Source organism: Rhinopithecus roxellana, chromosome 4, assembly GCF_007565055.1.
Source record: "Rhinopithecus roxellana isolate Shanxi Qingling chromosome 4, ASM756505v1, whole genome shotgun sequence".
Lineage (NCBI taxonomy): Eukaryota > Metazoa > Chordata > Mammalia > Primates > Cercopithecidae > Rhinopithecus > Rhinopithecus roxellana.
Genome location: NC_044552.1, coordinates 81,858,937 through 82,394,692, shown reverse-complemented (window position 1 = coordinate 82,394,692; position 535,756 = coordinate 81,858,937). Strand labels below are relative to the sequence as shown.

At 37.3% G+C, this 535,756-nt stretch overlaps 2 protein-coding genes and 1 pseudogene across 2 annotated transcripts; 2 read left to right on the top strand and 1 right to left on the bottom strand.

Annotated features, from left to right (window-relative positions):
• Positions 1–48,589: 48,589 nt before the first annotated feature.
• COL9A1 (collagen type IX alpha 1 chain) lies at positions 48,590–145,112 on the top strand. The gene is made up of 41 exons (XM_030929603.1): positions 48,590–48,672; positions 49,974–50,015; positions 57,601–57,649; positions 58,491–58,564; positions 60,085–60,162; positions 60,300–60,432; positions 66,205–66,601; positions 76,856–76,939; positions 77,758–77,778; positions 79,217–79,291; positions 79,623–79,658; positions 79,789–79,851; positions 86,237–86,290; positions 86,933–86,968; positions 88,504–88,577; positions 88,873–88,897; positions 89,254–89,307; positions 90,594–90,647; positions 91,317–91,349; positions 92,123–92,179; positions 94,181–94,234; positions 97,722–97,775; positions 100,284–100,337; positions 104,215–104,268; positions 105,632–105,685; positions 105,817–105,870; positions 106,004–106,057; positions 106,489–106,542; positions 107,601–107,645; positions 108,698–108,751; positions 108,840–108,893; positions 118,468–118,521; positions 119,142–119,213; positions 119,721–119,756; positions 120,443–120,487; positions 121,882–121,914; positions 126,170–126,316; positions 126,515–126,569; positions 128,352–128,540; positions 135,123–135,200; positions 144,150–145,112. The coding sequence occupies exons 3-41, from the start codon at positions 57,636–57,638 to the stop codon at positions 144,332–144,334; spliced, it is 2,841 nt and encodes a 946-aa protein (XP_030785463.1). The 5' UTR covers positions 48,590–48,672; positions 49,974–50,015; positions 57,601–57,635; the 3' UTR covers positions 144,335–145,112.
• Positions 145,113–147,672: 2,560 nt separating this feature from the next.
• On the bottom strand, positions 147,673–492,344 carry COL19A1 (collagen type XIX alpha 1 chain). Its single transcript, XM_010371596.2, has 51 exons — positions 492,235–492,344; positions 478,551–478,677; positions 459,400–459,474; positions 458,029–458,128; positions 432,784–432,907; positions 431,136–431,411; positions 427,961–428,041; positions 423,888–424,013; positions 422,748–422,810; positions 400,244–400,288; positions 397,720–397,764; positions 334,190–334,243; positions 323,912–323,965; positions 322,296–322,331; positions 297,391–297,444; positions 262,366–262,419; positions 241,242–241,304; positions 232,279–232,320; positions 224,435–224,497; positions 220,736–220,771; positions 219,796–219,831; positions 219,648–219,701; positions 218,895–218,948; positions 217,456–217,509; positions 216,705–216,794; positions 214,997–215,041; positions 214,812–214,889; positions 211,983–212,018; positions 211,818–211,871; positions 211,676–211,729; positions 210,261–210,302; positions 205,470–205,574; positions 205,332–205,385; positions 204,993–205,046; positions 199,711–199,764; positions 198,264–198,317; positions 195,658–195,702; positions 193,596–193,646; positions 193,451–193,495; positions 193,002–193,028; positions 189,662–189,715; positions 185,012–185,056; positions 181,235–181,279; positions 181,068–181,130; positions 176,855–176,890; positions 176,678–176,722; positions 173,518–173,688; positions 171,990–172,056; positions 162,886–163,014; positions 154,599–154,676; positions 147,673–154,429 (listed from the first exon to the last, which is right to left on the bottom strand). Exons 1-51 carry the CDS (start codon positions 492,334–492,336, stop codon positions 154,302–154,304), a joined length of 3,567 nt encoding a protein of 1,188 aa, XP_010369898.2. The 5' UTR covers positions 492,337–492,344; the 3' UTR covers positions 147,673–154,301.
• Positions 263,586–266,212, top strand: LOC115896911 (annotated as a pseudogene).
• Positions 492,345–535,756: the final 43,412 nt, after the last annotated feature.

Here is a 535,756-nt window from a genome sequence, read left to right as displayed (position 1 = left end):
ATTACAGTGAGTGAATCAGCCCTAATAATAAAGTTCATTACATCTAAACAAACTAAATGCCTTTTAATGTACTCCCAATGACCTCCTGAGTGAAGTTTTCAAATTTTTATAAATTCTCATCCACGCTTTTAACTTCTAGGGGCTTGAGTGTGAATTATGATTCAAAGACACAGTTTGCTTAACAATGTATGGCTGTGGATAATTAAAAAGAACTCTTCCTTTATGGAAAAAGACACTTTAGGTATGAAGGCAGTGTCTCAGATAATGTTCAGAGGGCAGAAACATGCCTGATATTTCATATCAATTCTCTTCTTTCTTAAGTCATCTCACTACTCTTGGGAAACGACTTGGTTTTTAAAGATTGCTGGAGAAAAGGATTTCAACATCCCAGTTTAATCATCCTTCCTGCTACAACTAAAATTGTGCATTATTAATTATAGTGAACATTCTTCATTATGTATTTCTTAAAGTTAAGCCTATTACATTCTTATAATCTTTCTTATTTATTACTTATTTGTGTAAATTCTTTTATTTGCTTTTTTTTTTTTTTTAATGAGATAGGGTCTCACTATATCACCCAGGCTGGACTGCAGTGGTGTGATCTTGGCTCACTGGCACCTCTGCCTCCCAGGTTCAAGCGATTCTCATGCCTCAGCCTCCCAAGTAGCCAGGATTACAGGTGTGCACCACCATGCTTTGCTAATTTTTTTTTGTATTTGTAGTAGATACAGGATTTTACCATGTTGACCAGGCTGGTCTCAAACTTCTGACCTCAAGTGATCCACCTGCCTCAGCCTCCCAAAGTGCTGGGATTACAGGCATGAGCCACCACGTCTGGCCATTTGTATAAATTCTTTATACATAAATAATTTAAAATCCCTTTTCCCCTCTGGAAGACACAGACTTTATTTGTTATGAAATAGCTAATTTTGGGGATCTAAAATAATGTCTGACTTGGAAAAATATTTATATGATTTTAAAGGTAAGAGAACCCTACAAGAATATGTATGACACCAACTAATCTTACGGAGCTTAAAGAACTCAGAAAGTTCACTTGGTTAGTGGGAAAGCTAGGAATCAACTGATTTTCAAGTCAGTGCTTTGTGCCTTATATTGTAATTTCTCCATTGTGTGTGCACCTTTTTATGTGCAGAGTTGATGGAAAGGCTAATGTAGAGTCTAAAAAAGTGAGATTAATAGCAATAAAAAGTACTATAGACAAGTGGCTGAGAGGATATAGACAAAGTAAAATCCAAATTATTGTTTATAATTTTCCACTAATTTGTTTATTTGATTGATACCTGTCTTAACCACTAACTTGTAAACTCCAAGAAAGCATTAATTACATTTTAAGTTATATCTTGATAACAGGCATACATACAGCTGTCCTTTTAAAAATTTAATTTAGCAACTTATAACTCAGCTTTAAATATTTTATTTTCTCTAATGTGTGTCAATGTATTGGCAATTTCATAGATTATTTCCAAGGTCTAAATTTTGTGAACTTTGTGAATTTTATGAACTCTTCTTTTCATAAAGTCATCCTTTAAAGTAATTACTGAACTTTATATATATCTAAATGTCATCAAAAGAGCAGCATTTTTATACTTTCTTTAATTTCTGATACTGTGCTAAAAGATCTTTTAACTATAATACTTGTTGATTGCATCACTTTAAGGTAGACAAGTGAATCATTGAGACATCTTACAAACTGAGAGTGAGTTTGATGAAACTGTCTATTGATGTCTTTCATTGATGGCTCATTCAATCTGCAATTGGTCCCACTCCGAAGTTTAAGAGATAATTTAAGGAAGGTATCGCTCCAAATGGATTGTGGGCCTTTTGTGTTTTTTTTTTTCCACTTGGTTTTCTTTATTTTAAATTATAAAAGAATGTATTACTATAGTCTCGTTGTAAAAAGTTAAATAGAACAGCAGCTACAGAACAAACACTAATTTTTTCCTTAATAATTTTATCAGTAATTATACTTGGCCATAACAAAATACCATAGACTGGATGGCTTAAATAATAGAAACACATTTTTTTCACAATTCTAGAGGCTAAAAGCCTGAGTTAGGGTGCCAGCATAGTCGGTTTCTGGGGAGGGCTCTCTTTCTCCCTTGTAGATGGCCAGCTGCCTTCTCACTGTGTTCTCACATGGTGGACAGAGACAGCAAGATCTCTCTTCTTATAAGGACACTAATTCCATCATGAGGGCCCCATACTCATGACCTCATCTAAACCTAATCACCTCCCAAAGGCCATATCTGCAAATAACATCACATTAATGGCTTCAGCATATGAGTTTTTGGGGGACCCAATTCTGCCCATAGCAATAACATTGACAAATATTTATGTAGTATGTGCTAATTTATAGAATGCATATTATGCCAAGATCTGTCTTAAACAATTTTGCATGCACACATACATTTTATACATGAGGAAACTGAGGGATGTAGAGAAAGCACACAGCTGGGAAATGGCAGAGCCAAAACTTAAATTTAGAAGGTTTGGTAACAAAGTCTATGCCCTTGAGCGCTACTCCATAAAACCTCCCTATAGCCTTCCTCAGAGGTTAACACTGCCAAGTGGTGTGCATGCTTCTAGGCCCATTTATAGACCTTTATTTTTGCTCTGTTTTTGGTCACTAAATTCATTGGGAGACTAATGTTGTAGCAAGTGGCATATAAAAGAGGGTTTGCTGAGTCTTCTGGACTGCTTCTCCACCTAATTGCCTCATTAATGCTGCCAAGACTTCAGATTTCAACCAAACAGTATTTCATCGTGGAAGCCACCCTGAATCTCCAACTCCTTTATTCTAAAAAGGAAGAAAATGAGATCCATAGAGGTTAATTAATTTCCTCCAAAGAGGCGTCCTTGCTCTTTCATGTCAGAGTTAGGACTAGAATTCAGGCCTCTTGATTTAGCTGAGAGCTCTTTTTCAGCATGCCATTTTGATCTTCCGGGACACAAACTCACCACTATGACTCAAGGGAGAAACTCCTAAGAGTACTGCTGTCTTGTGATTTGGCCAATCTTGGAGAAGTACGTTTTAGATCTTAAATCTGTGCACTGATTATTCTAAAAAAGAGCAGCAAATAATAGAGGAAATGCCAGCTTTCAGCATAAGCACAAAATAAATTTTTGAAATTCCTTCTGTGAAAGACAAAGCTATTTAAAATGACCTTTTGATTATAATTTACATGAAAGTATGGGATTATTATTACTATACTATTAGAAAGACAGTGAGGATCAAATCCTTTAAATTATTTCAATCTCTGAATGTGAATATGTATTAGATGCTTATTGCTGCCATAACAAATCGTCACAAACTCAGCAATTTAAAATAACTGAATGTATTTCACTACTGTACAGGTCAGAAGTCTGGTAGGCTCAGCTGGCTTTTCTGCTCTGGGTACCACCATTGCACCATTTGCACCATTGCACTCCAACCTGGGTGACAAGAGCGAAACTCCAATGGTGCAATCTCAGCTCACTGCAACTTCTGCTTCCCGAGTTCAAGAGATTCTCCTGCCTCAGCTTCTCAATAGCTGGGATTACAGGCACCTACCACCATGCCCAGCTAATTTTTGTTGTTGTTGTTGTATTTTTACTAGAGATAGGGTTTCACCACGTTAGCCAGGCTGGTCTCAAACTCCTGATCCCAGGTGATCTGCCTGCCTTGGCCTCCCAAAGTGCTGGTATTGCAAGCGTGAGCCACCATGCCTGGCCTTATATCCCTATTTTAATGTCCATAACTGTAATAACATTGGCAAAGTCCCTTCCCTTTTACAATCTAAAGTAACTGATTTTCTGGGAATTAGGACATGGAAGTCTTTGGAGAGGGTGGTGGTGGTGGTAATTATTCTGCTTACCACAGTCCACCTTATGCCCTTAAAGATTCATGTCTATTTCATATACAAAATACATTAATTTCATCCCAAGATTGCCAAGGTCTCGTCCCATTACAGCATCAGTTTAAGTTCAAAATCACGCCTAAATTCTATAAACTCTAAAGTCCCAAATCTAATCACCCAAATAATCTAAATTATATGCAGGTGAGACTCTGGGTATTATCTTCCCTCAAGCACAGTTCCTCTCAATCTTTGGACCTGTGAAACTAAAAAAAAAAAAAAAAAAAAAAAAAAAAAAAAAAAAAAAAAATTATCTGCTCCAAACATACAACAGTGGGATAAGCATAGGATAACACTTATAGATCTTCATGTTCAAGAAGGAAGAAAGATGGGAGAATAAAAGGAATCACTGGTTCTAAGCAATTTAAAAACCCAGCCAGGCAAACTCCATTGGATTTCAAGGCCTGGGGAAAATATTCTCTGTGGTTCTTGGTTCTTCCCTCTGAGTCACACTTTTTTATTTAGGAAAGGCAACACATGTTTGCAACAGAGTAGTTTTATCAGCCTGTGTCTTAGTCCATTCAGATGCTATAACAAAAAGACCACATTCTGGCTGACTTATAAACAGTAGAAATTTATTTCTGACAGTTCTGGAGGCTGGGAAGTCCAAGATCAAGACACAGACAGGTTTAGTGTCAGCTGAGGGGCTATTGCTTATAGACGGCATCTTTTTGCTGTATCCTCACATGGTGGAAGGGCAAGGCAGGCTCTTGGTATCTTTTATAAGGGCACTAATCCCATTCACTAAGGCTCTGCCTTCATGACCCAATCCCCTCCCCAAAGGTCACACCTCCTAACACTATTGGCTTGGGGATTAGATTTTAACGTATATTTTGAAGGGATACAGATGGTCAGACAATAGCAGTCTGTTTTCTGCAGGTAGAATTGTTATGGACTCATAGTTTTAGAAACTTTTGTACTCTCTACCTCTGCCAGTCCTAGCTGGCAGAATTTCTGTTGTCCTAATATTCTTAGGAATTTTCTGAGTCTCCCATGTACGTCATGGGATTCACCTTGTACACAGATCTTTCCTAGATAATCCCATCTTTCTTTATGGCTTCTGTTGACATGGCCAAGGAGATTGATGTGTCACACTTTTGATCTCTTCAAGTAGTCTTTTGTGTAACTAAATATTACAACCTTTTGAGTTTTCTGAGGTGTTACCAAAAGCTTTTACAGACACACCCTGGGCTCTTTTTCTATAACATGACTTCCTGACAGTGAATCTCTTAATGTTAGTCTGTTTCCATTTAAATAGGTGCAGAATTTATAAAATCATCAAGTATTGGTTTCTTTTTAATAGGTCCACCCTCAATTTCTCTCTCTCATCTTTCATTTTACTGTAAGCAACAAGAATAACCAGGTCACACCTTCAACATGTTGCTTGCAAATTGCCTCAGCTAAATGACCAGATTTGTCACTTACAAATTCTGTGTTCAATATAAGGCAGAACACAATATATATAAGCTTTCTGCTTCTATATAACAAGGATTCTCCTTCCTGCAGTCTCCAATACTGGGTTTCTCATTTTCTTCTCAGAGATCACCAGAGCATCCTTCAAGTCCACATTTCTACTGATAACCTATTCATGGTAATCTAGGCTTTTTTCTATCATTCTCCTAAACATTTTTAATATCACCACCCACCGCTTGATTATGAAGCTGTTTCCACATGTTTAGGTATTTGTTATAGCAGTACCTCATTCCTGGTAACAGAATCAGTATTCATGGTTTTTTTTTCTTTTTTTTTCTTTCTTTTTTTTTTTTTTTTTGACAGAGTCTCATTCTGTTACCCAGGCTGGAGTGCAGTGGCTCAATCTCATCTCATTGCAACCTCTGCCTCCCAGGTTCAAGTGATTCTCCTGCCTCAGCCTCTCGAGTAGCTGGGATTACAGGTGCCAGCCATTACATCTGGCTAATTTTTGTATTTTTAGTAGAGACGGGGTTTTGCCATGTTGGCCAGGCTGGTCTCAAACTCCTGACCTCAGGTGATCTACCTGCCTCAGCCTCCCAAAGTGCTGGGTTTACAAGCATGAGCCACCACGCCCGGCCAGTATTTGTTTGTTTATTGCTGCTGTAAACAAATTATCACAAACAACACAGATTTATTATGTCACAGTTATGTAAGTAAGAAGTCTGGTAGGCTCAGCTGGTTTATTTTCCCTGGGTGCCACAGGCTGAAATCAATGTGTTGGGTGACCTAGATCTTATATGGAGGCTCTGGGGGTGGGGGCGGTGGAAGGATTCAGTTCCAGGCTCTTTCAAGTTATTGGTAGAATTCAGTTCTGTGTGATTGCAAGACAGAAGTTTCTGTTTCCTTACTGTTTGTTGGCCAGAGGTTGTTCTCAGCTTTTAGAGGCTGTCTGCATTCTTTGGCTCTTGTCTCCCACTGTCTGCAAAGCCAGCAATGGTGGGTCAAGCCCTTCTCGGGTTTTGAATCTCTCTGACTCCCTCTTCTGAGGCATCTCTCCTCTGCCTCTTTTGTCTTCTGATGCATCTCTCTGACTGACTACAGCTGGAGAAATTTCTGCTTTTCTGTGCTCATGTGAGTGGACTGAGCCCACCTTGATGATTCAGGATAACCTCCCTTACTTTAAGATCCAGGCCAGCCAGGCACAGTGGCTCACGCCTGTAATCCCAGCACTTTGGGAGGCTGAGAGGGGTGGATCACGAGGTCAGGAGATCGAGACCATCCTGGCTAACATGGTGAAACCCCGTCTCTACTAAAAATACAAAAAATTAACCTGGCGTGGTGGTGGGTGCCTGTAGTCCCAGCTACTTGGGAGGCTGAGGCAGGAGAATGGCGTAAACCTGGCAGGCAGCACTTGCAGTGAGCTGAGATCGTGCCACTGCACTCTAGCCTGGGCAACAGAGCAAGACTCTGTCTCAAAAAAAAAAAAAAAAAAAGGAAAAGAAAGATCCGTAGCCTTTATCACATTTTCAAAGTCTCTTTTGCCATGAAATAAAACATTCACAGGTTCTGGAGATTAGAGTGTGAAAATCTTTGGGGGATCATTATTCTGTTGACCACAGAATCCCACAAATCTCCCAAGACATGGCTGAGAACAGGGAAGGAGGTGGGAACTGAAATAAAAATAGTCCCTAGGAGCCAAAGGAAATTGGGAAGGATTCAGTAGAGTTTATGGTCCTCAGTTTCAGAGTAATTCCATAGGCTAGAGGCTGAGGGGACTGAGCAAGCTCTCAGCAGCCTAACAAGTCCAGAAAGGCCTTTCTGGTTTGAATAATGAACACAAGGAAGGTAAGTCTAGGCAGCAAAGAAGCTCAAGTGAAAATGAAAAGGCTCTATCTTCAGTCATTATAAACGCATCTGATCAGGAGTTTGACAGTGAGAGGAGGGAGATAGGGCAGCCTGTCCTCTAACCCGGCAGCTTGATAGAAGTAGCAGATACTAACATGTAAGTCATATTAAGATAGGCTGTGATATCTAAATAGAAGACTTCTGAATCCTGGAAGAGTGTGCAGGAATCTATTTAAGGACGCTGCCATTTCCATCTGCTATAATTTAAATTACTTTGAAGTGTGATACTTAAACTTTTACTAGAAAATTATTCAAAGAACCTCATTCATTTCAGTTTGCTTTTCTGTGGTGTTGGCTCACAAGTACAGAAATGTGATGAGATACCATATTTAGTTTAGCACTTAAGTCAAGGTTACAAGGCTCTTTTAAGTGTATATACTGATGTTAGTGTGTTCATCATCATTTTGCTGCCCTGATGGCTTGCTTTCTAAATGGGACTCATTTCAAATCCCTTCCACAGGGAGAAATAAAAGTGATTTAGAATTTAAAACAAGCCAGTATCTAGTAGTTCACACAACATGTTTAAGCAGGAAGCTAAATCTTAAATTAACAAAATTTATTCCAGTTATCAAGAAATTGGCCCTAGGCCATAGTAATAACTGAAAGGTTTCTTTTGTTTTGTTTTTCATTTTGTTTTTGGGGTGAAATAAAGATTGTGGTCAGGTAAATTTCTGGTTAATTTCTTACCACTGTCCCCCTTGTGAAGCTCTGTGTGTGTGTGTGTGTGTGAGAGAGAGAGAGAGAGAGAGAGAGAGAGAGAGAGAGAGAGAGAGACAGTTTTGGCTTCCCTCTTGGCCAGCCTTCCTTCCTTCCTCCCTTCCTTCTTTCTTTTCTTCCCTCCCTCCTCCTATTTTTTTTTTTTTTTTTTTTTTTTTTTTTTTTTTTGCTCTGTTGTCCAGGCTGGACTGCAGTGGGGCCATCATGACTCACTGCAGCCTTGGCCTTCTCTAGGCTTAGGTGATCCTCTTGCCTCAGCCCCCTGAATAGCTGGGACTATAGGTGTGTGCCACTATGCCCAGCTAATTTTTAAAAAATTTTTGAGGAAACGGGGTCTCAGGATGGTCTCAAACTCCTGGGCTCAAGCAATTCTCCAGCCTCAGCCTCCCCAAGTGCTGGGATTACAGGTGTGAGCCACTGCACCTGGCTAATTTTTCTTATTTATGTTTTTCCTAAAGAGGTAGTCCTTAATATTTTTATGCGCTGGTACTTACTTCTTGGTAACAACTCCATCCCAGAATGCCATTTAGTCTTACATGGGACTGACTTTTCTTTATTATGGCATGATTACCTGGGACAGTGTAGAAGGAATCAGGGAAGTGGGGAGTGTGTCTTTTGGCTTACCTAAACACATACTGTTTAATTTTCTTATTCCCAAGGGCTGACATACCTACATTTCCTATCATATGCTGAAATTTCTTCCTGGAGTTCACATTATTGCACTACATTTCATCAGGAAAACATTAGTATAGAATCTTTATTCTATACAGCAGTGCTGTTCCATAAAACTTTCTGTGGCAATAGAAGTGCACTGTAATCTTCCACAAACAATTTGGCCCAGATTCCATGTTGAAGGCACAGGCTTCAGAGATTTAAGACTCTTGGGCACTGGTTAGTGTGCTGTTGGGAAGTCATAAGTCTCATCTGGGGCCACTTGTCATTTGCTTCTCACCCTGTGGCAGGGCCTCTTTTGTCAGTGTTCCCTAGTCACCTGGAGCCTATAGGCCTACCTTGCCTGGTGGCAGGAGCTGCAGATTACTTGAAAGCACAGGAAGGTAATGATAAAATTTTTAAGTTGTTTGTGGAATGAGATGAGAGGTGACCTTTCCTTATATAGGTAGCCCACCACTGAAACTTCAGTAAGTTCTGTTAATCATGAGTGTTCTCTGGGAGTGGACTTTTATTTGGCAGGAAATTGAAAGTTGATGAAAGACTTGGATTTTTTGTTAAAATTGATACCTAGTGAATTAAAGACACACTTGTAGATGTGGAAATCATCAGAGTCCTAGGATGGGTTTTGGACTTGCACAGATTAGGGCAATTCTAGCTAGAACTCAAGGAATAGGGAGACTTCAGTTACCAGCTGGGTTATACATGTTAGCATACTAAGTGTTTAAATGTCACTATCGAAACCTTTACCATCAGACACTGGCGTTAGCTGAAAGTTCAGATCAACAGAATAATTATCCCTTGCAGAAGGACACAGCACAAATGTAATCTGTGCCCTTCTGAGAGACAGCTCCAGAATTTAAAACAAGCCGGTATCTAGTAATCCAATTTGTGAAGATTTGGGAAAACCAGATAGTGATCATTTTCCTGCTGTCTCTAAGTATAATTCCAACCCTCATACCATTTCTCTCCTTTCTTTGACTGTCTTACTCTTACTCCAGTCTGTACTTGAAAATGACGCAAAGCCAAATTACATTTTCTGCCAGAGTTGAACTATTAATTAGAACTAACTGCTCATTAAAGGGAGCCTGCTGATGGAGCAGCCATGGTGGAGTAACTATACTTCGCTATGTCTTTGATATCACATTGGCAATTTAGTATAAAATATTCCAGAAAATTTACACTTCAAACCCTGAAGGTTTTTCTTTTCATGGTCTGCAAGCAGGCTTCTGGGAGCAAGGACCTGCTACTTGCTTGCTTTTAGGCAACTACACCAGTGAAAGCAGCTTTAAATATAAAGTAGGTTCTGAGTTTTGAATTTCCCATTGAAATAAAAACGTTTTGCTTCTTCCTCTGACCTACTTAGACTTTACCAAGCAGACGTTGCTGGAAAAACAAGAACTTTCCTTGTCTGCTGTTAAGATGCCAGAAAAATGATGAAAAGAGCACACTAAGTCCATTTATAAAATAAAATCGTTTTAAGCCACCACCAACAGCAGTCTAATTCAGACTTTCCAGACTTCATAAATTTCTGTAAATTTGCAGAAACATTTTTACAACATGTTAAAAAATTCTCCAAACTCTTAGATTCTACATGTTTTTCATTTGGAGCCACATTTAAGATATAAATAGAAAAGGAGTTAATATGTATGTAGGAGTTACTAGTTTATTTGAATTTCACATAAAGAAATCATTTGAAATGTGTAAAATTGTGGCTATAAATATGTTGTTTTTAGAGCTGGGTATATCATTGATGGGCTCAGCATATCTTGAAATAATTGGAAACAGGATTTCTTTCAGTGATATATTTGTTCTAACTTACTTTCCTGTGCTACCAGGTACTGAAAATAAGAAGAGAGTAAAACCATAATAAGAAAGACAAGGTAAATACATATTCATATAGATTTTTTTTTGTTAAGGCTTCAGCTGAGAAAAAGAAAAGTTGGCAGACTGTGTTAAGATGAATCCCACGTGTTCTATAAATCTTGGTGGAATCACTCTGTTTAAAATTTAAAATTTTGCTGTTGAACAAATTTGATTTGACTCAAAATTATTTGCTCACCTTATAGATTGTTGTAACTTCACTATGTTTTCCCAGTATTTCCTGCGAGTTACAAAAATTTATTTGTTGCAACATTGTTTTGATAATTTAATAATAGCATTTAACATGTATTGAGTGCTTCCATATGATGGACATACACTAAGCAATTTTACACATTAGTTCATTTAATTCTTATAAAAATCCCATACAGTAGTATTATTAGTGGGTGAAATTGGTTTTGTGAGATTAGGTAACTTCAGCATGTGACTGGTAAATTGTGTAACTGGTATATAATAATAACAATTGCTAAGATTTACTTAACATATAATTTAACACACTGAATCTTGACATCAACCCAACAACAGGAGAAGAATAACAAAGCAGTGAAATGTGAAACCAGAGTTTGAACCTCAGCAGTTTGACCCCAACTCCATGAGTATTCGGCTATTAAGTTGCATTGTTCAAAATGGTAGCTACTAGCCACATACTACAATTTAAATTTAATTAACATTTTAAATAAATTTAGTTCTTTAGTCACTAGCTACATTCAAGTGCTCAATACCCATATGTAGCTAGTAAGTTCCATATTGAACAGCACAGATTACAGTGCACTTCTATCATTACAGAAAGTTGTATTGAACAGTACTGCTCTCAAGATTCTATATTAATGTTTTCCTGGTGAAATAATGTGAACTCCAGGAAAAAATTTGGGAATTTATTTCCCAAAATAAAAAAGTTTTATTATGTTTATCATAAATTCCAAGAAAGAAACATTTCTGATCCCATTCCTTAGTTTGGGGGATTCTCCTTAGTTTATTTATTATTGTTATTTATTATTATTATTATTATTATTATTATTATTATTATTATTATTTTAAGACAGAGTTTCACTCTTGTCTCCCAGGCTGGAGTGCAATGGTGTGATCTCGGCTCACCACAACCTCCGCCTCCTGGGTTCAAGAGATTCTCATGCCTCGGACTCCCAAGTAGCTGGTACTATAGGTGTGTGGCACCATGCCCAGCTAATTTTTGTATTTTTAGTAGAGATGGGGTTTCACCATCTTGGCCAGGCTGGTCACGAACTCCTGACCTCGTGATTCATCCGCCTCGGCCTCCCAAAGTGTTGGGATTACAGGTGTGAGCCACTGTGCCCGGCCTATTATTATTATTATTATTACTGTTGAGACAGCCCCACTCTGTTGCCCAGGCTGGAGTGCAGTGATGCGTTCTCAGTTCACTGCAACCTCTGTCTCCTGGGTTCAAGTAATTCTTCTGCCTCAGCCTCTCGAGTATCTGGGACTAGAGGCACACGCCACCATGCCCAGCTAATTTTTGTAATTTTAGTAGAGACGGGGTTTCACTATATTGGCCAGGCTGGTCTTGAACTCCTGACCTCCTGATCTGCCCGCCTTGGCATCCCAAAGTCCTGGGATTACAGGTGTGAGCCACTGCGCCTGGCCTCTCTTTAGTTTATTATTTGTGTATTTACTATTTTTTTTTTTTTGAAAAGGAGTCTCACTTTGTTGCCCAAGCTGTAGTGCAGTGACGTGATCTCAGCTCACTGCAACCTCCACCTCTTGGGTTCAAACCATTCTCTGGCCTCAGCCTCCTGAGAAGCTGGAATTACAGGCACCCACCACCACGCCCTGCTAATTTTTTGTATTTTTGGTAGAAACAGGGTTTCACTATGTTGTTCAGGCTGGTCTCAAACTCCTGACCTCAAGTGATCCACCCACCTAGGCCTCTCGAAGCACTGGGATTACAGGCGTAATCTGGGCTACCGCACCTGGCGGGAATCTCCTTATTTTAGATCTGTGACTTCCTTTGCAAGAGCTACATAACACCTAATAACTTTCCATTCGGAACTACTAAGTGGTTAAAATATTTTCAAGGAGACAAGAGATATAAGAGAGTATTAAAAATCTACTCTAAATATTAGAAATTTTTTCAGATACATATATTTACAAGCTTCTCTTCTAAGGAGTATAACACTGTTGAAATGAACCAGTTCCCCCACCTTGCATTGTCACTATTGTGTAGTCATTTGAAAGATAATCTTCTGCACTTCCTCGGAGGAAGCTCCAAGCGGGCAAGGCAGGACCCCATCTTGGCTGTATCACAGCCCTCGCTTCTCTTGCCTTCAGGCTCTGGAAAGTGCCTGGCGATTAGGGACTAACATGGACTCCAACACAGTGCAGCTGCCACATGGAAAAGTGGCCGGACTGTTTTCCACTTGGGTCCCCAATACCGCTTCTCATCACTGGGCAGGGCCTCCTGACCTGGGACTCCAGCCACCCCCTACCAGGGCTCTAGGACTGGTATCAGCTCTGTACTTCCCTGGGACAGAACTCCCAGACAGAGAGGATGGCTGCCATTTTTGCTGTCCCACAGCCCTTGCTGCTCTTGCCTTCAGGTGCTGGAGGGTGCATGGTGATTAGGAACCGGCTTGGATCCCCAGCATAGCACAACTGCTTCACAGAAAAGTGTCTGTGTGTCCGGAGTTGGTCCCTCCCAGTGGGTTTGGTTGTGGACTTGCTAACTTCAAGAATGTATCCGCGTACCTTCGCAGTGAGTGTTATAGCTCTTAAAGATGGCATGGACCCAAAGAGTGAGCAGCAGCAAGATTTATGGTGAAGAGTGAAAGAACAAAGCTTCCACAGAGTGGAAGGGGACTCAACCGGGTTGAGCTGCTGGCTGGGGTGGCCAGCTTGTATTCCCTTATTTGTTCCCACCCATGTCCTGCTGATTGGTCCATTTTACCAAGTGCTGATTGGTCTATTTTACAAACCTCTAGCTAGCTACAGAGTGCTGATTGGTGCATTTTTACAGAGCACTGATTGGTGCATTTTACAAACCTCTAGCTAGCTACAGAGTGCTGATTGGTGCATTTTACAATCCTACCCGCAGAGTGCTGTTTGGTGCATTTTACAATCCTCTTGTAAGACAGAAAAGTTCTTCAAGTCCCCACTTGACCCAGGAAGTCCAGCTGGCTTCATCTCTCATCTGGACTGTTCTTCAATGGGTCCCTGTCCCTGCTTCTCCTCACTAGGCAGGGCCTCCTGACCTGGGACTCCCGCATAACTACTCTGCCATGCCTGGGCACTTCAGTCAGAGGCAGCTCTGCATTTCTCTAAGGAGGAAATCCCAGAGTCAACCCACAACCCCTCCACCATTGCACCTGTAGTGGTACCGCCCTAACCACCCTTGGGCTAAGGAAGGAACAAAGGGCTTACTTCCTGTGTTGGCATCTCCCGCACCCTGCAGCCCCCATACAGAGTCCAGTCTCTCTTCTCTGTGAACCCCCACTCTCAACTCTTCACCAGGTAGGGCCCCTGGGTCAGGATCAGTCGCCCCAGCCACAGCTGAGGATGCCCACTGGGAGTGGCTCTGAGTTTCCCAGAGGAGGAGCTCCCAGAGGGAACCAACAGCCCCTCTGCCACAGCAACGGTTCTGCCTCTGCTGCTCTCCATCAGGAGAAGAAACAAAGAGTCTGAGGGCTTCACCTGCACTTTCAGTGCACCACAGTCATCATCAGAGGAAGAGCCCAGTCTCTCTTCCCTGTGAGCCCTCCACCCCCTCCTCTTCACCAAGTGGAGCCCCCAATTCAGGCCAGCAGTGCAGCCAACCCCCCCCCGCTGGCTGAACACTCCCATTGGCAGTGGTTCTGTTTCTCTGAGGTAGAACTCCCAGAGGTAACTGAAAGGCCCTTTGCCACTGCCACTGCTGTGGTACTTCCCTTGCTGCCCTCAGACTAAGGAAGGAGCAGAGACCCTGAGTGCTTCAATCACACCTTCAGTAAGCTGAAGTTGCCCTAAGGGGAAGAGGCCAGTCTGTCTCCCTCCAGGACCCACCTGCTCTCCCTGCTCATCACTAGCAGGGCCTCCCCTTGCCCTTGGGTCCAAAGTGCAGTGGACCCATCCTGGGCTGATCACACTGATCGTGGCTCCACCTCAGAAAGAGGTGTGAGCCTCTTGTCAAAAGACAAGTGAAAGACCCTCTGCCACAGCCACTGCTAAGGTCCCTTCATCTGCTGCCTCCAAGCTTGAGAGGGAACAGAAAGTTTGAACTCACCCCAGAATTGTAATGTGCAGTCCAGGAGTGCCAAGCCGAGATATGCAGCCAGCACTCAAGTGGGAGAGGAGGCCACCCATTCACAGCGCTGAGAGGGAGCCCAGCTGCAGTCCTGAGGACATACAGAGGAGCCATGTGGCAAAGCAAGAGCCTATCTACTAGCCATTACACTTAAGTGCCACCTACTGGATCACAGCCCAAAACTTCAACACCAATAACACTTAGCTAACATACCCCCTTGTGAAACCAGTGACAAGAATTCAGCTACAAATAAAGATGCTGCACAAAGACTCGGGCCTCTGAAAACATCCAGAAAAGAAGTCTGTTGGCTGTACTCAAGATACATTGCAGTTAAAGGAACACCAGTGCACACAGTTGAGAAAGAACCAGAGTAAGAACTCTGGCAACTCAAAAAGCCAGAGTATCTTCTTTCCTCCAAATGAGTTCACTAGTTCTCCAGCAAGCATTCTTAACTGGGCTGAAATGGCTGAAATGATGGAAATAGAATTTAGAATATGAGTTGGAGCAAAGATCATTGAGATTCAGGAAAAAGTAAAAACCCAATCTAAGAAATGTAAGGATTACAATAAAATGATACAGGAACTGTATCATTTCACTTGATAGGTGAAATGGCCATTATAAAAAATAACCAAGTTGATCAGATAGAGCTGAAAAACACACGACAAGAATTTCATAATGCAATCACAATTATTAACAGAAGACTAGACCAAGCTGAGAAAAGAATCTCAGTGCTCAAAGACCAGCTCTCTGAAACAACTCAGTCAGACAAAAACAAAGAAAAAAGAATAAAAAGAATGAACAAAACCTTTGAGTAATATGAGATTATGTAAAGAGACCAAACCTGTGACTCACTTGCATCCCTGAAAGAGATGGGAAGAAAGCACACAACTTGGAGAACATATTTCAGGATATCATCTAGCTAGGATATCCCAACCTTGTTAGAGAGGCCAACATTCAAATGCAGGAAACACAGAAAACTCCTGTGAGCTACTACATGAGAAGACTATCCCCAAGACACATAATCATCAGATTCTCCAAGGTTGAAATGATAGAGAAAACGTTAAAGGCAACTAGAGAGAAGGAGCAGGTCATCTACCAAAAGGATCCTGTTAGACTAACAGCAGACCTTTCAGCAGAAACCCTACAAGCCAGAATAGATTGGGGGCCTATATTCAGCATTCTTAAATAAAAGAATTTTCAATCAAGAATTTGATATCCAGCCAAACTAAGCTTCATAAGTGAAGGAGAAGTAAGATTCTTCTCAGACAAACAAATGCTGAGGGAATTTGTTGCCACCAAGCCTACTTTACGAGAGGTCCTAAAAGGAGTAATAAATACGGAAAGAAAAGACCACTACCAGCCACTACAAAAATACACTTAAGTACACAGACCAGTGACATTATAAAGCAACCACACAAACAAGACTGTGTAATAACCAGCTCACAGCAAAATGACAGGATCAAATTCACATATATCAATAGTGACCTTGAATGTAAATGGGCAAAATGCCTCATTTAAAGGGCACAGATTGGCAAGCTGGATAAAGAAGCAAAGCCAAATGATATACTGTCTTCAAGAGACCCATTTCACATGCAGACACCTATAGGCTCAAAATAAAAGGATGGAGAAAAATCTTCTAAGCAAATGGAAAACAGAAAAAAGCAGGAGTTGCTATCCTAATTTCAGACAAAACAGACTTTAAACCAACAAAGATGAAAAAAGAAAAGAAGTGCACTACATAATGGTAAAGGGTGCAAGAAGACCTAGCTATCCTAAATATATATGCACCCAACACAGGAGCATCCAGATTCATAAAGCAAGTTGTTAGAGACCTATGAAGAGACTTAGATTCACAGACTATCATAGTGGTAGACTCCAATACCCCTCTTACAGTATTAGACAGATCATAAAGGCAGAAAATTAACAAAGATATTCAGGATGTGAACTTGGAACTTGACCAAATAGACCTAATAGACATGTATAGAACTCTCCACCCAAAAACAACAGACTATACATTCTCACCTGCATATGACACATTCTCTAAAATAGACTACTCAATTGGAAATAAAACTATCCTCAGCAAATTAAAAAAACACCCAAAATCATACCAACCACACTCTCAGACCATAGTGCAATAAAAATAGAAATAAATACTAAGAAAATCACTCAAAACTGTACACTTACATGGAAATTGAACAACCTGCTCCTCATTGACTTTTGGATAAACAGTGAAATTAGGTCAGACATCAATAAATTTTTTAAATAAATGAGAACAGATACAACATACCAGAATCCCTTGGACACAGCTAAGGCAGTGTTAAGAGGGAAGTTTATAGCACTAAACACCCCCATCAAAAAGTTAGAAAGATCTAAAATTAACAACCTAACATCACAACTAGTGGAACTACAGAAATAAGAGCAAACCAACTCCAAAGCTAGCAACAGACAAGAAATAACCAAAATCAGAGCTGAATTGAAGGAAATGTGCAAAACTATACAAAAGAGCAATGAATCCAGGAGTTAGTTCTTAGAAAAAATTAATAAGAAAAATAGACTGATATCTAGAATAATAATGAAAAAAAGAGAGATGATCCAAATAAAATTAGAAATGACAAAGAGGATGCTACCACTTATCCCACAGAAATACAAAAACCTTCAGAGACCACTGTAAACACCTCTATGCACACAAACTGGAAAATATAGAAGAATGGACAAATTCCTGGACATAGATAACCTCTGAAGACTGAACCAGGAAGAAATTGAATCCCTGAGCAGACCAGTAATGAGTTCCAAAATTGAAGCAGTAATAAAAAGCCTACCAAGAAAAAATGTCCAGGACCCGAAGGATTCACAGCCAAATTCTACCAGATGCATAAAGAAGAGCTGGTACCATTCCTACTGAAACTATTCCAAAAAAGTGAGGATGAAGGACTCCTCCCCAACTCATTCTATGAGATCAGCATCATCCTGATACTAAAACCTGGCAGAGACACAACAAAAAAAGAAAACTTCATGCCAATATTCTTGATGAACATAGATGCAAAAATCCTCAATAAAACACTAGAAAACTGAATCCAGAATCATATCAAAAACCGAATCCACCATTATCAACTAGGCTTTATCTCTGGGACGCAAGGGTGATTAACATATGCAAATCAGTAAATGTGACTAATCACATAAACAGAACAAAAACCAAAAACCATGGTTATATTAATATATGCAGAAAAGACTTTTGATAAAATCCAACAGCACTTCATGTTAAAAACTCTCAATAAACTAGGTGTTGAAGGAACATACTTCAAAATGCTAAGAGCCATCTATAGCAAACCCCCAACCAACATCATACTGAAGGGCAAAAACTGGAAGCATTCCTTTTGAAAACTGGAATAAGACAAGGATGTTCTCTTTCACCACTCTTTCTCAACATAGTACTGGAAGTTCTGGCCAGAGCAATTAGTCAGGAAAAAGATATAAAAGGTATCCAAATAGGAATAGAGGAAGTCAAACTATCTCTGTTTACAGACAATATGATTTTATATCTCGAAAAGCCTCTAGTCTCTACCCAAAAGCTCCTTGATCTTCAAAACAACTTCAGCACAGTTTCAGGGTATAAAATCAATGTACAAAAGTCAGTAGCATTCCCATACACCAATAACATCCAAACCAAGAACCAAATCAGGAAAGCAATCCCCTTTATAATTGCCACAAAAAGAATAAAATACCTAGTAATACAGCTAACCAGGGAGGTGAAAGATCTTCAAGGGGAGAATTACAAACACTGCTCAAAGAAATAAGAAATGACACAAATGAATGAAAAAATACTCCATCATGGATGTGGTTCCCTGATGCTGTTCTCATGATAGTGAGTGAGTTCTCACGAGATCTGATCGTTTTATAAGGGACTTCTCCCCACTTCACTCTGCACTTCTCTCTCCTGCTGCCATGTGAAGAAGGAAGTGTTTGCTTCTCCTTCTGGCATGATTGTAAGTTTCTTGAGGCCTCCCCAGCCACGCAGAATTGTGAGCTAATTAAACCTCTTTCCTTAATAAATTACCCAGTCATAGGGAGTTCTTTATAGCAGCATGAAAATGGACTAATACAGTAAATTGGTAGCTCAGAGAGTGGGGTGCTACCGTAAACATAACCCAAAATGTGGAAGCAATTTTAGAACTGGATAACAGGCAGAGATTGGAAAAGTTAGAAGGGCTCAAAAGAAGACAGAAAGATGTAGGAAAGTTTGGATCTTCCTAAAAACTTACTGAATGGTTTTGGCCAAAATGCTGATAGTGACATGGACAATAAAGTTCAGGCTGAGGTGGTCTCAGATGGAGATGAGGAACTTCTTGGGAACTTGAGTAAAGGTCACTCTTGGTGTGCTTTAGCAAAGAGACTGGTGGCATTTTGCCCTTGCCCTAGGGATCTGTGGAACTTTGAACTTGAGGGAAATGATTTAGGGTATGTAGCAGAAGAAACTTCTAAGCAGCAAAGCATTAAAGAGGTGACAGAGCATAAAAGTTCGGAAAATTTGTAGCCTGAGGCTGCAGTAGAAAAGAAAAACCCATTTTTGAGGGGAGAAATTAAATCTGACTGCAGAAATTTGTGTCAGTAACGAGGAGCCAAATATTGATCACCCAAGACAATGGGGAAAATGTCTCCAGGGCATGTCACAGACCTTTACAGCAGCTGGAGGCCTAGGAAGGAAAAATGATTTCATGGGCCAGATTGAGGGCCCCATTGCTGTGTTCAGCCTTGGGACTTGGTGCCCTGAGTTCCAGCTGCTCCAGCCATGCATAAAAGGGCCAAGGTACAACTCAGGCCATTGCTTCAAAGAGTGCAAACCCAGGCCTTGGTAGCTTCCAAGTGGTGTTGAGCCTGTCGGCACACAGAAGTCAAGAAGTGAGGTTTTGGAATCTTCACCTAGATTTCAGAGGATGTATGGAAACACCTGGGTGTCCAGGCAGAAGTTTGCTGTAGAGGCAAAGTCCTCATGGAGAACCTCTGCTTGGGCAGTGCGGAAAGGAAATGTGGGACCCTACAGAGTCCCCACTGGGGCACTGCCTAATGTAGCTGTGAGAAGAGGGCCACTGTCTTCCAGATCCCAGGATGGTAGATCCAACAACTTGCACCATGTGCCTGGAAAAGCTGCAGGCACTCAACACCAGCTCATGAAAGCAGCCAGGAGGCAGGTTGTACTCTGCAAAGCCACAGGGATGGAGCTACCCAAGGCGTGGGAGCCCATCTCTTGCATCAGTGACCTGAATGTGAGGCATAGAGTCAAAGGAGATCATTTTGGAACTTTAAGGTTTAGTGGCTGCCTTATTGGATTTTGGACTTGCATGGGGCCTATAGCCCCTTATTTTGTCTAATTTCTCCCACTTGGAATGGGTGTATTTAACCAATGCCTGTACCCTCACTGTATCTAGGAAGTAACTAACTTTTGATTTTATATGCTCATAGGTGGAAGGGACTTGACTTGTCTCAGATGAGACTTTGGATTTGGACTTTTGGGCTAATGCTGGAATGAGTTAAGACTTTGGGGAACTATTGGAAAGGCATGATTATTTTTTGAAATGTGAGGACATGAGATTTGGGAAGGGCCAGGCACAAAATGATATGGTTTGTCTGTGACCCCACTCAAAATCTCATCTTGAACTACAATCTAAATTGTAATCCCACATGTTAGGGGAGGGATCTTGTGGGAGGTGACTAGATCATGGGGGAGTGGTTCCCCCATGCTGTTCTCATGACAGTAAGTGTGTTCTCGTGAGATCCGACAGTTTTATAATGGGCTTTTCCCCCCTTCGCTCTGCACTTCTCTTTCCTACCGCCATGTGAAAAACATGTTTGCTTTCCCTTCCTCCATGATTTTAAGTTTCCTAAGACCTCTCCAGCCATGTGGAACTGTGAGTCAATTAAACCTCTTTCCTTTATAAATTACCCAGTCTCCAGCAGTTCTTTATAGCAGTGTGAGAATAAGCTAATACAGATAGAAAGACTCAATATTGTTAAAATGGCCATACTGCCCAAAGCAATTTACAGATTCAATGCTTTCCCTATCAAACTATCAATGACATTCTTCACAGAATTAGAAAAAACTATTTTGAAATTCATATTGAAACAAAAAAGAGTCAAAATAGCCAAGGCAATTATTATTATTATTATTATTATTTTTTGAGATAGAGTCTTACTTTGTCACCCAGGCTGGAGTGCAGTGGTGCAGTCTTGCCTTACTGCAACCTGTGCCTCCCAGGTTAAAATGATACTCCTGCCTCAGCCTCCTTAGTAGCTAGGACTACAGGTGTGAGCCACCATACCTGGCTAATTTTTGTATTTTTAGTAGAGATGGGGTTTCACTATGTTGGTCAGGTTGGTCTTGAACTCCTGACCTCATGATCCGCCTGCATCAGCCTCCCAAAGTGCTGGGATTACAGGCATGAGCCACCACACCCAGCCTAGCCAAGGCAATTCTAAGCAAAAAGAACAAGGCTGGAGGCATCCCATTACCCAACTTCAAACTATACTACAAGGCTACGATAACTAAAACAGCATGGTACTGGTACAAAAACAGTTACATAGACCAATGGAGCAGAATAGAGAGCCCAGAAATGATTCTGCACACCTACAACCACCTGATCTTTAACCAAGCTGACAAAAACAAGCAATGGGGAAAGGACTTCCCATCAATATATGATGCTGGGATAACTGACTAGCCATATGCTGAAGACTGAAACTAGACCCCTTCCTTAAACCATATACAAAAATCAACTCAAGATGAATTAAAGACTTAAATGTAAAACCTAAAACTATAAAAACCCTGAACGATAACCTAAGATATACCATTCTGGACATAGGACCTGGCAAAGATTTCATACTGAAAACACCAACAGCAGCTGTTGCAAAAACAATTAACAAGTGGGACCAAATTAAACCAAAGAGCTTCTGCAGAGCAAAAGAAACTATCAACAGAGTAAACAAACAACCTACAGAGTGATAGAAAATATTTGCAAAGTATGCATCCAACAAAAGTCTAATATCCAGAATCTATTTGGAATTTATACAAATTTACAAGCAAAAAACAACCCCATTAGAAAGAAAAAACCCCAGTAGAACCTTTTCAAAAGAAGACACACATGCAACAAACAAGCATATGAAAAAAATCTCAACATCACTAATCATTAGAGAAATGGAAATCAAAACCACAATGAGGTACTACCTCATACTAATCAGAGTGGCTATGATTTAAAAAAAAAAGCAGATGCTGATGAGATTGCAGAGAAAAGGATACTCTTATACACTGTTGGTGGGAGTGTAAATTAGTTCAGCCATTTTAGAAAGCAGTGTGGTGATTCCTCAAAGAACTTAAAACAGAATTACCATTTGACCCAGCAATCCCATTATTGGGTGAGTACCCAAGGGGATATAAATCCTTCTACCGTAAGGACAAATGCATGCATATGTTCATCATAGCACTATTCACAATAGCAAAGACATGGAATCAACCTAAATGCTCATCAACTGTAGACTGGATTTAAAAAATGTGGTACACATACACCATGGAATACCACACAGCCATAAGACAGGAGATCATGTCCTTTGCAGGACATGGATGGAGCTGGAGGCCATTCTCCTTAGCAAACTAATGCAAGAACAGAAAATCAAATACTGTGCATTCTCATTTGTAAGTGGAAGCTAAACAATGAAAACACATGGACACAAAGCGGGGAACAACATACACCAGGGCCTACTTGAGGGCAAAGGGTGGGAGGAGGGAGAGGATCAGAAAAAAATACCTGTTGAATACTATACTTACTACCTGAGAGACAAAATAATCTGTGCACCAAACCCCTGTGACATGCAGTTTGCCTATGTAACAAACCTGAACACCTAGATACCCTTGAACCTAAAATAAAGTTAAAAAAATTAAAAAAGGAAACAACCTTGTCTTTTCTAAATTGCGTATGTTGCTCTATAATAATGTTGTTTCCAGAATAAAAGAATCAATGAAGAATTTTCCTAGCTTGAATATCTTTCTATTTCCATGTACAGATGGTCCTTGGCTTACAATGGTTTGACTTAGAATTTTTCTGACTTTATGATGGTAGAAAAACAATATATGTTCGGCAGAAACTGCACTTTGTGTATCATATAACTATTCTATTTTTTCACTTTCAGTACAGTATTCAATAAATTACATGAGATATTCAACACTTCATCGTAAAATGGGCTTTGTTTTAGATGATTTTGCCCCATGTTAGGCTAATGAAAGTGTTCAGAGCACATTTACAGTAGGCCAGGCTAACCTATGATGTTCTGCAGCTTAAATGTATTAAATGCATTTTCAATTTAATGTATTTTCAACTTATGATGGTTTTATTGGAATGGAACTGTATCACGAGTCAGGGAGCATCTGTGTATCTAAGTTGGATTCTTTGCTGTTGATTTCTTGATTTTAAAATAATTAAATAAAATGAGAAAATGCAGCTCATTACCTAAATGCTGACATTCTGGGTATCTGTTGGATTACTTCTAATTTATGAAGGTTTTCTGAATGATAATTTTAGAATTGATTGGATGTATTTCAGATGGAGAACTGTTTCTATGGCAACATATTGGGTTTACAGACTGAGAGACTCTTCCAAACAGCATTAACTAAAATTGCACATAAACAGAATGAGTCCCCTCCTTCCCCAGAAAACACATTAAAAAACAAAGAGAAAAGCTAGGGCAGGCTGAACCCAAACCCAGTTGCCTGTAATGATTTTCATCACCTATAGATTGTCCTACCTAGCCGTAGAAACTATCAGTTTCATAGTCACTATGTGCTCTCTGAGGGGAGAGGCCTCCTTACCAGGGCAGTAACAGAGTCCCAGTACTAGTTAGATAAGGCAGTTGTTACTGGTACATTATCTATGGGAGCAACCTGCTGGAGGATATGAGCTAGACACATGAGTCAGAGGCGGATCTAGGATCTGGGGCTACGAGCAAGTAGTTCAGCCACCAGAGCAAAAATAAGAGTGAGGACCGGGCTCAATATGCAGAAACTGCTGGGGAACAAAAAAAAAAAAAAAAAAAAAAAAAAAAAAAGAAGAAAAGAAAAAAGGGGAAATTTGGGATTGGAGTGGAAAACATGAAGTTTTGAGAAGGTTAGAGCTGTGCTAAGCTTCAGTTGGAAATCTTTAAAGAAAGAATCATGAACCACATATCTTTGGGTGGAGTTTCACTGGCTGGTTAGTGTTGGGAGACAATTCTCCATGGGTCCTTTAAGTTTCTGCACATCTTATGCTCAGAGATACTGACTGTTTTTTTTCCAGATTATTTTTTCAAGGATGTCTGTATAGTGAATAGCCTTAGAAGGTAGTGACAGTGTCTTTATCTCGAGCAAAGTAAAATTTGTTTACTCTCCACTGTAAACAAACACTGTAAAAGTGCCTCCTTCCAGAGCAAGGCCCAACAGGCTTACTCCCCATTATAAAAGATTTGGACTTGAGGTGGCTGGCAAGATGGCAGAATAAGAACAGCTCCGGTCTGCAGCTCCCAGCGAGATCGCCACAAAAGGCAGGTGATTTCTGCACTTCCAAATGAGGTACCTGGCTTATCTCATTGAGACTGGTTAGACAGTGATGCAGCCCATGGAGGGCAAGCCGAAGCAGGGTGGGGTGTCACCTCACCTGGGAAGCACAAGGGGTCGGAGAACTCCCTCCCCTAGCCAAGGGAAGCCGTGAGGGACTGTGCTATGAGGGACGGTGCATTCTGGCCCAGATACTATGCTTTTCTCACAGTCTTTGCAACCCACAGACCAGGTGATTCCCTTGGGTGTCCACACCACCAGGGCCCTGGGTTTCAACCACAAAACTGGGCGGCCGTTTGGGCAGACACCGAACTAGCTGCAGGAGTTTTTTTTCTTATCCCAGTGGTACCTGGAATGCCAACGAGACAGAACCGTTCACTCCCCCGGAAAGGGGGATGAAGCCAGGGAGCTAAGTGGTCTGGCTCAGTGAATCCCACCCCCATAGAGCCCAGCAAGCTAAGATCCACTGGCTTGAAATTCTCACTGCCAGCACAGCAGTCTGAAGTCGACCTGGGATGCTCGAGCTTGGTGGGGGGAGAGATGTCTGCCATTACTGAGGCTTGAGTAGGTGGTTTTCCCCTCACAGAGTAAACAAAATCACTGAACTGGGCAGGGCCTACTGCAGCTCAACAAAACTGCTGTAGCCAGACTGCCTCTCTAGATTACTCCTCTCTGGGCAGGGCATCTCTGAAAGAAAGGTAGCAACTCCAGTCAGGGGCTTATAGATAAAACTCCCAAATCCTTGGGACACAGCACCTGGGAAAAGGGGTGGCTTTGGGTGCAGCTTCAGCAGCTGGGAGACAACTCCCAGCAGGGATTGACAGGCACCTCAAACAGGAGAGCTCTGGCTAGCATCTGGCGGGTACCCCTCTGAGACAAAGCTTCCAGAGAAAGAAACAAGCTGCAATCTTTGCTGTTCTGCAGAATCTGCTGGTGATACCCAGGCAAACAGGGTCTGGAGTGGACCGCCAGCAAACTCCAGCAGACTTGCAGCAGAGGGACCTGACTGTTAGAAGGAAAACTAACGAACAGAAAGGAATAGCATCAACATCAACAAAAAGGAGATCCACACAAAAACCCCATCTGAAGGTCACCAACATCAAAGACCAAAGGTAGGTAAATCCATGAAGATGGGGGAAAACCAGTGCAAAAAGGCTGAAAATTCCAAAAACCAGAACACCTCTTCTCTTCCAAAGGATCACAAATCTTCACCAGCAAGGGAACAAAACTGAACAGAGAATGAGTCTGATGAATTGACAGAAGTAGGCTTCAGAAAGTGGGTAATAACAAACTCCTCCAAGCTGAGGGAGCATGTTCTAACCCAAGGCAAGGAAGCTAAGAACCTTGAAAAAAGGTTAGAGGAAGTGCTAACTAGAATAACCAGTTTAGAGAAGAACATAGCTGACTCTATGGAGCTGAGAAACACAGCATGAGAACTTCATGAAGCATACACAAGTATCAATAGCTGAAATGATCAAGTGGAAGAAAGAATATCAGAGATTGAAGATCAACTTAATGAAATAAAGTATGAAGACAAGAATAGAGAAAAAAGAATGAAAAGGAGTGAACAAAGCCTCCCAGAATATGAAACTATGTGAAAAGACCAAAACTACATTTGACTGGTGTACCTGAAAGTGACAGGGAGAATGGAACCAAGTTGGAAAAGACTCTTCAGGGTATTATCCAGGAGAACATCCCCAACCTAGCAAGACAGGCAACATTCAAATTCAGGAAATACAGAGAACATCACAAAAATACCCCTTGAGAAGAGCAACCCCAAGACACATAGTTGTCAGATTCACCAAGGTTGAAATGAAGGAAAAAATGTTAAGGGCAGCAAGAGAGAAAGGTTGGGTTACCCACAAAGGGAAGGCCATCAGACTAACAGCGGATCTCTCTGCAGAAACCCTACAAGCCAGAAGAAAGTGGGGACCAACATTCAACGTTCTTAAAGAAAAGAATTTTCAACCCAGAATTTAATATCCAACCAAACTAAGTTTCACAAGTGAAGGAGAAATAAAATCCTTTACAGATAAGCAAATACTGAGTTTTTGTCACCACCAGGCCTGCCTTACAAGAGCTCCTGGAGGAAGCAATAAATATGGAAAGGAAAAACTGGTACCAGCCACTGCAAAAACATACCAAATTGTAAAGACTGTCGACACTGTGAAGAAACTGCATCAACTAATGGGCAAAATAACCAGCTAGCATCATAATGACAGAATCAAATTCACACATAACAATTTTAACCTTGAATGTAAATAGGCTAAATGCCCCAATTAAAAGACACAGACTGGCAAGTTGGATAAAGGGTCAAGCCATCGGTGTGCTGTTTTCAGGAGACCCATCTCATGTGCAAAGACACACATAGATTCAAAATAAAGGGATGGAGGAATATTTACCAAGCAAATGGAAAGTGAAAAAAAAAGCAGGAGTTGCAACACTAGTCTCTGATAAAACAGACTTTAAACAAACAAAGATCAAAAAGACAAAGAAGGGAATTACATAATGGTAAAGGGATCAATGCAACAAGAAGAGCTAACTATCCTAAATATATATGCACCCAATACAGGAGCACCCAGATTCGTAAAGCAAGTTCTTAGAGACCTACAAAGAGACTTAGACTCTCACACAATAATAGTAGAATATGTTAACTCCCCACTGTAAATATTAGACAGATCAATGAGACAGAAAATTAACAAGGATATTCAGGAGCTGAACTCAGCTCTGGACCAAGCAGACCTAATAGACATCTAAAGAACTCTCCACCCCAAATGAACAGAATATACACTCTTTTCAGCACCACATCACACTTATTCTAAAATTGACAACTTAATTTGATGTAAAACACTCCTCAGCAAATGCAAAAGAATGGAAATCATAACAGACAGTCTCTCAGACCACAGTGCAATCAAATTAGAACTCAGGTTAAGAAACTCACTCAAAACTGCACAACTAATGGAAACTAAACAACTTGCTCCTGAATGACTACTGGGTAAATAACGAAATTAAGGCAGAAATAAATAAGTTATTTGAAACCAATGAGAACAAAGACACAACGTACCAGAATCTCCAGGACACAGCTAAACCAATGTTTAGGGGGAAATTTATAGCACTAAATGCCAACAGGAGAAAGCAGGAAAGATCTACAATCGACACCCTAACATCACAATTAAAAGAACTAGAGAAGCAAGAGCAAACAAATTCAAAACCTAGCAGAAGACAAGGAATAACTAAGATCAGAACTGAAGGAGATAGAAACACGAAAAACCCTTCAAAAAATCAATGAATCCACGAGCTGGTTTTCTGAAATGATTAACAAAATAGACTGCTAGCCAGAATAATAAAGAAGAAAGGAAAGAAGAATAAAAGACACACAATAAAAAATGATAAAGGGGATATCACCACTGATTCCACAGACATACAAACTACCATTGAAGAATACTATAAACACTTCTATGCAAATAAACTAGAAAATCTAGAAGAAATGAATAAATTCCTGGACACATACACCCTCCCAAGTCTAAACCAGGAAGAAGTTGAGTCCCTGAATAGACCAATAACAAGGTCTGAAATTGAAGCAGTAATTAATAGCCTTCCAACTAAAAAAAAAACCCTGGACCAGACAGATTCACAGCCGAATTCTACCAGAGGTACAAAGAGGAGCTGGTACCATTCTTTGTGAAACTGTTCCAAACAATAGAAAAAGAGGGACTCCTCCCTCACTCATTTTATGAAGCCAGCATCATCTCGATGTCAAAACCTGGCAGAGACACAACAAAAAAAGAAAATTTCAAGCCAATATCCCTGATGAACATCGATGCGAAAATCCTCAAAAAAATATTGGCAAACCGAATCCAGCAACACATCAAAAAGCTTATCCACCATGATCAAGTCGGCTTCATCCCTGGGATGCCAGGCAGGTTCAACATATGCAAATCAATAAATATAATTCATCAAATAAGCAGAACCAATGGCAACCAACCACATGATGATCTCAATAGATGCAGAAAAGGACTTCGATAAGATTCAACACCCCTTCATGCTAAAAACTCTCTGTAAACTAGCTTTTGACGGAATGTATCTCAAAAAAATAAGAGCTGTTTATGACAAACCCACAGCCAACATCACACTGAATGGTTAAAACCTGGAAGCATTCCCTTTGAAAACCGGCACAAGACAAGGATGCCCTCTTTCACCACTCTTATTCAACCATAGTATTGGAAGTTCTGGGCAGGGCAATCAGGCAAGAGAAAGAAAAAAAAGGTATTCAAATAGGAAGAGAGGAAGTCAAATTTTCTCTGTTTGAAGATGACATGATTGTATATTTAGAAAACCCCATCTTCTCAGCCCCAAATCTCCTTAAGCTGATAAGCAACTTCAGCAAAGTCTCAAATACAAAATCAATGTGCAAATATCACAAGCATTCCTATACACCAATAATAGACAAACAGAGAGCCAAATCATGAGTGAATTCCCATTCACAATTGCTACAAAGAGAATAAAATACCTAGGGATCCAACTCACAAGGGATGTGAAGGACCTCTTGAAGGAGAGCTGCAAACCATTACTCAAGGGAATAAGAGAGGACACAAACAAATGGAAAAACATTCCATACTGATGGATAGGAAGAATCGCCATTGTGAAAATGGCCATACTGCCCAGAGTAATTTATAGATTCAATGCTATCCCCATCAAGCTACCACTGACTTTCTTCACAGAATTAGAAAAAACTACTTAAAATTTCATATAGAACCAAAAAAGAGCCCACATAGCCAAGACAATCCTAAGCAAAAAGAACAAAACTGGAGGCATTATGCTACCTGACTTCAAACTATACTACAAGGCTACAGTAACCAAAACAGCATGTTACTGGTAACAAAACGGATATATAGACCAATGGAACAGCACAGAGGCCTCGGAAATAACGTCACACATCTGCAACCATCTGATCTTCAACAAACCTGACAAAAACAAGCAATGGGGAAAGAATTCCCTATTTAATAAATGGTGTTGGGAAACTGGCTACCCATATGCAGAAAACTGAAACTGGACCCCTTCTTTACACCTTTTACAAAAATTAACTCAAGATGGATTAAAGACTTAAATGTAAGACCTAAAACCATAAAAACCCTAGAAGAAAACCTAGGCAATACTATTCAGGACATAGGCATGGGTGAAGACTTCATGACTAAAACACGAAAAGCAATTGCAACAAAAGCCAAAATTGACAAATGGCATCTAATTAAACTAAAACGCCTCTGCACAGCAAAAGAAACTATCATCATAGTGAACAGGAAACCTACAGAATGGGAGAAAATTTTTGCAATCTATCCATCTGACAAAGGACTATTATCCAGAAACTAGAAGGAACTTAATTAAAATTTACAAGAAAAAACAAACAGCCCCATCAAAAAGTGGGCAAAAGATATGAACATACAGACACTTCTCAAAAGAAGACATTTATGTGGCCATCAAACATATGACAAAAAGCTCATCATCACTGGTCATCAGAGAAATGCAAATCAAAACCACAATGATATACCATCTCATGCCAGGGAGAATGGCTATCATTAAAAAGTCAGAAAACAACAGATGCTGGAGAAGATGTGGAGAAATAGGAACGCTTTTACACTGTTGGTGGGAATGTAAATTAGCTCAATCATTGTGGAAGACAGTGTGGCGATTCCTCAAGGATCTGAAATGAGAAATACCATTTGACCCAGCAATCCCATTACTGGGTATATACCTAAAGGATTATAAATCATTCTACTGTAAAGACACATGCACACCTATGTTTATTGGAGAACTATTTACAATAGCAAAGACTTGGAACCAACCCAAATGCCCATCAGTGATAGATTGGATAAAGAAAATGTGGCACATATACACCATGGAACACTGTGGAGCCATGAAAATGATGAGCTCATGTCCTTTGCAGGGACATGGATGAAGCTGAAAACCATCATTGTCAGCAAACTATCACAGGAACAGAAAACCAAACACCACATGTTCTCACTCATAAGTGGGAGTTGGGCAATGAGAACACATGGACACGGGGGGGGATCATCACACACCAGGGCCTGTCCATGGTGGGTGAGGGGCTAGGGGAGCGATAGCATTAGGAGAAATACCTAATGTCAGTGATGGGTTGATGGGTGCAGCAAACCACCATGGCACGTGTATATCTATTTAGCAAATCTGCACATTCTGCTCATGTATTCCAGAACTTAAAGTATAACAAAAAATAAAAAATAAAAATAAAATAAAATAAAACTGTGTCACTAACCAAAAAAAAAAAAAAAAAAAAAAAAAAAAGAAGATTGGTCTTGCTAAACTTTCCTGCAACATACCCTACTACATGTACAAGTATCACTTGGTCTTTTTGGCATCACCCTGTGGGAACTGGGGCTCAGGGGATTGGCAGGAGTGCTTATACTCTGGCTACAGCTGTGGGTAATAAACTGTCATTTGCCTCTGACCCAGGAATCTCGTGTCTTCAGCCAGCACCTGTAAACCTGTGGTAGGATATCATGTTAGTTTGCAAGTAGGGTAAAATCTCAAATCCTTCACAGTTCTCAACAGTCAGTATAGCTTGGAAATGATCATCTCCCTTTGCTCAAGTATGGAAGTACTTTAAAAGATAATATTATCACCTAAAGCCCAAATAAAAACTAGACTTCAGGGCCAGGCATAGTGGCGCACATCTGTAATCCTAGCACTTTGGGAGGCTGAGGTGGGTGTATTACCTGAGGTCAACAGTTTGAGACCAGCCTGGCCAACATGGCGAAACCCCGTTTCTTTCTTTCTTTGTCTCTGTCGCCCAGCTTGGAGTGCAGTGGTGAGATCTCGGCTCACTGCAAGCTCCACCTCCCGGGTTCACGCCATTCTCCTGCCTCAGCCTCCCGAGTAACTGGGACTACAGGCGCCCGCCACCATGCCCGGCTAATTTTTTGTATTTTTAGTAGAGACGGGGTTTCACCGTGTTAGCCAGGATGGTCTCGATCTCCTGACCTCGTGATCCGCCCTCCTCAGCCTCCCAAAGTGCTGGAATTATAGGCGTGACCCACCACGCCCGGCGGCGAAACCCCGTTTCTACTAAAAATACAAAAATTAGCTGGGTGTGGTGGCCTGTGCCTGTGGTCCCATCTACACAGGAGGCTGAGGTAGGAGAATCGCTGGAAGCAGGGAGAGGGAGGTTGCAGTGAGCCGAGATCGAGCCACTGCACTTCAGCGTGTGTGACAGAGCGAGACTCAGTCTCAAAAAAAAAAAAAAAAAAAAAAAAAAAAAAAAAGCTAAAAAACTGGACTTCAATTTCCCTAAACTCCCCTCACTGCAGGGGAGGTGTTGGGGTGAGTAGAACTCTTAATTATTTTGACTAGGTTTCTAGTCCATTATAAAAGATACCTGGTTCCCCTGTTTCCCAATATCTCTCCTTTAAGGAGTAGAGAGATAAAATCTGTAATTATGCATATGTGCTGGCTTGCACTGGATTTCGTATTTAGTAATAGTGCCTAGCTTTACCTTTTAGGTTGTGTTTGTACATTTAGGTAAAAGCATTGTATAAGCACTTTGTCAATTTGTTTAGGTGGCTTCATCAGTAGGCTATACTCTGTCACACGGATACTGACATCTACTTTGAACTGGATTTGCATTTTTCCATTCTTCCTTAGATTTGGCTGTTGTGAACTGTCATTCAATATATATTATGTAACTTGCTTGGGTGTGATAATGTGTTTTTCAAGCCCCTCCTACAAGATTGTTATGACACATTAATATTCAGGATATGGAGAAGATATTTACACGACAATGGAGAAAGATGAGAATTTTAATTATAAAGTCAGAACTCTCTTATACAACAAGAAAGAAACATTGTTAGATTCCAAAATTATTTCTCGTTTTGTCCCCTTGCAGAGGAACAAAATAGATTTGATTCACAATTTACTGCTAGCAGATATAACATATTTTGAGAATCTTTCAACCTGATTTCAACTTGTTTTGCCGTTGGTGAAAATTTCAAAGCACTTGATCCAAGATTCTGCCAGTTTATCCCTCCTCCAACCCCACCCCACCCAACACCATCACAATTTCTAAGTTTCTAAAAAAAACAAAAAATGCTTGTAAAGTTTCTAAAAAATGGAAACTAAAAACCAACCTCTCCACTCAGCAACTAGCTGGAGAGTTATTTATTTTGTTCACTTTCAAGTTCCTGTGTAACAATGTGGCCTTTCAAAAAACACACAAATTAGCAGTTTTAATTTGCAATTTCATTCATACTACAGAAATATGGGAATTCTAATAGCATGGGCAATTATCTTGCCCATCTGTGCCCAATCTTATCTTGCTTATGTATAATGATTGATGTAGAAAAGAGCATAGGTAAATAGGAAACATGACCTATAACTTATAATTACGCTTGTGTTGGTTTGCACTGAATTTGTATTTAGAAGTAGTGCCTAGTTTTTAACCGTTTGAATTGAGTTTTTGTGCAAAAGAATAGTTTTATTTCAAAGAGTCTTTTATGTTTATATGGCTTAATTTATATAATTATTCAGAAGGTTCGTGTGCTTTTCATAAGTTCCCAGAATAAAGTGAAACTTGCAGGTTATTTTTTTTTTTTAATTGAGGATGAAGCAAAATACAGCTAACGAAGGAATACATCTGAATGCTTAATGGCCAAATAAATAAATATAATACAACCACTAAGATTGTCAGGAGTTTACAGTTACTGCAATGATAAAATTTGGTTTGCTTTTGTTTCAGGTTATTCTTTTCTACTTTTTCCTCTGATAGAGCAGATGAAGCAGTTAAAAGGATTTCTTAAAAAAATATGACAACATTGCAAATTTATGCTGAATACATACAGTATCTAAAGTAAAAGGAACTAAACCTTTTTTTTCCTCACTTCTGATTCTTTTTTAATTTTTTTATTTTTTTATTATACTTTAAGTTCTAGGGTACATGTGCACAACGTGCAGGTTTGTTACACATGTACACCTGCGCCATGTTGGTGTGCTGCACCCATCAACTCGTCAGCACCCATCAATTCGTCATTTATATCAGGTATAATTCCCAATGCAATCCCTCCTCCCTCCCCCCTCCCCATGATAGGCCCCGATGTGTGATGTTCCCCTTCCCGAGTTCAAGTGATCTCATTGTTCAGTTCCCACCTATGAGTGAGAACATGCGGTGTTTGGTTTTCTGTTCTTGTGATAGTTTGCTAAGAATGATGGTTTCTAGCTGCATCCATGTCCCTACAAAGGACGCAAACTCATCCTTTTTTATGGCTGCATAATATTCCATGGTGTATATGTGCCACATTTTCTTTTTTTTTTTTTTTTTTTTGAGACGGAGTCTCGCTCTGTCGCCCGGGCTGGAGTGCAGTGGCCGAATCTCAGCTCACTGCAAGCTCCGCCTCCCGGGTTTACGCCATTCTCCTGCCTCAGCCTCCCGAGTAGCTGGGACTACAGGCGCCCGCCACCTCACCCGGCTAGTTTTTTGTATTTTTTAGTAGAGACGGGGTTTCACCATGTTAGCCAGGATGGTCTCGATCTTCTGACCTCGTGATCCGCCCGTCTCGGCCTCCCAAAGCGCTGGATGTGCCACATTTTCTTAATCCAGTCTGTCACAGATGGACATTTGGGTTGATTCCAAGTCTTTGCTATTGTGAATAGTGCCGCAATAAACATACGTGTGCATGTGTCTTTATAGCAGCATGATTTATAATCCTTTGGGTATATACCCAGTAGTGGGATGGCTGGGTCATATGGTACATCTAGTTCTAGATCCTTGAGGAATCGCCGTACTGTTTTCCATAATGGTTGAACTAGTTTACAATCCCACCAACAGTGTAAAAGTGTTCCTATTTCTCCACATCCTCTCCAGCACCTGTTGTTTCCTGACTTTTTAATGATTGCCATTCTAACTGGTGTGAGATGGTATCTCATAGTGGTTTTGATTTGCATCTCTCTGATGGCCAGTGATGATGAGCATTTTTTCATGTGTCTGTTGGCTGTATGAATGTCTTCTTTTGAGAAATGTCTGTTCATATCCTTTGCCCACTTTTGGATGGGGTTGTTTGTTTTTTTCTTGTAAATTTGTTTGAGTTCTTTGTAGATTCTGGATATTAGCCCTTTGTCAGATGAGTAGATTGCAAAAATTTTCTCCCATTCTGTAGGTTGCCTGTTCACTCTGATGGTAGTTTCTTTTGCTCTGCAGAAGCTCTTTAGTTTAATCAGATCCCATTTGTCAATTTTGGCTTTTGCTGCCATTGCTTTTGGTGTTTTAGACATGAAGTCCTTGCCCATGCCTATGTCCTGAATGGTAATCCCTAGGTTTTCTTCTAGGGTTTTTTTTTTTTTCTTTTTTTCTTTTTTTTTGAGGCAGAGTCTCGCTCTGTCACCCAGGCTGGAGTGCAGTGGCCGGATCTCAGCTCACTGCAAGCTCCGCCTCCCGGGTTTACGCCATTCTCCTGCCTCAGCCTCCCGAGTAGCTGGGACTACAGGCGCCCGCCACCTCGCCCGGCTAGTTTTTGTATTTTTAGTAGAGACGGGGTTTCACCGTGTTAGCCAGGATGGTCTCGATCTCCTGACCTCGTGATCCGCCCGTCTCAGCCTCCCAAAGTGCTGGGATTACAGGCTTGAGCCACCGCGCCCGGCTCTTCTAGGGTTTTTATGGTATTAGGTCTAACATTTAAGTCTCTAATCCATCTTGAATTAATTTTCGTATAAGGAGTAAGGAAAGGATCCAGTTTCAGCTTTCTACTTATGGCTAGCCAACTTTCCCAGCACCATTTATTAAATAGGGAATCCTTTCCCCATTTCTTGTTTCTCTCAGGTTTGTCAAAGATCAGATGGCTGTAGATGTGTGGTATTATTTCTGAGGACTCTGTTCTGTTCCATTGGTCTATATCTCTGTTTTGGTACCAGTACCATGCTGTTTTGGTTACTGTAGCCTTGTAGTATAGTTTGAAGTCAGGTAACGTGATGCCTCCAGCTTTGTTCTTTTGACTTAGGATTGTCTTGGCAATGCGGGCTCTTTTTTGGTTCCATATGAACTTTAAAGCAGCTTTTTCCAATTCTGTGAAGAAACTCATTGGTAGCTTGATGGGGATGGCATTGAATCTATAAATAACCTTGGGCAGTATGGCCATTTTCACGATATTGATTCTTCCTATCCATGAGCATGGTATGTTCTTCCATTTGTTTGTGTCCTCTTTTATTTCACTGAGCAGTGGTTTGTAGTTCTCCTTGAAGAGGTCCTTTACATCCCTTGTAAGTTGGATTCCTAGGTATTTTATTCTCTTTGAAGCAATTGTGAATGGAAGTTCATTCATGATTTGGCTCTCTGCTTGTCTGTTACTGGTGTATAAGAATGCTTGTGATTTTTGCACATTGATTTTGTATCCTGAGACTTTGCTGAAGTTGCTTATCAGCTTAAGGAGATTTTGGGCTGAGACAATGGGGTTTTCTAAATATACAATCATGTCATCTGCACACAGGGACAATTTGACTTCTTCTTTTCCTAACTGAATACCTTTGATTTCTTTCTCTTGCCTGATTGCCCTAGCCAGAACTTCCAACACTATGTTGAATAGGAGTGGTGAGAGAGGGCATCCCTGTCTTGTGCCAGTTTTCAAAGGGAATTTTTCCAGTTTTTGCCCATTCAGTGTGATGTTGGCTGTGGGTTTGTCATAAATAGCTCTTATTATTTTGAGGTACGTTCCGTCAATACCGAATTTATTGAGCGTTTTTAGCATGAAGGGCTGTTGAATTTTGTCAAAAGCCTTTTCTGCATCTATTGAGATAATCATGTGGTTCTTGTCTTTGGTTCTGTTTATATGCTGGATTATGTTTATTGATTTGTGAATGTTGAACCAGCCTTGCATCCCAGGGATGAAGCCCACTTGATCATGGTGGATAAGCTTTTTGATGTGCTGCTGAATCCGGTTTGCCAGTATTTTATTGAGGATTTTTGCATCGATGTTCATCAGGGATACTGGTTTAAAATTTTCTTTTTTTGTTGTGTCTCTGCTAGGCTTTGGTATCAGGATGATGTTGGCCTCATAAAATGAGTTAGGGAGGATTCCCTCTTTTTCAATTGATTGGAATAGTTTCAGAAGGAATCGTACCAGCTCCTCTTTGTACCTCTGGTAGAATTCAGCTGTGAATCCATCTGGTCCTGGACTTTTTTTGGTGGGTAGGCTATTGATTGTTGCCTCAATTTCAGAGCCTGCTATTGGTCTATTCAGGGATTCAACTTCTTCCTGGTTTAGTCTTGGAAGAGTGTAAGTGTCCAGGAAATTATCCATTTCTTCTAGATTTTCTAGTTTATTTGCGTAGAGGTGTTTATAGTATTCTCTGATGGTAGTTTGTATTTCTGTGGGGTCGGTGGTGATATCCCCTTTATCATTTTTTATTGCGTCTATTTGATTCCTCTCTCTTTTCTTCTTTATTAGTCTTGCTAGCGGTCTGTCAATTTTGTTGATCTTTTCAAAAAACCAACTCCTGGATTCATTGATTTTTTGGAGGGTTTTTTGTGTCTCAATCTCCTTCAGTTCTGCTCTGATCTTAGTTATTTCTTGCCTTCTGCTAGCTTTTGAATGTGTTTGCTCTTGCTTCTCCAGGTCTTTTAATTGTGATGTTAGAGTGTCAATTTTAGATCTTTCCAGCTTTCTCTTGTGGGCATTTAGTGCTATAAATTTCCCTCTACACACTGCTTTAAATGTGTCCCAGAGATTCTGGTATGTTGTATCTTTGTTCTCATTGGTTTCAAAGAACATCTTTATTTCTGCCTTCATTTCGTTATGTACCCAGTAGTCATTCAGGAGCAGGTTGTTCAGTTTCCATGTAGTTGAGCGGTTTTGATTGAGTTTCTTAGTCCTGAGTTCTAGTTTGATTGCACTGTGGTCTGAGAGACACTTTGTTATAATTTCTGTTCTTGTACATTTGCTAAGGAGTGCTTTACTTCCAATTATGTGGTCAATTTTGGAATAAGTGCGATGTGGTGCTGAGAAGAATGTATATTCTGTTGATTTGGGGTGGAGAGTTCTATAGATGTCTATTAGGTCCGCTTGGTGCAGAGATGAGTTCAATTCCTGGATATCCTTGTTAACTTTCTGTCTCGTTGATCTGTCTAATGTTGACAGTGGAGTGTTGAAGTCTCCCATTATTATTGTATGGGAGTCTAAGTCTCTTTGTAAGTCTCTAAGGACTTGCATTATGAATCTGGGTGCTCCTGTATTGGGTGCATATATATTTAGGATAGTTAGCTCTTCCTGTTGAATTGATCCCTTTACCATTATGTAATGGCCTTCTTTGTATCTTTTGATCTTTGATGGTTTAAAGTCTGTTTTATTAGAGACTAGGATTGCAACCCCTGCTTTTTTTTGTTCTCCATTTGCTTGGTAGATCTTCCTCCATCCCTTTATTTTGAGCCTATGTATGTCTCTGCATGTGAGATGGGTCTCCTGAATACAGCAGACTGATGGGTCTTGAGTCTTTATCCAGTTTGCCAGTCTGTGTCTTTTAATTGGAGCATTTAGTCCATTTGCATTTAAGGTTAATATTGTTATGTGTGAACTTGATCCTGCCATTATGATATTAACTGGTTATTTTGCTCGTTAGTTGATGCAGTTTCTTCCTAGCCTTGATGGTCTTTACATTTTGGCATGTTTTTGCAATGGCTGGTACCGGTTGTTCCTTTCCATGTTTAGGGCTTCCTTCAGGGTCTCTTTTAAGGCAGGCCTGGTGGTGACAAAATCTCTAAGCATTTGCTTATCCGTAAAGGATTTTATTTCTCCTTCATTTATGAAACTTAGTTTGGCTGGATATGAAATTCTGGGTTTAAAATTCTTTTCTTTAAGAATGTTGAATATTGGCTCCCACTCTCTTCTGGCTTGTAGAGTTTCTGCCGAGAGATCTGCTGTTAGTCTGATGGGCTTCCCTTTGTGAGTAACCCGACCTTTCTCTCTGGCTGCCCTTAAGATTTTTTCCTTCATTTCAACTTTGGTGAATCTGGCAATTATGTGTCTTGGAGTTGCTCTTCTCGAGGAGTATCTTTGTGGCGTTCTCTGTATTTCCTGAATTTGAATGTTGGCCTGCCATACTAGGTTGGGGAAGTTCTCCTGGATGATATCCTGAAGAGTGTTTTCCAACTTGGTTCCATTTTCCCACTCACTTTCAGGCACCCCAATCAGGCGTAGATTTGGTCTTTTTACATAATCCCATACTTCTTGCAGGCTTTGTTCATTTCTTTTTCTTCTTTTTTCTTTTGGTTTCTCTTCTCGCTTCATTTGATTCATTTGATCCTCAATCGCTGATCCTCTTTCTTCCAGTTGATCAAGTCGGTTACTGAAGCTTGTGGATTTGTTGCGTATTTCTCGTGTCATGGTTTTCATCTCTGTCATTTCATTTATGACCTTCTCTGCATTAATTATTCTAGCTATCAATTCTTCCACTCTTTTTTCAAGATTTTTAGTTTCTTTGCGCTGGGTACGTAATTCCTCCTTTAGCTCTGAGAAGTTTGATGGACTTAAGCCTTCTTCTCTCATCTTGTCAAAGTCATTCTCTGACCAGCTTTGATCCGTTGCTGGCGATGAGCTGCGCTCCTTTGCAGGGGGAGATGCGCTCTTATTTTTTGAATTTCCAGCTTTTCTGCCCTGCTTCTTCCCCATCTTTGTGGTTTTATCTGCCTCTGGTCTTTGATGATGGTGACGTACTGATGGGGTTTTGGTATAGGTGTTCTTCCTGTTTGGTAGTTTTCCTTCTAATAGTCAGGACCCTCAGCTGTAGGTCTGTTGGAGATTGCTTGAGGTCCACTCCAGACCCTGTTTGCTTGGGTATCAGCAGCAGAGGCTGCAGAAGATAGAATATTGCTGAACAGCGAGTGTACCTGTCTGATCCTTACTTTGGAAGCTTCCTCTCAGGGGTGTACTCCACCCTGTGAGGTGTGGGGTGTCCGACTGCCCCTAGTGGGGGATGTCTCCCAGTTAGGCTACTCAGGGGTCTGGGACCCACTTGAGCAGGCAGTCTGTCCGTTCTCAGATCTCAACCTCCATGTTGGGAGATCCACTGCTCTCTTCAAAGCTGTCAGACAGAGTCGTTCGGGTCTGCACAGGCCTCTGCTGCTTCCCCTGTTGTTTTTTAGCTGTGCCCTGTCCCCAGAGGTGGAGTCTACAGAGACAGGCAGGTTTCCTTGAGCTGCTGTGAGCTCCACCCAGTTCAAGCTTCCCAGCGGCTTTGTTTACCTACTTAAGCCTCAGCAATGGCGGGTGCCCCTCCCCCAGCCTCGCTGCTGCCTTGCGGTTAGATTGCAGACTGCTGTGCTAGCAATGAGGGAGGCTCCGTGGCCGTGGGACCCTCCCGGCCAGGTGTGGGTATAATCTCCTGGTGTTCCCATTTGCTTAAAGCACAGTATTGGGGTGGGAGTTACTCGATTTTCCAGGTGTTGTGTGTCTCAGTTCCCCTGGCTAGGAAAAGGGATTCCCTTCCCCCTTGCGCTTCCCAGGTGAGGCAATGCCTCGCCCTGCTTCAGCTCTTGCTGGTCGGGCTGCAGCAGCTGACCAGCACCGATTGTCCGGCACTCCTCAGTGAGATGACCCCAGTACCTCAGTTGAAAATGCAGAAATCACCGGTCTTCTGTGTTGCTGGTGCTGGGAGTTGGAGACTGGAGCTGTTCCTATTCGGCCATCTTGCTCCGCCCCCTCACTTTTGATTCTTAATGTTCTTAATATTCTTCATCAGCTGGTTGAAGAGTTCCTAGCTCTGACCATGCTCACAAATATGAGCTAAAAATACTGTGAGAGTTCTTTTAATTTCCACTTAAAATTCACAGGAAGTCATGCTTGTTACCAGGAAACACTGTACTTCTTTTAGAGAATATCTAATCCAGAGAGGCTAAATTATATCCATTACACTCTATCATGGCTAGTTGGTAAAAGCTGCCAAGGAATACCTTAGCTATTTTTGATAAGTACAACACTTCAGTGGTGTCTCATTTCCATACTGATATAAGGGCTAAATGCTAAACAGGCTTTCTTCAGAAAAAGACCTTACAGAAAGCTCTGAAGTGTGCTATGCCTAGATTATCTTTGAGAAAAAGATATCCTAAAGATGAAGGAAACTCCAGATATCCCAAGACATCTTAGTAAACTTTTTTTTCCAGAAGATTTCAACAGTATTTGGTGAACTGCAGTATCAGAAACTTTGGGTATAATTGAGACCCTGACAATTTTAGAGCTGATTATTGATTCTGTCACTTGTAAATCTGGTGGTCTGACCACACCTAACAGTGTTCAAAAATTTTTCAAAGTCACTGAACAACCTTAAGATGGGGTGAAGTAAGAGCACACATTAAAAAAAAAAATAGTTAAAGGTCAGTAACAAAAAGTCTGTCTCTGCTATTCTGCTGAGAGATTCATATGAGATGCCAGTAGCTGTCACCTATCGTCAAGACTCACTCTCATGAACTCTGATGGACATCAATTCCTTTTCTTCATGTGTAGCTACTAGAAGGAAATCTTTGGAATGCATCTTTCCAAGGATCCAGTGAAGGCAGCAGGCAATAGGACGAACATGTAGGGAGACATTAGGAGCATACAAGAAAGTCAAGTAAAAAGCAGCAGACATGAGTTTCTTTAGCGATATCCTTGAAGTTATGTTGGTTCAAAAATATTTGCTAGTTTAACTCAGATTTAAATGTATGCTGGGACAAATCTGCAGAGTTAGGATTTAAATTATAAATTGAGTTTATTGCATCTTTTAGACAGTTCTTAAATAGCAGCTTTATGATCCTATTTTTCTTTGTAGCATATAGGATAAATTAAAATATAAAAATTTATCAACAAATTATATTTACACTAGACATTCTTACATACCTTGAAGAGAAAAAATTAGGAACAAAATATTTGTTACATATGAATAGAAAATTCTTTTTACCTAAGGTGGCATTTTATTTGAATACTTGAAAGGACATTATAAAGAATGTTAGGAATTTGACTTTGGGAAAGTTGTCATCCATCAAATAGCTGCTCGTTTTCTTATTTCTGCTGTGTATTTTGTTGAATCCATATAGATTCTGATGTTTTGTTATTTTAATTCTTACTCTATATTTTATTACTTGTTTTTTTCTTTAGCTTTTATAAAATCTCCTCTATGTAGGTTTTCTTAAAATTTCTTATGGTTGATCAAATAGAATGAGCACAATCTTTGAAGTCAGACAGAACTAGGTTTAAATTTCAGCTGTCTACTTACTACCAGTGCAGTCTTCAACAGGTCAAAGCCTGTTTCTTTATATTATAATATGGAGACAAAAGCAGTTACCTTACACAATATTGGGAGCATCCTAGATAGCACGTTAAAATCATGGTGAGAGATCTTACATGGTGGCTGGTGGTCTCAGTCTGGCCCACTTTTGACGCGTATTATTTATTAATATCAGGGAAGAACACCTGGCCTGAAGGAGAGGTCCAACAGGTCAAAGTCAACTCCAGACTGGATTCTGATTCTGGTTGTTTTAGCATAACCAACCATCCCAGTTTGCCTAGGGCAGGGGAAGGGGGGCTCTTCCCAGGATGTGAACTTTCAGTGCTAAAACTACGAAAGTATTGAGCAAACTGAGATGAATTGGTCACCCTGGATCTTTTCTTTATATATTATGAAGGATGAAATGTGAATTTTTGCGAAGATGGTATGTGTGTCTGAGTGTGACATGAAGTTAAGCCTACAAGTTTTTTTTTTTTTTTTTTTTTTTTCTGGAGTCTTTTTTTTGTTGTTGTTTAAAACTTCTTTTTTTTTTAAATTTATTTATTTATTTATTTTTATTATACTTTAAGTTCTAGGGTACATGTGCATAACGTGCAGGTTTGTTACATATGTATATTTGTGCCATGTTGGTGTGCTGCACCCATCAACTCGTCAGCACCCATCAATTCATCATTTATATCATGTATAACTCCCCAATGCAATCCCTCCCCCCTCCCCCCTCCCCATGATAGGCCCCAGTGTGTGATGTTCCCCTTCCCGAGTTCAAGTGATCTCATTGTTCAGTTCCCACCTATGAGTGAGAACATGCGGTGTTTGGTTTTCTCTTCTTGTGATAGTTTGCTAAGAATGATGCACATATACACCATGGAATACTATGCAGCCATAAAAAAGGATGAGTTTGCGTCCTTTGTAGGGACATGGATGCAGCTGGAAGCCTACAAGTTTTAAAGACAAAGAACCACTCAAACTGAGTATCATGAGATTCATGTTTTACTAACCTCTGTACATTGCAGGTAAAAAGTCCTTTCCCCTAGAGGAAAGGGTCTTAATCTAGTTACTTAACCTGAAAATGAAACCAACCAGGAATGAAATGTATCTGCAAACAACACCGAGCAATTGTAGAGATCGTTGCTGCAGTTAGCTTGTAACTTAAGACTTTGAAGTGTGATTTATCTTAGTTTGCAAACTCTAAATTGGGGTGTGATTCTCCAGTTTCCACTAGTAATTAAAGGGTGAAAAGTTGTGTTATTTTAAATATGAAAAAAATATGAGTTGTTGAAGTACAAGATACTTGTACAAATTTTGTACTTCAACCTCCTGAACATTGCTCTATTTTGTACTTGGAAACTAAAAATTGAAGCAAGGAATGGCTTGCAATATCCCAAAACTCTCCATATAACCTGGTGTTCAAGGCCACAATTATGTAACCTCTTTGACTAGATATTGTTAAAGTACTAGGTTTTATCCTAATTACTTTCAGCAGTAATATGCTTGTTTTACTTTCTTGCCTCAGGGCCTTATTGCATGTAAAGATAATTTTCCTTCCTAAACTACTTTGCTACCTCATTAGCAAGTTTAACAACATGTCACATACAGGTGGTATGAAGAAGATAACTAGGTCAGGTTGCTTGGTTAGTCCCTTGAGCAGCCCTGGGAGTGCTGTTTTAGTTTAATGTTTGTGTGCATGTATGTAGAAAAGGAAGAGACAATTTGGTGAATAGCTTTGACTCTGTTTTAACCTCGGAAGCAATGCTTATCTTAATTAAAAAGAAATAAGATCTGGAATGTATTCCAAGATCCAAAGATATATAGTCAAACACCCCTAAAGTTTTTAGGTTTTTGGATTGGCCCTATACCAGTGGTTCTCAACCTGGTTACACCTTGGAATCACTAGAAGGATAAAGGAGGGATGTGGGAGGCAAATACTGATGTCTAGACATCCATCCCAGACCAATTAAATCAATTAAATCTGAATCTCTGTGGAAAGATCCAGGCATTTACATTTTTAAAAAGATAAAAAGATTTCTAGGTGATCTTAATATGCTCTTTCTTTCTTTCCCTTCCTTCCTTCCTTCCTTCCTTCCTTCCTTCCTTCCTTCCTTCCTTCCTTCCTTCCTTCCTTCCTTCCTTCCTTCCTTCCTTTCTTTCTTTCTCTCTCTCTCTTTTCTTTTTCTTTCTTTCTTTCTTTCTTTCTTTCTTTCTTTCTTTCTTTCTTTCTTTCTTTCTTTCTTTCTTTCTTTCTTCTTCTTTCTTTCTTCTCTCTTTTGTTTTTTTCTTTTTTGAGATGAAGTCTTTCTCTGTCACCCAGACAGGATCACAGTGGCATGATCTCTGCTCACTGCAACCTCTGCCTCCCATGTCCAAGCCATTCTCCTGCCTCAGCCTCCTGAGTAGCAGGGACTACAGGCACCCACCACCATGCCTGGCTAATTTTTTTTGTATTTCTGGTACAGACAGGGTTTCACCATGTTGGCCAGGCTGGTCTTGAACTCCTGAACTCAAGTGATCCTCCTACCTTGGCCTCCAAAAGTGCTGGGATTATAGGCATGAGCCACTATGCCTGGCCTAATATGCTCTTTCTAACAGCTATAATGACTCTAATGGATTGAAATATTCAAGAGAAAAATAGTTCCAGAATACCAGGCAATGTATAGTAGCTTCAAATAATTATACTGAGATTAGAACCTACATTCGATTTTAAGGAGGTTCTTGTTTCACTTTCCTGGGAACCCTCTTACCTGCACTTCTAGGGAGAAATGTGAAGTATATGCACACTTACAACATATTCTTCTTTTGTGAATGTACTAAATGTAGGTCCATACAAGGGCCAGGGTATGAAGACAAGCAAGGTGTTTATCTTTATTCCTCCCCAATGACTTTTCCCAGACAAAACTCTACTAGACCCACATTGGAACTTGAAAGGAAGTACTCATATATAAACTGGAAATCTAGGCTGCCTTTCTTGAATTTTTAATGTAGAGTAACCAGGAAGCTAAGAGGAATAGATCTCACAGGAATAAAGAGAAACATGAACCTTGGGGATGGGCTCACTACAAGGGAAGGAGGGGAAAGGGAGGAATAGAAAATACAGAAAACAATAATATAGAAAACAATATAAAAAGCCACTTTCTCCTCCCCTAAATAAACAACAGCTACAACAAACAACCAATTTCAACATTCAATAGCTTGAGGGAAAGCTAAATTATTTTAAGATTGAATGTAAAAGACTGCAATTTAATTGTTAACTCACCTTGGCCTATGAAAATGACAAGGAAACAAAATAGCGGTATGCTCAAATTTTTACTTGGCTATCTAGGTCTTATAAATCTCCACTACGGAAAATAAGAGGCAATAAGAACAAACCTGCTATCTGGATAGCCCCAGAAGGGTTTTCTTTGTTTTTAAGGTCCAAGAAGAGTGGTGACAGAATGTGATACAATGAGAGGGGAAGTAGAGGGAAGAAAAAAGAATTAAAAACAGACCCTAAAAAGTAATTAAAGACAGCAATATAGGGTAGTTAGTTAAATTTTGAGCAATATTAACAAGGGTTTGGGTTTTGTTGGGTTTAATTTTGTTCCCTTTAAAATATACATACACACACACATATACACAACAGGTGCTAGTTGATGGGGTGGAAGAAGAAATGTTACCCTTCCTACCTGCAGGGAGCTAATTTCTTATTAGAAAGCATATTTTAACACAGAAGAAATATAGAATAATTTAAAAACAATATAAACTATATTTAAGTGATCTCTTATTTTTATATTGTTTAGTTTTCCAATTATGAAAGTGATAATGCAGCCTGGGCATGGTGGCTCATGCTTGTAATCCCAGCACTTTGGGAGGCCAAGGTGGGCGGATCACTTGAGGTCAGGCATTTGAAACCAGCCTGGCCAACATGGCAAAACCCTGTCTCTACTAAAAATACAAAAATTAGCTGGGCATGGTGGTACATGCCTGTAATCCCAGCTACTCAGGAGGCTGAGAGAGGAGAATCACTTCAACCCTAGAGGCGGAGGTCGTAGTGAGCCAAGATCATGCCACTGTACTCCAGCCTGGGCAATAGAGTGAGATAATGCCTATTGTGAAGAAGTTAGGAGTCAAAGACTAGTATAGAAGGGAAAATGACAATCACCCCTCATTCTTGAGCTTTTGCTATTTTGAGTTTCAGGGGCATCCTCCCTTTTGTCTTCAATCTCTCTCTGCACTGACCCCTTTTTCTCAGTCTACAAATGTTAGCTTTCCCCATGTCACTTTCACCATCACTACTGAGGGGTAATTGCACCTACAACTTATGGTTGTGCAATAAATGAATTAATATAGGTAATATAGGTAAATAATACGTAAATGTTTCTAGCAATACCCACATGTAGTAAACAGTACAAGTGTTAGTTATTTTTAAATTTATTATTTTTAAACAAATGAAGAAAAAAATCTTGTCCTCCTTTAACCACTGTTATATCTTTTCCTATCCCTTAGTTCCTTAACCTCTGCTTACACCATACTCTTCTTACTCCCACTGCTATTTGATTTCTACTGTGGCCATGCAGAAGTTCCTAATCCACTATTAATGTCTTACTTGAGTGTTTTTCCAGCTCAGCTGAATCTCTGCAGTCACCTCCACATCTTCCCAGCATCCACCTGCCTCACAGAGCTGATCAATCTGATGTCAGATCTGGTCCTTTTTTATCTTGTTTGGAAGTAAAAACTCAATCTTTAGAAACAGTTGCTAAGCTCTCTTATCGCTGATCAAACTTTACCACTGAACTAGACAAAAACCTTTCTGTGTGTCTATCTACCCAGACCTAACCAATTCCCAGTATGTATGCACTTACTTTACAGTGTTTATCATTATCTGCCCAGTATTATCATAATTGTTGTGTATCTGTCCTTCCCACTGGATAAGTGACAGTGACCCATCGTGTTTACCTTTGTATCTCAAGAGCCTGATCCATGGATATTTGTCAAATTGACTTGAAGTTCTGGGGATATGGCTTAAAGCACTTACTATTTAACACCCTGTGTTTTAATTATTGAGGTAAATGTTTTCACACCTCTACTATATTTTAAGGTCCATAAGAGTCCGGAATCTGCCTTCTTCAGCTTTGATTACTATGCAGTGCTCAGAACTATGTCCTGCATATAATGATGCTCCCTAAATATTAATTCTGAAATAATGATTACCTTTGTAGAGCACTTTACACTTTATCCAGCTCTCCTGCATGGATTAACTCATTGAGCATCACAATGAGCCTCTAAGATAAGTTCCTATTGGGCAAAAAAGGAAACAGGCTCAGTAGTGTTACAAGACATATGAAAGGAACAAGGGCTCAAATCTAAGTTTCCTGATTTTAGATGCCCCCTGCTTTCTCTACTGTATCCTTCTGCCTATAAAACAGAATGTAATGTCATTTCATGTAAATAGTTCTTCCTATGATTGAGTGGAACAGAGAACATCTGGCTGGAGGTGCCAGATCAACTTTATGGAAGAGGTGGGGGCTTGTTTGAGAAGGGCTTGGAAACACTGGGCATGCAGCATGCTAGAGAGAAGATAAGTGATCTTTTGGAACTATAGTACACGGAGAGACAAGTCTTGCATTAAAATTAGTTTCACTATTTCTCATTTGAGAAAACAGTAGTACTTGAGTTTCACATAAACTGTTTATTTTTAAAGGTAACACATGAATTGCAACTGTACAAATTACAGTTGAATTCACAGCCAGCGTAATTCTGGACACAGTAAGAGGAATGAACATGGAGGGCTCTTTAGGCAACACAGCAAAGCCTGGAGGCTTTTTGAAATCCCTGAATTGCTTTAAAAAAAGCCTTTTTATGGTTATTTATAATCCAACAAGGGTCATCTAACTTGTTTTTTTCTTTTCTTTTCAAATAACTACTCACAATAACATACCAACAATCTATCATTTAGCCTCTGGATATAACATTAAAGTTATTTCTTTCTTGTTTTCTGTGTTTATGGTGTGTGTTTATGGTCAACTTTATTATGGTACAAATCCATAGCCAAATGACATTTCCCAATACTGTACCAAGAGACAGATTTCTCCTGATTACTCCTGTGATTCTTGTAATAACATTTTACACAGTCAACAGTGTCCTGTCAGAGAGCAAAGCTTAAAAGAACATCTACAGTGATGGAAGCCTTGTGAGGCTGCAGTTTCTCTACATCTGCTTCTGAAACCAGCGCTATGTAGTAGGTTATGCTTTGCGAGGCCAATAATTCTAGGTCATTTATTCTTTTATTGCTTTTTTACTATTTTGTTCTACTTGACTGAAGAGGTTTTTAGGAAATTCACCATGGGCATGCTCATTTCCATTTGAGTTGCTGCAGCTACATTCTGCGTTTTTCCCTATCTCCCTTTGGCTCCACTTGAGAGCTCATTTCACTGTTCAGAGCAACTTCAATTTCAAATTTTTCCCTGCACATAACACATCTCCCATTCTTGGCACTGTGCCTTCGTTTTTTGTTGCTTTTAGCAAAGCATTAGCAGGGTAAACCCTTGGACAATTACAGCACCAGGTTGGTGATTAGTACGAGAGCAAGTCTTCTTAGCAAGTCTTGAAGTTTTCCAGTTTGAGAGTTTATGAAGAAAAGAAAGTAATAGTGAACAACTAGATGCAGAGTGAAGCAGAGACTGTCCTTAACATATGTATGTGTGTGTGTGTGTACATGTGCATGTATGTATACTCAGATGATAAATTATATGAAGAACATTAGCTTTGATATTAGAGAAACCCAAGTTTGGTTTTGGCCTGCCATTTGGAATTTCCCTTAGCAAGTTATTTAACGTCTTTGAACCTTACTTGCCTCACCTGAAAAATAGCAAAAATATTGAGTGATATAGATCAAAAAATATATTTTAAAAAGTATGAAGTATAGTTTCTGACATTTCCTCCTTATACTGCACTTCTAGAAAAAGTCCTGAGAGTCCTGGAGAGGCTCTTGGCCAGGACAGGCTGAAATAATATGAATCGTGATTCTGTCCCTCCTCTGTCACCATCCTGGTACTGCCTCTCTGCCTTTCCATCTCTGCTGCTCCACCCTGGACTAACCATCCTCTGGAATCACTGTAAGTATGCAAATACTAGAGCCTTTCAGTTTGTCGTGGCTCTAGGTTGAGTCTTTAAGAACAAAGGCTCTTTCTCACCTGCCCACATGTCAGTTGCTACTGCTATTTCTGGAGTTAGTCATGGTTTCAGAGATGTTTGGATTTAAGAAACGGTAGGAGGCAGGACTCTCCTGTGGTTGCCCTTTGGTGCCACTGGAATGTCTACACATGCCTTTGTGGTTTTGTGGTTAGGTGGTTGGCTTCAGGTTTATAGTCCCACATGTCTTTGGGTGAGAAAAAGAATGTCTTTCAAAAACCAAGACCTGCTGGAAGAACCTCTCTCAGTTATTCAGTGTCTCTTTCTCTATAGTTGTTTTCTCTCTCAAGGTTACAGCAGTTAGAATTAAAAGCTGTAATTGTGACTTCAAGGCAAATTTCTTACACCTGGGTTTTGCTATCTTTTTGTATGTGCTATGTGATTGCATTTACATTTCATGAAAGCAAGTGCATGAGTGTTTTAAGTGATGTGCATTTAAGGAAGTTATAAAACTGTGTAGAGTATGACCACAGCTTGTCTGTAGAAAAGGGCCTGGAAGAAAACATCCTAAAATGTTAATAACGAGTTGTCTCTAGGTGATGAGACTGTTTTTTTTCTTTCGTCTATTTCTATATTTTCCACTTTTCCACAATGTTCGTATATTACTTCTTTAATGTTTAATTTTTGTGGGTATGTAATAGGTATACATATTTATGGGTTACATGAGATATTTTGATACATGCACACAATAAGTACTAATCATAGGGTAAATGGGGTATCCATAATTTCAAGCACTTATCCTTTTGCTACAAACAGTCCAGTTGTACTCTTTTAGTTATTTTAAAATATGCAATTAAATTATTATTGACTATAGTCATCCTGTTGTATTACCAAATACATATCTTACTTTTAAATATAATGCATGTTACCAAATACATATATTACTTTTCCATATAATACTTTAAAATGAAGAAACCAATTATATACATGTATACACACATTTATGTATATATACACATATGTATACATATACATATGTGTGGTGTGTATGTGTGTGTGTGTATATGTATGTGTATATATACACACACACACATATGTACCCAAAAGGGGACTAATCAGTAGGCATCAGTCATCCTGTATGCAGTGTTTTGTAAATAGCTGTTTGACTGTTTCACCAGTGATTACTGGAGTTACCTTTTATTTGTATCTGTTCAGGAATCGGTCGGTAGATTTGTCACATATAACTATGAACTCATACAGTTCTCTTCACCTGTTTCTTCACCAGGAAAACAGGAGAGTCACATCTGTCTTGTTGGATTGTTGCAAGGTACGATTATGGTGAGAAACGTTCTTCAAAAACCATACAGTATTATGAGAGGGAAGGTATTATTGATGAGAAGAGCTTGAAGGACTTATCAAGGGCAGTATTACAGGAGGAAGAATCATAAAAGTGTAGCAAACAGACAAAGATGTGCACATGGAAGGGAGAAGGGGACTTTCAATTGATTTACTTTGCTATTTATAATGGGTTGTATATTGTCTAGGATAGTTTTTAGTATCTAGCACAGCCACACTCTTCTAAGATCTAAATGAGCCACCATTTACTGGATGGATTGGGGTTGAGTCTAAAAAGAAAGCAGAGGAGAGTGAATTATAAGAAAAATTGTAGCTAAAATTTATTGAGTGCCAGGTACTATTTTCAGCTCTAGTTTAATCCTTATAATGTGCCTATAAGGAGGGTGCTTTCATTACTAATTTTTACAGATAAATAAGATGAGTCAGAAAGGTTAATTACCTCTCCATGGTCTCCCAGCTAGAAAGTGGTGAAGCTGAGATTTGAACCTAAGCCATTTGGTTCCAGAGTTCACATTCTTAACCTTGGGTTTGGCTCTGTTTGATTATAAGGCTCAAATTGGTGGTGGTTAGTGAGGTCAGAGTGGATGGCTCACCTATGAAGGCAGAGTTAATTTTAATCTTTCATTTTGTGTCTTTCTCCTTCAGTAGGCTTTCATGAACATCAGGGTGCATTGTATTTGCAATTTTTTTTAGAGGAACCCTAAAAAGAAGTCAACTATAATATTTCAGTTTATGCATATGGAAAATAACCAAGAATGAAATATTTTCTTAAAATCAAAGTTATCTACTTGAAGGCTGAAAATCAAATTCGTCTTTGATGCCTTAGCTTAGGTTTCAAATTTCAGGATTATACTGCCACCTAGTGCAGAGAAACCATTTTCCCAGCATGTGAAAGCTAGTAAATGCATATGAAACTTCGTAGATGCAACCTAAAACAAGGTATATTTAAAGTTTATTTCATAAAAGAGAACGAGGTATTTGAGAATCAATGACATTTTTACATTTTATTTGTAAAGTTTAACATGCAATTCAGGTACACACTTTTATTATTAGTAGTAGGTTGTTAAATCACAATAGTGCAGAAGAGAAGGCTTAGGTTTCTATACTTCATTCTGCCATGTACATTTCCTTAATTAATGTCTACTAAGGAAATTAATACAATTCTTTTCATGAGCTCAAAAGTTCTCAGTAGGTGTTATGAGTTCAACTCATAATTATTTTAAAATTTTATTCAGCAAATACTTATACACTTACAGTCTACAAGTCAATGCCAATTATAACAAAGAAGAGGTAGCCTAATGGTGTTGAAAACGTGACCTATATGAGCAGCACCTCTCCGTGGATCAGCAGGAGATCGGCATCACCTGGGAGCTTGCTAGATATGCAAATTCTCAGACCGAACTTCAATATCCTGAACCAGAACCTCTGGGAGTAGTGCCCAGTAGTATGTTTTTAACAAGCTGTGAGATTGTGGTAAGAAACGGTCTTGCAAAGCCATAGAGCATAAGAGGGAAGGTATTATTGATGAGACAAGATTGAAGGCTTTACAGTAGGTAAAGAAACATACTGATGGGCCAATATGTGTGTTTTACTGAAGGGAGCAAAAGAGGCTTAGGACATGGATCAGCTGCTGTAGACCTAAGACTCGCAAGGCAGCAATTGCAGCAACAGCTCCTGGAAGCACGTGTGCTATGGAGGGGAATTGATTTCTCTCCTCCTTGGGGAGACGGAAGTGCTCATACTTTAGAGAGAGCAAAAGTAATATGCTGAAAAGCTTAGGAGTGGGGGAATTTTACATTAAATAACCTGTTTTTGTATTAATGTTCTACGGTGAGAACACATTTATTTGTGAATGATTTCAGAGAAAAATGGCCATCACCATGGGGTTCTATTTGCTTGCTATAGATGATTAGGCTACAATTACAAGTACAGGGCCAAAATAAGAAGATTAAAAATAGAGCTTTGATTATGGTGAAATTTCTTTACAGTAAAACTGAACCCAACATAAAACTGTGGGAGTCCGAGTTTTAGCAGCTCTGATTGTTAATCAGCCTCTCAGCCAGAGATTTCTGTGATAAATTTCAGGCTCTAGCTGTGGCTAATTTGCGGCATCCTCACACAACTGGTACGAGCCATTAGGCATCCTGGGTCTTTTATTTTAAAGTAAAGATAGATGGAATAAAGCTTAAAACTAAATACCATTAGGAAGCTAGTTTTAAAAATACTTCTTCTTTAATTTAACCTATGAACTAATTAAATATGGGGGTTGTGGTATGTTTAATTAAAACTCTCAGTTTACAGCTACTTTACTTCAAAATAATGTTTTAAAACATATATAGTCATGTTAAAACTAAGGAACTTGCCCTACTATTCTATGAGTTTAATGGGGCATCCCAGCTGTTGTGTCCATACCAGGAAACAAGGGGAAAGAGATCTTTTGGCACTTCTAGTGTCTACTATTTTCTTTTTTTTTTTGAGATGGAGTCTTTGTCGCCCAGGCTGGAGTGCAGTGGTGCAATCTTGGCTCACTGCAACCTCCACCTCTCGGGTTCAAGCGATTCTCCTGCCTCAGCCTCCCAAGTAACTAGACAACAGGCGCCCGCCAACACGCCTGGCAAATTTTTTGTATTTTTTAAGTAGAGACGGGGTTTCACCATGTTAGCCAGGATGGTCTCGATCTCCTGACCTCGTGATCCACCCGCCTCGGCCTCCCAAAGTGCTGGGATTACAGGCGTGAGCAACCACACCCGGCCGTGTCTACTCTTTTCTAATCGAATGTTTTTTAAGCTGTGAGTTGTAACCCATCAGTTGGTCCTGAAATCTCACTGATTCGGTTATCATCACTCAAAAATGAAATATAATAAAACAGAAAATAGAAAATATTACATTTATATGAGTAACTATTGTTTTCTGAAAGTTTTGTTCTGGTTGTGTATATGTATACATACTAATAAAACCCATTCAATCCATCCTCCAAGCAACAGCAGAACTGTCTTTCTAAAGGCACATCCGAAAAAGTCATTCTTGGCCTCAAACTCTTTTCTCGGTTCCCATAACAGCCAGCATAATGTCTATGCTTTCTTTTGATGTCATTGAAGATCCTTTATCCAACTCCTCTCCCATGGTCCTGCTACTTGTGATTTCAGAAAATGACATCACCATCTCTACTCAGTTGCTCAAGCTCAAAACTAGGTAGTTTTTCTGTCCCCCACCTCTTTTCCAACCTACCCACCAATGTTATCTCTTTATTCTCATCTGGTCTGAGTCAAAATTGATGACTACAAAGCAGCTTTCCCTAACCCCTCAACCTACACCAGCCTCTAAACCTTCTACAGTCTCTATAACACATTGTCTTCTTTTGTATTTTTCATAATGTTTCCACCTGAAATTATTTTGTCTATTCTTGTAAATGTGTTTAGTACCTCTCTTCCCACCAGTGTGTAAGCTGCATAGGGGCGGGGACCTGATCTTTCTCAGGTTGTCTCTCTGGTGTTAAGGTCAGTCGGGGAGCATGTAGAAGAGGCACCAATAGATATTTACCAAATGAAAGGATTCTTGCACTAGACTTCTGGCTTCCCAAATGTCCTCTTTTACCTTTTTGTTATAGTATCTTCTGTTTTCTCTGTCTAAAACTTACTGCACTCACTTATTCTCTTGGTAGCCTTAGTATCCTTTAAGATTTTATCTCTTGTATTAAAAATTTCCCAATGCCCTTGGACTGTGCCATAGACTGTGCGTCTATGACCTTAGGATGCAACTGACCCAGACCAGAATAGTGTTGTTCTCAGTGACACTACAGCGTTCTTACTCTCTGAATTGTGGTCATTTTCATATTGGTCCTCCCTGCTGGACTATCAGCTTCCTCAGGGCAAGGCCATGTTTATTCACACTTTTTACCTCCTCAACTCCCAGCACATACTTGATACGTATACTTACTGTATATAGTTATTCAGTACATGACTGAATAAACAAAAGAAAGTGGATGATCAAGAAAGATGATTATTTGTGATGACATTCCCTGATTTAAGCTTTAAGTAAATCATATTCTTGATTTATAAGAAGAAGGAGATTAGTGTGTGTACATTCTGTAAAAAGTATGTGGGGGAAGGATGAGAGGAAGTACAGAGAAAAATATAATTGTTCTATACAAAACACTTCTATTTATAAAATGGATCATTTTAAATATCAAGCTGTCTTAGTTCATTTACAATCTGATGTGATTGACCACATTTCATTTCTACATGGTTTTTCAGAACTGAACTGTTAGGTAAGGTGAGGAAACAATGCTAAGGGTGAAAAAGGTTACGCATCTATGACCTTAGGGTGCAACTGGCCCAGACCAGAATAGGGTGGCATTTGCACTGCTGTCTGTGAGATTCTAATGTCATGTTAGGAAACAAAATTAATAGAAAATAGGAGTGGAGGGAGGAAAAAAGTTTCCTTAAATAAGATTGTATATATCTTTTTTCCTCTGGATTGACTTTCTTTTTTGTTCTTTCTTTTTTCTTTCCTTTTTTTTTTGACATAGGGCCTCACTCTGTTGCCTAGGCAGTAGTGCAATCACCGCTTACTATAGCCTCAAGCTCTGTAGGCCCAAGAGATCCTCCTGCCTCAGCCTCCTGAGTAGCTGGGACTGGAGGTGTGTGCCACTGTGCCCGACTAATTTTTGTATTTTTTGTAGAGATGGGGTTTCTCCATTTTGCCCAAGCTGGTCTCCAATTCCTGAGTGCAAGCCGTCCGCCTGCCTTGTCCTCCCAAAGTGCTGGGACCACAGGCATGAGCCACCCTGCCTGGCCTGGATTTTCTTTCTTTCTTTCTTTCTTTCTTTCTTTCTTTCTTTCTTTCTTTCTTTCTTTCTTTCTTTCTTTCTTTCTTTCTTTCTTTCTTTCTTTCTTTCTTTCTTTCTTTCTTTCTTTCTTTCTTTCTTTCTTTCTTTCTTTTTATTATTATTATTTTTGAGATGGAGTCTCACTCTGTCACCCAGGCTGGAGTGCAATGGCATGATCTCGGCTCACTGCAACTTCTGCCTCCTGGGTTCAAATGATTCTCCTGCCTCAGCCTCCCCAGTAGCTGGGACTACAGGCACGTGCCACCAGGCCTGGCTAATTTTTGTATTTTTAATAGAGACGGGGTTTCGCCATGTTGGTCAGGCTGGTCTCGAACTCCTGACCTCAGGTGATCTACTCACCGCGGCCTCCCAAAGTGCTGGGATTACAGGCGTGAGCCACTGCCCTCAGCCTACTTTCTTCCTTAAAATAGCTCTTGCTTGCTTCAGCCATCTTAAATAAAACTGCCAAGCTAGAAAAAAGCCAAACCAATTGTAAGCAAACCTATTTTTCTCTCTATACTTTCATTTTTAATTAAAAGGCACCCTCACTTGATTTCAAATTCTATTTGAAGAGGACTCATTACAGTGGGAAGGAGAGGGGCAAATGCGGAATTGAGATCTCTAAAGCAATGAAAGGATTTCCCAAACACTTCGTTATAATGAAAAATCCCTCTCTTTCTTACCAGAGTAAGTAATATGAGAGGATCAATCATGCAAATAAATAGCTTTAATGAACAGTCCCTTTGGAAAATGCCTTTTCCCCTGTGAATCTCAGGCTGGCTTACCTCCTGTGACTTCAGGATGTCAGAAAGGTCCCCAGCTGCACAGCTTCTCCTCCGAGGTTAATAGAGCGCTTCTTTCACACGAGCCCTGACTGACTTAAACAAATAAGCTAGGATCTGGTCATTTGTAGTTCTGTCACGGAGCCAGGATGGCTGCACTAGGGAATGGGAATTTTGATAGACAGAAGGCAAATGACGGGGACTTGTAGAAAGCCCTAAACAGCATGAAGAAATGGGTGTCCCTCTGGGAAAGAGAGACAGGACTCCAACAGGTGGGCTATGAGTAGAAAATAAAAGGGCAAGAGCATGGATATTAAGTTTGCCTGATTCACAGTTCATCAGTGAGCTGAGGGAGGCAGAAGATGAAAGGAGTTTTTTGGAAAAGAAATAAACAAATGAAAAATAAGAAGCGACGCTATTGTTTTGTAATTAAATAAAAATTAAATCAATTAGAAAACTAAATTTAAAAATTTCAAGAAGCCGGGTGCGGTGGTGCATGGCTATCATCCCAGTTACTCAGGAGGCTGAGGTGGGAGAATCCCCTGAGCCCAGAAGTTCAAGGCTGTAGTGAGCTATGATTATGCCATTATACTCCAGTTTGGGGAACAGAGCAAGACCTGAGACCGTGTCTCTTAAAAAAAAAAGTTCACCTAAAAATTACTTTGCTTGCATTGTGATTTTTGAGATCGTTGGATCTTCTGACCTTTAGAGTCTTTGTTTTTGGAGTAACTACCCATGTCCCTCAAGACAACGCCAGAGGTAGGCCATGCTGAGTGGGTGGGAAGGTGGGTGATGTGGGGGCTCTTGGGAATTCTCTTGAGATGTTCAGGTTCTGGAGAGAGGGCATGGTATGTGTGATAGTGATGCTGATAACATGTATCTCTCTAGGTTTGTGCTCCTTGTAACTTGCTGTCACCTTGTTAACGGAGGATAATATGTTGCTTCTTTCCAGATACAGTGTCCTCTGCTCAACTCTGGTAATCTCAGAGTTTAAGAAGAAACAACAACTAGGGGGCTTAATATTACATTTTATCAGGATTTCCAGCCCTGAGGTACAGAGAGAGAATGTGTATTTAGTAATAGGCATGGCAGTTTGAAAAAGTTACTTCATTTTCTGGTTCCTCAACTTTCTTATTTGGAGAATAAGGGTAACTTCAGCCTGACCTTATAATGTTGTTGTGAGAATTAAGTGGCATTAAGCCTTGAGCATTTTCAACAGAGGGAGGCACATAATGAAGTGTTAGGTATGAGGACGATGACAAATAATGATTGTTGGGTGTTAGACCCTCTGCCTTTGATACCTCATTTAATTCTCAAAACCATTGTTTTAATGTAGGTATTTTCAATCTGTTTTACAATTAAGGCATCTAGTTACAGAAAGGTGAAGTAATTCTCTCAAGGACACACAACTAGTAAGCTTCAGAATAAACAGGGATTGAAACCTAGTTTGATTGGGCACCAAGGCTCCCATAGTTTCTACACCTCCGCCTCCCAGTGGGCACATTTTTACTGGAACCTCAGCCCTCTGAAAGCTTCCACTGTATTCCTATAGCAGTTCTGAAAGCTGCCATTGTACTCCTATAGCAGATCTAAGAGCATCTACTGTGTTCCTATAGCACCTTGCCTGGATCTTTCTGGTGAATTTCTCCACATCCTGATTTAATTTTTTTCGTTTCAACAAACTTTCCCCTGTAAATCCCTCCTTCAGTGTAACCTTGTTAGCTTTGAGGACACACCCCTAGGCCTGGGCTTACAGCACAGCTTCTCTCCACCCCTTTCCTTTGCTTCAGTTTAAAGTGTCACGAGATTCCTCTGGTTCTCTCCCTTTGCTTTTAGCCCTCACCGGGGCAGAAGGGACCAAGGCTGGGCCCAGAACTCATAGTCCTAGGGTGACAGTGAAGGGGTAGTGAGGGGACAGTGACTCCCTTCCAACCCCTTCTTCATAGGGACTGTTGGCAAACAAAGAAAATCAACTGGGAAAATGAAGACTTGCTGGTAAGACAATAACCCTGGAAAGAGTGGTGGGGAGACGGGGCTGGGGGTCCTCAGAAGCAAGGGTCTGTATTTTTGTAGCAGTGGTAGGATGAGAGTAGGTGAGCCACAAGGTGAGAGACAGAAAGAGAGACTGATGAGAGAGTAAGACAAGAGAGCAAGCATGAGAAACCAAAGACGCAAAAAAAAAGAGAGACAGAGGAAGGGAGAGAAAGTGATAGTCACAGAAAAGGAGAGAAAGGAAATCAAAGATGAAAGAAACCAGAGACAAAGAAATAGGTACCAAAACAATGAGACAGGTAAATATCAAGAAAGTGAGATCAATAAAACAACAGGGACAGTGGGGGCTGGAAACGTGAGTTCCTTACATCTCTCAGTAGGGTTTCAAAGTACAAATGAAGGCCAGGCGCGGTGGCTCACGCCTGTAATCCCAGCACTTTGGGAGGCCGAAGTGGGCGAATCACGAGTCAGAGTTCAAGACCAGACTGACCACCATGGTGAAACCCTGTCTCTACTAAAAATAGAAAAAGTAGCTGGGCGTGGTGGCACATGCCTGTAATCCCAGTTACTCAGGTGGCTGAAGCAGGAGAATCGCTTGAACCCGGGAGTTGGAGGTTGCAGTGAGCCAAGATTGCGCCGTGGCACTCCAGTGTGGGGGACAGAGTGAGACTCCATCTAAAAAAAAAAAAAAAAAAAAAAAGAACAGAAAAAGAAATGAAAAAAAATAAACTATACTGAGATTTGATCACCTTATATTAGTTAGGTTTACCAGGTTTGAAAATATGAAAGTAGTTTCCGTCTGCAGGGACTCCTGTTTGAGTCACTTTTCTTCTCTCTTCTTCAGGAAAATTCCAGTTTTCTTCTTTGTGTGCAGTTTCCTGGAACCCTGGGCATCTGCAGCTGTCAAGCGTCGCCCCAGTAAGGGCCATAGTTCCTAGACTTTCAAAGATTACTTATTCCCAGAAATGATCAGGCAGGGTTGTGGCTGACTGAAGACTGAGTGAGGCATCGGTGGTCCTTCACACCCTCACTCTTCAATCCACCTTTGGGGTATGGGGATACACTACTGGCTGGTTTTCCATGGTCAATGCTGGGTATGGAAAGTAAGTCCTGCCAGTAATCACAGTTGGCAGGAAGGCTAATCTGTGTGCTGCAGTGCCTAGTGCAGTGCCTAGGACAGATGGTGATTGGTTAATGTTGAGTGAATACATGGATGAATAAATAAATAGATTGATGGATGGATGGACCTCAACAATTTGGGGTGAGGACAGTATAAAGAGCATGTTTGATGTACCATGATGGTTAGGCCCATGCTTTTTGTATTTTTATTTTTATTTTTTTGGGATAAAGTCTCACTCTGTCACCTAGGCTGGAATGCAGTGACATGATCTCGGCTCACTGCAACCTCTGCCTCCCAGGTTCAAGTGATTCTTCTACCTCAGCCTCCCGAGTAGCTGGGACTGCCGGCATGTGCCACCACGCCTGGCTAATTTTTTATATTTTTAGTAGAGACGGGCTTTCACCATGTTGGTCAGGCTGGTCTTGAACTTCGGACCTCAGGTGATCCGCCTGCCTCAGCCTCCCAAAGAGCTAGGATTACAGGCATGAGCCATGGCACCAGGCCCATGCTTTGCAAGTGAATAATACTTTTTCTGAAGTCTAGAGCGTCTCTGTTGTCAGACGAATCTTAGCAAGGCACTGAGGTTGGATATTTACAAGAAGCCTTCCATGGTGGTGAAAAACTCTCTTCCCTTGACCTTCCATTTGTGTAAGGAGAACACAATTTCCGTTCTATGATTTCTTATCAAATTGAGGATTTAATCCTTCTCATGATTATTTTCTTCTTTTTACTCTTCCCAGTTCTAAGACGTTATGAGTAATTTAGTAGGGACCTTTATTTGATCTCTTAGAATGAATTTATGAAATCAAATGCATCCTCTGTATTTTATTTAGGATTAGTGAATCTCAAGACTTCCCCAGGCCCCTATATCTGACAAAGATTCCTAAGAACTCTACTCTCCAGAAGCCCCTCTGAACTGGACCAAGATTGGCTCTGGAATCTCATTGGAATCCTAATATTTGTGGTGTTTAAGGAATATTTTCTAGCCCAAACCACCAGAAATTTTCCAAACAGACTTCTGACCCTGTGCCATTCTGGACACCATTCAGCTTTGGTTTCAAAAGGAACAAATGCCTAACCTCTCCAAAACGAACATTTTCCAGCACAGGTTACTAGAGAAACTTTGTGCCTTGCATCCAGTCCTTCCAGGATGAGTTGCAGGTGGATGGATTATAATCATAGATGCATGGAGGTAAAGCCAAACATGCTACCTCTAAGCAAGCTGGTATAATATTGAATTTTAAATATTTATTATTATTGATACATCCTGAAATCTTTAGAGTGGATGAAGTAGAATGACATGCTATCTCTTTTGCAGGATTCCCTGCCAATTCCAATTCTAATGGTGAAAATGAACTCTGTCCTAAGATCAGGATTGGCCAAGATGACTTACCAGGTGAGTAGCAATGTAGCCTATTGAAAATGCATGCTTTCTATAAACCTGATATATATATTTTTTTATTTGGGAAAGTTATGGAAAGGAATAAAACCAATCTCATTTTAGACTTTTCATTTTGTATTCCCATTCTATAGGGTTTGATCTGATCTCTCAGTTCCAGGTAGATAAAGCAGCATCTAGAAGAGCTATCCAGAGAGTAGTGGGATCAGCTACATTGCAGGTGGCTTACAAGTTGGGAAATAATGTAGACTTCAGGATTCCAACTAGGTAATCTATCAAAAATATTTTAATCTAATTATCTGACTCAAATGCATTAAAATGGATAACTATCCAATGTTAGGGTTTTCTTATGATCAATGTTTCTTGGATTATAATCGTATTTAAAGATGAAGAAATTTATTTACCTGCCTGTCTTCAGTGCCTGAATACTGCATTTCATGTTTTCAGTATGTAATTTACTTTCCATTCCAGGAAAAAGCATCACTGAGACTATTATACATTGATTCAGGACATGTTCTTATTACCTTGCTTTCTGTTTTTCTATAATTTGTCTGGTTTTGACTGAAAGGACCCTCTGTGAAAAGTGCCAGAGGGTAAGCATAAATTTAACTAGGAGCCACAGAGTGGTTAAAAGACTCACAATGGTGCTGTTCAAGTGTCCTGGTGCTGAAATAGAGCCACATGTCCACTGCTTGGCTCCTGGCAGACATCAAACCAAAGCAAAACTAAAATAATTATAATAGAAACAATGATAGTAATATTAACAACATCAAATCCTGCACTTCACTGATTTCTTTCTCTGGAACTAAGCCTTTTGCTCTTTATTTATAACTGAGGTACTTTAGTGCATAAGTGTTGAGTCCTGTCATCATTGTGAATGAATCTCAGCAATTTAGTTTTGATATCACCTAAATACCTTATTTATGATTATGATAATTATTATATGCTTTAGCACAATGTAAAAAAGCTAGAATTAAGATTCCTTTAGTAGATAAATGAGACAATTAGGACTTCGATAGAAATTAAGGTGTAAAGGAAAGTAATGATTAATTAGAACAATAAAATAATATAGAAACTCAATGTATATAAAAAATTTTGAACAAATTAGAACAATCTGATATAATAGTACCAGATTACAGCTAGAAATTCATGTTTTGAACATACTGTATATTATTGCATAATACAATAATAGTACATTATATGAGCTCTTTCTATAAATTTACTAATTAACAATAATCTCATTCTCGTCACAATCCTGTGATATAGGGGCATTATCAACCTTTTTTTTCTTAAATCAGGGATCCCCAAAAGTTTAATTTACTTGCATAAGGTGAGTGGGTTGGAACATGCTGGAAGGACTGAATCCCAGGCAGAATGGTTGCAAAGGTTGTACTTCTAACCACTACTCCATACTGACTCTGGAAAACCATTCACATCTGGAAAGATTAAGAACATGATAACAGTGACACTCACTGTTTTTTTCCTCATAATTGCTTTTCATGTATGGAAGTGCCAGTTGTGCTGCTAAATAAGATTTAAAAATTCAGTTTTTTCTTTCTTAAATAATTAAGCAAAACATGAGGTCCTCAGTGCTGACCTGATTTTCTCTTCTAAGTTTTGAGGTACTGTCATTAAATCTTAAGTTCAGAGACTGATCAATGTGCTGCCACGTGGCTTCCTTACCTCCTGCTCAACTTCATTGTTGCTTTTCTCGAAATGCCTAGAGCTATCACTAAATAGTGTACCCAGGCTATATCTAATGCCTCACATTTGCTACCCTTGACTCCCTGCTCCCATAAAGACTGAAAAATCTTGTTTTACTGTCAAGCCTTATTACAAGATAAGGAAAGAAGGAGGAAGAAATTAGGAAAAGAAAGTAGAGAATAAAAAGAGAAGAAGGAAAGTTAGAGGACTGAGACATGTGGAATTCCAAGTAAAGTACTTAGACTATCTTTACTTCAGTTCCCTCAGTTTAAAATTAGGAATAATAACTATGTCATAAGGTTGCTATGCAGAGTAGGTGTTCATAACTGGGGAGTGCTTGAAGAACCCAATCCACACTGGTATTGGGTAAGTGTTTATTTTTAGTGGTGAAGAGCACTAGAAGGAGAGAATGCATGGATATGAAAGTCTTTTCTCCTTAGAGGATCCTTTCTTTACAATCTGCCCTCCAAGTCCTGCTAATTCAAAAGCCAGGTGACAAGGAAACTAGGGATGGGAATTGCTCTCGGCCATGCAGGATGTAGACAATGTTGGTATAAAGGGACTTTCTGTGCTGGAGAACATAGGCTCCCAAACACCCAAACAGTGAAAGAAACTATTAGCAGGATCTTTGTAGGAGGAAGACTTAAGAGACACATACTTTTTTGTTGTTGTTGTTGTTGTTGTTGTTGCTTTTTATTCCTTATTTTAGGCATAATAGTTTTACACTCTCAACTCCCACTAACAAACATGTTATGTTTATTTTCCTTAAAAACACAGTCTTGGCCGGGCGCGGTGGCTCAAGCCTGTAATCCCAGCACTTTGGGAGGCCGAGAGGGGCGGATCATGAGGTCAGGAGATCGAGACCATCCTGGCTAACACAGTGAAACCCCGTCTCTACAAAAAAATACAAAAAACTAGCCGGGCGAGGTGGCGGCGCCTGTGGTCCCAGCTACTCGGGAGGCTGAGGCAGGAGAATGGCGTAAACCCGGGAGGCAGAGCTTGCAGTGAGCTGAGATCCGGCCACTGCACTCCAGCCTGGGCGACAGAGCGAGACTCCGTCTCAAAAAAACAAACAAACAACAACAACAAAAAAAACACAGTCTTTTCTTGGGTTAAGGTCATAAATAAATGTTTCAAGGTCCAAAGACTATTTAATCTTTCATTCAAACCCTTATGATTCTTTATTTAAGGTACTCTTTGAAGGCTGTAATACAATGAAATAAATCATTTATAGGTACAGCTTATTTTAAATTATGCATGCTGTCAAGTTTACTTACTGATGTGCATAGCATATTTGCAAGAACAGAATTTCAGGTATTCCAAGAAAAGACAATGGGACTGACTGTTCCATAAATTAAACTTGTGAGACTTTTAAGTGGTCTTAGGTATATACAAATACATATGTGTTTTATTAGTATAAATACCAAAATGAATTTTCTCTTCTTACCATATTGACATGCTATACTATCCTAGTTTAAAAGATCAGCGATCAATAACAGGATAATCTAGATTATTTCTACACATATTCACACACATATATTATCTGCATATATACGGAGAGAAAGAGACAGATACCATTAGTTTAACAACGTATCTATAAATGAGGTATTCATTTAGCCATCTCAAACCTACCCTCCATCATTTTAAATTAATTATTTTCTTTTTTTAGTTTTTGGCATTACATACACCAAGTCAGAGATACATTAAGACATTATGTCCTTTCCTACCTTTAACATAATCTCTTCATTGAGTGGGAAAGATTGAATGAAACACAAATTGGGAGAACTCCCTCAGTTAACCCCAGGATGTATTTTCACAAGAGCCACCTAAACACATTACTGGGATTTCCAGAATTGAAACAAAATAGATTTTTTAAGGGAACTGATTATATTCTACAGTTTTGTTCGGTATATCTGTAGACAGATATATAGATAACACAGATTAGGTTATTTTTGAAGCCTGGAAAAATAATGCTTAAGGAAGAGAAGAAGAAGCATTAGATTTTATTGTCCTTTTAAAAAACCTCATGCTTCAACAATAACTATCTTGGACAAAAATAAGAAAATAAATTATTTAAGCATCTGGTTAAATCCCAATCATTAATTAAAAATAATAACCAAAATAATCTATTTATAATTTAAATGGACACTTGCCCAATTTCACAATTGAGTAAAACTTGAAAACTATCTCCCAGCTCCAAATTTATTGAGGTAAGTTAGGTAAGATGTACAAACTTTCATAAGGTTTTATAATTATACAATACTCAGTGCATTTTATTGTGAATAGTGAATCTTAGCTTCTTTTCTAGAGGTTATTCTGGAATAGATATAATTCCGAAAGATATAAAGTCAAAGAAAATGTGACAAACTGATAGAGAAACAGGAAATACATTAAAAACAAATATCTGGAGTGATGTAGTAGACAGTTTCATATAGGGAAAAAAGTCAGTAAATGGTTCTCGTATAATTTTTTCTTTAGCTCCATATTGCATATTTTAAAATGTACACTTGATGGATATAAAACATAGGCAGTGAACTGAAAACTTTGCAATATGAATAATACACATCACCAGTGAAAAAAATGTGTATGGATAAAATAATTCATCCCGCACCCTAAATACAAACCAGTCATATTACAAAGTAATGGTTAAAAAAATACTTTTATGATGAAAGAGTATTCAGATGAAAAGTTTAACCTTTTTGTTATCTTTAGAAAACTAACAAAGTGATAAAATTTGTTGAGATAGATGACCCATTTTATTGAAGGCTTATAAAAATACTTGCATAGAAAGAAGTTGATTTGTTTATGTTGTTATAAGACATAATAAAGTTTTATAATTAAAATCATAGTAAAGATAGAAGATCTTAGCAAGTTAAAGAGAGCTACATAACAAGAATTTGACTTGAAGGAAAGTTATTTGGGATTCTGGGTCTTGGTCCATAACTGTTCTCAAAAATATAAAATTTTTATTGTTTAGCACAGAAAATTCATTAGCATTTAGTTTGCCTAACATTTCTTCTTTGCTTAGGAATTTTTCTATGCTTAGAAGGAGAAATGTAAAAAGACATAATGTTCAAGTCCTTGAAAGATGATGCTTACATTTAACATGCTGATTTTTACAGTTCAGTCTTCAGCTTTTAGCAGCTTGGCTTCAGCAGAAGAATATCCAGGTAGCTGGTGCAGGTCCAGACCACAGTCTCTGTATAGGGTAGAGATGCCTCAGGGACACTACTGGTTTTATTCTACCATTTAAAGCAGTAAAGGAGTTAGCAATGATACAGACTTAGTTGGCAGATTAAGGAACAACTGGGCCGGACTGCAGTGGCTCACACTTGTAATCCCAGCACTTTGGGAGGCTGAGGCAGGCAGATCACCTGAGGTCAGGAGTTTGAGACCAGCCTGACCAACATGGTGAAACCCCATCTCTACTAAAAATACAAAAGATAAGCCAGGCATGGTGGTGGGCACCTGTAATGCTAACTAATTGGGAGGCTGAGGCAGGAGAATCGCTTGAACCTGGGAGGTGGAGTTTGCAGTGAGCTCAGATGGCGCCATTGCGCTCCAGCCTGGGCAACAAAGTAAGACTCCATCTTAAAAAAACAAAACAAAACAAAACACAAACAACAATTGAGTTGTAGTAGAGAAGTAAGAATTGGTTACTTTTCCCTTGTCACATATCCAGTGTGACAAACTGCTACTTTAACATCATAATTTGAACTCCCTAAAAAAAGACAAACATCCTCAGTGTGAAGATGCTCCTGAAGTCCTCAGTTACTGATTCTCAAAATACTTATATGGGTCTGGGATATAATTGTGGAGTGAATACCCAAGCAATTATGGAAATAAATAATCTTAACATGTTACTTTAAAATAAAAAAAAATTAGAAGCTGCTAGCTGCTTTAATTAAATCGTTTCATAAGCTAGTACTGCTGATTTACATTCCTAATGATCTCCTCTCTCACTTGTGAATGAAATGTTGCCAAGAACTTTGCAAGAATGTATTTTTTGGCTGAGATGAAATTGGTGAACAGTAGCTCTTTGGGTAGTATAAATAGTAATATTGTTGGGATTATGTGGCATTGGGAACCTTCCTTAGCCATGAGGGAGAGTGTTTTCAAAATGCGTATTTTAAGATGGACCACGAATGCACACGAACCATTGAACTTCTGTAAAGGTCTTTATGAACAGTCATGAAAGAACAAACCGTACATAGTTTTTTACACTGCAGCCTTTTGGTAGGTCTGGCATCTAAAATAGCCTCAAAAGGGAATATGGTAAATACATATGGGTACAGGAAACAAGATTCATATTTACCATTTAAAAATTTTACTCAGGAATTTATATCCCAGTGGACTGCCTGAAGAATACTCCTTCTTGACGACGTTTCGAATGACTGGAAGCACACTCAAAAAGAACTGGAACATTTGGCAGATTCAGGATTCCTCTGGGAAGGAACAAGTTGGCATAAAGATTAATGGCCAAACACAATCTGTTGCATTTTCATACAAGGGACTGGATGGAAGTCTCCAAACAGCAGCTTTTTCGAATTTGCCCTCCTTGTTTGATTCCCAGTGGCATAAGATCATGATTGGCGTGGAGAGGAGTAGTGCTACTCTTTTTGTTGACTGCAACAGGATTGAATCTTTACCTATAAAGCCAAGAGGCCCAATTGACACCGATGGCTTTGCCGTGCTGGGAAAACTTGCAGATAATCCTCAAGTTTCTGTTCCAGTAAGTATAAAACCACACACTATGGCAGATTAAAGCAAAACTAGATTGGTAAAAATGAATATCTCAAGCATCTTTGATAATCAGCTGAGTGTAGCCTGTCCTGGATGGAATTTGGAATCAGAGGAAGTTAGGTAGATAGCTTCTGGTCTCGGGGAGCTTAAAGCTGGAAAGTGTTACATGCCCACCTAGCGTACCCAGAGTCTTTCTGAGGCAACTTAGAAAGAAAGCCATACGAATGTGGCATATATTGTGTACACATAACTAATGAGAATCTTCAAAGTAAAGTTGAGGTGGGTGACAGATTCAGTTAGTCAAGAATCCTATGCTTCTTGGAAGCAATGAACTTTGAAAGGATTTGGATTGGCAAAAAGGGAGGAGAAAGTACATTCTAGCTGAGGGAAACACCATTAAGGGAAAAAGAGAATAAGTAGACCACATTCAAAGGCCTAGGGACTCACTGATTTGGATGATATATATATATGAAAAAGTGTGTGTGTGTGTGTGTGTGTGTGTGTGTGAGAGAGAGAGAGAGAGAGAGAGGGAGAGAGAGCGAGAGAGGAGGGTGAGATACTATCTTCAGAGTGGTGAGAGATGAGGGTAGAAAGCCGTAAGATGTCTGGTCAACAAGAATGAAAGTTATATAGATGCATGACATGGATTTATTTAGAAGTAGGTCTTGCATGATGTGTGGTAGAAGTGAAATATTTTAGAGCTCTGTTCATGATTTTGCTGCAGAGATCCCCAGATATAAATGTAAGGAATTATATGTTGACACAATAATTGTGCCAACTAGTACCAGATAGTTCTATCATTTTGAATTGTTATACTTTAACTGAGCAATGCTTTAAAAGGATGTTTTATAATATTATGATAGGAATTTAGAAAATGTATCTTAGAGGACAAGTGTTCTTTTGAAGGAAACAAAGGAATTTAGAGCTCAATACATAAACCATTGATGCCAACCTCTCTTTCTCTCATACTAGCATGGAGCTGTTAAATTCTAGTCACAAAACCCATATCATGGAGTGTAGCAGGGTGATACGATGATTTCAAATTGTTTCTGTGCACGTCTCCAAAGAATAAAAGGTTATCAGGGATCTCAGTAATGGAATTGTTCAAATAACTTGTTTTCAAGGGAAGAATTGTGATTAGTGTGAAGGGTGGTGTGAAATTTCTATATTCTGTGATGGACAGGAAGCAATTTGTAACTGCCATATTACTTCTCTGGCTTGTAGACTCTTGAGAAAGTATTTCTTCATTTAATGAGTTATCACACCTCAAGTGGCTGGGTTAGAAAGCCGATTGGACTACTGTTGTGCCATCTTGAGATTCTGTGCAGCAAGATCTTTGCAATGACACTGGAAAGGTTCTCAGACAACACTGAATTTCTGCAAGTAGCTGTTCATTTCCGGGCCATGGGTGAAGGGGAAGATACTTAAGTTACCTCCTCACTATTACAAACATCAGTCAAGTATTTTAAACATTTATTTATTTATTCATGGGATTAAAGAAACTTAAGTCTTTATAACACTAAATTCTGTGAGCTAAGATGCTATTAAATTGTCTTATTGCCAGAGCAGTAAACTGAAGTCTCACTATTACTTCATTATCCTATAGCCTTGCCAATAATGTCAGAGCTGATTGTAGATTTTTCTGCCAACTCTATTCGCTCATCACAGTGGAGACCAGTTAGTACCAATTACTTTCTATTTTATTCTACCACATGCAGGAGTGCAACCAGAAACCTGGCAGCTGGCTTTACATTGAGCTTCTGGTCCACCAAGAAGCTTTTCTAAATCAGTATACCATAGCCAATGTTAAAAAATACTTGAAATAGGCATATACAAGTATCTTCCTTCAGACTGAATTCTGACTCCCTTATCAGGAAACACAAAAAAGACTTGAGCCTAACAGCCCATTAACATTCCATACTGGCTGATGATGGCGGAAGTGTGACAGTGACAATGGCAGCTAAACTGGATCAACGTTATAAGCCGAAACAATCCTGTCCACATTTAACAACTGGAAGTGATAACATGAAGCTCAAACTTCTCACCAAAATGTATTTCTCAAACTTCATTTTATATAAGATAAAGAATTAGAACGCTATGTAAGAAAAGCCAACTTACACTTTTTTAAAACATCATCTTAATATGCTTAATATACCAATTCAAGTTTTCGAAATGCTTTTATTCCCATTAACTTATTTGATTCTTGCAACAACCTTGTAAGATAGAAAGTACAGATAGCATTATCTCCATTTCTCAGCTGAGGAAGTGAACTCACACAGATCTGTTAACTTGTAAGAAATAGTGTTAGGCACAATATTTCTAATCTACCTTATCTTCTGCTATGCCAACTAGCTTTCCTTTGGGATAAAGAAAAATGCATGCAACCACATACTTTTCCTTATAAAGAATCTCATTATTCTTACTTTGAAAGGCATTTGTGATTTGCCTTTAGAATTTACTTTGCAGGAAAAACCAAATAAATTTTTAAAAAGTGGGAAATTTGTACAGTATAAAACATGTCCTCAGACTTTAATCCAACTTGCTTATTTACATAGTAAACTTTCATTGAGTGTGTAAATATTGGATATACAAAGAGAATTAAATCACAGACTTTTTCTTCAGTCTATTGAGAATAAGGAGTTGAGACAAGTAAAGGATCATCACAATACAGCATGGTAAGTACCATGATAGTGGCCAGTGCTGCATGCCAAGAAACACACAGAAAAAAATCTCCTCACTCAGATAAGAGCAGGGAGGCATGACAGTGGGGGCCAGGGATGTTTCCTAAGGGATTTGATGTCTGAAAGGAGTCCTGGTGATGAAAACATCATCCAGGAGAAGACAAGGTACAATGCCCCAGACAGACGGACACTCGTTTGGAAATTCCCACGTGTATCAGTTCTTCCGTTTTCAAGGTTTGTTAGTGTTCCCACATTGTTCCTTATTTTTCAAAACTGAAGGTAGTCAAACACTCATAGAAGCCCACAGACAAAGCCTGTGTGTCCACGAGTTGTCCTTAGCCCCTTGTTTTAATTTTATGGCCTATTTTCTTAGACTTCTCACCAATTTGGTTGAAATCTGAAGTTGCTGACAATTGCTGAAGATGAACAATGACTACCTGTCCCTTAGAGGAGTTAGAGAGTGATGGGTAGTGGTATGTACATATTCTGAGAGGTAGAAGAACTGTACTGATAGGTCACCATTCTCTCAACTTGGAGACACAAATATTCAATATTACTGTGTTCGAAATTTTAAATTAAAATGAAATAGCACAAAAATACCATAAAAACAATAAGAAAAAGTGTAGTTTTACATTTTCCTTTATGGAATTGAATTCATTCTAGTCTTTGACACTCTACATTAATTGAATAATTTTTTTCAGAGTCAACCCTTGCTTTTCTTTAGTAAGTAAATCAAAAGCAAAATATTCCTTCTAAAGGGATTATCAGATGTCAAAAAGTAGCCCTAGGAACTTCATAATAAAAAATGCAATTGAAAACAACATTTGATAGATCACTGATGCTAAAAGAGTCACTTATATGGTACTTGTTTGCTATTTTCCCCCTGCCTATCCTATCTTTTGTCCCCTTCTTTTCTAAGTTGAAAAAGAAAGCCAATTTCAAAAGGTTTTCATAAGCTTGTGATATAGCTGTTCACGTAGTCTACATCTCAAACATCTTCTCATCATTCATGGTTATTTAGTGGGCTCAGAGCATTTTATATTTTTTCCAAATGCACTGCTGTAATACATTATTAGTTTGATTTTAAAACAATAAATCCCATATATTTTATTCTCCTTTGTGCCAATATTTTAGGATGGTGCCATTTATCCCACTGCAAAGCTTGGTTTCCTGGCAGCCTACCATAAAAACATGTTATTTTATGACAGATTCTTTATTGTTTGTTGTCAGCATGATAGCCTAGGAGAATTATTTGGTACAGCTCTATTAGAAAACAAAGTTGGCCTTTCTCCCTTTTCAGAGATATATGCTGGGAGTCTGGGCTTGTTTGAGGGAGGATAAAAGTTTATGTGGCTTAACAAACATATGGCTCAAACCATTTTTTTTTTTACCTGTGCATATTCCAAAGAAGCCAACATGGTATGTGATTAATTGGACAGACTTACTGCTTTAAAAAGTATATTATCAAATGTGTGGCTCTGTGTTTATTTTCACTAGATTCAGAGGAGAGCTGGCAAAACTGTTGTTGGAAAAGCTATATGTACTTTTCTCCATCCACAGAATTGAATCACACTAACTTCCACATGTAAAAACAATATAAGTTTCATGAATTATAACATGGGAAAAATAAATTGTGAGGTTGTGATTAATATTATTTCTGATATTTGAGAAATACTATTGGAAAGTTGTGTTTTTAGTAATTTAGGAAATGCATACTATCTGTTATGCATGAAACTATTAAGTTTGCTTATTAAGTTGTTTTTGACAAGTACATCTTTTACAAATACTCTTTCAGTTGGAAGTAAAAATTAAATTAAAAAGAAAAAATGGCAATATTTTCTATACATATCGATAGGAAATATTTTTATAAAACTTTGATTTAATTAAAACGTTTTTGAGTGCTGTCAAAACAATTTTATTTTATATTTTGGAGATGAAACTCAGCCTGCTGCATTGTAGACCATATTAACAACCTCAGCTGGGTTTTCCACTAGGTGGCAATGAAATGAGGAAACACAGAACTGGAGCTGGTGACACAGTAGAAGCCATGATTGGAAGTAGGGGCTATGGATAGCTAGAATAAAAACTGAATAATGATCAAACTTGCTTTTAACAGAAAACTAAAAACACTGGATTTTTTTATTGACCTCAACTGTGCCCATAGTGTTGCAATAAAAAAAATCAGTGTGCTATTAGTTTTTTTATTTCTATAAAAAATGTACATGGGCTAAGACCATAAAGAAATCTTTGTTCATGTTAATCTCTGCTTGGTTAGTTTGTTTGGTTACAACGTGGTGTCAGTAGAATCATGGGCTTTCAGAGCTGGAGGAAACTTTGCATCTAATCCCAACCTCTCAGTTTATCATGAAGAAACTGGAACACAGACAGAGGAAGGGAACTGCCACAAATCATGATCAAACCAGAAAGGCAAATACTATCAATTGTTTCTTCACTATATTTCTTATCCATCTCTATGTACTCATTCATTAATATTCAGTAACTATTTATTAAACGTCTGCTAAGTTATAGGCCTTATTTTAGGTGGTGGTGAAAGCAGACGAAATTAATGTTCCAATGTCGCTTACATTCTGGGGAGAGAAGACAGACACTATAAATACATGAGTATATGTAGAGTATGCCAGGTGGTCATAAATGCTATGGGGAAAAATGAAGCAGGATATTGGAGTGCCTTGAGTGAAGGGCCTCATTGAGAGGAAAATATTTTGGCAGAAACCTGAAGGAGTTGAGAGAATTAACATCTAGATATCTGGGGGAGGAGGATTCCAGGAAAAGAGAACAGTGAGTGGAAAAGGGTCTGGTGTAGGTGTGTGATGTCTGAGAACTCCCTGGCAGCCATTGTGGCTGGAATGAGACTGAGAAAGGAGGTATTGAGGCTGGAGAGGTAACATAATGGAGATGTGGTTGAGAAATTGTGTTAGTCCTTTGGCTTTCACACTGTGTGAGATGGGTGGCTACCAGCTGGTTTTGAATAGATAAGCAACATGTTCTCATCTTTTAAAAGGATCTCCTTGGCTGCTAGTTTGATAATATATTGTAGGAGAAGGGAGAGAAGGACATAAGTGTGTAGGAGCAAGGGCTACTTAAGAGCCACTGCAATAATTCAGGCAGAGACAGCCTTGGTTTAGACCAGGGTGGTAGAGGTGGAGGTGATGCAAAGTGATACAAACCTAACATATTTTGAAGTAAAGAAAACAGGATTTGGGGTATGAGAGAAAAAGAGGAATCAAGGAAGACACCAATACTTTTGGCATGAGTAATTGGAAGTATAGACGTGCCATTTACTGTCATGAGAAAGGCTGTGGGAAGAGCAGGTGTCAGGGAGAATATCAGGAGTCAGTTTGGATATTGGAGTTAGTTTGATCATTACTAGACATCTAGATGAAGTTGGTAAGTAGGCAGATGTGTGTTTGCAAAGTTCAACACATAGGTTCATCTGGGAATAGAACTCTGGGAATTGTCAACATACATACGGTATTGAAAGTCAGGAAATCACCAAGAGACAAGTATAATAGAGAAGTCCAAGAACTGAGTCCTGAAATATCTCTAAATGAAAACATTTAGAGATTGCTGAGATGAGGGACATTTGTCAAAAGAGAGTAAGAAGGAGCAATCAGTAATATAGGAGAGGACCAGGAGATTGTGGTGCCCTGAAAGTCAAGGGAAAATAGTATTTCAAAAAGGATAGAATAAGAAACTGACTCATATGCTGTAGATAGGTCAAATAGTTGACCATTGGATTTAGAAATCAAAGAGAGTGATCTTGAGAAAAGACCCATTGGAGTGTTGGGAGTGAAAGCCCAACTGGAATGGATTCAAGAGAAAATGAGAAGAATTGGAGGCAATAGTTACAGACATCTCTTTTGAATTTTGCATAAAGAGGAACTGAGGATGGCAGCTGAAGGGGTATGTAAAATATGGGGAGGATTTTTTTTTTTAATCTGACAGATAACTCAGGATGCCTCATCATAGCTCAGAGTGTAACACTTCTTGTTGCTTTACTGCAGTAGCCTCCTTCTGCCTCAAAGGATTAGGCATTGATGACCAAATGAATTTCCTCAAAACGCCCTTCTAAATCAAGGAAGCTCTCCCTATCCCTATCTTTTGCAAAAAAAAAAAAAAAAAAAATCTTTTAATGACAATTTAATAATAATCTACCAAATAATATTTAAATTCCTTAGCCCTGAAGTCAAGGTGAAAAAAAAATCTGATGTCTACTCTACCCCAGCAAATTTGGTCTCTTCTCTATATACCACTTCCTACCCTTGGGACTTGTTGTAACCCCTCTGTATAAACCGCAATCTTTACCCTCCATGTTTCTGCTTATAATAACAGAAGTGGGGCTTCAGGGCCCCCCTCATATATGTGCATGCGCATATATGTACATGTTATATGATCCCTTCATTGATGACCTGAGCCAGAAAAATACTTCTGTCATCTCCACTGCTATAGTATTTATCATCAAAACATTTTATGCTTAGATACTGCCTTACATGCTAGACAGTTTTGTGTCTTTCATGGTGTCTATCCCAAAGCACATGAATGTGTTATATGAAAATATGTTGAATAAATAAATAAGCATGCCTCAGGTCTGCTAACTCCAAGTCTACTGCTTTCTCCTTTCATGATTCTGCTGTAGTCTTTGGTATGATCCAGTGTTGAGTTAAATATGAGTGCTGCCTACATCCCTAGCACTATGTCTGGAACAGCATGGTTTAGTCTACATAGAATTAGGAAATTTTCTAATTTTGAGGCAGCTGAGAGCCTCCTGCTCAGTAATCAGGAAGCTTCACTTGGAGGAGGTCTTTTATGATGGTATTAACAAACATTTGGTCATAAACTGAAAGGAAAGATGAGATCTGAGAATACAAGTGTTCCTTTAAATCTTTGTTGTCACTGAAGACAAAAGCTTAATGAAACATCTGTCCTATTAAAGAGCTAGTTTTTTTTGGTGTTTTATAGTTGTAAAATTTAATCATAATTCAGTTTGCAAAAATCAAACCTTGTGCCAATCTCATTAACATTGAGCCAAGTTTCATAGTCATTAGCATTTTCTCTCAGGAGGAAAAGATAGTTGTCTGCAGTTAGTTTTTGTTTAGTTCTTATGAAGGGCTTAAATACCTTATTAATCTTTTTTAACAACCTGGCAAAATAAGTAGAAATCATTAACCGTGGTAAAAGAACAGAGAGTTGGGGCCAAAATTCCTTGCTTAAATGTGTTGTCAGCTGACCATTATTGTAACCTTGAGGATTGAATTATACCTTTACATTGTCCTATAGAAAATAATTGAATAGGCCAGATGTGGTGGCTCACACCTATAATCCCAGCACTTTGGGAGTCCACGGCGGGTGGATCAAGATGTCAAGAGATCGAGTCCATCTTGGCCAACATGGTGAATTCCTGTCTCTACTAAAAATACAAAAATTAGCTGGGTGTGGTGGCACGCTCCTGTAGTCCCAGCTACTCAGGAGGCTGAGGCAGAAGCATTGCCTGAACTCAGGAGGTGGAGGTTGTAGTGAGCCAAGATTGCGCCACTGCACTCCAACCTGGTGACAGAGCAAGACTTCATCTTAAAAAAAAAAGAAAATAATTGAATAACATTTTATGTTGAGAAGGATGGCTTTTGCTAGGGCATTTTATGTTCTGTTTAGTAGATTTAAAACAAACTTATGTATTTATTTACTTGTATTTTTCTTGTCCTGCAAATTATAAACCCAGTGTGGAGAGGGGAATATATTTGGTTTCACTAGAATGTTTCCTTGGTGTTTGACTTCTATTGTGACATCATAAATGTTGACTAAAGGACTAAATTAGTTGTAAGCACCACTGCACTCACACCAGCCAAAAGGACTAAATTATTCAAAGAGAAGAATGATTCCAGGTACGAAAATGAGAAATGTGTGAAAATCAGCATTGTACATGTATAACGAAAGTGACTTTTACCAAGGTACTCTGCCAATCTTCCTTCAAAATAATTAGCATGCAAATTGGAATTCATATTTCATGCCAAAAAATGGTTGTTGTATAGATGATTATTAGTGCGTAGGTGGTGTTTATGTGGATGCGCAGATGTGTTCAGAAACTCTTGATCTATGTGGCACTCTGAACAAACCAGCCTGTATGCACAGATGAATTACATTTCATTTCCTCATTATCCTGTGCCACAACTGCAGCTCGCATATTTAAACAGGTATACCAGTTTATCCAGAGAGAATTACATATTTGAGAAAACAGTTTAATGAATTACTTCACATTTGCAATAAGTAACTTTAATGAACTATCTAAACAACAGGTATAAGTTTTCTGGTTAGCCAAAACTTCCTTTTGTTAATCTTTCCCTTCCTCTGTGGATAGGAAGGAAAGACTTCATTCTTCATTGTCTCTCCAATTTTGATCTTCTGTCCAGTGATCTGAACTCTGGATGATTCCAAAACAGTGAACAAAAAGCATGTAATTTCACTCTAGATTTAGGGGCTCTAGAATCCATTTGGCAGGTGGGATGACATGGAAATCTCTACTGCATGAAAGAAAAGAAGTAATGCTTAGATTTAGGACCTGGACGGTTACCCAGACATTTGATAACATCAATGACAAAGAAATATTGATCCAATTTGAAATGCCTAGCCAGAAAGCTCCTTAATTAAGAGATGCCAGCATGGTGCATGGCTATAGGCTTCCTATGGGATATGACATTTTAATTTTTTTGCCTTGTTACCTGAGGATCTTTTCAGATTCAGACCTGGTAACACTTTCCTAGCTCGGTTTCCTGTTACCCTCTTTTTTATCCTGTAACACCTGCTAACAATGTAAGAAGTTATCAGGACACATTTGGATTTCAAGTGTCTAGAAATTTACATCTCTTCAACCAATGAATAAGATTATATAAAATTAAATATTTTAAATCTTTTTCTCCTGAGTCTTATATTTCCTTCTCACTACCTTCATTTTCAGTCCTTAAATTTCCATTTTAAGCTGTGATCACTCCATGGAGAGTATCTTCTCCAGTGTGCAAATTTTTTCCAAGACTAGATCTTTTTTCTTCTACTTGTCCTTCTGATTGCCGCTTTTTTTTTTTCTGTCTGTCTTTAAGCTCCTGTCTAAAATCTTAGAGCATATATTCCCTGTAGAGTTCAATAGCCCTGGGTTTCAACCCAGACTCTGACACTTATTGGTTTGTGACTTGGACAGTTTCTGTTCTCTCTGAATCTCATTTAAATAGAATCTACTTCTTGAGATTGTCATCAGAGCAGAAATAGAAAGTCAGTGCTGGTGGTCTATTTCCAGGCTAGGGGTATGCTGAAATAATTCAAAGCTAAAGACATCTATACCTAATAATCAGAGAAACTTGTGAAAGGCTTCCAACCCATTTTCATTAGAAAACTCATATTCAAGGAAAAGCAAGAGTCCTGGTCCAGTGTGCTCAACTAGTTCTAGTTGATTTCCAATTATTTAACAATTAGACCGCAGGTACAAACTTATCTCTCTCTTGAATGACCAGCTTCAGTCATCCAGAAAACCTTACCTGTCTACTACCTTTCTCCAGTTTGAACTTCAATGGATGCTGATCCATTGTGACCCCCTGCGGCCCAGGAGAGAAACTTGCCATGAGCTGCCAGCCAGAATAACGGTGAGTCCCCTGACTACCTGCAAAGGCCACTTCTACCCAGCTCAAGCCTCTCCACCTCACCACTTTCCTATCTTGCCACCTCCCCAGCACCCCTCCTCCCCACTCCCTTTCCCTAAGAGAGCCTGTGCTTTGCTGTACTGACTAGAGAAATATTAGGGAAGCACAGGTCATACTTTCGACCTGGTGAATAGAAACCACCTGCAGCCTGGCAGGTAGAAACCACCTGCGGGTGTGTGGTTCTCCCTTTGGCGGCTTATGGACCCTCCTCCCTCACTCTCAAACATATCCAAGACCACTTGAGGTCTACTGGGCAACACTGGCATAGGCCACCCGGGAAGGCTCCGAGGACAGCAAGAAGCTGCACTGGGGTGGATGGGATGGAGGCGGAGCTGAGTGTTCAGGCCTTGCCTGTGCGGCGGCAGGGAAGGGGTTAAGGGCGACTGTTGTCATTCTATCCGTCCTCCCCTGCCCCCTAGCTCTCCTCCAATCCCAGGACCCTCTCCGGGGCGATTCATAAACAGGGGGAACGTGCGCCTCCCGGGCCTGTACACCTTGGCAACCGCTACTCCCGGGGGTGCTTTTTCTGCAGGGACGAAGTGCCACCTATGCTGGTGGCGGGTCTGGAAGCCTAGAGGGGAAGCAGGCTGCAGAGCCGGGCCAAGGGATTAGCGGAGGGCGGCGGGCATGGCCAGGACTGCGCGGGACCGCGGGGCCCTGGGGCTGCTGCTGTCAGGGCTCTGCTTGTGCGCGGCTCAAGTAAGTTGCGAGCGAGTTTGAGGGGTGCTTTTCTCACTTTCTCCCCATCTTTTCTTCTCCAGCCCAGCCAGACCACCGACGAGGTAAGTTGGGGACAGGAAGTGTTTGCATTTTTCAAGCGCACACGAGGACAGGTGGGGGCGCAGCGGTCGGGGGAGCTATGAGGAAGGCGCGGAGCATCCCCAGGGCTCTTAGACTCGCGCTTCCTCCAGCCTCGAGCACCTGCTGCGAGTCCTATCGAAGTCCAGAGCCCTAGATGACCCCTGGTCTAGGAAGGGGGCTCCTCCCCCACCTGGATCCTCCCCTCTGCAGGTTCTGGCGCTGAAGGTAATAGGTGACTCGAGACCGAGGTTTAATTCTTAGCCTGTTATTGCTTCTTACTTCCCCCACCTCACCCCTCCCCCGCCCCACCTCCTGGTCACTGTCAAGAGCAGGCCTTGCTGGAAAAGGCGGGAATCCAGGCAGGCTCCCTCTCCCGCTCCTCCAGCCCACGGTAGCTGCGCTAAACCCCGAGTCCTGCTAGCGGTGCAGGCGGCTCCAGGATGGAACCGGGTGGCCCTGGCTGCCATCAGCATCTCAACAGTTTCCCAAAGCCTGCAGCGCCTCCCGCCTCCTGCGCGGAGGAGGACCTGGCGGGGGCGCATAAGCCCAGCTGAGGTTTGAGGTTTCACTTACAAAGACTCCATTGTAACCTGTTTGGTCGTTGGAGTTTAGAAAAACAAAGTTTTCCTTGATGAAAGAGTCTTTCTTCTTTTTCTTTTTTTAATTCAGAAGGGTTAAAAAAAAAAGCCCCACATTCCCTAAGCAACACGTTTATGCTATTTTAGACGCCAGTATACCTTCTAGCACCATCGAAACGTAGCTGTTTGCAAGCGATAAAAGGGATCACGTCCTAGGGTCAGTCTGAAATTTGGTGTAATTTTGAAGCTAGATGCAAAGACCTAATTCAAGGAACTGAGGGGGTGTCACTGCAGGTAAAACTGAAATGAGACCAGGCACTGGTCTCAATGCTGCCCTGCCCTAATCCTCCCAAATCTTTTCCTCAAGCATACCCCCCACCTCCCCATTCTACTGGACAAAGATCTTGGTGTGGAGTCTCTGTTCTTGGCTGTTCCATTCTGGCCAAAACACTGACCTGCAATGACTGATAAATCGAAGTATCGAATGAGCGCCATTTTCATTTTTGAATCCTTTTGAGGATAAAAAGGCGTTAGACCCTCCCTTTTCCACAACTCCTCCTGGGTTTCATGCACTCTGCGGAGGTGAGATCCAGGGAAGCCTCCCCCAACCTTGAGGGCGTCAATCCTGCTCTAGCTCCACAGTTTAGCTCATTAGAGTATGGCGGAGACCAAAGCTGCGCTTGCTTGGAGATCTGAGACATTTTTGTGTTGGGTTTCAAAAACCCGGCCTCCTCTGGAAGGTATCTTTTACCCGACGGAGGCGGGGGCTTCAGGGGAGCGCGCTCAGTTGCTCCCTGTTGCCCGATGTGCTCCACTAACCTATGTCTGCTATTTTTGCCAGAGAGGTCCCCCGGGCGAGCAGGGTCCTCCAGGGCCTCCGGGCCCCCCTGGAGTTCCGGGCATAGACGGCATCGACGTAAGTTTCTATCTCCAGGCCACCTCTGTTCCCTGGTCCTGCCCTTTCCTATTCTTTTCCCAGGGCTCCTGTAGGTTTTTAGAGAGGACCAGGGTCTCCCCTTCCTGCCACCCCACTTAAAGGCAGGATCGGACATGGGCGAGATTTGGGGGTTGAATCCTAGGAGCCCGGGGATTTTTGGAGGGAGAGGTGTCCCTGTTGGTCATGAACCTCTACGTTTGACCCTTACACCATCCCCATCCATGTAGTGAGCTCTCCTGGAATTGTCCCAGTGGGGTCCCCAGCCTATCCCGCTCATAGACAGCTCTCTCTTTTTCTCTTACCCCTCCAGGGTGACCGAGGTCCTAAGGGCCCCCCAGGCCCCCCGGTAAGTTGATTGGAGCAAATGGTGCTCCACTTCCTTCCTTTAGACGTGTTTTGCAGCCTCCTGTGTCTGAAGGGTCTCAACTTTGCACCTTTTTTCTCTCCTGTCCCCGCACCCCTCTCCCCCTGCTCAGGGTCCTGCAGGTGAAGCGGGAAAGCCAGGAGCTCCAGGCAAGCCTGGCACACCTGGCGCTGATGTGAGTAGGCGAGTGCTGGGAGGGCGCCCAGCCTGGGATGTGTGGTGGGTATGCATAAGTGTGTGTGTGTGTGTGTGTGTGTGTGTGTGTGAGAGAGAGAGAGAGAGAGAGAGAGAGAGAGAGAGCGAGAGAGAGGGAATGCGCTGTGGCTCTAAACTTGGCCTCCTGCCAGCGCCTGACTGATCGAGGAGCTGGCAGCTTTTGCAAAAGCACTTGTGAAGGTGAGGATACCTCTCTCTAGGAGGCGTTGGCATTTCTTCCTCTTAGAAAACAGCAGCGGACACCGGCTTCCTGTCTCTAACCGTGACCTCACAGTGCACATTGTGAACTCTCAGCCCCACTGCGGGCAGAGCGGGTACGGATGGCAGTAGATTGTACTGGCCTCGGCTTACCTGCTGTGAGTCCGCTGGCAGGCTCCTGGAAGCTAGCCTTCGCCCTTGCTCTTTCATTGGCACTCCCTGCATTAATTTAGGAAAAGAGCCTTCAGGTAGGCAAAGGGCCAGAGCACCCCTAAATCCCAAGGAATGTGAAAAAGAAAGATGCACTTGAAGTGAGTGGGGATGTGCGGGGGGATGGGGCCGGCAGGAAAGCCCGTATCATCAGATAAGAAACTAAACAAACAAACAAACAAACAAACAAACAAACAAACAAAAAAACTAGTTTTGAATTTAGAAATTCAAAACTAGCTTTTCCTCTTTCCATGGAGTTTTCCTGGCTGGCATTACTGGCAGAAATGAGCTGGCTAGGATTGCATGGAACTAGTAAGCTTTCTCCGGTTTACCCACATCTCCATCAAATGCTGAGTTATACGGTAAACCTAACACTAAATAATACTTCTTCACAGTCAAATGACTTCAGGATTCTCAGCCTCTTTCCATGCATTCTAACAATGTGTAATGAGGACCCATTACAGACCAGTCCTTGACTTTGTCCCTGGAATACAAAATGAAGTAAGAAATGGCGTCCGTTCTTAGAGAGCACCATGGTGCATCACTCAAGTTATTCTCCAAGTTACCACTTTATGTGTTTTCCAAAAACTAAAGACTTTTCCAAATGAAAGAAAGCACCCGAAAACCTATAATTATGATTTCCAAGAATTTTTGACTACAGTTTGACAGATCCTTCATTTTGAAAGAAAAATAAATAACTGGATTTTTACTGTTATTAAGGTGTGCTTTCTTTGTCAGGATTCCCATAATGAAGGTGTCTGTTTATACTGTGTCTATACTATTTAGTGTTTTTTTTTTTTTTGAGACGAAGTTTTGCTCTTGTCGTCCAAGGTGGAGTGCAATGGTAGCTGGGATTACAGGTGCCCTCCACCATGCCCAGCTAATTTTTGTATTTTTAGTAGAGACAGGGTTTCACCACATAGTATTTTAGGAAATGGATCTTGGTTTACATTTCAAAGCCCCTAGTTTGAACTTTCTGTGTATGCAAATTAGCAGTACAGGAGGCACCCAAGGACTAATATTTGGATAGTAAAAACTAAATCTCAAAAGAGTGTTTGTATAATGTAATATGAACTGAAATAATATAACTTGTTGGCAGTCAAACTCTTTAGAACATTGATAATTACTTGAAATTGTCATACCATAATAAAAAGAGTCTGATAAATGCAAGGCTACTGAACAAGCTGGTAGCCTAATGTAGCTTAAATTTATTTCTATATTCCTTTGAAATTTCAATCAGCCTTTAGTCTTGGATGAAAAGAAAATTTCTGACTAAATTAAAAAAATTATTTTGGTAAATAAAATATTTATTTTGTATTTCAAAAATTTATTTTGGTAATTGAAGCATAAATGGGTCATCTGAATGCTTGTCTTGCTATTAAGCTGCAATATAATGTCAGACAGAAAGTTAGACTTATCTTTCCCCCAATTCAGTAGTGGTTTTGTAGCTTGCTCAACAAATTCTTCTCTTTACCTTATACCATGGTGTCATAAAGACAATCCTTGGTTTTGCTTATAAAGTAATTTCCCCACTCTAACAGAAATTTTGGATAAACAAATGAAAGTGCTGTGAAATTTTTAGAAGTACAACATGGAAAACAATTTCAAGTAACTTTGTCTTTATTTGCAGAACCACAGTGCAGCACAAACCAGATTTCAAATATTAAAAGACATAAAAGAATAAGCTGTCTTAAATTATTGAACTTTGGCCTCAGGGAGAAAATGATGAGCCCATTTAGTCTGCTGAGACAGGAGAGGAAAGCAAAAGAGAAAGAGAGAAAAAGGGAGGAAAAAGGAAATCCATGTATGTGCCAGTATTTTAGGCATTTTCTAGATCTCAGGGAAAAATTAACTGTACTGTTTGCATTTACATGAACTTTTTCCTCAAGCACTGCCACAAATATTTCTCTTAACCCACAATAACCTGGAAAGTAGATTGGTCTAATATTACTTTCCATAGATAAGGAAACTGAATAATTATGAAGACAAGTGGCTTCCTCAGAGAACTAGAGTTATTTAGTAGCTAAGATAGCAAAATAGTCCAGATGTCTTGATTTTTAGACTCCTCAGGCAATTCTGCCTCATGCAAATACAAGTGACGTTCTTAATAGATGAGAGAGAATAGCAAGAATAGAGAGAAAAGTGATAGTGAATTTTTAGTACCTAAGTCACCGATCAAGAAGAATGATATGGATAATAACAGCCGTTTGTAATTGATATTTTATAATTATTTATAAATATTGGTATGTTTTATATTCCCTGACTTTTGAATTGAAGCCACATGAGACATCTGGAAGTGAAAAGTTTTCTTATTTCACTCTTTGACTGATTTGACATTAAAAAAACTTTTATTCTAAATTGAGAATGGACATCTCTGAGAATAATGAAACACAGTAACTGGATCAGAATTTGCTATTTGTTTTTCCTTGGCCTTAGGGGAGCTAAGTAAGTAGGAGACCTTCAACAGTCCTTTCTTGGTAAATGAACCTGAGTGTGCTGGTAGGACTTTAAACCTCGAATCATTTCATCTTCTGCTCTTTGGGTCATTACAAGGCTTATTTTTTGATAATGTTAAAAAATGGTTAATTGGATGATGGTTGAAAGGATCAGAAAGGAACCCTGTTCAGTGTTCATTATCCTATGTTGAATGGATTTTTGGCAGAAAATGTAAATGAGTCATAGCAGTCATGCTTGTAGAAGTATGCCTTGAGTCCTACCAGCTGAGCTGTCAGAATGCTGGAAGGAAATCTCCATTGAGGACTGGTATTCTCTGCCAAACAGTAACATGAAGTTCAGAACACAGTCAGCTTCAATATTATCATATATAGAAGTTTGTCTGTATGAACATTCATATGAAGGCACTTTTTTCTGCTACTGGTAATGTTTTCTTCTTTTCTTTCTTTGAAATAAGAATTAGGAGGTCTTATTGCAAACTGGATTTTGAGAATTATGTATGTGTTATGTGTATGGTCTGTGTATTTCAACTCAAATCTGCCCTTTTTTCAGGTTAAGTTGATTTTTTTTTTTTTTTTTTGGCTTATGGACAGATAAAATTAGATAAGACAGAACTTGGTTCTAAACTTAGGACAGCTGTGCTGTTGTCAGCAATTATATTAATGGAGATTTTATTGATTGATTGATTGATTGATTGAGATGGAGTCTTGCTCTGTCGCCTAGGCTGAAGTGGAGTGGCGCGATCTCGGCTCACTGCAACTTCCGCCTCCCGGGTTCATGTCATTCTCCTGCCGCAGCCTCCCAAGTAGCTGGGACTACAGGTGCCAGTCACCATGCCCGGCTATTTTTTTTTTTTTTTTGTATTTTTAGTAGAGACGGGGTTTCCCCGTGTTAGCCAGGATGGTCTCGATCTCCTGACCTCATTTGGCCTCCCAAAGTGCAGGGATTACAGGCATGAGCCACCACGCCCGGCCTAATAGAGATATTTTTATATGTACTATTTGTTGTGACATGCTCAGAGAGACCTTTAAAAACAGTATTTTATTCTTTCTTATACCATCTATTTGAGATAAGCAGAAGAGAAATTAGAATAAAGTATAAGAATTATAGCTAAACTGTGATAATTTTTACAGGCAGAGGTTACGGGTCCTTTGTATTCTCTGAATGTATGCAACTATTATCTGTGGCAAATACTTTATAACTAGAATTGTGAGTTATTAAGAAATTATTCTGAAAGATCAGTGTAGGTGCAAATATTCAGTCATCGAGGAAATGTGATGAGGACAGGAAATACAGTGCTATGGTTAATACCTAGATTTTGGTTTGTTTGTTTGTAGGACCTTTTCTCAATGAGGAACAGCATCTAGAACACTGTGCAGTTAGGGACCTTGCCCATGATTCCACAGCTGCCAAGTGGTAGGATCAGGATTTGAGCTGAATACAAAGACGATGTGGAGGAATAAGTGTAATATCCTTCCACTTGGAAGGCCTCCTTAAACTTATTGCATGCAGTAATCATGTCGTGAGTGGTTAGACGCCAGGGCAACATGTTAGGACTGTAATGGACATGTGATTCTTGTCCTTATGGAGCTTATGGTTTTCTGCATAGTTATTTCATAACATGTGTCACTGTAACATCTGACACCAGAATCCATTTTCAACTTAGTTCAGAGAACTTTCCAGTGATTGACATAGTTTAGCATGTCTTATGGAGGATATTTTTAATACGAAATAACCTGAAGACAGATTCCAGGTTATCCAATTATTTATTTGGTTCTGCCTTATAGTAACTGTCCTCCAATCTTGTCAGTTATTCCAGTCACAGGTTGAAGAATGTTAGTTGATTGTGTGTATGAAAGTTGACCAGAATTGGTCTTGGGAGGGTTTAATGCAGTAACTGAGAGTTAGAGGTTCAATTCGTTAAATATACCCAGAGGTTTATAAAATTTACACGCTATATGTGCGTCCAGAGAGCGCTCCTGGATGTGTGGTTTGTTTGTGAAATGCCAAAGCAAACATTTCATTACCATAGGTGCTTAGCAATTAATAATGTTGAGGTTTGTTCCCAAATTACAGTGCTGTAATTAGACTAGGGCTCTTGAAAATCAAAGGCAGTCTGTCAGAAGTTCTTTTGTGTGTGTTTAATATTTTTCTTCTTTGGTAAATTTCCAGTAATTAACATTTTCAACTCATTTTTTTCTACTTGCTTTGATTCACTCTGTGACATTGTTAGGAAAATTAATTAATGTAGAGAAATGTAAAAATGGTAGCCAGTGAACTAGTTTTCTATATGAATTATGTGAAGAAATTTTATGGATGTTTATTTGGACCATGACAGACTAAATATGAATTTTGGTCATCCATTTTTAAGTACGGCTTTCATATTTTTCAAGAGATCCCTCTCTCAATTAATATTGTTCGGGTCTTCTTCAAAATCTTGATAATAGAAAGGGTTTATAAGATACTTATATAGGCATGTATGTATATGTACACACATATATATCATGTTTATCTTTAGGAAGGTATAATTTCAAGATTACATTGTAAATGACAGCATCCGAAAGTGTCAAAGAGCAAAGAAAAAAACTAAAAGTAGAAATGTATCTTTACCAAATGTGGAAATTCTTGTATACGCGTGATATTATCATTCTTTAATACATGTTTTATGTTGAGGATGATGATAAAGTAAGTACTAGTAGGGAAAATAAGAATGTTTAGAATATGTATTTAATAACTGCTTTAGTATCAAATATGATAATTATAAATGTGATTTATAATAATAGGCTTAAATTTTACATACCGAGTGGCATACATGAACGTATATTCTTAATTATAGCTATTTTTACTAAGAAAAATAATGTAGAAACATGTATGCTTTCAAATGTTTCTACTTTAAGAATTGATATTATTTGATAAGCAATTGTCATTGCTAGAAGATGGCTAGGGGGCTGTTAGTGGCTATAACGCAATAATGAGATTGTTTCTGTTTAATTCCTATTGAGGAAATATTGTATTGACTTCCAAGACATTGTCATAATGTAGACAGAGATTTTTGTCCTGTAGAGAGATACATAGTATTTTTGTTTCATAAATGAAGTAAAGGAGGTAAATAAACCTGAGTAAATGACAGAACCAAGACCTACCAGTCTTGGCTGTTACAGCATTGTAATTGCTATGTTGCAGTTTTTTTTCAAAGCAGGGACAAAAAACACTAAATTATTGAACCCTGTGATAAACAACGCAATTAGCAAGAAGTTAGGAATATGATACAACTTATCAAGAAGAAATAACCACAACAGGCAGACCTTGTGTTAATCTTTACTTTTGAGTAAGACTATAGTAAGGTTATTTTGTTACAAATATTTGCATCATGCATATGTAACCATCCTGTAGATGATTAATAAATAAAATGAAAGTTTTCTACTTAGTGGTTTGCCTAAGGATGTTATGATAGTTCTAACATCATTGTCTTGCTCTGTTAGGGATTAACAGGACCTGATGGATCCCCTGGCTCTGTTGGGCCAAAGGGACAAAAAGTAAGTTAGCCATCTGGTATTAATTGCTTGTACAAAAATGCTGAAGTATATTTTTATTGTAGTGTTTGCAAGCCAACTAACATTAAGTTATGAAGCATCTAAAATGCACTTGTTCAACTATAATTGTGTTTAAAAACACTATGATGTGGAATACTATGCAACCATAAAAAGGAATAAGATCATGTCCTTTGCAGGGACATGGATGGAGCTGGAAGCCATTATTTTCAGCAAACTAATGCAGAACAGAAAACCAAATACTGCATGTTCTCACTTATAAGTGGGAGCTGAATAAAAAGAATGCATGGACACATGGAGGGGAACAACACACACAGGGACCTGTCAGAAAATAGAGGGTGGGTGGAGGGAGAGCATTAGGAAGAATAGCCAATGGATGCTGGGCTTAATACCTGGGTGATGGGGTTGATTTGTGCAGCAAACCACCATGGTACCTGTTTACCTATGTAACAAACCTGCATATCCTGTACATGTACCCCTGAACATAAAATAAAAGTTGGAAATTAAAAAAAAAAAAATAAAAACACCATAATGGGGTGTTTTAATGCTTTCAATATTTATGCAGTTTTCATGATTACATATTCATGTTATGAAAGGTCAGTACAATGAAACTATTTTTGTTTTTAGGGAGAACCTGGTGTGCCTGGATCTCGTGGATTTCCAGTAAGTAAAAGTAAAGCTACAGAATTGAAAATTTCCTATCTTTAGGTCAAATTCTGCCATTGTGAAATCTTTAGATGCAGTTTTCTGCATAATATCCATGACAAATAAGTTGGTGACATCTGGTATGGTAAGCATTCCTACTGTGAGTGGAAAAATTTTAGAGGAGTTTGAATGTACAGTAGAAAATATCTATTCTATTTGTAGGTGGTATTTTCCAGTAGACAATTCCCTCTTTACCTGCAATGATAGAAAATACTTCTTGCGTAACAAGAGCAAATTTAAGTATTCAATGTTTAGACTATGGTATCACACCACATTCTTCACAACTGGTTTTATCTCTAAGGAAATATCAACTAAACAGATATTATCACTTGCCTGATTCCTTGACTAGTCTTTTTCTATATTTGCACAGTGTGGCAGGTTTGTGTTATTTGTATATATAAGAGGACTAAGTTCTTAGGCTGCTTTTCCTATCTGCTGTGCTCTTTGTTCCACTTTTACTCTTGTCGTTAATCTGTATTTTTTCTTCTGTTTTCCTATTTGTGCTATTTTCTTTACCATATTTCAGCATGTCATCTTTTCTGTTATAAGCCTATTTTCAGAAGTGAACAGCTTGTTGGCCTTTCTCCCATATTTTTCAACTCAGCTCTTAATCTCAACATCTTACAGAGATGCCATTTTTGTTTAGTGAAATTTGTTGAACATCTAGGTTTCTGATAATGAAATAACTTATTGATGACTTTGGTGTTTTCAAGCATAACACTTATTTCCTGAATTGGCCTATGTATTAAAGTGTTCAAACTGGAGTCATTTTTCCAGCAATGCCTTTTAAAATCCCACCGATTATTAAAACATACTGACCATGTGAAGTTCTTGCTTGTTTTGCCTGCCCAACTAATTAGAAATAATAATATCATTATCAGTGCATTGAATCCATGGGATGCTTGGTATACGCGTATTTTAGAAAAGCAAGTCTGGAGTGAAAAGCTAACATCAATATCATATCACAGACAGCTGTGAATAAAAGCTATTCTAGCCAAAGTAGGAGAGAAAAGAATAATGAGAAATCCCAAGGGGAAAAAATTGAACTTGGAAATTACAGAGAGAGAACAGAGATCTAGGCGGCTGATATTCAGTTTTAATTTCAACAAGCATATTATTAGGTTTTGTTATATGCTAGGCCCTGTGCTAGGAGTTGGGGCTAGGAAGATGAATAAGATGTGGTTCAATCCTTGATTGTATAAAGTTTGGTGTTGCTAAAGAGATATAAATGTAAATAATAAAATAGAATGACTAGCTTAAAAATCAAATATAACATATTAAATTAGCATCCCATTGTAGGTTACTTCAGGAGTGACACCATTTTATTTTCAATATCTACTGGATTTAGTGTCTGAAAATACAGCCTAACCTTTTGAAAGGGAGGTGTGTTTCTGACCCTTTTTTGTCCCTGCCTCTCTGTGCTGAAAGTTTGTTTGGGGAACTTCTAAACATAATTTATTGTAGATTGTAGAACTAGAATGCTTTTAATGTAGGTTTCCTATAAAACGCTACAAATGAATAAAATCTGTAAACTCTCCTGTTGTGATGCACCTCTTTATGAGTTACGGTAAGTTCTCTTGAGGGCAAGCATGGAAGGCTTCTTTACTTTGATTTCCTTAAAAAAAATTTGGAAAAATCCCAGTTAGCGTAGACATCAAAGGAAAGTTTGAGTAGCTGAAATAAGCTTCTGCTTCCTTTAGAAGCAGAGCCATGTTTGCTTTTCTTTATTCAGTGCTTTCTTTAGAATGAGCATCATTTTTAGTAATAGAGTTTATGGTTTATTTTAGCTGAGTTATGTCTACATTCATATTTATACTAAGTATAAACATCATGCTATAAACATTTTTATTGTACTCTTTTAGGGCCAGTGGTATTCCTGGACCCCCTGTAAGTATCACTTCATCATTTATTTTTACACAGTCTATAAAAATGTCCTATTTCTCAAATCCCCACCTTATTCTCCTACTAACAGTCTACTCAGTGGTGTTTATAGTGTTCTACCTACAAGATCTTAGGTGGTTACTAAGGATAATACCCTTATTCTGCTAAACCAAGTGTTTATTAATTCAGGAAATTTCTGCTTTATCTTAAATAATTGAAGTTTGATCAAATGAGTGATTGTGTCATTGGAAACCAAAGCTAATACAGAAATGTAATTCTATTATTTATCATATTTGATATCATGTATGATAGATTGTAAAAATATTCATAAATGACCATTTGCTTTGATTTATTGCCTTCAGGGTCCTCCTGGGACAGCAGGACTCCCTGGAGAGCTTGGCCGTGTGGGACCTGTTGTGAGTACCACAGTGCATTTTGATAGACCTTTGCTGATTTAATAGAAGATGTTACCTGGGAAAGCAAATTACCCTAACTCTACATTTCCACTTGTGAACCAAAACATAGCAGATGAATTTCATTCCAGTTTATAATATTGGTGTGGACCAGGAATAATAATATTTTTTGCAGAGTGATTTTAATTTTTTCCTAAATTTTTCAGCTAAACTCTTCTTCCCAACTTCCAGATTGTCAAGTAAGAGAGTGTCGTCCTCATTTTACAGACTCTCAGCCAGGACTGGAGTCTAGTGGCTTTTGTATTAGGCTCTCTGCATGAAATAAAAGTGAATAGCCTAAAATTATTACCATGTGTATTTATGTTAGGATCATTAAGTTATAATTCAGCCAACAAAATTTAACTTTAAACATTAAAGAGCTGGACTTCATAAAAAATGTCTCATATAAAATGCTTCATATTGATATTAAGTAAACATTTCAAAAACGTTGACATAGTGATGTTATGTGAAGGTGGGTAATTGTAAACTCACTGTGGGAAGGGGCCATGTATCATATACCTTGTTTGTTCCTCTACATGTGCTCATTGTTTGCAAATTTATTTAGTGAACAAATGAATGAATATGAAATGATTGTAAAGTTAAAATAATTGTGAGGTACTTCCGACTTTTTATGGCAGAACATCAAGAAGGAAAATGTGCCAAGAGTAAACACTGGATGTTAAGAGTAATTGGAGCCCATTTTCATCCGAACGGTTTACTTCGATGTAGCTTTCTTTGATTTTCTGACCCATTGCAACAGGTGCAGTGACAGACCAAGTGATAGATTGTGGGTGAACAGCACTAGCAAGAGTCAGGCACTGCAGCGATTAACTTCCATTTCACAGCTTCAGACTGAGTGCAAGCCTTCTTTTGCACTGGTTAGCAAGATGACACTAGCCGTATAGGTTGCTCTGGGTCCTCTGTAAATCAACTAGAAAAATAAGTAGTGTTTCCAATTTGTTTTCAGAGTAGATCAAATGTTCATCCTATAGAGAAGAATTGGCTTTGCTTTTTCCCCTAGCCTCTCTCTGACTTGTTTTATTACCTCGATGAGACTGGAATGCCTTTATTATTCTCATTTTGTAGAACTAATTGGATTATGGGCCACCCATCGATTTTGGTGGCAGGTCTATGCATGGCTGAGCTCGGTGGGGGTTTCCAGTAATACCATTCTCTCATGCCTCACTGTTTTTATGTACTGTGTTTTGACACATGTATAACCACTGTGTCACAATTTTCAAATAACTTAGGGTGACCCTGGGAGAAGAGGACGACCCGGCCCCCCTGGCCCCCCAGGACCCAGTGTAAGTTATTTGCAGCTTGAATTTCTCTTTGTGTCTGAGAGTCAGGGTTGAAAAAAATCTAAGAACCCAAAATGGAAGTTCCTATTAATTGAGTCATTGCCCCAAATTTCCAAAATGGCTATCAAATTTTTCCTGCACTCAGGGCGTGAGTCTTTTTAGGGCAAGAAGTAGAGGAATCACAATAATTTAAAAGGTGGTTTTTACAGGGCATATCTTACTCATTACTTTTGAAGTCTTTTGACAGTTGTGATGTCTCAAATGCTCAAAACTTAGATACATAAAGGAAGCATTTTCAAATGAACTAGTTTTTACAAAGGTTTTCGTAGTAAGAAAAATTTAAAGAATAGGAGTTTAAATAGAAGATAATTCGTATTTTTATTTGTAATTCAGAGTTCCCCACATTTTCTATTTTGCCTCTTATTTCATTTCCCTTCAATGCCTTCCCAAAATAATCTACTGCAAAGAGAACATGCCCAAAGAGACTCTCCAAAGAGAACATGCCCATGAGTCAGGATTTTAGAATATTAGCATATTATCTGCTCCTATTAGTTTCTTATATTTTATTAAACAAATATATTTTATATTCTTGCCTGATGAACTTCGTATTATTAGTATGTTTGAATTCATTATTTAATTGTATTCTGACCCTTAATATTTTATTTACTTTAGGGAACAATTGGCTTTCATGATGGAGATCCATTGGTAAGATGCTTTCCTTTGAACAAAATATAGTTTTAATTCAAAGGCCATATAGTCTGCAAATGAGCTTTCTTTAAAAGATCTCCCTGGAATATACTATGTGTCCGTGTTTTCCTTTCACTCAGATGGCAGAGCAGTCTGTAACACTGGTGGACTACTGGCTTGCATCTACTCAGACTAATAATTTTTCATTATAGATGTATCTTTGTTCTTCTATAATCTTTTTACTTTATGACTAAGACATGCTTTTCACTAGAGCATCCAGGTTTTAAAGAGATAGAATTCAAATAACTTCCTCTAGGATTTGTTTTGCTCATAGATTAACAGTCTAATGATGGTGGTAATGTGCACTACATGCAATGTTGGCCCCTTTGATGGGAGACATGAACCTCAGGATGTGGCTAGTCTAGTGGAATGGGAAGGGGAAATGAATCCTGTCATGGTACAATAGGTTATCTGTAAACATATTTTCTTCAATAAATTAGATTTGAAATAAATGTTGCAAAATATTAACATTTATTAAATCTGGATGATAGATTCATGGAGGAGGGTATTATATTCTTTACACTTTTCTGTTAGTTAGAAATATTTCTGGCTTTAAATGTGAAATAATAATAATAAGAAGGAAAGGGGTGTTTAGAATTATTTAATGAATATTATTGCAATGGAGTTCTGTAACTGGAATCCCTTAAAAAAAGACTTTGTCACAAAGCGGGAGTCCTAGTTTATGCACTCTATCTGTCTGTCTTTCTCTTTGTTCTCTCTCTCCCTGGCAGTGTCCCAATGCCTGTCCACCAGGTCGCTCAGGATATCCAGGCCTACCAGGCATGAGGGTAAGAGAAAAACTTCCAGTATTTTAAGAGTATTATCCACAGATAAAATGGAGCCTTTACTTTAAGCATTAACCTTCCTGGTACAGAGACCTCACTTGGATCGATCAGGCAAATAGTGCTTATTCAATCCTAGCAATTCCAGCTGCCCTTGACATGTATTCCTACCAAGACATGGATGTTTAATCATAGGATGGCTTTCTAGTTCAGGGAAGAAATACCAATGAAATGCATTGGATTGAGAGACTTTAGAACACCAAATTAAGATTCAGAAGTTTGCTTCCTGGCTGAGTGTAGTGGCTCATGCCTGTAATCCTAGAACTTGGGTAGGCCAAGGTGGGAGGATTGCTTAAACCCGGGAGTTTGAGACCAGCCTGGACAACAGCGGGAGACCCCTGTCTCTACAGAAAATAAAACATTAGCTAGGCATGGTGGCGTGCACTTGTGGTCCTGGCTACTCAGGAGGCTGAGGTGGGAGGATCACTTGAGCTCGAGAAGTCAAGGTTGCAATGAACTGTGATTGTGCCACTGCACTCCAGCCTGGGTGGTGGAGCGAGACCTTGTCTCAAAAAAAAAAAAAAAAAAAAAAAGTGCTTCCTATTAAGGGAGATAGTGAGTGGTGGGGCACTTGGAGGGGATTGTGTACATAATGTATTTGAAAACTTTTAGTTAAAAAAAATTTGAAAAACTGCACAAAATAGTCAGGAAAAGAGACTTTCCAAAAGTATTTTTCTCTGTCTGCCATCATAATTACTTGAAAATTTTCCATACAAACAAATAAATACCAAATTCTGGGGATAAATAGCTTTCTCTCTCTCTAGTCTCTGAGTCTAAAGTGATTTTGAGACATTCCAGACCAATGGAGCTCTGCTGTGAACTGAAAGGCCCCAAGGCACTGATTTTCCATTAGGGTTTTTCTAAGGGTAGTTTTGGTGGGTTCCCTCAACTGCAGAAGATTCAGGCCTGGACAGGTGTCCTATTTTTCAAAAAGACTTCTTTGAGGGGTGAAAGTTCCGACAGTTTTCATTTTGGAATGCTTGTCTCACAGTTTTGTCTCCTGTTACTACCCAAAGCACACACATGCTTAGGACAGGTGGCCTGACAAGAAAAGACAGGGATCTTCTTCTCATGCAGTGCAGCTTTCATCCACTGCCCTTTATTGCTTTCCCTTTGCACTTAAACATTGTACACAGTAGGCTGGGCGCGGTGGCTCATACCTGTAATCCCAGCACTTTAGGAGGCTGAGGCGGGAGGATCACCTGAGGTTGGGAGTTCGAGGCCAGCCTGACCAACATGGAGAAACTGTGTCTCTACTAAAAATACAAAATTAGCCAGGTATAGTGGCACACACCTGCAATCCCAGCTACTCAGGGGCTGAGGCAAGAGAATTGCTTGAACCCAGGAGGGGAGGTTGCGGTGAGCAGAGGTCACGCCATTGCACTCCAGCCTGGGCAACAAGAGCGAAGCTCCATATCAAACAAACAAACAAACAAACAGTACACAGAAAGAGGCAGAAGGTTGTGCATCAGAGAAAGTCCACTTATACCAGCCCTTCCTCCACCACCAGGAAGGGGGTGGGAATGGAGGAGGCCGAAGAGGTTTTCAGAGCAGCCTTCAGAGGGCAGGGGATAGCCAGCTGAGCTTGGTCAAGGCTGTCACTTCTGAAAGGTTAAGTTCCCGGCACTAGAGAAGACTTAATGCTCCTAACCCGTGTGAGGAAGTTGGAGAAACAGGGACTAGGAAATAACAGACAGTTATCAATGAACTAGGTAATGAAGTGTCTGTTATTCTAGAGCAGTGTTTTTCTATTAAGTAAAACTGATATTAATTATATATGGCAGTCATGGTGCTGTTAAGGTCATTCAATGCACTGATTTTCTTTATGACATAACCCATTTCTTAGTAATACAGTGGCACTGATTTAGGGAAGCAGGATCACTTTATGAGCCTTCTGATCACTTTCTGTACCAAACTCAGGACAATTATTTATTTTGCATTTGTTAGGGTCATAAAGGAGCTAAAGGAGAAATTGGTGAACCAGGAAGACAAGGACACAAGGTAAGGAGAATGGGTATTTAGTGGATAAATTGTGATTAGGAGTTATTCGTCACTTTCATTATAAGAAATTAGGAATTATAGGAAATAATGAACCACGATATTTTGCCCTTCTTTTTCAAATAATGGTTGATAAGTTCTAAGCAGATGCATCAATATTTGACTAAACATCGTATTCTAAAGTTGTTTATTTACAAAAAACACTTACAAATAAGGCACCAGACATTTTCATTTTTTCCTGTGTCACTACCTTTTCTTTTCTTTTCAAATCAATCACACTCAGCTTTTTTCCTTGATGCTATGATAGTCCAACATTATTCAGATAGTTGTTCCACTTCACCAGACAAAATTTTATGACATTTGTAAAATTTTATGATAAGTGTTGCTGAGACTAGCAAACAGAGAAGTTGGTAATTGGCTTATAGCTTCTCATCCCAAGTTCTGAAACAATTTATCTATTTATTTCTGACCTCATTTCAATATAACCTAGATTTTGAGTAAGTGGGAGGTTAGTAATAACTTATGTTATTATCTGGATAGAAATAGAATCCACAGCACAATTTGCATTGCAGCTGGCATGCCCTGCAGAAAAACCAAGGCTGGGATTTAAAGCAAGGTCACCTATTTGCCCTTTTTTTCATCCACTAGTGTAAGTCATCTTTAAATATCTAAGAATTTGACTTCCTGCAAATTCTTGTCTCGGTAAATTTGATAATATTTTACAAAGTCAAGTTGTTCTTATTAATGCAGGTCCTCTTGACTTTGTTGACGATGTCCTTCTACCCCTTTATTGGGTAGTGACAGAAGACTAGTCTTTTCTTTGGAAGTCAAGAACTCAAGGAGCAATTTATCAATGTCTTCAGGCATTAATACGCTTGAACTTCTTAGCTAAAAATCAGTCTGTTAAATAGCCTCAAATAATCAGGATAAATAGACCAATTTTCTGTACCCTATTACAGTTTGGACATTTATTTTTAAAGTCTTTTATTACATAGGCTGTGATAGTTAAGGCATTTTATTTATCTGAAATATAACAGCTGGGTTCCCAATATCAAATTGGAGAAAATAGGAAAAAAACCCGAATGCTTTGGAAATTTCTCTGTGTGATCATTCTTCCACTGAATCTTAAAAATTGTCATGAAAAGTTTTGACAAATATAAAGTACCTGCTATGTGCTACGGTTATTCTGAGCACTGGGGGCACGGAAGCCCAAAAAAAAAAAAAAAAAAAAAAAAAAAAGAAGGTCCAAGCACAGGGGACTAAATTAAATATGTCATAGCCATATAATAATAGAGTATTGGTTAACTACAAAAAACAAGTGTGTACAAATATTAAATTACATCAAAAGATATTCATGAGGTATTCTATGCAGTAAAGCTGATGTAGTAGACTTCTGTTATTTTTGATGTTTGTATCCTTTTCTCCTTCTTTTGGTGATGCTTTCCTTTGGAGAACTTTCACTCCCCCATCCCACAGGATTTGAAGATGGAGCTGTTAATCCAGATGCCTTTCCACTTTTCATATGAAACTAGTCTTTTTAATATTTAAACAGGTTAATTATCTAGATTCTCAAATTTGGTTTGGTGTTCAGGGGAAAACCTACAATTTTTTTGGCATGTCAAGTAATTGGCCAAAATTTACTTAGAAAGTTGTTGAAAATTTCTTTATTTTACATTTTAGTGTCACTTGAAAGTGTAAGTGATGTCTTTGAAATCACAATAGGATGGCCATAGCTCATTGCAGAATGAACCTTGAAAGGGTGAGCAGATAGACTGAACTGAAACTGAAAACAGAATGGTAAGAGCTTGGAGGCCTGAAGTTTGGATTCAAATTCACAAATTTGTCTTGAATTTTACCCTACAAATTAGTTAATGAAGATCTTAAAAACTGTTTATGAATATAGGAATGAATAGTAAAATTTCAATAATTAAATTAAATAATTCAATAATTAAAATGTGGTATTAGTAACATTATACAACATTATACAGGTCAATACTCATGCAAAAATCATAGTGAAGTGATAATAAATTGCTACTCCTAAATTTGTCATTTAACTTCCAGATTATGGATTAGTTGTGTGGTTTTCACTTGTAGGTGAAATAATTCAAATATATGACTCCAAAGTTTATGGAGAATCTATGGAAAATATCCTGTACCTAGTTATGGAAAAATTGCAGTGGACATATCAATCACTGCTGTTTTCTATCTAGTTTTATATTTTTGTAGGGAAATAGAAGTAGCATTTAATTAGGCACATGTGATGATTATCCAGGCCAAGAACTAGCTAATTCTCTGGCTTTCCCATTGGGATTGCCTCTTCCCGCTGTCAGTCATAGATTCTAGTGAAATATAATCTGAATATAATTATGAGGCTAAAACCAATATGTATGACTCTCATAATTTGTTTAAAAAATCAAGATAAATGATTTCAATATTGTCAAGATTTTAACTCTTGCCATATTACTCTATTAATTTAATACAGTCCTAGTACAAAGCAAGTAGACTCTGTAAAGATCTGCCCAATGATTCTAAAGTTGATTTGGAAGAGTAAACATTTAGGAAATCTAAAAAATAAGAGTAACTATAAATGAAAAATACAGATAAGGGAATTCTCCTTACCTGAGATTAAAATGTATTGTAGAATTTCAGTAATTAACATGTTGTGGTATTGGCAACATCATATAGTAGATCACCAGAGCAGAATCAAAGTCTAGAGCCAATAACAATATAGCATATGTTAAGGATGGATTTTGAAACCTGTGTGGAGAGAATCTATTATTGGAAGAGTGGCCAGTGAATAAGGAAAAAGAGAAAAGATTTCTGTTTTGTTTTACATCAAAACAAATTACTGATAATTAAAGATTTCTACGTAAGAAGTTACAACATTGCTAGAGCAAAAATATAAATAAATGTATATTTTTGGAGTGGAAAAGGCTTTTCTATGAGTGACATTAAAGGTATAACCCACAAAAGAAATGGCTGATTTGCATTAAAATATAGTATATGGTGCAAAAATTATAATAAGAAAAGCTAAAATAAAAATCACGATGAAAAAATATTGTAGTTTATGAAAAAATTTTCATAGTATAATTACATTTTTCTAATAATACATCCCCCCCATTTGACACACACTTGGAACATAAATGGGTAACTTTTCTCTCTCTATCTCTCTGCCTTTTTCTTGGTATCTTTGTCTCTCTTCCTCCTTCCCCACTTTAGGAAAACTTTGAAAGGATAACATCTAAATGTTACTGGTATTTACAGTTAAATGGTTGTATTCAGGTGACTTTTTTATGTATACTTCTCCATACTTTCTGAATGTTCTACAATTAATTTGGACTGCCCATTTAAATAATTTAAGAAAGTAGAATAATTCAGGAGTCACCAAGTGAACTTAAAACATACTGAGTTAGACCAAGCCTATTTCTATGTTCATTTGCTAGAATAACCTTTGGTGTGCTTTTCTTTGCTTTTTTTTTTTTTTTTTAAGGGTGAAGAAGGTGACCAGGGAGAACTGGGAGAAGTTGGAGCTCAAGGACCTCCAGTAAAGTATTTTTTAAAAAATATTTAACTAGGATATGTAAATATTCTTTTTTTTTTTTCTCATGACTTGGAATATTTTCTATTTAGCAGTTGGATGAATAGCATTACATGAACTTGGTGTCCTCTATTTTTCCACCATGCCAGCATTGGGGGATAAGTACTGTTTCAAAATAGGAGAGGGTCTTCATTATATATTGTAGCACTTTTTTAACAGAAAATTTCTACCTATAATTACATACATTCATTTACCAGATTTCAGGTCCAGGCAATTGAAAAGCAAATACTAAGCACAAGAGGATGATACATATCTTTTATGTTCTATTGTATTATCACAAGATATAATGAGAAAATTTTGTGTATTCTAAATATGCAGTAGGTATATCATTTATTGGATTAATGTAGCTTATTCTAGTATGTAATCATTATAATTAATTAAAACATTCTTAATTGCTCATATCATGTCTTTTAATAAAAAGTTGGTCCCTTGTGCTTCAGCAGATTTCTGCAATAATATTCACAGTAAGGTGATATGGGGCATCATCAAACTTCAGTTTCAGATGTTGTTAAATCAGAATTTGCGTTACTTTTGTATTACATTAAAATGGAGTTGTTACACCCTTTTTCTTGTTAAAATGAGTAATGACAATTTTGGAAATAATAATTGAAGACTATTAATTTAATATTGCAGCTAGCCAGGGTATAGACTATGTAAAAGACTAGCTCAGGTACTGTTCTTAAAAACTGAAGAGTTGAAGACAAACACAGGAACACCCTTTGCCTGCTCTGCTCTTCTCCACAGGACTGGCTGTTTAAAAAGGGTTCAGGGAGCTGCACAGATTAGTGTTTCAGGGCATTTAAAGTGTAAGGGAAATTAAGCTAAAGGAAGTAAGTCAGAGGATCTGGAAGAAATGGTCTCTGCTTTTAAGCCACATGAGAACTTTCAGGGAATCTGTGGTGTCCAGCGTGTTTGTTTCAGAAGTTTGCCCTCCCCTGAGTGTTTGCCATATGAGACACTAGGAGCTGGACTGTGTTTCACAGGTGGGAGATAGGAATACATGGTATAAGGGACATATGCTTTTTTTTTGATCTGATGAAAATTTGGTAGGGATTTAAATTTTTTTTTTTTAAATAAAAGCCATTCCCAAAGATTCTCAAAACAGGATTTGGCAAACAACATTCTAAAACAGTGTTTTCAGGGATTAAGGATCTATGTTGGGTGCTGCATGGCTCAAGTGGTCCATTGGGAGATATCTGTTAGTGCTTGATGACCTTCTGCTCTTTGGGAATAGGTATGCCAAATTTTCAAAAGCACATACTTTTTAAATGTACATGCACAAATATAAAGTAAAGCACAACTTTAAAAAATATGCTTCTTGGAATATTTAGAGAAAGCTCTGTTCTTCAAAGTAGACACCTCAAGAGACAATGTGTGGTATTCTTGTGTCGTTGCTATTGACCCAAATATTCTTTTTATAGAAATAACTTTAGAGCCAGGAAATGAGCTATACAAGAAAGAGCAGCTTTCTTCTGATATGGCCACATCTCACTCGATATTCTAAATGGATATCCTAAACTGGATCATCTTGCATATTTGAATTGGAAGTCATTCCTGACAGATCTACATAGAATTTGTGACTGATCTAAATGAGAGTTGGTCATGGACTTGCCCCCTTTTCTCCAAGTGAGAAGAGAGAAATGGCTGGCCTAGAGCTCCTTTATCTTAAGCCAATGGGAACGGTTAGCAGGTTGTCCAGAAGTAGCTATCCCCACTTTTCTAGTGGAACATCCACCCTCCTCTGCTTCCAATGGTATTCCCAGGCTCACTCCTTCCAGGATCGATTTCTGGATCCCTCCTACTATGGGGCCAGAGAGTCCAGAATGGTAGCATTTCAGTATTGAAAGAGATCCTAGAAATCACACTCAGCCCCTCGTTTTTAGGATTATTCACTCTTATGCCTAAGATGGGTTCCTATTGCCCCAAGTTGGAATTCAGAATGCCTTTCATCATAAGAATGGTATAATGAATAGTGACTACAAGGGGTTGATGGAGGCTCCAGCTCCTTTCTAGGTTATAGGCTTTCATGGGCTAGTCTGGGAAACTACTGCTTTTGATGGTGCCCACTGGTGGGAAAAAATTATTTCAAGGTTTAAAATCATGTTACATGTCACGAAGTTACGTGCCATGAAGGAAGTGGGAATAATAGTGTAAGTTCTATATATGAGTTAAAAGGTAAGTCAAACATATTATCACAATTTCTCTTATGCTGGTATTTACATTTTTGTCAACTCCAGTTTTGTGTAATGCTTCAGAATTTTATAAAAAGGTTTACCATCTGAAGAATTCTGCTTGGACTTTCTAAACTAGAAACGTTTGTCTATATATTGTCACCATTTCTTAGTATTACCTTTGGTTATGATAATCTCCATTTTCTAGATCAGCTTTTGTGATGAGATTTTAAAAAGCTTTGCTTCAGCTAAAATAATTCACTTCTCTTTTTTACATTTCCAGGGAGCCCAGGGTTTGCGAGGCACCACTGGCATAGTTGGAGACAAAGGGGAAAAAGTAAGATGGTGATGACAATAATATAATATCAAAATGTGTTAAATATTTAAAATTTTGGCTATTTAAACAAAGCTTTTTATTCAACAACTTTTTTTTTCTTTATTTCTTTTTTTTTTTGAGAAGGAGTTTCACTCTTTTTGCCCAGGCTGGAGTGCAATGGCACAATCTCGGCTCACTGCAACCTCCATCCTCCCGGGTTCAAGCAACTCTCCTGTCTCAGCCTCCCGAGTAGAGTAGCTGGGATTACAGGTGCCTGCCACCACACCCAGCTAATTTTTGTATGTTTTGGTAGGGATGGGGTTTCACCATTTGGCGAGGCTCGTCCTGAACTCCTGACCTCAGGTAATCCACCCAGCTTGGCCTCCCAAAGTGCTGGGATTACAGGCATGAGCCACCGCACCCAGTCTAACAACATGATATTTTCTGATGCTTTGTAGATGTGTGATGAGGTTTTCGCAATTCTGTTGTAAGCACAGATAATAGGAATGAGCAGTATGCATGATATTTGCCATGTATTAATCTATTTTAAATTATGTTGAGTAAATCAGAGTAAACAAGCTTTTTACATTTTACCTCATTATCATGATCAGCGGTTGGCATTGATACCACTGGCACAGTGCCTGGAGTGCTTCTGGTCAGGCAAGACAAAGACAGGGAGGATGGAAAAGGAGAGGTAAGCCAAGGCAGGACACCCCCAAAGACACTGGGGCCTCCAGTGACCCACCTGCAAGCTGATCCATGAGCCCTGCCCTTAGCATGTGTTATACACTTATGGCTGGAGGACACTAGCCTGCCCTTAGACCTGTCTCAGGAACCAGATTCTCCCAGCACTTCCATACCAAGGCACTCTGCAAGCTGCTGGGGAGATTCCAAGGGGAATAAGACCTTTATCAAGTTGGTTGTTTATTGGGTGAGACAAGTAAGTAGATAGTTAACTACAATGCAAGCAAAAGAGACATGAATCTGAGGGCCAGTGGTATGATGGAGTGCAGCAGAAGCAGGGCTAATCTTGATAGGAAAACTGAGAGGGTCCATGAAGGAGATGGCATTAGAAGGATGAGGTGTTGCCATTGGTGGAGGATGAAGGATAGGCAATGCTTAGCTCAGTGATTATCATCACAGAATCATCATGATGCATTCAGAAGTGTTTTCCTTGGCATGTGTGTAGGGGTGTGTTTAGCCTCTCTATCAGATTTTGAGAAAATGGTTACCACTTCTTGGAAAGAACGTTAGGAAAGTTAATTTATAGGCTTCAGAAAATACAAAAAGTATCTTTGCCCAGCATCACTTCTGACCCTGACCTCATTCTCTTTATAACCTCTATGGCTAATTGGTGTCAGTTCCACCAGCAGCACAGAGCCTTTTATTAACAGTTAAGTAATAATACATTGTACATTGTACATGCTCAATAAATGAAATTAAATTTTTCTTTTTAAAAAAGAGATGCACAGCTTGGTGAATGAAGGATCAGGCTTATTTATCAGTAGTTTTTTTTTTTTTTTTTTTTTTTTTTAATCAATTTAACGTTTTCTTTCCAGGCTCTTTGTCACTTCTAGGTATTTTCATTCTGCCTGCTTTCTTTATCTATCTTTTTGATCAATATTTCTTTTCTGAAAACTTTGTATTTGTAAAACATATTAGATGCATTCATATTTCTATATTTATGTTACCTTAAGTAACATTCAGTGTGTATCTTTTCTTTTATTAGATAATAGATCCCATTTATTGCTGAGCTGCTGATACCCTCATTTTTTCTGGATTTAAATCATCCCCCAGAATATGTGACCCCTCACTTTGAAACGAGTTACTGTTCTTGACATGGTCTTCATTTGAGATATTTTTCTGTTTGGTATTTTTCAAACTTCTCATTTCCTCTGAGTTCTGTCAAATTGCTTTAAAAAAGAAAGAAAGAAAAAAAAGCTCTTCTTGTGAACTCAGACCCATAGAGTTGTTACCTAGTAACAGCAGTTTGAGTCTAAGCTCATGCTGAACAGCAGTAAGAGAGAGAGAGAGAGAGAGAGAGAGAGAGAGAGCATCAAAGCCATTTCTATAATGCAAAGGCTGGGTTCTGCTCTTGTAATGCAATGTGAATGATAAATTCAAGGTTTTTTTCAGGTCTTCAAAATCTCTTCTTCTCTGGTGAATGTAGAATGCCTTTTGCTCTGTCCTACTTTTCAGGGATCAAAGAATTTCAGGGCTCTCTGGTACCTCTGCTTCAGTTGAGTTCTTTCTTTGATTCTACCTATGTCTGAAGCTTCTATCATGGATTTTCTAATTTTTAATTCTTACTACACATGCTGTCCACCTGGTTTCCTTGATTTGACACTTGATTCAAATTTGACACTTGATTTCTTGGCCTGACATCTATCCAGTACTCTTGATTGTTTTTCATTTATTTTATCATCTTCACATCTCAACCTGGTTCATTAGAAGGCTGCCTCATTATGCCTTTTTATTCATTTAGTAGATAAGTAAAAGAAAGACAGGGGTTATATTTTGTCAGATAGCATACATAGAGAGCACTAAAAACACTTTTTAAGATCTTAAGATCACATTTTGATTCTCATGATGAAAATAAAGAGGTGATAGTGTACAATATGTTAGCCACATCAGAGATTATTTCAAGATAATTCGATTTATAAAGCTCTGAGTCATTCTTATGTCATCACTTGGTAGAGTGGATCTGTTCTTGAGAAAATAGGTTGGTTACTTTATGCGAATTGAACCTAATATCTGTCTAGGATGGGAGAGGGTATGCTAAGGTCCTTCCAGTAATTCCTTCCATGAATCACATGGCTGGACTTCTTATTCCAGATCTTGGTGGGAGATCCAGAATCCCAGAAATCCCTTTCACAGTGTGGCAGCACCAGAGTATAGCAGTTGTTCTTAGAGTGGCTCCATGGCCTTCACCGTTAATACATTTTTTGTGTGTGCTTTTGAGACAGGGTCCCACTCTGTCGCCCAGGCTGGAGTGCAGTGGTGCTCTCTCCACTCAATGCAATCTCCTCCTCTCGGAGGAGTGATTCTCTTGCCTTAGCCTCCTCAGTAGCTGGGACTACAGGCATGTGCCAACAGACCCGGCTAATTTTTGTATTTTTATAGAGACTGGGTTTTGCTGTGTTGGTCAGGCTGTCTCGAACTCCTGGTCTCATGTGATCCACCCGCCTGGCGGTTAATGAATTTCTGTAGAAATGTTAAGAACCCTGAGAGTAGCTACCAAACTTCTTCTAATAGATTTACCGATCTATTAATAAGCACCTGTGTGTTTAGCTCATGTCAGCAACTGAGAATGGGTGCAGTGTTAACTTAAAACATACAAAGTTGCCCAAGTGCAGTGGCTCACACCTGTAATCACAGCACTGTGGGAGGCCAAGGCGGGCAGATCATGAGGTCAAGAGATCGAGACCATCCTGGCCAACATGGTGAAATCCTGTCTCTACTAAAAATACAAAAATAAGCTGGGGCGTGATGTCATGCGCCTGTAGTCCCAGCTACTCAGAAGGCTGAAGCAGGAGAATTGCTTGAACCCAAGAGGTGGAGGTTACAGTGAGCCGAGATCGCGCCACTGCACTCCAGCCTGGGCAATAAGAGCGAAACTCTGTCTCAAAAAAAAAAAAAAAAAAAAAAAAAAAAAAAAAAAAAAAAAAACAGGGTGGCATCAAAGATTGTGTTTAAGTACAGTTGGTATGCTGAGTAGATGTAAACAAGTGTTTTTTTACCTGAGGTGCCTGAGTAATTACTCCTCAGGGATCACTGTATGTATTACAGGCATAAAACCTCCTTTTCATCTGGCTACTAAATGTCTTTAGAAAGATGGATGCTTCCTTTAACATACATGACTGATCTCAGTTTTTTCCATTGTCTTGTTTTTTTGTAGGGTGCTCGGGGCTTAGATGGCGAACCTGGGCCTCAGGGTCTTCCTGGTGCACCTGTAAGTGATTTTCCTTCCACAAAACCCAATGATAGATTTTTTTTTTTTTTGCTATGTATGCATATGTGTGCAGTATTCTTTACACGTGAATAACTAAAGTGGAAAAATGAACAATTTTTATACATATGTTAAAATTTAAATTTAATTAAGACAGGTATCTTTCTTGGGTACATAGAAATGTTCTTCTGACTTGATATTATTTTTTTTCTTCATGGATTAAGCCAAATTATTAAGTATTTATGTTTGCTGTGTGTTCCTTTCCTTTGGTTGTCAGGATGTGTTGAGTCTCAGTAACTATCTCATTTCTAGTTTCTTGCCCATTTTATATTTTTCATTTTCTATGGTTTCTGACTTCATTATTCCACATTTTGATTGCCATATGTCCATGTGTCATTATTTCAGGTTTCCTCAAGCCTGTTTTTTGAGGGAAATAGACAAAAAAGCCATCCATTGATAATTGAATATGCCACATAAAAAGTAGAAAAGATATAAGAAAGAATTTCCAACTGTCAAAGTCCTGTGTTCCAGTGGGAAAGACAGAAAGTAACTCAATGATCAACTATACAAGATCAAATGCTAAAGCATAGGATAGATGTAATCCATGTAAGAGGACCTGAGGGGGAGGTTGGTTTGAAAGCCTGTGGGCAGGAAAGCCAGCAAAGTACAGGGGTGGCACCGTTGGTGGTGATGGGATATGTGTGCTGTCATAGGGGCTGTCACGGCCTGGAGTTGAAAGTTTGGTTGAAAAGATGAGATTGGATGGATAAGGTAGAACTAAATCATGGAGAATGTTTAATGCCAACCTGAGCCATTTGAACAGATCCAGTAGCAATAGGGAGCCATTTGAGGTTTTAGAGTTAAGCAACTCAACAAAAACTGTACTTTAGGAAGACACAGCCTCTTATCTATTACCACCTGTAGCATATATCAACATTAGCTAGATCACTTCGACAGAAATCACTAAGATTGACTGTGGGATTAAATAATATGAGGGAAAGATTGGCAACTAATCCAAACTTCAAACCTCTTTAACAGTCAATGAAGTTAGCTGATATGTACATGCAGTTACTGATGTCGAAATCCACTGCATGGATCCATTATATGTTACACGCAAAAACACAGAGGCATAATGCATTTAAGGGCAAACGAAAGACAGTCAGGTCTTAGTTATCTCTATGGCAATATCTGTTTTTGAGACAATGCCATTTTTACAGAAAGATTTCTTCATCTAGACTTCCTTGATAGAGCAAAGCCATTGTGGTGGAAGACCAATAGTTGGGTGACGTGGATGATGCTTTCTAATTTTTAAAAGTTGATTAATAAGTAACTTTTGCTTACATTAACGAATTTTATTTTCATACAGGGTGATCAAGGACAGCGAGGACCTCCAGGAGAAGCGGGTCCCAAAGGAGAAAGAGTGAGTTTAAATTCAGTCACTAAGCCTCCTGCTTTTCAGTGTCATCTGCTGATTATGCTGATCTCTTTGACAAGTCTAAGTGTTATGATAACTGAACATGTTTTGTCTATTCTTTCTCTTCCGCCCTGCAGGGGGCTCAAGGTGCTAGAGGAATTCCTGGTCTTCCTGGGCCCAAAGGAGACACGGTATGTCCTGAGCTGTAGTCATCAAGCACATTTTTCAGTGATCATTGACTTGCAATACAACTTTAGAAAATAATGAAGGGAAAAAGAATGTGACTGTGTGTAAGAGACAGTATGTTGCTTTGTGTGTGTTTAGGGTTTGCCAGGTGTGGATGGCCGTGATGGGATCCCTGGAATGCCTGGAACAAAGGTAGGCTGTGTAATTTAGTCCAAGAGTGAGTGGGACTGCCTCTGCCCTGGCCAACTGAGCACGGCATTTCCATTACTAAATCACCAAGAGATTTATTTAGCTGGCTTTGGCTTTTTCCCTTCCTTTAATTTTTGAATCAAGTGTCAAGTATGAAATACTTATTAGAATAGTATAATTATTTGCTTGGTTTCAGGAACTCAGTAAAATTACCCTGTTGATAAAAGTAGGTTGAGAGAGACTGTGCATTTTGGTTGAATTATGTCCTATTTCCCACCCTACTCCCTCACCCTAAATTAAGTCACTTTATTTTTGCATGTAAAGTCAGCTGTTGGGACAATCCTTTTACTTAAAACGTCTGTGCTCCTCCCTTTGTTAAAAGTGATACAGCAGCTCATACAGGTTCAATCATGTGATAAAAGCTTTTTTTGCAGGGTGAACCAGGAAAACCTGGGCCTCCTGGTGATGCAGGATTGCAGGGGTTACCAGTAAGTATTTGATTCTTTATATGTTAACTGGTTTGTATACATGTTTTCAAAATATACATTTTGGGGAGAGACATGCTACCTAATTTGATAAGTTCTGGGGAAGATATGATGTTTTACTTTTACATTTTTACAATTTACATTTGTATTTTATATTTTATACTTTTTCTCTGAATAGCTATTTGTGTAATAACTGTAAATAATCGGCTTTAATTTTATGTTTTGGATTCCTTTTTCTCTTTAGTTTACTCAGTCTTTTAAATATATTTTTTAACTAACCCTAAGCTGTAGGGTTATGTATATTTCATTCCACTTTAAACCAGTTCTAAAGTTCTTATTAGTAGGGTTAAGCTACAAGAGTGCTGAGAGTATGCTCAGTTGACCCCTTGGATTATGTACTATTTTCAGTCATTCAAATTGGTGTTTCCTTGCATTAATGTGTCTGGAAGTTCATGTGGATTGTACCACGTGTATTCTTGGCTCTTTGGAGGCAAATCTTTCTAATTAATAAAGAATACTTGGTAATATCAAAGCCTGGCCCCTGTCTTTTATGACACCTGATGCTTTTTAAATAATCAGATAATATTAGCACTCCCAATAATATCAAATCTGAGTTAGACCCAGCATCTTCCTACTATTTCGTTTTTCTACTACAAAGCCCAACATTTTTGAGAGGTCTTTGTTTTATTACTCTGTACATGAAACCATATCACAAGCCTGTAGTCTCTGTCCTGCCTATTAGAGCTCCTCTTGACCTGAAAATGGTACTGGATTCTAATTTGGGAAGTTTGTCCTTGAAAAGTAACTTTAGTTTAAAGACAAGATTTGCTTTAAGGGCATTTAGCTTTAACAAGCCAGATATAGTAAAGTCATGCCCTCTAAACTGTGGGTAGTTCTATAAATGACTGTGCAGGGTTTGGACACTAGGAAGCATCTTCCTCACATTAAAGCTTTGAGGTTGCCATGATTCCCTCAGCCTCCCTGCAGTGTGCAGTGGGCTTGGCATCTCATGGATTCTCAGAGGAGGTGATTAAACTTGCATTGTGTATGTATTCTTTTAGGGTGTACCTGGAATTCCTGGTGCAAAAGGTGTTGCTGGTGAAAAGGTACAATATTTTAAAATTTCAATTAATATTTTTCTTAATTTCTTTATTATTTACTAACATATTTGTAACTTTTAATACTTTCAGCATGTCTTTTATTTTATATTTGGCCCTAGGGAGAGATACAAAAGTAAAAGTGTTAAGGCTTCAAATACTAATCTTTTTCCTAACTACAGAAAGCATACTTTGATAAAATGCTGCTAATTAGATTTCCTTAATGAAAATGTCATCCTTTGCCAGTATAAAACAGAAAATTTTATTGTTCCCTACTACCTAAAATAAGGAAGATATTACTAAGCTGCAGAACTTGTGTCAGAGACTATTATTAGGATGATTCAGCTAAACTAAAAAGATATTAGGCATTTTTTTCACATTCTGATTGACCTACATAAAACAAAAATGTAAGCAGTTAAAAACAATAGGTGGAAAAAATTTTAAGGGATAAAATATAGCTTTGCTTGAGAAGAAAAGAGATAAAAGGTGAATAATGTAGAGATGGGTCGCTATTAGAGTACCAGGCTGCAACCCTCCAATCACAGCGGTCTGCAGCATCTTGAGCTGCACAAGAGATTGATGGTGGAGAGGGCGTCTCCAGACATGTGCTTTCCCTAGAGCTTGCTGATGGGGCTTTCTCAGCAGCACATCCTATTTCCCCATGTTGGTTGGATTCTTAATAATTTCAATACTTTAATGTGAGGTAAAAAGAGTCAAAGAATTATATTGGAGGTGGAAATGGTAAAGGAAAGACATATATTATTATTGTGAAGAAAGAAAAATCCTATAATTGAAGAGGATCCCCTTAAATGAAGGCTAAAACCCCTCATTGTTTGACATTGGACCTGTAATATATTTCTTAGACTCGCAGACAATATCCTGAATCTAAAGAATTTTGATGTATCTAACAGGAAAGAGATTCTGTACATTCCCACGTTCTCAGTGTGAAAGCAGTGAATTAATGCTATTCAAATGTAAAAGATACCCAGTCTGGGTAAGGCAGATTGATGATTATGCTTACTTCAGCATGAGTTACTTTGAATGTTGCATTTTACTCTTAGGGTAGTACAGGTGCTCCAGGGAAGCCTGGTCCGATGGGAAATTCAGGCAAACCGGTAAGACACCATTTTACCTCTCCCCAAGTTCTAACCTGTTGTAATCAGTATGCGTTAACTGTTTTTCTACCTTCCTTCCTCATAACAGGGCCAACAGGGGCCTCCAGGAGAGGTGGGACCCAGAGGACCCCGGGGGCTTCCTGTGAGTATTCCTTCCTTGCTGTGCTGTCCCAAAGCACCTTCTCAGGACTTTGTTGGATGTTCTTCCATTTATTAATTCATTCATTCATCCATCCATGAATGCTTGTCTGATGTTTGAGCCCATGCTAGTCCAAGACAAAGAGATGAAGTGCTATTTAGATGCACAGCATGCCTTTTCAGAAAATGGAAACAAAAATAAAATGCCTCAAAAACCATGGTGACCCTTTCTGCTCTCATCCCATGTTTAAGGAAATATTTTAGTGTGATTTAAAAAGACCCAACATTGAGATACAATTCACATACTACATAATTCACCCATCTTTATTGATTTTTAGCATATTGATGGAATTGTGCAACCTTCACCCCAATCAAGTTTAGAATATTTCCATCACCTAAAAAAAGAAATCTTATACCCACCTCCCACCTGTAGTCATCCATCATTTCCTCGTAATTCCTTCGGTTTTAGACAACCACTAATCCACTTTATGTTTCTTTAGATTTGCCAGTTCTGGAATTTTCATGTAAATGGAATCATATAATATGTTAGCTTTTTGTTTTTTAAAAAATAAATAATTAATTAATTTTTTAAGAGATACGGTCTCTCTCACTCAATTACCCAGGTTGGGGTGCAGTGGTGCAATCATAGCTCACAGCAACCTTGAACTCCTGGGCTCATGAGGTCCTCCCGCCTCAGCCTCCCAAGTGACTGGGACTAAAGGGGTGCACCACCACACCTGGCTAATTTTTAGGTTTTTTTTTTGTAGAGATGGTGTCTTGCTATGTTGACCAGGCTGGTCTTGAACTCCTGGCTTCAAGCCATCCTTCTGCCTCAGCTTCCCAAAATGTTGGGATTACAGGCATGAGCTACCATGCCCGGCTGTATTTTATTTTTTTTCCAATGATTGGCTTCTGTCACTTAGCATAATGTTTCAAGGTTTATCTATGCTATAGCATGTATCAGTGCTTCATTCCTTTTTATTCTTGAATAATATTTAATTGTGGGGTTTAATTATGTGGATATATCACATTTTATTGATCCATGCATTGGGTGATAGACATTTGGATTGTTTCCATTTTTTTGGCCATTATCAAAAGTGCTGCTATGAACATTTGTGTACAGGTTTTTGTGTGGACTTATGTTTTAATTTTTCTTGAGTGCCTACCTAGGAGTGGAATTACTGGGTCATAGGGTAGCTCTGCTTTGGAGAAACCACCAGACTTCTCTTAGTGTGAGTTTGTAAACTTGTCTATTTTACAGCAGCCATAGCAATGACTATTTTCTCACTATATACAGTTTAACCCTAGAGAGAAATTGATTAGGAAATTAAATATTATACACTTAAATTTGACTTTAAAATATTCTCTCTGGCCTTCAGTTTCAGTTCTTATTTTCAAAGGCTGCTGAGTAGCCAAAAGAACTCCAAGTGGGAACACAGAAACATTTCCAAATATCATTATTACTTCTTTTGAAGCATTTCTTGGGCATGTGGAATGAAGATTTTCATATTTGAGAAAAGTGAAGTATTCCAGGTGTCTTGTGGCATGAGAATGGAATTTCTTCGCTTCTCACAGATATTTGTCAGCCAACTTCCACCAGGTGGTTTCCTGAGATTTCTGCAGCCAAAGCAACCAGCTCATCATGCCCCCCACTCACTTGCTCTGTGCTTCTTTTATCCTTTTCTTTTGCTTGAAGCTTGTGAATTTCTAATTAAAATACTTTCCATAAGTTAACTGTCGAAGCAATGACGTTATAGCCAGATCACATTTCTAAAACAATGAAGATGCTATATGACGAGCCCAGGAAGATTGAGCAGTGTGGGGCCATTAGAGCTTTGTGAGTGTTTACTATTACATCTCTTATTCATCTTATTTTATTTTATTTTAAACAGACTCTCACTCTGTTGCCCAGGCTGGAGTGCAGTGGTAAGATCATGGCTCACTGCAATCTCCACCTCCTGGGTTGAAGTGATCCTCCCACATTAGCCTCCAGAATAGCTGGAACTACAGGTGCACACCACCACGCCCAGCTAATTGTTGTATTTTTTGTAGAGACAGGGTTTTGCCATGTTGCCCAGGCTGGTTTCAATCTCCTGAGCTCAGGCGATTCACCCTTTTTGGCCTCCCAAAGTGCTGGGATTGCAGGTGTGAGCCACCTCGCCCGGCCGTATTAGACACTTTAAAGAGCAGAAAGCTCCATATAGTTAAAGGAACATTGACTGAGCACTTGTTGTGGGCCAGGACCATGCGTGAATACAAAACATGACATGGAGTAGGGAGAGCTGCTTGGCATGGGCTGCAAAAAGCAATGAAGAACCAGAGGCAGCACCTCAGGAGAGGATGGGGTAGGGGGTTGATTCTCCTATGTGAGGAGAGGCAAATCATAGGAGGTTATGCTGATGCAGGGTTTTGGATCTGATTTTTTAGATTTTGATTTTGAATTTCTGTAAGAGTCCAAATTCTTGCCATTGCTCCTGTCCCTGGGGCTCAAAACCTCAGCATTTTCCTCCATCACATTTCCTATCACAAATAGGACCTGTTGGTTGTGTCCTCTTTTCAAGATCTCTTACATTTGACTCTTCATTTCCATTCCCACTACTACCACCCTGGCTCAGGTGATCACCTGCTGCTTGGATTACTGCAATTGTCTCACCGGCTGCAGTCTTTCCTTTCTCTACCAGTGTCTCCCAAAGGGTATTGCTGCAATTTGGTCTGGGCTAGTTCTTTGTTTTCCAGAACTCTTGCACAGGGCAGGATGTCTCACATCCATGACCTCCACCCTGCATGAACATCAGTAGTGTCTCCACAGTCACAGGGACAAACAAAAATGCCAAACACAATTCCAAAGGCCCTGGGGAATGATAGTTCCCTGAGTCTACACACACCACCATACTGGTATTTCCAAAGTACAGTGTCCATACTCACTTCTCCCCATTTAAAAATCTTCAGTGGATTTCCACGGACAGTAAGAGGAAGTCTAAAATCTTAAACTGTCTGTTAACTTCCCAGTTTTACTTCTCATTTCGGCTTTACTCAGATCTTGTGTTCAAGTCAGGTTGGACTCCATGCTAATTCTCAAATACTCTCCGTACCTTTTTCCTGTATGCCAGACGCTGCGTTTAAATGGCTCTTTTCTTCATTTCTCTGACTCAACATTCCATAAGCCATCTCAGATGTAATTGGAATGTTAATTGCATCATGAAAACATTTCCAATTATGCCCTGTCCCCCAGATAGAAATGATCTTTCCTTATTCTGAACTCTTGTCTCCTTTGTACCCCATGCCGTGGTAACTGCAGAAGATGCTAGTCATGTCTGTTTCACCGCTGTGTTTCCCACCTCGCTTTCCTCAGGGCCTGCCATAAGGTAGCGCTCAATCAATATTTCTTGAAACAAACTGAATTGGAGGCGTAATAAATCCTGCCATGCTGTTTTTGTTGGTAATAACTGACTTCTCACCTGCTATAAAATTTTCTGAAAAATGTCATGATAAGTTATAAATATTATAGTTCTGGAGCAGAGTTTTAACACCACATCCACTTACTGAAAGACATGTTTGTTCTTTCACTTTACATCATTAAATTCAGTTTTGTAGATAAGTTCATACATTTTTAACAATGCCTCACGTGTTTGCTCAGTTTTTCCTGCAAATCTAAAACAAGCTAAGAAGAAGAAATGAGCTACTGAGGCATGTGGGTTGGAGATGAAGACATGAACACACATTTCTAATGTGTCCTAGAAGCATGTATTTGAAATTAAGTGGTATTTCCTTTAATGTTTGCCAATATTACTGCAAAAATATAGTCCGTTCGTTTTGGTGCCTCCAGTGATTTCGTATGGGTGCCTGCCTTTACGATATAGGTTATGCTTCTGTATTTCTCTATGGCACTCCCCTTGGTTTTCACCTGGTCTGGGTGGCTCCTGGTTTTGCACAGGTACATGACCTGGGCTTTTCATTTGGTCCTACTGTGTGGTAGCTCTTGGTCCACTTCTGTCTTCCTGGCTTCTGAGAACTTGCCAGGGCTTTTGCTGAGTGGGTTGTGTTCATTCTGCTCTCATGGCTCTGACTGGGATGAGTTTCATGCTGCTCTACCTCAGTTTTCCGAAGAGGATACGTTCCTTGTGTACAGAAGCCTGTCTACTTTCTCTTGTGGTCCTTTACCACCTCTCCAACACCAACAGAGATCCACAAATGTTGTATTGGGAATGATCTAAGCCACCCTCCCACTCCATCTAGGCACTGGCATGTTTCCTCTGTCAACAATTTGTGAAGCTGATGTGTGTGATGGTTAGGGTTTGGACAGATTTTTTTTCTGCCTCTGTATGAGGGCATATATCAACCTACACAAGAGAAATATGCAAACTATGTAATATAAAATTAAATAGATTTTTAAAATATCGTTGTGACAAATGTAAATATTACCATTCTAGTAGGACTAATATGATCTTTCAATGTTAACATGAAAACAGGTTTATAAAACAGCAATCTATAGAAATCATAATTGATCTCCTGGGTTAATCAGCACTCTTTTTGCCAGAGAGAGGCACTTAATATATGGTGCATGCTAAGTATAGTGATTTATAATTTCCAACTTGTGAATTGGAAAGGTACTGAAGATAGTGTTCATTTTTCAGTTAGCATTTTGGGTAGTTGGACAAAGACAACAGCCATTACAAGCTAGAGCATGATGGAATAAAATCCATTTATTGGGAAAATAATTTTGGCAATATAAGTATAATTAAATTAAATCTGATATTTTCTGTGATCTTTTAAAAGTCTAACAGTTCCATTTTAAAAGGAAAACCTCCAACTTCAATTATTTAGCTGTATGTATTTTTGGAAATAATTTTTACAAAATAGCACCCAGTACTTGTTTATAAAGAAGGTGCCTGCTCGATGATCAGTGGTGTTGACAGAAACTGGAGACATGAGGACTAAATACTTATTTTTTTCCAAGCACAACTTGTGCTTTTAAAGAGACTTGGGGGATTTGAAAGGCAAACAACACTTAATTTAACATTTGGTTAAAAATTTTTTTGACCGATTTCTTTAGTAATTACCTCAGATCAATATAACTAACACTTCTACTATGCTTACTACGAGACAGGCATAATTCTAAGTGATTTATGTCTTTTAACTTATTCAATCCTCAGAAAAGCCCTATGAGATAAGTACTATTTTTATTCCCACTTTATAGATGAGGAAACAGGCACGGAGAGGTTAAGCTGCTTGCCTGAAGTTACCAGATGCATGGCAAAATCAGCTTCAGACCAGGCCACTGAGCTTAGCGTCCATGTCTTCAGATCCACCCTCGCATGCCTCAGTAGCTCAAATCATAGCTCCACAGGATGTTTTTTGGTTGAGGTTTGCTTGCTGAATGCTAATGTTACAAGACATATTGAGCAAATTATTTTAAATGTATGGAACTTTGGTGGTGGGCATTTAACAAAAGTCTGAGTAAAGCTGGTAAAGACAAACAAATATAACATAAACGCACACAGATTCCTGGATCTTACCCCAGACCTGCAGACTTACAATAAGAGGGCAAGGGGCTGAATAAAGGTAGGGAATGGGGAGATGGAGCTGGGGGGAGGATATCTAGTGCAATGTATTTCTAAAGAACTCAGGGGATTCCTTTCTCTATTAGTGTCTCCCAGAAGGGTATTGCTGCAATTTGGGCTGGGCTAGTTCTTTGTTTTCCAGAGCTCTTGCACATGGCAGGTGTCTCACATCTATGACCTCCATCCTGCATGAACATCAGTAGTCTCTCCACAGTCACTGGGACTGCACCATGGGAATGCATCACTGGGAATGCATCATGCGTAGCTATCACTGAGAATCGGTGATAGAAGGTCTGCATCTTTTTCAAAGCCCAGATTGGCTCCTTCTTCTTCTTTGTTTTTGTTTGTTTGAGACAGAGTCACACTCTGTTGCCCAGGCTGGAGTGCAATGGCAATCTCAGGTCACTGCAATCTCCACTTCCTGGTTTCAAGAAATTCTCCCGCCTCAGCCTCCCGAGTAGCTGGGATTACAGGTGCCCACCATGATACCCAGCTAATTTTTGTAGAGACAGGGTTTGACCATGTTGGCCACGCTGGTCTTGAACTCCTGACCTCAGGTGATCTGCCCACATCAGCCTCTTAAAGTGCTAGGATTGCAGGCATGAGCCCCTGCGCCCAGCCCTGATTGGCTTCTTAAAAAGAGATGAGTTGGCAGATGTGTCTGAATTTGTTGGGGGATGTATGTGGCAGCACAGAGCATCCAAGATAAATGTACAGCCTTTGGTTGTGGTTCATCGTATTTTTTTTTTTTTTTTTTTTTTTTTTTTTGAGATGGAGTCTAACTTTGTCGCCTAACTGGAGTGCAGTGGCGCGATCTTGGCTCACTGCAACTTCCACATCCCAGGTTCAAGTGATTCTCCTGCCTCAGCCTCCTGAGTAGCTGGGATTACAGGCACCTGCCACCATGCCAAGCTAATTTTTGTGTGTTTAGTAGAGATGGGGTTTCACCATGTTGGTCAGGCTGGTCTTGAACTCCTGATCTCAAGTGATCTGCCCGCCTCGGCCTCCCAAAGTGCTGGGATTACAGGTGTGAGCCACCGTGTCCAGCCAATTCATCATTTTTAATGGTAGGATTTTTCCTCTATTCCAGTTTCTTCTGATTCTTTTATTATAAATTGGAACGCTTGTTGTCATGGGGTTTATAAATATTAGCAACTGGGAAGAATGGCCTTTCCCTACCACCCTCTTTGCCCATATCTGAGAATACGGTTATCACCATGGCTGTTGAAGACTAAGAGTTTTAGCATTTATTTAGCACACTTGTGGTTACCAGTGCCATGGGTAACCCATTTACACCTGAGGTTGCAATTTTTTGAATTTTTACAATCAGAGCTTGGTGATGACCTTGAGTAGTAGGATATAAATAACTCCCATATGCGTAATTACTCCCTGAGGAATGTGTTTAGTCTGTGTTTTCAGAGATAACTGTTTATATCTTGATTATTTATGTTCATCTTAGCTTAGTAGATGAAACTCCAGAACTTAGAGAAAGAGTATGCATGTTCTTAGAAGACAAAGAAATCACATGAATGAGTATCAGAAAATCTTGCCCTAACACCTTGTTTGTAACTGTTTGGTCACTCTTGGGAAAATGAACATTATCGTTTTTCACAGTGAGGTGATTTCTGTAAAATCACCTGCATTTAGAATGGCCAAGGATGTATAAGATAGAAGTGAAATAAAAATGAGGAACCACATGCTGTCCATTTGTGCAATAACAGGGGAGTAAATGCTTACAATTTTACTGATTCTTCCCTCCGTGCTATGTATGATGGGCTCTTATGGGTACACAAGTTCAGCAGAGCAGGCTGTGTATGTGGGTCTCTGAGCTGTTCATTCATATATATTACCAAGGGTCTGCCACTGGTTGGAAAGCACTTATAAGCTATAATAAGAACTTAGAAAAGACAGAGAAAATAAGAGTCCAGCAGAGAAAATCTTTGTTATTCACTGGAGAGATAATTAATCCTCCCCCAAATAAATCAAAGATTATACAGTCTCTTATTTTAATTTAGCCCTTTGGTTTATGGAAGAGAAAAAAATGTACAATAATCATCTTTATTTTGGATAAGATAGCATAATGTTTCATTTATTTAGAAATACTTGAGGATGTGCCAAGAACTGAGCTTTCCCCTTCTGATATTAACTTTTCCCCACCAATTACTGTTAATTGTTCTGTGAATGAAAGTCACGTGAGCCCAGTGATATTTATGATGTTAATCATGATGCACTTGAGAAATTATTTCAAAATGCCAACAGAGCAGATATAATGAAGAAAATCTGTCTTGAACTTTGAAGTTGCAAAGATGGGGTAGAACCCAATTTTTATATTTATAGATGGATAGAGGAATCTATCACAGGGGCCAGTTTTCATCTAGACTCACATTCTCCCAGCATCCACCCTCATGGGGCACTGCCTCTGGCTTGCAAACTGGTCATGAGGTTAAGGACCAATGCATCATCCCAAAGTCATAGACCAGACACAGGTTATTTATACAAAGTTGCTGAAAAATGTTTAAGAGCATTTAGTTTAAATCACCTGTAAGTCATATGAAATGACTACCATGAAATTATTACTAATACTAATTGCTAGATTGTTGTAAATTGGCAAATAGTTCTTAATCCTTTAGAGAAATTCAAAATTCAGAAGGTTCATGGATCTTGACACTTTGTTAAACTTAAATATGAATAAATAGCATGAGTCAGAAGAATCTTATCAGAAGCATTTATAAATAGTAAACATTAATATGGAGTTGTCATTTTACAGAAAAATTAACTTGAAGGACTCCTTTGAGTTTTATATACACCTTCCAGGAAATGTGATTATTTATCCAATAATGTCAGTGTTCAGCTTAGTTGAACATGCGTTAGAAATAAAATGAGCTAGTCGGGCGCAGTGGCTCATGCCTGTAATCCCAGCCCGTTGGGAGACTGAGGTGGGCGGATCACCTGAGATGAGGAATTCAAGACCAGCCTGGCCAACATGGCAAAACTTCATCTCTACTAAAAATACAAAAATTAACCGGGGGTGGTGGCATGTGCCTGTACTCCCAGCTACTCAGGAGGCTGAGGCAGGAGACTTGCTTGAACCTGGGAGATGGAGGTTGCAGTGAGCCAAGATTGCACCACTGCACTCCAGCCTGGGCAACAGAGCGAGACTCTGTCTCAAACAAATAAACAAATGAAAAATTAAGAAATAAAATGAGCTTTTGTCAGATTGTCAGATTGCATAAAATTGTATGAAGTTCTCAGGGAAAAAAGTTGAAAAGTTCATGTGTTTCTTTTTCTCAATAGATCAAAAAAGTTTAGTGTTTCAAATAAAAATTTGAAAGCTTAGAGTTTCAAATGAAAAATTGAAGTGGGTTCACAAAATAAAATTACTTTTGGTGTATCCTCATTATAAATTCTACTTTTGGAAGTCTGTTTAATCTTTTAAGATATGTTTAGAACAAAAATGAGTAGAAGAAAAAAAGTTTTACTTCAGAAACTTTACAAATTTTTACCATCTGTGTCTTTTTGAAGCTGCAATAGTAATTTAAAGGCAAACATATCTATTCTCTGTTTCTTTTTTCACTCTGTTGAGGTTTAAGATCATTTGCCAGATGTTGCTTTGAAATGTTCTGTAGACCTGAAAATGTATTCTGTGTTCTAGGCACTGTGCAGAATTCCAAATTAATATATAGCAATCCCTCAAGAACACATAATCTAAGTGAGGGCTTAAAACATGGACACAAATAACCATAATAAAAGTTAGGATGTGATTTAGATGTTGAAAGCGACTAATTGCCATTTCATATACATGTATCAGCTGTCTTTTCTAAACATCTGTAATCACAGTAAAGAGCATTCGAATCATTCAATGCAAGATGAACACAGGATGCTGTAGGCACTATGTATGATGGCCTGTGCCTTCAGCTGAAGGGAAAAATCCTAGGTAGGATGTTATTTTATTTACATAGTAACTAAGCATTTGAATTTTGGCAAAATATTCAGTTGACAATGTTTGTGTTTTTACAGGGCAGTAGAGGAGAATTAGGACCAGTGGGATCCCCAGGCCTACCAGGTAAACTGGTAAGTAAAAAAGTTTCATTTATCTGCCTTCTGTGAAACACAATACATTTTTAAAAATAAGCAAAAGGAGAAAACGATTTACAATTGAATTACCTGTACTTGCTTTCTCTTGTTATGTGAATATGTGGACAATGTAAAGGGGAAACTTCAAATTACAGGTAGGATACCCTCAGAGGGTGTTTTAATCCGTGTGGTTTGTAGCATCCATTTTTAAACCTGGAGAGATGTGAAGTGCTACATTCGGCCTCTCGTTGTTCTTGGAATGGCAGAAAACAGTGAATGGTGCCTTTTACTTCTTGTGCAGTGCTTGTTTACACAGCGAGAGGAGCAGCTGCGCCATTGCAGGAAGTGGGGGTGGCGGGGCTTGACTGAAAGAGCCCACTGTTGCCAAGGAGTGCAACGGGAACTGAGGACCTCAGGGTGGAGTGAAGGCTGGGAGAGCATTGGGCCCTCCCTCTTTTCCTGAGAATATGAAAGAGAGGCAAACCCAAGAAGCAGAGTTAACCAACTGCAGCACGTTTATTTTAGACACAAGTCAACACACCCAAGGTTGTTTCTGCCTTCCGTGCTTTCAGTGTTGCAGTGACAGTAACACCGGGGACTTTGTGTTTGTTTTCCAGGGTTCTCTGGGTAGCCCCGGCCTCCCTGGCTTGCCTGGGCCCCCTGGACTTCCTGGAATGAAAGGTGACAGGGTAAGAGCTCCAGCACTCCAGAAAGTTCTTTATTTGGAAGGGTGATTTCTACCATGTTGAGAAACAAAGCTTGCTTTTGGCCCCGTGGAGAATTTTCTAGAATTTATCATAAAGAGCTATCAAGAAAGGTATTTTAAATTACTCAGAGTTGAGATTAAGAAGCAAAAAGTCTATTAATATAATTTAACAGAAGGAAAAAAAGCTGAGAAAAGTAAAAATTTCCATTGTACACACTTTCTATTTAGCCCTCAATTTACATTTCTACTAGTCAAATTTTATGAGGATGTGATCAGAGAATGCCCCAAGTTCCAGAGACGCTTGGAAAATTGTGACCTAATGTGGAAACTTATGTTTTGGTCCTGATTCTTGTTGGGTGGTGAGGAGTGGGAACGTCCTCTCCCATCACATTATCTGTACTTGTGCTTATCCGCCCACCCAATAAGGTTCACTTGAAATTATATAAACAGTTGAAAATACTGAAAAAGTACTATATTTTATTTATTACAGGGTGTAGTCGGTGAACCGGGTCCAAAGGGTGAACAGGTCAGTCCTGTTATTTAATTGGTATAAAATGCAATGTTTGATATGCACCATTTCACAAGGAAGGGGGAATGGCTGGTTTATGGGTGTTAATAAAACCATGGAGGCTAACAGTTTTTCTCAATGTGTTCATAGTGAGTGAAACCTGGTGTTGAGTTTGGTCCGCGACAATTGTTTACTATTTTAACAAGCTGGAGCTAATTATGGCTCTGCCTCCAGGATTGCACACTGTCTTTCCTTTGAGGAGGGTGGCTCTGTCTCTGGCTCACGGAACTAGTTTATTCATGTCTGATGGAGCCTTCCACAGCCACATTAGAATGTTTTAGGTTTTTCTTGATCAAGACCTCAGCAAATAAACTGTTTGTATGAATTAGACTCAGTCCTTTCTCTGGGTTCTTTTTCTACTGTGAAAGCCCTATTTCAACGGCTAATGATAAAATTGTTGAATATGGTCATTTATCCTTCATTCTAGCTGAAACTCAGCCTCACCTTCTGGCTTTCCCCTAGGCTATTTTCTGATTTGGACTAGCCACTGACAGCTAGATTGGAAAGCCGCTAAGAGCATTTTGTATTTCTGCATGATTCTGGGAACACTGTGGGCACTTATGAATGCTTATCAATGTTGACTGGTTAAAATTGGGCAATGGGACTAAGAATTTTAAAATGTAACCTTTTATCTTAATTTTTAGGGTGCCTCTGGTGAAGAAGGTGAAACAGGAGAAAGGGGGGAACTTGTAAGATTTTTTTTTTTCTGGTTAATGTTGAAGCCTTACTAATTTTGAACTGTGTTAGAAGTGTGTGTATATATATATAAATTCTTACTTTCTGGACACTGTTACCCTCACTGCCTTCTTTAAAGGTTATGATGTTTCTCCTATCAGTTAACAAAAGTCTCCCAAGACTGCAGCCAAGATCAAGTAAAGCAGAGAGGAAACACTGCCAAATTGATAGATCTGGCTTTAAACTTTTGGAGAATGAAAGTGTTCCCTTACAGATGGTGAATCCTCTGTGGCTTTATGTCTAGACATTCAAGGTGATTCTTACATGACTATAGAAAGTCTATGAATAATAGTGCTCTATCATGAAAACAATATTCAAGTTTTGTTATAGTTAGAAAGCTGTGACTCACAAATCTGACCAAGGGTAATCTCTTTAGTCTAAAACCCTCCGAAGAAGTGACCTCCATCGCCAGAGGAGGCTGCTGCCTAATCTCCAGGAAAGGAATACAAATGAGAACAAGTTCTCTCCACTGCTGGAGCTGCTTGGTTTGCAGGCTCATCATTATGGTTTTGACACAGACGAATGTGACTTAATGGGGAAGCTTATGTTTTGGTCTTTTGGGGTAGTGTAATAGATTTTACAGAAAACAGTTTTAGAGAGCTTGTAGGGCAGGAAAAAATTTTAGTAACGTTGTTTTATTCTTATTTTCAGGATTTAGAGCTAATATAAATGTAACATCTAAATTAGTCAAAGCTTCCCAACTATTAAGTAAATTCATGAGAGGATTATTCCAGTTTCATCTTCTGTTAAAATTGTTCATTTTATAGGGTAACATGATGTTTTAAATCATTGTTTTGTAGTGGAGGTAAGCTGATACGTCAACACGAGCTGAATTTATCTCTAGCATTAGTGGTAGGAAATTTTCAAGGTTTTTTTTTTAAAAGCATAAAATCATGCATATTTGGTTTAGTAGACTTTTGGGGATGACTTTTAAATATTGTTTGAATTACAAAAATGAAGTTGTCAGGTCCAAATGTCTGTTGTGTTTTATAAGAGAATGCTATTTTAATATCTTTTGCCTTCTATATTTTTAATTCTCGACACCTAGCATTTGAGATCTGGATGAAACCCTGGGAAGCTCTGATTCAACACTTTTATTTAACAGATAAATTAGCCAAAAGCTGGGAGGTTACATAGCTTACATAACTTACAGAGGGTCACAGAGTTAAGTAGTAGAGCTGAGATTAGAATCCAAAATTGGAGTCTAATTTTTTTTTTTTTTGCAGTGCCAGAGTTAATCTGTTCATGGTTTTCTATATTTTAGTAGCATAATAACTTTTAAAGTTTTTTCAGGAAATTATCAAATGCGAACACGTTGTTCTAACTTAAATTTCTTTTATTGATTTAGGGAGATATAGGATTACCTGGCCCAAAGGGATCTGTAAGTATGGTGAACAGTAATGATATAAAAAATTAAAAATATTAATAAAGCTGTAGAATATATAATGCTCAGCTTTATGAAATCATTACATAACATTCAATTCTTTTTTTTTTTTTTTTTTTTTTGAGATGGAGTCTCGCTCTGTCACCCAGGCTGGAGTGCAATGGTGCAATCTAGGCTCACTGCAACCTCCACCTCCCAGGTTCAAGTGATTCTCCTGCCTTAGCCTCCCAAGTAGCTGGGATTACAGGCATGCACCACCATGCCTGGCTAATTTTTGTATTTTTAGTAGAGATGGGGTTTCACCATGTTGGTCAGACTGGTCTCGAATTCCTTACCTCAGGTGATCCGCCCACCTCAACCTCCCAAAGTGCTGGGATTACAGGTGTGAGCCACCGTACCCAGCCAACATTCAACTCTTAAAGGACTTACTTTCATGGAAATAAATGTCTAAATTTGTACCTTACGTAATGGATTAATCCAATAGAAAAATATCTCACAACTGTGTAAATGGATTTACCTTGTGAACTAACCACTCGAATGGAAGTGTTTTTTTTTTCCCCATATTGTAAATGACTCAATGAGTGTTACACAGTAATGCTCTAATGTCCTCTCCAAATGGGTCATTTTTAAAGAACTGACTTGTGCTTTTTGGTGTCAACAGTATAACTAAATTTCATTGGCAGTTATACCATTGAGAAATATTTCAGTAATTGCCTTAATCTCTGATGCGTTCTAGTTGGGGAAGTAAGATAGAGGAATAATGCATAAGAAAATATAATAGAGAATTATTAGAAGTAGAAAATGATCTTGTTCATTTTTGTCGTTTTATAGAAACTAAACTGGTGTCCTTAGAGGTTAGATGTATTCAGAATTATAGAATCACTTAGTAGGAAACCTGAGATGACTTACTAATTGGAAATGAATTCACATCTAAAACAATTAGGAATTAAAGAAAGTATGAGGAGAAAAGATGAAGCTCAGATCTCAATCTCAAATGCCACTACCGCCAGCTTCCATCAGTTTCCAAGTCCCTCCTGTTTCTGGAATCTCCTCAACCCTTCTCTGTCCCTGTCCAACATATTATTCTCATGGCAGCCAATGTCATCTAGATTTTTAAAAAAGATAAAACCTCATCTCCTACATACCTAGAACTTCATCCATTTACAGTTCTTTTTACGTGCTGTTTAACACCTTGTTCTGATTTCCTCTTCCTCTTAGCTACCTCCTACTTTAAGCATTTAGATCTATCCTCAGCTTCACTTTCTCCAGGAGAACCCAATTAGACTTGGTCACAATGCCTAGCCTTGGGCTGTTTGCAAACCGCAGAGATGAATATTATTACTTTGTATTAACTTACCTGCCTCTAAAAAACATGTCTCAAGTTTCAAGTAACATTTTTATGCCTAAGAATTTTTAATAGAAATGGTCGAAGATTGAGAAAAATTTAGAGTAAACCTTGATTGAGTTTGGTAATAGAAATCCTGCTTCACTATCTAGAAATAGTAATGTTCAATAGAAATAATTCAAGCTATAACAAAAGAAAAGTTAATGAACTGTGCAGTGACAAGAATAAATTAATTGCATTCAAATTTGCATATAATATTAGGAATTAGCCCTTGATTCATCTCCTTCCCCACCTGTGTCTTACCTGACACTGCCCAGGTAATATGAGTGAAATTGAAGTCTACTGTCCCAGAATCAGGGGAAATTGTTACTAACACAAAGACTTTCACTTTCTTCATTGATTTCAGCATAGACAAAGTTGTGAAGTAGGCGATGTCTGTAACCTGATTTCTGTTTTAGTATACCACTCCTCAGTTGAGGAATTCTTTCCCAAAGACTCAGGGTCCTGGCCACATTGGCCCTTAATCTCTTCATTAGGAAGTTCCCATCTCTTATTGTAGCAGTATTTCAGTCACTGCCAGCAGGATTATACACTCCATCGTAGTCTCCTTTGTTTTCTGTCAGTTCTTCAGTATATTTCTGAGTTCATTTTGTCTTCTCTTCTGGGTTCTTTTAGAAGTTGTTGGCCACGCACGGTGGCTCATGCCTGTAATCCCAGCACTTTGGGAGGCCGAGATGGGTGGATCATCCAAGGTCAGGAGTTTGAGACCAGCCTGGCCAACATGGAGAAACCTCATCTCTACTAAAAATACAAAAAATTAGCCAGGTGTGGTGGCACACACCTGTAATCCTAGCTACTCAGGAGGCGGAGGCAGGAGAATCGCTTGAACATGGGAGCTGGAGGTTGTAGTGAGCCGAGATCGCGCTATTGCACTCCAGCCTGGGTAAGAAGAGCAAAACTCCATCTCAAGAAAAAAAAAAAAAAGAAGTTGTTACAGTTTTGCACCCTAGGCACCTGACAATGTTGCAGCCTTCTATATAGGATACCTTTTCCTTGTCCTGCTGACAGTCTTTCAGGAAGTCTTTTAAACCATAATTTCTTCATAGAAACTATTTTGGCAAGTTGACTTAGATGAATATCAATTTCTTTTGCATAAAGAGAAATTGGAAAAGCACATTTGCTGAGCTTTATTTGGATGTATCTAGTAAAAGCATTGCTTCATCACCTTCTTCAGTTTAAAGTATTTGTTTGAAAGAGCCAGGTTTTCTAGATAAACGATGCATATGAAAAAGAAGCAGGATTAAATTGCTTTACAAACATTCATATCTTGAACACTAGCATTCCCTTGCTGCCTCGTGTTCTTTTATCTTCTCATTCTTATTCTGAACAGCAGCAGTATATTAGAGCTATTCTGCCACAAATTCTACCAGAAGAATTTAACAAATTTTTAGTTTAACAAAAAGTGAATTAATTTGGTCTCTTTTAAAACATTTATCTTAGATGATTCTTTTGAATGCTTTTAGTGGTCTGTTTCAGCTGAAAAAAAAAATCTAACTTGTATTTGCTTTTACGCTAAGGAAACACATGGTTTACTTTTAACTTCTTTAATATTTAGATTTTTTAACTTCCTTGATACTTAGATAAGTTGTAACTTTCTTTGGTCAAGATTTTTTGTTTTGTTTTGTTTTGTTTTGTTTTTGAGACGGAGTCTTGCTTTGTCACCCAGGCTGGAGTGCAGTGGCATGATCTGGGCTCACTGCAAACTCCACCTCCCAGGTTCACATCATTCACCTGCCTCAGCCTCCCGAGTAGCTGGGACTACAGGCACCCACCACTACGCCCTGCTAATTTTTTGTATTTTTAGTAGAGACGGGGTTTCACCATGTTAACCAGGATGCTCTCGATCTCCTGACCTCATGATCTGCCAGCCTCGGCCTCCCAAAGTGCTGGGATTACAGGTGTGAGCCACCGCGCCCGGCCTGGTCAAGGATTTTAAATGCAGCATTTTAAATGCGGTATTTTAAATGCATTGATTTAGTTTAGTAATTCCTGGATATACATGGCATCTTCACATTCTCTAAAAAAAAAAGTTATAAGGGCTAAATAACTTATGTTCTTGGAAATATCTTTATTTTATGCTTGCTGCACTAGTGATATGCAAAGTAACATATTTTGTAGGAATGCAGGGGCTTTTGTGTAGCCAGAAAATGTTAACAAGCTTATTGAAAACTAAGTTACTCTTAGAGAGTGACTTAAAGTATGAAGTGACTTAAAGTATGTAGTTTTAAAAAAAAGTAGTATTCCAATAAACATTTTGCAAGAATAACTATCCCCAAAAGAAAGATGATGATGATGATGATGATGATGATGATGATGATGATGATGATGATGATTTTGAGACAGAGTCTCACTAGGTTACCCGGGCTGGAGTGCAGTGGCGCAATCTCTACTCCCTGCAACCTCCATCTCCTGGGTTGAAGCGATTCTCCTGCCTCAGCTTCCCAAGTAGGTGGGACAACAGGTGTGCACCACCAAGCCCGGCTAATTTTTGAATTTTTAGTAGAGATGGGGTTTCACTATATTGGCTTGCCTGGTTTCAAACTCCTGACCTCGTGATCTGCCCGCGTCGGCCTCCCACAAGTGCTGGGATTATAGGTGTAAGCCACTGCACCCAGCCAAAAGAAAGATATATTGAAAGTTAACTTGAACTAGATTTCTAAAGATGTGTAAGTTGTGTGGCATTATGTGTCTTCACCTTGCGGTGAAGGTTTTGTAACCTCTGAAAGAACACCTGTTAGGATGCAGACTGCAGGAAACCCCAAATTTCATGTAAGTGTTTGTATGAGTATGAAGCAGGCACATTCTTTATGCTTAGCCCTGGTTTGATAGTGTGCAATTGTGTTCCAGGCAGGTAATCCTGGAGAGCCTGGCTTGAGAGGGCCTGAGGGAAGTCGGGGGCTTCCTGGAGTGGAAGGACCAAGAGGACCACCTGGACCCCGGGGCGTGCAGGGAGAACAGGGTGCCACCGGCCTGCCTGGTGTCCAGGGCCCTCCGGTGAGTGGTGGGCAGCTTCTGTGCTTTCCATTTGGAGGCTCCGTCCCACAGCAGCAGGCCTATTCTAGGCATCAGCTTCTCAGCAAGTTCTCTTGTAAATCCAGCCACCTGGCTCCTTGCAGTCTGTCAGTTTACAACTTAACAATGTTCTCTTTATGGTTTCGTGGTTAATCTGCCTTTTTTTCTTTTCTGTCACAGGGTAGAGCACCGACAGATCAGCACATTAAGCAGGTTTGCATGAGAGTCATACAAGGTAAATAAATCACAATGGTTTGACTTTTTCCACCGTCAGCTCTTGTTTCTTAATATTTTATTCTTGTAGATATGCAAGGGTAAACAAGAGTGACTTTTTGTATGCCTTAAAGACAGGATATTTAGGGTAATATTAATGCCAATTCTGTTTTATCCAACTATTGGCATCCACAATAGTATATAGTCCATAGTCTCAATATAAAATATTACCTTTCTGGTTATCCTGCCTTTTTTTTTTTTTTTTTTTTTTTTTTTGCCATAGGGGTTAATTTATAACAAAGTTCTCTCTCTCTCTCTCTCTCTCTCACACACACACACACACATACACGCACACACTTTTTTCCTTTGGAACACAAATTCTTAGTTGTCTCTCCCCTCCTTAAGACCCTACCACTTAGTGTGTACCTAGCACTGACCTAGGCTTTCTCTACATTTTGTGAGAAGTAAATGACAGACTCCATGCCCATAAGAAGCATAAGGACATTATCTCCATTCATGTACACATATGTAAAAAAAATCAATAACCAGCATTTACCAAAATTATGACACATTTTCATACTTGTTAACCCTTGCAAAATTTATCTGTAGCTATGGCAATTGTTATTTGTTTCAGAATTACACAGAAAATGAAGATGTGCAAAAGCACCTTATAGCTGAGGAGTTCTGTAACATTGAAGCCTACAGTTAGTTATAGTATTCTGGTGTAGCTAACTTTGTCATGAAGAGATACTCTTTTGTATGCTCACTAGACAGTCTAGTTTGTCTAGGAGACTTGAGAAGTTTTCCAGAACCAAATGGGAACGAAACATTCACTTCTATATTTGAAAAGCAATATAGATCTCTTATTGCAGACATTTTGTCCTGAATGTCTATTTTAGTTTTAAACATTACATATCTAAAAAATTATGATTCGATGCAAACTCTTCTTATACAAGCAAATTTAGAATACTCACATTTAAACAATTTAAAAATGTTGGGTAGAAATTTGTTTCCATTTCACTTTCTCCTTTACCCTCTAAGTTTAAAAAACATTACATGAGAATATTTCCCTTAGAATGTTTTCATGGGGAGATTTTCTTGTAGGCCATGGCTTTCGTGAGTGATTCAGGATCTATTTAATGGTTCCTGGAAAAGCCCACACAGTTATTAATTTTTAAGACTAACTCTGACCATTCCCAAGAAACAGGTTATTTTTAATGTTTGCTGTCTATTTCAAGCATGGATAAAACTTCTGAGAAGGAGGATTTATAAGAAGCTGTGACTCCTGGGGATATTTCAGTTTATATAATATCTTCAAACTAAGAACATGAGGCGAGGTCTCAAATGGTGTCTGAATATTAATTTTGGACAATGTCTTTGGCTTTTAAAAACAGTCTGGATATCTGCGTCCACCTATGTTAAGAAACTCATTTTTCTTCCCATCCTGGGTTTTCAGATACCCAGCTGGTATTCAGATGACATCCTTCCAGAACACCATTCACCCCAAAGCCTTAGTTGAAGATTTTTGTAAATCCCAGTCCCTGCTACCTCCATTCCTGCACCCTGACTCTGTCTCAGAACAACAGGGCCAAATATATCCAGGGAGAGCTGCATCAAACAGCACCAGCAAAGCTTCCTGGCAGAAAGCCCACAGAGAAATTATCCAACTTTATTCATTTCTTACCACCAGTTTTGAAGATCTGGTGACACATTTAGAAAAAAGGCATCTGGAATACCTCTCTTTTCATTAGAATAACTTTTATATTTCTGACACTTCTGGGTTGTTTTGTTTATTCTCTTTTAGAGCATTTTGCTGAGATGGCTGCTAGTCTTAAGCGTCCAGACTCGGGTGCCTCTGGGCTCCCTGGAAGGCCTGGCCCTCCTGGTCCCCCTGGCCCTCCTGGAGAGAATGGTTTCCCAGGCCAGATGGGAATGCGTGGCCTTCCAGGCGTTAAAGGGCCCCCTGGTGCCCTTGGTTTGAGGGGACCTAAAGGTAAGTCATCTTGCCCACGTGGAACCAAAGAATACAACCCTTTTCAGATGTATAATCTGTATCAAGCTCAAGGAATTTATGTTTTACCAATTTCTGAATATCCAGTGAGATAACATGTATTATTCTCTTTTACAACAGTGATGGTGAAGATTCAAAAACTGTTATGTAATATTCTCTTGTCCCTGCTATACCACAACAGTAGACCAAATACTAGAATTAAAGTCCTGTGTCTTTTAGTACTGATCTTTTTCTATTACACTCTACCTCAATCATGGTTCAAAACAAAGATTATGGGATCTGGTAAACGATCATTCAGCTTTTTTTTTTTTTTTTTTTTTTTTAAGACCCTGAAGTCATTGTTGAGCTCCTCTAACATGGCAACCATCCTTAGGATGTTTGTATTTGTTATTTAAACTAACAAAATGTGTTAATAGGACATAAGAAAAATATGAATTCAGGCTTCCTCCTCTTTTAAAATATCACATTGGATATTTAGTTTTGATGGGATTTTTTTCAGCTCTGAAATACAATCTAATGTGATTTCTTCTTTAGTATGTAAGATAGTTTGTTCCTTCCATTTTTATTTAAAGCAAGTTAAGCCCTTGCATCCAGTATTTTGCAGAAAAACGGGACTATGAGTGTGTTAGGTACTCAGCAGGACTGGTGGAGGAACTGGCTGCCTCATTTGGAGTTTGCTAGTTGAGAGGAGTAAGTATATCAGCTTGGAGTGTATGTGCCCTAGAAAATTTACAGAGAGGACTAAATAAAGCGAGTAGTTTCTATGTCATGATGAGTGACTGACATCTTTCTGGGGAACTTCAGAAAGACATGGCATCAGAAACAAGAGAGGGATTTTTGTTTTCTTTTTTAAGTACTGCAGTGCTCCAATTAGGGATAAATATTATGGTATGAATGGTCAGAGGGCAAGCAAGCTGCCTTTTTGGATCTATAAATGAATTGCTGATGCAGTTGACTAACTAGACCTTCAGCTGGAACAATTTATTTAATTACATTTTTTTGGGTGTGTTCAGAGCTTCATGTTAAAAAAAAATGGGATCTAACTGAGACCTCTTATAAGGCTGGCATGATTTCAAAGCTTTGGGAGGCTAGACAAAATCAAATAGAGTGCAGACTGAGGGTAGAGTTTTTCTTAAAGAGAACTGAGCACTTTCTTTGAAAGAGTCACGTACCTATTCATGTTTGTCCTGCTTTACTAGTTCAGGAGCTCATGCCTTAGGTGCTCTCTCTATGGTTAGTCTCAATTCACTCTGTAAATAATTTCTAAGAAACTCTACAGCCTTAGGTAGATTGTTGACTTCCTTGGATCTGTTGTGCTAAAGTGGCTGGATCATGATGACTCAGCCTTTCCTGAGTTCACTTTAGGGTAGTGGTTCTGAAAGAGCTGTCCCCGGAGCAGCGGTGTCACCAGGGACCTTGTTAGGAATGCAGATTCCCTGGTCCACGCTGGGTCCACTGAATCAGAAACTCTGGGCTCGAGGTCTAGCTGTCTAGTTTAACGGGCCCTCCTGGGGGTTCTGCGGCACCTGGTGTGGAGCAATTGCCCATTTTCCTACTGAAAGGAATGTGTGATAGGGCCTACAGACATCACAGCCCTATTTTCTTTGGTTAGCAGGAAGTCTCCTTGGGGCAGAGCTTAACTGTGTTTGAGCCAGTCACAGAACTCTTCTTTAAAAAATGAAAATCCCAATGTCACTTGCTAAGCTAGGACAGTCTAAAGCTGCCTTTGTCAGCCTTGCCTGCACACTGGAATTGCCTGAGGAGCTTAAAAGTAACACTGATGTCTGGATCCCATTCCCAGAGATGCTGATTTTATCGGCCTGGGCATTGGGATTTGAAAATATTCTCCAGCTGATTTGACTGTGCAGCCAGGGTTGAGAACCACTGGAAATAATGGTGAATTGTTTGGGGAAGATTTAGCAACAGTGACTTGTGGCTAGGTTGGGTTGGGTTGGCTCTAGCAGATGAACCTCAGTTTGAAAGAAAGAAAAGTAAATTTCTGTATTTGGAACCTGGAAAATGTCTCTAGCACTAGGTTCATTCGTCAAGCATAGCATGATCATATGAGGTATTTCCCCTTAATTTTTCTTCAGTATTCATGACATAATCTATAACATAAAGTGATATAATTCTTTTCTCTTTTCCAAAGGATTTTTTTTCTCCCTACCCTCCTCCATCCCTTTCTCGTTATCCTTTAAAGCAGTGTCTTCTCTCAGTTTAACTTCGGAGAATTTGGGGTGGAGGTAGGGAGGGGTAATTAAATTTTTAAAATCAATTAACACTGTCATACTTTTGGAAATGTATGATTTTAGGCAGCTGGATTCGATTCTTCTTGTCCCACCACACACATTAATAGTAGTATTTATTAGAAAACATATAACTTTGTAATATCCTAAGGATTACAGCTGAAATTTCCCTGAGAATAAACATTCCACCATTTTGAAACTTAAATTTTCAGTCATTTAGAGGAGAGATGTATTTCAGAATTGCTTGTTGGCTTTTTTCCCCATCCCTGGTGAAGAAGGGGTGGTATGAATCTTGCTCTACCATCTAGCCACTTTGAGAGCCTTTTTCCGGAGAAACTGCTACATAAATAACAAACAAGTTTTTTTATGAATGCTTGAACAGTTCAGCCTATGTTTTAGTCACTGTTTTTCTCCTAGAAAATACTCTGAAGAACACAGTAGAACATTTTCAATAGGAGCTAGTAGAAATATGCCTCAAATCATAGTCAAAGCTTAGGTTATGTCTATAATTTTTCTGTTTTTCACTGACATGCTTTATACAATACTATACAAAAATGTTAGGGCCCAGGCTCAAAACCTGAGAGATATCTAACTGGCCTTATGTTCACTTTGCTTGGTATTACATTGGTCTTTTGTGTCATAAATATTAGTTTAAAATATTCACAGTTTGGATTAATTTTAAGTCCCTTTGAGTAAGGCTGTATATTTTTAGATATTTTAGTGTGAATCAAACAGACACTGCAATATGTAAATGAAGGTCTGAGAAAACACACGTGTCATGATTATGACTAACACCTTTCTCAGTGATAATCTGTTTACATGGAGATAGAGCATCAATGATAGCTCGTGAATAAATGAAATAAATAGCAACTATAGAGCAATGAGAATTTCCACTCGTTTATAATGAGCTGTTTTTCTGCTCAAGCTGTGTATTTTTCTCTATACATTATCTAAAGCTTATTTTACAAGCTCTTAATGCATATTTTTTGACTGAGGAGGACAACACAGCTGGACGTTTAGTTCCCTGAGCTGGTTTTTGTACATCTCAAAAGAAGACATGACCAGGGTTTGAAGTAGTAGATTAACCTTGTCGATGGAACCAACCTGTATGCCTGGTTTGCTGCAGCGTGGCAGTTTGCCAAATAGGCTCTGTTTTGGAGCTCATCTTAAAACTTGTTCTTCTCTGACTGATAACCAAAGACATAATCACAACAGACACTGGTCTTATTCCTTGAAGCAACATTAAAAGTTGGTGTGGCTTCATGCTAAAATGTACAAACAAGTTTAGCTTTTACTATTAGCGTAAAAGCCACACTTTAATTTATAATGTTCATCTCATATCTTCAGAAAATGTGGCACATTTAGAGAGTCTGTTCTCATTTCCAGCCTCCAGAATTATAGTGATATGACACTCGAATTACCAAGTTAACAAGAATGCTTATGCCATTAGTTTATAAGATGTTAATTGTCGTATCTTCCTAATATGGTAAGGCCATATTGATGATGAGTGTTAAAAAAACTAGCTTATGTAAATATGAGTTCAACCTGAGTTCAGTCCTTCATAGTATTTATATAAATTTAAATTGTTTTGAAATGTGATGAAATGTAGTTGATCATAAAAACATTCACGTAAAGACATTCACAGCTAAAATCAAAGTATGGTGACTAAATATTCACTTCAGAATTAGAGATCTTTGACTATCTGAGTGCAGACGGTTATACAGATATTTTTTCTATTTTTGTTGTGTACATGACTTTGTTTTTAAAATTATAACAAATTTGACTTAATGTTGAATGAGGCTAAGTTGATACAAATGTTTGGAAAAAAATGGTATGTATAGAATTTATTGCAAGGTGCCATTGCATTTTCTAACAGCATAGTAGAATAATGATATACTACTGTACTACTGGAATAATGGGATAATGCCTTCAGCAAAGAGCAGCAGACGCCATTTAGGACCAGTTAACTAATGCAACAGCGCATTTTGTTAATGAGCCAAGTTGCTGGGTTTGGTATCTTTAGGGGCTGGGATAATTAATGCAACTTTGTTCCGTCCCCACTAAATCCCCAATTTCAATCAACTGTCTTGTAAATGTCTTGCAAATTCACATGGTTCATTGCAATCCACAGTATGTTCCCCATAAACAATGAGTCAGTAGTGAAATATAGACACTGTGACAACACACTTTATGTTTTTAAGATTGATTAATTTATATTTCATAATACTAACTTTATACAGTTCCAAAAATTAACAACGTATAAAAAAAAGTATTTAGTGAAGTTTCTCTCCCATCCCTGCCTCCTATCTGCCTAATTTCCTTTCTCCTTCCCACTAGGTAATCCATACTATTCTTTTCTTACATATCCTTATAAGCAATTCTATATAAGGATACATGAATATGTATTTTTTCTACATCCTTTTAAAAATGAATCATATTGTTCTTTAGCAAGTGTTCTGGAACTTGCCTTTTTCAGTGAACAGTATGACATGGAGACCATTCCAAAGAGCTTCCTGGCTATTTCTTCACAGCTGCATAGTGTTCTATTCTGTGGAAGTTCTGTAATGTATTTAACCTTTTAATGGACATAGATTGTTTCCAACCTTCTGCTATTATAGCAGGGCCACAGTGAACAACATTGTAGGTATTTCATTTTTGTATAAAATAGCAGCATACACTCCATCTCTATCTCTATGATAAATTCCTAGAAGTAGAACTGCTGGGTAAAAAATTTGGATAGCTATTGTCAAATTACCCTCCAATGTGATTGTCCAAATTTATACTCTTATCAGCTATTCATAACAGTGCATTTTTCACAGACTCGCTAGTATATGTTTAATTGAACTTTGGAATTTTTGCCGATCTTATAGGTTAAAATAGCATCCTTTTTTTTTTTTTTTTTTTAACAATTTACATTTATTTTGTTCTGAGAGTGAAGTCAGGGAATTTTTCATATTTAAGAGCCATTTTTACTTCCTTTTATTGACATGCCTGCTCATGTATTTTGGTTATTTATTTATTTATTTTTTTGCTGTTACGTTGTTGACCTTTTTGTATTTATTTTAGGAACTTTTCATATTTTGCATCCTAATAAAAAGGCCAATCTGAGGTCATAATTCTCCCTTGTTATCTTTTGATTCTTAACTTACATTTAAATACTTGATCCATTAGTATTTTATCCTGGAATAGGGTGTGAGGTATAGATCTAACTTTTCTTTACTCAATTCTTCCAATTCCATTTACTGAATTGTTCCACTTTTTCCCACTTTAAGACACCACCTTCATTATAAACCCAAATCCTGTATGTATTTGGGCCTACTTTTTGGGCTTTCTATTCTGTTTCACTGGTCTGTGTATTCAGAGACCAATACCACACATTTTAGTTGATTTAATATCTGGTCAAAATAATTCCCTTCATGTTGCTTTTCTTTATGGAGTTTTTGTGGCTTACTCTGGCTTATGTGTTTTCTATACAAACTTCAGGATCTTCTTTTCTGATAAAAAATGGGTTTGTATTTTTATTAAGATCATGATGAAAATTCAGCTTGGGGAGAACTGGCAACATTTTATGATGATGTCATATCTATTTAAGAATGATTTTCAAGTCTTCTGGTGTCCTTTAGAAATGTTAAACCTTTTGTCATGTTGGACTTGCCTATTTCTGATTAGTTTTATTCATCGTTGTTTAATATTTTAATTGTTATTATAAATGGTGTCTTCTTTACTATGTCTTATTACTGGTTGTGTTAATATATATAAAATTATAATTTCAATATATTAATTTTGTACCCTGCTAGTTGACTGAATGCTACTGTTTGTAGTAGTTTTTGAGTTAACTTTCTAGAGTTTTAAGATATATATTCATATCTCCTGAAAATAGAGATAGTTTTAATTCCTCAAACCAAATGTTATATAATAGTGATAAAGTAGGTGTCTTTATATTGTTCTGATTGTAATGGAACTAATTCTTGTGTTTTCCATTATGCGTTAGCTAACTTTTGGGTTAAGATAGATTTATTTTTCATGTTTAGGAAGTGGCCATTGGTTCTTATTTTATTGAATGTTTTATCAAGAATACATGTTCAATGAAGTCAAATGTCATTGCAGTATCTGTGAATATAATAATTTGATTTCCCCCCCTTAGATCTATTAATAGGATGAACTTGATTTTTGCCTTGCTGCATACTCACTACAATCTAGTTTATGGCAATTTCATGACTTTTTGGTTTCTGAATTTTAGATTTGCTTAAAGTTTAAAGATACGGAAGTTTATTTTTATAGATATGTAGAAAAATAACATTTCTTTAATGTAATGCAGGTGACTTGGGAGAAAAGGGGGAGCGTGGCCCTCCAGGAAGAGGTCCCAAAGGTTTGCCTGGAGCTGTAGGTCTCCCAGGTAAGTGAGCTGTATAGCTGAGAGGAGGAGGTAGCCAAATTGGTAGCAAGTCGACAGCCTGAATTGAATAAACTTTTAAAATAATTGTTATTTGATCACTTAAGCATATTAATTATTCAGAATGGCTAGCATAGATTTTTCAAGACCAGCTTTAGTAAAGAATGATCTGTAAATCATATCTGTATTCTTTGTCAGAAAATAGGTATCAGGACTTGAAATACTAATTTCCTTAAATAGATGCTTCAAGAAAAATAGCGTCAAGGTCCAGGCACGATGCACTTGTTATAAAATTCTAAATACATTGGATCCTATCTATTTCTAAAGCAGGTGATAGTTTCCTGTTTTTTTTTTTAATCTAAAATGCCAGAGCAGTAGGAAAATTAACCAGTTTTTAATCTCTTGCACAAGAAGTAACCAAAATTTTATTTTAAAAGCCTCCCTTTCAAACACTCTCCAAAACCCCACATCCACAAAAAAAAAAAAAAAAAAGAAAGAAAGAAAGAAATAAATAAAGAAAGAAAATACAAAACTGAACATTCCTACTCATAACCACTAAGAGCCACACGCAAGCCACACATCACAGCTGCGTCAACTGAGGTGACAGGGTAGCCCCTGTGTGAAGGGCCCAGAGTCTTTCACTAGGCCTTCTGTTCTCTTTATACACTGGCTACCCTGTCACCAGAGTCCAGGCTGGAACACACTCATCCCTTGAGAAATGACTTACAAGCCCAATCACAGAGGCAGCATAGCAGGGCCAAAAGCCAGTTCAGTTTAAGGGCATGAATGATGCTCAACTTTCCAGCAAACGCTCTCTTATTATGACGAGACAGTGGCTTAGGAAGGCTCCCAAAGCCCTAGGGGTCTGTTGCTGAGGAGAATTGAGATGATACTTGCTTCCACAATGGTTTGGGAAAACTTGGTCTAGGGAAGTTTAGGAAAAGAAATTACAATTTTCGAATTCTGCCGGAGGCTGATGTATTTAATCACAGCTATAATTGTAGCCAAAAACATCATTGCTTTCCAATTATCCATTTCATTGCTTCTGGGGATTGCGTTCTCATTAAAAATTTTTTTTAAAAAAAACATGAATGTGTGGAGATAACTCAAACACTGCCTTTCTAAAACTGATTCATGGGCTCGTCAAAATGTTTTCACAAATTGATAAATTTTTATAATTGGAAATGGAAGATTTATGATTAGAAATGAAGGGAAAATCTGGCTTAAATGGGATTTAGAGAAGATTTTAATATGTGGTAAAGCTTGGATTCATTGATTGGTGTTTAGAGGAGAGGAAAAGGAAATAGAATTTACTAAAGGTGCTTGTCTCTGTCACCAGTGGTAGGAATAGGAAGTTTTGAGGCTAATATCATATTATCATCACAATTTACTTAACTATCTATATATTTATGAGATAGCCTTATAACTTCTTTTCTCGTTTTATTGACAAATCACTTAACAGTTCTTGAACCAGTGACTTGCACTATTGGCAACATTTTCCTTTATTGAAAATGTATTCTGGTTTCTAGGGATTCTTACTTTGAAAAAAACCTGTTGGTAAGCCACATTTTCAATGTAAGGATGAGAAGATGGAGGAAGATCAGCTCCATGTGTGCTGTGTCCCAGACTGTCAGGAGCACATTATCTCCCATCTGCAGTAAACCTTTTTCAGGAGCCAGGTTGATGGGGGCGCAAACGGGGCGCCCAGCCACAGGGGCTTCCCTGATTGCTTTTTAGAACATCAGACCATCCACGTGTGAGCAAATTGTGAGGCAGGACAAGATCATTATCTGCAGCCCTCCCTGGGATCGCTTATAAACAAAATGATTAATTTCAGCTGATCTTGGCTTTGATCTTAAATCTGAATTGTTAAAACATTTTGTGCACTCCCTTTTCCAGGGGACTCTTAATACCTGTCCTTTCTGTTTTCATTTTCCTTTCTTCCTTTGGTCGGTCCTTGCCCCTCCTTTCCTAGGATCACCTCCAAAATCGTCGCCCTCCTCTGATCTCTCCCCTCCTCTCACTTTGCTCTCTCCCCATCAGCTCTGATTGTCTCCCATCCTTCTCACCTCCCAGCTTACTCTTCTTTCTTGATTTCCTTGTTATGGTTACTTATATCTCAACCTCGGTAGCCTTCCTTTTTTGGACTTTTTGCAACCTTTTAATTGAGAGGATATCTGACATTGTTTAGTGAAAAATCTGAGTTCCAGATTATTTTTCAGGAATATAGGCTAACTTTCAAAAGCACAGACGCCAGAGAAGAGGGGTCTGCTGCTGGGTCGTTTTCTGCGCTTTGGCGCAGTGGCCTCGTGCAGCACACAGGTGAAAGCACCAGCTGAGGGCTTGGGTTTCAAGGTCGGCCCATGTTCTCTTGTTGACACCATGCATATGCTCAAGTCAGTCAAGTTCCTGACAAGAGCTTTTTGGGTCATTCCTCCCTTAAAGCTAGTACCTGAAAGTGGGCTGTTTGAAGAGTGGCTTCTACAATTCAGACATCCCAGGTTCACATTTGACTCTGCCACTAACTAACTTTATGACATTGGGCATGTTACTTAATTTCTCTGCACCTCAGTTCTCCCATTTACAAAACAGTGATAAGAAGGACACCTCTCTGATAGTGTATTTCTGAGAAATAAAGAAACTTAATCCATGTAAATTGCTTAAGACAGTTCCTGGCTACAGTAGGTGCTCAAGAAATGTTGGCTGTTGGTACTATTATTAATATAGCAAGTCCACTTTTTGCTTTTTAAGGTGGATCAAGGAGAGCTGAGGGCAAAGCTGGACCCCAGTTCAGCCCTTGCAGCTTTTTTCTCTTGCTCTTGATCAGCAGTAATATATTACTTTTCTCTAAATCAGCACCACCCCGATGCCTCAGACCTTCTCTCCATGAAAGTCTACTTCAACTCCAAATCACAAATGCAAAGTACTGGGTAGCAGTACATCATTTCACTACTTAATTGTCCACTGAGGCTAGACTGCTTTTTATTTCTTGGTAGAGCTTGAATGTGTCTAGGAATGTGATTTCTGATCTCTTGCAAACATATTATTAATAGGACTTTAAGGCCTGAGGGACCTTCAACCAGCTTCTGTGCAGGGATTTGTCTGGAACCTTCTAGATAAATACACATCTTACCTAAAAGAAAGAACCTAAAAAAAAAAAAAAAAAGAAAGAACCTGCAGAACAGCATATTCTGTAACCTTCTTTGTTGTTTCTATTGTTGGATTTGGGGCTCAAATCCTCCTGAATAAAAAAAAAAGATAGTTGGATCATTCTTTGTGCTAAGGCATTTAACATATTTTTTTACGATGTAACTAATATCATTTTCTATCAGTTGTTAGAGTTCCTGTATTCTTTCTGAACAGTTTTAATTCCCTGTCTCCCCTCTCCAATGTTCTATCTCTGTTCAGTGTTAAGTATTGCATGCCCTGTAGAGACATAATGCTACATTGCTTGTTATGGAACACAGGTTATTATTATAACCATTACATTGATGATTATTTTGGCTACAGTGCTTTGTTGTTTAAAAAGTACACATACACAATCTAGTTTGTTTCTCACAGCCAGGAGTAGGCTGGGCAAATAATTAAGAAGTGCAGACATGGAGCCAGGCTGCCAGGGGCTTATGCACTGTTCTTTTACCTCGAAGTGCTTCAGTTTCCTCTTTTGTGAATGGAAATCACCATGCCTACCTTGTATTTAGAGCATATATGCACATGTTAATACATGTAAAGCTCTTAGAACAGTGCCTGGCATATGGCAAACAGACACTCTGCAAATTTAACTGTTATTATTATTGTTGCTTCCTTTTTCATAATGTATTTGAGAAAATATACTCTTAAATTCATATCCTGACAAAAGTCTCTCAGGTAATAACAGGACATATTCATGCTTCCTGAGTCTGTGTTCACAAAGTGGACAGAATGATTGGCTGACTGTCCAATCATATGATTAGTTTTTCTTTGCAACCTAGACATGTGAATTGGGCATGTCCCATAACTGCTGGGTGTCTTGCTTCTTTCTCTGACTCTCTTGCAGAGCTACGTGGATCACATTAGCAATCCCTGGAACTTTAGTCTCCCCTACCTTCAGTTTTGTGCCACAGGTCAGCCAGTGTTATTGCTTGGTTGGTTGTCTTATAGACCTCTCTCTGTTTGCTGTCACCAAACTTGCCCATTTGGGACTAGTTCCTCATCACTCTGAGAATTTTAAAGGAACATATTTATTAACAATAATGAGTCCTGATTTCCTCTTTGTGCACTCACTAGGGCAAAACATAAATGACAAATCATTTGAATGTGAACACCAGGAAGGTGACTTGTGAGCTGAGATTGAGCTGAGATGCTTTTTGCCTCTTGGACATGGAAGTTATAGCTGGCTTTGTGCAGGGCTATAGTAGGTTATAAGAATATTTGTTTTTCTTGTGCAAAGTCTGCAGAAAGGTGAGCTTTGCTTGAGACTATGGAGTGGAAAAATACACATGCACACATTCAGTTCTGGGCTAAGTTTTTCGGTACCTAATTATTCAATTTCCATTGCTGCAGCGGTTTTATTTGGTTGCTGGGCCTTACATAAACCAATTTACAATTCCTTAAACATATACTGCTTTGTCAAATACCACAACATTAAGCTCAAGAAATGTAAGAAAGTCCTGGTACATAAAAAAGTCTACATAACCAGTGGATTAATTATGAAATACCCTATTTAATGTGAAAATTATTCACTTTATTTGATTTTATTTTTTTACTGTATACACAGTCCCTTTTATTCCATAGCATGTATTAGGTAAGGGGCTGCCTCCAGAATGAGCCAGCCAGGATTGGCTTCCATCAGTGAAACTTGACTACCCTCTAGTGGTTTTATAGAGAATGATATAGATACTCATTTCTTAAATAAATAATAATAATAATAAAACATGAAATGTTTGGCAATAACATTTCTAAATATTTTATTTTAATTGACATATCATAGTTACACATATTTATGGGATATGTAGTGATGTTTCAATGGAAATATTATATAATGACCAGATTAGGGTAATTAGTCTATCCATCATCTCAAACATTTATCATTTCTTTGTATTGGGAACATTCAACATTTTTATAGGTCCTTGACATTTCAGAAAACCATGTAATCATTAGGCAGTTAGTGTAAGCATCACACACATGAGGCAAGCAGAGCAGAATAACACTTGAGATCCACGCTTTCTCTTTCTAAAGAGTTACAAAGCAGTTGGTAGATATTCATTAATGGAGCTGCTGGACTAACCATTTATGCCCATATTGTGAACAGTTATTATGAGTCAGCTTCACTTTTTGAGTGATGTGGACTGTGGACATAGTGACACCCAACTGAGGCTCCCACATAGTTCAGAACATCCATGAGAGCAAAGGCCCTGGATCAGGACTCTCCAGAGCCTGACAATCTGCTATGTTAAGGCTGTTTTTTTCTCTGGTATTTCTACAGGGCAAAACTTCAGAAAAATATCTTAGTTTCTTGTGATCATTAGAGCTCTACAAAAATCAATACTGCTCTTTGTTTTTGTGCCTCTCTCTACTTCCTGGTCAACTCGGGCTCAAGGAATTAAAAACAAACAAACAAAACAATGACAATACACACACACACCCTGCCACACACCTCCACACCCTTCCACAGAGTTAAAAAATCAATAGGTGGGAAAATGCAGTTAGATTAGTACAGTGGCTAAGGGTCTTCATTTCTAGCTATATGACTATGGACAATTATTTGATCTTTCTAACTCTCAGTTTATACTTGAGAAAAATGGGCTCAATAATGAGCATAGTGTATGGCACATGGAAACGAGAAAGCATTCTCATTACACGTTGGCGATGATGATGATGACATCATCCAAAGCTCCCAAGGGTAAATTGCTGCATTTGGCAAAGGCAGAATTGGATGAGATGCACGTTTCATAAAATAAATCAAGGGTAGACAGGATGGCTTCGGCAACTGTTCCCTCAGAGGATAAGCAGAAATTTGGAATAAACTCAGCAAGGTAAAAAAGAAAAAGAAAAACTTCTCCTGGAGTGTGTTGATGGGGAACCAAACGTGAAAATCTAAAAAGCTATCCTTCTGCTTTTTAATATTGTTTGTGTATTAGAGAGTGAATTCTCTTAAACTTAAGGTTTTTGGTTGGCTCTACAAATGTTGAAAAAATTGAATTGGTTGCTAACATTTAAACATTGGGAGATATTTATTTAAAATCCCAGCTTCCTGGCTTCTCTTGAAAATTATCAGAAGTTCTGGCAACACTGGCCTGTATTCCCCGATGGCAGCTGTTAGCTGGAGAAGAGCTGCTGCCTGCATCCACTTTCCATCTCACCACAGGCCTCACTCCTCCCTTTGGTCTCCCCAACACTTATGTGGAATATTAGTGGCCAAATTTCATTGCATTTGTACTTTACGTTTCCATCTCATAAAAACAGTGGGGGAATTTCTTAATCCAGGCTCATTTCTTTATAACATCAGGGATCAGCAAACTTTATTTGTGAAGGATCAGATTATTTGGCTATGGGCACCGTATTGCAGCTACTCAACTCTGCCCTGGTATGCCAAAGCAGCCACAGACAATATGTAAACAAATGACCATGGTTGTGTTCTAATAAAACTATTTACAAAAACAGGATTTAGCTCATGAGCTGAAGTTTGCCCACCCCTGGTCTAAATGGCCATCCCAGCCCCTGTGCTCATTTGGTTTTCTACCTCTTCTCTGAGCATTTCCCTCTCCTAAACTTGATTTGATTTAAAGGCACACCTGGTGTGTCTCAGTGGGGGCATTCCTACTGATAAGGTGCATGAAAATCAGATTTAGATCTGGCTCATCTTTTAAACCTTAAAAAAACCAACTTCACCTTTAACTGCATCTGGTGTTAAGGATCTTAACAGGTGCTGCTGAAGGCATCGTTCTGCTACAGCTTTATCTACAGATGCTGGGGATTAGGGAGACGCTTTCTCAGGGGCCTCATCATGAAAAGGAAACACATAATGGTTTGCTTCATACTAACTAGGTATAGTTGAATGAAAGTGTATGGGGTAAATTAGGGAAAATGACTTATATCTCTGTTTATCTATAGCTTCGAGATGGATAATTATTCAAAGATAATTATTCCCCCTTAAAACTTATTAATATATTGCCCTATGACATTGCTTTGTGTGGATCGAAGTGTATGCAGCAGAGGAAGAATGAGATGTTATGTAAAATGAGATCTCTGACCTACCTTCTTTCTAAAAGTATGTGAGATATATGTAATAAGACCACTGAATAAGACCATATTACTATAGTAAGACCAACAAAAGACATGTAATAAGACTACTCAAATAGAAAAAGAAAAGTAAAAACCACAGAGAAAGAAGGAAAGTAACCAAATATAAGCAAATATGTAGTTGAGCATGTAGATTTGGCTTCCAGCTTTTTGGCTGAAAGACCAAGTTAAGATGGCTGAGATGGAATGAGGATCCCTATATTATTTTGGCATACACAGTTTGTTTTACACGATTTCTCATCACCACTTTTGCAATAATTGTGTGAAAGTGCTGCTGGTGCATTGCGGTAAACATTCAGCAGATATTCCTCTTTGTTATGGGGTGCTGTGCCTCAGAGAGTGTGCCCCATTGAGGGCAACATACAACCCTTAAACATGACAAAAGGAAGACAAGCAAGAAATGTCCCCCAAAGAACCTGCTATGGCAAAGTTCATGTTGGGGTCACTCTTCATGAGAAAAATAGCATGAAATTTTGTAGGGCACATGGCACAGCCTTCTAAAAGACATTAATCAATATCTCAATAATTATAATAATAGCCCCTATTTATCAGGTGCTTTCAATTGTAGAATTTAATTGTTATTATTATTTTTATTTTTAAGATGAAGTCTTGTTCTGTCGCCCAGGCTGGAGTGCAGTGGTGCGATCTCGGCTCACTGCAACCTCTGCCTCCTGGGTGCAAGTAATTCTCCTGCCTCAGCCTCCCAAGTAGGTGGGACTACAGGCATACACCACCATGCCTGGCTAATTTTTTCATATTTTTAGTAGAGATGAGGTTTCACCATTTTGGCCAGGCTGGTCTCGAACTCCTGACCTCAAGTGATCCGCCCACCTTGGCCTCCCAAAGTGCTGGGATTACAGGCGTGAGCCACTGCACCTGGCCTGAATTTAATTATTAAGAAGACATTATAGCATCTTGTAGATGAAGAAACTGAGAGATTAGTGACTTGCTAATGTCACATTATTCATAAATGATAGGGCTGGAATGTAAAGCTATTTGTCTCTAAAACCTGTGTTTTTAACCACTAAACTATACTTCTCCCTGACCAGATGTTGCTCAGTTATTAGAAGTAAGGAATACTGCTTCTTGCATTCAAAAGAAATACAATGTGAGCCACAAATGTGAGTTGCATGTATGATTTTAAATCAAGTAGCCACATGAAAAAGGTAAAAATAATCAAGTGACATTAGTTTTAACAATATAGTTTACCTAACCCACTGTGTGCAAAAGATCATTTCATCATGTAATAGACACAAAACTTTTTAATGAACTATTTTACATTTTTTTGCATATGAAGTCTTTAAAATCCAGGTGTGTTTGATATTTAGTTCATCTCCATTTGGCCTCATCACATTTCAGCGCTCAATAGACACCTGTGGCTGGAGGCTACCATGGTGCACAGTGCCGCTCTACTGATGGAAATGTGGGTTAGAGACACTAAGGTCTCTTTCTACTTTTTATTTCCATGAAAACCCAAGTCCAAGGAAGGGATCTTATTATCATCATCATCATCTTCATCACCAATCATCACCATCATCATCCATCGTTTCCAAAAGCATTTGTTAAGCCCCTTATCTGAGCACTGCTGCGCTGTGAGGGTCCAGTGCCCTCTGCCAGTTTGCATTGATGAGGATTCTCCTCCTCACATGTGCAATCTTCTGTGTGTTTCAGGTGACCCAGGCCCTGCCAGCTATGGGAGAAATGGCCGAGACGGTGAACGAGGCCCCCCCGGGGTGGCAGGAATTCCTGGCGTGCCTGGACCCCCGGGACCTCCTGGGCTTCCCGGTTTCTGTGAGCCAGCCTCCTGCACCATGCAGGCTGGTCAGCGAGCATTTAGCAAAGGGCCTGACCCGTGAAAGGCTTAGTGCTGCATGACTCTCTGCATGAACCACGCCTGGAGAAGGAGCTTGGGGGAGAAACACCACCCAAAGCTGGGGCAAAGATGATTACTGTCAGCATGATTAAAATATATTACCTTCAGCATGATTACGGAAGTCCTACTTGACAATCACATTTAGAAGAATGGTGCTATTCAGTAAGTTCTCTTTCCTTTCCCTTGGAGGAAAGACAGCAGAGTCATCAGTTAAAAAAAAAAAAAAAAAAAAAAAGAAAACCAAACACGTCCCTTGAATAAATTTATACTCCTGTTCCCAGGATCTTGAGCTTTAGTGTGCTATACCTATGTGTCTTATCGCGGGCCACTGTGCCAATAAACAAAAACAACTGTTTGGTTTACCTCAGTTGCAGTAATTATTTTCATTTAGATGTTGTTCTCAGATTACTGTTTCAGTTAGATAGAGGATTACTAGACTAGTTATGAAAAAAACCCCACTACATTCAATAGAATTGGTGCTTAAAATCCCATCGATGTGCTGTCTCTGGAGTAAGAAAGGGCTACATCGCCCAAAATGATTTCCTTATGTCACGTATTGGTTTTCTTCTCCAGCCTGAATTTTGTTGAACTGTATGTACTGTACCCCAAACCTGTTAGTATTTTGACTGCTTCTATGTGAAAGCAAAGAAATAATTTTAATACTCTGGCATTCATAAATTTTATTGATGAGATTATTTATTTTAAAGGTTTGAGGTAACATCTCTGGTTGTACCAAAGAAGAAATAAATATGGTTTCTTAATCTCTTGCATGTTTTCTTATAGATAATCATGTTCAATGAAAAGAAGTCACTGAGCTTATTTAGATACATTAAACATTACTTAACTACTGGTTCTATAGGTGTATGTTTATAATATTAGTGTTTTTTCTACATAGAGTAATTAAAAAAGCTGTTCCACAGAGGGTGTTACCCTGTGACAGATGTGTGTGTGTGTGTGTGTGTGTGTGTTTTAGTGTGTATAGGGAGAGCTTCATGGACCTTTTTGAAATGTTAATTCCCTAGAAAGATGTGCAGCTGCATATGCATCTATATTTTTGTATAGTAGTTCAGAGATTTCGTGGACTCTTTTAAGTCTAGCCTTGCTTTATTTCTAGGTTAAGAACCACTGAGTTCATTCCAGTGGTTTGTTAGCTCCCTCCTACTCAGAACTTTATTGCAAACATGATTTATGTTTCACCATTTTTTGTAAATTTTATTAAGGCAGCTCAGCTAAAGCACTGTATTCTTAACAAGTATTTCCTGACCACTTAAGCACTTTATTATTATTTATGTAATCATATTGACTTGCTGTTTCATTAACATCTACTTAACTATCCAACAGACTTAATATATTCATTTTATATCACAGAGCCTATGAGTAACCTGTGCTGGGGCATAGAACAATAGCTTAACATAGTATCTTTAGTTTATGGAACTAAATTCTGTCAAGTCAAAGGAGAGTGAGCCCTAATATAATACTTATATATTTTTTTCTCATGTGTACTTTTATACATTTAAAAATTCTAGTCCTAGTTGTTTGGTTAAATCAATCATTATGTAATCTGTATTTGGATTTCTTTAAAACTGCTTACAGCATCTAGTTTTATGCTTCTAGCATGAATTTTGCTTAAGAAGATTATTTGCCATATAGATCAGTGCTATTTACATAGACTGAAAGAATGTTCTTTCCCTTTTTTCAACCATGATTTTTGAAAATAAAGGTCTCTGTTATAGCTCCATAAAACAATACAAAAAAAGGCAAACTTTTTCAGGAGCTGTGACACATAATGAAATAAATGGATAGAAATTATCCTTTCACCAAAGTGCTTTTATTTTAAATACAGTGACATAATCAAATACAATAAAAGAAAAATTAGATAATCAAACGTTTCTAAGTTTTATAATAGTCATAAGACAATTAAAAAAATAAAATGTCAACAGTTCACTCAGCTGTTTTACAAACCTGGTTATGTAAAGGTTGTACAACAAGCTCCACAGATACAGTCAGCAACATTGGAAACAACCACTTAGAAACAGATGATGCAAAACTACCACATTCCAAATGGCAGGAATGATTCGTTATAAATTTCAGTTAAGTGAAGTAGTTTACAGAAGCAGAAGATACTTGACTTAGAAATTGTAAGGAAAAGCCCCCAGCAAATTCTCTCCATGAAAGAGAGTTGATAAATGTTGAATCTGACCAAGTATGTCTCTCTAGCAAAACAGAAATCTCAAATCCTCTCTGAGATATTTTTGAAAGTTGGACTTAGTGGCAACTAGAGCACTCACTGAGAGAGAAGAGTGTAAATAAATAAAGTTGGTTCGAACCTGGCATGTTAATTAAGGGCAAATGATTCCTGATTTATTTCTAGCCAGTGCTTCTATGGCAGTATGATATGATTTTCAACCCAAATGGCCGGGCGTGGTGGCTCAAGCCTGTAATCCCAGCACTTTGGGAGGCCGAGACGGACGGATCACGAGGTCAGGAGATCGAGACCATCCTGGCTAATACGGTGAAACCCCATCTCTACTAAAAAAAAACTACAAAAAACTAGCCGGGAGAGGTGGCGGCGCCTGTAGTCCCAGCTACCCGGGAGGCTGAGGCAGGAGAATGGCGTGAACCTGGGAGGCGGAGCTTGCAGTGAGCTGAGATCCAGCCACAGCACTCCAGCCTGGGTGACAGAGCGAGACTCCGTCTCAAAAAAAAAAAAAAAAAAAAAAAAAAAACCCAAATATCTGACATGTTGGTTAAGAACTATGCAAATCACTTCCTAGGCTGATTGAGCACATAAATTCGCTGGCATGGTTTTGGGTAATTGGCTTCTGCACAGCAGAAGAGTATGAATGAGCAGTCATATCAGGATAGGTGATTGATTTTATTATTTAGATACTTTGTATTTCAAGCTGACTGAACCAAGATTGTTGTTCTTAAACATCATTAGTAAAATCTGATTTGCCACCTGAAATAAGCTTAATATAAATTCCTGCTTTAGAAGATCACCTGTATTGTATTTTTAAAAGTTTTTGGTGATTATAGTGTTTCTGAGATATAGTCTCTGAGTTTAAAAGTAAACCAAGGCCGGGCATGGTGGCTCACACCTGTAATCCCAACACTTTGAAAGGCCAAGGTGGGAGGATAGCTTGAACCCAGGAGTTCCAGACCAGCCTGGGCAAGATGGTGAGTCTCCCGTCTCTACAAAAATAAAAACAAATTAAAACATTAGCCAGGCATGGTAGTGAGCGCCTGAAGTCCCAATTACTTGGGAGGCTGAGGTTGGAGGATCGCTTGAGACCAGGAATTTGAAGCCATGGTTAGCTATGATCATGCCACTGCACTCTAGCCTGGGCGACAGAACAAGACCCTGTCTCTAAAAAAAACTAAGTAAATCAACATAGGTGGAAAACCAATAGAAATACTGATTTCCAAATATCAAGAAAATTACTTTAAAATATTGCTGGTAGCCTGACAAAAGGAGTGAAAACTCAGTATTAAGGAAAAAATACTAGCAAACTTTGCTGTTTATAGAGGGGTGACTGACATAAATGATTTTAATTATCTTTTTTAAAAAGAATACTTGTGTTCAATAAATATAGGTCAAGTCCTTTTGTACAAAGTAAAATAAATACTTTTCAATTGTGCAGTCTTCTTTAGTGAGTTGTGATCCAGGACATGACAGTATGAAGTACCTATGACTGAGGAACTATTAAATCAAAATGGGCTGACTGTAGTAATGCCTGCCTGTAAATACACATGCTCAAGTGCTCTTTGAATGATCAACGAGAGGAAGTGTAACATATTTGATTGATCTGGCTATCAGGAAGAGGATGCTGCTAACTGAAAATTACTTTTAGTTTTAATAAATGGCAATTCATGCTAACTCTCTGCTTAACATGCCTTCACAAATTACTCTTGACTCCACGATATCAAAACATAGCTGGAGAAAGAACAAGTGAGGGAAACTGTCTCCAACAAACTACTTCTCTTTCTGAGATATATTTGAAATTCCATTTTGTCTCTAAGTTGAAAATATGTGTGTGAAAATACAACAATATTCTTTAGAGCACCTAGTTAATTTATCCAAAGGGGGCCTGAAGATAGGAATAGTTAAGAACTATGTAAGTTATTACCCGGTATAAGTAAACATATAAATCCTCTGGCACGTTTTGATGTAATTAATTTCCGTTAAGAAAACCTGCTATGTATTTAACTACTTATTGCCTATTGCCTTATCACTCATGGTGTAAAAGCTTCTATGGATGAGAAAAGTTAATTGTGTTATTTCTTATCTCCCTCAGGGACCTCTATAGCAAAAAGTCTCACATGATTTTAGTGAGGTGATCACTCTGGGGGACAAAAGTCCCAAAGGACTGCCTGTTTTCTGGCTTTTGTTTCTGTTTATAATTCTCATCTGAAATAATTAGACTAGGGTTTTTATGAACTAGGCTTTTATGAACCCAGGGAGATGGGTGACAAACTTGATTATTTCAAGCTGAGCTTGAAAGCTTATTCATGTGACAAAGAAAACTATAATGATGGTATAAACATGAACCCTGCAATAGACCAATTAAGGTTCCTTGGACACCTGTGGGGCTCATGGTTAGCCAAGAGTGCTTCTGGAGCACCCCCATGGTTGACACCAAACAGAACGGACTGAAGTGTGGAGCTTCAGCCATGGCAAGTGATGAAGAGTAGATATGGCCTTAATAATTGCACCTTAGATTTCCTTGACATAGGGTCAGATCCTTTATTGCTGAGACAGGTGACAAGTTCATTATGCATAATGAACACGTAGGAATCAAGACCTCAAAGCATTACGCCCATGTGGGATTTTGAATAAAACTAGTGCCATTGCACTTAACATGAGTATATTCAATTAAACCTTAAAGAGTTTGATGAGGTAAGATAGAGAACAAACAAAATGGGGGAAAACACACCCTAAATGTTATTTAAAAATAAATAGTTGTAAAATATGTCCAATACAACCTGAATTTAAAGACATTAATGCGCTGAGAAACATTTATCCCCAAAATGTACTTTACATAACACAATAAAATAAAAAGTTGTAAAATAGCCAGCATCTTTACTTACACCCAGAAGCTTAGTATGGTCACACAATACACACATTTCTGATGAACTTAAATCTTATTTACCCCCTCATTTAGTGAAGCCTCCCACTTTATTAGTATTCACTTTTGACAAATTCATGAAGCAAATAAGTAACTCCTCCAGTTGTACCACATCACTCGCTACTGGATCTGAACTTGCAATTTTTTTTTCCACTTAGATTTCCTTAGACTTAGCTTTGGTCTTATACGCTTGTCTTATCTTTTAGGCAAAGTTTTGTTGTGCTGGGTCTACTTGTCTAGATGAGTTTTCTCTGTGTTCACTTGGTTTTTCATCCAATTTAACCAAATTGATCAGTTACTCTAGCATGATTTTGTTGAGTAAAACGTTTGAATTTTAGCTCCAGGTATGCCACACAATAAAAATGATGACACTCATTTGTCCTATTGTCTGAGACTTTTAGTAGTTGAACAAATTTAACATAATTAATGCTACCTTTACCAGCCAACTAATAAATCAACACTATTCAACGTTCTAAGACACTTTGAATTATGTAGGCATACAAGATACAAATTCAATTCTCTTCTGCATCTCCTCCTCTTCAAAGCCTGCATAATCTATGTGAGCAGAGATGGTACAAAAGGGGGATGGTACAAAAATGCGTCAACACTCAAGTATTAAGAAATAACGCTGGGAAACCGTGACAGTAAACACTTGTGTGTCTTCAGAAGGTAGATACAGACAAATGTGAAAAATAAGAACAAAAGCAATGGACAAATCTGCAAAACTCTTCTGAGTATCCATTAAAACAACTTCAGCAAAACACTTAACTGAGAAATTCCCAATCCCAGTGTATTATTAGTCTTAGGAAAATAAAAATGGTACTTAAAAAAAGAAACGGTGTTCCTAATTGTACTTTTGTAAATAGTGATGTAGTCTAGAAAAATATAAACATTATACAAATCTAATTGTAAAATTTTAAGTACACTGAACAATATAGAGTTCAGACATTGTGTAGTTTTATAAATTGTCTACTTCTTGTGATAAGCTAAATCTTTTTTCTTGTCTGTTGAAAGAGTATCTGTCCTGTCTAAAAGGTAGGATAATTATTTAGCTGTCTTCATATTGATCACTAAAATATGAAAGTGGTATATAAACAGTTATGAATAGTTAATCTGCATGTTAACTAAGTGTATAAGTACATACATATCCACTAAAGAAATAAAATCAAAACAGTCAACAAACCAAAGAGTACTGTGCCTGTTTCATAAAGATGCTTAATATGAGGAAAAACATAAATTAAAACAAATTAACAAAAATTACCTACAAATATTATCTACAAAAGTAAAAAAGAAAAAGTGCAAAGGCAAGAGTCTGATTTAGTTGTCCACTAAACTGTTCGCAGCCTTGTATTTCTGTTAGTTTGTTCAGTTCTTCTGAACAAATTGCTTTAAACACCATCTTGTGGACAAATGGAGGTATATCACAGGTTCCCAACAGACGAGAGAGACTGCAGAAAGGTTAATAAATCTTACCTAACTCATAAAACAGATTGATAAAAATTACTTTATAAGCCAAATATCAAATGATCATTTTCACAGACAACATATTTTAATATAATTGCTTAAGTTCTTTAAGTGACTAAAATTTTAAAGTTTAAACAATATCACGAAATAGGGAAATAAACTTATAGGGTTACTTTGATCGCAAAGTGAAAAGGTTAAAAGGTTAAAACTTGCTGTGTTTGTGTTATGGTTAGAAGTAATGGTTAATGTTTTCAGCTGGAAAGAACAATGAACAAATTCATGAATTATTCTTCTGTTTTTCTTTGGATTCCAAAGGCCATAAATATTAATTGAAGTCATACTTTAATCTTGGCATAGAAAGACTTCTATCTGGAAGTGTTTTGAGCTTGGTATAAAATATAAGATTGGAATTCAAACATACTTGTAATGGAAATCACAGTTTTAATATTAATTGTCGTCATGAGCCATAATTATTTTGTATTTAAACACGTATGTTGTTTTCTGGAGTGCAAACAAGAGATAATTCATGAAATTGAATAATTCTTCTCCCCACATCATTAACATCTATGTGGAAATAAACACGTTTTGGAATGGAATAAATTGGTACAAGGGATTTGGCAACCATTAAGTCATTTAGAGGAAAATTTCCCACCCTACTTTGGGGCCCAAATAATTTACTTTCTTTTTATTAAAGGAATTGGGCAACTGCCAAATCTCAACTTCATTTGGTGTTAAATTAGGTGGATCCAGCACTTCTTGCTGCCCTTTGTTGCATATCATGTGTACAGAGCTGAGGCAGGAAAAAGTATCTGAAGGTAAATAATAGAGTAGGGTGAGAAAGGCTTGTACCATGTACCTTGACATAACTAGAGAAACAGGCCCTGTTTCTCTAGTTATGTCAAATTTAGTCGTATTTCCCAGTTACAAAAAAATGAGTTTGTATCATTGTGACAAGTCCACTTTGTAATATGCATCACCCATCCCATCAAGTTACCTGAATAAATCCAAACCTTGAAATAAGAATTAACGAATCAAGCATTAATGTATGTAGAAAGATTTCTAAATACACAATTTGTAAGAAAGAATGCATGACATATTTCGCAGAATAAAAATGAACAGTTAATAAAACAAGAAAATGAATTGTCTTTTTATGTCTATGGAAGGAACAACTCAAAAACCAAAAAAACAAAAAAAGTTGATTACCATCAGCAAAAAAGTCCATGAAAACATTAAAATGATCAAATAAATATTTTTAAATTAGCAGAGAGGCAAAAAGAGAAACAACCTATTAATATGAAAAAATAATCTTTGAAAACATATAAAATGTTTAGCTTTATGACAAATTCAAGTAAATTAATATGAGTGGCAGATAAGTTGTAAGCGTTTAGAAATTCAACAAATTAAAAGCTCAAGATATACACATAGCACCGAATTTTAGATCTATGTACACTTTTTCGGGATAAATTACCATTTTACTAAGAAAACACATATGTATGTTCCAATTGTGTAAGTTTAAAACACAGCACCATTGTAGGTATTGCACAAGAAAGAAAATGAAAAAAAAAATGTCAAAATGCTTACAATAAATAAAATAACCTTGGAAAATAAAATAAATAAACTTGGAATTGAAATATACAGTATAATTCAATATGAAATACCTAAAATGTTGTAGGTATGCACAGCCATTGTAGACAGTACCTGACCAGCAGTTCATTAATCTATAATGAAAAACCGGTTCAAATCACGGATGCATTGGAACAAACCCTGCCTTAAATTAGGCATGTTCCTCAGACACAACTCTGTTCACAGCTTTTTCCAACTTCAGTGGGCTAGCCTTTCTAAACTCATTTTGCAGTTAACAGACAAAAGCAATCATCCCATCCTGTTTTAGCCAAATTGAAATCTGCACTGCTCCTTGAAGAGGAGTGAGTCCTGATTGCTGTGGCTGGCAGGCTCTCGCGGCATGTTCTCAAATCTGTGGGACCCACTGTCTAACTTCCTGCAACATCCTCATGCCCAGTTATTCTGGAGAATCAGTGCCTGCCAATCAACAGTTCCTCAATGAATGTACAGCTAATCAATAGAAAGACTGTTTAGTCATTCGATGATCACTGTATTTTTGTTTCTTTTCAGAGGACATGGTTTGGGAGTGGGTGTGAACTCTTTGGTCTGAGCACTAGTTGCATATTCGGTCCTATGGTTTTCCTTTGTTGAGCTGTACCCCTTGCTGCAGCTTCTGGAGAAATATAATTCTCCTTAAGAGCTTTTGGGTTTCACCTTCTTAATATGCATTTGCTGACACTACACATCCATCTTCTAGGACAAGTGAGTCCATTCGTTACGTATCCCATCCTTTGTTCTGATGGTGGCTTCTTAAAGTCTGAGGGTGATGAGGTCATAAGGATGATGGATACAAGGGCCCAAAGATCTTGCTAGGCCATTGAAGCTTTAAGAGTACCGAAGACAGCTTGGTGGCTTCACCACCAAGCACCTTGTAGGGAAAACAGCTTTCTGTTTACCAAAATGAGAAACTGAGTGAGGGGACCACAGAGTATTAGGCTTTCTTTGCAGAACTCATACACAACTGGAATTTGATACTCCCTTTTCATGCAGCACTTATTCATGCCAGTGCTGATTGCTTTGAATTGAGATCATTATACAGAATTAACAAAATCATCTCAGTAGTTGGCTATGCTGGGTGTTTGGGCTCCCTGATAAAACAGTTTCCTGCGGTTTTTCTTTTTTTTTTTTTTTGACAACATAAGTTGTAAAATGAAGTTCTTATTGCCTATTTTTCTGCATAAGTAGGATAGATGTAGATGGTACAAAAATTCTTAAGTTATAAAAAGTAGTCAAAAAACATTCAACAGGAGCAATGCACTATATCAAAAAAGTTGACAAAATGTTTAGCAATGATAGTAAATTTAAACACCAAGAAAACTTAAAAGTCTGAAACTTTAAAAATCAGAAATCAAAGGCCAACCACATGTTGATGAGTCTACAAAATGGATATCATCATCAGTCTACTAAGTCACAAGATCCAATTTCCTTTTGAAGAAGAACTAACGATAAGATTTACTTGCATATTTCATATAAAACTCTGAGTAAAAATCATAGCAATTGTAAAGCAAAACATATGGAATGAATTTGGGAAAAATCAAAAAATGCTGATTTGCAATTGCTATAGGAATAGGATTCAAATGGTTGCTTTTAATGTCTGGCTTACTCCAAAAAAAAAAAAAAAAAAAAAAAAAAAAAAAAAAAAAAAAAGCAACCCACAGATGATGAGGGTTTGATGGTATTAAGATAGCTCCAATGGCAAGGAGGTGTCACCAGGAACCAAGTCTTCTTCAGGTGTGTTCATTTCCCACCTGTCCGCTGATGGGCCTGAGACACAGGATAGAGGCAGTCTTCTGGGTTACATCTTCCACCGGGTCCTGGGGGGCCCTGGGGGCCTGGGGCACCTGGTGAACCTGGCAAACCCAGAGCTAATGACATTAAAAAAAAAAAAAACCGTCACAATGCAGATCACATATGGCCCTTCCTCTCTCCCACCCTCTAGCCAACATGGATCACTCGACATATAAGGACCCTGGGGGAAGCATGGTTCTCATTTTTAAAGGCTTGCTTGTGTTGTGAAGATAATATCACTCTTACCCGAAGTCCCAGGAAGACCCGGACTCCCTGGCAGCCCAATTCCAGGTTCACCTCTTTCTCCCTTCTGTCCTCGGTAGCCTAAGTGAGAAATATACAAAAAAGAGACACACCAAAAGGGTTCTATGGCAACACAGCACACACAAGAACCATTTTCTGAGTCTGTGATAATTATGTGATACATTTGCTTAACATAAATAGTATATTAGCTAACTGTTTTGCATTAACCACATATTAAACTTACATATCAAATAGATTAGGTATAATAGGGCAATGAGGATCTTAAAAAACATGCAATTGCTATAAAAAGTTCCAACTAGTCAAACTTTTTTTTTTTGAGACAGAGTCTTGCTCTGTCACCTAGGCTGGAGTGCGGTGGCACTATTATCTTGGCTCATGGCAACCTCCACCTCCTGGGTTCAAGAGATTCTCCTGCCTCAGCCTCCTGAGTGGCTGGGATTACTGGCACTCACCACCACTCCTGCTTAATATTTTTGTGTTTTTAGTAGAGACAGGGTTTTGCCATGTTGACCAGGCTACTCTCAAATTCCTGATCTCAGGTGATCTGCCCGCCTTGGCCTCCCAAAAAGCTGGGATTACAGGTGTGAGCCACCGCGCCCGGCCCCAACTAGTCAAACTCTTGATAGCGAGATTTTGGCTCTGAAAATGATACCTAAATAAATCAATCTTGCAAATAGCTATGACAAGCTGTGTGAGCCCTCTTCAGTAGGAATTCTGATTGAAGGCGAGGTATAGGCTAAATGAAAGAAGTATACTGAAAGAGTCTTGCTTAAAATGAGAACAAGATAATATAATAGGAATATGGACCTTACTCCAAGAATTAAAGGAAAGGAAAGGAACAAATAATTCAAGACTCTAATAAATGATAGCAAGAGCATGAGTATATGTGGGTTAACTTATCTAAAAAGTCAGGTTTGTGTTCAAATGATCGACTATAAACATTATATCTGCTCTAAGTAACGTTTAAAAACATCCACCCCATGTTTGAATGTGGCAGTGTATAACTCCAAAGGAGCTTCAGAAAGCTAGGAAACAAGAGGAGACTGAGTCTCCCAAATGCACTCCATCAGCTTAAGATATTTCAACAAAAATGAATTTCAACAAAAATGAAAAAAGATCTGTCTATATTTTAAAACAAAATTATTCTTACTATTTAATATGCTTGCTATTGGCTGAGCCACAAGAGTACAGAGAAATTTGTGCCTCCAGAAGTCGTTATCCCTGCTTATAAAAAGCATAAAGCATTTTTATCTGCATTTTATACATTGGCACCCATGTAATACTTTGTCTGAATGAAATGTTCCATGCTGTAAGAGTTTCACAGTGACGGCAAATCGAGTTTCTATTTCCAACTTTTTCACACTTAAACGGCCCCTTAAAGATCACTCCTTGTCCCAAATGGACAGAGCAGCCGTGCAGACTCATGTGGACACACAGCAAAGATATCAGTAGGAGAGCATCTCAGTAGGAAACAGTAGGCTGTGACTTAGTTGTGCCTTTTCATAAAGGTGTGCTGTTACAGTAGAACATGGCAGGAGGAGAACAGTATGTATGATCAATTATTTCCCATTATTGTTGAGAATTAGATAGCAGTTTTTAGGATTATCATTTTCACTGACTAGGCCATACAATGTACACATTATTATCTGAACAACATTGGCAATGGAATCACCACACACGTATTTATTTGCTTTTTATGTATGACCTGATCATAAACGTGAAACTAGTGGAAAAAAGAATATATGTTAAAAATATTTTGAAGTATATAGCAGAAATACACCCACCAGCAGGAAACCTTCACATATTTATATTTGAAAATTGTGTTAAAGATATTCAATACAATCCTAGACCCTAGAGAGAACAGTGGCTTTGATATGTGACATAACAGCCTTAGTTGATCTATATTCAAATTTAAAATGTTTCCAGGATTTCTCTGATAAGTGACCTTCATTTAGCATATGTGAACAGCAGGAAGAAATGTGTATACTTAGGGTCATTTGAAAGCACTCTCCCAAATCCATTACTTAAGCATTTCTGGAGTAAAATAATATTTATTACCTGAGGTATATTTGATAGTTTAACTCAGGTCCCACTACTACAATAAAGTTATAAAGCTGACCCTTGGTTATCTCAGTAAGTACTTAAGATTACAGGTTAAAAATATTAGGAATAAAGAATAATAATTTAAGATACATGAACTTTTGATTAGTAAGAGGATTAGCAAGACTGTAACACAATTCAAAATGGAGAATATATTTGCTAAAACTTACCTATTTCATTTAAATGTAGCTCTCAGATTTGCAGTATAATGCAGAAATATATTATTCCACATGCATTTCAGTTCATGTGGTATTACAAATTAAGAAACTGTAATTTGTGTATTTGTATAAGGTAACATTTACCCTTCTCCGGTCAAATGTTACAATTTCTTTGTACAAATTTCTCAGTTCATTAGGTTAATAATTACCTACTATTAATAGATAAAGTGACTGAATTGCACAAGTACAGAAGAACTTTCTACTCTTGAATTTCCTATTAAGGTCCCAAGCTCATTCATTATGAAGGCTGCCATAAAGCCATAGGGTCTTTTTTTTTTTTTGATTACTTCATAACAAACTCCTGGTAGGAATGCTAACAAGGTCAATACCAGCTTTCCCCATTTATAGAATTAAGGTTTTCATCTCTTCAGCGTGGGCCTGTCTTTAAATTTTGAAGAGGCAGGTCTGTCTGCAAAGAGACACGTATTTCCATAGACAATAAGTCTACAGGATGGGCCAGGCACAGTGGCTCACACTTGTAATCCCAGCACTTTGGGAGGCCGAGGTGGGCGGATCACCTGAGGTCAGGAGTTCAAGACCAGCCTGGCCAACATGGTGAAACCCCATCTCTACTAAAAATACAAAAATTAGCTGGGCGTAGTGGCGGCCACCTGTAATCCCAGCTACTTGGGAGGCTGAGGCAGGAGAATTGCTTGAACCCAGGAGGCGGAGGTTGCAGTGAGCCGAGATTGTGGCCATTGCACTCCAGCCTGGGCAACAAGAGTGAAACTCTGACTCAAAAAAAAAAAAAAAAAAAAAAAAGTCTACAGGAAGACAGCTTGATATAACTGTAGCTCATGTAGGAAAACAAATAAAACACTAGCAGTGTCCTAACTGAAAGCATCTAGAGGTACTAGTCATTGATGAAACCTGGTGCTTGGTGTAGTTTTTCAGGTGGTAGACTGTGTTTATTTCTAGTAGGAAGATTTCAGTTTTGACTCCAGAGATTTACTTCTAAAGTTGTAAATCTGTGCACCTGTATACATACCGGAAAAAGGCCAGAAAATGGATGCAATTGGCATTTTAGGAGGGATAGTTGTTTACGGTGGGCATGGTGGGGGTGGGGTTAGGGGTTGCCTCGTGCCTTACAAGTTGTTTAGCCTCACTGGTTCTGGTCCACCAATTGATAGCAGTGCCCTTCAGTCATTCTGACACACACTCACATGTCCTCCCATATCCAAAGGCCCCTAATGCTAATAAATTTGAAAGGTCGAATCTATACATCACAAGTGCTTCCTATAAACAGTATGTATGATACATTACTTTAAAAGTGCACAAGTAAGAACAACTACTCCCACTACTGTCCTTTCGGAACTGATGCAGGGTGCAGGGAATGGATGTAGCTGTTTTTTTCCATTGACCCCACATGTGAGGTTCCTTCTGAAATGAGTAGGGCTTTAGGTGTGGTATCTATTCCTTGAATGGAATAGGTGATGGAGAATCAGCTGTGTTTGAGAAAAATTTAAGTGAAGTCTTTTCTCATAAAACTCACTTGAAAGAATAAGGTCTGTTAGGAAAATTCGCCTCTCCTGTTTATATAGGGGAACTCAGCTGAATCATGCTTCTTGGGGTCTCTTTTATTCTGATGTAGCACATTTTAGTTCCTAACCGGGAGAACCAGCCATGAGGCCCTGTGCTGCAAGCCCCAGCTGGGAATGAACACCAACGAAAGTCCTCTCAAGGCAGCAGGAAGCCAATACTCAGAACCTCATGGGATGGCTAAAATCTAAAAGCTGTTTGGAAGTGTTTTCAATTTAAAAAAGATATCAACAACCACCCCTTTGGAAACTTAGAAAAACGGCAAATGAGGTGATGCAACTCAGAATCCGAATGGTTTTTCTTTTCACTTTAAGAAGATCAGGGTGCTGAAGGTGGATCCTCAAGCTTTCATCATCAGAATCTCGGTAGGAGCGGCTCTTCCTTTTTTCAGCATGAATTGTGTACCTCTCACAGTCTCACGTTGATTTTCTCACTGCTGTCTATACACCTCCTGCTTCTCAGAATAAACACAGGAAACTTTACAAAACCCCTTTATACTTTTGTCCTTTCCTAAAGATAAGATAATAAAGGACTCATTCCATAGTGCATATTTTTTTCTTTTTACTTTTTTTTTTTTACTTTTTTTTTTTTTATTATACTTTAAGTTCTAGGGTACATGTGCACAACGTGCAGGTTTGTTACATATGTATACATGTGCCTTGTTGGTGTGCTGCACCCATCAACTCGTCATTTATATTAGGTATATCTCCTAATGCTATCCCTCCCTCCTACGCCCTCCCCACAATAGGCCCCAGTGTGTGATGATCCCCTTCCTGTGTCCATGTGTTCTCATTGTTCAATTCCCACCTATGAGAACATGTGGTATTTGGTTTTCTGTTCTTGTGATAGTTTGCTGAGAATGATGGTTTCCAGCTTCATCCATGTCCCTACAAAGGACATGAACTCATCCTTTTTTATGGCTGCATGGTATTCCATGGTGTATATGCACCACATTTTCTTAATCCAGTCTGTCACCGATGGACATTTGGGTTGATTCCAAGTCTTTGCTATTGTGAATAGTGCCACAATAAACATACGTGTGCATGTGTCTTTATAGCAGCATGACTTATAATCCTTTGGGTATATCCCCAGTAATGGGATGGCTGAGTCAAATGGTATTTCTAGTTCTAGATCCTTGAGGAATCGCCACACTGTTTTCTACAATGGTTGAACTAGTCCCACCAACAGTGTAAAAGTGTTCCTATTTCTCCACATCCTCTCCAGCACCTGTTGCTTCCTGATTTTTTAATGATTGCCATTCTAACTGGTGTGAGATGGTATCTCATTGTGGTTTTGATTTGCATTTCTCTGATGGTGAGTGGTGATGAGCATTTTTTCATGTGTCTGTTGGCTGTATGAATGTCTTCTTTTGAGAAGTGTCTGTTCATAACCTTTGCCCACTTTTTGATGAGGTTGTTTGTTTTTTTCTTGTAAATTTGATTGAGTTCTTTATAGGTTCTGGATATTAGCCCTTTGTCAGATGAGTAGATTGCAAAAATTTTCTCCCATTCTGTAGGTTGCCTGTTCACTCTGATGGTAGTTTCTTTTGCTGTGCAGAAGCTCTTTAGTTTAATTAGATCCCATTTGTCAATTTTGGCTTTTGTTGCCATTGCTTTTGGTGTTTTAGACATGAAGTCCTTGCTCATGCCTCCATAGTGCATATTTCAAACCAACCACTTAATTTTAATTTTAAATTTCAGATGAATTTAGTTAAGCTATATTTAAGATAATAAATATTGTCAAGTTGTCATAAGTGGAACAAAGTTTTTTGCCAATATAAGCAATGTTTGGTTTCAAAACCTTTAGACGACACATGAAAAATTATTTAAAGTTCAAAAGTTACCATCCACGAGCTCTATTAGCAGAAAGGTTTTAAAACTTTTTTAAAATGTATTTTGGAACCAAATGGATTTCTTCCCTGACAATCACTGAAAACAAAACAAAACAAAATGTCTCTTCTAGAAATTTCGGAGGATCCACCATCAGACAGGATGGATGAGTGGCAGAACACACTGTGTCATATTCAGAAGCCATCTTTTCTTCCCAACCTATGTTGCATTTCTGACTTCAACCCTTTTTTAAACTCAATCATGCTGTGTCATTAAGAGGACCAATTCAGACAATAGCACCTGAGGTTTGCATGGTCACTGGTGATTTTAAATGCATTTTTTTCTTTCCTTTTTGAAAAAAAAAACAAATCGAGCAGAGCAAAGCTTGTAAGTTACACGTATAACTTCATCTTCTGAGCGTGTCACACCTATTTATCTACTAGAGAAAAACACTTCAATTTCTTGTGCACTTCTGTAGAGGCACCAAAAATTAAACAGCAGCCTCTCATTCTTTTTGTTTTCTGTGAGATTTCTGTGCCTTTAAACAGGATTATCAGTACAGCATGCCTACTGTACTTACATTCCTTAAAAACAAATATTTTTAAGAAACAAATATTCCCTAAAAATGAATTCTATGTTTTGCAAGTTTTATTTATTTTTTTTTTGCTAAATTTTAGGCAAATTAACAAATACTGAAAAGGAAGTATTATGCAAAGGTTAGGGAGACATCTACTAAGTTGTAGTCAAGATATATCTGTTGTCAGAAACCCAATGGGGAGACAAAAGTTTGACAATTTTAGTAAACCTTTGTTCGCAAAGAAACTGGAAATCATGTGGGGATATCTTCCAAATTCAAGAATTGCATCCAGATGCCCTATCAGGGGTAGAAGTAGTCTAAATCTTTGAGGCACAACAGCAGATGAAATCCATAGAAATCCTTTGCAAAAGGAAGGGCAAGTGGAGTGGTGAACAGAGGGCTTGTTTCCAAAAGTTTCACTTATACTCTGGGTTTAGAATTGCCTCTGACTGACAGCCTTCCAGATGGGCCTTCACAGCACCTGTGAGGTGTCTGAAGCCAGGTGTTTGAGTGGAACAGGAGACTCCAGTTCCAGAGCTGTTTTCCTTGATCATCTCAAGTTTCCATTGTTATGGTCCTCTCAAACTACCACTGTTTGAAGGATCTATCCAAAGCTTTCTTCGTATTGGTGTTAACGCTGCTTATTCTTCATGTGACTTGTGGCATTACACATTTTCAGATGAGCTTTCGAGATCTGCATGCCAGTCTCATATACTCTGACTTCAGAACAGACCCAACTAGCAAAAGATAATAATTAGCCCCCTCTACACAATAGTGTATACCAGAGGGCTGCTCCTCATCCTATTTTCTCTTCACTATAATCTAAAGATAATGGTGGAATATATGTATGGTTTTAAAAAAACTAGAGAGATTTTAACTGTTCCTGTTTTATATTGTGCTAATTAAACGCAAAGGCTTGGCAATCATGGTTATAGGTTACAAGGTTATATTAGGATACTAACAGGCACTGCTGCTGGGAACTGAACAGGTGTTGCTCCTTCAGAAGAGGAAGGGCACATCAATCACTTTGGGACACTTCAGAAAACAAGGCTCAATATTACAGAATAGCAGCAGGAAGGAAACTGGTGACAGAAAAACACTTCTTTGTGTATATATTATTTTGGACTGCATTCTTATTTTAGTGTTAATTTCCTCTTTTCTTTATACAAGTTGCTTTTGATTATTTCAAGGAAGGAACCTGAGATCCTTCATTGTTAACAATAAGAAGCAGTTTTCCTGGTCTTATCTTTCATGATATATACTCACTGAATTTAATATTTCCCTTTCAGAATTGTTGACTCTTCTAAGCCTGGGCCTATTTGGCCACTTTGCTGGATTGCTAATCGTATTTCTAGAAAATGGCCTTGTCAGATTAATTTAGTTAAGCTATACTTAAGATAATGTCTCTTGTCAAGTTGTCGTAAGTGGAACAAAATTTTTTGCCAATATAAGTTGGGTTTTAAGAACTTTAGAAATCATGCGAAAAATTCTTTACCATTCAAGTTACCATCCACAAGCTCTATTCAAAGCAGAAAGATTCTAAAATTTTTTAAAAATATATTTTAGAACCAAATAACTATTTGTAGTTGAGTCTCCTAAAACTCTTTCCCCAGTTTATTTAAGATACTAAGATGATGGAGACTTGTTTAACTTACACCAAAAGGGGAGGCCTAAAAAATTCTAAGATTCCTAGATAATAATGATATATAAACACACATTATTGCTGTTATTGTTATAACAAATATTATTATTACAATACATTTAGAATACCAGGTAACTTTCATTTGGTTTTAAATCTGAAGTAGTAATAGTTAAACATCTACTTCTAGAATGTCAAATATTATAAAGAGATTACATATGAAACCATTTTATATATTACATATATGTATATATATAATATATAAAGTACATATATACATACATATTTTTTTCCTTAACTGTGACTAACATGTTATAAATACAGAAGGTTAAAAATCAATAAGCCAATATTACATCTGAAGACTTACCTTGGGGTCCAGGGTCTCCTGGTGGCCCAGGCAACCCATCCTTTCCTGGTGGCCCAGGCCTCCCATGAGCTTGGGCAGCCAACATTGCTGCTGGCAGCTTAAGCTGGGATAGGAATACAGCCATCCTCTCTTCATGTATAGAAGAAAAAATAATATATCATGGAACAGAAATATTTTATGTCAAAAAATTTCAAAATACATGAAATCAAACAAATAAAAAGATTTAATTTTTAATTTAAGCACATCTAATTTACCAACTGGTCTGACTGCTGAGTTTTTTGATTACACAAATAAAATCAATTGCACAAAGTTGTTTGTGTATAGATGCAGAGCAGCTGTGTCACTCAGAAAGTCTGAGAATTTTCAGTGCTTCTGAGATGTAACCATCTAGTGGACAGAACACTAGCATGGAATCTAAACTGTGGTAATGGCATGTGGAGAGAGTTTAGGTTCACATTAAAAAATGATTTCATAATAACTTTAAGGCACTTTCCAGTAAGGTTGTGAACGTATGTGTGGTGATTTAAAATATATTCACGAATTCTTTGACACTGTCTTCCAAAGTTGGAGTTTAATTCTCCTATTTTTGAATGACTTTTCATTTCTAGTGAAAAGAAAAAGGCTGAATTAACAGTGGGCAACTAGAGAGATGAGGTCATAAAAGACATCGTGGCTTCCTAGTTGCTTTCTCTCTTACATCACTCATTGCAGGAAGGCAGCTGACATGGAGTGAGAGCACCCAAGAAGTCCTGTGGAGAGGCCCACGTGGGGAAGAACTGATGCTACTTGCCAGTGGCCACGTGTATGAACTTGGAAGCAGATCATCCAGCCCTCGTCAAGCCTTCAAATGACTGTAGCTCTGAATGACATACTGACTGCAATTTCATGAGAGATCCTAACCAGATCCATACAATTAAGCAACACTTCAATTCCCTGACCCATAAAAATGTGAGATAATAAATGTTTATAATGTGAAATGTAAGATAAATGTTTTAAGCCACCAAAGTTTGGAGGTATTTTCTTATGCAGCAACAGATAACTAAAAAAAAAAGCATATAGAATATTTTACTACTATATAAAATTAGTTTTGGTAAAATCATTAACTCATTCCAGGGCCATTATAAATATGATCTATCATTGGAGTCTTTCTTAAAATTGCTTGGTTTGTTTATATTTGGAATACCTCACATTAAAAAAATCTAATATATGAACAACTAGATTTCAAACAGAAAACTTGAGGAGGCGCTATCCTTGCCATGATAAGAAGTTAACCACATTGATTTTTCTTTTTCTTTTTGCATAACTTCTTCAAAAATCTCTTAGCAATTTAAATGGTTTTATTTTGAAATAATTTACACGTAGTTTTTCAAAGATACATGTGTGTCGTAAGAAATGAATATTTAATTTAAAAACTTCACTCTGAGTTTGCTGCAGACAAATCTTCCAGAAAAGTTTTTTTTTTACTGAGGAAATTAGTATTTATTTTGTAAGCAAAGACCAAATGACAGACAACATAGTAGAAACTATAGCCGTCGGTTAGAAAACACAAAGCCCAAATCATATAGATCTTGTAAAGAGTTACTTCCACGTTCTCCAGTCTTTTCACTCAGTTTAGTTGATTTAATTGAATTGCAAAGGCATACTTAAACAGATATGTATCTTTTATTTTATGTAAATTTTAAAATAAAGAGTAAATTACTTCTGAGGAAAATCTGTTTTCCCATGAGTTTTCAATTAAAACAATCCTCTAAAAACAGTGTAGGCCCATACTGGTTAAGAAAGAAAAAGAATTATTTTTTCATATAGAATTATTAAGGGAAAAGCCCCAATAGATATAAAGCATTGACTGTCATTATCCAAAAAGCAATCACCTACATTCACATTCTCATGTCACAAAGCAAGCAGAATGGAAACATACCACAACCTGCACAGGACTAGAATCTCTGGCTGTAGACTGAAGGATGAATGGGAGGCCAACAGGGATCTAATGGATGCTGGTCCCAAGGAGTGATATGAAATCACCTGCCCTCCAGTATTACTACCTCACTATCTACCTGGGATGTTTGGTTGATATTAATACATCTTATTCTAGTAACTAATAGATAAAACAAATAGGTAATTAATATATAGTTTTAGTTTTACAAATCATCATATTGAATGTACATATAATATCTTTATTACATCAAATTACGAACTTGGGGCCTTCTAATAAATATGAAATTCAATAATCACAGTTTGAAACTGCATAATATTTGTTGTTCTGCACTTCAAAGGAGAGATGTATTTCAGTACAATTTTTCTTAATTTGAAACATGTCTCTTTAAATATCTTCAATGTTGAAACACAAATATTCACAGTACTAATTTTTCTTCTTTAATACATGAATTGAATTTAGAAGTACTTTGGTGGTTTTTAATATTTTTAGCAAAACAGAAAATTATTTTTACTACTTCTAGCTGTAAATTATCTGGCTTTGAGATACACTCAGAAACAGTCATTTAGCATAAGGGTAATTACCTCTTCTGAACCCTACCCTAATGCTCTATAATTGACAATAATATGTTTCAGAGCATCCAAATGAATTGTAAAGGCCTTTATTCTTAATTGCTTTTCCTCTGTTTTCAGGGATCTTCAGTCAATTAAACTGTTTTTGGCTATGCTTTCTAATGAGGCAGGAAATTGAAGAGTTCAGATATAAGCATGCATAAACCAAACACACATTTGCCATCTGCCAAGGCAAAGCCACAGCAGTCACTCTAACAAATGAGACCAAAGCTTGGCTTCTTTGGAGAATGGGCTCCTTACTATAATATAAACATTAATATTAATGTGATGATAAACTACGTGTTTTAGAGGAGGAAGGAACACACACATGTCATCTGGCCCGTGTCTACTATTTCACAGATAAAATTTGTAAATATTTCAAAGACAGAAATTAATCTTCTCTGAATGCCCATGGAAATGTCTGATTATACATTTTCTTGCTATAACTTCAATTTATTTCATTTTGCTACCCCATTATGGAAACAGAGAGCAGTTAATGAGTATTTCCCTTGGGAAGTCAGTCATATTGTTACATATCAGCATTCAGGTTAAATAACTTTTACTCATAGGCTTCACAATCTATTTTGTAAATCTCTTTTTGGTTCCATTATTTGAGGGCTTTTCCATAAATGTCTCCTAAATGTGGAAATCAAAATTAAATACAGTTCTCTCCTAAAGGGCAAAAATATCAGAAGAGTAATTTCCTGTGATATTTTTATAATTTTCATTTTTAACTGTTAATTCAACAGTATCATTTGGTGGATTCATATTTATTTTGTGGTTCATTATGACCCAAAGGTGGTTACTATTTCATTTGTCTCTGTCTGAATCATTCGCCACCTTTATGAGTATGTTGCTTTGAACTATCATGGGTAAAGATGGTGGATTAAACACATAGATCTGCTTTAACTACCTCCTGAATCCTAGCAAAACAATCCTCTTAAAGGCATAAACAGACAAGAATGGGGGAGCATATGAAAGGAGACAATAGCAGCACATTTTGGAAGTTGAGAACCAGATGGTTGAGTGATACATTACTTAGCAAACTCAAGACAACTAACTCTTAGACTAGAAGTAGAGGAATAACTTGATCTAAACTACAAAATCCTCAGAAGGCTTAGAATTGGCAGTACAAGTTACCTCTGGAAGTGGGGGTGAAAGAGGGGAACTAAAATAAGGAGCACGGATTGAAAGCCTGTTTTAGTAGTTGTTGAAATTCCTTTCTCTATAAAACTGGGCAGGTGCCTGTCCCCATCCCTAGCAAGATACTGAAGGTTTATTATTATCTGAAAAGGGTAGTAGTCTGCCTCTGCACTGAGGAGCCCAGGCTCCATTGAGACTCAGGCTTCCAAATTGAAAATCTGAAGCAGCTGAGCTCGCAGCCAGGCAGGAAGTGGAATGTCTCCGTGGGGGAATCTGACCAGACTGAGAGGAAAGAGTTAAAGACACTGAAATTAAGGGTCCTTCACTTAAAAGTCCAATTGGGCTACCCTGAGTGAAACTCGAGGTTGGCAAGCCCCACTGTTCACTCACAGCTTTCAATCGGTTTTTAAAACCCTGCTCTTACGTATGCAGACATCCAACGATTACTGGACACTGAGGAAATCCTATAAACTGAACAACAGAGTTGCAACCAAAAAAACAGAAAGAAGCAAATTGGAAGAAATGGAGACTATGTGGTGGAAAATATGTTTTTTAACTCTTTATATATAAATATATATATATATATATATATCATCAATGATGTATATTTATCAGATGATATGTATATAAATAAGTACATATACAAATATGTATATATAAATGAATATCTTAGTTGTAGAGAGGTAAGAAAAGATGTTACAACCTTGGAATAAGAAAACAGGATCACACATATTTACACACATTCATACATATATGCATTATATATATATGAAATATATGTATGAAAAATCAAGAAAACATAGGTAAGGGGATTTTCTGAACACTGAAAATCTGGAGGCAGAAACATTGTTCAGGAATACTTAGCTTTAATCTTTCTTTTCTCCCACAGCTGGAGGTGTGGGCTTGTTGGCCCCATGTCTGACTCAAGAACCGAGAGAGCCAGATGTTAGTACACATTTCTGCATAGGTTGGTAAATTTTTCCTGCATGTTGATGTAAATTCCCAAACATAATAGGACAGTGTAATAGCAAGAATTAAACTTCTCAGATCTGGCAAGACCCTTCTTTGTGTGGGCAGCATCACTGGCAGCTGGAAAGCCCTCCTAAAGCTGAGACACATGGATGATATCTGTCCTTGTCCTGTGTGGTCACTTTACTAGCAAAAGGACTTGACTTGTTGGACAATCAAATTGGGAATTTAATTGAACTTCGGAAAGGATATATATTTGTGCATAGTGATCAGTCTGGAACCTAGACATGGGATTGGTGAAAAGACACCTCTTTCTGCCACAGTTAGGTTTGGGAAGGGGCACCAGGATGTTGAAGGGAGGTTAGGTGGTCTGGAAAATAGCTCAAGGTGTGAGATTTGTAGGGTGTTGTATCAGTGGAGTCACCTGGGAAGCCCCAAAGGGGGTTAAAAAGCCACAAGAGGAGTGTTCAAAGTTTGGGTCTTCCTGGTCTAGGGTTTCACTAGAGGGTGTAATCTGGACACTTGGGATGATAAAGTTGGAGAGCAGGATCTTCCAAGGACTCCCTCAAGCCCGTGCTGACAGTCTGCGACTTGCCGCTTGGAGAGAATGGCTCTCGAGGCTGCAGATGTGCAGGGGTGCATGGAGCAGAGATAGCATTAGCTGTTATTGACACTGTCTCTTGTCAAACCACTAAGAAAAAGGGAGGGATACGGGTGCTACTTAAGTGTAGCAGTTAGCTGTCTGTACTACTTAACTGTAACTGTTTTAACATGTGAAAATTAATCTTTGCTTTTAGAGAAAAAGCTTTCTGAAAGCAGTAACTGTGACCTTGGGGCTCTATGATTTGTGAAAATGGAGTTTTCTTTTTTCTTTTTTGTAAATGGTGTTCAGATGCCATGGAAAAGGTGATTTCTAAGTGGAAAATTAAATGGAGTAAATAGAAATGATCTTGGGACAAATTAACTTAAATGCTAAATAACTAAATTCTGGGTGTCAGGCACAGTTTTGTTTGGGAGAAGACAGTTTTGCTGGACTAGTGTCAGGAGAGATAAAAGGAGAGGGATATCACACATGGAGTCTCAGAGTTTAGAAGTCTCAGAAAATAGTTTCCTTATGGGTCACTTTAAAATATTGTCTTGAGGCTAAGACACCTGTGGTTTCTGAGGGAGTACTAGCTCTGGTGGGGGTCCAGCCACTCGCCTGGACCTGGCCGGGCTGGAAGAGACAGAGAGGCAGTAGGAGAGATGGGTGTGAAGCCAGAGACCTGGGGAGGACTCTGCACCTGTCAGCTTCCAGGCAGGTGGGCTCTGACAGAGGAATGAGGGGCAGGAACTCAGAGAGGAAAGATTCAGACTCAGAGGAGGAGCTTCTCAGAAAGCAGAAGCCTGGTGAGCCTGCCCCAAGACAGATGGAGAGTGGCCCAACTCCCCTGACCTGCCTCCTCAGAAGACTGATAGCCCTTCTTGAGAGGAGCCACAGAATGGCCTGGGAGTGGGCAGCATGGAGCCTTCCCCAGGAGGAAGTAGAAGTGTCTCTTCTGCTGAATGCACAGGGCAGGCTGCCAGGGGCCACACCTTCATCCAATGTCTGATGGACTTGTAAAACGAACACTTTCTATATCTCAACATGTCACTTTTTTTTTCCCTGAAAATGCTTGGTTATATTTTCTGACATTCTTAATCAGCTTCCAAAAAGATGGGTTAATTACTGACTATTAAATATATGATTTTATCTAAAGCCTCTTAAGAGATTGAAGTTCAGGATTAAAGCTCCCTGAGATAAAAGATAAATAAAGACACTAGAGCCCATAGAGATTAAGAGTTAAAAGAAAACTTTAGATTGCAATTCAAAAACACATATATGCTGGCATTTCTCTTTTCATGGTTGAGGTCAACTAAATGCATGGATACTATCTGAGATCCTAGATGTCTTCTCCCCAGGACTGCCTTTCATGGACACGCTACCTATGCAGTCACATAGGGCCCCATGTTTAGTTTATGGCTTTACTATTGCTGTCTTAAAATTCTTAATCATTTTTTAACAAGTGCACCAGCACTTCATTGTGCACTGAACACTGCAAATTATGTAGCCATGAGTATGTTCTTCAGTATTCCCCTGAAGAGCCTGAGATGTCTTTTTTCAAACAGTTGTCTTTTTTCAAACTTACTGAGGGGGAAATGAGTGTTTGGATCGCAAAGTTTAGAGTGTAGTCCATAATGTTTGATTCAAGGGTAAAAGGAAAGAAAGAAGGAAAGAAAAAAAGAAAGAAAGAAAGAAAGAAAGAAAGAAAGAAAGAAAGAAAGAAAGAAAGAAAGAAAGAAAGAAAGAAAGAAGGAAGGAAGGAAGAAAGAGAGAGAGAGGGAGGGAGGAAGGAGGAAGGAAGGAAGGAAGGAAGGAAGGGAGAAAAGACTTCCAAACGTAAGGGCAATATTAAAATTACTGGTAGGTCAACAAAAGAGTGGACACATGTATTAGTTAACTGTCATATTAGAGCACGATAAAGATACTTAGTAAAGATCAAGATAAATTAAAATCAACAGCATAAATTCATGACCTTTAAAAAACATTTTTTGCCAACATGGTGAAACCCCATCTCTACTAAAAATACAAAAATTAGCCGGGTTTGGTGGCGGGTGCCTGTAATCCCAGCTATTCAGGAGGCTGAGGCAGGAGAATCGCTTGAACCCAGGAGGCAGAGGTTGAAGCGGGCCGAGATCGCGTCAATGCACTCCAGCCTGGGTGACAGAATGAGACTCCATCTCAAAAAACAAACAAACAACAACAACAAAAATTTTTTTTCTGTTTTGTCATTAAAGTAGCTATAAGTCCCAGTGTTACACTACTGGATTTCCAGTTATCATATAAAACAAAATAATGTGCATCCAAGCACCAAGATTTCAGTCTCTACTGCTAATTATTATTTAAAATAATCAAGACTCCTTGGAGAAGAGCTGATTCCATGTTTGAAGCAATGGACTCAAGATCGACTTGGGGCATCTTATAATCTCATTCCTTAAAAAATTCAACAATCTATTTTTGGCTTGTGGATGCTAAGCAAAGGAAGTAAGAACCATGAGAGCTAACATGGATTTATTTGTTAAATCTTACAGTTCAGAAGAGTGACTTTGATTTTAGCAAACCATTTGTCAAAATCACATGATACTGTCAATTCCTTGCAAATAGACAAAGAAATGTAGGGTGAGTTTTAGGACAACGAAATGGATTCAGAGCTCACTAAATAATAGATTAGAAGATGATTTACAAGTGGACAGAAAGAATCCTGTGGCATTTAGAAAGACCTAATCCTTGACTCTTGGCTTTTTTAGTCAACATTTCTATCAACAACTAGAATGATGGCGTGCTTATGAAATTTAGCATGACACAAAGTTGTAGCATCAGCCAACCTGCTCTACAAGAGACAACATTCCAAAAGACATCTTCAGGTTGGAACAAGATATGAACACAAATGATTTGAAATTAATAAGAGGAAACATAAGATCACACACTTAGATTTAAAAAATAAACACACAGTCCATAATGATAAACACCTCATTTAAAAATATTTTAACAAGGAAGATCCAGGGCTGTTAGTTAACTGAAAACTCAAAATGCATCAACAGAATAATACAGATGCCTTTTTCAAAAAACCAATACATCTTAGGATGGATTATTGAAGTATCTAGAGCAGGGGTCAGAACTTTCTCTGTAAGGGCCAGATAGTAAATATTTAAGCCTTTATGGACCATATTGTCACAATTGCTCAGTCCTGTTGCTGTAGTGGGATAACAGCCAGAGAAAAGAGGTAAAGGAATGTGCATACTTTATTTATGGAAACAAATTCAAATTTCAGATAATTTTCACGTATCACGAAATATTCTTTTGATTTTTAAAAACCATTTAAAAATATAACTCATTCCCACCGCTCCCCACCAAAAAGCAAAAACCATTCTCAGTTTGTAGGCTGTACAAAGCAGGTGGCAATGGCTTTGGCTAGGGGGTTCAGTTTGCTGATTTTGGTCTAAATAAAAAGACACTACTCTGCATTGGTCAAAATATTCCTTGGTAAATGAGGGTCATTTATAAATTAAACGTTTCCCAGGGGTGATAATAGTGGAGGAGCTAGACACATTACTCCATAAAAGAGAAAACTAAGGATAAGTATGAGGGATATTGAAAAATACTCAAAGGGCTGTCGTGAGTACAAGCAAGTACTTTACCTGTGTTGTTTTACAGAGCAGGTATAATGAAAGGAAGTTCCAGGGAGGCAAAAGTTAACTTTGTGTAAAGAACAATTTTCATCAAACAGCTGTCCTATTATAAAATGGGCTGCCCCTTAAGGTTTTTGTGGCATGGCTATCTTTCGAGACTGTTGCTGGAGGGATTCCCCATGGTAGATGGGAGGTGGGAATCAGTGAAAAATTCAAAAATGTTATTAAGAAAATCTAACCTTCAAAAATCCTTAGGACCTCTTGATTAATATACTTCTTTATTTCTTCAAATGAAACTGCATCAGCCTGAAGAAGGAAAAAAAAAAGGTCTGTTAAAATAGAGCATAGCACAAATGAATAAAGAATAGAAATATTGGGTTGGAACTTCTGTAGAGATCCATTTATCAAGAAAAATGCTTTTGGCAGTTGACTATATTGGGCAATAAATATGTGTTGCTTTGACCAAATTCTGGGAAGAAGCTGAAGTGCATAATTGCTTTAAAAGCTATGGGCTGGAATCATAATCAGCGGTATCAACAGGTTTCCTATTAAATGGAGACACATTACTTTATACAGTTAGGAAAGACATTCCTATTACTTCATTTTATAAGGTTAAATAATCTAAAAAGTGTAATCATGATGTTAGTAGTCTAACCACAATTTAACTTCTAACCAATCCCTGGATGGCAAAGTCAATGTCTAACTGATACAATGTATTTTCAATGGAAGACAACCTGGAACAGAACTGCAAGTATGCTGGATTATTTTCAAAAATGTTGTATTCATGGGATAAAAGCAAGCTTTACCCATTTCATTATAAAGTTTATTCTGTAACTTGCACATTGCAAGTATATAGGTATTAAGTAATTTTCTTTTCTTAATTAGGATCTGGTAAAAGGAAGCAGGCAAATAATGTCAGCTGAATTTTCCACCTGTTGAAGTAAATCCACATGCATTTGACAAAGAATCTAACATTTATAACAGTGATGTTTTATTATAGTACCTTGATATTTTTAAAAGAGTTATTATTTTTTTCTTGATGATTAGAATTTCAAAGTATTTTATTACTCTTTATAGTTGGTGATTATTATCCAGGAGTGTATGTGTGGCATTAAAGACAATATGTTGAAGATTGGAGGTTGTGACAAAGGCAATAAGCCCCACTGCCAACTATCCACTTTGAGATATATACATGAACAAAGACCCTAACAGAAGATGGTCAGATGAGAGTTCGAAGCTCTATGGAAAATCGCCACGCAATATGAATTTAAGAATGAAGCAGAGCCTAATTAGATAGTGAGCCTTAATTTATAAACATTCCTGGGTAGGTTCCTCATCACTCTTCACTGAAAATTCTTCTATCCTGTCTGTGTGATATGTGATAACAATATTGTTGTGGGGTTCCCTAACACAATGGTGCTAGTTCATTTGTAACAACAAACTGACTTAGAAAGCCAAAAAATAAAAGTAAAAACAATCCAATGTGACGGGCTTATAAAGTGATGATTCCTGTAGGACAGAATAATTCCAAGAATGCTCTATTTCATTAATGAACATTAGTTAATGCATCTAATACCAATTACTGACACAACACCGAGAGCTGAAGTTACACAGGCTTTATTGAAGATTGAAGTAGAGTTTCAGGAGAGTGGCCGAGATAAAGTATGAAAATTGTGTGAAAACTCAGTTTTGCTTTATATCTGGTATTGTAAAAGGGATACATGGTCGGTACAAGTCAGGAGCCCTGAAGCTCTTAGCACTACTTACCGGAATGCCAGGGATGCCAGGAGAGCCTGGAGGGCCTTGGTGGCCAGGGGATCCCATTGAGCCCTTGTTTCCTGGTGGACCGATAGGACCGATGGCCCCCTTCATGCCTGTAAGGCCTGGTTTTCCCCGTTCACCTTGTGGGCCTCTGTCTCCCGGAATCCCCTGATCACCCTGTTAAGAAAAAAATAATAATAAAGAATAATCTCTTCTAGCATCAGCTATAGTTGAGAGCAAAAGTTCTGGATTCATACTGGCAGTTATTAGCTGTTGGGCCTTGGATAAATAACTTAAACTCTCTGTGTCCTAGCCTCCCCTCCTACAAAGGGGCATATTAATAGTATCCATTAAATAGGGCTATTTTCAGAACTAAATGAAATCACCCAAGTAAAGTACTCAGAACAATGCCTGGCACCTTGGCAGTACTTAATATATAAAAGATAGTGAGAATGTTAGTTGTACTTGGTTGCCCATCTAGGATGATGGCAGTTTTGAGAGTCAATACCAGCTATCACTTGAGGTCTGGGTCTCCTTTGCAATGATAAAGGAAGATTGCCAAGAGGATCTCATTACTGAGACTTTTCACTTAAAAAAACTTCAGGACACTCAAAATCTTTCCTAAATCATGTGCTCTCCTCACCCGTGGCTTTCCCGTTTCTTTGGTCTTTATTAGACTCTTCAGGTTTGTTTTCTGTATTTGTGCTTTACACTTGTATGCATGTGCATGTGTGTGCATGTTTGTGTGTGTGTGCACGTGAGTGTGATCCCTGTGCCCTAAATATATACCCACAGGAAGGTGAGAAGGGAGAGCCATTGAAAAGATCACAGCAGGTGACTGGGGGGAGGATGTCACTGAGATCATTTACTTGATAGTATAAATGAACTATAGAAGAATCAGTTGGGCTGGGCGCGGTGGCTCACGCCTGTGATCACAGCACTTTGGGAGGCTGAGGCGGGCAAATCACCTGAGGTCGGGAGTTCGAGACCAGCCTGACCAACATGGAGAAATCTCGTCTCTACTAAAAATACAAAAAAATTAGCCGGGTGTGGTGGCACATGTCTGTAATCCCAGCTACACAGGAGGCTGAGGCAGGAGAATCGCTTGAACCCAGGAGGTGGAGGTTGCGGTGAGCCGAGATCACACCATTGCACTCCAGCCTGGGCAACAAGAGCAAAACTCTGTCTTAAAAAAAAACAAAACAAAAAACAAGAATCAGTTGAACAAGATGTCATAATTAATTAGTAAAATGTTATATTAGATGTGCCTAAATCTGATATGAAGCTTGCTTGATGCTGTTTTTTATCCTGGAATGTGTCTACTACTGTATGTGTTTGTGCAAGAGAGAATGAGAGAGAGAGAGAGAGAGAGATCATGGCAGTTGCTTCAGTAATAAATTTTCAAATATTCAGTTGCATAACTCCAGGAGATGATCCTCACACCAAATATGATGGAATGATGCTTGAAGCTGCCCTATATCTCATTATAGCATTCTTTTAACTGCGACTACTCTGCAGAAGGCCGAACTCTATTTCTCTTGACTTAAAAAATAAAAATAAATGAACAGTTACAGAGATTTATGTAATCATAGAATCTGATATAGAAAGAAGCCATGTAGAAAGAAATAAAAGCAGTTGGGCCCAGTATCAGTGTTACTGTCTTAGTTATAAAAATATATCTGCATACAGGTCTCACTCCAGCTCACATTTGGAGACATTTCTGAGATGACTAGAAAAAATATTAGCACACTTTGATCAATGATTAATATTCTGATCATGTGCAAGATAAATGCAATCTTCAACATATTAAAATTATTTTATGAGTTAGGTACAAAGATGTTCGTTGTAGTGATGTTTATTATTATGACAACTAGAAGGAATCCAAATGTCCAGCAGACTAGGTAAGTGAAATAAGGTATAGTCAAAGAGTAGAATAACATACAGCAATTAAAAGGCAGATACAGATTTATATTTACAGACAAGACAACATAATCAATATATATTATTAGGTGAAAAAAGTCACTTACAAGACAGCATAAGCTCCTTTTTGGAAAAGTATATGTTTATATTAATACATATAAATATATGTGTATATTATGTATTAGAGTGAGAGAGATGGAAATACGTCCAAATATCATAGGGCTTATCTCTGTGGAGTGGGATAAGGTAGATTTTTAAAATTTCCTTTTAAATTTACATCATCTATATTTTCACATTTCCTTCAGTTATTATGGATGACTTGTATAATAATAAATAAAAGTTAGCAAATTATACACCAGTATACAAACATATGTGCCCACACTCACATACAATAGCAACCCTTAATAGAATTACACTGAGTAACAATGTTTGAGTAACTTCTTGCAGTGGCATGACTCTACTAGAAATTAATTCTATTAATTCTAGTGGAAATTAATTGTAGTAGAAGTTAATTCTCGTAGAAATTAATTCTACTAGAAAATGTTGAGGTTCATTAAAGGAAATAAAGAGAAATTGCAATAATGACATTAACGCTCCAAACAACACAAAAACATATAACATAATTGGCATTACTAGTAACTTCACTATACTTTCAGTTACCCTTTCCATTTCTCTAATCCCTCACACCACCTTCTTTACTCTACTTAGTTTTTCTGTATGTCAGCAGCTCTCAGTTGCAGTGATTTTGCTTCCCAGGAGGCATTTGGTGATGTCCGGAGACACTTTTGGTTGTCACAATTGGAGGGATGGTGGTGTTACTGCATCTAGTGGATGAAGGCCATGGATGCTGCTAAGCATTTTACAATGCCAAAAGAGCCAACCACAACAATTATCTGCCCCTGAATAATCACAGTGCTGAGGTTGAGAAACCTTACTCTAGATAAAAAGAATATGGGTGATGGTTATAGTAAAGATATATGTCTGAGACAGGAGGATATTAAAGCTTTCCTAATTTAAATAGCAAAGTATACTTGACTGTGTATAAAGGCCAACTACATAGATGTAACCATATAACTTGCTCTGAGTCCTTTGTCATATTTAATATCTAGTAGAGATCTTGGATCACCTACACACTAGCCTTTATAGATTTGGTGATTTACAGGGGTCTACACACATAATTGTGTAACTCAAATGATGGGACAGTTGTAACAGACTTGAATAAAAATCACAATAGTAATATACATACACGTTCTCCTTTGGGGCCTCTGTCTCCAGGCTTACCCATGATGCCCTGAAAAAGAGATACCAACATGAAAATCACTGCTTGCCAAGATTTTTCATCAGTCGGATTGATCTAAATGTTGGTAGGTATTCTGGATGCAGTATCCATTATAATTTTTATTTTAAATTATATTTCCCATACCTGAGCACCTGGTATTCCATCTTTTCCATTTATTCCCTATAAAGAAAAAATGGATTAATATTTCTAATTCTGCATTAACATAGTTAAACACAACAAAAGAGTAAAGTTTCAAGGACAGTTCCTTAATCATATTTCTACTGAGAGCTTGGTAAAGCAAGGTGGTAAAATGGAAAACAAATAAATAGAATCAGAGAGTCCTGAGTTCAGATTCTGACTCTGTCACTTACTAGTCCCATTAACCTTTTTGGGCAATTTACTTAACCTCAATAGCATCAGCCTCTTCACTAGTGAGGAAAATAAATAACCTTAAAACTAAGAATTAAGTGAAATAACATGAAAAATGCATGGTCCTCTATAAATAGTGAACAAAGATTATTTTCCTTTTTTATTCTTCTGTTAGGTCATCCTGAGAAGTAAGAAGGTGCCTCATGGCATAGGTGGCTGGAGTATGACATTTTTGTTACCTTCTAACAGGTTTTCCAGCACAGAGTATCATTCTCAGTAAATGGTCTCAGTTGCTGCTGGGGAAATTTCATAACATGGCCAGAGTATGATCCTACTATGAAATAAACTGTCAGAGAACAATTGTTATTTTTCAGTCAGAAATGTGAAAGAAAAGCAAGAAATATATAATCATGGTTTTTGGCAGTATTAAATAGTTACTTTTTATTAGAAAACTGGAAGTTTCTTGAACTTTAATAGGGAGTTCTAGAAGTGATAATGAAGCCTAGTCCTGCTTAAAGATTTTAAGACTGAGAGAACTATTGGCTGGGAGATATAAGAAGGAAAAGTATTTGAGGTCAAATCAAATACCCAGGGCCCAACAGCAGGTGTGTTTTTGAGATCTGATTTGAAGAGGAAGATCAAGGTGAGGAATATGATTTCTTAGCCAGCAGGCAATTGCATGGACATGCTCCTCTAAAAGCCTGAGGGACTTTTATTGTGCTGGAATGGATTCTGTGGGATGGAACTGCAAAGAACTGCGTGTTTTCACTGCTATAAATTACGCTGAAATCTGTCACAGTTGACAACCCAACCATAGTTCGCCAACCTTTCTGAACCATCCTGGGAATTATTGAGAGTACATTAACTAAGAACATGTTACCTGAAGTGTATGGTTCAAAGAATTTATTACATTCAGACACACGAGGAACAAAGATAAAGCTGATTAAGGAGAGGATGTGAAAGAAACAGCTATGTCACTTGAATAAAAGAAGATAAATCTAGTGTAAAAGTGTAGTTCATGTTTTTGGTAACAATATAAGAAAAGAAGTAACCCTATAACCTGTTTTTTGTCTCCAGTAATTTATCAAAGACTATCATGAGTGTTCTCTTTTGTATAGGAAGGTGTTACTTTCTATCCACAGGGAAGCCCTGCTTTCAGATATTTTTACAATAACTCATATGTATTTGCTGCTCTCTGCCCTCATCTCATTCATCTGGCAGAGCCCCATTCCTGAGTACATCCAACTTTCTGCCTACCTCACGTCTGCATCTGAGCAGTGGACTGGCTGAAGAAAACCATGTATCTTTGCTTGCTTGTTCCAACCTAAATGTGCAACAGCAGATTGCAAGCAGCCCCCTCAGCATTACCAGGTCATCCTACTGTATTTCTCAATTTGACTCCCCTTCTATCTTTCCAGAAGTACTCTTTCACATATTTTCCTGTTTCTTCCAATCTCCATCATCACCTCCCCACTCCTCACACTTGGACGACCTCCATTCTTCTTTCACTAATAAACAAAAGAGACTCCTCTCACCATCCTTCCACCAGTTGCATCAATCTTCATGGATTTGCACCCCAACTTTGGCACCCCTACACCCCACAGTTAGGAAGGGTGACATGCCCCTGTTCCCAGTTAAGACCATTCCCACTTGTGAGTATACCAGTTCTACTCAAAGTAGTCTTCACTCTCCTGTGTCATCAAATTTTTCTCTCTCAACTGGATCATTCTTACCAAGATACTAAAATGCGGTGATCTCTTCCACCAATGACCTCCACATTTCTAATGCAGTAGAGAATTGTCAGCCCTCATGTTACTTATCTGTTTGTTGATCACTCCTTTCTCTTAAAACAGTTCACTTGACATCCAGGAAACCTCACTTGCCTGATTATCTTCCTGTCTCTCTGGCTGCAGTTTCTTAGCCATCTTTGTTGGGTCCTCTTCCTAACAGTTGAAGTGCTCTCTTCCCTTACTATCCACAGTGACTCCACTTTTCCAGGCTCAGGTTTAGATACCCTAATTGGTCTCACCAATCCTGGCTTCTCCTAAATATTCACTGTGTACTTGACATCTCCACCTGAATATCTACTAGTACTTCAACATGAACACATCTAAAACAGAACTCTTGGCTCTCCCTCCCAAACCCACCTACTTACCTTCAGTCTGCCCCATTTCACCAAACAGCAGCACTCTCACACTGTTGCTCAGACTCTACACCACAGCTGTGATTGGTCTCTTTCCGTCACACTTTGCTAGATTAGTCTACCAGCAAGTTTTCTTGCTTGCTGTCTCTCCCTTCAATGTACATCCTAAGTTCCTCTACTCATGGCGTTCCCACTGTCATTACTTCTTGTGGAGATGATGGAGATGTTTTCTTACTGCTCTGTCTTCCTCTACCCTGCTCCCTACAGCCTACTCTCCACACAATGTCAGAGTGATCCTGAAAATGTTCAATCATTTTCATTCTTTGCTACAAAAGCTCCAGTGGATTTCCATCATATTTCAAATGAAATCCCAACTTCATTCCCTGGCTTGGAATGAACCATTCCTCTTCATGGTCTGGCCACCGCCTACATCTCCCTCCGTATGTTTCCCACTCTTCCTTCACTTCGTTCATTCCTGACTTCATGCCTTTTGATGAGGTCCTTGACCTCATCAGGCTCGTTTCTCTCCCAGCCATTTCTTTTTCCTGAGACAATGGTCCCCTGACCTTCCCATGGCTTGACTTCTCACTTTATGCAGGTTTCTGCTCAAATTGCAGGCAAATCTTCTCTGAGCTCACTATTTGAACAATATTCCAGAGCTTTACTTTACTTATACCTTCTTCTACTTGAATCTCTCTCTCTCTGTGTGTGTGTGTGTGTTGTTTTTATCCGTTTTCCTACACTAGAATGCAAAAGCTATGAGTTCTTAGCACCTAGATCAGTGCCTAGCATGTAGGAGGTGCTCAAGAAATATCTGGTGATGAACAAATTGCTTTTTGCATAATCTCCTGGGGACTCAATGGCAGGCTTTAATGATATGCCTTGCAGGAGATGGGAATGATGAGGTAAGAGGGGGCAGTGAATTAAACTAATATTATTGAGTACCTCCCATAGCCAGGCACTGGAAATGCTTTCCAGATGTCATGGCACTTAAGTGACTTATAAAATCCTTTGAGCCATAATTCAGACCCAGATCTTCCTGACTCTAAATTGCATTTTTTTTCATGTTGTCTTCTGTGGGGAAATGGTGGCCACCAACCCTGAAGGTTCCACAGAGGTGCCGAACTGGCCTCCTGAATTCTGTGCTGCTTGTTCACCTCGCCTTCTTTCCCGTACACACCACAGCAAATAAATCAGCAGTGACCTTCTATAAAGCATAACTCTGAGAGTGAGGTGTGTCTTATTCATCTTAGATCCCCTCGCTAAGGGCCCAGCACATTCTTAGCAAGCAGCAGTGACTAGATAAATTTATGTGGGACTGAATTAGTCAGAATGATTATTACAATGTTACATCAATACCGCAGATCAGTAACCAAGGGCTCTTTTAGGACACAAGGGGATGAGACATTCACCAGTAGTGATTTATGAAAGTGTAAGAAAACAAGGCCTGTATAAAAAGGAGGAAATTTGAGAAAACAACTTCTACTTTAGGATTTGGCTTAACATACAGGTATTATATCTATAAGGCTTTCTTTATACTTTAGGACGTGTTAATATTTTCTTTAAGTCTGTTGAAAACATTAGGCTTAAAAAATAATGAGTCAGATTTCCTGACACTTAAAACTCTCACCATTTTCAACACTGTTTAAGACATAAAGATACCACACACAGATCTAGGGAACTCAATGAGAACTTCTGCCCATGCCATCAAAAATCCATCTGCACAATCTTCTTAGTTCTTGGAAACTGCTTATTCAAATCTCAGAATTTCTGAGGTGGTAGATGAGGAGGTAATGTTAGAGCATTTCTCTAAGTGGCATATTTCAAGTAGTAAGAAGTACTTACTGGCTTTCCTGAGGGTCCTTCTGGTCCAGGGAAACCTATATCTCCAACAGGTCCTCTCTCACCCTATAAACACATCCACAGACAAAAATTAATTGCCAAGAAATGTTTTAAAACTGCATGCAAGTACAACACAAGTACAACTGTCACGAAAGCAACTGCCAACTCACCGGTTCCCCTGGAACTCCTGGAGGCCCTGGGGCTCCAGGTTTCCCCTGGCAAGGCAATTGAAGAGAAATGTTAGGAGCCAAATTGCTGAATGACACCATACGCTTCTCTTCCCCCAACCCTAATTGAGTTTAAAGTGCTCCCAAGGATGATGCTCTCCAGTGGCATTTCTAGCCAGGTGTGGTGGCTCACGTCTGGAATCCCAGCACTTTGGGACGCCGAGGTGAGTGGATCACTTGAGGTCAGGAGTTCGAGACTAGCCTGGTCAACATGGTGAAACCCTGTCTCTACTAAAAATATTACAAAAATTACCCAGGCATGGGGGCACATGTCTGTAATCCCAGCTACTCAGGAGCCTGAGGCAGGAGAATCACTTGAACCTGGGAGGCGGAAGTTGCAGTGAACTGAGATCATGCCATTGCACTCCAGCCTGGGTGACAGAGTGAGACTCCGTCTCAATAAATAAATAAAGTGGCATTTCTAAGGGAACAGAGTCTGGGGAACATATAGTCAACTCCACAGGCCGTAAGTTTCAGACTGGGGTGCAGTTCTTTGAATACATATTTGTGTGGATGGTGGAGAGTAGGAGAGGAGAATACTTTTGAAAATATTAGCCCAAAGTATCATCACTATTGGAAATCCCTCTTGTGCTTATTTTCCCGGAAGCTTCTCTTTACTTTGGGAGTGGAGAAATGCGCACAAAGCATCAAAGAAGTGTTTTTCTAGGCTTTGAGTTTCACAAGAGAGTTTTTAAGCTCATAGTAAGACAACCTGAAAAAATCATGTTTGATTTGAAAAGTCATGTTTTGTTCGCAGGAAAAGAAACAGATTAGTTTGTGTCACTACACCATGGCTTGGACGACTGATCCTGGAGCAGACAGACCACAGGAAGGGATGAGAGGGGCAGATGGTCCAGTGGAGACTGAAAGCACACAAGGCCCAAGTGTGCAGGCAAGGCTTGTGGGGTTGCCTCTGAGAAGGAACCACCTCCTGTCCCTTGGACCTAATGTGGCTGGGAAAGACGGACGACGTGGGATGTAGGTGTGGGGCTGAGACTTGAGAAAGCCAAGTAGGTTTTGGAGAAATATGAAAAGAAATGGGCTTTTTCCGACTTGCTGCTTAGAATTCTGGAAGAAGATCCCTCCATAGGTACAGATACAGTGCTGAGTGGCAAAGCTAGGCAGACAGAGAGTTAGAGAGAGCATCCCTGGGTCCCCATAGCTTGTGTGTGCTGAAGTTGTTGGGGGCCTGAGTGGGAAGATGTGTTAGAGCTGAGAAGGCCAACGTCCTGAAGATTCTTACTGTGGGACATGGTGGGTATGGAGGGCTCAGGCATTGGGATATGAGATGAAGAGATCAGGGACATTGACGGAAGTCATCCCTAAGGTCAGGTAGGACCAGTGGAGAACTCAGAGCATCCAGGGGAGAGCGTGCTGCCCGGAAGCCCCATCACCCCACCACCAGCACTCACAGGCACTTCCTCCTGCAAATCCACATGCCATCCTCAGAGAAAGGCAAAGAAAGAAGCTCTAGGGGAAATCCCTGGTTAGCCCTGAATATACTGGAAAGGGATAGACTGGTCTGTTCTAGAAGAGCAGGAATGGGTCCCCTTGGTAATCAGCTGAGTGACCAGTGTGTCTGCGTGGGCAGGCCCCAGCCTTGCTTCAACTAGAACAATCACCATTTTTCAAAAAAATTTTTTATCATGGTAAAATATACATAACCTAAAGTTTACCCTCTAAACCATTTTTAAGTGTACACTTAAGTGGCACTAAGTACATTCACACTGTGATCTAGCCATCACCATAGTCTATTTCTAGATTCTTTTAATGATTTTATCTTCTGAGTCACAGAAGGGCCAGTTATAAAAATCAAATATGCATCCTTAACTGAACGTATTTATAGTATGTAAAATTTTTACCCTTTCCTATTTATGTAATTGTCAGTCAATGCTTTTATTTTATATTATTTTTTGAGACAGGGTCTTGCTCTGTTGCCCAGGCTGAAGTGCAGTGACACGATCTTAGCTCACTGCAACCTTTGCCTCCCATGCTCAAGTGATCCTCCCACCTCAGCCTCCAAGCAGTGGGATTAAAGGTGCCCAGGTAATTTCTGCACTTTTTGCAGAGACAGAGTTTTGCCATGTTGCCCAGGTTGGTCTCTAACTCCTGGGCTCAAGTGTTCTGCCCATCTTGGCCTCCCAGACTGCTGGGATTACATGTGTGAGTCCACTGTGCCTAGTCAGTTTATGTTTTTAATTATGACATATGAAAACTGCTTTTTAAATAAATATATCAGATTTTAGACATCCAACTAAGTGGCAGGCTAGCCTCTATCTCAATAATGCTGCCTCTTTGAAAAACATATTTGGAATTTCTCATTTGGATTGCCTGTTGCCACTGTTGCACATCTTTTAAATATTTTCAATGGTGGCCAGTATTTTTTCCTAGAAGATAAGCTTAATTTAGGGTAACAGCAAAATGTAATTTGTAGACACACCTGGGTGAATACAATGAAAAAATTAAGCTTTATTTTGTCACAAGGAAACAAAAATTCAAATCACAGGATGTGAGTATAAGAGGAACAGGTTGTAAGGGTTCTCTGAGGATACTTCCAGAAACCGATTTCCAAATACGTTGCTGGGAATGGCTGTGAGTGGGGCAGTGGTGAGGGAATAGAATTAAGTGTGTAGTCAACTTTCAAGAATACTTCCTTTTATAAAAAATTTGGAAGGGCTTTTCAAAGAAGATATTTTCATGCTACTTTTACAGTCATAGACATATTTGACTTGATCTATAATGGCTAAGTAAGGGAATGTCATCATCTACAAAGGATGCAGATGATGGATGAGGTTCTATTTTGCGTTGTTAGACTTAGGAGTTAATGGAGTGAAGCAAAGTGGCTGTGAGTACTTTGTGGGATGGCAGTGGGTGATGAGCAGGACTTTGGTGGTGTTGGCTGTCAGTAGATTTCAGTGGGTGACTGTGGGTGGTGATTTTAGGGCCCTTATCTTATCTTCTTATTTTCTTGTGATATAAGCCCATGGTTTCCATTGACTGTAATGTTATCCTGCACCTGCCCTGCAGGGGCACCTAGCAAGAGGATAAATGGCCTCTTATTCATAAAGCATGACCACAAAATTTTAATTAGAGCATCATGAATGAAGATCAGAATGATCTCTAGGGTTCAGAGAAATAATTTCAGCCTTTCCTGGAGCACTTCCTATTCATTTGAAAAGACCTTGATGAGATTAAAACGTTTGACACTAGAGAGCAACAAAAATGATTGAGAGGATTGAAGGGCTAGTTTACGAGGAAACATTAGCAGCAATAAAGCTCTGCTAATAACACCGGGCTAAGGAATAGCTCAGGCAGATTGCAGCTTAATACAAGGAACTTGAAGTACATGCCTGAGGATAAGAACTCTGTCTTTTGAAGACTGAGAAACCTTGAAATATGACAAGAATAGAGAAACACAATAAACTCTCCAAAGCTGTGCTCATAAATTAATGTATAGTAACTGGGTTTCCTCTCCCCTCCATGAAAATGACTTGGGAAGAAAATAAAAGAGGACAAAAAACAAACAAAAAAAATTAAGAAATAGAGGATTCTGGAGGTGGAAAATACAGGTGGCATTATTTATGAAACTAGAATTGTTAGGAACCTAATGCCATGGGAGTTATGGTATGCTTGCCTGCCCGTCTTGATCCCTGGCCACAGGTGTATCATGGAGATAGAACCGTTTACCTGTGAAAATTATGTGAAATAATCTGAACTCACCGACATCCCTGCTATTCCCGGGGGACCTGCTGGGCCTCGATCTCCCTGTTGGGATTTAAAAATATTGCTACTTTAATGACATCAATGAAGTCTTTAGTTATGAAATTAATTCTCAAATAATAATTTGGATTTGGTAAAGCTTTCCTTTGGATCTGATAAGTGTTACTGGTATTAGCTGGGGTGAAGCTAGTGTGTAGATGGAAAAATAGCAAACTGAGTGGCTAATTGCCAGCTGAACTTGTTACAGCTTTTTTATTTTCCATAAAACTAAAGTAAATAATAGTTTTAATGAAAGCAAGCATAGATGTTATCATTTCTGTGACCTATTTTAATGTCCCTTTACATACTTATAGCTAAAATCAGTCAATATTTTTATTCCACATGTTCAAAAGATAATTACTCTTACTTAAAAGATTAAGCACTTTGAGTGTCTTCCAACAAGCTTTTCCTATCCTTGTCTCATTGGATGTAGAGTTAGAATAAAACGATCTACAGCTAATGATTTGTAGTTCTCATTTGGCCAATTAGAAGATCCTTTGAATTGCTCTGAACAACAGAGTGACTCAACTCCTTTTAAGAGCCGATGTGATATTTTAGATAAAGCTGACAATGCTAAAAATACTAACGACTATATATATGGGATAATAAAATGGCAATTTCATTGGGCAGAAACTGAATTTAAAAAACTTCATAACTTTACTCAGGGACGTAAAAGGCTTGATTTAATGAAGAGATATGCTTTGTTCTTGGAGAGCAAGACAATGTTGTAAAGGTGTCATTGCTAACTAAACTAATTTATAAATTTAATGCAATTCTTACAAAATTGCAGTTTGATCAAATGATACTAAAGTTTACTTGGGATAACTTGAGAGGATAAAAAAATTAAAAAAAGAATAATAAAGAGATACTAGTAATACCAACATTTAAACATATAATAAATAAAGCTATAATGGAATATTGGCATAAGATTAAGCAGCATATCAATATACTATAACAGAAATATCAGAAACAGACCAGCATTTATAATAGGATTTTATTTAACAAATAGTTCTAATAATTGGATAACTTCTTTGAAAAAAGTTTGATTCTTCTCTTTATATTATATCCCATATGAATTCCACATAGATTTATATAAAAATAAAATAATATAAACTATAAATGAGTTCAAAGAATGTATTAGTGACACTCTGATCTTGGTTGAAAATAAAAGTAAAAGTCATTTTGTGCATAAAAGCAAAACAAGAAATCATAAAGAAAAATAGTGTTAGATTTGACTACATTAAGGTTATATTTACAATAAGATTCAACATAAAAATGAAAGGCAAGGACCAACTAGGATGAAAACTCCAACACATAAGATAGAAGTCATGTCTTTAATATATGAAGCATAACCATCATCAAAATAACTAATAGAAAAATTGGGTAAAGGACATAAACAGGCAATACACATCAATTTCCCTCTGTTCCTTTTGAATTATGAAATTTTCATTTTTAAAATTAATATATTAGAACTTTTCATTCAATGAAATATTTGCATGCCTCCCTTCTCTCATTCCTTAACCACTATCCTCGAACGAACTTGCCTCTTATTTTCATAGTTACACCTGGCACTTTGTCAATAAAAATATTTTTTGCCCATCCATAATCTCAATTTCATGCGTTCCAACTTTGGACCACCATTCCACATCATTCTAATTCACTCTTTGAGTACCTTGAACCCCTAAACCCTAATCCATTGATGGTACACACTTGTTATTCACTCCCTGGATGGCCTCTTCCTCTTTTTTGCCTAGTTAAAATACCATGGTTACTTGTTATAATCAATCCCTTGTGCATGCCAATAAGCCAATAAGAGTATTGTCTCATTCTTCCTTCCAGTACTCACCTGTCAAAAGCAGAACATTGTTTAAATCCAACTCCCCTCCTATTCTGTGTCTTTACCTGAATGTCTGAACACGGCTGGAAAAGCACATGTAGTCCTGTTTTTTTTTTGTTTTTTTGTTTGTTTGTTTGTTTCTTTGTTTTTGAGGTGGAATCTCGCTCTGTTGCCCAGGCTGGAGTGCAATTGGCACGATCTTGGCTCACTGCAACCTCTGCCTCCTGGGTTCAAGCAATTCTCCTGCCTCAGCCTCCTGAGTAGCCAGGATTATAGGTGTCTGCCACCATGCTTGGCTAATTTTTGGTAGAGATGGGGTTTCACCATGTTGGCCAGGCTGGTCTTGAACTCCTGACCTCAGGTGATCTGCCCGCCTCGGCCTCCCAGAGTGCTGGGATTACAGGCGTGAGCCACTGTGCCCTGCCAGCACATGTAGTCTTGTTGAGAGATCTCACTTCTGTTCATGACCATGAACCTCAAGAGGGTCCTTAGGGCTGAGCAGTAATCACACTTCTGCGGTCCCTGAACCCTCTCTCTTTCCTAGAGAACCTTCTCCCTAAATCCCCAACCTCTTTCCCTACTTTGCTCTCGGATAATGGCTTTGCTTCCTCTTTATCTGAGAAAATTTAAGCAATCCGAAAACAACTTTTGTAGACTCCATCCAATACATCTTCCCACCTATCAGCCTCTGCCCCCATACTCTGCTTTCTCCCCTTTCACTGTAAATAAACTATTCTCTCTCAAGCCAAACCCTCCATATATGCACTAGGTCCCCTCCCCTCTAGGCTACTTAAAGACATTGGTGGAGCACTCTCTCCTCTCTCTCCAGCATCATCATCCCCATCTTCCCCTCTACTGAGTCATTCCTTTAGCATATAAGCAGTCTGATATTTCTATTATCTTCAAAATCTATCTGATAAAACCTTGACCCTACTTCCTCTAGTAGCCTCTGGCCTATTTATTTGCTATCCTTTGCAGCAAAACTCTGTGAGCATTATTTATACTGACTTGCTGTCTCTATTTTCTTTCCTTGTTCTCTCTTAAATCCATTCAAGTCCACAGTAGCTCCTACAATATAGTGAAATAATAATTTCTCTGGTCAAGGTCATCCATGACCTCTACATTGCTAAATATGGATATATTTTGAAGGTAGCACTGATGGGATTTTCAGATTGATTGGATTATTACAGAATGAAGAGGAGTCAAAGAGGACCCTCAGTTTTATGACCTGAGCAGTTTGCAAAATAGGGCGGACATCATCTGAAACGAGGACAGTTATGAGCAAGGCCTATTTTGAAGGGGTGGAATTATCAGGAGTTTAATTTTGTACGTGAGAGCAAATTTGGAGATATCCGTTAGACAGCAAAGTGAAGGTATTGAGTAGGCAGTATGATATAAAAGTATGGAGTGTGGAAAAGAAGTCTAAGTGGAGATATAAATTTGGCTGTTCTAAGCATAGAGATGCTGTCATAAAGCCGGAAAAGACTAGATAAGATTACCAAGGGAATGACAATAGAGTTTTTAGAAAGAGAAAAGAGTCAAGGGTTGAGCCCCGAGGCCCTCCAGTATTAGGAGATCAAGAAGAAAAGGAAGAAGGAGCAAGGAAGACTAAGAAGTAACCAGGGAGGTAGGAGAAAAACTTGGCATCCTACAATCCAAGAGAGAATAATGAATCAAGGGCAAAGGAGTGATCACCTGTCTCAAATACTGCAGATAGGTCAAGTAGAATGGGGATGGGGCCAGGTAGAAAGGTCAAATATTGAACATTGGATTTAGCAATGTAGAGGTCATGGATGACCTTGACCAGAGAAATTATTATTTCACTATATTGTAGGAGCAACTGTCTCCACTGTTTCTTCTCTGATCTGAGCCAACATCAACTGGCACCTGGATTACTGGATATCTTTTAACTGGCTTCCCTACTTCCACTCTTGCACACCCTCTGGCTGCAAGTTCCCTCACGCCAATACTCAGAAACCACTGATGACTGCATTTTACACAGAGTGAAAGATAAAGGCCTTACAATGACTGTTAACCCTTTTTATTAGTGTTTCTCAAACTTCCTGCGGTAAAAGAGCAATCTCTTATTTATTTTCTAATATATCATGAACAAAGATAATTCTACCATCACATGCTTGCTAGACATTTTAGACTAATTCCTGGACATGTTTTTAGGTGCTTACTCTCAGTCTCTGTACTAACCTTGCCACCGAACCCATAACAAAGGGTCTGCAGACTGGCACTGGTTCTCCACTGGCTGTACACTGAGTAGCACTGCTCTACATGAGGAGTCCACTTCTCACCTCCACCCCTGCCGCTCTGACCTCATCTCCTACCACTATTCCCTTACTCCCTCCCCTGGTCTCTTTGGATACACATCAGGACATCTTATGTCTCGGGCTCTTCAGACCTGCTGTTTCCTCTTCCTGGAACATTATTCTTCCAGACTGGAGGGGACTTGGCTTTCCCTCTCACCTCCTTCAGGTCTTTGCTCAGATACTGCCCTCCTACCCCCTCAGCACTCCTAATCCTCCTTAACCCAATCTACTTTTTGTTTTTTTCCATAGCCCCAACCATAAGATGTAATTTTAAAATGTTTATTCTTTTAGTTTCTATATCCTTTTGCTAGAATGTAAGTCCCATGAGTACATACATTTTTGTCTGTTTTGTTCCTTTATATATTCCTAGCCTAAAACAGTGTTTGGCACATTAGGTGCTCAGTAAACAATTTTGAATGTTGAATAAATGAACACATTTCTAACTTCTGTGCTTACCTTTACACCTGGAAATCCTTCTAATCCTGGCAACCCCATTGCACCAGGCTCTCCCTGTTAAATATGAACATAAGAAATGCAGGAGCAATAATCAAAACGTTTTTAAGCATTGGTTTCCAAAGCAAAGTTATTTTTTGCTTAACCTTCCCACCCCAACCATTGATGTGTAATTTAGCAAGGAAATGATATGCCCTGTTTTTAAGCAACGTATTATTGCATTTGGTGTTTGAAAATAGTTTGAGAGTGAAAGCTATTCTCCAGAGAGGTATATTTTCTGATTAATCATTTTTATTCTGATTGAGAATCTAATCAGAATGAATCCCTCTGCTCAGTGATAACTCCAATTTCAATAAGAACTAGAAGGAAAGACGGGGCTTTAATAAAGTTTGCCAATTTGTGAGCTACCTGGTGCTGCTAGATTTTCAGAGAATAAGAATAAACTATTTAAGAGTAGATGAAGATGGAGCACTCAAAGCAGTGTTTATCATCTTTAAGTATTCTCTGCAGCTGGACAAGAATTGTGAATGCTTAAGAAGTTGACCCCAGGATCATTATCTCCACTAACACTAAAAGTTATTGCTCAAGTTGATGAGTCACTGGAAGGGGGTAGATTAGTGTTTTCTATTTTTAAAAATCTTTACATGTTCTAGTGTATGATCCCAGGCTAACTGGAGCCTGTAGACCCTCAAGGAACACATTGGGAGAAGCTGTGGTGAAAGAAGTTGCTAACTTTGAACAAAAAAAGCATTAGGGAAGGGGTGTTCAATATTTTGGCTTCCCTGGGCCACACTGGAAGAAAAAGAATTGTCTTCCAATAAAATACACTAACACTAATGATAGCTGATGAGCTAAAGTAATCATAAAAAAAATCTCCTAATGTTTTAAGAAAGTTTACAAATTTGTGTTGGGCCATATTCAAAGCTTTCCTGAGCTGCATGCAGCCCATGGGCCATGGGTTGGACAAGCTTGCACTAGGGCTTTAAGTTAAAAAAGAGATAAAGTGGGGAGTTGTTTGATGCCTTCTTGTTAATAAATTAATGTTTACTGCAAATATTTTCTTAGGACACTGGATGCTTTGGACATAATCACGAAGAAACAGAAGTTTTCAAATTGTATTCTATGTAAGTGTATTTTCACATACATAATTCTAATCTGCTTCAAAAATATTACCAAGGATATAACTTCATTATTATTTACAACATTGCCCTTATTACAGAATACTTAATGAGTGAACATATGAATTGATATGCTTTCTACGTTTCAGAAATCTTTTAAAATGCCCCCTAATGTGTAACTTGACAATTGGTTAAAAAAAAAAGTTCAGATTCTGTTCTGCATAAAGTTCTGTAGAAGAGTCCCTAGGTTGCTGACAAAGGAAACACACTCTTTGATTCTCTTTGTTTACATTCTCAACAGTCCTTAAGACAGAGAAGGTGCTCAATCAATCAATAATTGCTTGAAAGTAGCTAATAATTAAATATTTAATTAAAGATCACTTATAAACTGAATACCAAAGGAACGAACTGGAGCACCTCAGAAGATAACAAATTCAATTAAGGGTAATATTCCTCTAGAAAGGTTTATGGAGAAGATTAGAAATAGTGAGGCAGATCTATTGTCATGGGATTTGAAGAATGTTGGAAGAATAAATTTCCCACCTCAAAAAGACTTCTCAAGTTTTTGCTCTGTGATCTACAGTTCTATCATTCCTGGATTATTTCTCTGGCATGAACTATTATTTTTCCCTACAGGACAGATGGTGGGAGAAGATGAGAGTTGCAGGATGGTGCTGACAGAGAACCCAAAAGAGTAACTTCAAAATTCTATCTAGGATAAGCCTGAATGTGTACACTAAATGTGTATTTAATTTCATGATTGCAGTTTTCTGTTTTTGTGCTTCACTCACTTAATTCACATCTCTAAAAGCAAGGAACACGCTTCCATCAGTTTTCTTTATCCTTTGTTGCAGCTAAGAAATTTGAAGACTAATCTTCAAATTCTACTCAAATAGGTCTACATTTTCGTTGCCAGCCCCTTGTCAATGCCAGTAAATTTTAATTTATCCTTTATTATAATACTTAAAAAGTTCTCATCTTAGTCTGCAGTTATTAATGCAAGAACTTCAAATAATGTTCCCAAAAAGTCAGTGAGAAGCCTAGGTACTCTTAAATGATTCAGAGAAGCTGTTTTGTGCATATGAGTATGAGAGGGAAAGACCAGGAGGACATTTTTTAATCAACAAGATGTAAGAAAATTAAAATTAGAATGAAGCATATAGTTGGTTTCAAGGTAAAGATAGGGTAGACAGGGTGCATGAATAGTAAAACAAAGGACACTTTGAATTACAGAATATGATCCTAACTAGTTGAAATAATGCTTTCAGGGGACAACAATTTGGCTTTTAATGTATATTTCCCAATAATAAAATCAAACAGCTCTTTAATGCATCTCTTTAAAATATGTTTTTAGACATAAAAACATTACTTGTTATGACTTGTCCCTTTGCTGATTTAAAATTTATTCATTGAGTTTTAACAAACTGTACTATAATGAAAAGGCTTTAAATTTTTTTCACATGGCAATAGAAAGTGGTTTGAACATTTATTTCAGCGTTAGGTACATTTGAGTTTCAAGTATATACCCAAAGGTTAAAAGATACACAAATGAAACATGAAGGATATGCTTGAAAAGGACATGACAGGAAAAAATGCCTAGCAATAAAAGGCATCTAATTGAATTTGGCAGAACTTTTACAGTCAGGCTCCATGGTTGAGAAAGATGCTGAGAACAATTATCGTCCTTTAGGCGGGGGAGGACATGATCTCCTTCCATGCTGAGTGTAACCTCCTGATACATTCCTCCTAATAAGCAGGTTTATGACAAAACACATCTCCTGCAGAATAATTGCCTAAGATGTTTAAAGCAAATAAACAGTTCCTTCCTTTTTTGTTGGGGAGATGGCAGATATATTAAGGGATTTCTTTCCAGTAAGTATTTCTCTTCCACAATCTACTTAAAATTGAATCAATCATCAGAAGAGGGCTATTAGAAGAAAGTGTCCCATTTATCAGAGCTTTATATGTGTCTTCCTCCATCACAGGATGATTTTAAAAACATACTGATGGAAAGAGACAAACCTCAAGGGCAGTGACAACATCAGGACTAATGCATCTCAGAAATAGAGAACACACTGCTGGCATTCCTTTTGTGGCCTGCTTGTCACACTAACATGTTAATGGATGAACACCTAAGAAGGCAGGCCATTTTGCCTGATGCTTTTCTTTCAAAATTTAGCAAAGACCAATATTCTGAATGACACAAAACATGGGAACATTCATACCACTGGGCCAGGATCGCCTTTTGGGCCCTGTAAGAGAAACATGGAAAGTCATTTTTCAAATAATGACCAAAGCAAATTTACAGAATAAGAAACACCACTGGCCAATTTGTTTTAATACATATACAAATATTAGCAAGTTTTCCTTTAATTACAGTTTGAATTTGAGGAATAAGATGAAAAAATATAACTGGATGGAAATTTCATAAAAGTGATTGCTTGGACATTGATTTAGTTCTTAGATTTGCAATGAAAAAAGTGACAGCACCATGAAAAATGCTATTTACATTTTCTCAATTTTATTATAATTGGTTTTACTTATTTTCTTCTGCTGTAAAATTGGGCTATTTTTGTAACATGAAGTTTTCAGTGAACTTAAGAGGTTTTTATTGTTTTTTTTTCATTGTGGTCGTTCAGCTCAAGTATGTTTGACGATAAACAACTGTACTTACAGGAGGACCGGGTGGCCCTGGGTAACTGGGAACATTCACACCTCCCTTCAAAAGAAAATGAAAAGAAAAGAAAAGGAGAAAGATGAGAAGAATTTACAGCAGTCTATAACTGGATTTTAAATAATTACAAATATAATACAAATACCTTAATTTTATATAAGCTGCTCATGCCATTTCCTTCATTAAATGGAATACCCTGAGGAAAGAAGTGAGATACAGAATTATTCTTGAAAGTTAGTACTTTGCATCTCTACATTTTATCATTTTACCAAATGATACTATTCCTCTTCTATTTTTTACTTTTTTCTATTCTATTTTACAAAGGGAGTTTAATACTCTAAGTAAAATAATACAACGTTTTAATTTTTAGCTTTTCCAAAGCAAATGCAGGGAAAGAAATGAAAAGGGAGTGTGAGCTACACCTGAAGCAGACAGACACTTTCAGCTGGGGTTTGATTAATGTTCAGGTTTGACAGATGAGCCATTTGGAGGAAAATATTTGCTCATTAAAATTCAGTTTCTGAATTGCCAATTTAGACTAACTGTTTACAGCCTGCTGACCTGCAGGCTATAATGCTGTAGTGCTGATGAAGATGTGAATAGGGAACAATTTGGCTACTGAAAAGTAATTTTTTTCCACAGTCTCTTCATACCAAATAGAAAATTAAGGTAAATGGGGAGATGACGTTATCCACAATGCTGTGTGGATGTTTCTACAAAAATAAATTCTTTAGGACAAAAGAGAATAAGAACATCTTGAAAAAAATTGACATGTCCTAGAGTAACCAACACTTAAAGGAGAACTTATTCTATAGTTTAAAAAAATCATACATTTTAGCATTTAGGAAAAATTTGCATATGAAAATTTTAGTTAGGATCTTTTGTCTTTCCTTTTAAACATTTGTATAGAATCATAGTCAAATCTGTCTTTTCCTTTCTGCAGTTTTCACATATTAGTTGAAGAGTTGAAGAAGTCACTGTTTCATTGTTTCTGTATGATGGTGGCCAGTGGTGTTCTGTGAAGACAATTTGCATGGAAGAAAAACGCTCCATCCATTACTTCATTATTTAACTCATTCATCTGACAGCGACTGAATGTCTACTATATTTTAGTGTGCTACGTCCTGAACAGACAAAGGATATTTTCATCTGAGATTTCCAAAGGAGGTTTCCCAGGGAAGAAAACATTTAATCAGTGTTTTGAAGGATGGATGGTTTTGGAGAATTCAGAGGGAAGACAAAGATATCTTAAGTGCATTATAAAATTATAGGTCCTTTTCATGAACTCATGTTATATTTGCTGTTCTGCCCACTGGGGAAGGAGTGAATTTTAGGATTGGAACCCTAAACACTTTCTGTCCTGCTTTCTTGTCAAGGGAAAAGGTCAGTAACATAGATGAACAGATTTAGGAAACAAGTTCAGGAAATAGAGTGCTAATCTCTTCATTTACGTCTACAAAGCATGCAACTGCACGCAGACTGATAATAATCCTCATTGTCTTCAGAAAGTCACGGTCCATTCTGCCCTTTCTACGGTGAGCTTGGTTTACTAAAGTATTCCAGTGAGGTGGGGTAGGAAAGGGTGTTTGGCGTGACTCTCAGCTCGGCTCGGCTGCGATTCGAGCGTGGCCCCACATGAGGGCAGACTTGCCACGGAGAGAGGCTCCTCTCCTCTCCACCGTTTCCCTGACGGAGCGTGCATCTGTCTCAATCACAATAATAAAAACATTGATGCCTCTTGTACTTTTTGTTCACTAGGAGCTACATAAATAGAGTCTCCTTGCATCTCAGACATCATGAATGGGAATAAACACATATAGCATAATATCAGATTTTCTACCAACTCGCATCAGCGGAAAAGATCTATTTTTCTGGCCCTTCTCTTTTCTGTGAATGAAGCACATTGAGATGAAGTAACTTTCCCAGGGGCCCCGAGGCAGGAATTGGAGAGTCGGAGCACAAACCCAGGTTCCTAAATCCAAGATGGGGAGACACTCAGTATGCAAATCTGAGCATTGCACATTGAGGCTGAACCAAAGGGGGAACAAATCAGGTCTCTTTAAAGCTACATTGGCTATCATTTATATTTATACACAAAATTCAGAAGACTTTTATCTTTGAAAACATCTAAATGTAGTCTTACCTCTGAGTTATAAAAGTCTTAAGTAAACACATGAATTTTAAGTTTTAAGCCTAGAACAACTCACAGGTGGTCCAGGTGGTCCGGGTTTCCCAGGGAGTCCGTCGCTGCCCTGCAAGGGATATATAGACTAATATCAGCGGCGTAGACGTTTCTACCCCAGGTTTACAAACTATCTTCTGAAATTAATCACAGAGCCGTCTTCTGAAATCAATATGACTTGCCATGTTGTTTCAGCCTTGTAGTCTCATACAGCTGGGCTCTCTCCTTTACCAAGGAAATACATTTCTAGACCACAGGACAGGTAAAGGCCTTTTCCCGTACCCATTCAGATTCTCACAGTGTGAGCTCCAGAAATGAAGCTTGTTTTTAGATGGAGCCAGACAACCCAGGTGCTTATGTCCTGGACTTCCAGTGCAGCTGGGTGAACTCTCCCAATGTGGAACTCTCTTACCAGCAGGCAGTGGGCTCTGGGATTGTGGCTCTGAGTCAGCCCTAACATTGAGCCTCATTTATACCACCTTCATCTTTTGGAAACCAGAGGGGACATGAACATAATTTGATGCAAGTAAAAAAAATCACAACCTGTGTTGTGTCTGCAGAAGGGAAACTTCATCTTCCATTTCCTATAATATCTGACTTTACACCCTAGTCAGACACATCTCCCTGAACAGAAGCAACTGTGGTATAGCACTGTTTAAAGCAAATGGTCACTACAATATAAACAGTCTTAGTCTCATAGGAGAAGCAGACTGAAAATAGAATTTGTGAAAATGAATTCAAGTTGAAAGTTGAAAAATGTATTTCACTTTTAGTTTTACAAAACATAGATGTTTCTTGGTCCATAATAAGCAGAGCTATTGAAGTCCCTCTGGTGTCTCTCAGCAGTTCTTCCTATAACTCTGCTTTTCTCTTAAAATAGTAGCCTCATAAAATCTTTTAAGTCCCTCTATAGCAGGGGAAATGGCAAGACATGGTTAATTAAAAAAGAATTCAGATAGAGTAAAATTTCTACTCACAATGTCCAAGAATTTTGAGGGATTTTAGTCCATTTTAGCCCACAAATGCAATCAAGGACTTCATTCCAATACCCTCCCATTTTTTGGTAACGAAAGTATCATAAAATCTTTTGTTTGTATGTTTATCAATAAAAATAAACTGTAAAGTTTTTCTTGCACTGCTTCTGCCTGAGAATACATAACAAAGAACAAGCATATAGTTTCTTTTCTCAAACTGCTTTGATGGTGGCTATCTCTCTAAAACATGTCATATTCTGCTGACAACTGGCAGTGTCCTTCAAAGAATTATGTCATAGTTCTAATGAGTGAACAAACAAGGAAAAATATGTGCCTATTGAAAAGCCTTTTTTTCCACCTCTGGCACAATTAAAAGTCATATCTTCACTCTCATTTGTGCCCCAAAGCTCATCTCAGTGTGGGATTCCCATTAACTTCAAGGGCAAGTCTACGACTGAATAATTTCCATAGAGAACAGAGAAAAAAGGCTGGTGGAGTTGGGCAAGCTCCTTGGGATAAAATTTAAAAAAAAAAAAATGTGCGGAGACTATCTAGAATAAAGGCATTGTTTCCTTCAAAATGTGTTGAGATTCCTTTGCTCCTTGATGTCATTATTCTCCACGTTGGTCAGGGAACTCGTGTCCTGATGAGTGGGTGGAAGCTGCTTGAGTGGCTCATGTGGACTCTTGATTCTTATTTCCCCAATCTAAATAGCTAGGCTTATTCCACTTACTTGCTGGATCTGCCTGGACTAGGGCGATAGGGCCTGTTTAGATCCTAAATGGGGTAAACATGTGAAACTGTGTGGTGTCCTGTCTGAGACTCATCTATTGCTGGTCCTCCTTTCTGACTATGGCAACCCATCTGTCCAATAACTGATCTCCCCAGGAAACAAGCTATCCTGGTTCTTCAGTACATTTCCCTCATGACCGTCTAGGGACAGAACTTCTAGACTGTCTCTGCAAGCTCTTTGGTTACTAGAATCTTGGTCCTGAGAGCCAGCCCGCTGTCTGGAGCTTTTGGAGGTGGGGCCTTTGGGAAGTGATTAGGTCATGAGGGTGGAGCCTTCATGAATAGGATTAGTGCCCTTATAAAGGAGGTCCAAGGGAGCTTGGTCACCCTTCTACTATGTGAGGACACAGCTAGTAGGAGACATCTATGAACAAGAAGGCAGACTCTGTCAGACACTGATTCTGCCAGCACCTTGATCTTGGACTTCCCACACTCCAGAACTGAGAGAAATGTGCATAAATGTTTGTTGTTTATAAGCCACTCCGTCTATGGTATTTTGTCATAGAAAACTGACAGCCCCTGTGGCTGGAACTCCCTGGTACACACCACATTACTTGCATCCTTTCAGAAGGCTCCCCCACCCAATCCTTCCACATAGATGGTTGCCCAGGATCCTGAATCCAGCCTGAACTTTTGTTTTATGGTTCCAATGTTCTATTTATCCTTTCTCCTAGGAAAATATCTCCCATGTTGAGAATAACCTTTGGACCGATGTTCTTCCAAGTCCACTACAAGAATAGCTACTCTCTGCCATCATTTCTACTTTCAGGCTTTGCTTGATTTTATGGCTCTCTCTGTGAAGAGTCTCATCATGCTCCCACTCCAAGCCCCAGTTTGGATGGTAAGTGAGGCTTTTCCTTTGTACCTTTTCACCTTTTGCTCCTGTGGGACCAGGATGTCCAGTTCTTCCCAGTAAGCCCTGTAAAACACAAAACTAAGTTTGTTACAGAAACAACAATTAAATGGCCAAAGGGTATTGGAAGTTGGTTACTAAAACTTACACATTTTGAAGGTCATTTGATCTTAATTAAATAAGCCCTAGAAGCTTATATTTCTTCTGGCTGATACAGCAGCTGTATCCTGCTGATAAGCCCTTGGAAGGGTAAAATGTGTATTTGTGGTCGCTTTTTCACCTTGGTCAACCACATGTAATGACCTTAATTGGAACCTTTTGATACACTTAAGAATCTAGTCTTGCTGTTTAAATGGCAATTTACATAATATTATGCCTTCCTAAATGAGCTATAGTTTTGGTAGGGATCAACATTTTAAACACTTCAAGGCGGCAGAATTAACAGTGTGCATATTGAGTTATATGATCTGCATTTTACCACTGAAAAATAAAATTTAATTTTAATCCTTTGGGAACAGAGTTAGCCATAATTTTCATGGTTTCTTTCACAACTCTCTGTCGTCGTTTTTAATTTTAGTGAACAATTTAAAGTCAGGTTTGTTCTATATAACTGTGGTGAAAGCATAAATGACACAACTTTAATTATGGAAAATCCTTATTTCAGAACATTAAAAATATATAATTACATTCCTACTGGTGTGGTAAAGACTCTGTCGGCATAGGAACTCTAAGAAAGGATGAGGTGGAGAAGCTGAAGCATGTGCTGGGTTGCCAGATTTAGCAAATAAAAACATAATATTTGGGAGGAATGTATGCTAAACAATTATTTGTTTATCTGAAATTCAAATTTAACTGCATGCACTGTATTTTATCTGGCGACTCTAGAATTAAACTCTGTTTGAATAAGAGATTGGGTTTGGCAAGTATAAAGGAAAAGAGATTCTGTTCTAGGAAAACAAGACAGTGAAAGACACAAAGGCTTTGATGGTGTGTTTGAGTGTCAGTGACAGCCTTGACTAAAATAGAGGTATTTTAATTTATACATAGGAATAACAATAAATGAAATCCAATAATCCTTAGCCCACTTTTTTTTCCTTTAGAAAATAAATTCTCAGTTTGTGCTGCCATTTGACTATCTCTTCTAAAGGTTAGTGCCAAAAAATCATAAATAAAAAATAGAACGCTCTTTTATATGCAATTTCTATTTCAAACAGACTAGCTTAATCACAGACTGCTTTCTGGCCTGGTGGAATTCTGATGCAAGTCCCCAGGACACTGAGCAGTCTTAAGTAATTACTAAATGAAAATCTGAGAGCTTGGATGAGGCTACTTTTCCAGGCAATAGCTGGACAATCTACATAGAGGCACAGAGAACAAAACGCAATGAAGAAAATTAATTCACCTTGCATCATCCCAGCAGATGTAAACCGTGAGTGCAGTCATTTCAACAAATACTTACAGGGGGTCCAGTTGGGCCTGGAGCACCTGGAATGCCTGGAATTCCTTGAAGACCCTGGAAAAGATAGTTCCTACCATAAAATCTGTTGTATCATTGGGAAGAAGGCATTTTAGTTAATCAAATATTTTGACCATTGAACATTAAACACTTATTTAGCTAATTGAGAAACATAATGTATGTCATATGCAAATACCCTTTTTTAATTCTAATTTTCTAATTTCAAAAATGTAACTTTTTCTTTAGGGGTACAAGTGATTTTCGGTTATGTGGATAAATTGTATAATGGTGAAGTCTGTGATTTTAGTGCACCCATCACCCAAGTAGTGTACACTGTACCCAATAGGTAGTTTTTCATCCTTCACTCCTTGCCTGTACTCCTCACTTCTGGGCCTCCAGCATCCATTATATCACTCTGTATGCTTTTGCCTACTCATAGCTTAGCTTCTAATTTTAAGTAAGAATATGTGCAAATACTCAGTTTTAAACAGTAAGAAGGGTGAGATAAAATGCCATGACATGGAATCTGAAGCAAACATAATTTAATCTGGTGATTCATAGAGCATTTCTTATTTTATAGAGCCATTCCGTCAGCAGTAGTATCTAAGAATCTCGTACTGGTAAAACATGGAAATACAAATTTTAGATGGGCAGAATGCCATTGAAGAAATACATGATTACACTAAAGTTCCATTCAGCTTAGGAAAAATGGAGTATGTTTTATGATATAATATTTATTTTAGCTCATCAGTTTATTACAAGGAGAAATTTGGCTCATTGGTGAATTTAAATTTGGAACCCTTTCATGGCTTAAGCATAATAATGGATAGATTTCCCCTCCTCAGATTTGTAGAATAGCACCAATTATACCGGATAGGATTTAGGATGTTGATACATTTATATAACAAGGAAGAACTGGCAAGATTAGCTAACTTATGTAATTAGTTTTGAATATTGTTAAATAAATTACATACAATTTATAATATGAAATATTTTGCAATTATTAAAATCATGTTTTTAAAAAGTTAGAAAAGATGCAAAAATACAAGTCACAAATCTTATATAGCACAGGGTCTACATTTTAAAACAATTTTAAATGTACTTCCTAAAAGATGGGAATGATACATACAGGCTTTTATTATTTTATCACGACAAATAGATAAAAATTTTATCAGAAACTTTAGTGCTAGACGTGTGTTTTAGAATTCCGGATTATCAGTTCATTTCACAGGTAACATGATATACATACTGAATATTATGTAACACTGCAGTGGTGCCTGAATAAACATACAAATATTTCTGTGGCAAAACACGATATTCTGACAGAGTGGATAGACGAGCTCTGTGTGAGTTAGGCCAGTTTTGGCTGCCAAATGAACTTGCTTGGGAAACAAAGCCAAACTTGGGAAACATTTCCAGGGTTTTCAGAGGCTTTGGTTTTGGAATTTATAGATGGGTGTTGTTGATCTCATTTGGCTCTGTGTCTCTACCCAAATCTCATCTCAAACTGTAATCCCCATATGTAGAGGGAAGGAGGTAATTGGATCGTGGGGGTGGTTTTCCCCATGCTGTTCTCATGATAGTGAGTAAGTTCTCAGGAGATCCGATGGTTTTAGAAATGTTTGGAAATTCCTCCTTTGCTCTCTCTCCTGCCGCCTTGTGAAGGTGTTTGCCTCCTCTTCACCTTCTGTCATGATTGTAAATTTCCTGAGGCCTCCCCAGCCATGTGGAACTGTGGGTCAATTAAACCTCTTTCCTTTATAAATTACCCAGTCTCAGGAAAGTTCTTTATAGCAGTGTGAAAATGGACTAATACAGTTGTGGACCATGACATTACTATTACCAGAAGTCCCTCCTGGGTAGTGAGAATAGGGAGAAATTTTATCTTTTAGTGCTTTTTTGTATTTTCCTAATTTTCAGTAATGAACTGGTATCACTTCTATAATGAGAAAAAACTATTTTAAAATATCCTTTTGTTATATCAGACAACCATGTGATACATCAAGTTCTAGATTGAATGATTCCACTCTTTCAGGATTTAGTCTCATTTACTGAGTAAAATATTCTTTCTATATTGCTATCTATATCTATATAGATATATATCTATATCTATCTATATCTATATAGATAAAATATTCTATCTATATTGTCATGATACAATTCCTTTACCTTTCACTATTATATGCATTTTCATATACTTTATAAATATTATACGACATGGCTGTGGAAATATTACTGCACATTGATTATGAGCATTCTATAGGACTGTGAGGTGGATCAAGGTTCTTTGCATCAGTGGGATCAAGGACCAAGTTCTTCCAGGTTTGTCCATTCAATGCCAAATGGTGTTGTGTGTTACTTCAGGTCTATTCATGTGATATGATATGAAGAAATTCTACTTGAACATGCTAGAATTCCTCATGTCATATCCTCATGTCCTTGGGCCAAATCTTGTGTGTATTTGTGTTAAAGAATGTTGACATATTTTTTCTCCAAAATTTTATCAATCTCATTGGCAGGGCTGTGTGTGTGTCTGTGTGTGTGTGTGTGTGTGTGTATGTGTGTGTGTGTGTGTATGTGTGTGTGTGTGTATGTATGCATGTGTGTGTACATGGGCATGTGTGCATGTGCAGGCTCTACATACCAGTATATGGTGCTAGTTCTTTTTATTCCCCTAACATTAACTTGTATACAGGTTTATAAATGCAAGGTAAAAACATTTCCATTGATAATGGCACCTCTAAATGACTGGAGATAATAAATGTTATACTATAAATTTCTTTACCTCAAAATACCCATATTTCCATAAAATTCTTTCTATATGTACATGCATAAAATATATGTATATATGTATTTTTTTTTTGCTACTTTTAGTCTCAACACTGAATCAGTCCAGAGATGTTGAGTGAGTTTTTAGGTAGCCTAATTTATAAGCTTGGGATTCATTAACCTTTGATGACCACATTAAACTTTAAAATAAACCTCAGTCCATAAATAAAAAATCATTCTCAGCAGCCTTTCTCTGAAAAAGCTGAAATTCTGCAGTAAAAGTAAAAGTTACTATGGATGCATAAAGGGCAATAAGATAATTTTAGAAGACAAGATGGTCATTAAAGAAGACAAATACATATTAAAGAGTAGGACAGTCAATTTAACATACAGTGCCAAACTAACATACAAATTAAAATTTATTACAGAGCTATTCGGAGATCCTTGGAGCTACGTTCTTACCCTGCTCTGATATTTCATTTTGCAAGTCCCAGATCAGTTGCTACCAAGAATATTTTCTGTTGCTATAATATCTGGCTGATGATATTTTTCATGTCTAATTTATCAATTATTGCCCTAAAATATTATAGGAAGATTTGCATTTCAAGCAAGAAATCACTCCATCAAAGGTTAGCATGTGTTCTATTAGCATCTTCCAAGTTGCTACCTTGAGCTGTGCAACAACGTCTGTGAAAAATGTGGAAGAAAATGTTGCTTTTCTAAGAGTAATAAACAAGCAGGCAACTCCTCTCTCTCTCATTTTCCAAACAGATGAAAAACATAATAATTAGAAGTCTCAAAGAGATGGGGTGTCCCTCTGTATGTTTTCCACTTAGAGTAGAATAGATATTTGAGATTTTGTAAGATTAGATATTAAGTTCATACAGTGTGTTGAAATGGTATAGTTTATTGGTCAGTTGGAAATGCATATGTTTTTGGTCAAAGTTTTATTCACTTTGACAAATCAACAAATTGTAATTTCAAATAATATCTGAGACCAAGTAGAAGATGAGATTATATTCATTATTTCCCATCTGCTAGAGAGAAAACTGGAACATCTTACTCCCTCTACAAGGCCTAAAGGAGTCAATAGGTTACTTCAGATTTATTCATATTATTCACGTGATGTGAAGAAACAATGGAAAAGAATCTCCTGAACTTGCTGGAACTCCCCATGTGACGAGCATTGTGCACAATTTTGTGAACTGTGTTAAAGAATTTATGAGGGGTACCAAAGAAAAAGCCCACTAAAGTGTGAGGAATATTAACAATGGATTCCAGTTCACTAAGAGAGAAAAGTGCCCTGCAGAATCAATGAAAATTAACTTCTAGTGACTTTAACTTAGAGTTACTTATACAAAACCTGAATTCCAATTATTTCCTGATCTTTTCGTTATTACCTTCTCAATTGCCTCTAAAGCCTACCTTTTGAGTGGAGGCAGTTCAAAGCTGTTGGACTATGAAAATCAGTTATTGTGCTTGTACTTTAGTAAAACCTTCTGTGGAACATGAGGAAGCAAAAGCACAATAACTTATTTTGAAGATAATGTTTTATTTATGGATGAAAATAAATATTGAATATATTTGGTATTAAATTTTTAACTTGGGAAAAAATCAAACCTCAAAGTTTTCTAGATTACAAGCAATATTAATTAGAAACAATAGTACATGATGATTGCTATAACGTAAAATATAACTCCACCTAGAAAAATAGATTTTCTTTATATAGTTATGATTTTCCACAATAACATCAAGGTTAATACATGCCAGATGGCTTACTTACTTTCATTAAGAATTATTAGTATAAAAACTGTTTAAACTAACAGCAATTCATCATTCTAATTGGTTTTTCTAAGAGTTAATGTGAATTATGTAGGAAAAAAATTATGTCCTGAGCATCACCATGGCTTAGAGTCAGAAAATTATACTATTATCTCAAAAGCACATTGGACTTGGAACCTTAGTCCAGAGGGTGACCAGCTGATGTAAACTAGAACAAGAAGATTCTTCTGACAGTTTTTTTTCTCCCAAGAATTTGAAAGCTAAGCAAAGACGCAGACAATCCAAGGTCGCTGAAGTTTAATTAGAGTTTAGTGGTACCCAGGGAAGCTCTGCTGGGTTCTCAAATGCCCTTACTTCTAGTCTGGTTGTCCAACTACTATTCCTTTAAATCTCTTAGCTACCCTGGGAGTTTTTTGAGTAAACTTTCCTTTCCTCCTTTCCTTTACTTTTATTTTGCGAGAGCTGGAATTGTTATCTGCTAAATGAAAACAGAAAAATTATAACTGACATATTAACTTTGTGCCTTAATTTCCTTGTCTCTAAAACTGGACCGTTGGTAATAAACATAAACATGTCATTTAAAATGTGTCAACATTTTAAAAGCTCTAAGTGGTCTTTGTTTTTACTGGTTCTAGCATTAGATCTGAGCTATAGAAAAATTAACATTTTTACTCTGTTGAGCCACGTAAAGAGAATCAATATTAGGACTGTATAATCAGAAAAGAATCTGTTACCTCATCGCCTTTCTCTCCAGGTATCCCAGGGTAGCCTCGCTCTCCTTTGCTTCCCTAAAAAGACAATACATTCAGCTAGCACATACAATCATTTTTCTTATCTTTTGGAAATGAAAAAAATCTCTTCTAAGAACACTTGGGGCATGTAATTTGGACAGGGTCAGGGAAGAAATAAATGGCAACATTTGCAAGTGGCTTTTTTGTCTCTCTCTCTCTCTCCATATATATCTATATATACATATATGTATTTTAAAAGTTGTATATTTTCAAATATCGGGTTCCTTTTTTTCATACTGAATTGAGGGTCCCAAGGTGAAAGTGGAAGAGAGAATTTCTTACCTTTGGTCCCTCTCTGCCTGGGATTCCTGGAGGACCCCGTGGCCCTATATCACCCTAGAGGACAGAGGAAGAACAGAACTGAGAGGATGCATTACATGTAACCTATAGGGTTCGTAAACATTCAGTCAGGCTTCTCACCTTCCGGGCCATGGAATTATACTTTCCAGGCTCACCAGCGCCTCCTTCTTCTCCTTTGTTGCTTTTCAGCCCTGGGACACTGGCTTGGCAGTTGCCACAGAAATTCTAATGAGTATAAAGATAAGGTTACGGAGAGAGTCATAAAAGCCATCTAAAAGGTGAGGTTTCATGTGACGTGAAGTTCTTTTGGAACCTTTGTCAGACATGAGTGATATAGATAAGTCACTCTGCTTTCAGAAACTTGATTTATCCAATTTAAAAACACTAATTTTGTGAGGTAAAAACTATTTTCAAAGCTCATCAGTGATATCTGTTTATGATATTGATGAGCTTTTATTTGAAAAGCAGGTCTCCAATGACATTTATTATATAATAGAAAATTCCAAATAAATAAGGAAAAGACACCTAAGTCAAGAACAAAAACTGAAGTTCAATTGTTTAGTAGAATGTTTTAAAAGGGAGTGGTAATAAAGTTTAGAAAACCCAGTACGATTACAGAATTCATACAACCTATAGCATAAATCATTTTAAAAACAACAACAACAACAACAACAACAACAAAAAACTGCAAAGAAAGGATTTGTCCTTGTGGGAGCAAAATTAGTTCTCCAACTACATACAGTTTACTAACATTTTGTCAGTGCAGGCACTCTAGAGAAATAATTACTTGACCGACAAAGACTTGACTCCTAGGTCAAATCCAAGTGACAATAGGAAATCTAAGTGAAATTACCTTTCCATTGCCTTCTGTGCAACCTTTAGCTGATGTGAGAAAGCTTGACTTCCAGTGTCTGAGCTCATAAGATAAACATAACTCTCATCACACAGCTAAAGAAAGAGTGTGTGTGAAAAGCTCTATATAGGCTTATTTTTAAATAAATTGTTGGAATAAGAATATGACCAAGAAAGGCACAGAATAAGGGCCACTGAGTGGGGGAGATAGTTTAACAGTTGACAGAAGGTAGGACAACCTAAGTTTCCATTCTTCCATCCTTTTCCCTAAAGGGAAAAATCTTTAAACATGAAAAAGAAGTGAAGCTTGCCATCGATAAGAAGCTGGCAAGAAAGCCCATGGCTATTCAAATTCAATATTTTTGACATAATGAATAGCACTGTAAATCTGATTTTCAAACATGGGCTCCTTGGAACAATAAATTTGCATGATACTGAAAAGCTTGCAAGGTGTGATGATTAATACTGAGTGTCAACTTGATTGGATTGAAGGATGCAAAGTATTATTCCTGGGTGTGTCTGTGAGGGTGTTGCCAAAGGAGATTAACATCTGAGTTGATGGACTGGGAGAGGCAGACCCACACTCAATATGGGTGGGCACAATCTAATCAGGTGCCAGTGCAGCTAAAATAAAGCAGACAGAAGAAGGTGGAAGGGGTTGACTTGCTGAGTCTTCTGGCCTTCATCTTTCTCCTGTGCTGGATGCTTCCTGCCCTCAAACATAAGACTCTATATTCTTCACTTTGGACTCTTGGACTTAAACTAGTGGTTTGCCAGAGGCTTTCGGGCCTTTGGCCACAGACTAAAGGCTATACTGTCAGCTTCCCTACTTTTGAGGTTTTGGGACTTGGACTGATCCACTATTGGCTTCCTTGTTCTTCGACTTGCAGACAGCTTATTGTGGGACTTTACCTTGTAATCACATGAGTCAATTCTCCTTAATAAACTCCCTTTCATATATACACATATACCATTAGTTCTGTCCCTCTAGAGAACCCTGATGAATACATGAGGCAAATCATCTCAAAAATGCTGGGTTACAGCAATCCCATTACTGGGTATATACCCAAAGGATTACAAATCATTCTACTATAAAGACACATGCACCCTTACGTTTATTGCAGCACTGTTCACAATAGCAAAGACTTGGAACCAACCCAAAAGCCCATCAATGATAGACTGGATAAAGAAAATGTGGCACATATACACCATGGAATACTATGCAGCCATAAAAAAGAATGAGTTCATGTCCTTTGCAGAGACATGGATAAAGCTGGAAACCATCATTCTCAGCAAACTAACACAAGAACAGAAAACCAAACACCGCATGTTCTCACTCATAAGTGGGAGTTGAACAATAACACATGGACACAGGGAGGGGAACATCACACACTAAGGGGGCCTGTTGGGGATGGGAGGCTAGGAGAGGGATAGCATTAGGAGAAATACCTAATGTAGATGACGGGTTGATGGGTGGAGCAAACCACCATGGCACATGTATACCTATGCAACAAACCTGCATGTTCTGTACGTGTACCCCAGAACTTAAAGTATATAAAAACATGCTGGGTTAAACAGCTCTCTTCATGATGGTCTTTCTTAGAGTCTGAATATATAAAATTTCCAGATGAATTTTACCACCTGGATTATTTCACAGGGACAATGTATTGGCACAGGAGTTAAATATATATATTTATAGAACCACTACTGATGATACCTGAAAAACTATGAAGATAAAAAGACACTTGAGAACTTAAGAGAAACAAAAGGATTTCCATATTTCAAAAAGTATGAAAAAGATAATTATCTGCAGACACAAACATGACATCTCAATATGGAGCAAAACCTTGACTTATCAATATGGAGCAACATTTTAGAAGAGATTGTTAAACTGACTATTTTGGTAAAACATTAAAAAATGATAATCATTATGACAAATACAATTTCTAAGAGTCATTTGAAACTGACTTCATTTTCTTTGGGTTAGGGTTACCAGAATGGTAAATTTAAAATAATTGAGTTTTATTAACATTCTTGGAAAAATGTCTTAAGATTTTCTCATGGAAAGAATAAAGATGGATCAATTATTAACCAATACACAATGTCATTCAAAGAGGGATTGATATACTGATTAATCTAAAAGGAGGCCTTTGAAGGGGCCTGTAATTATGCCAGTTCTTTTTAATACTTTAATCAAAGATATTTTTGCAAACAGAAAGCAGGATGATCAAACTGGCTAAAGACTCAAGGTAGAGAGATACAGTATTAACATATGGGGTAACAGGATCAGGATTTAACATGATGTTATTACATTGGCCTGACAGATCCAACCCAGAATCTAAATTCCTGTATTTGGACTTTGTTCGGGGAACTACATGCCTCCCCTTGCTTCTATTGTATACAGTTTGTGGAGACTATCAGTCAAGATGTCCTGCTCTCTATGGACTCAGAACCTCAGTGAAATGACGCAGAGACTGGAGCAATGGCAGAGCGCGTTCATTAGAGGGATGATTCCCGGGTGAGACTGTCAATTAGTTCTACTTCTGAGAGCCCTGGAACCCTGGTTCTGCTTCCTGTCAGAGCCTATTCATGGTCCTTTGATCTGTTCTGTGAGATCCCATATTCTACCAGTATATTCATTTCTACTAAAGCATACAGGTTTCTCGTCCTTAAAGAACCCTAAGTATTCTGAAATGATATAACTCCTGCAATCCTGCTATTTCCAACACCACTGTCTCGCAAAGAATCTAGGACTTAATGTCTGAGGACCTATGTTCCTGTATTAATGTTACATTTACTTGCTGTGTGACTCTGAAAAAGTTACTTAACTGTTGAGAACTTCAGGTCTGTCATCTATAGAATGGGAATGCTGCAACAGGCTGAACTCATAAGATTATTATGGAAATTAAATGAGATGATATAAGTAAAGTGGCATATTGACTGGCCTGTAATTTTAACTCAATAAATATAAGATTTTCCTGAAATTCTGAGCAATATTCTTCTCTGGTTTATAAAAACTGCTGGCTTTTGGAGGTCTTAGAAACTCCTTTAATATATTTTTATATTTATGTTCATATTTACACTTATGTTTATATATTTATTCTCAAAACTCTACTTTACAAATGTATATGCTAGAACTCAAGTCTTTTGAATTCAACTAAACAAATATTTCTGCCTGCTTACTATTGTGCAAATAATTGTGTAAATCACTGGGCTAAATGCTAGAAATACAAACTAAATTATATATATCTAACTATAGTCTGTGTGTGTGCACGCACACATACGCAATGTCCATTCATACAAAGAAAGATACAACACATTGTGTTTGAGTATGAAGTCAAGAGCCTGATTTTCATGTGGGCTCACTCAGTCTTAGCATACCAGGCAGAAACATGCAAATACACACCCTTACATATGTGCCATTATCATCCCCCCAGTATGTTTTACTGATAAAATACAGGGAAGTGTTAGAGATTTAAAAAAGAGATAGCAAGATTAATTCCCTGAGATGATAATAGGTAGAGGTGATTTTTATTGAACAGAGTAACAGGTATTAGGGCAGGTTTTGACTGTGGAATTTTGTAAAATCCCATGACATCAAAATTCAGCCTTGTAAGTGGCTATTTATAGAGCAGCACTGATTTTCATCTTGGAACTGACCAGGCCAGATTTAGCGAGAAGGATTCGCTTTCACAGTAGTGAGCCAGGGTGAGTCAACACCCATTAAGAGAAAGATGTTCCTCCAGAAGAGAGAATAATCTACTCCAGGGTGCTAATGACATAATTCCTTCCCTGTAGCCAATTCATAACTATACTACCCACTGCCCTCCACCCCTGCTCCACCCAAAATGAGAGGCTGGTAAAGAAGAGAGTGAAAGAAATACGATAAATGGCACAAGATATATAAGATATATGTTTATTTTCCTATCTTAAAGATGTCCTGCCATTTAAAAACTGAATTGTAGTTCCAGCTAAGCAATGGACTCAATTTCTACTAAATATTTTCGTTGTGATTTTTCTGGAAATTAACACATAATTTCTTACACAGCAATAGAGTACCTTGAGCAAAGCACCGATGTCTCCCAAGAGAGGAAGTGCAATCTGTGGTTAAGAAGGTAAAACCAAAGATATGTATTTATATATGAACACAATACAATATAAACATACAGTACAATATAGATATTTTTCCTCAAAATGCCATGAAACTTCTAGTGTCTCACTTTAGAATCACTGGCTTAACATTATGTTTCGTATTAAGAAATGTGTACATGGCACTGATAGAATTCAGAACAAATTTTGAAAAATGTTCACTATTCTCTCAGGAACGTGCAAACACACATATCATCATTTTGACTGTGCATCCCTATTTTATATTTTCATGGTAACCTTTATGCCATCCCTGGTATATTATTGGTTTTAAATAATACATAAAGATAAATTATTTATTAAAAGGAAATCACTCCTCTGGCAAACACATTATCAGGCTGTTGAGAAATATGAAAACTACCAGGAAAGTTTGCCTTAAAGTTATTTCTCATGGAAGTTCAAAAGAACCTACAGTTGGCTTAAGTGATAGGCAAGACAAACACTGAAGGAATTTGGACCACATTTTGGCCACATGTCTTCAGATGTTCTTTCAGAGAGACACTGTGTAAACCCAAAATTTTAAATTTAAACCCAAAACTTAAAATTTTGTAAGATTCCCAGAAAAATGCACAAGTGATTCACTCAACAGTGGCGTTAAAGTAATGCCAAAATATGCCTCCACACGTAGCTTATAAAGGCACATAAGGCCCAAACACTGTGGGAGGTAGAAAGGATTTGTGAGGTTTAGAACTGAGAAGCCAGATTTGGATTTTATTATACAAGACTCTTAATACAATGTCATGTACCATATGGCCTCTCAAATTATAACTGCCGAGTCTGAGGCTATTTAAAGGGATTTCACTGTTGCTCAAAGCAAGGTTTAACCTAGAATAAAACTTTGAAACACACATTTAGTGCCTAAACCCATTTTCTAAGAGCCTACTCAAGTCAGTTTTCATAATTTAATCATTGCGACATTTTAAAGCTACAGAATCAATGGATCTGTACCATATTGTAGGCAACTTACCTGCAAAATTTCATTTAGAAAAATGAAATTCATTTAGCCACTAGCATTAGAAAAAATAGAAATCATGGCGATATATTTTATCTCAATTTTCAATGGGATTGAGACATTATATGCCAAGGCTCAGCCTGGGGCAAAACTGTACAGTTGAATTATACCCTTAGGAAATAAGTATTCATCACACACACAGAAGTGCTGACCCAGCCTGAATTCTTTTTCTCTCGACAAAATAATGGGGATAAACAAAATCACCAAGCAGTCACTGAGCATTCTAATTAATTTGGACAGCAAAACTTGCTTGGGAGGCTGTTTGGCTTCTGGGTGCATTTAAGATACATAAATCAGACAAGGTCTGTCTACATACCGGGTCACCTGGGGGGCCTGGTAGGCCTGGCTTTCCATCCCTCCCTGGAACTCCCTGAAAACAGAGGTGTCCATGTTCAATCTTTGCACATTGGCACAGATGCAGATTAAAATGGGGGAGGGTAGATAAAGAAAGTCCTTACATCGTTTCCTGGAGTCCCTGGAGTTCCTGGCAACCCAGGAAGACCTCGAGGACCCTGGAAAAGGAGGGAAATAAAAACAGTTACTTATGAGGATGGTCTTTCAGTCATTTCCCCCAAGTAAGCAAGCTGGCTTTGCTGTGCTAAAAAATTAGTTAAGTAGCTTACCTGAATACCTGGCTCTCCAACTGGTCCTTGGGAACCCTGAGTACAAATGAGATTTTATTATCAAAATTCCACCAAGAATGTCCATAAATTATCCAAGTGACATAAAAGACTAAGCATTGCAGTTTACTTGGAGGCACAACAGGGTTTGCCACTGTACACACAAGGAAAACTGCAAAGTCGGCCAAGACTTTCAGGTCGCAGGTGAATAACTTAACCAGATACCTGTTGCTGGAAACATCAACATGATATTGCTCAGAGAATTGGGACATCTATCTCACTACCATAATCTGTCACTGCACATTCATGAGGGCACAAAGAATGCATCCAAATTCCATCTGTCAGAAACTGACCGCCCACAGGGGTAACTGGTTCGGGGCTTCTTTTCTTTTCTGCTTTCAACTTTGAGTCATTTATCTCTCGGAAGACATCACCAGAACCAGTGTTCAATGACAAGAGTAGGAGGTAAAACACTAATCAATGATATTTTCCTACTTTTAGAAAATTGGAATTTGGGATAAATAAAATGAGGCTGGGGGATTATCAGGGAACTTAATGATGGTAGCTGTACTGCTCTTATGTAACCATGAACTTCTGTAAGAGGAATTTGCAACCTAAGTAAGTCAAGAGCTGGTTTCTTAGCAGTTGACTTCAGTAACTACTCACTGACTTTTCCTTTCTTATTTAAAGAAATAAATATTCATATCACAGCTCTTGCCAAAGCTACTTTTTCCCTCTCTTTCTATTTATGCTCAACCACCATCACTTCCCTAATAATTTTCTTGTCTTGTCTTTTCTTTTTTTTTTTTTTGAGATGGAGTCTCACTCTGTCACCCAGGCTGAAGTGCAGTGGTGGAATCTCGGCTCACTGCAACCTCTGCCTCCTGTGTTCAAACAATTCTCCTGTGTCAGTCTCTTGAGTAGCTGGGATTACAGTCACCCGTCACCACACTCGGCTAATTTTTGTATGTTTAGTAGAGATGGGGTTTCACCATGTTGGCCAGGCTGGTCTCAAACTCCTGACCTCAAGTGATCCACCTGCCTTGGCCTCTCAAAGTGCTGGGATTACAAGGATGAGCCACCAGGCCCAGCCTCTAATAATTTTCTGATACAAGTTTTTACTTGGTTTAATTTCCATCTCCAATGGTCTTTTACATTCTTGCCCTGGTAAATCAGACAACCCTCATTCACAACATATCCCTTCACTACTTACTCTTTCTCTTAACTTTTCATGATACCTTCAATATAAAGATGTGATATTGTGATAAAATAATATTTGGTTTCTGCCCTCAGTTCCTGGCACAGAGGTCCTAAAACCCTCGTAAATTCCTTAACAATAGGTTGCTAACATAAACTTTTGTTCTAATACTTGTTTTTTGGCCCCGGTTGACACAGAGCTTCTAATCCCTTGGGTTTCATGGGTGACAGGAGAGTCTTTTGTTCCAATGAGGTGACTCTTGGTGGGCTCCTTGATAGGAGCTGATCACCAGAAAGACCAAGCCACAGTTAGAAACTCGGCCTTTCAGCCCACCCTGCATTCTCTGAAGAGGGGAGAGGGGCTGGAAATATAGTTAGTTGTTTATCTTGCTGACATGATGAAGCCTCCATAAAATCCCAAAATATGGGGTTTAGAGAACTTCCAGGCTGGCAAAAACACCCATGTGCCAGGAGAGTGACACACCCCAACTCCTGCGGGGACCAACGCTCCTAAACTCAGGGACCCTTCCAGACCTCTCCCTTTGTATCTCTTCTTCTGACTCTTCAACTGTATCCTTTACTGATACCATAAACCAGTAAATGTAAGAAAGAGTTACTTGATTCTGTGAACCACTCTAGCAAACTACAGAACCTGAGTTGGGGGTCATGGAAACTTCCAGTTTATAGCTGGTTGAACAGAAGTAATGAAGGCCCAGATATGCAGTTGACCTCTGAAGTAGGGGTCGGTTTTGTGCGATTGAGCCCTTAACCTGTGGAATCTGACGCTAACTCCAGGTAGATAGTGTCAGACATGAATTGACTAATAGAACATCCAGTTGATGTCCATTGGATAATTGATGAGTAGGGGAAAAAAACCCCACACATCTGGTGTCAGAATTGTATTAAGTTGAATGTTAAGAACATAATAGGAAAAAAGTTAGTTTGTTTTTCTATTACACCACACAGGACAATTTTCTAAATTCATGTCATTAGAATAACCATTTATTTCTACTTCTCTTGTTCAAAAATATTTTATGTCTTTTCATAGTAAATGAAAATTGTATATTTATTATTATTTGGTCTACAAGTGTGGATATAGTGGTCATTGTTAATAGGGGCTGTTCTAGGCTCTGTCCTTATAGTTTAAATACTTTAAAAACTGCCCATTATTTGTTTTTACCATTGAAAACACCATCTCTTCACTCTGAAGACATTACTCAGACCTTTTTGGTGTCATTTCACTTATGCGTACACCATTCACCTTAAATATTAACTTCTTGTTTTAACTTCATTAAAAACAAGCTATAATATATAATGACCTAATATTAGGCAGTCATACCATCTTACAAATATGCATTTGTGCTTTTTAATATATAGATTAGAGGTATAGGTTAAATGACGGCTTCTAATCCAAATTAGTGTATGTGTGACCAGCATCTGTAAGTTAATAAACAAACAGCGGGTACCATCTCTGTGCTTAAGTGATACAACCTCAGTGCCCATCAATCCTCTCTGGATAGTGTTTATTTGTATTTCCTCCTCTGACCTTTCTATTCTTTTCACCTTTTTAAAATCTGACACTGGATTTTGTTTCACAATATTGGAATCAACAAGGACTGAATGAATTTCACTTACCGTTCTGCCAGGAATTCCTACCCCTGGTGGGCCTATGTCCCCTGGGGAACCGTGAACACCTGGAAGTCCTCTTTCACCCTGTGAAATGAAAGGCTTCTGTTAGTGCAAGCCTCAAGAGATATAAACTTCTCTGCTATATTTTGTTAATTATTAATTTCTTAAAAATTAACTAAATATTTGTATACCTTTGGCCCACGTGGACCAGGTGCTCCAGGATTTCCATCTAATCCCTAAAAGAAAAAAAAGATGAATACATTGAATACGTATCTTCTTCCAGAAAGGTTATAAACACATTAGAAGTTATAACTAAAATGTTTTATCACTCTTCATCTTATTTGAATAAATCTTTTTCTATAAAAGAATAAGGAACAGGGAGTACACATTTCAATAGGTTATAGATTTTGTATAGTTGTTTTAAAATATAAAAGATTTTTATTTATAAAATGAAGCACCTGATATTGAGAACTATTTTTATTATTATTTAATAACGTAAGTTCAAAGGCGATGAGAAACAAAGGCACATAAAACATATTTTAAAAACATTGGTTATTTAGATTTTCCAGCAGTCCAGTTTTCAATGTCCTGGGAAAAGTCTGGGTCACAAAGACATTTTCTGCAAATGACAAACCATGGTGATACCTGCAAAACCTCTGGAAGGGAAAATTCAGGTAGTTTTTCTGTTTTACAATACTGTCCTAGGAAGTTTTATGGTTTAAAACCAGTGTACCTGACTGGGATTCATGGATCTCTACAGAATCCATGTGTAGGATTCAGGGGACCTAGGAATCTTCCAAAATCATATGCAAAATGTTGTATGATGTATATTTTCTTCAGAAGAAAGCCCTTTGCTTATCATACATTTAAGAGGTTTTATCTCTGACTTAAAGAATAAGATGCCTGTAATCCCAGCACTTTGGGATGCCGAGGTGGGCAGATCACTGGAGCTCAGGAGTTCATGACCAGCATGGATAACACGGTGAAGCCCCATCTATACAAAAAATATAAAAATTAGCCAGGAGTGGTGGCGTGTGCCTGTTGTCACCACTACTCAGGAGGCTGGGGTGGGAGGATCACTTGAATCGCGGAGGTCGAGGCTGCAGTGATCCATAATTGTACTACTCTGCTCTAGCCTGGGTGACAGATTAAAGACCCTGTCTCAGGAAAAAAAAAAAAAAAAAAAAAAGGAATAAGATGAATAGATGAATATTTCTTTTTTCCCCTGACTTTTATTTTAGGTTCAGGGGTACATGTACAGGTTTAGTACATGGGTACATTGCATATTGCTCAGGTTTATTGTATGAATGATCCCACTACCCAAGGAAGTAAGCATAGTGCCTGACGGTTTTTCAACCTTGCCTCCCTTCAACTCTCCCCCATCAGTAGTCCTCCACGTCTCTTGCTCCCATCTCTGCTATGCTGGTGTGCAACCAATGTTTAGCTCCCACTTATAAGTGAGGACATGCAGTATTTGGTTTTTTGTTCCTGCATTAATTTGCTTAGGATAATGGCCTCTAGCTGTATCCATGTTGCTGCAAAGGACATGATTTTGTCCTTTTTATGGCTGCATAGTATTCCATGGTTATATATATCACATTGTCTTTATCTAGTCCACTGTAGATGGGCATCTAGGTTGAATCCATGTCATTGCTATTATGAATAGAGTTGCAATGAACACACGAATGCATGTGTCTTTTTGGTAGAACTATTTATTTTCTTTTGGGAAAAGAAACCCGTAGTGAGATTGCTAGGTCAAAAGGTAGTTCTGTTTAAGGTCTTTTTTCCTTTTTTTGCAGACCTAAACTTATTCCCATACTTGTGATCTGAAACTAGGAACCCACAAGCAGTAATTAATGAACTTGCAAGAAATATATTAACAAAAGGGCTAATACTTACCGGTTCCCCTGGCAGGCTCTTCCCTGGAGGACCAGCCTCACCTTTTGGACCTGGAAGCCCAGGAGGGCCTATGATCCCACCTGGATCTCCCTGTGGAAAACAAAGTAAGATTCTTACTTTGATGCTCAGGTTCATGGTGGGAAGAGAGGAGGTAGTGGTTTCCATCGTTTTAAGTTGTCATCATAGCCAGTCAAACTTCATTCACTCACTCACTCACTCACTGACTCAATAATATTTATTGAGTACCTAATTCATGCCTGTTCAGTGCATTTAGATTTTGCAGTTAGTTATATTAGCAGTATCACGAAACATACGCATGTGTGTGTGTGTATGTATATATATATATGCACAAAAGGGCATATTTATTAATAAATTTCTATAGATGATCTTTATGTTTTCTTTAAGTTATTCCCCAATAACAGTTCAATGTTAATACACTGTTTCCATGTAGATATCAAGAAACAGATCCTGCAAGATTAAGAGACTTCTTAGGTTTATATCAGAATTGGTAACTAAGCTTGACTTTCAGACTCCCGATATCTTCATCTCTCAGTTCATTTTGTCACATGGCATTCCGGTGCCAGAACCAGGGCTGCCAAATGCACAACTCTAGGGGGTACCATTTACATTGTAGTTAATGTGAATGTCTGTCCCCTGCACAATCCCAGAAGCCCTGGGGTGTCCTTTCATCTCCCTCTGTCTCTTCCTCCTATCTACTTAACATATACAATGAGGAAAATGCAAACTATACCTTTTCTCCTTTAATGCCTTGTTTTCCTGGGATACCATGTTCTCCTGGCAATCCCTAGAAAACTCAGAGTGAATAGGAAAGAGCAATGAGAACATCTCTTACAATAACATTTCTCTATATCTGAATCTTTGTCGAGAGAACAGAATTTTAACATACAGCCTATTAATACAAGGAGTTGGATTGATTTTGGCCTTTAAGACCCGGAAAAATATTAGTGATTCTACGTGGTCTGTTGGTTCAAGTGAAGCCACCTGGATGCCATAGGAAAGAAACTAAAGTCGAATTGAACTGAATGTCTCACCCATATTATTGCCATGGAAGAGGGATGGTGGTTGGTAGCATCACATAATGATTCTGAAGGACTCTAGGGCAACTAGAAAAATGTGTTTTTACTATGTTTTAGAAACAGTGGCTCTTTCTCTTTAGATTTTGTTCTCTTTATAGCTCTGGCCACTATCACTTAATCCGTTTTTGAGCATTGTGGCTCCACTTGTGCCACCAGGATTATCTCTCTTTTCATAAGATCTGTCCACTAGATTTATCTACAGTGGCCCATTAGTTGGCATAGGGAAGTTATCAAAAGCTTTGCTCTATAAACTGGGTGTTCAAAGTACCAAGCAGAACATGTGCACCGATCAATAGACAGGAGAGGCTCAAGCGGTGAGCATGGAGAATAGAACGTGAGGTTAAGGGTCTGTTCTCAGGGCATGAAAAAAGGAGAGATCCTAAGAGTTGCCTGGAGGGAACTGTAATCATGGTCAGATAGTGATCAGTCTCCAAGGAGTTATGGCCAAGGATTTATCTTATTTTGCTCAAGTGTGAACTGATGGAGAGCTCGCAGCTCCCAAGTTGTCAGAAGGCTAGGAGGATTGTCCAAGGAATAGAAAGTTGATCCAGATAATGAATAGAAAGGTGCATTGAGTATTTTAAGTCCACTAAAGCTAGGTTATAATGCAATCTGTCGATCTTCCTTCAGACATACTTTTAGCTAAAAGACTTGCTTTTTTTGGAAGGCTTTTGCTAGAAAACAATGGAAGTTTTGGAAATGTCTTCCTTAGATGGAGACTTGAACTAAAAACTGTGAATATTGAAAATGTTTTCTTTCTTTTTTGGTGTTCTTTATTTCTATTGACATTTCCAATCTCTCTACTGCTGGTACAGCACTGACAAGTATGTCCAAAATGACAATTTAATTAACTTGAGCTCCAAAAACCAATTTATTAGGCTAATGATACTCAAAAGGACCTCACGTGAATATATGAAGGGCCTAGTCTTCTCAATAGCCCCTGACATTTGGTATAATCAGTTTTAGTGGCATAGATGACCCATGTCTTTGGGAAATGAGGGATAACTCAGTTACTTGAACAGATGTTGATGTTTTTAAAAAACATGTCCTAGTCTCAACCTCATTTCAAAAATATCAAAGACATTATACATACAACATCTCCTGGCGGTCCTCTGGGTCCCATGGAGCCTGCAGATCCCTGCTGACCCTAAAATAAATGGTGGTATATGCTTTAGCTTTGCTAGGAAAAAAAAAAAAAGATAGATTGTACCTGAGTATTTGTAAAGCATAGTGTGATCTTCATGTATAGGAAGATCAACTTTCCACCATCCCACTTTCCCACTTTATCTGTATAGTACTGAAATGTGCTTTGGGTTTACCAGGATAGTTTCCAGATGCTTTTATTTAATTTATGTGTTCTCTCCAGCAGGTGATAACTGAAGTTAGGTAACTTGCCCTACCCATTGTCTGGGAGTACACCACATTAATTTCTCCTGCACTTTCCAAAAGCTGCTCTCTTGGGACACTGGTGTGGAATCCCACTTGGGATACTCAAGCAACTCAAGGTTGCAAATTTTGGTTTAGACACTGAATCTTGAATTCTGTTACTTTTAAGAATATAGCTCAAGGTCATAGATTTAGCTCACATTGTTTACTCTTAAAGCCTTTAGGGATGCTATTGTGAATATGGTCTGAAAAAGAGTTTAGAAATCCTATTGTGAACCAGAAGATAGTTACTATGTGTGTAATAAATGCAGCTGATGGGGAAAATCGCCATGGAAACAGGATAAAGTCTCGAAGAGCATTTGTGAAGAAAATGAGTGGCACACCAAAGCACCCTATTTTACAGAGAATGGCTATAATTCCCAAATTATTTCCCAATAAATCTTAGTTATTTCTTATATACCTTTAGTCCTGGGCTTCCTATTAAACCAGGGGGACCAGGATCTCCAGGTTCACCCTAAACACGTAGGGGATAGGAAAGATCAATGTTGCTTTAATTTTCATAATCTAATTAAGGTTGGAGATGAAATTGAAGAATGCCAGGAAATTACCTTTACTCCCTGTGATCCTATTATCCCAGGTTCTCCCTGTAAATAAAATAATTACTATGGGGTAATGCTTAAATTCAGATGGAAATGGACATCTCTGATACTTTAATTGAATTTCTAGTAATTAACATACAATAAAAAGGGAAATTATGGAAGACATAATGAAATCAAGGAGAGTTCATTCTAAAACATGATTGAAAATACTTACTACTAATGAACAATACTTTCTTGATTTTTTCATTATAATAGTTTTTCCCCCAATGCCACTTTTGACACTGTAATTATCATGTCCCATTAGCAATCACTGCATTCTCTACTTAGCTGACATAGTTATAATTTGCCACCAACTAATCTCATGTCCCAGAGAATTAAAACTTCAGAGAAGGAATTAGGGAGAGTAGAATTTAAAGTAATATGTGTTGGTGATTCTACTTTTAGTTATATGTGCTTAATGATTAGTTATATGTGCTTAATGAAAAAAAATCACAACAAAATTAAGGTTATACAAAAGAGGACAACATTGGCTATAACAAGTTTGCTTTTTACATTTTCTGTGACTTATTAATATATTTGATAAATCCACTTGTGCCATTAACAGAATTTTTGGAAAAAAATGTATCTTTTATTTTAATTTGATATTTGTGATATCCTACATGGATGTCTTATATAACATTCATGGCCAATCACTATTAGTAATTGGTTAAACAATGTATTAGAAAACTCATACCAATGTTGAAGTCTCCTTGCATGACAACATTTAACAAGGCTTAAAATTTCTTATTTATCAAAATAAAAGAGTTAAAAATCACAGAGGAAAAAGTAAAATGCTCACGGACCTTATTTAATCAAATCTATTAGACTCCAAAGTAAACACACCAGAAAATCAGAGAGAAAAAAATCAATGAAGTAGAAAACCCAAGGTAGTGATAAAATATCTACTTACTCTATCTCCTTTTTCTCCTTTTGTAAAAGGCTCTCCCTAAGGAGAAGGGGTAGACGATAGAATTAAACACTCTTAGAAATAAACTCTCCAAACCGGGGTGTGGATAAACCCTACAGGCCAAACTTAGATCCCCATTGCAAACAGACCTCTAAAAATACCCAGAGTGCCACACAGTCTGCTTTTGCAGCTTAAAGGAAATATACGATAATTAATTTAAAAACTCCTTTATATTCCCAAATGAACAATGAGTTAATCATTCTATTATCATTTATAAAATCCCAAGTGGCTGGCAAATCGGAATGCTGCCCAAGGCCAAAGCTTCCTACTGCCTAGTTCACATAGAAAACAATCACACACACACATCCAATTGGATGTGAAATGGGAGTGACAGCAAGAAATTGATAAAAATGTTGTATGGAAAGACATTCATTTGAATTCTTCCATTTGGTTAATTGTGTGCTTAAATACATAAAATCATTATTTAAAAAATAGTTATCTGGTTTTCATTTTTACTTTAATGAAAATGACTTGAAGAGGTTAACCATATCTGTAAGTTCTGTGTCCATGGATTCAAGCAATTGTGGATAAAAAATATTTGAAAAAGAAAAACAATAAAAAATAAAACAGCAATAAAAATTATACAAATTTTAAAAATAATATAGTATAACAACTATTTACATAGCACTTACATTGTATTATGTATTACAAGTAATCTGGACATGATTTGAAGCATACAGGAGAATACATAGGTGATATGCAAATAATAGGCCATTTTATATTAGGGACTTGAGCATCCTCAGATGTTGGTATTCTTAGAGCCCTGGAACCAATCTCCCACAGATACCAAGGAACAACTATATATCCATATCTACCCAACGTGATGAAATATCTTAATAGTGGTTAATTTCTATGTATTAGATCAAGGCCTTATTTATACTCTTATTTCCCTGCTTGTTTTTGCTTACATGACACTGCTCATGTCATTGCTTATTTACAGCCACTGTCAAGTTTAGTGGCCACATTGACTAAAGTAACTGGTTATAAAATAAAAAGAAAAAAGAAAATCCAGGGAGCCTCGTTGTCTAGATACTTGATATTTAGTCCTAGATCCAATGGCTACTATTTGAGGCAAGTCACTTACTCTTTTAGAGGCCCCCTTTCCTTATCTATAAAATCATGGGGTTCAACTAGGTGATCTCAACTATATTTTAGCTCTGATGTGTTACACATCAAACCATATTCTGAATGTCCTATGGTGGGGGAAAATTTGCCATTTTAGTTACCATTTGGGATCAGTGGTTCAGAATTTACCTTTGAATGAATACTACTCTTCTGTTTGGGCCTTCTGATTACTATGCAAAGTAAAGTCTACATCCTGTTCTGGAATAGAACGGTTGAGACCATAAAGAGCTAAACTGCTCTCTGTAATAATGTAAAATTTGTCTTGTTTTAATGTAGGGGTAGGGGAAGGCGGCAAAGATGTATGGGGTGGTGCGATAATTAGGGGATGAATAGGGACCTGGTATGGAGAAGAGTTAGGAGGAAAAGAAGCTCTAGTTAAGGAAAACAGGGCTAAAGGGAGTCCCCATGAGGTACATGGACTGCCCTTGAACATTAGTGGTAGGAGAGAAAGCCAGAGGAAATCCCTGCAGGAGGAAAAGGCCCATCACTCCTAGGAACTATGAACTCCTCCAACTCTTGCTGCTTCAAGTGTGGTCCATGGAACAATAGCACCAGCATTACTGAGAGTTTATGAGAAATACAAACTCTCTGATCCTGCTCCAAACCTACTGACCTAGAATCAGTGGGATTCAAGTGCACGTTCACGTTTGAGAAGCAGTGGTCTAACTCACTGAAAGTTTCTCCTTTCTGCTCTAAAAATCCTTAATTTTCCAGTAAAATTTTTGTAAATCTTACAGCAAGGTCCTCCATGTGTCATGTGGAAATTAAGAGAATGTGGGTGTCAATGTTCAGTTTTGGAAGGAAGATAGTGGAGACCTAGAGAAGCAGTTAAGAGATGGTAAGAGGAACTTCCAAGTGTGGAGCACCTAGAGAGTTGGCAGGTACCAGGGGCATGCACCAGCCTGGATTTCTGAGACATGAGATTTTCCAGACATTATTGGAAATACTCAGTTGGAGAAACCCATTAAAGACTGCCAAATCCTGTAGTTGTGTAAGAAAGCTTGAACTGAATACTAAGGGCAAGTACGACTCCCGAAAAGTAGAAGAACTGGGGTACATAGGCTAAGGGAGGAGACCACCCCTCATATTGTCTTATGCCCAATTTCTGCCTCCAAAGAAAGAAGAAGTAAAAACTAAAAGGCAGAAATGAAATCCACAGTCAGACAGCCCAGCACCACACCCTGGGCCTGGTAGTTAAAGATTGACCCCTGACCTAATTGGTTACGTTATCTATAGATGACAGACATTGTATAGGAATGCACTGTGAAAATCCCTATCCTGTTTTGTTCCGATCTAATTACTGGTGCATGCAGTCCCCAGTCATGTACCCCCTGCTTGCTCAATCAATCACGACCCTCTCACATGCACCTCCTTAGAGTTGTGAGCCCTTAAAAGGGACAGGAATTGCTCACTCGGGGAGCTCGGCTCTTGAGACAGAAGTCTTGCCGATGCCCCTGGCCGAATAAACCCCTTCCTTCTTTAACTAAGTGTCTGAGGAGTTTTGTGTGCTGCTTGTCCTGCTACAAAGCCACAGACTGATTCTAAAGCTGCAAAAATTACTGTCATTGTTAATTTTTTAAAGTTGAAGCACAGGGAAAATTTGACTTTGTAACACTGAATGCTTTAAATAATGTTCCTGTTTGTCATGCAGGCAATTTAGTGACCTCTTCATGTTTTACCCCCTGATAAACCAATATCCTTTATTCACTCTCATAAAGAAAGGAATAGAGTGGTTTAATAAGATGTATTACTTTTTTTTAAACAAAGATGAAACATTTGATAAGCCTGATTCTCACTGATTCTTGAAAACTGCTTTTTTAAAAAGAGCATTAAAACAAGTCATTTTTTGTACCTACGATTTCTCTTATCACTTTAGGTGGTCCTATTTGAATATAAATGATACTGTAGGGTTTTTCTCTTTTTCCCCACAAAAAGAACTACATTTTGAAAGAAATTGGCCACAATAATACTGAAAAGTGGTTGGGAAGCCACTTTGATCTTACAAAAATCAAGAAAGAAAAATAACTTCAGAAGGTACACTGAGAACAGTTGTTTGAGCAGAAAGATGTGTTTCCAATTTCTTTTGGATCAATTTGTACTAGTCTTTTGATACATTGATTTTATTATTTTAGCTGCAGTGTTTAGTTATACCAGATGAGCATTGTGATTTTAAACTTTAGGTTCTAGAATCAGCTCACCTAGGTGTGATTCACAGCTCCAGTGCTTAGTACTGTGTGACTTTGGGCAAAGTTACTTAACCTCTTTATGCCTTACTTTCATCATTTGAAGTATGCAGGTGATAATAGACGACCTTATGGAACCTTTTTGTGGATTAAGTGAGTAAATACACATGAAAGACTTAGTGCATAGCATAGCTAATACTCGCTTGAAAATCTGATCGGTTGTTTCCCATGACAGGATCAACCAAGGTACGTGGAATTGGGGCTGATTTGGAAAAATATTTTTAATCCAATTTTTTAGATATTCTTCCTCTGTTCTCAAAGCTAAAATACTTACAGGTTCTCCTTTTTGTCCTTTAGGCCCAACAGACCCTGGAAATCCTGGTAGTCCAGTTTCACCCTTTCAAGACAAAGCAGAAGAGAGATTTTGCAGATGGTTAGAGAAGCACTATTGTGACTCAGAACAGAATGATTGCTTGCTCTCCTAACTATATAGCATCCAACAGACAATGCAAAGTTCTGAATCTACTTAGACTATTTTTATGATAATGTGTTTGTCAGTACTTCACAATGGCTTTATGTCTTTTAGAAATCCATACATTTCATTATGATACTTAAATGTAATTTGAAACAAAGTTAATTATTTTTCCAGGAAAGAATATCTAGAGGAGAATAATTATAATTTTGTTCTGGTGTGCCAAAACCAATTTTTTTGTGTGTGATCTCAAAGACATCAGACTGTTTAACTGACACAATAATCTAGACTCATTTTATTTCAGGCACTTTTTTGTTTAGGTGAGCAGAGTCAGTAGTCATATGAAGCAAAATGAGTCTCTCAGCTGTTTCCAGGGTTTATAATGCTGCTTAGATGATTGGCTGTGGGCAAATAAGGCATTCTTGTAGATGTGGTGACGGCAGTAGCTTAGAAATGTCTAGGAGGTTCTGGTCAAAAACCTTGAAGAGAGATTTGTATGTGACATATACAGAGTGTTTTTGGAAAATGTAATTTGAGAAGTAATACTTAAAGGAGTTATATCACTGATGAGACTTCAGAGGAGTCTCAGCATTGTGCATCCTTTTAGTGTTTACCAAGATCTCTGAATACCTACACAGTTTTTAAATTAAACATAGTCCCTAGAAGATATGTAAGGCTACTTTTTTTCCCCCAACCTCAAGAGCATTTTTGCAAAATAATGTTCACCACTACATTTCTGAGCATATACCATTTTTGCCTACCTGGCCTATTTTTTTACTTCAAAAGAATAAAGGCCGGGCGCGGTGGCTCAAGCCTGTAATCCCAGCACTTTGGGAGGCCAAGACGGGCGGATCACGAGCTCAGCAGATGGAGACCATCCTGGCTAACCCAGTGAAACCCCGTTTCTACTAAAAAAAATACAAAAAACTAGCCGGGCAAGGTGGCGGGCGCCTGTAGTCCCAGCTACTCGGGAGGCTGAGGCAGGAGAATGGCGTAAACCCGGGAGGCGGAGCTTGCAGTGAGCTGAGATCCGGCCACTGCACTCCAGCCTGGGTGACAGAGCGACACTCCGTCTCAAAAAAAAAAAAAAAAAGAATAAATACAGAAAGCATAAAGTAGAATACACTAAGCCTTCATGTACCAGGTACCCAAAATGAAAGAAATTAAAAAATTTACAAAGAAGAAATCCCCTATATTTCCTATTTCCACCCACAGGGAACCACTCTCAAGAATTTAGTATTTATATTTTCAGTTTATATTATTGTACTTTTACTGGATATGTGGAATCATAAACATTATTTTGGATATTTGAAACAAATTCCATAAATAGCTTTATCTCATATAGAACATACTACGACTTGTTTTTTCCACTCAACATTGTTTTTAATATCCATCTCTATTGATACATATGATCTCATTCATTCACTGTAACAGCTGAGTAACATTCTAACATGTTAATAATCCAGGGTTTATCTCAGCCCTACTGATGGGTGCTTGAGTTGTAATCAGCTTGTCTCTATTATAAATAAGGCTGCAGTGAACATCTCTAATCCTGACCCCTGTGTGGATGTGCCTAACTGTTCATTTTGAAGCCTCATTCTACCCAAAAGTGCTTCAAGTACAAATTTACTACAGCCCTAAAATCTTTGGCTTATTTTTATATGTGTATCCTAATCCATATCTTGTGATTTTCTATAACGGATAGTCAAGATCATGTTTGTATTAATTAGTCTTCTAGATTTATGGGATATGTTTTGTTAAATTTAATCTTAATTGTATTAAAATTTTAAAACCTCATGCGATACTGTAACTGTGGAACCAGCCAAACAGGGCCTACTCTGCTGATAATAAAATGTCGAGGTACCTATAAGGTATAACAGAGCCCAAAACTCCAAGTCATGCAGCCTAGGCACGCATAACAGAAAAAGCTTTGACTTGTAACAACAGCTGGGACCAACAATTCCTCCCCTTGGGTGGAATTAAGAAGACCTGGACATGACCAGAACCTGAACTCTTTCAGAAGCAAGGGGGTCCACTGGCCTGGAATATCCAGGGCAAAAATCTGCCTCAACATACCTTACCATAAATGGTCAAATTTGAAGCTGTCCAATCAGACCCTGCCAAACTAACATTCCTAGATCCTGTCTCTTGCCCTCTGATCCCTTAAAATTTGCCCCAATCCCCAAATCCAGGAGGCAACTTTGAGCCTGACTCCTGTCTCTTTGCTGGCTGGTTTTGCAATAAAATCTTTGTTTTCTGAAAAGCTGGTGCCATAGTTATTGGCTTCGGTGCACACTGGGCAGTGAGCCCATCTGCTTGATAACAATATTGTAAAATACATATTTGGTCTTCGTCCCAGTTTCCTGGCATACAACTCATAAAATCCTTGGAATCCCCAAAGCATTAAGTGTCTTTTCGTATGTTAATGAGTTGACTGGTAGCTGGCAGCCCCTAGGTAGCTTTGGGATTGGGCTGGTCACCAGAAGGACCAAGGCTTGATTAGAGTCTTTTCAGCCTCACCTCCAACCTCTGAGGAGGGGCAAGAGACTGAAGGTTAACTTGGTCACCAATGACAAATGATTTAATCAATCACACCTACATAATGAAGCTTCCATAAAAACCACAAGGACTGGGTTCAGAGAGCTTCTGTAGAGCTGAAGTTGTAGAGGTTCCCAGAGGGTGGCATGACCAGGGAGGGCATGGAAGCTTGGCACCCCTTCCCACATACCTTGCCTTATGCAGTCCTTTATCTGTAACCTTCGTAACATCCTTTATAATAAACTGGTAAGCATAAGTAAATATCTCCCTGAGTTCTGTGAGCCATTCCAGCAGATCAGTCAAAGCCAAGGATGGGGTCATGAGGACCCCGATTTATAGCCATTTGGTCAAAAGCACAGAAAAAACAACATGGGACTTTCAGTTGGCATATGAAGCAGAAGGCAGTCTTGTGGGATTGAGCCCTCAATCTGTGGGATCTGTTGCTACCATCAGGTAAATCACATTAGAATTGAATGGAATTAGAAGACAACCAGCTGGTGTCTGTTGCAGAACGGATTGCTTGCTTGCTGTGTGTGAAACATTCACATATTTGGTCATAGAGGCATTTTGTGCTGTGAGAGTTGATACTAGGAAAGAAGTGTTTGTTTTTATGACTCACCTCAGTATTAATTTTTTATACCATTAAGCTTTCAGTTAGTAATAGTAAGGCTCTGTTGGAGAGCCAAGGAACCAAATGGATAAGAAGCCAATTTGCAGACCTGTCAGTACAAATATTCTAGAGCAGTGTTTCACAAAGTTCAGTCATCCACATCCCAACTGCATAATATTCGCTATGTCCACATACCACCTATATATACATAACTTATTTTTTTCTCTAAATTCACTCACATTCTTAATTTAAATATTCAATAAGCCTTTTGAAGCAGTATCCATAAAATTTAAAGTTTAGTGTGCTGGATACAGGCTTTTTCCTAATTCAGAGGAAGCTACATAAGTATTGTTTTTTTCTATGATAGTATCTAAACATCCTGTGTATCATCAGTCTTATTCTTACCACATTATAAGATAAGCCATTTTTTTTCTTAGACATAGTAAATCATATTCAAGATAAGGAGAGGGAGAAGTTGGTGGATACATTTAGGGACCAATTGTTGTTGGTTTTATAGAGAAAATAAACAATTAGCCTTGTGTAGGCATTAGGGTGTACAGAGTGAAGTTTATTTTACCCATCTGGTAGGTGCTACAATCTCCATTGCATAGGTGTGAAGGAAAAATATGCCTACTAGTTACACTTGCCTAATAAAATAAAAGTAGAAAGCTGAGAAGGGGTCTAGAAATTGCTTGTAAAAATCAAATCCGCCAATATCAAAAGGGAAGGGGAGGAGAATGTACATGGTGAAATAAGAGTAATTACTATTCATAGCTGCTATACAGGTGAACCAATGTACATAGGTCTCCTGGGAAATATAGAGGAAGGACAAAAAAGGGGTTGTGGCTCATCTTTCCACATAGTCATTGGATGACATTGGGCTGGAAGGAAATCTTAGAGACCTCTTTCTTCATAAAATTCTGCAAAAAAAGCATTTTCCACCTGAACCTTAGACACATATGGGTTTGTATTTTTTATTTAAATTGAACGTTCAATGATTTATCACTGTAGAGAGGAGTTGAAGCATAAGTGATGAATTTACTTTGCATCAGGAAAGACTCATTCAGTTTGACACTTTTGATGCTATTTGAAAAGCTTGGTGCTATAGCGACTCCACCTTTTCCCCGACAATCTTCCCCGACAAGACACCTGCTATTTTCTCAGGAATGCTTAGATATCCTGATATTTTGTTCTACTGTCTCTATAAAGCAGTAGTTCTCCTCAAGTAACTTGCAAATACATTATCTCTTCTCCATATCATGTCAGTCCCAGTCAAGCCACAGAGCAGGGATCATCCATCATTTCCACACTGGTAGACTGGTCATGTGGACAGTCTCCACGGCCATTTACTGCAAGTCGTGGTTCTCCTTGTATCGTAGTGTTCTTGATACAGGTTGTGGCTGCTAAACCAGGGGTGATTGGTGTGTATATTCCAGTGCTGTTTGTGCTTGTTCTGGTGCTCATTGTAGCGTCGGGTTCCAAAGGGTTGACTCTTTTAGTAATTCTATTTTGCTGGTCAGTGCATTGAGAAGTAGCATATTATAAAGGAATGATGAATCACTTATGTGTTTAATTATTCTACTGGTTAAATATTTTATTCTACAGCACAAATTGAGTCCCTTCTTTGTCAAAATTATGGTGGAGATACAAAGATGAGCAAGACCAGGTGCTAAGAATGAGAATAACAATTAATCCTCAAAAGTGCTAAATGAGACCTCATGAGAGGAAGGAAAGATTGAGGTAGGTGAATAGAAAAGAACAAATCTTCAGTGAGGGCTTTATATATGTTTTAGTTATTGTGCTTTTGAGTAACTTCCTATTATTTAATTTTAATCCTTCTATCAAATCTTTGTGTAGATACAGTTATGCCCATGGTGTGAATGAGGAAATGGATACTTAGAGAAATGAAGTGACCTTCCCAAGGTGACCCAGCTGTTAATGCCACAATCAACTTTTTGTCTCAAAGCTCATGCTCTTCCTATTACTCAGTGGTTCTTAGCCCTGGTTGTATATTAGAGTCATCTGAAACACTTTTAAATAGAGCTACAACCCCTACTCCAAATTGGAGTCTCTGTGGATGGAGCCCGAGTGTGGGTATTTTGTCAAAGCTTTCCATGTGATTCCAATGTGCAGCCAGGATTCAGAAGCACTGGGGTTCACCACTGGTGCAAGCAGAGATCTGTGAGAACAGCTTGATGGAGCTCTAAATTATCACTGCGGTGACTTACATCACATTAAATTACATTATAATTTTTTAAAACTAATGTATTGATTCAGAAGAGATAGTAAGTAGACTTGCATAGGTAGAGTTGATTTCACCCTTCCAGCAACTGCTATGCTTATGTTTGTGTTTGGTTAGTTGTTTTGAGACAAGGTCTTGCTCTGTTGTTCAGGCTGGAGTGCAGTGGTGCGATATGGCTCACTGCAGCCTCTATTTCCTGGCTCCAAGTGATCCTCTTGCCTCAGCCTCCCTGGGAAGCTGGGACCACAGGTATTTGCCAGCATGCCCAGCTAATATTTTTAATTTTTGTAGGGATGGGGTATCACTATATTGCCCAGGCTGTCTAAATTCTGGGCTCAAACGTTCTTCCCGCCTTGGCCTCCCAAAGTGCTGGGATTACAGGTGCGAGCTACCACCTGTAATTTTTGTTTATTTTATGCATTATTTATTGGCAATTTCCTGTTAATCACACTTTTTAAAAGTTTTTTTTATGTGTCTCTTTATATCATGTACGGCATCAAGTTCCCTGTAGACTCTTCTATGTTATTTATTTGAGTGAGAGGAGGGAACAGTTATGCCACTGGCTCTTCCTAATTCTACTTAGGATTCTGAAGCAATTAGAAAAGATTTTGAGCAACAGAAAAGGTCCTTAGAGTTTGAAATACACCTGTTTTACAGAATCAAATTTCTCATCAGTGAGGTCTTAAGAATGTCTAAGTAACATATGTTTCCTAATGAACACAGCAAAACAGAAGCCAGCTGTTTTGTTTCAAGAAATGAATCATCATTTAAATACTTTAAAAGTCACAACTCTCTTCTTTGCTCAGCTGTCCTATGTGACAAGCTTTGTGGCTTTCTTTTCCTTTTTTTTTTCTCCTTAGCCTGCATATGTCCAGAAGTCATTGCTTAAAATGTAATGCGTTTGTTATGGTGGCGTATGGTTTCTGTTAGCTATTAGGTTACAGGAAATAATGCTAATGTACTAGCAATAAAATCTAACTCACACAAATGACTTATCATTGCTGTGTAATCAATTTGTGGATGTCTTTTTTCAGAATGTCAAGGTTTTATTTATTATTTATTTATTTAGCAGAAAATTTCATTTTAAATCATCAATCTGTAAGAAGCTCCTAGTTTCTGGCGAGACTGTCTTTTAGTAGTAACTTCTGATGATGAGTGTACGACTTTTTGAATGGATTGGTTGCACTGATTTATAAGACACAGAAGTCATATTTTCTTGGATTCATGTCACAATCCCCTGCCCTCAATCTAGAGAATTTTTACAGGTGAATGAATGAAGATAGCTAGCACTCACAGGTCACATTCCCTCAGAGTATTTTCAAACCTACTCATCTCTGCCTGTAGATTTAATGTGCATTTTTTTTCTGACAATGGCACATTTGCATGGAATCCAAGGTCATTACAATTTCAGAATCAAACAGGAGTGAAACATCTTATTGAATGGGGAAGTGAATCTGTCATCTTTACAGTTAAGATAATGAAACCTGCGAAGGACAAGGAGAATGCAATGGAAATTTATCAGTGTCTTAATTTTAAAACTATTTTGAAATAATTACTTGGCTAAACCACTACTGGACAGTATAAAACCCCACCAAAAATGGCTGCCAGGGCAGCTTACGTTTTGGTACTTAGGAAGACACAAAATAGTGAGCCTGGGCCTGAGGCATTTTGCCAAAGGGGTCTTCAGATTGTTTTTGCCACCTACACGGGTTCACATTTAATTACAAAACAAGTCTTGTGTCCTGATTTCATTTATCTTATTATAGTAATTTCCCCTTGATATGTTCTCTTTCTTGCAGCCAACTGCTACTCAGCAGTCCTTGCTGGACCCTGAAGCAGATTCCAATCCTACTGCTTGGTCAGGAGGCAGGCAGAGGCCCCTGCCCACTGCAGGCTGGACACCCTCCCAGAGATGCAACCCAACTGCTGCTGGGGGGCTGCCCCTACACGGGAATGTGTAAATCCGTAGAAAATACTGGACCCTTCTATTCACTTTGAAAATCTGATTACCGCCGGGTGCAGTGGCTCAAGCCTGTAATCCCATAACTTTGGGAGGCTGAGGCGGGTGGATCACCTGAGGTCAGGAGTTCAAGACCAGCCTGGCCAACATGGTGAAACTCTGTCTCTACTAAAAATACAAAAATTGGCCAGGAGTGGTGGCACATGCCTGTAATGCCAGCTACTTGGGAGGTGGAGGCAGGAGAATCACTTGAACCTGGGAGGTGGAGGTTATAGTGAGCTGAGATTGCGCCACTGCACTCCAGCCTTGGCAACAGAGCAAGACTCCATCTAAAAAAAAAAAAAAAATCTGATTACCTTGTCTCCTTTCAGGCCCCCAGCTTCATGTTCATCATTTCCCTAGGGGGGTAAAAACAATTTAAAATTCAAAGAAAAATCCACTAATTTTTAACACATTCAATGGGTAACAGTATAAGTAGTCAGATAACAGTACTGTAACAGCTTTTTATGGATACTAGGTCATTTGTGCAGACAGCTTTGTCTCTCTCACCTGTTGTTAAATATTCCTGTTAAATATTCTTCTAAATAATTCCAGCTTTGGAAACCCCATGCATCGTCTTTGTGACTTCTTAAGGAGATTGCTTCCGGAGAAACATCATACCTCTGGGGATAAATACTCACTACTCCAAAACCACATCTGGCCACTTCAACTGGCCTCTCCATGTATCTGAGCATCTCTGATCTGCTCACCCTGCTCTCAAGTATGCTTTATTGTTCTCAGACCACTACATTAGACTCTCCAGTCCTGGGCAGGTGACTTGCCTGTGACTACACTGAAAAAAATACAAGTTCTCAGACATCACTTTTTTTTTTTTCCTTTTTGTGGAGAATGGTGTCTCGCTATATTGCCCAGGTAGGTCTTGAACTCCTGGGCTCAAGCTATCCTCCTGCCTCTGCCTCCCTAAGAGTTGAGATTGCAGGCATGAGCCACTGCGCCAGGCCTCAGATACCACTTCTAATTCCTGTCAATGAATGTACCAACCCATGTGCATGCACACCCGGGTGTAGTTAATGAGCTGTCTCATCTCTTAGCAGTGGCTGTTTCCTCTATAAATTCTCTGATTCCCATGCTCTCTGCCTTCTTAGGAGATTTTCGTTGTTGATGTTACCTATTACTATCAGGTGAAATTGGCCAATTTGGTAATAAAGTTAAATAAAGTGTAGCTAAAATTGGCCAATTTCTTTAACACTTCTCTTTCTCTCTCTGACTACCTACCTATTCTACCTTCTTTAAACTTAACACACAAAAAGCATACAGTTCCCCAGCACACATTTCCCTTAAGTTACTCCCTTTCCTCCGATTTCTGGATAATTTTCTCAAAAGGGTAGTTAGTGCTTTCTGCGTCCACTGACCAAGACAGCCTTTAATGTTTCCCTCAGCGGGAATCAACTTTGGACAGGCTTGTTCCTAATTCCAGACCCTGACCTCTCTTTCTCTAGACCAATCGCTTTAGAAATCTGTATTTGTAAATTCTTTCACTATCCCTTTGAGATGTAAATCTTTCTAAAAGCCTCCTATTAGTTTTACAATCTGGGAACGTCTTTCTCAAGGGCCTGGGAGCCATCCCTTTAAAGTGTAATCATGGAGAAGGTAGTGCCACTATCTTTCAGGCTCTGTGAGAGGGTAGGAGCCTAACTTCAGCCTTGTGCCAAGTTGTAAACCTTCTTCCTGTCACAAAGATATGAGAAAGTTTACCCTTCCTTTGGGTAGAGCCAATTAGCAAACACAAGGAAGTGTGTTCTCTCTCTTACATCAATACTTAAAAACTCTCCTGAACTTTGTTTCAGTGGAATTGAGCTCAGACTAAGTCTGCCCTCTCTCTCCTATTGCAGTAGCCTTGAATAATGTCTTCCTTGCCTGTTTAACTTTGTCAGGTGCAATTTTTTATTTGACACCACTTATTCATCTCCTGTTTACTCCTAAACACATACATATTTGACACTGGCCCCAATCAGTCCACTGATGTGGCCCTCTAATGTTATTAATAATATCTTTGCTGCTTACTCTAATGGACTCTTCTTTAATTGACCTTGCTACACTTGTCACTCTCTTGGCTTGTATGATAGCTTACTCTCCTGGTTTCTTCTTATCTCTGTGACTTCTTCTTCCCTCATCTGTTAAAGGTTGGATTTCCTTAGGACTTTCTTCTTTGTGACTCAACACTTTCTCCCCAGCACTCTTATTTACCTTCATGGCTTAGGTAATATTTTCACAGCCAAATTTATAAACCCAGTATGTACTTCCCTTCTGAGTTTTAGAGCCATATATCTAATTTATACACCCTGCATATACTTCCCTTGTGAATTTTAGACTCATATATCTAATTTTCTACTTGATGTATGTACTTGTAAATTCTAGAAGCAATTCACATTTAAGAAGTTTAAAACTGAAACAAAAAATGCAACAAATACACATATATATGAGAGAAAAAAATAGAGTTACATCACACTGGTAACACTGTTTAGTACAGAAGTGGGAGAAGAAGAATCAGTTTTTTCTAATGTGTCTCTGCAGTTGCTCTTGTTAAATTGAGCAGGAACTCCATTTTACAATTGAAAACAATTACGGAAAGAAAGAAAACCTGAATTCTTCCTCTCTGTCCGAATGTCATTCTCAATACCACTTGGTTTGGCTGTGTCCCCACCCAAATCTCATCTAGAATTGTAGCTCCCACAATTCCCATGTGTTGTGGGAAGGACCCAGTGGGAGGTAATTGAATCATGGGGGAGGGTCTTTCCTGTGCTATTCTCATGATAATGAATAAGTCTCATGAGATCTGATGGTTTTATAAAGGGGAGTTTCCCTGCACAAACTCTCTCTTCTGATGTCTGCCACCATGTTAGATGTGCCTTTCACCTTCCACCATGATTATGAGGCCTCCCCAGCCACATGGAACTGTGAGTCCATGAAACCTTTTTCTTTTGTAAATTGCCCAGTCTAGGGTATGTCTTTATCAGCAGCATGAAAACGGACTAATATGATCACCCTCATCCTCATTCCTCGAATATGATCAGTCATCCAGTTTGGTTGACTCTGTCTCCCCAAATGTCTTCTCTTCTTTTAAGAGAAAGAGTCAACCTGCCTACACCCAGGCAGCCCACCATCATGTCTTGCCAGGATTATTGCAGTGAGTCTCTAACTGGCCTTTTACAATCCACTCTTGCTTTCCTGACATGCATATTCTCTACATAAGATCAGAGAAATACCTTCAAAAGACATTCTGACATCTATTTCTCAAAACTTTAACATCACCAGGAAATCTCTGCATAACCTGAACTCATTTCCCTCTCCAGCATCATGTTGGCCACTCTTCTTCCTCAGAAGCTTCAGCTGTCATGGTCTTCTTTCAGCTCCCTAAACTGACCAAGGTCATTCCCATCTCAGCCTCCAGATCACCACTCTGTGTCCTCACCTTTCTATCTGGCCAGAAACTACTCCTTAATCAGGTCTCAACTATTATGAAATGCCATTCATGAAAGCCTCCCCTGGCATTCAATAAATATCTGTTGGGCAAATGAGCCAGTAATTCTAATCATGTGATTTTTCCATTAAAGTTATTTTTCTGATTAAAAATACATGTGCTGATAGAAAACCTAAAAGGTACAGAAATATTTAGACAACAAAAATATACAGAGGTACCCATTCAGATCACTATTGCTATAGTTTGATATTTTAAATATTCCTTCCATGTTATTTTGCTGCTCCAATAAAAATCAGTAGTTTATAACTGATATTATTATTGGTTTTGTAATGGATATTCTCTCATTTTCTTCTGTCAACTTTGGTCTGTGATATCTAAATTGAAAATAAAAATTGTAATCTCAAAATTTTGTTCTAAATTATTACAACCAACAGTATTTGAAAATAAAGCATGGAAACACTAAGGTATATACACACATTTATAAAGAACCAGCAGTTACAAAATGGCAAGTTGCTTGGATACAACCTGCACAGAAACGTAAATCTTAGAGATGTCTCAAAAACACTAGTCATTTGAGCATGGTGTCAGCACAAAACATCAGCATCTCCCCCTGCTTATGATAGGATTCTTTTTGGGAATCCTTTTGGGAATTCTTTTTGGGAAACTGGAACATGCTTTCATCTGATATATGATTTGCCTGGAGATGGTCTTTGGCTTGGAAGGCCTCATGTTCTTGGAAGGCCTCATGCTCTTTGATTGCACAGCAGGAAAGCACCTAAATGGCCTCTGGGGAGAGCATGTTCTAGTGTAGCTCACCTCACCCCCAATAACCTACAGAGCATCAGAGATGCTGTGGCTGGGGTGAAGGAATGCCTCTGCAGCACCAATTCCTAGTGTCCCATCAATAGACTTTATTGTTCTAAAATCTCGATTTTCTGATTGCTTTCACACCCAGAAAAACAACAGGGCCATTTATTGCTGATCAGAGCACCATGTTTGCCTCACTCAACAGCAAGACCAGGAAATCCATCTAATCAAGGACTCTTGGTGGCCTTTCGTGCTATTCTCCACTCTTGGGTTAATAATACTCAAGGCAGATTCAAACTCGAGCTTCAGTAGCGTTTATTCATTGACATGTGAGCTGCTTCTCCCTACTATCTCTAAGCTAGCTGCACCAGACAATTGCCTGGCTTAGTGAAAATAATAAGAGGTATAGTCTTTGTGTTTCTGGAACTGCGATTCTGCCTCCGATGCTATGCTAATTTTATTACGTTATTTTGTGTCTTGGTGCCATGTTAAGGGTTCTTGTAAGCCTTCCAAACACAGTTTTGAATGTGTTTATTTAAAAATTCTTGTGGTGATGTGGTGAGGGTTGTGGCATGAGGATGCTAATCTGCATGCCCATCTCAAGAATTCTGGGATGTCAGCACTTGTTCTTGGGTCTGTGTGGGAATGGTGAATGGAACCTTGGAACGTATGGTTAGGCAAGTGAAAACACTCAAGCTACTCAAAGTCTTAAAGAGGATTTTCTCTGGAAAGAAGAGAATGTACCTGGATATGTCATGGATTGAACCATATGAGATGACCATTTTTATAGGCCCCAGAGAGTAAAATATCAGCAATTTTCTACTGTTCAACTAATAAAAGAACCTAAGGATAGGAACTCGTTCCTAGGGTATGGAGTCATTACAAATCCCCAGGGTCAGCCTTTGGGGAACTTGCTGTAATATCCTAGGCATGAGGGGACATAAAGTTCAGAAAAACCAGGTTATTTTTTATAGGTTGAAATTGTGTATCTCCCACTCCGATATATATGTATAAACTGTAACACCCAGGACTTCAGAACGTGAACTTATTTGCCAATAGGGTCATTGCAGATGTAATTAATAATTAGTGATAAGTAGTTAAGATGAGGACATGCTGGAGTAGGTTGGGCTCCTAATCCAATAAGACTGTGTCCTTATAAAAAGGGAAACTTTATAGAGACATGCACGCAGGGAGAACACCACGTGAAGATGGCCAAGGAACGACCAGAGGCTAGGAGAGAGACCTGAAAGACATTCCTTCCTAGTGCCTTCGGAGATAACATGGCCCTGCCAACACCTTCATCTTGATTTCTGGCCTCCAGAACCATGAGATGATATATTTCTGTTGTTTAGGTCACTCAGTTTGTGATATTTTGTTGTGGCAGCTCTAGCAAGTCAAAACATAATATGTGGGCTAGGAAAGCTGTGCTCATTTGAAAATAAGGCCTAAGGCTGGCTCAAAGCCCAACTTCTTAGTTAACTGCAAAAAACCATTTCACCAGCCACAAGTGTGGAGGCTCATGAAAGGAAGGAAAGACTCAGGTGAGTTGGGAGGCTGTCTAATCAAACCAACATCTGAAAGTCCATATGTCTGTGCCTAAGTCCACAATGTTCCTCAAAGCCAGTGGAACCTGGGGCACAGGGAAGGAGAGCGATGAAGTTAGAACCTAAACTTTATTTCTCAATCTTCTGGGCTCAGAAAGGTTGCCTGCAGTGTCTCCAAGGGAGTCTTCACTTTATATGCCATCACTGGGTTTAACTCACTGCTTGGAAAGGCCTTGAATATTGGATTTTGGATAAAGGCTTTCTGTCCTTTCTAGTCTGTGGATATTAAAGTGAAGTTATGATTTAATATGTGAAAAGAAAAATAGATTATTTTGCTAGCAAATTGGTTTTTTTTTTTGGATCAACAATTTGGAGAAATGAATACACGAATTGGTTGCTGGGAGGCACAGCATCAATCTCCAACAGCTGAGACTGAGTGTGGTGATGTAAGATAACACAACTCTGCATTTTCAATATGGATCTTTAAAAACAACATCAAATGTAAAATCCGCCAGTACTTGGCCTCCGCAGATAAAATGTGTTTTTTTTCTCCATCTAAAGTGTAGTAAGGAACTGTGGGTCTGTGGCTTTGGTAGTTGACAGAGCCTATCAAATTTTTATTAAAACCCCCAGAGCTGGAAACAATGAAGTGCAGTTTACTGGATCATGAGCAGATTTTCCTTGAGGGGAAGAATATGCTCAGCACTGTTTCTTCTTTGCAAACAGTCTTACAGAATGGGAGCAGCTGTTTTGCATATTATTTTTGTGATAGAGAGAGAAATCTAGTTTTTATTCTTTGCATCCATAAGTGGGCATGCAAAAATCCACATAAACACACTGATATCATCTTCCTGACCTCACTCCTTAGGCTGTCTCTCTATTCCTCATTTACTTTTTCTTTCTTCCTCATTTGCTTTTTTTTTCTTCTCCATCCCTTTTTTGATTTGTGCTGTGAGGAGAGAGGGTTTCTTATACCTGAGCTTCTCCCTCCAGATGACATAAGGAAAATAGTAGAGGAAAAGATCAGTTCCCATATGGGGGCCAGAGGGGAAGTGAGGATCCTGGGACCAGAAAATGAACCATGGGCTCTTTGAGTTCAGAATGAGGAGGGGCAGTTTATGAGTAGTCTGTTACTCATTCTCTCATGGGTAGTTGCTTGAGCAGAATTTGGGCTGTGTGACTGTTGAAGGCACTGTGGGTTGAAGAGCTGAGGCCCAGGGCTCCAGTGCAGACAACACATAAATCAATGCCAATTTAAAAGGGAAGATTATTTTAACCTTGGAGTGTCACTTGCTATGTCTCAATACATGGTCCATTATTTAATCCTTAGGAAGGTTTCACTTAGGCCCCGCTTCTCTCTGTGCTTATTTGCTACAGTCAGACCATCCGACATGCTACAAATTGCAAAATGAAACAACCTCAGTGTCCAAAAACAGACAGGGGTAGGTGGTGGAGACAGTGCCAATGGAAGACATGCATCGTGGTAATCACAGCACATTTGGCTTTTCCTTTGTGAACCTGAGGGCGAGGAGGAGGTGGTTACAATACAGAAGCATGGGGCAGTGTGGGCGCTGGGAAGGTGGGTTCCACTACCACCATCCTTCCCGGTGAGGCCTTGGTGTAAGAGCTCTAACTACTCTGAAAGGAAACAGAATAAAGTGTTTGGTAAGCTATCTTCCCTTAATCACAGATGGATCTAAAGCCTCTAATGCTAAATGGTTATAATGCATCATTTGGGATAACAGCTATACTCTCTTCTCTTTACCCAGTTGTACTCCAGCTTTAAAGTCACATTTAAAGAACATGTGGACTAAATACCTGTGAGCCTCTATTCTGTAATGGCAATAAGAGTAATGGGTTCTTTCAGGTGAGTTAATAACTAAGTTCAAAGTACTGGTTTGTTACTAGCAAGATTTTCCACTCAGCTGCTCTGGTCAGCCCCCAGTTTTTTTTGAAATATAATCTTAAAGTTTAAAAATTTACATTCTCAACTTTAGGCTCTAAAATATAAATGCTCCATATATCTTCATTTAAGGGAAAACTGACTCATCAGCAAGATAAACTGTATAGGGAAGTACTATTGGGAGACCTGTAAAGATGAGAGCTTTAAAAGTTTTGCAAGGGATAGCAAATATTTAAGTAGCTGAGTAGCAACTCGGTATATTTTATACCAAGGGCAATAGTAATACACTGTATTCTTTAAGTTTTTCTAGCTGACACTGTGACATCAGAGCCAACTTATTATTTTGAAGCATTTATGATAAATCCTATTTTATAACAGCAGGTATCATTATAGGTGTCATTAAATTGATTAAATTTAAACATGCTTCAGCATTCTTTTTTCCACTTGTGCTAAGCCTTAATATTTTGAAAAAGCTAGTACAGTTCTATTAAAGAAATGTCTAATAAAGAAACATGAAATATATCCCAAACATTCCTCCTAATATAACACTCCCTGGAAAACCTAAATAAATGAGAGAATTTAAAATAGCATCACTATCAAATTTATAAAGTATAAAAAACTTTTCACATTTGATTTTAAATTTGTCAACCATAAATTATCTAAGTCTTTATGTTGACCTTGTTCTGATGAAAGAGAAACTGGATTTTATAATTAGTTAGCTAGCCATTTAACAAATTTTTTTGGCATATAGTGTCTCTTTGGGATTTCTAAACATAGAGGAGTGAAAACTCAGAAAAAATTACAGGAAAGGAAAGTAAGAACATAGGAAAGAAAGACATAAAGAGAAGTGTCTCCAATTCTTCCTGTGGTGCAAGAAATCAATGATGAACCATTATGTATACAAGGCATCCTAATTTGTGGACAGAATGCCTCACACAAAGTGATCAGACCACAAATATTTGTCATTGAATGATGACTCAATCAATGATCTCACCTAGATCTTCTCTTGGCTGCCACTCTGTTGTGCTCCTTGTAGAATCTGGAACAAAACTCTCTTGCTTTTGCCATTTGGGTACTTCCACGTCAGCATTCTACCTATCCCAAATGTGATTTAATAAAACCTTGGGGAAATTAAACATAGTTCCCCCCGAAAGGTGGGGACTCTCATTCTTGAACTGCAGTATGCAAATATTTGCTTGAGATTTTGGTGCCGCACCTACTGGTTTTGATAAGAAGTCTATCACCTGTTGTGCTACCCAAAGCTTTGAAGTATCAAATAATTTCTTTCTGCCCTCAGAGAGGCTAGATCTATGATATTATCAATGGCAGAACACAATGTTTTGCATTAACAAACTTTGAACAAAATTTTAAAACACTAGGATAAAATCCTAGATTTGTAAGATACTGAGCAAAATACTTTTTTATTTTTGTTTTCGAAAACATAGCTTTCAGCATGGAAAGATGTTTAAATGCATGTGATCATGTATAAAAGTCTGAGAAGTTAGGAATTAATATGTTTTTTTCAAAAACACAATCACATAAAATTTCTATGTATTACAAATTATGGGAAAAAAGAAGCCATACCTTGTTATCCTTGTTATAATATCCACCAAGAGTCTGGTGTATTCCTTGTATTCCAGGAGGTCCCTGTATTATAAACAAATCAAAGACAAATATATACACATTTACCAAAACAATGCATATTTAAATAATATATCTAAGAACTCTTGAAATCATATAGTGAAGAAAAAGGAAGTATCTATTTAGTCAAATATTCTGATTAAAAGAGAAATACTTGGGCATTAACTTATCATCAGGCTCCTAAGATATTTCTAGGTTAAATCCTGCATGAATCCAAAAAGAGGTCCTAAGTGGGAGCATGTAACATTTTACCAGAAGGTCAGCCATCAGCATATTCTTTATTAAAAGGAATTATACCCATAAGACCCTCCCAGAGAAGAGGTTATAGCTCTTCAGTTTATTTTTGGCACTTCTCACAGGATTTTGATCAATGTACTATAGAATTGTGTGTTCCCACATGCTATTAACTTAGTAAATATGGGAAAAATGTTTTTCTATTGCTTTACTTTTTTAAAGTAGTTGTATGAAAATGGGATGCACATGGACTTTTGGGCCAGAAAAAAGATGTCTGCTATAAAATCTCAGACTTCAGAAATTTAAATATTGATAGTTTTCAGTTGACCTGGAAATAATTCAGTAAGCACTATGCTGGGCTTGGAGTGGATAGGAAAGAAGCAAAGACATTTGGCTGTCTCTAAGACCTCTAGGAAGAAAGGAAGAGAAGAATTCTCCAGGTTTTTCAGGGATTACATTTTGGGGTGAGAGCCATAAAAACCACAAAAGTTAGCATTATTTTAGATTAAGTAATTCAAGTCCAATAGGTTCAACTATCTCAGAAAAGAGATTGCACATTTCATCCAGACCTCAAAAGCTAGGAGGAGAGAAAATATTATAGAGACCAAGTTTTTAACATGTTACCTTAGAAGATAAGACCTAGAAGGAAGATGATTAGCCAAAATCAAACAGCACCATTATACAAAGATTATTATTTTTCAAAGGGAATTAAAGCTTTAAAAAGTGGAGAAAAATTTTAAGAAGCAATCATTAGCTGCGCTCACTGATACAGGTAACACCTTAGGTATACAGAAAAGATTAATGTTGGTTAACATTTACACCAGGTGTTTCTTATGAGCAGCTTGTGACTGAAGATCTCTTCTAATATGAAACCTTTGCATTGTGCCACTAAACATAAAGGGCACAAGAATGAGGTGATGGATACTTAGAAGCAGGTTGGTATAATTCTTGAGAAAATAATGGGCCTCAGGAGTAATGGTGTTCCTATGATTGGAAAGACAAACGATGCTGTTACCTTGCTGACACAATAACGGAGCTATTGTAAGAAGAGAATTCTTATGGCGTTATACATTTTTCATGTAACTTTTCATCAGCCAGCATTGTGTAAAGAATTCTAGGTCAGTTAGAGGAAGTAATGAAGGAAGCAATCATTGAATTGGGGGTGGGGGTTGTTACACAAAGTATCTAGCTGAGAACATGCAAGTTAAGATCTTATTTTTGAAAGTCAGGAGACATGAGGTTCCACACATATTGATCTTTCTGCAAATATATAATGAGGCAAGGAGGAATTTTAGACACGATATGTAGTAGCATTAACAGGTGCCTTAGGAGTATATGTATAGTAGGCATTCGGTGAATGTGTGTTGATGACAAGGCTGATTCAATCAAAGAACAGTGATGGAGTAGGTAAATTTAACTTCATACATATTCAATCTAGTTAAAAGAGAGAGTCTTAATTATTACGGCTCTTAAATATAGCATAACAATTAATAATACAGTCTCCCAAATAGAGTAGCAGAATCAGTGAAATAATAATAGCAAACTTTTTTGTTGTTGTTTTTTTTTGAGACAGAGTCTCACTCTGTCACCCAGGCTGGAGTACAGTGTCACGATCTCAGCTCACTGCAACCTCTGCCTCCCAGGTTCAAGGGATTCTCGTGCCTTAGTCTCCCGAGTAGCTGAGACTACAGGCATGTGCTACCATGCCTGGCTAATTTTTGTATTTTTAGTAGAGGTAGGGTTTCGCCATGTTGGCCAGGCTGGTCTCGAACTCCTGACCTCAAGTGATCCACCTGCCTTGGCCTCCTAAAGTGCTGGGATTACAGGTGTGAGCCAGCGGGCCCGACCAATAAATAGCAAACATTTATATAGTGCTTATTATGTGCCAGGCATTATAGCAGGAGTTAACTAATTTAGTCCTTACAAGGACACATGAGGAATGTCCCATCATTCTCTCTGATTCAAAGATAAAGAAAATGAGGGTTGGAAATGTTTAACTGGTCCAAGGTCACACCGCTGGCAAGTGGTAGGGCTAATACTTAACATCAGCATTGGGCCCAAAGCCAGCTCTTGTCTACTCTACTGTCTTAACTTAAAGGCAAACTAGGCAAAAAATCACTGTTGCAGTAATTTTCTTATCATGATGATGTGTGTACCCTAGAGAATACTGGGTGATCACTCTTCTATGTTCTGTTTACTTTACTGAAATTGAAAAAAAATCAACAAAACTTGAACATAGCACTTCTGCCAAGTACTACACTCCTGCACTGTGCTTGGTGCAGGAGGTGAGAAAGTAAGCACATTACCTTTAGCTGTAGCCCTACCGTGTAGTTGAGAGAGGCCCCTTTACGTGCTCCTTGTATCTCCCATCTGTGTTCATACAGTGTCTTAACCCATGTTAGGGAGATTGTCCCTGAATATTACAAAACATTTCTCCTAGTCTGTGACTGTATTCAAATGTATCCTATATTTGTTTGTAGAGGTTGGGAGAGCAGGTGGTCTGAGATACAAGAAGTGTGAAGCCTCCCAAAAGGTTCTGGGAGGCGGTAAGGAAAAGAAGGAGGAAAGCAAATGTGTGGTAGGGTTTGCATAGCATAAAACAGGTAGCAGTGTAAATGAGAACAGTAAAAACAATAGAATGATAATGATTTGTAAAAAATTGGATGAAATAGGATATGATCCTTTACAGACTGGTCATCTGCAAACAGAGGATAGCTGTATTTCATAAGCAAAGTATATACTTCTCATTCAGGATCCTGATCTGGCTGCTGCTGAGCTTACCACTGGGGGTGGAGTGGGAGCATATGCATGGCTCAGTACAGCTGCTCCCTTTAAAAACAAAGGCAAGGGCACAACTCACTAAAAACAATGCCAAGAGCAATGAGGCTACAGAAAAGGTTGAACATTATCATTCAAATATTCACAAGATTAATAAACCCATAAAAATTACTTCTACATTTTCATATGTTCTGTTTCTGTCACAAAATGTCATATCTCCAAAGTAGTACTCAAAATGGGTTTGATTTGAAGTTTTAGGTTCTACCACTTAATCTCATCATGAGCATTTACGATGACACTTTCTTTCTCACTTTTTTAGTCACTGGGATAGTTTGTGTACCACGAATTCCAAGTTTAATGTAACAGAAATCTACAGCCAACGGTCTACCCTGCAGGCAATACTTTATACAAACTCTCCTAGTGATCCAAAGGAACCCTTCAGAGACTGGAAAGAGGCACCAATTAGAGTCTTCTGGAAGTCCCCCTCTACTCTGACTATAGACAGTGAGGCAGTGTCTCACCTGGTTGCTCTAAAGCTGTCAAAGATAGTGGTCATAAATAAGCTCTATGCATTTAAATGGCAAAAGCAACTCTGTTTACAATTGGAAAACAACCTTGGGGTTTCAGAATTGGTGGCTATCCTACCAGCCACATCCCAAGAAATGTGCTATTTTTCTGTCTTCTATTCTGGTAGGAAACATGGCTGGAGAAGATCCAGGGAGTTGCTTCCAAGTTTAGCAAGAGTTGTCTATCTTGCAGACTGTCAGCTCCAAGAAAGAAGTTAAAGACTTGTGGTAAGTGACAGATCTTTTGGCATCACATGGTGTTGTAGATGCTCTAGGGTAGTTGATAGAATCCTTTCTCTAAGGTTTGCATTTACAAGAAGCCATCAAAAGACACTTAGATGACCCAGGCCCAGTGGTAAAGAGAGGCCAACTGCAGAGGGTATGTCAGCCTTGGCTAATGCTCTTAGGAGCTCTACTTGGAAAAGTGGTTAAAGGTTCATGGAAAGGAAAAATGTTCCAATATCTTGATTATAATAGTGACCCACAACATGGTTGTACACAAGTCGTGGCTATACAATGTCTACCTTTTATGGAGATTTGCTTTACTCTATTTGTATGGGATTGGGAGATATAGGACATCTGGACTAATGTGGTGAGTATACAATTACAGAGCAGCTAAAAAATGCTAATGAACTCCAGGGAGAAACAACTGTTCAGAACCCAACTGTACTGATTCATAATTATCTGAGAGGCCTATAAACCTGGTATGGATAGAGATCCTGATGTCGTTTCTTACTGCAAAGAACTACAGCAGGTGTGATAAAGTGAATTAAAGCTATATTCAATTTGGGAAGTATATACTCTCAGCAATAGTTCTAGCAGCTTTTAAATAGTTTTTGGCTTAAATCTTGCTGGAGGTGGAAAACAGAAATACCATGATGTCTGCCACCGGACTTGTCAGACGCATAGTGTAAAAATGATGAGCTATTTGCATTATCATTCCCTTAGTAGATTTCAGTTTTGGCTGCACATTCCCAAAGTTTAGAAGTTGGGAAGAGTTCTCTGTTAAAAACCATAATCCTCAGTCCTAGTCTTAGCTGCATTTTCACTTTTTAGCCAATTCACCAGGTATGCTCAGCTTAAAGAGCAATATTTTTGCCTTTTTTTCCCTCATTGTTCTTTGCCATAAGCTGTCTGTTCAAGTCAGAGCTTGAGCCTTCTGATTCGGCTTCAGCACAGCCTGCATACTGTGAATCAGGGTCTCTGTGGCTCCTTACTCAAATCCCCTGCTCGCTTTCTGATCCTCAATCCTGAACTCTTTTCCTTTCTCCCTTATATCTGAAAGTACTCTGCACCTCTTCATCTCCATTGACTGAGTCTCCCTGAGCCATCTGGATGCCACTTATGCACCATAGCTCTTCAGTCTCCTATTGGAAGCATTTATCAGGATTCAAAAATACATATTTTCAGGTTACATACAACTGCTTTTGGCCCTGTGGGTTTTCAATTAAATTCAAGAACAATCTTTGAAATACCAAAAACCTCTGTGAAGGAAGTTGTACTAACCAACGCTCTTCAAAAGTGCTAAAAAATAGCTTTTCTGTAAGAACAGATAGAATGCTTGTTGGAAAGTCCTTTGGACTAATTTTCAAGAAACCTTTCCAGTGTTCTAATGGCCTGTAAAAAAGTAGAGATCAATAATTATTTTTCCCTTTGTATTCAAGAAAAAGAAAAAAGCAGTCATTAGGAAGCCTAAATTCAGACATAGGAATGGTGAGATGAAGCAATAATAATGGTTGGAAAAGGTAATGTCAAATGAGTTTTTCTCTCATTTATGTTTCCGTCTATATAACACATTATACATAACTTAGTAAAGCACATTTACATTGAGTATAGCGGCTTATGTACATGTTTCTATTCCCAGTTGCAACAAAATCTTTGTGAGGGCAAGGAGTTTTCATCCTTTCTTTTTTCTTTTTTTTTTTTTTGAGACGGAGTCTCGTTCTGTCACCCAGGTTGGAGTGCAGTGGCAACATCTTGGCTCACTGCAAGCTCCACCTCCCAGGTTCACACCATGCTCCTGCCTCAGCCTCCCGAGTAGCTGGGACTACAGGCGCCTGCCACCATGCCTGGCTAATGTTTTTGTATTTTTAGTAGAGACGGGGTTTCACCGTGTTAGCCAGGATGGTCTCGATCTCCTGACCTCGTGATCCGCCCACCTCGGCATCCCAAAGTGCTGGGATTACAGGCATGAGCCTTTTAACCTCATTACAATACAGTCTGCAGTATCTCTCCCCCATCACCAGCACCAAATGTTTATTGAATTCGGTAGAATCATTGCTTTTATAAGAAAAAGTCTGTGGAGAAAGCCAAGTTTTTGCTTGTTGGTTTTTGTTTTAGTTAGATATGGTATCAAACAGAGCAAAGGGCTTGCTGCTTCCAAATTTATAGAAGACAAGACCAAAAGATTTAGATTAACCTAAGAATGTGGCTACTTAATTGAAAGCATAGCTATAGTGAGCTCCAGTTAAGTAGAAAAGAGCTCATTGATGGATTTTTGGACCAGAATTACAACATATAAAGTTGTAAAGTAACTCTGGAGAAAAAAACCAATAATGTTCTTCAGATAGAAAATATTTGAGGACTCAATTTCTTTTTTTAAAAAAAATTACCCATCCTTCTCTGTCTTAATATTTGCTCAAAATGAAACTTTTTTTTTAATGTCTCTTGGGGTTTAATTACATAAATTAAGCAGTTATAATTGTAATGGATTTTTTTTTTCTGAGAATGCTTCTGCTATGAATTTTTAGTGATTAAAGGAATGCCAACACCTCCTCCCCACCAAAAAGAAAAACAAAACACCAAAAAACAAAACACAACAATTAGTAGAAACTCTTGAACTATAAAATGTGATTCCTAAAGCCAAGAGCAGATTCAGTGAGTATTTATATTATTTTTATATTTCAATATAGAGACCTCAAGCTCACATACTTGCGTTTAAATGGGTCACCCTAGGGAACATGGGCAGGCCAGATATAGGTGAAACATAAAGGTTCCTGGGAGGAGGTCTTTTTCCTTCAAATATCTTGCCTACGCTCCAGGTTTGGCCAAAATGTCCTAAAGCAAGTCTTATTTTTTTTTGGGTGTTAGGTTTTATTGCCAGATCAAATGCAAATGTTCCTAGGAGATATAATACTAATGGTTCATGTTTTCACAACTCTGGATAATTCTAAAAGTATTTTCACTTATATTTTCTTGGGTGGTAGGGTAATGTGACTGTAAAATGCATTATCTTATTTGATTCTTATAATAACCAACTGAAGTGGGTACTATTATATTTTCCATTTAACAGATGGGAAAACCAAGAGATTTTTCCCCAAACCACATGAATGTTTGAACGAAGTCCAAAATCATTCCATTCTAATAGATTCATGTGAATTGTTCATTACATATTTCCCAAGAGCAAGGTGGGTAGGACAGAAAAGGAGAATAAGGGGATGGCCCTTGCGGGCTAAGGACAGAAGAAGACAGCACCAAGGAGGAAAGGGTGGCCCGGGACTCTACAGACTACATCTCTGCCTCCACCACCATTAGGCTGAGGGCTTTAACTTTCTGGAAAGAGGCTTTGAGAAATGACTTGTGAGCCAAGTCTTCAGGTTAACTTGGATTGTAAGTGGTGGGGACTCAAATGGAAATAAGCTCAGGGAAAATTCATGTTTCAGTGCTAATCTGAAGGATCTGTTTCATTCATTGGTCAACACAAAAGAATACAGTTATGCAACTTGAATGCTCTCAATTTAAAAGAGATGTTTTCAAGTGCGTTTGTTCACATTGAAAATAGAATCTAATGAGTTTTTCCAGATGATGAATATGTATATGCATATATTTAGGCCAACATTCTTAGATGGATGAAGTTTCTCTATAAATACTTTAACAGAGGAAAATAGGAAGGAGGGGAGCAAAGCAGATAGAAGAAAAATTTACATGCAGGTGATAATAAAAGAGAAAAAATAACCCTTTTGCCTTGGAAATGGTAGGTCCTAAATCCTGGGAAAGAAAGACAAAAACAATGAGAAGATGGCAAATAATGATTAAATGAGGATAATGATAAAAATATTAATAGACAACAATAGTTACAATTTGAAAGTGACAATTGTGTGGCAGGTACATACATTATTGCATTTAGCTCTTACAGCAATCCAGTGAGGTGGTGTTTCCTTATTTTACACATAACAAAAGACTAAATATCTGACTCAAGATCATATAAATAGTAGACAAGAGCTAGGTTTCAACTCAGGTCTGTCTGACCCCACGGCCTTGATCTTTTAACTCTTTCCTTTAAACCACCTCACAGTGAGGATGATGGGAAAATAAAATACCAATCATCTTAAAGCTGGTTTTTAAAAAATCGAGCAGGGCATTGTGTGGTGAAAGACCACAGGATTAATGAGATACACAATCACTAAGGGCCAAGCAAAGAAGGGTCTGAGATTTGATATAGATATGCCTTTTGAAAGGGCCGGGCACAGTGGCTCACGCCTGCAATGCTAGCACTTTGGGAGGCTGAGACAGGCAGATTGCTTGAGCTCAGGAGTTTCAGGCCAGCCTGGGCAACATGGTGAAACCCTGTCTCTACTAAAATACAAAAAATTAGCAGGGCATGGTAGCGTGTGCCTGTAGTCCCAGCTACTCAGGAGGCTGAGGCAGGAGAATTGCTTGAACCTGGGAGGCAGAGGTTGCAGTTAGCTGAGATCACACCACTGCACTTCAGCCTGAAAGACAGAGAAAGACTCCATCTCAAAAAAAGAAAAAAAAAAAAAAAAAGACTTGGATGACAAGTAGAGTCAAGACGAAAGTGACCAGAATGGGAGGAGGGTAAGGATAAGAGAGAGGAACAACACGGAGACACAGGGAAGTTCAAAATCATGGAGGGCTTCTATTAGAACAAGAGCAGGAGAAAGAAACGAGCAGCGTTAGGCTGAGAAGGAAAAGGAAGGAAGTCAGCAATCTCAACCAGCATCTTAAATAACTTTTGAGGTTTCAATAATGCCGAATGAAGGCTAAGGAACCTTAGCACTTATAAGACGGTGGAAGGAAAGAAAAAATAAATATAATCAAAGGAGGTGGAAAAAATACTAGTTAATCAAGGGAGTATATTGCTTGGGGATGATTTTGGTGCACAGAAACTCCAATGAGCATGAAATTGCAGTGGAGAACAGTTGTGGGAAAGTTGTCACACTCAGGAAAAATGAAATATCCTTCACTTAAGACTACAATAGTGCCATTGTATTCTGTTGTGGAAGAGAGATTGTGTATTAGCATTGCAGGAGTCTGAAGAATTTAAGTGATACAGTACAATGGTTTAAGCATTCATCAAGGACATCTTTTGGGAATTTCCCCTACAAAAGATAATAACAGTTTAGTTGGAAGCTAGCAGCGACATACTTATTCTTGGTAAATGTCTGAAAATTCTGAGCAGTGCTGTGATCCATGATCTTGTCTTGTCTCACTAGTTTTTCCCCCACCTTGGCATATACTGGCACCATACCTTGAAAGATCTATAGCTCCTAAGTGTCTCAGTCTAAGATATTGCTAGCATCCCTGGTTCACAAGTTCAGAGGCAGTGCGATTAACAGGTGAAGGATTGCAGCAAAGGCAGCTCTGGATCTTGAATGAGAATTTTTCACATCTGCCACTTTGGACATTTTTCAAACTCATTCCCTCGTGTATTCCAGGAAAGTGCTCACTTGAGCTGGGCTTGTCTGCTTCTGGCCTGCATACTAAGCTGTGTAATTGAGGGAACTCAAGCATAGGCCGTTTATGGTTGTATGAATAAGCAAAATACTCAATATGTGATCTGATTGTTTTCCAAAATTGCACAGTCCCTGGTTTCACTTGTCATTTTGGAACAGAAGTGGGAGGATGAGACTGTGACAGTGAATGCATTCAATGGGTATAATTAACCCATTTCATAAAAGCAGATTTTCTAAATTATGCTAGGAAGCTTGCACACTTTTTAACACTTTGTTTCCCAAGGCAGAAAAAAAATATCTTTAAAGGTGCTTATTTCCCCAGATATCAACCTAATTGGTGTAAAGCCCACTGCCTTATTGATAGAGTGGGACATTTTGACTGATTTCTATGGCATGATAGTTAGAAAAAAAAATGATTCCTCCCCTAATGCTGCCATTCTGCTTATCCATCCATAAAATGTTTCATACTCATCTCTCCTCAGTACGTCCTAAAAGAGGAAAAATATTATTTGTCAGTGTCCTGCAATATAAGGAGCAGCAGGAATCTTTAGAGTGCCTTGCCACCCACAGATGTAACATCAATGACCCAGTACAAGGTGATAAAAGCCACAGGGGCATGAAAACTAGCAAGGAGGGGAATGTGTGAAACAAATTATTTGTATCCAGTGGTGTCCTCAAAAGATCACCACCAACAAAAATCATACCTTAGGAACAACTGTGTCTCCATCTCCTTGTCTGACCTCAGGAATTTTTCAATATGCCACCAAAATCTGGAGGAAAGTTGGCTTACATGGACCCCACAGGCAGCCTGCACCTATGAATGCTTTGAGTTTCCACTTACTGTAGTTAGGTGATAACATTTAACATTCATTCTCTTCAAAAGTGTTGGTAGAATGACATCTCTTCCTGAGTTGAGAAAATGCAAGTTCCAAGGCACACTGCTGGGACTTAAGATAAGCAGGCTGGTGGCACTGGCTTATACACTGCCAAGTTACATAGAGGCCAAGAGGATGTGCGCAACTCGAATAGCTGGGGACATTCTGGACAGCTCTGGAATAATTGGGTGATTGTGGTCTTCACTTTCAACTCAAATGTGTGATGTTAAGATTTCTCCCTTATCTGTAGGTTGTACTAACGATAAATCTACAAATGACAATTCTTGGCTCAACTGAACCCCATGGTTATAGAGAGTGTACTCATGAAAGTTCTAAAAAATAGTTAATAATTTTAGTTTTAAAACATGTGGCCACATTCCACAAAGGATTTCAGTCAAAGGAGAAGATACTGATGATATCAGCCAGTGAAGAAGTAATAAGTGATATGAACTGTTACTAATCCCATAGAATGTTTTTCCTGTTTCTTAAAATGAATTTGAACTATTCTAAGCATGCTGAAAAGTACAGAAAATAATATAAATTCCACGGAGTCCACAATCCTGTGTCGTCAAATATTAACAATTTTGCCATATCTGCTTCGGGTATTTTTACTTTTTCATGAATTCATTACAGACATAGCTGAAGACTCTTCAAATCTTATTTTCTGCCAACTTTTCTTCCATGTTTTAGGTCCCATAGACAATGCTGAAAACTTGTTGCTTCCCTAGTTACATAATTTCCTTCAGCCTTTCCTCTGATCATACTAAGCTATAGTTACCGATGTGCAGACAAAACTGACTGCACAAATTGAGCTGAGCCCCTTATTCATCAGGACCCAGAATTTTCTTATTAAATGAAAATAATCTCTTCTTGCCTACCTTGCAAAGTTATACAGGAGTAAAATTAAATACAGTATGGAGATCCTCTTGGAAACTATGTCATCAAATGCAAACTATAAGATTATTTAGGAGACAAATCTTCCTTTCTGAAAATTAAGGTTCTAATAAATCTGATTGGCCTTTGACTTCTCAAACCTTAATGTTTACCCAACACAAAGAAATGATGTTTAATCCAGGCACTATCACAACTAATTACAAGTTTGGAGACCACAGATCAAGGATTTCAAATATTCTGTCTCACCATTGCTGTAAATAACACATGTCAGTCCAGATGTCTTAATAGTTGATTTCAAGAACGTAACACAAGATGAAACAGGCAGTCAGTGACTGTACAAATATATGTTACCACTAGTAGCAAAAAACATAGGAAGTCAGAAAGTGAGTAAAAATGTCCTGCTGCTGTCCATAGGGAGAGAAAAAGAGAAATAATTAGAAAATAAAACTTGAGAGCTAGTTTTCAAAATCTCAACCTGATACCCCTAGCTGCCTCACATGCATGTCTACATATTCTGTGGTCACACAAGGTGACACTGGAATTTTAGCAATGTTGGGAACAGCTGTTTTGTCTGGGACCATTACCCCCATGAGGGACAAGTGGCAATAAACACGATTAGCCATGTCTCCATTTTATAGGTCTTATGTGTCTATATTTTTAAATCTGAGAAAGTGTCATCTTACTTTTTTTTAAGAAATGAAATTCCTATTCCCATTGACTCAAATTGTTAGGTTCATTTTCTCTGAAGATATTACATTGCACAGACTTTAGTCATTTAATAGTCAGAAGAGATTGTGGTTCTCTTGCTGAAAGGAAAACTGAGAAACATGACAAAGCCCTGATCAGTTCAAAGCTTCTAGAAGGGATGTTAAGAATTTGAATTGGATTCCTATTGATACATGATGAGCTTCAAAATGCATGTAGTCACATTCAAGGTGTTTTGAGGGTATTTTAACAAGTAATCAAATGTTTCATTGACACAGTTTTTGTCATCTGCTTTATTCAGCAGTCCAAAAACGTGTTTCGGGACACCAAATTGTTTTAGAGGTGGATCTTGCTATATACTGGAAATAATAATTTTGCACTTTCAGTTTTCAGTGCATAGCAAATGAAGTTGGAGACTGGAAGATACTCAAGTTGAGAATAGTGATGGATAACGGGGCACAAGTGCTGGAAGCACTTAGTCCTATGGTGTTTTGAAGGCATGTATTTTCATTGCCACAACTGTTCAACTGGCTTAACCTATAGCCTAGCAGAAAGGAAACATCAGATTTAGCTGTGGGGAAAAAGAAAAGACTGAGATGTGATGAAATTCTCCATCTCTAATGACCAATGTGATATCCAGTGGATTCAGTCAAGACTGAAATTAAATGGGCTACAATCAAACCTTTGTCAATTTTCTTGTTTTCTCTCAGCAAACAAGCCTATTCCCTGTCTACTCAAAGACTAAAGATAATGGGCTAAAAATAATATTACCTTCAGAATAATTTATTTGAATCAGTAGGAACAGTAATTTCGTCACATAAAAAAAAAAAAAAACCACTGCAGACACACACACACACTCTCTCTCTCTCTCTCTCTCTCTTACAAAAGGGAGATATAACTGGTTATTTCATGGCTACTTGTATCTCTCCAGCTGCCCTACCCGCCAACCCTTCTCTTCTATTCTTAGAAGGCCCCATGTGATGAAGCCATTCAGCTCCCAAATCTTTTCTGGCAGTATTCTTTCTTTTCTTAGCTCCTTTATTGTTTATTGTATTGAATACATCAAGCTTTTCCCCACCTGAAGCCCTTTGCAAGTCCTGATGTTTCTGTTTAGAAAGTTCTTGCTCTGGCCCTCACATGGCCAGCTCCTTCTCAAGGAATGTCTTCTGCTCAGAGACACCTCCCTGGACCACCTCAATGAGATGGTAATGAGAAGAACATTTCCTCCTTCCAAATCATTATCACATTACCCAGTTTGTTCCCCCCATAGCACTTCACTCTAAACTGAAATTATTTTGTCTATTTATTTAACTGTTTATTAACCATTGGTGTACTGCCTTACCACAGAGAGTAAGTTATGAAGAAAGGTAGAGACCTTATCTGTAGTTTGTTGTTGCTTTGTGTTTTTAACCACTATGTATTCAATGTTTGTAATAGTGATTAATACATGGTCGATAGCCATAAATATTTGTTTAGTAAATGAATTAAATTTTACACCCTAGATTTACTCTTTTAACTGTGCAAACTGATGTTTAATTGTAACTTTCAGGACTGTGCAATGATTCATGCTTTAAAGGTAGAAGAAGTTCTACATTGAAGTTAAAATTAAAATAGAAACATGAATGTACATGTTTTAAATCAGACTTGTTTTAGAAAAGAAGCATACATTTTATTGGTGTAAGCTCCTACAAAATTAATACTGCAGAGTTTTATTGGTATTGTACAACAGAAGGGCATTTTAGAGATCAATGAAGTAGGTATGGATTTTCACCTCAAAAGAGCATCAAGTTGACATTGAAAATGACTGCTGATGAAATAGCATTTATATTTAAATTTTAAGGTAAGCATAAATGCAACAAAATCCTCAAAATAATTTTTAAAAAATCATATGGATTTATAATAAACTTCAAACATTGAAAAATTTCCACTCGCCTGACATCCTTCAAAGAGCTATAGTCATTCTTTGACTAGAGCTTTTCCAACGGAAACAGTAGATGGAGCTGCTGCCCCATGTTACACACTTTTTTGAATTTCTGCTTTCAACCTAAATTGCTATGCACACAAATGTGACAAATGGAGCCCACTGCTCAATTCTCATACTGCAATAATGAAACAATGCATAAAAACAATACCAGAAGGAAAAAAAATGAAAGAAAATAAAAAGTCTTGCCTGTAACAGAAAGAAATAATAACACATTTTAAAATTAATGTGGTTTTTAATAAACGCTTTTTCCAGCAATGATGAATGAGAAGTAATGTCAAATGGGTGGGATAATACCTACTTCCTTTAATGGTTCATTAGTTAAATTCTCCTACTTTCTCTCCTGCTTCGCCTCATTTCCAGCTGCTTTCCTCTCTTTTCTAAAGAAACTAGAAACCAGAATACTTTGAAATAAATGAAGGCATTCCAAGTCTTGAGACTTTCCAAGTCTCATTATCATAACATAAGTCTATTACTTTCCATTGTTTATGCTACTCAGATAACTGGAAGGCTTTTTAAAAAGACAAGCTTTTATTGGAGTGTGAGGAAGGACAGTTGAGACTTAGAGAACATCACAACTAATAAAATGCAACAGCTCAGATGGTAAAGGAACAAGCACCACAAGAAAGGAAGAGGCTGCAAATCTCAGGAGAAGAAGCATCACTGACTCTTTAGACCTGGTTGTTATTGTTACCTAATTGCGAATAACTTTTGGATCTCTTCATGAGTGGATTTATGTATCTAGAATAAGCGTGCCATATGCAAAGTGATCTTTTATTTCCGCAATTGATTGATAGACATTCAAATTTCTGTTAACTAGATTTTTGGAAAACTGTAAAGAGAGAAAAGAAGTGTTGGTCTAATTATTGATTGAAGACAATCTCTTCTATCTACAGTGTGAATGAGTGTTCAGAATAATAACAGTGGAACTAACTTACATTTAGATAGAGCTTTACATTTGGAAGAAAGTTCTTTCACATCCATGGCATTGGGCCCTTGTAGCCACTGTGGGAAAAAGCAGGTGGGGTAGGTGCTATTATTTCAAATTTACAGAAAAGAAAATGGAGACAAGGAAATATCAAGAAAATTGTTCCAGGACAGGCTAGTGAGGAAAAGCACTAAGTTCCTCACTGCCATCCTATGCTATCCTATACCATCTCACTGTCTGGAGTCAGCACAGTGCCATTCATTGCCATGGCAAAATCAAACACTGTTCTATGTATGATGTTTGAAGAAGACTAATCTTAGTTGAATTGTAAACTAGAAGCTTGTCTTTCACACCTGTAGTCTGGCAGAACAAAGGTTTAGGGATCAGTTTCTGTGTTTCAATTCTGTCTTCTCTGCTTGTGTCAGCTTGGGTAAGTTACTTGACATTTCCAAGTATCATTTACCTCATTATAAAGTGAAGATAATTTCTACTTTTCAAGAGAGTTGTAAGGATTCCCTAAGACACTGGAAATACAGTACTTAATGCAGAGCTAGTGATGGTAATAAATTCTCCTTGTCTGCTTCATCCGTCTCTCCTCTGAACCTGTTTCCTCAGATGTTAGTGCTATTTCCTTCCCGCGGGAGATGCTTAGCCCTCTCATACTGAAAAACTGTTCTCAGTTGTAATCTTTATGTATTGAAATAAATCCAAGAGATCTCTATGTAATAGTTCCCCTCCAGTGAAGAATATTCATTTAGGACAAGATGGCAGAAGTTATTTGGGAGACTTTGGGAGCTTTTTCCTTTGCATAGGTAAGATCAGCACTGGTTTTTAACAAGAAATTGGACAAATACTTTACAAAAATACATGTGGCTAACTCTGTTAACCAGGTTAGTCACTGCTCAATGACAAGCACTCTGAATAAGAACAGTTTCATTATATGCATATCACATGTGTATACATTTCAAATAAGTCTTTCCTAAAGACACAAAAATTTGCTATTGAATATGGGGAGCTAAACTGGAGTGATATATATGACTTTCCACGAAACACTGATTCACAAAGATAATTTAATAATGTTAGTTTAATAAAACTACTGTTAGTAAATTTCCCATTATTAGAAATCTTTTTTCCGTAGGAGATAAAATATCTCATGGGACAAAACGTTGTCCTCTTACACACACACACATACACACACACACACACTTAGCCAGTTGTAGGAAATTTTTTTAGTAAACAAGTTGTCCTTTTGGTGCAAACGTTTCATAAGAAAGTGAGAATATACAAATTTGGCTTCAGAACAAATAATCAAGTAGAAGGACTCGTTAAAACACTTTAATTATTTGAATTGCTTCAGGCCATCAGAGACTTAGATTCCTTTCAATTCAATTTCCTTTCAATTCAAGATTTTTAAAGTCTTCACTGACACTCCCCTAAATAACAACACTATGTTTGATTTCAGAAACATCTTAAACCCCCAAAGGGAAGAACATTTTCTTATAAAGTATGCTGTTATTAAAAAAATAAAAAAATTCATGCCTCCTGGTAATTCTTATTCCTTTGTTCTTTGCCATCACACTGACTAGAATAAAGTCTCCCTCCAACTTTCCCAAAGACTAATTGCTCAAACATAATGTTTAAATTACATAAAATATTCACTTATTTGAGGGATATTACATAGTATTTAATTACTGTTAGATAAGGAGACAAAATTAAAATTTTTAAAAAATACGTTTCACATTGTCATAAGATATTCTAACACATGCTTCAGGATCCTCACATACTAGCCACTGCGGTGAGGCATACACTAACTCCAATAACAATTAGAAAAATTGTAGGTCCTACCAACCCATCTCTTGTTCTCTTCTTGCCTTCCTTCTTGCTATGAAGTAGGGTACATGTCACAAAGGGTCCAATGTTGGAAAAGACAAATAAATGAAAAACAACAATGTTTTGATCTAAAAATGTCCACAGTTAAGGGGGAACATCTCTTAAGCTATTTGTAAATTGTAATAAAATATAAATAGCTCCCTGGGACATCCTAAGAGATAACAAGTGCTCTGCTGATACTTTTAAAACAGTGAATACTGGCCAGGCGTGGTGGCTCACACCTGTAATCCCAGCACTTTGGGAGGCTGAGGCGGGCGGATCATGAGGTCAAGACATCAAGACCATCCTGGCCAACATGGTAAAACCCTGTCTCTACTAAAAATACAAAAATTAGCTGGGTGTGGTGGTGGGCACCTGTAGTCCCAGCTGCTCGGGAGGCTGAGGCTAGAGAATTGCTTGCATCTGGGAGGCAGAGGGTGCAGTGAGCCAAGATCATGCCACCAAAGTAAATACTTTATCTTCTGCATAGATTTTTCCTAATTTTTCTAACAAATTGGGTATTTTGTTATATTTAAAAAGTTAATAAACCACTTTTTTCAAATACTATGTTCCCAGGATTTAATGAACACTGTGTGTCAGACCTATAGCTGAGTTTAAGTTCTAAATCTATACTTGAAATAAAATAAGCTCCTCTCTCCTCCAAACACTCTGGCAATAAACTAAAGTCTGTGGAATTGAATATTATAAATCCTATCATACAGTCACATGGTTTTTAATCTTCTGAACTCTTCAGTAAATTCATTTGATCTGTAGTTGAGAACTCATTCCAGAATTTGGTGTAATCCTCTTCTCTCCTAGACATTTGGCAAGCTTGTCATAAAGGTCTTCAACATTCAAATTCTTCCTTTGAGACAACAATTATCCTGACTTAAAAGCAGCACCATAGGTTTAGAAAACTACACAAAGATCTAATCTTGCCTGTTAGCATTCACTAGCTTTTCTTCTTTAAAGCACGAAACAATTATTTTAAAGATCTTACAATGTGTTCTCTGTTTTGTCTAAAAATTTGAAATAAAAATCGACAAAACTGATTCCTTTCAAGACTAGATGCTAGTACACTGATATGGCTTGGCTCTGTGTCCCAACCAAATCTCATGTTAAATTGTAATCTCCAATGTTGGGGGAGGAACCTGGCAGGAGGTGATTGGGTCATGAGGGTGGTTTCTAATGGTTTAGCACCATCCCCCTAGTGCTGTCTTGTGAGTGAATTCTCAGGAGATTAGGTTGTTTAAAGTGCACTTCCCCCTTCACACTCGCTCTCTCCTGCTGCCATGTGAAGATGTGCTTGCTTCCCCTTCTCCCTTCTGCCATGACTGGGAGTTTCCTGAGACCTCCCCAGCCATGCCTCCTGTACAGCCTGTGGAACTGTGAGTCAAATAAGCCTCTTTTCTTTATAAATTATCCAGTCTCGGGTAGTTCTTCATAGCAGTGTGAGAATAGACTAATGCAGATATCCGGCTCATACTTCCTCACCCCCTCATCCCCCAATCTGCCTTTATATAATAAATATCAATTAGCCCCAATGCACTGTTAATAGGACAATCCACTAGAATGGCTACAGTGAAATGAAATCAATGACAGGACAGTAATCATGTTCGTTTTTGGCAGGTGAGCACATCCTAAGAGATTCCTAAGGTACTGGGTTGAGGCCCTCTAGTGGTGGTGCAGGGTGTTTTTTGGTCTTCAGAAGGTCATTTACCTGGTCTTAATTTTTTTTGTCTACAAAACATATTCATTTGTTACTCAGTCATTAAATAAACAATAATCACATGCTATAGGCCAGAGACTGTTCTAAGCAATGGTGGGAAAATAGAGGTTCAAAAAAGTCACGGTGCAGTGGTCAGACAGATGAGGAAAGTAAGAGTCCAAAGCAATGTGCTATACCTGTAGGAGGTGTAACATACAGGACCATGGGAGGAAACCTCAAACGCTGAGAGCACTGGCAAAGGCTCTACAGGAGAAATGTTTGAGCTGAGTCATGAAGATACAGAGAAGCATATACAGGCCTATTGGAGAACATTTGCAAGTCATAGCATTTTTGAAACAGTAAGGGAAGATATTGCGGGAAGTCAGGGACCCCGAAGGGAGGGACCAGCTGAATCCGCGGCAGAAGAATATAAATTGTGAAGATTTCATGGACATTTATTAGTTCCCCAAATTAATACTTTTATAATTTCTTACACCTGTCTTTACTGTAATCTCTGAACATAAATTGTGAAGATTTCATGGACACATCACTTTCCCAGTGAATACCCCTGTGATTTCCTATGCTTGTCTTTACTTTAATCTCTTAATCCCGTCATCTTTGTAAGTTGAGGAGGATGAATGTCGCCTCAGGACCCTGTGATTGTGTCAACTGCACAAATTGTTTGTAAAGCATGTGTGTTTGAATATGAAATCTGGGCATCTTTAAAAAAGAACCGGATAACAAACAGCGATGTTCAGGGAACAAGAGAGGTAACTTTGAACTGACCGTCAGTGAGCCAGATGGAAACAGAGCTATATTCCTCGTCTTTCATAAGCAAATAGGAGAAATATCACTGAATTCTTTTTCTCAGCAAGGAACATCCCTGAGAAAGAGAATGTGCCCTGAAAGTAGGCCTATAGACGGCCCCTTTTTAAGGCGTCCTGTCTTTTATGGCTGAAGCCAATGGGATGAAATAAGCCCCGGTCTCCTATAGCACTCCCAGGCTTACTAGGATGGGAAAATTCCCACCTAATAAATTTTGGTTAGACAGGTTGTCTGCTGTCAAACTCTGTTTCCTGATAAGATGTTACCAATGACAATGTGTGCCTGAAACTTCATTAGCAATTTTAATTTCTCCTCATCTGGTGGTCCTGTGATCTCGCCCTGCCTCCATTTGCTTTGTGATATTTTATTACCTTGTGAAGTATGTGATCTCTGTGACCCACACCCTATTCCTGCACTCCCTTCCCTTTTGAAAATCGCTAATAAAAACTTGCTGGTTTTATAGGTAGGGGAACATCATGGATCCTGCCAACATGTAATGTCTCCCCCGGACACCCAGCTTTAAATTTCTCTCTCTTGTGCTCTTTCCCTTTATTTCTCAACCCAGCCGAGACACTCAGGAAATAGAAAAGAACCCATGTTAAACATCGGGAGCGGGATCTCCCGATAGGAAGATTACTGATTACAAAAGAAGGAAGGGCATAGAGGAGGATAGGCCAAGGCAGGTAAAAGGCAAACCATGAAGGGCCCAGAATGGCATGTAGAGGATGTGGAATCCATCTGTCTTGAAGAAAAGAGAAGCGATTGAGGAATTTAAAATCAAATAGTTTTAAGCTGTTAGAGAATTCTAAGCCATCCAAGCCCACCTGGATGCTGTCATGATTTAGAGGTTTTACTCCACTTGGAGAAGGTAGAGGCAATGAGACCAGCTCTCAGATGACTTCAAATATATAGGTTCAAATTGACAAAGGTCTAAACTAAGGCAGTGACAGTGAAGACAGAGAGGATTTGTGGGCTGCAGTGATGTAGAAATGATATGATTTAGAGACTGTTTAGATGAGGAGGATGAAGAAGAAAAAAAATCTAGGATTATTTTTAGAGATTAGTTTTGGACATTATACTTTTGTGGTAACCAGGAGACTTCCACGTGGAGATACTAAAAAATAATGGGATGTACCAGCCTGGAACTCAGGAACAGTGTCTGAGTTGAAATAAAAAAACTGGTATTCATTAATCCATCCAGCATATAGGGGGCAGAAGAAAAGCTGTTAATGGAGACTAAAAGATGGCCCCAGGCATAGGAGAAAAAACCCAGTGTCGCTAAACCAAGAGAATAGGGAGTTTCAAGGAGAGAGCAGTCAATGCTATACATTCCTGTGTAGCAGTAAGGTAAGATGAAGTCTGAAAAGTGCTCAGGGAATCTGCGATACAGAGATTGTTGGGACCACAGAGAGTGCAGTGTCAGTGGAGCAGCTTGGACACAAACCAGACTCTCATAGGCTGCAGAGTTACCAGAACTACAAGAAATTAAATACTTTTTTTTTTTTTTCTAGAAGCTCGGGGTAAAGGATCCAGATAAACTAACTGGTTAGATGATCTTTATAGCACTTTTTACCAAACCATGAAATTATACTAACAAAATAGTTTCATATCAAGAAAAGTGGATATGCTTCCCCAGATGTCTGATTTTCTAACAGCCTGGATGTTAAGAAATCGAGAAGATGGAGTTCAGGTAGGTTCAGAACAGGATTCATCTGTCTGGACACTTGGCTTGGGATATTCAAGCAGACACTACTGTTATTGCCATCTGTGTAATAAACAAGTGGGTGAGGTGTGTGGATGATTACCAGCCTCCCTCATCTCTTGGTTTGTGGTGATGATGGCGTTAGGAATATAGAGACTATGAACTACTCATCCAAATGCTGAAACCAGTCATTCTAAACAGTAGAAAGAAGGAAATCATTATCTACAGGGGAGTAAAATAATCCTTAGGCAAACACACAGAAATAAAGAGTGACTTTTTAAAGGGACAGTCATCATATTGTTTACTTACAGGTGGTCCTGGGGGTCCTGGTTTTCCTGGAGGTCCTGTTTTCCCTCGTCTTCCCTTGAAACCAAAGAAGAACAGATGATAAATACTGTGACTCCATTACATTTTAATATCAAACAGTATTAAATGGGAATATTGAAGACATTAAAAATGAACAGAAAGTTAAGAAACAATTTAAATTCCTCATGACTTTTAAACATCAATTAATTTTAAAAGTTGTGGGCCAATTTTTAAGAACCATAATGAGAAGTATAGTACCTGAAATGAATAAATCTTAACTGTTATCAGCAGTCCTTTAAATGCTATCTACCTTGGTTCTTTAGCAAAGTAATATAAAGTATATGAAAGATGGTCTAAGACGGGTATTTTATCTGATGATTCTGTGGTTTTGGATGCAATAACAAGTACATCTGTCATCTTAAGTTGGTGTTCTCCAAGAGGGGCCTGAACGGTAATTTTGTATGAGTTATTTGAAGGTGAGATTGGGTGTTAAACATGCATATTCCTGGACTTCATCCTAGACTTCATGGTTTAGAATCTCCGGGGTGGGAGCCACGAATCTGCGTTTTTATGCTCACTAAAATTTGAAAAGCACTGCCCTAAGCCCTATTGTAATTATATATACTGTATGAAGCACATTAGCTCTTTTCTTCCCTTAAGGTGGTTAAGTTGTTTTTATAAGTGAACTAAAATGTATAATTCTTGCATGTTAATCTTCATTATTACAACCGAATATTAACTCTCTCAAGTTCACAACTAGCTAAATTCCAATCGCAAGATGTTGTGCTAACATCTCTTGTACCTGTGAATCTAATAACATTTAAAAAGCATTTCATTAGATATTATAAAATTATTTTCTTAAACATTTTTTATTTTTTAAATTTTTAACAGAGGGAAGTAAGCTTAGGTATTGAAAGCATACATTGTGAATTAGAAGCATTTTATGAGCATATGTTTTCTAAATATGGTCACTCTATTTCATTGTTACTAACAATTCTATTTGATTATCATATTGGTAAACTGTCAGTACATATTAAGGCTTATTGATACTTATAAAGTAAAAATATTAGGTTGATTTTTCCATGCTTTTTTGGGGGAGAATTATAAATGTAGGCACAGAAAGGCCCATTTTATTCACCAATTTTCTTGCTCTGAAAATGTCAGGCAAAGTTGCCTGATTCCTCTGATTTTCATCTAGTCTTGGAGTGGGATAGGAGGTCTAAATGCCAGTTGAAACAGGAGAGTAAGTTTTCAGAGATCAACAAGCAAATACAATGCTGTGACTGGATGAGAAACGTGTCCATTGTTTCTGAAGGGAAATTAAAGTGATAACATCAAAGACTTCATATGAAAACAGCATCCTTGTCTATAAATAGCCCTAGTTAACATCTACAGAACAGATTTAAAATTTTTTTTAAATTAAAAACATAGGCTGGGCACGGTGGCTCATGTCTGTAATCCCAGCACTTTGGGAGGCTGAGGCAGGCAGATCACCTGAGGTCAGGAGTTTGAGACCAGCCTGGCCAACATGGAGAAACCTTGGTTCTACTAAAAATACAAAAAAAATTAGCTAGTCATGGTGGTGTGTGCCTGTAATCCCAGCTACTTGGGAGGCTGAGGTAGGAGAATTGCTTAAACTTGGGAGGCGGAGGTTGCAGTGAGCCGAGATCACGCCACTGCACTCCAGCCTGGGAGACAGAGACTGTCTCAAAAAAAAAAAAAAAAAAAAAAAAAAAAATTAAAAACATAAATATAATTATTAATAGTAGTGTTTTTCTCTTATCTTTCATTTTACAGATCTAAACCATGCAGTTCTTTTGGAGGATTATAAGATTGAAATGAACATATAATTTAATATTCTATATACTTAAAACAAGTTATACACATGTATGCCATGTTCTAGTCTTACAGTTCACATTTTCTGAAAATCAATATATTTGGTATTTTAGTAAATATAAGTAAATTAGCCTCTGAGGACTAATCAATGATAAAAAGTTTACTTAGAAGGTGGAAGCACTGTAATTTATTAATTCACAAGAATACAAAGAAACTAAATAAATGGTATCTAAGTAAGTGATTGGCTCTTTCTTTAAGCATACATTCGGTTGAGGTAAGTTAAAACCATAGGATCAACTTTAGTTTACATTCCCCATTCTTCAAAGGAGACATGTGTATTGATTTGAGCAGGAAGCAGGGAAAATGAGGCTATTGATTAACTTTTATCACAGAGTTAATGTTGAAACAAACCAAATGTCAGATATTGTAACATAACATTGGCACGTGTTAAGACGAGGAGTAAAAAGCCTCCAAGATTCAGGATATGGTGAGGGCAAGCATCCAGATTCCTGCATATCACTGCTGACTTCAGCCAGCCTTGCCATTGTCAGAGTGTCAGAGTGTCAGTGTGTATGCTGGAAGAGGGCAGAGAGAAGGCTGATTTTGCTGAGTGGACATGCAGGTAAAATATTTTTGAGGGTTGTTAAGTAATTGGAACATATTGTGTGCACACAACTTTAGCCAGCACATATTTTCACATTAAACCTGGTTTCTAGGCTTGAACTTTCTGAAATCAGATTTGAACAATTTTTAAAGATGTGCTATACAAAGCAATGCAGTTACCTTTTTGTTAGGCTTACCACCAAATACATACAGGTTGATTATCATCTGTCCAAAAGTGGCTGGAACCAGAAGTGTTTTGGAATTTTTTTTATTTTGGAATATTTGCATATACATAATGAGATATCTTGGGGATGGGCCCCAAGTCTAAACATAAAATTCGTTTATGTTTCATATATACCTTATCTATATAGTCTGAAGGTAATTTTATGCACTATTTTAAATAATTTTTTGCATAAAACAAAAATTGTGACTGTGTTTTGACTGCAACCTGTCATGCGGGGTCAGGTGTAGAATTTTTCACTTGTGGTGTCATGTTGTTGCTCAAAAAGTTTTGGATTTTGGAGCATTTCAGATTTCGAATTTTCAGATTAGGGATGCTCAATCTGTACTAGAAACAAGATTTACCTTGGGAGAAACTCTTGACACTAAAGTCTCAAGTATAAGTGACTTGTGGAGGACAGAGGAGAGGGGTGGACAGATGAGAAATGTGGGTGCAAGCTTTAGAGCATAACAGAGTTATGGGTCCTGGCGGGGCACGATTTCTTTTTTTCTCAATTTTTTTTTTAGAGACAGGGTCTCACTGTGTTGCCCAGGCTGTCTTGAACTCCTGGACTGGAGTGATTCTCCAGCTTTGGCCTCCTCCCAAAGTGTTAGGATTACAGGTGTGAGAAATGGCACCTTTCTTAGGGGCCACAATTTCTATCAACATAATAGTCCATGCCTACTCCCAGACATCACTGTTCTTCTTTCCGAGGAGCCCTAGGAATTAACTCCCTTGTCTTGTTTCCCTTCTTCAAGGCCCCAAGCTGCACTGAATACAGCCGCACAGTCTCCTGTTCCTCTGAAGGATCATCTGTCTTCCACTTAAAAGCATTAGGGAAAGGCAAAGCCTACCTAAGAGCTAACAACACTCTTTGGTCTTGGCCACAGAAGCAAGATACTGAAGGGAACGTCATTGTCTGAAAAGTGTTGCGATAAGATGCACACATTGTGCCACCACTGTGGCTCTAAGGCCTGCCACCTTCAAAAGTCACCCTGTGGCAAATGTGGCTACCCTGCTAAGCACAAGAGGAAGTATAACTGAAGTGCCGAGGCTTAAAGATGAAATACTACCAGGACTGGTCGAGCGAGGCACCTGAACATTGTATACCGCAGATTCAGGCATGGATTCTGAGAAGGAAAAACGTCTAAACCCAAGGGGGCAGCTGTTGTAGCATCCAGTTTATCTTAAGAATTTCAATGATTAGTCACACAATAAATGTTCTGGTTTTTAAAAAAGGAGCTAACAGTAGATTTTTGGTAGGGTGGATTTTACTACTTAAGCTAGTACATTTTGGGGGAATATTTTATGAATAATTATGCCAAGAAAACAGGCATAAACCACAACTCCCTTCCTAGGACTAAAATCAGATTCCACCACTTTTCAGAGGAAAGTCTAATCTGTGAATCTTTGTTCATAGGAAAGAAAGACATAAAGTGTCTCCAATTCTTCCTGTGGTGCAAGAAATCAATGATGAACCATTATGTATACAAGGTATCCTAATTAGTGGACAGAATACCTCACATGAAGCATTCTTTGTGTGGATGAGGATACCTGGGGCCAGGGCCTGCGGAGGTTGATAGCAGGCCCAGGAAGAAGGCTCCCGATGCCAATGGGAGGAATGTTTGCATGTTTGCTTTCACTTCTATCTCTGGCTGTTTTGGTCCATTCATTACAGGGTTCTGTCTAGACCCAAAAGTGAGACAAAAGGTGGGGACTTGGGTGTGGGTGGAGGGAAAATCCTGGAGATAAGTCAGATATCTGCTGAGCTGGAAGAGGTCTTCCTGGTTAGGGTGGCTATTCTCAGGTGGCCATTTGTTCAGAAGCAACTCTGATAAATTAGTGTTTGGGTGAACTTTCAGATGGATAGAGATCTAGTGTTTTAGCGTTATTATAACTGGGCTAATCCAGCATTTTCTTGAAAACTGTGGTATAAATTGCAAAACACAGATTTACTCTATCAAGTTGCCCTGGAAACCTGAAAGTGCTCAATATGTCAGTTTTCTGTTTGGCAACTGTGTGGAGATTATTAGACAACACTTTAGATATCTGCCTAATGATCTAAACCTAGGACTGCTCAAACGTGACCATGCATGAGTGTCACCTGGAGGGCTGTTTAAAATAGATTGCTGTGCCTCACTCGCAGAATTTTTTTTTTTTTTTTTTTTTTTTTTTTTTTTTTTTTTTTTTGAGACAGGATCCATGCTGGTCTCAAACAATCCTCCTCAGTATCAAGAGGTGGAAGTAACCCAAATATCCATCAGTGGATGAATGGATAAACAAAATGAGGTACATACATATAATGGAATATTTTCAGCCTTAAAAAGGAAGATAATCCTGGCCCATCCAACAACAAGGATGAACCTCAAGGACATTATACCAAGTGAAACAAATCAGTCATAGGAAACCTCAGGAGGATCATTTGAGCCCAGGAATTCAAGACCAGCATGGATCCTGTCTCAATAAAAAAGAGCTTAAAAAAGTTCTTTTTTAAACTTGATGCTTCCAGGATGACTTGCAGTGTGAGAGAACATTTATCTTAAATTACACTTTTGATTTATAAACACCTGGCCCTCTTAGGAGCACTAAGAAGGGAAGAATGCAAATAATGGACTATTGGTACTTATTTGACAGATGGTTTTTGTTGTTGATGAGGATGATGATGATGAAGATGAAGTTAGAGTAGTAATTGGACTTAAAGGATGGTATGCAGACCCCAAACCCACTAATGAAACATGTATTTAAGTACTCTCTCTAAACTGTCAGGTCATGATAACACAGCTAGCCCCTCTCCTGAGTAGCTGGGATTACAGGAGTGTGCTACCTGCTTGGCTATTCAGAGTTCTGGATTCAGTAGGTTTGGGGTGAGAGCTGAGAATCTGCATTTCTACCAAGTTTGCAGTAATGCTGATGCTGCTGGTCTGGGGACCATGTTATGAGAACCACTACTCTAAAACTAAAGCTCTTATTTCATATTTAAAGTCAGGCAATCTTGTAGAGCACCTTATATCTTGTAAGTCTATATCTTATAGCTCAGAATAAAAGAATTCAATTTGTTTTGTGATTATGTGGAACTTTGAGAATAAAATGCTCATTGTCAAGTTCAAGAGCACCTAGACTGGAAAATCTCTGTGCCCCATTTTTTCTCTTATAGAATCTTTTTGTGCTAAGATTTCATTGATGTAAAATGGTACTTATACTTTGCAACAACTTTGTTAAAGGAATAAAAAGATCACTTGTAAAATTCCTACTGCATACACCCAGTAGGATGGCTACTAACAACAAATCTGAAAGCAAGCATTGGTGAGGACGTGGGGAAATTGGAACACTTGTGCAAGGTTGATGGGATTGTAAAATTGTAATCCTAGCACTTTGGGAGGCTGAGGAGGGTGGATTGCTTGAGGCCAGAAGTTTGAGACCAGCCTGGGCACCATGGCAAAACCCCATTTCTAAAAAAAAAAAATACAAAAATTAGCTGGGCATGGTGTCATATGCCATATGCCTGTAGTCCCAACTACTGAGGAGGCTGAGGTGGGAGGATCACTACGACCCAGGAGGCGGAGGGTGCAGTGAGCCGAGATGGCACCACTGCACTCATGCCTTGGTGACAGAGTGAGACCCTGTCTCAAAAAAAAAAAAAAAAAAAAAAGAGTTACCATATGATCTAGCAATCTCATTTCTGGTTATATACTCTGAGAATTGGAAACAGTTTTAAGAAGAGATATTTGCATACCCATGTTCATAGCAGTATTATTCTCAATAGACAAGAGGTGGAACTAACCCAAATGTCAACCAATAGATGAATGGATAAATAAAATGTTGTACAAACATATAATGGAATATTTTTAGCCTAAAAAGGGAAGAAAATCCTGTCACATGCAACAACATGGAGGAAACTTGAGGACATTATACTAAGTGAAATAAGCCAGTCACAGAAAACCAAATACTCTATGATTCCAATTATATGAAGTATCTAAAGAAGCCAAATTCATAGGACAGAAAATAGAATGGCGATTACCAGTGATTGAAGAAAAGGAAGAGGAAAAAAAAAAAAGGAGTTGTTTAAGGTTTATAGAGTTTCAGTTTTGCACAATGAAAATGTTCTGGAGATCCATTTCACAACAATGTGAATATACTCGACACTAGTGAACTGTATACTTAAAAGTGGTAAGGATGGTAAATTTTATGTTATATATTTTTTACCACAACTTAAAACAACTATTTTTACCAAAATGTCCAGTACATGGTAGTTCTAATAAGTATTAGTTCCTTTCCTCACTGCCTTTCCACTACCCTCTCTCCAATTCTCCATTTTTTATATAAAAATGTTGGATAACGTCTCTAAGAAAACCTCTAAAATATGTCGTGTGCATCTTTTAGAAAAGTGTAATCACCTTTTAATGGTGGATATGAGTTTGTTTAAAAATCTAAAATAACAATCAAGATATCCATTAGAGGTAGAAATTTAAAAAAATGTGGCTTATTCATAAAATGGAAAAGTATATATTTGACAGCAATGAAAATGAATGAAATTGAACTACATGCAACAACATAAATGTTTCTTACATGGCCGGCGCGGTGGCTCAAGCCTGTAATCCCAGCACTTTGGGAGGCCGAGACGGGCGGATCACGAGGTCAGGAGATCGGACCATCCTGGCTAACACGGTGAAGCCCCGTCTCTACTAAATATACAAAAGACTAGCCAGGCGAGGTGGCGGGTGCCTGTAGTCCCAGCTACTCGGGAGGCTGAGGCAGGAGAATGGGGTAAACCCGGGAGGCGGAGTTTGCAGTGAGCTGAGATCTGGCCACTGCACTCCAGCCTGGGTGACAGAGTGAGACTCCGCCTCAAAAAAAAAAAAAAAAAAAAAATGTTTCTTATAAACATAATGTTGATCAAATCACACAAAGAACGTTAGGCAAAACTAATCTATCCTATTAGAAGTCATAATGGGTTACCCACGTGGGAGTGGAAAGTGAAAGAAAGCATGAGAGGAGTTTCTTAGGGTTATGATGTTGAACTACGTGGTGGTTGCTTGAACTACGTGGTGGTTGCATAAGTATGTTCATTTTACGAAAAAGCATCAAGCTGTGCCCTTATGGCATACACATTTTTCTGAATGTACATTAAATTTCAATGTAACTTTAAAAAATGAAACCAGGAGATTCCCACAATGGAATGATTTTATTTGCATGATCTAAAACCTTGATTCCACTGCATTTTCTGTGCACAAGGACACAGAGGGTCACTATTAATAGCAAGAAAAAAAGAGACAAGGCTATTTAAATAAATGACATCTACAAATTTTCAACAGTAAAAATAACCTAATGTTTCCAGGATGACTTGCATTGCGAGAAAACATGTATCTTAAATTAGACACTTGATTTATAAACATTTGAACCTCTTAGGAGCATGAAGAAGGGAAGAATGCAAATAATGGACTATTGGTATTCATTTGACAGATGGTTTTTGTTGTTGATGAGGATGATGATGAAGATGAGGTTACAGTATTAATTGGACTTCAAGGATGGCACACAGGCCCCAAACCCACAAAATGAAACATATGTCTAAGTACTCTCTCTAAACTGTCAGGTCACGGTAATTCAGCTGACTCCTCTCAAACATTCCCGTTTCCATAAGTGTATTTTGCACACTCTTAGGCATCAGCTCGGCCTGAACAAGGTATCAAGGAAATGTCAAGAAAGAGGAGACAGGGCCTTGACTGGCACACACAACTGTGAATGAGGTGTTAATTACACAGGAAAACATTACAGACTATCTGGAAAGTTAGTTTTCTTTTTTTACTTTGTGAACGGAAATAAGATTTATGTCTGATGTAAAGAATTACATTTTGAACTCAAGGATATGTGTAAAAATGAGAATGGAATACTTACAAAAGGAGTGCATAATATTTTAAGTACATTTTATTTTTACTAGATTTTAAAAATGTATCTATGACAGTAACAACACTAGTCATAGAGGTCTCATTACTTCAGGGATCGGACAAGTGACTCTCGTAAGGACATGAGAAGAAAATGCAATTCAGCATGAACAAATGACTTGAAATAGGTTCAGAGCTAAGGAAAGATGCACATCATTGAGGTTGGGATCTTAACATTTTAAAATTATTTAATTTCACTATTTGCTCATCTCTCTGCCCCTTTCCTTTTTATTCCCCCTTGGATGGACTCTATCTGTAACTAATGTGGCTTTTCAAAACAAGTTAGAGGTTGTGACATCATTATCTAAACCTCTTGAGCTACAATTCAGTAAATGATAATCTGAATAAATGATTTGTTAAAACATCAAAACAGGATTAACATTTCCTTGATGTGGGTATCCTGGTCATTCACAATTTAGGTTATTTTGCTGTTATAATTTTTGAGCTTCTCTTCTTCTCACTACCAAGTCAGATTCTGTAAATGTCCCATTTACTTGTTGCTTTTCCCTTTGGAATGTGAATCTTCCTAGTTCTTTTCTGCTTGCCTGATTTCTGCTTGCCCTCACGTCTCTCTACCCTGATTCTGAGGCCAACCCAACCCTTCCATTTAGATATGTTGGAATGCCTAACTGCCTTGCCAAACCACCGACTCTCTAAGGCCCGAATTCTGACTCTGTTTTCTAGGTCTGTCATTGCCAATATTTGCCAAGCCACTTGATGCGTCTCAGTATCATGGGTGGGGCAGTGGTAGGGTATGACTAAACAATTTCCTGAATATACTGTGATGTATTTTAACATCTTTGTGCCACATGAAGCTGGTGGAAGTTGGAAGTTCATTGTGAAAACGTTCTTTCCTCCATATTTGGATGTTCACAAGCAGCTCACTCCCAGACTGGATAAGGGGAATTTGGCCTTTATATACACTGCCTTCCTGTCTGAGAATTATGCCGCCAGGCTTCCACATCTCTAAAACATTCCACTTTCACAATACCTCATGAATTAAGACTTTTCTCCTTCACTTTTATTATGGGAACTGTTATATTTGTAAGTTTAGAGTCGACAAAATTGACATGCAGAGGGACAAATAATGCATATAAAATGATAAGTCTTATTTAATAGAAATGTTAAAATAAAAACAATGTAGTGAAGTTCATCTACAAATTTCAGACAGGTCAGAGGCTAGGCCAGTGAAACAGGAACAAGCTCAGCATTACCAGTGAGCAATGGAACAAATAATCATTAGTAATATTTTATATCTTGATTTCAATTAAGGTAAAGTGACAGGACATAGTTTTGGTATTTCTAGTTACATAATCTAAAAGACATACTCAAGGGGTGGAATTTTAGAGCTATATTTTCAATGTCCAGGATTGAATTGACTAGTACAAAATAAGTTCACAGAACTACAATCAATAACTGTCTGACAAATGAAGAGAATTCTAGAGGATCAGTGAGATGGAACTATAAAGATCACCCAATTTTGAAATGAAAAAATTTTCCTTATGCAATTCTCAACTAATTGAAGTGAATTTAATGGATTAAATTGCATTTTGATACTTAAGTGGTGATTTCAGGAAAAAGCCCTATCAAAAAGATGTGAGTAAATTTTATCTGGCAGAAATTTACTGCCTGTTTTACCTGCTGTGTTGGGGAAAACAGATTAAGATGATTAAGACCTAGATTTGCCTTCATGGTAGAAGAGAAGGGACAATTATTCACAGCAGGTATTTAGACAGACTTGTTCATTTGGTTATAGATGATCTCAGCACTTCCAGTTTCCCTTTGGAGTGGAGGGATCACGGGGATAGGAGGAAAATGTGGGTAGAAAAAGTCATCTACACAACTTCAGCAACAACCTGGGAAATTATACCCCCTGAAAAGTCCTCAAACAGGGATAGCTTTCCCTGGATGCACCTGCAGTAACCTGTCTTAGACGTGTGTGTGCTCTTTGGTTCTCTTCTCTTCTGAGACTTATCCTCAACCTTTAGATCAAGTGTATTCAGAAGGCATTTCCCAGCTCACCACTTCTTTTTCGTGCATGATAGATTTAAATATTGGGAAAATGTATTGATGACCTTTAAAAACTGAACACTTAGGACATACTATTGTACAAAACTGAGAGTATTTTTCTTTATTTGAATACTACTTTTCGCTTCCTTAACTTAACATCCAATGTCATTTGAAGCTGTAACTGGGTAAAAGTAATTCAAAGTCCGTCCTTTACAATCTACCTTCTCTCAGCTCCCATCAGATTCAACATTTCCCAAAACAAGGTTAAGGTTTCCTGGGAAAGCTGGTGACCCAGTTGGTCCTGCCAACAGCAATTGTTGGTCAGTTGCCAGATTCTCTTTATGTTCTTTGACTTTTTCTCTGTTCACCTCTAGGGAAGTATCCTATAGGCAGAAACCCTAAATACATCTTGTTCCCCCGATTCTTGCTACATCTAGTACATACGCATTTACATTTACAAAACTCACATAACCAGTTCAGCTTTCTCAACTAATAAATTTTCCATTACGACTTTTAAACTCTTTATTTGTTCACCTGCTGGCTTTTCATTGTGTTTGTATAGGATATTTTCCCCGCTTTCAGTGGGCATGTGCCCAGAATTGTTCATAAATTAATTCAAGAAGCATTTATGAAGTCCCTATTGTGGGTTAGATGCTTTACTATGCTCTGGAAATACCTTGAATTCTGTCTCCATAGAGCTTATATACCAGTGGGGACAATAATAGTAACAGATGCCAAATATCATTCAAAGAAACTTACACATATTGTTCATTTAATCCTCAAAATATATTTGAGGTATTCCCATTTTAGGGAAGAGGCAAATTAGTGACAACATAACTTGCCCAATGTTATGGGACTAGTAAATAGCAGAGTTAAGACTTGAATCCAGGCAACTTGGCTGTATCATCTGTGACCATTACCACTATGCTATACTTACTGCATCTCTGAGAACTAAACAAATAAAGATATGAATTTTGGAGAGTCATAGGAAATATAGAAAAATAAAGCAGGTTAAGGGAACACAGAGTTATACAGGAAGGTGTGCTCTTTTAGATAGAAAAATCAGAGAAGGCCTCAGCAGAAACCTGAACCAAGTGAGTCCACGGATCATGCAAGGTCTGAGAAAGAGCATCCAGTAGAGGGAACAGCAAGAACAAATTCTTCAAGGAAAAGCAAGAAACACAGGTTGCTAGAGAAGAGCAAGCGTGTGGTTGGGTGGCAGGCAGGCCACATTAGGCTGGGCCTTGTAGATTATGGTGAGCGCTCTGAGTTTCATTACTGTGATTGTGATGGGAAGCCATTAGGAGTTTTGTCTTAAAAAGGTCATATTATATAGGTTGGTATAAGCACCTGCTTAGGTAGAGAATAGCCCAGAAGGTAAAACTGGCACCAAATTCATCATTTAATACAGAAGCTCAATAGAACTAATTTTAGGTTATCTGTTTTAGATTTCTTATAACACTTTCTTACATGTGTGTAGAGTTGATTATATGTACAGTCATCTCTTGGTATCTGTGAGAGATTTGTTCCAGATCCCCATTGTCCAATACCAAAATCCACAGCCATTCAAGTCTCTTATATAAAATGGTATAGAATCTGCATACACCCTCTCATATACATTAAATCACCATTAGGTTACTTACAATACCTATAATGATAATGCCATGTAAATAGTTGTTATATTGTAATGTTTGGGGAATGATCACCAAAAACAGTCTGTACATGTTCAGTAAGATGTAACCATATTTTCTTTTCAAATATTTTCAATCCATACTTGGTTGAATACTTGGTTGAATCTGCAGATGTGAAACTCACAGATACAAACAGCTGACCATAAAACATTTCCATTTCCAAATGCAAATCTTTTTTTTTTTTTTTTTTTTTTTTTGAGATAGAGTCTTGCTCTGTCACCCAGGCTGAAGTGCAGTGGTGTGATCATTGCACACTGCAGCTTTAACCTCCTAGGCTTAAGTATCCTCCTGCCTCAGTCTCCCAAGTAGCTGGGACTACAGGTACGTGCCACCATACCTAGCAAATTTTTAATTTTTTTGTAGAGATGGGTGTCTCTAGGTTGCCCAGGCTACAAAATATTTTTAACCTTACATTAACATTTTATATTACTGAATATAATATCTATTATACTCTGATATTTACCCAGCCCATTGTTTTTGACTGGGAAAAAAAGACATACAGTGTAAGGAAGTGAGATCTATTTCATCCTTCATTATAAACTATAGTTTTTAAAACAGAGAAGGCTGCATTGTGTAAGTAATCCTACAAGACTTATAAAAGGATATTAATAATTTAATGAACTTGTACTCAAGAGAGAAAAGTGTTCTTGAAACATGTCAGGATGAATTTTCAAGGGAAAGGCCTAATTAGCAGTGTCTGAAGCATATGTCATCACATTTAGAAAACACGAACTAGTCCCTGTGGACAGAATGGTAAGTTGGATTTTGAAGAATTAACTACTCCAGTTAATATGTATGATTAACGAGCAATATGTCAGTTGGCTGGCCTAACTCAAGTGAAAGACCTTGTAGGAGAAACAAGGATGTTTAAACTCATCCACAGAAATATGCAAATTTAGTTTATTGTCTCATTTATATTACGATCAACCAATAACTTAGAGATCTTGTGGGAAATAATGCCATAGTTTGGGCTCTTTTAAAATATAGAATCAAAGCTACGAAGATGCCCTAAAAAATACAAGCCTAACAGTCCCATTGACTTTGCAAATGAGAGCCTTGAGGGGTTAATGAAAGAAGAAAAGCCCTTATCTTGGATCATGGCTGACAAACCAACAACTGAGGAAAAAAGTATACATTTAAGTAAGGTTATATCTATCTTTTTCTTACACATAATAAAGTATTTTTACCAGATGATTATTTGGAAAAAGTCAAATTGAAGAGACATGATTTAAATCCATTCAAAAGAGAAAACACATGTAGGCAAAATCTATTTGATGTCAAGATCTCCAGAGGCAAAGAGAAAAAGCCAGTCACTTGTCTATGGGATTCTAAACATAAAATTACATGGCAATATTCACACGATCATTTAGATGTTTGAGCTCCTAAAGACAGACTCTTAATTTAAATCTTTCAAAATCAACAATAACTAAAACTACAGGAGCTAATGTTGGAAAAAATCAAAGTTACAGATTTGTTTACTACTTTAATGAGAAATCAACTGCCACTTATGAACACAAAAGAGTGGGAAAAATAAAGGTAGTCTTGTATCAATGATACGCATTTGTACATTTATTAAGTGTTTACTATATCCTGGATATTGGAGAGTAAAGAGAAAATTATACACAGATCTTGCCGTTGAGGAGCTCATAGTCTGGTACTAGAATATTTCTCTTCTTTCCTCAATATAAGTTTTGTTCTGCACACACACAAAAAGGCTATTTAAAGAGATCCACAAAAGAGAATAGTAGCTCACCAGTATTTTCAAGAATTATAAGTCTGCATTAAACGTGGACATGAGTGGCTTTGGACAATTGGAGTAGCAATATTTCTATTTTGGCATACTTTGAATACTTGTTGTCCATAGTCATGTTTTATATTTTAGAAGGGTGCAGATTATATTGAGGTGATACAGATTCTAACTCATATATTTATGAAAAAAATTGATCATTGACTTAAAAATAAAAAGCAGGATAGAAAAAAAAATGTGCATTGTATGAGAAGCCAGAGATCTGACCACTAGTACATCCCCTTTTATTTATTAATTAAGCGAATCTGAACAAATCACATAATCTCTCAGCCTGAGCAGTTTCTACCTTAGGAAAAAAAAGGAATAAAAATATACCCGCCTAAAGATAGTGGGCTAGAATGAACTCTCTGTAAAGGTCTACCCGTGCTTCTGTGCAGAAGGTCCCAAGCATTCCCAGAGGAACTAAACTGCCTAGGGCCATGGAGAAGGTGGCCGAACACATTGAGATGTAGAGCCAGTGATCAATTACATTCTTGGCAATATCTAAGAAAAATATACCCCAAATCCTCAGTCTGAAATTTAATGTTATTGAGGCCATCCTACTGGCCTGAAATAAAACCTTACATAGCAGGCGCTCTCTAGTGCTGACACTAGTGTGTCATCATGGATAACTTATGTGACAGATGTGTCACAGAAATGTTTTTCAAATGGTGGCAACATATAGTCACCAGTTATCTTGCTCTCTTTCCCTGTTAGCACTGGTAAGAACTGGCAGTATGGTGATCCTTACCATTGCTGGCAAGGTTAGAACTGAAGTTTTCAGACTTGAATAACATTTGACCTAAGGAGGCAGTATCTATAGCTTTGGCCTCTGTTTCTAAATGAAATGAATATTCTAGATTTTACAACAGACAAATGAGGGCCCTTACTCAGAGTAAAAGCTGAACTCCTTACAATGAATGACCTGCAAGGCTGTGCTCTGCCTTTCTATGTGGACTCTCTTACCTCCTCCTACCTTCCTTCACCATTCTAGCCACACCGACCTCTTAAAATTCCTTGAAATTTCTGCCTCAGACCTTTGCACCTGTTGCTTCCCCTACTCAGAAAGAGCTTCCCTCAGCTTTCCACATGGCCCTCATCTATTTTAGATCTTTGTTCCATGTTCAGCTTGGCAGCAAGGCTTTCTCTGACTTCCACACAACACTGCACATTCCCTTCCTCTGCTTTCTTAATCTTGGTTGCATGTATCACCATTAACCACACTAAAACTTATTTATTTTGTGACCATCTGTCTCCATAATAGAATGTAAGTTCCATGAGAGTACAGGTTTTTGTCTATTGCAGGTGTTACTAAACTTTTCCTGTAAAAAGTAAGAAATATTTAAAGTAAATATTTTAGGCTTTGTGAGACATATAGTCTTTGTCACAACTACTCACCTCTGCTGTTGTAAGCCCCCAAAGTCAGTATGTAAGCAAATGGGCATGAATGTGTTCCAATAAAACTTTATTTAAAGAAAAAACACATGGTACACCAGATTTGGCCTAAGGGCTGTAGTCTGCTGATTCCCAGTCTATTGTGTTCATTGGTTTATCCTCTGCCTACAGCAGTTTCTGGAAAACAATAGGTGTTCCATAAATATTTGTTCTTGTTTTTGGACTGAGCTAACAATGAAAATGGAAATAAATGTAACTTTTTGAAAGGTACTAGACAAATGAGGAGTTTGTGCTAATGAGAAAAACAGTGTAATTGCATTCATTACTATACTTTTAGATGGGCATCAATACCAAAACTGTGAGACTAATTATGCCTTGAAAGTTCTTTAAGATCTGGTGATGTTTTTGTTTTTACTTTTGTTATTGATATAGATAACATGAGATAAAACCTTTGTAAATAGTTTGAAATTATTTCGTTGAGATATTTTTAAAATGCAGATATGTAAAAAGAGTAACATAACAAATGATTATTTTCCCACAGCACATCATTAACAACTAGTCATAGTTTGAAATATTTTCTTCAAGATTTTTTTAACCAACAAAATATCATAGATTAAATGGAAATACTTTTTGACCATCTGTAGTCCTTTTTCCCTCACCTTCCTCTTGGGATAAGTACTCTCATGAGTTTATGTTATCTTTCTGTTTCATGTATTCTTAAAGAAGAAATATACATACAAATGTATTTTTTCTTGTATTCAATATTATTGTTTTTAAGATTTATCCTTGGTGTGTGTGTGTCGAGGGGGTGGGGCAGGGGTGTGTGTAGTTTATTATATTTAACTGCTGTGAATGCTGAATTCTGTTGTGGATAGGTAACATTTCCAAATGGAAATATTTCTAGAGTAGCAAAATACAGAAATACAAAAAGTATAGGGCCATTTATTATATTATAGGGCAAAGCCTCAATTAGTTTTTGATGTTGTACATACTGGGGTCTAGTGTTGCTCAAGTCTTTCACCCCAGAAAAGAACTAACTGTCCAAGGAATCTAGCAGTTTAACATCATTTTATTTTTCTCTGATAGAAAAACCTTATCCCACAAATGTCAGTTCAGTTATTAATACATCGTGAGTGTTGCAATAGCATAACTCACTTTCAGAATTTCAATTTATCCAGCTGAATTTAAAAATACAAATTGGGTATCATATGAGACTTTTCTCTAATAGCACAATAACATTTTTAAATGGAGTTTAAGATGTAAACTGAGCAAGCTGAAATTAAATTTGGGTCTACTGATCCAGGTATCAGTTTCTTAGAGCTTTGAAATAGAGTACATGTTTTCAAGAGATTAGATATATGGTGACCTTAAAAAAGCCTTCTGACGTATTCCATAACATCAAGGAATGGAAGGAAAAAGAATAAAGAATCCTTATGAAACATTTGCAGTCCACAAAACATTTCAAATAGTGCCGTGTCAACCTATGTTATAAATAGTTTAGTCCTGATATTCAGCTGGTTTTATAAGCATCTATGTGATGACAAAGAGAAAAAATTCAAAACTGTTATAGAATATCATTAGAAGTACAAACACTTTAAAGAAACCAGTTGTAGCAAAAGTTTACTTATCCAGCACTTTACTAAATGGAAAAGTCTACTAACTGGCACTTCCAAGCTTCTATAGGATAGCGCTAACTGGCTGAATGACTTAGGAGACGGGGCTCCAGCTAGCAGATACAGTGCTTTCCTTATCAGCTGCAGCTCTACACTGATGTACAGTGTTAGTAGTTAGCGGGGCACAGGCTGGATTTCACCCAAACACCCATTGGCTAGTCACACTTCTTCCTGGGGAACAATGCTAAGAACAAATCCAGAGAAGTCTTCGGATTCCAAAAGAAGCACTAAATCTTTTCCACGGTTTTATTGCTAGAGGATTTTATTATGTTCAAATATTTAGAAATTAATATTGTAACTATGATACAATAATTAGCAATTATTGAATACCTAGCATGTGATAGGCCCTGTATTGGCTACTTTACACATGTATTTTTCTGATCATCACTTCGGGCTAGGTACCATTAGTATTATTTCGGTTGTATAACTGAAGAACTGAGACTCAGAGAGGCTAAGTAGTATTTCCTGGATCATACAGGCAGGGCTCACCCAGGAGTCTGCAAGAGTCCAGAATTAATGCCTTTTGAGACTTGACTTTGGTGAGGTTATACAGAGGGTTACATTTTATTAATAAAAAATTTAATGAACCAGATATCCATATGAGACATAAACTAATCCAACAATGAACAGCCCTCCTTATAGAAGTAAGGTCTGTGGGTTGGTTGGCTTCACCAAAGCCACTCTACAGCAGAGGGAGCATCTCCACCCACCACCTAGCATTCATGTACACAAGCTGTACATCTGGAAGAGAAGGAAAATCAAAGGGGAATGAATCAAGGCAGCCTCCAGACAGAAAAGGGGCTGAGCAGAGGCAAAGAGGCAGAGAAACTTCTGTGTCAGTATCAGGCTGGTCTCTGACGACACTGATTTTCCTCTACATTGGTTAAACCATTTTGTATATTCTATGGTATTCTTGCCATTTATTAATATTTCTAAGAAAATCTGATTGTGACCCACTAAGTTGATTTTTGACTTGCTCATGGATCACAACTCATGGGTTGAAAAATATGGCTATTGAGGGATCAGAATTTGGCAATAGACTTGAACGTGACTATCAATTTCTTGCTTCGTGGCTCTGAACAAGTCACATTAACTTCTTTAAGTCTTGGTGTCCTCGTCCCAGTCAACATTAAGTCTAAACTTGACCCTAAAGTTAGTTATCTTCGCAAACCCTTACCTAGATTATCTTAAATGGTTTCTGCTTGTTTGGCTGTCTATACACCTAAATCTATCAAATAACTGTCCTTTTTGCTAAACTTTAGGGTGTTTTAGCTGTAAGTGGTCATACAATAAATTATCTGTTTTAATCCTTTGTGTAAAAGGGATCTTCTAATTTTAAATAGGTAAGTTGGACTATTCTTCACAAATTATCCATTAACTTTCATTTTATGTTTTTTCTAGGGGGAAAAAAGTAGAAAGAGTTGAGGGAGGAAACTGCTCTTTCCTCTTACAATACTCCTTCAGAAATTCTATTTATATAATCAGTTTTAGCCCTACTGGTTGTCTTGCCCTGCATATAGACTGCAGCAGCAGTAGTCCAGGTGGCCAGGAATAAAACAGAACATACAGTGAAACATGTTATCCTTGTTTATATGGAATATGGCTGCCTGGGTTCTAAGTCCTGGTAACATATGTTGCATAGCTGAGAATTCATTGTATATTTTGCTGGTTAATTTTCAGAGTCGACCTGGCTAAGTGCACATTTCTCTTAATTATTACAAGGCTAAACTGTTCTAAAAAGCTTAACTAATCATACTTCAGTAAAAGGAATTCCTTCTGCTGGTGATAAAGTTTTTATTGTTACAATTTTAGCCTACAATCAATGCAACCTACTAAATCAGCATTTCTCTAATCCTATGGGAAAGGACTGGTTTTTAAAATATCCAATCTGTCATGAATCAGTTCCTTTATAAAATATTACAAAGCTGAATTGCTAGAAAAAAATGAAATAAACACATATGAAGTATAAGTTCCAGGGTATATTACTGAATTCAACAAACAAAAAATTATACTTAAAAGATATAATTTAAAAAATTAGGGAAAAATGAAAAAAATTACTAAACTGTACACATTATTTAAAGTGTGTATAAGGCACATAAAGATTCCCTATGGCACTCATTAACTTTTTGTCATTTTGTAATTACAATGAAACAAAAAATCATGATTGAAATAGCGATTCCCCATACTAAGTACCTATATGCACTCTTTGAAGAAATAAACACTATTATATAGTTTTTAATGTAAACCATGATCCTGCTTTTTGCTTGTTAACATATCTACTTTAAGTTGAATTGACATTTCTTATAGGGCAGGGGTCCCTAACCCCCAGGCCCTAGGCTGATACAGGTCTGTGGCCTGTTAGCAACTGGGCTGCACAGCAGGAGGTGAGTGGCGGGCCCTGTCTCCGCCACTCTGAGCTCTGCCTCCTGTCACATCAGTGGAGGCATTAGACTCTCATAGGAGCAGGAACCCTATTGTGAACCACACATGGCGAAGAATCTAGGCCTTACGCTCCTTATGAGAATCAAACCAGACCTGATGATTGAGGTGGAATAGTTTCATCTCGAAACCATACCTTCAACCCCAGTTCTTGAACAATCTTCCACAAAACCCATCCCTGGTGCCAAAAAAGGTTGGGGACCATCGTTACAGAGGGTAACTTTTATCTAAAGTGCTTCATTGGCTGGGCATGGTGGCTCACACCTGTAATCCCAGCACTTTGGGGGCCAAGGCAGGTGGATCACATGAGGTCAGGAGTTCGAGACCAGCCAGGCCAACATGGTGAAACCCATCTCTACTAAAAATACAAAATTAGACTGGCATGGTGGCACACACCTGTAGTACCAGCTACTTGGGAGGTTGAGACAGGAGAATCCCTTGAACCCAGGAGGTGGAGGTTGCAGTTAGCCAAGATTGCACCACTGCACTCCAGCCTGGGCAAGACAGAGTAAGACTCCATCTCAGAAAAAAATAAATAAATTTAAAAAATTTAAAAAGTGCTTCATTGTTTTGTTTTAATGACATTAAGATAGAAATAATTTTAACAAAGATATGTTTAAGGAAATGGAAGAAGAGATTTCGAAGTAATTTTAGATTGTGAGAATATTATTTACAACTTTCATTTTAAAATGGAGCAAATGATGCTGTATTTTCAAAATTAATCTTCAATTCTTCATCAGTAGTCAGTTAAAGCAAATCACCCTATACATTATTTATTAAAGTTAAACAATCTCTCAATGAAATAAATAAATTCAACATTCTAGAATTCCTATATATGCATCTTCTTTTGATAGAAAATAAAATTTGAAATGTTCCATCAAAATTGTTAAATATTTGAAGATAACTTTTCACTGATGTAGAGTATCAAGAACATCACTTGTTTCTTTGATAACTGTTGTAAAACTATGAGAATAATACTGTAACAATCTCTAGAAACTTCAGTGCTTACTCTTTTATTTTTTCCCACCATTAAAAAACACATTACATTCTTTCTTTGCATGGAAGTATTGATATTATTTAAAATACTGATGATAACAGGCAAATAAGCAAGTTTATAAAACTGTTCAAATTTTATTTTTAAAAAGGTAAGAATAAAACGGTTTCTTAACTTGCAGAAACAATGAATTCCATAATCCTAATTTTTTTTTTTTTTTTTTTTTAGACGGAGTCTCGCTCTGTCGCCCAGGCTGGAGTGTGGTGGCCGGATCTCGGCTCACTGCAAGCTCCGCCTCCCGGGTTCAAGCTCTCCTGCCTCAGCCTCCCGAGTAGCTGGGACTACAGGCGCTGGTCACCTCGCCCGGCTAGTTTTTTTGTATTTTTTTTTTTAGTAGAGACGGGGTTTCACCGTGTTAGCCAGGATGGTCTCGATCTCCTGACCTCATGATCCGCCCACCTCGGCCTCCCAAAGTGCTGGGATTATAGGCTTGAGAATCCTAATATTTTTGATAAAATTTTTCTCCTCAATAACCATCACACCTCAGTATGCAATAATATTTGTGGTCATTTTCCATATTATCTCAAAATAAAATGATCTCCAATTTAACACATTAATCTTTACAAATTCACAAGTTTTGCCATGTCATTAAGCCTATTGTTTAGTTCTGCTGACATTTCTTTGTCAGCAAGAATTTCTTAATGAAGGAAGCTATGTGTTGATTTACATTCTGGTACAAACTCTTTAATTTGTGTAACTGCTTCAGAATTTTTTTTTTTTTTATTTTCAAGGGAAGTCTACAAGACTTTCAAAGTCTGAACATGAACAGTAATAAAATCTGAGATAGTTTCATAGATTTGTTCATCTTTCTTTGTGTGTTAATGCTAGGAAATGTGCCTAGTTGTTGAAAATGATGTGGCAAAGAAAGAAGGCAAAATAAATGGTTGGTTTTTAAGAAAGTCCATTATAGGTAATTAGATTTAAATGGAAAATAAGATAGAAAGTAGTATGGAGGCGGGGCATGGGGAAGACAATTATAAATATTATAAGTCTTAAGAATAAAAGATTAAAGATTAAAGCCCATCCTACTGAATGCTGTGGGCAATTCACCTATTCCTTTTTTTTTTTTTTTTTTTTTTTTGCTGTAGCTTTTCTGATACTAGAAATTATCTAATAAAAGTATATTAGACACACTCAGTTCATGCAATTTTGACAAAATTAAAAAGAATGGGAATAGTGTACCATTTTCTATATTAAATTAGAAGCGTAACTTCTTTTGAATTCATAATTCTTATGTCATCCTCATTTTAGTTTGAAAAGGTCTTTATTTCCATGGCAACAGCTGCAAAGAAACATACCACATTCACTTGCATCAGCTCCCAGTGAAAAAGGTTTTAAAGCCCATAGTAAATTACCAGCAGAGTATACAAAAATGTATCACCATAACCACAAGGACTTACTGATAAAAACACAGGCAGGACTCTTCATATGGTAAGACAGTCCTTTGACATTTCCTCGCTTGGAAACGACACTTAATTAGCATGCTTCAGAAATTTTATACCATTTGAGAAAAAATAAATGACAGTTTACAGAATATGCACAGAGACATAAAACGTGAAAATTGCCAAAAGCAATAAAGATAAGAACGATTTAATTTTGACAATATTTTACCCTGACCTCATTTATATTATACCAATAAAACAAAGTTTTCCAAGGAGTTAGAACTGTGTTCTAAATGAATTTGTGAAACAAAATAAATGAATTCAGACAAATGTCTGATAACAGAAATGCTCTTCTAAGATACCACTGGTAATTTACAAAGGAAAAGAGTCTTAGATAAAAGGGATAAAATGAAATGCCTACATTTCCCCCAGCAGCTTGAAAAACCTAGTAAAACTGAAATTGAACTGAAATTGCAATAACAGACTTTTTCTTATCCCAAGGCCTGCCCCTTTCACCATCGTTTAGTTTGACTTCCTCTACTTCTATATTTCTCTCTACTTTTTACCTAAGTTGGGCTTGCCGTTCATGAGGGAAGAAAGTAGTAGGTATATGTATTGGCCTGAAAACAATCTTGAGATTAATGCCTCTTATAAACAGCAAATGTTTTACTAAATCATATCTACACTAAAAAATTCTTTCTATATGAGAAGAATATGCATATGCAATGTGAATATGCAATAAGCCTTTATTTCTAGTTTGTCCCCAAAGTGAGTGTCCCTGCCCCTCCTTTCCTTTTCCTGTGTCCTCAAGGTGAAGATGCTGACCCATGTTTATACCTGTGCCTTCCCTTTTGGCCTCTTCTGGTATGTCTGGATTATTTATTATTGTTTGCTGTTGCTAGTATCTTCAGTTCCTCTATTTACAGACTTCTTTGCTTCAGTTTGTAAATATAGTTGAGTATTCATATATATTTATATACACTTATGAGAAAAAATAAAGATTTTCCTTGACCTCTCCCAATGTAGTCTTATGCCATCTCTTTTTACACCTCAGCTTTTGAGAATAATAGTTCATAACCCCGACTTTCTCAATATCTACTACACTCTTGAGATCTGTGCAGTGTCACATCTGCCTTTGTGCAACACAGACACTCTAAGAAACCAGCCTCCTTCAAGATCACCAATGGCTTTTTCTCAGCCCCCATCTTCCCTGATACCTCTGAAGAATTTCCTATCAGTTGGCAGTCCCCTCCCTTTCAAAACTTTCTTCTTATGCTCCCACTTTTCTATACTTTAAACTTTCTGGTTCATCTCTCCACCCCATTCCTATATATAGGTTTAGCCAAATTTCAAGGTTCTACTCTCAGTTCTTTTCCTTCTAGTTTCTCCCTTGCACACTGCCCGCTCACCCCACTATAGTGGCTTTAGTTATCGCCCTTAAACTGATGACTTGCTAACAGTAAACTTTGTTCTTCTACTCAGCTCACATCTTAAGGGGCTGGTGCACTTTTGATTGCAGATCCTTTCAGTAGCCCTAATGCTGTAGACTTCAAACTGACTTATCTCTTCTAAAAGAATATTTTCTTCAAGTGTTTTCTACTTCATTTAAAGGCACTATCATCATTTCAGACTCGATACATCAGCAATCACTTCTGAAACTTAAGTACTTTGCCTGGTCTATGTTCATTCAATCTCCTTGATGTCACTCCCATCAGCCATTTCACTGGTTTTTATAATCATGCTCTTTATTACTTATTGATTAGACTACAAGAATATTTCTTTCTTTCTTTTTTTTTTTTTTTTTGGAGACAGAGTCTCCTCTGTTGCCCACACTGGAGTGCAGTGACGTGATCTCAGCTCACCGCAGCCTCTGTCTCCTGGGATTAAGAGATTCTCCTGCCTCAGCCTCCCACATAGCTGGGATTACAGGTGCACGCCACCATGCCCAGCTAATTTTGTATTTTTAGTAGATACAGGGTTTCACCATGTTGGCTAGGTGGGTCTTGAACTCCTGACCTCAAGTGATCTGCCTGCCTCGGCCTCCCAAAGTGCTGGGATTATAGGTGTGAGCCACTGAGCCCGGTCTATGAGGTTAATATTATCAACATTCTTTTTAAAATAATGCCTTCACTTTCACTCAAACTCCATCAAGGATTCGGTGTTAGTGATGTTAAGGATTGTGTTTTATTTCACCTCTGTACAGGTGCAGTTGGTGCCAGGCTTGGTTGGGCTCAGTTGCCATGGGGTTGGCTGCTACTAGCTTCTATCTGCACCCTTTCCTGGAGAGTTACCTTAGTCGACAGGAGCTACCTGGCCTGGAGATACTGGGAAGTTACTCCCATCTCCCCACCCTGTGAGGGCAAGCCTCGCACCTTGCTTCAAGGCAGGAGAAATTTTATGGTGCTCCAGAGTGTCTTGTGAGATCAGGGAGAGACTTGATGTTCCTGAAACCAAATTTTGCCTGCATTCTTCTCTTCTCTTATCTGCTTCCCTCACTCTCTTAGGTTTCTTCCGTAAATCGCTTATACAAGGATCCCATTTTAGACTCTCCTTTTAGGGAAAACTGACTTAAGCCAACTTCCACAGTATTTCACACAAAACGGGCACTCAAATGTTTCTTGAGTAAATAAATAGGCCCTCAGGTCTCTCAGAGAGGCTTTTTGTTCAAATGTAGTTGCCTCACTTAGTACAGGTGTTTTTGCTTATTTCCTTCTTTTCCCTACTCTCTATTCATTAGCTCTTGTCTTTTCCTCTCAGTGTAGAGATTTTGATTTGATTGCATTTATAAGACCCTCAAATACTTTCAAAGACAAACTATAAACATGATTTAATAAATGCCTGAAGATATGGAAATGTTTCTGCAAAAGATTTAGAAGACTGCATAAAACACGTGGCCAATGGAGAGTGTGAAGCAATGGCCTTCAATATGGCAGAACAACAGGTGTAGATTTTTTCCAGTGATATCTTGCTATTTTCATTGTATTTTCTAAGATTGCTTTTCTTAAAGTGGTATTATTATTGAATAAAAATATTGAATGCACATAAATTATTTGTTTATATTATTGAATTTTATGTGTATTCAAGGTATTAAATATACTTGTAGATACTCTGCAGTCATCTTTCTCACGGTTGCATAGACATATTGTTAGCATCTCTCACATAAGAAATACAAACAACAATTCTTTCTAGTATTCAAGAAGTGCATTGTCTGGTGATTTGAGAGCCACAAATGACACCATAATACAGTGGTCACAACATACGTTGTATACTGTTGTGAGTTTTAAAAGCACAATGGATAACACGTACATACATGTACATACATATATGTATATGTTTGTGTTGAACATATTAAAATGTCAAATAAATATCAAATTCATAAAAAATATCCAAGTAAAAGTTTACTGGTTTTGAGGAAAATGAGAAAAAGTAGTTTATAAGGTATTTCTGAAGAATTCAAGAGCGACTCTCAATACTACTATGCCAAGAAATTTAGAAATAAAAACACTGTATAATCCACATAAATCATATAAAAGCGAAATTTTCAACTTTTTAAAGAATTATGGCATCACATTTACTTTGCAATAGCTTCTCTCTTGATAATTAAAATATAATGTTTAAGAAAAACAAAAGTGCTATAAAATTAAAGTTGCTTTGAGAATTATGTGCCATTACCTAAGGTAACTCAAAATACTATAGAGTTTTACAAAATTGAGGGCTTGATTATTTATTGGAAACATAATTTGCTGGCTTTCAAAGTCATTAGGCCATAAAAATGTTTCATGCTCCAAATGTTTTGCATTTCTGAAAACTTATCTGTTTATATTTTCCAAATTGATTAATAACTTGTGATTAATTCTTGGTTTTGGCAGCCACCCACACATATATTCACTCCATCCCAAATGGATAAATAACTTTCTACTTGACATTTCCAATGGTAAACGTATGAAATAGTTACTAACGTGTTCAGTGTAATGTTTGAATAAAGATCCTAATGCAGGTGTATTAGCATATTGCCACTTTGGCAGAATGTGCCTTCTCCTTTTTCATTCTCTTTAAGTGTTTCTGTGGCTAAGTAGGTAATATTTATAAGACTCCTTCATAGAACACCTGTCACCAGAGTGCATTTAAAGTGCTTCTGGTTTAATCCCATAATATACCTGAGGGCTAAGTTATGATAAAACAGATAAATTTAGACTAGAGTCTTGAGTGATTTGGCTGAAGTCACAAATTAATCCAATTGCTCTCCTGAAAAAAAAAGAGCAGTTCTGACTCTCCCTCTCGTCCCTCACTGGCCAGGCATTGCTGGTCGGTGCAGGTTATAGGGACAGAATGTGTGCTTGTCACAATGTGTGGAGACCACAAAAGGATCAGTTGTACATATCTATATTTGTCCCTTCTAGTGTGTGGCTTCAATTAGAAAAATTAAGTTATTGATTTTTAAGTAACTTTTTAAAAGTTAGTGATTTGGTTAAATTCTCAATATTCTCTATTTTAAAAACATGCAAATCTCGGTTTCGGTGTGATACCACAAAATAGACAATGGGTATATGTTATGTGGAACAGTTAGAATAAATAGTCCTGCAGCCTTGGAGAATTGCCAATATTTCCTGGGTCTCTGTTTTCTTATTTGGTGGGCTGGAATGATGCTATAGTATCCCTTTAGTTCTAAAATGTGATGATTTGATGTTCCTGAAATGGGTCCACCCCCACCTCTCCAGGCTTATCTCTGAAGCTCTTAGCCACTTGGCCTCAGGGGCTGAATGTCTCCAGTTTGAAGGAATCCCCATTAGGTGATGTGCCTCTTCTGCATCAGAGAACAGCTCTTGGGTCTATTCACATAAATAAATAAACCATTCAGACTCAGGGTCCTATTTGAACATACAAAGCCTTTTTTCTTTACTAATCCATATAAAAGAGAAAACTTATAATGTTATTTTGTTACAATACATATAATGTCATTCAGCTCTTCATTTAAGTGAATGTAAGGACCTCAGCTCATTGTTGCTTTACTATCGATGTAAGTATTATTGGAACAAAATCATTTTCTCATTGACAGCCTTTCCAGGGCATTTTGTCTCTTCTACCTCAAGTGCATTGCAGAGACCACCAGTTAGAGTGAAATTTACCACAAGGAGACACAGGCACATTGTCAGTAACTAGCTGTGCTATTTAACTTTATCTAAGGGATGGCCTGTGCTCACAAAGTCTGGGCTACATCTCTTGTTCACCTGATTTTGATTAGCCTGAGTTAGAAATTGTTTCCCAACATCTTGTTCCTTGATTTATCTTTCCCACCAGTAAGAGAATATGAGGCAAAAGTAAAGGATTATCCTTGCTACACAACTACACCCTTGAGGGCATTTGTTTGACATGAACATATATTAGCCTTTTCCCCTTGGTCCTGTCTTACTACATTGCTTCAGTAACTATATTCAGTAACTGTATTTGACCCAATTTTAGGAGACATCAAGCACCTGAAGTCCACTATGGAGCTCTGCAAACAGAGATGCAGATTTGCTTATTTTTATCCACTGAGTTTCATATTAGGTTTTGTAAATTCCAACAAAGTGTTGGAGAAGGCTCTGCAACTGCTGCTTGGGACCTGAACAGGGTACCCAATTTCCCAGTTATTCATCTAGAAATGTCAGACAGAATTAAGGATGGTATCTCTTGTAAACTCCCAAGATAATCCTCGTGGAGACATTCTGAAGAAATGCCATAGCAAGTAAATAAAATAAAATGTTATCTGTAAGCCAAGAATTTTCTAACAAGCAATAGCATGAACCAATAGTTGTAGAATACAGAACATTTAACGTGTTATTTTTAAAGTATATGTTTACATTTATAGATGAATCCAAGCAAAAAAAGATGCTTTTTTTCTACCTGTGACCACAGTTAAAACTATTATTTAAAGTAATTTTTGACCTTTTCTTGCTAGTAATACAAATTCCTGGTGGAAGGACACCAGTCATAGTTTTAGTGAGAGCAGAATTATGAAACACTCATTGTGCATTTTAAAGGTCATTGTCAGTTTTGACGCATAAAGATAAGAAGACAATCATATCGCCTGTGAAACTAACAAAAGTACTTCCCATAAATTCATAATTATCCATTCTTTTCTCTATAAGACTCCTCTTTAAAATTCAAGCCTGTGTAAGGATTTGCAACTGCAATTGTTAATGGTTTCTACCAGGCCCTGAAATCATTCATTGGAACAATGGGATCATTTTGTAGCTGTGAAGTTGGTACCTTGGAATAAGCTATCTTAAAGTAAGAAGAAATACTCTTTTTTTTTTTTTTTTTTGAGGTAGAGTCTTGCTCTGTCACCCAGGCTGGAGTACGGTGGCACAATCTCGGCTCACTGCAACTTCCGCCTCCTCAGTTCAAGCGATTCTCCAGCCTCAGTTTCCCAAGTAGCTGGGATTACCGGCGCCCACCACCATGTCCGGCTAATTTTTGTATTTTTAGTAGAGACGGGGTTTCACAATGTTGGCAAGGCTGGTCTTGGTCTTCGGATCTGAAGTGATCCGCCTGCCTCAGCCTTCCAAAGTGCTGGGATTACAGACATGAGCCACCATGCCCAATGAAACACTATTACGATTATTTTTTACTATACTGTGAGGCAGGTCCGACCTGCATTACTGTCTTGCTGTGTTCTACAAAGTTTTCATAGAGCATGGCTAGACTACAGGGGCATAATTTCACTTGAAAAATATTCCAGGCCGGGCGCGGTGGCTCAAGCCTGTAATCCCAGCACTTTGGGAGGCCGAGACGGGCGGATCATGAGGTCAGGAGATCGAGATCATCCTGGCTAACACTGTGAAACCCCGTCTCTACTAAAAAATACAAAAAACTAGCCGGGCGAGGTGGCGGGCGCCTGTAGTCCCAGCTACTCGGGAGGCTGAGGCAGGAGAATGGCATGAACCCGGGAGGCAGAGCTTGCAGTGAGCTGAGATCCGGCCACTGCACTCTAGCCTGGGCGACAGAGTGAGACTCCATCTCAAAAAAAAAAAAAAAAAAAAAAAAGAAAAGAAAAATATTCCAAGCCTCGTAAAAACAAATAAGCTTAAGGAAAATTTTGCTTAGGTGAGTCCTGTTGTATGTGTTGATTTCATAGAAGCAGTGACTTTGATGCCCTTTTACCTAATGAGATCAATACACCCTTGTACTTACTAAAAACATAATTCACTACTTGTGTTTTCTCAGGTAAAGTATATCAACCAGTTCAGAATCAAACCAAAAGAAAAACCAAGTGTAAATTTTACATGAAAGTCCTGGTAAATTCACACATGATCAGCAGAATTTGTTCATCGAACAAATTTTGAGGTCTCAGCTACTCCACAATGATGACACCAATCTTCATCTCCTTCTTTAAGGAAAAGGCAATAGACTATTCTACCTTGCAGACATTTTTACATACTTAATTTTATTTTCAAGTTAGATCAACACTGGGCCTCAAGCTTCTGGGGCATTATAAAATGGGCATGGACATCTAAATGAAGTAAGATTCAGGTAAAATTTAAATAAAATAGATTCAACAGAGTAGTACCAAAAAAGTCATTTTATCTTAAATATTTTTTCTTGATCAATTAGACATTCTCCTTAATCAAGTACTAATATTCTGAATCTGTATACCTACATTCCCTTCTATAAATATCTTGAGATCACTAGGCTAGGGATGAGAATGATGACCGCAGCTAACACCGACATGGCCTACACCTCATCACAGCCCTGTGGGGTAGGCGTTATTATCATCTCCATTTTCTAAAAGAGGCAAGTGAGGTGCAGAGTGGCTGAGGAATTCACACAAGATCACACAGCTAATAAGCGGTAAAGCTGGGATTTAAATTCAGGCAATCTGGGCCAGGTGCTGTGTGACTCACGTCTGCAAACCCAGCATTTTGGTAGTCCAAGAAAGGTGGATCACCTGAGGTCAGGAGTTTGAGACCAGCCTGACCAACGTGGTGAAACCCCATTTCTACTAAAAATACAAAAATTCGCCGAGCATGGTGCTGCATGTCTGTAATCCCAGCTACTTGGGAGGCTGAGGCAGGAGAATCACTTGAACCCGGGAGGTGGAAGTTGTAGTGAGTCGAGATTGCACCACTGCACTCCAGCCTGGGCAACAAGAGCAAAACTCTGTCTCAAAAATAAATAAATAAATAAATAAAATCCAGGCAATCTGGCCCCAAAGTCTGTGGTGCAACCTGTATGCTAAATTCCAAGTTGCTTGCACCTTAAGATGTAAGTAGACATGCTGCTTGCCCTGCCCTCCTGTACTTTTGTAGGCTCCCAGCTCATGGAGGAAATGTGACCCAGCCCCTTTGCCATCAAGTGTGAGCTGGTGCAAAGAAACACATCTTGATGGGAGCAGGGGTGGGTAGGCAGATGTTCTCTGTGCTGTTTAGAATGCAAGGAATCCTGACTCCAGACACAGCATCAAAGCCAGCTTGGAGCAAGCATTTCAAGGGAAAGTAAAACCTGTACAAAAATGTTGCAAGGAGGCAATCAAGAGGATGGTTGCCCAGAGAGGGGAAAAAGGACAGGCACAGGCAGAGAGGATAAACTGCGAGCAAAATAGGCAGGATAGAGGGGTAAGTTACAGGGAATTTAAAACATACAGTTTCTGCTCAGGATCAAAATTAGGATCCAGCAACGGAGTGCAAGAGTGAGGTATCATCTTGGTCCAACCACACAAACTTCTGTTTGGGGCAGTAACTAGTTGATTCACCAGTAAATGTCTTTTTTTTCAGAGAACTAGAGGAACTTCTTTTAAAAAGACCAGGGTAGCTTCACGTTAACCTTGAGATTATCCAGACATGCATTTAATGTGACTATGAAATGAAAATTGAAGGTTACATAAAAACAATTATTGTTTTCCTTATTTTTGGGGAGAGTCTGTTAGGCACATTAAGAAATCCTACAAGTAAACTACATCTTAAAGGGAATTTTTATAATGCCAGTTCTTTTGCAATGTTTCTTGTTAACATCCATGAACATGCTCTGCTACCTGAAATATTCCACTTTTCACGAAGATACTTCTCTGGGTTTCCACCCAGTTCCTGTCCTTTCCTCTCCACCACATTCTCCATTGTTTGCCTCTCCTTCCTCACAACTCATGCCCTAATTTCCTACATTTTCCTGAGATTTTTGTTTCCAGCGCCCTGCTCACTACTCAACTGAACTTCTCTCCACTGGCACCAATTCCAGCCACTTCTCTTATCCAGCATCACTCCACTTACACTGTTCCAAATTTTAATTCTGCTGAACCCTTCATGAATCTAGAACCGCTCTTCTGTTGACTTCTTGGTCCTGTAGTGGCCAGGTTCTCCCAGCCTTTTTCTGCCTCATGATGGATTAAATCCCCTCTTAACTTCCAGGAAGGTCCCCCACACCCGACGCCATTCTCTTCTCCCTCATTGTGATCTGAAATAGTCTCACCTGTAGCTTAGAGGAAATATTCACATTCATTGAATTCTAAAATCTGTGTGAATACATAAAGGATGTAAGACTAAAAAATATGTCAACCCAACATTTTGCTTGCAGGGCTTCAATAAGATAAAGTAAATAAATAAATAATGGCATATAAAAGATCCAAAAAAGGAAAATCAGGAAGTTGAGAAATAAAAGAACCCATAAATTTCAGATACATATTGTCACAGAACATTGTTAAGGTTAAGAATAGCTTCTAAGTATAAGAAGTCCATTACTTCTACATTTTATTAAATGAACACTTTATAAACTAAGATTTAGCAGCTTAAAGGATAATTTAAAAAATCAAATCAACTAATCAAAATTTCAAACAGAACTTTAGTGTGGTATTTGCAAAAAGATAGTGTTGCTATTATGCTTATAGGAAACTACACACAGAGTTAAAGAGAAAAAGAAAAAGAATTCATCGATCAGAATCCTATGTCTTTAATAATAATAATAGCAATATTAACATGTTTCTATAATGTTTGATAATTATCAAACCATGTTTAAATGTGACACTCACGTTTGAAACTCACCATAATTGTGAGATATTGGTAGAGTAGTAGCTACTACCTATTTAATCATTGAGGAAAATCAACAAGCTAATGATTTGTTTAAAATTAAATGTTCTGTTTTCATTAAAGTCATTATGTCTAGGAATAAAGTGTATAAAACTTCACATATTTTATGTTTCATTTAAATAGACTTAATGACAGTCAATACCTTCTTGGTCAAACACTCATAAACAAAAAACAAGAGTTTTTTTTAACACTGGGTAAATAAAAAATGATTTTAAATTCCTAGATTTTTCTCACTATTGTTTTCTACTGCAAACTTTAGTGAAATAGAAAAATTACTGGTCTTAGCTTTCAGAATGTGCATCTGTATGTATACACACATATGTATATACACAGGCATACACGTACAAGTACATTTACATGTCTGAAACGGTTGAGTACTCCTTAACTATTGAGCTGAGAAGAAATCTTGGCACTCAGGTGGACCTAAATGTAAATATGTAAGAATGCTCATTTTTAAAATTCATTTGCTTCCCATTCAAGTAGCTTATAAAGTAGAATAAATCACTGAGCATCTACGGATATAATCCACATGCATATAATCATTTGTAAATGTGGATAATGTCAATAATACCTGCTCTAGCTACTTCTTTTGATAAATAGGGCATTTGTGAAAGAGCAGTAGCAATAATGACAAACTATGCCTAAAAGTGTCTATAAGTTCTATTACATTCTTTCTTTTTTTTTTTTTTTTTGAGACAGAGTCTCACTCTGTCGCCCAGGCTGGAGTGCAGTGGCCGGATCTCAGCTCACTGCAAGCTCCGCCTCCCTGGTTTACGCCATTCTCCTGCCTCAGCCTCCCGAGTAGCTGGGACTATAGGCGCCCACCACCTCGCCCGGCTAGTTTTTTGTATTTTTAGTAGAGACGGGGTTTCACCGTGTTAGCCAGGATGGTCTGGATCTCCTGACCTCGTGATCCGCCCGTCTCGGCCTCCCAAAGTGCTGGGATTACAGGCTTGAGCCACCGCGCCCGGCACATTCTTTAGTTTCTGGCGTTATGTTACTCTTGATAGAAGATAAAATAAAAGTAATATAAAATTATCTGGACTATACACATTTATAAATGGAGTAAATTAAATAAAATAGTGATTGAACTTTACAATTTGACTAATTTCCTTCATTACTATCATGGAAAATACATGTTTAATTTATTCTTTAATCTACCCTCTTATGAAATGCAAGCTTTGATAGGGTACAATTTTAATTTGAAGCATTATTATTTTTAAAAAGCCTCATTTAAATATTTTTTCAGTTCAGCTAGTATCTAACAAGTCTGTCATAATTATCTTACAAACCGAATCAAGAAATGTGGGTGGGAAGGTGGTAGGGTTCAAATACATTTGTACATGATTTGATTGTCACACTGCAAGGGCATCAATGGTGGGAAAGATGGTAGCTTAGGCTGGTGTTATACAGGGTTGTCAGGCCATGTTCTGTTCAGGATTGATTAACGATTTGAATGAAGACAGAAGATAGGCTTATCAGATTTTACAGCGCATAAAGCTGAGAGATATTTCACTGGAAAACAGGATTCAAATCAGTTTTTAAAAGCAAAAAGCCCCCAAAGAACAGAATGCTACTAGGGATTAAAATCAAGAAAGACGAAATTTAACAAGGACCAGTTCCTACTCTGTGATTCAAAAAGGCAACTGTACAACAACAGGCTGGGTAAATACCTGACTTAACAGCTTTCATTAAAATAAAAAGGTAGAAGCATTTAATTGACCACATGTCAGTACAAGTCAAAAGTACAATACCAGACAAAGAAGCATTGGCTCAACCTTAGGCCATAATAGAAGCACATTGTCTGTGGTATGGGGCGTAGTTGCCTCATTTTACTGTGCCCTAAGTAAGACTACATGTATCCAGTCCCGTTCTTGACACCTCTGGAAAGCCAATGAGTGTTTTCTGGCAAAGATTATTGGCATGTTGGAGAGTCCAGAATCCATATGATAAGAGAACAAGTTAAGATAATTGGTATTTTATTAACTTGATAGAAGGTAAATCTTGGTACAATACACCACTGACCCTCAAATATTTGAAGGACTATAATGTAGTTGAGGAAAGAGACTTATTTTACAGAAGGCAGAACTGGGAATAATAAATGAGAATGTCTAAGAAACACATTTGGGGTTAATAATAAAAGAGAATGTGGGACTAGAGTCAGAAGCTCAAGTTTAGGAAAATCATCTAAACTCTCTAAGTCATGGAATGCTCATCAACAAGGGAACAGAAGTTGACAGAACCTGTGCTATTTAGTACAAAGACTGCCATAAATAAGCATACGAGAAAGGACACACAAGATTTTTTGAGATTTTAAAATGATTTGAAAATGATGATAACAACAGTAAACCACAAGATTTGGGCCCACTGTTCATATGAAGCTGACCAGTTGTCATAACACTGCAGGGCTTCTTTTTACTGGGGAATAATGAAATTGAACTGGACTAGAAACAGGAGGTTATTGCTCTACCACCAATTCCAACAACAACTTATTTGCTACTATTTTGTCTCAGTTGAAGGCAATAAATGGCAATGAAAGGAGAGTTATGAAAAGCCAGTAAAGTCAATAATTTAATTTGGATAAAGAATGTAGTTAACATTCACAACTTTTATGGAATTAATAAAGAGCCTGGACCTCCACGAAGATACTCATCAACTTAATTCAAAAACTAAAAATATGACCAAAGTGCTGTAGATCAAATTAGGGATAATTCATTTTATTCAAACAATACCTCTACACTTGTGCTGCCAATCTTGAAAAATATAGAATTTTCTGAATTGCAAAACCTCTGTCAAAATCTCAAATCTCAAATTTCAGCCTTTGGATAGTTGATACTCTCCATATGCCCATCTGCTTGCTATGTTTCCGTTTCATTTTCATTAGTGTTCTGAAATAAGTAGCTCCTGAGTTAGTAATGCCTACCAGTTGTTCCAAGTTTACTTACCCTCTGACCTTCTTTTCCAGGTGGACCTTGGGGGCCTTGTATCCCCAGGGAACCCTATGAGGAAAAAGAGACACATGTTAATAGACTGTTTCAAGTACACCTGCCCCACAAAGAATGTTGTGAAAATTAATAATTATTGTGTTTATTAAAACAAACTTTTAAAGTAATTTGAGCTCTTTCAAGGTTGAACTATATAATGTATTAACGACGAATTGCCCTTCTTTGACTGGCTTATCTTTGTAGCTAACTCCAGAAAGAAAAAAACGCAGTCCCACACCAGGTGTGAGACCAAATGTTCACTGCCAGTGAAGAATCCCATATGATTGGAACCATGTTACAACAAACCACCATAAATAAGTGGTAACAATATTTCCAAGCAGAAAAAAATACCTCTTTGTACATTTAAACTCTATAAATAAAACTACATTTTTGGCTGAGAGTAGCTTTGTAAGAATATTCTAAGGAAATGCATGATTATGGTGTTGGCTTCAAATATGTGTCTACTCATAACATTGAACTTTTAATATTAAAAATATTATTTACTGCTTTCTCATAATAATATAAAGTGGTAGGGAAAATAAACATCCTTTTTTTCAGATCATAACAAAGTCTTAGGAAATCTCAGGTATTAATCTGGAAGTCAAGTCTCCTGATTCTTATTTTAGACAGAAATTCTTACTCCACATGAAATTAAACATGATGATATTGCCATTTAAAAAGAATTTCAGCAGTTATGACTACTTCTTTCCTGTTGCTTCTTTCTTCCCTAATCAACCATTAAATGTGGCAGATTTTAGTCTTATTTTCTTCTCAGTCCACATTCTCTCACATTGATCTCATACATCTGTGGGTGCTGGATTTTCTAGACCAGCAATGCCCAGATCTACAACTCCAGTTTATCTCTAAGCTGCATTCAGACCCACTACCTGCTTGATGGAACCGCTGCTACCTCACAGGCATCCACAGTTTACCCCATCAAATGCTGAACTCAGGATCCTCCCTCCAAAACTGGATCCTCTTCTACCATGCCCCAAATCAATAAAATCCATACCACACTCTCTTCATGCTCATGCCAGAAATCTAGAACTCATTCTCCACACTCAACTCTCTCAAACTTCTCTCTCACATACAGTTACCAAATCTTGTTGACTTTATCTCCAAGACAGGTTTGGATTCATCCATTTGTCTCCACTCCTACTGCTCCCATGTTCTTGCTTATCTGTAAGAGTTTCCTAGTTGATTCTACACACTGTTCCCTCCATTCACATCACAGCCAAACTGATCCTAAGAAAATCAGGCTTGATCTTCCCTGATTTGCCAGTTGGAGACAATGCCTTATTTCAGTCTCATAGTGCCTTGCACTTGCCCTTTTTCTTTAAAATACTTACCACTAATTCATTTAAGTGATTATTCATGTAATGATTTATTTCTTTCACCAGGCAATAATCTATAATAGAATCTATATCTTATTCATCATGGTATGTGCCTGTTAACGGCCAAATGACAATTCACATTGGGGAACTCATCCACTCTAATGAAAGTTTTTGGATAAAGGCAGTAATTTTCAAAAAGTTTTCCAAATACCCATCATCTATTAAATGCCCTAAATGGTTTGAAATAAATGAAAAATCGGATAATACAAATGCAAATAAATGTAAATTTATTCCCCCTTATTCCAGAAGAAATTCTTGTGTTATCTAATTTTAAAATAATTAAGATTCATTTTTATAATATGACCTTTTTCTAAAAAGTGATGGCTATGTTGAAACTAAAATGCCAGATGTACTCATCATGATCTATAGTTACTTATTATGTATATATTCATTTTTAATTTTTTCATACAAACTAAATTTTCATGAATGTCATACATGCTTAATTTCACCATCTAATTTTATTTTGAATAAAAAAGTGATATATGTATTTTAATTTTTCAATCAGATGGCTTTCATTTGATTAATATTCTCAGAGTTCAGTATAAATTATTGTAACTATATTTTTTAAAGTGTTAGTACAAAAAATTCTGCATATGTCGTCAGTTCTCACAGTTCCCCCAAATCTTTTGTTTACTCCTTCTCCACAATAGTTGAATGAAATTTATATATTTATCACTTTCATTTCTTTTATCTACTTTGGGAGCAATTTAATGTTACAGGGGCATATGGAGCCTATGTTTTATTGATTTAGGAAGGAAAAAAACACAAGGGAAAAGAAGTAATCAGTTCCCTTTGTAGTTAAAAAAACAAACAAACAGCAAAACCTGCCAAATGATATATAATCAAGTAATGTTGGATAATTAGGCCAAGTTTAAAATGGCAAATTCCTAGTGTTTATAAGAAAAACAAATTTTGAAATTCAAATATACCAAGTATTACTTATAATTACAGAGAGTTGTGTCTTTTTTTATGAGACTGACATGATCTTGGCTCTAGATTAAACTCTTCTCTCCTACCCTTAGGACAACTATTATCATTTCATGAATAGTCAAACTAATATATAACATTTTTTATATTCATCCAAATGTTGACAGCTCATTCAGTGTTTTTAAACATGAATTACTAAAACATATACACATCAGGGAGTACACTTAATTCTGAGACACATATAATCGAAAATCTACTCCCTTTACTATTTAAAGAAGTTATGTAGCAAAGTCTACCTAATGCAAGAATATAACATTTGATTTGGAATGTATTTAACAAACTCAAAAAATATTTATGATAACCTTTTGTATGTGAGACTCAAGTAGTCAGATATGACACCAACTCACATACATAAACCACTTACGGGCCTACTAGATGTTATCATGACTCTGATCTCCTCCTCCTCACTTTTGTTAAGTCTAGGACCCAGCTAGGGGTTTGACAAAGATTGAGGAAATTCTTTTTTAATCCTTGATGAATCATTAACTATTTGAATGATCCAAGACCAATTTGTAATTCTAGCCATGTTCTCCTAATCTTTAGAATAGTTTTGAGCATAGTATTCAACATTAGTTGAAATTGACAAAGCAAAAATAATTTTAATATTGTCATTAGTAAAACACAGATCAATCAACTGTAGAACAATACTTTCTATTAGCAAACTGACAAATTAAAATTCTGGCAGGATTATTTATAATGATCCAGGACACTGTTCCTCCCATTTAGTAAAGTCAAACAGTGGATTTATCTATCACTTAGTATGAAAATTACAGACATACTTAACCTCCAGTTTACCTGAATTGAACTTGGATAGAGCTCAGCATTTGTCTCAGAATCCCTCCCACAATTCTTCCTTATTCTGGCTTTGTAAAGGTCATTATGTGTGTGCTTCATTTATCCTTTTAGTTGACCATGAGCTCTAGAGCATTGGTCCCCAACCTTTTCAGCACCAAGGACAAGTTTTGTGGAAGACAATTTTTCCATGAACCCTGATGGGGGCATAGTTTCAGGATGATTCAAGCACATTACATTTTTTTGTGTGTACTTTATTTCTATTATTATTACACTGTAATATATAATGAAATAATTATACACTCACCATAATGTAGAATCAGTGAGAGCCCTGAGGTTGTTTTCCTGCAACTAGACGGTCCCTTCTAGGGGTGATGGGAGACAGTGACAGATCATCAGGCATTAGATTCTCATAAGGAGCACGCAACCTAGATCCCTCACGTGCACAGTTCACAATAGGGTTCATGCTCCTGTGAGAATCTAATGCAGCCACTGATCTGACAGGAGGTGGAGCTCAGGCAGTAACGTGAGCAATGGGGAGTGGCTGTAGATACAGATGAAGCTTGCTAGTCTGTCCACCACTCACCTCCTGCTATGTGGTCCAGTTCCTAACAGGCCACGAACTGGTACTAGTCCTTGTCCTGGGGGTTGGAGACGCCTGCTCTAGAGGATAGAGGCTCATTTCTTTCTATCCTCTGTAACACTTACAGAAGGAACTCAATAAACATTTGGCATATTGTAAAGAAGAAAACACCAAGTTAGAACAATACTGAGTGTTGGTGTTGGAGAAATGACTTCTGCTCTTTATATAATCATTTTTATTTTCAAAACTTGAACTTAAATACCACATTGGAGAACTTTCAATCTTGTCTGTCTTCCTCAGTCTGAAGTGATCATTCTATTCTCTGATGCCTGTGAGTAACACTGCCTTATAGTTCATTTACAAATTAATCATTTACCACTGTAACACCATCTCTGTTGTGGAACTTATTCCAATTTTTGATCAAAACCTGATGTTTTACAGATTTATATAATTTGTCCAATTAGAGAATCATATTCTTAGTTATCTTTATACACACAGCACATTTGCATAACCTGTGGAGTTTTTTCTTCTTCGATTTAATTTGCTGAACAAAAATGCCTATCAATGTTTTCTAATTTTTAATCCACTTAGTTGGCTATAAAAATAACTGTAAATTGAGTTATTTCTAAAACTTTGCACACATACAGATTTATCACTTTTCTGAAAGAGATATTTGAGATTGGATTTAGCATTTTCATGATGTAAACATCTGCAGAGGTTTACATAGGTATTCATTTTCCTTTTAACACAATTCTGGGCATTAAAAATATTGACAAAGAATGGAATTCATAAGGCTGTTACCTCTTTTGGCTAAGATAAAAATAAGCAAAAAATAGTCCAAGCCAGCTAACCATTTTAAGTTCCAGTGGATAGCTATTACAATGTGTTATATCTCACACAGCTCTCTGGACAATCTGCTGATTATTTAAGACAAGTTAGAGCTTATCATCATGGAAGCCCATGTAAATATTTAACTGAGAAATTACTTAGAATTAACTGGTTCAGAACAGAAGTTTGAAGTGTTTAACAAATATAGCAGATGTTTCGTAGAGTTAATAGGGTAGATTAATTACGTATGAACACATTTTCATTTGTGAAAAGAGGCAAGATACATTTATGGCTTCTCAATCAAGAAAAGGAGCTGAAGTGAAAAAGGAAAGTTTCATTTTAAAGCATTACGTGCACTCCCTTGCCAGGAATGTTGCAGTGCATATGATACCTAATACCCACTTCAACAAAAATGTTATGCAAGTGTATTTTAAGTGTTACGATTATTACTTTAGAATATGCTTCATAGACTTGAAACATAAGATTAAGCAGAATCTGCATAAATTCTAAACTACTACTAGAGGATTTTTTGTGTTTCAAATAGAACATATGAAATTCAAATGGAAAACAGAATATATCTGTTTTTACAGAAAATTTTGTGCCTTTAACATGGGAATAACAGGAATAAAGTTTTAAGTTGGAGATATTGGAATGAAATTTTGTTTTACATGTGTACTTTTTTCTCTTGAAAATGAATTGTTCTAGGACACGAAATGAGTTTTATAAAAGAAAAAATGCAAATAAGTAAAAATATATAATATATAGTCTGGTCTCAAGAAGTAATTTTTCTTTTTTTTTAATTTTAACTTTTCTCATGTCTCTATTAGTGCCATAATTTTTTTTTAAACTCTAGAGCAGCCAGAAAGGAAGTGACTTTTATATTAGTTCTGAGAAGTGGAATTTAAGAATGTTTGTGTTAATAAATTAAAGTGTGACCAGCTTTATGTTATTTCATCCAATTATGATAAGAAAAAAAATTTCCTGAGGGTGCATAAGTGTTTAGAAAAGGAATTCTATGTTTATATAAAAGCCTATCTTTTTATCAAAATCAGTAGTCAGTGTGTGCTAGGAAATAGATATCTATGAAACAAGGAACACTAGTGTCTCTTTCACACACTAATAAAGGCCTTGACAAATCTCCCCGGAAGCACTGATAAGAGAGAATAGGAAGAGCTATGCTAGATAGAAAATCTCACGAAATATTCGGGTGGACAAGAATGATTCAATCATTACCAATTGTAGTAAGCCAGTCCTCTAATTGGGTGGACAATTTTATCCTGCCTTCAAAAATTCAAAAATTAGGGGTTACATATAGTGCTTTTAAAACTTAACAATTTCATATGGAGCCCTGAAATCATTCAGACATGGGACACAATGAAATATGATCATTCCATGTGGTTGCAGGAATATTTTAATTATAATCTCTTCCCATGTTTTTTGAACTCAAAAAACTTGTCTTTTTATTATATAGATCCTGAAATAACTTGTTCTCTGTCACTATTGATTAAGCCAATAAAGCTAAAAACATTTTTAATTGAATAATAGAACATAGAGTCTGTGAATCTGGAATGACGTTGTGATATCTGTACTTCTCATAAACGTTCCTCTAAAAATAATTTTTGCTCCTATTATGAGACTTCCCATTTTTTAAGTTGTGTATGTCCTCACTTTCCATGCTGCATATTATCCAGCAGTGTGCCTTGCAGTTAGTAGGTGTCGAATGGATGAATGACTGCTAAGATTCTGATTCTTTGCACTTCTCTTGGTACTTCTGCAGCAGTTAGAATATTAACTGCTATAGCTATGGAAAATCTAATTTAGATAATTATATTCTTCATCTACAAATCCTACTTGATACCAAATAATCCAAGTTATTTTTACTTCTTATGTGGCAGTATTGCAAAATAGATGCTATGCTTACGTTTGGAGGAGTTTGCCCTTCATTAAAAGAAGACATATAACCTGCGTTCCTTAATGTATCTCACATTGATTAGGATTAAATTCTTACTTTCTGAAAAAACAACATGAACAGAAGAGATTAACATATCTATACAAACCATTAATTAATAAAAAAAGAACCAATCAAGTTATTTAATATACTTAAATTGTTTTTAATAATGTAGTTTTAGGTTTGGTAATTATTCTGGGTTTACTTGCACTTATTTATCATAAGCACATTCATATTTTGGTAATTTCATATTTTAAATTATTCTTAACTATGAAAAACGTTGTATAGATTTGTTATATTTTGGTATTAACCTAATAGATGAAATGATTTGATTTCAGTTAACTCTAGGCTCTGTTGACAAGTAAAAAATTAGTAGGTCATGGTCTGTCAAATCCATTTGTATCATCTGTCTTAATGATTTATGCGAGTGGGCATATGATTGACTCCATTTTAATGATTTGTCTGATGATGGTAATAGTCTGAATTTTTGAATTGGCTTTGCCAAAGGTCAGTGACCATGTGGAAACACGGTTCTACTGCAGACGGAAGGAACAATCTATACATATGTGGTTTTAAAATGTCTTCCAATGTTTTTGGAAGAATGGGCAACATGATATACATGTAATTTCAAATTTAATGTCATGGGTAACTTTTGCATTTGGGTTATACAACATAAATGACTAGACCATGGGAAACCTAATCTAGTAATTTTAGGCTTAAAAAATAAATCAGTACAGAGATACTCACATACTACATGAAAGACATAGGTATTTAATGCTGATAACTGTGAAAATGGTTTATACACCATCACTCAAGTTGCAATTGAGTGAGGTGTTGAAAATCAAACATTTAAGAGGAGAAAAATGCTCCATCCTGTAACAAATTTTTCTAAGTTTTAAAAATATAGATGGAAGTATTGTCTCTTTTTAACTTCTTTCTATTGGTCTTCCTCCTTTCTGCCAGAAGCATCCATTTTCTCGGGAGTATTAAGATTGCAATAGTATAAGGATTGTTGAGTTCACACAAGACAATGGTCTGAAAAGTAGGCTCTATTAGGAGAAGAGTGTCTAAATATCAACTGCTTCATCACTACACATCAGGAGATGCTCTCATAGATCCTAGGGCTCAATCATGAATCACAAGGCACAGGGGAAGGAGAAGAGGTAAGTGTAGTTCTACTTAACCAGAAAGGAAACACAGAAAACGTCACTTCCTTCTGCTTTGTTGAATGAAGTTTCAGGAGAAGAATGATAAATAAGGCAGACACCACTATTCTTGTTTTCTGCCTTCTTGGGAACCCAAGACGAAAAAGAATCCATAGGCCTTAGACTTCTCAGCAGCAGCATGTGGTAGAAGACACTCGAGAAAAATCTTTATAATTCTTAGGGAAATAATTTTGCAGCAAGAATTCTATGCTCAGATAAACTATCAATCACGTGTGAAAGTGAAAAAACAAAACAAAACATTTTTAGACGTGTAAAATCCCAGAAGACGTACCTTCCTTTCAAATTTTTTCCATAATTTGTTTAAAGATATGTTCACATAAATGAAGGAGTAAAACCAAGAAATGAGACGACAAGGAAAAGAAGCGGCAGTGGAATCAACTCAGAAAAAAAAAAAAATAAATAAAGGTAGTCACAGAATGGGAATTTTGCAGATGGCTTAGAAAGCTGCCTACAACAGATGGAATAGAAGGTCTGAATGGTACTCTCAGAAAACAAGAAACTCAATGAGAAAATTTGAAAAATAGGGAAGGCAATAACAGGGAAAATAGAAAGAATTAGAAATGCCAGAAAAAAAAACAAACCAAAACAAATGACAAATGTGGAATTTCAAGAAATGGAATGAAAAATCAACAGTATAGACTGAAGAGAAGTAAGAATAGCAAAACACCAGAAAAAAGGTACTCTGGGACTAGAGCTGACTGTAAGCTGAATGAGTCAGTGGTATAGTTAGCCATAGTAAACAAAAGAGCAACATTTGCTAAGATTTTTTCATAAATAAATGCAATGCAAAACAGTTGGTTGTTGGCAACAACGCTCTGAGTCTTTTGCATTTCTATTCGTCTTGTGAGTAAGGCACTAACTGCTCTAGGTTCTGAACTATCTTTATACCTGTAGGGTGGAAACTTAGCCAAAAGGAAATCTGGAGGATTCAAACTTAATTCTGGCTCTGCCAGTTGGATATTCTTATTCCCTTGACATGGTCCTAAATAAAAAAAGTTAAAGACGACTTGGTTTAGTACACTGTTAGCTCAGTATCCTTATGGTTGCCCGCTTGGGCCAAAGTAGGAGACACACTGAGTCTGTTGTAGTTTTATAAAAAATGTCCTTGTCCTTGCTGATGTTCCTGGATTAATGCCTCAAGACAAACAGAAAGGCCAATTCAGAAATGTAGGGAGCAAATCATCTGGCTTTCTAAGATAGACTTGGACGATTTATGGGATCTATTCAGCTGTTTGAGTTTGGGATCCTGGGGGACAGGGTTGAGATCAATAGTGCAGGCTGGCCTCATCTACTTGCTTGGCGTTCTGTTAACAGTAGCCTTTAATTAAATGCTATATGAGACAAATTGAATAGTTTTGGTCACAGTCTCTATTGATAATATTGATCAGAGTGTTAATGGAGTGATATACTCACAAAAAATTTGCCAGACACCAAGACAGTATAGAAATGAAGAATGGATATTGTTGAGAGACAATGGGTCTTTCCCTGAGTCTTTTGTGCTTCTGCATGTCTTATGAGGGAGGTACTAACCACCCTTTTGTTCTGGTCTATCTTTTAAAGGATGTTTATGCTGCAAAGCAAGGGTAGATTTGCTTACTGTTTAGAATGTTAAAGATAATATCTCCCTTTTGGCAAAGGGCAAGTTTGCCTGCAGTCCATTTTTAAAAAATTCAGCTTCCCTACTCTGCTGTGATGCAAACCCACTGAATATGTAGCAGCTACCTGGGTTGTTTCTGGTACCTAGGGGCAAGGGCAACCAAAACAAACATAAGGCTCACGCTGTTTGCTGCCATTAGTAATAATGCCTTTTTCTCTGACTCAGAAGTTTCATGTCTTCTGCCAGGATTGATGAAACTGTGGCAGGCTAAGTTGTTATTATTCAAGTTGGGTAAAATCTCATATCTTTTACAGTTCTTGACACTGGTAAGTCTAATCCTTTCTCTACATTGGGCATGTGTCTGACTTAACTATTCCTTATATTTATTCTCTATCGTTTTAAAATAATGTGATAAAATAGAGGGAATTTAAGGAAAAGAACAATATTATTAAGGAGATAGATATTAGATGGTATACAACTAAAGGAAATAGAATTCCTTAGGAAAGGTAAAAGAGAAAATAACAGAATTTTAGAGTTGAAAAAGACCTTAATAACATTCTGTCTGACCCTTACATATTACTAAGTGATATGCTCAAGGTAAAATAAGTAAATAAATCAAAATAGTTGCATATTGGCCGGGCGCGGTGGCTCAAGCCTGTAATCCCAGCACTTTGGGAGGCCGAGACGGGCGGATCACGAGGTCAGGAGATCGAGACCATCCTGGCTAACACAGTGAAACCCCGTCTCTACTAAAAAAAAAAATACAAAAAACTAGCCGGATGAGGTGGCGGGCGCCTGTAGTCCCAGCTACTGGGGAGGCTGAGGCAGGAGAATGGCGTGAACCCGGGAGGCGGATTTCGCAGTGTGCCGAGATCCGGCCACTGCACTCCAGCCTGGGCGACAGAGCGAGACTCTGCCTCAAAAAAAAAAAAAAACCAAAAAACAAAATAGTTGCATATTTAAGGATAGAATCTGGTTTCCTGGCCTTATATTCAGTGTTTCTCTATTTTGCAAAAGATGACTTTAGTAATGGGTTAAGCTATATAAAGCTTTTGTTCACGTCTGCAGAATAATGAACAGATAATAGGAGTCTTTAATTAAGGAGATAATTCCTGTTTCCCACAAAAAGCATGACTTTCAAATTGATCAAAAATAATCAGGGGTAGTAAGTGACATCAAGACTGTTATTGCTGAAAATTTTTAATATGGGAGAAGGTGACCACCTGTCCTAAATTAATTAGGTTTGGTAGCTAGAAAGAAGGAATCGCCTCCTCACTATGATATCCAAGTACGTTACGTTACAGTTTTCTGCAGATATTTTCACTGTAGGATTGGATGATATTTTACTTTAATAATATGTTTGTCAGTGAAAAATATTTATTTCCTCTACCTATGAAGAAGATATATTTATTGAGTACCTATACTACATCAAGTACTTTTAGTCTCTGGGGATACAGTTGTAAATAAGATAGACATGGTTCCTATCCTCATGAAGGTTATACTGGTTGTAAAGGGAACACTTAGAATTCAGTTTATAGTTAACAGTTTTCTTAAGATGAAGGTATTCTACCCATAAAAACCCTGCAATTTTATAAAAGTGCTCTTTAAACATTTGTCAGCAATTATTTCATAAAGTACTTTAGGTTCATTGCTACTGATATTTTTGCCATTCACATTTAGCATATTAACTAACAATAACAACAATAGCTAAGAGTTAAATAGTATTTACTAGAAGCCAGGCATTGTTCTAAAATCTTTACATATATTAACTCACTTAATCATCACTACAACACTATGCAATAGGAAATATTAGTATCCCATTTTATAGATGACACAGAAAGGTCAAGAAACATGGTCAGGTTCAAACTCAGGTAGCCTGGTTCTTTGATCTGTATAATTCCTGAGCTAAGCTGCATGGGTTTTTGGTTTGTTAAAATCAGTTAATTGGAATTAATATAATTCTAATCCTTTTTAGAGACCAATCATTTTTTAGTTCCATTTAATATATCAATATAAGGCATTACCAAAAGATTTTTAAATGCTTAGAATATAATTGAATTAAACTAATTTTAATGTAGATTTATGGCTGAAATAAATATATGCTTTGCTGCATATAATTTTTCAAAAGGCTTACCCATTTTATAATTTTCTAATGGCAGTTAAAATACATTTTAATTTATTTTTCCAGATTGCTAAATATTTCAACATGAAATAAAATAACTCTTTTGTAGAAGTCACAAATTGTCAATGCATAGCACTTTTAGGAAAGAAAGTTTTACTGATTGGGGTTTAAAATGCATAATTTGGACTTTTGATGAAAACAATTTAAAATGCCTTTTGAAACAGAAGCAAACTATAAACAGAAGGGCAGAAGGAGCTGTTCTCAAATTATTCATCTAATGAAAGAGATATAAATCACCTCCATGTCGAACGAACCAACTGTAAGTTCTTCCAAAACATAAATCTTCCCTGAGGCTAAAACATAAATATTTCCAGGGCTTTAAGCATCAACTCACCAGTATTTCTTCACAGAGTAGATAAAAATAGCTTTGTAATATAGAAAAATAACTTATATTTTAATCAACTAATTCCCTTACATGTCTTTTGCCCACAAATTAAAGAAAAAAGGACTGATTTTTAAAAATATTTCAACTGCCTTCTTTCTACTGGCAGATTAGTACCTCAGAAATCCCAATACTGAGTTGGATCACTGGTTTCAGAAAACTAACAATGAACTAAATATAAATTATGCAACTTTAGAAAACTAATAGTGTTGATTCAAATTTAGGCAACTCATAAAGTATCTAAATAACTCAGATTTTGATATGTGAGGAATTTAAAATAATCTTAAATTGAATAGCCTGTTAATTACTATGCTATAATACATACATTTATATGTACATATAAATATTTATAATACATATAGGCTATAGAACATATATTTATTCTAGTCAGAATGGAAAGAGGAATTACGCTCTGTGGGCATATAACAAGAACCTTTCTATTTTATTCACCTAAAAAGAGATTGTTATAGTTGCTTAGGAATTTTAATAAGAAAGCATTATTTAGTAGTTGAGCCTGTGATTCAAATGTATTTAAAGTTAATAACTTTAAATTACAACACAAGAATTCTGGTAAAAAATAATTTTCTCTGAAATAATTAGATGTCTGTATAATATGAACATAACTACAGTTGTATAAATACTTGTAAACTTTTTATACACAATTCACAAATGACCATTTTTAAAATGATCAACTTAAACCAATTGTTTGCTTTTTCTTAAACCATGCAGGTTTTCTGAATGCAACGACAGTGACTATTGTTTGTTTCTGTGCCTGCAGTGCTTAACACAGTATCTGGCACACAGTAAGCATTCAACTAAGTGAGTGGGTAAAAGAGGAAGGGAGGAAAGGGACCATATCACTTACCGAGCAATTATTTTTGTTTCCTGTACACACCAACTTAGAAAAAGAATTATTTCAACGATTCCCCCATGTGAATACTATATGATCTCTTGTGCATCAGGGCCATCTGCTAATTGAATGTCATTTGATTTATAAATGACCAGCTGAGATTTTCTCTCCATTGCTTATGGTATTTAAGGTAGTTTTCTTAGAGTAAAAGCTATGCACCCTCTCTGTGCCTAATTTCTCACTTAAGCTGGATTTATCTGGGCCCCAAGGAACTGGTATTTAAGTATCATTTAGTAAGCATGTCTAAGGCACTTCTGCTGTTGACAGACTTAACCTTTGGCTTCTGCATAAACATTTGGTGCCATCTGGATGAGTATTTAATAACTCCCCAAAGAGACAGGGCCAGAGCAACACAGTCATTTTCCTAGGAACTAAAATTAGTGGATATATTACATGAAATAGCACTGTTCTACCTTCCTTCACCTGTCTCTCCTCTGACATGACATGCAAAGGACGGAAGAGAAAAGGAGATGGAGATGTTAGCCAACTGTCTCATTTCACTCATAGTCCCTGTCTTGCTTCTGAAGACTTAGTAATGTATTTCAGTAAAACTTCACTGTAAAAAAAGCATTATATATTTAATTGAGGAGAATCTGGCAATAGTGTGTAATTGGAAGGCTATAGAACATACACAATTTTATGAAGTTATATATAAAGACACACTACATTTATATAAAATTAAGGTTTTAACAACAGATGCCATATAACCAAAGAATTTGTGCTTAGTGTAATTGAGTATTTGAATGTAATGATTTACAACTAATATTTCAACATGAGAGGAAAAGCTAATATAAAATGCCATTATTCAAATAACATGATTAAACCATGAAATATGTACCTTTAATAGAGGATTTTTATGTCAACATCTTCATATTTCAGAATCATTTATCAGATTTTCATTATGATCTTGGATACATTATATTTGATCAAATAAATTTGTATACTTATGATAAATACATTTTTCTTATTCAGCATTGGTTTTAGCTCACACATGTCTGCCTTGTAAATCATAAATATCAACAAAAGAGATAATTTAAGTTAACCAGTAACTCACTGGTTAAGTGTCATCTTGACATTAAGTATTATGTTTTCTCACAATCAGAATATAGTATCTTTAAAAAATTCTGATTCTGAATAGAGTTTTGTTAATAGATTTAAATAATTTAGAAAGGAATTTTCATCCTTTAACAGATTATTCAAAAGTGCTTTTTCTAATCCATCATTACTGCAACTGAATACATGACAATGCTATTAGCAATATGGCCATTCCAGATGTGGTAGAACCCAAATACCTTTTGAAAAAATGTGATTTGGTGATATTTTTAAAATGTGGAATTTCAAAAAGTTAGTACATATATATGAAAAGCATATTTATAAGGGAATTTTTCTTTGTTGTTAATAAGCCAGCTGCTTAGAGAATTTCAGCTGAATCACTGCACTATTTGACTGTATTTAGCTTCATTTGTGCTACTGAAAGCATAAATCTCAAATTTATAGCAAGTTATTTCACATTTTTATTGATAAGAATGCTAAATTTTACCGTCCATGAGTTTAACAAGATGCTGAGAAATGAAAAAATGAATAAGGCAAGACATGGTAAAATCTACAACTATAGATTAAAGACTTATTTTAATTTAAACTTTGTATCATACTCACTAGACAAATCACAGGAATTAAAACTTAATAGTCATTCACTCTTCACTGCAAGCCTGAAAATGCAAGCAGCACCAGTGCACTGAATCAGAACAATCCATTTATTCTAATTGGCCAGCACTCTGCTTTAAAAAAAAAAAATAGAATATTGGGCAATTTTCTGGAAAAATTACTTTGTTGTGGAGTAACATCAGAAAGAAAGAGAAGAAAATGAGATGAAGTCAGAAATGCAATGAGAGTTGAATCCTGTAAGACTTTGGAGGCCATTGTATGGAATTTGGGTTTTATTTAATTACGTGGGGAAGCACTGGAGATTCCGGAAAGAAGAATGACAAGGAACATTCTGGCTTCTTGTGTAAATCATGCAAGAAGAGCAAAGGGAGAAGGAGGGAGACCATTAATTGGCTATTGAAATACTCAAGAGATTTATAATGGTAACTAGGACCAAGTGGTAATAGCAGAGGTGTGAGAATTGGTCAGATTCTAGATATATTTTGAAGGCAAGGTCAATAGAATAAGTAAAGAAATGTGAAGGCTAACTCATTTATGTTTATAGGAGCAAGATATCTAAGTAAATTATAAGTTATTCAGCATCGTATAGAAAAAGGGGGGGCTTCCAGGATGGCCTAGGAGTTATATTAAATCAACATACTCACAGATAACAACTATAAATACTGAACTACATATAGAACAACTATGTGAAGACACTGGAAGCTCAACAAAAACAGGCAGATACTGGAGGGGAGTCAACATTCAGAAAAATTAAACAGCATGGAGTCAGTTTTCTGTTTTTGAGATGTTTAGTCTGAGGACAGGCTCAAGTCTGGGTCACGGGTTGGCTAAATAAAAAGCCTATAGACTTGCTGGATTGAAAAACCCGACGACAGAGTTTAGGTCATATGCAATTCCTGCAAAGTAAAGTGGGGTTGGTTTGTCAAATCCTGAAATAAGGAAGGAAGTCCCAAATTCTGCATATAAGCTCTCCCCAAATCTCTGGCTGACTCCAAACCAAACATACACAGTGCAAACTGCAAGTAGTTCAGCTTAGCTTAAAATAACAAAACTGGGATTTCAGCTGTTGCCAGCTGTAGGAGAAACAGAGTTTGCTATGTGAGTCTAGCCAATTTAACTGCCTGCCTTAAAAATGTATTAAAGCTCTTCAGAAAAAATGGAACTTAGTATCCAAAGTACAATAAAAAATTACTTGCCATACAAGTAAGCACCAAAACATAATCCATTCTAAGGAGAAAAGAAAATCAACAAAGAACAACTTGATATTACTCAGATGATAGAATGATTGGAGAAAGATATATATATATATATATATATATATATATATATATATATATATTTTTTTTTTTTTTTTTTTGAGACAGAGTCTTACTCTTGTTACCCAGGCTGGAGTGTAGTGGTGCGATTTTGGCTCACTGCAACTTCCACCTCCCAGTTTCAAATGATTCTCCTGCCTCAATCTCCTAAGTAGCTAGGCATGCCATGCCTGGCTAATTTTTGTATTTTTAGTTGAGATGGCATTTCTCCATGTTGGTCAGGCTGGTCTCAAACTCCCAACCTCAGGTGATCCACCCACCTCGGCCTCCTAAAGTGCTGGGATTACAGGAATGAGCCACCGTGCCTGGAAAGATTTTAAAGTAGCTATTAAAACTATTCCCAAGGTCAGGAAGGAAAACATGCTCATAATGAATGAAAAGATAGGAAATATCAGCAGAGAAATAGACACTATTTAATATAAAACAAACTTCAATAGCTTAAAAATATATATCTGTACTAAAAAATTCACATGATAGTCTTAACAGCAGAATGGAAATGAACAAAGCAAGAGTAGGCTTGACAAGGGCTTATTGGAAATGATCCATTCCCAAGAAGATGGAATTAGATGGGAAAAAAATGAACAGAGTTTTGGACAAGTGGGACATTATTGAAAATCTAACATATCTGCCATCAGCATTCCAGAAAGGGAAGAGAGAGAGAATGTATGTTCTGATTGCTCCACTGACTAGCCATTTCTCTGTCCTCTCCCTCTACTTGGGCATCCCTATTTCCTAAGGAACAACAATGTTGAAATTAGGTCAATTAATAACTATACAATGGCCTCAAAGTGTTTGAATGAAAGGAAGAGTTGCACATCTCTCATTTTCAATTAAAAGCTAAAAACGATTAAACTTAGTGAGGAAAGCATACTGAAAGCTGAGATATACCAAAAGCTAGGTACCTCTAGCCAAACAGCCAAGTTGTGAATGCAAAGAAAAACTTCTTGAAGGAAATTAAATGTGCTACTATAGTGAATACACAAATGACAAGAAAGCAAAACAGCCATATTGCTGATATGAAGAAAGACTTAAAGATCTGGATAAAAGACCCAAACAGCCACAACATTCCCTTAAACCACAACATTCCCTTAAATCAAAGCCTAATCCAGAGCAAGCCCTTGCCTCTTAATTCTGTGAAGGCTGAGAGAGGTGAGGAAGCTGCAGAAGAAAAGTTTGAAGCTAGCAGAAGTTGGTTCATGATGTTTAAGGAAAGAAGCCATCTTCAGTATATAAAAGTACAAAATGAAGCCATTAAGTGCTGATGTAGAAGCTGTAGCAAGTTATCCAAGATCTTCAATGAAGGTAGCCACACCACGCAATGGGTTTTCAATGTCGACAAAGCAGTTAAAGATGCCATCTGAGACTTTCATAGGTAGAGAGGAAAAGTCAATGCCTGACTTCAAAGCCTTACAGGAAAGACTAACTCTCTAGCTAGGAGATAATGCAGTTTGTGACTTTAAGTTAAAGCCAACACCCATTCTGAAAAAGAGTTCTGCTACATTTACCCTGCCTGTGCTCTATAAATGGAATGACAAAGCCTGGATGACAGCACATCTGCTTATAGCATGGTTTACTGAAGAAGCCCACTGTTGATACCACTGCTTAGAAAAAAAATATTTCTTTCAAAATATTCCTGCTCTTTGACAATGCCTCTGGTAACCCAAGAGCTCTGATGGAGATGTACAAGGAGATGAATGTCGTTTTCATGCCTGCTAACACAACATCCATTCTTCAGCCCATGGGTGAAGGAGTAATTTTGACTTTCAAGACTCGTTATTTAAGAAATACATTTTGTAAGGCTATAGCTGCCATAGATAGTGCTTCCTCTGATGAACCTGGGCAAAATAAATGGAAAACCGACATTCTACATGCCATTAAAGGCATTTGTGATTCATGGAGGAGGTCAAAATCTCAACATTAACAGGAATTTAGAAGAGGTTGATTCCAAACTCCACGGACGACTCTGAGGGGTTTAAGATGTAAGTGGAGGAAGTAACTGCAGATGTGGTAGAAATAGCAAGAGAACTAGAATTAGAAGTGAAGCCTGAAGATGTGGCTGAATTACTGCAATCACATGGTAAGCTTGAATAAATGAAGAGTTGCTTCTTATGGATGAACAAAGAAAATGCTTTTCTGAGATGAAATCTACTCCTGGTGAAAGTGCTGTGAACATTGTTGAAATGACAAGGAAGATTTGAAATATTATATATATTTAGTTGATAAAGTAACAGTAGCATTTGAGAGGACCGACTCCAATTTCAAAAGAAGTTCTGTGGGTAAAACAGCTACTACTAAACAGCATCACATGCTACAGAGAAATCTTTCATGAAAGGAAAAGTCAATTAATGTGGCAAACTTCATTTTCATCTTATTTTAGGAAATTGCCATAGCCACCCCAATCTTCAGCAACTACCACCCTGATCAGATAGCAGCCGTCAGTAGGGAGGCAAGACCCTCCACCAGCAAAAAGATTACAACTCGCTGAAGCCTCAGATGATCATTAGCATATTTTAGCAACAAAGTGTTTTTTAATTAAAATGTGTAAGATTGTTTTTGCACAATATAAATTGCACATAAAGGATATGGTATAGTATAAATATAACTCTTATATACATTTAAAGCAAAATTGGGTGATTTGCTTTACTGCAGTGGTAGTGAACTGAACCTGTAATATCTCCAAAGTATGCTTATATTCTGCATTAATCAATCTCTAAGTAGTTTTTAATTTGAATTTGATACTTTGAGATAAACAAAACTATCCTGGTCCCTAACCCCAAGCACACTGTATTATCTTACACTGGGCTGCATCACACATTTATACTTCTGCCCTATCTCTGCTAAGCACTTGAATTTTTCTGAATTTTGGCTTCAAGATAAAATTATTTTATTTTATTTTATTTATTTTAGACACAGTCTTGCTCTGTCTCCTAGGCTGGAGTGCAGCGGTGCAATCTCAGCTCACTGCAACCTCCTCCCAGCTTTAAGCAATTCTCCCACTTCAGCCTCCTGAGTAGCTGGGATTACAGGCATCCATCACCAAACCCGGCTAATTTTTTTTCTTTTTTCTTTTGTATTTTTAGTAGAGATGAGGTTTCACCATGTTGACCAGGCTGGTCTCAAAATCCTGACCTCAAGTGATGTGCCTGCCTTGGCCTCCCAAAGTGCTGGGATTAGAGGTATGAGCCACCATGCCTGACGTGACTTAAAATTTTTAATTTTTGTAATAGTTTAGAACACTTCTTTTTTTTTTAAATTACTTTTTAAACGAGATTTAAATAATGCTTGCAGAAGTTAATAGCTTAGGTTTTAAGAGTCAGATAAATGGGCATTTGAATATTAGCTGTGTTATGTAACATCTGTGAACCCTGGATAAGTTACTTAGATATTCTCGTCCTCAGTGCCCTTATGTACAATGTGGTAATAATCATTTTATACCTCACAGGGTTGTTTAAGGTTTGGTTTAAATATTACATAACACTGAATAAATGTCTACCATTCATTATTGATATTATTATTACTTAGAATCTAACAAGATGTATTATTTTTAAAATGGTTATCAGTTTGAAATATAAAAAGGATAAGGGAGGAATAATCAGTTAATTAATTTAAATCAAGTAGAAGAATCTCATATTTAATTCTTTAGAACTTTAAAATTATTATAAGCTGCTATAATGGCTTATTTTGTTAACAAAATAGTTGTTAGTACCAAACTAATTAGTGAATTTGGTATCTTCCAAAAAGTGGCTGAAAAGAAATCAGATATTTCATTAAATGGATATTTCATTAATTTTTTTATTTTCAACTAACTGTATTTGCTGAAAATATTCCTAGCAAGACATACATGAAGGTGGGTTTATGGTGGCAAGCATGGATTTTTAGTCTTTCTTTTTTTGTGTGTGTAATTCAACCACATTCCCACCTTCTGGGCTGAAAGTGTTTCTTTTCTTTTTTCCATATCTCTAGATGAAATTTTGTTTAAAAAAAGTATTAAGGGAAGCTTCTTGGCCACTGTTTTACAAAATACTTTCTAGACACTCCAATTATAGATTCACAAATTTGTTCTTGAATTTATTTCTTGATCTTTTGTTGTTAGAATAATCTGGAAAGTCTATATAAGAAGATTTGTAAGTTTATTAATGTCATAACAAAAAGTATAATTCTATTTTTTTCAAGTCAAGTAGATTGACAGAGTATTTAAAGGTTAAAGGGTGTAAGTGACAATTAAGGCCATAAATATCACTTTAACCTCCATGACATTTTTACAGGCTTCAGATTTCTCTTTTCTTCTTATTTTTTTCCCCCAAGGCAGTCACATTGGAGTATTTTCCATGTGACTTGTGAACATGAATCTATAGAAGGATTCAAATGTTATCAAAGGGATTCAACCATGGAGTTTTGAATGGGGTCCCATTTCCTCAAATAATTAAGGGGTACATTGCATTCGGCATTTGCAAACTGCAGCACCATTTTGGTTGGCTTTCTTATTAATCGGTTTCTTACATATTAGAGAGTGAGGAAGCACTGGTCACTGGCAGTAAGAATACTTTCAGGTGGTAGGAAGGGAGAGGTGAAACAAAGGGTAAAAGCTATTGCAGCTGAACCTAACAAATCAAACTGTTTCTAGGACTGCAGTCTGTGTTTCACACCATTTCCTCAATTTTACCTTTTCATACTCCTTTTTAAACTTGGTCTCCCTCACTTCTTTATTCTCTCTCTTCCACTGAGACCCAATTATATATAGACTCAACCAGTTATAAGAGAAAGTATAAATAAGCAACAAAAGTAACATTTAATGAAATAGATGGTTTTATGTATCAGATATTTTTGATGAACAGGTTCTGTGATTAAAAAATATTTTAAGTACTAAAAGCACAAGAATACACAGGGACACAAAAATAACAACAATAAACATAATCCCAGCTGGACCCAGTGGTTCCTGCCTTTTCTCAGTGATTCCAGTACTTTGGGAGGCCAAGGGAGGTAGATCACTTGAGCTCAGGAGTTTAAGACCAGCCTGGGCAACACAGCAAGACTTTGTCTCTGTTTTTTTTTTTTTTTTTTTTTTTTTTTTTTTAAATTAGCTAGGCATGGTGCCTACCATCTGTAGTCCCTGCTACTTGGGAGGCTGAAGTGGGTGGATCACTTAAGCCCATGAAGTCAAGGCTACAGTGAGCTGTGATGGGGCTACTGTACTTCAGCCTGGGCAACAGAGTAAAACCCTGTCTCAAAAGAGAAAAAAAAAAATACTTCCCCCAAAACATCATAAAGGATTGCCCCTGCATCAGTAAACTCAGTAGTACAGTGTGCTCAATTACTATGTCTATTAATTTCTTATTAAACAAAATATGAATAAAAGTAAAGCAAATAAAGACTGTATGGCTTAGAAGGGGGAAACGTGTTCAGCTCTTCCCCGTTAGTTATTCTGGGCAGTTCAGCTGTGTGTGCTTTGAGAATTTCTGGAATTCTGTATCCTGAGTTGTCAATACTGGTTGTCCTTCTCAAGAAGGATTACTGTTAGACTTGCTAGTAGCTTGTAAATGTGGAGATGGACGTTCATCTATCCTCTATAATGAAGTAATCAGGAAGCAAATCATAGGTATGACTAGGAAGGCTGGCCTCTCCTGGAAGCTCCTGAAAGTAATCAGGTTGGGTGTTTTTGATACAAATACTAGTGTAATGAGTAATTCCAAAATTTTGCTAAGATCTATAAGAGAAAGCTGTAAAGAAGAGTATTAGACATGCTTTCAGAGCCTTAGTTCTCAAGCGTGGCTGCACATCAGAACTGCTTGGGAAAAATCTCAAACAACTGTTGCCTGAGTCCCTCCCTAGAGATTCTGGCTTTATTGGTATGTGGTGCAGTCTGGGAATCAGAATTTTAAAAGCACCTTGGGTAATTGCAATGTGCAGTCCAGATAGAGAACCATTCATCTTCTTTTTTTTTTTTTTTTTTTTTTTGAGACGGAGTCTCTCTCGCTCTGTCGCCAGGCTGGAGTGCAGTGGTGCCATCTCGGCTCACCGCAACCTCCGCCTCCCAGGTTCAAGCAATTCCCCTGACTCAGCCTCCTGAGTGTAGCTGAGACTACAGGTGCACACCACCATGCCTAGCTAACTTTTGTATTTTTAGTAGAGATGGCATATTAGCCAGGATGTGATAGAGAACCACTGATCTATGGGAAAAGGCAGCTAGCTGGGAAGAGGGTGCTAAGCCCTTGTGACCAGTGTAGTGCAACAACCAGTAGCATCTGACTCCCTTGGGGCTTGCTAGAAATGTAGCAGCTCAGATCTCACATCAGACTAGGAATAAAAATATGCATTTGAACAAGACCCTGAGTGTTCCTACGTACACGAAATTTTAAGAAGCATTAAAGGCACCCAAGCCCACAGGAGTACCTGGACATTTAGATGAAGGTTGTAATTAAAGGTATCTTCCTAGCCCGAATTCTCTCCATTTAATGAAGCAGAGTTCAATCTTAACTTCATTTTACTAGTATGCCTCCCTAATGGAAGGAGATAGTTCTTTATTGCTATGTATTAAGTTGGATTTCAAATGAAAATTGGACTTCTTCAACAATCTAATATAATTTCTTTGAGTAGGAAGAAAGCTTTTCCCATTCTAGTTCCCATAAATAACGGTTCTCAACTCCTGCTGCATGTTTAGATCCACTCAGGGAGCTTTTAAAATATACTTGTCCCACATCAGGTTGATTGAATTGGAATTTCTGAGGGTGGAGCGCCAATATTGGTACTTTGTTAAATTCTTCAGTAGATTTTAGTGTGGAGCTAGTTTTGAGAACAATTATGGATGAACTCTGTTTATTGACTCCAATATATCACTGCTTCATTTAATCCAAATATAATGCAGTTAGTCATTTGGGCATCCTCAAAGACTATTATAAATTATTTCAACTAATAATGTACCAACCTGTATTATAAGATCAGTTAAATATTTCGTGTATTGTAAGTTGGTGTTCATTTTAGTTTATCCCTATTTTGTAGGAAAGAGTTGATAATTTATATTAATAACGAAAGTAATGTCAAGCATACAAAATAGTAATACCCCAATAATATGAATATTTTACTTTATGAAATAAAACATTTCATTTCATAGTGTTTTTTCCTTGCCATATTTTTAGACAAGTATGAAATTAGCCTGTAATCTCTAAGTGCTTGACAGCTGAATGGTGCAGAGGTATCTTCAAGGTGTTCCTTGGCAGAAAGAAGCTGGCTGCTATTAAACATCCACAAAATATATGTAATTCAATACAATTTTCTGATTGAGAAGCAAAAATTGTATTTCAGGTGAAATAATATATGTAGATTGCATATCAGTCTTTCAACATGAGTTGAAAATGACAAGGAAATCAGATAACTGAGTAGTTGACTATACAACTTAGTTGAAGAAAAACAGGCATGTGTCTTACATAAAATGAGCAGGTTTAACTAAATGACTGCATATAACTTAGTTGAAGAGAAACAGGCATGTGTCCCAAAGAAAGGCGCAGGTTTAACTAAATCACTGCCAAATAATTTTTTTTTAATTCTACAAAGTGTAAGGCTGGGTGCAGTGGCTCAATCCAGCACTTTGTAATCCCAGCACTTTGGGAGGCCGAGGCAGGTGGATCACCTGAGGTCAGGAGTTCCAGACCAGCCTGACCAATATGGTGAAACCCTGTCTCTACTAAAAATACAAAAATTAGCCAGGTGTGGTGGCGGGCACCTATAGTCCCAGCTACTCAGGAGGCTGAGGCAGAAGAATCGCTTGAACTTGGGAGGTGGAGGTTGCAGTGAGCCGAGATCACGCCACTGTACTCCAGCCTGGGTGACAGAGCGAGACTCCATCTTAAAAAAATAAAATAAAATAAAATTCTATAAAGTATAAAAAAACTGAATAATATGCACTTACAACCTTCTCTCAAATAGTCTTTCTTCTCATGCTTAAAATAAAAGCTTAAAGCATAAAATTCCACTGCAAATTGAACGAGTTATCCCCAAGTAAGTTACCTATTTAGTTCCTTAGGTTTTCTACATATCAAAAAACATTTATGTGGGAGTTGTAACGATTATTTGTGTAAGACATTATTAATATATTTTTCATAATGGGATTTTTAAGTACTAAGATAAATATAAATATTATCAAAATCACACAGTTTTTGAGATTCCTATGTTCTGCCAATGGGAAGGGCTCCGTCCAGATTACTAGAATACTTTTTAAAATCTGACCTTCTATAATCAGAATAGGTCTTTGAATACTACTGACTTAAATGCTTAATTTATCTCACTAGGTAATATCAACATAAAATTCAAAAGAGCTCAGGCTATAGAAGATCTTTAAAAAAAAAAAAAAACTGTCCTCTTTTCCATTAGGCTTAGAGTCTTTCATAAGTTAAATAAGAATCTTTAATGAAAAAAGTCTGTAATAGTAAATTATATCTGAATATAAGAGAATCATATATTTATTATTAAGTGCTTAATATATGATGTACCATTTGATTGAGAACAATCTCATTATGTGCACACTATCAACTTTTCTCATAAATCTATCACTAAAATATTGCAATTTTATCATCTGCAAATTTTAGAAGCAAATCATAGAGGAAAATAACAATGGTTTTGGACAGTGTTGGGAGAATGTAACTATCAGTTCCATAGGTAGCTGTTTTTACTCACTGGGTGATTAGAGTTTGTTCTGTCCTTTTACAGCTTTTGAAACAAGTAGGACTGTATCTGATTCCATTTACGTTAAACCTGATGTTAAGAGTGTATAATCAAATATTTAGGAGACACAATTATGAGCCATATGGAGGATAGAGGAAATTGCTCAGGGTAGGTACTGATTCCAGACTTTTATTGTAACTACCTGTATGACCTTGGGTCAGGTATTTCACTGATGTGGGCAGATGCCCAATCTTTAAAATGTGGAGGTTTGGCTACATGTACTAGAAGTCACCTTCAATTCTTAACTCTGTGATTTAAATTCTGGTTTAGTCCTGATGTAATATGAATAATAAACAGAATAATGGATTTCAATTTTGAATTTTGATTTCAAGAATACTTACAGGTAAGGCTGGTGGTCCTGGGGGTCCGGTATCTCCCTAAAATAGATTAAAGAAAAGTTACAATTACCACTAGTCCCTTTTTGCACATTATTTATACATTTCTAGGTGGATAGAAGTAATATATAGGGATAAATCTTGAAAAATAGAAAAATAGAATTTCATCCTGATAAAAGTCTCTGCATAAAGAAAATATATCATATCCCTCTTCGCTTGCATACTCCGTGCTTTTTGCAACAGCAGGACTTGTTTTGAAAGCTAAAATAATCTAATTTTCTATTCTTTTGTCTACTAATCCAAAATTAGAAATAATATATTTTCAAGTATGTTTACTTGCCAATGGAGCAGCTGGGAAGTGTCATGGCGATAGACAATTTGTCTGACAAAGTTAGTATGAGGATCAGCAGAAATAATAAGTGGATCTCCCCATTTCATGCCTCCCAGCTGCAAGAAGCAGTCCCATGGCCTCTTCTAAAGCTCTGCTGAATTGGCATTGCATTTGCCACCAACTGTAAGAGGCTTTGCCTATATTTATGTATTTTTGAACACTAAAATTGCTTTGCTGATCTATGTGAATACAAATTTCCAGGTGGATATATCAACAAACTATTCAACATCTTTAAAAAATTGTTCATCTAAAAGTTCACTATTTTCCAATTTCTATGTCACCTTCATGCTTTACTTTCCCAGGAACTTTATTTATTTCATAAGAACTCTCAAACATTAAAGACCAAACATCCTTTCCATGGTTCTTATTTAGGTGCACATTATGGAGGCCATGTACTATATAGCATGGGGTACCAGGGTGCTGTAGTCAGTCTCACAGTGAGTATCTTTAGGACTTTCTCCTTTCTCAATATAGCCAACTTAAAAGTTAAAACTTAGCATTGTGTATTGTTTTTGGAACAATTGAATTAAAATAGCCAACAGTTGCTAAGGGAACACTGATGTGACTTAAATCAGTCACTGGGAACTCATTTGCAGGATCACCTTTAACACAGAGATAAATATTGAAGATAGACAAGGATTTCTAAACGTGCTAAAAATGGAGAACAAAATACATTGCAAAACACATATACATACAATTTTCATCAAATTGGGATCACCCAACTACTTTATTCAAAACAATCCTTGCTTTTTACTATTTCTTAATTTCCTTTTCAAGATCGTTGCCAACATGTCATTATGAAATAACTTATTTTATGAGAAAAAGTGGCAGAAAATGGAATAGTTAGATTAAGACTGAGATACAAAATTAGCTTATTTCCAAAAGCCACTTGCCTCACCATTATGGCAGCAGCTCAGTGTTATTGGCAAAGGTTTCCAATACAGGTCACACTTGCTAATTTGATGATTGAATACCTAATGCTGTTAAGCAAGGGTGAGAAAAGGGAAATCTTATAAATACAAGTTAATGTCAACTAGCAATTGTGCATTAAGTCTTTTCAAACTAATCAAATGAACAAAAAGGCTATTCTTATTCAGATGCTATTAATGTAACAGCCTTTGGTTAATTTTAAAATGCTTTTAGGAGATAAACAGTATCAATGAGAAGTCACTGTACAGGTTGGCAGAGTTTTCTTAAAGAAAGGTTGGGCTTGGCTGGGTAAACACAATACCTTTTCTCCTTTTGGGCCAGGTAGACCACGAGGACCCAAGTCACCTTTCAAACCCTGTAGAAAGAATATAACCAATACACAGTTCACAGAAAGCTTTAATTTCTAACAAGTCGTTGGTAACAAAATAAATCATAATTTACTGAACTTCCAAATCCCATTCTTCCTTTTGTGGTATAGAGAGAAACAGAGACAACTGGCACTAAAATGATAAGCAACATCTGTGCCGTGGTGGGCACAGATACATTAAATCAGCGCGAGTCCTCAATACTGCATATTTGTGCAACTTTGCTTCCTGCTAAAATTACATTAATTCACCATCTGGGAGAATATCATTTAGATCTATATGAGCTTTTAAGTATCCACTTTGGATTAAATTTGTGGATGTTGTAAATACCTCTGATTTAGCATTGATTTGGCCTTTGTTAAGCTTGCCAAAAAAATTCAAGAGTAAAATCAAAAACATTTTTATGTCTCTATCAAGAAATCTAATTGTGAGGGGAAAAGGAATGAAAGATGTATTCTTTTGCTGTAATACAACTGGAGCTAAAATGTAATCTCTTGCCTGTTTTAAAGTATGTTCTAGTTCTCTAATTCCCATCTTTTATACCTGGATTTATAAAGATGTCAAATGAAACTATATATGACATAGACAGAATATCAGATAAATATTTTCACAAGTCCTCTGGACTGTTGGATGTTTTAATGGGCATTTAGTTGATCTGACTAAGCAATGACAGCTTTTGAGACTACCACAATAGATTGTACCGGAGGAGATCAGCTTTACAGCTGCATGAATTCACAGTGCACATAGAAAGTTAGACATATCCTGACTATATAGTAAATAGAAAAAAAATCTTCTTTTTTCCTTAGTTTAACACACTGGATGAAGGAAAAACAATAATAGAAGAAAGAAGTATTCTGAAGCCACACAATGCACAGTAAGTCTAAGTGTCTTCCTGTTCCCAGCTGAAAGACCCAGCTATTACTGCCCTGACATTTCGTAGTGAATAAATAATGCCAAATGCCATCACCTGTACTCAACATAGATTCCAGTGATGAAGTGAAAGAAACAAAAGAAAATTGGACACTTAAAATAATTCCTGTTGCAGACAGTGTGTGAAAATTGTGGTATTATACTTTAACAAAAACATTTTTAATGGATGAAAACAATATCTAATTGGCCAAAAAACCTTCCAGTTGCATAAATGCCTTCATGTATAAAACTCATAGTTATGATATTTTTCCATCATTACCTTGGAATATTTATAGAAAAAGGATGAGTGAAAAATTAAATGATGTTCGAGATGTGATGCAGTATTATTATTTACAATATCCATTTCTTCCTAAATCAAGCAATACATACTCTGTTTATACATGTTTCCAGAGTAGAACTTGGAAACAGAACATTGTAAACACTTGAGAGAAGAAATTTGCCATTTCTGTGAATAGATTTATTATTAATGCACTTGTTCTTTCATTTACCTATTCAATAAACATTTATTATATACCTTGTGTGAAGCTGCTTCTGGCCTTTAGACCTGTACTGGTAGCCACAAGCCACATGTAGTTTTTGAACTCTTGAAATGTGACTACTCTGAATTGAGTTGTACTGTGAGTATAAAACACTATTAGATTTACAATATTTGGTAAAAGAAAAAAATGTAAAATATCTCACTAATAATTTTAAATTATTATATGCTTAAATGACAATAGTTGGATATATTGAATTAAACAAAATGTATTATTAAAAGTATTTTCTCCTGTCCCTTTTTACTTTTCTTAATTTGACTACTATAAAAAAATAATATATTTGCATTCATCTTAAATTTGTAGCTCTCATTATATTTCTATTGATTAGTACTACTTTAGAGATACAGAAAAGAACAAGAAATTAATGAAGATTCTCTCCATCACCAAACTTTAGTCAGGGTTCTCCGAGCCCTCTTCTCAACTAGACCTAGACTGTGGCTCCCATCCTGTCTTTGGTCTGTCCAACTCAATTATAGCAAGAATCTTGCTAAGCATGTTTAGAGAGAACCTCTCACACTTAAAATCTGTTCTCCATTCCTTACTTTTGAGGATATCGAGTTCTTCATCCCCTACCTTGATGTCTAAGTTTGGCCTGTCTTCAGCAAGAATATTCTTAGATCAGTTTGGTAAGAATCACCCTACCCTTGATGTCTCCTCTTAGTAATTTTCTATCCAGTGACTTCCTTCCCTCTACTCATTGACTATAAATCCCGACTTGTCCTTGTTGTAGTTACAGTTGAACCTGATCTGTCTCCCTTATTGCAATTCTCCTATTGCAATAGTCTGGAATAAAATGTCTTCCTTATCACTTTTTAAAAACAAGTGTCAATAAGTTTTTTATTCAACTAGGTAAAGGTCCCTATCCTCAAGGAACTCATGTAATAAGAGGAGAGTGGCTGACAATAAACAGGTCAATAGGCTGAATGTGATAAAAGTGAAAGAGGAGAGAGGCTACTTCAGGTGGGGTGTCAGAAATGGCCCTTGTGTGGTGGTGACATTTGCTGTTTCAGAAGGATCCTAGCAAAGATATGGAATCATTCTGTGTCCATCGACAGATGAATGGATAAAGAAAAGGTGCTATATATACACAACAGAGTACTATTCAGCAATAAGAAAACAAAGTCCTGTCGTTTACAGCAACATGGATGGAACTGAAAGTCATTATATTAAGTGAAGTAAGCTAGGCACAAAAAGACAAATATTCCATGTTCTTACATGTGGGAGCAAAAAAATTTGAATACATGGAGGTAGAAAGTATAGAAATAGATAACAAAGACTGGAAAGGGTGAGTGAGGGGGAGAGGGAAAATGAAAAGAAGTGGGTAAAAAGATACAAGCATACAGTAAGACAGAAGGAATAAATTCAATGTTTGATAGCAGAGTAGGATCAGTATACTTTAAAAAAATGTATTGCACTCAGAAAATGGACAACCTAAGCACCCTAACTTGTATTATATATGTGTAAAAAAATTCTTACGTACCTCATGAATTTGCACACATTAAAAAAAAGGATCTGGCCATGCAATGATCTGGGAATATGTATAGGGGCAGAGGGAACAAGAAGCACAGAGGTCACCAAGACAAAAGGAGGGTCATGAGCACATAGGTAAGGAGTAGAGGATTAAGTCAAGGCTTGCCAGGGGTCATGGTACATAAATAATTGCAGGCCATGATGAGGAAAATGGGTTTTGTTCTACATGCAATGGGAAGCCACTTAAGTGTTTTAAGCAGGAAAATAACATGATGTGAATATGTTTACAAAAATTCCCACAAACCACTTTGGCAGCAACATGAAACACAGATTATGGGCATCAAGAGTGTGAGCAGAAAAGGGGCTATGACAGCTTTTCCAGGAAAGAGAGCAGGATGGCCGGGACAGGGTTGTGCCAGTGGAGATGATGAGAAGTGGTCAGAGTTGGCACATGCTGGAAGCAAGACTGGCAGATATGCCAAAAACGAGGAGAAGGAAAGTCTCCAGGCTGGTTTGCATTTGGCTTAAGTAACTGGCTAGGAAGTTACGCCATTCACTGAGCAGAGAAATTTATTAAAAAGAGGTTATCTCTTCTTGCTTGTGTAAAACTATGCAGAGAAAAGACAAACATGAAAAAACAAATTACTGATAAAAACCTTGAGTATCCATTTACTCAACAAATATTATTGAACATCTGCAAACATATAAGACTAAATTATATACTCCTTATAAATGTGTAAGTGTGAAACATAATTTTTAAGAATGGAAGGAAATATTGGGTACAACATTTAGAAAAATGGTTAACCCTGGAGTGTAGGACAGTATACGATGAACCACACAGGGAGATTCCAAGTGGAGGATGACGTCTTAGTTTTCACACTGAGTTCTGGGTACACTGGTGTTCTCATTATAACTATGATTTATAACCATCATATATGTTATATATATTATTTTGTAGGTATAGAATAATACATTTAAAAATTTAAAGATTAATTCCAACAAGTTAATCCCAGTTGTAATTTCTAGGGAAGCAATGTATTGGCGGTTGAATCAGGTAACTCTCCCTGGTTCAAACAACTATGGGCAGGGAGGAGGTGAAGGGATGATGTAGCCAATTACAAGCTGATGTGAATATTGAGTATTGTCATTGAAGTATATAGCAGGTATGATAAAAGCATTTCACAGACGCCTAATTCTAGGGGAGGTGTCTAAGACTTCACAGATACGGATTTCAGGAGAGTCAGAAGAGGAACTGCCTTTTATGTATAATCATGGGTAAGTTGGGTAAGCTTTCCTATAAAACAGGTGTAATAAGTAATAGTTTTCTTGAAGGGTTGTTCTGAGAACCATATGTTGTAGAGACATTTAGCACATGGTAGGCACTTAATAAATGTTGTTTTTACTTTTCAAGTTCAAGTTTAAGGGATAACTGATAGTTCTTTCTTGTTCAGCTTTATACCACTTTGATGGATATGTAACAACTGTGCTTTAACTCACATAGGATAAAATGCAATTGAGAAGTACTGCATTTGTCAAGCTTCTACTTTTATGACCATTAAAGTGGGCCCATGTAACTCACATCTTCCTGTGACAAAGTACAATGTTGTTAAGGCCATGGCGTTGTAATAGCATCTGAGAAACACATCAGTAATGCTTTTCTCAAATGCAATTTTTCTCCTCGTGTCACAGTGGTGCTCCTATCACTGGTTATTGAGTGCTAGGGAGAAAGGACACAGCACCCACCATAGGCATAAAAAGCCGAAAGGAACAGACTCTGAATTCAATATTGAGTAAGATGGGTATCTGTTATGAAGGTTCTCAATAAAATTCATGTACATAAAGATTCTCGAAAGCATAGCAGTTGATTCTACATGTAATGTGGAGGCAGAAACTGTTATCTAAAGGCAAGACAAGAGCTGAAGAGCAGTATTACAACTAGAATTATAAAAGCAGGTAGACTATAAAATTAATTTTTGTTGGAGTACCTACTACTACTCATGGGTTATCACATCTTTAAAAATCAGAAGATAATATAAAATATTATTTGTTAAAAATTGTTAACCCATCAATTAATTCTTTTCACAAGCTTTCAATGACTTAATGTTATTCCCTAGCAATATCAACAACTGTTGCCAGCTGATATCTCTGGTTTTGTGATTTCAATATTTTTGCATTCTCTAGTACAGATTGCATTGGTATAAGGAGATTAACATGATTATTTTAGAAACATCAGATGCTGTAATTCTAATAAGGGATATTTAAAAGACCATAATATAAATTCAGAAAAAGAGACAACTCAACAATTAAGTCTACTTTTCTAAGATTGTATAACGCCACAGAAACAAATAAATAAAAAGATGTGCCTATTAGAGCTAAATGTGTTTTATTTAACCCGATTTCTAATAATAGCAAATGTTTATATAGTTCTTGCTTTATGTTGGACACTGTTCTAAATGCTTTCTGTATGACAGTCCCTTTAATCTTCACAAAAAATCCATGAGGTAATTTTGGGGCACAGAGAGTGATAACCCCAAAGTGTGGTGCTTTGGCATGCTGAGTGCTTTTAAATTAAAAGGAAATGAAAGGCCTTAGAAACTGCCTCAGATCCAAGAATTTTCTAACCTTCTCTTGTTTCTCCTCCAACCCCTCCTCAAGCACAGGGAGGAGCTCTCTCTGGAAGTTTCTTTATCAGACTAAGTAATCTTCTTCCAAAGAAAAGCAATTGTCTTAAAACCCCCTTCCTAGGAATCTAACAGAATAACCAGGAAAACTAATTTCTGGAGAAGAGAATAAACTAAAAGTTGTCACCATGCTCAGACAGAATCTTAGTCTATTCTTCTGAGGACAGCTCTGAGAGACTACCTGGGAGTCTTTATCTGCAAAACAAGACAACTTTTGTTCACAGTGCAGGTGCAGCCCTCACCTTTCTGTAACTTGTCCACAAACTATTGTTAGCTCTTGGTCCCATTCAATTCTGAAAATAATTTACTACCTCTCAAAATTGCCGACATTTCCCCATCTTATTCTTTCCTATAAAGTGGGTTCTATTTAAGTTTCAACCATCTCGCCTTTCTTTGAGTCTCATATTTTTTATGGCTCCCACTGTATGCACGTTAATATATTTGTATACCTTTTCTCCTGTTAATCTGTCCATTGTCAGTTCATTTCAGCAGACTGGATCCCGCAGAGGAGAAGGGAAAATTATATTTTCCCCTACAGTAAGTACTATTGAAATTATCAATGGTGCAAATAAAGAAACTGAGGCACAGAGAGGATAAGGTAATTTACCAAGTAGTACATCAGCTAGTTAGTGGCAGAGCTGGGATTTGAACCCAGATAGTCTGGCTTTAAAGGTCACAATTATAACTTTATATTATTCCCTCTCAAGTCCATTCTAAGATACTGTTGTTAAATATATCTTGTATTTGGTCACAATCAAAATTATTTAATTATACACTAGATTGTGTGTAAAGACAAGGTCATATATTTTCAAAGTTAAATTCTAGCAATTCAAATTTTTGAACATTTTAATATATGTTTTGTATGCATTATTTAAACTGGAATGGACATATGAGCATGTGTTTGTTTAGTAATACCATAGAGATCAAACAAAAGTTTAGGCATGCACACACATACACACACACACACGCACACACACACACAGTCAAGATACACTTAGAAAAATATCAGCAGATTTTTTATTGTCCCAATGACTAGGGGCTGCTACTAGCATTTAGATTAGGTTGGTGAGCTTCAAGGATGTTAAACATTCTGCTCTTGCAACAGTCTGACTTGAGAAAGAATTGTCTTGCCAAAATGCCAGCAGTGCCACACTGAGAAAGACTGAATTGCTACATACTACCCTTTAAATTAGAGTTTACACTTTCCAAAGTGAGCTGGCCCATTTTGTGAGAAAGCTGGCACAAAATAAGTTATTATAAGATACACTGACATTAACATATATATAATATGCAACAATAAAGACTATTTAAAAAGGCTGTTAAATTCACTTAGTAGAAATATTAAAGGATTCCAATATACTCTGACTTAGAAAGTAGCTGGAGTCACCTGGCTCATTGAGTTTATTTACTATACATTCTAAGATAATATTTCTGAAGTTATAATTTCCATCATGGCTTGACTTTAATTCAAATTAAAATAGCCATTATAATACCTTTCATTTTCTAAGAATGTATACCTGGGCTTATTGAAAGTCAGAGTGAACTGTCATAAATGCTGAATTACTTTAGTTTGCAGAATCAGTTTTTTTAGCATTGAAAAATAAGCAATGATGTGTGGCATGATTTGCTAGGAAAATCAGACTTTTCAGCCAAATATTTAGAGTTAAAGGCCAAATTTAGTATTTTAAAAAAGAAAGTTGCTTAATTTCTGAAGCCTTTAATTTCTTGCTTCTGAAAATAGGAATACTATCACTCCCCACTCTACTAGCCAGTTAAGCTGGGTGAGGGTCGAATTTCAAATTCCTTGTGAAAATAGTTTATGAACTATAACACAGTATTAACACTCCCCCCATCTCCAACAGTGTCATAACCAAGCAGTAGATTCTTTACTTCTAGTGATAGTAGAGGGTAAAGAGGAGAACTCTTACTGTTTTTTGTTATTTCTCCTTAGTCATGACTCCTGAATATCTTTGGCAAAATTAAGGGGAAAAAAATAACATCATCTACTTATTAGCCAAGTAACCAAGTGAGAAAAGTTAATGTGCTTTGTCATGCTTTATGGTTGTACTTAATGAGCTACATCAGACAATAACGGTGCTAAAGGAACGACCTCCTGTTATTGGGGCATGTGAAGGACTCTTCCAAGATCCCTCAAAGGGACAGACATTCACACTGCTCACTAGGCCTTTGGGCTCTCTCAGTACGTTAGTGTTACTCAGATTTGGAACTCACACAGTGGCTGCCAGAGAGTTTGGGAATATAGTAGGTCCTCAAATATATGCATACATCAATTGATTAATTAAAAAGCCCAATAACCTTACTTTTAGTCAATGTAAGAAAAAATTTCAAATCTTGAAATTAATGTGAATATATTTCAGGTTCCAACCCCTCAAATATCTTTCCAGTTTTATTCAAATATTTCAAAAAATCCTTTCTCTATATCAATTCCAATATTACCTTTATGCACTTGTAATATACTCTCTTTTGCTCCTCTATCTCAGAGAGCCCACATACATGTAGTTTGGTTATCTTTTGCAACGCTGTAATTAATCTCTTTCAACACTGCTACATTTCTCACGAGTTAATATCTTTCTCACACAGAACGGCCAACATGTTGGGCTATTTTTGAGTTTTCAACTCCAATCAAGTGCCAAATCATATGTATTTTACCTCTTTAGCGTCATTCTCTGTATCTTCCCTTCCACATCTGTTATTCTAGCTTAGACTCTAATTACTTATATTTTACTCTGTTATAATATTAATAATTGCTCAGTTTTTCAAGCTAACATTCAGCAAATAGTTATTTGGAACTTACCCCAAACATGTGCTAAGTACTAGGATTCCAACACATCGTCTTTGCTTTCATGGAGAGTGTAACAGAAACAGAAAACACAGGCAAAGGCCCAAATTCTATCCATTTCAGGATCCACTGTAAAAGGAATCTTCATTTAAACAAAGTATGGGCCACACCTCCCCTTTGTTACGAGGAGAAAGGACAAGCATCCTCACATCCAGTACTTGTTATGCTCTGTCTTCACCTCTTCCTGTTTTGTTTTTCTCACTGTGCCTTACATGTAGCAGGAATTCAATAAACCTGAATGAATGCTTCAAGCCTCATCAGGCTTTTCAAATTTGTAATCTTAATAACCCTTTGCATAAAATCACAGCACATCACAGCAATAGGGGTTTTAGAATCTATCCCAAGTCCATCACTTTACAGACTCTGAGAAGTGATTTGCTCTTCTGTGACAGAACTGGAAGACAATCTGGGCCCTGGCTTTCTACTCCAGAACTCATCCCACTTCACCATGTGCCTCCAACGACAGGGGTAAGAGGTGAGGCAGTTATTCTATTTAAACATGTGTGACATTCAGTGTCCTGATATATTACAGGTGCATACATCAATTGATTAATTATATTGCATTATATTACATATATTACAGGTGGTAAAGAAGATGCAGAGACTCCCATAGCTACAAGCCTTTGGGGCTAGTGCCTATTCTCTGGTATAGAAAAACCACTTCAAAGGGAGAGAAATAAGAATGACAGTCAAACAACTATTATTTTAGTTAACATACATAAAATCATTAACTACTATTATTACTAGGGTCTTTCTTTTTTGGAAGACTCCTCACGCATGCGCGTGTGCGCGCGCGCACACACACACACACACACACACACACACACACACACACACACAACTTTCTCCACAGGCCGGAAAGATTGGTCTTCAGTGTCTCTTCCATTGTAGTGATCTACAGCATACAAAACAGGTTTCCTAACACATCTAGGGCATTAGGGAGCTAGATACAGTCTCATAGTTTTTCCTTATTCTTTTATAAGTCATGTGGCCCTTCAGGTCCTTTCTAAAACATATTTATGTAAGTGAGAAAAGGAAGCTGAGGGAAAAACTAATTCTCATTTTGGACACTTCCCCTACCAGTAAATACAACATATCTATAGTAAATGGTGAGTAAATGTAAATAAAATTACATTTCAGAGTAAAACCCACATTTGGGCCATCCTTCAAATTTTATCCTAAAATCTGGAGTGCAATTCTGGGAGGATAACTGTCTTGAGGGGAAGGGGAGAAGAAGACTGGGGTCCAAGGATATCACAGGCTATGTTATCCCTGAGGCTGCGGAACTGGTGCCATGAAGGGGAGCAATACGGATTTAGTTTCCCTTCACTTCGTCCTTCCTTCCCATCACTGAAAGTCTAACAATACAGACACCATCTATAGACTAGATGCAGACTAGGACTGAGATGAAAAGTGGACCACTGGTAAGAGCACAAGCCACGGCAGAAGATATGCAAGATGAAAAAAGACAGAAAAAGAAGACTAGAAAATTTGCAAGCAAGAAACATCAGGGAGAAAGGCCTGTTAAGGCTAAGCACAGGTAGAAAATATATAAAGCCAATGAAATGAAACTAAAGACACTGGGCCTCTACTGAGCCATGCGAAAGAACACTTTGATTCTTAATTTTGTTGGATCATGTCTGGCTCTGCCAAAAATAGGTAAATCTTAATAGCATTAAATAGCACATCTTAGTGGTAAAATGTAAACAGAGTATCAGAAAAAAGGGTTAGGCTTACATTTTCTCCATTAAGGCCAGCCAGACCTGGATCTCCTTTTTCTCCTTGTTCACCCTAAAAAGAAACAATTTATACAATGAAAAATCTTATATCTGAAAACCTTTGCTAGCAAAAAATAAAGAGTTATGTTGTTTGGGTATTTAAAACAATATGATTACTTTGCTAAACCCTTGAAAGGCACGTTTATTAAAAACAATTCTGAGCTGTAAAACCAAAGAGAAGATTAAAAGTTCAAAGAAAAGCTGCAGCTGGGTGCAGTGGCTCACACTTGTAATCACAGCACTTTGGGAGGCCGAGGCCGGTGGATCAATTGAGGTCAGAATTTCGAGACCAGCCTGACCAACATGGTGAAACCCATCTCTACTAAAAATACAAAAAAATTAGCTAGGCATGGTGGCACGTGCCTGTAGTCCCAGCTACTCGGGAGGTTGAGACAGAAGAATTGCTTGAACCTGGGAGGCGGAGGTTGCAGTGAGCCAAGATGATGCCATTGCACTCCAGCCTGGACAACACAGCAAGACTCCATCTCAAAAAAGAAAAATAAAGCACTGCATATAAATGATTAAACCATAAAAATGGAACAAGAATATTTATTTTCTTCTATAAGCAACAGAGAACTTTCTGGAAGGTGATTTGGATTGACAATATATACCAAGGATCTCAAATCCATTCATTTCATTTGGGCCAGTGATTTCACTTCTAAGAATGTATACTAATGAAATAATCAGAGATAAAATAATCAGAAATGAAAAATTCAGAGATGAAAAATTTTAGGCACTAATATGTAGAGTGTAATGCTATTTATAGTAGTAAAAAAAGAGAAGCATCCTAACTGTCCAATAATAGGAAATTGGCTAATGATATAGACAATGAATGGATTATGATGTAGCCATTAAAATCACATTAGTGAATTTTATTTTATACTAGAGAAAAAATGCTCATGATATAAAAAGCAAGATAAAATTAATACATAGACAAGCCCAGTGGTAAATGTTAACCAATATATATTTTTATGAAAGTTACAAATGTTCAAAATGGTCGCTAATACCACTGCGGATGATACATATCCATAGTGACACAGAATTTTGTTTTCTTGCCATCTGAAAAGTGTATACTTTTATTGGCCCACCCTGCATATAGTGTAATTCAATTTTTGAAAATGCCTCTCTACATATCCAGCTGTCTATCTACCTACCTGCACTTAGAAACAACACTGTGAGAAAACAAACCGAAGTAGTAAAAGTGGTTAATCTAGGCATTGTGATCACAGATGATTTTTTTCCTTCACTTTACTCCTGTTTTTAAATTTTTTTCTAGTGCTAAACACATATTAGCTGTACAATCAGTAAGGTGTTTAAAAATAAAAGAATATGTATAGAAAGTACTCAACCAAGTGTATCCCTCTGTGTGTGTCTGTTTGTGTGTCTGTGAAGTTAAGTGGTAGTAATCTTTGCTTTATTCTCATCTTTATATTTTCTGTTTTTCTTCCTTCATTTTTCCTACAGTGAACATTATCATTTTTATGTAAATGTAAAGTAAAGAAAAGCAAGCACCTGATATTAATAGATAATACATTACAGAAATACATTTGCCCACTTTCAGTTGTCTAAGGATATGTATTATTACTGTATGGAAAGCATAGGAAATGAAGTGAAAAATAACTTAATCACTGGGACATAAGAAATGCGTACAATATACAAAACAAACAAAACTGCATACAAACATAACAAACATAACCAGTAAAAATAGGTTTAAGTTAAAATAAAGCAGAGGATTTTAAGCTAAAAATGGAAGGGTACGGAATTACTCTATAGAATTGTGCTGTCCAACACAGTAGCCATTAGCCACATGTGGCTACTAAAATTAAAAGTAAATTAAATTAAATGTAAAATTCAGTTCCTCAGTGGCCCTAGCTACATTTCAAGTGCTCAACCATGCCTACTATATTGGACTCTGCAGATCAGAACATTTCTAACATCATGGTGAATTCCATCCATTGGACATTGCTGTTGTAGAGGATGTCAAATATGACAGGAAACAAAATAAGAATTTAGAGGCTCACAAATACACAGAAGAAAATATCTTTTGAATAAGGGGATCAGAAACAATAAAGTGTTTAAACACTAACACTAAATGTGTTCAGGATAAGTTATTAGAATCAATAGAAATTTTTGACACAGAAGACACACATAATTCCACGGATATCAACATTAAGTTCCAGAATGTAACTAAAAATGGATATAGTCTTTATGCAAAAGTAATGATTCTTATAGATGGAAAGAATAAGCAACTCTACATATTAAAGAGATGTGTGCCTACAAGGAAATCTGCAACCTTGACAGTATAATAAAAGCTAAATAAAAATAATATAGAGAACAGAGTTAATATTCTGATGAAGTTTTTTCTGCATAGCAAGAGAATAACAGACGTGGCAGAAGACTAAAGAAGAAACATACTGCTTAAAATTGATTCCTAGCAAAAATCTGCAATGGATTTTAAAAAGCACACTTTTTAACATATAAAAAATAGGTCACTGTAATCAAATAAGGTTCATTAAAAATTTATTTGATTTATTATTGTTATTTTTATAAAATGCTCCATTCAATATTTACTATGTGCTCAAACCAGGGATATCCAACAATACAGTGTATCTGAATTTCCATAAAGTAGGAGTCGATGTCTCTTAAAACGTCCTTTATGTTAGAGAATAGAATATAAGTAAAGAATAAAAATATAGGCTGGATAATATTACTGTTGGTATGTAACTGGCAGAAGAATGGTGTTCAATGAATATCTATCTCCTATACATTTATCTATTGACCTATCAACTATGCATCCATCAATCTATCATCTCTCAAGGTCCCTTAATCTCAGTACTACTGACAATTCTTTGTTGTGGGGGCTGTCCTGTACACTGTAGGATGGTTAGCATCATCCTTGCTCTCTGCTCACTAAAGGCCAGTAGCCAGCCTCTCCCCTAGTCCTGGCAAATGAAAAATGTCTACAGACATTGCCAAATGTTCCTAGAGGGCAAAATTACCTCTGATTGAGAACCACTGATATATATCATGAATATATATGTAATATATTTATGATATGAAATAATACAACAGATCAAAGCAATATGCTATAATAAACAACTTGAAATGTATTAAGAACAAATGTGCAATCCTGTATTTAATTCTGGATGGATTAGAAAACCAACTTAAAAATAAAAATATTAAAGGACCCGAATAAAATATAGGTGAACTTAGATAAGAGCTCATGGTGAGTAAGGCATCTCTAAGCATGAAACCAAAAAAAGAAATTCATAAGAGAAAAAATATATATCTGACAAAATATTAATTATGAACCTGCAAGGCAAAAATACTATAAACTGAATTAAAAGACAAATAACAAATTGGGGAAAAAGATCATGTAGTGGCTTAATAGTTAACATCAATATACAAAGATATTGTGTGTTGTATTGCAATATAGTCATAAGAAAAATAATAATAGTCCAATTGGTAGTTGAGCAAAGAACACATCAGGCAATTTACCACAAGAAATGCTAGATGGCAATTAATAACATTTTAACTAATATTGATTAATCAGACTATATACTGGGACTAAAAGAGCTCTAAAGCTTCCCCATATACAATTCTATCATTCTTGAAAGAAAAGCAATAGGAGAGGAACAACTCCAGTCTCCAACTCCCAGCGCGAGCGACACAGAAGACCGGTGATTTCTGCATTTTCAACTGAGGTACTGGGGTCATCTCACTAGGGAGTGCCGGACAATCGGTGCTGGTCAGCTGCTGCAGCCTGACCAGCGAGAGCTGAAGCAGGGCGAGGCATCGCCTCACCTGGAAGCGCAAGGGGGAAGGGGATCCGTTTTCCTAGCCAGGGGAACTGAGACACACAACACCTGGAAAATCGGGTAACTCCCACCCCAACACTGCGCTGTAAGCATACAGGCATTCCAGGAGAATATATCCCACACCTGGCCGGGAGGGTCCCACGCCCACGAAGCCTCCCTCACTGCTAACACAGCAGTCTGCCGCGATCTATCCGCAAGGCAGCAGCGAGGCTGGGGGAGGGGCGCCCGCCATTGCTGAGGCTTAAGTAGGTAAACAAAGCCGCTGGGAAGCTCGAACTGGGTGGAGCTCACAGCAGCTCAAGGAAGCCTGCCTGTCTCTGTAGTCTCCACCTCTGGGGACAGCGCACAGCTGAAGACCAACAGGGGAAGTAGCGGGAGCCGGTGCAGACGCGAACGACTCTGTCTGACAGCTTTGGGGAGAGCCGCGGATCTCCCAACGCGGAGGTTGAGATCTGAGAACGGACAGACTGCCTGCTCAGGTGTGTCCCTGACCCCTGAGTAGCCTAGCTGGGAGAAATCCCCCACTAGGGGCAGTCTGACACCCCACACCTCACAGGGTGGAGTACACCCCTGAGAGGACACTTCCAAAGGAAGAATCAGACAGGTACACTCGCTGTTCAGCAATATTCTATCTTCGGCAACCTCTGCTGCTGATACCCAGGCAAACAGGGTCTGGAGTGGACCTCAAGCAATCTCCAACAGACCAACAGAGAGTCCTTCTGACTGTCAGAAGGAAAACTATCAAACAGGAAGGACACCTATACCAAAACCCCATCAGTTCGTCACCACCATCAAAGACCAGAGACAGATAAAACCACAAAGATGGGGAAGAAGCAGGGCAGAAAAGCTGGAAATTCAAAAAATAAGAGCGCATCTCCCCCTGCAAAGGAGCGCAGCCCATCACCAGCAACGGATCAAAGCTGGTCAGAGAATGACTTGGACGAGAGGAGAGAAGAAGGCTTCAGTCCATCAAACTTATCAGAGCTAAAGGAGGAATTACGTACCCAGCGCAAAGAAACTAAAAATCTTGAAAAAAGAGTGGAAGAATTGACAGCTAGACTCATTAATGCAGAGAAGATCATAAACGAAATGACAGAGATGAAAACCATGACACGAGAAATACGTGACAAATGCACAAGCTTCAGTAACCGACTCGATCAACTGGAAGAAAGAGTATCAGCGATTGAAGATCAAATGAATGAAATGAAGCGAGAAGAGAAACCAAAAGAAAAAAGAAGAAAAAGAAATGAGCAAAGCCTGCAAGAAGTATGGGATTACGTAAAAAGACCAAATCTACGTCTGATTGGGGTGCCTGAAAGTGAGGGGGAAAATGGAACCAAGTTGGAAAACACTCTTCAGGATATCATCCAGGAGAACTTCCCCAACCTAGTAGGGCAGGCCAACATTCAAATTCAGGAAATACAGAGAACGCCACAAAGATACTCCTCCAGAAGAGCAACTCCAAGACACATCATTGCCAGATTCACCAAAGTTGAAATGAAGGAAAAAATCTTAAGGGCAGCCAGAGAGAAAGGTCGGGTCACCCACAAAGGGAAGCCCATCAGACTAACAGCAGATCTCTCGGCAGAAACTCTACAAGCCAGAAGAGAGTGGGGGCCAATATTCAACGTTCTTAAAGAAAAGAATTTTAAACCCAGAATTTCATATCCAGCCAAACTAAGTTTCATAAGTGAAGGAGAAATAAAATCCTTTACAGATAAGCAAATGCTTAGAGATTTTGTCACCACCAGGCCTGCCTTACAAGAGACCCTGAAGGAAGCCCTAAACATGGAAAGGAACAACCGGTACCAGCCATCGCAAAAACTTGGCAAAATGTAAAGACCATCGAGGCTAGGAAGAAACTGCATCAACTAACGAGCAAAATAACCAGTTAATATCATAATGGCAGGATCAAGTTCACACATAACAATATTAACCTTAAATGTTAATGGACTAAATGCTCCAATTAAAAGACACAGACTGGCAAACTGGATAAAGAGTCAAGACCCATCAGTCTGCTGTATTCAGGAGACCCATCTCACATGCAGAGACATACATAGGCTCAAAATAAAGGGATGGAGGAAGATCTACCAAGCAAATGGAGAACAAAAAAAAGCAGGGGTTGCAATCCTAGTCTCTGATAAAACAGACTTTAAACCATCAAAGATCAAAAGAGACAAAGAAGGCCATTACATAATGGTAAAGGGATCAATTCAACAGGAAGAGCTAACTCTCCTAAATATATATGCATCCAATACAGGAGCACCCAGATTCATAAAGCAAGTCCTTAGAGACTTACAAAGAGACTTAGACTCCCATACAATAATAATGGGGGACTTCAACACTCCGCTGTCAACATTAGACAGATCAACGAGACAGAAAGTTAACAAGGATATCCAGGAATTGAACTCATCTCTGCACCAAGCGGACCTAATAGACATCTATAGAACTCTCCACCCCAAATCAACAGAATATACATTCTTCTCAGCACCACATCGCACTTATTCCAAAATTGACCACATAATTGGAAGTAAAGTACTCCTCAGCAAATGTAAAAGAACAGAAATTATAACAAACTGTCTCTCAGACCACAGTGCAATCAAACTAGAACTCAGGACTAAGAAACTCAATCAAAACCGCTCTACTACATGGAAACTGAACAACCTGCTCCTGAATGACTACTGGGTACATAACGAAATGAAAGCGGAAATAAAGATGTTCTTTGAAACCAATGAGAACAAAGATACAACATACCAGAATCTCTGGGACACATTTAAAGCAGTGTGTAGAGGGAAATTTATAGCACTAAATGCCCACAAGAGAAAGCAGGAAAGATCTAAAATTGACACTCTAACATCACAATTAAAAGAACTAGAGAGGCAAGAGCAATCACATTCAAAAGCTAGCAGAAGGCAAGAAATAACTAAGATCAGAGCAGAACTGAAGGAGATAGAGACACAAAAAACCCTCCAAAAAATCAATGAATCCAGGAGTTGGTTTTTTGAAAAGATCAACAAAATTGACAGACCGCTAGCAAGGCTAATAAAGAAAAAAAGAGAGAGGAATCAAATAGATGCAATAAAAAATGATAAAGGGGATATCACCACTGACCCCACAGAAATACAAACTACCATCAGAGAATACTATAAACGCCTCTACGCAAATCAACTAGAAAATCTAGAAGAAATGGATAATTTCCTGGACACTTACACTCTCCCAAGGCTAAACCAGGAAGAAGTTGAATCCCTGAATAGACCAATAGCAGGCTCTGAAATTGAGGCAACAATTAATAGCCTACCCACCAAAAAAAGTCCAGGACCAGATGGATTCACAGCTGAATTCTACCAGAGGTACAAGGAGGAGCTGGTACCATTCCTTCTGAAACTATTCCAATCAATAGAAAAAGAGGGAATCCTCCCTAACTCATTTTATGAGGCCAACATCATCCTGATACCAAAGCCTGGCAGAGACACAACAAAAAAAGAGAATTTTAGACCAATATCCCTGATGAACATTGATGCAAAAATCCTCAATAAAATACTGGCAAACCGGATTCAGCAGCACATCAAAAAGCTTATCCACCATGATCAAGTGGGCTTCATCCCTGGGATGCAAGGCTGGTTCAACATTCGCAAATCAATAAACGTAATCCAGCATATAAACAGAACCAAAGACAAGAACCACATGATTGTCTCAATAGATGCAGAAAAGGCTTTTGACAAAATTCAACAGCCCTTCATGCTAAAAACGCTCAATAAATTCGGTATTGATGGAACGTACCTCAAAATAATAAGAGCTATTTATGACAAACCCACAGCCAATATCATACTGAATGGGCAAAAACTGGAAAAATTCCCTTTGAAAACTGGCACAAGACAGGGATGCCCTCTCTCACCACTCCTATTCAACATAGTGTTGGAAGTTCTGGCTAGGGCAATCAGGCAAGAGAAAGAAATCAAGGGTATCCAGTTAGGAAAAGAAGAAGTCAAATTGTCCCTGTTTGCAGATGACATGATTGTATATTTAGAAAACCCCATCGTCTCAGCCCAAAATCTCCTTAAGCTGATAAGCAACTTCAGCAAAGTCTCAGGATACAAAATTAATGTGCAAAAATCACAAGCATTCTTATACACCAGCAACAGACAAGCAGAGAGCCAAATCAGGAATGAACTTCCATTCACAATTGCTTCAAAGAGAATAAAATACCTAGGAATCCAGCTTACAAGGGATGTAAAGGACCTCTTCAAGGAGAACTACAAACCACTGCTCAGTGAAATCAAAGAGGACACAAACAAATGGAAGAACATACCATGCTCATGGATAGGAAGAATCAATATCGTGAAAATGGCCATACTCCCCAAGGTTATTTATAGATTCAATGCCATCCCCATCAAGCTACCAATGACTTTCTTCACGGAATTGGAAAAAACTGCTTTAAAGTTCATATGGAACCAAAAAAGAGCCCGCATTGCCAAGACAATCCTAAGTCAAAAGGACAAAGCTGGAGGCGTCACGCTACCTGACTTCAAACTATACTACAAGGCTACAGTAACCAAAACAGCATGGTACTGGTACCAAAACAGAGATATAGACCAATGGAACAGAACAGAGTCCTCAGAAATAATACCGCACATCTACAGCCATCTGATCTTTGACAAACCTGAGAGAAACAAGAAATGGGGAAAGGATTCCCTATTTAATAAATGGTGCTGGGAAAATTGGCTAGCCATAAGTAGAAAGCTGAAACTGGATCCTTTCCTTACCCCTTATACGAAGATTAATTCAAGATGGATTAGAGACTTAAATGTTAGACCTAATACCATAAAAACCCTAGAAGAAAATCTAGGTAGTACCATTCAGGACATAGGCATGGGCAAGGACTTCATGTCTAAAACACCAAAAGCAACGGCAGCAAAAGCCATAATTGACAAATGGGATCTAATTAAACTAAAGAGCTTTTGCACAGCAAAAGAAACTACCATCAGAGTGAACAGGCAACCTACAGAATGGGAGAAAATTTTTGCAACCTACTCATCTGACAAAGGGCTAATATCCAGAATCTACAAAGAACTCAAACAAATATACGAGAAAAAAACAAACAACCCCATCAAAAAGTGGGGAAAGGATATGAACAGACATTTCTCAAAAGAAGATATTCATACAGCCAACAGACACATGAAAAAATGCTCATCATCACTGGCCATCAGAGAAATGCAAATCAAAACCACAATGAGATACCATCTCACACCAGTTAGAATGGCAACCATTAAGAAGTCAGGAAACAACAGGTGTTGGAGAGGATGTGGAGAAATAGGAACACTTTTACACTGTTGGTGGGATTGTAAACTAGTTCAACCATTATGGAAAACAGTATGGCAATTCCTCAAGGATCTAGAACTAGATGTACCATATGACCCAGCCATCCCACTACTGGGTATATACCCAAAGGATTATAAATTAGTCTACTACAAAGACACATGTACACGTATGTTTATTGCGGCACTATTCACAATAGCAAAGACTTGGAATCAACCCAAATGTCCATCTGTGACAGACTGGATTAAGAAAATGTGGCACATATACACCATGGAATACTATGCAGCCATAAAAAAGGATGAGTTTGCGTCCTTTGTAGGGACATGGATGCAGCTGGAAACCATCATTCTTAGCAAACTATCACAAGAAGAGAAAACCAAACACCGCATGTTCTCACTCATAGGTGGGAACTGAACAATGAGATCACTTGGACTCGGGAAGGGGAACATCACACACTGGGGTCTATCATGGGGAGGGGGGAGGGGGGAGGAGGGAGGGATTGCATTGGGGAGTTATACATGATATAAATGATGAATTGATGGGTGCTGACGAGTTGATGGGTGCAGCACACCAACATGGCATAAGTATACATATGTAACAAACCTGCACGTTATGCACATGTACCCTAGAACTTAAAGTATAATAAAAAAAAAAAAAAAAAAAAAAAAAAAAAAAAAAAAAAAAAAAAAGAAAAGCAATAGGAGTTCTATATCCAGAAGGAAATATGTATTGACATCTATGTATTCACAAGTGTTGCATATTTAATAAATTCCAAACAATAGAAAATTGACAATAGTAACCAGCTGTTCCTTTTTTCTCCACTGAGAAGAAGATAAGTAAAAACAAAACTGCAGCATTAAAGATTTAAGCTAGAATTAAAGAAAACTTATTTGACATCAGAGGTCGTAAGAGGGTAGAATGCATTTAGATCGTTTCTTGTGTTTGAATAAGTTGAAAAGCAGAAAAGATTTAAAAACAAAACCAACAGTACATCTCTGGTGATTTCTTTAAAAATAAAATAAATCATTCTCGTCTAATAAAAACTTCAATGAAATCCTAACCAAAGGAAAAAGAATGCATGGGAATTAGATTACATTTGTGATTTTCCCAATAGCCATTCTATGATAAAACTATTTCAAAAAGTACCAGAATTTAATGTTCTTCCAAACAAAACTGTAATGTCTTGTCATACAAAATATTATATTCAAGTTAAGTAGTGAACTTACTGGTTCAAATTAAGTAGTGAACTTGAATATAATATTCAAAAATATTATATATAAAATTTGAATTAGTCCATTATTATCCATAATGCAGGTAGTTATTAACATTACTAATCTTTCAGTAGATAATAGCAATAATATAATAGCTTTTATTCTGTATATCTTACTACATGCCAGGCTCTGTGCTAAGCACCTTACATAATAAGGACTTTTAATTCTAGCAGTAACCACACAAAGTGGGTAATCTCATCCCCATTTACAGATGATAAATCAGTAGCTCGGAGGATATAAATAACTTCCATATAATCAAAGAACTCCATCTATTATTCTGTTATTTCCTCGATTGCTTTGACTGCATAGGGAATTTCATAAACTGGTTCAATTTCATCTTCTACCATATGCCCCTAGGCCTACTTCAGTTTTTAGCTGAAGCTGGTGGTAGAAAACTCCTATGGGGATTTGGACGCTGTCAATATTTCACCTCAAGCTCAATCCTCCCCATTACTTTTCATTTTCTGCCTCCAGGATTTTTCTGAAGCCAGAGAGTTTGTTCAGCCCTGGCAAGTATCCTGGAAAATGGGGATAGTTAACGCTTCTAGAAATAATTCTCCAGCAAAGGGTGACAGGAATTAGTGGATTAATGTGTCAGCTTTCTGTTCTACAGAAGGATAACTTCCAGGCACATTCCACAGGCTTTCTCAGAGGGTTTCCAGTAGGACTCAGCTGCAGTTGCCCACAATGATATGTAGCTCAAAACATGCACCCTTTAATTCACTTTCCCTTGTTTCCTGACTTATTTTCCCCATTCCCTCACTCCTGTATCTTAAGCTCCCTCTCAAACCAACTACCTGTCCTCAAGTCACTGTCTTGGACCTTGTTTCAGGGGAATGAAAGTGAAGACAATGTCTATCAGCCCCCAATGCCTTCACTTGTGTCCATCCGTGATCTGTCATTCCAAGTGCTCTGTTACCACTACTCTAAACACCCTTGCTCTACTAGCTTTCTGATGGAGCCAACTCCAATGAATCAAACTGTCCACCTCTTGTTCCTAGGGAAAAAATATGCAATTGGGTAGACTGGTATTATTATAAATTCATGATCACTAACCTAATTCTAGGTCTTTAAAATGTGTCATTCCCCTCAAATCCTTGGTATTATGACTTCTGCTTTTACTCTCAAATAACCTTGCTTTCTACCAAGAAAAAATAAGCCATCATACAAGCTTTTCCTTGATGCCATGAAATCTACAAATCCACTTATTTTAATACCATTCTTTATTCTTCTACATGGAAGAATTGTCCCTTACTGTTTAATGGTAATCCTTCAACCTGTGCTTTCAATTCCATCTTTTTCTGCTCCCTCGTGGAATTAATGGCCCTCTTCTGAATCTTCAACCCCTTTCCCCTCACTTCTTTCTAACCACACTGAAACATGCTGTTGAATCTTCTGTTAAAACAAAATCTTGCACTTCTAACTCCTGACATTTCCAGCTTCACCTGGAAGGAAATCCTTCCTTTTTCAGATAAACTTCTTGAGCCAGGCTCCCGATACTCCTGTTTGCATTCATTATTCCCACTCACTCCCCAGTTCACTCCAGATTGACTTGTACGCTATTTGGTCCTCAAAAACTACTCATGCCAAGGTCTTGGGTGACCACCATCAGATACCTTTTAGTTTTTTTCTTCCTTAACCTATCAGAAGCATTTGATATCTTTATGACAAGCCCCCTCCTAGAAATACTTACTTGCTGAGATACTATATTTCCTTCATTTTTATTCTACCTCTGCAGCTGCATTTACTCATTTTTGTTTTTGTTAGATCCTCTAAGTGTTGCTGCTCCACAGGGATCTGTCCCAGCTTCTTATGTTTTCCCTTTCAACAAACTTTCCCTAGATGTTTTCTCTACTTTTACAGCTACAATGATCATCTATATGCTAATGAGTCTCATGTTCCTACTTCCAGCATAGATATCTTTTTGATTGTTTAGCTAACAGTTTTATTAAGGTATGATTTACTTGCCATAATACTGATACACTGCACACGTAGAGTGCAATAGTTTTAGTAAATTTATATAGGTCTGCAACCATCACCACAACCTAAGATTAAAATATTTCCATTACCTAAAAAAGTTTCCTTGTGCCCATTTGTAGTCAACTGCTTCTCACTCTTCCAGTCCCAGAAAACCACTGACATAATTTTGTCTCTATAGTTTTGCTTTTTTCTAGAAATTTCATATAAATAGAATTATACAATATGTAGCCTTTTTTGTCTGGCTTAACTTGATTCAACATTATGCTGTTGAGTTTACCCATGTTGCATGGATGAGTAGTATGTTTCTTTTTGAGTAGCATCTGTACAACTAAACTTGTTTTTATTTTTATTAAGCTTGAAATATTTTCAAACTTTCTTTTTGATTCCTTCTTGGACCTACAGGGTATTGAGAATCATATTCTTTAGTTTTGAAACATTTGAAGATGTAACAGAAATTTTTTTTTCTAATATTGATGTCTAATTTAATTCCATTGTGACCAAAAACATACTTTATATAACTAGAAATAACTAGAATCCTTAAAATGTATTGAGATTCATTTAGTAATGGAGAATATAGTCTATCTTGGTAAATGATTTATATGCACTTGGAAAAATGTGTATTTTATTATTGTTGGGTGGAGTGTTCTATGAATGTCAGTTCAGATGAGCGTATTGTAGGATTATTCAAGTCTACTATATTATTGAGAGAGGAGTACTGAAATCTTTAAATATAATTGTGTTAATTGCTTCTTTCTAATTTCTATTTATTTCTAATTGCTTATTATCTTTCATTTCTGTCCGTCTCAGCTTCATGCATTTTGAAGCTGTGTTAGGTACATACACAATAATAACTGCTACATCTTCCTGCTATATTGGCCATTTTATCATTATATAAAATATCCTTTCCTGTCTCCAATAATGTCACTTGTCATAGAGTCTGTCTAATATCATTATACTCACTCCAAATTTCTTGTGGTTACTCTTTACATAGTACCTCTTTTTATATCCTTTAACTTTCAACCTATTTGTTTCTTGAATCTCATCCATACCTCTTGTAGATAATATATAGTTGGATCTTGCTTTGTAAAATCCAATCTGACATTCTTTGCCTTTTGATGTATTTATTCTGTTCACATTTAATGTAATTATTGATATGGCAAATATCCATGTGCAAAAAATTAACTTTGATACATAAATCACACCCTACACAAAACACAAAAATTAACTCAAATGAACAATAAATACAAATGTAAATTCCAAAGCTACAAAAATTATAGAACAAAACATAGAAAAACATTTTCTTACATTGGGTTGGGTAAAGGTTTCTATTTTGTTATTTAATTATTTCTACAAGTGTCATCATTTTTGCTCCCCTGTTCTTTCTCTCTCTCCTGCCTTCATTTTTGTTCAACAAATATTTTTACCAAGCTATTTTAGTGTTTTTCATAAATTTTTAGCTTTTTTGAAAATTTTAAAGTGATTCTACAATATGCATCTTTACTTTATCATAATCTACTGACTTAATTTCAGAAAACGATGGCAAATTTCAGTTTAGATGTATTTCCTCTCCATTTTCTTATATCATTGAGGTCATATATAATATATTCATACCCTATAAATCTAACAGTATAGTGTAATAGTTATTGCTTTAACATTACATATTTTTTAATTAGAAGAAAAATACAAATATAGTCACATATCTATGACTATAGAAATGCAAATATATGACATGACAAATACAATTATAGACATCTATCTAAATGTTTTAAATTTAAAAATTTGGTCGGGGCCAAGATGGCTGACTAGAAACAACGGCAATCAGAGGCTCCCATTGAAAAGAACCATAATAAACAAGTGAATCCTTCACCGGCAACCGAGGTATCCAGTTCTATCATCAGAACTGACTAGGCGACTGGCATGATTCATAGAGAGGAAGGAAGAGCAGTGTGGTGCAGCAGCCCACGTGAGAGCCAGGGGAGCCCTCACTCCCCAGCCAAGGAGAGTGGTGAGTGAGCATGCTGCCCAGCCAGGGAAACCATGCTTTTTCCACAGAACTGTGCAAACCACGGATTGGAAAATCCCACTCGCGAACCCACGCCACCAAAGTCTAAGGTCCCAACCCCGGAGCTGTGCAGATTCTCAACAGCCTCTCAGCTGGAATCTGCTTAAGCCTGCTGAGCTCCCAGGGGGAGAGGCAACCAGCCCCACAGCTGTGGCTTACTGTCTAAGCCGTTTGAGCTCCTTAGGGAAGGGGTAGGAGCCAGCACTGGGGCTCACAACTACCTAACACACTAAGCTCCTTGGGTCGGGGAAGGGTGGCATCCATCTCTATAGCTCCAGGCCGTGCTTTTGAAGGGAGACTGAATGCCTTGGTTCCAATAGGTATCCCCCAAAGCCCAACACACCAGCTGTGGCAGACTGCAGCCAGAGCACCTCTTCAGGCCTGACCTTGACTTATCCTTCCTCACTGGGCAGGGCTTCCCTGCAGGAAGTCCAACAACTCCAGCCAGAGGCTCAGGGCAGAACCTGGATCTCTCTGGGCATAAGCTCCTGGGGTGGGGGCGGGTGGCCACAGTCTCTGTGGACCAGCAGACTTAATCTTTCCTCCTAGTAGATCTGAGGAATCTGGGCAGCCCAGACAAGCAGGTTTCCCCCTAGCAAAGCACACCCCCTCCACCAAGGGACAAAGTGCTTCATTAAACAGGTCCTGTTCCCTATGCCACCCAACTGGGTGAGACCCTTCTACAGGGGTTGTTAGACACACTATACAGGAACAATCCTACTGGCATCAGGTTGGTGCTCTTTGAGGTCAGAGATCCCAGAAGAAGGAGCAGACACCCATCTTTGCTGTTCTCCAGCTTCCTTGAGTGACATCTCCAGGCGTGGGAGCAAACCAGATGAATAGGGCCTGAAGTAAAGCCCCAGCAAACCATAGCAGCCCTAAAGAAGAGATACCTGACCACTGAAAGAAAAACAAACAAACAGAAAGCAACAACAACAGCATCAACAACAACAAAAAGTCCCTAAAAAAATTCCATCCAAGGGTCAGCATCCTCAGAGATCAAAACTAGACAAACTCATGAAGATGAGAAAGAATCAATGAAAAAAATGCTGAAAACTCAAAAGGCCAGAGTGTCTCTTCTCCTCCAAATTATTGCAACATCTCTCCAACAAGGGTGCAGAACTGGGTGGAGGATGAGATGGAAGAATTGACAGAAGTATGCTTCAGAAGATGGATAATAGAAAAGTATGCTGAGTTAAAGGAGCATGTTTTAGCCCAATGCAAACAAGCTAAAAACCTTGATAAAAGGTTTGAGGAGCTGATAACTAGAATAACCAGTTTAGAGAGGAACATAAATGACTTGATGGAGATGAAAAGCACAGCAATAGTACTTTATGAAGCATACATGAAGCATTACTGCTTTGTGAAGTGGAAGAAAAGATTTCAGAGTTTGAAGACCACCTTGCTAACATAAGGCAAGCAGACAAGATTAGAAAAAAAGAATGAAATGGAATGAACAAAGCCTCCAAGAATTATGGGACTTTGTAAAAAGACCAAACCTACAATTGATTGGAGTACCTGAAGGAGATGAGGAGCATGGAAACAAGCTGGAAAACACACTTCAGAATACTATCCAGGAGAACTTCCTCAACCTAGCAAGACAGGCCAACATGCAAATTCAGGAAATACAGAGAATGCCACAAAGGTATCCCCTCAAAAAGATCAACCCCAAGACACCTAATTATCAGATTCTCTAAGGTTGAAATTAAGGGAAAAAATGTTAAGGGCAGCCAGAGAGAAAGGCCAGATCACCTACACAGGGGAGTCCATCAGACTAACAGCAGATCTTTCAGCAGAAACTCTACAAACCAGAAGAGAATGGGGACCAATATTCAACATTTTTAAAGAAAAGGATTTTCAACCTAGAATTTCATATCCAGCCAGACTAAGTTTCATAAGCGAAGGAGAAATAAAATCCTTTACAGACAAGCAAATGCTGAGGGATTTTGTTACCACCAGGTCCGCCTTGCAAGAGCTCCTGAAAGAAGCACTGAATATGGAAAGGAAAATCTGGTACCAGCCACTGCAAAAACACACCAAAATATAAAGACCAATGACACTATGAAGAAATTGCATCAACTAGTGTGCAAAATAACCAGATAGCATCATGATGAGGGAATCAAATTCACACATAACAATACTAACGTTAAATGTAAATGGGATAAATGCCCCAATTAAAGGACACAGACTGGCAAATTGGATAAAGAGTCAAGACCCATTGGTGTGCTGTATTAAGGAGACCCATCTCACATGCAAAGATACACATAGGCTCAAAATAAAGTGATGGAGGAAAATTTACTAAGCAAATGGCAAGCAACAAAAAGCAAGAGTTGCAATCCTAGTCTCTGACAAAACAGACTTTAAAGCAACAATGATTAAAAAAAAAAGACAAAGAAGGGCATTACATTAATGGCAAAGGGAACAGTTCAACAAGAAGAGCTAACTATTCTAAATATATATGCACCCAATACAGGAGCACCCAGATTCATAAAATGAGTTCTTAGAGACATACAAAAGAGACTTAGACTCCCACACAATAATTGTGGGAGACTTTAACACCACACTGTCAATATTAGACAGATAAATAAAAAGGGAAATTAACAAGGATATTCAGGACTAGAACTCAGCTCTGGATCAAGTGGACCTAATAGATATCTATAGAACTCCCCACCCCAAATCAACGGAATATACATTCTTCTCAGTGCCACATGGCACTTATTCTAAAATCGACCAAATAATTGGAAGCAAAACACTCCTCAGCAAATGCAAAAGAACTGAAATTATAACAAACAGTCTCTCAGGGCAAACAAATTAGAACTCAGGATTAAGAAACTCAAAACCACACAATTACATGGATATTGAACAACCTCCTCTGAATGACTTCTGGGTAAATAATGAATTTAAGGCAGAAATCAAGAAGTTCTTTGAAACCAATAAGAACAAAGAGACAACTTACCAGAATCCATGGGACACAGCTAAAACAGTGTTGAGAGAAATTTATATAGCACTCAATGCCCATATCAGAAAGCTAGAAAGATCTCAAATTGACACCCTAACATCACAATTAGAAGAGCTGGAGAGGCAAGAGCAAACTAATCCAAAAGCTAGTAGAAGACAAGAAATAACTAAGATCAGAGCAGAATTGAAGGAGATAGAGATACAAAAAATCCTCCCAAATCAGTGAATCCAGGTGCTGTTTTTTTGGAAAAAAAAAAAAAAAAAAAAAGACATAAATAGACCACTAGCTAGACTAATAAAGAAGAAAAGACAGAATAATTAAATAGACACAATAAAAAAATGACAAAGGGGATATCACCACTGACCCTCACAGAAATACAAACTACCACCAGAGAATACTATAAACACCTCTACGCAAATAAACTAGAAAATCTAGAAGAAATATATATATATAAAACTGTACACCCTTTCAAGACTAAACCAGGATGAATAGACCATGAATAGACCAACAACAAGTTCTGAAACTGAGGCAGTAATTAATAGCCTACCAACCAAAAAAAGCCCAGGACCAGATAGATTCACAGAGGTACAAAGAGGAGCTGGCACCATTCCTTCTGAAACTAGAAAAAGAGGGACTCCTCTCTAACTCATTTTATGAAGTCAGCATCATCCTGATACCAAAACTGAGCAGAGACACAACAACAACAACAACAACAACAACAACAACAACAAAACTTCAGGTCAATATCCTTGACGAACATCAATGTGAAAATCCTCAATAAAATACTGGCAAACCGAATCCAGCAGCACATCAAAAAATGTATCCACCATGACCAAGTCGGCTTCATCCCTGGGATGCAAGGCTGGTTCAACATACGCAAATCAATAAATGAAATCCATCATGTAAACAGAACCAAAGAAAAAAACCACATGATTATCTCAATATACGCAGAAATGGTTTCTGATAAAATTCAACACCCCTTCATGTTAAAAACCCTCAATAAACTAGGTATTGATGGAACACATCTCAAAATAATAAGAGCTATTTATGATAAACCCACATCCAATATTATAATGAATGAGCAAATGCTGGAAGCATTCCCTTTGAAAACAGGCACAAGACACAGATGCCCTCTCTCACAACTCCTATTCAACATAGTATTGGAAATTTTGGCCAGGGCAATCAGACAGCAGAAAGAAATAAAGGGTATTCGAATAGGTAGAGAGGAAGTCAAATTTTCTCTGTTTGCAGATGACATAATTTCATATTTAGAAAACTCCATCATCTCAGTGCAAAAACTCCTTAAGCTGATAAGCAACTTCAGCAAATTCTCAAGATATGCAATCAATGTGCAAAAATCACAAGTATTCCTTTACAACAACAATAGACAAGCAGAGAGCCAAATCACGAATTAACTCCCATTCATAACTGGTACAAAGAGAAGAAAATACCTAGGAATACAGCTAACAGGGGATATGAAAAATCTCTTCAAGGAGAACTACAAACCACTGCTCAAGGAAATAAGAGACGACACAAAGAAATGGAAAAACATTCCATGTTTATGGATAGGAAGAATCAATATCGTGAAAATGGCCATACTGACCAAAGTAATTTATAGATCCAATGCTATTCCTATCAAACTACCATTGACATTCTTCACAGAATTAGAAAAAGCTATTTTAAATTTCTTACTGGAATCAAAGAATACCCCATATAGCCAAGACAATCCTAAGCAAAAAGAACAAAGCTGGAAGCATCATGCTACCTGACTTCAAACTATACTACAAGGCTACAGTAACCAAAACAGCATGATACTAGTACCAAAATGGACATATAGACTAAAGGAACAGAACAGAGACCTCAGAAATAAGACCAAACATGCACAACCATCTGATCTTTGACAAACTTGACAAAAACAAGCAATGGAGAAAGAATCTCCTATACAATAAATGATGCTGGGAAAACTGGCTACCAATACGAAGAAAACTGAAATTGGACCCCTTCCTTACGCCTTATACAAAAATTAATTCAAGATGGATTAAAGACTTAAATGTAAAATCCAAAACCATAAAAACCCTAGAAGAAAACCTAGGCAATACCATTTAGGACATAGGCATGGGCAAAGACTTCATGACGAAAACACCAAAAGCAATTGCAACAGAAACCAGAATTAACAAATGGGATCTAATTATACTAAAGAGCTTCTACACAGTCAAAGAAACTATCATCAGAGTGAACAGGCAACCTACAGATGGGAGAAAATTTTTTCAATCTACCCATGTGACAAAGGTCTAGTATCCAGAATTTACAATGAACTTAAACAAATTTACAAGGAAAAAGGCAAACAACCCCATCAAAAAGTGGGCAAAGGATATGAATGGACACTTCTCAAAAGAAGACATTTATGTGGCCAACAAACATATGAAAAAAGCTCAACATCACTGATCATTAGAGAAATGCAAATCAAAACCACAATGAGATACTATCTCATGCCAGTCAGAATTGCAATTATTAAAAAGTCAAGAAACATCAGATGCTGGTGAGGCTGTGGAGAAATAGGAATGCTTTTACACTGTTGGTGGGAATGTAAATTAGTTCAGCCATTGCGGAAGACAGTGTGGGGTTTCCTCAAGGATCTAGAACAAGAAATACCATTTGACCCAGCAATCCCATTACTGGGTATATACCCAAAGGAATATAAATCATTCTGCTATAAAGACATATGCACACGTAAGTTTACTGCAGCACTATTTACAACAGCAAAGACTTGGAACCAACCCAAATGCCCATCAATGGTAGACTGAATAAAGAAAATGTGGTACATATACACCATGGAATACTATGCAGCCATAAAAAGGAGTGAGATCATGTCCTTTGCAGGAACATGGATGAAGCTGGAAATCATCATTCTCAGCAAACTAACACAGGAACAGAAAACCAAACACTGCATGTTCTCACTCCTAAGTGGGAGCTGAACAATGAGAACAATGGACATAGGGAGGGGAACAACACACACCAGGGCCAGGGGCTGTTGGGGGATCGGGAGTGAGGGGAAGGGTCAGTAGGTGCAGCAAACCACCATGACACACGTATACCTATGTAACAAACTTGTACATTCTGTACTGTACATGTATCCTGGAACTAATTAAAAAATAAATTTTAAAATAAAAAAATATGTATATAGTGTACTACTAACCTGCATATATAAATTAGTTAAACAAAGGAAGTTATACAACATAACTCTTCTTTTCCAAATAAGAAATTCTTTTTTAACTTAAAGATACCTGTAGTTTACCATCTTAACAGAGTTTACATTAGATACTAATTTAGTGCTTTCTTGTTGATGGCGACGTAGAATGCTTTACACTGACCCAATATATTTACAAATTCCAGTGCTCTTTATTTCTTCATTCCATCCCTTCCTCTGAATTCAAATTATTGTCTGTTATAATGAGATCCTGTTTCTAAAAAGGTTTTTAAACGTAATGAAAAATTTTTTGTGTGTGAGACAGGGTGTCACTCTGCTGCTCAGGCTGGAGTGCAATGATACTATCACAGGTCACTGCAGCCTTGACCTCCTGGGCTCAACTGACCCTTCAGCTTCAGCTTCCCAAGCAGTTGGGACCACAGGCATGCACCATGACATCTAGCTATTTTAAAATAAAGATTGTAGAGAAAGGGTCTCACCTTGATGCCTAGGTTGGTCTTGAACTCCTGGGTTCAAGTGGCCTTCTGCCTCGGTCTCCCAAAGTGTTGGGATTACAGGCATGAGTTACCATACCTGGACGTTTTAATTTTAGAAATTAAAAAAGAAGGCCGGCGCGGTGGCTAATGCCTGTAATCCCACCACTTTATGAGGTTGGGGTGGGCGGATCACGAGGTCAGGAGTTCGAGACCAGCCTAACCAACATGGTGAAACCCCCGTCTCTATTAAAAATAAAACAATTATCCGAGTGTGGTGGTGTGCACCTGTGATCCCAGCTACTCAGGAGGCTGAGGCAGGAGAATCACTTGAACTGGCGAGGCGGAGGTTGCAGTGAGCCAAAATCATGAGTGAGACTCTGTCTCAAAAAAAAAGGGGGGGGGGGGGGAAGAAGATAAACATAAACTCTAATTAATGCTATGTATGCTAACATTTTAGAAGTGAAACATACTCATGTCTGCTACTTTGAAGTACATAACAATGAGATGGATAGATATATGGATGTGATAAAACAGATACAGGAAAATACTGTAGAATAGTGATGAATATATGAGTGTTCACTGTACAATTCAATCTTTCTGTATATGCTTGAATATTTTCACAATAAAATGAGGGAACTAAGGTGTGAGAGGAGGTAGGAATGATGAATTACTGTCTAATGAATGAAATTTCTTTTTTCTTTTTTTTTTTTTTTGAGAGGGAGTCTCACTCTGTCGCCCAGATTAGAGTGCAGTGGCATGATCTCGGCTTACTGCAACCTCCACCTCCCGGTTCGTGCAATTCTCCTGCCTCAGCCTCCTGAGTTGCTGGAATTACAGGTATGCACCACCATGCTTGGTTAATGTTTTTAAAATTTTTATTAGAGATGGGGTTTCACCATTGATCAGGCTGGTCTCGAACTCCTAATCTCAGGTGATCCGCCCACCTTTGCCTCCCAAAGTGCTAGAACTGCAGGCATGAGACACCAAGCCTGGCTAAATGGATAAAGTTTATATGTGAAATAATGAAAACATTCAAAAATAAATTGTGGGGGAAAGGGGAAAATAGATAAATTAATAAAATAATTGTGATGGAAAAAATAAAATTATTGTCTGTTATAATGTATTTGCATGTGGGACTTCTTTAGCAATTCTTATAGTTCATTTATGCTAGCAAAGAATTCATTTTATATTTTGTTACTTCAAAATGTCTTCATTTTTGCTTTCATCTTTGATAGTTTCATTGAATACAGAATTCACAGCTGATAATCTCTTTTTTATTTTTGCACTTTGAATATGTCATTCTAAAGCCTTTTGTCTCCATTGTTTCTGAAATTGCTATATTTTATTGTATTTTCATGTACATGGTGAATTGCTTTTCTGTTACTGCTTTGAAAATTTACTGTTTGTCTTTTAGCAGTTTGGTTACGATGTATCTAAATGTGGTTCTCTTTGTGTTTATCCTATTTGGAGTTCTCTAAATTTTTATCTATAAATTAATAGTTGCCATCAAATTTGAGAAGTGTTTGGCCTCTTGCTTCTCTCTTATTTATTTCTCTCTTCCTTCCTCCTGGGATTCCCATTACATACATGTAGGTATGCTTGATGTTGTCTCACAGAATGTTGTGGCTCTGTTCATTTTTCATTATTATTTTTCTTTCTTGTCTTTGTTTAGATCATTTTAATTTATCCGTATTTAAGTTCACTGATTTTTCCTTCTGCCATCTCAAATCTGCTGTGAGTCTAGCTAGTAAATTTTTCATTTGAGTTACTGTACTCTGAAACTCTAGTATTTCCATTTGGTTCTTTTTATGATGTCTAGTTCTCTATTGAGATTCTCTGTTTGTTGACTAATTGCCATCTTATTTTCACTTAATTATTTGAACAGAGTTTTCTCTAATTCCTTGAACATATTTATAATATTTCTGTAATGTCTTTGCTAAATTCAGTATCTGAGACCCTGACCCTCTCAGAGTCAGCTTTTGCTGGGATTACAGGAGTGAGCCACCATGCCAGGCCTATTTTTCTCCTTATTTTTATTTTTAAATTGGCTTCCTTAGGATCACCCCTGGGTCCAAATAACCTAATCATTGTCCAGTTGTTAGAACAGAAGCTGTGATAGCACCTCAAGCCCATAAGGCTTCCATCCACTTCTGATCAATCTGTGGGTGGGTTGGAGAAGGCATTCAATGTTGCAGTCCTTTCTCAAGGCTTCTTTGGCTTTTTCTTTTTGCTGGGCTTATTTGACAACCCCCACATATGCATTAAGTTTCCCAGTCTTCCTTCTCCTTTTTCTACTCTGTTAGACTCTCTTTTGGTTCTCTCTCTCTCTATATATGTATATACACACACACACAAACATACATATATATGTACGTAGATACACACACACAAGTCTTTTTGAGAGAGCAATTATATATAGTCTAACAAGGTAGAAGAATAAGAATAAAGCTAGATTTCACTGAATGTACTGTTTTACAGACTCTAAAGGTTTTAAATAAGCTTGTGTTATAATTTTCTTTTTTTTTTAGATGGAGTCTCGCTCTGTCGCCTGGGCTGGAGTGCAGTGGCCGGATCTCAGCTCACTGCAAGCTCCGCCTCCCGGGTTTACGCCATTCTCCTGACTCAGCCTCCCGAGTAGCTGGGACTACAGGCGCCCGCCACCTCGCCCGGCTAGTTTTTTTTGTATTGTTTAGTAGAGACGGGGTTTCACCGTGTTAGCCAGGATGGTCTCGATCTCCTGACCTCGTGATCCGCCCGCCTCGGCCTCCCAAAGTGCTGGGATTACAGGTTTGAACCACCGCACCCGGCCTATGTTATAATTTTTAAAGTTTTAAATAAGCTTATATTACAGTTTTTCAGTAATGTAAATCATTAAAATATATTGGTTTGATTAATTATTAAGAATCAGTAAGCTAAGGAATACTATTTTAGACAAAACTCCTTTGCCTAAACGTTTTAAATTTAAAAATTAAAAAAAAAAACATATATAGTGTACTACTAACCTGCCTATATAAATTAAACAAAGGAAGTTACAAAACATAACTTTTTTTCCAAATAAGAAATTCTTTCCTGACTTAAATATACCTGTAGCTTACCATCTTAACACTAGATACTAATTTAGTGCTTTGTTGTTCATGATGAGTGGTAATGATTAATTATGTCTCTGGCAGTCAAATATAAGGCTAAGAAAAATAAGAGCTTTTCAAAACTGCCAAGCCAAAGCATAAGGCTGTAATTATGATCTAGTGACCTGAGTCTAGTGCTTGTAAACAGGAGGTCCGATTCTAATCACATGTCTGCTTCTATAGCTGTTTGAATATACATGTCTTTTTCTATTATTATCCTTTGAGATTTTTAATTGATAGAAGCAAATAACTCCTAAAGCCACCTGAATAGTATTGTTTCAACACTGAGATAAAGAAGAATTTATAGGTAAGGTACTGTATTATAAATTATATTCACCTAGATTCTTTTAAAATGATGACCTCATCAGGCCACAAAGATGAATCGAGATAAAGTTTGAAACAAATTTGTGTTCAGAGTCCAGTGCCCCTGCTTTTTGAATAGCTGATCTCAAAAAGACTGTCTTGATAAAAACCTACTTGTTATGCCACAAATTGTTTGTAATTCTTTCAACTAAATGAATTAGGGCCAAGATTACTCACCTAATTGCATTTGTGACATACACCTAATTAAGTTCTTTCTCCAAGGAGAGAACAGACTTAATCTAACAAAATAACTTCTATAAAATCAGCTTATATCAATTCCCTTTAGTAACTACAAATGTAGATATCAATAGATTGTACATTTAATTTGGTTCATATGTTGTATATAAGAATCAAATCTTCTTTCAATAAACACTTTTATTGACATTTCACAAAACCATTTCCAAGATCTAGTTGACAGTCCACTACTTCAAAAATTTTAAATGCAAAATTATCTGTATAATTAAAGAATTTAGATGGTTGTTGGAATTCCAGATAGAAAGATAATAGTCTTTGCTTTGATTTGCTAACTTACCCAGGGCATACTTTTGGTTAAAAAAAAAATCAAACAGTTTTACTTAAATCAAACCATCTATCATCAAGTTATCCTTGTTTTGGCTCCCTAGTTAACTTAGCTAATTGCTGTGGCAGGAAAGCTACCCAACTGACAACTGCATGACAGTCAAAAATTCAAGACTCTCTTTTAGAAAGCTAGGCTTTTGGGAAATATACTATTAGATAGTGATCACTCACATTGGCTAATATACTCTCAGAATTTCCAGGCTTCTTAGAAACTTATGTTGTGGTACAGGGATAAAGGAGACATTCATAGAACTGTTGCCATAACTTATATAAATGCCAACACCTGGCAGTAAACTAACGCATCCATAGAAATGGTCCCAATGGAACATGTTGGGAAGGTGGCATGCCACAACTCACCCTCCCACCTTGTTTAACTTGTGGCTACTACATTTCAAATGACAAATAATGGGGCAAGTTATTTTCAGATTAGTTGATCTTAAGAGGAAGAAAGAGTGTGTGTGTGTGTGAGAGAGAGAGAACATTTGATTTTCAAAGGAAGGGAGTCCACGAAGGAATAAAAAGTCCTGGGTAGAGAGATAAAACAAGAAAGTGCCTCTTTGGTGAAGCCAGGCCTAAGGTGATGTCTGAGGAGGTGGGGACACCGTGGGCAGGGTCAGATATGATAACATAGGCTCATTTCTGAAAATCATTAGGCTGGTCTGCCTCTTCTCAGATGCAAACGGACAGAGGCACACAGCAGATCTCCCACAAATGTCTCCTGAATAAAATATCATCAGGAATTATTTTGGGTAAAATACAGTGACAGCATTTTAAATAATGGTCTCAATAGACCGATTTAGAACTGGTGCCACATCCAGAATGAATTCTTGAAACTGCCAAATCTTCTGTGTACTCATGTGACAATTTCCAAATTATAGCAATGTCTGCAATAATATTTCAGGCCATTTCCAAAATCCTCCATTTCATTTCATTTTGCTGATGAGGAAGGAAGATGAAATTTTATACTCATCTGAGAGAGACAATTTAGTCTGTCACAGCTGTTGCCTGGGAATCCAGTGAGAATGACAGATCTAGAAAGAAATTCTCCACAAGCGTCATAGGCAAACCTCCACTAGGTCCAATGACTCACTACTGTCATTGCTGTCTTTAACTCATTCCTTGTTTGACCAGGATACATGGATTCGAGCATTTTCTTCTTTATTTGCTTGGGTATTAATACTTCTATAAACTTTCTAAAAAAATTCTCAATTAGAGTAAACAAGATGAAAAGAGCTAGGAATTTAAGATCATTAAAATCACAACTTTTTGGAGCTTCGGATTCCTTATTGATAAACTTGACTTAATAATATCATTGTACTCTATCTCCACATTATGCTAAGTTGCTGCCTGAGATGTTTACAAACTATCCATATATGTCATTTACTTTTGTAAAGAGGAAAATTTATAGTGCTAAATATCCACATAATAAAGCTAGAAAAATCTCAAATTAACAATCAAACATCACACCTAGAGGAACTTGAAAAACAAGAGCAATCCAACCCCAAAGCTAGCAGAAGACAAGAAATAACCAAAATAAGAGATGAACTAAAGGAAATTGAGATGCAAAAGAAAAATACAAAAGATCAACAAAACCAAAAGCTGGCTTTTTCAAAGAATGAATGAGATTGATAGACCACTAGCTAGACTAATAAAAAAGTGAGAAGATCCAAATAAACATAATCAGAAATGACAAAAGGGACATAACCACTGACTCAACAGAAATACAAAAATCCCTCAGAGACTACTATAAACACCTCTAGGCACACAAACCAGAAAATCTAGAAGAAACAGATAAACTCCTAGAAACATACAACCTCCCAAAATTGAACCAGAAAGAAATCGAAACCCCGAACAGACCAATAATCAGTTCTGAAATGGAGTCAGTAATGAAAAGCTTACCAACTAGTAAAAGCCCTGGGCCAGGTAGATCCACGGCCAAATTCTACTAGACAAATAAAGAAGAGTTGGTACCAATGCTACTGAAGCTACTTCAAAAAACTAAGGTGGAGGAACCCATCCCTAACTCATCCTAAGAGGCCAGCATCATCCTGATACCAAAACCTGGCATAGACACAATTAAAGAAAATTTCAGGTCAATATCCTTGAAGAACATAGATGCAAAAATTCTCAACAAAATATTAGCAAACCAAATCCAACAGCACACCAAAAAGCTAATCATCCATGATCAAGTAGGCTTTATTCCTGGGAAGCAAGGTTGGTTCAACCTATGCAAATCAATAAACGTGATTCATCACATTAACAGGACTAAGCACAAAAACCACATAATCATCTTAATTGAAGAAAAGATTTATAATAAAATTAAACTTCCCTTCATTTAAGGAATATACCTCAAAATAATGAGTCATCTATGACAACACCCCACAGCCAACGTTATACAGAATGGGCAAAAGCTGGAAGCATTTTCCTTGAGAACCAGAACAAGACAAGGATGCCCTCTCTCATCACTCCCATTCAACACAGTATTGGAAGTCCTAGCCAGAGCAATCAGGCAAGAGAAAGAAACAAAATACATCCAAATAGAAATAGAAGAAGTCAAACTATCTCTCATCACAGAAGATACGGTTTTATACCTAGAAAACCCCATAATCTCTGCCCAAATACTCCAAGATCTGAGCAACAACTTCAGCAGAGTTTCAGGATTCAAAATCAACATACAAAAATCAGTAGCACTCCCATACATCAACAATGTCCAAGCTGAGAGCCAAATCAAGAACGCTATCCCATTCAGAGTGGCAACAAAAAGAATAAAATACCTGGGAATAGGGCCAACCAGGGAAGTGAAAGATCTCTACAATGAGAATTACCAAACACTACTGAAAGAAATTAGAGATGACACAGACAAACGGAAAAACATTCCATGCTCATGAACAGGAAAAATCAATATTGTTAATATAGCCATGTTGCCCAAAGCAATTTACAGATTCAATACTATTTCTATCAACATTTTTTTCTTTTTAAAATTTTACTTTAAGTTCTTGTATACAAGTGCAAAATGAAACTACTAACAACATTTTTCACAGAATTATAAAAAAAAAACTAAAATTCATATGGAACCCAAAAAGAGCCTAGGTAGCCAAAGCAATCCTAGGCGAAAAGAACAAAGTTGGAGGCATCACACTTCCTGACTTCAAACTATACTACAAGTTCAGCATGGCACTGGTACAAAACAAGCACGTAGACCAATGGAACAGGTTAGAGAACCCGGAAATAAAGATGCATACCTACAACCATCTGATTTTCGACAAGGCTGATGGAAACAAGCAATGGGGAAAGGACTCACTCAATCAATGATGCTGGCATAACTGGCTAGCCATATGCAGATTGAAACTGGACCCTTTCCTTTCACCATATATAAAAATAAACTCAATATGAATTAAAGATTTAAATGTAAAACTTAAAACTATAAAAACCCTGGAAGATAACCTAGAAAATACCATTCTGGACATCAGCCCTGGCAAAGATTTCATGATGAAGATGACAAAAGCAATTGTAACAAAAACAGAAATTGACAAACATGATCTAACTAAACTAAACAGCCTCTGCACAGCAAAAAACAAACAAAAAACTATCCACTGAGTCAACAGACAACATAGAGAATGGGAGAAAATGTTTGTAAACTATGCATCTGACAAAGTCTAAGATCCAGAATCTATAAGAAAGTTAAACAAATGGACAAGTAAATACCAAATAACCCCATTAAAAAATGGGCAAAAGGCGTGAACAGGACACTTCTTAAAAGAATACGTATATGAGGCCACCAAGCATATGAAAAAATACTCAACACTACTCACCATCAAAGAGATGTAAATCAAAACCATAATGAGGAACCATCACACACCAATCAGGATGGCTATTATTAAAATGTCAAAAAATAACAATGTTGGCAAGGTCGCAGATAAAAGGAAATGCTTACACACTGCTGGCAGGAATGTAAACTATTTCAGCCACTGTGAAAAGCAGTTTGGAGATTTCTCAAAGAACTTAACACAAACTACCATTAGACCCAGCAATCTCATTACTGGGTATATACTTAAAAGAATATAAATTATTCTGTCATAAAGACACATGCATGCATATATTCATCACAGTACTATTCACAATAGCAAAGACATGGAATCAACCTAACTGCCCATCCAAGTGGACTGGATAAAGAAAATTAGGTACATACACACTGTGCAATACTACACAGTTATAAAAAAGAATGAGATCATGTCCTTTGCAGCAACATGGATGGAGCTAGAGTCCATTATCCTAAGTGAATTAATGTAGGAACATAAAACCAAATACTGCACATTCTCACTTATAAGTGGGAGCCAAGCACTGAGTACACATAGACACAAAAAATGGGAATAATAGACACCAAGGTCTACTTGAGGGTAGAGAGTAGGAGAAGGATGAGAATAACAAAACTATCTATCAGGTATTAGGCTGATTACCCAGGTCACAAAATAATCTGTACACCAAACCCCTGTGACATACAATTTACTCATGTAACAAACCTGCCATGTACACCCAAACCTAAAATAGAAGTCAGAAAAAGGAAGAAAAAGTTAAAATTGAATAAATTATATTTAAGAAATCACCATTTTGTGACCCTGAATTAATTAATTGGCCTAGATATTGATGATCAATGGCTGCTATCATCACAAAAATAAAGACTTCCAGACATTATGTGGCTCTTGGCACACAACACCACACAATTTATGAAGTAGTCTTGCTAAAAACATCACACCTAAACTGATCTAACCACCCTTTAAAAGAAACACATAGGAGAGAGGAACATATTAAATTACACCATGAAACTGCAGTTGGCAAATCCAAGCTGTGGAAGATTCTTCAGGACAAACAACCCTGATTCTTTAATAAATAATGTAATAAAAACAAACAAAATGACGGAGAGGAAGAGGAAAATTGTAGCTCAAGAGACCATCAAAAGTGCTGCAACCAACTAGAATGTGTGTATCTTATTTGGATCCTGACTAGAGCAAATTGTTAACAAAAATTATGATTTTATGATACTATTGGAAATTTGAACACCAAATGACTACTTAATGATATTAAAAAATTATGTTTAAAAATTTTACGCATTATAATGAAATAATGATTATGTAAAAACAAAAGCCTTATCATTTATAGATACAGACTGAACTGTTTATAGGTGAAGCATATGCTGACTGGGATTGCCTCAAAATAATACAAGATGGAGTCTACGTGAAACAAGACTGGCTGTGAACTGAACACAGCTGAAGTATATCAGGTGTTCAATATTCTATTCTGCACACCTTTGTGTGTATTTGAAATTTTCCATACTAACCATTTTTTATTATGCCTAGGCCCAGGGTCTTTGTAAGTGGGTACTTCACATGCTCACAAATATAGAGATACGTCATTTGTACACATTCATTATTAAGCTTTTTGATATGTATATGAGAATTTTCTTAACAAGATAAAGCTCTAGAAATGAAGGCAAAAATTACTCATTCACGATTGAAGTCTAGCATTTATATAAGATCTTAACGGCATGAAATATTATTCTAAGAGCTTTAACTCATTTACCTCATCATAGCACTAGGGATTAGGTATTACTATTCCCCTGCTTTACAGATGAGGAAACTAAAGTATAGGAAGGTAAAGTATTTTGACATTTAAAAGTGGGAGAGCCAGGTTTGAACCTAGACAGTTCTGTTGTAGAAATCGGCTCTTAAATTTTAGTCTACTTCTGTGGCTATTGAACAAGTTTCCATGTTTTAGGTAGGATCTAGATCAGCAGTTTCCAATCTTGTGGCTTCCCTGGGCCACATTGGAACAAGAATTGTCTTGGGTCACACATAAAATACGCTAACACTAATAATAGCTGATGAGGTAAAAAAAAAAAAAAAAAAAAAAAAGTAAAATCTCATTATGTTTTAAGAAAGTTTAACAATTTGTGTTGAGTCGCATTCAAAGCTGTTCTGGGCTGTGGTTTGGACAAACTTGATCTACATCAAAAGAAATGAGGGGGGAGGCTATTCTAGAACAAGGAAAGGTAAAAGAAAAGGCACAAATATATGGATTAGCAGTTACTTGTTTTAGGTAAAGCATAGGATTCCGAAAAAGGAAAATTCTATGAAATTAAATTGGAAAGGCAGGCAGAATTAGGTTGTAGAAGACCACGAAGGGCAAGTTAGGGATGTCTGGACATGTTATTTTAGCCATTGAGGAGGCACTCTTTTTGAGTAGAATCCTGGCATTGTGCTTTTTGGAGAGTAATGGAGCTAGTTATGTAGGAAAAAATTATTGGGTGGAAAACTTAGCAGTATGTAATTTAGTTAGAAGGTTATTCCAACAATCTAGGCAAACGCAAGGAAAGCCAGAACTTAGGGAAATGCATGGGACTGAAAAAGAAGTGCGGTTATGAGAAATGAGATGTGACAGGAAGAGATAGGGGAGAAGCAAGAGTTAATAAAAATTACAGGTTTCAGACCTTTGCAAAGCCCAGGAGGATGGTGATGTTATCAGCACAAATAGAAAAGAGCAAATGCAGGAAGAAAAGCAGATGTGAAAGGAAAGCAGAAGGGTTTTGTTTTGGACACGCTGAACCAAAGGAATAAATGGGACATCCAGGAGGAGATGTCTAACAGGTAGTCAGGTAAAGTAGACCAGACTCCAGGAAAGTAATCAGGTTTAGGTTATAGATTTAGGAACCATCCTCTTGAGAGATGATGGTTGAACTGATAAGACAAGTTGAGACTGCTGAGGGAGGAGGGGAAGAAGTTTGTTTTGAATCTCCAACAGTATTATCAGTCTCATCTCTTAACACATGGATGTTGTTTTCTAGTTCCTTTTTATTCCCCCAGAGCATCTGACACAGAACTCAGTAAACTTTCTTGTCTGATACATGGAAAGGTATAAGAGGTGCTAGTAGTCTTTTCATAAGCAGTAGTGATTTCCCAATGATTCCAGTATAGCATTTATTTATCAGTAGCAATGAACATTTGTTTGTTTTATTACTTTCTCATATGGGAGCTAATAGGGAAAAGCCAACTATTAAAAGCCCACTTATGGTGGAAGACAGAAGACCCTTTTCAGATACTTCACACAAAATCCTTCGTTACACTAAGTAATGGTTATCTTTTGGCCTATATTACTTGAATAATGGTGGTGGTGTAATTCACTATTGAATTTGTAGTCAAATCTAGCCAATATGAGGAGTACAGGAAATGACATGTAATCTTTTCACTGCCTTTGGTCTAGTAAACCACTGATGAGGCTGCAGTTAATTGAGAATGAACATATAGGAACGGGGTAAGAAAATGGTAATAATGCTGCACTTTTGCATATTTCAGTCATTTCTAATTTGGTTTTTAAAACTTCTTTAAAAACCAAAATAAAGTTCTGTTTCTTACAGCAGGGTCAATAGTGAACCATTTTTGAGTCTTTTCCAGAAACTATATGAGTTAGAGTATTTGGTTTAAAGCGTTAAGGGTCCAAATAATTATGTTTCTTACATGCTGTACTCAGTTTATTCCTCCCATGTCAGAACTAGATGTTCATACTTAATTCTAAACTTTTCACACTTCCCCTTTACTGCAACCCTGAGTTAAGAAAGCCCACTACTTGAGTAAATTTTATAGGCAATTTTCTGGTATTAAGAACTCTATTCCATTAGGGGTTCTCTCCAGGAGAAGGAAGAATGCTACGGGGCTCCTAAGTAAGCACGGCAGGGAATCCTTACCAACAATCAAGAACCAACCTCACAAGGCAGTTAAGCACAGCTGGGAGGCATTTTGTTAGATTCAAGTCTTAGAAGCTAGTGAAAGAAAGAGCTGTGATACAAATGGTAGTGCTTGTCTTTCACATTTGGAAAATTTCACAAGCACATAAGGACCTCTAGCTGATTCTATATGTTAAAAACACAGTGTTGTTTGTGAAACCAGGGAATCGTTTTAAGGACTTTCAAGTCTCTAGTGTGAGATTTGTTTTAAATTTATTTCAGCTATCAGAGTTGATCCTTCTCAGTAGCCAATGAAGAATTTTCCTTCAATATAGCCTTATGTCTGGGTCAACAGTAAGTCTAATTTTCATTGAGTCAAGAGGATAATGTTTGCACTTGTAAAATGAGGAAACAGGAAAAACAAATTTAGACATAGAGTTATTAGTAAATAATAAAATTCCATTTTTTATAATTCCACTTTAAGGAAGACTATAGTATAAATGAACATGACAGAGGGATTTTATTTTTCTGCGTTTTGTTTTGTGTTGGTGTAGCTAGTGATGTGCTACAGATAAGAGTCAGTTATCATCGCTGAATATCCATAGACCTTGAGTGGGCACCTTTGGGATGGTGCCTCTTGATTTTGAACAAAAAAAAAAAACCCAGATTTTTAAGGAATATCAAAAGTCGTGCCTATAGTCCCAGCTACTTGGGATGCTGAGGTGGGAGGATCTCTTGAGCCCAGGAGGTCAAGGCTGCAGTGAACTGTGTTCTCTCTGCTGCACTCCAGCCTGGGTGACAGACTGAGACTGTCTCAAACAACACAACACAAAACAAAACAAAACAAAACAAAACAAAACAAAACACAAAAAGTATCCAAAATCTTAGAAATAGAATTTCTAATGGGCAATTGCACTCAAATAGCTTATTAATGCATTTTCCAATTGCAGCTACAAAGTTAGAGCTCCATGTCTCAGTGTTAACAGCCAGAAAACTCAGTGACTTCCTAAATAAGACCAAGTTGGGCAGTGGAGACCAGGACTGGTTTTAAAATAAGCATTCCTTGAAGGAAGTTCAAGGAATTGTAGTATAACCTTTGCAGTCAAAGTATATAGGCCCAGAGAGCAGAGTTCATTCTAGATAGGGCTTCACATATTTAGTACATTATGTGTATAGATTTGTAGATTAAAATAACTGCTCTCAAACTTCAGTTGTTATGCAATGATCTCTAAGGGAGTTTATTAAAATGCAAATTCCCAAGGCACATGCCTAGACTTCTGATCCAGGGGATCAGGAATGAGGCTCAGAAACAGGCATTTTAAGCACCCATGAGATTGTGATGTAGGTGGTTTTTCAGACCACGTTATGAGAAACACTGGACATCATTTATACCCAATGCTTCCCATTAAAGTATATCCACTGGTAACTAACAATTAATAACCTCAGCTTAAACTGAAACATATAATCCCTCACATTTCTGACTTATAAAAGGAGGATTAATATATATATATTTATGTGTGTGTGTGTGTATATATATATATATATATAAATGTGTAAGTCATTTAACATTTTATGGTGGCTATTATTTTTAATTGACACTTTTCTATGTATGTTATTTGAAACTAAAAACAATGCAATTAGGGGCAAAATTTGCTTTCTTCCTGACTTTGTAGACTGTCTTACTGAAAAAGAAAGACTTCTTTATTTTCATTTTTCATAACTAAGCAAGACAAACATATTCAAATTCTAGGTTACTGAAGCAAGCTCCTTAAGTAGAATATGACATGAAGAATATATGTTTTAACAAGGCCCTGAACTGTATTTTCCAAAGACCCTAATGGGCCCACTAGACTTGTTATAGTCTATTAAATTCAATTTACGTAGGTGGAAAGTTCTTAAGTATGCATTTTATGATAATATGCATTTTAAGATGTCCCCTGATATATATTACACACACTACTAGACTATAATGGCTATTAACTCAGTAAAATTAATAATTTGCATTTTTAAATGGCCTAAACTTTCAAAGACTCTCAGGAGAGACATTTTTCATCAAAGTTTTGAAATAAGTAAAATTTTCACAGTTTTTTAGACAAAGAAATAGAAATTTAAGGAATTTTTGAAAACATTCAGTAAGGGTGAGGGGACCTTAGGTTCCAGGGTCCTGGCTGTTTGCATTTATACTCAGCTACTTTTATTTTTAGAAGTCCTATCTTCTTATTGCCATGTCTCTAGTTTCTACTCTTGATACTTATTTTAAAGTGGTCCTAATTCTCCTCATTAAGCTATCTCTTCAATAGAGCTGACTGAAAAGTCTCTGAGTCATCTCTCATCCTCTCGTCCCCTTTGCTAATGCTGCTGAACTCACCATTGGACTATAGACCTCTGGATGGCAGTAAGGATGTTTCTCTTCTGAGGAATAAGTAAAAAAATGATGATGCTGCTTTCATGTTTGGCATTAGTCATTTTCAACTGACTCCCTTAAAGTCTCTTCCTCTGAAAGTTAGAACCTCACTACTTAAACAAGTGGAATCATTCAGTTAAGGATTCCAAAACCATCCCACACAACAAAACTCATATTGAATACCATTTTTAACCTTGTACTATGAAAATTTCAATCGTGAGGAATTCAGTTTCAAGTTTTGTCGTACCCAAGGAAACAATTCTTCCCCTAAAAGACATGTTTTGAGGTGTACTTTATATTCTGATCCCAACTACAAGTGGGTAGGGAGACATTTTGTACCTACCCAAATTAAACTTAATTTTTTTTCCCTTCAAACTGTTACCAGTTCTTAATTGCAGCTCTTAAATTACACATTTGGTTATTGTATTTGCATTGATTCTCTCTTTAAAATGAAGAAAATTATCAGTCTCCTATGGAAATAGGTTTTAGGCTGGCTAATCTCAGATAATACCCGAGCAACATTCAAACACTCAATGATAGAAGACTAATGGCTAAAATGTCCCCAAGGAAACAAATAATCTTTCAAGAGCTATAAACACAGCTAAACTGTCATTAAAGTATTAAGTGAAAGCAAAGTTTGGGGGACTTCCATATCCTTCGCATATATATTTCTCATTAACATTTTGTGAAAAAACGCAAACATCAGCTAACTAAGAGAATGATACAGAAACTTCAGGCAAAAGATTGACAATGAACACAGGTTTCATTTAGCTACAAGACTAAAATTAAGAGAAAAATTAGGGCCTGCGATTTAAGAACAGGATGTAAATATTATGAATACCAAAAAATGCTGAAATTATATATCTGACAAAAATTAGAAGGAGGGAGAGGAAAGAGGGTGGCAATAATGGATAGTCTAAGTCCATTATCTTTTGTAGTGAGGTGTTAAAAGATTGTCTTTAAAATCAACCTAAGCTGACTTTGAAACCAAAAGAAGTAACAAAGATAAGCATATTAACAGTATCAAAGTAAAACTAAAAACGTATCATTCATTGACATCAGAGAGTGGCAGGGATGGAAGAAGTGGACATACGTTAATTTAGCCATTCTAGGGAAGGAAATCAATAGATACTGACTGCAAAAATAGAAACTTCATTAGTATTTTATGTAGTTCCCATTATAAATACAACCACTGGAATAAAAATTTCAAATTTTCAGGAGAAACAGAAACAAAGCAATCAAACAAAATAATTAAACCCATAATGTAAACTCTTTAAAGAAACCTTCAGATCCTGTGGCTTTTTGGTGAATTCTTAAAAACACTTCAGGAAAAATTAATGCAGATATTACACATACTCCTTCAGGAAACAGGAAAAGGGGTTCTTCAGTATTCAACTCATTTTATGATCCTAGCATAACTCTGATACCAAAGTTTGACAAGAAAATTACCAGAAAAAAATTCTTAAATTTTTATAAACATAGATGCAAAAATCCTAATCATGATAGTAGCAAATTGAATCCACTTATATACAAAAAAATTATGCATTCTTAACAAATGAATTTTATTGTAGGAATCCAAGGGTAGTTTAGCATTTGAAAATCAATCATTATAATTCACCACCTTAACAGAATAGAAAGAAAATTGTATTACCATCTCATCAGATGTTGAAAAGCATTTTTAAAGTTCAATATTTGAATAGTATTCAAAGAAAATTCAGCAAATTATATTCTCAATATTCTTATTCTGAGAGAGGGTCTCTACAAAAGCCTACAGCATACTTAATGATGAAATATTGAATTATTTCCCCTTGAATTTAGAAAAAGTACAAGAATGTACACTATACCCACTTCTTTTCAATATTGTAGTGGAGGTCCTAGTCAGTAAAATATGGCAAGAAAAAAAAAATCCAAGAAATAAGATTTGTCAAGGAGAAGCAGAACTTTATTCACAAATGGCATGGTAGTCTGTGAACTATTAGAATTAATTAGTTAATAAAGCAAGGTGGCTGGACACAGGTCAATAAACAATAATCAATGTATTTTAATATATCAGAAGCAATTAGAAGTTAAAATTTAAAAGTATGCAAAATAGTATCAAAACATCAAATACCTAGTAATAAATCTAACAAACATTCTGTAAGAACTCTACAGTGAAAATTAAAATACATTACTTACAGGCAACAAAGAAAACCTAAATAAACAGATATATTATGGATTGGATGACTCTATACTATTACAAGGTAAATTCCTCCCAAACATCTATAGATTGAAAGAAAATTCATTCAAAATCTCAGCAAGTTGTGTGTATGTAAGTGTGGAAATTGGCATGTTGATTTTAAATTTGATACAAAAATTGCCAAGGTTCTAGGATACCTAAGATAATCTTAAAGAGCCTGGTGAGGAATTTTCCCTACTAAATACTCACTATAAACATCAGCTATAATATTTTGGCAATATTGTATTGTTAAAAGTGTAGGGCAGGCATGGTGGCTAACGCCTGTAATCCCAGCACTTTGGGAGGCTGAGGTGGGTGGATCACAAGGTCAGGAGTTCAAGGCCAGCCTGGCCAACATAGTGAAACTCTGTCTCTACTAGAAATATGAAAACTAGCTGGGCGACAAGGTAATTTATAGAGTCAATGCCATCCCCGTCAAGCTACCAATGACTTTCTTCACAGAATTGGAAAAAACTACTTTAAAGTTCATATGGAACCAAAAAAGAGCCCACATTGCCAAGACAATCCTAAGCCAAAAGAACAAAGCTAGAGGCATCATGCTACCTGACTTCAAACTATACTACAAGGCTACAGTAACCAAAACAGCATGGTACTAGTACCAAAACAGAGATATAGACCAATGGAACAGAACAGAGGCCTTGGAAATAATACCACACATCTACAACCATCTGATCTTTGACAAACCTGACAAAAACAAGAAATGGGAAAGGATTCCCTATTTAATAAATGGTGCTGGGAAAACTGGCTAGCCGTTATGTAGAAAGCTGAAACTGGATCCTTTCCTTACTCCTTATACAAAAATTAATTCAAGATGGATTAAAGACTTAAATGTCAGACCTAAAACCATAAAAGTCCTAGAAGAAAACCTAGGCAATACCATTCAGGACATAGGCATGGGCAAGGACTTCATGTCTAATACACCAAAAGCAATGGCAACAAAAGCCAAAATTGACAAATGAGATCTAATTAAACTAAAGAGCTTCTGCAGAGCAAAAGAAACTATCATCAGAGTGAACAGGCAACCTACAGAATGGGAGAAAATTTTTGCAATCTACCCATCTGACAATGGGGTAATATCCAGAATCTACAAAGAACTTAAACAAATTTACAAGAAAAAAGCAAACAACCCCATCAAAAAGTGGGCAAAGGATATGACAGACACTTCTCAAAATAAGACATTTATGCAGCCAACAGACACATGAAAAAAATGCTCATCATCACTGGCCATCAGAGAAATGCAAATCAAAACCACAATGAGACACCATCTCACACCAGTTAGAATGGCAATCATTAAAAAGTCAGGAAACAATAGGTGCTGGAGAGGATATGGAGAAATAGGAACACTTTTACACTGTTGGTGGGAGTGTAAATTAGTTCAACCATTGTGGAAGACAGTGTGGTGATTCCTCAAGGATCTAGAACTATAAATACCATTTGACCCAGCCATCCCATTACTGGGTATATACCCAAAGGATTATAAATCATGCTTCTATAAAGACACATTAGCACGTATGTTTATTGTGGCACTATTCAGGATAGCAAAGACTTGGAACCAACCCAAATGTCCATCAATGATAGACTGGATTAAGAAAATGTGGCACATATACACCATGGAATACTATGTAGCCATAAAAAAGGATAGCTTCATGTCCTTTGTAGGGACATGGATGCAGCTGGAAACCATCATTCTGAGCAAACTATCACAAGGACAGAAAACCAAACACCGCATGTTCTCACTCATAGGTGGGAATTGAACAATGAGAACACTTGGACACAGGATGGGAACATCACACACCGGGGCCTGTCTTGGGGTGGGGGAAGGGCATAGGGATAGCATTAGGAGATATACCTAATGTAAATGACGAGTTAATGGGTGCAGCACACCAACATGGCACATGTATACATATGTAACAAATCTGCATGCTGCGCACATGTACCCTAGAACTTAAAGTATAATAATAATAACAAAAGAAAATTAGCCAGGCATGGCAGAGGAGGGTGTCTGTAATCCCAGCTACTTGGAAGGCTGAGGCAGGAGAATCGCTTGGCCTGGGAGGCAGAGGTAGCAGTGAGCTGAGATTGCACCACTGCATTCCAGCCTGGGTGACAGAATGAGACTCTGTCTGAAAAAAAAAAGTGTAGACAAATAGACCAACGCATCAGAACAGAAGAATTCTTCCCTCCCCCTTTTTTTTTCTTTCTATATCTTCCTATATCTTCATTTATTTTCTTAAATTGCTGCTGCTTCCACCATTATCCTCACATTGTCATTGTCAAGATGGCAACAATGATGCCATTATGACATCCTGGCATTGTTTGTCACGATCCTCGGTCATTTCATTTGTGTATTATTATAGCAGCTACTTTGCTGCTTTTCCTATCTTTAATGCATTTCTCTTGTGCTTTTCCTGAAATTAAAAAATTACCTAAAATATATATGTAATTTTATATAAATCCTTAAATACATAAAACATACATTTTAGGACAGATTTTAAAATGTTTTCTTTGCAAGACTTGACACGAGCACAGGAACATATGCAATGCATGTATCTATGTATGTAATGTGATATATATTTACACCTATATATTACGAATATACAATTTATAAATTTAAGTTTATAAATATAAAACAAATACAAAATTTATGAATGTAAAATGTTTTTAAAATATAAAGAATATGTATAATATAATGTAAGTTCTGAGGTAAGACAATAAATCATACTCTTCTCTCACTTTTTAATTTCTTTTACCCCTTCTCTGGATGCCAGACTTTTGTTATTAACTTTTAAGTTTGTAAGTATTTTTCCAAATTTTTTCTCCAAACTTGTGTAATCATAGGTTACACTAGATGCACACATGCATACATGCACAATCAGTATTTTAATTTCTTTTGTTTTAAAAATTCGTTATATTATATACATTTTTCTGCATTTTAATTTTATCCCTCAACACCACATTCTATATATCAATTTAGATTGTGCAGCAGAATCCTAATTTATTCAGCAGTTCTATAATACTCTATGATATAAATGTTCCATAATGTATTCAGGTGTTTTCCTGTTAATGATATCCACTCAGTTTGTTTTCTTCCCATACAAAACATTATATTCCACATTGGCAAAAACTCTGTATGGTTTGTTTTTTGTATATCTAATATGATGTTATAACATTTGTGTGCCAACTCCACGTAAGCACTGTTCTGGGAACTCAGCAAATGTTTGAATTTAACAGAATCTGTGTTAGGAGTTGTATTAAAGCTTTATACCACCTGAAAAACTAAAGGCAATCACATGCATGTAATATATTTATATAAGTCAGATTTTCAAGAAGGTGATTTCTAGTAAAAAGATTATGCATTTTGTTCATTTTTGAATAGCTATTACCCAGTTGCTTTCTAAAAGAGACTGTAGCTCTACACATATCACCAGCAATGGATGGGAATGCCTTTGCCCTTGAATCACACCCAGCAACAGGTGGCAGGCTAATGGGGGTAAAGCAGAATCTCATAATTGCTTTAGATTACATATCACTGACTACCAGTGAATCTGAACCTTATACTGTTTATTAGCATTAGAATTTCTCTCTTTAGTGAGCTGCCTATTCACATATTTTGTCCATTTTCAAAAATTGAGTTGTCTTTTCTTAGTTTTAAAAAACTCTCTGGAAAGTACAAATGTTAACTGGTAACCTATTAATTATATTTGATCAGAAATATTATTCTTAATTGATTTTGATTATGGCTCTTTACCACCGAAACATTTAATTTTTATATGTCTAATATGCCTATCTTTTACTTTCCAGTCCCTGGGTTTCAAATCTTGATTAGATATACCCTTAACCCTGGATTACACAAATGCAAAGTATTTATTGCTTTGTTTTGATCTTTATGTAAATCCTTCATCTATCTAGCATTTATTTTTATATAGGGTATAAAATAGTTTTCACATGGATAGAGTCAGTAGTGCCAATACATCTATGGAATAATCCATCCTTTCAACTGAATAACTGAATAAAAATACAAAATTTATTAAATTAACTTCACATAACTTCAGGGTCAGTTTCTAGATTCTCAGGTTTAGTCCATCTATCTTTATTATACATGATGTAATATTTATTTTTTTACTGTGACATTATAGAATGTTATGGTGTCTGGTAAAGCAAGTTCACCCTTACTAAATTTCTCCTTCTCAAAACATTTTTGACTATTTTTAGTTATTTATTTGTTCACATAAAGTTTAAGAAATTTTACCAACTTCAAGACAAAATTTAAAGCATGGTGGAATTCCTGTTTGCATTGCATTAAATTTACATATTAATTTTGAATTACTGAACTTTTAAAGTTACCACTTTAAAGAAAATGGTATCTACATACATTCATTTAGATTTTATTTTACGTCCTTTGATTTTGTTTGTATACATCTTGTCCCTTTCTTATTCATATTTTTCCAAAATTCTTATTGCTTTTACCATTTATATTAATGGAATATTCCCCATTACATTCCTAGATGTTTAAGGCTAAAATAAACAAAATCTACTCCTTTTTAAATATATCCCTGGTATCCAAACAATTACTCAAACTCTCTTTTTAATTGAAAAAAATTTTTTTCTTCTAAAGTCTCTTAGATTTTCTATGTATAGAGTCAATTCACTAGTAAAAAAAGGTAGTTTATCTCTTTTTTCTAGCGCTACATGGGTTACTTAATTTTCTTGTGAAGTAATGGTTATGGCAATTTTATCTCCTTAAGTCTTAATTCTGCATATTTCAATTCTAATCTAGTTTTGCCCTTTTTAAGACTAGTATTTGCTATTGGGTTTTAGTAAAAATATTTCATCAATTCCTATTTTACTTGAAGATCTTATTAGGAATGAATATTGCGTATTATCAAAAGCTTCAGCATCTACTGATATAATCATTTAACTTTTATGTTTTAATTGGCTGATGTATTATGTTGATCTATATAATTTCTTAACATGAATCCACCTTGACTTCATAGTATTATCCTACTTGATTTTCTTTTATCCTACTTGATCTTTTTGTATTGTTGAATTCTATTTGGTAATACCTATTTTAAAATATTTGTATCTATAATAATAGATATATCTTAAAAATTAGATTTAGTATAAACATTATGCTGATTCCTTGGAGGCTGTGGATCTTTCCTTTAGCCTAGAATAGTTTAAAATAACACTGACTACATAAAACCCTGCTGAAAATCCCAATTAGTCCTGGTGCTTTATTCAGTGGTAGATTTTGAATCACCTCTCCAATTTCTTCCATAGTATTTAGTGTAGTCATATTTTCCAGTTATTCTTGGCCAATTTTTTATATTTTTTGAGGAAATCATCCATTTTCTCTAGGTGATTAAATTTGTTTCTTTCAAATTACACATATAGTAATAGTCTCAGAATTCTTTTAAGTCCATTTATTCTCTGTGGTCATGTTTTTTTTCTTCTTTCTAGCTTGTCTTATTCCTATTTTCTGTTTCCTTAATTGAATAGTTGAATTTTGTGTATTCATTTTCTTAGTCATTTATTAAATCAGGTATTTGATTTGTTTGTCCCTTCTACAATTTTTGAAATTTTCTGTTTCATTGATTTTAGTGACCACATTTATTAATTCCCCTCTACTATTTTGTCTAGGGGCTATTTATTATTATTATATAAGATAAAAACATATTTTCTTAACTTTTGTATTTTCTTCTTTATAATAAACAAATTTTACACTATGTATATTCACCTTTATTATAGCTTTTGATATGGTCCATATGTTTTATATAAAGTATTTTTCTTGTGCATTGATTTGTATGAATTTTCCTTTTCATTAACTCTTTGGTTCCAGGGTTATTGAGGACTGTTTTCTTCATGTGTTGGTTACTTTATTGTTCATTATATCAAGGAATGAGTCTTACAAAATGTCTACTTTTCACTTTAAGGTGATTTTGTTTTTTTTTTGGTCCAAAGAATCATAAATTTTTTGAACTGTTCCATGAACTTATAAAAAAATTAGCTATTGGATAAAATGCAAAACATTATATCTTTGTCTCTGTGTCTGTCTGTCTGTCTGTCTGTCTCTCTCTCTCTGTATGTGTATGTATCTATATGTATACATGTATCTGGCAATAGCTATACCTCAACCTAACTAGAGATACAGCAAAAGTTTCAGGTGCCAGCTCAAATTATACCTGAAATTTCTTACTCCTCTTCTCAGGAATCAAGAGGGAATGATAGCAAGGCCTGCTGTTGACTCATATACTGATCAGTTCACAGAGGTAACACATGAAGAATCTTTAGGGATTCTTGTGACAATTTGAGGAGTAAAATCACAGCAAAAGTCTGGGTTTCTGTCTAGTAAATTATTGAAATTTAGATCAGTAAATTTTTTTTTTCTTTTTTTGGTCAATATGACCATGGTCATTTATTAGCAGGTAAAGCAAGAAACTTACCACTTATATTTGATGATCAAATATTAAATCTTGTTTGATTCATCAAAGAAATGGCTACATTTCATGTTCTTTCTTTTCTTTCTTAAAATGAAAGGACAAAATAAAATAATTTGGATTAAGTTGCTTTAGGAACTTAACTAGCAAAATAAACCTAGATAGAGGCCACATCTATTATTCTCCACTGGATTAAAATGTTCAGTTTCCATAAATTGCAAGAATAACAAAAATAGAAAGTTTCAGAAATTTCTGGGAAATGCCAAGCGAAAACCTTAACTAAATTCTTACCTAAGCCAGCCTGAACCTTTCAAATGGAGATCAGCCTCTAATCTTTTGTCTGGTAGCTTCAGATGGGTCTTCTAGTAAGAGGATTACCTCAAGGTTTTGGTCAGGTGATACCCCCTACAAGGGAAGAGTGAGCTAAACATGACACCACCTGAATGCTCAGAGGCACCCTCTTGATGTTATCTCCTGGCAATTGTCTCCCTTGGGTGTTTTGCCTGAAACTATGACTCAGGCATTTAAAAGTCCTTTTGCTTTTTTCTCTGGTGGTCATTGGTTTTCTTTTTATCACACAAGACACTCCATGTGGTTCCTTAAACATCTGATACATTGTTCTTACTCTATACCTTACAAAAAACTGTTTCAATTGCCTCTTCCTTGTTCTGGAGAACTCTTACCCATGCTTCAGGACTCACTAAAGAATCTTACTCAAACTCCCCTCCTTCTCCTAGGGAGCATTATGCACTCACTCCTCTTCCTTCCCACAGGTCTTATACAAAACACCATCAAGCACTTCATATCTGCTCTCTGAAAGAATGTTTTGTCTCTTTCATATCTGCTACCCTAGTGCTGAACATAGTATCTGGTAAAAAATGGGTCCTAAATGATCAGATAAATGAATGATTGAATAAACAAATATATTCTAAAACCCAGCATATGTTTCAAAGGGATTCAGTATTGTATTGGGTTACGGTTGGCATCAAACTACTTTGAAAATAAATTGAAGGCCTTTTAATTCACTAATTCTAGCTACCCACCCTTGAGACCAAGATAGACATTAAGATAGGAGAGGACAGATTAAGGGCAGATAACTAAGGGCTCATGGAAATTAGCCACTGAGATGAATCTCTGAGAATCTTGAAGAAGGAAAGGCCTAGACACACTAATGCTTGCTCATTTAAAAAATATACATGAATGATGAGTAAGTTTCATATCGATCCCAACAAAAATCTAGATTTAATTATTAAACAAATATGTTTTAAACGCTTCGTTAACAATAAGATGATTATCAATAGGTAATACCATGTCAGACAACAGAAATCATGTGTTATGAGTTTGGTTTATTTAATTCAGTAAGACATTTAATAAAGTTTCTTAGGATGTGTTTGATAAATGTTGGTTAAATTTTAGTGAGGTAAACAATAAGTAGTTAAATAAATACGCTCATTCTACCTTCATTTCTATTAGGCCATCATCCCTAAAAAGAGAACTCCAGTGGTGTGTTACAGTGCTGTGTTCTGGTCATGTCTTATTCAATATTTATATTAGTTACTCAAGGCCTAGAATTCATGTCTACATAATTCAAGGACCTAGAATTCATGTCTACAGAGCTGATAAAAGGTTACCATTGTAATACATGCCAGAATCAAAAGTTAAAAGTTAACAAATAGAAACACCTGGTTTAAATCCCCAAAATAAAGACAGCACATATAAATGTAAATGCTTACATTTTGACTCAAGAAAACAACTGCCTGACAGTATTATAAACTCTATATATTCTCAGATTCACTCTAGCTCTAAACATGTGTGATTCTAGGCCTTATCTAGCCTCACTGTCTGCCTTTTACAGGTGAAGACATTGAAATAGCCATGGATACCTTGAGCTATCCGGGAGCCAGGATGAGGACTCAGCTCCACAAAATGCAAGTGCCTTCATTTTAAACTGCCTACATGAATCACTGCTCAAAACGCTAGAATAATTCTATTCATGTCTGAGCATCACACTAACAGTACACTGATGAGTTATAACATTACAAGATGAAGGTTATGAGGCAGACAAGGGATCCATAAGCACTGATCCATGAAGCACAGTGAAACACTTGCTCAAAACTGAGATACTTACATGAAAATGTTCAGGAGAATGCATCTTCATGTTTAGGAGATAGTTTAAGAAGCTGTGTTCCATCTTGGCTAACACGGTGAAACCCGATCTCACACAAAAAATTAGCCAGGCGTGGTGGTGGGCGCCTGTAGTCCCAGCTACTCTGGAGGCTGAGGCAGGAGAATGGTGTGAACTCAGGAGGCGGAGCTTGCAGTGAGCCGAGAGAAAAAAAAAAGAAGCAGTCTTGGCCGGGCGCAGTGGCTCACGCCTGTAATCCCAGCACTTTGGGAAGCCCAGACTGGAGGATCACGAGGTCAGGAGCTCGAGATCATCCTGGCTAGCATGGTGAAACCTCGTATCGACTAAAAGTACAAAAAATTAGCCGGGTGTGGTGGTGGGTGCCTGTAGTCCCAGCTACTCGGGAGGCTGAGGCAGGAGAATGGCCTGAATTCAGGGGGCTGAACTTGCAGTGAGCAGAGATGGCGCCACTGCACTCCAGCCTGGGCGACAGAGACAGACTCTGTCTCAAAAAAAAAAAAAAAAAAAAAAAAGAAGTTGTCTTAAACTCTCCAAAAGATGGTCAGTCATTTGCAAGAACATATAATCTGAGAAGGCATTGGTCCAAAAGGTTAGAACTGGGATAGACTGGTCAAAATAATAGGGAATAAATTTTGGCTTAAAATAAATAACTTAGAATTGTCTGTTATGAACATTAATGAGCAGAGCCTGGTGGGCCACCTGTCCAAATCCAGATAAAGGATGAAAGTCTATTTAGAAGACTTCCTAACTTTCCACTAACTTTAGGAAGAATCCTTGATTTGCTCTGTGATTACTGGGTGCTATCATGTGCTCCAGCCTTGTAGTTCTTACTAAGACATGAACTCCATGATTCATTTGTACACATAAGTAAACCGTAAGTGGGAGGCAGGATCACTATCAGTGAGCCCCTGGAATACAGCCAGCTGAAGCCATCTGCATTGCCACACTCCTCCCCAGGGCTGGACAAGTGCAGGTACTTAAAATAACATTCCACAAAATGTTTGCCCAAAGCATTATCGCTTTACCATTTTGTCTTGAGTCTTGATTACATAAAATGATTAGCAGCAGAAAATGAGGAACAATAAGGAAAAGTGAAAAAAGACAAAGCAAATTGATTATTTGATTTCTGTCTTGTTTCATTGATCCTTTACTGTTATTAGAACAGATCATTGATGGGGAAGTTCTTAAAGGAGATTGTAAGGATTATCAAGGAAAATAAAAACCAGTGATAATTTTTTAAGATACTAGACTAAGAAGCAATGGACGGCCATAAGCCTAGACAACAACTTACAAAACATCTAGTCACTGTACAACATCCACTTGGAACAGCAGCTGCACTAACACCTCTGTTTTCTGTGCAGTGGAATTCTGCTATTTCGGTCTTTTAGGACACACTTGTTCAGCAATTCCTATAGAGTGAATTGCTTTTACATTGATTGTGAAAGAAGTTCACATGCCAGTAGCTTCTAAATAAAAATAACACACCTGTCATTGAATATTTGGTGACATTGAATTAATTATCTTTTTACCATCTGGAATGTAACTCCAACAAAGAGATTTCGTTAATAAAGCATATTTATTGAGATTTACTAAAAAACAGTTAGAAATTATGAATATTTGATGACTATTAAGCAGAAGTAATTGCTTGATTTTTAAATCCATTCTGTTTTTCTTAATTTAAAAAAAAAAAAACACAGCTTTTTTTTATACACTAAAAACCCTGTGAGTATAAACCTCACACCAAATGTGAGAGTTGCCTTTACTCAATTCTTAATTTAAACTCAGTTGCATTCAGAAATGCTCAGGGGCAGTGGCGGCGAGGGACTGCCTAAGAGATCTTTTCCTTGTGTTTTAATACAAAAATACTCGAAAAAATGAAAGAAAGTAATCTGAAGTGGAAATCAGGCTTGATGGGAGGAAAGTCAAACAAGTGAAAAAGAAAGCAGTGGGGGTGATGAGGTTAATGAGCAGCTGAGGACAAGGAGCCCAGCACAGAGCAGAGGAAGTGGAGTCTAGGCAGATCCTGAGAAAGGAGAAAGGGAAAACCAAAAGCTAAGAGTAGAAACCTGAGGCAGCTCCAGAGCCTGGAGTGAACAAATAGGATAATGGAGTAAAGGTCAAAATAAAAGCAAAATGTAGACACATTGTAAAACCACCCTTTTATACTCAGCACTGATTAAGGAGAAACTATTAAAAGTCAAGTTGCCTTAATCATTATATAAGTGAGGATCATGGTTTTTCTATTAATTCTTTATTATATGGTCACAAACTTTCATATTTATTTGTCCTTAAGTTACATAAAATAGTGAGTGAATAAATTTCCTTAACAAAACCAACGTAGGTTCACAACAGTCAATAGCCCAAAATTCCACTGTAATCAGAAACTAAAATTATGATACAGGAGCCAGTAGACAACCTTTAACATTATTACTAAATTCAAAAGACATTGTAATATCTGGTACTAAAAGAACTGTATTTTATTTTACAGAATAATGAGCTAAATAGTGCCGGCCAAAAGGCAATGTGATTCACAAATAATAAAAAATGGAAATATACTAGGTTAACCAATTTTTCCTGTGTAAATTTTAGTATACTATTAAATATATTGTTTTATATATTGTCTTTTTAAACACAATTCTAAGGGCCATATATGTAAAATTAATTTTTATCCCTAGCTATATCTCACAAATTCAATAGTAGGAGTCTGAAAAAAATAGGGTTAATACTGAATTGAATGCATCAAGATAATAATTATTAAATACTTCTGGAGGCTGAAAAGAAACACTACTTTACTTTGTCTATACTACTTCCCTGCAGTAATGAATTAATTAATTGAATACTTTTATGTGCTAGGCATTCAACTGGGTTGAATTATTAGAGATAAAAACGTACACAGACAGACATGGTCTTTGCTTTCTTGAAGCTTCTACTCTATTAGAGAAAGAAAAACAAACAAACAAAATCCTCATGCCAGTACATTCATAATTATAAATTGTGGTAAATGCTATACAGGTGCACTGTAGTGTTAAAGGTAAAATAAGAAATTATAACAAAGGGAGCAGATTTTGACTGGAGAGTCAAGGAAGCCTCCAAGAAAATGACTTTTGAGATGTGCTAAGTGGATAGAGGGAAGCTAAATGAAGGGGAAAATATTCAAAGCAGTGGGGACACTCATGGACAACTGTGAGTCAGGAGAGTGCTGGCACATTCAAGGAACTGAAAGAAGGTCAGTGTGGCTGGAATAGAAGCAGAAACAGGGAATGTGGGAAGAGATGAGTTCTGAGAAGCACGTCTACATCCAACTGTGCAGGACCTTGTGGGATTCAGGATTTTAACCTAATGGGAAACAACTAAAATGTTTTAAAAATAGAAGTCACATGAATAGTTTCGTAAAGATGTATCTGACTATAATTTGGAGAATGAATGAGAAAGAGTGTGAACAGGGAGATTAACTAGGAGGTGACTAATGATTATGGTTTGGTGACATTGAGGTAGATGGAGAGAAATAGATTTAAACTATAATTTGGAAGTAAAATTGACATTGGTCAGAAATTCCAGAACATTGTTAAATAATAGCAGTTAAACCTTTGTCTTATTCTAGATTTTAATGGGAATTTCTTAAAGATGACGGCCTAAGTCTGACATTTCTTAGGAAGTATAAAACTTTTGGAATTCTCTGTATTAGTGAACTAGTCTATGTTTTTCTTTTAGGTCCTAACTTGTTCAAGAATATTTCCTGCCAAGGACCTTATGATTGCCTTGGATTTTGGTATAAAGTCTTCTTCTTAAATGATCCACACCCTATCCAGTTACTGTCCTATGGCTGTTGTCCTCTTCACAGCTAGTTCTTGCAAGGGTTTTTCTGCATGGCCTCTTTACTGGTCACCTGTAATTTAACTCTTCAGCAAATTCCAACCTGGCTTCTACTTTCTATTCATCAAAATTATTTTGCTAAAGTCACCAGTGACACAAATAGGAAAACACATTTAACAGATGTTGTTAAATTTCTAACAATGAGGGAATGCTCAAAATATTACATATCTATATAGTGAAATATTATGTAATCATTAAAATAATACTTTAAAAGACTAAAGTTCATAAAATATTATAGCCCTTTATAGTCATTCTCCTCTTATTTCTCTCTCTCTCTCTCTCTCTCCCTGGATATTTTACTTTTTCTCTAACTACTAGCAAGTGATGCAACAACAGAGGGTTAAACATATTTCACATAAATTAGAGTTATTCATGAGCACAGTAAGGAATTAGGAAAATAATACGCAATCTGTAATGACTAGCATTAAGTCTCTGGCTTGGCTGTGGGATTACCATCACCCTTTCCCAATTGCCTGCTACCATGGATAATTGAAAGTTGGCATGGTTACTCCCATACCAATTATCATTGGCCACAGATAAATTGCTATGATTTTTAAAATCATAGTTATCATTTTGCTCCGTCTGTTCTCTTTATTTTTTAAGTCAGCTGTCAAAAAGTAAGCCCTTCCTAAAAATTGTAGAAGTTTAGTTTACATGTTACTAGGGTAAAGGAAACAATTGTATAACATGCTGATGTTCAGTAGAACTCTGCAAGGTAAACCAAGAGAGAATTAACGGGAAGTAAGGTAACATGTTGACAGTTGCCTTAGAGTGATGAAGGGAAAGTGCTATATTTATAATAACAGTATTTAACATTCTTGCATTCAGTTTTGAATACTAGGCATAATCACCAAGAAGCTTTAATCATGAAATCCTAAAAACAAATTTCAACTTTGACTTGTTTTTTCCATATATGCTTGTATCAGTTTTAGTTTAAAGTTAATAAGTACATGTGGCAATGTATACGTACAAAACCATTCCTTGGTTTAATTATTTGATATATTGTATTTCTTTTTTCCCATTCTAATTAAGATTTTTAAAATAATATTTTCCTATTGCATATAAAGTGTTTCTACCATTTCAAATTCAAAATGTTTTGACACAGTCTGCAAGTCCCACTATATAAACCTAACTTTAAGAATTATATTTTAGGCCATGGGAGAAGGAGGAAAATGAAGTAAAATTGATAAATCTGCTTAACCTTTCTACTCTACTGTTAGTTTAAAATAAAATTTTATATCATTTGTGTTAGGTTTATTAAAAAATGGCCCCTTTTTTCACCCCTCCATATATTTACACCCTTTGCAATGTGTCTATGCAGCTTCTCTCATCAAGAGGTGGAATCTGTTTTCTTCCTCCTTGAATCTAGGCTGAGCTTGAGACTGGCTTTCACCAATAGAACATGGTGGTGGTGGAGTTGGGGGCAAGCTAGCTTTGAGTAAGGAGGCTAAAGAGGCTTTATATGCTTCTGCTTCCTCTTTTTGGATCCCTGCCTTCACCTTGAGGACAAGTCCAGCATAACTGTTGGAAGATGAGAGATCATCTGGAGTAGAGACATGTTGTCTAGCAGAGGCCAAACTAGGCCAGCCACCCTCAGCCAACCTGGCAATTGAGAAGAGATATACACTCTTCCCCCAGAATCTGCTGGGGTTTGGTTCCAGGACCCCTGCTGATAACAAAGTTCATGGATGCTCAAGTCCCTTATAAAAAAATGAAGTAGTATTTGCATGTAAGCCCTTCCTAAAAATTGTAGAAGTTTAGTTTACATGTTACTAGGGTAAAGGAAACAATTGTATAACATGCTGATGTTCAGTAGAACTCTGCAAGGTAAACCAAGAGAGAATTCACGGGAAGTAAGGTAACATGTTGACTTTACTTTAAATAATCTCTAGTTTACTTATAACACCTAACACAATGTAAATGCTATGTAAATAGTTGTTAGATTATATTGTTTTTTATTTGTATTATTTGTTATTGTTATTGTGTTTTTAATTTTTATTTCTCAATATTTATTTTTGATTCATGGTTGGGTGAATCCACAGATGCATAATTCCTGGATGCACAACCTGCAGATAACACAGGCGAATTGTATGAACGAACTTAGATAAGGTCAACTGAGATAAAAAAAAATCACTGAGCTAAGCCTAGTGTAAATTTCTAAACCATATAATCACAAGCTAAATAAATGAATGTTCTAAGTCACTAAGTTTTGGGGTGATTTGTTACATATCAGTAGCTAACTACTATATCCTCTTTTTATTTACTTATTCACAAGAAAAATTAGGAATTAATATTACACAAATAAAGATATATAATAATTCTGTCAAATCAATTTTTGTCAAAATATTAAGATTTTATATTACTTTTATATACTGGCTGTTGAGGATATTAACATTTATTGAATATCTTATTATTATTATTATTATTATACTTTAAGTTCTAGGGTACATGTGCATAACATGCAGGTTTGTTACATATGTATACTTGTACCATGTTGGTGTGCTGCACCCATCAACTCGTCAGCACCCATCAACTCGTCATTTACATCAGGTACAACTCCCAATGCAATCCCTCCCCCCTCCCCCCTCCACATGATAGGCCCCAGTGCATGATGTTCCCCTTCCCGAGTCCAAGTGATCTCATTGTTCAGTTCCCACCTATGAGTGAGAACATGCGGTATTTGGTTTTCAGTTCTTGCGATAGTTTGCTGAGAATGACGGTTTCCAGCTGCATCCATGTCCCTACAAAGGACACAAACTCATCCTTTTTTACGGCTGCATAGTATTCCATGGTATATATGTGCCACATTTTCTTAATCTAGTCTGTCACTGATGAACATTTGGGTTGATTCTAAGTCTTTGCTATTGTGAATAGTGCCGCACTAAACATATGTGTGCATGTGTCTTTATAGCAGCATGATTTATAATCCTTTGGGTATATACCCAGTAATGGGATGGCTGGGTCATATGGTACTTCTAGTTCTAGATCCTTGAGGAATCGCCATACTGTTTTCCATAATGGTTGAACTAGTTTACAGTCCCACCAACAGTGTAAAAGTGTTCCTATTTCTCCACATCCTCTCCAACAACTGTTGTTTCCTGACTTTTTCATGATTGCCATTCTAACTGGTGTGAGATGGTATCTCATTGTGGTTTTGATTTGCATTTCTCTGATGGCCAGTGATGATGAGCATTTTTTCATGCGTCTGTTGGCTATATGAATGTCTTCTTTTGAGAAATGTCTGTTCATATCCTTTGCCCACTTTTTGATGGGGTTGTTTGCTTTTCTCTTGTAAATTTGTTTGGGTTCTTTGCAGGTTCTGGATATTAGCCCTTTGTCAGATGAGTAGATTGCAAAAATTTTCTCCCATTCTGTAGGTTGCCTGTTCACTCTGATGGTAGTTTCTTTTGCTGTGCAGAAGCTCTTTAGTTTAATTAGATCCCATTTGTCAATTTTGGCTTTTGCTGCCGTTGCTTTTGGTGTTTTAGATATGAAGTCCTTGCCCATAACTATGTCCTGAATGGTATTACCTAGGTTTTCTTCTAGGGTTTTTATGGTATTAGGTCTGACATTTAAGTCTCCAATCCATCTTGAATTAATTTTCGTGTAAGGAGTAAGGAAAGGATCCAGTTTCAGCTTTCTACTTACGGCTAGCCAATTTTCCCAGCACCATTTATTAAATAGGGAATCCTTTCCCCATTTCTTGTTTTTGTCAGGTTTGTCAAAGATCAGATGGTTGTAGATGTGTGGTATTATTTCTGAGGACTCTGTTCTGTTCCATTGGTCTAGATCTCTGTTTTGGTACCAGTACCATGCTGTTTTGGTTACTGTAGCCTTGTAGTATAGTTTGAAGTCAGGTAGCGTGATGCCTCCAGCTTTGTTTTTTTGACTTAGGATTGTCTTGGCAATGTGGGCTCTTTTTTGGTTCCATATGAACTTTAAAGCAGTTTTTTCCAATTCTGTGAAGAAACTCATTGGTAGCTTGATGGGGATGGCATTGAATGTATAAATAACCTTGGGCAGTATGGCCATTTTCATGATATTGATTCTTCCTATCCATGAGCATGGTATGTTCTTCCATTTGTTTGTGTCCTCTTTTATTTCACTGAGCAGTGGTTTGCAGTTCTCCTTGAAGAGGTCCTTTACATCCCTTGTAAGTTGGATTCCTAGGTATTTTATTCTCTTTGAAGCAGTTGTGAATGGAAGTTCATTCATGATTTGGCTCTCTGTTTGTCTGTTACTGGTGTGTAAGAATGCTTGTAATTTTTGCACATTAATTTTGTATCCTGAGACTTTGCTGAAGTTGCTTATCAGCTGAAGGAGATTTTGGGCTGAGACACTGGGGTCTTCTAAATATACAATCATATCATCTGCAAACAGGGACAATTTGACTCCTTCTTTTCCTAACTGAATACCCTTTATTTCTTTCTCTTCCCTGATAGCCCTAGCCAGAACTTCCAACACTATGTTGAATAGGAGTGGTGAGAGAGGGCATCCCTGTCTTGTGCCAGATTTCAAAGGGAATTTTTCCAGTTTTTGCCCAATCAGTGTGATATTGGCTGTGGGTTTGTCATAAGTAGCTCTTATTATTTTGAGGTACGTTCCATCAATACCGAATTTATTGAGCGTTTTTAGCATGAAGGGCTGTTGAATTTTGTCAAAGGCCTTTTCTGCATCTATTGAGATAATCATGTGGTTTTTGTCTTTGGTTCTGTTTATATGCTGGATGACGTTTATTGATTTGCATATGTTGAACCAGCCTTGCATCCCAGGGATGAAGCCCACTTGATCATGGTGGATAAGCCTTTTGATGTGCTGCTGGATCCGGTTTGCCGGTATTTTATTGAGGATTTTTGCATCGATGTTCATCAGGGATATTGGTCTAAAATTCTCTTTTTTTGTTGTGTCTCTGCCAGGCTTTGGTATCAGGGTGATGTTGGCCTCATAAAATGAGTTAGGGAGGATTCCCTCTTTTTCTGTTGATTGGAATAGTTTCAGAAGGAATGGTACCAGCTCCTCCTTGTACCTCTGGTAGAATTCAGCTGTGAATCCATCTGGTCCTGGACTTTTTTTGGTTGGTAGGGTATTAATTGTTGCCTCAATTTCAGAGCCTGCTATTGGTCTATTCAGGGATTCAACTTCTTCCTGCTTTAGTCTTGGAAGAAGTGTAAGTGTCCAGGAAATTATCCATTTCTTCTAGATTTTCCAGTTTAGTTGTGTAGAGGTGTTTACATTATTCTCCGATGGTAGTTTGTATTTCTGTGGGGTCGGTGGTGATATCCCCTTTATCATTTTTTATTGCATTTATTTGATTCTTCTCTCTTTTCTTCTTTATTAGTCTTGCTAGCGGTCTATCAATTTTGTTGATCTTTTCAAAAAACCATCTCCTAGATTCATTGATTTTTGGAGGGTTTTTTGTGTCTCTATCTCTTTGAGTTCGGCTCTGATCTTAGTTATTTCTTGCCTTCTGTTAGCTTTTGAATGTGTTTGCTCTTGCTTCTCTAGTTCTTTTAATTGTGATGTTAGAGTGTCAATTTTAGATCTTTCCAGCTTTCTCTTGTGGGCATTTAGTGCTATAAATTTCCCTCTACACACTGCTTTAAATGTGTCCCAGAGATTCTGGTATGTTGTATCTTTGTTCTCATTGGTTTCAAAGAACATCTTTATTTCTGCCTTCATTTCGTTATGTACCCAGTAGTCATTCAGGAGCAGGTTGTTCAGTTTCCATGTAGTTGAGCAGTTTTGATTGAGTTTCTTAGTCCTGAGTTCTAGTTTGATTGCACTGTGCTGAGACAGTTTGTTATAATTTCTGTGCTTGTACATTTGCTGAGGAGTGCTTTACTTCCAATTATGTGGTCAATTTTGTAATAAGTGTGATGTGGTGCTGAGAAGAATGTATATTCTGTTGATTTGAGGTGGAGAGTTCTGTAGATGTCTATTAGGTCTGCTGCTGCAGAGATGAGTTCAATTCCTGGATATCCTTGTTAACTGTCTGTCTCGTTGATCAGTCTAATGTTGACAGTGGGGTGTTGAAGTCTCCCATTATTATTGTATGGGAGTCTGAGTCTCTTTGTAAGTCTCTAAGGACTTGCTTTATGAATCTGGGTGCTCCTGTATTGGGTGCATATATATTTAGGATAGTTAACTCTTCCTGTTGAATTGATCCCTTTACCATTATGTAATGGCCTTCTTTGTATCTTTTGATCTTTGATGGTTTAAAGTCTGTTTTATCAGAGACTAGGATTGCAACCCTGCTTTTTTTTGTTCTCCATTTGCTTGGTAGATCTTCCTCCATTTTTCCTTCATTTCAACTTTGGTGAATCTGGCAATTATGTGTCTTGGAGTTGCTCTTCTTGAGGAGTATCTTTGTGGTGTTCTCTGTATTTCCTGAATTTGAATGTCGGCCTGCCCTACTAGGTTGGGGAAGTTCTCCTGGATGCTATCCTGAAGAGTGTTTTCCAACTTGGTTCCATTTTCCCCCTCACCTTCAGGCACCCCAATCAGACGTAGGTTTGGTCTTTTTACATAATCCCATACTTCTTGCAGGCTTTGTTCATTTCTTTTTCTTCTTTTTTCTTTAGATTTCTCTTCTGGCTTCATTTCATTCATTTGATCCTCAATCGCTGATACTCTTTCTTCCAGGTGATCGAGTCGGTTATTGAAGCTTCTGTATTTGTCATGTATTTCTCGTGTCATAGTTTTCATCTCTGTCAGTTCGTTTATGGCCTTCTCTGCATTAATTATTCTAGTTATCAATTCTTCCACTCTTTTTTCAAGATTTTTAATTTCTTTGCACTGGGTACGTAATTCCTCCTTTAGCTCTGAGAAGTTTGATGGACTTAAGCCTTCTTCTCTCATCTCGTCAAAGTCATTCTCCGTCCAGCTTTGATCCGTTGCTGGCGATGAGCTGCGCTCCTTTGCAGGGGGAGATGCGCTCTTATTTTTTGAATTTCCAGCCTTTCTGCCCTGCTTCTTCCCCATCTTTGTGGTTTTATCTGCCTCTGGTCTTTGATGGTGGTGACATACTGATGGGGTTTTGGTGTGGGTGTCCTTCCTGTTTGTTAGTTTTCCTTCTAACAGTCAGGACCCTCAGCTTGTAGGTCTGTTGGAGATTGCTTGAGGTCCACTCCAGACTCTGTTTGCCTGGGTATCAGCAGCAGAGGCTGCAGAAGATAGAATATTGCTGAACAGCGAGTGTACCTGTCTGATTCTTGCTTTGGAAGCTTCCTCTCAGGGGTGTACTCCACCGTGTGAGGTGTGGGGTGTCGGTCTGCCCCTAGTGGGGGATGTCTCCCAGTTAGGCTACTCAGGGGTCAGGGACCCAGTTGAGCAGGCAGTCTGTCCGTTCTCAGATCTCAACCTCCGTGTTGGGAGATCCACTGCTCTCTTCAATGCTGTCAGACAGAGTCGTTTGTGTCTGCAGAGGTTTCTGCTGCTTTGTTGTTGTTGTTGTTGTTTAGCTGTGCCCTGTCCCCAGACGTGGAGTCTACAGAGACAGGCAGGCCTCCTTGAGCTGCTGTGAGCTCCACCCAGTTCGAGCTTCCCAGTGGCTTTGTTTACCTACTTAAGCCTCAGCAATGGCGGGCGCCCCTCCCCCAGCCTCGCTGCCTTAGATCACAGACTGCTGTGCTAGCAATGAGGGAGGCTCTGTGGGAGTGGGACCCTCCCGGCCAGATGTGGGATATAATCTCCTGGTGTGCCCAATTGCTAAGACCCTTGGTAAAGCACAGTATTGGGGTGGGAGTTACCCAATTTTCCAGGTGTTGTGTGCCTCAGTTCCCCTGGCTAGGAAAACGGATTCCCTTCCCCCTTGTGCTTCCCAGGTGAGGCGATGCCTCTCCCTGCCTCAGCTCTCGCTGGTTGGGCTGCAGCAGCTGACCAGCACCGATTGTCCGGCACTCCCTAGTGAGATAAACCCAGTACCTCAGCTGAAAATGCAGAAATCACCTGTCTTCTGTGTCACTCGCACTGGGAGCTGGAGACTGGAGCTGTTCCTGTTCGGCCATCTTGCTCTGCCCCCTGAATATCTTTTATTCACCAGCACTCATTTAATTCCTGCAATTATTCTGTGAGGTAGAAACTAACTTTATTTTATAAAAGAGGAAACTATGATAAAGAAAGCTAGGAACATATCCAAGTTTACACAGCTGGCATTACAGAGCTGGACTGGAACACAGAACACAAAGATAATGTGAATCCATTTATTTTATGATATGTCACCATCACTTTCAAAATAAACATCAAGTCTAGGCTCTTTTTGGAGTGGTACTCCAGAAACTAATAATGTTGGTTCCCTGTTAAGTGATGTAGATGCTGCCCCAGAATGTCCTGAATAATTGTTTATGTATATTATATAAACATCCTCATTTGGGCTTTTTCTCACTCAATACCAAATTTTAAGTGGCCCAAAGTCACAACCACTCATTCAAATTCTCCTGTTCTATGAGTAATTACCATAACAATTGAATGAGAAATGGACAAAAGTAAAAAGATTTTTCAGTGTAAAACTCCTGGTTTATTTAAAGCCATAATTGACGTTTCTAGTAGCAAATGATCACTATTGATTTTCTGAGTTACTATAATTTCACGATATTTAATGCTAGAAGTTAATATTTTAGAAAGTTGCTGACAGGTGACATTATTTGTGATACTGGTATAAAAATAGTCTGATTATCCAACTTCTGCTGCTACAAGTTAAATATAAAAGTTAAATCTATCTATCTGAAATAAATGAACAAAATGCTACCAAGTAAATTATCCAACATGCTTATGAGACATATCATGATTGCTGACATATTTTTAATGGTGAAAACAAAAAAGCAACAGAATAACAAGAATGAATTCACTGCTGCTGTTTTTCAATATTCATTTGATAAGAAAACAATATGAATGACTAACCTATGAAATAGGTAAGTGAAGACATTTTCTGTTAAGCATTTTCCATTCCCCCATCACATCTTCAAAAGTAACCACTGAAGGCAAAACGTGGCATAGAAAATTAGTGCTAATAAAATAAATACTAATACAATCAGCATCAAGCCTAAATACATTTCATTTTAGGCTGGCTTACAAAAATTTGAATTGTGTTATCTGAAAATTAGCTGATGTTGACAGGTGATAAAAGAAATACAAATGTTTAGATGTATGACTTAATTATAAATAACCCCAGATAGTTTGGGGGTAGTAAAGTATATGTGTACTTTATGCTAGGTTATAATAGACATTTAAATAATTGTATTCATTTGCATATTACATTTTGTACAGAATTTTATAACAATATAGAGTTAAATAAATCAACTAAGAATAAGGGTCTGTGGAATGCTTTTCCAGTGGATTCTGTCAGGTGAAAAATATTTGCAAGCACTATAAAACCAGAGTAACAAATATTCAAACACAGTTTTCTAATTTAAATACATATCTCATATGGCATTTTAGAATCTAGATTATATTTTGGTAAGAAGAAGACAATAAAAAAAATCACAAGTCACTGGAAATTTACAACTAGTTTTCCAACAACAGTTTTAAGAGATGAGTTAAAGTAGGTACCATATGCACTTGTTAGTTTTGTGTCTGCATTTATTGTTATTAGTATAACCCAGAGTGGAAGAAAAGATCAGCAATCAAGATTATCAAAGTAGATAATGCTCAGAAGCCTAAACAAGAGAAAGCAAGAACTTGCTCAACCACGAACTCTCAGAGCTGCAGAATATGCCACATGTTGGATGCTCTCCACCTCTCCTTCAGTCTTATCGTTCACGAAGAAGTGGTCATTTGATTGTTTTTTTCTTTTCATCAAACTTAAGAGGCCCGCAAGAGGCTAGATAACTTTAGTTTCCCAAATGGAAAATTTCCACACCAGCAGAAGCATCTTAGATCCAGGTAAGAATTTGCCACCATATATGCCCAAGTTAAACATCACTCTTCAGTGAAGCAAATTGACTACATTTTAGGCAACAAATCAAGAAGAGTGGCGGTTGCCACTGGATATTTCTTGCAATCATATGATATTTGGTTCTGCAGTTAAGTTTAACTTTGAGAAAATTAGTTCTTAAACTTCAAGTTAGAGCTTGAGTGACAACATAAAATAATCATCATTTTAAAAGCAAACTAAATTATATGATTTGAAGCAATTACTTAAAAATATTGAATGGTATAATGAGGCTGATATTTACATTTCATTTTCTATTTGCTGCTTCTTTTCATAAATGTAACCAAGTAATATTTCTATCTTCACAAAGACATAAAGTAAAAACCTGGGCTGGGGGTTAAGGAGTGAAGTGCACGTGAATGAATCCTTGCTAAATGGCCTTTTTGTAATGTAATGTAAGAGCTTAGTTCATGCATTTACATTTGGTTACATAACAAGAGTCTGACAAAATCATTGCTGGGAAGGCTGATAGATCCTATGGGGATAACTGTTATCTGAGGATTGAACTCTGTATTTTGCTTGTAGTAGCAGCTGCACTATAATAATAGTACTGAAGGAATCTAAGGAAAATCCCCAGAAGACCACTCCTATAGAGACAGCCAAAATACAGATCTCAGCTGTGGGGAGGGTCCTCCGTCCCTCCTGCCTCATGAGTTATGCTGTTGGAGAGCCCAAGAATCCTTGGGTGATACACCTAAATTTGCCAGCTAGGGATGGCGAAGTGGGATGGGGTCATTGCTACAGGTCTACATGATAAACCACAGCATGGTAAACCTGCAAATAGCTGTCATCTGAGAGAGTCATGTCAACACCAGCAACCTTTCTGAGAGAACTAACTACCCCTTAAAATAACTTTCACTTCAGGACTGACTTGACTGAATTGTGTTTGTTCAGGAATGTATGAGGCTCTGCCCTGTTGTTACAAGTTTCTATAGATCCAGAAATATACTTTAAATGAGGTCCTTTATACTTGTTCTAGTGCCACAGGTTTTTCTCAGAACTAAGGACAGAGTGTTCAACTCTTTGAGGAGCTACTTTATTAGTCTATTGAGTTCCGTTGGCCTGAAGGCTAGTTTTGTAGCCATAATGGGAGAAGCAGATTTCTCCACTTGGTTTCCACTGCATTATAGAAATGTCAGCTGAAAATATCACATGGTAGTTTACCTTTTGCAGTTGATATAATTTTGATATTTTGACCAGTAACTATGTGTTTCTGGAAGATATGACATCTCTGACCAATAACAACATCCTGAATTGTTGTATTTTGCAACTGATGACTTGTCACTCAGTCAAATTAAACACGGCAAAGGCCACAGTAGGGTCATTAAAGAAGAAAAGTGGGTTTTTAGAAAATGATTATATACTCAGTTTTCCACAAAAACTTAAAGTACAAGGTAGATTGACTTTCTTCAGAAAATAAATCATGTTGTGAGTAATCCAAGACTCTCATGCTGTTGTCACACCAATGTGAGTGTTTCATAGACTTTTCTTGTTTAACTCTAATCTAGAAATAAAGTGAACTACAAGACCTTAATTATTTATCTCATGAAAAATATATGTGGTTCTGGGTCAGAATACATAGCATGTTGACATTGAAAAAGCTCAAAAATTTAATATACAGTAAATAATAAAGCAGAACACCATTTTTATTTGGTTGGTGTCATGTAATTACTTTTGCACCAATCAAAATAACATAAGGGTTATTACATGAATCTTATATCTGACTATAAATCATCTAAATTGGGATTCTCATTCAAGGTATGTACTGTCTTTTCTGTTTGATGCTTTATTTTTTTCTAATATATTTCAATCATTCTACAAACATATTTCTACCTTGTAGTGAAATTGACTATTTAAATGCAACAGTTAATAGATATGAGGAACTAGAAGGAAAATCCTTGAAACCAAATATGGTGAATAGTTTTCTAATGCCTTGTAGCCTGTGAGAATCTATTTATTATTGAGCTATACCTACTATATATATAAACTATCAAAACAACTACTAAGACTTTAGTGTATTTGTGACTTTAAATTACAGAGAATATATCTGTTTTCACTTATTCACTACTTATTCCTACAGGTAAAATCCCACTTAATAAATCAGGAATATGTATAAAGGAAGCATTTATTTAAAGACATGGCCTTCCAATGACTGTTATTCTAAAGCAAAAATGTCCAAGGGATTTCTAAGAAAAGACGTTCACCTTAAAAATAGTCATCATTTAATGAAATTATCTCCAAAAGTATGGTTATTATAAAGCCATTCTTTTTTCTTTCTCAGTTCTGTGAGGAAAAGTAATTATCATGTAGTTTGTAACGTGTAATTTGTCTTATAATTATAATAGATGCTCATTCTCTCTATAAACACTTATTGAAAAAGCAAGTAACTGGTCACTGCTAAGAAAGCAAAATACAGGCAATACTGTCTAATTTGAGATTATTCTCCTTTCTAGCTCTCCTGGCCATCCAATTCCATATATACATTTGATGTATACAAGAGTTATTAAACAAAAGAATGGTACTGTTTTCGTTTTATTTAAAAACAAAACTAGATTTTTGAAATGAAAAAGGATTCAAATGATTATCTGAGGGAAAAGTACTTTGAATAGAAAGTTGTAAATTTGTAAAACAATGATTGCTAAAATATTTTCACTATCAAATGACTTTCAGTAATTATTTATTATAATAGAATATTAACATGTAAAATTAACCACTTAGAATTTAGTTCTGTAAGAAGGTTACTTTAAATGACAGCACTTAGATTAGTAGGCTGGCATCTGCCATTGTTCCCTCAAGATCCACTGTCCACCCTTATCCACCTGCTCTGGACTTCGGGAGACTGAGGCTTATAGGCTTCCTCCATCATACTGGCTCTCAATTTGGTTTGGCTAGTGGAGTCCAGTAGGAGAGCTGAAGGCTGGAGGATAGTGGGGTGGAGGTGTTTATTGCCCTGGCTCCCCCTTTTTGTGCTTATCTTGGGCTGACTGTCTCCAACCTTCGCCACACAGTTTTCTCTGCCTCTGAGTCTGGTAATTATGTGGTGTTTAAGGAGTCTGCTGTAACCTGACCTGGGATACTGCACAATCCCTGTGGTTTTCTTATACATTGCCCATACTTTTTAAACTATGCTTTTATTAAACTCTTTGAAATTATTCCAGTTTTAGTATGCCATCTCTTTTCTGTGGGATCCTGACTTTTACAGTTAGTTGTTCTAATTTATTCCTTCAGGAAAAAATTCCACTGATAAACCAGGTGTACATATAAACAAAGTATTTATTTAAATAATTGGATACTTAGTGAATGATTTCACAATATAAAAATATAATGCTTTATAAATGTTTAAATCATTTCCATGTCAATCAAACAAATTTAACTAGAAATATCTATTAATACCATCCAAATAAGTTTAGAAAGATTTCTGGCAATCATTAATATATTTACTCTACCTTAATTGAAACAAATATTTTAGTTATGTCTATAAAATTATTAAATTGCTTATAGGGAATGCACAAAACAAGTTAAATATTCTATTTCAAAACATTTTCAGGAATACAATTTATTTTTACAGATGTGAATGTGAAAAGAGATATTTACCTTTTCACCAGTTTCTCCTTTGCTGCCTTCAAAACCTTGCTCTCCCTGTAGAAGAGGAATAAAATGTATATAGTAATAAAAATGATGCTTACAACACATGCAATTTTTACAATAAAATGATGTTTCTAATAATTAAAAATCAATAATTATAAATAACCATTTCTAACATGTAAGCTCTAAACCAATATTAAGTCACATAAGATTTAAATATTTCTAAATACTAAAGCAACCATTTTCTAAGTTATAAGCTACAGCTTCACTACTTCCAAGGCAATTTGATCTTGATAAGCCTGAATTTTCTCAAGTATAAAATAAGTATGATAATACTATCTTCCTCAATGGTTTGATTTGAGAATTTGACGCATCCTCATAGTGTCTGGCAAAGACTGTTAGCCATTCTTCTTAGTATTACTATTTATTTTACTAGATTCAGTGGAAATAGCCTTCTTAGAAAGCTGACTCCTATGGAATACCATTCTGATGAGTATCTCATGATGAATGAGTTCAGGTTTGAACCCTTGGGTTCTGGCTCTACCTTCGACACCAGTGCTATGCTTTTTCCTGTCCACTATCCTGGCTCAGTCACAGAAAGAAGATTGGTGCTTGGAGGGCTGTTGGCTCTCAATCAGCATATTTATACTAAAAGGTGTACGTCTCCCTTTCTTCATCTACACCCTCTCTGATCTGACAAGCTTGTTTCTGCCTTTAACTGATGTTTCATTCACACACTCAACAAAAGTTCATTGAGTCAGGCACTCATGACAACATAGCCAGCAAGTGAATGTTGGGAACGGGTCATGTGCATCTCTCCACCCTTGGGGGGCCTTAAGCATAAGAAGCATTTAGTAAGCATTTCCTGAGTGCACAGAGACAGGAGATAGAGGGTTTCTGATCTCTAGATTTTTTCTGTAATGCCTCAACAAGTTGACCCTTGGTATATAAAACTTATACTAATTATATGAAAAGGAATGCCAGCTTTTTACTATATAGAAATGTGGATGCATATATACATACATATTTAGTCTGTATGTTATTTTATATATATACCCACATAATTGCATATATGTATATGATTATATAATTAAATAGCATACATAATTAGATAATATAATTAGATGATTAAGTAATATGTGTGTAAGTGTGTGTGTTACATGCATTTAATAAAATAATTATTTTTGCTTCATTTACCCCCTAAAAGTTACCAGGAAAGAATATATGTCAGTTGTTAGGTATTGCTTTTTACCACTTAATGCATGGTCTATATTTTTTTCTACCATTTTTCCTAAAATATAGACTTTAACTTGATCTGTTAATTCAAGCTGACATTGAAGCTGCTAAACGCCTCCAATACATCAGTCACAATGTCAGCATGATGCAGCCACCACAAACAGCTGCTGGAAAGTCCAAAACTATTTCCCAGCAGATAAATCTGCACATCCCTTGGCTTGCAACTCGACTCGCAGATGCAGCACATGCTGTATCAGTGGGTTTTGTCTAGAGCTGCTGTGAAGAAATTCAGAAGCTTGCCATTTCATTGCTGCCAGTTCAATCTTATTATCTTTACTGGGCCAAGTAAATAAATTCTTGAACACAATCTGTAACTATAAATAAGTGCATATCTTTTAAAATGGTATTTTCAGCTATAGAGAAAAACCTACATGCATAGTAACTTGTGATATGTTGCTGCCAAAACCTGTAAAACATCTCCAGAGTGTAGAAGTGATATGCTTGGCTTTGGTGGGCATCTAATATTACATCAGTAATGCTCTCTCCTGTGGCGGGATTATCTGGATGGTATCACGACAGCTGGCCCCACCTGAAGTGGCTCCCCATCCCTCCAAGAAACTGGAATATAATGGTCTCTGTGTTTGCAGTAATGCTTGTCACAGATAACCATGCTTCTTCCCAGAAGAAGAAAGTAGCCCTTGCACAGTAGAGGGGCACAAAGAAAGTTCCCCTTGGTAAAGAGAAAGACACCAGGCACAGAAAGAGGCAGGTTGGCCCATGCAAAAATCCTTACTTATTAGGAATCCCTTGTTCTGAAAGAAAAATATGTTTGAAGAGATAGTTGTCTACAGCATCATTGTAATATTTAATATTTTATGTCATTGTAACTATTATGTTTAGTTCTATCTGGGATATAAAAAAAAGAAGATAAGCAAGAGGTAACCAAAACCAGTCAAAGGAAGTACAATTTGTTCTATTGTACATTTTAGACTCTGACTAATAAAAGCAGAAACGTTTCTAGAGCAGCTATGTACACTTCCACGTTCCCCAGAAAGCACTATCATTTAGTTCTTTGGAGAAGCATCTTACTAAAGCTCTGTGAAAAAGCTTTCTCCTAGAATGGTCCCTTCAAGAGGGGATTGCTTCCACGAGTTCTCTTTGAAAAGACATTCATAGCTTTCTAAAAGTCTTTGAGTGAATTCAGCTTAATCAAATAAAATTTCAGAATATTATATGCAAATGTATTTTTAACATGTTAAAATTCTGAACTCAGATGAAACATTCAGCAACTCTTTACCTTTTGACCAGGTAATCCTGGAGCACCATGTAAACCATTTTCACCCTAAAAGAAGTACACAGAATAATGCTTATGATCCATAAAGATATATGAACATAGCTGTTTTTGTGGTCTTTAACAAATAGTTCTAGTGTTGTGGGGAAAGGTAGCCTAATGTGGAATATCCATCATGCATAGGGACTTTCCATCTATTCCTTATTTCCCAAATCCAGGACTGTAACCTCAATTTTTAAAATAGGGAAATGGAGGCTCTGAGAGGTTTGGCAACATGTCAAAGGTCACCCAACTAGTAACTTACCTGAGATTGAGACTGAGGTCCCCTACAGCCTCTGTTGTTTCCACATGTTATTTAGTATCTCATCTCATTTTCTCTCTTTGAAACTTCTGGGAATAATATTGAAGTCTGACATCGTGCTTTCTATGGGCCAAGCACTGCTGTTCTGACAACAAAACTATCAGGCAGATAATACTGCCTCAATGACCTTCTTACAGGTCATTGCACAGTAATAGGCAGTAGACTTGGAATTTGAGCCCAAACACTTCAACTCTGCATACCTTGCTGTCTCCCTACACTGTCTTTGGAAAAAGATTTAAATCTGGCTTTAAGTGACTTCTTGTCTAAAATCAGAATTTTTTCTCACTATATATATTATATATATACGTGTGCGTGTGTGTGTGTGTATTCTTATACATGTACAAGCATGTTTTACTTTCTTACCCACATCTGCTGATTGCCATTAGATCAATTTTGAATACATACCCAATGCCATTTAACATAAAGCAATTACTTGGAAGACTTTTTAGTTCTTTCTATTCATCTGGTTTCTGTCTTGGGTAGAAAGACAGATGCCTATCAGTTTCCATTGCTGGAATTCCGGGGTCACCTCTTTGAAAAGTCTGATTTGTAAACATCACACAGACTAGAATGAGATACTCCTGGGAGGATGTGCTTATTCTCAATGGAGTTTTAGGAATTTTCCTTCTTATAGGAATTTACTTTGGCTTCTGAGTTTCCAGGTTTAGACAGCTCAAAATACACTAACAATTTCATGGAACTGCTTTATTTCTATCAAATATTTACAATTAATTTATAAGATAACAGTTTTTAAACATTCCTTAGAAAGCAATTAGTTATCATTTATTTGAATTATTTAAGCAAAATTCAAAATCTATGAAGAAAAATTCATATCTTTAAACTTTAAAATAGCAATATTCTGTCTAAATCTAAGGAGATTTTCATTATTTCATTAATTAACACACTTTAAAGAAAGTTTTAGTGGTTCTTACCAGAGATGTACAGCTACATACATGCACACGTATTATTTTAAAGACCGAGGTTTTTCTTATATTAGATTAAATTATCAAAGTATTCTACAGCATAACGGCTATCATCACAGTATATAGTAAACACTAAAGTAAAACTTTGCTGCTAAATGTAATTAAATGTTAGAGAATCAACAAAATATAATCGACTTATCTATATAATAAATACATTTCTATCATTAAACAAATTGTTATAGTTTGAGACCTCACGCATCACACAACTCCATTAGAAACTTCCAATATCATTTGATAAAGTGACAGTGAAAACACATTAAGTATTTGGTGCCAGGAAACAGTCTTGGAAATGAAGCTCCTGTTACTCATCACAGAAGTATGTCCACTTGTCCATAAGGAGCAGATTATTTTCATCAGTTGATCCAATATAATGTTTTATATCATATTACTAGTTACACATGATCATGAGATACGGCATATTATCCATTAAAGTATGCCAATATGGTATACACTGCCAAAAATACTTTTTTGGGAAAAAAAGGTGTGATGGTACCTCCTCTTTTTCTTTGCTCATGGCCCACTCATGCACCAGGTGCTCTAAGTACTGGCACTCAAAGTCCTACCCTGCCATATGTCAGGTTAGGGTTACACCTAGATGCACTGTTAATTGGGTACCAAAACTCTCTAAAGCTGTGATATTGAGAGTATGTCTTTAATGGACACTGGTTTTATGATTGTTGTAATTAAAATACTGTGTTTTCCTGTGGCCAGCATTAAATGGTCTCTGCTCTTTCTTGACTTAATGTATTTTATAAACATAATTCTAGACTCAATGATAACTCAGTGGACATCACTGATGATCTCATAGGAAATGTGTTTATCTAAAACCTAACTTATGTCAACAGAAGAAGTCTTTCTTTATGCTCCCTCTGACACCCAGGTTTAAAGTTCTAGGTGCCACAAGCACTTTGAGGGCAAATTTAATTCTATTCATAAAATAAATATCCTCCTAAAATTACTGGAAGGTATACATTAGTTTTCTTTTCTGAACTCCCACTGTCTCTCCTTCCTCAAAATTTCAGTCCAAGGAAGAAATAAGATGCTTCTTCTTTGGCTTCCGATCAATACTTTAGTTCATTATTGAAAGAAAATCACAATAAATGATTCCCATAGAAACGATAACTTTCAAAACCTATTTCTGAGGAATGTTTTTTCGTTATAGGGTTTTCTATGAAAGGACTTGTATTCCTTTCAGGTACAAATTCAAACTACAGGAAGACAAGTTAATAAATATGTGTAATATAAAGCAGGCGAAATCTAACGTTGCTGCTGATAGTATCATTGCCTGCGTTATTACTATGATACGTAGCATGTCTTTAACTTCACAGGACAACCAAAAAGTACTCTTTCCAAAATTCAAAATAACCTCTTTGAGAAGTTTTTAGGACAAAGTTAGGTGAAGTTTAGGGTCAGCTGGTTGCTTTCTGAAAAACTGATCACAGGATTTAATTTTACCTCCTTGTAATCACTGCCTATTTTTCAATAGTAAGCACAGCTGGTCATAAACTATAAATTATTATTAGTTTTCTTGATTCTTTTGACATTGGAAGCAATGTATTTCTTATTGTGTGGGAAATATATATTGTCTGGAGGACATTTGATCAAAAAAAAAATCACATTCCTTAGGGCTATAGTTTGCAAACCTAGTACTAATGAGACCAAGCAAATAAAGATAAAGCAAGCAGGTAAACAAAAAATTTGCAAATAACTAGCCTTTGACTAGTCTTGCGGTGATTTTTTTTTTAACAGTTAGGCATTTAGCCTTTGATTAAAACGTCTGAGATCCTATTATAATATTTCTGCATTGAAAAAATTGACCTATCGTTTTACTTAGAGCATAGTTTTCTAGGAGCATAACCCTCTATATGAATTTAATGTCCACTTGAAATATATCAATACTTCCCCTTTAATTAGTTCATATTTATTAAAAGAAAGTTTACTTAAGTTGAATATTGCATGAAATAACCAGAAGAAATATCCTAAGTGGAATATGCCAGGATTCTAGGACTAAAACCAATAAAACAGGCAGAAAAAAGTAAATTGGATTTTGATTTTGTGTATTACTAAGGTGACTTCTACATGACTGACTATAGTCCTGCTTTATTCAGCCATCATCTTTAGAAATTGAAATATTTTATGGTTCTTAAACTGTTGGCAGTCCATTAAATGTTTCAGGAAATTTTTAAAAACCTATATATTTTTATTTTTTTCAGATATCCAGTTTGAGTCCTTTTATTTCAAGGGGAGAATTTTTTCCTTCTATATTTTGGGACTTCATTATAAGAAATAAATTACCAAGTTAAAAAATATATACATAGCATAGAGTTTAAAATCTCAAACTTTTTGAATTCTTTATATTTGTTGAATCCTTAATGCAGCTAATCCATGGGGATATTTTAATCACATTAATGCTCAGAATAAGGCCAATTTATAACTTTAATCTTAAATGAATGAGATCCTATTATTATTTATTCTTATGAGTCAATACATGTCTTGATCATAGTAATGTATGTATGGGTGGCTAGTGGTAGCTAACTCAACATCTACTCTCTTAAAATCTACTATCCTGAGTGTGTATACATATGTGTGTACATAGGTATATACAGGTGCATATGTCTAGAAAACAAGCAGGATGGGCATTCTTAAATATAAGGGCAAATGTAAATTCATACATTTATGTATAACAACTCTACCAAAGAATCTGATGAGGCACCGATTCTATTTAAAGCTTAAAGTCAAGTACTTTTGCTGCTTAATTTGCATGGTGGAGAGCAAAGAAAAAAAAAATTCACTGTGTGGTTACTGAATAAATGCTTTCTGAACCCAAATTAACCTTCCCCATATTTTGCCCATCAGTCTTATTTCTTCTGTCTGCAATTACACAGAAAAAATAAATGTTATAGGTCTTATACATGACATCCCTTGTGCCACTATCAAGCCTTCTATTCAGTAAACCACTCATTTTTCAAATGATAGTTTGGAGTCTCTTAATACTATGGTCCCTGTTCTCTGGGCACACACTGGTCAGTCATGTCTTTTAAAATGTGGCACTCAGAACTCAGCACATCATTCCAGTCTTACTCACAATGGTCTTACTCACACAGAATAGAGAACAAGATCATCTCTCTCTCTCTCACTTTCTCTCTCTCTCTCTCTCTCTCTCTCTCTCTCACACACACACACACACACACACACACACACACACACACACTTTGCTCTGGATACTATACAGTTTTGTACTTCTATTAATACAACTTGCTTTTGTTAAAAACTAAATTGCTTACATACGCTACATTTGCAATCAACTACAACCCTTAAGTTTTCCTGTCAAAGGGATGTTATTTTACAATCCTTTTTCAAATTAATTAAATACAAGTTGTACTAAGAGTTGTTCAAATAAAAAACAAAAAGAAAACCCAAGTAATTTTGAAATGTCTTGGAGAGGTAAAAGTTTCTTCCTATACATAGCAAAGCTAGGGAATTAAGCCTTAGTCAATGTTGTAGAACCCACTACAAAATCTGGGCTCCTATGTAACTGTGATGATTTTCTCAAAGTGTCAGCACAAGTGTTTGGGCTTTTCACTGTATTGTGAGACTAACTATAAGACAGTTTTTTTAAAAAAACTTGAAACTTCATAAAAATACTACAGAAATACTTATTTAATGTGAATCATCTACTGAAATATCTGAAGTATAGTGATTGACATCTGAATAGAGGATTCTAACAAGTGAAAGATGATTTAAGACCTAAAGAGAAGGACAGTGTCATCAATCAGCTCTTAATTGAGGACAATGAGATAGCAGTAACTGCAAACTATTTCCTGCCTGGAGTATCCCTCAGTGATGAGTACTTTATAGGTCTAGTCCATATCAGTTACTTCTACTGGACCTTAAACGCATGGAAGCCATTGGATACTTATCTCTAGCTCTGAAGTAAATGGTTATGAAGATATGGAGAATGAACACACCCTAACAATGTTGTAAGAAAGTTGGGAGATCGTCAAATCTAGTTTGGATAAAAAGAAAGCAATATAACTTAAATATTTGTGTTTGAGAGAGAGAGGGAAGAGCATATTTTCTCCATGAGAAAATGGCAAGCAAATTCTGGAGATGCACACACTTCTATTATATTTAATTCTAGGAAGCAATACCTGTAAACTTTGTTGTGCAGAGAAGAAATTCCCTTGTTTCCCTAAATTATGCTTCTGTAGAAAGTATGAAGGACTTTCACGAGAGTGTTGCTGGCATTGGGGGCCTTTCCCAATCTTTCCTCAGCAAAGTTTTCTAACAGTCATTCTCTATTTCTCTTACCTATTTCTGGTTTGGGGCTAAGTCCTTGAATTCTGAACAACTCAACAAGCACTTACCCAGAATCAGCCAGGTACCATATGTTGGGTCAGTTGCTGGGATTAGAGATGAGACAGACCCCAAGTCCTTCTATTCCAGGAGCTCACATTTTAGCAGGGTGTATAGACACACACTATATTGGTGATATAAATTAAGTGCTATGTGAGTAGAGTGGATAAGCTGTAATTTTGCCTGGTGACCCAGCAGAATTCATGGAAAAAATGCATGTGTTTTGAGTTTAATAATCTGAAAATGCAGTGATGGAGATAGAAAAGAAAGACACCAATCATCTGTGATTGTCTGCTCAAATCTTCCAGTCTTCCCTAACAGGTTCATTCAATACCTTACACTGACTTTGGCAGTCTCTGATGTGTCTGACTAAAAGCTCCTTTAGATAGAGCCACTCTAAGGAAACTCTAATATCTAAAATCATAGATGTCTTTATAAAATACCAGTTATATCTTTAAATCCACTGTTCAGTATCTCAGCAATCTACACCAAGAATAAAATAATTAGCCACTAAACTACGCAGAGAAACAGAGAGTGTGTGAGCTTTCTTATGGCAATATTTAATATTTATGTGCTGGAAGCTGGTAGTACATTAAACCAAATAGGAACATTAGCAGACTAGGTTCTTGAAATCTGGCTGTTTAACAAATAAAAGTCAAGTGCCTGGTTGCCAGATACGCGGCATGTGTTGAGCTTGTCATCCATCTGTTGTGTTCCCTGCCAACTGCTCTACTTGGGGTGTGAGTGGAAGGCATTAGAAGGGAATAAGAAACCATTAAGAAATAAAATCAACTGCAGAGTGAACAAGTTTCTTTTTCTTTTTCCGGTTCTTCTATTACCTTTGTCCTTCTTATGTTTCTGCTTATTTTAGTGCTGTATTGTATCAATATATGTTTATAGATAAGACAGTTAAATGACAATTATTCCATATAAAAGCAACAATTTTTCACTGATAATTCAAGTTTTATTCTCGTACCTTTAACAAGTGAAGCCAACAAGTAGGCTTACAAAACTTTTCTTTGTGGTCATTTTTTCTATGCATACTATTTATGATTAAAAGTTCCATCCTGTGTGTAGATTTGTCTATACCTTCACTCATTAGAGAATTTTCCAAATTACACAGATATACAGGTGATTCTCTGCTTAAGAGGTATTTTTCTCTAAAGTAGAGATCACTCTTGTTTTATAAAGCCTAACAATTTCATAGGCAGGAAGTATTCCGTTGTCAGAATAAAGCTAATTTGTCTTTTTTTCCTCCTCATTTAATGGTCTCAATTTCTATAATAAATTGTCACATGCCATTAGGCATTTTAAATTATGTTTTAAACTTAGGAAGTCTAAAATTAAGCTTAATTCGGAATGTCCACAGAAAAATTAGGTGAGGCTAGAAATATAGAGAGGAAGCCAAATGGCTTAAAAATTCTCTAGCTTTTATACTACATGCCTGTAAGTTTCTGAGTCTCTGAAGCATTAATGCTACATCTGGACCAGCACTGTTAGAAAGTTCATTATCATTCACAACAATGACTGGTCTTGTCTGCACTTACATAAACTGTAACAGCATCTGCCTTTATTTTCTGAAGATGCAGTCTTCTCATAAAATGTCTTTTTAGGGAAAATCAAGATTCAAAGATCATAGTCATTTCATTTTCCAGCAGAAAAGAAATACAAAGACTGTTAGGGAACAATGGATCTGCTCATTCAGTCTCATCTCACTGCAGTGACGGAGGGCTTCAGAGTTTATGGGGAAAAGTCCCATCATACAAAGCATATCCTCATATAATGACAATAGTTAGTCCAGCTATTTTTAAGACACGCAGCTTGGCCACTCTCTCATCATATTATCAGATGTACTTCTTAAGTGCCCTAATGCATACAGCTTTTTTTACTTCCAGAAGGTTGATTTATTTTATATTTTTATAAAGTCATGGTACTAAGTTAAACATTTTTGGTTTTGATAAATTATATATATATATATATATTTATTTGGTGGAGAATGTAAAGAAAAAAATTTCTACATTAGGTGTTGCATTAAGGTTAATCTGGAGAGTGGCCATGATTGAGCTGCCTGGACGTGGGCATGCAGGGTAGATTAAGAATCTCCAGAGAGTCAAGCATGGAAAGTTTGAAAACACACTTCAAATGTCATCTGTACTTGGAAACCAAGCAAATTTTTTTTCCGTAATAATTATTTTAGAAGGTAAAGCTAAACAAAACCCTCTCATTCGGTGAAAAACCATATGCATAATGATTTTTTTATATATATATACTTTAAATTCTAGGGTACATGTGCTCAACATGCAGGTTTGTTACATATGTATACATGTGCCATGTTGGTGTGCTGCACCCATTAACTCATCATTTACATTAGGTATATCTCCTAATGCTATCCCTCCCCACCTTCCCACAATAGGACCCGGTGTGTGATGATCCCCTTCCTGTGTCCAAGTGATCTCATTGTTCAATTCCCACTTATGAGTGAGAACATGCGGTATTTGGTTTTCTGTTCTTGCGATAGTTTGTTGAGAATGATGGTTTCCAGCTGCATCCATGTCCCTACAAAGGACACAAACTCATCCTTTTTTATGGCTGCATAGTATTCCATGGTGTATATGTGCCACATTTTCTTAATCCAGTCTGTCACTGATGGACATTTGGGTTGATTCCAAATCTTTGCCATTGTGAATTGCATAATGATTCTTAATAGGTGAATGCAATCTTATGAAGGTGGGGGAGTCAGAATCTCTAGGGTCAGATACAGTTTAAAAGGGGTCCATGGATTTAAAGGGAAGAGACACAGACAGCCCTCCTTGGAGCAGAATGTCCAAAGCAAACTGCAGTTCACTCACTAAATTGGTAGGCAAACAAATTTAAGATCTAATTCAGACCTGCTTGTGTAGATGAAATCTGAGTATTTGAGGAGCTATCCGAATGAGGTAATATGGCAAAGAGGCAAGAGCTATGGATTTCCATGGATAGAGGTTCAAATCCTGACTTTACTATTTTTTTTTTTTTCCTCTCTGTCTCTGGATCTGTTTCCTAATCTGTGAAATAGTGACAATAAATCTTACCTCACAGGGGTGTTGTAGGGATTGAATGAAATAATGTGAAGAAGGCTCCTGATAGCATTTAGCATATAACTCTTATTGAGTAAATGGCTGCTATTATTACTATTGTAAAAGTTTATATTCTTGTACGTATTTATATTAAGTGAGGAATTCATTGGTTTTCTAACATCTAGTTTGTTTTAAGAGGTCAAGGTTACATAAGATATGTGACTTTAACATTTTCCTATAAATATATTTTGAATAAATAATATAAATTCAATAAGTTTGCTTCTTGGCCTTTTGGCTAAGATGAAGTGTATAAATTCCTTCAAATAAGTTCTAATTTGGTCTCACAGTAAGGCTAGAATAATAGAATCATCAAACTGTTTATTGTTAAATTATATCTGTTGTTTACCAAATATTTATATATCAGGTGCTGACCCTTTTATGAATAATCTTGTTTAATCCTTAAGATAAAGCTAGAAGTAGATGTAATATAATTCCATTTTATAAAAGAGAAAACTGACATGTAGAGAGACCAAGTGTCATGCTCTAAATTAGAGAGTAAGATTTTGAGCTGGAATTCAAATCCAGGCAGTCTAACTCTGAGTATTTAACATTAGCATGGTAAAGTAATGATGGTTATGATTGACTTCATACTTACTCCAAGGGGAGAAAAATTGACTTAGTAAAAGTTTTCCTATTAAAATAAGCATTTTAGGGCAAATTTAAAGTAATTTAGTAGATAGAATATGGGTTTTAGCATAAATTAGGCTCTATGTTCAATTTTTATTGTCACATTATTAGGATAAGATTACTGGACAATAATTATTCCTATTTAGAAAAAAATCCCCACTTCTTCGAGAAATATATCTGTTTACATACATAAGTGAAGTATGAAATGAGGCAATTTTTTGTTTGAAGTATTCAGGTAATGAAAACAAACATGGTTTGAGTGTTACATTTGGGGGCAAAGTGGGCAAAATTTGCTCATAGTGTCCAAATCTTCATCTCATTTTCCTACTTCATACTATGAGGATGGAAGGTGTGAACATGTGTGTTTGTGTGTGTGTGTGTGTGTGTGTGTGTGTGTATGGCTGCATGCATGTGATCTTATGCTTAGAGTCATTCACTTCTCTTGGAAATAGAACCAGTCCAGTTTACTCATTGTGATTGACAGAGGCTTCTGTCCATCCAAGTTTACCAGAAGTCACCAGCTACCGAATAACACTGCTACACAGAATTGATTTTCTTAAATGAACTCATAACAGAACACTTACCAAATCTCTTAGGCAAAATCATAGCTATTCTTAATAAATGTAAAGGGGACAGTTATTTTTCTGCAATGTTTAACAGTAAGACTTTATTAGATTAGAGCTAATATTAGATTAAGAATGCCTACTGCAAGTCTGTACTAGGTGATAAGTATTACAATTACAAAAGAACATAACCAAATGCTATACTTCATCCTCAGGGTCCTCATGACTCCATATTCCATAAATACCATTTGTAAAATTGTGTTTTTTAGTGTACTATTTTTCTCCTTGGTCTCAGAGGAAAAATGCCACCACAGTATACTAATACATTGTTCAGAGTCTTGACTTAAAAAAATTTATTGCTATTACCTAACTAAATTTCAAAGTGTAGGTTTATTTTAGAATAATGTAATTTATATGCAAATCACTTAATTTATTGCAGTATGACATTGATGTAAGTGTAAGGTATAGTTAATGTACAAATTAATACTTCATACTGCTCAGAATATGCTTCACTCCATTAATATAAATCAGTTTCCTAGCTTCAATACTAACGTTAGAAAAAAACTTCACTTTGAGAATATTAGACCTGAGATATATGTTCTATGGTATTGTACATATGTTTTTGATCCAAGTGAGGCAGTTAAACAACACATCTTAGTTATTTATTTTTAAACAGTACTCTTAAGTACTCCAAATTTTATGTAAAACAAAACAAAACAAAGAATTATAACTGCTGACAAACAGAGTCAAAGTTAAGGGGATGCTGGATAAGTTACTCTGGAAGATGCACATATTTCACATTGAGGCAAATGTGGAATACAAAGCCCTGAGGTGACCCACATGTTAAGAACTGATCATTTTTCTTTGGAAATTTACTTAGAAAAATCTGACAAACTATTTTTCTTGTAAAATAACAGAAATATTTCACCTCAAACATAAACCTCACGAGTATGATTTTAAAATTTTGAAATTAAAATTTTTTTTTTTACAGCTTATTAACCCACTGTTAGATAATGTTAGTAACTTTCTTGTTTTCATTTTGTATACATTCGTTAGAATTATTTTAAATCAGTGGTAACCTGTGGATTATAGAAGTGAGAAAAACACTCTTGAGGCGGCATTTGTTTCACTCAAGAGTGTCACACCCCTTTAACAGCTACATGAAGTGACAAGTTAGAAGCATAGCTGGCACTACCAGGGACTGAGACCTTGGGAAGAGAAAATGGTCAAAGACTCAGTGCTTCTATAGGTATTGGAAAGATATTAACCACTAAGTAGGGTCTCTGATGATGCGTGCATCCGGGAACCAAGGGCAAAATGTAATCTGCCACCATATTTAGCACAACTGGAAGTTACGTGAATTCTCTAATTGTCTATGAGACCCCTTAAGAGCAACTCAAGTAAATTAGACCCAGAAGAAAACTGCCTGAAGAAATATGAGAGAGCATTTGCCAGGACAAGTTTGCTGTGGTTTTAGAACACCATAAAAACAGCTGCTTCTTTCCGATATTAGCTTCTTAAGTTCGCTGGGAACACAGACACACTCATTAATTGATATTGCTATACCCTCTCCGTCACCATTTTGACCAAATGGGCACCAAGGGCTGAGGATCTCGGTTTTCAGAATGACTTCGTCTAACTAGATTATCAGTATATTCCTTTATATTCACTAAAGTTTTACTTTAAGTGAAATATAAGATGGATCATTACACAAGATTCTTTCTACAAAAGTGGACTTCTGGGACAAGAAAAAAAATCTTTAGTTCTGAGTAGTGCCTGTCTCTGCATACTGACTTGCTCCAGTTCCTTTGTGTTGCCCCAAATGTCCTCTCTTTTCTAAGAAACTCTCTTTTTTTTTTTCCAGAGAATTTCTCGGCTTGCATACTTAACTTTCTAGACTTATTTTCTTACTATCATGGCCCTGGATTGCAATTCATTTGATCAACTTTTGACAGGATTGATTCTACTGAATGCTTCATCTAGTCCTTACATTGTCAGTCTGTGGACATCACCTTTTCAGGAGTTGAGAACCTGTTCCACAGCCAATCAGTAGCAGTTTGCACCTGGTTGTCCTACATAAGGATCCAAGGGATGTCATTTTGGAGTGTTAAAATTAATGCTATTTTATACCAATCTTGATAAATTCTGTTTTAAAGTAATCAAAGGGAATGCTATCCTGCTGTGCCATAATTTATTATGCAAATGTATATGAGTCTCACGTTACATCCCACAATAAAGTCAAGCAATCTGTTTTATAGTTCAAGCACTTCAGTGATTCTGCATGTGTCTTAAAAAAGATTCCCGTGTTCAGAATAATTCAAAAACTCCTAATGATCTGAAATCTAAACAATCAGATTATTGTGATGCATTTTAGAGACTGGTAGAATAAGGGCACAAGGAAAATTTGGATTGGAGCATCTCTTTAGGTGATCAAATAATATTCTCTAGAGAAAATATATTTTTAAACAATTAGACCTTTGAAGAAGTATTTAAGGAAGCTTTTATTTATGATGAAGAATCGTCAATTAACGCCATCAGTAAGCTTAAACAAGAAGATAGCAGCCCAAATAAACAACAACTTGCAGCAAGGTATTATTTTGCAATAGAGTTTGTTGGACTTTGCTGAGTCCAACAGTTATATTCCTATACAAGTCAAAAATTTGCATATCAGACTGAATAATTTATGCAAGGAAAAAGTAGCATCAATGAAGCAGTCAGATACCAGAGACACATTTAAGAAGGTCTCAAAAAATATCTGCCTGGCAACCTCTGAACCTCCTACCACTTTAGCTTCAGTTATTCCTGTGCCAACTTTAGGTGAATAAAACCGCAATGGTCATGGCCTTCTAGATAATGAGACACAATGAACTCACTTGATAATCAGTGCAGCTAGAATGCTACAAAAACTTTTACCAAGCTTATTTTCATAAAGAAGAGAATTTTCTTAGCATCAACATCTGAGAACTTTAAAAATTTAGCAAAGTTATTAATATTAATATAGGATTATATATATAATCCTATATATAGTGAAAACATGTGAAAACATGCCAAGGTGATTGTAGTTTAATATACAAATACAACAGTTTTCAAAATATTCTACAAAAACTGAAGTTGAATAAGGCGCTAAACGGCAACAGTAACTTCCTGTGAATGAATTTATTGTTTGGGAGCATCTTTGTGGTGTTAGAGGAGAAACATAAAAATCAATCATTTTATGAGCTATAGCCTACAGTATAGCATTTTACTGATAGACTGAAATATATTTCTTCTATTTTTAATTATAGTATCTCTTACAGTCTATATATAAAATGTTTACATAAACTACCTAATTTTTGTCTGCAGTGAAACACACATTAAGACACCATATGATATATAAAATGGTGAATTTAAGAAGCCCTGGGGCTAAGAGAATAGCGGCCAATGTTCTGGAGCAGGGATCAGCAAGCTTTTTCAACAAATTTTAGATTTTGTGGGCCATACAGTCTGCCACAATTACTTAACCTGGCCATGAAGCACAAAGGCAGCCTTAGGTAATACAAAAACAAATGAGTGTGGCTGTGTTCCAGTAAAACTCTACGTACAAAATCCTACAGTAAGAGTTCTAACAGCCCTACTATAGGGCCACAGCTTGCTTACCCCTGAACTGCAGGACTTGTTCTGTATATTTTCCTATCCTATCTGACACAACTTTATAAAATGACCATACATTTTGATCAAATAGTAAACCATCATACCTTTTCCCCAGGAATTCCAGGAGCACCAAATTCACCTTTATTACCAACTGCACCCTAAAATACAGAAATGCTTACTAGGAGATTACTTTTAAGAGGTCCGTTAATTGCTAATGTTGTCAAAGAGAATCTACCTTTTCCTAGATGAGTTGCTTTTGCATGCACCAAAGTTTGTGCTTCGAGTTCCTTCCTCATATTGCCCACAAGCCAAAATAATAAATTGTAATAAATCAGTAATTCATAAATATCTAAGTGCTAATCATAACTAAAACTAGAAATATTCACACAGAAATATGTAATTCAGCTTTGTAATTTCTTTTACATTTACCAAAAGTAAAGAATAATACTATTGCTGTTACTTCAATTAATATGATAAATGAGTTTAAATGAGTTAAAAGCTACATCTTATCTGATGCTTTCAATTCAAGTAGGTCATGACATTTCAGTTTCTAAGATATTCCTATTTGTTTCATTTAGTGTGCCTGACTTTCCTTTACATCCTCCAGGAAAAACCTCAAAGCTGGGTCAATCCAATGATCAGCTTCCTTGCTCTTCCACTTAACTGCCAAACAGGGATGGAAAAACAGGTGCAAAGAAGTCTATAGATCATGTATGGCTTCCTTAAAAGCACTATCACAAATTCAGTCCAATAAATTTATCCTTGAAACAGTGGAAAATAATATATACTTTCTGAATGAGTTTCTATATCACTAATACTTGGTAGACATTAAGAAATATATTATAATTTTATGAATATGTAATACCATTATTATAATGATACTATTTGTTAATTTCGGATGAAGACCCACGAGTAAATTTCACCTTCAAGTGAATTCCTGCAGATTACATGAGATTATATCAAACTGGGTAAAACTGATCAAAGAAGGACCTGTCAATTACTTCAATATATTCAACTGGATTAGAAAGGATAAAGGAACATTATTATTTCCTATATTAATATAATAAAAGAAATCAAAAGAATAATATTAAATCCCACTTCTGTGAAGTTATTACTAAGAGAAGGTAATCCTTATTTTAAAAAATTATGAACATATTTTGGTTTAATTAATTTTTATTGTTGTGGTATGGGTACAGAATGGGCATATGAGTAATGCCAGATTGGAAAGAAAATGAGGGGAAACTTACTCATCATCTCTGGGTTAGCATATTAGACTACTCAAAATGGAAGCCTCTATAGTGGGATTGGAGGGCAGGAGAAGTTGAAAAAAATCAATACCAGTCGCTGACTAAGAAGTCAAATAAGCTAACTTATTCCATTTTAAACTGTTTTGATTTTCTGTCAAAGCATATCAGCAAAGCAATCATTTCATAAAGCCAACACATTTTGGCAAATTAACTGGAGATGTGGAAGATAATAATACAAAAATAAACTGGAAAATTATTCCCAAAATGGAGCTCAGATAACACTTCCCCTTAGGTTCAGGAACATTAACATTGAGCTGATAGTTTATAAAACTATGAGAGAATTTCAGCTCTGAAATGGGTGAAGTTATTAACAAGGGTCTTAAAGAACTGAGAAAGTAATGCAGTTGCTAAGGAATTAGGTTGCTAACTAGCCTTGCTAACAAAAGAGAATTAAAAGATTCAGAAAATTATTATAATTGAGTCTAAATGAAAGAAAAGTATTAATTATTTCTTCAAATAATGTTATACAGAGTTTAGTGTTAGAGAGCATGGTTAAAATCGCTTGATTAGGTGTCCTGTTACAGAATACTGATCACAATTAGATAATTAAATACAAGCAGTAGTACTTAAAACTGCATTATTCCATGAGAGGTGATCATCACCTTTATAAAAAAATAAAAAGTAGTAAATCATATTAATAAACCATCATAGTGGATAAGAAAATACGTAAATAAAGATACATATTAAGTTTTGCCAAAACTTCTAGCTTTTTGCAAAATAATTTTGATGCTTCATTACCTTGGCAATACTAAGCTAAACCTGACTAAATCAATGTGAAAATAATTTTTGTTTCTTAAAAGAAAAAAAGTAGTAGAACAATAGTTAACAATATAATATTATTTAACTCTTTCCTTGCAAATTGAATCTTTGCCTTGTTCAGCAGAGTCCCCTGGGCAATTAGGAAGGAGAACTTACAGTTTCTAGAAATAGCTGAGTTGATTATTTAAACTTTCTTTGAGGTATAGTGTTCATTCATGCATTCAGCGTATTTTTAGCTCCTATTATTTATGTGTTGTTCTATGTATAGGCTCACAGAACTCATTTTCCAACAGGAAAAGAGATAGATGTAGGATGATAATGTGTCAGGTGGCAATAAAAGTGCTAAGCAAAGTAAGAGCATAGAGGTGGGAGTAAGGATGCTTTTTATACAGAGATGCCAGAAGGCCTTTTCATTGTACAGTTATTTTTGAGCAAGGACCTAGATGACATGAAGAAGAGAGCCAAGTGGATATGTACAAGGACACTTCAGGCATACATAATTGGTACAAAGGACTTGGAGCAAATATAAACAAGGGAAGAGGGTTCGAGACAATTTGAGAGTGAGAAGTCAGGTAGGGGAAAGCTCTACACATTATGTGAAGCCTCATAGCTCATGGTTAGAGCTTTGGGGTTTATCTTAAGAGAGACAAGAAGTCACTAGTGGGTTTTGGCTCAGGTAGGACAGGATTTGCTTACATGATTATTCAGAATAATTGTCTAACTCATAATGTATATGTATAAATAAGAGTAAAATTTTTCTCTATGAATCTGCTGCATTAAAGTAAGGATTCTCAAAGCATAACACCTTAGATTGTCATCAACAGTCACACAGACCAATGGAACACAATAGAGAACCCATAAATAAATCCATGTATTTACAGCCAACTGATTTTTGACAGAGGTGCCAGGAACGTGCACTGAGGAAAGGACAGTCTCTTTGATAAACAGTGTTGGAAAAACTATATTCAGAAGAATAAACTAGATCCTTATCTCTCACCATATGCAAAAATCAACCCAAAATGGATTGAAAACTTAAATGTAGAGCCCAAAACTATGAATCTTCTGGGGGAAAATGTAGGGAAAATGCTTTGGTACATTAGTCTAGGCCAAGATTTTGTGGATACAATCCCAAGAGCACAGGCAACCAAAGCAAAAATAGACAAATGGGACCATATTGCACTAAAAAGCTTCTGTATAGCAAAGGAAACCATCAAGAGAATGAAGAGACAACCTGCAGAATGGGAGTAAATGTTTGCAAGGTATTCATCTGACAAGGGATTAATATCCACAATATACAAGGAGTTCAAGCAACTCAACAGTGACAAACAAACAAAACCCCCAATAATCTGATTTTAAAATGGGTGAATGATCTGAATAGACACTTCTCAAAAGAAGACATACAAATGGCCACGAAATACATTTTAAAATGCTCAACAACATTAATCATCAGGGAGGAGCGTATTGGAATCAAAATGAGATATTATCTTACCCTAGTTAGAATGGCTATTATCTAAATGACAAAAAAAAAAAAAAAAAAAAAAAAAAAGCTGCCAAAGGCGTGGAGAAAGGGGAACTCTTGCACACTTTTAGTGGGAATGTAAATTAGTATAGCTATTATGAAGAACAGTATGGAGATTCCTCAAAAAAAAAAAAAAAAAAAAATGGAACTACCATGTGATCCAGAAATCCCACTGGGGATATGTATCCAAAGGAAAGGAAGTAAGTATGGTGAAAAGATAACTGAAAGACTGTATTTATTACAGCACTACTCACAATCACTAATATATGGAATCAAAATGAGTGTCCATCAATGAATACATGGATAGAGAAAATGTTTTATACATACACATATACATACACAAACATACACACAATGGAATTACATTCAGCCATAAAAAAGAATAAAATCCCATCATTTGCAGCAACATGGACGAGTCAGAATGACATTGTGGTAAGTGAAACAAGCCAGGCACAGAAGGATAAATACTGCATGTTCTCCTTTATATGCAGAAGTTTAAAAAGTTAACCTCATAGAAGTAGAGAGTAGAATAATGGTTACTGGGGCTGGGAAGGGTGGGGAGTGGGGATAGGGAGAAGTTGGTTGCCGATAGAAAATTACAGCTATAAAGAATAAATAAACTCTGCTGTTCAATAGCACTATAGGGTGACTATGGTTAACAATAATTTATTGTATATTTCCAAATAACTAAAAGCGAAAAATATGAATGTTGCCAATACAAAGAAGTAATTAACACTTGAGGTGATGGACATGTTAATTATCCCGATTTGATTACTATAGATTGTATAAATGAATTAAAATATCACACTGTACTCCATAAATATGTATAATTGTTATGTGTCATTTAAAATATTAATAAAAATCTTAACACCTTTAGAAATACTGTAATGTAGTGATATATAATTTGAAAGAGATGTGGAAGTTGTATTCTCAAATCTTTTCTCACTTTATTACATTGGGCCAAAAGTAAAATGCACCAAAAGACTAATATTATATAGTTAATGAGAAAAAGTAAATTATAATTGTGTCTGGATGGCTTCTAATAGACATTATCTAAGTAAAACAATGCAAGGAATATATTTTAAAAACTAGCACATTGGGTTGGGAGCAATGGCTCACACCTGTAATCCCACACTTTGGGAGGCTGAAGTGGGTGGATCACCTGAGGTCAGGAGTGCAAGACCAGCCTGATCAACATAGTGAAACCCCATCTCTTTTAAAAATATATATAAAAATTAGCCAGGCATTGTGGCGGGTGCCTGTAATCTCAACTACTCAGGAGGCTGAGGCAGGAGAATCGCTTGAACCCGGGAGGTGGATGTTGCAGGAACAGAGATTGCGCCATTGCACTCCAGCCTGGGCGACAGAGCAAGACTCTGTCTCAAAAAACAAAACAAAACAAAAACTAGCACGTTGTATCCAGAAAAGGTCATACAATATTGTAAATAAAAGTTACAGACTTGAATGAAATATTCAAGTAATTGAGTAATCTTTTGAAGCATGTGATAACTCAGCATTTTTACATCCAATACATTGAAAATTCTAAGGGATTATCTCACAAATGAAGATTTATTTATTCTTCATCTAGCCACAAATGAAATTAAACTCAACCTAAAATAGTTATCTCCACCTCTCCTTCAATATGTGGACAATTATATGGTGGATAAGAAAGCAGGGGAAACATGTATTTGTTGAGTATCTATCATATGCCAGTTTCTAAGTGCTGTATATACATTGTATTGTATGCCTTCTTCACAATCAACCACTGGCTAGGTATTATTAAGGGTAATTTTCAAAGCAAGTAAGAGGTGGAGAGGATTCAATCCTAAGTGGTTCAGGCTCCAGAGTGGTACTCTTTCCAACATACTGTTCTACCTCCTCTAAATATTCTTTCTTGGGCTTACAGATCAAAAAGAAAACCTTGAGAACAACATCTGATTCCCTTAGTAACATTGCACTTCTAATCATTTCACAAAATTTACTCTTAAATATGCCTTAGAGCAAAATGACTTTCGATCTTCAAGTTATGTAGGCATTATTTTGTGCACCTGCTCTAATAATGACAATGACATGCCAGAATCAAAAACGAAAGAAAGCCTTCTTTATTTATTGCACATTGAAGTTGCAGGATCACATAGTGCAGTAGGAGCAGAAACAAACTCATTCTCCACTCCTTAAACTGAAGCAATGCATCCATGTTTATTTGAAGTACCAGGAAGGCAGAATGCATTCATGGTCATGGTCATCTAATGTCATTTTTACAAGGCAGAGTATATGGTGGTTTAATCAAATGTAGGTGCATGTATCAAAAAGATAAAGGAAATACACAGATTAATTATTTGTTGTGTAGATTATAAATTTCTTTTTTTTTTTTTTTTTCTTTTTTTTTTTTTTGAGGCGGAATCTTGCTCTGTCGCCCAGGCTGGAGAGCAGTGGCCGGATCTCAGCTCACTGCAAGCTCCGCCTCCCGGGTTCCCGCCATTCTCCTGCCTCAGCCTCCCAAGTAGCTGGGACTACAGGCGCCCGCCTCGTCACCCGGCTAGTTTTTTGTATTTTTAGTAGAGACGGGGTTTCACTGTGTTCGCCAGGATGGTCTCGATCTCCTGACCTTGTGATCCGCCCGTCTCGGCCTCCCAAAGTGCTGGGATTACAGGCTTGAGCCACCGCGCCCAGCTAGATTATAAATTTCTTTTATTCCAGCTGTTTTTATGTTGCCACTAAAATCTCTTGCCATTAGGAATTATCATGGAATTTAAAACAAATGTTACTATTCTTAAAACATACCACAGATGAGAAGTCATATAATGCATTGTAACTCTAAGATGTATTTTTGTATATTTTATAGATTTGACATACAATAAATTGGCTAATATTTATCGATTTTTATTAATTTTTCCTAGTTCTTTTCTACTGGTTTTAGCTTCTATAGAAGGAGAGAATGTTCTGTGAACAAACTGTCACAAGATTGTAAACTCAGTGAGAGCAGGCCCTATATTTTATTATTACTGCTAAGGCTCCAATGTCTGGCACATTTTTTATTATAATAGCAGGAACGCAATAAATAGGTGTTGATGGATAAATGAATAAAGAAAAATATTTAAATGTTAAAGTGAGAGATGTCTATTTATAATTAAAGGGAATGGAGGGGGAAAATGCATCCTTAAAGGGTATAGGCTCTAACAAGAGTGACTAAGCACCTAATCTTTAAAAAAGAATTTAAAGTAGATTTAATGATTTTTAAAATAATTATTCAAATAGGACTGTACTTCTGACATCGGTTTGTTTTGTTTGTTTGTTTGTTTGTTTGTTTTAGTGAGCAGGGTATTTTTCCGAAAAGCAACACAGGAAATTTCTTGCTGTGCCAGCAATCTTAAATATGACAGAATTGATTAAATCAAAGAAGTGAAAAGACAAGTTAAGAAATGTGTATGTGAATGTGTATAAATCACAGCCAACAACAATTAAGCTGCAAGCATTTTTTGTCAAGGCATTTTTGTGTCACTTTATAGTATAGGCAGAACAGATAAATGAGAACACCTTCCGTTGCAGATAAGAAAACTTAAGAATGGAGAGTCTGAGTGGCTTGGCCAAATTCACCGTCTAACCATAGAAGAGTTGGGATTAATTCAGAGATCTTTCCACTTTCTGAGTCCTTTTGTGTTACCTTGGGCACATCATTTTATCTATGTGTGGCTTTCAGCTGTAAAATGAGGATAGAGATATTAGGCTGGTATTTTTAAATGATGTTTTAAGAGTAAAATATTGCAAGTGGAAGTACCTGATCAAAACACAGACACATAATACTGAATTGCTTTTAGAATATAGTGGCAGCCTTAAAAATGGATACTGGTTATGAGTAGTCAACAGATCTACTGGGTTCAGATCCCAGCTTGGCCACAAGCTATGTGGCATTGGGCAATAATTTAACCTCCCTAAGCTTCAGTTTTTCCATCTGTGAAATGCTAATACTAATCCCTAGCATGAAGAGTGATTGTAAGGATCAAGTATGATATCATATCTAAAACACTCTTCTTAGTGTCTGGTACGTGTAACCATGAAACAAATATTTTCTATTGGTATAATGATTTGTATGTTTAGTTTGATTGAAGTGGTCTTAAGAATCAGCTATTGTTCAATTATTTTGAATTTTCATAAAATGATATTTAAAGTAAAGGTACCCCAAGAATGAGTTTTAAAGAGCATTAATAAATGGCCTGTCCCTTCTCAAAAATCTTTTTCAAACACCTGCTGAGTTGTCAGAAGTTCCCATGCAAGGTACAATGCAAATACATTCCTTCAGGAACAAATGACTTTAGCTTTGTTGAAGCTTTGGGGGATCAGTCATTTCTCAGACTTCTGTCTCCTGTCTTTTTGAAGTGGGGGGGCAGGCAACTAGATTATACAAATAATTTAGAATCATGGACTTCCCAAGTTAAGGCATGAAAGGAATTAAAATCTATTTTACCTTGGAGAGATAACAAAACAGAATGAACTTCTAACAGTGCACATTCATTTACCTGATTAGCTGACAAAAGATGTACTCAAAAGAGTAGGAAACATTACAGTTAAGTTTTGAGTGGTGGGAGAAGGAAAAGACAAATCTCTAAGCATGGGATATTGCCTAGAATTACACACTTAGAGGTCCAGTCCACTGGCCATTCCTCCATTAAATCCTCCCCAGCTCCCCAGATCCTTTCTCCAGGACACTTGCAACTCTCCTACAGCACCTAACACATATGGCCTTGTAATTTTCCATGATCTCTTTCTAGAAGTAAAATCACCGAGATCATGGAATATTTCCTATTCTTCTTTATGTGCTCTACAACACTAAGCAACATACTGCATACGCAGAAAGTATTCAAGAAAAGTTGGCTGTTTAAAAAAAGGTAGGGAGCTACAGAAAAATCTCTGGTGGGGATGTATCAGAAGACAAGAGAAGCAAGAGTTCAACAGGGATTTGGGGAAGGGAATGCTAAAGAAGGCTAGGGCACAGCTAGAAAATAGACTTTCCTGCTTCACAGTTTTGCTAGAGCTTATAGGTACAAAGACTTGCAGTTCCAGATCTTTCCAAAGTTCACACCAGCCTACCAATATGAATTCAAAAGCAGACTAGAATGCTGATAGTCTTTCTTATTTCAGTAATCAGCATTTTAATATAGTATTGATATATTTGATAGCCTTTTATAAAACATATATTGGTATGGAATATAGAAAAATGAGATGAACATATTTTTAAGTCATTTTTTGACAAAACCCCGTTTTTCCCATCAGTATTTATCTTTTTCTTACCAGCTCTCCTTTATCCCCTTTCTGCCCAGGTGAACCCGGAGCTCCTGGTAATCCTGCTTCTCCCTGAGCAAAAATGCATATCTGTGTTAGCAACCATTCTGTCACATTGATCTAAAGACAAATGGTTTATAAATATGAAGCTGGCAATAGCAAGATAACGCTTTGTTCTCCTCTGAGCTGATGCTTAGAGTGAGGAATAGTGAGCCGTGTGAACAAGAGAAAAAGGGCATGCCAATGGAATTCCATTCACTATTCCTCACTCTTCCAAACACCATTTAGCATCATCTCCTCTAGACCTTCCATGAGCTGGAACACAAGCTGTTTCTCTATGGTCCCCCGAACCTTGCCTTTTTCGTGGAGCTTACTATGCAATATAGACCACTAGAAAAAATGGAAGTTTCCCTTAAACTTTCACCCCATCCCCATCCTAGCTCAGCCAGAGCTAGGGCATGCTCTGCTCTAGAAACTGGGGCACGTTCTCCTTTCCTCAGGTATGAGCACTGGAAAAAGCCACCAAGACACCACTCAGCCTTTTAGCACGGGCTTTATGACTGCCATTGACATCCATAAAGGAAGTTCATAAACGTTCATGGTCCAGCCTTCTTGACCAGGGGATCATATTGGTGCAAATGAAACAAATTATTTGAATAATAACAGAGCCCCTCTATATATTCCCCTAATAACTTATGGTGGATGGAGACAGCCGGTTGAAAATTTAGGGATGCTGGAAAAATACAGTCTACACAGAAGAAGAAATACAATGTGGAGTATTTTTGTGTATGTTTTTGAAGAGCAGGCACCGTATTTTCTTCAACTGTGAATTCCCAGAACTTCAGCCTATTCCCGGCACATGCTAAGCACTCAGTACTTGCCTGTTGTACAGGTAGTTCCTCCCTTCACCTTTCTATTCATTCTAGTTCACGCCCTGGAAGGAAGTTCAGATGGGCTCGAAACTATCCAGGTAACAATCCAGGAAATCCTATCTTCAATGCCTTTTTCTTAACCCACCCCAGCGACTGAGGTATTTACTTCAACAAACACTGAAGGGCAAGACATATTCTGTGAAGAGAGGCCACATTCAAGGAGCTGGGCTCATAGTCTGGAGTGGCTTTCAGTGTGCACAGATTAAAACTAGCATACCTTGTTTGGAATGCACTGGCACTGGTCTTTCAGTTCCTGCTTTGCTGGCAGATATGAAGACACTTTACTGGCATGAGCAGTTACCGATGATGATGCAATATTTCCAAAGCCATCCTGCTCTGGGCACTAAAATCCAAAAAGAGGCTTTAGGAAATGGGGTCAATTCCAAACATTCTGATGTTCCAAGCACTGGCTCCCACTAAACTAGGGGTTGCTGAGGTTGCCTGCAAGAACCGCTTTCTTACTAACCAAAAGCTGACACCAGTGTAAGAATGTTTATGACACTTTTGCACTTTCTGCCTGAGCCCATGTGTTTTCTTATATTGACAACACACAAGAAAAATATTTAAAATAATGGTCTTGGTAAGGAATTACAAAGTTACATTAGGTAACTTTTTGATAAGTATAGAAATTTCATACATTTATAATAATTATATTGTAGCAATAAAATAATTTGTACAAACAATATGAATTGAATTTCATGAAACGATTGTTTAATGTGAATACATCTTTTGGGAACAAAAACTAAAGTTGAAGCATGTAATTTGAACTTATAAAATATGGTTTCCTTCAACAAGATGACTTTTAAAACATATAGAGTAGAAAATAAATTATTTTTACACCCTTAGACAATATTTATTAAATCAAAGTATACTTTACTCTAGTCTACTGTTCTTTAAAGATATTAAAAAGGTCTCCACTGCAACAGACAAGTAGTGCATTTTATACTTATCCAGTGGGTTCAGAGCATGCTGGACAACATGAAGTGCAATTTGGTTACAAAGCAATGAACTTTTTTTTTTTTTTTTTCAAAAAACTAATCCAAATGGAGAATCTGAAGAGGATAAACACATTGTTTTTTCTCAGCATCATGTGCCAGACTCCTCACCATAGTTTTCCACTCTGAATTTGCAATTTCACGAAGAGAAAGCACTAGGAGAGAGTTAATACATTACTTTGTATACCACAAATTGTAAATGCATAGTAAAGTATTGTCAGGATACAAAACTAAAATATTGTCTGTGGTTATCTACTGTGGTTGAAATCATGATTGATATCTATTTTCTTTTATGGATTTGGCTATATTTTCTAGTAAACATAGATAACTTTTTTAACAAAAATTCATTTTGATGATCTGTGCAGCAAACCATCATGGCCCACGTTTAACTAACAAAACTGCACATCCTGCAAATGTACCCCTGAATTTAAAATAAAAAATTGGAAATAAGAAATTAAAAAAAAAACTTGGTAGTAGTTGAATTCTTTGATAATTACAATAAAAACTGTAACAAAACCAGCACCCAGAAACACTGCAACTATTTACTGTATCCACCACTAGTTCTTTCAAATCTACTCTCTCCAGATTTAACGATTAGTTATTTATCATAACAAGTTTCCAAATTTGAAAGTCTAAAAACTATTTTATTTTATATTTGAATGGAACAAAGTTATTACCAAAACAGTTCATTCATCTCATTTGATTTGATATGATTTTTCAGCCAGTTCTTACTTCATGGCTTCCCAGTCAGATAACCAAGACCCACTTATGAATTCACAATTTTGCTCTGGATAACCGAGTCACTATGTTAAACTGAGGATTTAAATAACTTTAAAAGTATGTCTCAGGCTTCGCAATAAACCTGTCCACACTCCACAAAAAGTGCCTAGAGGCAACACCAAACATACAAGTAAGGACTCTTCTCCTCGTAAAACCTCTGGTTTTGATTTGACACATATTCAGTTTTAGCCCTTAAAACTTTAACCACATTTCTCATTTATTTTCAACAAATGTTACTGATTTCATCCTTCTCTTAATAATTGTTCTTCATTCTTTTTACATCTAGAGTCATGAAACTTAACTGCTTTAGAAACCGAAAATCTAATAGATACAAAGAAGCATGTTTATAGGTGATCTTTTAAAAATGTTGCCTTTGAAATGTTTTATAAAATATCGACAACCAGAAAACATGTGTGAGTTGAAATTTCAGGACAAAATTAGATATTTAAGCAACTACATTAAAAATTTCTGAGTTCAAAATATTTGGCAACAAGAAAGAAAATAAATACAGTTAGTATCAGAAATAGAGTACATGCATTTAAATGGCTTTTACATAATTATTTATCTTTCCAAATGTACATTCATATTCATAAAAGGTAGTATGTTTCTATTTTTTGTTAGTCATTAAATGAATAGGTGATAGCCCCTCCAAATAATTGTCAGCAAAAAATAGTCTTTTCTTATTTTTTCCATAGTTAGAGATAAATTCCTACCTTATTTTCTATTCTTTAAAACTAACTCCCAAATAATCTTTTCAAAATATGATTTAAAAATCTTTTGTTCATAATGTGTGAGATCATGTCACTGCTTTGAATTACCAACCATTCCACCCAATTCATCACCTATACTTCTTAAACAATTTCCTCATAAATCAGGTGGAAAGTTTCTATTATATTAATACAATGATAAAGGGCAGCCATTACTGGTCAATTATACAGTATTTAGATATATCAAAATATCATTATATTACTTTTCAGAGAAAGTTATTATTTTAAAAACTCTTACATCAAAAAAGCATAACTAAAAACAAAATTTTTGGAGAATTAACATCTTTAAGATTTAAATGTGTAGCTCCAGGAAGTCTAGGTATTTCAAGTCTGTAGATTGGCATTCTAAATTATCTTTTCAGATATTTATAGAAAGATATTTGGCTGGCTTGCATTTTACTTGGAATGAGATACATGAACTGGATTGGAGATATGCTTTATAAAGCCAAGTTACAAAAGTAAAACATATAATATTTGAAAGACTTAGCTACGGTTTAAGTCACTTGGTTACATTCTTATTTCACTAACCAAAGTGAGCTACAAAAGTTAAAAATATTTTTGAATCATAAATTATTGAAAAAATTTTCATATAATTTTCTATGGCAAGTATAGAACTACGAAATCTAAGATCCAAACAAAAGGCATTTTTACCTTTTATTTTCACTTTTCATATGTTCTTTCTGTACTTTTTTTTTTAGAACTAGCCGTCTTTGAATATCTTTCTGTCCCATTTATCTTTTTTAGTAGTTGATAAGTCAATAAATCAAACAATGATTGTCTACTTTCTCCAAATGAAGCATTAGGAATAAAAAAGTGTATCAAGGTAAAACTTCCCTTACTAAGCCTGAATTGTACTTAAATCAATTTAAAAACAAACATAATTATACCTAGTAATATAAGAGAGCACACATGGCTATCTTATACTGAGAGATATAGAAAGTATTGAATTTAGTGTTTTTCTTGTAATGAAAGATTGGTATAAGAAAGTAACAGTTGTACGGTTAGGTTAGGAATATTTAGAATGAGAAGCTGAGGAACTGCATTTATATTTTGTTTCCAACAGGAGTCACTTAAGAGAAAGACATAAAGAGAGGGCAGGGAATGTGCCTTAATCATGTTTGTTAGCCCTGTTCCTTAGCACCGTGTTTAGAAGATCAGTGTTTCTGAATAAAGCTGTTTGCTGGAAGAGAGTAAATGAATATACAAAGCAGTGACTCAGCCTTTTCTGATTTTGCTGCAAGGTAAAGGGGAAGGACATGGGGAAGGCAGTTGATCCAACAATGACTGATATCCCAGACGTGAGGTAAAGGTGCACTTTGGCAGTAACAGGAAAATGGAAGATGATGATGAAAAGTCTATGTCAAAGGAAACCTAGCCAGGATGGGTGACAGGATAGAAAAGGAAAATGAGTGAGAACCAAGTATGATCACAGATTTAAAACTTCTGTAACTGGAAATGGTGCAGATGTCAGAACGTAGTTTAGGAAGAAAGGCATAAATTCTTTTTAAGTTATAATGAGTTCAAAGTGAGGATATATTATCCTCAAAATTAAGGATGAAGTGCTGGGATTAAAACTGTTGAAAGTAACCATGAGAAAGCACCATGAAGGCTTTCTTACTTGGAATAAATTACTCACCTGGTTTCAGCAGAATACACTCAGTGCTACCCTACATTTGGACTCTACAAACTATGCCACTAAAAGATAATTAGCGTTCTTCATTCTTCATATGCAAAGAAAATTAACTTACTTTAGTATCTGATATTTCACAACATGTTTCTTCAGCTATGAGGTTTGCACTGCAGTAGATTTTAAGTTGGTGAAGTTCAATCTATTAAAAAATTAATAATAAGAAACATCTTTAGTTTTTTGAGAATCACATTCAGGCAGTTAAGAACTACAGTAATTTAATCGGAAATGAAAAGGAAGCTAATATAAATAAATTACTGGTAGATATTTTAATGTTTTTATTAAATGTAGGATTCATTGTTTTATGGACTACTTGAGAGACATAGAGTTGGATATAGAGATGGATCTATAGATAAAGGAAATCAGGTAATGAAAGCAATTGCAAACCTTGGCTAGCTGTTTCAAACAATAACATAGGAAGAACTTATTTTTTAAAAGCTATTGTTTTACACTACAATAAATAATGCTCACAAAATGAGGCCATTTCAAAATTAAAAATTGGAGAAAAGGTAAAATCAAAGATATGAACACATGATGAGAAGGGCTTTATTTGTACTTCCAGACTCCTATTTGAGGCACTGAAATAGGTGTTCACTTACCAACAAGGAAAAAAATTTATCTATATTTCATGAATTCTGCCTGAAACCTATTGATTTTTATATTATATTGGTATAATCTGAGCAAGGCTAACAACCTTTTTACAAAAATAATTGATTCCATCTATTTGCTTAGCAGATTTCTCTTTTTTTTGGCATTTGGACATGAAATTAAATGTAGTTCAAGGAAAGTATAATCATGCCTTTAAATGCAAGATCAAATCACCACCTTAGAAAAAGTAAATAGTACTGATTATTGATAAAATATCAATATAATAAATTCTTAAATAGGTTGTTTGAATTCTTTAAGCACTGAAATGTTGTATTAAATAATGTATTACTTTGAGGTCAATAAGTACTTTATATAGAAAGACCCAACTCTAATCTTATAATAATTAACCTATAATAATAGAAAGCAGGCATTTGTGATTAGTGGTGAATCTCTACTCCAAATTTAAAAGCAAAAAGGGGGGAAAAAAGCTATAACTTTTACTTTACACCTCAGATGAACAAAATCAATTCAGTTCATAGAATGCATTAAGAACTCCAGACATCTTATAGATTCATGAGCAGCCTAAGATTTGCAGACAATGCAAAATCATGAGACTAAATGAAATGTAATCATTTATGTTCTATAACTTTTTGCAAGGTTATTAAGGTTAACTTTTATTTATAAAATTTAAATACACTGTCTTACATAGTATAATGAAATACCGGCAGTAACATATGAATTATGTAGAATGAAGAATGAGAACTCCAATTAATTAGTACTGTTCTTAACTAAAACTTATTTATTACCACTGTTATCAAAATAGTCAATAAATATTGAAATCCTATTATGTACCATCCATTGTACCAGGTCCTGCATATGAATTGTTTTACTTAACTAAAGATAGATGATCAGTTTTCAAAGGATTACAACCTAATTGAGTTCCATGACATTGAAACCATAGTCAGAATAGTTTATGCTTTGTTTATTCATTCATTACTTCAGAATGCTTCACTGATATAGTGCTTTAGAAGGAGAATGCTTAAGGTTAAATCTGTACTGATGCTTGTCAAAATGCTGAGTTGATTTGAAAAAAAAATCTTCATATCAGTTTTGTCACTTTCTCACAAAAACACGCAGGTGGGATATGTGAAATAAACTCAATCATGAGAATTTTTTTTCAATAACACACAGCCCAAATAAACACATTTTCACACCATAACAGATCTTATGAATCACAGAGCTTGTACAGAGATGATGAAAAATTAATCCACTCAAAGTTTCAGTAGAACCAGGAATCTTTTATAAAACTATGTATTTTGTTTGTTTAACTCAAACAGTGACTGTCTCCAAAAATAACTGCATCATTGTGACATGCCTTCAGATGTATCCTCAAATGAACCAAGAATCCACATTAAATTATGAAACCACTGTAATACCATGGTTTTCACCTATATCCTTTTTATAAGGATTCACCTGATATTCTTTAGCCTTAAATTGTGGGATCAATTCTTTTTTTTTTTTTTTTTGAGGGGGACGGAGTCTTGCTCTGTCGCTCAGGCCGGAGTGCAGTGGTGCAATCTTGGCTCACTGCAACCTCCCGCTCCAGGATTCAAGCGGTTATCCTGCCTCAGCCTCCCAAGTAGCTGGACTACAGGCTCCCGCCACCACACTCTGCTAATTTTTTGTATTTTTAGTAGAGACGGGGTTTCACCGTGTTAGCCAGGATGGTCTCAATCTCCTGACCTCGTCATTCACCCACCACAGCCTCCCAAAGTGCTGGGATTACTGGCTTGAGCCACTGCGCCCAGCCCAGGATCAATTCTATCCTTGGGTGAGAAGTTAATGAGACACAGGACATAGAACACTCCATCTTCTTAGGCTGAGGTCCAAGACTGGATCCCATTCTTGCAAAAACTCTAAGAAATAAACTATAAACTGTTTATACATAATGGACTAAGAAAACGTGCAGCCATCAAAATTAAATATATCTAACTTTTTAAGATTATAGACCTTATTCTCTAGGGAAATCAATAATAAATCTATATCATGTTAGCTTCAAATGTAATATTTAAAGGAACTTTCTATCCAAAAGGGTTTTACTAGGCAATTTTTCCCTTTCAAATGACCTACTAATATATTTAGTGAGTTTTTCCATACAATAGAACCCTGAAAAACCATTATAATCTTATAAAAAATAGTCTGCAATACAAAGTAATTGCTATTTTAAGCAATGAATGGGCTATTGTTCTTGAATGAAAATAGCAGGTAATCTGGAACGATTTTGATTTAAACTTCGGCTTTTTCCAGTCCTTTCTATTTAAAACATATGAGCTAAGACCAATATTATATTTTGTATCATATTTTCAATTTTTACTTTTAATAATCTAATTTTTTGAGGCATGACCTAATTATTTTAAATTTCCAGGCTGGAGAAAATGGGTATAAAATGGAGTGAAAATAATATATGTGAAAATATAGTTGGAAATAACATAGCTGTTCTTCACACATCTGATGGCAAATTAATTAAATTAATAAAATTGATGAGAAGGGTATCTATTACACAGTAATAAAAGGAGGATGTTTTTAATAAGTTTTTTTTTTTTACTTAGAAATGTTAGTTCTCTTTCACAACCGACATCACAACTTACATCCACAGGTTTGCCATCTGCAACTCGCGTAGCAATAACTGTCCGTCCATGGAAATCCACAATGTCCTTTTCATCAGTCTGTCTCCTTGCAATTAAATTACAATCCATATAGAGTGAAATGACCTGGGATTGTATACTAATGCCAAGTTTGTGCCACTGACGATCAAACAAAGGACGGAGTTCTCGATTTCTAAAAATGTAGTTCAACACATCTCCCTCTGTGGCTTGAAACATAAATTCCACCACCTTCTTTCCACCATCAACTACTATAGAAATCTGCAAAAATGTAAAGTATATTTAAATGTTTTAAAAATCAATGTTCAAAATTTTTAACGCACACAAAGAAAAGCTCAAGATGCATATTAGTATAACTGAGGCACTTAGTAAAATATTTTAGATGACACTTGTGTCCACCTGGTTTGTTAAAATAAAAGAACAGCAAATACCGCTACAAAATGGTTTACAAATGGGGCATTCTGGTGAATGTAATATGCTCCTTCCTAAGACAACATCTAAGAGTGTGTGTGTGTGTGTGTTTATATAAACCATTTATAAGTTTATATATATATAATTTATGTATATTATAGATAAAATTATATAAGTATATATAAATTATTGCTCTATATTAGTAACACAGGAATTTAAGGTTACCAATTTAAGAAGACTAAGAGCATGATCATTTCCCTAGGTAGGGAAACTAAGATCAATTCTTTCACTATTGACACTTTGCAAGGTACAGAGAAAACACATTTTATAGAGGACATACTCTTGGTTGATCTATTCATCATAAAATTGTAGCTGTATTAACAGATTAAAAGATCAGTGAAGATTTAAAACATTTCAATGGATATGTATAGAAGTAAAAACTAATGTATGGTACCAGTAAGTAATTTTGAGGTTCCTCTCCCCTCCCTGGAGTGCCAGCATTCGCTCTTTTCAGCCCAAATGCCATCTCTTCTACATGCTCTCCTAGATTCCTGCTCTCTCCATTCCCCAGTTCTGGTGAGCTGTCCTTTCTGTGCTCCCATTGACCACACCCAATACCCAGCTTAACTCTACCACTGCACTTGTTCCACTGTATTATAATTATGCTATATTATGTTGTTCTCCTAGATGTCATCTCCTTACTCCTTATGCTCCCTGATAATACAAATTCTGTTCTTCAGTTTTCTTTTCTTGTCACTACCTAGCATATAGCATGTGTTCCATAAAATTTTTATTGATGGGATAAATATTTAAATCTCAACTCTTTATTCTCCAAGAGTTGTCCAATGAAACAATGAACTGCTTTAAAAATAATACATAACATTAGAGATGACAGAGGGTGAAGAATGTGTTAGTTAGAAGGAATTAGTTAATGAAGCAGTTGTAAAGAGAAGGCAGTTTTACATCTTTAAACAAAATACGGACCTAGAAGTAAAATAAAAACAAAAACTAACACTCTGTTATCCACTATACTCTCATATTACAGATCTCAGCAAGACCATCCTAACTATGAGAATACTTGCATTTTCTTGTTGATGATCCCTCTAAAGGGAGAACATTTGGACACTAGATCTACTCGCAAATTTGTGCACACAGTTCAAAGAATTCACCTGGCTTAATCACACAAGGAAAACTAATAAGCACAACTCTAATGATACTTTACCTGTGGAATATTCTGCTGGTTTAAAACCTGCCATAGAAACCACCGTTCCTTTTTGGCGTTTCTTCTTACTCGAAACATGGCAGCTACTGAGTACTCCTCAGGAAGGCCTTTGGGAAATACCTTACTGTGGGAGGAAAACAAAGAACTTTTGTGAGGAAACTAAAGATTGCAAGAAAAGAAAATCTAGGTATAAAGTTCTATGTAACACAATATCTCAGTCATATTTTTCTCAGTAAATGTGTAACTTAAGCACTTTTCTCTTTCCTTTTAAAAAAATCTGGTACAGTGTTGCTAAAGCTTGGAGTATATAAAAATGATTGAAGAGATTGCAGTATTAAGTTGTGACATTCCTTATTCAACAAGATATTCAACAGAAGAAAATCTCAGAATTCACTGCAGTCTGACAAACAGTAGAGATTTATCAAGGAAATAAAATGGTATGACTTGACTGTTAGTAGAGAGAGGTACAGAGAATTTTAAAGAACACTAGTAATAAGTAAATGAATATTTTCCAAAGAAGTTTTATCATATTAAATTCTTGGAAATTAGTTCCTAATACTGATTTCCTAGTCCTAACTGAAGACCATGCTAAATATAACGTGGATATTTTAGCTTCATTTTTCACTTTGCTTCTATATAGCTGTTAGCTTTTTCTTGCTTTGTACTATTGTCATACAAATAAATCACATCTTTATATTTTATATTCCCATCAATGAAGATTTCTAATATTGCTTTATATATGTATGTATTCATACAACTGTATTTTAAATCTGATAAGAAAAGGGACACAAAGCACATTTATTCTGGCTTTTATATTTAATCTATGTAATTATTTCCAGTGCTTTTTATTTCATTGTTTGAATTTGAGTTACTGTCTAGTTTCCTTTCATTCAGCCTAAAGGAATTTCCTTCCTATTTCTTGTAGGGCAGATGTGCTAGTCTCAAATTCTGGGGTTTTTTAATCCTTAATTTCACTTTCAGTCTTGAAGGATAGTTTTGCTGGATATAGAATTCTTGATTTACAGTCTTTTTCCTTCAGAATGTTGACTACGTCATCCCACTGCCTTCTGGTCTCCATGGTTTCTGATGAGAAGTCAGCTTACTCATATTGAGAACTTCTTGTACATAGTCAACTACTTCTCTCTTGCTGCTGTAAAAATTCTCTCTTTGACTTTTGGCAGTTTGGTTATCATATGACTTAAGTGTGGATCTCTTTGAGTTCGTCCTTCTTAGAGTCTGTTGAGCTTCCTGAATATATAAATTAATAATTTTTACCAAATTTGAGGAATTTGCATTTATTTCTTCAAATAGTCTTTTTTTACTCTCTCAACTCCTAGAATTCCTATTATGCATGCTTGCTGGTATCACACAGTCTTGAGACACTGTTCATTTTTCTTCATTCTTTTTCCCCCTGTTCTGAAGACTAATTGAACTATATTCAAGTTCCTGGATTCTTCTTCCACCTCAGATCAGTTCTTGAGCCACTCCTATAAATTTTTCATTTCTGTTTTATACTTTTCTACTCAAAAATTTGATTTGCTGCTTCTTAATAATTTCTATTTATTGATATTCTCTATTTGGTGAGACATCATTCTCATACTTTAGTTCATTACAGTTTCCTTTAGTTATTTAAATATATTTAAAATAGCAGACAAAGTTATTGTTAAGTAAGTTCAATGTCTAGGTTTCCTCAGAAACAGTTTCTATTGGCCACTCTTTTATCCGTGTATGGTTTTGCATACATTGTTTTTTGCATAGCTTATAATTGTTAATTGAAAAGTAGACATTTAAAATAATATAATATGGCAACATTGGAAATGAGACTCTCCCTGTCAATGGTTTGCTGTTGGTGCTGTTTGTTGTCATGCTTTTTATTTGCTTAGTCACTTTCCTGGACAAATTCTGTAAAGTGTGTCTTCTTCGTCATGTGTGAATCCTGCAGTCTCTGCTCATTTAGCTTAGTAGTCAACTAATGATTGAATAGTTAAACACCTTTGACCTAAAAGCATCCCAGCCTTTGCCAAAAGCCTGTGTGTGTGTGTGATGGAAAATACCTTAAATGTTCAGGCTGGCAGTTTATAAATCACCTTAGCCTTCGTGTTCTGCTTGTTCAAAGCTTTGAGTTTGGCCAGAGATAAGTTTAAGGCCTTTTCAGGCCTTTCCTGAGTTTTCACACAGCCCTGTAACATAGAAACATGTGTCTGGAGTCCTACAAATATGTTGGAGCTTTCTAGGGCCCTCTATGGATGCCTTCTTCCCCCATTTTTTCTTTAAAAATTGTTTTGGTCAGCTTCTTGTTTATTCCAATTATAACTGCTGCCTCAGGCAGTTGCAATATTAAACAATTGCCACTGATTATTTTCAATTAATGTCCAGAGGAAAAATCGATTCTTACAAGCTCTGATCAGGTCAAATAAAGACCAACCAAGAATTGGGGTTTTTAGGGAACTACCAGGCAGGAAAAATAATGGCAATTCCCTGAAAATGGAGCTTTTAATGAACTTCACACTCTTTCTTCCCTTTCCAGCAGCTGCTAGGCAGCTAGTTTTCACTGTGATTCTGAAGCTACTGGTTTTCAAGTCTACCCTGTGTTGGGGAGACAGGGATATGAATAGGACAAATGAATGGGACAAATTAAAATGCCATAAAGCCTGCTAGTCTTACTGAGATTCAATGTTTTTTTTTTTAAATAATCACTCATTAGATTGTGAAAGCTCCTTAAAAAGTTCAGAATATATTGATTTTGACAAATTTTGCCTATGTTCTTATTGCTTTTTTTGAGGAGTAGATTTTCTGAAATCCTTCAGAAATAACAAATTGTTATTTTTAGCCACTAAGTTTTGTAGTGGTTTCTTACAAAGCAAAAGATAATAAAAACATTTTTTCTCTTCATTTTCTACTTAGGATGATAGTCATGCAGTCACCAGTCCATCTGTTATTAAGACTGAAAGCTCTTTGAAAGCAAGGACAGCATTTAACATATCTTTGTATCACTCACAAAGCCTAAATGCAGTCCCAACAGGGCACTCTATTTGTTGAATGAGTGAGTGATCCAGCAAATGAGAGACAGAGACATACTTAATTTTGATATGACACTTTGCTGTTTAATAAACAAATACTAAACTGAGGTCAGGTGTGGTGGCTTACACCAGTAATCCCAGCACTTTGGGAGGCTGAGGCGGGCAGATTACTTGAGGTCGGGAGTTAGAGACCTGCCTGGCAAACATAGTGAAACCCCGTTTCTACTAAAAATACAAAAATTAGTCAGGCAGAGTGGCACGTGCCTGTAATCCCAGTTACTCAGTTGGCTGAGGCAGGAGAATTGCTTGAACCCAGGAAGTGAAGGTTGCAGTGAGCCGAGATTGCACCACTGCACTCCAGCCTAGGTGACAGAGTAAGACTCCATCTCAAAAAAAAAAAAACTAAATAGAATTACTGTTCAATAATTTATAATCTAGTTCAAAAGCTGAAAATATTTTTGCATCTCATGAGTAGTTTCTGCTGTGACAAAAAATAAGAGTATTATCAGTATTAATATATAACAATTTTATTTTAAATTATACATTGAAATAAATTTAGTTATATTTAAGGGATAATTGATTTTTAATCTAAGTTTATAATAAATGAAAATCCTTATAATTACTATATTTCCCTTTCAGAAATTGATATTGTGCTTTCAAGACCAAATATGATTTTGCTTGCCAAGATTATGCTATTTGAAGAAAAACTTCTGCATTTTAAAAATAAAACGTTAAAAAAAAAATCTACTCTTACAAACCATGTTTGTTGTTTATACCACACAAGCACAAACACTTAACATGACACAGAATAGTTTCTCTGGGTCTTGCCAAAATTTCTGTTATAAAAGAGGCCATATTGGGTTACCAGAGAGATATAATGACAGCTTGCTATGTCTAAGATATCCATGCTTGAATATTTCGAATTGAGTGTAATTTCCTATAAGAAATCCTATCCATTGCTTATTCAGTGATACTCCCATTAAGAAAAATATCGTTGATCCTTACTTGCTAAGTTCATTCATACATATATATATATTGGACTAGAAATTCTCAATGGGATATTTCCTGCCTTCCTTCCATTTTATACATATTGTATGTAGTTCAATGTCATAAATGAAAATTTTATCCACATAAATTAATACTAACCTACATTTGAAGAGCCCAGACTCAGTGAAATTTAAGTGTAATTTATACTTTATTTTAAATTGTCTTCTTTCTACACATTAATTAAGGTCATCTAAATATTCATGGGCCAATGAGGGCACAAGTACATCAGATTAACAAAATGTTCAATATAAAATCAATATTTTAAAAATATGGCTAACTAAACATCACATAGTCAAACTAAAGTTGGTCGAAGTGCTCCAAGCATGTCAAGGGAAAATTGCTGCTTGGGAGTCCACTTCACACTGGCCTCTGAGGGTGGGAGCCAGCTCTAGATGTAATCTGGAGTATCTCTGAAGCCTTATAATTCATATATCTTGGATTCCCTTGAACTTGTAATTCACTTCAATGTTGTAGAAATCTAAAATATAGCTTGCATCTGCTCTCTGATATTCTCTATGTACAGCAGCTCTCTGTTCAAACATAAAATGGAAGAAAACCATACGAAAGGTTGGGGAAGTAACCAGGGGATCAGAAATAGGGCTCCTTAAAAATGACTAATTATAGTACAAGCAGTGTCCAGGTCTCAGAACCACTGCCAGTGAGGCTTTGACCCCAAAAGACATTTATTTCATAACAATCTTAACATTAAAATGTTTCTTTCTTGGTGTTAAGATTAAGGAAGATTTTTATTTTTTTCTTTACATTTTCTCTACTTTCTCAGTTTTTGCAAGGAGCATGAATTGTGCTGATGATCAGGTTTTTAAAAATTATAACTATTCCCATCTTGGGAAAAATAACCCTAACCTCTAATGTGACCAATAAATTATTCCTATATTCTTCAAGGACAGAGATGAGGGAGAATTGACACCTACTGTACTCCCTCACACACCTAAAAAGGCCATATGCCTCAATATGTTGGTGGTGAGGCAAATTCTTTAAAAACTGATAATGGTACTAACAAATATTATTTTTTCTATTTTGGTAGGTAAAAATTAAGTTGTAAAAGTCTAGAACTCCCAACCTATAGCCTTTATAATAAGTAAATCACTGAAGCCTTAAGAGAAAAAGCAAAACAAAAAACAAAAAACCTTCAAATAAAAACATACCTATGACAATATTTCGTCCACTTACTTAAAACGAAATATCTAATTACAAAGTTACTAGTAGTAATATACATGGAGTTGGATAAAAAATCACATTTTATTAACCCTGAAGCAATTCCAATGTATAGGACTTTAAGAATGAATTATATTTGTCCACATTCCATGTTAACTTCATTCTCTAGATTTTCTTTCCTACTTGATTAATGAAAACTTTTTTCTGGTCAAAATTCACTTAAAACCATTAGGAAATACAGATAGAATAAAACCTAAAAGATTTCTGTATTACAGAAAAGATCTTGGCATGAGATAGAGGAAGCATTTGATCACTCTATATTTGTATAATTGTTATTAAATAGACTGTACATTCAACATTCCTCCTAACTATGAAGTGCTTTCACTAACAAGCCAAAACACCTAATTGTCTACTTTTAGAGCTTTCTTCCTGTCTAGAAAATCCTTGTGTTTATAAAACACAAGCTCTGTTAATATTGAGACAGTCCCAAAAAGTCACTCACTGTCTAATAGTTAATTAGACAATTACTAACAAACTGTCTAATAGTTAATTCTCACCTTGGACAGCACAGAGCAGAGATCTGTGGGGACTGCTGTGAAGCAAAGAAGTTTTAAGAGGGAAGACACAGAGAGAAAAGAACAAATCCAGAGCAGGAAGCTCTCCTGAGTTACACAGACAAAGATGAGATGCTGAGTCTTGGGCAGCAAATGTGTCACCTTAAGGCAGTGGGAGTTTGGGAGGAAAGTTCCAAAAACGAGGGGATGTGAGATGCAACCAAGATAAACCTTGTCTATTTCTCTCTCTTGTGCTCTGGACTCACATACCTAAGTCCCTAGTGGGCACTCCACGTGGAGAGGAAAGGCATGTAATTAAATAACTGAAATTGAACGTTTTGTATTGCTGCCTCAGCACATCCCTCCACAAGGATTCCACATCTCAATAAAAGACATGGCTGTTCACTTAGGTGCTCCACCCAAATCCCTGCAAGTCATTCTTTATTCACGCCTTTCCTTTATTATTCCCCATCCTGTCTAACCTGTCAGCAAGTCTTACTGGTTTTTGTGTTTTGTTTTATGGGTTTATTTTTTTGAGGCAGGGTCTCACTCTGTCACCCAGGCAGGAGTACAGAGGCATGGTCATGGTTCATTGCAGCCTCAACCTCCCAGGCTCAAGTGATCCTCCCACCTCAGCCTCCTGAGTAGCTGGGACTACAGGCACGTGCAGTCATGCCCAGCTAATTTTTTGTATTTTTTTGTAGAGATGGAATTTCGCCATGCTTCCTAGGCTGGTCTCAAACTCCTGGCCTCAAGTGATACGTCTGTGTTGGCCTCCCCAAGTTCTGGGATTACAGGCATGAGCCACTGCCCCAAGCCCTTACTGTTTTTTATCATCAAAACAGATCTTGACTCTGGCTACTTCTCTCCATCTCCACTATCACCACACTAGTCCAAGTGGCCACCATCTCTCCCCAGGACTCCTGTTATAGTGTCCTGATTGTCCTCCTTCTTTCCCTTTCTTTACAGTCTGGCCTGCACATAGCAGCTAGAATGAGCTTTTAAAATCGGACCAGGTCCTTCCCTTACTTATAACCTTCTGAAAGTGTTGCATGGTTCCTAGAATAAGATTCATTTCTCTGACCATGACTCATAAGGTATGATGTGATCTGACTCCTGCCTTCCTCTGACACATCATCTCCTATTCCAGTCTCTGTGTGGCACCCAGGCTCCAGGCACAATGACTTGAGTTTTGTTCCTTGAACACACTGGGCTCATTGAGACCTTGGGCCTTTGTACTTCCTGTTTCCTCTCCTGGGACAGTCTTTCCCAGAGGTCTTCATTTACATCAAGATTACTCAACCCACCACCCACTGGCCACATGCAGCTCAGGATGGCTTTGAATGCAGCCCAAACACAAATTTGTAAACTTTTTAAAAACATTATGAGATTTTTTTTGTGTGATTTGTTTTAAGCTCATCAGCTATCATTACTGTTAGTATATTTTATGTGTGGTCCAAGACAATTCTTCTTCGTCCAATGTGGCTCAGGGAAGCCAAAATATTGGACACCCTTGATTTAGATGACTTTTCCTTATTGTTCAGGCAGCTCAAATATCACTTCCCTTGAACGGGCTACGGTTGTCCTCACCCTAGTCACTATCTAACACATTACCTTGTTCTATTTTCTTCATAGGCTTGTGCCTACCTGACTTTTTAAGAATTATTGGTTTATGTATTTATTGCCCATTTTGTGGAATATGATTTCCACAAAAACAGGGTCCTGCAAGACTTGTGGCTGTAAATCAAGCATCTAGACTAGTACCTTGCATATAGGAAGCATTCATAAAAATTTGTTCCATTCATGAAAATCCACAATGATGCCTATAACCAGTCCTAGTAGGTGCTCAACACTTGTATTCAGCATAAAATCTATGTTACCTTGCATAAGGCCTTAACACGGAGGCCTTATGAGACTGCACTATATTGCATTCATCAGGAAAACAACAGATGGAAAAGTCAAATCCTACGTGATTCTAAAGCAGGTTAATCAAAAACTTTGATAGAAAAAGAAGTCCATTAACAAACACATCAGTTTCTTAATTTCAAAAAGAAGTTTAAAATCTCTACAGGCTGAAGCAAAATATAATAGCTGCTCCAAGATTTCACCAAAAGTGTCTTCATAGAAGTCTTCCAGTCCTTGGAAATGTGTTAGTCATAAGAAACCACACATCATGGTTTCCTGTAGTTCTATACTCCTAAAGCTGAAAGGGACTTTGGTAGAAATTTAGATCAATCATCTCACTTCATAAATGAGGAATTAAAGCTGCAGACATTAAATAACTACCTCACCTTTACTCTGCCAGAGGTCAGGTTGAAACTTGAACTCATGACTTTTAATTCCAAGGTTAGTTTCTTCCAATGTATCAGGTTGCTTGTATCTTTTTGGTTAAGAATAAAATTTCCCTCATCATTACCAACCTGACTTAAAAGTAATATTTTGGCACTATGAGGGGAAAAATGTCTCTATTTTCCTAAGTATTAAGGAGAGATATAAGTAAATATATTAATTTCAATAAATGAATAAATAAAATGTTTACAATCACACTATAATATTAACAATAACAATTAATCATATTTTGCACTCGAAGTAAAGTATTTATTCTGACATTTGCACATCCTAGGTGACTAGTAGCCCTGAAAGGTAAATTATTACAGTTCCTTCCTCTAATGATATTTTGAGCATAGATCAGGAAGTATCACAAAACACACAGTTATGACTTCAAAATAGAAATTACTGCCTTTTGGATTTTGGAAAAGATAACCATGCTAAAGAAGATTAAAACAAATCAGGAATATTTTCTCTCTATTCCTTAGATCATTTTCTAGAAAAATCAGAAGTTTTCACCAAGCATTTCTTTTCTTTTTAATATTAATTTTTACTTAAGTTTTGGGGTACATGTGCAGGATGCACAGGTTTGTTACATAGGTAAACGTGTGCCATGGTTTACCAAGCTTTTCCTTAAAGATGAGTGTAATTTAAAGACAGGCGCGGTGGCTCACGCCTGTAATCCCAGCACTTTGGAAGGCCGAGGCGGGCGGATCACGAGATCAGGAGATCGATCGAGACCATCCTGGCTAACACGGTGAAATCCCGTCTTTACTAAAAATACAAAAAATTAGCAGGGCGTGGTGGCAGGCGCCTGTAGTGAGACAGGAGAACGGCGTGAACCCGGGAGGCGGAGCTTGCAGTAAGCGGTGATGGGGCCACTGCAGTCCAGCCTGGGCGACAGAGTGATCCGTCAAGATGAGTGTAACTTTCAGGAAGTAGTAGTGAAAATTATGAGAACAGTATGTATACTAGTAACTAGGTAATGTGAAGAAAGGTAAAAAGTGTTCTGATAAATAGTACCTCTGTATATATTTTCCTAACGAAAAATAATACACTGGGATTTTAATACTTTGGGAAGAAAAACAGTAGAATGGTAACCTAACTAAAAGATAAGTAATTTCTTAAAATGTGAAAATAATGATCATGTGACTATCTCAAATGATGATGGAAAGAAAGAGAAACTTTTACACCAATCCTACATTATGGTTTTCCTGGTATACAGTAAACTTGCACTCTATTCATTCCCTGAGTTGTGAAATCAGGGCCTGGCATTGCTATCTACAAAGTTAACTTAATGAAGGTGAAGTATCTGGTCTCCCAGGGACAGAGGGTATCAACTGAACAAATAATGAACATTCCCGGCTGTCCAATTAATGAGAAGACAATAAAAACTGCCTTAAGAGGATAAACTTTGCTTTTCATACTCCCTTCCAGATGGTTAGCATTGTAAGCATGACAAAGCCAGGGAAAAGCAGAAAATTTTAAAATTAATTCACTATTTTAAAGTACGCTCATATTTATTGACAGTTGTTTTATGGGGAGATAGAAGCAGACAGTAGGTTGCATTTATTCTCCATGACTAGGCCCTGGTGGGTTGTTGTCAAGAAAAATAAAGACAATAATGAAGCTCATAAATTTGTTTACTTCTTAGTATATTAAGTAATTAGCAATTTCATTGTATAGCAAGCTCAAATTTGATGTTTTTGTTCAGTGTTCCTAAAAAAAACACAGTTTGAAATATGGTTACATCTCTGTGTAGTAACAGCTCTATTTCAAATATACAAAAAGGCAAGGATAAAACCAAGCTACAAAACAAGAAAAGATCAGGAAGAAAAATTCATGATTACCAGTATCCTGTTGGTTCTTTTGCTTAAATAAATAATAAGGAATGCGAGACAATAACTAAAATATAAAAAAAGAACAAAGATGAAGAAACTTTTATAATTTCAGTGCTCATAAACTGAAAAGCAAGATGACATTATTATTCTAGAGAAATTTCATTTCGTAAATGATGTTCTAAAAATTGAGTGTGAGATACATTTACATAGCAAAGTGTTTAAAAAGTTTAATTACTGATTACAGTGGTTCCGGAGGTAATTCTTCAACCAGCTCAAAGCATAAGCCTTGAAGCAAAGTGCTATTTTGATAGAGCTAGAGTGAATTTTCCAGATCATATTTAACAAGACCAAGTTTTATTTATTTATTTAACAGGACCAAGCTTTATTTAATTTTGCTTATAAAACTAAATGGCTAAATGGAAAAAAAATCTATTTTTAAAAATCAAGAACTGGCTTCCAAATTAATTCTGCCATTCTGAATAAGTGTGAGGCAGGGTTTAGGAAGAACTTCCGTATTTACAAGTATCAGTGAGGCCTCTGACTTGCTGAATATCTTCCAGGAAGAGAAATATGATACAAGTTACATTTCCTGAGAGTGAAGTGAGAGATGCTTGGAGTTTATAGTAAGTCATTTCTTTCCCAGCTGACACCCACCATCACCTGTCAGTTACAAGCAATTTGGCTAGCAGGGCCTAGAGGGTTTGTCTGAAATGCCTTCCTCCCAGGCTGGGTGATGATGTTGGAGTTCCACAGCCACAGAGACTCTGAAATCTTAGCCCTTTTGTGTTTGCTGAGGGGATTCAGGCAGATAGGTTGTTAATGGGAAAACAAAGCTTGGATGACTCTCTAATAATCTCACGCTTGATCTGATTAGCACTAGTTCAATGTGGCACTGTAAACGACTTTCCCTTGAAAACAAGTCCCCCTACTGGATGCCATCCAGATAACAAAAACCAAGGATAAATTAGACAGTCTGCTCTTTAGAAATGAGGATACTTTGAAGGTTAGTTTTTTCTGGTGTCCCTTAGCCAGAAAAGGTTTCTTTTAAACCCTGGATTAAACCCAAACCTGCTCCCAGAAGGTCCTCTATATTCTGAAGTATCCTTGGGTCCGAGAGCTCAACTGTTGCTTTAGGATCAGCCTAGGAGGTCCTAGACCTAATTGAAAGCTGTGATTTTCCCAATGGCATATGCACTCAGCTGGTTTTTCCTAGCATGTAATGCTATTGCTACTACACCTCCATTTTTTTTGATATGAATAAAGTTCAAACCCCTCATGCCAACAAGTAAGACTTTTCAGAACAGCCCACACTTTCAAGTCTTCTCTACCTCCAGACATTCTTCTCACCTGTGTTCATTAACCACATGGGATTTCTCACTATTCCTCAAATTGCTTTGACTTTTAAAACTACCATGATGCTCCCTCTAACTACCACAACACACATTGGCCCCTTGGCTCACCTGGTAAATTCACACTTTGAACCTCAACTTTTCACTTCCTCTATGAAGCTTTTCCTGGCTTCATCTGTTCTCTCAGAGTTTATCATACATATATCTAAAAATTGCTATCATATTCCATAACAGCTCATTTTTGGCCTCTCCTTTCAAACAGAAATAATTCAATGGCGGGGACCGTGTCTATTCATCATTAAATTCTCAGGGTTTAGCATATAGTATTTATTATCATTTGGGAATTGAATGAAATACTTTGTTAGAATTTCTTCTTTCACTGTCATCAAAGCTGAATATAGAAATAATAATGACAATATACCATAAAACATTTTTTCTTGATATAACCCTCTTAACCAAAAGAAACTTTATATATATTCTTATCATGGATAAATCAGAAGAGAGAGGCAAACATGAGGATAACAGAAAGAATTGCCTAGTATCCACATCTTTTATTTTTTAATCTTTTGAGACAGGGTCTCACTCTGTCACTCAGGCTGGAGTGCAGTGGCATGATCAGGGCTCACTGCAGCCTCAACCTCCCCAGGCTCAAGCAATCCTCCCACCTGAGGCTCCTGAGTAGCTGTGACTACAGGCCTACATCACCACACCTGACTAATTTTTTTGTATTTTATAGAGACAGGGTTTTGCTATGTTGCTCAAGCTGGTCTCCAAATCCCGGGCTCAAGCGATCTGCCTGCCTCGGCCTCCCAAAGTGCTAGGATTACAGGTGTGAGCCACCGTGCCTGGCTTCTACTGGCTTTTGAGCCTCACAAATGATGGTGAGCCAGAAGTTGATAGGACTATATTTGTTAAACACTCTGTGAGGCTCTGTGCCCCAGATACACTGCCTCAGGGCCCAGAGGACAGTTAGAGAACGGGTCTTTAGATCTCTGCCACCAGCTTCCAAAGCACACGTGCACACCTCACTCAATCATAAGCCACAGGATAACTCTGGCATCTGTGAGCCAAGAATGAGCAGCCATGAGCAGAGGTTGGTTGGGTCTCACAGAGTAGCATTTTCATGGAGAGAACTCCCAGCAATGGCAATGGCAATGGCAACATGCATTGATAAGAAAATTAGAAAAGAAGAAGAAAAGCGTATCTGCTTTTGAACATGAACACGTGCGTATCACTTTTGGAGCTCCCAGAAATAACAAGAGTAGGTTTTAAGCAGTTATGTATGTAGAAAGTAGAAGTCATATCAATTTATGCATTGATGTTAATATAATATCATCTAAATCCACATATTAATGAGGCCTGAGAACATTTAGATTACACAAGTCAGAATGAGATCAGAATTACATAAGAATTATAGAAAAAGTGGTATTGGACCACCAAAAAAAGAAGGAAACTTGACAGACATTAGTGAGAGCTGAGTATAGAATGTAGCATGTGTACTAAGCTTTCTAGGATACATAGGATTCCAATGGACAGAAAAGATGGGCATGGTATGACAGAGAGAGACAGAAATGGGTTCACAAAGGAAGTTTAGTGCAACACCTAGGTCAGCACTGGCATTGGAGATAGGACAGCTGTCACTGGCAACTATTAGGGAGAAATTTCCATAGTGTTCAAGAAGTCCTAGTCAGATTTTAATGGGCTAAGGGATGTGTGAAGAAGTAAAAGTGGACAGTAACGTTGTTCCTTTAAGAAGTTTGTGAGTAAAGGGGACTGCCCAGGGGAAAATGTTTCTATAATAGGGAAGGATTAAGTATATATTTGTAGAGTAAGAGGCCAGGATACTGTGGAGAGGAGCGCTGAAGACCCAAGAGCAGGGGGATCATGGGTGGATCAAGGTCTTAGAGGAGGCTGGCTAGCAGAGGATTAAGAGCACAAGTGAAGGGGTTAACCTTTGAAAGAAGGAGGGTTGCCTCCAGGGAGAACAGCTGAAACTAAGAAATTATGAAGTAGAGAGAAGAAGTTGGGATTGTTCAAATAAGAAAAATAACTTGAACACAAAACATCTGGTCAACTCAGTCTCATATTCAACCAACCAGATGTTAATTCTGCATGGCATCACCACATGTGTTCATATTAACATTTTTCACTGAACTTATGATTGTTTCCAAATTACTTATATATAGCCATGGTGAAAGGAATTAAGTGAATTATTTGAATATTTTATTACTTTAGTCTAAAATTATAAACATGTCACCTAATTTGGAAAAAAAATGTGTCATATGAAATTGTAAGGCTGACCTAAATAAAATAATGAACAAGATATAGGAAACTTACATGAATCACATAAAATAACATAAACTAGTTTTTCTGCTACCATGTTTATTTTCTAATTAGCATTTGTGGCTAAGTTGAAAGAATTGAAATGACAATAAAGTAATGATTTACCTGTTGGCACAATTATTCTTCCTTGGTTGACATGGATTTCAAAGTTTATTACTGAGATTATAATTATATCCTACAATCTGATTGTGTCTAAGAAGGAGGATTTGACTATTTAATGCTATTTTATGATACACAGAGTCCAATCAGCCTACAGAAAAATCTTTAGAGTTGTTATAAAGTTATGCTGAAACACTAGTATAACAAAGCATCATGCACTACTAAGGTCAATTCTCTAATTCATAAATTTAAGGCCATGCTTATTTGTAGGTTTATAACCACTATAAAAGCAACACATTTGCAACCACCTAAGGATAATAACTAATTAGTCCTCATAGCATTTTTATGAGCCAAATTAAGATTAAAGATAGGACTGAGGTACATGCTTACATGCCTTTCTGTTGTACACTCTGAAAACCTGCAGTGTACACTGCACAGACACATTCACACAACCCTACCAGGCAAAAAGCTCTGGTGTCCCTTATAAGATCGATTCACTGGATAAAAGAATGATTGGAAAAAGGAAAAATCTAATATATTATGCAACAATAGAGGCAGATTAATCAATGCCTATTAGACTGACCCAAATAATTATCAAAACAGAACACTGTAGTTTCATTACTTTATGAGAACATTTGCTTTATTATGACTCCTAAGTAGTAAATTTAGCTGGTACCTCACTACTATCAAAGTAAATGGCATATAGACATAACAAGATAAGATAATTTACATGCAATTAGCCATAATAAAGTCGAAATTAATTCTGGATTTGGAGACAGAAGAACTGAGTTCTAGGCACAAATGTTTATTATTTTTGAAATTTTAGGTGAATTACTTAATGTCATTGAACCTTATTTTTCATCTATAAAATGGTGATACAGTACTACATCACAGAAGTCATTGTGGTACCATTGATACAAGAAGGCAAAATTCCTTTGTAAATCATATAACATTCATAAATGTACGGTGGTATTATAAAAATAATTATCATTGTTGGAAACTGGGTAGTCACATGTGCCTTGTCCTTAAGTCTTATTTCGTGAAAATATCTAGTACAAGAGTAAAAGTAAGGTGCCTTCTTTTTTGAGGTGCTGGTGAAAAGAAATTCTAAATATGCCTAAAATATGAAAGTAGCTGTACCAATAAATTTCGAATACCCCTTCAATTGAAACTTAAGATCATATCAATTCAACTAGCACTAAACACCACTGTGTGTCAGGTACCATGAGGGACACAAACATGAATCAGTTGGATGTAATCTCTACCCTGTAAGGCTTATATATCTGAACAATTACCTGCCTGGCCAAAGAATGGGAGTTCTGATGTGAGCAATGGAGTCTAAAGAAAAATAATACCTTTTTGATTATATGATACAATATGAGAGACCTATTACCTATTTTGAATGACCAGAGACTTTCATTGGAACTTAAGCCATCTGGATGTTGTGAGGAAAATTGTATATCAGTTTTTCAAAATTTTTGCTAGGGGCTTACGTAATGTTTGTGAGCATCAGAGAAAATCAAACTGCCTGCCACCTTGAATATGGATAAATTGGGTTGTCAATGTTTTCCTCAGATATAAATTATCTCATATAATTATATTGATTGGATTTTTCCATGTCTTAACCTCCTAGGGCCTTCCCTCCCCTTGGACGTCTTTCCTCTCCCCAGAACTTGATTCATTTCTGACTCTCAGTAGTCTCTTCAGTCTTCAAAGCCTAGTTTAAATCCCACAGTCTTCAAGATTTTTTTATCATCCCAAATATAAGGGATTTTGTCCTTATATTTGTCCCCCTGAACATTTAAAGCATTAACTCTATGCTTATAATTATAATTATAATTATAATTATAATTAAGTTTGTCTTCATTTCTTGCCCGTAAGAGGAGATATCACACACTCCCTAGAGGCAAGAACCATATCTTATAGTTCTTTCTGCAAACTCTTTACTAATGTTCTGTCCTGTGTTTCAACAAGACAAGTGAAAAACTACTCCTTTTTTCCTCAGAAATGAGAACCTACCCTCTTTTCCTTAGAAAGTTTATGTACATTTGAGACTAGAAAATGGATAAGTTTGTAAATGAATTGCAGCTTCTCACTTTCATTCCATTTTATGTGAGCCTTTTTTGGGTAATTTAATTGTTAAGAATACATTCTTTGAAGGCAATAATAGTGACATTATCATTTCTTACCATAAGAACTTTAGTTTCTTAAATATATAAATCAGTTTATGGTTTTTCCATTTTAACTCATGTGAAACACAAAAATATTTTAATTTTATAAGATTTTATCTACTAATGTTCACAAATAGACATTAAACTTAAAACATTTATGTATCTTTTAAACAAACTTATTTCTCTCTGGCTAACAAATGAATGTTCAAGTCCAAGAAAAAACTTTAAGTCATATGAATGTTGTAGAATTTATACACATATGATTAATTACTGATATGTTCTACTTTTCCCAATCTGAATTATATGAAATCTGAAAGAGGAAAATCACAACTTACTTAAATTTGATGATGATAACATCAAATGTTTCCAAAATCAGTAAAAATACTGAACTAATAATATTTCATATTATATTACATCTTAATAGCTATTTCTATACTAAGAAATTTATTGCTGCCTATTAGCAATTCTGAATTTTCTAGAAAAAATAAAATAGGTACTTTTGACTATTGAGAAGTAAATATTTGTATATATTCTTTCCATTTAAAAAAAGTATGACTTTATGACTTACAACCTCAGATTCTTGGTATGCCAAACTGCAATGAAGGAAATACAGTGATGACATAATCATGTGTAACAGTCATACAATCTCATAAAACAGCTGGACAACTTTGTAACTAAGTCACCTATCCTTATATAGGAAAATTCCTATCTACACAATGAAGGAATGCCCCAAATGAAAACCCAAGGGATGCATAAATAGGCATTCTCTAGAGCTTAATGGAATTGTAAAGTAATCCTTCTAAAACACTCAGCAAGTAGATGCTTCGATATCAGAGTTCTGAACAAGTTTTCAGCCTCTGAATTTGTTTTGAGAACTTGGAGAGGACTCAAAGAAGAGCAATATAAATGAACCATGTGTTACAAAATAGTCCCTTAAGAGGGAAGGAATGAAAACATTGAAAATTAGCCTTGTGTGTGATGCTTAAGGAAGTTTAGCCTTTATAAGGATTGAAATTTGAGTCATGCAGTCTACGCTTGAACAATAGAAGGCAATACATCTCAGTTGCCTTCTATGAAGGCAAAGCAAGAGGAAGTGTAGCTTTTCCTTGCACTGTGTATCTTTCTAGCAGGTTCCAGGAAGGAAAGACTAGATCCACATTCTTTTACCAATGTAAGCTCAGAACCTAGCAAAGTGCCTGGGCCATAGTGATGCTCAACAAATGCTTGCTGAGTAAAAGGATAAGCTCTAGACTAGACTGCATTCATTTCAGTGACTTACCAAATGCTACCTCTTATTCACCTTTTAGCAAAACAGAAACATTTTAGGAACTTCTATGAAAAATTATACAGTAAACTATAGCTTCTATTTGTAACTGCACAAGTTTTAAGTTAAACAAAACACAAAATCTTAACATGATAATGCCTAGTGCTACAGAAGATATTGGAAAATACGCAGAATACATGAAGAAAAAATGACTGAACATAATTTGTAGTATATCTCAAGATCCCTAAAAATGAACAAGTAATTTTATTTCTAAAAATCAATTGTATGAAAATAACCCTAAATACAGAAAAAATCAACTTTCTCGTATGTTGTAGTGTTATTTATAATGATAAAAATCGGCTGGGTGCAGTGGCTCACATGTGTAATCCCAGCACTTTGGGAGGCCAAGGTGGGTGGATCACCCGAGGTCAGGAGTTTTAGACCAGCCTGGTTAACATGGTGAAACCCTGTCTCTACTAAAAATACAAAAATTAGCCAGGCGTGGTGGCGCGTGCCTGTAATCGTAGCTACTCAGGAGGCTGAGGCAGGAGAATCACTTGAAACTGGGAGATGGAGGTTGCAGTGAGTCGAGATGGTGCCATTGCACTCTAGCCTGGGCAACAGAATGAGACTCCGTCTCAAATAATAATAATAACAATAATAATAATAATAATAATTTGAAAATAGTGTAAAGGTCCATGTAGAAGAGGTAGTCCCGTGGGATAAATTATTCAACAGTAGAAAACACAAGGTAAAAATCATGCTACAACACATATAACTATTTTGTCCATATTTAGGATTATTTTCAAGGGAACTGTTAAAGTCCAGAGTTCAAATATTTCTGAAAAACATTACACATCTTCCAAATTTATAGTTTGGGTTTCCTACTTGCTGAAGATTATTATGTTTATAAATCCATAAACATAAATTAGAATAGCTCCTACCAGCTACCTCTTATTTTTTTTTTTTTTTTTTATTATACTTAAAGTTCTAGGGTAAATGTGCATAACGCGCAGGTTTGTTACATATGTATACTTGTGCCATGTTGGTGTGCTGCACCCATCAACTCGTCAGCACCCATCAATTCATCATTTATATCATGTATAACTCCCCAATGCAATCCCTCCCCCCTCCCCCCTCTCCATAATAGGCCCCAGTGTGTGATGTTCCCCTTCTCGAGTCCAGGTGATCTCATTGTTCAGTTCCCACCTATGAGTGAGAACATGCGGTGTTTGGTTTTCTCTTCTTGTGATAGTTTGCTAAGAATGATGGTTTCCAGCTGCATCCATGTCCCTACAAAGGACGCAAACTCATCCTTTTTTATGGCTGCATAGTATTCCATGGTGTATATGTGCCACATTTTCTTAATCCAGTCTGTCACAGATGGACATTTGGGTTGATTCCAAGTCTTTGCTATTGTGAATAGCACCACAATAAACATTCGTGTGCATGTGTCTTTGTAGTAGAATAATTTATAATCCTTTGGGTATATACCCAGTAGTGGGATGGCTGGGTCATATGGTACATCTAGTTCTAGATCCTTGAGGAATTGCCATACTGTTTTCCATAATGGTTGAACTAGTTTACAATCCCACCAACACACGTAAAGCTATGAAATTAAATTGTCTTTACTTTCATAAAGTAGACACCAATTGAATGAGAGAGATACAGAGACACAGATAAAGAAGATTCCCCTTCACTAGAGATTTATTTATTTGTAACAAACACTAAGGGGATCATATATGTCATTTACGTCACTGTGTCTAGCTATATTATTCAAGCTCATAAATCGTATTTAATTTAATCTGTGCCATTTTTTCACACATAGCCTATTTCCCCCCATTCTTAGACACTGCTTCAATTGCAAAACCACCAGCTTACAGAAATCATCCTAATTCAGAGAGGCCACAGATATGGAACACATATGCTCACTGCTTCCTCCCTCTTTTTTTTAAATGGGTATAGCACTTTAATCTGCTAAACCCACTATGGCCCCAGTATCCTTCTCAACACAGCATTCCAGACAGGCAGTAGTTACCAAGAGCCTAAGAGGTAAGGCTCTTTACCATACTTGAATTAAACAATGAATCAGAAAACTCACTTCCTTGGTACATTTGAAATCAATTTCTTCATTGGCCAGTCAAGCTGAGTGTGTTGCTCCTTCAGAACCAACAGCAGGTAGAAATTCAACATTCATCTAAAATATTCAATACTAAGACATTTTCTTTGAATTTTCTATTGAAGCAACCAATGGAAGCTAGATAGAGACTACATTATGCCAAAAAAATAAGGTACTCCATAGTATGTGTGTTTGTTTGTTGTGTTATCTGTTTTTACTCAATACTTTACCAATTTCCCCTGATAACTGCCAAAACACAATTTTAAAATAATCAAAGTATAACCTTCTTTGCTATAGCTCTCAATATGCATAAAAATAATGAATCATCTCTTTTAAAGAACTAGGGCTACTTGTAGATATAAGAAGCCAAGAAAATTTCCTCTAAAAAAATAACTCTAGAGAACTAGGTAGCATGCCACCCAGAATCTTCTAAAGCCCCCAAATACTTACCATTTGCTATCCCATGAATACTGAAGAAATGGTCATGAATTTAAAGCCAACAAAACTCATAAAGCCCCTCAAACGTCCCCTGAGCCTGTGCCACCTCTAAGTGTACACTGATGTTGTAAGGAACACGGCTGTGCTTTGGTCAAGGATAGGCCGAGGTAAACATCCAGAGTGACTCAGTGAGTTTAGAGCATAGGCATATAACTCCACTTGTTATCACAGCCAAGTACCCATAACATGGGAAGGCCATCCCTTGGCCCTACGCCACTATTGTCTGTGAAAGGTATAATTGCCCTGCTGACACTGTACAAGTGCACTTGCACCCAGAGAAAGAGAGAGTCAAAGCTGTCCATCTTTGCAGATGAACAGCGGGGAGCCAGGACACAGCTCAGCTCACTCATGCCCAGGGAAAGAGTTAAGCTGCTGACCCTGAAGGGAGAGCTGTCCATGCAGCTGTGTGTGGGAGCCAATGGATGAAGCATCCAAGACAAGGTGAACAGTACAGGAGACCTAGTGTGTGTAAGCTGCTGATGAGTGAGCTGCTGAATAAAACTACCTTTCACCTGCCTACAGCCCTCCAAGTGTTCTTTTAGCTCTCTGCTCACCCACCCATTCCCTTCAGACCTCAGCATGAGCTGGAACCTGACCCCAGCATAACATTTGGCATAGTCATGGACCTGACAATTGGCATAGTCGGCAGGATACGGTGAGTGGGTCTTTGGCCCCTGAAGGCTCCCGGGTTGGCTATGTGGCTGCAGCATGGGCTGTGGTACCTGGTGTCAGTGGTGCTGCCTGGATGGACCCCAGTGGAAATGTGGGAGGCACTTGATGGGTCTCCTGCGAGTGTGGAGAAAGCACCGAGGCAGCTGGAAGCACGCAGCACCGAGAAGGAACGCACCTTCACCAGCAGAGTTGGATAGGCATTTCTGACTGCACTGTGTGAAATACATGCTCAGTCCCACAGGTAAGGGACCTCCCAGTGCAAGCCGTGTGCCTGGGGACCCAAATGCACAGCTTGAAGCAAAACCTGGGGGTGAGGGACATCCAGGTGCAAGCAGGGCACTTGGAGGCCCAGATAAACAGCCTAGAACAGGAGTTAGCAACAGCTGTTAGTGTGACCTTGAGCCCATCCTCCAGGCTGGACAGTCCCATTTGGTCTGATCCTGAGGAGGAGGGGGCTCCACCACTGTGGGCTCACCCTATGATCTGTCAGAAGGTACAACATGACCATCCGATGGGAACCCAGTGGAGAGGCCTGGGGCCCCCCACAGTGGTAGAACACACCTCTTATAGTGCTTATACACCACTGAGTTGTGAGAGTCAGGTAAACAGTGTCAACAGCACCCAGTGCCCCTCCCTGCCTGGCTACTCCATCTTTGGCACAAGGGGGCTGGCAGCATTTCTTGCTCCACCTCCAAGATGGAAAAGCTAGGCTTTTATCACAACTCACCCCTCCCTTCGTCAGTGGCTGTAGCTGTGCCGATGGTTGGCACAAGGGCATGGTGAACACACATTAATTGAGTGGCTAATGGCAGCCATACGGACTGTTTGGAATGATGCTGGAGAGATACTAGAAACTATGAGTAAATGGTGATCATATACTCATTTCATGCAAATACTCTGGAAGGTGGGTATAGAGCAGACCATTTGACTTGAATCCCTGGGGGCCAGATGATGAACGCTTTCCCTCCCACATGAGGGATCTTGTGCTGGACTCAGTGCCCACGAGTGCTTTTGGCTCTCTAGCTGCTGTTCTCACCCCATATGTAGGGTGCTGCCCACGTGAAGTGACTACTGCTATGGCAGCCCTCGGGGAGGCAGAAGGCTGTCAGTTTGCCTTCTTGGGAGGTAGACAATGGACTTTCACAGTGTTGCTGCAGGGCTATATGCATAGCCCCACCACGTGTCATGATCTTATTAATGATGTTATGTTAACCTCTGATTCTCTTGCAGGTTTAGAAGCGGCAACGCTCCTCTTGCCTAGGATTGGGATGATGTTGCTGAGACAGTCTTTCTGGTAGCCAAACAGGCTAGTTAGCAGGCACAAGCCCTACAGGTAATTGACCAGAGGTGCCCATTTAAGCTAGATGTGCATGTGACCACAGAGAGCTTCAGTTAGGGCCTATGGCAGTGCACGGGGCACCTGAGAATGCCAGTAGGCTCTTGGTCCCAACTCTGGAAGGGAGCTGAGCTCTGGTATTCCTTGATAGAAAAGCAGTAATAGCAGGATGGGTGCATTCACGGATAACAACTCCCCGGACTGGGAAGCAGTTAGTAAGTGCATATGCTGCCCTTCAGGCTCACAAAAGCATGGCAGAATAGGCTATAGTCATCATGCAGAGTGTACCCAACAGCGTGGTAGGTACACTCATGGCAACGACCCCCTGGATAGGGAAGGTGCAGACATCCACTTTAGCGAAGTGGGGCCCCTACTTGCAGCAGCGAAGTATGCTGAGTACAAGTCCCTTAGCAGCAGATTTACAAGAGGTCTTGAAGCCTATCGTCCTAATGCAAGATAAGGCCATGGAACCTGAGGCACTCCCACCATTCCTGATGGGGCATGGTATACAGATAGGTCTAGTCAGAGGACTGCTGCTGTCCTGATTGCTGCTGCAGTCTAGCCTAACACTGACACCATATGGTTTAAAACCAGGTATAGATAAAGTAGTTAATAAATTGAACTCAAGGCAGTGTAGATAGTGATCACCAAGGAGGTGACACCCGTGGTAATCTGCACTGATGCTGGCAGTTTATCAAGGCTTAACCTTGTGGTTCATTACCTGAAACTTACAGAATTAGCTAGTTAGTCACTGACCCATGTAGGGCCAGGCCACGTGGCCAGATCTATGAGAGGAAGGATGACCTTCTACAACCAGGTAAAGGGATGAACAGTAATCTGTTATTGCATGCCCCAACACCCCTAAAGATATGGAAACGACAACAAAAAAACCTGGTGTTGGCCATGGACCCTCCAAGCCCCTCACTGCAGATGGTTGGTTATTGTGGCTCCCTGCAGGGACAGTCTGCAGTGTAATTTACAAGTTACTCCTTGGATATTTAGAATGTGGCCTCCACAATTAACCGTTGGCAGGGGAATGGCCGGGGAAGGGACCATCCTCCAGGGAACATATATGCTGTCTGTGTGACCTCTCATAAGCTTCCCTATAACTTTAGTATGGGTTCAGGACACAAAAGAACCATGGGCAACTGATAAGGTGTGATACCATTGCCCAGGGCAGAAGCCCTTGGTTACTGCATTGTTATCCAGAGATAAAAGGTGACTTGAATTTTGCCTGAGACTCATGATTTACCCTTGTTAGTACCTGTGTCGTGGACTTGACAGATGTCTATCTGGAAGGCCCCTGCAAAAGCAGTCTTCGGGAGTTTTACATTAAGCAAGGCCCAAGGCATTGAATATGCCTAACAAGTATCAGACCAACATACTTATTAGGTCTGTCCTTTCATGAATCTCACCTGAGCTACGCCAGAACAATAAAAGCAAGCTCAGGCACAGAAAGCATCCACATTTTCCATATAAAATAGTATCTGCCTTTTCCCATGCTGACTCTGCAAAGCAGCTTATTTACAAATATATAAATACTCCAGCCTCATTGAAAAATCAAAATGGCATCATGCAAGAGAAGCATCCTAGCATACTTGGCTCAACAAGTGAAATGCAAGTGGAAATGAGCCAAGCTACTTGACACTCGCTGGGCAGCTCAACCAGATACCCCCAGTTTCCTATAGTGGAGGTACCAGGGTTCTGCTCCACAGAACCAGAGAATTCACTTACATTCATTACCCATGGATTGGGCAGGGATTTAGAACCCAAAATTCAGAAAACAAATTCCAAGTCATGCCTAATATTTATAATCACATGAATTCAAAAAGAAATAGCATTGTCTAAATGTGGCAGCAAGTTTTCCAATGTAGCTACTTAAAATTAGCTAAGTCTTCTCACATGCAGTCCAGTGACTTTTAAAAGGTTTCACTCCAATCCTTTTGCCATCTGGCCAGAATTACAGGGGTTTAAATCCGAAAGAAGGTGGGGAGAGAAAATGCATCTTAATTTTTAAACAGAATGTATTGCCTTTCTTAAATTTATTAATTAAAGTTATCTACTACTAGTTAAGAAACATCTAAATATATACATGTAAGAAATATTGCGCTTTTCATCTTTCCTTTATGGCATATGCATACCTAAGCATGGAACTGCTGTGCCCTGAGAGTTTAATGCCTGCTTATGAGACCACCTGAACAGCGGCCGCTGTAGCACAAGTCCGTACAGTTACATCTGCTGAAGTGTCCCACCTAACAATCACCCATTATATCCCCTGATTTGAAATGCCTTCCTTCCTTAATATTCTTGTTTCTTACCAAGTATTGAGCAGTTTACTTTTAAGGAACCATTTCAGTCATTAAATGAAAATTACCAAAAGTATCACAAAATAGGTTTAAAAGAAACTTTTCTCAAGGAAAAAGTGTAGGTTATGAACCTCATTTACCCAGAACATCTGAGGAAGGGCAATGAGAAGATTAATGCTTTTTCCCTTTAAGAATTCAAATTTTGAGGTTCTCCACAATCTTGTCTGTCTTAAATATTAGGCTACCCCCCAGGAATTGAGAACATAAATACATATTTTCACACAAAAACATATGTGTTGCATATTAAGTAGAATTTTGATGGGTCTTTACTGCAGCATATTCATACATGAAAACATTCATCTTGGACTCCAGGAATAATTATCCTGACCATATGTGCTACCTGCCTGCCTGATAACTCAGCTTTCTGAATTACTATCAAGTCATCCTTTAATTATTGTCAACTATGTGGGAAATCACTGTTGCCCTGTATGGTTGCTGACCAATTGTCACTATTTGAATGGAAAGTGATTTTTTTTTTTTTAACTCTAAGTGTATCTGTAGAAAAAAGAAAGAAAAAATAAGGGAAAACTTTGGTAAATCTATTTTAAAATTAAATGAGTATCAAGACCAAAAATAAAAGCACAAAAACAGCTTTTTATTTACTATGTACTCTATACAATAGATGAGATGAACACCTAAGAGCTAAATTATTTTATTTTAACTTAAGAAGCATAGAAAATCTAAAAATTTATACAATAAATATCAGTCTTTTGGCTCTGAATCTATATAATGCCTTATATTTTAATGTTTACATTGAAAAATCTAATATTGGTTATGTCTACTTTAAACATAACAATATTTCTTCAGAAATGGGTTTAATTACTATTCTCTAATGATCGTGCCTTTTTTCTGTACATATAAATGATATTTACACTGTAGAGCAAAGATTAGATTGCAATGATTTTTATAAACAACAAATACATTAACAACACATTTACCACTGTATTCCAGTGAGGATGATGCTATTGAAAAACTGTGTTTTTAAAACAAATTATTTGAAATCTCCTTAGAAAATAATTTATGAAGTATTATTAAACATAAAGAAAATAATTTTTTACTTACATAGTGTCTCTAATAAGAAGTGCACTTCCCAATTTGAAACAGGTTTTATCACTTTCACAAAATGCACGTCTTAGAGAAAAGCTCTCTCCTAGATCAAAACCTGTCAAATGCAACAAATGATTCAATACAGCAGTTTTATTAAATTTAATAAACTAATACAAATGCAACAAATGATTCAATACAGCAGTTTTATTAAATTTAATAAACTAATACAAATGTTGATTTCTAAACAGAATTTTGTGTTGCCCTTATCTATTAATTGATCTACTTCAAACAAAATCTTGCTGCTTGGGATCAGCTAAATTTCTTGATTTTATTTTTCTCCCTTTAGTGTAAAAGAGAATGAAATTCACTTTGCATATAAAACGTGTAGCCATTTTTCTAGAAAAAATTTCATGAATATATTTCAAAAATATTCAATTCTAATTTCCTTTGACCTAGGAATTATCTTAAGTAAAAATTAGAGTAACTCACTGCAGCAGCTCTGATGTCTAAAGTAAGAAAATTAGATTAAAAATAGCACAGCCATTCAGTTTAAATCTAAGCAACCTTTTACAAAATCATGCTTTAAAGAAATGTATATTGATGAGAGGAAATGCTTACACATGAATGTAATATAAGAATTATACGTGTTTGTGTGTCACATGCTCATTAGCATTTACATGGGAGAGAAAAAGGAGGAGGAGGAAAAGAAGGAGAAAGAAAGATAAGAAAGATTACCAAAAGGAAAGATAAGAAGGATTACCAAAATGATAATCTTGTCTTTATCTGGGTAGTGACATCTTCCTTCTCACAATTTTTTTTCTTCTTCCAAAATTTCTACAATGGTCACAACTTGTATAATTTTAAATAATTTTTTTTTCTCCAAGAAGTTGAGGTATTGTTGATCACAGATTAAACATATAGAACCCTGCTCTCAGAACTTTTTCTACATCATCTACCTTAAATTTTTATGGGCTGGGCGTGGTGGCTCACGCCTGCAATCCCAGCACTGTGGGAGGCCAAGGCAGATGGATCACTTGAGACTAGGAGTTCGAGACCAGCCTGGCCAATGTGGTGAAACCCCATCTCTACTAAAAATACAAAAATTAGCCATGTGCCTGTAGTCCCAGCCACTTGGGAGGCTGAGGCAGGAGAATTGCTTGAACCCAGGAGGCGGAGGTTGCAGCGAGCTGAGATTGCAGCACTGCACGCCAGCATGAGTGACAGTGAGACTGTAAAAAAAAAATTAAAAAGAATTCTTAAAATTTTTATGTTAATGCTATGATCTTAAATTGCAGTATCAAAGATTCACCTATAATGTATTCCATATCTAGCATTTGGTGATAATTTTACATAAAATATTACTTTACAAAGGATTATATTGCCTACCTGAAACTTCAACTTTGTTTATGTTGTCATAGGTCAGCTGATGTCCCTCTATTCTCAGGATAGGGCATGACTCTTCTATTTAAAAAGACAAAAAGCATAGAAGATTTGCATTATGTTTTCTATCAAATTCTTCAAATGAATTTTAATTACACAGTACAATCAGTAACTTAAGATAAAATGGAAATAAATTAAACCATTTCTTAAATTTCTGTAAAATGAGGATAAGAACATTACCCACCTCAGTGTTTTTGTGAGGGTTACCTGTGGTGATTTATGTAGAGTGCTAAGAACACTGCTTGGTTCACAGTGAATATATGTTAGTGTTAGCCATTATTATTATAACTATTATTTGAACACTTTATGTATCCTTGACATTTGGAAATAAGCTAGTTTTAACATCATTAAACTTTTGTGTTCAAAGTAAAACAGTAAAACAAGTGAACTACTAGTATATTTTATCACAACTTTAATTCAAGTTTTGGTGTTGGGTGATATTAAACTTTAAAAACCGAAGGGAACATACATGGAAGTTGCTAAAATAAAATTTAAAAAGCAAAGATCTATACCATACAAAAGTGGCCTACAATTTAAAAAAAAAGAAATAAAATAATTGAGAGAGTTTACTTATGTGCTACGGCACTTAGTGATATTCAAAGAAATAAAAGATAGTCCCAACTCAGTGAATGTACACGTTTAATACTACCACTACACACTAATACAGTTATGGATATGCACACACCAGTTTTTCAACATCTTAGAATATGTTTAAATTTAATCAGGCTAATTCAGTTAATTCAGACAAAATTATAGCCAATTTTTGAATTATGCCAAGATAACTGTACAACTGGACAGTTAAGACCATTAGTTTAACGTTCTAAACTAAATTGATTAAATATTTTGGCATCATGTAATCACACCTTTAATTCTCTGTGTCTAAAATTGATGTTTGGGTTTAATAACTTAGAAGTTTTTAATATAGAGAGGAAATAAACTACTTAAAACCAAATTGAAATTGCCGACTCACCAGTTCCCCCTTCATTTAACAAATATATCACAGACCTCAGGCGCGGTGACAGGGTATCATCTTAATATATTTAACCAGAAAATAAATCAGATTCTAAATAATGCTACCACTTAATCAAATTTTAAAATAAGTAGCAAATATACTACAACAAACATGTTGAACACAATTTGTAAAGTAAGTGAAATTATAGTACGGAGTACTTATAGATATTACTTAGCTAATATGGAAAATTGCTATCTCAGAGATCTTAATACAATTGCAGGCTCTACATAACAGTAAAATTATTAGAGATTTTGTAAACATTACCAATTAACGATTCGGATTAATAGTCATTTTTATAAAACCCAAACACCTCATCCAAGATCTGAACACTAAAATCTACAAAACATGGCTGACAGAAACTAAAGACCTAAATAACTGAAGGGATAAACAAAATACTTAGAATGCAAGACTTAAAACTGTTAAGATGTTAGTTCTTGGTTTTTATCTCTAGATTCAGAGCAATGCCAATTAAAATCCCAACAGTATGGTGTATGTGTGTGTGTGTGTGTGTCTATGTGTAAAACTGACAAGCTGATTCTCAAATTTATATGAAACTATAGAAAAAAGCTAAAATAGTAAAAAGCAAAATTAAAGGAGAATAAGCTAGAGAGCTTTAAGCTATCAGATATAATTTTTTTTTATAATGTGGTGTTGATACACATACAGAAAAAAGCAAACATAACCCAAAACATATGGTCTCCTCATTTACCACAGAAAAGCCACTCGATTCAGGGGGAAATGGATGGTTGTTTTGCTAAACGGTGCTGGGTCAATAGAATATCCATGTAGAAAAACACTGAATGTTGAAACTTACTTCACACCATGCACAAAAACTAACTAAAGATAATCATAGAAATAAATATGAAAGGTAAAACAGTAAAGCATCTACAAGACAACAAAGTCTTCATGAACCTGGGATAGCAAAGATGTCTTAAAAAGAACACAGAAACCATTAATCACAAAAGAAAAGATTGCTAAGTTGAACTTCATTAAAATTAAAATCTTTACTCAAAAGACAACACTAAAAGAGTAAAAAGTCAAGCCATAAATTAGAAGAAGGTACCTCCAGTCCAAATATGCAATAAAGTATCATTTCTAGAATATACAATGAACTCTCACAAATCAATAACAAAACAAATTGAAAATCTTATTCTAAAAATGTGCAAAAATATTTAAACACTTCAAAAAAGAGAATATCCAAATGTTCAACCCACATATGAGAAGGTGCTCAACATCATTAGTTATCAGGGAAATGCAAAGTGAAACCACAGTGAGATACCACTAAATGGCTAAAATTAAAGCACTGAGGATGGCAAGTGTTGATGAGGATATGGAGCAACAAAAACTATTCTACATTGCTTGTAGGAGTGAAAATTAGTACACTTTAGAAAACCGTTTGGCAGCATTTACTAAAGCTAAATATATATGAACTGTATGACCTGAAAATTCAAGGAACCAAGAGAAAGGAGTGCCAAAAAATGAGTGTAAATGGCCCTTTTAGACAAAAATATTAATGGCAGTGTTACTCATAATAGTCTAAAACCGGAAACAACCCAAATGTTTATCAACAAGAAGGAGCAAGATAATTAAATTGTGGCATATACAATGAAAAACTGTATAGCAATTAAAAGGAATAAACTATTGACACATGTAACAACTAGATAAATCTCACAGAAATAATATTAAATAGAAAAATATCATTCACTCAAAAAATATTAATGAGACAGTCAAGTGGGACGGGGTCCCTGGAGAAACTCCAACCAGTCCTTCCACCCAGGTGGAGCCTTGGGAAGTTCACACCCTTTGTAGTGGGGAGGAGCCTGGCCCTTCCTCTCCTGTGTGGAACCTGGGATTTGAACAGTCTGGAGGGAAGTGCTGTAGCAGGGACTCTGGCCTAGGGAGTCCCTCTTTCCCCCTTTCCTTCCTTTTCACCCAATAAAACCCTGTTTTATTCACCATTCAAATTGTCTGCAAGCCTGAATTTTCGTGGGCATGGGACAAAGAACACCATCTTTAGCTGCACTAAGGAAAAGTCCTGCAGCATTTTCAGTGTGCAATGCAGGGGCTCAAGAAGTGGTGAGGGAAATGAGAACAAAAAACCTCTCACTGTGGCTTCTAAGCCTTTTCATCCTTGGACTTCTGAGCTTATGGGAAACCTCACCACCACCCACAGTCGCTCCTTGGGGTTGGGAGAATTTTCATGACCTTTTTCTTCCTTTTTCAGGACAGACTGGTAAGCAGCAGCTCCAAGCTGATCTCCACTCCCTGCGCAGGGCTAGGACGCATGGCTCAAAAGTCCCCCACAACCAGCTGACTGGTCCCAGCCATAGAGTGCTGCCACAGCCTTCCTCTTCCCTGGCTAACAGGTTTAACTCTATTGGACAGTAATTAAGCTTAATCTTTTCTCCCTGGTGGAGGAATCCGTTGCATAAGAATAAGAGGTTCTTCCTCAAGCATTAAAAATTTTTTTTTCTTTCCTCCTCTCCACTCCATCAGCAGTTAAGCCTTAAAGATATTTTCCCCCTTTGCTAGGCCAGATCTCCTAACAATCACTGTTCATTTTTTCTGTAAAGCTTAATTTTGAAAAAGGATTTGTGGGGCTAGTCTTGGGCTGTGGCCAATCTGGTGTGCTTTGCAAGTCTGTATGGTTTGTGCTGCAAGCCTCCATCTTGTTTTACATCCTGAGGGCATGGCCTGTAACTGCTTGGCAAGGCTTTGTTTAGCAATCCTGCCTTAGGGAATAAGTTTCTTTCTGGTTTGATATCTGCATGTTTTCCCATGCCTGTCCTTTAAAAGGCTCCACCCAGCGACTGGGTTTTCTTCTGCATGTCTGTGTACTGTGTGTAATGTCTTTCAAAAGCTCTCTAACTAATTTGACCTAAAGAAAGACAAGCGCTTGGAACAAATATTTTTTAAAGGGAATATAAAATCTGTGGTACCTTTCAGTTCACATGACTTTAATCTTTGAGAAATAAAAGCCTTAAAGATTATTGGTAAACTGCAGATCAGATGCAAGGTTTGCTAAGTATTTTAAGGTTACAAACTGTTTTTTGGGTTTTGAGAACTATTTGACTTGCTGGCTTCACAACTGGTAAGGCCTGAGGACATATGGAATAACCAGGCCCTTAATAAAGAAAGTAAACCTTGGCTGCAGTTAGCACACAAAGCAACTTACCAAGTTTTATCTTAAAGTTAAAAATGCTAGGAATTACTATTATAACACATAATTGAAACTACTGTCTATGAAGAGTCAAATTCCATGAAATATTTTCAGAGATTTATTCTGAGTCAAATGAGTGACCATGGCCTGTGACACAGCCCTCAGTAGGTCCTGGGAAAATATGCCCAAGGTGGTAGGGGTACAGCTTGGTTTTATGTATTTTTAGAGAGGCATCAGACATCAATCAAATACATTTAAGAAACACATTGATTTGGTTCAGAAAGGTGGGACAACTTAAAGTGGGGGCAGGGGGGCAATGCTTCCAGACTATGGGTAAATTTAAAAATTTTCTGGCTGACAATTAGTTGAGTTTATCTGAAGACCTGAGATCAATGGAAAGGAATGTTCAGGCTAAGATAAAGGGCTGTGGAGACCAAGATTTATTGTGCAGAGGAATCTCTCAGATAGCAGACTTGTAAAATGTTTATCAGACCTAAAAGGGTACCTGACTGTTAGTTGATTATCTCTTGGATCTGGAAACAAAGGAAAGAAAACAAAGGGGAAAGGAGATTTTCTATATTTCTAGAGAATGTGGACTTTTTTTTTTTTTTTTTTGAGACGGAGTCTCGCTCTGTCACCCAGGCTGGAGTGCAATGGTGCAATCTTGGCTCACTGCAAGCTCCGCCTCCCAGGTTCACACCATTCTCCTGCCTCAGCCTCCCGAGTAGCTGGGACTACAGTCACCGGCCACCACACCCAGCTGATTTTTTGTATTTTTAGTAGAGATGGAGTTTCACCGTGTTATCTAGGATGGTCTTGATCTCCTGACCTCGTGATCCACCCACCTTGGCCTTCCAAGTGCTGGGATTACAGGTGTGAGCCACCGTGCCCAGCCAGAACGTGGACTTTTCCCACAAGAGATTTTGCAGGATAATTTTAAGGTATGGCAAGGAAATATACTTGGGGTAAAACATTGTGATTTTCTTCCTTGTTATGCCAGAGTCAAATTGGAAAGTAAGTCACAATATACAGGGTTAAATAAAACTCATCCGATGAGAAATTACGGTTTGTAGGGCGTGACTCCCCAGACCCCTTAGAAAGGAATTTGGGCAAGATAAAAATTGGAGCTTAGTCCTCAGTTGCTATTTTAAGTTACTGTAAACCATTAGGGAGATAACCAAACTTTTTTGTTAGTTGTGCTTCTAACTGTAACTACCCTGGACATTTTGCTATTCACAGACAATTGTTGTCTTGTTTTAATCCTTTTCAAAAGATGGTTTCTAATAAGCTATAGAACTGTAACAGGTGCTCTGAAATATAGGGTTATGATAACTTTGAAAACTGTAACATTGTAATAAAGGAAAACAGTATAGGACTCATGAAGAGCTGAAACTTCACAAATATCAAGCAAAACAAGAGTTAACTAAATGGACTGAGCTCAGAAAGCTGAAGCAACTTTTTTGACTTTTGGTTGGAATATTGCTGATTCTTGCTTGGGTTTTCATAGTCAAGGAAACTTATTTTGAACTATTTACAACCTTTAATAATTGAGTAAGGGATACTCCTATAAACAAACTTTGGAACATGTTTTTTTCTCTCTGCCTGGTTCCTCTAGAATTTGGAAACTCTCTGTGAGTATTCTCAACTTATGGCAATATAGCCATTTGCATCAGTGGAAAAAGAATCCATTTTTCTTTTGCAGCAGGACACAATGGGAGAAAGTGGTTGTTTTACCAAGGCTTTGACTGGAAGGGTATGCTTACCTTTAAGGAGTCAGTCTCAACTTGCAGGGATGATAGAAGTCCAGTTGCCTCATACCCTTGTCTACACAGTTCCTGTACAGGGTTCATGACCTGTGGTCAGTAAAGAATGTCACTATCTAACAGATCTAGGAGCTCCAAGTTTATTATGGGACCTTAAGAGGAGAGGATCACTCAACTCACAGGTATTTGAGAATAATCCCATGGTTGGGCTCAGCTTTAAAAGGTCTTATCTGAGATTCCTTGGGGAACAGAGGTCCACCAAAGCTAATCCAAAAAACCTATGTAAAAATAACTTCTTGCTGTATTTTTTGCAAATAATCAAGGCCAAGTATAAAGCTAAAGTCTATTTTGCAAACCACTCTGTCCTATGATGATTTGTTTTTCAACAAAAATGAGGACTGGAGAGACAGAAATCATGTTTCAAAATGGATCATATATTGGTCATTAAATTCTAAACTCACTACTTGCTTTGAAGTTTTCGCTTACATTTTAGGCTAACCCTGCTTGTTCCTGTGAACCAACCAGCAGTCTCCAGCTGCAGCTCAGAAAGAACAAAAGGTATGGGTAATGTAGAAATCTGGATCAATATTCTAGTTCTGAGCAATTATCCTGCAAATCCTGCCTGGCAATTGGAATAAATAAGATACCCATCACTTGGAGATTTCCTTTTTGGGAAAGTAAGACCAACAAAGCTAACCAAATCCAATTACCATGCACCCAAATCTTAGCAAGCATAACTATAACTACCAGTTATCTGGGTGTCTCACAAGACATCCTTTCCCTCCCTTGTTGGAGGAGGACTCAGTTCCACAGTTTTAACTTAGCATTCGGCTTATGATAAGGAGTCCATGCAGCCCCCTCAAGACAAATTTTTGTCCCAGACTCAATTCTAAGCTTTGGGTCAAACCCCTAGGACAGAAAAATGGATCTGAGGGATCCAGAGGCAGAGAATAATGGAAGTCAAAAGGTACAGCACAGATGAGGGTGTGTGGCTGATTAAGCCAACCCCAAGCTTCCTGTTTCATGGATAAAGGTCACATTAATACCCATGGCATAAATGAGGTGTAGGGAACTCCAAAGCTACTGACAGTTGGGGGGATAGAGGCATAGGTGAGAGTGGATAATTCCCATTCTCTAGGCCCCCCTGTTTCATGGGTGAAAGCCACTTTGGTACTCATGGCGGCACCTGCCAAGGTCAATGTGACTCGGGGATGCAAGGATGGAAGAGGGAAAGAGGACACTCTTCCCTCCCTCCCTCATGTACTCTGGGTACCTGCTAGAAAGAGAAGAAAACCAGGCATGCCTGCTCCCCTCGTTCTAGATGGGTAGCCATTCATCTTTAGTCTGTACTCCTTTCAAATGCATCCTGAATCCCTGGGACTCCTTTAAAAGGTGCCCTCTTTTTTTCCTTTCTTCTCCTCTGTCCTCTCTTCATTGATAGGTAATTGTGTCTCTGTACTATGGGACGTCCCCTCAGATGCATCCTTCAAACTAGAAAGAGTTAATTTCCCAAACCTTAAACTAGTTGGCTTAGGATTGGGCTCAGGGGAAGGGAACACAGAAGCCCAACATGCTGGCAAAAGGATAAAGTTTTTTTTTTTGCTAGTTGGGTGTTTGGCCTCCCTCTCCCTGTGCAAACTGGTAAAAGGCTTTGGAATTTTTGAGCTGTCCTTATCCCTCCTCTTGTTTCATTTTGATACACATTTTCTAGTAACAGGGTTTGTCTGTTCTTGCCTTCAGGCCATCAAACTCCAAACGGTCATGCAACTGGAGCCTCTGACAATGGCCTCTTCTGCTGGGAACCCTTACATTGGCCTCTGAGGGAACTCGGACTTCCGTTTCCCCAAAACAGCACCCCCTGTCAGCAGGAAGAAGTTAAGATCGGTTTTCGTCCTTATCCTTAATCTAACAGCAATTAGATGTACTTCTTTAGAGGGAGGAATGAGACAGCCAGGTGGGAGGGGATCCTTGGAGAAACTCAAACCAGTCTGCCCATTGAGGTTGGAGGGCAGCCTTCCCTGACCACTCTGTATAATAAAATAACCTCTTCTCCCTCACATATATAAAATTACCAAACATAGCTAATAAAATACAGGATTCCCAGTTACATGTGAATATCAGATAAATAAAAATATTTTTAGTGCAAGTATGTCCCATGCAATATTTGGAACATACTTATACTAAAAAGTAGTTTATTGTTTAAACTGCAAATTTAACTGGGCATCCTGTATTTTACTTGGTAAACTTAGTCAGATGGCCACACTCTGTGAGACCAGGTATGATGGTAGCTTGGACTAGAGATGACACTGAAAATGGAAAACATCTTCAATTTCATGGGAAGGAATTGAGAGATACAAGAACCAACAGGAGATGATAAGGGATTGAATGTAGGGAAGAGGGAGATTAGTTGACTGAAATAAATCCCACTAGAAAAATAAAAGAAAACTTGGCAAGGAGTAAGTTAATTTGTAGTGGGGAAGAGGAGAAATTAGAAATGTTAAATCTGACATGCCATTAAGGAAGTTAAACAATGGAATTATCGAATAGACACTTAGAAATGGAATTCAAAAGAGAGGGGAGGCCTGTGAGATACATTCTGGAGTGACTGACATATAAATCCTGTGTCTGGAGTTGGTTCCTTCTGGTGGGTTCTTGGTCTCGCTGACTTCAAGAATGAAGTCGCAGACCTTTGTGGTTAGTGCTACAGCTCTTAAAGATGGTGTGTCCGGAGTTTATGCCTTCTGGTGGGTTCATGGTCTCGCTGACTTCAAGAATGAAGCTGCAGACCTTCATGGCGAGTGTTACACCTCTTAAAGGTGGTGCGGACTCAAAGAGTGAGCAGCGGTGAGATTTATTGTGAAGAGTGAAAGAACAAAGCTTCCACAGCATGGAAGGGGACCCGAGCAGATTGCTGCTGTGGGCTGGGGTGGCCAGCTTTTATTTCCTTATTTGTCCCCATCCATGTCCTGCTGATTGGTTCATTTTACAGAGTGCTGATTGGTCCATTTTACAAAATGCTGATTGGTCCATTTTACAGAGTGCTGATTGGTGCATTTACAATCCTTTAGCTAGACACAGAGCACTGATGGGTGCATTTTACAGAGAGCTGATTGGTGCACTTACAGTCCTTTAGCTAGACACAGAACACTGATTGGTGCATTTCTACAGAGTGCTGATTGGTGCATTTACAATCCTTTAGCTAGACACAGAGTGCTGATTGGTGCGTTTTTACAGAGTGCTGATTGGTGTGTTTACAATCCTTTAGCTAGACAGAAAAGTTCTCCAAGTTCCCACTCGACCCAGGAAGTCCAGCTGGCTTCGCCTCTCAAAACCACGGGAAGGATGAGATCACACAGTGAGTGAGATAAAAAAAGAACAGGGGCAAGGAGTGTCTCCTGAGAAATTGTAACATATCACTTGTCCATTTTTTCCTGCTTTGTTTTTTCTATTTCTTCATAGCTCCAGAAGTATCATACAGGAAATTATTACTAGTATTACATGTAAAGTCACAATTAAAATCTGCCTAGTCTGATAGAAGTTCTATTTAGCAGTCTTCTCCAACATGCGTTAAGAAAAACAATTTTCTTCACAAACAGTAAAGCTCATGGCAGCTCTGTCCTCAAAGTTAGAGTTGGGGAAGATAAAGAGCAACAATATACTATAGATACAGAACTGGCTTGTTTTCCTTTCATAAACTAATCAAAACAAGAGCCTTTAGGCATTTTGCATTTAAAAAAAAAAGCCTTCTTAAAAAAAGAAGGTCTCTTTGTTTCCTTGTTACTAGTTGCCCTCAACCCCCTGTACATGTCACACTTTGCCAATACATCTGATAAAAGAATATCGAGTATATCAGGTTGGGAAAAAAACACTAGTTAGCAAAAAATAGGTAAAGTAACACTGGACAATGATAAAACTAATATGGAAGTGTGAACAAACAAGAAAAAATGGGAACACAGCTTTAGTGTTTTTTTTTTTTTTTTTTTTTTTTTTTTTAGATGGAGTCTCACTCTGTCACCCAGGATGGAGTACAGTGGTGCAATCTCAGCTCACTGCAACCTCCACCTCCCTGGTTCAAGAAATTCCCCTGCCTCAGTCTCCTGAGTAGCTGGGATTACAGGTGCCCGCCACCACGCTTGGCTAATTTTTTTGTATTTTTAGTAGAGACAGGTTTCACTATGTTGGCCAGCTTGGTCTCCAACTCCTGACCCTCAGGCAATACGCCCACCTTGGCTTCCCAAAGTGATGGGATTATAGGTGTCCTCTTTTTTTTCCTTTCTTCTCCTCTGTCCTCTCTTCACTGATAGGCAATTGTGTCTCTGTACTATGTGACAGTCCCCTCAGATGCATCCTTCAAACTAGAAAGAGTTAATTTCCCAAACCTTAAACTAGTTGGCTTAGGATTGGGCTCAGGGGAAGGGAACACAGAAGCCCAACATGCCGGCAAAAGGGTAAAGTTTTTTTTGCTAGTTGGGTGTTTGGCCTCCCTCTCCCTGTGCAAATTGGTAAAAGACCTTGGAATTTTTGAGCTGTCCTTATCCCTCTTCTTGTTTCATTTTGATACATGTTTTCTGATAACTGAGTTTGTTCTTGCCTTCAGGCCATCAAACTTCAAATGGTCATGCAACTGGAGACTCTGACAATGGCCCCTTCTGCTGGGAACCCTTACATTGGCCTCTGAGGGAACTCCGACTTCCATTTCCCCAGAAGAGCACCTCCTGTCAGCAGGAAGCAGTTAAGATCAGTCTTCATCCTTATCCTTAATCTAACAGCAATTAGATGTACTTCTTTAGAGAGGGGAATGAGACAGCCAGGTGGGAGGGGATCCTTGGAGCAACTCCAACCAGACTGCCCACTGAGGTGGAGCCTTGGGAACTTCACGCCCTTTGCAGCGGGAGGAGCTTGGCCCCTCTTCTTCCTGTGTGGAAACTGGGATTCAATCAGCCTGGTGGGAAGTGCTCTAGCAGGGACTCTGGCCTAGCGAGAGTTCCTGTTTCCCCGTTTCCTTCCTTTTCACCCAATAAAACCCTGTCTTACTCACTATTCGAATTGTCTGTGAGCCTGAATTTTCATGGCCATGGGACAAAGAACTCCATCTTTAGCTGAACTAGGGAAAAGTCCTGCAACATTAATGCATACTGTATAATTCCATTTATACAAAATTCTAGAGATTATACAACTAATCTGTGTCAGTGTAGTGGTTACTTGTGGTGAAATGTTAGCTAGGAGCAGGTACACAGAAGGCTTCTGGGGTTTTGAGAATGTATATTTAGGTCTGAGTAGTAGTTACACAGGGGTATAAATCTATCTGTAGAAATTCACTGCACTGTGCACTAAGATTTGTCTACTTTGGTGTGCATAATATCTCAACAAAAGGAGGAAAATACCATCTCTGTGAGAAAATATTTTAAGCTAAAAATGACTCTTGAAAACCTCAAAAAAATTCCATTCTTATCGTATTTTTATAATGACTATGAGTGACTATGTAACCATAATAAATAAGATTAAATTACTCACAATGTATGTAGGGAAGCCCCAGTAGGTGATTAGCAAAACAAGTCTCAAGATAGTAATGAGAAGAAGGTATACTGGCCTATTGCCAAGTTGGAAACAGCATATATCTTATTTAAATTCTTCTGAGGCCCTAGTGAATATATGATGATTTCAAAGTAATAAACCATGACTTTGAAATGAATGGAATTCAACATTTCTAACAACATTTATGAAAGTCTACACTAAAAGTCTTTATGAAAATCAAATGCCATTTCATATCTTTAGCATACGTGCTTTGTGGTGAAAAACTGAAAAAGTTAAAACTAAATGCTAATTATTTAGATGTAAGATTTAAGGCACAATAATCTGAATACATGAATATTATGGATTCATTGCATGAAAATGGCGAGGCAGTGGAAATAGCTATCACAAGGTGGGTATGTTCATTTCTTTAAGTATTAAAATACATACTTTAATATAAAGTAAAGCACACTTTTGAGTAAGTGTGCATGTACCTTGAAGGACTACAGAAAAGACTCAAATATCCAAATATCATGTCAAGTAGACAAAGGCAAAGCGCTGTGTCATTTCAAAGGCTCTCTGGACTATTGCAAAAGTAATGACTAAAATTTCACCACAAAAAAAAATTGCACTGCTTTTTCCATTCATCCATCCATGAACACTTAGGTTGTTTCTATGTCTTAGCTTTTGTGAATAATGCTGCAATGAATATGGGGGTGCAGATATAGCTTCACAAGGTGGGGATATCATCTCTTTGGATGTAGACCCAAAAAAGGGGTTGCTGGATCATATGATAGTTCTGTTTTTTATTTCTTCAGAACCTCCATACTGTTTTCCATAATGGCTATAACCAATCCACATTCCCACCAACAGTGTGCTGGAGTTCTCTTTTCTGCACGACCTTGCCACATTTGTGTTATCTCTTGTCTTTTTGATAATAGCTATCCTTATAGGTATGAGGTAATGTCTCATCATGGTTTAATTTGCATTTCCTTTATGATTAGTAATGTTGAGCACTTTTTCATATAGCTGTTGGACATTTTTATCTCTTTTTTGTAGAAATATGTATTTCAATCCTTTGTCCATTTTTAAATCAGATTATTTGTTTTACTGATATTGAGTTTTAAAAATGCTTTATAAAATTTGGATATTAACTATCAGATAAGTAGTTTGCAATTATTTTTTCCCAGCCCATAGGATGTCTTTTCATTTTGTTGATTGCTTCCTTCACTGTGTATAAGTGTTTTAGTTTGATTTAGTCCCATTTATTTACTTCCACTTTTGTAGCCTGAGATTTTCATGTGATATCCAAAAATGATTGCCAAGGTCAATGTTGGGGAACTATTCCCCCATGATCATTTCTGGGAGTTTTATGGTTTTTGTTATTACATTTAGACATTTTATCCAATGGAATGTAATTCAGCCTTAAAAAAAAGAAAATCCTTCCGTTTGCCACACCATAGATAGACCTTAAGGACAGTATGCTAAGTGAAATAAGCCAGACACAGGAGAAAAAATATTGTGTGATCCCACATGTGGAATATTTTTAAAAAGAGCTTAAATACACAGAGATAGAGAATAAAACAGCATTTATCACTGGTGTGAGGAGGGTAGGAAATGGAGAAATACACTTTAAAGGATACAAAATAGCAGATATGTAGGATAAATGTATCTAGAGATGGAATGTGCAACATAAGGACTAATAAAATACAATAAAATTGTATTGCCTTTGAGATTTTCATTTAATAAGATTTAGCCACTCCTTACAAAAATAAGTAACTATGTGAGATGATAGGTATGTTATTCTGTTCACTACAATAGTCATTTAATTATATCCATCCCATAATATGCTATAGACCTCAAATATACACAATCAAATTTATTTTTAAAATGTCTATACCTTTTTAAAAAGATGCACTGCTCAGAGAACCTTAATCAACAGATCTTTTTCAAAAGCAAATGCAAATGTTTTTAACAAATTCATACTAAGATGTTAATAACTATCAGCCCCACTTTCCTCCTGATTTAGCTTAAGGACCTGGGCAAATTACAGAGTTGGTGGGGGGTATTGAAAAGAGCCAAAGGGGCCCAGCGTGGTGGCTCACGCCTATAATCCCAGCACTTTGGGAGGCCAAGGTGGGCAGATCATTTGAGGTCAGGAGTTCAAAACGAGTCTGACCAACATGATGCAACCCCATTTCTACTGAAAATACAAAAAATTAGCCAGGTGTGGTGGCACATTCCTGTAGTCCCATCTACTTGGGAGGCTGAGGCAGGAGAATCGCTTGCACCTGGGAGGCAGAGGCGGAGGTTGTAGTGAGCCGAGATTGCGCCACTGCACTCCAGCTTGGGTGACAGAGCGAGACTCAGTCTCAAAAAAAAAAAAAAAAAAGAAAGAAAAGAGCCAAAGGAAGGCAGCTAGATCATATTTGGGTATATCATTATTTTATCTAGATTACCTACAAAGAAAATACATACTTTAAAAAAGATGTTTACTCCTTCTCCTTCCAAAAATTAGAATCCTGAGCACCTAAGAACAAGTCATCCAAGAGTAGTTAAGATCACAAAGCCAGCCACTCAATGGTGGAGTACAAACAAAACACAAGTTTCCTATAACCAACTTCTCCCCCTCTGTATTGAACATTGCTTCTTAAATACGTATTTTAAACAAAATAATAGCATACCTAAGAAATTATCCTCATTCTTTAGTAGAAGTGCATTATGCTCCCACCCTCAGTTTTAAACGTGTGCTTAAACACATACACACACACACACACACACACACACACACACACACACAGAAAATCACTTTTCCCCTTAATCTCTCTGTTTTATCCTACTGGTTTGACCTCCTATTGTACTGCTACACATTCTAATCTTAAGATCACATCACATCTTTTGTTAAACATTTTTCCTCTCATTGGTGTGATACTTCTTTTTTTTTTTTTTTTTTTTTTTTTTCCCCTGAGATGAAGTCTTGCTCTGTCACCCAGGCTGGAGTGCAGTGATATGATCTCAGCTCACTGCAACCTCCGCCTCCTGTGTTCAAACGATTCTCCTGCCTCAGCCTCCCAAGTAGCTGAGATTACAGGCGCCCACCATCATGCGTGGCTAATTTTTATATTTTTAGGAGAGACAGGGTTTCACCTTGTTGGCCAGGCTGGTCTTGAACTCCTGACCTCAGGCAATCTGCCTGCCTCGGCCTCCCAAAGTGCTGGGATTACATGCATGAGCCACTGAGACTGGCCCAGTCTGATACTTTCTATACCCATTCATATAAATCTTCAGTTTAATACAGTATTCACCAAAGGTATGTTGAAATTCCTCTTTTCCACTTTTTTTATTATTCCCTGAAAGTATGTTGAATTCCTTTTTTCTCCTCTCAAATGGCTAAGGAGCTCAGACCAGCTAAATCCAATCTTTTAATGTTTTGTTTTTTCAAATGATTTAATACCTAAAAGATGTGTGTATATTGCTGATACTCAGACTGAAAATGGACTAGTTGCTCTCTGGACACAGAGGCTTCTGGCCTTAGGAAAAGCCAGGGGATGAGGTAATTCCTTGGGTACTACAAAAACAAAAGGGAAAATCAAAGTTATAGTCATCATACAAAATAAACGGAAACATGTTCTGTTATACTCTTTGCAGTTTAGTGAGGGTTCTTGTATTACTTACACTATTAATACACCAGTTTACTGATTGCAGGGAAAGAAAACATAATTTTTCTGGTCAAGATATAATTTATATTTTAACTTTGCTAAAATGCACATATCTCCACACATCTGTACTTTAATAACAATGCATTATGAATAATACAATATGACAATATTCAACTAACTGTGAAATAAGGCTTCCAAGAGGTAATGAGGGGCATACATTCAGAAGCTTGCCTGTCCACCTGATATCCGGGAAGGGTCTACAGGGCAAAGGTTGAACATCTTCCAAGAGGTTTCACAGTACAGGATTTATTGCTTTGGCGAATTTATCAGAGTCTAAGGTCTAGCCTTTGACCTTGCAGGCTTAGAAATCAGATTTTGACAACACTGAAAGCACAGATGCATTTCTCAGGAGCCACGTACCCTCACACCTCCTCCCCCTCATTCACTTGACTCCAGTCTCCCGGTTTTTCTTGCTGTTTCTCCCACATGCCAAGCATGCCCCTGCCTCAGAGCCTGAGGACCAAGTGACTGCTTCCCAGGTGTTCACGTGCCTTGCCCTCACACTGCCTTCATGCCTCTGCTTAAATGCCCAATTCTTCCAAAGAAAAATACCTAGTTAGAAACTATATTATTAATTTAATCATTGTGAAGCTTTCCTCCACTTTCAAAATTTAGGAGTTACAAAGTACATTTGTCAATGAAGGATGTTTACATGGTACCAATGTTGAACACAAGAATTTCTTAAAAACACAAAATACAATTCTCTATATAACAGCATACATTTTACTCTTGAGTTTAAGCGTGAAGTATTTGCCAACTAGTAAAAGCCACATTTTGGAATAATAGGTTTTGTAATTCTTTGTAATTAATAGAAAACTACCTTAGAAGGGTTTATGTGAATAGTTACAGGCCTAAATTTAAATTTATAATCAAGTCAATCTGGACACTTAAACTGAAGATTTATCATAATGAAAAGAAAATGTGTTACTTAAAAGGCATTCTGTCATTTCCATTTATTTAGCCTGTTTTTTTTAAAACTCTGGTTTTCTGTTTCTTACTGCTTTTTATGATGATATAGTACTTTTGCCTTAGAACAGATTAAAGAAAATAGATGAAACTTTAATTATTTGATACATAGTTTTCCATATTAGAGGAAAAAGTTTTACGCAACTAATTAAAACAAGTTTTGAGATTTTCTAGCATTGTATATATTTTAACACAATTCTCTTCCCCACCTTCTTTTGACAAGTAACTGAGCTGAAACTGTCACATTCAAATGGAAGTTCATTTGCAGTAGGAAAATAAACAAATATACCTTATCCTGTGAACTCAATATAATAGGAAAATTGATGAAAGAATATGAAATGACTGAATTCCTAATACCTTCAAAATTTTAAAATTCAAGTTATTATTTAATCTCTCCATATTACTCTTAAATTCTGTCCCAACTGGGACAATTCCAGGTAATTATGAAACATACCGTAGTGTTAAGGTAAAGCAATTAAAAGGCCCAATCTATCTGTCATATATTTAGGTTTAATAGTAAACTGTTGACAACTTCACAGACTCCAACACTGAAACCCTAGCCTCTCTCTCAGATTTGTTATATTTTATTTTTAGATGTAATCACTTCCCTCCGGTTAATGGTTAGTGACCACACGCGCAGGTCTGCACATGAGGAAACTAAAAAGGGAAGCTTGCACTGTGAATCAGATACACAAGACACAAGGAGGGTCTCCTTCCAGGCCATGCCCAGCGTGTCATATTCTTCAATAATCCCTTTGACAGTGCTATGCTGACATTGTCAATTAATGCAAACGATACTTGAAGTTAAGCAATTTCCATCACACGTTCAGTACGTGTTGCTTTACGAACACCCTCTATCAAATGGCATGATAAAAATAACGTAATTTTTTTCTTTTATTAATTTCCCTTAATGCTTCATGTTAAGCGAATCTTGTTAGAGTTCAGATTAATTTTGAATTCACACTGTTGGGAAAATCATTCAGAAAGATTAATTCAGCAAAGTAAATTGGATAAGAATATATGCATTTTGGTAGTCCTATACATCATGTAACCTGATTAAAGAGTAGAGGTACTAGAGCTACAAAAGCAAACATTCAGGGGAATCCCAAGATGGGGAAGTGTTAGTTATGCAAGATGATTACGTTCTAGACATCTGCTGTATAATACCGTGTTTATAATTAACAGTACTGTGTTATACACTTAAACATTTGTTAAGAGGGCAGTCCTCATGTTAAGTGTTCTTATCACAATTTTAAAAAGTTACTAAACATAAACAATAAAATAAAACAACAACAAAAAAAGGAACCTTGGCATAAAATGGTGCATAAAATGCAAGGTAACCAGGTGAAAGGGAAAAAAAGAAAACCAAAATGTCTGTTAATTATCTCAAAGATAAGTGTTTCTCTAAGAGTTTTCCTCAGATAATCCTGCATTAGATTCATCTGTGGAACTTGTTAAAGATGTAAATTACTGAATCCCACCCCAGTATGACCTGCAAAATGGGGATATGTGAGAGGAGGACTCAGGAATCAAATATGTCAGGTGATTCTTTTTCACACTAAAATTGGAGAACCGTTTATTTAGGTCCTTCAAATCCTTGCTATCATCAAGAACATTTACTACCCACTAGCATGTGCCTAAAAACTGTCCCTATTTAAGCAAAGATTAATTCTTCCTTCTAACTAAAAAAGTCCTGTCATCTCAGATTAAATTGCAAAGCACATTAGCTGCTATATTTCTTTACAAAAAGAGACTAAGAAATTCAGAAGAGTAGAAATAGTATCAGAATAAACTCCACTGCCCTATGCATCTCTTTTCCTTTTTTACATATTGTAGTTGCCATGAGTCACAGCTGATTAATTTCTCACTGAAGAAAGAGTTTCCCCCCACAAATTGTATGACAGCCACAGGATGTCTTTTGTACAATAACAGAATATTCAAACTTTCATGTGGATTATTTTAGGAAATGCACCTTCTGCCATATAATAAAAAATCATAATGACTTACATAACACTCTGAAAGATTATGATGTGTTAGATCTTTATGAGTAATTGTATTTTATGAGTGTCTCAAACTCAAAAGTCTCTACTAGAGTGGGTTTATACTTGTTTAGCAAAAGTTATTGAAAAAGTATTCAAAAGAATAGGCACAATAATACAGTCTCAGAATACATAATCATATGTGATTATCATCAGAATACATTATATGTGATTTTTTGCATAGGAAAGATGAAGTTTCTCTTTCCCTAGCAAATGCCTTCTCCAATGTGTCTAATTCAACCTTGTAATCGGAATTACATTTAGCTAAGTAACTTACACACACTCAATGTTCAAGAAAGGTCTTCAAATTAACCACATAATCAATTTCAAAAAGCAGAGGTGAAGGTAAATATTTCAAGTTGTCCTTAAGCCTTTTGGAAATATTTATGAAAAGACTGATAAATTTAATTGCAAATACTGTCTATTTAGTTCAAAAAGTGCTCTAAAGATCTGTCAACCTTTTGTTTGCCTCATCTAAGATACTACAAAATGAACATATAATTAAACTACATTTCCTTTTATACCTCCTATCCAATTTTTCACTTAATTAAGATTAGATATGTCCGTGTTAATCCTAATTAGTAATGAGTTTCCATACTTATAACTTGAATAATTATTGAAGAAGAAAGGGAAAGATATATAATGTCATATATACACACAGAGGGACACATGCATATATGTATACTTGTAAATATTGAAGACGAAAGGAAGACATAGACTAATATACTATGCATATGAAAAAAATAGGTAATTTTAGGAATTCCTAATGTACATGATGGGAAGATCAATGGAAGAAAGCAATGAATTGTAATTCATTCTGTTATAGTAGATTCATCTATGGCCTTTTCAATCTTAACAAGATTTGTTTTAATGATTTAAAGGCTATAAATAACATTTGGTGATTAGGCAAAGAGTTGGCCTGGATACCTGTCTTGTCCCTAATGGTCACGGAAGTGGAAGCAGGAAGCAGGAACATTGACATCCAAAGCCAAAGTTTCCAAGGGCCAGTGAGTCTCATTGTGCCTTGAAACCATGTGAACAAGTGGCCACAGATCTGCAACAACAACAACAACAAAAATTTGAATCCAGTTTATTGTATGTAGCTCCTTTCAACATCTCCAGAAAATCTTACCAAAGCAAAAACAATCAATTTTACATCACATATCATCATATAACAGGATATATGATTATATATGCAATTGTGTATCTCAATATCTTAATCTGTATAACAGCTCTGAAAAGATGTTCATATTAGTTTCTAGTTAGTTATTGATGTCGATACAGCTTCTTATCAGCTACATTTTCTCTGCTTTTAAATTTTTTTAAGCAACCACGCTTACAGTGACACTTTTTTATTTTTAAAAATTGTGGTCAAATACACATAATATAAAATGTACATTCATAACCATTTTTAAATACACAGTTCAGTGGAATTAAATAAATTCATATTGCTGTGCAACCATCCCAACCATCTGCAGAACTTTTTTCATTTTGCAAAACTGAAACTCCGTGCTCATCAAAAAATAATTTCCCATTTTCCTCTCCCCTAACTCCCAGCAGCCTTCATTCTACTTTCTTTCTCTATGAATTTGAGTAATCTAGGTACTTCATATAAGTGGAATCATTCAGTATTTGTATCTGTGTGACTTTATTTCACTTAAATATGTACTAAAGGTTCATCATCTTGTACATTGTGTCAGAACTTCCTCCTCTTTTAAAGCTGAATAATATTTCATTGTATGTATATACCACATTTTGTTCATCTATTCATCCATCAATGGACATTTGGGTTGCTCCCATCTTTTGGCTATTGTGAATAATACTGCTATGAACATAGATATACAAATACCTGTTTGAGTCTCTGTTTTCAATTCTTTTGGGTATACACCCAGAATCAGAAGTAGAATTGCTAACAATACAATAATTCTATTTTTAATTTTCTGAGAAACTGGACTACTGTTTTCTCTAACAGCTGCACCATTTTCATTCTCACTAACAATGCACAAGGGTTCCAATTTCTCCATATCTTAGATAACGCTTGCTATTTTTTCTTTAAAAAAAAAAAATATATATATATATATAGGCTGGGCGTGGTGGTTCACACCTGTAATCCCAGTACTTTGGGAGGCAAAGGAGGGCAGATCATGAGGTCAAGAGATTGAGACTATCCTGGCCAACATAGTGAAACTTCTTCTCTACTAAACATATAAAAAATTAGTCAGGTATGGTGAAAGGCGCCTGTAGTCCCAGCTACTTGGGAGGCTGAGGCAGGAGAATCGCTTGAACCCGGGAGGCGGAGGTTGCAATGAGCTGAGATCACAACGCTGCACTCCAGCCTCGGCGACAGAGCGAGACTCCATCTCAAAAAAAAGTATGTGTGTGTGTGTGTGTGTGTGTGTGTGTATATTATATATATATATATATATATAATTACCATCCTAATGGGTGTCAGATGGTATCTCACTGTGGATTTGATTTGCATCTCCCTAAGTATTAGTGATGTTGAACATCCTTTCAGGTGCTTACCGATCATTTATATATCTTCTTTGGAGACATGTCTATTCAACTCCTTGGCCCTTTGCCTTTTTTTTTCTGAGACAGAGTTTTGCTCTGTAGCCCTGGCTGGAGTGCAGTGCCGTGATCTCGGCTCACTGCAACCTCCACTTCCAAGGTCCCGATTCAAGCAATTCTCCTGCTTCAGTCTCTCGAGTAGCTGGGATTACAGGCATGTGCCACCGTGCCCAGCTAATTTTTGTATTTTCATTAGAGATTGGGCCAGGCTGGTCCTGAACTCCTGACCTCGTGATCTGCCCACCTTGGCCTCCCAAAGTGCTGAGATTACAGGCATAAGCCACTGTGCCCAGCCTCCTTTGCCCTTTTTCTTAAATCCAGTTGTTTGTTTTAAGTTGCCTATGCTTTTTGCATTGTATAATATACAATGATTCACATTATTAAAATACAATTTTATTATTCACAAGTCTGTTTTTTTCTTCTGAATAATAGTTTTACGTATTTTGGCTTAATTGATGTCATGTTTTCTATAAACTTAACTATGTTGTTATTGGATTGAATAATCACTCTTACTGAAGTGATTACTGTACATGTGAAAAGTAATCTTGCTTTATGTTTATAAAGAAAAAATGAATACATGTAATGCCTACCTCACCTGAGCCTGCCATTGACATTATATTTAATGTTAATGTATTACCTCCAATAATTGTTTGTCTTTCTGAATGTATACTTCTATTCCTTTGGTACTGAAATAAAAGATTTAGTAAATAGAACTCCTCTAATGGAGAACTTAAACATCATTTAAATTAATTTTTTTAGTGAAGCAACTAATGCGAAAATAAATTGCAAGTGAAAATATAATGGCTCCCTCCGTGTATTTGGTAATTGCAGTATTATTAAAATAGCTATTCTAAGAGGTCTAAATATGCAAATAAATGCTATATCACTTACATGCATCGTTCAAAGTTTAATCAAGAGTCAAATATAAAAGAATTCATTATACCAGTGTCTAAATTCTATCGATAGACAGTCTTTAGAAAAAAACTAAAGCCACCATCTTCTTTGTGTGTGCCAAATAAGACCAGCATTTTAAAATTAATTCAAGATTTCAGATCTTTCTGGATGAATAGCTAGAAGCAGCAATTGCAATATTAAAACTGTACATGTAGTTCTAAATATCAAACAGCTGGTTTTAAGCCTTATTTCTTTTGAATTCTCTCATCTAGATATAGTCCCAATCCTCATATGACTTTGCAAAGTTATCCTAACTATTATTTCAAATCAGTTGGTAGCTGTTAAAGAAATTAATTCTATTTCAAAGGAATGAACTCATAAACAGTGACATGATTTTTAGAGAAATCCATGGTTATATTTTTAACCAAAAGTGATTTCTATCAGTTGATAAATTAGTAGTTTGGCACAGTGGTGACAATCATGGCTTCATGTCTGGACTCTGCTAGTTGTGAAGAAGCTATGTACCTTCTCTAAGCCTTAATTTATTCATCTTTAAATTGGAAATAATACTAGGAATAAATTATTTCAAGCATGTGTATTATATGGGGCCTTAACCTAGTCAATATTCAAAAGGTACCTGAAATTAAATTGTTTGCTTTACATATTAATAAACAATAATTGGAAAAATTTAGTTATACCTGTCTCTTCAGCTTAAGGTTGATATTGATATTTGGACAATGGAGAAGCGTCAAAGCAGCCTAGAAATTTATGTTCACTGAAACTTTGGTCCCTGGTACAACAACAAAGAACCAGAGGGCTACAAAGCTATAAGCACATGAATTTGATCTTCACATCTCCTAATTACTTCCTTGAGCCACTTAGCTTCTATCTCATTTATCCAAAGTATTTGCAGAATATAAGATTTATGGTCAGTTAACTAAATGTTCTAGTTATTGAAGAATTGCCATTCTACTATCCTGAAATGTATCTCGCCAAGTTCAGCAGGAACTTAAAAGAAGAATACTTTTCTCTTCCCTTCTTCAATTCTTAGTGGCACTTCCAATAGCCAACTGTTCTTTCCTTCCTGAACCCTCTTTTATTGGCCTCCCTGATTTGACACTCTCTGGGATTTCCTTGTAAATATTCTCAGACCTTTCTTCTATCTGATGTCTTAATATTGGGATCTGTGAGCCCTCCTGTCCTCTCTTTATAATGTCTTCTTAGGTGATGTCACCATTCTCTTGGCTTTAAATATTATCTGTAAGATGATTAATCTAAAATTTATATCTTCCATCCAGTCCTCTTCACTGAACTTTAGACTGTGTTTCCAGCTGCCTATTCAAAATTCCCTCTTAGATGTCACACAGATATCTGTAACTTAATACATCCAAATAAACTCCTGATTTCCAACCACAACTTGTTCTTCTCATGCTCTTCCCAGTCTCAGTAATTACTACCCATTAAAATGCTCAAACCAGAAATCCAAGGACCCCATTGATTCTTCTGTCTTCTTTATCCCCATCTCCTACTTCCAAACCATCAACAAGTCATGTCAAGGGTTACCCCAAACACATCTCACATCCACTTATTTCTCTTATTCCTCTGCCACTATCCTAGTTCAGATCACCCTGGTGTAGACCCCTCAACAGCTTCCTAATTGGTTTCCTCCATCCATTACTGAATTCTGAACACAATTATTCTGTACATAGCAGTAGAGAACTTTTCTTGAAATGAAAGTCGGATCATGTCACTTCCTTGCTTCAAACCTTTTAATGATTTCCCATTGTACTTTGAATGTAGTCCAAAAGCTGTTCTACAGTCTAGAAGTTCCAAATAACCGGGCCCCTATCCATGTCTCCAGCCTCATTTGGTACCATTCTTTCCAGTGATGTACTGTATGTGAAATTGCCAGGCTGTTTTCAACCTCAAGGTTTTGTGTATGCTGTTTCCTCATTCTGTGTTTTGTTCATCCTTCAGTTTTCAATTTAAATGTTACTATGTGGAAAAGCCCTGACCAAGAAGCACATTAGTCTCTAGCTTAAACATTATTTTTCCTGTATACATATGTTTATTGCTCCCCACTCAATTCTAAGTTTCATGAGAGCAGGTGCTATATCTGTCTTGTCCATCACTATATCCCAGGTACCTTGCACAGTACTTGGAAAATCAGAGACTCAATAAATGTTTGTTGAATTTTTAAAAGGTAAGAGACTGCCAATTTACAAATCTTGAGATACAGTGAAATATACTTATTTTGGAATCTGTAGTGATCATTCAATATTTAAAAATAATTCTTAAGGCATTACAAGATCTTAAAATCTTTCAAAGGTCATTATCATGAATATTATTTCTCTTCGCACATTTCCTTTTTTTTTTTTTTTTTTTTTTTTTTTTTTTTTTTTTGAGACATAGTCTTGCTCTGTTGCCCAGGCTGGTATGCAGTGGCATGATCTCAGCTCACTGCAAGCTCTGCCTCCCGGGTTCACGCCATTCTCCTGCCTCAGCCTCCCCAGGAGCTGGGACTACAGGTGCCTGCCACCACGCCCAGCTAATTTTTTGTACTTTTAGTAGAGACCACCGTGTTAGCCAGGATGGTCTTAGTCTACTGACCTCATGATCCGCCTGCCTCGGCCTCCCAAAGTGCTAGGATTACAGGCGTGAGCCACCGCGCCGGCCTCTCTTTGCACATTTCTAAAATGTGTTCACTATTTGAGGGTTCTATTGCTCAGATCCTGATAAAATGGAAGTGTAGACCACTCAGCTAGAAACATTTGAAAAACTTTTCATCAAGGTCCCAGAATAAATCCTTGTATGTGTTTTAAAAACAAATTGTTCAGATCTTAAACCTTGCTGGAGGCACTGGCAGGTTGACCTCAACAAAACTGACAAGGGCAAAGTTTCCCTTGGGACTTTCTGAACCTCTCTTTTTCCTGACCAGAAACCTCTCACCATTCCCAGACACCTGCTGTTCTCAGGCTGCTTCTTGATGCTCTGAACACATTTCTAGTACCTTCCCTGGATTTCTCAATTATTGGCTTTGTCCACAACCTCCTTCCTCATCAAAACTTGCCACGTTTCCTTCCTGTCCCCGCAGGTCCCAGCTAGGTGATTATCAAGACAGATTTACAAATGAATCAAAGTCAATGTTATCACACTTTAATGTGTTGCTCCTCCCAGATAAAAGTTAAGCTATAAGATAGATCTTTAATGCTTTCTCAGTGGAGTGGCTAATGAAGAACCTCAAGCTAATATATGTGGATCCTGAGGTTTCTTAAGGCCCTCAATTTTTTTTCTCAAACTTGTCCAAAGACGGCTCACCATACATGTTAAGAAGGCTATGGAGAATATTGGTGCTATGATTTGAATGTGTTGCCCAAATTTCATGTGTTAGAAACTTAATCCCCAATGTCACAGTATTAAGAGGTTATCATGAGGGTGGGTCTGTTATAAAAGCCAGTTTGGCTCTCAGTGTGCACCTCTTGCCTTCTGCCATGTCATGACACAGCATAAAGGCCCCCACCATATACAGCTGCCTGATCTTGAACTGTTTAGCCTCCAGAACTGTGAGCCAAAATAAACCTCTTTTATTTGTAAGTTACCCAGTCTTAGGTATTGTGTTATTGCAACAGAAAATGAACTAAGACAATTGGTCACATATGGTCTCATTTTCTGAAGTAGAATTTATTTTATATATTATATTTTATTTTAATACTAATAGTAACTAGAGAGGCAGCTGCCCAAAACATTAACAGGGTGCAGGGCAAGAGGTCTGTGTACCATATGTTTAAATATTTGAAAGTGAAAATAAAGCTAATAACACTAATAAAAAATATGTTTTCTCATTTTACTTCAGCAAATACCTTCATAAAGTCTTGAAAGTCCATGTCAAGTTAGAATGTAACAGAGCAGGTGATATGGGATGAGTCAGCCTCTGGCCTGAACCAAAGTTCATCCCTCATTTTTTTTCATTCTTGGGTCCATCTGCAGCTTGAAAGGCCTCATACACACATATGTAAATATGCCAGTAAGTCAAAGCTCTGTCCACAATGCCTGCAAACAGCTACCTCTTGACCATTCCTTGGGCCTAGGAGTGTTTACACCTGTGGTCTTTCCCTGGGAAGATGGACCCAAGGACAGGGTGTGTTGGACTCGGCAGGGGGTTAAGGGTCATTTTTTTCTGGGAATTTCAGGATCTTGGCTATCCAGAGACCGGTCTAGAAGCTCAGGTTTTAGGTGGGCAGATCCCCTCAGCTCTGTAAACTCCTAACCCTGAGAGCAGGTACACATCCAGAGCAAGACTATACTTGGGTGTTCTAAAATGTAGGGTCCAGAGCAGGCCTAATGTTGGTACTGGAGACAGGTATCAGATCCCATACTACAGATAAAAAACACTAAAGCTCATAGAATAATCTCAAAGCCTGGGATTCAAGTCCAAGACTGCCTGACTAAAATGCTTTTTTTTACTGTTATACCTTAATGTTTTCTCTCAGTATGTGGGACAGACATATCACATTCCTATATGCATTCTCTTAAGTTTTCAGTTATTTCTATCAAGATTCTGGCCAGACCCCAGAGAGTTTTCCAGTGCTACAAAGCACCAAAGTCACAATGGTGAGTGTGCCCAGCACTGGCAGTCTTGAGTAGACAACATTGATGGAGCCTATAAAGCCTTAAAATCCTTCAGACAGCCCTCCCTATAATATATTTCTTATGGCAACAAAGAGAGAATAAATGGCTGAAGGCCTAGCCCTAACCTCTACCCCATCCCATTATTCTCACCATCATTTGTCATATGGAATAATTTTGGGTACCAGTCGGGTAAGTGACTTTTTAAAAGCCATTGTCCCTTCAACTTCCTTAATCAAGCTCTTGAAATCATTAAGGCACCTATCCAAACCAAGTATATTTGAATAAGGATATAGATTTTTTTAAGTTCTTATTAATCTTTATTTGTATATAGAGAACACAAAATGAATAGAGAGGGACATTAGGAAACCTTAATCATTACTCATTACCATTAATCATAGGCATTAGGAAACCTCATCCTATCAATAGATATTCTATTGATACCTATTGATATCCTATTAATACCTGGCCTATAGATATCTTACTGATACCTATTGATAGGATGAGGTTTCCACTATGTAACAATCACTGGGGATAAATCAGTGAGCCAAATAGGGAAAGTCCATTGTGGCAGTCTGGTCACAGAGCTCAAAAATAAACAAACATCATGTTTTCTTTGAGAGAGAGACACTAAGAAGTAAAAAAAAAAAAAAAAAAAAAAAAAAAAAAAAAAAAAAAACCATCACTAAGAATAACATGGAGGGCTGGACATGGTGGCTCACACCTATAATCCCAGCACTTTGGGAGGCCAAGGCAGGCAGATTGCCTGATGTCAGGAGTTCGAGACAAGTCTGCCCAATATGGTGAAACCCTGTCTCTACCAAAAATACAAAAGTTAGCCAGGCGTGGTGACAGGCACCTGTAGTCCCAGCTACTCGGGAGGCTGAGGTAGGAGAATCACTTGAACCCGGGAGGCGGAGGTCGCAGTGAGCTGAGATCACAGCACTGCACCCTAGCCTAGGTGACAGAGCAAGACTCTGTCTCAAAAAAAAAAAAAAAAAAAAAAAAAAAAAGATGGGCTTGCTAAACAAGATGGTCAGGAGCCTCTCAGCACCAGCTTTTGAGTGAGCCAAATCAAATCTGCCTGTGAATCATTAATATTTTTACTGTTATGCCATCTAACAATTTAAAGTGTTCTTTGTACATCTTTGAAACTTGGTGTTAGGTAAAAAAGGTCAGAGTGTTAAAGCCAACACCAAAATAGAAAATAATATGTAAAGGACACGTGAAAAAAGAGAGAAAGAGGAGGAAATAGAAAGTGAATACTTATTTGCTTTACACAGGTTGTTACATTTAATGTACACAGCATCTCAACTCTCAAAAAAGTAGATGTAATTTGTTAAATGACTCAAATAACTTATGTTTTCAGAGCATTTATTATGAAGGGAAACAATGCGTGACTGTGTAGGAGGTTGATTTTTAAATCGGAACTTCTTGACCACCATCCAGTATGCCTATACATACATAACTCCACCAGGAAAATCTGGTCATACTGTTATGAAGTGACACATTGTGTAAATAAGCAAAAACAACAGGTGTTACACATCTGTTCTTTCACCAATCTTTAGAATCTATCTTTAGTGAAGCTATAGTAGAGTCTGTAAACTATTAGAGAAAACTAGCTGAAGAGCCAAGCCTATAGAATAAAAAATTCAAGCCAATAATCAGGCAAAATATCCCTAAGAGTTTAGGATGAGGTCTGGCATTATTTCATAGTTTTATCAGTGGCTGGAGTAATGAAATTGAAGTAAATGTGCAGATGTCTTTTGCAATTTACGCAAAGTTTCTGCCCTCATTATATTCTACAGAAACCTCATGACCTACACATTTTAATTACAGGCATCATCATTAACTTAGGAACTCAAGTTAAAAATTTCAAAATCATCTTCAATTTATTTACCCCCTCCCCATATCAAATCTCTGTCAAAGTCTATCAAATCTACTTGTAAATGTCTTTTGAATCCATACCAACTTTCTCATCCTCACTGAAACTGCCTTAGTTCACATTTTTAACATTCCTAATCTGGAAAACTGCAATAGACTCCTAACTGGATTCCTGTCCTCCATCTTGTTTCCTTTATTTTCACCTCCTAACTTCTCAAGAATTCTATTTCTAAAACAAATATCTAGTCACTTAACTGCCCTGCTCAGAGTTTTCTGGTGGCTCTTCATTGTCCACTCCAAAGTGAGGCACGCAAGGCTCTTTTACAGTGGGGTCTTAACTCATCTGTCCAACCACCTGTTGGGCTACCTCTTTCCAAACACTCTTCGCCATCAAATTATTAACAATTCACAGGTTTCTGCACATGCTTTTGTGGCTGCTGGAAAGTCCTTCCAATCCTCTCCAATCTGGAAAACACTTACTCTGCCTTCAATGTGTAGCTCAAATGCCATGTCCTCTGTGAAGTCTGTGAGAATCATACCAGGAAGAGTTCACTACTCACTGTCGGGTGATCCAACAGAGCTCAATACCCACTTATGCTTCTGCACACTTTATACTGCACTGCTGTAACTCCTTTGTATTCTGTCTCTTCCCTATATTGCACATCTTGGAGGAAACAGATTGCATTTTATTTATCTGTGTCTTCTTTAAAGTTGACATTTAGTAGGTATTCATGTGATCAATCTGTAGAATGATACAGTCTAAGGCAATACATTTGGACTAAAAATAAACAAATGAAAGGTTGGGAACTATTAAGTAATATAGACAGGTATGGGCTTAACATCTGTAGAATGATGTGCATGAAGAAAAGAATGATAGAGAAATAGAGTACAAATTACTAAAAGAAAGCTCAGTGAACATTATTTCAGTTACTTAGTGGGACAAAAAATAGTACTATTGAAGTTGCTCTCTGCCTCCACAGAAAGCATACTCCCTAGTTCCCAATGTTTGTACTATGAAATATGTCCAACTCTATCACGTTTCCTCAGTTTTGTTATTTCTTCTGTTACTTCCAAACTAGTGTCTAAATCCAGAGGGTCTCAAACCTGGGATTTCCTTTGAGCACACTTAACCTATTCTCTCCCTTCTCATCAACTTGTCTGTTTTACCCACTCACTTCTCTGAACTATGATTTGTTTCTATCAACTTTTCCAGGACCATTCTCAATTTCAACCATCACAACTGACCTACAATTTTTTTTTTTTTTTTGAGACGGGAGTCTTTCTCTGTCGCCCAGGCTGGAGTGCAGTGGCACAATCTCGGCTCACTGCAAGCTCCGCCTCCTAGGTTCACGCCATTCTCCTGCCTCAACCTCCCGAGTAGCTAGGACTACAGGAACCCACCACCACGCCCGGCTAATTTTTTGTATTTTTAGTAAAGATGGGGTTTCACTGTGTTAGCCAGGATGGTCTCGATCTCCTGACCTTGTGATCCACCCACCTCGGCCTCCCAAAGTGCTGGGATTACAGGCGTGAGAGCCACCACGCCCAGCCCCCATGTTTTTCTGATTACAATTCTCTTGCTCTGTTGTTTTCCACATATATATCTATATCAATGACCCAATATCATCTTAAATTAATATATAATATATGGGCATATTTTCAAATTCATCAATTTTCCTATTTTTTTTTTCAATTTGAAGGGCTCTACTAGTTTTCTGATCGAATAATCTTATGACTTCACAATTACTTTTGATTTCTCTTAAAGAGAGGAGGTCAGAAATCCTTTGCGCTTCATAACGTATGCATAGATAACAGAGGCCTAATAGTCCACTCTGCATTCATCATCTTTCTATCAAATTTAATATGCATCTTGCTCACCTGATTATTTTATTATTGGCTTACAAAATAACACCCTAAAAAGTCCATTGTTTCTCAGCCTCTCCTTTCCAATCTCTCCTTGGCAGGTGCTATCTGCTCTACTCATCTCAGATTTCACCCCTGCTTGGATTCTCTGTCTTACCAGTCACATGACTGTTTGCTCCCATCTCTAAGCCTTCACGCATGCAATTCCTTCTGGCTGGAATGCCCTCCCTGCTGGATCTCTTCTGCTAAGCAAGTTACTCTCTGCCTGTTTAAGATGTGCATCCTCAATGTGGCCTGCCTCAGATGACTCAACTCTGGTCCTATTCATTCTGGGGTTTTTTTGTTTGTTTTTTTTTTTTTTCAGCATCTTTTCAGGGTTATATATTAGCATCTCTATAGCCCTGCTTCCTTGCATTTCCGTTTATTTTTCATTCTTCACTTGAATTTTCATTTGTGATGCCACTTAGTCACATTACCATGGTTTCTAACTTCATATCTTCTTCCGCCTCTAGAACCATTGACTCTGTGTACCCACATTGGCATTTCTGCCTGCTGGAGAAAATAAACTAAAATTGCAGCAAGAGAGATTAAACTGGAGGACCAGGAAGTAGATGGAAATTTTCCATTTTTGGAAATACCATCAGCTCCCATCTGTTTTGGATGGTTTTCTAGGATGAGAATGATTCAGATATAGAGATGATGTCCCAATTGTGATAATAATCACATTTGGGTTTCTTTCACCTTTTTGCTCTTTCTTGGACCTGTCCATTTCAGTTTCAGGTTCACTTTCTTGCTCTTTTGCCACGCTGTCTCCCTCCTTTCCCAGGAAACCCCACTTAGGTCCCTTACCACTTAGAGAGCTCAGGTAGGACAAAACCTAATGGAAGCACCTGCCAGTTACTTTCTCCATTTTCTATCCCCTAGAGAGAGCATAAATTTTCTACCTCTGGGGGTCACCCTCCTCTTTTTCATCCTGAAGAGATATTCCTACACAAAAACCCTGTCAGCCATCCACAGGAAGGGGCATTTATGCATGTTTTTCACCACTGGAATACCTAAATATCTCAGCTTTGCAGGCCCATATCAAAGATCTCTCTTCTTAGAGAGGGTCCTGCAAGTTTCCCACCACTCAACAACAAGGAGATGCGAAGACCACACATACGAGCAGGGGCTTTTTTCTTTCCTTTTCCCTTTAGTCTCCTAAAGAATTATCGTGGTGTTTGATTTGGGCAGAGGGGGAGGCGTCGGTGTTCTCTCCTTTTTTGGGGGGGGTGGTTGAAAATAGGTATTGGAGTGCTTTTGTTTCATCTCCTCCATTAACAGGCCGATGTAAATTCCCCTAGAGCAGAGCGATTATCCTCACATCTTAATCCTCCTCAGACTTATCCAAGCAGAAGATGGGACTGAGTCGTCTTGGAACTGGGGATTGAGGGAGGTGGCACAATTTATTTCCCTTACCCTTCCATCTCCCAATCTCAAGCCGTGGCTCATGATCACTCCCTTGCCTCTATTTCCGGATTGTTCTATTGAAACTACTCATTACCAGAATTCTGAGCCCTCCTCATTTTGCTCTGCAGCCCACTGTCCCCTGAGGCTGACAAGGCACGTTGGTCCCCTCTGCCTCTTCACCTTCTCATCAAATGAAGCTCCTCTGGGGCTCCTAGGTCACCCGCCTGTCCCGCAGCTCCTCTGCCCACCCTTTTTCCGGCTTCCCGCTCCCTCGGTAACCTCTAAGGGGGTTCGCTTACGCGCCCGCCTGCTCTCGGGGAGCTAGCGTGCCCGACGGCGTGCTTGGTTCCGGGCCAACAAACTTCCTCGCGACCCTGCAGCGCCTTAGCTGGGCCGCCCGGCGCCGCCTCCTTGCTCCCGGCCGCGGTGGCGGCGGCGCGGGCGCGCTCTCGGTGGTGGCCGCGGGACTCTGACAGCGGAGGCGGCGGAGGCTGGGGCCGCGTCTTCCTCGCGCGGCGACTGGGACGTTCCCGCGGCGGCGACGGCGGCACTGGCTGCAGCGAGGACGGCGGGGACGGCGGCGGCGCTCTGGCCGGCCGCGCTGCGCATGCTGCAGGGTAATTAAGGAACACGGCCGAACGCTCCGGGACGTGGCGGGGCTGGAATCCCGGAATCCCCACCCGCGCCCGCGCCGCTCCCCAGAAGCCGCACTTGGGAGAAACACCCGCATGTGGAGTAGGTAACCCCGGGCCCGAGGGCAGCGCAGCGGAACCCCGCGTCTCTTAGCTTACGCCCCTTAACTGGCTCCCTGGCTTCCAGGGCTAACACCGTCAAAAAAAAAAAAAAAAAAAAAAAAAAAAAACGCTCTAACGGCATGAATTGATAGTGAGTTTGTTTTGCTCCTTTAACCCCTCATTTTTTTGTAATGTATTTGATGTCTGTCCCTACCCGCATCAGCAGTGCTCATAGTTCCGCTTCACAGACACACATAGCCAGAAAAACCACCTAGAACTTAAGTGTAGTGCATGAAGCCTGCATCATGTGAACATAGGAACACGAACTACATGATATGTAGCATGATATGTAGCACATGAGAGTGGCCGTCTGCTGACAAACGTTTTTGGTCCCGTCCTTAAAGCACCTATGGGAACGTATGCAGGTGTGCATTATGTATCCACCTAAACGTATTTCCATGTGTAGCACAGTTTTTACATTTTCTTGAAAAGCACATGCACGCAGATAACCAGAAACACGAGCAGATGACATAGCCCGGGCATGTGTGAGAGGGCAAGTGCAGGGCGGGTCGCAAAGCCGCGCAGCTTACCTTGAATTCGTGTTTGAGCCCCTCAGAGGCGCAGTGGAGTCCGGACAGGGCTGCGGCAGCGCCGAGGAGTGAGCTCCCTGCGAGTGGGGAAGGGGGACGCATCTCTGCCCTTATTAGTCTCTCCCAGTGTGACCCTCCCACTCCGCGAGGACAGAGGACTCTGCAAGAAGGTACTCAGCCAACTCAGGCACAGGTTTTCTTTAATGACAGCAATGTCGCCTTAGAGCTGGGCGTAATGCCTTTCAGGTTTATGCTTTACTAGCAGTTTCACAGATAAAATGACGGTTGGATGCAGATGCCTAGAGTTTCTCACTTCTGATCATGAAGTCTCTTCAAAGTATTATTGTATGTGGCAAACGTTCACAAGTAGGTAATTGGCTTTTTAACGATTGAGCTAAGATATCATTTATGTTTCATTTTTTCACTTTTATGTCAAGAGTTTATATAAAGTTAATTAAGGCAGTCTGCCCACCTTCTCATCACCCTCATATGTAAACGTTTGTGTGGCTTGGTTTTTCTCAGTGTCCAAGAAGTATTTTGTGATTTTAAATACATTTTTCCATGTACTGGTGCTTCCAGTCTTGGCTTTTGAACTCTTTGGGGATCCCTATGAATATGTGAAGTTGTCATTTTCCTACAGATTTCTATATAGGTGCATGTATGTGTGTGTAGAGAGAGAGAATATGTATATATTTGTAGGCATATGTAGTAGGTTTATATACATACATAGGAGGTATATATGGATATTTGTAGGCATATTTATTTGTAGTTATATATGTATGTATATATAATTTTATATATGTATATATATAAATTTACTGTATATGTATATATACCTATACATATATGTAGGCATATATAGGTATATATACATATACAGTAAATTTATATATATACGTATAGTGTATGCATATGTATGTGTACATATGAAAAAAAGAATGATTTATAGAATTCAGAAGAGTAAACCAGGCATTAGAAAACAGATAAACTGGTTTAACATTTTTATTTCAGTGTTGCCACAGTGGGAGAAATAGGATAAATTATATTGTTGATCCACAATGGTGAAAATCGTGAAGCTTAAAAGTTACCTTAGAACTATAGAAATGCACGTCACATATCAGGGCTCACAGATCAGGGAATAAATAAAATCAGGCAGGCAAAAAATAAAGTTGTTAAGAAAAAATTTAAAAGATAGCTCTTTTCCACTTCATTTGGAGTGAAACCATTAAAGTATCACTCGTGATTTTTAAACTTGTCTTTCATCCTAATCAGAATACCTGCAGTTTTAGAGTTCAGCATTCATGGTGTTGCAAACCATGTTTCTATGTCAGGATATAAAACCATCTGATACATTTCCTTCTCATATGATTTTCATCACTATTTTTTGGCTGACTGTGGAAAGAGGCCAAGGAGGGAGGATATTGCATGAGTCACACTACTCAAATGGCCATTTGAAAAACATGATTCACAAACCTTCATTAGACTTTTGGTGATCATACTCTATTTTTTTTGAAGTATTATCCCATTTGACTTCTTTCTTTCTCTAAGCAATTTTACTTTATATACCTTTCCATCACTAGTGAATTGAACTAAGAGTATCCAGGCTTTATTTCTTTGTCAAACTATTAAATTCACCTTATTTACACTTAATTGAAACTATTTAATGTTTTAAAACTACCTCACAGGAAGCCCACAATTTTGTCTCTAATTTTTGTTTTAATACAAGTAAATCAAGTTTATCTTAGAATTATTTTCTTAAACATTTTAATAATTTCATAATTGTTAACATATTTATGAGAGAGCTAAATAGTTCTATTCTTGTTTCTATTTCAACATGGCCCTTTTCTTATTCCTAACATTGACCCAAACAAGATTGTGGAAGAAAGCGAAAAATGAATAAATAAAACTTCAAATTATTATTATCTGTTGCTTATTCTGTTTTTAGATACACCAACATCCCCGCATCAACAAATATTTCTCTATTTTTCTTTCAGGAAAGGGTTTGAATCTAGGCTGGTTTCATGATTACAAAGTATTGTGTACCTAGGGTTTGCTTCTTTAGCTAATTCTTTTTATTGAATTTTAAAGTGACTTCAATTGGAAAGAACCCTTAGCCAAACACCTTGTATTTATCTAAGCCAAATACAATTGTAAATGATCAGGTTTTCTTCTTGCTTCTGAAGTTACTGCTGGTAAACGATCATCTGAAAATACTAGGCGAATCTGACAGGACCCTAAGTTTTAACAAACAACTTGCAGCCCTTCTAACATCAAGTTCATCTGTGTGCGTGTATGTACTTAAAAATTTTAACAGGTTTAAAAACAAACTTCTTTCAACATTTATGCCTAAAGGATGATACAATTAAATGTTTTTATGTCATGTGAGGGATAAATTCCTTTGAAAACATTAAAAAAACACTGTTGCATATTTGTAATGCCCTACTGATATAAATTTAACAATTTACAATGATCATTGTACCATTTTTGATAATTTTAATTTAATAAATTTTTAAAATGTGTTTCTCCTAACCCTTAGTTGTCAATCTCTTCTGCTTTGTGTCTTTTTCTTTTTTCTTTTTTTCTATACTTCTGTACTCCCAGTCATGTTGCTCTTGTTCCCTTTTGTAATGTCTTTCACTTTTCTCCGCCTTCATAGTTTCCATTTTTCAGGAAGAAAGAATTTCACCATTGCCCCCAGCTAACTTCTCAGTTACCAAACCATAAGAGTGTTCATTCTTTATTGAATTTATGGGGCACAGCTATACATGACTCCCTTACATATCCCATGGAAATACTTCAATGCATCAATAGTGGATGAACAGACGTTACTGTTAACTGTAATTACCAAATCTGATTTGTCATCCCTAGCATGCACTTCCCATTATATTCCTTTTTAGGCCAGCACTACGTATGATATTCTTAAGGGTAAAAGAAAGTAGTTATATCAATTCTAAATTTTTAGTAATTGCCAAAAGTAAATGAGGGCATCTTTTTATATTAAATGCTGTGTTTACCATTGTTTCTGAAAATAATTCTCTTCATAGAGAAAATAATATTCCATTGGTTGTTTTTAGGTTTGCTTCCCTTCCTAGAAGACATTCTAGCTCATGACATTTACTCAGTTTAGAAATGAAAGGAAGAGGCGATCATAGATGTGACTTTCACTTAGTTTATTAGACTCTCTTCCTAGGGATCAGTGACTCTGAAAGGAAATATGGTAAAAGACAAATGACTGGGGAAAATGTTTATTAATATACATCCAGTTCTGAAAAATCATTTGAGAGACAGCATGAAAGAGAGAGAAAGAAATACTCCAATAGAAAAATAGGCCAAAAAGCAAAGAGGCAATTTACAAAGGAAATAGAAAAGGTCAATACATCTATGAAAAATACTCAATTTAGTATGCAAAGAAATGCACATTTATAAAGGAACTATTTTCCCCTGCCCATTCTGCCAAGATTAATATTGCTGATTAGACGTGGTGTTAGTATAAGCAAAGAGCATTCTCAACAATTCCAGGAACATATAATAGTTCAGTGTTTCTGAAGGACAAATTAGCCATGTTTATTAAAAGCGTTAAAAAAATGTACATAGATTGCATCATAAACTACCCTAAAACAGTGGCTGTGGTTACTTATAGGTTGGGATTTTGAGAATTTTGATTTTTTCTTTTTGTTTATATGTAATGTGTAAAGTTTCTACAGTGAACATGTGTTACTGTTGTAATAAAAATATAACAAACATGAAAAAATGTGGTGTTTTATCTCCAACAAATTAATAAAGCAGTGGTATTAAGAGAGCCAAGAAATTGGCCTTTTAAATAAGATTTTCAATCATTTTCAACACGAATCTTCCAGGTAAAAATTAGTATGTAATTTAAGCTGTTTAAACTGAGTCTAGTGATTTCACTAGGAAGCAGATGTTAATTAAACTCTTCATTCGTTCAACATGTATTTTTGAACGCTTCTTAAACTGACCACTGCAGAGTATACAAAGATACATTGAACATGGCCCACTGCCTGGAGTTTAACACTCAGGGAAAAAAAAGAAGAAGAAGACATATATAAATACATAATAATAAGATATGAACATGCAAAATGCAATAAACAAAGTAGATATAAAGTTCTAACTGAATTCTAAGGTGGAGGGACTATGTTCAAATGTGGAAGCATTAGAGTCAAAAAATTTCAGTGGACAAAATCCATCCTTTTTTTTGTTAGTCCAAATAAATATACTTACAAATAATTATAGAATCATAGTACGGGGAAGGGCATTGTAACTAAATAATTATGAAATTATGGATTTACTGTTTCTTTAATAAATGTTTGTTGAAAGACTCCACAGAGAACAAGCCTACTTCTTATTCAGATGAATAACATGAGATTTCGTATTTCCTGCTGAATTAAAACCTTTTGCCGAATTCAGAGTCCTAAACAGTGTCACCCAATCTAGTCTTATCAGTTCCCTTAAATGTACATTTTACCACAACCAGATTTAATGACTTGTAACCGCAGAATGAGCATGTCTCAGCGTACTCATGTTGCTGCATCCCACTGAAATGCGAAGTGACTATGGGAATTCTGGCAGACATTCAAGGCTTACTTCAGGTGTTAGCTATAAGATGATTCCTTTCTCGCCCTCCTGCCGTCAAATAAACCCTCTTCTGCCTCTGAACAGCACAGAGCACAATTTGTGCCTCTTTAATGATGATCTACATTCCCCTGCCTTGTTTCACAAATATTTTTGTACTTCGTCCTCTGACTTAATTGTAAGCTCCTTGAGGACTGAAATTGGGTGCTCTCATTTTTAATAATACCCAGAGCATCAAGTATGATGAATTAATTCTCCTTAATATAGTCTTCAAATATTTGTTGAAATGAAACCGGTAGAGGTTAAATAATCAAGGACATAAAATTTTCTAATGATGAAGTATGGACTGAGTCTCACAATTTGTCTGGAAAAAATGATGGGTCCCTTTTTGTGTTATGTCTAAGGGAATTATTCTACTGATAAAAGAATCACAGGAAAAAATGTTCTCACCTATAAAAGACTCCCAGAGCAGGGACTCTGAGGACAGCAACGCAGGAAGACAAGACTGTCATCAATTGAAAACGTCCTCATCATATGTTCTCTTCATTCCTTTACCAAACTTAAGGTAAATTTACACTATCAGTAATACAGCACAACACCGTTTAATCTCTTATTATTATTAGAACACAAAAAATGATCTAACTCCTAAATGTTTTTAAACAACCAATTCTATCTACAACATTTTTTAAAAGAATAATTCAACATTGGCATATCATAAATGATCACTTGGCTCATATATTGTGTTGAGTTTATGTCTATAAAATTGAGCTTCTTTTTGTTGTAAGTTCTTATTGGATAATTTATTTTCAATTTAGAACTGATTTAGCTTATTCCATGATTCTCATAGAATCATTTTGTAAAAATCACTTCGCACTAGCCTAGGCACAGTGCTAAGTGCTTTACATATTTCATCTTTTTTAACTGCTTCAGTGATTTTGTTGTCCCATTTTTACAGTGTAATAAGTCTATGAACAAATCTCTGATGTAGCCAGGATTTGCACCCAGATCTGTCTCATTCCAAAGTTCAGGGTCATATTCACTATGCTCTAGCACCTAGTCTTCAATCACTTCTTCGACAAATGTTCTGCAAGTACCTATTTGCAATCCAGTGCTACAATACCCAAAAGAACAGCTCAGTGAGTGCTCAAGCAGAGCAGAGGCCTCAAAGTTACCTGGCAAAGTTACATAATTTTTTTTATAAGATATTACAAAAAAGAAAGATTAAGTATACAACAAGAACCATTTTTAATGAAAAGAAAACCATAAATGAATTAATTGGACCTAGAATTTTTTTATTCATGTGCTGCAACATGCTTTAGTCTTTGCTGGCTTAAAAGAGAAAAAATGACAACATAGCAGACTAGGCAAAAAGCTTTGCATAGTTGACTATTCAGCTAAGGCAAAATAAGATAAATTGGACTTGACTCTGTTCTTTATCAAAGGTGACAGATTTACCTGTGTTTTTGATATTTGAGGACATTCTTGCTGTCAAATTATTTCACCAGAAACCCATTTTTACCCATTTGAAATGTAAACTTCTGTGTTTATAAAACCCCTTTTAAAGTAATTATGAGAAGTCATAAAACATAGCTAGTAAAGGAAAATAGTTCATAAATCTATACTTCTTTTAAATCACTTCAGATGTTAACCAAAAAGTACAGAATTGTTTTCCATATAGAGCTGTTTTATTTTTAATAAAAACCTCATAATAACTTCTAGTGCTTCAGATAGCAACACTAAAATCTCTTAAGTCCACTATCTTTTATCCAAAGATTTGCTTGCATTGGCTGCCAGACAGAGTCTCTCATTCTAATCCTATCCCTAATCGTGGTCACTGCTCAGCTGGTTCTGCTGCGGTGCCATCACTTAGTTTTGGCCCCAGCCCTTGGGATGCTAGCTACATCCAGAGCCAGCTGCCATCTGAGGCAGAACACTATGATATGAATGCTTTTTGTCCTTCAAAATTCATATGTTCAAATCCTAACCCTCAAGGTGATAGTATTAGGAGGTGAGGTCTTTGGGAAGTAATCAAGTCATGAGGGCAGAGACCTCACAAATAGGCTTAGTGCCCTCATAAAAGAGGCCCTGGAGAGGCCCTCTCCCTTTCCACTAAGTGAGGACATAGCAAGGACATAGACATCTATGAGGAAGCAGACTCGCAGTAGACACTGAATCTGCTTTGATCTTGGACTTCCCAGCCCCTAGAACTATGAGCATTAAGTTTCTGTTGTTTACCCAGTTTATGGTTTTATGTTATAACTGCTCAAATGGACTAAGATACAAAGGAAAGATCTGTTTTCTCCATCAATGTCAGTCTGATGATGGTTTCTTTTAGAATGACAGTTGCATAGAAGGTAACAAATGGTATTCTCAGACAGTATTCAGCTTTTTTCACCCACATACCATTAGCTGCTGCAGCATAATAACCTATCCCAAAACTCAGTAGCTGAAAATAATAACCATTTGTTATCACTCACAAGTCTGCTGGTTGAAATTCATCTAGTCTAGGCTGGGCTTGGCTGATCTCAGCTAGGTTCTCTCGTGTGTCTGCCACCAGCTGGCAGGGCATAAGAGTATTGGCTAGTAGGTAGGTGGATTACTTGGAAAAGTCATCTCTCCTCCACATGATCTCTCATCCTTTAACAGGCTAACCTGGTCCAAGAGATCCCAGGGGTTTAAGACAGAATGAAAGTTAATACGGCCTTTTGAGCTTGGGCTCAAAACTGATACACAATCACTTCTACCAGATTTTATTGGCCAAAGCAAGTCACAGGCCAGGTAAGAGTCAAGGCTCCATGCCTTGATGGGACAAGCTTCAAAGTCACATTGCATAGAGCACAGATGTAAGAGGGGATGAATTGGGGACATTGTAATTTTCTATGGTTAGGAGGATGCACAAAGGGCATCTTCATCCAGCTCCCACCAGTGGTATGTCCTATATCCTCTATTTAATGTCTCTTGCCTCCAGAAATCCCACTAAGCAACTACCAGTGAAGCTCTACAAGTCCTGTCCCTCAGCTAATGCCAGTCACTTTCACATGAGATCATGAAAACTGAAGAGATCCTGTACTTCATCCTTTCCCAGAAATGTGGAGAACTGGGATATGCACATCCCTAACCTTTCCTTCTTAGAAACCCTAAACTATAGTTTCCACTTGCCCTGCAGGCATCCCTCCTTCAGAAATTTCAAGGGAAGAAGTGAGTCTTATCATTAGGTTTCAGAAACACAAGGGGAGACAGATCTAATACCCCAAATGTGGTGAGGAAGGACTCTTTGACTTCTCTTCAATCCTTTCTCTCCCAGAAGAACCCCTTTTCTTTTACAGTTTCCACTGATTTGCTGGTGACAATGACTATTAAGCCAGTTTAGTCTTCTTCAGACCTTGAGGGGCCTGAGAGAGGAAGGTACCAGAACTTTTTGCACCTAGCCATTATGAATTTAGTGTCAAAAACAAAGCAAAACAAAAACCTGTTTGCTGTCTCTACATTAATGTGGTGTGATTAAAAATTTCCAGCGGCGGTTGCAAGGGACAACTTTAGATGGAATAGCTATAGAAGGCCTCTCCAAAGTGGTGATATTTCAGCTGAAACCTGAATGCCAAAAAGGAGCCAGACCTGAAAAGATCAGGGGAAGGTTAGGCAGAACTGGGTCTGTCCAATGACTATAGAAATGGCTTCATGCCTAGAAGCAGGTGAGCAGAAGGGGGCATGGTAAAGGTAAAGGATGATATAGTCCGGGGCTGAATCCTGCAGGGCCTTTTAGATTTCAGTGAATTGTGTATTTTGTACACCAACAACAGAAGAATATATTGGAGGGTTTGAGCAGGGGAATTTTATAAACTGATTTTTGCTTTAAAAAGATCACTGCCTTCTCAGTGGAGAATAGATTGTAGCAAGGCAAAAATACATATAAAGAGACCATTTCTGAAGCTGTTGTACCCAGGTGAGAGATGATGATGGCTACAATGAGGACAATGTTTGTAGAAGATAAAAAGTAAACAAATTTAAGACACATTTTAGGGGTAGACTTGACAAGACTCACTGAAGGGCTGGATGTAAGGGCTGAAGGAAATAGGCATAGAACAAACCTGTATCTCAGGGATACAATAGACTTTTAGGTTGGTTTGAGCCAATCATGTTTCTATGCTCCCTTTAATCAATTGTTTTCAAATGCGCATCCTTTAGAAAAGGGGGAAAAGGAGAGAATATCATATGTAAGTGACAGTCAAGGCCATGTGTTACAATTTGCCTTAAGGTGCCAAGCAAGGGCATGAGCACTTCCAAGTGCTTTCCTATCACATTGTGAGGAGAAAGAGGGGCAGGGCATAGAAGCAGCAACCTAGACTTGCACGAGCTTCTCCAAGGTGGAACAGACTGAAGCAACAAGTTTTTCCCACAGAAAGTAGGGTATTAATAGCTTTCCTTGGTCCCTGAGTCTGAACTGGAGTTGCTATAGCACTGGATGAGTCCTGTCCAATCGCCTTAGATAAACTGAGGAAAGGAAAAAAGGAGACAGTAGGGGAAAGCAGGGGATTCCGAGAAAGAACTTCAGTAATGGACTTCTTTGCTTTTCATGAATCATAATTATAATTATGAGCACAGAGACTCTTACCGATCTATAGACATGGTAGGGACAATTGAACACTACATTTTAGAGTTATTTTATGGGCTTGAAGAAATAAACTAAAAATGTCTGTGTGGATCCAGTGTTTAGATTTCTTTTAGACTAAAGTCACTTGCGTAAGACTTGGCAAAATGCTATTTTAATAATCCAGTGATTTGAATATCACATAAGTAAATGACCATATTTACACACATAATGCCCTGATACAGCAGCTAAGTTAATTAGTGAGTGGCTGAGGTCTGAGCCATTACTCAACCACCTTCAGTCATCTTGGAGATTTCCCACTCTGTGTAAAGGACCAGATCTCTAACAATGTTAGGTTGCAATCAGTGGAAAAAATAGTCAGACATGATTTCCTAACATTTATTCCTTTATTTAATAATCCTTCATTATTTGTGAGGCTGTGGGTTTATTTTGGGAAAAGAGAACATAATAACCCAGTTATTTAAAAATATTGGTATTTGGTATAATATGTTTTTTAAATATTGAAGTCCCAGTAGTGTTCATATGACCAAGGCTAAATTTAAAGTTTAAAATTGTCTATATTTTAAAATCACATACATACACACATGAAAACGTAATTTGGAAATTATTTTCAAACAGCAAGATGTATTCTTCAAATGATCAAAAGTAAATCAATTCTTAGGCCTTTTTGTGTCTTTCATCTTAATGAGTTTCTCCAAGGGTGTGGTCTGTAAAGAGAAGATCTTAGATGACTCCCGCCTTTTAGATAAAGAAGCTTTTCACTTGATGCATGCAGAAGGGTTTATATTGGGCGGCCAGACAGTTTAATCCCAAACAGGAACATTTTCAAGAATGAAAGGAGGCTTTATGAATATAACAGGAATATAGACATTAATGCCTGTATGGTGACCCAAGATTCAAACACACCAACAAAACGTCAAAAGATAGAAGGACCTAGTGTACTCACCTTTTTACTTAAGATTCACTTTCAAAAATCTGACTTGGGACCTAAGTAACTGTGGATCAGTAAAAGCCCCTGAAAGCTGTTCTAGTATTGTAAGATTTTGTGCAAGTGTTGTTACTGGCCATCTTATCCCTAGGGCCCAACACTGCCTCAGTGCCTATGTTACTGCACTGTGTATCTTACAGTTCTAAAATAACTTCCTGGATACTTGCAAGAGTTAAGTGCTTCTCTAAGCGCTTTCTATCAGAGCGTGACTTGTGCTCTAAGCAAAACTGAGTCTCCTCTTCTAACATCTCTTCCTTGTGAATTTAAGGTAATGTTACAATTTTAAATACTGTTGACCAATTTCTTCATGGTTTTACATTGGTACCCATATAAATGTCTTAATTAGTATCACAGGTACTTTTTTTATAGAGAAAGTTAAAACCTCAGTCCTTTATTATGTTACCACATGCTGTATACACATAATGGACTTTTAAAATGAATGCATTTATGTGTGTGTTTTATTCAGAGTATGTTGAATACATTACTGGGCTTAAGGAAACCTCATAAAGAAGATTATGTGCTATTAAAGAATTGGAAGGCATGAACAAGAGAGATCAAATGCTACATAACACCAAGAAGAACACATGCCCAAGTTGACTTCTTATAAAAAGGGGGGCATTTATAAGTTGCAGCTGGCTTTGGTTAATACCTTGGTAATTTACAAGGTTGGAGCATTTGGCCTTCTGTTTTAATTGGAGGCACAAGAGAAAATAGAATATTTCTTCATCAAATAAACAAGAGGTTCTAATGTCACAGAACTTTGTCTATAATAGGATATATATACACATTACATGTGTATACAAACATATATATATTCTAATTCAACAATATTTATTAAGGTTCCTGCATTGTTTTTACTTCTTTGGAAACAACCATCAAAATAGGACAGGATTCCATGTTCTTTACATGAATTGTGATAGAAAAGTTAATTGAGATCGGGACAGTTCCCAATCTTTCCGTCAATACTTCTAGCTTAACCATTTACAGATATGTATAATAATTCTTCTAGAAAAAAAAATGAATGCATGGTGAGTTTTTTTTCTGTGCCAATACTATGTTTTAATTGGAAGAATTAGCTTAATTTCTGTGAATAATAATCTCCTGTTGGCTTAGAAGAGTTGAAAACCTTCTGAAAATGCTTCCTTCTGCATTTAGCACTCAATTGTTCAATAAATATCTATTGAAGGCTACCATGCACCAGGTACTGTGGTAGTCATTGAGATACCATAGTGAACAAAATAAACTTTCTTTCTTCATAGACCTTCTATCCTAAAGGAAGAGATGGATATTAATTGCAGAAATAAGCAAATAATATAGAGTATATCCAATGATAACACAAGTGATAAAGGAAAATAAAGGAAGGCAAGAGATAGTGCCAGGATTGCTGTTGAGGGTAAGGCAGGGCATGGATTACTGTTTTATAAAGGGTGGTCAAGAAAGCTTCACTAGAAAGGTAACATTTGAATAGAAACCTGAAAGAAATAAAAAAGGTTATCTATGGAGATACCTGGTAGCAAAAATATTACAAGCAGAAGAAAAAGCTAGTATGAAAGTCCTGAGTTTGAAATGCACTTGCTGTTTACAAGGAGTGCCACAAATGCCGGTGATACTAAAATGGAGCAAACGAGGAGGAGAACAGCAAGAGATGAGATCTGAGGCTGTGTTGCCTCCAATTGCTACACGGTGATCTACTGTAGAAGATAAGCTGGCAATAGAAAGAAGTGTTCATTTTAGTCTTTTTATCCCGTTAAATTCTTTCTAGGCTTTTCATTTTGAATCCTTATGATACAACTGTGTAAGATTTCTTAACTGCTTTCTTGAGTTTTTTTTTTTTAATTTACTTTTTGCCATAGGATACAATAACCACTCGCCAAACTGTCATTTGAAAGAGAAACAAGAATATTTATTCTAATTAATTCTGGAAATTATAATATGTTTGATTACTGGACTAGTGAAATATTTTCTTACTGATCTTCTGTGCCAAGGAAAGCATATTCTTTCTCTCCTGTATATGCGTGTAATTATGTGTATGTAATATGTATGTTTGCATTTAAAAATCTATTTCTGCAATATGAAGAATTGAACCTTGTCTTATATTACATGAAATCTTTAGATTCTGTACTCATTGGCAGTTGAGTTATGGATTTATGAAAAAGATATAATATATTTTATTTCAGGGTAGGAAATAACACCAAAGAAGAAAAAAAAACCTTCAAAGGCAAATAATATTTTTCTTTTATATATATATGTGTGTGTGTGTATATATATACATATGTCAATCTATAGCTATCTATCTATCTTCATGTGTCTAGGTTTACAGATTTTTAATTTTCCATGAAAAGATACTTTTTTCTGTTTTTCTGCCTAAAACTTTAGGCATCATTAAATAATGATTACAAGCTTTAGTGTCAGACTAAGCTGAATTTGAGTCTCGCCTTTGCCACTTTCAGGCAACTTAGCCTTACTCTAAATGTTTACCTCAAAGAGAAACTATAGAGATTTTCTGTTATAATGTATATGGCACATTCAGAACAGAATCTGATATATAGCAAATGCTCAATAGAGCAGAGTAATTATCATCTCCTTACCTCTTCCCTAGTCTTTCAATTCCTGTGTTCAGCCAATCACTATTTTCTCTTAGTCCTTCACCAAAAGAGTATAAGTTCTGTCCCTTTATCTATATTTCTAACACAATTAACCAAATTACTCATTTATTCATTCAATCAGTACTTAATGAGCACCTACCATGTGCTGCTGACTGTACTAGGAGACAAGAAGAGCAGCAAAAAAGATAGACAGGCACCATGAGGCTTTCAGTCTAAATCATACTTTCTTGAATACTAAATTTGGATGAATATCCCCACAGTACCTAGGATAGTACCAAACGTGGAGGATATTTCAAACTAGCTATAGACTCCAGTCTTGTAGAATTAGAAAAGAATCTAGAGATAATCTTATGTAAACCTCTTACTTTTAATTAAAATTTATGGCTAAGCGCAGCTCAATACTGTAAGGTGATGCTTCAAGTAGTAAGAGCAAAGTAGTTTTGTTTATCACAATAATAGACCTCTTTATTTGGTAGATGAGAAACGGTGACATAAGAAGTTTATATTGTCCAATGCTAGAAAGGTAATTAGATTCAGAGATGGGATTGGAATACATTGGAGTAAACAGACATGAATTTTAAAATAACTATGAATAGTATGTTCAAGAAATTAGACGAAAAGATAAAGAGTTTTTTAGTATAAAAAGAAATTAACAGATAATCAAGTGAAAATTCTAGAGGTAAAAAATAGAAAACCACATGCATGATAATTGAAGGTAACTCAATAAATGAGTTTAACAGTAAATTAGACAAAGTAGGAGAGAAAATTGGTGAAACTGGAAAAAATGTCAGTAGAAATAACTGAACAAATGTATGAAGATCAGTGAGTAGAAGACAGCCAGAGTCATCTGAGACAAAATGCAAGATCTTACTTATGTGTAATTAGAGTCCACCATGGAGAGGATATAGAGAATAGATCAATAGTATATTTGAAGAGAAAATGGCCAATATTTTTTCAAGATGGATGAAAGATATAAAGCTACAGATTCAAGAAATGGTATAAAATCAAAGAGAGATAAATATAAGGAAAACCAAATATGTGCACATCATAATAAAACCTCAGAAAATTATATGCATGTGGAGGAAGATAGACAACATAATTTCAAATGAGCAACATAAAACTGACGGCTCACTTCTCTGAAAAAATAATGCCAGCCAGAAGGCAATGGTATGAGGTCTTTAAAGTGTTGAAAAGAAATAACAGCCAACCTAGAATTCCAGACCCATTTATTATACTTTAAACGAAAGAGAAAATAAAAGCACCTCCAAACAAACAAAAGTGAGATATTTAACAATGAATACATCCTAACTGAAAACAATAAAGGGAGTTTTTTAGACAGAAGAAAAATAATCATAGAAGGCAGCACAAAAATTCAAGAAAGAAGGAAGATCCATAGAAAAGGTATGTAAGTGAGTAAAATAAAATGAATTTGACTGGCAAAACCAGAATGTAATAAACTTTTGAGTTTAAAATGTATAGTATGATTTTAAATATATATATACATTACATACATAATAGCACAAAAGAAGATTAAAAGTAAAGTGTTCAAAGGTCGTTACATTGGTGGTAGTAAAAGGACTGAAGTTTATGGAAACTTTAATATGTTTCCATTTTTTATGCTTTAAGATATCCACTTTGAAATAATAGCAAAAGAACACATAGCTAATGGAATAACAAAGGGGAAAATAAGATCTAAAGAAGACAAAAAATAAAGTACATAAAGATTAGAAAGAAAAAAATAGAACTCTCAATCACCATAGTTAACAACTGAATGGCAGAAAATTTAAAAGAAATTATAGATATACTACTAGAATTAATACATGAATTCAACAATATTAATCATCAATATATAAAAATTAATTCTATTTCTCCACTGAAAGCATATGGATATAAAATGACGTTTTCTTTTAAAGATTTACAATAACAATAAAAGCCAAAAATACTAAGAAATAATTTTAATCAGGTTGTGCAAAGCCTCCACATAGAAAAAATACAATAATAATAGAGGTAATTTTAAGTACCTAAATAAATGGAGGTGTATATGCCATATTTATGATTTGGCAAACTTGGTATTATAAAGATATCAATTTTCCACAAATTAGTCTATTTAACTGTTTTCCCAGTCAAAATCTCAGAAGTTATTTTTTAAGTGTATGAGCATCAACCAACAAGCAGGTTTCAAAATGTATACAAAAATACAAAGAATCAAGCAATCTTAATGATGATGAAAGCTGGACTTCCACTTCCAAAATTCAAGATTTATTGTAAAATTACAGTAATTCAGACTGTGAAGTACTGGTACAAATATAGACAAATAGACCAAAATTGAGGATTTAGAGACAAACCCATATATACATGATTTATGTGAAATGTGGTGAGCTGGGAAGTAGAAAAAGGAGAGTCTATCATAACATGTTTTTAATAAACGATGAAAGGTGCCTATAGATGTGGGAGGTGACTCCTACATGATACCATATTTTTAAAAAATCAGTTTCAATTTGATTGTACACCTAAATATAAAACATAAAGCAAAACTTTTAAAATACAACGTCACAAAATATACTTACTACCTAGTGATAAGCAAAGATTTTTAAACAAAATACACAAAAATATACTAATCAAAAATGAGTGAACTTTGCTTTATATTTAATGTAACTTTTCAACTTCAAATTTTATCTCTCTAATTAGACTTTCTCTGATTTTTACTACACGATGCTTTGCACAAAGTGGTATTTTTAAGAAATTTTGTTGAGTGTTGAATATCTATTATTTTGCTTTTGCTCAACAATCCTTTCTTTTTTATAACTTTTCTATATTTTTTGAAATATTTATTGATGCAACAAACTTTTAAAATGCATTATTTATGTTCTTATTTATGAGCTATCCCACCAGATGGCAATGCTCTATTTCCATGGAATCTTAGTAAAAACATTTTGAAAGAAGTCTAAAACTAAATCTCTCATATGCTCATTATTTATAGATCATGGGTTACAGAGTTTTAGAATCTAGAAAACTTGAATGAGGGATTATATTGGATGATATCTGTAGAGAAGAAAACTGGGGTTCAGAGATATTCAATTCTGTCCCCACAGCAATTTTCTTTCTTTATACACTTAGCCATTAAACAAATATTCGAACTATGCTGTTAGTATTTGGAAACTAGAAAAATAATGCCTGATGCCCCTATGATTCTGACATTATCTTGTTTCTTAAAATATGTATATTTGTCATTAGATACAAGAGTAACATTTATAAAATATTAGAATGACTTTTTTTCCTTTTTTCTTTGGTCCTAAATGCCTTCATAATACTTACACAATTAGGTATAATCATTCTCCTACTTTGGAATGCTTAGGTTGTTTTTACTTTTTTACTACTAAAAAACATGATCAACATAGTTGTGAACCCAGAGTTTTCCATATTTGAGGTTACTTCTTTAAGTTATATTCCTGAAAACATCTACCTTTTTATGAGTACTGCTAAATTACTAAAAAAAAAAAGTTTGCAATTTCACCAGCAATACAAAATATGCTCTTTCAGTAGTGAGAAGGGGTCTTTTTATATTTATATGAATCATTTGTATGATTTATCTTTATTAAAACTAAAATGAATATTTTCCAAATTTCTTTTTTCTTCTTTTGTAAATTTCCTATCCATATTTGTTTCTACATAAGTACACATTTCAGTGTTTTTGCCCTGTTTATTAACTATTTTTCTTTCAATCATCTATGTATCTGGTATAAGTAGAATATTCATCCTATACATGCTATATTTATTAAAACTTTTTTTCTACTTTCTTCTTTAGCCTCTGCTACTATTTCCATTACAAGGTGACCTAGTTTTAAAAAATTATGATCTTTACTAGGGCTGGGCGCGGTGTCTCACGTCTGTAATCCCAGCACTTTGGGAGGCCGAGGCAGGTGGATCACGAGGTCAGGAGATCGAGACCATCCTGGCTAACATGGTGAAAACCCATCTCTACTAAAAATACAAAAAATTAACCGGGCGTGGTAGCAGACACCTGCAGCCCAGCTACTTGGGAGGCTGAGGCAGGAGACTGCTGTGAACCCGGGAGGTGGAGCTTGCAGTGAGCCGAGATCGCACCACTGTACTACAGTCTGGGGGGCAGAGCGAGACTCCATCTCAAAAAAAAAAATTATTATAATCTTTACTAAATCTACCTAGACAAAAAGGCAGCCTTATGAGGTTCAAGTTCATCCTTTTATGGCACTAACATCACACACAGAGATCCCAGCTAAATGCCTGTGGGTAAATTAATTGGCCCCTTGCTAGTGGCCAATAGTATAAATTTACATTTAAAGCTAAATTCATTGGTTTGTGTATCAGGATTTACACATACCACAACTTGGATGTGCATATCATGCGACTTCTTTATTTCTCTATAACTGATCTAATCTTTGTGACCCTACCCATGCACACACTAGGAAGTAGGGTTGAAATACTGAATTTGGTTTTCTTTTTTTTTTTTTTTTTTATTATACTTTAAGTTCTAGGGTACGTGTGCACAACGTGCAGATTTGTTACATATGTTTACAGTGCCATGTTGGTGTGCTGCACCCATTAACTCGTCATTTACATTAAGTATATCTCCTAATGCTATCCCTTCACCCCCCGCCGCCCCGCCCTACAGTAGGACCCGGTGTGTGATGATCCCCTTCCTGTGTCCAAGTGATCTCACTGCTCAGTTCCCATCTATGAGTGAGAACATGCAGTATTTGGTTTTCTGTCCTTGTGATAGTTTGCTGAGAATGATGGTTTCCAGCTGCATCCATGTCCCTACAAAGGACACAAACTCATCCTTTTTTATGGCTGCATAGTATTCCATGGTACATATGTGCCACATTTTCTTAATCCAGTCTGTCACTGATGGACATTTGGGTTGATTCCAAGTCTTTGCTATTGTGAATAGTGCTGCATAAACATACGTGTGCATGTGTCTTTATAGCAGCATGACTTATAATCCTTTGGGTATATATCCCCAGTAGTGGGATAGCTGGGTCAAATGGTACTTCTAGTTCTAGATCCTTGAGGAATCGCCACACTGTTTTCCACAATGGTTGAACTAGTTTACAGTCCCACTAATAGTGTAAAAGTGTTCCTATTTCTCCACATCCTCTCCAGCACCTGTTGTTTCCTGATTTTTTAATGATTGCCATTCTAACTTGAATTTGGTTTTCAAATATTAGTACAATCCAACTATCTGAAGAGATTAAATGAGGTAATCTTACAGTAATTCTGCAGAAACATTTCATTCTCCTTTCTCTATTTCTCTTTAAGATGGTATTTGAATGTGTGGGAGAGAAGTGTAAATCACTCAACAGCACTGGGGAAAAGGGAGAATGCTGGCCGCATGCTAGGCCTTGGATATGCACTGAATGACTAGCCACTGAACTTAGTCATTTAATTGATATTGAAAGTAAAAACACAGAAATCAGTACAACATGAGTACCTAAGAATACAGACACAACTATAAACTACCAGTAAAATCACACTCTGCATGCTGGCTGACTCACAGCGCTGCACCTGTTGTTAGAGTCTGATGTTAATAAACCCCTTGTCTATCCCCTCTCAGCTTAATGAGGATCCAATGGCTTCTTTCAGCAGACTAGGTCTCCCCAGTCTAGTACTATAGCTCCCTCTCTTACCTTTGCTTCCCCAGTTCTCTGCACAGACCTCTAGACAATGGAAGCAGGCTTCCCACTACATTATAACCCTCTTCTTCCCGAGAACACACCTACTATCTCCTATTTATTTGCCTAGAACTATAATGATGACTTTATGTTAGAAGAGAAAACCAGCTTATAAATAAGGGAAAAATCAGGAATTAGTGTTTTTTAAAAATATTATTCTTATATCCAATGATAAAATACAAAAAGTAATGTCATATAAATACTAGAATACTAAGACTTCATGTATGCCTTAAAACAGTGAATTGAACTACTTAAAATCTTTGTTTCCTTTATATCAACCTGTGACTACAGAGACAATTTCTTACAAACTTGCTTCCAGAGGCTGTTTGTGCCCTTTATTCTGGTACCATAAAAATCAAGATGAACCTACATTCTTTTTTTTTTTTTTTTTTTTTTTTTGAGATGGAGTTTCACTTGTTGCCCAGGCTGGAGTGCAATGGCAAGATCTTGGCTCACTGCAACCTCCGCCTCCTGGGTTCAAGCTATTCTCCTGCCTCAACTTCCTGAGTAGCTGGGATTACAGGTGCCTGCCCCCACACTCAGCTAATTTTTTGTATTTTTAGTAGAGATGAGGGATTCACCATGTTGACCAGGCTGGTCTCGAACTCCTGACCTCAAGTGATCAACCCATCTCGGCCTCTCAAACTACTGGGATTACAGGTGTGAGTCATCATGCCTGGTCTAACCTACATTCTTAAGGCTAGTCATTTGACATCCAAATCAATATCCTATATGGAGAAGAAAATGAGTCAGTAGAAGTCACCTATCATTAAGTAGACTTAAATCACCTGAATTTGAAAGTAAGGTAGACTTAACATTTTTTTTTTTCTGTTAAACATCTTTCTTTTGGTAACATCATCTGGTTTTCCTTTCAGTGACCAAGTCTTCTCCACTTTCAGTCTAGGTTGTTTAAATGGAGCTGATCATAGCTCTCTTATCTAGGAGTAGGCATGTGACTTAGCCCTGCATAGTGAGCATATCTTACCTCCTTGGGCATAGCAATTGGTTCAAGGGTTTGTGCGTGATCCAAGTCATCCAATGATATTTAGTGTTGGGATTGTATTGGGATTATTCAGAAGAGAAACCATTTTTCACTGGAAGAGTTAGCAGTAAGCCTAGAGTTTCTGGAGGCCACCTCAGATAGACAGCTTACTCATGGAAGATAGCCAACACAAAACAAACTAGAGCTAGGGAATAAAAAGAGAAAGATGACTTCATTTGAGTCTCTGAATTTAGCAAGCCCTGAAGCAGGATGCAGCCCTTGAGTTTTCTACGATGTTAGTCAGTGAATTCTCTTTTTGTTGTTGTTGGTTTAGTTAACTTGAATTTAAATTTCTATCAGTTGCAGATAAAAAGACTGCTGAGTAATATAGACTGTACTGTTTCTACTGCATTCCACACCATTGCCAAGAGTTTATCCACCTCCCTTATAGTTTATTTAGATTCTTTCCAGAGGGCTAAATTTAGATTTATGAGGAAATATTTTGTATGTCATTGATACATGTAAGAGAAACAGAGTTTCTGTTTATTATTTCTCAGATTATATTATTGTAATTGAGTAAAGAATGGTGTCCTGGCTGATTGTGCAACCATTAAAAACAAACAAAACAAAACCAAAAAGCAAGTAGTAATAACTTGACTGCAAATTACACACTAACCCCTGCTGGTTGTTTGGAATGCCAAAAGGAACAGGTTTTTGCTGCCTCAAATATAAATGTAAGCCTAGGGATGAAAACTTCATCAGTAGCAGGAATAATCAACTACAATATTTTAAATATGGTGGTATAATTTCAAAATGTGTAAATCTTGAAAGCTTTTAGTAGTATTTGCTTACAAATTATTTAAAATTGTATTCTAGTGCATTTTTGTATATTCCTAGATTATAAGCAATTTACTAACTCTAAACAGCAGCGGCAACTTTTAACCATGATAAAAATTGCCTTTGTCTAGATTAGGACTTCTGTAAATTCTGCAAAAATAAATATTTCCATTTTTTTGAAGCTTTGATCACTCAGGCTGAAGTGATCCTCCCACCTCAGCCTCCGAGTAGCAGATGCCACCTCTGTGAGCCACCACACCAAGCTAATTTTTAAAACAATTTTTTAGAGATGCAGTCTCACTAGGTTGTCCAGGCTAGTCTCAAACTCCTGGGCTCAAGCAATCATCCTACCAAAATGCATGGATTACAGGTGAGAGCTATGACATCCAGCCAAGATTTTCATTTTTAATAATTCAAGCATGAAGACATTTGGGGCAGCCAGATCATAGAACTACCAGCAAAATGTTAGGGTTCTGGAGTATTTCAGAAATAATATTTATCTTTAAAATATACCACATGTTCTACCTCTGAAGCACTGGAGGATGGAAGGATAGTCCAGCTGTATTACCAAAATGTTTTGGACACACTGAACACATTCACCCTGTAATTATAGCATTCACATTATGTATTGAACTATGTACGTTCTATTTTACAAATTAGATATGCCTGACCTGTTTTGAAGTCTGGTTTATGCATAACAATTCTGTATAGTCTCATTAGAAAAAAATAAAAAGTGTTCATGTCTCCGTATTGCTATTTATATTTTTGAAGGATAACAATAAAGATAAGTTTTAATAAAATGGAGACTATGTAATCATCAAAATTTTAATAGGAGAAACTTAGCATTATAAAAATAAACCAAGTTTGAAACTGGACTTTTACTCTATTTAAATTCAACCTAATTTTAAAGAGACATGGAGTCAATGCTGAGTGTCTGAATTCGTTAATAAAGCTACGCACTACTTTATTTTCAATCCATGTAATTCAGTTGGCAATGTATGTTAAATAATAATTTCATATCTTCCTTTAATAAAAATTGACTGTCAGAATTGGAACTTTCTTTTCATGAATAATTGATAAAAACAACAAATATGCCTTCCTAAAGTGACTTAAATTACACTAAATTGAAGCAACAAAATTAGTACTACCTCAAATTTCAAACTTTCTTTAAAAGAAAAACAATGTTTAAAAAGTATAATAAAATGTAGCACTGTGTTTATTTATTTTCATGAAACACTGTGCTGAAACTTTTAAATTGGCCGGCCCAATGGCTCATAGCTGTAATTCCAGCACTTTGGGAGGCCGAGGTGGGTGGATCACCTGAGGTCAGGAGTTCGAGACCAGCCTGGCCAACATGGTGAAACACCGCCTCTACTAAAAATACAAAAATTAGCCAGGCATGGTGGCGCGCCTGTAATCCCAGCTACTCAGGGGGTTTGAGACAGGAGAATTGCTTGAACCCAGGAAGCAGAGGTTGCAGTGAGCCCAGATCCCGCCACTGAACTCCAGCCTGGGCGACAGAGCAAGACTCTATCTCAAAATAAAAATAAATAAATAAATAAATACATTGTTTCTTATCTAATCCAAAATGTTAAATGAAACAAGACATTTCAAGTAAAACTTGTTTTTGCCCACACTTTTAACACAAGTGTAAAGTGAAAATCTTTGCTTGTCTAAAATGTTGTTGACAACATTTTTAAAAATCTATTGAAATTATCCTAAGTTGAAGAGGAGGCTATGTGGTAACACTGATGTGGGAATCCCACACACACCAACATGACTACTCTTTTATTATCTATGCCATTATGTCATTCCATCAATTATAGTCTGATGTACAAGAAGCACTTTGAGAGCAAATGATGGTTTATTTATTTTGTCTCAATATTTTGTATTCCCAGGTCTATTCAAATATTTGTTAAGGGATAAATAGGTAAATGGAAAGGTGGAAAAAAAAAAGACCCCGGTTTTACACTCTTGGCTGTTACATGCCATCAGTGTTGGATAAGTCATCTAACTCTCTGGATCTCAGTTTCCTAAGCTGTAAAGGGATGAAGTTGGACTAAATAATGTCTAAGTTTTTTCAGACCTAAAGCTCTATGGATCCCCAAGAGGGCTGCTGCCAATCAGACACCTTTAAGGCAAACATATACCCTATCCTAATGCTTTATAATTTATAATAATAAAACTCCCTGAACTTGATATCTCTTTATTATCCTATATAAAATCCATTAATATCCTCTATAATATCTTTTTTCACACCTATGTGATACAAGTAGTAAATAAATGTAATGTAATTGTGAGCTCTGGGAAAGTAGATTCCTTTCAGGGTTTAATATTTTTAAATATCTCCCTTAGTGATTATGGATAATATGAATTCAACATCTGTTTATTGGGTAAGTGGCTAAAGAATCCTGATTTTTTAAACTTATTTTATAATGCTTTAGTTTCTTTCCTTTTTCTTTTTTCAATTGATATTACAGTTCTAATTATATAAGGGTCCTATATGTTGAAATCATATTTCTATTTTTAGTATAAAACTTTAAAGTTTAAATGCAGATAATTATCGACTCACAAACCTTGCAAATAATCATCCATATATTTTCCTAAATCAAGTATACCAACATGGGTGAATAATTATATTTTGGTACCTAATTTTTATTTAGCATAACTAAGCCTACACACATCTGCTACTCACAGATGAAAATAGAAAAAATGATTAAAAATAAGGGTAAGGAAATCAAGAAAACTAATCTGAAAAGAAATTCAGGCAAGAGAATTAAGACATTAGCAATTTTCTTTTAAGACGCATAAAAAGACTTGTGTGGAGTGGGAAAAAATACAACAGAAAAGAATCAACTCACTGAGAAAGAATATGAAAAACAACAACATTTCTTAGGTCCAAGCCTATCTTGGCAAATATTTATGTTGAAAATGGGTGCCTTTGTTCACAATATTTTTTCATATTTCTTTTTGTGTTCAAAGACAACCAATAAACGAAGTGAAAATATTTTTAACTTATTAGTAGACATTGATTTTGCAATGCCTCTAAGCTCTGGATCTTAGCTGGACTGGAAAAATAGTATTAGGATATCCAGTTATGAAGCCACTAAATAAGAAAAAGTGAGCTAGAAGACAGAAAAATTTGAACTTTTAGGAGATATGGACAAATGTATAGGACATGACCTCATCAAAGTCAAGGGTGTGGAAGAATTACAATGCTTTGGACATGTTCAAAAACTGAGATTGGAGCAGAGGCAATTTTATGAATAGCATGCTGAAATGTAAGCGATTCAGAGCCTGGCTGGTGTTAGAGTAGGTGAGAAAGAGTTACCCTGCACTAATGTGCAGATCAGAGAGATAGACACAAATACAGAGAAGAAAATGGGAAATAATTCATCCTAGTAAGATAGGTGATAACACAAAACAGAGAGTCACAGAGCACTAGTGTTGCCAAAATAATCTTGTTGAAAAACATTAGATCTGATGGGAATTTACAGCACCTGGTTTTGAGAGTCCCAGGTCAAAACCAAAGAGCCTGAGTGACCACAGGCAATAAATAAAAGCCAAATTATTTATTGTCTATAATCATTCAGCAATATACATTTCAGGTTCCATTTACTCATTTCTGAGCCAGACACTACCAGGAGTAGGAGGTATAGGAAAAGGGATGGAGATGAGTGAGGTCCAACTTTGCCCCCAGGGAGCTTAGACTCTAAAGGAATAGACAAACATGTGACAAGGACTTTCTGGTTCAAAGTGGAAAGACATGAGTGGTAAAAAGCACACTGAGAGTCTAGAATAAAGAAACAATTCTCACCTAGGGAGCAGAACAGAAATGTCTTAAACTAGGTTAAAAATACAGCATAAGCAAGGATTCAGAAGTAACAAAATGCACATTTTAGGGGCTAATGAATAGACTAATATCAACTGAAGGGAGGGTGCAAAAAATCTGAAAAGTTGTTACGGGTCAGGTCTTACAAGAAATGTCATACTTTATTCTTTTTGCAACTGACTGCAACTACAAAAGTTTTTGCACCATGTATAATCATTAGTCTCAAAAATATTTTTCAAAATTGACTATTTCAGCAGCTGAAAGTGCATTTCTGGCTGTTTCAAAATTATTTAAATAATTGCTATGCCATCTGAAGATTGGAAGGTAATAAAGCACATTGTTTAAGGACAAGCTGTAAGGTCAGACTGACTTGGTTCAAATCCCCTATCTGCCACTTACTAGCTGTATGACTTGAGCATGCTACTAAATCTCTCTGTGCCTCAGTTTCTTCATCGGTAAAAGACATGCTAATGGCATATAGCAATAATTCCACAAGGGTAGCCTCTAAGAAAAGAGAGACAATGCGGGGGGTGGGGCGGAGCAAGATGGCCAAATAGGAACAGCTCCAGTCTCCAACTCCCAGCGCGAGCGACACAGAAGACCGGTGATTTCTGCATTTTCAACTGAGGTACTGGGTTTATCTCACTAGGGAGTGCTGGACAATCGGTGCTGGTCAGCTGCTGCAGCCCAACCAGCGAGAGCTGAGGCAGAGAGAGGCATCGCCTCACCTGGGAAGCGCAAGGGGGAAGGGAATCCGTTTTCCTAGCCAGGGATTACGTAAAAAGACCAAATCTACGTCTGATTGGGGTGCCTGAAGGTGAGGAGGAAAATGGAACCAAGTTGGAAAACACTCTTCAGGATATCATCCAGGAGAACTTCCCCAATCTAGTAGGGCAGGCCAACATTCAAATTCAGGAAATACAGAGAATGCCACAAAGATACTCCTCCAGAAGAGCAACTCCAAGACACATAATTACCAGATTCACCAAAGTTGCAATGAAGGAAAAAATCTTAAGGGCAGCCAGAGAGAAAGATCGGGTTACCCACAAAGGGAAGCCCATCAGACTAACAGCAGATCTCTTGGCAGAAACTCTACAAGCCAGAAGAGAGTGGGGGCCAATATTCAACGTTCTTAAAGAAAAGAACTTTAAACCAAGAATTTCATATCCAGCCAAACTAAGTTTCATAAGTGAAGGAGAAATAAAATCCTTTACAGATAAGCAAATGCTTAGAGATTTTGTCACCACCAGGCCTGCCTTACAAGAGACCCTGAAGGAAGCACTAAACATGGAAAGGAACAACCGGTACCAGCCATTGCAAAAACATGCCAAAATGTAAAGACCATCGAGGCTAGGAAGAAACTACATCAACTAACGAGCAAAATAACCAGTTGATATTATAATGGCAGGATCAAGTTCACACATAACAATATTAACCTTAAATGTAAATGGACTAAATGCTCCAATTAAAAGACACAGACTGGCAAACTGGATAAAGAGTCAAGACCCATCAGTCTGCTGTATTCAGGAGACCCATCTCACATGCAGAGACATACATAGGCTCAAAATAAAGGGATGGAGGAAGATCTACCAAGCAAATGGAGAACAAAAAAAATCAGGGGTTGCAATCCTAGTCTCTAATAAAACAGACTTTAAACCATCAAAGATCAAAAGAGACAAAGAAAGGCCATTACATAATGATAAAGGGATCAATTCAACAGGAAGAGCTAACTCTCCTAAATATATATGCACCCAATACAGGAGCACCCAGATTCATAAAGCAAGTCCTTAGAGACTTACAAAGAGACTTAGACTCCCATACAATAATAATGGGAGACTTCAACACTCCACTGTCAACATTAGACAGATCAACGAGACAGAAAGTTAACAAGGATATCCAGGAATTGAACTCATCTCTGCACCAAGCTGACCTAATAGACATCTATAGAACTCTCCACCCCAAATCAACAGAATATACATTCTTCTCAGCACCACATCACACTTATTCCAAAATTGACCACATAATTGGAAGTAAAGCACTCCTCAGCAAATGTAAAAGAACAGAAATTATAACAAACTATCTCTCAGACGACAGTGCAATCAAACTAGCACTCAGGACTAAGAAACTCAATCAAAACCGCTCAACTACATGGAAACTGAACAACCTGCTCCTGAATGACTACTGGGTACATAACGAAATGAAAGCAGAAATAAAGATGTTCTTTGAAACCAATGAGAACAAAGATACAACATACCAGAATCTCTGGGACACATTTAAAGCAGTGTGTAGAGGGAAATTTATAGCACTAAATGCCCACAAGAGAAAGCAGGAAAGATCTAAAATGGACACTCTAACATCATAATTAAAAGAACTAGAGATGCAAGAGCAAACACATTCAAAAGCTAGCAGAAGGCAAGAAATAACTAAGATCAGAGCAGAACTGAAGGAGATAGAGACACAAAAAACCCTCCAAAAAATCAATGAATCCAGGAGTTGGTTTTTTGAAAAGATCAACAAAATTGACAGACCCCTAGCAAGACTAATAAAGAAGAAAAGAGACAGGAATCAAATAGACGCAATAAAGAATGATAAAGGGGATATCATCACCAACTCCACAGAAATAAAAACTACCATCAGAGAATACTATAAACACCTCTACACAAATCAACTAGAAAATCTAGAAGAAATGGATAATTTCCTGGACACTTACACTCTCCCAAGACTAAACCAGGAAGAAGTTGAATCCCTGAATAGACCAATAGCAGGCTCTGAAATTGAGGCAATAATTAATAGCCTACCCACCAAAAAAAGTCCAGGACCAGATGGATTCACAGCTGAATTCTACCAGAGGTACAAGGAGGAGCTGGTACCATCCTTCTGAAACTATTCCAATCAATAGAAAAAGAGGGAATCCTCCCTAACTCTTTTTATGAAGCCAACATCATCCTGATACCAAAGCCTGGCAGAGACACAACAAAAAAAGAGTATTTTAGACCAATATCCCTGATGAACATCGATGCAAAAATCCTTAATAAAATACTGGCAAACCGGATTCAGCAGCACATCAAAAAGCTTATCCACCATGATCAAGTGGGCTTCATCCCTGGGATGCAAGGCTGGTTCAACATTCGCAAATCAATAAACGTCATCCAGCATATAAACAGAACCAAAGACAAGAACCACATGATTATCTCAATAGATGCAGAAAAGGCTTTTGACAAAATTCAACAGCCCTTCATGCTAAAAACGCTCAATAAATTTGGTATTGATGGAACGTACCTCAAAATAATAAGAGCTATTTATGACAAACCCACAGCTAATATCATACTGAATGGGCAAAAACTGGAAAAATTCCCTTTGAAAACTGGGATGCCCTCTCTCACCACTCCTATTCAACATAGTGTTGGAAGTTCTGGCTAGGGCAATCAGGCAAGAGAAAGAAATCAAGGGTATTCAGTTAGGAAAAGAAGAAGTCAAATTGTCCCTGTTTGCAGATAACATGATTGTATATTTAGAAAACCCCATTGTCTCAGCCCAAAATCTCCTTAAGCTGATAAGCAACTTCAGCAAAGTCTCAGGATACAAAATTAATGTGCAAAAATCACAAGCATTCTTATACACCAGTAACAGACAAACAAGCCAAATCATGAATGAACTTCCATTCACAATTGCTTCAAAGAGAATAAAATACCTAGGAATCCAACTGACAAGGGATGTCAAGGACCTCTTCAAGGAGAACTACAAACCACTGCTCAGTGAAATAAAAGAGGACACAAACAAATGGAAGAACATACCATGCTCATGGATAGGAAGAATCAATATCGTGAAAATGGCTATACTGCCCAAGGTTATTTATAGATGCAATGCCATCCCCATCAAGCTACCAATGAGTTTCTTCACAGAATTGGAAAAAACTGCTTTAAAGTTCATATGGAACCAAAAAAGAGCCCACATTGCCAAGACAATCCTAAGTCAAAAGGACAAAGCTGGAGGCGTCACGCTACCTGACTTCAAACTATACTACAAGGCTACAGTAACCAAAACAGCATGGTACTGGTACCAAAACAGAGATATAGACCAATGGAACAGAACAGAGTCCTCTGAAATAATACCACTCATCTACAGCCATCTGATCTTTGACAAACCTGAGAGAAACAAGAAATGGGGAAAGGATTCCCTATTTAATAAATGGTGCTGGGAAAATTGGCTAGCCATAAGTAGAAAGCTGAAACTGGATCCTTTCCTTACTCCTTATACGAAGATTAATTCAAGATGGGTTAGAGACTTAAATGTTAGACCTAATACCATAAAAACCCTAGAAGAAAATCTAGGTAGTACCATTCAGGACATAGGCATGGGCAAGGACTTCATGTCTAAAACACCAAAAGCAACGGCAGCAAAAGCCAAAATTGACAAATGGGATCTAATTAAACTAAAGAGCTTCTGCACAGCAAAAGAAACTACCATCAGAGTGAACAGGGAACCTACAGAATGGGAGAAAATTTTTGCAATCTACTCATCTGACAAAGGGCTAATATCCAGAATCTACAAAGAACTCAAACAAATATACAAGAAAAAAACAAACAACCCCATCCAAAAGTGGGCAAAGGATATGAACAGACGTTTCTCAAAAGAAGACATTCATACAGCCAACAGACACATGAAAAAATGCTCATCATCACTCGCCATCAGAGAAATGCAAATCAAAACCACAATGAGATACCATCTCACACCAGTTAGAATGACAATCATTAAAAAGTCAGGAAACAGTAGGTGCTGGAGAGGATGTGGAGAAATAGGAACACTTTTACACTGTTGGTGGGATTGTAAACTAGTTCAACCATTATGGAAAAGAGTATGGCAATTCCTCAAGGATCTAGAACTAGATGTACCATATGACCCAGCCATCCCACTACTGGGTATATACCCAAAGGATTATAAATTAGTCTACTACAAAGACACATGCACACGTATGTTTATTGCGGCACTATTCACAATAGCAAAGACTTGGAATCAACCCAAATGTCCATCTGTGACAGACTGGATTAAGAAAATGTGGCACATATACACCATGGAATACTATGCAGCCATAAAAAAGGATGAGTTTGCGTCCTTTGTAGGGACATGGATGCAGCTGGAAACCATCATTTTTAGCAAACTGTCACAAGGACTGAAAACCAAACACCGCATGTTTTCACTCATAGGTGGGAACTGAACAATGAGATCACTTGGACTCGGGAAGGGGAAATTCACACACTGGGGCCTATCATGGGGAGGGGGGAGGGGGGAGGGATTGCATTGGGAGTTATACATGATATAAATAATGAATTGATGGGTGCTGACGAGTTGATGCGTGCAGCACACCAACATGGCACAAGTATACATATGTAACAAACCTGCATGTTATGCACATGTACCCTAGAACTTAAAGTATAATAAAAAAAATAAATTAATAAATTAATAAATAAATAAATAAATAAATAAATAAAAGAAAAGAGAGACAATGACCATTGCAAGGAGTACAAGATGGAGAAAGAATAACAAAATTCACGTGCAAAGTAAAAAATCCATCCGTTGGTCTTTATTGCTTTTAACAACTTCATTTTTAAAAATCCACGTTCCCACCAAGAAAATAAAAACAAATCATCAGGAATTTAAGTATATATTACTCAGTTATATATATACAATTTTTTGATCAAGAACAAGCAAGTAAATAAATACACCTATTCTCAGCATGATGGCACTGGTTCTCAAAGTGCTACTCCAGAACAGCAGCAGAAACAGCATCCCCTGGGCCTTGTTAGAAATGCAAATTCACTTGCCCCACCCCAGACTTACTGGATCAGAAATTTTGCAAATGGGTCCAGCACTTGGCCCTTTAACAAGCTCTCTGGGTAATTCTGATACTAATGTTTGAAGACCAAAACATTAGACATAAAGCTTTGCCCCAGTTTGTAGGAATCTATCTATAGGTACTTAGGGAGAGGAATCCCCTCCCCTCTTTATTGGAAAAGGTAATGGAAAACAATGTATATGGGGTGGGCAGAAGTTTTTAATTTGGAACCATTTGAGAAGCTGCCTTGTGTTTCTGTGAGGAGATGCCATGCCAGTTATGCCAAATATATTTACGTGTCATCTTCCCAGGAGACAAGGCAATTTTTTGAATGTAGTCATGTATATTCTTTTAAAATTCTTAGCTAAGTTTATTATAGTGCCAAAGACAACTTGAGATTTGTAATGAGAATAAGAAAAAGGTTAATGAAAAATAAATACATAAGAAATAATCCGTACTATTCCTAGAAGAAAACTTAGGGAAAAGCTCATTGGTATTGACCTTGATGATTTTTTTGATATCACACCAAAAGCTCAGACAACAAGAGCAAAATTAAACAAGTGGCACTACGCTAACTAAAAAGCTTCCCAGTAAAAGAAACAGTCAATAAAATGAAAATGTAACCTATAGAATGGGAGAAAATATTTAAAAACCATATATCTAATAAGCATTAATATCCAAACAATATATGACACTCGCACAACTCAACAGCTAATAAAAGCCAAATGGCCAAATTTACAAATGGGCAATGGACCTGAATCAAAATTTGCCAAAGGGGACATGTATATGGCCAATAGAAATGTTAAAGAGTGTTCAACATCATTACTCATCTGGGAAACACAAATCAAAACTGCAATGAGATATCAGCTCACACAAGCTTAGAGATAACAAGTGTTGGGGAGGGTATAGAGGAAAGGAAACCCTTATATATTGCTGGTGGGAATGTAGGTTGGGACAGCTATTAAGGAAAACAATGTGAAGGCTCAAGAAATTGAAACTAGAAGTACCATATGACCCAGCAATCCCTCTGTTGGGTGTATACCCAAAGGAAATGAAATTATCACCTCCTAGAGATATCTGTGCTCCTTTGTTCTTTTCAGCATTATTTATAATAGCCTAGATATGGAAATAATTTAAGTATCCATCAACAGATGAATAGATTTTTTTAAATTATGGTATATATCTGCAATGGAATATTATTTGGCCTTTAAGAGGAGATACTGCCGTGTGTAATAACATGGATGAACCTAGAGGACCTTATGCTAAGGAAGTAAGTCAGACACAGAAAGAAAAAGACTGGATGATTTCACTTATACTTGGATTAAAAAAAAAAAAGTTAAATAAATAGAAACGGTAAAACAGTGGTTACCAGGAGCAGGGAGGGGGAGGAAAAGTAGAGAAGTAGGTTAAAGAGTACAAATTCGCAGTTATGTATGATACGTTTAGAGATACAATGTACAACATGAGGATATAGTTAATAATATTATATTGTATACTAAAAATGTGTTAAGAGATGGATTTTAGGTATTCTCAATTCACTCACACACACGGTAACTATGGAAGGTGATGATATGTAAATTTGTTTGTAGTAATCATTTCACTCATTTCATTATGTATATGTGTGTAAAAACACCATGTAATACACCTCAAATATATACAATAAAAATTTTTAATGAGAAACTACAAACAAAATGCATATTAAACAGCCACAATGAAAAAAACAAACTTTAAAAATCAACAAAAGCAACCAACTTTAAAAATTTCTCATGTGTTATATCTTCAAACACACATGGAATTCACTGGCTAGAAGATACTGAAGCAAATAGTTTTGTAAGAGTGAAATGATGCATTTATATAGCTAAGAATAGAACTAGCAGTTATAGTACCCTAAAATAAAATTACAAGGACTATAAATCTTTATCCTTTAGGGTATACTGCTGGGATTAGAAAGAAAATCTACTTATGATTTATGGTCTTAATAGTTCTGAGATTTCTATGAGTTTTTTTTTTTCTTTTCTTTTTCACCTCTTAAACTTGCTTTGGCCAACCTTATCATGGCATTTGGAGCTTACATTTTATAGTGGAAATATACCATGTAAGCATGATCCATATTCAGTGTCTCAGTAATAAATATTCCTTACTAATACATATTACGAAAATACAGCTTCTTGTGAAAAATAAATTTGAGTCTAAGTATTTCAGAGTATATAGCAACAGAAAGTGCAAGAAAATGCAGTCCACTATATGTGGATTGAGGTGTTGTATTAGTCAAGTGAGAGTTGGTAGACTTGACTCAAAAGCACCATGTCATAAAACACAATAGCCAAGTAACATCTGTGTAGGTAGGTTATATATAGACAAAACATAGCATGGACTATTACAAGAATACAATGAGAAAAAGGGATGGCTTCTTTAAGGTCATTTATTAACAGCCCTTAAGCTCAATCTATAGAGAAATTAAAGTGCTGAAGTGAGACAATTATCTAGAAAGACTGGGTAATAAAAGTTTAATTTTTTTAAGTTGTTGCAGCCTTTATCTACTTTGATTGTTTATATTTAGATCACTGAATAATCACCCAATTGCCCAGGTAGCTTTGGGTTATAAATGAGCATAAGCTGTTTACCCAGGGCAAAAATAAATGAGTTTTCCACTGTAGGACAGAGCTAGGAAATCAGAGTGGGAGTTGATCAGAGCTAAATGTCCTAAAAAGCTTGATGCAGAAGTAAAGTTGTAGTGGCACATGAGTGGAAGTGATGTAGAAAACATCTAAAATAAGGGAAAAAAGATTAATCCCATGGTGAAATTTCAGTATTTGTAGAGTATGAATGGAAGAGATATTTTCATTCTTTTAAAAAAATATTTATAAACCCCTGAATTTCCAAGCAGGCAATTTAAACCAGTCTTGATGAGAAGGCAATAATTTAAAAACGAAAATAGGAGCAGAATTAGAGTAGATTGATAATAATGTGAACTAGACCTGTGACCTCCAATATTTGCATTTCCTGCCCTTAAACTTTCTGATCTAGATTCTGTAACCATCTCAAAGAAATTCTGAAGAAAAAATGGTAAATGAAGGAAAAGTTGTTCACAACATATATTCTCTAATGCTGTTGATTACAGTCTTATATTCTTTATCTGGGTGGAATGTACGTCATCAATATAATGTATGTGTATTTCATTTTTGACCTCAATTTTTTTTCACACATAGCCTGATAAATGTTTATTCCTTACAGATTACAAAGAGCCGTGATATATTTTATGCCATTGAATTCTAACAACACCTCTATGAGATGCCAAAGTGGTTATTAAACCTATCAGGTAGTATACAGAGAGTTAACAAAACAGAGGTCAGCCTGACTTTGAAGCCAGGCTCTGCCTCTTAGTAACCGTGGAAGTTTGAGAAGTTACTTAACCTCTTGATGTGTCAGTTTACTCATATGTAAAGTGGGGACAAAAAATATTCCCTCTATCAAAGGGTCGTTGTAAGATTTGAGTTAATGCTTGTAAAGTACCTGGAACCATGCTGGAACATAGTAGGTGTTAAATACCTAGGAGTTGTTAGTCCTCTATTTAGAGTTAGATCTAATTTTGAAATCTCAGTTCCATGTGTCTTATAGCTGTATGCCGTGGGAAAATCCCTTCTTTTATTTGATGCCTTCTTTCTTCTTGGATAATTTGGAGATTTAAAAAAAAAAATCAAAAAGAAATTTCACAGGGGTGTTATGAAGACTTAATGGGATAAAATGTGTCACAGTTCTTTGTAACGTACAAGGAATAAAAGTTGACCTAGATGGCTAAGAAGTTTTGGTGCCAGAAATCAACTGTATATATATAATATTAACCTACTTAGACACCAATGTTCACTGACTTTCTGACTCTACGAGTACATTCCAGATTTGTTTAGTAATAAAGGAAAGTAAAATTGTCCTTAACCCATCAAGGCTAACCTGCATTTACCATGGAAAATGACAATGTTAAAAATTACACTTCTGACAAAAGTTACATGTTAACAATAGCTTTTCATTTCAGTATGCACATCTTTCTCAGTTATGTGATAGTATTGTAATCAAAGGTTCAGAAAAGCTAATAAAATACTATAAAATGTCAACTGTAAAATTAATTTTAGTGGAACAAATTGAAAAAGTGGAAAAGACAAATTGGTTGGGAATAAGACCATCCTAATAATTAGCCATCAGAAAATGGTCTCACTGAGCAAAATAAAGGTCACATGGGGGTTGGCTGCTAAGGTTCAGAATTATGAAGCAGAAAGTCGATAATATTCAGAAATCAATGGAGAAACTAAAGACTTTAAGCCATGCAACATAATCAACAATGAATTACACTTAGATAAATACTTTCTTCAAGTCTCCAAATACATGGCAATCGTGACAAGTGAAGCAAAAGTAGGTGGAAGGTTGAGGAGGGAAGGTATTATTTGACTTGCATAACACGAAATATTTCCGTTATCTGTTACTCTAGGATTTGTATCTTCATCTGATACTACTATGTCTGATAATTTTACAAGTGATTGATAAGGGCTGAGAAGTGGGGCAGGAAATAACTAAGACAATCAAAAGAGAAAATCATGCTTGTAAAGTGCCTAGAGCTATGCTAATTCTGAATATTATCCACTTTCTTATCCCCTAAGAAAGCCTGTGGAAGAGGAAAGGAAGAAGAATCAAATATGAAACTCATGAAATACATCCTTAATAAAGCCCTTAAACCCCATTACTCTAAACGTCTAGAATTGACGTGAAGTACTGACAACTGTAGAGCACCATCTAGTTTTGGCCTCTAGAACTGCAACCAAGTCTTCTGATTCCCAATGGTATGTGAAGTTAATTCCCAGCAGGGGAAGGAAAACTTACATTTTAGTGTTTTTAGTTTATTGATTAAAATTCTAAATTGGCTGTTTTTTTCCCATTCCCTCAGAAAATAAGCACACTTTGCAACAGCTGTTGTTCATTTGACATATTAGTTTCTTATGGAAAATAAATCATTCATAGGTAAATATGAAATATAAAACAGATCATAATAGCACAGGTTTATGTACATTTAAACACAATGATGTCAGTGCTTTCATTATGAACTTCTTTCTCTGGTGCTCATGAATCAGCAGCATAAATTCGCAGTAAGTGTAATTTTGGTGTATAAAGAACTCCAGTGTATTTTAGAAACAATCTAATTTTAATAAAATCAGTATTTTATAAAAAGAGGAAGATTCCACTTAACAGTTTTAATGTCAAAAGTATCTTTTAGTCTTGAATGGAAAATTAAGTTTTTGTTCTCTGAAAATATTTTAAAACAAAATGTTTTTGCCATCTACATTTTTTCTCGGCTTAAAGATTACATTATACTTTTCAGCTAATGATTTATACTGCCCTTTTTGGTCAATTTAAATATTCCTCCAGTTGAGTTTATTGTGCATGTGTAACTATTTAGAAATAATTAAAGGAAAGGAAATAAAATTTTACAAGAGTTTTTAAAAGAATGAGAACACAGATTGATTTAGTTAACTTGAATTTTGTTCATAAAAAGACATCCTTCATTCTTGACAACTCACCATAGTGTTCATGTTGTATTCCTACATAAGCTTTAAAAGCATTTATTAGCTACAAAAAGAGTAATCACTTTTGATTATTCTGACAAAAATCTTTGGAAGTTTCACATTGAAAAATGTCATCAATGCTTCAAAATTATAATACTTTCTATTTATATAGGACAGTAGCATCTCAAAACACTGTTTAATACATCACCCATTATCAACAAGCTTTATGTAAGAGGCCACTTTAAGTGCTTTAACCTATATCTTTTCTATTCCTTAATTATTGTACCTATACTTAATTAAACTTCTGGTTTATTTTTTTCTTCTTGCCATGTAGTTGAAAATGTGTTTATTACTCTAGGAAAATATCTAACTACCTGATGCCAGGATTCAGTGGCTACTGGGAGCAGCTAAGTCTTAGTATTCAGGCCTTTTGACGCTTCTCAAGAGCTAAAACATGATTAGGTAATGCTGAACCTGATGAAGGGCAAAATAAAGCATCCTTCAGTATAGCCACTTCTACAACATGCTAAAGAATTAGTCTTATCCCAACTGACCCAACCATACACTGTTCTGAAGAGGATTCAACAGACTGGTCGGTTGTTCTTAAATAATCCCCTTAGTCCAGTTCCAGCCCTTGAAGATTGTATCATATTGTTAGTTTCTATAGAAACTTTATTTCCAACCTTCTCAAAAATATTGCTTAGGACTGTAATCCAAAGCAAGCATTATTGAGCTACTTCTGGGTAAAAAGTGCACCTATCAGGCAATAAGAAAGCAAATTTAGGGGAGCAAGAGGAAAATTGTCAAATCACTGGCTTTCCAGATAAGACAACTCTCAGTTCTAGTAAGGGACGAAATGTGGAATGATCAACTTTGTCAAAATTCAACTAGAATGTTTTGGACACTTGAATAAAATTGGCAGATTTAATTATGCTTTTTCATTTTCAAATTGGTCTTTGCAACTCAAGGCAAGCATTTGAAATGTCAAGGACTTAAGCTGTTTGTTAACCAATTTACAAATAGGAGCATATATATCTTACTTTGCAAAGAGTTACCTAATATGTTTTTTAAAAAAGGTAATTAATTTGTAAATATATATTCTTTTCTCCAAAACAAAATTGCTCTCATCTTATGATTTTCTACAATACATAAACAGTCTTTGAATATATAACTGCCTAAAGGTTTCTACTTTTTTTATTTTTACTCATCTAGGTAAAAAATTCAAAACCAATGTATGAACTATAGTGCCCCTAAGCAGTGAATGCTCCAAAAGGGCAAATTTCTTAGAATCAGTATAAATACAAAAGTTAAAGGGAAAAGCAAATAAAAGTTGGAGGAGGATCGAATCTTTATGGAATCACTGCAGCAGCTGGTAGATAAGACAATTAGGCCACATAGATAGAGAAACAAATGCACAAACACATGGAACTTTGATCAATCATCTAAAGTTGTTTCTCCTGAGATCATGATGAATAAGCTTACAATATCTGATCAGAAAGAATCCTAAAACAGGTACAATCATCCCTTGGCATCTATGGTGGATTAGTTCCAGGACCTCCCTCAGATACAAAATTCCGGGGATGCTCAAGTTCCTGAAATAAAATGGGCTACTATTTGCATGTCGCTTATGCACATTCTCCTGTATACTTTAAATCTCTCATAGATTACTTATAATAGCTGATACAGTGTAAATACTATGTGAATAGTTGTTAGACTGTGTTTCTTAGGGAATAACAGCAAGAAAAAAAGTCTGTATATGTGCAGTACAGATGCAAATTTTTGATCCATGGTTGGTTGAATCCAAGGGTATGGAACCCATGAATACAGAGGGCCAATTATACTATGTTTTGGGAATTTCTCTTTTTATATATAATTAAAAAAAAATTTTTTTTAAATAAAGATGAGGTCTTGCTATGTTGCCCAGGCTGGTCTTGAACTCCTGTACTCAAGTGATCCACCCGCTTAGGCCTCCGAAAGTGTTGGGATTACAGGCATGATCCACCTTGCCTGGCCAAGGAACTTCTCTTTTTTTGTCTTGTTTTTCTCAAGTTGGTTATGTCTCTGGTTATTGCTAGAGGGAATTTCTCTCTAATTCTAAATTTCTCTGGGAAAAGCAACTTTCTATTAGTAAAAATGTTAATGAATTACTAATGATATCTTGAAACTACAAAAGTATTCCTTGTTAAATGTGCACTTTATAATGATAGAAACAATCCAAGTCTTGAATTACGTGGAATCTTGTTTATCAGTGTTGATTTGCTATCAGAGGGTGACCAGACAGTGACAAGAGCAAAAAATGGAAAGCAGGCAGAAAGAATCAGTTAAAGAACGGATTTGTAAGAGGTGCAGAGGCCAATCTCAGTAGCACGTCGTAGCTGACAGAATGTGTAGAATGCTGGCAGAGCAGGATGAGATATGTCATCTCACATCTCTTGAGAAACATGACAGCCCCACAGATGTAGCACACTTCTCATTGATTTCTATTTATCCCGTAAACTAGAATAGGCAGCACAACACAGAACTGTAGTAGTCTATCCAAACATTTTCCCTTTTATATTTACGTTTTCCATGAAAATAAATTCAATGAAACCTGAACAATAAACCTAAATAATAAGGCTAACGGAAATGATTAAATCTATCAAGTGAAATTTAATTTCTGATTGGTTTATACTCCTCTTTGTCTATCTATAAATTCTGGAACCACTGGACATCTATTGGAATGTTCAGTGGTATAAATTCTGGAACCACTGAGCATCTATTGAAATGTTCAGTGGTTCCAGAATTGACCTAATGGTGGCAAAAATATTGATCAAATCCTCATATCATCTCTATGATACTTTTGATCCAATCCTCTATAGTTTTAAAACAAGAGTCCATGATTTGTCATCTTGTTCTGTTATAAATTTATGTGACACATGGAGCTTTTTGCTAATTATTTAGATAGGATATAAATCATTCGCCTGCCTCTACGGCCATACCACCCTGAACACACCTTGTCTAGGATATAAATCATTCAAAATTAATTTATCTACTAATGTATGCTGTTAAAGAATGTAGACCAAATCAAGGAGTTTGGGTTTTGTTTTTTTTGTCTGCCACAGTGTAGTGTGGTCATCTAACACAAGAGCTTCTTTTCCATGTTTGTAGAATTCCCACCACATGAGGCAGAACTTGCCTCTCACCATTAAAGTTTAAAATAAGAGATAGTCTCTTTCCCAGGTAAGTGCATAACACAGGTGGCAGTTGTGTTTTCACCAGACTACTTTAATGGTGTGATTTAATCATTGTTTCTTGCTGTATAGCCTTTAAGAAGTTGTGTGAGTTACCCAGTACCTGTTTAACAAACCCATTTTCTGCTTAAATCAAGCAGAGTTAGTTTCATTTGCAGAATGATAGAGACAGCAAATGAAGAGACATGGTTGCAGACCACAGTCTATCATGACAAAGGAGGGAAGCAAAGGGTCTAATATCTGCCCTGGTGAAATGGAAAGCAGTGAAAATCCTGTTTATATTAATTGATAGGACTTCAGAAATCACAGCATCAAATTATTTACTAAGTCATCTAGGATGAAATACCCACTGAATACAAGGCTTTTGGGAAATAAGTGGCCAATCCCCAGGAGCAGTTTGAAGGGCTTGAAGAATTAAGAGACTTAATTCTTGGGAAACGGTAGTTGTTTCTAACAGTATGATACAACTTATACATAAAGAGAATGACAAGGTAAGGGAGGATAACTAAGGATCTCTCTGTTCTACATTTATGGAGCAAATTTATGCATTTGTCTGATTTTGTTTCCTGGATGTATATCGTTCTCAAGAAAATTTACAGTGGCATGGGGGCCTGATGGAGCACTAATACAGACTAACGTCACTCCTTTCACAAAATATCCAACTTGAATTTTGAATGATTTCTCCCACATTGGAAAGAGTCAGGTATCATTAAATAATTAAATCCAAGATAGATAAGGAAGGAAGTAAAAGAACATGTAATCCTTAACTGTGTTAAAATTTCCACGTCAAGGTAAGTGAATTGTGTCATTAGTTAGGCAGGTTATGGTATAGGGCATGCTTCAGTACTTGAAAATTCAGAATGCAATAGAGAAGTTGGGAACAAAGAGTTCCCAACCTCCCAACAAAGAGCAGGAAACTGAGGACAAGTATACAGGAAAAAGCTAACCTGACAGCAAATGTTGGCCTCAATGAGAGGAACAAGTGTTTAAAGACGACTCAGATAAACATTGACACCAACTTAATATCAAATGCAGGGTTTAGTAGCAAGGGATCTGATTAGTTGTTCAATTTGTAAGTTGGCAGAATCCCCACCCCTTCACATTTCCTAGGGAATGGGGACTTACAGTATTATAATTCACTAAGTCAATGAGACCTCAAGACTGGCTTCCATTTAAGTTGATGTCTCAGGAGACTCAATTGTTTAAGATTTTAAAAAAAGAACTGAGATAACAAAGGACTGATATATACATATGAAGGTGGAAATCCAACCTATTAACTCCGGCCCATATTGAAGATGAGTAGGGAAGGAATACAAGGATTTAACATTACCATAGGTACTTTACCAACAGCACAGGAGGTTTTGGTCAGCACAAGAGTTGTGCGCTGCAAACAGATTCCTAATGTCAGAGATAAGACCATTTCCAAAGTCACTGATAACAAAATTTCCTGCTTCAACTAGGACTCTTCAAGACCTAGACTGAAATTGATTTTTTTGAATTGTGTGACATCCATTTGTATGGCACAGCATTTACTGAAGAAAGCAAAACAAGTCAAGGGTTGAAAAATTGTCTAAGATGTTGTTTAAAAGATTTTGCTGTCATGTTTTAGAGATCACAGGGAGTGAGAGTTTTTCAGAAGACCAGAGATGGTCACTGTAGTCTCCACTTTGAAAAAAGAAAAACAGATAAATCATTTAAAAGTAGATTAAAAAATAGAGGTAGACTTTGCTTCTTGAAAAAATTCCATTTGGATCATTAACTGGAGGAATTTTTGACTTTGGGGAAATAATGTAGTAAACATTAAATGAATTAATGAGTCATTTAGATAAGATATACCAAGATAGCATCATTTCCTTTTTTTTTTTTAAATGGGTTTCTAGACTGGTGGTAGATAAAATAAAAACCAAATGTGTAGTCTACAAAATATTTGATTGAAGCCCTTTTTGATAATCTGTGAAAAAGATAGTGAAACATTAATTAATAATATATGTATTAACAATGTAAATTGTTTAGAAAGATGTTAGACACTGAATATGAAGTTGAAACTGACTTTTTCTGACTATAAAATTCCTTATGCATTAAGGACATTAATTATTTAAATTTTTTATAGAAACATAACTCAGGCCAAGCAGCCCAAGATGGAGATAATGCAATTAACTTAGAAGTATATAATCATCAAATAACTTCATATAGTCCCATTTCTTTATCATTTTCACATTTTCATTACAGTTACTTCTGTTAATAGGCTTTGATAAGAAAGAACCAGATGGAATTGAGATTTTTATCTTGCTTTGGCCTGCATTTCATGGCACCTTTGTGTTTTCTTTGTTAGATGTGTTACAATAGATAACGCTTTTTCCAACATCCTGAAATTTCTTCTCTGAAGACAAGACCACCTGGAGAACATTCTGCTTTTTCATTTCAGGAGTTCTGATAAGAATGAACTTTGATGGCAGTCTCTCTATTTAGGTGAATGGTTTGTGTGACCCGTTGCTCCTCTTGCTTTGATCTGTAGACGTTCATCCTGAGTAGCACAGTTGGAATAGAGAATCTTGTGTGCCTGAGAGATTCTGAAACTTTTACCAAGTTAATGATAGTTCATGCAGAGAAGTAGAAGTCACAAACATTGTATAGATTTTTTAAAGTTCCCCACTTGTCTTTCTAACAGAAGCCCACCTGTTCATCGTGGAATATGAGATGGGAGCCTGAATTGCAATAGAGCTGGAGAAGGTAGTGCATTACAGTTAGGGATTTAGCTCATTTAGGTTTAGGTCCTAGGCTTGTGCCTGCTAGTGGTCATCCTGAAGCCATTAGGTTTCATCAGTTCTGTGAGACACAGTATCTTCTGCAACCCTGGGTTCTCAGGGTAGACACAATTTTAAAAGTGTAACTTTTCTCTTAGGCTTCCATTTTTCTATTTTCCTCATAAGAGTATTTCTCTGCTTATTAGATTGTTACTCTTGTTTTCCCACCTTCCAAAGTGTGGGTGGGTTTTCACCACAAGAAATGATCTTTTAGCCTCTTTTTTCTTACTGGTCAACCCTCTGCCTTGATAATCTTAACTAATTTCACGCCTCCCAACATATCTCCTCTGTGAGAATGACTCCCAACTCCCATTTCTAGTACTGATCCCTTTCCTAATCTCCAAATTTAGTTTGGGCTGCCTATGCAGCTTGACATAGCACTCAACTCAACATTTCCAAAACTGATTTTCTGTTCCCATACTCTCAATTCTCAGAAAATAAAAAGCAAAGAAATCGTGTTTCTCCTTAAAGAACAAAATAGGCCAGATGAAATGGCTTATGCCTGTAATCCCAACTTTTTAGGAGGCCAAGGCCGGCAGATCACTTGATCCCAGTTCAAGTCCAGCCAGGGCAACATGGCAAAACGCAGTCTCCACAAATTTTTTTTTTAAAAATTAGCCAGTTGTGGTAACATGCGCCTGTAGTCCCAGCTACTTAGGAGGCTGAGGCAGGAGACTACCTCAGTCCAGGAGGTCTAGGCTGCAGTGAGCCATGACTGTGCCACTGCACTCCAGCCCGGGTGACAGAGTGAGACTCTATCTCAAAATTAATTAATTAATTAATTAGTTAGTTAATGGCTTTTGTAACTAGTACCACTAATACTATATTCCCACTCATCAAACATGAAAGTTCAGGTTTTTTATTTTTTAAAAAACTCCATTGTCATAGACTATATCACCTACTGTAATATATTTTACTTGTAATATTTTTTACTCTGCCTCCTGTTGTTCATTTTAAAACTACTCCCTCTTTCAGGCCCATTTTGCTTTTTACTATTATGCTAGTTTTCCAGTGGATTCCCTACCTCCAAAGCATGTTATATATTGTTGTGACATTTATTCTTAAAATGTAGGAGTAATTATGTCACCTTCTTGCTTATAATCCTAAAAGACTCCCTGTGGTTTACCAAATTAAAAAGAAAATCCTTGTCTGACATCTTGTCAGCAGCTGTATCCGACTTTTTATCTTTATTTTTCGTCATTTATACCAGAGATGAGGACAGTTTTTGCATCACTTATGCCCAAATCCCTGGGTGCCTGTCAAGATGTGTATTTCTCAGATACACATTTCACCTACTGAAGCAGAATCTCTAGATGTGGAGGCTTAGAATTTTCAGTTTCAAAAACCTTCTTATACACTTTAAAGTTGTAGAACCATTATCCAAAATTCAGTCAAAGTTGTCAATTTGCTGATTCTCAAATATGGCCTATGCCTTCTGGCCTCTTTCTCTTTATTCATGCTCCTCCCTCTTTCTGGAATCCCCTTTACCGTCTGATCTCTACTTATAACCCTGTGCATTCTTCAGGAATTACCCATACCACGTGCCAGCCCCATTGTAAGTGTTCCTACTAAATAAATGACTTTTTTTCTTGACAAGTTCCTTCACTTCTCTAGGTCAGAATTTCTTCAAAGTCAAAAACACTGTTTTAAACTAAATGATCTCCAAAGTAATGTTCTTCTTCCAAATTGTGATTCTTGTTTTTACTTCTGCTTTGGTACTTAGCACTATCTGTCTAATGTTATGTATTTGTATACTTGTCTTTTGATCTTTATATTATAAGGACCTTAAGAATACAAACTATGTCTGTTGCTATCTGTACTCTGCAGTGCTTTGCAACATGTGTGTCATGTAAGTGGCTTAAAGGAGGTAGACAGATATTTACATTTTTGCTATGCTTTTGCGTCCTGGATTTTCCTGCCTTGACCATAATAATTTGGGCATATGTGCTTG

Bases quoted from the DNA above. Each gene is read 5' to 3' on its own strand.
- COL9A1 (XM_030929603.1), top strand. The intron at 119,757-120,442 runs GTCAGTCCTGTT...CTTAATTTTTAG, and splicing joins CGGGTCCAAAGGGTGAACAG to GGTGCCTCTGGTGAAGAAGG. The intron at 120,488-121,881 runs GTAAGATTTTTT...TTATTGATTTAG, and splicing joins CAGGAGAAAGGGGGGAACTT to GGAGATATAGGATTACCTGG.
- COL19A1 (XM_010371596.2), bottom strand. From the start codon at position 492,336: ATGCGTCCCCCTTCCCCACTCGCAGGGAGCTCACTCCTCGGCGCTGCC. The intron at 422,811-423,887 runs GTATGCTAGTTT...ATTTTTGCTCAG, and splicing joins GCCAGTGCATTCCAAACAAG to GGAGAAGCAGGATTACCAGG. The intron at 400,289-422,747 runs GTAAGAAAAAGA...TACTTCTTTTAG, and splicing joins AAGGGGATAAAGGAGAGCTG to GGTGAAAATGGTTTACATGG.